Here is a 574,143-nt window from a genome sequence, read left to right on the forward strand (position 1 = left end):
TTACATTCTCATTGGAAGGAAGCTAACGCGTCTCTGGGCGACCGCAGGAAACAAACGACTCCTGCAGGTGTCTAGAGAAATTGGCTCTGGAAGTGGCTACAAGGCACCCGTATTGATAAGAGTGCCGCGCCACATTTACAATCCACTGCCCTGCGGCTCCCCACGCGGGCGGCCCCCTGCCCATCCTAGGCACCTCCTCTGTCCCCCCACAGCCCGCCCCCCATTTCTGTCTCATTTTCAGCATCCCAGCCCCATCCCTGGCACTCTCCACACTGCCCGCAGGGACTCAGTGGCCTGAAAGGCGGGTGCCACTGTACAGTTGGAGTAGTGGGCATTCTCCACACTGACTAACCTCACCAAAGGTGGCAGAGAAAGCCCCCGTAATCCAGTACTACTGCCATGCACATGGCCACACATTCTGGAGGGCATGGGAGTCCTGAGACAGGCCTAGACAATGGGAGTTGACAGGTGGAGGAGAGCCGTTAGGGGCTGTCTCACACCCAGGTGTGCTGCTGGGCACGAGGACAGAGCAGCTCCCACTGCAGATGCCACAGAGCTGCTCAGAAAACGTTTAAACTCGCTTCTGATTAGACAGCAAAGGAAGGAGCCTCCATAGCAAGAAGGTTTCCCAGGCATGGCCAGAGCCCCAGAGCCCCACTGCTGTCAGGAGCACAGAGGGTCCGGAGGGGTCAGAGACAGGACATGTCCCGGCGAGTCCCTCCCCTGGGAAAGAGACCAGCACAGCATGCGGCCAATAGCGTTGCTATTACTGCAGCGGTGAGCCAGCATGTGGGACGAGATGGCCCCTGCGGAGTGGCTAGCCATCTAAAGGACAGAGAACGGACTCGAATGGGGAAGGCTCCACGGGGCACTGAGCCATCACACTGGCTCCACAGCTTCTCCTGTAACAGAGACCTCTATTACCATAGTCTCGTTCAGCCCATAGGCCCCTTTGCATGGGGCAGGGGCTAGCATTGCAACCTGGCCATTCCCCTTTGGCTGCCAGCTAGTTCGCAGCCTGTACTCAACATTCAGCTCAATTGTGCTTTGGGCAGAGACACTCCCGAGCTACACTCCCAGTCTCCAGTCGCTGACACCAGCATGAAGCCGTCTGCCTCTGAGGGCCACCCCCAGGAATGTGATCAGCTGGGCCCAGGCTGATTGTCAGAGCTGGTCCCTGAGACACAGGCGAGTGGCAGCCAGCTGTTTCTCTATCACCGCAGTACCCAACGCATTCACCCTCCCGCCAACCCGGCAGGCAGGACAGCGCTAGCATCCCCAGTGCCCAGCCCAGGATCCCGGGCACAGGGGCCGGATTCACACCTGGACTAGGCTGTTGTGAAGCACACGCTGCGTTCTGCACCACGCCGAGGCTCCTCTGCGCAGTGTGGGGAGAGCTGGGGGCCAGAGCCTGCCCTTCACACCAGCTTGCCGCTGGGCACAGAGCCGCCTGTGCTAGCCAATGGGAGACGCCGAGCAGAGGGGTGTGTCCTAAGACCCGCCTCTCACGGAGCTAGGTGCCCAAATCCGGGCTCCTGGGAGCACCCAGCCCCACTAGTGATCCACGCCCGGGAGCCAGCTGCCTGCAGGCAGGTGGTTTAGGTCCTTCGGGGGGTTCTTGTGAGAATGAGTTAGTTGGCCACCTCGCTCCCCAGAGAACAGATAGAGGAGGAGGGTGCCCAGCTTATAACGTTTAGCACATCTGGAATGTGGGAGAGCTTGTTCAGTTCCCCCTCGGCCACTGGTGGGGGAGGGGGGAAAGGATCTGACCAGGGCCCTCCCACCCCCCAGGTGGCTCTCGCCCCGGGCTGTTCTGACATGTGGGGAGGGGGCTCCCTCCATCTCACCTGATGAAGCTGTTCCCCTGGGGATAAACAATGAACTGGTCATTAGAGCTGGACCCTGGGTCTCCCACCTCCCAGGTGGGTGCCCTAAGCACTGGGCATTCTCTCGCTCCGGCCCCGTGGAGCTGTTCCATGGTGCAGAACGATGTAAACAGCCACTGGGACAGAGCCAGAGAGCTAGAAAGAGAGTGACTCCAGAACCTGGTGGTTAGGGTGTCGAGGCAGGAGATCCAGGGTCCTGGCCCCCTTCTGCAATCACTAGAACAGCTGCCATAGGAGGGAGTGAGGGAGCTGCACACCACAGCATCCCGGAGCTCAGAGGTGAGAGGCTCCTGAACCAGGGTGCGGGTGCTAACTGCTGGGCATTGCCACCACCACCACTCTGTCAGTTGGCAGATTTTGAATAGGACCTGATCTGGTAGGTGGCCTCTGAGCTCCAGAGGCCCCAGCTTTCTAATGTGCTAGGCTAATCCCAACCAGCAAACCCTTATGACCCAATGCAGTGTTTTAGCCTCAAAGAGATTTGCTTTTGCTCTTTCAGACCAAGCGCAGGACTGTGGTGCTGGAGCTGTGACTTGGAACCCTTGGTTCTGGCTAACGGTGGTGAATGGAGAACGGAGGGGGATTACATTAGCTAAGAGATCATTTCTGCAGTCAACCAATCTTGATTATTGGGGGGGGGGTGCTCAGCCAGCTCCCCACAGTTGCTAATGCACTGGAGAGACAGTTGCAAAATGGCTGACCATTTCCCAGGTCTGTTAGTGCCAAGCCCTGTCACTGCAGATGAGCCTGGGTAGTGAGGGAGGATTTAGTCTCTGCTCAGGGAGCGAAGGCACAGAGAGCTGCACAATCTGGCCTGCAACATCTCACAGCGAAGAGGGAACAGCCAGCCAAGCGCAGATTCCCTGTCCCCCTCCTGGAGCCAGAGAGCCACGTGGAAGGGAACCCAGACACCCCAAAAGAGATTTGCCACCTCAAAGAGCAGCAGCGAGGGCAGCACAAGCTGTTTTGTCAAGTTGGCAATAGCAGGTAGCAAGAGCTGTGCTCAGACTGACCCAGGACACAGCCGGGGAAGTGGCCGTGGCCGTGGCTGGTGAGATGATCACAGGCTGCGTTCGAATGCCTGCAGCACCACTTTTCTAGTCTCAGCAAAGGACATGGAGAAAGAACGGAATAAAACCCCGTGCTCAGATTCCACCATCACACGGGCTGCATCCGCGGCAGCCAGGGATACTGAGGGAGTTCTTGAGAAGACGCTGCAGCCGTGGAATTGACAAGGCTGGCTGCAGATGAGACTCTGTCTGGCGAAGACAAGCCAGCACCACATTCATCTGACGGGGCTGTTAATACTTACCCGGCATGAAAATGATCCCAGCCATTCATGCCTCCATCGGGTGGTAGCACCACCTTGTCCCCACTGTGGCAGGTTCTGCAACCACGTTCATTGTCTTTGGGGACTTCGATGAATGGGTTGTGTTTGATTGTGTTCAACTCCATGGGGGAGGTTACCCAGCTCCTAGAGAACTGAAAATGGGGGTGGGGGGATTAAGGTGAGTCACTAGGACTACACAACTCTAGAGGGGTACCACCCCCTGGAGTGGCTCAAGCTGCATTGTCCAGTAACTAGGAGACAAAGAAAAATGGCTTTTGATAGAAAAAGGCTACATTTAAACTGCCTTGGCGTCTTCTTTCAGACCCAGCAAACAGACAGGACTGTCTGGCCAAGGGGGCTCCAACCGGGCAGAAGGGTTGGAAGAACTTTGACCTACCAGGGCCCCATAAGACTGATGGGTGACTTGCAGAACATTTCAGCAGGTGTGTAGGAACTTTTATTGTTTTTCATGTTTCTCTGTAAGGCTTTTTCCCTTAAGAGTAAAGGTGCTTGCTTGGGAAAAGCTGGGTGGTAACTTGTAACTGCTGGCAATACATTCTTCATAGTCCTCATAGAGAGAGCAAAGCACAGATGCTGGGCATTAGGCAGTCTGGCTTGCTGGGGATATCCCAGTGTAAGGCAGGGAGGTGGGAAGCCATAAAACCCCGGTCAGGAGGTAGAGTGATGCAGGACACTCCCTCTGCCCCCCAGAGAGGTGATGACTGGGAGCTGGAAACCCTAAGTGGGTGCCCTAAGTGCAGTGACCCTCAAATTGGGACACCCACTTCTCCAGTCTGTGTGTAGGAGTGTTGAGGGGATCATGTCAAATACGTTCTTGAAATCTAGGTCAAGTGGGTCAGATGGGGTTCACCTGTGAGAGCTGGCATGGGCAATTGCACATCATGGTGTGGGGCAGGGAAGGACCCTGTGGGGTCTGCTATTACACAGTCTGGAGGCATGGCCAGTGAGGGACACAGAGATGTGAAGCCTTCAGAGGCTGTTTCCTTCCATGTCCCTGGCTTTCGTTTGAGTGCCTGTCCAAGCCTTTCTTACACCAGTGGGCAGGCTAAGCTAGGAGTTCATTCCCTGCCTGCTGGTGGCACTGCTGTCCCTGGCACAGAGCTTTCACATGCTGCCCATCAGTGCTGGGGAGAAGAGGAAGCATGAGCCAGACAGACCCCATTTCCAAAGATGATGTGCCTGGGCCAAGTCTGGGCTTTCAGCAGAGCACAGACATACACAGAGACACTGCCACATACTGAGCTGCAGTCATTAGACTGAGAGGCTTCACCCTACCATACACCACACTCACCTTTCTGGCGGTTGCGCAGAGCCTGGCTGTGGTGTCTGTGGCATGTGCATGCCCTTGACTGCTTCTGGAATCAGCCAAGAGAACTTCAGAAACAGTATGGAGCAAATGGCAAAAAGGGGGAGCCATTAGCAATGAGTGAAAACCAACAGTTAAAAATGAAGACAATTGATAAGGGAAGCTAAACTCTATGGCTGGTACTGTTAAGGATAATAAGAAATAATTATTTAAATATATCAGGAACAAATGAAACCCTAGTATAATCCCTCTGTCAGGTGCTGTCAGGAGCAACAAAGGCCGGCTTCAATATTTTAGAGTGTGACAGTCTGTACCCCTATGTTCACCGCTCTAACAAAATTATGATAAATTTTGCAAAAAAAGTATTCCTTGTGAGGTATCATCAAAAAGTCATAATTTGCTGATCATTATTGTGTGGCAACATTGTACGTAAAGTTATAAGATTCTACCATATGATATTACTAAGACCTGTTCCAACTGGGGAGTAGTTACAAACCCATTCCCTAGAGACAAAAGGAAAGACGGGTGTCAGCAAAATCAAATGGTCCATCCCCTAGTTAAGTGGTGATTCTCTGACAGGAAAGAGGGTGTGAGTGAAAAATCTACATCTTGACAAAGAGACAGCTTGGGGTTCCTATCCACCTAGACTTTCTGTCTCCTGAACCTCAGTTGGAGATATTCTCAAAGAAGAAAAAGAACTATAAGAAGGGAGAGCAGATGCCCCAAATGATCTCTCCCTTTCTTTCTACCCACAGCATCGACAACACCTGAAGAATAAGAAAGCAGCATTGGACTGGGAGAGGAATCCTGAATGTAAGAAATTCAGCCAGTAAGACTGCTGAAACATTTGGTGTGAGAGACTTTGCTTTGAATTCACTTAGCTTGTTCAATTAGCCTTAGTTGTGTTGTACTTTTATTTTCTTGTAACCAATTCTGACTTTTATGCCTGATTGTTTGAATTGAAGTGTTTGGGGAATTGTATTTGGGATCACAGGCTTCATGCATATCATTTTCTATTAATAAAATGAGGGACTTTATATGAGCTTGTGTTGTCCAGGAGAGCTCTGGGCAGTACAAGATGCACATTTGTGGGGAAAGTCTGGGACTGGGAATTGGCTGGTGTTTCCCTGCAGTATAAATGGAGGAGATGGTATGATGGAATAACATGATTTTGGCAATTACTTAATCTTTAAATATTTGTGGTAAATAGGCCCAAGGGCCTGTGATGGGATGTTAGATGGTGTGGGATCTAAGTTACTACAGAGAATTCTTTCCTGGGTATCTGGCTGGTGATTCTTGCCCATATGCTCAGGGTTCAGCTGATCACCATATTTGGGGTCGGGAAGGAATTTTCCTCCAGGCCAGATTGGAAGAGGCCCTGGGGGTTTTTTGCCTTTCTCTGTAGCATGGAGCACGGGTGACTTGCTGGAGGATTCTCTGCACCTTGAAGTCTTTAAACCATGATTTGAGGACTTCAATAGCTCAGACATAGGTGAGAGGTTTATCGCAGGAGTGGGTGGGTGAGATTCTGTGGCCTGCGTTGGGCAGGAGGTCGGACTAGATGATCATAATGGTCCCTTCTGACCTTGGTATCTATGAATTCAAGAGTGACTGCCCACAGCACTCATACAGCATAGCTGGGAGCGGTTTACATGCTGGAGGCTGTGTGGGAGTAGACCAGGAGTGGTTGTTCTCACAGCGAAGCTGGGTAAAAGGCCCCCCAGGTTGGAGAACTGAGGGGACACAGCTGTTCCTCAGTCCAGATTGCACCCTGGTTAATGTCACATAGGTTTTCTCTTAAAATTAGTAAACACACTAGCTCAACCCTGACACCTGGGAAAACTAAATCCCTCTGTTGGGTGTCCTTGACAATCAATACATCCCCTCCCACAAGCATTGTGTCTCTGTGTGTGAAACAGAGAACACTTAACTAATAAGGGGAAAGGGAACCCAGCATTTACTGGAGAAAAAACAATAATACATCAACCACAGGTTTCTGTGAATGGTAAGTAAAACTTCCACCCCGCAGTGTCCTTTGCCTCCATTGCCCCATCTGCCAGTGTGAATGCCTAATGGACAAATGTCCTTTTGACATCTCATGTACCATCCTCTTTCCCGTCTGGGGCATCCCACTCATGCTTTGTTGTCACTGGATAATGAAATTGCAGAGCCCAGGAATGTATTTGGACAGGTCTATCTCCAGCCCCTTGGGGGCAGTGCTGCCTGGCTTCTGTGGGTAGGTCTCACCCAGGTCAAGATCTGCTTATTCTGTTTCTTGCTCCAGTTCACCAGTGCAGAGGGCTCCTTCTCTCTCACAGTAGCAATGGTATAGTCCAGTGCTAGATAAGGACAGTGTGACGATCTGTACCCCATAGTCACCCCTTGCACACTATTATAATAATCTTTGTACAAGTATGCCTTGTGAGGTATCATTTGAAAACTCATATCTCACTGGTTTCAGAGTAGCAGCCGTGTTAGTCTGTATCCGCAAAAAGAAAAGGAGGACTTGTGGCATCTTAGAGACTAACAAATTTATTTGAGCATAAGCTCACTAGTCAATACTGCCCTGATAAAATAAGTGTGGCAACATTCCACTGTACAGTGTTACTAAGACATATTCCAAGTCTGGGGAGCGTCTGGGAAGAATCCAGACGTGCAGGTAAACCCACTGGGGACAATGGGGGTGAGCTGGCAGCTCTGTGATTTGCTTCTTGGGCTGCCGGCTGAACCCTCTTCTCCTGCAAGCAGGGGAGGCAGCTGGCCAGGCTGTGGCGAAACCAGTTCCTCAGAGACAAAGGACAAGCTGAGGCCTCAGCCAAGTGTGAAGTAGGTCAAATGGGCCATCGCCTGTTAAATGGCCATTCTTTGGCAGGAAAGATGGTGTGGGAGAAAAATCTACATTTTAGCAAAGAAACAGCATGGGGTTCCCATCCACACAGACTTTCTGTTTCCTGAACCTGAGCTGGCAATGCTTCTCGAAGAAAGGAGAGGATTCTAAGGGGGAATTGCAGATGCAGATCACACCCTAAAATATTGAAGCTGGCCCTTGTTGCTCCAGACAACACCTGACAGAAATGTTATACTAGGGTTTCATTTGTTCCTGATATATTTAAAGAATTATTTCTTGCTGTCCTTAACCATACCAGCCATACATTTTTCACAGATACATTTAGTTTCCCTTATCAATTGTCTGCACTTATCGCTTCGTTCTCTCTGCCCACAGCGTCTATGACACCTGAAGTTCAAAGGAAGTTGCATTGGACTGGGGGATGGATCCTGACTGAAAGAAGTCTAGCCAGTAGGACTGCTGAAACTTGTGGTGAGAGAGACCTTGCTTTGAATTCACTCTAGGTTGTTACATTAGTTCCATTTTACTTTTCTTTTTCTTGTGACCAGTTCTGACTTTTAGCCGCATTACTTGTATTCACTTAAAAGCCATCCTTCTGTAGTTAATAAACTTATTTTATTGTTTCATCTAAACCAGTGTGTTTGGACTGAAGTGTTTGGGAAACTCCATTTGGGATAACAGGATTTGTGCATATCATTTTCTATTAATAAAATGACGGGCTTTCTATGAGCTTGTGTTGTCCAGGAGAGAGCTGGGCAGTACAAGACGTACATTTCTGGGGAACGTCTGGGACTGGGTGCATGCTGGTGTCAGCCTTCAGAGGAAGACAAGAGTGGCTGGCTGCAGCACTCCGGCAATACAACTGGGAGTGACGTACATGCTGGAGGCTGGGTGTGAGCAAACCCACACAGCAGTGTAAAGGGCACCCCAGGTTGGAGGGTTGAGGTGACACAGCTGTTCATTGTTCTAGATTGTATCCTGGGCATGGTCCAACTGTAAGTCATAATACAGAAAAGCGCCAGAAGGATAGGTGTGAAGTATGCCTTGAAAATACGTTGTTAACGGCTACAGCGCTCTGTCACGCATGCTTGATCTCGCTCTGCTCAGGTAACTGTATCTGTGGCAAGTGAGGTTGCCACCAATCACCCTTATGCCTCTTCCAAATCTTTGGCTTCTTCTTAGAGCTCAAGACAATGAGTCAAGAGCCCCCTACCAGCAGATAGGACATCTTGTGTGCAGAGCAGTAACTAAGCTAAAGTTAAAATACACCATGCCCAGGACAGGAAAGATCTGATAGAATCATAGAATCATAGAATATCAGGGTTGGAAGGGACCTCAGGAGTTATCTAGTCCAACCCCCTGCTCAAAGCAGGACCAACCCCAACTAAATCTAAATAAATGATGACTGAGAAGGAATCTTCCAACTTTCCTGAGTACCACAAACCAAAGACTCGCCCCAACCCCACATGCTGCTCAGTGAGTCAACAAGCCACCCCTGATGCTGAGAGGCTAAGGGATTTGGGCCCTTAGTTTCAGGGGCAGGCCCATGTCTAACCCCAAGGCCACTCTGAGTGTCTGAGTGCCCTGTCACAATGTGAGCGCTGTCAGATTCTCAGGCCAGGTTTGAAGCTCTGGAGGGCCCCAGTGCCGGGTGTATGGCAAGCAGGGTGACTACCTTTTCAAAATGCAAAAACGGGACACATGCAGGAGTCCTGCCCCCTCTGGAGCCCCACCCTCTGCTCCTCCTCTTTCCCCTGAGGCCCCGCCCCCTGTTCAGGCCAGATGCCAGAGCTGGGCAGTGGTAAGAGCCGCCCAGGGAACCTGAGCTGCTGTGAGGAGCCCCAGCCCTTCCACCTGTCCTGGGCTGGGGGTTGGGGGGCTCAAGATCAGCCCCTGGCCCATGTCCCTTCCCCCCAGGGCGCACTGCCCAGGGCAGGTGGAGGGTCCAGGACTCCCCACCGCGGTCCAGGCCCACTGGGTGGCTCTTAACCTCTTGACCTGCTGTCACGGAGTCCCTGGGCGATGCTCTGGAACTGCTCCCCATGAAGTCAGTCAGGACTCTGGGGTAGTCGCCTTTCTGTGAGCAGCCTGTCTTCGGGACACACAGCTCACACAGCTTCCACCTTCCTGGGTCTGACCTCAGAGCATTCAGCATCCTCTGCCCCTCCGTGCGCTTTCCCCCAGCGAGTCCGCTCAGGCGGGGCTCCTGGGGAAGCCAGAGGGTCCTGCACCCCAACTTCGCAGTCAGACGTGACTCTCAGCCAGCCAGTAAAACAGAAGGTTTATTAGACGACAGGAACATGGTCTAAAACAGAGCTTGCAGGTGCAGAGAACGGGACCCCTCTGCTGGGTCCATTCTGGGGGGCAGTGAGCCAGACAACCACGTCTGCACTTCACTCCATGTCCCAGCCAGCCCCAAACTGAAAACCCCCTCCAGCCCCTCCTCCTCTGGGCTTTGTTCCTTTCCCGGGCCAGGTGGTCACCTGATTCCTTTGTTCTCCAACCCTTTAGCTCTCACCTTGCAGGGGGGAAGGGCCCAGGCCATCAGTTGCCAGGAAACAGGGTGTCGGCCATTCTCTGTGTCCAGACCCCTGCACACACCTGCCCTCTAGGGCTCTGCAATGATCATACACCCTTACCCCACCACCTAGATACTTAAGAACTGCCTAGGGGAAACTGAGGCACCCCCACAATATTCAGAGGAAACATTAAGAACAGGCCCACTTCGTCACATCTCTCCCCCCTTCGAGATCGAACTGAGCGGGGTCACTTTACCCGGTGACCTGGGGAAGTTTGAAGCCACCAATGTTCCCATGGATGCCCCAGCATCTCTCCCATTCCTTGGTAGGAGTTACACCAGGCCCTTCCAGTTTCACGCCCTCCCTTAGGTCGGGGGTGGTCGATAGCACTAGCAGGCTGCATGTGGGAAGGTTTCTGCAGCCCATGCCCTTTGGCCACCCCAAAACCCCAGGGGGTCAAACTGGGATTGGGTTTTCTCCCAGAGCTCCAGTCTGGAGGGCTGCAATTCGGCCCCCATCTTGACCTGGGCCACATACTGTTCACTTACAGAACTAGCATGGAGACATCCCTTTCCCAACAACCTTGTCTCCCCAACAAGCTGGCCAAACACAGCCACTGGGTTATAGGACGGTATACCTTTCTTAACAGCTTTCACTCCATCTGAGACCTTCTCAAAGCTCTCCACACTGGATCTTTCAACAGGAAAGTCAGTGGATCCATTCACAACAGAAAATTTCTGGCTGTTAGGAACTGAAACTTTCTTGATTAAATCATTTTCACACCCTTCAGTTGCAGTAAACTGCTTGCAAAGACTCCATGAGGATTCCTTTCCCAAGGGCTTTTCTATGCAACAATTCACCCCTCCCAGAAATTCTGCTCTTACCCTCTTTACCTAGGGCTTGCTCTAGGGGAACACTTTCCTGAGCAACTACAGACTCTTTCTGGGTCTCCCTTACATCCAGAATCACCTCTGGCCCATCAGGCGGATTCCTACACAATCCCCTTTCATGCAAACTTACAGACTTCCTAGATAAAAGGTTAGAAGCATTCTCCTTCCCTTTGCCACACACAAGTTCAGGAATCTTTTCCTTCTTGCTACAGGTTTCCACACCCTCAGTAGGTTCCACAATCACATCACCTTCCTGCTCTCCTTGTGCCCTGGCTAGGATCTCACCCTGATTAGACAGAGTTGCTACACCCTTTCCAACAACACACTAGCAACAGGCAAAATACAAGCACCAGAATTGTCTGGTCTCGGGGATTTTACATAGACCCTAACTGGATGCGACCTAGTTACAGGGCCATTCTCCCGAGCAGACAGAAACTTAGGACCCTTCCCTTCCTGGGCTTTAGCTGAATCCAGAACCAGCTCTGAGACAACTGCATGACCCTCAACCATCACAGGCTGAAAGGCCCCTTCTGTCTGCTCCACAGACCAAGAAGAGCCGGACACACTTTCTCCTTTACCAGACACACAGGTTGGGATCCCATTCCCTTTGTCCCAGCACACAAGGCTGGTCACAGACAACTGCTTGGAGATCAGGGTAGCTCCCTCCATAGGCAAGTCAATACCCCTGACAGAGAGACCCATTTCCTTCACTGTCCCAATTCTCCACCCAGCTAACAGGTAAGGTCCAGGGACTCTCATCTTCCACTCTCCTCGCCTTCCCACCCTGCTGACTGGACACAGCCATCAGCTCACAAGGCTGCCTAGGCTCATCCAAACTTCCCTTACCAAGCACCTTGCCACTCCCCACAGATCCCCTGCCCTGCCTGTGTCTCCCCCCACTCAGCTGGGGTCTCAGCTCCCACTGTGCTCAGCACTGCCCTTGCTGTCCCAGTGGGGGCAGGCCACTGCTTTCCTCACTGCATCAGAGCCAGCGAGAGTCCCCAGTCTGGTGTGCAAGGGGGCAGGGAGCATCTCTCTGTCCCACCGAGTCCCAGGGGTCTGGTTACAGGCAGGCAGGTAGCCTGAGCCTAGCGGCTCCTCCCTGCTGCCAGCCAGGTCATCTGCATTTTCACTGACCATTTCCCTCTCCACCGATTGGTTCCCTGGATTCAAATTCAAACCCTCGGCAGTTACAGGAGCAGGGCCTGGATCCTGTCCCAAAGAGACACAGTCACCCCACAACAGGGTCTCGCAGCTGGTGTCCTGGGGCACCCCAACGGCCAGCCAGCCCCACCCCTCCTGGGTCTGCACAGGGATCTGGGCCATAGGCAGGGCGAGGGGCTTCGTCCCTGGGACCCTCACCCAGCTCACACAGGCCCTCAGCCTCTGAGGCTGCACCACCCAGGGTCTGACACCAGTTCTCTCTGTCCCAGGATCTCGCCACCCCAGGAATGTCTCCCCATTGACCATCCCCTTCCGCTCCCACTGGGGGTCCGAGGGGCCTGACCCCAGGGAACTCCACACAGACATATAGGTTGGGGTCAGGAGTGGGAGCCTGTCCACCTCCCCACCCATCTGGCTGATGGAGTCTGTGGCCTTGGGACCCAGCAAGGGAGCTAGACACCGGGGCTTTTCCGCAGGGTCCCCCTGGTTCAGATCTCCAGCCTGCTCAAAGGCAGTGAGGTGGGCATCCACACCCCCCCCCTTAACTAGGGGCAGCAATTTAGTCTCGAGGTTCCCTGCGGAACTGGCCCCCCGGGATCTATCCCCACTCACCCCGGGGAGGTCCCCTCGGCCTCTCCGCCCCACCACCGCCAGTTCATCCTGCTGCTGCTTCTGCAGCTCTTTCTCGGGCTCTCGCTGTCTCCCACGGTCCTCTTGCTCTCTCAGACTCAGCTCCAGTCCCGTCCGTCTCGATCCCCCGATGGGGAACCCGATCGTGAAGACCCTCGTCTGGTCGGGGACAGGAGTCTTGGCAATGCCTGGCTCCCGCTCCAGCTGCTCCCAGATCCTGCTGTAGCCCCATTTGGGGTCAGGAATCTGTTCCTTAGAGCGGTCATCCTCCTCCAGCTGCACAATTAACTCTGCTTTGGTGAGCTTTCCAATGCTCAACCCTCTCTTTTTGCACAGGGTTACAATGTCCTTCTTAAGGAGACGGTGACAGGCCATTACTCCGCTCCTCCCAAGTTGTTGTGGACTCACAGGCCCGTGTGTTCTCAGCTCCCCACGGTTTCCAGGGAGAACCCCTAGTGTGCCAGCCCTTCTCGAGGTCACCACCTCTTTGCCAGGGTCGAGCTGCAGACTCCTCCGCCCCTGAGACTGCTCACTGCAGTCCCCAGGGGGACCCCATTACTGCACAGTCCTTCTCGCTGGTCACACACTCCCAGGGGTTAACCGCCCCCCGAAACCGCTCCTTTCTGAGCCTTCAGCAGGCCTGGTCCTCGGCAATCCCCCTTCGTGTTACTGCTCCCCAGTCACTTACTGCAGGAAGCGCCATCCACGGGGTGCAGTACATCCCACCGCTGCCACCAGTTGTCACGGAGTCCCTGGGCGATGCTCTGGAACTGCTCCCCATGAAGTCAGTCAGGACTCTGGGGTAGTCGCCTTTCTGTGAGCAGCCTGTCTTCAGGACACACAGCTCACACAGCTTCCACCTTCCTGGGTCTGACCTCAGAGCATTCAGCATCCTCTGCCCCTCCGTGCGCTTTCCCCCAGCGAGTCCGCTCAGGCGGGGCTCCTGGGGAAGCCAGAGGGTCCTGCACCCCAACTTCGCAGTCAGACGTGACTCTCAGCCAGCCAGTAAAACAGAAGGTTTATTAGACGACAGGAACATGGTCTAAAACAGAGCTTGCAGGTGCAGAAAACGGGACCCCTCTGCTGGGTCCATTCTGGGGGGCAGTGAGCCAGACAACCACGTCTGCACTTCACTCCATGTCCCAGCCAGCCCCAAACTGAAAACCCCCTCCAGCCCCTCCTCCTCTGGGCTTTGTTCCTTTCCCGGGCCAGGTGGTCACCTGATTCCTTTGTTCTCCAACCCTTTAGCTCTCACCTTGCAGGGGGGAAGGGCCCAGGCCATCAGTTGCCAGGAAACAGGGTGTCGGCCATTCTCTGTGTCCAGACCCCTGCACACACCTGCCCTCTAGGGCTCTGCAATGATCATACACCCTTACCCCACCACCTAGATACTTAAGAACTGCCTAGGGGAAACTGAGGCACCCCCACAATATTCAGAGGAAACATTAAGAACAGGCCCACTTCGTCACACCTGCTGAGGTCCCTTCCAACCCTGATATTCTATGATTCTATGGTTCCATGATTAACATGGCCCAGCTCTGGCTTCTGGCCTGGCCAGGGGCAGGGCCTCGGGGGGAAGAGGCGAGCAGAGGGCGGGACCTCATGTCAAACAGGGGCTAAGGCGATGACTCCACAATCTCTTTCTCGAGTGGTAACAGCTAATTTAGACCCCTTCATTTTGTCCGTATAGCGGGGATGATGTTTTCCAACGTGCATTACTTTGCATTTATCTACATTGAATTTCATCTGCCATTTTGTTTTTTGTTGTCCGGTCACCCAGGTTTGTGAGATCCCTTTGTAACTCTTTGCAGTCAGCTTGGACTTAACTAACTTGAGTAATTTTGTATCTATTAAAACTTTGCCATCTCATCCCTTATCCCTTTTTTCAGATCAATTATGAACACTGTCCCCATACAGATCCTGGGGGACCCCACACTTTACCTGTCGCCAAGCTGAAAACTGACAATTTATTCCTACCCTTTGTCTCCTGTCTTTTAACCGGTTACTGATGGAGGAGAGGACCTTCCCTCTAATCTCATGACTGCTTACGAGCCTTTGTCGAAGGCTTTCTGAAAGTCCAAGCACACTATGTGCACTGGATCACCCCTGTCCGTGTTTGCTGACCCCTTCAAAGCATTCTAAGAGATTGGCGAAGAGCTCACATTTTCAGCTCTTGTTGGACTAAAATGGTCTTCCCCTGTGAGTAACTCACCTCTTGCACATGCAGATCCACGCTGTCTCTATCACAGTAGTGCTCTGACGACTATGTAGTGCAGCCAAGACAGGACTTGGAATACCAATGTAAAAACACACAGGAAATGTGCACATGTGTCTGTATGAGTGTTAATGTGCACATGTGTATGCTTGTGTGTGTATCTGCATGCGTGTGTATGTGTATGTAGGTATGTAGGTATGTATGTACATGCATTCTGTGTAAGTGTCCGTGTACCTATGTGCCTGCCTGCACAGTGGAGGAGAGTCACTTTTCAGGCTAACTTTGCACTCACAGAGAAGCAGATAAGGGCACAAGCTCCTTTTCTGTTCCTGGCTGGGCCCCCTTACAGGTCAAGGATATTTGCATTTCCAGGTTTCTCTAAATTCACACATGCACTGAGCATGCCCATCCTCAGCACTAAGCAGGGCAGATTCCCTGTTCTCCTGCTACCCATGCCATCAGCAATCACACATGCAGCTAAATTGTGTGAGACTTGCTGATGGGCTCTGGAACGTCAGCTAGAAGCCTGGTGTTCCTGCACATTTGTGGCTTCCCAGCAGTCTCGGCCGGCTGTGCTGGCTTGCCAGTCGCTACTCCTCCGGGCTGCTCCCTGCAGTCTGGCTCTGGGTGCTTTGCTCAGACACACGTTTCTCTCTGGGTTTTTCCCTTCATTCATTGCCGTCGACTGGATGTTTTCTGTGTCCCATCAGTAGCAGACCCTGGAGCTGCTAATGGCTTTGCCCTGGCCCCAGGGGTGCACTGCGGTGCCAGGGGGATGCTTTCTGGCAGCTCTTTTGGACCTGGTGTCAACAAAGGTACAGGGTGCCAAGCACTGCCTGCTGCTGGCTAGAGCATCTGAGGGAAACAAATGCAGGTGGCTCAAAGCGACTCGAGTGGCAAAGGCGGGCTCGGCAGATGGTGCCACTGGCCCGTGTTGGAGAAGGGCACACAGCCAGGAGAGATGGGCCTGGAGCATGCTGGGCCAGCCCCACCTGCCCCTCTGAGCCAAGCTAACAGGATGGGGAGGGCCATGGCAAAGAAACTGCTGCTGCAGTGCATGTTTTCCTGCTGAGAAATCACAAAGCAAGTGGAAGAGGGGCTGGGTGATGGGGAACGGGACAGGGGGATGGGAACAGGAGTGGGGGGCATGATGGGGAACGGGGCGGAGGGATGGGAACAGGACTGGGAGCACAATGGGGAATGGGATGAGGGGAAGGGAACAGGACTGGAAGCATGATGGGGAACGGGATGGGGGGATGGGAACAGGACTAGGCAGATGAGGCATGGGGTCAATGGTTGTATGTTGTTGACCCTTTTTGGCTAGAGCAGCTAGTTTGGGTCCCTGGGGATGTTACCTTGGGGAGACCAGTGCAGGCTGATATTTGCTTTGATGCAGTCTTGTTTCTCTACAAGGAATGTACAAAGTCCGGTGTGTCCGAATGCAGGAGGAATTGAGATCAAAAGGGGCAAGTTCTTGGCTGACCCCAGGCCTCTTTAGCCAACACCAGACCCAAAAGCCCTTTCCTAGCTTTTTCCAGCATCACTCTGTACTCACTGACTCCTGCTTGGCTTCCTGGCTCTCTCTCTCTGGTGTGTGTGGTCTCAATTTCTGTGTGTCCTGCCTTCCCTCACACGCACACACACCCCACGAAAAATACTCACGAAAGCCCTCTATAGGTGGGAGGCATCTGGCAAACTCATTCTGACAGTGATGTTAAGTGATGGGTGAGTTCACACCTATCAATCTCTATGAGGTTTTAACTCAACCCATGCAATATTTCAGCCAGCTCATAGCAACACCATGGAATTAGTTTTACAATTTTCTTTGTTTAAAATCCCAGTTTATTGAGTTTGCTCCTTGAGAACACCCTGCCCCGTACAAAGTGCAGGTTTCACACAGAACTCCCTCACAATTCTGGTGAGATATAGTGCAAGTCCTGGTGTCCTGCCCCACTCTTGCACACATTCCATGTGCTGTGTCACACCTATACTGAGCTGCTCCCCGCAAACCTTAGCCTCTGAGTGCCAGCTCCTGGGGCCAGGGACTAGGGCTTTGTTCAGTGTGTGCAGTGGTGCCCTGCAGTAGGGGCTGCTGGGGGGCCAGGGAGGCACCGAGCAGGAAGCAGGGTCCGGCCTGCCCAGATCTGCTGTGGTTTTGAGTCTAAAAGTGTTAGCACTTTTGCTGACCAGGACGTTCTCATTGTTCCGGGAGACCCAGCACGGGGCAGGGGGTAAACACCAAAAGGGGAAATGGGTGGGGAAGTGAAACTCAGCAGCTTCTTCCAACCCTGATCGGACAGAGCCACCCGCAATCCCCCCAGCCCGCACTCTCCGCCTCATTCTCCCTCTCGGGGAAGGTCAGAGACCAAACGAAGCCCCCTGCTCACAGAGCCTCGGCCAGCCTCTGGGAGAGGTAAGTGACTCTTCTCTGCGCTGCCCAGACGCACTTCTCCCGTGCAGGCTGCATTCTGGTTCCCCAGTGGCAGGTCTCTGCGTTCGGGATCCCGCAACCTTTCTTTCTCAGCCCCTTCCCGCCATGTTCGGACTGGCTCTCTGCCACCTCGCTCTTCGCCTGTCCTGGGCCGAGGAGCTCCCAGCCCCTCCCCAGGTGCATGGCTGTAGGGAGCTGGGAAGGGGGTAGCCCCTCAGGCCTTGCGCTCCCTCTCAGAAGGCCAGTGTGCAGGGGGTCCCAGCCAAGCAGTACAGGGGGATGGTCACGTCCCATTCCCCTTGCCCTGCGATGCAGCCAGTCTGCGGTGGCTCTGTGCTGAAATGACAAGTCGCTTTCCTTGCCTTGCTGCTGCACGGCATCTCTGAGCCCTGCCCAGTTGCAGTCAGCTCTCATCAGGTCATTCCCTGCTCCAGGGGCTGGTCTCTCTGGGCCCATCTTCCCTGATAGTCAGAGCAGTTCCTGGCTTGGGGTCACCTTCTCCCAGCCCTGCAGATGGGGGTCCCCTGCAGGTCAGGTCAGGGTCTCAGCCTCAGCTAGGGGCTGGGAGCGAAGTTTGGGCTCTGCATCATGTATCTGCATCAGACCTAGCCCACTCCTGGCTCTGGATGGGTGCCCTGGTCATACCCCCATGCTGCTCATGGCCAGGATGTAGCCAGTTCTGAATCTGGGTGTTGGCTCTGACCCAGGTTTGATTCTGGCTGGATGGGTCATCTCTGCCCCGGTGCTGACTCTGGGGTGGAAGACTGGTGAACATGACATTGTGAATGACATATGAACAGTGGAGAGAGGAAAGGAATCAGAGTCTGACAGTTTAAAACACTGGTTGGAAGCCTGGGCCCATGGCAATCTATGGGGGTTTGGTCACTGACACCAAAAAGGCCAGAATCTCACCCTGTCTATTAAACCCCAATACCTAATGCACCGGTTGGAGAAAGGATGTCTTTGTTAAAGGACCATTCCTGGTCCCTCCAGCTAGGTTGTGTGCACTCTCAGCATGCACTTGGAGCCCCCAGAAGCACAATACCAGGGACAGCAAAGGTCACAGGCCGCATGTTTCTAAGGTACAAGTGAGCAGAGACCCCCCCCCTTTAATTGGTTATCTCTCCCACCCCCACCCCCCATGCTTCTAGAACTGCCCCTTGAATCACAGGTACCTTGGAGGGAGAGAAGGGGACTGAGCTGTTTTTTGATCCTTGGCTCATGTTCTGCTGCTCTGTGCATAGTTGTGATGGTCTCTTTCCAGGTCCCTGCCCGCTGGTAGTCAGCCTCCGCCCCGTGCACGGCAGCCCCTGGAGGTAAGGACAGCCCCCCCCCCCCCCCCCCCCACACACACACACAGACCATAACCAGTGTGGTTAGTGAAGGAGAATGGCCATCTCCGGAATGGTTCTGGAGACAAATTCAAAACTGAAATATCAATTTTCCAAGAGGGCCCATTGCAAATCCTGGGCAGTGACAACAGTCTCCACAGGCTGGAGGGGTTTGTGCAGCTAGGATTTCACCCAGCTCTAGTGTACAGTGCCTGTCTCTCTCTCTCTCTCTCTCTCTCTCTCTCTGTGCGTGGGTGGGTGGGTGGGTGTGGCAAGCTCCCTATCTGCGGCTGTGTGTAGTTGGGTTGGGGACTCTCCCCGGTCCAGGCAGGGGTCTGTAGGGAGGTGGCTGTTGTCCCTGGCTGGAACTGTGCCCCTTGCAGGTGCTGACTCCCGCAGCGGGGAGCAATTGTGGGAATGCCCCAGCCACGGCTCACGCTAGGGGGCCCATGTGCTTGCAGAGGCAGAATGGCTGGCAGATTCTGGCTGGCAGCCAGCACCCTGGCCATGATCCTGGGCATGGCAGTCCCTCAGGAGAACGTGTGTCGAGCACTAAATGGCAAAGATGGCTACCCGGGAGTACCGGGCCTCAATGGGAGGCCAGGGCAGAAAGGCGACAGGGGCGAGCCAGGTAAGGTGGGAGAGGGGAGCTGTAGCTCCCAGGGCTGAGAACATGGGGAGGGCTGGGTATGGTGCTGGGTATTGTCTCTACGGCACCAGTTCCAACTCAGCCCTGGCTGGCTTGGTGGAGGGGACTGAGCCGGGGCGCTGGCCCAGGCCTGCTCAACAGTGAGGATGGAGCTGGGCTCTGGCCCAGGCCGGCTCGGCAGAGGGGAGGGAGCCGGGCGCTGTCCCAGGCCAGCTCGGCAGAGGGGACTGAGCTGGACGCTGGCCCAGGCCGGCTCGGCAGAGGGGAGGGAGCCGGGTGCTGGTGCAGGCCGGCTCGGCGGTGAGGATGGAGCCGGGCTCTGGCCCAGACTGGCTCGGCGGCAGAGAGGGATCTGGAGGCTTTTGCCTAGGCTGGCTCAGTACAAGGGATGGAGCCGGCCTCTGGCTGGAGGGTGGCTGGTCATGGGGGGATGTGGCTGGCATCAGCCAACAATGCCTGGGCCCAGGTTCCGTCAGCCGCGGCCTGTTCCTCTCTTCCAGGGTTGCCGGGAAGGAGATCGGGGATCCAGGGACCCAAAGGTGATGAAGGGGAGCCTGGGTCTCCCGGCATGCCTGGGAACCAGGGCTACAGGGGGCCAAATGGTTCCCCCGGGCTCCCAGGGCAGCCGGGGAGGAAGGGAGCCAAAGGCAAGGCTGGCAATATCAAGGACCAGCCCCGACCCGCCTTCTCGGCCTCCAGGAAGAACCCCCCGACCCACGGGAACGTGGTGGTCTTTGACAATCTCATCACTGACCAGGACAGCACCTACAGCACCCAGACGGGCCAGTTCACCTGCCGGGTGCCCGGCGTCTACTACTTTGCCTTCCAGGTGATCTCCAGCGGGAACCTCTGCCTCAGCCTCGCCCTCAATGGGGAAAAGAAGTTGGGCTTCTGCGACAGCAACAGCCGCGGCATCCTGCAGGTGAACTCAGGCAGCGGTGTGCTCAGGCTGGCCCCGAACGACCGGGTCTGGCTGGAGAGCGACCCCCGCCAAGGCAACAGGGTGTACGACGGCACCGAGGCCAACAGTGTCTTCAGCGGCTTCCTGCTCTTCCCTGAGACCCAGTGACGCCCCTCAGCCAGCGCTACAGCAAGGCGGCCCCTGACGCTCCGAGCCCCCACCGCTTCGCCCGCTGGCCTGTGAGAGCCCGGCCGGGGGGTGTCCTGGAGGGCCGCAGGCCAGCCAACGTGTGCAGACCCAGCCTTTCCTCCCGCACCACTCGGGAGAGCGCTGCGCCAACACACGTGGGGCGCCCTGTGTGCCCTGCAGGGGTGGGAGCCGTCTGCTGAGCTCCCCGGGGCCTGTATCAGAATACTCTGTGTCCAGTTCCACGAGTGTAGGGGATATAGGCCCTGGCCAGGCGTGACGGCCCAGACCCTGCTCCTGCAGAGCTCCCCTTGGCTTTGATGGGACCAGGATCGGGCCCCAAGTGTCTGCCCTGGGAAGCCTGTGCCATCGCAGGCTGGTTCTGGGCATTGTGGGACGAGCGCACCCCCAGCATGCCAAACAGACCGGGAATCCCCACCTGTCCCCATGGGCTGGCATCTGGACTGCCCGGGTCACTCACAGCAGGGGCCTCCTTCCCAGCAGCCAAGTGTGAGGCTCCTCAGACAAGGGTGGGCTCCTTCCTCTGGCCCCATGGCCATGATACCACAGCCCGCAGCCCAGGCCTTAGACAAGATCTGTCTGCAAAGGGCCAAAGCCTGCCAGTGGCCCTGTCCTGCTGTGCACCCCTCTGCCCTGGCCTGCATCCCTGTAACGTGCGGCCTTGAGAGAGCTGCCCGGGGGACCAGGATGTGGCGTGGGGGGATAGGGGTGGTAGATAGGCTGGGTTTGCTCAGCTGCTGGCTGCTCTGTGCCTGGACTGGAACCCCAGCTAACGCCCTGGGAAGTATCATCTCGCCTTCCAGTCAGGTCCAGTCCGTCGCCCACAGCCGGCGCACTGCCTAAAGAGCCACAGCTCCCACTCCAGTCAGGGTCCCCCCCTTCCCGGCCAGGCGCTGCCATTCAGCATGGACTGTGTGCCCCAGGCCAAGGAGAGTGGTCACATTCGGTGCTCTGTCCGAGCAGCACAGTCCCAGACAGTGCCCCAGTCCCAGGGAGCGGAGGCTCAGATCTTCCTGCCATGCTGGTTCTCATCTCCCTGCCGAAGGAGATCAGTTGTCACCGGTGTCATTCCCCCGCTGTGGCCCCTTTATTCCCTGATAGAAAATCGCTGTTGGTTGTGGCTTGCACTGTACTAACCATTGCAAATCCGGAGCTGGCTGCAGGCCACCCCTGGCTTTCACACCCTTCCAATCAGCACAGACGAATAAACCCTTTCTTTCCCTCGCTCATTCCCATCCAGTGCCTTGGTTTTCTTTCTCGTTCACATCGTCCTGCAAACCGTCAGTGTCCCGGGCCCTTTCCCAGGCTGCTGCTTCCATGGCAGCCCCCCCGGAGCCAGGAACAGCACAGGCCCAGAGCACAACAGGCTGGCGTCTCCCAGGAAAGACCCCCTCAGGATTTGAACTCACCAGCCTTTGCAGAGCCTGCCTTTGGCTCCAGCTCCCCCATCCCAGTGCTGTCCAGCGAGTTCAGGCTCCAAGCCATGATGTCCCTGGGGAGCCTAAAGGAGCCAACAAGGCCAGAGTGTTTCTGATCTGTCAGTACTAAGAGCAATGCCTGGGCAGGCATCTTTCCACCCTGCACCCGGGAAAAGGGATCAGCCTGGCTGACCCAAATACGCTGCAGCTACATAGAAGGTGCAGCAGCCACACACCGCAGTCCATCCTGAGCAGGAGGGACCCCCCAGGGCCAGTGGGCGTCCAGATTCTGTGGCCCTGGGCATCTGGGCATCTGGGCGTGACAGGGAGCAATGGGTAAGGGAGAAGAGTCTCTGGGAGGGTGACACTTTTTTCTTCCTAAATCAAAATGAGGCCAGCAGCCTCATTCCCATGTGGGAAATGGGGTCCCCCAGCTTGGGCCAGGCTGCAGGCCGTCAGTCCCAGGACCCCTGCACTGTGGGCTGTCCTGTGGCATGCCCAGGCACTGGATTGCTGGTGGGAAGGAGAGCTCTGCCCTAGCGGGAAAAGGGGGAGGGGAGCCGGGCATAATGGGCACTGCCCCCTGGTAGGGTCCCCGGGCATTACCCTCCCCCCCACACACAGCAAGCAGAGCAGGCAGAGGACATGTGCCCCTTGCAGAGGGCAGAGCTGGTCCTTCAGGGAGCACGCACTGGACACTCCTGGGGGCCAGCTTGGATTCCTCCTGGGGGCTGCGTCTGCCCCTTAACACCCTGCCCACAGTGACAGAGGAAGGGATAGGGAAAAGAGAGCTGCTCACTCACACTGGTGGGCGCTGTGCTCTCCTCACCAGAACCGGTGCCTCGTCCAGGGGCCGGCGCTCCTGGAACATGCTGGACAGACAGGTGAATGGCTCGACCTCGAAAAAGACTTTTGCTGATGCAGCTAGTGAGCCAACACATGGGCCCTGGGGCACTGCCCAGAGGGGTGATACCTGGGTATGGGCCACGGTGCCAGGAGCCCTCCCCAGGGGCTGATACCCAGGTATGTGCCATGCCGGCACCAGGACCCGACCCTGGGGGCTGATTCCCAGATTCCCGGTGTGTGCCACGAGTCCTTCACTGATCCAAAAACATTCTTCAGTAAAAGGAAGCAGGAGTTATATGGGTATTGACCGCGACCCCCCACCAATTCAGTCGTTTTCGCTGGCACCCAGGGGGCTGAGCGGAGGGCTGGGCTGGCCAGGGTGCCCAGTGCGAGGCTGGGAGCGGGCCGTGACACGTGCCAGGAGATGGGGATGACACAGACTCAGCACTAACCCTCATCCCCCGACCGATGGGCGAGTGTCGGAGGTCACAGGGTTCTGAGCAGGTGCTCTGGGCACTGGGCTGAGGTTGTGCCACTGTGGGGGCACCCCCAGCATGGCCCTCTGCCCTCCTACACTTCAGTCCCAGGGGAGGGGAAGAAAGCGGGAAGGTGAGCGGAGGGGCAGTGCCCTGATGGAGGTGCGCATCTGCCTCTGGATCAGCCGTGAGCACTGCACACTGCCCCTGATCCTGCTGCTGACCCTGGCACCCCCGGTCTGGTCCTTCCTGCCCTGCCCCTTGGCGGCCAGGCCCCTGATGAGGTGGGGAGCACTGGCGCGGCATTCAGTGCTGCCCGGCACTGTGGAAAACGCTTGCTCAGAAGAAATGTCCAGGACAGGGATGTGAAACTTGGCCAGGGCCCCAGCGAGGGGGCTGGTCTTTCCAAGAGGCCTGTCCTGGACTCCTTCAGCCACCAACTTCCTCCTGGCTGGTGTTGCAGCCAGAGCTCTGACAAGCCAGCCAGCAACCCCACCACAGCAGAGCCCTCCAGAGAGCGCAGGAGCCAGCGCCCTGCCCCAGAGAGGTAAGGGGCTGGCGGGGGGCAGCCGCAGGACATTGGTGAAGCGGCTAGGCCTGTGTCACTGTGCTGTGGCCACGGTGGCAGGCATTGCCATGGCCATAGGAGCTGACGTGTGGCTCTGGAAGGGCTGGCTGGTGGGCTCACAGCGGGGATACCCCAGTAGCCTGCTCCTGGGAGTGGCCGTACTTATGGCCACTGGTAGGTCAATCTGCATAAGGGTTTTCACTAACTCTCTGCAGGACTTCTGGGTCTAAGAGCCCCTGCAAGGCCGGAGGGCAGAGGCATGGGCCAGCAGGTGCACTGGTGTGGGGCAGCCAAGCTGGGTAATGCACTGTCCAGTGCAGGGACAGATTGCGGAAAGGCAGAGCTGCCCCCCGAGCAGCGCAGCACCAGGGATCCTGGAAATAGGACAATGCCCTGGGAACCGGGCTATCCTTGTGCCAGCACCAGGGAACCCCAGAATGGACCTTTCTCCAGCAACCCAGCTGTGCTGTGGGCCACAGCTAGCACCAGTGACAGGCAAACCAGGGCCAGGCAGCTCAAGCCTCTCTGTCCATGCACCCACAGCAGGGGCCATTCCTGACCTATGCTCAGAGCCGGGAGCGGGAAGGGCTGCCGGAAAGGAGAGAGGCTGCCCATGAGGGTGGGAAGGGAGACGCTGCCCTGACTTTCTGGCTGGGCTCTGGGCTCAGGCAGGCAAAGCCCATCAGGCAGCGTTCTGGACCCATGCAGGCTGCCGAGGGGACAGGCTGTGCCCAGGGGGCGGGAGCGGGTGGGGATGGCGAGCCGAGGGAGGGTGGGTCCTGGTATGAGCGAGGGTCAGAGTAACCTGCGGTCTGTCACTGGGTGGAGATGCTACACCCAGCCTGGCAGCAAGGGGCCTCCGCTGTGCCCACAGCGACAGGACAGGGACTCTCAACACTCTCCACATTTCCACTCGTGGTAGGACAATGATAGTCAAGAACGTCTGGGAACCAGTGGGCCTGGGCCTAGCCCTTCTCCTCCTGGCGCTGGAGACCACCGTGACAGGCAACGCTTCCCACAGCTGCTATGGTACCCCTGGGCTGCCTGGCACACCTGGCATGCCTGGCAAGGATGGCAGAGATGGGCTGAAAGGAGTCAAAGGCGAACCAGGTAGGTGCCCTCTAACAGAAGCTTGTCAAGGGAGTGGGCATTGGAGAGGTGTCACCAGAGGGCTCCCCGCGGCCCATAGTGCCCGGAAGATAGAGGATTAGTGCCAGCTCTGTCCTGGGGTGCACAGGTGGGAAAGCACAGAGGGAGAGGACAGGACATGGCCCCACAGCCTGACCCCAATGCAGGGAATCAGCTCCCCTTCTCCGGCGCCTTTCCTGCAGGAGTTCAGACACTGGCACAGTTGCCTGCTCAGCTTCAGAGTCCTGGGGGCTGGCTCAGGGATACCAACCCTTTGCAGGCACGGAACGGAGGGGAGAGGACTTGCCCACACAGCCAGGGTAGGCTGGGAACACGGCCGCTCAGCCACCAGGGCAGGGGGGGCAGGGAGGAGCCGCCAGCCGTCCCTTCCCAATGCACGGAGCCACTGGATCCACACTGACGGACACTCCCTGGAACCCCACAGGCATCCCGGCCATTCCTGGAACCCGAGGGCCCAAGGGGAAGAAAGGAGAACCTGGCATCCCTGGCCTGCAAGGAAAAACTGGTCCCATGGGTCCCTCTGGCATCCGGGGAGAGCCGGGTGAGCAAGGCCAGCCTGGAGGGCCCGGCATGGCTGGCAATTACAAGCAGAAGCACCAGTCAGCCTTCTCAGTAGTGAGACAGACCGGGCAGCACCCAGACAAGAATGCCCCGGTGGTGTTCAACCACGCCATCACCAACCCCACCCAGGACTACAACACCACCTCGGGCAAGTTCACGTGCCGCGTGCCCGGCCTCTACTACTTCGTCTTCCACACCTCCCAGATCGCCAACCTCTGTGTCAACATGTACAAGAACCGGCAGAAGGTGGCCAGCTTCTGCGACCACATGTCCAACAGCAAGCAGGTCAGCTCCGGAGGCCTGCTGCTGCGCATGGACACCGGGCACCAGCTCTGGCTGGCAGTCAACGATTACAATGGCATGGTGGGCATCGCTGGCTCTGACAGCGTCTTTTCCGGCTTCCTGGTCTTCCCAGACTAGGCGGGCCGGGCCAGCTCTGGCACGCGCCGGCTGATCCCAGCCTCTCTCTGCCCTCTAACGTGCACGCTGGCGCTCTCCCTGCATCGCAGCGCCTCACCGTGGGGCACAAGGGAACGGCACACCCGGGGCTCTCTGCACAGGTCTTCTGCTTGCGTCAGCTTGGCTGGGCTGGGGCCGGACCTGTTGGCTGCAGTCCTGTCCCTGTTGGGCCCCGGTAGCCACCCAGAGCAGTCAGACTCCAACCAAAAACTAACCAGGGCCGAGCAGGTTTTCACATGTGTTTTCAAGACAGAGTCACCAAGTGTAAGGGAAGAGGGTTGTCTGGCTGCATCCCTGCTTAGCGAGAACCACGGTGGCCCCACTGTCCCCGCTCTCCCCAGCCGCTCTGCGCTCTCTACACAGTACAGGGTCTAGCTGCTGCACGCTCTGCATTAACTAGCCCTCGCTGCTTCACGCTGCTCACACCCAGAGACTCCTAGCCCTGGGGTCTCCCCGCTGCCCCCAGCGAGTCACACCAGGGATGGGTTCGCCCCAGAAAGTTTGGAAAGGGAACTTGGCCATGAGCTTCTGTCGAAAACGTCAATAAATCCCCACTCTGTGGCACGGGGCCTGGTGTCTCATGTTCTACCCTCACCACGCAGCATATCAGAAACCTCTGTGTGTGTGTGTGTGTGTGTGTGTGTGTGCGCGCGTGCGTGACCTATTTCTATAGCACTGGTTACAGGAGCTAGACATCGAACGCCACCAATGCCCAGCCAGGCCTCCATTGCCCGTGTGGGGTGTGCGCTCCTGTTGGTGGGCGACTGGGCGCAGTTGGGAAAGGGGAGTTTGTTTCAGAGCAGGGCAGCGCTGAGCTCCCTCTGCCCCATGGAGTGAGGGGGGAGGAAGGGGCCTGTTTCCCATCCCTACACACAGGCCCGGGTTCCATCTCCCTCCCAGTTGTCTCAGCCCTCCCAGGCAGAGGCTGTGGCCAGGCAATGAGCTGGTTCAGCCCCTTCTCTAGATGGCCTCTGGGTACAAGTCCGGCTCTGACTGCAAGTTAAGCTGCCCTTCCCCATGGGGCCTGAGGAACAGTGCCTGCCACCACCCCCACCCCGGATGGATTCTCTCTCTGTTGACACAAGGGTGCAAGTGAGTCACAACCCTAGGGCCAAATGCATCCTGAATTGGCCTTGCCCCAGGCCCAGCCCCTAGCCCAGCTCCCTGGCAAACACACACAGCGCCACCATGCCCCTGGCCTTGGCGCCTGGCACACCCTGGCCCCGGCGCCCAGAGGCTCCAAGGGCACAGCACACAGCCAGGCCTCATCCAAACAGAAATGGCCTGAGAATGCCTGTGTCCCATTCCTCCCTCCCAGCCTTGTAGATTGGCCCCACATCGATGTCCTGGGTCTTGGTGCCTCACCTCAAGGCTTCCAAGCTGCTTCATGAAGCTGCTGGGCCCCGCAGCACCCTGCCCAGCCATCGTCATAAAGTGCAACTGTTCCGTTCCCACCATGGACACAGGGATTGTCAGACGAGCTTAGGATCCTTGGGGCCTCTCTGAGGCCAGCTCAGAGGCACTGAATGTCAGAGGAAGCTGGGAGCTGCCACAGAGCCTCAGGGGGCATCCTGAGATTCTAGGAACGGGTCTGTAAAGCTCCAAAGCTCCCTTTGACGCACAGACACAAGGGGCTGATCCCCACCGCCCCCTGAGGCCATGCCAGGGCCCAGGACAGCACCGCGCCTTCTCAGCTCATGCTAGACTCTGGAGAGTGCTAGAGGAAGCGCCTGGGAGTCTGGAGACCTGGGCTCTGGAGATAGTCACCGCACATCTCTGGGCACCAGTCTCCCCATCTGTCCAGTGCAGCTCAGCCGGGCAGCTGGACCCTGAGCATGGGTCACTCAGGGTCTGTCTACACTGCAGTTAGGTACCTGCAGCCGGCCCGTGCCAGCTGACTCGGGCTTGCAGGGCTCTGGCTAAGAGGCTGTTTAACTGTGATGAAGATGTTTGGGACCCCACCACTCGCCCCCATCTCACAGGGTCCCAGAGCCCATGCTCCAGCCCGAGCCCAAATGTCTAAAGTGCAATTAACAGCCCCTTGCCCCAAGCCCTGTGAGCCCAAGCCGTGGGTGTCTAATTGCAGTGTAGACACACCCTCAGAGGCCTAAGCTAGCCAGGGCCTTCTGTAGCCGAGCCCATCTTTCCGCAGTCTCTGTAGTGACAATTGTGGCCCAGCACTTCTCAGTTCTCTGGATGAGGAGGCAAAAACTCCCCCAGGTTACAACACAGGGCTCCAGTGGTGTTTATAACCAGGAGCTGCTTGTCCGAATGGCTAGTGCCTGCCCCAAGCCTGGCTCAGGAACTCCAGGCAGGTTTGAGTTCACAGAAGAATGGACACCTGAGCATTCCCTCCTGACACCCGCAATAGCACCTCCCCGGGGATCTGCAGGGGCGTGCATGTGCCACTCGCTGGTTCAAAGCACTTACAAACTCTGCTAATGAATCAAGCCAAATATCTGCAGAGCAGGGAGCTTCCAAGGAGCCCTTTCAACTTGAAATCCGCTTGACCGAGAGCTCCCCCTAGGGCAGGGGAGCCTGAACCACACCCCTGGCCCTACGTGACACTGAGCGCTGGAAGGGCCATCACAGTCACTGGGGAATGCAGGATCAGGCCCCACTGTGTGGACACCCCAGGCCAAATCCCAGCCTGGCGTGAGCCGGGGCAGCCCCAGGAGGCTGGGGAGTGCATGTGCCTGGAGCAGGGCTGAGTGTGGCCCACGGGGCAGAGGCTCGGCAGGGAGCAAGGACAAGCGGAATCGATTTTAAGAAATGTGCCTGGTGCTACCTAGATCCAGGCCTGCTCTGACTGGGGTTCTCTGGGATAGTCCAGGCCGCGTGCAGCTGGAGGAGGCGTGACTCCAGGCATGGACAGGGCCCCACAAGCCCTCCGGCTCGCCTTTCATGCAGGGGTGATCTTAGAGAGCCAACTCCTAACAGAAAGGGGCAGCCAGATGTGGCGGCTAGAGTCCCAAGGGACAGGGAATCCGGGTTCCTTTCCTCCCCACAGCACATGGCAGCCCCTCAATGGTCTGTGACCCCCAGCCCAGCCGGGCTCCTGCTCCATTAGCCGCATGCCCCGAGGCTGAGAAACGCCGGGAGGGAGGGAGGGCGGTTCTTAGCGATGGGATGGAATCGCTCTCGACTGCGGCATGAGGCTTTGCCAGGCGGTGAGTGTCTCTGTGCTGGCTGCCCAGCGCTCTGTCCAGGGGACAGCATCCCGCAGAGTCAGGGGCCAGATGCAGAGGTGATGGGCACAGCTGGCCCCCTTTGACCTTTGCACACACACTCCCCAGTGGAGGCGAACCTGCAGCACTTCCACACTGAGAAGCCAGACAGAGGTGAGTTAAAGTGGGGGGTGGCCCTTCCATTTGCACCCCTGCGAGCTGCATCTCTGCCTCAGCGTCGGCCCAGCGGTGACTCCCTGGAACACGAGGGCTGGCTCGGGAGATGTGTGGGAGGGGTGAGTCTAGGCAGGCCGGGCAGCGCCGGGGATCCAAGGGAGCTGGTGGGCTGGCACGGGGGACATTACAGCCGCTCTGGCGCCCTCACACTCACATGGACCCTTGGAAGCAGGTAAGTGCAGCCCTGGGACCTCAGCACCGTCATGTCTCCCAGCCCATGTCTCGTCTGGCCCAGGCGAGTGGGTCCCAGCAGCACCAATGAGTGGGGCCAGATCCTCACCCCATGGACACCCACTGGAGTGTTTTCTTTGACCCAGGGCGTGGGAGGGGGGGCTCTGTCTGCACAGTGCCACCAGGAAGTTAGTGACACCTTCGTGTGCAGCCACAGGGCATAGGGCTGGGTGCTCACGAGTGACCCTTATTCCCACAATGCCCCCAAACCAGCTCTCTATCACCAGGGTGTAAGCGCAGAGACTGCCCTGGCTGCTCTGGGTTTTCAGAGGGGGGACTCAGAGCAGGGTCAGGGGGGCCAGGTAGAGTTGGATCTTAGCAGCCTGTGACCCTTTTGGGGAGTTTCCTATAAGGGCAGGTGAGGGCACGTACCCCAGTAAGAACAGACCCACTGAGCAGCACTTTCTAGGGCTTGGGCCAAGAGCTGCTGATGGCCAGAGGCTCTGGCCCAGCCACGCCCAGGCTCCCTGCAGGGCTCAGGCACTGGGGGTCCTGCTGAGCCTGCAGAAAGAGCCTGTGGTCAGCTCCGAGCGGGGCAGCGGGGGATGTGAAAGTGCCAGTGTGCAGAAGGGCCAGAGCCAACAATAAAAAAGGGATGTGGCCAGTTCCTCTCCTTGCCCAGCCTTTGTCTTCTCACGCAAACTTCTGCTTTCCCTGCGCAGGGTCACTGCCAAGCTGGACTGAGACGCACCCGGCCTCATCCCTGCTCGCTGCTGCAGGACGCTGCGAGGTAAGAGCGAGCCCGCACGGTGCCACAGGCGCCCAATTCCTTAATAGCCACGAACGAGCCGGTCGCTTGGACAGAGCAGTGTCCCTAAGGGGCTGCCAGGGCTCCAGAACCCTCTCTGCACCCGGCTCCCTCTGGGCTCGAGAGCAGACTCGGCTCTGAGCTGTGGAGCAAGCCCTGCACTGAGCTCCCAAGGGGTTCTGGCCCTGCCCCAGCCATGCGTTCCCAGCCAAGCTAACCTTGCCGAGAAGCAGCTCCTGATGTTGCAGTGTTTTGTGTCTGGCTTATACGGTGCTGGGCTCTTGGTCTGTAGGACCAGGAGATTCCGAGATTCCAAGGCCAGCTTGGACCACTGTGATCATCTAGTCTGACCTGAATAACACAGGCCAGAGACCTGCCCTGAACTAATTCCTGTCCGGTGTGTCCAGGGGGCAAGTCACAGTCACAAATGGCTCGGACAGGACGGTCTGGGAGAACTGGCGAGACTGGCGCACTGATGCTGGCAGTTCAGCTCAGTGCCTGATGAGACAGCCCATTAGCCTGGGGAACAGGCTCCAGCGGACAAGCCCCACAGCAGGACAAAGCCCTGGGGGACAGATGGTTTGGGAGGGTGGCTTATGGACGTAACCCTGCTCTCAGTTACTCTGGAGCAAACCCAGAATCTCGCCACTGAAGCTAATGGAGCCACTCCAGGTTTGCAGTGGTGTAAATCAGAGCAGGGTTCGGCCCCAAATGTTTTGGTTCTGTGGCTGGATGGGGAATTGCAGCCGGTGGAGCTGGCGGGATCTCAGAGCAGTGGGAGCTGGGGCAGGATTTGACCTGAGCTGGGTGAGGTGCCGACGTGAGAGCCATGCGTGCTGCTCTCCCTGTCCCTCCCACAGAAGCTCTGCCAACACCGAAGGTTTTGCTGCTACTCTCTCTCCCCTGCGCTGCCCCGCAGCTTGGGGACTGGGCCACTGGTGCCTGAGCCTTGAGGCTGTTCTCATCTGGGGAGGGGAGGAGATGTGCGGTCCGGGGGCCAGTCTCTCCCCATTCATCCAGGGGCAGCTCCATCAAAGACAACGGGGTGTCAGGGGGAGGACTTGGGCCTGTAGCTTTTCCTTGGAGCGGCTCCTGTCGTGGACTTTGCTCCTCCGCTGCCCCCAGTACTGGGGGAATGTCCCCATGGCACGGTGCCCCAGGGCTGCGCTGTTCTTGGCAGCCTGCTGCCCAGCCCTCTGCCCAGCCCATCACCCCGTGCTGCCCTGTGAGCTGTGCTGTGTCCCTCTGCTCTCTCCAGCGCTGGTGCCGACATGATGCTGTGGGCCATGCTGCTCTGCCTGTCCGTGGTCCCCCTGGCCAGGGCCGATAGCTGCAAGGGCTACGCCGCCATCCCGGGCATTCCGGGCGCACCAGGACAGCCAGGCTCCAATGGCAAAGATGGAGTGGATGGCCCGAAGGGAGAGAGAGGTGAGAAGGAGGTGGGAGCTGGGAGCAGGCAGAGCTCTGGGCCAGAGTGGTGCTATCGGGATGACAGCAGCTCCCTGAAGGCCCTTTCGGAGTAAAGCATGATTCCTGGGGTTAGCTGTTAGTGCCTGCCCAGACAGCCCGGCCCTTGCTGCTCTCCGCCAGGAGGATGCATTGCTGGAAGCAAATGGTTTGCACTTTTCCAATGCAGGAACCAGCCAGCCACAGGTACGAGGAATATGTCCCTCCTTGCCCCCTGGCCAAGAGGGGAGCACCAGGGGAGAGGTAGGCCTGGCTGGAGAGAAAGCGGAGAGGGGAGGTGTCTGCGAGAAGGGATCCCTGCTGCAGGGGAGCAGGAATGGGGCCTGATCCAGAGGGGTGCAAGGGAGGAGTTTCGAGTGCAGACAGGAGGGGGACAGACAGAGCGCTGCACCTCGGGCAGGAGGGTGAGGGCGTTGCTATCAGGGCTACACGGGTGGCAGCCATGGGCAGTGGGTATAATAGGTTGGGGAGGCTAAGCCTCCCCAAACAGGATGCGGGGCACCTCCCTCTGGAGGCACACCACTCGCCTGCCACCTTCAGAGCACTGGCCTGAGGCCCCGCTCCAGCGTCCCGCTCTTCCCCCATAGCCCCACCCACGCTGCTCCTCTTCCCATCCTAGCTCTGCCTCTCCCCCAAAGCCGGCGGGGGCTCAGGCGGGCAGGCCAGCGGGACAGGGGCTTGGACAGGCAGGCTGGTGGCCCAGGGCTTGGCCAGCTCAGGCCAGCCGGAGGCCCATGGCTCAGAGTGACTCAGGCCAGGACTTGGGGCGGCTCAGGCAGGCTGGGGCTTGGGTCAGCTCAGGTGGGCCGGCTGGGGCTCCTCTGGGGCTCCTCTGGCTCCAGTGGGCAGGAAGGGGGTGGACTCAGGCAGAAGGAGTGGGGCAGGGGGCTAGCCTCCTCAAACAGGCGGTTCATGCATCGCCCATGGTGGCCGCAACGGTGGTAAGTTTTCAGGAGAAACAGCTAGTGCAGACACAGCCTTGTGCAGACTGCGCCGAGCCAGCACCTCATCCTGGCACCGCTGCCCCTGCTGCCAGGCCATTCGAAGGAGGGCGTTTGCTCAGTTCACCGAGTGCAGCCTGGCACCTGCAGCTCGGCCTCGTGCCCTGAGCACATCCCCCCTGGGGCAGGTTCTGCAGCCTGCGGTCTGCCTGCGCTAAACAACCCAGAGACCCACCCCGGGGGCAGCCCTGGCCAGCACATGTCCTGCGAGGGGCGCTCTAGGGGCTGCCCCAGGGAAAGAACTCGCAGTGCCTGTGAAAATGGAGCCCGCAGGGGCACAACCTAAAGGGCCGACACACAGGCCCTTTGTGGGGAAGCAAATTGCCTGGTGGGATTTGGGAATCCATCCTGCAGACCTCCACTACGGGAAATGCTGGGCAGGTCCCTGTGTGTGGGGGGGGGTCTCAGTGGGCACCGGTGTCCCTGTGTGAGGGGGGGGTCTCAGCTGGCACCAGAGTCCCCATGTGAGGGGCGAGGGTCTCAGCCGGCACCAGTGTCCCCGTGTGAGCGGTGGGGGGGGTCTCAGCTGGAACCAGTGTTCCCGTGTGGGGGGGTCTCAGCTGGCACCAGTGTCCCTGTGTGAGGGAGGGGGTCTCAGCTGGCATCAGTGTCCCCGTGTGAGGGGCAGGGGGTTTCAGCCAGCACCAGTGTCCCTGTGCCGTGGGTGGAGGACTTTCCGGCACAGAAAGCCTGGAGGAGGGTTTCCTCGTCCACCAGCCCTGAGCTGGTCGCATGGCTTTGGTGGAACATCCGAGGCCACGCTCTGGGCTCAGCAGCGAAGCTAGGAACCTGCTAGTGATAAGATGAGGAACGAGAACAGAACCTGTGAGCCTTCCACTCCTGACTCTTCTTTTCCTGTTCTCTAGGTGCCCCGGGGCAGGTGGACGATGAAATGGAGCTGGGGGAGAAAGGAGAGCCGGGGAGCCCTGGACACCCCGGGAAAGTTGGCCCCAAAGGCCCCGTCGGCTCCAAGGGCTCTCCGGGCCCCATGGGTCCTCCTGGGCCAATGGGTGAATCTGGGGACTTCAAGACCACCCTCAAATCTGCATTCTCAGCTGCCAGGACCATTAGCATGCTGCCACGTCGGGAGCAGCCCATCCGCTTCGACCGCATCATCACCAACGAGAACGGGCACTACGAGAACAGGTACGGGCGGTTCACCTGCCGGATCCCGGGCCTCTACTACTTCACCTACCACGTCACCTCCCGGGGCAACCTGTGCATCAACATCAAGAAGGGCCAGGGCACCAAGGGGGAGAAGGTGGTGACCTTCTGCGACTATGTGCACAACACCTACCAGGTCACCACTGGGGGGGTGGTGCTGCGGCTGCAGGCAGGCGAGTCGGTGTGGCTGGAGCCCACCGAGAAGAATTCCCTGGTGGGGATTGAAGGGGCTGACAGCATCTTCTCCGGATTCCTGCTCTTCCCCGACGCCTAGCCGCCTGTGGACAGCGCCCCAGCACTCACTCTCCGACGTGCTCCCCGCATGTCACTCCCGAGCGCAACGCGCTGGCACAAGCTTCCACGCTACAGCCCGTTGATACATGAAGTGCTTTCCCCAGCAGCAGCGCCGGCTACCGCTCAGGGCACAGGCCCGTGGCACTTCCCCCGCGCAGAGCTGCCTTCTCTCGGTACTGCCCGTCCCACCCCTGGTGCAGCACCAGCTTCAGCCCTACCCAGCACGCAGCCCCCTGGCAGAGAACCCACAACAAGGGAGGCCTGGCCCCAGGAGACCCATCCCTGAATCCCTGGCAAGCGCCTGCGGATCCCAGGCCCCAGCCCATAGCGTTCACATAGCTTCTGCTTGCCGCGGGAGGGAGACACAACCCCTTTAAAATGAGCAAAGCACCAGCCCCCTCAGCACAGCTAAGAGTGATGGTTGGCCCAGGGAATCACAGCCAAGTGGGGGTTCCTGTCACAGCAGTGGGGATTCCCCAGCATTAATTCTATAGCCAAGGCTTCTCATGCTGGAGAATCATGGCAGCCCAGCCCTGATAGACAAATATTTGGGTGCAGTGGAAGTGCCCACCATCCTCCCCCAGGGGGATGCCCAGCTGTGAACCACTGTGGCCTGCTCACTGCAGCACCCATGCTGTGGGGCCGATGGGGTCAGGCCAAAGGGCCCCGCCCCAGCCCCAGCTCCCGGGAGATGATCCATCAGGAGCAATCTGAGATCTGCACTCCCCTTTCCAACCCAGCTGGAGCTGCTGGACTAGCCAGAGCCTGACACCCTGCGGCTGCCCTGCTCCGGCCTGTAGCAGGGAGGAGACCTCCAGTGAGGACACCTGCATCCTAGCCAGCCCCACTGCCTTCTCCACTCCAGTGGCTGCTTGCTATCCGTTGGGGCTAGTGCTCGCCAGGCCTGAGCATGCTCGTACACATTCAGGCCCTAAGCCAGGCCCCACAGAGCAGAGACAGCCAATAAACTTGATTTCTGCTATTGATTTTGCTGTTCTGATTTAATTAACAAATAGTCTGCCAGTGCTACTGGGGTGGTCTGGGGCAGCCCAGTGAGGGAGGGGAAGTCCTGGCCAGCCACCAACACAGGGCTCAGCAAACACATCAGGGGCTGCTCCCAGCCAGACAGCAAGAGCTAAGACTGCAGAGCTCTTAGAGCTGGGAACATTCTGGGTGCTGCATGGCCGTTGGGGGATGGTAGGGTGCTGGGTGCTGCATGGCTGTGGAGGATGGTAGGGTGCTGGGTGCTGCATGGCTGTTGGGGGATGGTAGGGTGCTGGGTGCTGTATGGCTGTGAAGGATGGTAAGGTGCTGGGTGCTGCATGGCCGCTGGGGGATGGTAGGGTGCTGGGTGCTGTGTGGCTGTGGAGGATGGTAAGGTGCTGGGTGCTGCCCATTCCTGGCTCTGTGCGGTGCTGATGGATTCTCTCATCAGATGTCATTCTGTGGGCAATGGCCTTGACTGTGGCCAGAGCTCTGGGGGCTGTGGGGCTGTGGAGGGGCTGGGGCTGCAGGATTGCTGGGGCGTGTCTGGCACGTCTGGTACAGGCGCCAGGGTGTGGACTCAGGGCACCGCCATGCCCAGCAAGAGCAGGTGGTGCAGGGGTTAAAGGCCCTGGTGCTGCTCAGACACTTCGGGAGACTCCTTCCCTTCCTCCCCTTGTTCATTCTGCCCTGGTGTTATGGAAACACGATGTGATGAAGTGGGACTGTTCTTAATGTTTCCTCTGAACACTGTAGGGGTGCCTCAGTTTCCCCTATGCATTTCTTAAGTCTCTAGGTGGTGGGATAAGGGGGTGTAATTGTTGCAGAGCAAAGGGCCATAAATGGCCAACACTCTGTCTTCTGGCAACTGATGGCCTGGGCCCTTCCCCCCTGCAAGGTGATAGCTAAAGGGCTGGAGAACAAAGGAATCAGGTGACCTCCTGGCCCGGAAAAGGGACAAAGCCCAGAGGAGGAGGGGCTGGAGGGGGAGTCAGTTGGGGCTGGCTGCGGACATGGAGTGAAGTGCAGATGGGGTTGTCTGGCTCACTGCCCCCCAAAATGGACCCGGTTGAGGGGTCCTGTTCTCTGTACCTACAAGATCTGTTTTAGACCATGTTCCTGTCATCTAATAAACCTTCTGTTTTACTGGCTGGCTGAGAGTCACGTCTAACTGCGAAGTTGGGGGACAGGAACCTTTGGCTTCCCCAGCACGCCACCTGGATGGACTCGCTGTGGGAAGCTGTGACGAAGTGGGACTGTTCTTAATGTTTCCTCTGAATATTGTGGGGGTGCCTCAGTTTCTCCTAGGCAGTTCTTAAGTATGTAGGTGGTGAGATAAGGGTGTATGATCGTTGCAGAGCCCTAGAGGGCAGGTGTGTGCAGGGGTCTGGACACAGAGAATGGCCAACACCCCGTTTCCTGGCAACTGATGGCCTGGCCCTTCCACCCTGCAAGGTGAGAGCTAAAGGGTTGGAGAACAAAGGAATCCGGTGACCTCCTGGCCCGGAAAAGGGACAAAGCCCAGAGGAGGAGGGGCTGGAGGGGGAGTCAGTTGGGGCTGGCTGGGGACATGGAGTGAAGTGCAGATGGAGTTGTCTGGCTCACTGCTCCCCAAAATGGACCCGGTTGAGGAGTCCTGTTCTCTGTACCTACAAGCTCTGTGTTAGACCATGTTCCTGTCATCTAATAAACCTTCTGTTTTACTGGCTGGCTGAGAGTCACGTCTGACTGCGAAGTTGGGGGGTAGGACTCTCTGGCTTCCCCAGGACCCCACCTGAGCAGACTCGCAGTGGGAAGCGCACGGAGGAGCAAAGGATGCTGAATGCTCCGAGGTCAGACCCAGGAAGGTGGAAACCGTGTGAGCTTCTTGCCCTGAAGACAGTCTGCTCACAGAGAGGAGACTTCACCAGAGTCATGCCTGGCTTCGTAGGGAGCAGTTCCAGAGCATCGCCCACGGTCTCTGTGACGACTGGTGGCAGAGGTGGGATGTACTGCACCCCATGAATGGCGCTTCCTGCAGTAAGTGACTGGGGAGCAGTAAAACAAAGGGAGATTGATGAGGACCAGGCATGCTGAAGGCTCAGAGAGGAGCGGTTTCGGGGGTGGTGGTGGTGGTGGTTAACCCCTGGGAGTGTATGACCAGCGAGAAGAACTTTTGCAGTAACAGGGTCCACCTGGGGATTGCAGCGAGCGGTCCTGGGGTGGAGGAGTCTGCAGCTTGACCCTGGCAAAGAGGTGGTGACCTTGAGAAGGGCTGGCACACTAGCGGTTCTCCCTGGAAATTGTGGGGAGCTGAGAGCACACAGGCCTGTGAGTCCACAACAACTTTGGAACAGTGGAGTGATGGCCTCTCACTGTCTCCTTAAGAAGGTGTGAGGATGTGACCTGAGGCAGCAGGGAGGGGGGAGTGTTGACCTGGGAATGTGCCCTGGGGATGGGAGACCTGAGAGGCTGTAACCTGAGCCAGGAGGGGGAGGGGGAGGTAACACGTCTGCCCAGGAAGGTGAAGACAGGCTGTAGGAGAGAGCCTGCTGGGGGGGGGTTTAGTTTCAGTTTGGGGCTGGGTAGAGGAACGCAGGGAACCCCAGGGCTGGGGTCTAAGCTCCCTGCTCCCCCAGAAGGACTTGACTGAGGGGTCCTGGGTGTACCCACAAGCTCTGTTTTGGACTGTGTTCCTGTTGTCCAATAAACCTTCCATTTTACTGGCTGGCTGAGAGTCTCAGTGAATCCCAGGAAGAGGGGTGCAGGGCCTGGACTCCCTCACACTCCTTGACAGAAGGACATTGTAACCCTGTGCAAAAAGAGAGGGCTGCGCATTGGAAAGTTCTCCAAAGCACAGTTAATCGTGCAGCTGGAAGATGATGACCGCTCTAAGGAGAAGATTCCTGACCCAGATGGGGGAGGATCTGAGAGCAGCTGGAGCAGTAGCCAGGCATCCCCAAGACTCCTGTCCCCGACCAGATGGGGGTCTTCGCGATGGGGATCGGGGGATCGGAGATGGGTGGGATTGGAGCTGAGTCTGAGAGAGCAAGAGGACTGTGAGAGACAGTGAGAGCCCAAGAAAGAGCTGCAGAAGCAGCAACAGCATGAACTGGCGGTGGTGGGGCGGAGAGGCCTAGGGGTCCTCCCCGGGGTGAGTGGGGATAGACCCCGGCGTGCCAGTTCTGCAGGGAACCTCGAGACTAAATTGCTGCCCCTGGTTAAGGAGCGGGGGGATGTGGATGCCACCTCACTGCCTTGAGCAGGCTGGAGATTTGAACCAGGGGGACCCTGTGAAAAACCCCCGGTGTCTAGCTCCCTTCCTGGGTCGCAAGGCCATAGACTCCATCAGCCAGATGGGTGGGGTGGTGGACAGGCTCCCACTCCTGACCCCAACCTATATGTCTGTGTGGAGTCTCCTGGGTTCAGGCCCCTCGGACCCCACAGTGGGAGCGGAAGGTGATGGTCAATGGGGAGACATTCCTGGGGTGGTGAGACCTTGGGACAGAGAGAACTGTTGTCAGCCCCTGGGTGGTGCAGCCTCAGATGCTGAGGGGCTGTGTGAACTGGGTGAGGGTCCTAGGGATGAAGCCCCTCACCCTGCTTATGGCCCAGCAGGAGGAGGGAGGAGCTGCTAGGCTTAGGATACCTGCCAGCCTGTAACCAGACCTCTGGGGCTGGGTGGGACAAAGAGATGTTCCCTGCCCCACTGCACACCGGAGAGGCGGCTCACGCTGGCTCTGATGCTGTAAGAAGAACAGAGAGCTCGCTGCCTGGCCCCACTGGGACAGCCAGGACAGCGCTGAGCAAGGGGGGAGACAAGACCTCCGCTGCGGGGGGACACAGGCAGCGCAGGACAGCTGCCAACCAGGTTTGCCTGGTCCAGAGGCACTGCTGGGAAGTGATCCCACACCAGGGAGGGAGCGACCAGGGACAGGGCTCAGTGGGGCTGTGACCCCAGGCCCAGCCCGCGAGAGGGAACAGGTCCCACTCCCTTCCCCAGCAGATGAATTCCAGACCGGGCTGCAGAAGGATCCCTCCTTGGAGGAGCTGAGGGAACTTGCTGGCCACAGTACTGCAAACCCCGTGGGGAAGGCTGCAGGGACAGATTCCCGTGGGAGAAGGGGTTCCTGTACCAGGAATGGGCTCCTCCAGAAGAAGTAAAACTGTGGGGGATCAGGAGGCAGCTGATGGTCTCCCAGAAGTATCGCCGCAGGCTATCATACCTGGCCCACGATGTCCCTCTCTCGGGACACCAGGGGATCCAGAGCCCCAGGCAGCGGCTGCTGCAGAACCGTGACTGGCCGGAGTCTGTGATGCAGCTCAGCAGCACTGCAGGTCCTGCGCCCCCGGCCAGAGAGGGGGGGAAGGACGGGATAAGAGTGAAGCCCCCTTGAGACCCCTGACCATCACAGAGGAACCTTTCCAGAAAGTGGCTCTGGACATAGTGGGGCTCCTCAGCAAGGCGACCTGGTCGGGGAAAAAATACATCCTGGTGGTGATGGATTTCGCCACCCGCTACCCAGGGGCGGGGGCTCTGTGGTAGACACCGTGGCAGACTGACCATCTTCAGCAGAGAGGGGGTCCCCAGCAAGGTCCTTACAGACCAGGGGTCCAATGTCATGTCAGCCCGGCTCTGGGGCTTGTGGGAGAAATGTGGGGTCTGGCCCACTTGGACCTCTGCATATCACCCTCAGTCCAATGGGCTGGTAAAGAGGATCAGAGATTGGCCCGTTCTCCAGACCAAGAAACAGGTCCAGGCCTTTATCAGGATGGCGGGGTACTACTGGGGGTTTGTACCCCACTTTAGCTCCCTAGCTACTCCCATCACTGAGCTATGTACAAAGGAGAAGTCAGACAAGGTGGTCTGGACCGAGCAGCGCCAGAGGGCTCTCTGTGCACTGAAGGAGGCTCTAACCCAGGGCCTGGTAAATCTGGTAAACCCGAACAGTGCCAAGCCCTTTACAGTGTTCACCGATGCCACAGACACAGGGCTGGGCATGATACTAATGCAGGTCGATGTGGAGGGGGGGAGACACCCCACTGGGTGCCCAAGCAAGAAGCTGCTGCCCTGGGAGCAGAATTATGTGGCCATAAAGAAGAAATGTCTGGCCATGGGGCAGGCCCTTAAAGAGCTGCAGCCGTATCTATTGGGGCGGTGCTTTGCAGTGTATACTGACCCCTCTGCCCGGACATGGCTGCATCCAATGAAAGGGGCTGATGCCGAGCGGCGGGTGACAGAGACACATGGCCAGAGGGTGGCCAAAGTCAAGACGGGGGCTCTTAACCAAGAGATCCCGAATCACAGCCCTCCAGACTGGAGCACTGGGAGAAGACCTCATCTCAGTTTGAACCCCAGGGGTTTTGGGGTGGAAAAAGGGCATGGGCCGCATAAACTTTCCCAAATGCGGCCTGCGAGTGCCATCGAGCACACCCGACCTAAGGGAGGGCGTAAAACTGGAAGGGCCTGGTGTAACTCCCATCAAGGAATGGGAGAGATGATGGGGCATCCATGGGACGTTGTTGGGTTCAAACTTCCCCAGGTCACCAGCTAAAGTGACCTCACTCAGTTTGGTCTGGAAGGGGAAGAGATGTGTGGAAGTGGGACTGTTCTTAATGTTTCCTCTGAATACTGTAGGGGTGCCTCAGTTTCCCCTATGCATTTCTTACGACTCTAGGTGGTGGCATAAAGGGTGTAATTGTTGCAGAGCAAAGGGCCAGTGTACATAAATGGCTGACACTCTGTCTCCTGGCAACGGATGGCCTGGGCCCTTCCCCCCTACAAGGTTATAGCTAAAGGGTTGGAGAACAAAGGAATCACGTGCCCTCCTGGCCCGGAAAAGGGACAAAGCCCAGAGGAGGAGGGGCTGGAGGGGGAGTCAGTTGGGGCTGGCTGCGGACATGGAGTGAAGTGCAGATGGGGTTGTCTGGCTCACTGCCCCCCATAATGGACCCAGCTGAAGGGTCCTGTTCTCTGCACCGACAAGCTCTGTGTTAGACCATGTTCCTGTCATCTAATAAACCTCTGTTTTACTGGCTGGCTAAGAGTCACATCTGACTGCGAAGTTGGGGTGCAGGACCCTCTGGCTTCCCCAGGACCCCACCTGAGCGGACTCGCTGTGGGAAGCGCACGGAGGGGCAGAGGATGCTGAATGCTTCGAGGTCAGACCCAGGAAGGTGGAACCTGTGTGAGCTTCTTGCCCTGCAGACAGTCTGCTCCCAGAGAGGAGACTTCACCAGAGTCCTGACTGGCTTTGTAGGGAGCAGTTCCAGTGTATCGCCCGGGGATTCTGTGACACACATCCCCAGACACGGCCCCCCCTCCTTTGGGAGATCACCTGTGGCTACGACCAGGATGGAAGAATCCCATGCACCGCTACAAACTAGGGACCAAGTGGCTAGGCAGCAGTTCTGCAGAAAAGGACCTAGAGGCTACAGTGGACGAGAAGCTGGATATGAGTCAACAGTGTGCCCTTGTTGCCACAAAGGCCAATGGCATTTTGGGATGTATACGTAGGGGCATTGCCAGCAGACTGAGGGACGTGATCGTTCCCCTCTATTGGACATTGGTGCGGCCTCATCTGGAGTAGCGTGTCCAGTTTTGGGCCCCACACTACAAGAAGGATGTGGAAAAATTGGAAAGCATCCAGTGGAGGGCAACAAAAATGATTAGGGGACTGGAACACATGACTTATGAGGAGAGGCTGAGGAAACTGGGATTGTTTAGTCTGCGGAAGAGAAGAATGAGGGGGGATTTGATAGCTGCTTTCAACTCCCTGAAAGGAGGTTCCAAAGAGGATGGATCTAGACTGTTCTCAGTGGGAGCAGATGACAGAACAAGGAGTAATGGTCTCAAGTTGCAGTGGGGGAGGTTGAGGTTGGATGTTAGGAAAAACTTTTTCACTAGGAGGGTGGTGAAACACTGGAATGCGTTACCCAGGGATGTGGTAGAATCTTCTTCCTGAGAAGTTTTTAAGGTCAGGCTTGACAAAGCCCTGGCTGGGACGATTTAGTTGGGGATTGGTCGTGCTTTGAGCAGGGGGTTGGACTAGATGACCTCCTGAGGTCCCTTCCAACCCTGATATTCTATGATTCTATGATTCTATCCCTGCCTGGCCCCACGGGCCTGATTTACACCAGGGCAAAACGAGTGCAGTGGGAGCGTGCAGCGTTGTCCCTTCAGCCAGGCAGTATTGCATAGCCGCTTCCATCAGTGGTCGACGATCACACAGGGACCAGGGCAAGGGGATTCAGGCCGAGCCTGGTGCGTCAGGAAACCGGGTCTCTTCCTGGCTCTGCCACTGACTGTCTGGGTGACCTTGGGCAAGTCTCTGCCCCCCTCAGTGTCTGTAAAATAGAGATAAGAAGGATTGGGAAGCTATGCTGAGGAATGCTCACAAGTGCCTGGATCTCTGAGGAGTGGCAAGAGCGGGCTCATTGCACCCACACAATACACCCCTGAGCAGAGCTACAGCCACATGGCTCCCCGCTGGCCCACAGGGGTGTGACAGCATCTCTCAGTGTGAAACTCCAGTGCTGGTGTCTCACCACGATTACAGCTGTCCAGCAATCAAACACAGCCAGCCAGCCAGAGACCTCAGGGCTCCGTCCGCCCTCCCTAGAGGTTCCCCTTCATGGGGCTTCCAGGGGAGTCTCTGAGCACTGGGGAAACAGCATCTACTCCCAGAGACCACTCAGTTCCAAAGGTAGGCTTTGGAGCAGGCCACTTACATTCAATACACCCTCGTCCTGGCCAAAGCAACAAGCCACTAGCTCTAGGAATCCTGATAGCCCAGGGACACATATACCCCTAGTACACTTGACAACCCATGGACACATATACCCCTAGTACAGCTGACAGCCCGGGAACACACATACCCCTAGTACAGCTGACAGCCCGGGGACACAAATACCACTAGTACAGCTGACAGCCCTGAAGTACACATATACCCCTAGTACTGTTGACACACCAGAGGACACACATTCCCCCACTTCAGCCAACAGCCCCAGGGAAACACATACCCCTACTACAGCTGAGAGTCCTGGGAACATATGTATCGCAACTACAGCCAAAAGACCAGGTGACACATGTACCTCAACTACAGCCAGCAGCCCCAAGGGACACATATACCCATAGTACAGACAACAGCCCAGCGACACATAAACCCCTAGTACATCACACAGCCCCGGGGAAATATATACCCCCGAATAGAGCTGACAGCAACAGGAACACAAATATCTCTAACACAGCCCTGTGAACAGATATACCCTCCAGTACAGCTGATAGCACAGGGACACATATACCCCTAGTACAGCTGACAACCCTGGGGACACATAAACCCCTGATGCAGCCAGCAGTCCCAGGGACACATATATCCCCAGCACAGCTGACAGCCCCATGGACATATATAATTTATCATATTGACATGGTGCTCAGTGAGTCCAGGATGGAAGCCAAGGCAGGTCCCTGTTTCAGCACCACTTTCTCATCTCCATTTGCGATTTCTCTCTCTCAGTATGACTCAGCCCAGGCCCAGGATATCTACACTCAACCGGAGCCTGGGCTCTTCTCAACACAGCCGCTCTGATGTGCAGCAGCCACCTCAGTTTGGCTGCTGGGGGGGCCTTCACCCTCAGGAGAAGTCGCCTCAGCTAGGAGCCTCAGGCAGAGGTCTCTAGATAGGGGAGCGTGCCCGTGGTCCCTGACCATGACGGGAGCTGTCTCCCTGCCTGGGATAGAAGGTACAGGGGTTTTCAGCCCTGGCACAAAAGCCTCTCTTGAGGGGGACTGTGTTTGTGCCTGTCCCTCTGCTCCTACTCGTGATTCCCATTTATGCATCCCAGGATGGCATGAGCCCCTTTGGTCAGAGCATTGCACTAAGAGCTCCTGTTCAGCTCGTTATCCACCCCCATCCGCTGAACACAAGCTCCCGGTGTGAAGCTGTGGCCAAAAGGGCTCATGCCATCCAGGGATGCATAACAGGGGACTCTTGAGTAAGAGGAGGGAGGTTATTTTACCTCTGTATATGGCCCTGGTGCGACCGCTGCTGGAATCCTGTGCCCAGTCCTGGTGCCCGCAATTAAAGAAGTATGTTGATAAATTGGAGGAGGTTCAGAGAAGAGCCATGAGAACGATTAGAGGATTAGAAAACCTGCCTGATAGTGATAGACTCAAGGAGCTCCATCTAGTTAGCTTAACAAAGAGAATGTGAAGGAGTGATTTGGTCCCAGCCTATCAGTACCTAGATGGGGAACAAATATTTAATAATGGGCTGTTCAATCCAGCGGAGAAAGGTATGACACGATCCAATGGCTGGAAGTTGAGGCTAGACAAATTCAGACTGGAAATAAGGCATACATTTTTAACAGGGAGGGCAATTAACTACTGGAACAATTTACCAAGGGTTCGGGTGGATTCTTCATCACTGGCCATTTTAAAATCAAGAGTGGATGTTTTTTTCAAAAAGCTCTGCTCTATGAATTATTTTGGGGAAGCTCTCTGACCGGTGTTATACAGGAGGCCAGGCTAGATAATCACAGTGGCCTTAGAATCTGTGAATCCCCAGATCTTTTTCAGAGTCACTGCTTTCCAGGATAAAGTCTGTAAGCATGGCCTGCATTCTCTGTTCCTAGATGTGTACATTTACATTTAGTGACATTAAAGCTCATACTGTTTGTTTGAACCCAGTTTACCAACCAATCCAGATCACTCTGTCCTCATTATTTATCACTCACTCAATTTGTGTGCAATCTGCAAATGTTATCACTGATGAGTCTATGTTTTCTTCCAGGTCACTGATAAAAATGTTAAATAGCACAGGGCCAAGAACCAATCCCTGTAGGATCCCACCAGAAATATATCCCTTTGTTGGTGATTGCCTGTTTACAATTACATTTTGAGAACTATCAGTTAGCCAGCTTTTACTCCATTTAATGTGTGCCATGTTACTTTTATATCTTTCTAGTTCTTTAATCAAAATGTCGTACTGTGCCAAGTCAAATGCCTTACAGAAGTCTAAGTATATTACATAAACACTAATACCTTTACCAACCAATCTCATCAAAAAAAGTTATCAAGTTTGTTTGACAGGATCTACTTTCTATAAAGCCAAATTGATTGGCATTAATTATATTACCCTCCTTTAATTCTTTATCAGTCAAGCCCTGTATCAGATGACACATTATCTTGTTTGGGATCTATGCCAAACTGACAAGTCTATAATTACCAGGTCATCCCTTTGACCCTTTTAAAATATTGGCACAACATTTGCTTTCTTCCAGTCTTCTGGAGCTTCCACAGTGTTCTCAGCCTTATTGAAAACCAACATCAATGGTCCAGTGAGCTCCACAGCCCGCTCTTTTAAAGCTCTTGGATGCAAGTTATCTGGAACTGCTGATTTAAAAATGTCTTACTTTAGTAGCTTCTGTTTAACAACCTCCTGACATATTAGTAGAATGAAAAGTGTTATCATATGACATGACTACATCATCTGTTTTTTTCCTCAAATACAGAACAGAAATATTTATTGAACACTTCTGCCTTTTCTTCATTCTTATTGATAATTCTACCATTTTCTAGTAATGATCAATATCATTTTTAAGATTCTTTATTGTTCCTAATATACTTTAAAAAAAAATCCTTCTTATTCTCCTTACAATTGGCCTTAGATGTCTCCTTGTGTTCCTTTGGTTCCCTTATCACTTCTCTACAATTCCTAGTTTCTGGTTTATATTAATTAGTATCATCTTACCCTTTCTTCCATTTGTTATATATTATTTTTCATATTTTTATAGCTGCCTTCATTTCCCCACTACCTATCATCTATCATTCGCTATTGAGATGCCAACTCCCACCTCCCATCAGCCCATGATGCCAGCGTCCATCGCCCACTTGTTAAATTTTCAAACAAGAATCTTTGTGCTTTCTCATGTGCTGCCCCTCATATCTGGGAGGAGCTCCCCATAAGTAGCCACCAAGCCACCTCATTAGCCTCCTTCAAACTGTCCTTTGCCATGATGCCTACAAAACCCTTGACAATGGTTAAGCTGCCTGGTGTGAAGAGACTGCAAACCAACATCATCTCCCTGTTATCTTGTACTTGCCTCTCAGTTTGTCTGTGTCCATCTCTTGGCTCTTGGCTTATGTTCAGATTGTCAGCTCTTTGGGGCAGGGACTGTCTCTTTGTATCCGTACAGTGCCTGGCACAGTGGGGGCCTGGATCAGGGCTGGGGGTGCTGGGCCCTATGATAATAATAATATATGCTGGAGGCACCTTTAGCCTCCAAAAGGGTGTGGTTTTCTGTTTGGCGTGAGCACTCCCTGACACACACAGCCAGTGAACTTTTCTCTGCCCTATGACCTTGGCATTCCAGGACTCTGCTGATGCCCCTTGATCACAACCCATAGCCCCCCTGCTGTTCCAGTCCTCAGGCCTTCACACACAGCTCTCCCATTGCCCCTCAATCCCAACCTGCAGCCCCCTCATTCCCAACCTGCCTTGCCCAGGTGGCCATCAATGAACAGCACAACCACAACCTCACGTCTCCCAGGATGACCAGGCCCGGCATAGCAGCTGCAGGTCAGGACTGAGGGCCATCGTCACTGGGTGAGGCAGGCAGACTGGGATCAGGGGCCTGCAGAGCGGGACACGGGAGTTGGCAGAGCTGTGTGTGTGAAGAACCTAGGGGTAGATGTGGACCAGAATTGAGGGACAGCAGCAGCGCTGGGCGGGTGACAAGCAAGAAATAGCAGGGTGAGCACATCCACTGGCCAGGCCTGCTGAGCCCTGCGTGCTAACGCCTGGGGAGTCAGGTAACTGCACCATCAGCTATGCAAAGCTAGAGTGGCACACTGGGGCAGGAGGGCCACGTGGCAGAGACTGGGAGCCACCACTACCCTCCCTGCCCTCTCACCGTCACCCTGGCGGGCTTCCTGCGAACCTGAACGCCTGGATTCTGACTCACTGTGTGACCCCAGGGCTGCCCCAGTGGCTCAGCTCCCCACCTCTAATGGAGACCTCGGCGCCTGCCTGTGCACAATGCACTGAGAACAGGCGAGACCGTCTTTGGAAATGCCAGCCGGCAGCGTCGTTATCTATGATTACAGCCCCAGGTCGCAGGGAGCCCCATAGCGTGGGGACGGGGAGTGCAGTGTAGTGATCCCCCTGTCCTGTGGGTCTCCCAGGGCTCTCCACCAGGTACCTTGAGCCCCCACTGTGTCCTGCTCTAGCATAACTGCACACTTTGGCATGGCCGTCTCTGTTTGTGTGCAGGCCTCCTGAAGTCAGAGGGACTCTGAGGGGCGGGCGGCCCCTTTGCAGGATTGGGGCCTATGCAATTATATGACCAGTGGCCTGAAGCCCCAGAGCCCACTGTTGACAGCTCCTGGAGAACAGGGGCTCATAGAGGAGGGAAATGGCTGAATGGCCACACCTGACTTGTACTGCTCTTATGGGACGGTTTGGTCAAAATTCAGCTACGTTTTGATTTTGGGGGTAAAAAATGTTATTAGCCCTGTCAGTTAATGAAAGACAAGAGAGGTGCCTCAAATGGGGCTGAGGTAAGGACCCCCCTAACCAGCCTGCAGTCTGGCATGCTGGCTTGCACAAAACCAGGATAGAAAAGGGGCGCTTGGCTGGGTGGTACATCGCTGGTGGCGAGGACTTTGATCCGAGTCCTAAGCCACTGACTTCCTTCCCGCTGGAGACGTTGCATGCAGGGGGGCAGCAGCTCTGCCGAGAACTCCAGTGAGGGGTTCCCTGCTCAGCAATTGGTAACAGCTGTAATCCTGCGGGCTGGGGTAGGCGGCAGAGCACTGCCCTGGCAGCAGGTGATGCAGTACTGCCCTAGGGACTGCAGACAGACCCACCTGCCAACAAACAGCCAACATAGGTGCAGCAGAAGAGGAAGAAGAGGGAAGTGGGAACAAACCTTGTTGGATGCTCACACCGTGATGGCAGGACTAGGTTTGAGACTATTGCCAAGACACCCTGGGAGTGTCATATATATACACACATATATCTATGACAGGTTTCAGAGTACCAGCTGTGTTAGTCTGTATTCGCAAACAGAACAGGAGGACTTGTGGCACCTTAGAGACTAACCAATTTATTTGAGCATAAGCTTTCGTGAGCTACAGCTCGCTTCATCGGATGCATTTAAGCTTATGCTCAAATAAATTGGTTAGTCTCTAAGGTGCCACAAGTACTCCTTTTCTTTTTACATATAATCTATGTGAATGATCATGCTGATGAATTATTACTGGCTTTCCCACATTTATTCCCTGTCCCCCTTCACACCCACCTGCCATGAAGTTTTCTTTGTTTCATACAATGGATTCAGTGCTTCCGAGTGGGGAATTATTGCCCGTCAAGTGTGCCGGGGTATTCCGTTTCCCTGGTTTCCAGGTGGGGGCTTAGGCCATGTAGTTGTATTTTGAGAAGGAACCTCTAGACTTTGAACCTGGCCCCTCTTGCTGCCAACAGCCCCTGGCTGGAGGGTCTCCCAGTGAACAGGGGGTGAGATCTGCAGTACTGCAAGGATCCTTCCTTAATAATACAGATGGAAGCCCCAGGGCTAGAAAACTAGAGGGACAGAGTTCTCTGCTCCCTCTGCTGGGGAGAAGAGGATTAGGATGGGTTTGTCTTTCTTCCACAGGACAGAAGCGACTTTGTCTGTACAAAGTACAAGCTAATATCCATATTGGAAGAGAAGATCGAAGGCCTGGAGCAGCAGATATCGATCTGGATATGGATTTCTGTCTGGCCTCTCTCAGTCGCAAGAGAGAACAACATGTAAACAAAGAGCACAAAACAAAAGCCTTCCCCCACCCCCCACCCCCCAAGATTTGAAAGTATCTTGTCCCCTTATTGGTCCTTTGGGTCAGGTGCCAGCCAGGTTAGCTGAGCTTCTTAACCCTTTACAGGTAACAGGATGTTGCCTCTGGCCAGGAGGGATTTTATAGCACTGTATACAGAAAGGTTGTTACCCTTCCCTTTATATTTATGACAAGGGCAAACACCTAACTAGGTTTAAGATGGATCTTGATACACTTATGAATGGGATTACATGACAGAGTTGCCAACGCTAGCTGGACCTGGACCCAATGATCCAAATGCTCCCTTTCAGTCCTATGTGCCCATGGCCCAGTTGATCTGGTTTGTCTGATTTCTTACCCGCAAATGTGTATACACGGGCTTTTCATAGTGTTTTTACTGATTTCCCATTTCCTCCAAATAACAGCTCCTTGGGGTCCATGATCCGAGGATCCTGCATGTTGGTGAGTGAGGGAAAACACCCCGGGCGACCAGGGAGGCTCTATTTTAAATCAATACCATAGGTTCCTGCAGGCTGCCAAACTTTGGCTTAATTCTGGCTGTTGGCTCGGTACGGAAATGGCTGGACAGTGCTTAGTGGCCAGTGGAGTGCAGAAGGTCAGATTAGATGATTTGGAGGTCCCTCCTGGCCTGAGGGTTCTAGGTCTCTGATAGGCCGGAGCCAGACAGATGAGTCCAGCTCTGGGCAGGGGCTCAAACCAGAGTTTTGTATATTTTCGTAGCAGGATCTTTAGGCAGCAGGAACCAGCGCTCAGTGCTGGCATTGGCACCCGGCAGGAGGGTGACACAGAGATATTTACCACCTCCCCATAATGAAGTGCTGGGCCTGGGCAGCTCCCACATCTGTGGGTATGTAATTGTGGTGCCCAACATTCAGCATTCACCTCTTGACACCTCCCCTGCACGCTGAGCACTAAGCCGCCCTGCTGGGATTGAGTCTAATATTCCAAAGTTCTGTGCAGCATCGAACATCAAGCTTCTCCAGTAGAACCCTGCCGTCAAAATGCCATCCTCTCTCCAAATGTGACATTACCTCCCCTCCATTGCCCCCTCATGAGTCCTAGAACAGGTCACTTCAGTCTCGCACCGGTGACTGAAATCAGTCTAGTACCTTGTAACCCATCTAGCTAGCATGGGAATTATATAATATACCCTGGAGAAGGGAGATTTCCCACTACTTCTGGTGGACATTGGCCTGTAGAATCGTGACACATTTATATACAGGAAAGCTATTCGAGGTCACTTTTACATTGAATGGACCTGATTCTCCTTTTACACCACTCAAATTCTATTGAGTAGGAGAACTGGGCCCTTTAATTAAAACTCCCATTTCAGTGGGTGCAGGATTAGGCTGTTGGTATCAATAAGAAGTCTTGCTTTCGGAGAGGGAATTAGACCAAGCAGCTAAATTTACAAATTAGCTAAATTAACACACGTGGTGGGGGACTAATGTGGGGGGGTAAAGTGACAATCAGGCCTTGATTAGAGCTGGATCAATCCCCACATTTCCAAGGAATTCAGGGAAACTGTGGCAAAACTGCTGCGTTTCACCAGCTTCCACTTCAAAACTATGAATGCTGTGTGCTTTGATGGAAAGGGACCGAGGTCTGGCCTGTTCAGAACTGGTCTGTAGATCGCTTAAAACTGGGCTCCCGACTGTTCCAGACTGCATCAAGCTGGGCTGGCAGTCACGCGACAAGCTCCTGAACCTCCTGCTAACACTGCCTGGATAACCAGCATGGGAGGAAACACGAAAGCTTCCCACAGCTTGAGGTTTCACTAGAAACAGCCCACGTGGTTCTGGAGAGAAGCAGCCTCGTTCTGTTCTCCCACATAGGAGTTACACTGCTGGAGCTTCCTGGGCTCCAATGCAGTTTTCTCCTGCAGAGGAGAATGAGCCTGAAGTCTCAGTATAGATCTGACACCGTTTACCAGGAGGTGGAGCTGGAGAGTCAGGCAGTCAGGACCTCACCATACACTGTGGAGATTATCCACAATAACAGGTTCCCTACGATGTACATAGGATGCACCAGTGGATTTTCAACCCCCTTGGCCCAGACACTGCAAGAGCTGAGGAGTCGTAAGTTATCTGGGTAGAAGTGTCCAGGGGTAACTCGGGCTCAGCTCTTGGCACGCTGCAAAGATATGGGGAGAGACGCAGGCATTCACTCAGTCTCCAGCTAGCACCAGGGCTCTGGGCCTCTATCAGCAGCCAGGCACTGATGAGCTTCGGACGCTCTAGCCAAAGTCCCACTGGCAGAAACTGGGACCTGATCCAGGAACGACACCAAACATTTGCTGGAGCTGAACACACTGCCATGTCAACGGGGGCTGGAGTGTGCTTACCCATTGGATTGGAGCTGAAATACACACAGGCAGAGAGAATACCCCTGGTCTGCCAGTGCCCAGCCTGGTTAACCTTCAGGGCATGCTGCAAGGATCTCACAGGCATTTGGGGCCAGAACAGGATGAGGGGTGGAAGTGGGATTGATGATCGTTGCAATACAATGGAGCTCTGAGGTGGGAGTGAATTATGGTTGGGAGTGTGGTTGGCAGTAGATCTTGGGAGTTCAGTGTATAGCTGCTGGTTATTGTGGTGCTGTCCTATTGGAAGGAGGGCCCAGAAGAGGGGACTTCCTTTCCTAATGCGTATGCAATGAAATAAACACGTAATACCCTGGACAGTCTGCAGCCTGGCCAGAACAGATTGGAATTATGCACAGACCATGAAAGAGACCCTACTGTGTGGAGTAATGTCCATCCACAGCTAGTGCTATGGGAGACATTCACCTGATAAGTGGCCACACGCCCCTACTCCCAATCCTAGGCCGGACGATGCAGACTCCTCCAGCAGATGGCAGATGCGGTGATGCTCTTTGAGACAGCCAGCCCTGGCTCAACGTGGGGCCTGTAGACCCCCATCACACTGACCTTCCTGGTGATCACTCCAAAGCCAACAGTCAGCAAGCCAAGATCCCACACAGCAGCATGTCTGCAGCCCAGGGGCCAAGCACGTATTATCAGCAAAGATTGGTGAATGGAAAAATGTCCGTGAATACTTGTTTGAATTCAAAATAGTTACTTAACCAAAGACATGTGTGTGCTCCTGCTTAGCTGCATGAATTCATATGATCTACCTGGACTTTTAACCGATTTTTGACAGGTCCCTCACCAGAGGATACTCTTGTCTCTTCTTCTGACCCCAGCATCCCATATTGATGCCAGCAGTGCCCCTCTGCCAAGAGGCAGTAGGTTTCTGTGGCCTTGCAGGCCAGCTTCCCAAGGGAGGAGAAATTAGTGATGCTGAGTCTGGGTATATTCTAAATGTAACTTGCTTTATTCACACACATACACCACTCCTGGAACAGAGGTGGTCGAAAAGCAGGCAGGGTGATCCGTACTTCCAAGGATCTCAGCCCAGCACCGATGCCCAGTTCCCAGTGAGTAACTCTGCCTCAAGAACTAACTCCAGTCAGAGATCAAGGCAAAAACCAAACTCATCTGCTGCTCACATGGCACCCTCTCTCCCCAAAGCTTTCTCTACACAAGCCCTTATATAACACCCCACTAACCACAACACAGCATGTCTTCCCACGCGTAAAACTTCTTCGTGCTGAGAAAAAGAAATGGAAAGGTCTGAATAACAGTGCCACCTTGTGGCACCTGGAATTACAATACTAGGTGGTCATGGGGTGAGAGTCGAAGTACCTCTTGCATTAGAGACTGGCCAAAGGTTAACAGCAGAACCACAATGCTCTGTACTTGGACAAGTGTCTCTTTAATATAATTATTAACAATCTAAGGCAGCTTTTGGTGCTGAAACAGTGGAGGTGTAGCGACAAAATTCTTTAGTTTCAGCGACAAAATAAACCACCTCAACAAGAGGCATGGAGCTTTTTGCAGCAAAGTTAAAGTGGCAAAACGTCAGTGTAGACACTGCCGTTTATTATATCGCCAGAACTGGCCTCGCCCAGTATCCCACAATGCCCAGCATGAGTGCTCTGCTCACTGGTTTGAACTCAGCTGCCCTCCCCTTTCAAAGCTCGGGGAAGGTCTGACAGCTGAGCCTGCTGCTCTGCTCGGGGAACAAAGAGCAAATCATTAACGTGGAATGCTGCTGTCTCCCACACTAGGAACACAGAGGCAGGCAGGCAGGGCGGATGTGTGTGTGTGAGAGAGAGAAAGAGACTGCTATGCTGTGCAGAGCCAGGGAGGGAGGCGGGGGGCTGATGACAGGGGTATCCTCCTCCCCTTGCCTCCGGACTGGTTGCTTCCGGTGGCTGTCTGAACCTAAGAGACAACGGCATGCCAACACACTCATGCTTCCCCAACATACACACTCCCCCAAGACACATTCCGTCTGTCTCTCCCACACACACACACTCCCTGTCACACACTCTCTGCTATCCCCCCACTTCAGTTGAAAGGCAGCTGGCAATCTAGTAGGATGTCCATGGAAGGATGGGACTGAGAAACCTGCATCATGTGATGCTGTCCCTGCCCCAGGAGGCATTGCAAACCCTTCCCAAAGCACCCTGCAGCCAGAGGGATAGCTATCCACAGTGCACTGCTCTCTGTGTTGATGCTAGTGTGGATGCACTCTGCCGAGACCAGGAGCATAGTGTGGACATGCAGCAGCAGTTTAATGAAAGCGCTTTAAAACGGCATCACCTTTGGTGACAAAACTCTGCAGTGTAGACACAGCCTCAGCTACCTCAGGAACTTTTACCCTGAGAATGCAGATGGTGACTGAATTTAGGCACCTTCAGTGCTCAGCTACAGTGTCGCCTAAACCTACATCTGGAGTTGAGGTGCCTACAGATTGCCATAAAAACCACCCAAAAGAAGTGTGATTGGTCCAAAAAACCCCATGAAAAAGGCATAAAAGAAGCGGGGGTGGGTGCTGCCTCCCTTTGGAATTGCTGCTCCTTTTGGAATTGCTGCTGCTCGGGGTCAGAGGGCACCAAGGCCTCGGGCGCAAGGACTGTGCCAGTTGCACTGTGACTCGGAGGCAAGCACTGTAGGTATTTCAGCAGCTAGGCCCTGTAGGCGCTAGCCCTGGTGGGTCCAACACATGGCTCAGGGAAAGGGTGTTCACTGGGGCTGGCAGGAAAGGGAAGGTTGCCAGCACCCTAGGTACAGAGGCTTAAACAGGTACAGTTCAAAGGGAGCGAAAGTGGTTCCTGTTTGGGTCTCTGGGGCAGCCCAGTCAAGAGCCAGGCCTTGTGCCTCTGGTGCCCTCTCCAGTCCAGTCTCTATTCCAAGCAAATAGGAGCTTGCAGGCTTTCAGGCTGGGCTCAGTTAGCATCTCTCCTTGGGGCCCCTCTTCACTGGCTCCCTGCCCAGCTGCTGCTGCTCCCTCATAAATCCCATCCGAACCCTGCCATATCCGGCAGTTCCACACCCAGCTGTGCATATTCTTCCTGCCTGCTTGCCATGGGGCTTCTGCTTCAGCTTCCCAGCAACTCCATTCAGCTGCCGCTCCCAAAGAGAGCCCAGCCACTTGCTGGTTCCACACCTTCCCCCTACCAGGCCAGGGGAAGGGGTGTACAGTGAGGCAGGGATTTCCCTACACTCCCCCATCCCTCACCCCAGTGGTCAAACTGACCAAGATGAAGAACACACCAAAAACCAAGAATATAACAACATGTCATCTGAAGGTTCAAGTGGAGTATCTATAGCCAAACCACCCAAAGCACAAATACAGCTACTTACTGAAGAGACAGTGTCTCCACAACCTAAAGGCAGTGCTGGTGATCAAACTTTTCCCATTTATTGAAGTTACAAAATATAGCTACTGGTGCACCTCTTGCAAAAAAGCTTACAAAGAAGGAAAGCTTCCCACTGCTACAATTGGTAAAACGGGAGGGGCTTCTTTTGCCAGACAAATCAGCAAAGCCAATGCTGATAAACTGTGTGAAAAGGCTGCAAAACACCAAGCCTCTGGACTGTATCGACATGCAGAAAGCCTTATAAGCCCGTCACTGTCAAAGCCAATTTTAGAAGTACTTAATGAGGCTGTTAAAAATGCTGGAGACACAACACAGTTTATGTGAACCAACACGGCCGTGGCCTCCTACTGTCTATTTCAGCAAGAGACACCGCACGCTGCAAACCAGAGGCCAATGTTAACTGCATTTTTGCTTGTTAAACCTGAAGTTGGACACTGGTTCTGAACAAGATGAGATTATGAGACTATGATGAGATTACTGGTTCTGTGGATGAAGGGAAAGCAGTGGATGTATTGTTTCTTGACTTTAGCAAAGCTTTTGACACAGTCTCCCACAGTATTCTTGTCAGCAAGTTGAGGAAGTATGGGCTGGATGAATGCACTACAAGGTGGGTAGAAAGCTGGCTAGATTGTCGGGCTCAACGGGTAGTGATCAATGGCTCCATGTCTAGTTGGCAGCCGGTATCAAGTGGAGTGCCCCAAGGGTCGGTCCTGGGGCCGGTTTTGTTCAATATCTTCATAAATGATCTGGAGGATGGTGTGGATTGCACTCTCAGCAAATTTGCGGATGATACTAAACTGGGAGGAGTGGTAGATACACTGGAGGGGAGGGATAGGATACAGAAGGACCTAGACAAATTGGAGGATTGGGCCAAAAGAAATCTGATGAGGTTCAATAAGGATAAGTGCAGGGTCCTGCACTTAGGACGGAAGAACCCAATGCACAGCTACAGACTAGGGACCGAATGGCTAGGCAGCAGTTCTGCGGAAAAGGACCTAGGGGTGACAGTGGACGAGAAGCTGGATATGAGTCAGCAGTGTGCCCTTGTTGCCAAGAAGGCCAATGGCATTTTGGGATGTATAAGTAGGGGCATAGCGAGCAGATCGAGGGACGTGATCGTTCCCCTCTATTCGACATTGGTGAGGCCTCATCTGGAGTACTGTGTCCAGTTTTGGGCCCCACACTTCAAGAAGGATGTGGATAATTTGGAGAGAGTCCAGCGAAGGGCAACAAAAATGATTAGGGGTCTGGAACATATGAGTTATGAGGAGAGGCTGAGGGAGCTGGGATTGTTTAGCCTGCAGAAGAGAAGAATGAGGGGGGATTTGATAGCTGTTTTCAACTACCTGAAAGGGGGTTCCAAAGAGGATGGCTCTAGACTGTTCTCAATGGTATCAGATGACAGAACGAGGAGTAATGGTCTCAAGTTACAGTGGGGGAGGTTTAGATTGGATATTAGGAAAAACTTTTTCACTATGAGGGTGGTGAAACACTGGAATGCGTTACCTAGGGAGGTGGTAGAATCTCCTTCCTTAGAGGTTTTTAAGGTCAGGCTTGACAAAGCCCTGGCTGGGATGATTTAACTGGGAATTGGTCCTGCTTTGAGCAGGGGGTTGGACTAGATGACCTTCTGGGGTCCCTTCCAACCCTTATATTCTATGATTCTATGATTCTATGATTCTAAGACTGGCAAATGCTCACTATCTTTCTGCAAGAAACTCAACTGACTGGTTAGAAGCATGCGGTGCAACAGTGAAAGGCTCAGCAGCTGAAAAAGTGAAGAGCTCTCTCACCACATTCAGAAAATTTGCATACATGGCTGATGAATGCACCGATGCAAATGGGTGTCAAGTATTAAGTCACTGCGTACGTTATCTTGGTGTCAGTGGTAGGCCAGTAAGTGCATTTCTAGATGTTCAGGTTATAGAAGACACACTGGCTGCATCTGTGACAACCCACATTTTATCAGAGTTAAATGCTTGTAAATTGGACCCCAAACAGATGGCTGCTTGTGCATTTGTTGGAGATACAACTTCTCTGGAAGACCTGGTGGAGTACAAGTTTTCTGTAACCCTAATCTGTCCTACACAAGTGCAGAGGCCATCTTAACTTCAGTACCCAGAAAGATAATGGACCAAATAATTAAGCAATCCATTTGCAAACATCTGGAAGTTTAAAAGGTGATAAGTAATAGTCAGCACGGATTTGTCAAAAACAAATTGTGTCAAACCAACCTAATAGCTTTCTTTGACATGGTAACAAGCCTTGTGGATGGGAGAAGTGGTAGATGTGGTATATCTTGACTTTAATAAGGCTTCTGATACTGTCTTGCATGACCTTCTGATAAACAAACTAGGGAAATACAATCTAGATGGAGCTACTATAACATGGGTGCAAAACTGGTTGGAAAACTGCTCCCAAAAAGTAGTGATCAGTGGTTGACAGTCAAGCTGGAAGGGCATATCGACTGGAGTCCTGCAGGGATCTGTCCTGGGTCTGGTTCTGTTCAATATCTTCATCAGTGATTTAGATAATGGCATAGAGAGTACACTTTTAAGTTTGCGGCTGATACCAAGCTCGGAGGGGTTACAAGTGCTTTGGAGAACAGGATTAAAATTCAAAATGATCTGGACAAACTGAGAAATTGTCTGAAGTAAATAGGATAAATTCAATAAGGACAAATGCAAAGTACTCCATTTAGGAAGGAACAATCCGTTTCATGCATACACAATGAGAAATGACTGCCTAGGAAGGAGTACTGCAGAAAGAGATCTGGGAGTCACAAGTTAAATATGAGTCAACAGTGTAACACTTCTGCAAAAAAAATATCATTTGGGGATGCACTAGCAGGAGTGTTGTAAGCAAGACACGAGAAGTAATTCTTCTGCTCTACTCCATGCTGATACGGCCTCAGCTGGAGTATTGTGTCCAGTTCTGGGAGCTGCATTTCAGGAAAGATGAGGACAAATTGGAGAAAGTACAGAAGAGAGTGACAATAATGATTAAAGGTCTAGAAAACATGACCTAGGGGAAAGATTGAAAGAATTAGGTTTGTTTAATCTGGACATGATAACAGTTTTCAAGTACATATAAAGTTGTTACAAGGAGGAGAGAGAAAAATTGTTCTTGTTAAGCTCTGAGTATAGGACAAGAAGCAATGGGTTTAAATTGCAGTAAATTCGGTTTAGGTTGGGCATTAGGAAAAACTTCCTAACTGTCAGGGTGGTTAAGCACTGAAAAAAATTGCGTAAGGATGTGAAATCTCTGTCACTGGAGGTTTTTAAGAGCAGGTTACACAAACACCTGTCAGGGATCATCTAGATAATACTTAGTCCTACTTTGAGAGCAGGGGATGGGACTAGAAAGACCTCTCAAGGACCCTTCCAACCCTACGATCCTACAGTTCTATGGTCTACTCAACTAGCAGTAATACGAGCTGCAGAATCTTCAAAAGACATTTAAGAAGCTATAAATTGAATGTCTTCATTATACTCTTTTTTTCAACAAGAGTCCAAAAAGACAAAATGTCTTGGAAAAAAATAGAAGATGATCTGGGACTGAAGTTCAAATTAGTCCAACCTGGGAAAACCTGCTGGCTTTCTCATGAGAGATCCTTGGCTGCTGTCTTAAAATTACCGCAACCATTATTACTGGCTTTGGAAAGTATCCACCAAGATGGGACAGGTCTAAGTAGTGAGGCTGGTGGTCTACTTTTGCTACTACGTCAGAGAAGACAATTGGCATTTTCTCTCTTGTAAGTCTACTTTTGAAACCACTTGGGTCATTAAGCAAAGCCATCCAGGCATCTGCTACAACGGTAGCAGATCTTTGTCCAGCAATAAAAGCTACACTTGGATCAATCAGAGAGATATCCATGAAAGATGTCAGTCCAGAAGTTGACTAATGAAGGTCATTATATTGAATTCTTAAGTGAAGAGGATAAAAAGTGTTTGTTTTAAAGCATCTGAAAAAGTACACAGACTTGATTCTTACAAATCTACTACAGTGACTTTTGGATTGTACTCAACCTCTACGTAGCTTTTACAGATGCCTGTCTTCTCAAACACTGACAGTTGAATGGAGTGAGGCATTACCAGCAATGGGGCTGCCAGGTGATCAGGACAGAATAGAGAATTTGAACATAGAGTGGAATGTCATTTGACAAACGAATGAAGTTTTGACTTCAACTTCTTTTTTATCGTCACTAGTGGCTCAATCCAATCTTTGTGCTCTGTTTCCTGGGATGAAAGAAGAAGGAATTCATCTCTTGCTACTCCCAGTCACAACAGCTACAGTTGAGCCTTCCTTTTCCTCTTTGAATAGAATTTTGTGTCTGAAGGACATCACCTTCTGCCTGATCATGTGAATGAACTTATGAGCATATCAACTGAGGGGAAGTACCGGATGTATGAGAAGCCCCCAAAGATGAGCCACCCAAACAAGATGTTAGGATGCATTAAATAATACTAAAAATATCCTACTGCCATCATATAAATTAATGGGATGCCTTCAACTGGATACAGTGAGCAGTTCTGGTCATCCCATCTCCAAACGGATACAGCAGAAATAGAGGGGGCTCAGAGATGCAAGGAGAGGCCTGGAAAGATCAGCACTCTTTAGTATACAGAGAAGATGAACAAGGACCTGCTGTAGGAGGTAAGTTGGGTGACCCAGCTCACCCTGTCCCATAACACAAGAACGAACAGGCATTTGATGACAGTGAGAGGCAGCAAATATAAAACTGATTCAAGGAAGCCCCTTTTTGCACCATGTCCCATTAGCTTGTGGACCTCTCCGTGCCAACGTATCAATCAGGCTCATTTCCGCCATCGCACAGCAGATAGAGTGGAGTGAAGCAGCACAGCTGTACCATTCCAGTGGGGCTTGTGAAAAGAAATCAAAGACGAACTGGCAGGCCTAGATGCCTCATGGACCTTACCATCTGCATAGACAATAGGCTGGAAGAATGAAGAAAGGAGAAAAGAGGTTCTCTGCTGTCATCCTCCCCACATGCCATGACCTCACCTTCTGTATTTCTCACAAAACCTATGCAAGCTGATCTGTCTTGTCAGCAGCTCACACCCAAAGAAAAGGAATGGCACTGTCAACACTACCTGTGCTTTTAATGTGGTGAACCCAACCATACCATCTCAGCTTGCCCAATACAAGCACCAAGTTGCTTGGGAAAGAAGCCAGCCCAGGCATGGTGGAGGAGATGAGAATTTCCCCGTACCCTAGTCCTCACTGAGATTCCTGGGGCTTCCCACTTGCAGGTGTCTATCCATCTGTGCATCCCAGAGGATCCCCAATAGATTATATTCCAACAGGCCCTCATTGGTTCAGGAGCACCAGACAATTGTATGGATGCAGCTACAGCTCGGGCCCTACAGATTTCCCTGCTATACTAGGCCACGGTTGAAACTATTGACAGCTCCCCGCTGACTTCAGGTCCGGTTGTGGAGGAAACTGTCCCCCTAGAGCCTGTTATTCAGGGACACCTAGAAACAATACAATTCGGTGTGATCCATTCCTGATCCTTGGTACCTCTTGGATGACCATTCATGATCCCCTCATTCACTGGCGAGAACAGGTCACTTTCCCATCAGAATTTTGCTGACACATGGCCAGGGACCAGAAAGGTTGCACCCAGACCCGAGACAGTTCAAGTAGGTGTAGCTGCCTGCATTGAAACACGTACTGAGGGAACTATGGAATTTCCCCCCAGGTACTGTGACTTCACTGACATTTTTGAGAAGAAGAAGAATACAGAAAGCCACCACCCCACATCAGGACTATGATTGCCCCATGGAACTCCAGCTGGCGGTGAAGGTACCATTTGGGCAGATATTCGCAATGTCAGACCCTGAACTGGCTGCGTTGTAAGACTATCTGCAAGAGAACCTAGCGGGGGACGGGGACAGGGGGGTTCATCTGCAAGGTAACTTCACTAGCTAGAGCTCAGTCCTTTCCACAAAAAAAAGAAGGGTGGGAGCCTCCGCCTCTGTGTCGATTACAGAACCCTGAATCAGGCAGCAATCCAGAACCGCTACCCCCTTCCGCTAATCTCTGAGTTGACAACGGACTGTGTGTGGGCTGCCTGCCAATTTGCTGACCTGGATCTCTGGGAGTGTGCAATCTTAGCAGTATTCAGGAGGGCGCCCAATGGAAGACTGCCTTTTGGACCCACTATGGCCACTTTGAATATTTGATTAAGTCATTCCAACTGAGTAATGCCCCAGCAACGCATCAGCACTTCATTAACAATGTGCTACAAGTCCTAATGGACTAGTTAGCAGTGGTATACTTATATGATATGTTGATCTTCTCAAATGATCTGGACCAACACACCACTCACATCGGTACAGTGCTGGACTATGACAACACTCTCTATGGTAAACTTGAGAAGTGCGCATTAGATCAGACCTCAACCAAGTTCCTGGGTTTCATCCTGACTCCGGAAGGAATCAAGATGCATCCACACAAGGTCCAGGCTGTCCACAAGTGGGCAGCCCCTGCAATGTGCATGTGCATGACCTACAAGTTTTTAGGCTTCACAAACTTTTACTGGGAGTTCATTTTGAATTTTTCAAAACAAGCTGAGCCCCTCACTGCCCTACTCTGGAAAAATGCCCAGTTCCACTAATCACCTGAGGCCCACCACGCATTTGAGCTGCTAAAGTTTGCCTTCACCACCTCTCCAGTACTGGCCCAACCAGACATGATGCAAGTTTTTATTGTGGAAGCTGATGCATCTAGCACAGCAATCAAGGCAGTCCTCTCCCAGGGGCATGCACCCATGCAAATACTGCACCCCATCGCCTGCGACTCGAGGAATCTTACCCCTTCTGAGCAAACTACAAGCTCTTGGACAAGGAGCTTTTAGCAATTAAGACCACCTTTGAAGAGTGGCAACACTACTTTGATGGGGCCCATCATCCAGTCCAAGTGTTTATCGATCATAAGAACCTGGAGTACCTGCACAGGGCCAAAGTCCTAAACCAATGACAGCTCTCAGTTCAACTTTACCTTGACCTACCACCCTGGAACTAGAAATGGCAAGGTCAATGCCTTAACCCATAAATACAGCACCAACCCACGAGGCCCCAGTCTGGAACCAGCCCACATTCTCAAGTCCCATAATTTCCCCAACTTGACTCACCACCAGGACCTGCTCACACTCATCTGCTCTGCCTCTGTCTCTGGAATTCCACCCAACAAGTTGGCCGTTATCGATCAAGAACCACAAAAAGCCCCCTGGGAGGGGATCGCGTAAGTAAGGGACTGCATTTATGTTTCCCCAGGACCTGCAAGAATGGCAGCTCACCAACTATGCCATGACTCCATCCTGGCAGGACATTTAGGGAGAAATAAAGCCTGATGATTAATGCCTGGTTCTCCTGGTAGCCACAAATGTGCCCCACGATAGAGACCGTTTTCACTTCCTGCCAGGTGTGTACTCACACCAAGATCCCATGCCAGAAACCCTGTGGTCTCCTCCAACCTCTGGACACCCCATCTCGGCCTTGGGAAGCCATTTCCTTGCACTTTGTGGTGGAACTACCCTAATCCAGTGGTTTCATGACCATTCTGACACTGGTAGATCGTTTTTCTAAAATGGTCCACTTCATTCCATGCATGGGTTTACCCTCCACAGGGGAAACTGCCCAGCTCTGATAAACAATATAGTCTGTCTTCATGGACTCTCGGAACACATCACCTCTGATGGGAGGTGTCTATTAGGAGTGCACGTGCACCTGTCCTCTGCCTACCATCCTCAATCAAATGGCTAAACGGAGAGAATCAACCAGATCCTAGAACAATACTTACGATGCTACATCAACTATCACCAGGATGACTGATCTTCATTCTTACCATAAGCCAAATTGCCAGGCCACAGCCCCTTATTTATTTTTATCATCTGTGGGTACTACCCCCAATCTCACCCACAACTACCCTTATCCTCCCCCAGCCATCAGCCTCAGACCTAGTAGAACATCCATTACATCCAAGAGGAGATGAAGGGACACCATGAAAAGATGAAGGAGGAGTACAAAAGGCACATGGACAAGTAAAGACAACAGGGCCCCACCTACTCTGTAGGACAAAAGATATGGCTTTCTACAGAACACCTCCTCACGGACAGACCCTCTCAGAAACTAGACTATCAGTTTCTTGGCCCTTACAGATTCAGTGACAAATCAACCCGGTCACCTTCAAGCTCTAGCTCCCTCAATCCCACAGAGCACACCCCATGTTCCATGTCTCACTTACTAAAACCCTACACTGAGAACACATTCCCCCATAGAGCCCAATCACCAAAAGTACAAAGTCAGGAGGAATACACTGTGCATATTATGAGGCAAATTATGGTACTTGGTGAATGGGAAGGTTAAGGCCCAGAAGAATGCACTGGAGAGCCAGCTGAAAACATTTGCACTCCTGTCCTGGTTCAGGTGTTTTATAGGACCCATATCACTCAGAGGGCACCCCTAGGAGAGGGGTGGTGTTAGGACCCTGGGATCTCAAACCCTGGTCCACAGGAACAGCCATACACCAACGCTCTGCCTGGCAGCCTGCTGACAGTAGTTTACCTGGAACCCACGGAGCCCATCCTGAGGCTCAGGCTCTGCCCTTGAGGTCCGATTGAGAGAGCTGCAGAGCAGCTGATTGGCCTGCTGGCCCAACTTCAGCCAGGAGCAGGGAACTGTCTGAACAGCTAGGCTGCACCCAGCTCTGGACTGTGGGCCTTGGGCTTCCTGCCCCTGCTGCTTGATTTCCTAGCTTCCTGCCCCAGCTTGACTCCAGGCATCTGACTTGTGGTTCCTGGCCTCCACTTGGTTTCCTGCTTCTGACTTTCTGGTATCCTGACCCGGCCTGGCTGTGCTTCCTGACTGGTTCTCCAGTTTGTCTCCTGCTTCTGATCTCCCAGTATCCTGACCCAGCTGACTCCTGTCTTGTGACTGTGGACTCTGGCTCTGACTACTAGGTCTGCCCATGACCCAGCTGTGACAAGCTCCTTCCTAGCCAGGCCTTCCTGATCAGTTCCCGAGACAGGAAAGTGGGGAAAGGGCAAAATTCCTTACCCTGAATCTGCTGCCTGGGTTTCTGGTTTGACTAGCATTGCCAGCTGGGGCAACTAGTAGCTGAGAAGGAGAGATTTTTCCTTGTGTCCGGCAAGCGCAAACACATTCTATCTCTGTCTCCACCTCTGGGCTCCGGCTCTCATCCTTGTTTCTGGTTCAATTCTGAAGAACTGCATGTCACGCCGGCTCATTCTGGGCTAACCAGGAAGGGGTTAACTCCCAGCCCTTTCCACTGCTCTGCCTCCTTATGAGGAACAGACCTTGCAGAGCTGCAGAAAGGTTCCTTCTTCCCTTGGCAGATCTCGGGGAATGAAAAGTCTGTGTTCCACATATTAAATTACTCATAAAATATTTGGCCTGTCCCTGAGGCGGTTCAGCAGCCAGCCCAGCCCCCGCCGACCCCTCCGACAGCCTGCCGATGTGCATCTGCATGTCACCTCCTGCTACAAGGTCAATCTCTCCCATTTAAAGCAGCAACATTAGAAAGCAAACCAGATTTCAGCCGGAATTAGCTTCAAATGGAGCATTCAGGGGAGCGGAGCGGGGGAGAGAAAACCCAGCTGGGGTGAGGATGCGCCTGCCTCCGTGCAGCAACTTCCCCCAGACAGCCCAGCAACCCTGCCAGGGCACCTGGGGTGGATGGGGGAGGGGAACACCAGCCCCTGCCTTGGTGCGCTGGGATGATGCTGAGGGCCGGGGCTGGGAAATTATTCTGTCTCCTCTGAGCGTGTTGTGCTGGGCACGTGCAGGGTGTTTGGGTAGGTGAGTTTGCGCCGGTGCCCCACTGCGGCCCTGCCAGCCCCTTCCCATGCAGCCTGCCCAGGGGAACCGGCCTTCAGTGAGTTTTGTTCTCCCACTCTCAGGCCAGTTGGACTGGCAGGGCCATCTGTGACCTAGAAACCGCCAGGACTGGCAGGGAGGGGTGGCTGATCTCCCTGGGCCCAGGTTACCATGGGGACGACCAGAGACTGGTGAGCTGGCCCGTGTTCAGCTTCAGGCAGCGCTAACCAGCATTCCTTGCTGTCAGTCCCAGCTCCTTCTGCTCTGTTTCTTGCTTGGCCTCCAATCCTGGAGCAGGCAGCTCTTCCCTTTAGAGGAGCAGCATCTCCTCTCTGCCCCAGAGGGGATCTGCAGCATAGATTCGCCTGGTCCCCTCCTGCCCAGGCCTGCCGCTCTCTGCAGGGCGGGCTGGATGGCACAGGCAATTAGACCTAGTGAGATTCCTGGGATCTAAGCAATGGCACCCATTGCAGACCCACGGTCCCAGGGCAGAGTTCCACAACACTCATCCACAGCTCCTTTGGGGCTGCCTTCAGTGAGCTCAGAGACGGCCTGTGTGGGCACTGAGGGGACAGGCTCAAACCCCGCAGAGACCCCCAGGGTGCTATAAGGAGATACTCCATGGTGGACTCCATATGCACCCATATACAGAACGGCCGCAGCATGTACGTGAATCCTCGCTGGAATCCCGTATAGCCTGCACCAGGCCTCATTTTGGAGCATCAGCATTCTCCAGGCCCCAGAAGCGCAGGAGTCCAGGCGTGTCTGTGCTGTACATGCAGTGGGAGGATGGTCTGTTGCAGGGGACTGGGAATCAGAATTCACAGCCCTGCCACTGCCTCATTAGGCAATCTTGGGTGAGCTGCTGCCCCTCTTTTTGCCTCAGTTTCCCCATCTGCAAAAGGGGCTAGTCATACTTAAGGTACCAGTCTCACAGCTGAGTTCCGTATAAGTAGGTTGAGCTCTTCACACGATGTTGAAATCCTTGTTATTATCTTGCCCTGCTTGCTGGAGAAGATGCGCATGGGACTTCCTGTGATGTCAGCTGAGGTGAGACTGGACTTACATCATGAGACAGGCACAGAACCAATGAGAGCGCCAGGCTTCCCTTCTTGTCACAGGTGGAGTGTGGGAGTCAGGTGACATTAGTCTAAAGGACGCCAGTGTTCACAAGAACTACAAATAAAGAGCCTTTCTGTGCCCAGGGCACATGCGAGTTGCAAACTGCATGGACCCCATTCCAAGCACGTACCATGCGCGGTATGGACCATCACACAGTACTAGAGATGCAGAAGCAGGCTAGCCATGGGTGCTGTGGGTCAGGATCGAGGTGCCCTGTGCTGTGCTGACAAAGGTGTGAGGAAGGTGGCACAAGCCCCTCGACAGCTCGGCAGCCTTGCCTTTCCATGAGCACTACACTTATGTACACAGAAAAAATTCGGGAAAAGAGCTAGGACCACACAGCATGTGTGAGGGGCAGCCACATGACGCCAAGCCAGTGCTGCTAAGCCACAGAGGGGTCTTTTGGGAAATGTGTGCAGTGCATATGGAGACATGCCTGAAATTCCCATGTGGTTTGTAAAGAGGAATTATCTCCAAGCAAGTCCTCACTCTTGACTGATTTACGGAAGAGCACAAGGCGGTGCTCCGGAGCCTACAAACCGTTCACTGACGGCTGCCCAGACCCAGCACTCCTTTCAATCTCCATTATGTGGCAGAAGGGCTTTTATTTGTAATCATGTTTAGAAATGAGCATTGGCGGTCAGCGAGGAGGGAGTACCTGCAATAGGTGAGCAGTGATCCATCCGGACCAATGCAGAGTGACAGCTGTGCTGCTAGGAAAGGTTTTCTGCAATGGACACGGGGCCCTGGAGAGATCATGGATCATAGTCCTTGCTGCCCAGTGCCTGGCACTGCCCAATGAGAGGCTTTGGATTGTTCCTCTGTTAAACCCTCCCTGTCCATCAGTGTTAGCCTGGCCAGCACTTTCCATTTTATTCATTTACATTTTAAACTATCCCCTTCCCAAATAACTTCAGGCTCTTCCATAGCCTGATCACTGCAGTCAGGTGCCAAGATCTATCTACCTATCTCCAAACACCCTATCATCATCTATCTAATCTATCTATCTATCTAACCATCTATTGTAACAGACAGACCCCGCCTGACAGACCTCTCCCCTGAAGGAAGAGAACCTGAAGTAGGGCTGTCCACGCCCACAGCCAGGCAGCCACCTATGTCTCCAGCTCAGGCCAGTTGAGAATTGTGGGCAGTGCAGTGGACTGGGACCCAGGAGAGTGAGGCCCAAACCTGTCTCTCTCCTGGGACCCAGCTGGGTGCTTGCTATTCACAAATGTGCAAGGAGAGCCTGAAGGTGAGATGCCAGACCCTTTGGGCAAGCCTAGCTCCCCTGCCGCCAGTCCCTCCTGGCTACTGGGGATGTCATGGAATCCTCTGAGCCTCTCTGTCTCCTCTAGGGCTGCTCCCTGCCCCATGCTAGTTCCCAGCCCTCAAAGCACCTGTTCCCATGGGCTATTTCTAATTATTTGAAGACATGGAAGAGTGAGGGGATCCACTTCCTAACTAAGCAGGTCCCGCTCTCTCAGCGGTCCTCCAGTGCTCTCAAAGGCAGTATGGTTATCTGCTCTGAACGCCTGCCAACGTCCCTGCAAGAATCATCTTCAATTCTGACCCCATGAAAACAGGCTGGAAAAGACCACATGGAAGACCTAAAACACAACGGTTGGACTGTGTCAAGGGGCACCTGTCCCTAGCAGGCATCCCGCCTTGTAACACACCAGCTTTCACTCAGGACAGAACACCATGATGTCCAGGGCCCTCTACGCTGTCCAACGGCCAGCATGATGAGAACTAACCTGAAGACACTTTTTTTTTTCAACCTTCAGCCTTTTTTTTTTTTTAAGTATATTTCTAGAACCAGATTCACCACTACGATCTGGCTGCGTTTGGCCACCCTAGAGCAGCACAAGGCAGCCAGAGCATATGGGTCAGAGCTGGGTTTATAGCTGCTTTGCTTGACCATAGCAGCACAAGGTTTCTGAGCCTGTGGGTCACACCTGAGTCATGCTTTCAGGCTTTTCTCTGTAACCTGGAGGCCTAGAGGCTTTCCCTTGTTAAAAAAATGCACACTGAGAGTATCATCACAGGACTGCAGGAGGTGGGTCTTTTAAAAAAGCACCCAATATGAGATGCGTGATCAGAGCCTGAGAGCTGGCCACACAGAGTTCCATGCTTCTGGGGAGAATATGTTGTATTTTTCATACAAAGAAAAGGGATTGAATCCCTGCTGTAAGGTGCAAAATGCAGCTCAGCCCTAATTAGGGAGCCACAACTGACACCTTCACACTGTCTATCCCACTGGTGGGTTGAATGCCAAGGCTGCCAATTGCCCAGAATTTTGTCCTGAAGGCAGCAGCATTTGCCCGCAGTTGTGCAACCTCATGTCGGGGTGTCCCTAAGTCTCTGACAGCCGGAAGCTGGGACTGGACAGCAGGGAATGGATCACTCAATAATTGCCCTATTCTAATCACTCCCTCTGAAGCGTCTGGCATTAGCCACTGTCGGAAGACAGGACACTGGGCTAGATGGACCTTTGGCCATACTGGGCCAGACCATTCTTATGTGTTTTCCTGACACATGGAATCGTTGTGGCATCTACTGCAGAGGTGGCCAGGATCTCTCTGCTCCCTCTGTTGGATCCCAGTCCACAAGGAGCTATTAGGAGAAGGTGGCAGCAGGCTCCCTCATGCTCCCAAGCAGCTGCACCCACCCCACCCCCGGGCACCTCAGCATCCACCCCGACTAGTAGCTCCAGCAACACTCCCCAGACTCTTAGCAGCCCCAACCTCCCAAGGACCCAGCAAATATCCAGAAATTCTTGGTATCCACCACTCCCTGCTATGCCAACACAGGCCTCTCCAGTGCCCTAACATGAGAGTCCCCACCCCCACCACTCTCCCATCCACCCAGCTACAAGCCAGATACCGTCGAACACCTACACATCCACCCAGCACAACCAACCTCCAACACCCATGCATCTTCTCCAGCCACGCTCCCAGCACAGCCAGATTACAGCACCCTTCCTACCTAGCCAGTCACATAGACAGCTGCCAAACTTTGTGCAGTTCTGTGCCCAACTCTGACCACTGCTCCGGGCTGTGTTGACCTTAAATGAAGTTTCTGGTTATCAATGTAATATATCTCGACTTTAGTAAATATTTTGATACTGTCTCACATGGCCATCTCATAAATAAATTAGGGAAATATTGCCTAGACCAGTGGTTCTCAAACTTATTTAATCAGGCCCCCCTTCTTTATGTCTGTAGTCGTTTATGCCCGTCCCTTCACAAGTACATATAGTGCCACCCCGCTCTGAAGCTAGAGGGGAGAGCGGCGGGCGCCCCGCTCTGAAGTTGAAGGGGAGACTGGCGGGCGCCCCGCTCTGAAGTTAAAGGGGAGAGCGGCGGGTGCCCAGCTCTGAAGTTAAAGGGGAGAGCGGTGGGCGCCCCGCTCTGAAGTTGAAGGGGAGAGCGGCGGACGCCCCGCTCTGAAGTTAAAGGGGAGAGCGGCGGGCGCCCAGCTCTGAAGTTAAAGGGGAGAGCGGCGGGCGCCCAGCTCTGAAGTTAGAGGGGAGAGCGGCGGGTGCCCCGCTCTGAAGTTAAAGGGGAGAGCGGCGGGCGCCCCGCTCTGAAGTTAAAGGGGAGAGCGGCGGGCGCCCAGCTCTGAAGTTAAAGGGGAGAGCGGTGGGCGCCCCGCTCTGAAGTTGAAGGGGAGAGTGGCGGGCGCCCCGCTCTGAACTTAAAGGGGAGAGCGGCGGGCGCCCAGCTCTGAAGTTAAAGGGGAGAGCGGCGGGCGCCCCGCTCTGAAGTTAGAGGGGAGAGCGGCGGGCGCCCAGCTCTGAAGTTAAAGGGGAGAGCGGCGGGCGCCCCGCTCTGAAATTAGAGGGGAGAGCGGCGGGCGCCCCGCTCTGAAGTTAGAGGGGAGAGCGGCGGGCGCCCAGCTCTGAAGTTAGAGGGGAGAGCGGTGGGCGCCCCGCTCTGAAGTTAGAGGGGAGAGCGGCGGGTGCCCCGCTCTGAAGTTAAAGGGGAGAGCGGCGGGCGCCCCGCTCTGAAGTTAAAGGGGAGAGCGGCGGGCGCCCCGCTCTGAAGTTAGAGGGGAGAGCGGCGGGCGCCCAGCTCTGAAGTTAGAGGGGAGAGCGGCGGGCGCCCAGCTCTGAAGTTAGAGGGGAGAGCGGCGGGCGCCCCGCTCTGAAGTTAGAGGGGAGAGCGGCGGGCGCCCCGCTCTGAAGTTAGAGGGGAGAGCGGCGGGCGCCCAGCTCTGAAGTTAAAGGGGAGAGCGGCGGGCGCCCCGCTCTGAAATTAGAGGGGAGAGCGGCGGGCGCCCCGCTCTGAAGTTAGAGGGGAGAGCGGCGGGCGCCCCGCTCTGAAGTTAAAGGGGAGAGCGGCGGGCGCCCCGCTCTGAAGTTAAAGGGGAGAGCGGCGGGCGCCCAGCTCTGAAGTTAAAGGGGAGAGCGGCGGGCGCCCAGCTCTGAAGTTAGAGGGGAGAGCGGCGGGCGCCCAGCTCTGAAGTTAGAGGGGAGAGCGGCGGGCGCCCAGCTCTGAAGTTAGAGGGGAGAGCGGTGGGCGCCCCGCTCTGAAGTTAGAGGGGAGAGCGGTGGGCGCCCCACTCTGAAGTTAGAGGGGAGAGCGGCGGGTGCCCAGTTCTGAAGTTAGAGGGGAGAGCGGCGGGTGCCCAGCTCTGAAGTTAAAGGGGAGAGCGGTGGGCGCCCCACTCTGAAGTTAGAGGGGAGAGCGGCGGGTGCCCAGTTCTGAAGTTAGAGGGGAGAGCGGCGGGTGCCCAGCTCTCAAGTTAGAGGGGAGAGCGGTGGGCGCCCCACTCTGAAGTTAGAGGGGAGAGCGGCGGGCGCCCCGCTCTGAAGTTAGAGGGGAGAGCGGCGGGTGCCCAGTTCTGAAGTTAGAGGGGAGAGCGGCGGGTGCCCAGCTCTGAAGTTAAAGGGGAGAGCGGTGGGCGCCCCACTCTGAAGTTAGAGGGGAGAGCGGCGGGCGCCCAGCTCTGAAGTTAAAGGGGAGAGCGGTGGGCGCCCCACTCTGAAGTTAAAGGGGAGAGCGGCGGGCGCCCAGCTCTGAAGTTAAAGGGGAGAGCGGTGGGCGCCCCGCTCTGAAGTTGAAGGGGAGAGTGGCGGGCGCCCCGCTCTGAAGTTAAAGGGGAGAGCGGCGGGCGCCCAGCTCTGAAGTTAAAGGGGAGAGCGGCGGGCGCCCCGCTCTGAAGTTAGAGGGGAGAGCGGCGGGCGCCCCGCTCTGAAGTTAGAGGGGAGAGCGGCGGGCGCCCCGCTCTGAAGTTAGAGGGGAGAGCGGCGGGCGCCCAGCTCTGAAGTTAGAGGGGAGAGCGGCGGGCGCCCAGCTCTGAAGTTAAAGGGGAGAGCGGCGGGCGCCCCGCTCTGAAGTTAAAGGGGAGAGCGGCGGGCGCCCCGCTCTGAAGTTAGAAGGGAGAGCGGCGGGCGCCCAGCTCTGAAGTTAGAGGGGAGAGCGGCGGGCGCCCCGCTCTGAAGTTAGAGGGGAGAGCGGCGGGCGCCCAGCTCTGAAATTAGAGGGGAGAGTGGCGGGTGCCCAGCTCTGAAGTTAAAGGGGAGAGCGGCGGGTGCCCAGCTCTGAAGTTAGAGGGGAGAGCGGTGGGCGCCCAGCTCTGAAATTAGAGGGGAGAGTGGCGGGTGCCCAGCTCTGAAGTTAAAGGGGAGAGCGGCGGGTGCCCAGCTCTGAAGTTAAAGGGGAGAGCAGTGGGCGCCCAGCTCTGAAATTAGAGGGGAGAGCGGCGGGTGCCCAGCTCTGAAGTTAGAGGGGAGAGCGGTGGGCGCCCAGCTCTGAAGTTAGAGGGGAGAGCGGCGGGTGCCCAGTTCTGAAGTTGAAGGGGAGAGTGGCGGGCGCCCCGCTCTGAAGTTAAAGGGGAGAGCGGCGGGCGCCCAGCTCTAAAGTTAAAGGGGAGAGCGGCGGGCGCCCCGCTCTGAAGTTAAAGGGGAGAGCGGCGGGCGCCCCGCTCTGAAGTTAGAGGGGAGAGCGGCGGGCGCCCAGCTCTGAAGTTAAAGGGGAGAGCGGCGGGCGCCCCGCTCTGAAGTTGAACGGGAGAGCGGCGGGCGCCCCGCTCTGAAGTTAAAGGGGAGAGCGGCGGGCGCCCAGCTCTGAAGTTAAAGGGGAGAGCGGCGGGCGCCCCGCTCTGAAGTTGAAGGGGAGAGCGGCGGGCGCCCCGCTCTGAAGTTAGAGGGGAGAGCGGCGGGCGCCCAGCTCTGAAGTTAAAGGGGAGAGCGGCGGGCGCCCCGCTCTGAAGTTAGAGGGGAGAGTGGCGGGTGCCCAGCTCTGAAGTTAAAGGGGAGAGCGGCGGGTGCCCAGCTCTGAAGTCTGAGGGGAGAGCGGTGGGCGCCCCACTCTGAAGTTAGAGGGGAGAGCGGCGGGTGCCCAGTTCTGAAGTTAGAGGGGAGAGCGGCGGGTGCCCAGCTCTGAAGTTAAAGGGGAGAGCGGCGGGCGCCCCGCTCTGAAGTTAGAGGGGAGAGCGGCGGGTGCCCAGCTCTGAAGTTAGAGGGGAGAGCGGCGGGCGCCCAGCTCTGAAGTTAGAGGGGAGAGCGGCGGGCGCCCAGCTCTGAAGTTAAAGGGGAGAGCGGCGGGCGCCCAGCTCTGAAGTTAAAGGGGAGAGCGGCGGGCGCCCCACTCTGAAGTTAGAGGGGAGAGCGGCGGGCGCCCAGTTCTGAAGTTAAAGGGGAGAGCGGCGGGTGCCCAGCTCTGAAGTTAAAGGGGAGAGCGGCGGGCGCCCCGCTCTGAAGTTAGAGGGGAGAGCGGCGGGCGCCCAGCTCTGAAGTTAGAGGGGAGAGCGGCGGGCGCCCCGCTCTGAAGTTAGAGGGGAGAGCGGCGGGCGCCCAGCTCTGAAGTTAGAGGGGAGAGCGGCGGGCGCCCCGCTCTGAAGTTAGAGGGGAGAGCGGCGGGCGCCCCGCTCTGAAGTTAGAGGGGAGAGCGGCGGGCGCCCCGCTCTAGAGTTAGAGGGGAGAGCGGCGGGCGCCCCGCTCTGAAGTTAGAGGGGAGAGCGGCGGGCGCCCCGCTCTGAAGTTAGAGGGGAGAGCGGCGGGCGCCCCGCTCTGAAGTTAGAGGGGAGAGCGGCGGGCGCCCCGCTCTGAAGTTAGAGGGGAGAGCGGCGGGCGCCCAGCTCTGAAGTTAGAGGGGAGAGCGGCGGGGACCCCGCTCTGAAGTTAGAGGGGAGAGCGGCGGGCGCCCAGCTCTGAAGTTAAAGGGGAGAGCGGCGGGCGCCCAGCTCTGAAGTTAGAGGGGAGAGCGGCGGGCGCCCCGCTCTGAAGTTAGAGGGGAGAGCGGCGGGCGCCCCGCTCTGAAGTTAGAGGGGAGAGCTGCGGGCGCCCAGCTCTGAAGTTAGAGGGGAGAGCGGCGGGCGCCCCGCTCTGAAGTTAGAGGGGAGAGCGGCGGGCGCCCCGCTCTGAAGTTAGAGGGGAGAGCGGCGGGCGCCCAGCTCTGAAGTTAGAGGGGAGAGCGGCGGGCGCCCAGCTCTGAAGTTAAAGGGGAGAGCGGCGGGCGCCCCGCTCTGAAGTTAGAGGGGAGAGCGGCGGGCGCCCAGCTCTGAAGTTAGAGGGGAGAGCGGCGGGCGCCCCGCTCTGAAGTTAAAGGGGAGAGCGGCGGGCGCCCCGCTCTGAAGTTAGAGGGGAGAGCGGCGGGCGCCCAGCTCTGAAGTTAAAGGGGAGAGCGGCGGGCGCCCCGCTCTGAAGTTAAAGGGGAGAGCGGCGGGCGCCCAGCTCTGAAGTTAAAGGGGAGAGCGGTGGGCGCCCCGCTCTGAAGTTGAAGGGGAGAGTGGCGGGCGCCCCGCTCTGAACTTAAAGGGGAGAGCGGCGGGCGCCCAGCTCTGAAGTTAAAGGGGAGAGTGGCGGGCGCCCCGCTCTGAAGTTAGAGGGGAGAGCGGCGGGCGCCCAGCTCTGAAGTTAAAGGGGAGAGCGGCGGGCGCCCCGCTCTGAAATTAGAGGGGAGAGCGGCGGGCGCCCCGCTCTGAAGTTAGAGGGGAGAGCGGCGGGCGCCCAGCTCTGAAGTTAGAGGGGAGAGCGGTGGGCGCCCCGCTCTGAAGTTAGAGGGGAGAGCGGCGGGCGCCCCGCTCTGAAGTTAAAGGGGAGAGCGGCGGGCGCCCCGCTCTGAAGTTAAAGGGGAGAGCGGCGGGCGCCCCGCTCTGAAGTTAGAGGGGAGAGCGGCGGGCGCCCAGCTCTGAAGTTAGAGGGGAGAGCGGCGGGCGCCCAGCTCTGAAGTTAGAGGGGAGAGCGGCGGGCGCCCCGCTCTGAAGTTAGAGGGGAGAGCGGCGGGCGCCCCGCTCTGAAGTTAGAGGGGAGAGCGGCGGGCGCCCAGCTCTGAAGTTAAAGGGGAGAGCGGCGGCCGCCCCGCTCTGAAATTAGAGGGGAGAGCGGCGGGCGCCCCGCTCTGAAGTTAGAGGGGAGAGCGGCGGGCGCCCCGCTCTGAAGTTAAAGGGGAGAGCGGCGGGCGCCCCGCTCTGAAGTTAAAGGGGAGAGCGGCGGGCGCCCCGCTCTGAAGTTAAAGGGGAGAGCGGCGGGCGCCCAGCTCTGAAGTTAGAGGGGAGAGCGGCGGGCGCCCAGCTCTGAAGTTAGAGGGGAGAGCGGCGGGCGCCCAGCTCTGAAGTTAGAGGGGAGAGCGGTGGGCGCCCCGCTCTGAAGTTAGAGGGGAGAGCGGTGGGCGCCCCACTCTGAAGTTAGAGGGGAGAGCGGCGGGTGCCCAGTTCTGAAGTTAGAGGAGAGAGCGGCGGGTGCCCAGCTCTGAAGTTAAAGGGGAGAGCGGTGGGCGCCCCACTCTGAAGTTAGAGGGGAGAGCGGCGGGTGCCCAGTTCTGAAGTTAGAGGGGAGAGCGGCGGGTGCCCAGCTCTGAAGTTAGAGGGGAGAGCGGTGGGCGCCCCACTCTGAAGTTAGAGGGGAGAGCGGCGGGCGCCCCGCTCTGAAGTTAGAGGGGAGAGCGGCGGGTGCCCAGTTCTGAAGTTAGAGGGGAGAGCGGCGGGTGCCCAGCTCTGAAGTTAAAGGGGAGAGCGGTGGGCGCCCCACTCTGAAGTTAGAGGGGAGAGCGGCGGGCGCCCAGCTCTGAAGTTAAAGGGGAGAGCGGTGGGCGCCCCACTCTGAAGTTAAAGGGGAGAGCGGCGGGCGCCCAGTTCTGAAGTTAAAGGGGAGAGCGGTGGGCGCCCCGCTCTGAAGTTGAAGGGGAGAGTGGCGGGCGCCCCGCTCTGAAGTTAAAGGGGAGAGCGGCGGGCGCCCAGCTCTGAAGTTAAAGGGGAGAGCGGCGGGCGCCCCGCTCTGAAGTTAGAGGGGAGAGCGGCGGGCGCCCCGCTCTGAAGTTAGAGGGGAGAGCGGCGGGCGCCCCGCTCTGAAGTTAGAGGGGAGAGCGGCGGGCGCCCAGCTCTGAAGTTAGAGGGGAGAGCGGCGGGCGCCCAGCTCTGAAGTTAAAGGGGAGAGCGGCGGGCGCCCCGCTCTGAAGTTAAAGGGGAGAGCGGCGGGCGCCCCGCTCTGAAGTTAGAAGGGAGAGCGGCGGGCGCCCAGCTCTGAAGTTAGAGGGGAGAGCGGCGGGCGCCCCGCTCTGAAGTTAGAGGGGAGAGCGGCGGGCGCCCAGCTCTGAAATTAGAGGGGAGAGTGGTGGGTGCCCAGCTCTGAAGTTAAAGGGGAGAGCGGCGGGTGCCCAGCTCTGAAGTTAGAGGGGAGAGCGGTGGGCGCCCAGCTCTGAAATTAGAGGGGAGAGCGGTGGGCGCCCAGCTCTGAAATTAGAGGGGAGAGTGGCGGGTGCCCAGCTCTGAAGTTAAAGGGGAGAGCGGCGGGTGCCCAGCTCTGAAGTTAAAGGGGAGAGCGGTGGGCGCCCAGCTCTGAAATTAGAGGGGAGAGCGGCGGGTGCCCAGCTCTGAAGTTAGAGGGGAGAGCGGTGGGCGCCCAGCTCTGAAGTTAGAGGGGAGAGCGGCGGGTGCCCAGTTCTGAAGTTGAAGGGGAGAGTGGCGGGCGCCCCGCTCTGAAGTTAAAGGGGAGAGCGGCGGGCGCCCAGCTCTAAAGTTAAAGGGGAGAGCGGCGGGCGCCCCGCTCTGAAGTTAAAGGGGAGAGCGGCGGGCGCCCCGCTCTGAAGTTAGAGGGGAGAGCGGCGGGCGCCCAGCTCTGAAGTTAAAGGGGAGAGCGGCGGGCGCCCCGCTCTGAAGTTGAACGGGAGAGCGGCGGGCGCCCCGCTCTGAAGTTAAAGGGGAGAGCGGCGGGCGCCCAGCTCTGAAGTTAAAGGGGAGAGCGGCGGGCGCCCCGCTCTGAAGTTGAAGGGGAGAGCGGCGGGCGCCCAGCTCTGAAGTTAGAGGGGAGAGCGGCGGGCGCCCCGCTCTGAAGTTAGAGGGGAGAGCGGCGGGCGCCCAGCTCTGAAGTTAAAGGGGAGAGCGGCGGGCGCCCCGCCCTGAAGTTAGAGGGGAGAGTGGCGGGTGCCCAGCTCTGAAGTTAAAGGGGAGAGCGGCGGGTGCCCAGCTCTGAAGTCTGAGGGGAGAGCGGTGGGCGCCCCACTCTGAAGTTAGAGGGGAGAGCGGCGGGTGCCCAGTTCTGAAGTTAGAGGGGAGAGCGGCGGGTGCCCAGCTCTGAAGTTAAAGGGGAGAGCGGCGGGCGCCCCGCTCTGAAGTTAGAGGGGAGAGCGGCGGGTGCCCAGCTCTGAAGTTAGAGGGGAGAGCAGCGGGCGCCCAGCTCTGAAGTTAGAGGGGAGAGCGGCGGGCGCCCCGCTCTGAAGTTAAAGGGGAGAGCGGCGGGCGCCCAGCTCTGAAGTTAGAGGGGAGAGCAGCGGGCGCCCCGCTCTGAAGTTAAAGGGGAGAGCGGCGGGCGCCCAGCTCTGAAGTTAGAGGGGAGAGCAGCGGGCACCCAGCTCTGAAGTTAGAGGGGAGAGCGGCGGGCGCCCAGCTCTGAATTTAGAGGGGAGAGCGGCGGGCGCCCCGCTCTGAAGTTAGAGGGGAGAGCGGCGGGCGCCCCGCTCTGAAGTTAAAGGGGAGAGCGGCGGGCGCCCAGCTCTGAAGTTAGAGGGGAGAGCGGCGGGCGCCCAGCTCTGAAGTTAGAGGGGAGAGCGGCGGGCGCCCCGCTCTGAAGTTAAAGGGGAGAGTGGCGGGCGCCCCGCTCTGAAGTTAAAGGGGAGAGCGGCGGGCGCCCCGCTCTGAAGTTAGAGGGGAGAGCGGCGGGCGCCCAGCTCTGAAGTTAGAGGGGAGAGCGGCGGGCGCCCAGCTCTGAAGTTAAAGGGGAGAGCGGCGGGCGCCCCGCTCTGAAGTTAGAGGGGAGAGCGGCGGGCGCCCAGCTCTGAAGTTAGAGGGGAGAGCGGCGGGCGCCCCGCTCTGAAGTTAAAGGGGAGAGCGGCGGGCGCCCCGCTCTGAAGTTAGAGGGGAGAGCGGCGGGCGCCCAGCTCTGAAGTTAAAGGGGAGAGCGGCGGGCGCCCCGCTCTGAAGTTAGAGGGGAGAGCGGTGGGCGCCCCACTCTGAAGTTAGAGGGGAGAGCGGCGGGTGCCCAGTTCTGAAGTTAGAGGGGAGAGCGGCGGGTGCCCAGCTCTGAAGTTAAAGGGGAGAGCGGCGGGCGCCCCGCTCTGAAGTTAGAGGGGAGAGCGGCGGGTGCCCAGCTCTGAAGTTAGAGGGGAGAGCGGCGGGCGCCCAGCTCTGAAGTTAGAGGGGAGAGCGGCGGGCGCCCCGCTCTGAAGTTAAAGGGGAGAGCGGCGGGCGCCCAGCTCTGAAGTTAGAGGGGAGAGCGGCGGGCGCCCCGCTCTGAAGTTAGAGGGGAGAGCGGCGGGCGCCCCGCTCTGAAGTTAGAGGGGAGAGCGGCGGGCGCCCAGCTCTGAAGTTAGAGGGGAGAGCGGCGGGCGCCCAGCTCTGAAGTTAGAGGGGAGAGCGGCGGGCGCCCCGCTCTGAAGTTAAAGGGGAGAGTGGCGGGCGCCCCGCTCTGAAGTTAAAGGGGAGAGCGGCGGGCGCCCCGCTCTGAAGTTAGAGGGGAGAGCGGCGGGCGCCCAGCTCTGAAGTTAGAGGGGAGAGCGGCGGGCGCCCAGCTCTGAAGTTAGAGGGGAGAGCGGCGGGCGCCCAGCTCTGAAGTTAAAGGGGAGAGCGGCGGGCGCCCCACTCTGAAGTTAGAGGGGAGAGCGGCGGGCGCCCAGTTCTGAAGTTAAAGGGGAGAGCGGCGGGTGCCCAGCTCTGAAGTTAAAGGGGAGAGCGGCGGGCGCCCCGCTCTGAAGTTAGAGGGGAGAGCGGCGGGCGCCCAGCTCTGAAGTTAGAGGGGAGAGCGGCGGGCGCCCAGCTCTGAAGTTAGAGGGGAGAGCGGCGGGTGCCCCGCTCTGAAGTTAAAGGGGAGAGCGGCGGGCGCCCAGCTCTGAAGTTAGAGGGGAGAGCGGCGGGCTCCCCGCTCTGAAGTTAGAGGGGAGAGCGGCAGGCGCCCCGCTCTGAAGTTAGAGGGGAGAGCGGCGGGCGCCCAGCTCTGAAGTTAGAGGGGAGAGCGGCGGGCGCCCAGCTCTGAAGTTAGAGGGGAGAGCGGCGGGCGCCCCGCTCTGAAGTTAGAGGGGAGAGCGGCGGGCGCCCAGCTCTCAAGTTAAAGAGGAGAGCGGCGGGCGCCCAGCTCTGAAGTTAGAGGGGAGAGCGGCGGGCGCCCCGCTCTGAAGTTAGAGGGGAGAGCGGCGGGCGCCCCGCTCTGAAGTTAGAGGGAAGAGCGGCAGGCGCCCAGCTCTGAAGTTAGAGGGGAGAGCGGCGGGCGCCCCGCTCTGAAGTTAGAGGGGAGAGCGGCGGGCGCCCAGCTCTGAAGTTAAAGGGGAGAGCGGCGGGCGCCCAGCTCTGAAGTTAGAGGGGAGAGCGGCGGGCGCCCCGCTCTGAAGTTAGAGGGGAGAGCGGCGGGCGCCCCGCTCTGAAGTTAGAGGGGAGAGCGGCGGGCGCCCAGCTCTGAAGTTAGAGGGGAGAGCGGCGGGCGCCCCGCTCTGAAGTTAGAGGGGAGAGCGGCGGGCGCCCCGCTCTGAAGTTAGAGGGGAGAGCGGCGGGCGCCCCGCTCTGAAGTTAGAGGGGAGAGCGGCGGGCGCCCAGCTCTGAAATTAGAGGGGAGAGTGGCGGGTGCCCAGCTCTGAAGTTAAAGGGGAGAGCGGCGGGTGCCCAGCTCTGAAGTCTGAGGGGAGAGCGGTGGGCGCCCCACTCTGAAGTTAGAGGGGAGAGCGGCGGGTGCCCAGTTCTGAAGTTAGAGGGGAGAGCGGCGGGCGCCCAGCTCTGAAGTTAAAGGGGAGAGCGGCGGGCGCCCCGCTCTGAAGTTAGAGGGGAGAGCGGCGGGTGCCCAGCTCTGAAGTTAGAGGGGAGAGCGGCGGGCGCCCAGCTCTGAAGTTAGAGGGGAGAGCGGCGGGCGCCCCGCTCTGAAGTTAAAGGGGAGAGCGGCGGGCGCCCAGCTCTGAAGTTAGAGGGGAGAGCAGCGGGCACCCAGCTCTGAAGTTAAAGGGGAGAGCGGCGGGCGCCCAGCTCTGAAGTTAGAGGGGAGAGCGGCGGGCGCCCCGCTCTGAAGTTAAAGGGGAGAGCGGCGGGCGCCCAGCTCTGAAGTTAGAGGGGAGAGCGGCGGGCGCCCAGCTCTGAAGTTAGAGGGGAGAGCGGCGGGCGCCCAGCTCTGAAGTTAAAGGGGAGAGCGGCGGGCGCCCCGCTCTGAAGTTAAAGGGGAGAGCGGCGGGCGCCCCGCTCTGAAGTTAAAGGGGAGAGCGGCGGGCGCCCCGCTCTGAAGTTAGAGGGGAGAGCGGCGGGCGCCCAGCTCTGAAGTTAGAGGGGAGAGCGGCGGGCGCCCAGCTCTGAAGTTAGAGGGGAGAGCGGCGGGCGCCCAGCTCTGAAGTTAAAGGGGAGAGCGGCGGGCGCCCCACTCTGAAGTTAGAGGGGAGAGCGGCGGGCGCCCAGTTCTGAAGTTAAAGGGGAGAGCGGCGGGTGCCCAGCTCTGAAGTTAAAGGGGAGAGCGGCGGGCGCCCAGCTCTGAAGTTAGAGGGGAGAGCGGCGGGCGCCCCGCTCTGAAGTTAGAGGGGAGAGCGGCGGGCGCCCAGCTCTGAAATTAGAGGGGAGAGTGGCGGGTGCCCAGCTCTGAAGTTAAAGGGGAGAGCGGCGGGTGCCCAGCTCTGAAGTTAGAGGGGAGAGCGGTGGGCGCCCAGCTCTGAAATTAGAGGGGAGAGTGGCGGGTGCCCAGCTCTGAAGTTAAAGGGGAGAGCGGCGGGTGCCCAGCTCTGAAGTCTGATGGGAGAACGGTGGGCGCCCCACTCTGAAGTTAGAGGGGAGAGCGGCGGGTGCCCAGTTCTGAAGTTAGAGGGGAGAGCGGCGGGTGCCCAGCTCTGAAGTTAAAGGGGAGAGCGGCGGGCGCCCCGCTCTGAAGTTAGAGGGGAGAGCGGCGGGTGCCCAGCTCTGAAGTTAGAGGGGAGAGCGGCGGGCGCCCAGCTCTGAAGTTAGAGGGGAGAGCGGCGGGCGCCCCGCTCTGAAGTTAAAGGGGAGAGCGGCGGGCGCCCCGCTCTGAAGTTAGAGGGGAGAGCGGGGGGCGCCCAGCTCTGAAGTTAAAGGGGAGAGTGGCAGGCGCCCCGCTCTGAAGTTAGAGGGGAGAGCGGCGGGCGCCCAGCTCTGAAGTTAAAGGGGAGAGCAGCGGCTGCTGGCCATGAGCCCAGCTCTGAAGGCAGCGCCACACCAGCAGCAGTGCAGAAGTGAAGGTGGAGATGTGAAAAGTGATATTTGTCAGTATCACTTCTCACAGCAGATATCACTTCTCTTAGCACCCCACTGCCACCCTTATTTCTGCGCTGCTGCTGCCACCCTGGGGCTGAGAGCCAGAGCCCCGTTGCCTCCAGGTGAGGGATGGTTGGGGGATGGAAGAAGAGTCTGAGCCCGGGCTGCATCCCGGAGAGGGATTGAGGGAGGATGGTGGAAGGAGAGCCCAAGCCCAGGCTGCCTCCCAGTGCGGGACTGGCGGAGGGAAGGAGAGCCTGAGTGGCAGGGACCCAACTGTCCCCTTTATCCCCGCCTCACGGGTGTGCATGGCCCTTCTGCACAGGACCCAGTTACCTACGGCTGACAGCCAGAGCTCTTAAAAACAAAAAAAAAAGGGCACACAGCTCTTGCCTCACTTGACACATTCCCATGCCTCCCTTGAGACCCGCTCCTTAGTTTGAGAACCTCTGGCCTAGATGAACCCACTATAAGGTAGGTGCACAATGGGTTAGAAAAGCCTACTCAGAGAGTAGTGATCAATGGTTCATAATCAAGTTGGAAGGGCATATTGAGTAGGGTCCCTCAGGGATCTGTTCTGAGTCCAGCTCTGTTCAATATCTTCATAAATTATTTGGCTAATGGCATAGAGAATACACTTGTAAAGTTTGTCAATTATACCAAGCTGGGAGAGTTTGCAAGAACTTTGGAGGACAGGATTAGTATTCAAAATGATCTTGATAAACTGGAGAAATGGTTTGAAATAAATAGGATGAAATTCAATAAAGACAAATGCAAAGTATTCCACTTAGGAAGGGACAATCAGTTGCACACATATAAAATGGGCAATGACTGCCTAGGAAGGAGTACTGCAGAAAAGGATCTGTGGGCTATAGTGGATCACAAACAAAATATGAGGCAACAATGTAATACTGTTGTAAAAAAAGTGAACATCCTTCTGGGATGTATTAGCAGGAGTGCTGTAAACAAGACACAAGAAGTAATTCTTCTGCTCTACTCAGCACTGATAAGGCCTCAACTGGAGTTCTGTGTCCAGTTCTGAGCAACATGCTTTGGGAAAGATGTGGACAAACTGGATAAAGTCCAGAGAAGAGCATCAACAGTGATTAAAGATCTAGAAAAAATGACCTCCAAGGAAAGATAGAAAAAACTGGGTTTGTTTAGTCTGGAGAAGAGAAGACTGAGGGGGGACATGATAAAAGCCTTCAAGTACATAAAAGTTGTTATAAAGAGGAGGGTGATAAATTGTTCTTCTTAACCACTGAGAACAAAACAAGAAGCAATAAATGGCAGCAAGGGAGATTTAGGTTACATTTAGTAAGGATAGTTAAGCACTGGAACAAATTCCTTAGGGAGGTTGTGGAATCTCCATCATTGGGGATTTTTAAGAACAGGTTGGACAAACACCTCTCAGAGATGGTCTAGAAGATCAGTGGTTCTCAAACTAGGGCTGCCGCTTGTTCAGGGAAAGCTCCTGGCGGGCCGGGCCCATTTGTTTACCTGCTGTGTCTGCAGGTTCGGCCGCTCGTGGCTCCCACTGGCCACAGTTCACCGCTCCAGGCCAATGGGGGCTGCAGGAAGGGCGGCCAGCACATCTCTCGGCCTGTGCTGCTTCCCGCAGCCCCCATTGGCCTGGAGCGGCGAACCACGGCCAGTGGGAGCCGTGATTGGCCGAATCTGCGGACGCAGCAGGTAAACAAACCAGCCCAGGCCGCTAGGGTCTTTCCCTGAACAAGCGGTGGTCCTAGTTTGAGAACCACTGGTCTAGATAATACTCAGTCCTGCCTCAGTGCAGGGAACTGAACTAAATGATCCGCCGAGGTCCAGTTCTACATTTCTATGAGTCTATGATATGCAAATTTTTTCCAAATATGGAAATTAGCCCATGCAATAATTTGTGTAAACTGTCCCACTGGGAAAGACAAAAAGCTTGTCAGCTGTGCAATCTGGGCAGCTCTGAATGTGAGGGAAGCCCACAGATGGGGTTTTTGTCCAAGACTCGGGCTTCAGTAATACAAATAAATAAAAAATAAAATAATAATAAATAATAAATAATAATAATAACAATACGCTTGTCACTCACCACAACCAAACCTCGCTCTTTTATAGAGGGTAGGTGTTGGGTTTATCACTTTGCTCCCTGCTGCTACAAACATTCTCAGGGCTACTGACAGGACATGGTGCATGTAATGCATCAGTTGGGAGATCTGAAAGGTGCATGGCATGGCATTTGTGTATAATGTATCTTCACATGCACACCTCTGTTTGCACGTGTGTATCTATAGGGATCTGTGTGTGTGAGCATATTTGCATACATGAGTGGGTTTGTGTAGTTGCACAAGTGCATATATTCATGTGTACAAGCAAGTGTATGTGTAAGGAACCAGGGCATAGGCGATCTGGCCTAGTGGTGGTTGCTGAGCAGGAGTCAGAGGAATTGCACAACACAGGTCTGGTAAGCAAGAGTCAGGGTCAGAGTAAGGTCAGGGTCAGAAACCAGAGGCAGTACCAGGCTGGAATCAGGCTCAGAGTCTGGCCAGAATTGGAGACTGGAGATCAGAGTGAGTACCGGGCTGGGGTCAGGGCCAGGAGACAAGGTGAAGTCTGGAATCACAGTCGGCCAAAATCTGTGTGGTTGCCCAGACAACTTCCGAGGCCAACCCCTGCGTTAAATAGGGTGCTTGGCCAATCAGAGGGCTGCAGGGCACTGTCACTCTGGCTCCCTAGGGTGGTACTTCCTGTGGTACCTACTCTGCACCATGCTCCCTAGGTGTGGCTCAGCATGGTACTGTGGGAATCTAGGGTCTAGTCTGCAGACCCTCATTGTCTATGGCAGTGCATGTGTGTGTTTCTGAATGTGTGTATATGTGACACCCCCAGAAGGGCGAGATAAAGGGCCCCCTCTGTGCCCAGCGTCCTGAGGATTCCAGTCTGTGACAGCCCCATCTCTTATGCTTCAGAGTCAGGCACTGGAAACACAAACTGGCTTAGCCAGACCCAACCCCCTGCTGGGCTAGTGAAAGGGGAAAGGAGCTTCGGACAATCCTGATGGGAATTTCCCACTGCACATCAGCTGCGTCTGTGGGTCATTTGGATCCCGTGAGCCCAGGGGTTTTCCCAGATGCAGCTGTCTTGGGGCACTCAGCCCTATGGCACTTGGCCCCTTTGGCTCTGCTCTCCCTGCGCACATGGGGAGGGAGGCCTGGCCCTGCTTGTGGCCTGGCCTGATGCACAGGGGCAGCACACGTTTCGGGGAGGACTGTTTGACGTCTCTCAGCTGCCGCCCCTATTGTGCCATTTGTTTTTGCATCCCTGTTAATCAGGAGACTGTCTGCTCTTTAGAAGCTGGAATACAAAGAGCAAAATGTCGCAGCAGGGGACGGCCATGCTCAGGCAGGGAAAAACAGAACAGACACTTTTTCCCAAGCTTTGCCACTAGATGTCACAGGGAAAGCAACACTCCATGTGCTGCCCAGCGCTGAGGCCTGCCAGTCCCCGACTCCCACGGCGTGTGCACCTCCAAGACAAACATCCTGCTTCAAGGCTCACATAACCCACACAGCGGGCTCTCCTCTTTTCCCAGGGGCCTGCGCCCAGGCAGGGGTGGAGGTTCCCTGTACCTCACTCTGCTGCTTCCCACCCTCCGCGCTGGTGGCCCCAGCTTGCTTTGTCTGGCTGGGGAGCCCTGGTGAAACAGTCCCTGGGATTCAGGGTTCAGGGAACATTGAAATGCAACTGAATCCTTTTCCCCGGAGCCAGGATAAGCCACCCGCTCAGCTGCTCTCCCAGGGGGGAGCTGCGCGTCACCCTTTCTCAAAGGGGCAATTCTGTCAGCCCGGGGCCCTCGGCACCTACAGCAATGTGGTTCCTTAAACAAGCCGAACAAACAAGGCCTTTATAGGCACATTCTTTCCTTTTGGAGTGGAAGGGGGAGAGACGGCGCGAGAATTCGGAGGCGTCCGACAGCAGCGGAGAAACACACAAAGGGCTGAAATGAAAGGGCATCGAGCAAATCCTCTTAGAGGCCTTGACTGTATGTGTATGCTTATCCCTGCCCCATCTGCTGGGAGAGATTCCCCAGGCCGAGGGGGCTAGGGGCTGTCACTCCTCCCGCGCCGCTAAAACAAGAAAAACGCATTCAAGGAATTAAAATGGGATGAAAAGGAAGAAAGGCTGCGCCACACTGGCCTGGAGATCCTGGTGGTAAATATAGCTCTGCTGAGGGCTGTGGCAGGAGAAGGAGGGGGCACGAAAGCCTTGGTTACTGGGAGGGAATCCCACAGGCCGGGGGGGAGGGGAGACGAGCTGTTAGCCCAGTTCCCAGTGTCCACAGCTCAGCCAGAGGAGGAGGGGGAGGTTTTTGAATTGTTTCTGCACGTTGCCTGACTATGGAGGGATAGACTGTGTGACCCTCACTCCCCAGGCACAAATGGAAAAGCAGAACTGACGGGTGGTGAAATGCCCAGCCTGAGTCAGGGCTCTGTCCTGGGCCACCATTACTGAGCAGTCTCTGCACTGTGCTTGACTGCGCCATGTGTAACCGGACCAACGGGGGGAACATTTGCAAAAGCACCTCAGTGACTTAGGGTGGAATTCTCACAAGCGAGTAGGGAAGTGAGGTGCCCAATTCCCACTGAAAACCAATGGGGTTTAGGCTCCTAAGTGACTCTGTCACTTTGGAATCTGGGGCTTAGGCCACAGGGCTTTGTCTAGCTTTACTCAAGTAACTGTTTGGGTTGGGGGTGATTTTTGTCATTTATCCCGGTATAAGCCCTACGGAGGATGTGGCTGACTGGGCTAAAAGGGCTTTACCCCAGGACAGTCCTTCTCCTTTCTGGATGGGAACAGCACCTTTACCCTGGTATAATCAAGTCCACCCCAGGGGGTTGTATCGCTTCAGCTCTGCTGGGATACAGAAAGTGGGACAGCCACCAAGTCCAGGCCAGTCCTGGGGCGCTTTGGAAAAGGTCCCCCGGGGTGAGGCTGTGGGGATGCACAGTGCAGGCTTTTCTCTTTTGGGGGAAAGACAATTACTGGAGCCTGAGGCAGGTCTCAGCCCAGCTCCCACCGAAGCCAACCCTGAGAGGAGGTGTCGGGGGCTGGTTAGTCTGGAATAACTACATTTTGCAAGAAGGCATTAGAACTTTTTCTTCAGCAATTGTTTGAGCATCCACCAGGGTCTGCAAATCCACCAGCTTGGAGCTGTTCAGTAGCTTCTTGGATACTGTTCCAAGCAGTATCGGCCCCTAGGCTCCGCTTCTCCCCAGCAGTGGGGGGGCCCAGCAGAGAGCTGCTTACAGCTCACAGACTTTTTCATCTCATTTCCTTTTCTGCACCCCTTGCAGTTGCCTCGTGCTCTCAAATTTGTTCTAACGAGTTCGTGATTTCTCCCTTTGACTGGGTTCCAAATACCCTGCGTGTTCCAAGGACATATCTGGACAGTAATAAACAGTAATGTGTTCCCTGAGAGGCGCTATAATCATGTCTCTCCATTAGACCCTCCTCCAGCCAGGGAGCCAGCAATGGATTTTCCCCAGAACTATAAACTTTAATGCCATAAAAATTAACCAACTTAATCATGAGCAGTATTTTAAACCAATCCAGTGCACACCGAGGAGCTGTTCCCAAGTCCTTGCACGTCAACTGGGCATCTTGTTAGCCTTTAGCACAAGAAATTAGGCCTTCCACCATGGCTTTATAAAGCAACTTAAAGCTTACATATGGATCAGGTGATCTTTGGCCCAAGCCGATTGGGGGTCAATGTGATCTATAGTAGTTTACCGATGTGCAACAGAAGGCACATGCCACCTATATGCTGCTAAGGACCTGATTGCAATATCTGAGCATCTCATGGGCATTAATGGATAGATCGCCCCACCAAGCCCTGTAAGGGAGGAACGGATCATCCCCACTGTATAGCCAGGGACCTGAGTGGAATTCCCAGAGCATTCGGTGCCAGCCCAGTGCCTCTCCTGAGAGCATAATTAGGCCAATGCTGAGCACTGTGGACACGCCCCCCCCCCCCCCACGCTCCCCCACCTGCACAGCGATTCACCACACAGTGATACGCTGGTATTGCTGGGAATTCAGTCCAGGCCTCCTGAGACCCAGCTCAAGGCTCGGTCTGGTTTTGTGCAGGACTGGTGGTAATGTTGAAAGTAACTGGATAGCAGGGCCATGTCTGTGGTTGGGCTCCTTACTGGGGTGAAGCCTGCACACCCTCTGTAGCGCTATAGAGAAATCGGGAGGAGACGTAATGGTCTTGCTGTTCTGTGCACCGTGGAATTTTTTATTTACCACAGCTAAAGCAGCTTGTGTTTCTTTCTAGCTGTGGCATGAGCCTGATATAGGGCATGGTCTTTCCTGGCCGTTGGGCTGAGGGGGCCTCGGCACCAGCTGCCCTTGGAGTTTGGTGCTTGTTCTGTGGGGCTGGAATTTCTAATGAATGAAACCAGGCTGGGGTGCTCAAATGGCTGTTCTGGGAGGGGTGGGGGGAGCATCAGGAAAGGGAAAGAAGCTGCTGGTGGAGCAGAGGGCATCCAGATAGAATACAGAAAGGCAAAAGCGGCGGTGAGGGTGTCAGGCTCCTCAAGATGCTGTCAGGGAGACAGACATGAGTGCGAATGGTGTCAGCAGCCACCGGGGATGGCAGCAGGAACTAAGCTGACATCCCTTGCAGAGGGCTGGCCCCCAGCTAGCAGCACTGGGGGAAGTCAGGGTTGTGCTGTCCTGTGGAGGCCTGGCTGGCAGCTTCCCATCAGATTTTGCTCTAGATTTCAGAGCGTGCTGCTGAGGGAGGGGTCAGTGGTGCATGGGCATGAAGGGGCTGCAGCCAGGGAGTGCTCCTGCCCACCCGAGGGAGAGATGCAGCTGTGGCTGGCACCTCCAGAGCCCTGCACTCATGGGTGGATCGTGACAGAGTGGGGCTGTTTGGTGCATTCATTATTCAGGGGATAGGGTTGTTCTACTGAGTGCAGAAGTGGCTCATGGGCTGATCTGGTAACTTGTGTCATCTTGGGGATAAACGGGCAGCACGTTTCCCACAGAGATCTCCAGGGAATGACTCTGCAAGGCAGGCACAGGACGGGGCAGATTCCGGAGGGCGACAGGGCTCCCAGGCAGGGGTCAGCTGAGAGGGACTGGAAATATAGAAGTGCCAGCTGAGAGATGCCATTAGCTCTTACCATACACGAGCTGTGGCCCAGAGGTGAGTGCTGCATTTTCACCTGCATGTGGTAAGATCTGTGCACACACCAGTCTCCTCTGGGAGGCTGCTCCAAACCAGGGCTGCCCAACCAGACAGCTCCGGGCCCTAGTTGCCCAAGTCTCACCCTTGCAGTAGCCAATGCCCCGGTTCCCACAGGGTGAGTTGTTGTGTACAAACACTGCTGTGTTCAGATGGATGGAGAGGTGGCCTCAGAGGTGAGCTCAGACCAGCTCATCGAGGTTTTTAAAGATGAGGACCAGAACTTTGGATTGGACCCAGTATTCAGGGCAGGCATTGCAGTATCTGGATCACTGGGGTGATGCTCTGCTACAGTTTGAACCTGCTGGAATTACTCTTTATGGCCTTCACCACTATTCCCAGGTAGAATGAATTGCATTGGTTAAGCCTGGATGCCCTGACAGCACAGATCCCTGTGGCCAAGTCAGGATGGAGCCAGTCCTGGATGGAACAACAACTTCGGTCAGCTAGTTTTATCTGGGAGCCTAGTCATAGTGAAGAGCATCCCAGAAGGGCCCCAAGGCTACAGCCAGAGAACAGACCCCTTAAACGGGGATAAGGAAGTGGAGCAGGCTACTTCTTTCCACTAACATCTCTTCTTCCTTGGCCAGGTTTAGCTTCAGCCAGTTGCTTTCACTCAACCACTCTCCTCCCTCCTAGGGCTGCCCTGGGACATCTGGGAGGTAGTACGGTTAGCATTATCCCTGCAATGATGCCTCTCAGTCTCCACTTGGATCAGTTCAGGGACAGGTCTGAGCCTTGAGGAACTCCACAAGTCAGGACTCAGAGACATTCCTCTGGCGTTATTGTGAGAGGAAGGATCTGATCAAGCTCAGTGCACTTCCTCCTACCCCTGCCAAGCCTTCCAGGCAGCTCATGGTTGACTACCAAATCCACAAGAGATCCAGGGGTATATGTACTGCATCCACCTGGACAGCATGTACATATAGGCATGTACAGCAATCAGGCACTACAGTGTGTGCATATACAGCTACCAGCTGAGAGCAAGGTGCTGTGCATACATACAGGGCCTGGAATTTTTGCAGTCCCAAAAAATCTAGGCACACCTGAAATGAGGATATAATCATGGGCCTAGTGTTCCTTACACTGTCTCCAGGATCTTCATCGCATGTCTTGGAGGTGAATTTCTTTGATACAGCACAGCTGGCCAAAACAGCTTGTCTGTAATTCACAAAATAAATAAGCCATTAAAGCCTGCACATCCTATACCCTGCCAGAAAACCCTTTCTGCTCTCAGCAGTCAGCTCCTGGGGAAGTCTGGGAGCTGAGAAATGTAAGCACCTTCCTGCCAAAGTTCAATTTAGTTTGACTTTGGCCCACATTTCTTTCTGCACCGATTCCCTTTTAACCTCCTTGACTTATCTTCTGACTCTGAGAGGGGTCTTCAAAAATTCAAACCTTTAAAACCATCTTTCCAGGAGACTGGCTTGGCTAGCTTTATTCCCCTGCTGCTGCACATGCTCAGTTCTGCTCTGTTCCACAGAGGGACACAGATGGGGATGTGCATTCACCAATTCACTCAGACATGACAGGGTCACTAGAGTTTTAAGACTGCAAATGGAACTCTTCCCTCCCCCCAGACACACAGTGGAGACGGGAGAGGCCTATCTGGATACCTATCAATCCGGCATGTAGCTTTGCAGCATCCTCAGATGATGAGCAAGGATGGAGACACTCCGTTGTCTCTAGTGTCCACAAACACTTCTCACATGCCCAGACTATTCTGAGGGCTGGATCCTCAGCCAACACACAAAGTGTTGAGGCTCCAATGACTTCGGTGGAGCTAAGATGATCAGTGCCAGCTCAGGATCTAAATATCCAATATGCAGAGGTAGAAGGAGGTGCTGGGTCTTTATGGGCATTGTGAGAATACTGCCTGTAATCCCAACAAGTGGCCTTCCAGGCTTCTGGGTTTAGCTGGTGCCCAAAGCTACTGCAAACACTGTGCCTACTACACTGTATTAAACTAGCCCTGAGGTTTGAAATTAAGCTTTTCCCATCACATGGTCCTCTGGCCTTATCTCTCCAAGCAGAAACCCCCTGGCCTCAGTCCTCTCCACCCTGCTCCTCCAACTGCACTAATCTGGCTTGCTGGCCAGGTGAAAGGAGGAGGAAAGTCAGCATTGCTGGCACCTGAGGGCTCTTGCAAAGCTGTTCTCACTGCTCTCCAAATGACATCCTCGCTGAACAGCTCCCTGAGACTCTTGGCTTGAGCTGCTGTGCTGGTGAACTCCCACTTGGCAGCGTTACAGCGCTGGGCTTGATCACTGCTGTGTTTGCTTATCTAATGCTGTGATTTAACACAGATTCAGGAACGTGCACACTGTCCCGGACTCTCCTTTAAATTATTTTATTGCTTCCTGTGAACCAGTTAAGTGTATCCTGTTCACACACAGCTGCCAGCTTGGGGTTTCCACAGTACAATCCCCTTTGTCAGATAACAAAATGCCCTTATTACCAGTACAGCCACAAAACCCACAGGCCCTGGGTTGCTAGTACAGCTGGTTAGGAATTCTCCATCAGAATGGGGGTTTTTTGCTTTACTTTTTTTATTTATTTTGGACTGAAAGTGCAGTTGCTGCACAATAGAAATGTTCCATGGGAAAATTTCAATTTTGTCCTTTTTATTTTATTTATTTATTTATTTTCCACTGGGAAAATCTAGAGGTTATTTTGGGTTGAAACATGTCAGTTTGTCAGACTGAACTGAACTGAAGTGAAGTGGTTCGTGTTGGGTCACTCTGACATTAATCTCTGTCCCCCCAAGCAGCTCTGGGGTCTCCTGGGAGCTGTAGTTCAGGTACCTGAAGTTCCCAGTCTCCTGTACCGGCCAAGCTCTCTAGTCAGAGTACCTTCTCCCAGCCAACTTTACATTATTTGATAGGAACTTGCAGTACACGCCTCCTGCATTTGTAACTCCGGACATGGAAGTATGCTCTAAATTCTAGTGTCCCAGCCGCAGTACCCAGCTTTCCCTGCTTGGGCGAACGTTATCATTTCTTATATTTCAGCTCTGGCACTGCCCAGAGGCCCCATCAGGACTGGGGCCCTGTGATGCCCACTGCTGTACAAGCACACAGTGGAGCTCATTGCCTTTTGTGTCTGTGAGTAACATTGGTCACCCTCAGAGAGGCCTTGGCTTGCAAATCGTACTGGCTGTTCCTGACTTAATACAGGCTGGCATCAGCAATGACTCACGTTCTAGCCGTTAGGATTATCACATGCCAACTCTCGTCCTCAGTGCTTCAAATGCTCCCTGTCCTGCTGTCAATCTGTGGTTTTCTGTGCAAGTCTCCGCAGTGCTGTGGCTACAGTTACCACGTCAGGAATGAAGCTGGCACAAAGAGAACTAATTCCCGGGAGCTGCATCCTTTGCATGATTGTCCAGACTCCGAGCAGTTGTCACACCTCCGCGGTACTTCTCTGTACTTGTACTGATGGTACCGAATAATAAGATCAGAACTAAGAAATGGTTGGTGCCTTCTCTAGAGCCAGAGTATTTATACCTGGGCCCCTGTTCTAACCACTAAATAGTATGTCTTCACCAATCTATCTCAGTCACACCCAACCAAAGCTTTTGCTGTCCTAGGCGAATGTTTTCAGCCATCTCAAATGTACTTCTGGGTTCCCATGCGTAGTGATGCTTCCCAAGAGGAGCAGCTCTCTCACATCTCTCTTGTTCCGGTGGAATAATAGGAGCCATGCTCCAGGAGCGGATGGTATCCCAGCCATCAGCTCGGGATCCCTTTGAGGATTACGAAGTTCCGGCCAGCTGTCCCGGGCATGGGGTGAGTGATCCACCCACTGAGGATTGTTTCTCAGATTCATGAATTCCAAGGCCAGGTGGGACCATTGTGATCATCTAGTCTGTCCTCCTGTAGAACGCGGCCAGAGACCTGCCCCACAATCATTCCTAGAGCAAACTGGTTAGAAAAACGTCCACTCTGGATTTTAAAATGGGCAGTGATGGAGAATCCACCACAATCCTTGGTAAAAGGTCAACTGTGGTGGGACTCAAACCCACAGCCATTGAATACCGACCCACCTCTAGAAGGGCCATTAACCACCCATGTTGCCACTGAGTTCCTAATGTCTGTGGGATATGTGTCACTCCCTGTGACTGGGTGTCTCTCTCCTTTATGGCCGCTTCACTAGCTTTCCTCAAATGGACATACTTGATGGGTACATTCCCAGACTCTTGAGGGGTTCCCTCTACAGCAGCTGGGCTCTTGAGGCAGCTCTAGGCCATCCAGTCTCCTCTCTGCCTGAGATTGACCTTTGCTGCTTTCCTTGCCCGTGCTATCAACTCCCTCTAACTCAGGTACTCCCAGGGCCTGTAATATCTGAGCACCTCACTGTCTGTAAGGGATTCATCCTCCCACACCCTGCGAGGTCAGGCAATGCTCAGGCTCAGAGGGCCACACCCACAAAGTGGCTTAAGAGGCTAATTACCTCTTTAGGCACCTAAATTCAACATGTAGAATCATAGAATATCAGGGTTGGAAGGGACCTCAGGAGGTCATCTAGTCCAACCCCCTGCTCAAAGCAGGACCAATCCCCAATTAAATCATCCACAGTGAGGTGCCACTTACATTCTCAAAACCCCACGTAGCTGCCGCCTAACCTCATACGTGCCTAAGTCTCCACCCACTGGCGCTGGCAAAGTGACCTAAGTCCTCATGTCCCCTCGCTGCTCGGAGCCCTAGTGGCCTTCTCCAACCAGGCCTATCTTGCCATCAGGGCCTCATCCTGCAGGGGTGCTCAGAGCACACCTAAGACCTGATACCTCTCAGTCCCAAAGCAGGAGGGCCAGGTGCAGGACCCTGAGAGGTGGGTGTGGGCTGTGGGGGCAGCCCAGCACCAGAACAAAAGAGAGTGTGTGTGTCAGAATAGCCAATAGCCCTGCGGTTGAGCTACTCACCGCCAAGTCCCCGCGCCCAATCAAGCAATGAGAAGTCAAACCTGGGTTTCACTCAGGAGGGCCCTTCTCACAGACGTTGTGGATCAAATCATGCTCTGAAGGGGATGGGGGCCATCTGATTCCCAGTGCCAGTGTTTTGCAGCCAGATTATGGCTGCCTCCACTGCGGGTGCACTGAGGACTCCCTGGGCAGTTGTCCCAATGCAGCACACCTGTGCCAGGCCAGCAGTAACGTAGCCCTGTGGATCCGCAGGCTGAGAGGCTGTGGGACTTACAGACACTGTAAGGATTTTAGCAGAGCCACGCATGAGTGCATCCAATTAGCATACAAGGCAGGAACTGGGCAGGAAAGGTAATTCCCATCTGAGCACATTGTGTGATTGATCCCCAGGGCTCCAGCTGCAAAACGTTGCGTGCTGCATGCACATGGTGCAGCGTCAATCCTCTGACCACCTTGTTCCGAACGAGATGCTCCTCGCACACTTAAACCAGGTCAGAGATGCATGTGGTCAGGGAATGTAGAGAATGCAACCCACCAGGTAGTAATTAATGATCAGAGCATTGTGCAGGACTCAGAGCAGTGAGCCCTCAGCTAGCATGCCTCTGGGAGCAGGCTCAAAGGCTGACCCTAACTAGGCACTGGAGCTGAGGTCCCATGAGGAGACACTGACACATGATTATAGTGGCCAGTCCTTGATTCATGCACAAAGTCATCTTCTCTATGGCCCCTCAAGCACCTGGAAGGTTTGTTAAATCAAACAAAAAGAGTCTGGCAGAGTCAGGCTCCTGTCCTGCGGGCTGACACGCTAGGCATAATGGCCCTGTAACAGGGTTCTGCTCACCCCTGGCAAGCCTTGTGTCTGGGGATTAGCTCTGCCCGGTCTGACACCCCCTTCCGTGGGTTGCTTGTGCTGCAGGCCCTCTTGCTCTCTTGGTGCTTCCTCTTCATGGCTTGGCCTTCCAGCCACGCACTGCAGTTTTCCTCCTCTGGGGTGGTAACAATGTCTCACCGGACCAGCAGTCCTGTGCCATTCGGGGCAGTCTTCCCAATCAAGACTGTGCCACTTTCCTGTGGGCTGCTAGGGGAACCTAGGCCTGCCGGCTACTCTGGGTTCCAGCCCCAGGACCCTAGAATCAGCAGCCAAGGTCTGCACCGCCTCTACTCTTCCTGCAGTTTCCCTGAGCTTTCTCCTACTCCACCCTCTGCAGGCTTCCTTCTTTACCACCCTTGGGTAAACCCTTCCCTCAGGGTCAGGCTCTCAGGGCTTCTGCTCCGCTAACAGCTTATTTTTTCCTCCTCCCACTCACTAGGCTCAGAGAGGGACTGCAAACCTCGACACTGCAGTCCTGTCTGGTCTCCCTTCCTGGCTGTGTACCAGCCCTGCCTACTGCTGCCCAATGGGCTCTATCTTCAATTAGTGCTAGTCCTTCAAGTCTCAATCTCCTCCCCGGGGCAGGTGAATTAGCCCCTTCTGAGCCACTTTAACCCCTGCAGGGGCGGTGTGGGATGGACAGGCCCCTCGACATAGCAAAGACAGCAGGCCAGGGCTTCCCTGCACTCCTGGGCCCTGCTCCCTGACCAAACCAGAATGTGGAATCTCCTACTTAGGCATTTGTGCGCTCCTCCAGGGATGCAAACTGAGCATTTGTGGGCTTGTCCCAAGTTTCCCTCCAGTCAGGGGAAGCCCTGAGCCAGCCAAAGGGTTGGGTTCAGGGGTGCTCTGAAAGCAGACAAAGCAAAAGCATCATTTATCTAGAGGACTGGCTGCCTGAGAACACTTGGACGTCAGTGTGAAGAGGAAGGGAAGGCCGCAGGACCAGGAATAGGGACACACTTTCAGGAACAGCTCAGTTATGGGCGCAAAAGTGTGGCCACAAATCTGGAGGCCAGGCTAGGGGGCCTGTGAAAACGTGCCTGACCGTTGAATTTCACCTCACACTGAAGATTGTTTCGCTCGTGCCATAACTCGGTGCAGGCAGAGTTCTCAGGAGGGAGCCACAGGCTAATGGCAGCCCCCACAGGAGCCTTTGAAAATTGGGAGCTGCTCTGAAAGATGCCAAATGGGTCCAGTTCAGTCCGTCCACTCTGTGCACTGAACCAATGGAAGTGGGGCAGGATTTTGTGGGCTCTCCCTGTGCTGGCGCATGCAGGGAGCTCTCAGAATACGATATCTATCAATATGTGTCCAGCAGCCATCCCTCCCTGCAGAGTGGGGAGCACACCTGGTGCTGGGTGCAGCTGAAGTGCACAGCCTGGCGGAAGGGTCCCACCTCTGCAGAGAAGCCTAGGCCTGATTCAAGTCCCAGTAAAGCCAGTGGCAAAACTGTTGTGATGACAGTGGCAGCTGGACTAGGCCCTAGTGCCTAGTTTGGCCGCTTGCACTTGGTTAAGGGCTGGGCCAAGTGTGCGAAATTGCAGAGAGCAGGATCAGCCCCTCAGCAACACTTGCTGCTGCTTAGAGACGCCTTGTGCCCAAGTGAAAGCACTTGGCACCTGCAAACCTCTGCGCCTGAGCCCCCTCGGGGTGTGCGAGGGACAGGAATCCCACAAGTGCGAGGGTAACCTGTAGAGCTTGCTGTGGCCACCATCAAGCACATCCTGCCGGACACACACTGCCGGGGAATGCAAGCAGCATGCACAGACAACCGGGCTCCTCTGGGGAAATGCAGCATCGTGCATTAGAAAGTGCAGGCCGCATGCCTGGGATGAAGGGGAAGGACTAGAGTTTAATTTTATGGCAAGTGTTTCCAGTGTCACCGCAGCAGCAAATCCCATAACACAGACTGATGGGGTGTTCCACAGGAAGTGCTCTTGAGAGGGCATCTCTCAATTCATCTTTTTACCTACCAGCGCTTTCCAAACCCACAGTGTGCTCTGAGATACACCCGCCCAATGGCTTCGCAGTCTCTGCACACATACAGGGAACGCTCCACTTCTGCCACTGCTATGCCCACAGCCCCCACTCTTGGATCCCTTCACAAACTCCCCACTCCCTCGGCCCTGCACAGCCGCAGCCCCTCAGCTGTGCACCCCCTTTCAAACTCAGCGCTCTGGCCACACCTGGCTCCAAACCACTTGCTTTGTCTCCTCCTGCCATGCTTCACTCTTGGGTCTTTTTCATGCAATTAACCTCTTCTCCCCCTTCAGATCCCCTTTAAAGCTTGTCACAAGATGGGGACCTTTTCCCTCCCTCCCAGGCCACCACAGCACTGAACTGCAAAGTGTTCGTATTATTGAACTATACACACAGAAACTCTTTCAAGCATTCTTTGGGTCACACTAGGTAGGACTGGCACTTCTGAGGCACAGAAAAACTTCTGGTCTTTGGGTAGGCCAAGGACGCAGGGGACAGGTACAGTCTGTCAGCAGGGCCAGGTCCCAGGGCTGGAGGGAACCATTGAGTGGGGTTCAGATCTTGGAAATTACATGAGACTTGGAGGGAGTTAGGGCCAGGGCTAGGACACTACTTCCCCATTGGCTGGTGTCTGCCCCTGGCACGCTGCACACACCAAAGCGGGGCAGCCATGGCGCACGCTCTGCCAAGAGGTGTAATGGACTGCTACACTGTATTACACTGTTCAGTCACTAGGTGGCACTGTGTGTAACATACCTTATTTAAGGTAACCTCAGCCAAACACCACAGAACATTAACGGATCTTATAGAGTACGTCCACACAGCAATTGAACACCAGTGGCTGACTCCATGACCTGGAAGGGGCCCAGAGCCCAGGATGCAGCCCAAGCCCAAACATTTACAAAGCAATTTTTAGCCCTGAAGCCCGAGCCCCAAAAGCCTGAGTCAGCTGACCCGAGTCAGCCGTGGATCTTTTATTCCAATGTAGACGTACCCATAGTGAACACATCGGGTGTGCATCTTTCTGGGAAGGATGCTCTGTAGCCAGTCCATATCTGGTACAGGACCCTGACCTGTTAGTAGCAGGGCTCAGGGCACTGAAACCGAGGGGAAGGGGCAGGGGGCCATAGCTCTCCACTTTTGGTCAGGGCGCACCACACCCCCTTCCCCTCCTCTTCGCCCTAAGGACCTACCCCCCGCCAGGCCAGTGTGGAGCCCAGCCGGGGAATCCGGGCAGTTGTGGGAGCTGTAACAGACCCTCCACCTGCCCACGGTGCAGGGCGGCTAAGAGCAGCCCCAGGCCTGTGTTCCTGCCTCCCAGGCTCCCTGCCTGGCCCAGGGCAGATGGAGGGTCCACACTGGCTCCCCATGTGGCTCTCCCCGACCCAGCTCCAGCCTGCCCTGGCTGGGGCACCCGAAGGCTGGGGACAAGGGCAGGGGGCTGCTTCCCCCCCACCCCATATCCTGGGGGGGGCAAGGGCTCCCCGGACCCACTCTGGCTTCCAGCTTGGCCGGGATCAGGCCCTCTGGAGAAAGAGGAGGGGCAGGGTGGGGCCTTGGGCAGGGAGGCCTCCCCACTTTTGGAAGGCTCCCGCGCCCTTGGCAGGCCTGCAACCTACCGCGTACAAGAAATACATGACATGGTGTTAGTCATGGGATTAGTGCTGGAGGAGAAAGGAACAGACGGAAAACAGCAAAAATTTTTGCAGATAGATGGAACAAATCAACAAAGGCTGCAGACAGAAGGGGAAACAAGCAACAAAGGTTGCAGGATCTCATCCACATGACACTGTTCAATGCCCCAGAGATCTTCAGGTTTAACAAGAAGAGACCAGCCACATCAGATAAAAAGGCACAAAGAGATTATGAACACTTTTACAGTCAGCACTCAGGCTGGGACACTGGAAACTTACATCAGTAGAGCTATGTCATAAAGGGGTGTGAAAAATCCATACCACCCTAAACCCTGGTGTAGACAGCTCGAGGTCGATGGAAGAATTCTTCCTTTGCCCTAGCTACCACCTATTGGACCAGGTCTACCCCAGGTATAACTACATTGCTCTGGGGTGTGAAAAATTCACATCCCCAAGCAATGCAGTTGAACAAGCCATGCAGTGAAATCAGAAAGGCCAAATCGCACCTGGAGTTGCAACTAGCAAGAGATGTTAAGAGTAACAAGAAGGGTTTCTTCAGGTATGTTAGCAACAAGAAGAAAGTCAAGGAAAGTGTGGGCCCCTTACTGAATGAGGGAGGCAACCTAGCAACAGAGGATGTGGAAAAAGCTAATGTACTCAATGCTTTTTTTTCCTCTGTCTTCATGAACAAGGTCAGCTCCCAGACTGCTGCACTGAGCAGCACAGCATGGGGAGGAGGTGACCAGCCCTCTGTGAAGAAAGAAGTGGTTCGGGACTATTTGGAAAAGTTGGACGTGCACAAGTCCATGGGGCCGGACGAGTTGCATCCGAGAGTGCTAAAGGAGTTAGCGGATATGATTGCAGAGCCATTGGCCATTATCTTTGAAAACTCATGGTGATCGGGGGAAGTCCGGGACGACTGGAAAAAGGCTAATGTAGTGCCCATCTTTAAAAAAGAGAAGAAGGAGGATACAGAGGGCCCTATACAAATTAGAGGATTGGGCCTAAAGAAATCTGATGAGGTTCAACAAGGACAAGTGCTGAGTCCTGCACTTGGGATGGAAGAATCCCATGTTCCGCTACAGACTAGGGACCGAATGGCTAGGCAGCAGTTCTGCAGAAAAGGACCTAGGGGTTACAGTGGACGAGAAGCTGGATATGAGTCAACAGTGTGCCCTTGCTGCCAAGAAGGCCAATGGCATTTTGGGATGTATAAGTAGGGGCATTGCCAGCAGATCGAGGGACGTGATTGTTCCCCTCTGTTCGACACTGGTGAGGCCTCATCTGGAGTACTGTGTCCAGTTCTGGGCCCCACACTACAAGAAGAATGTGGAAAAATTGGAAAACGTCCAGTGGAGGGCAACAAAAATTATTAGGAAGCTGGAGCACATGATTTATGAGGAGAGGCTGAGGGACCTGGGACTGTTTAGTCTGTGGAAGAGAAGAATGAGGGGAGATTTGATAGCTGCTTTCAACTACCTGAAAGGGGGTTCCAAAGAGAATGGATCTAGACTGTTCTCAGTGGAAGTAGATGATAGAACAAGGAGTAATGGTCTCACGTTGCAGTGGGGGAGGTTTAGGTTGGATATTAGGAAAAACTTTTTCACTAGGAGGGTGGTGAAACACTGGAATGCGTTACCTAGGGAGGTGGTGGAATCTCCTTCCTTAGATATTTTTAAGGTCAGGCTTGACAAAGCCCTGGCTGGGATGATTTAGTTGGGGCTTGGTCCTGCTTTGAGCAGGGGGTTGGACTAGATGACCTCCTGAGGTCCCTTCCAACCCTGATCTTCTATGATTCTATGATTCTAACCAACATAACCTCCAGTGTAGACAGCACAGTATAGATACTGCCTCTCGGGGAGGTGGAGTACCTCTGTCGACAGGAGAAGCCTTCCCATTGGTATAGGTAGCATCTTCACTGAAGCGCTACAGTGGTGCAGCTGCAGTGTTTTAAGTGTAGACAAGCCCTCAGGGAGGTGGATTCCTTCACTTACAGGAGAAGCCCTCCCATTGGCGTAGGAGTGTCCACACTGGAGCTGCACTGGTGTTACTGTAGGCAAGCTCTGAGCTAGAGAACTCCTGGGTCTAGAACGTGGTGACAATGTTTGGGTCAAACTGGATGGAGAAAAAGGATGGAGAACTCCAGCTGTTGTAAAGAAAAAGAATTCAGCACCCAGATCGTGTGTGATTGAGACCAATGGCGGAGAGTTCAGCAGAAACCGTCGACATATACAGTTTGTTCCTCAGAAAGAAGAATCAACAGAGCAAACTCTGCAGATGGCAGAAGCAGAACGAGAAGAAGAAGGGCTGGTCTACCCTGGGAACTTACACTGGCACAGCTACACCTCGCAGCAGTGTGAAAATCCCACCCCGAGAGCCGTAGCTATGCCACCCTAACCCCTGTGTAGACAGCGCTAGGTCAATGGAAGAATTCTGTCAACCCAGCTAGCGCCTCTTGGGGAGGTGGATTACCTCCACTGACTGTAGTGAGCGTCCACACTGACGCACTACAGCAGTGCTGCTCTGCTGCTGTAGTATTTTAAGTAGAAGGAGCCAAAGGCTCAGAATTTCAAACCAGTCGTTAGAACTAATGGGCAGCCAGATGACCAAGTTGTTACGCATTCAGGTCATGTAATTAGAAAACCAGTACGATTCAGGGACACTGAACAGACTGATCTGTGCTGAACTTTAAGGATAGTGTGATAGTGTATATTAACCTAGAACTTAAAGGGGGAGATGTAATGGAATGCTAAACTGAATGACGCTGTTCAGCCACCAGGTGAGCTGATTTAAGCTAACCTCAACCAAACCAGACAGGACCCTGCCGTGAACACATCTGGTGTGTACTCTGGGAAGGACACTCTGTGGCCGGTCTGTATCTGACACAGAAGCCTGACATGCTAGTAGCAGCTCTGCTTGTGCAAGAAATACATCGCAAGGCACATGGCCCGTAGCTACCATCACTGCACGCACAAGTGCACAGCAAAAAAAAAAAAAAAAAAAAAAAACCAGCAAATTATTTCTTCTGACCAGCAACCAGAAAGGCCCTAGAAAAACCAGCTGGGCCAGTCAAAACCCAGCCAAGGCCTTCAGTTTAACTTTTCATCCATAAGAGAGATCCCCTCTGGCTAGCTGGGGACTGGCTGAGTAAGGAGTTAGAGGAGAGTGCACCTGTTCCTGAATCACCAGCATGCAGACCCTGCCATGAGTCCCCCAGAGCACTGGATGAGCCCAGCCCTGAGTGACGTATGGGCTTGGCACAGAGGCATAGAGCTGGTGAGATGGGCCTGAGCACCATGGAACCACGGAGCCTGTGGGCCATGGAGGCCGGGGCTCCACTATGTGGGACAGGGCATCTCTCCAAACCTTGAGCCTGGGGAGAGAGTAGAATCTTGCCCTGCACTTGACCCCAGAAAGCATTTGGAGTGTGTCCGAGGCAGAGCATTATGGGGGGAATTTAAGCATATGGGTCATTTTCCCTAGGACCGATTGCAATGTCTCGGTCAGGGCCAGCAGAATCCCCCTGACACCTGCGCTGCCATCGAATGGCGTGTACCCAGCCCCGGGTTCATCGATCACATCCACTATGTCCTTCAAAGCCACTCACCTCAGCCTGCCCAACAGCGCTTCACTAAAGCGAGAAAGGCCTGCTGTAAATCCAGCCTCGCTGCTCCTGCTCTGCCTGCGTCCCACAGCGCAGCCAGAGCTGCCGGGGGGCTTTGCCAGGTGAGAAGAGCAGGAGGGTTTGCTCATGTTTTAAAATTGCTCTCCAAGCTGATTTATCATTCAGACATGGGGGGCGGGGGTGAATCGCTGTCTTTGCTCCCCAGTCCAGTATCACCTCAGCGACCGGCTCAGTGGCAGCAGGGCTAGCTTGTGCATGGATGTGCTCAGGGATCAGGAGTTAAGTGTTTACGTGATAAGCGATATGTTAAAAACATAAGTTTAAAAATGAATGCTCGCTGACAGTACTATGCTATTAGTTAATAGGCAGAATTAACTCGCTGGCCTGGGGCCAAGCCCATCACAGCCAGAGCCAGAACAGCTGAAGCTTTGGGCTTTGCTTTGACGTGATTTGCTGCTGTAGCAAGACTCCATTTTCAGTAAAAATACGCTAGTGTTTCCCCCTCCCAACCTGCCCCTGGCCTGGCTGCTCGAGGCTCTCTGGAGCCCAAGGGATTCTGCCAGAAGCCAAAAATCTTCCCTTTCACATGCAGAGACTTGAGCAGGAGGCAGGTTCCCCAGCTGCCTGGCTGCTCCCCAATCATCTTTATAGACAGTTTTACTGCCCCAGATTTCACCAAGGGACAGCACCAAATTCTTCCTATTGAACATAAAAATGCCCTCCCAGCTATGGGATCCATCCAGCTCCAGTATCGCCGGGCCCCCAGCAGGCAGGTGGAAAACTCACTGGAACATTGGTGGAAGACGAAGATTAAATGGGCCCTGATCCAACCAACCAAAGGATGACACTCCCTGCTTCCCTCTAGTGCTGGTGACTCTTGGCTCCCTACCTTGACACCATCAGAGAAGAGAACCCAAATGGAAACTGGGGGAGCAGGGCTGGAGGGGCTACTGGGGGTCTGCGCCCCAGCCCCCTGTTGATCTGAGGTGGGCACGGTCTTGGCAGGTCCTCGGTGAATGGAGCAGGAGGAAATGAACGGCTGGATCAATGGGGATGCTCCTGTTAAAGGTGGCCCAGGTGAGCCATGTAGGTGCCAGACCTACAGGTAGAGGGGGAGAGTCAGCACAACAGGGGCAGTGCCAACAGGAGAGTGTGGCTTTGTGCGGCCAGAGTCCATAGGTAAAATAAGGCTGGCATCAGAGAGAGGAGAAAGGACTTATTTCACTTCCCTTTGCCCTCTGCTGCTGGCTAGCACCCCGGCATCGAGGGGGTCGGGTGCCTGATGCCAGACGATGTTCTTTGGGAGCATGCTGACAAATCCCATGGCTGGACTGCTGCCAGCAGCTGTGGGTCTTCTGGCTTCTTGGAATAGGTTTTAACCCTCGGCTTGCCGGAGGCATGTGACCCTTCCCCCCATCACGACGATCTAACTGAAAACAAAGAAGGGACTAACCTGCTGGGGGATGTCCTCCAGATTCTACATCTCTGTGTGCTTTCAATCCACTGTCCTGCCCCGGCAGGTGGGCTAGGGGAGGGAAGGGGGAAAGCCACTGTTTGGATCTGACCTGCCACTGATGTTCTGTGTGGGCTTCACGGCAGTAATACATGAGCAAATACAAATCCTCTGCCATTTTCTGCCGGGTCTGGAGTGTTGTAGCCGTGTCAGTCCCAGGGTATTAGAGAGGCAAGGGGGGGTGAGGTGAGACCTTTTATTGAATCAATTTCCGTTGGTGAGAGAGACGCTTGCGAGCTCCATAGAGCTCTTCTTCAGCTCTGGGAAAGGTAATCAGAGGGTCCCAGTTACATACAGTGGGGAACAGACTGTTGAGCATAAGCAGTTAACACATATTTCAAGAGACCAATCAAGGTGAGGTGGCCTCTCCAGTCATAGGACAAAAAAAGCAGATTAGTGGGTTACAGATTGTTATAATAAACCATAACTCCAGTGTTTCTTTTCAGTCCATGATTTTTAGTGTCTAGCAAAGTTATGAATTTAAGGTCCCAGGCTCTTCTTTTGAAAGTGTTATGCAGGTTTCCTTTGTGGATGAGGACTGAGAGGTCAGATATGGAGCGATCGCAGTGTGAAGAGTGCTCACCCACTGGTGACAGGGTGTTTTTGTCTTTTATAACTTTTCTGTGTGAGTTCATTCGAGTGCGTAGTGATTGGTTTCATCCACATAGTTGCTAGTGAGGCATTTAGTGCACTGACTGAGGTACAGCACATGTTGTGACCGCCGTGTGTAGGACCCACAGATCTTGAAAGGTGTGTTGTGGGGGTGTTGATCATCATAGCAGCGGGGATATATCTGTGGGTTTTGCATCTGTTGTTCTGGCAGGGCCTGGTGCCACTTTGAGTTGGTGGGTCCTGGGATGTGGGAAGCTTGCTTCTGAAGATGAGTTTGGAGAGGCTGAGAGTTGCTTGAAGGCGAGAAGAGGAGGTTCAGGGAAGATTTCTTTCAGAATGTGGTCCCTATCAAGTATGGGCTGTAGCTGTTTGATGATACCCATTTGGGTTCCAGTGTGGGGTGATAGGTGACAATGTGTGGTCAGACTTCCCCCCAGCCCCTGTACTGAAGCAAGTTCTCTTGGGGTATTTGCGTAGCTATTCCATGATGTGATCTCTTTCTCTGGTGGATGTCCTTGTTTGGTGAAGGGCGGTTTGAGTGTGTTAAGGTGTGTATCCAGGACTTTCTCCTATGAGCATATTCTGTGGTATCTGGGTGCCTGGTTGTGTGTTCGGGGTGGTTCCTTGGTGTGTTTGGGGTGATTATTGGATCCTTGGAGGTAAGGGTGATGATCAGGGGTTTCTTGCATATAGTCTGCAGAGTTCCATTGTTGAAGCTGATCGTGGTGTCCAGGAAGTTGATGCTGGTGTGGGAGTGATCTAGAGAACCTCAGCTGATGGGCAAGGATTGGAGCAAAGGCAAGGCACACACCTCTGCAGGCATTATGGGAAGGGCTGTACAATGGGGTCTATTGCTCAGCTCTGAGTTTGACTGGCTATATGGCCCTGGGCAAGTTCCCGGGCCCATGTTTTCAGAAATACCTACTAATTTTCGGTGCCTCTGTTGTGAAGAACCCAACCTGAGATACCCTAGGCTTTATTTTCAAAGGTCCCATGCATCAGTTGGACTCGTGGGTGCTTGGAACCAAAGAGAGTCTAGCATGAGGGGTCTCAGAGCAGGCACCCCAAATTAATGGATACTCCTAAAAATTCAAGCCTAGGTTTCTAAAGCTGGGCACCCAAAATTTGAAACCACTTTGAAATGTTGGCCTCAGCCATGCTGGTTTCTCATCTACAAATGCGGGAGAGGGGGATTTTAAATGCTGCTGCCCCGGCTTTGTGAGCTGCTTTGAGTTCCGTGGATGAACATTCCTAAAATGTTAGGTTTCAGAGTAACAGCCGTGTTAGTCTGTATTCGCGAAAAGAAAAGGAGTACTTGTGGCACCTTAGAGTCTAACCAATTTATTTGAGCATAAGCTTTCATGAGCTACAGCTCACTTCATCGGATGCATACTGTGGAAAGTGTAGAAGATCTTTTTATACACACAAAGCATGAAAAAATACCTCCCCCCACCCCACTCCCCTGCTGGTAATAGCTTATCTAAAGTGATCACTCTCCTTACAATGTGTATGATAATCAAGTTGGGCCATTTCCAGCACAAATCCAGGTTTTCTCACCCCTCCCCCCCCCCACACACAAACCCACTCTCCTGCTGGTAATAGCTTATCTAAAGTGACCACTCTCCTTACAATGTGTATGATAATCAAGGTGGGCCATTTTCAGCACAAATCCAGGGTTTAACAAGAACGTCTGAGGAGGGGGGGGGTAGGAAAAAACAAGGGGAAATAGGTTACCTTGCATAATGACTTAGCCACTCCCAGTCTCTATTCAAGCCTAAGTTAATTGTATCCAATTTGCAAATGAATTCCAATTCAACAGTTTCTCGCTGGAGTCTGGATTTGAAGTTTTTTTGTTGTAATATCGCAACTTTCATGTCTGTAATCGCGTGAGCAGAGAGATTGAAGTGTTCTCCGACTGGTTTATGAATGTTATAATTCTTGACATCTGATTTGTGTCCATTTATTCTTTTACGTAGAGACTATCCAGTTTGACCAATGTACATGGCAGAGGGGCATTGCTGGCACATGATGGCATATATCACATTGGTGGATGTGCAGGTGAACGAGCCTCTGATAGTGTGGCTGATGTTATTAGGCCTTGTGATGGTGTCCCCTGAATAGATATGTGGGCACAGTTGGCAACGGGCTTTGTTGCAAGGATAGGTTCCTGGGTTAGTGGTTCTGTTGTGTGGTATATGGTTGCTGGAGAGTATTTGCTTCAGGTTGGGGGGCTGTCTGTAGGCAAGGACTGGCCTGTCTCCCAAGATTTGTGAGAGCGTTGGGTCATCCTTCAGGATAGGTTGTAGATCCTTAATATTGCGTTGGAGGGGTTTTAGTTGGGGGCTGAAGGTGACGGCTAGTGGTGTTCTGTTATTTTCTTTGTTAGGCCTGTCCTGTAGTAGGTGACTTCTGGGAACTCTTCTGGCTCTATCAATCTGTTTCTTCACTTCCGCAGGTGGGTACTGTAGTTGTAAGAATGCTTGATAGAGATCTTGTAGGTGTTTGTCTCTGTCTGAGGGGTTGGAGCAAATGCGGTTGTATCGCAGAGCTTGGCTGTAGACGATGGATCATGTGGTGTGGTCAGGGTGAAAGCTGGAGGCATGTAGGTAGGAATAGCGGTCAGTAGGTTTCCGGTATAGGGTGGTGTTTATGTGACCATTGTTTATTAGCACTGTAGTGTCCAGGAAGTGGATCTCTTGTGTGGACTGGACCAGGCTGAGGTTGATGGTGGGATGGAAATTGTTGAAATCATGGTGGAATTCCTCAAGGGCTTCTTTTCCATGGGTCCAGATGATGAAGATGTCATCAATATAGCGCAAGTAGAGTAGGGGCGTTAGGGGATGAGAGCTGGGGAAGCGTTGTTCTTAGTCAGCCATAAAAATGTTGGCATACTGTGGGGCCATGTGGGTACCCATAGCAGTGCCGCTGATCTGAAGGTATACATTGTCCCCAAATGTAAAATAGTTATGGGTAAGGACAAAGTCACAAAGTTCAGCCACCAGGTTAGCTGTGACATTATCGGGGATAGTGTTTTTGATGGCTTGTAGTCCATCTTTGTGTGGAATGTTGGTGTAGAGGGCTTCTACATCCATAGTGGCCAGGATGGTGTTTTCAGAAAGATCACTGATGGATTGTAGTTTCCTCAGGAAGTCAGTGGTGTCTCGAAGGTAGCTGGGAGTGCTGGTAGCGTAGGGCCTGAGGAGGGAGTCTACATAGCCAGACAATCCTGCTGTCAGGGTGCCAATGCCTGAGATGATGGGGTGCCCAGGATTTCCAGGTTTATGGATCTTGGGTAGTAGATAGAATATCCCAGGTCGGGGTTCCAGGGGTGTGTCTGTGCGGATTTGATCTTGTGCTTTTTCAGGGAGTTTCTTGAGCAAATGCTGTAGTTTCTTTTGGTAACTCTCAGTGGGATCAGAGGGTAATGTCTTGTAGAAAGTGGTGTTGGAGAGCTGCCGAGCAGCCTCTTGTTCATATTCCGACCTATTCATGATGACAACAGCACCTCCTTTGTCAGCCTTTTTGATTATGATGTCAGAGTTGTTTCTGAGGCTGTGGATGGCATTGTGTTCCGCACGGCTGAGGTTATGGGGCAAGTGATGCTGCTTTTCCACAATTTCAGCCCGTGCACATCGGTGGAAGCACTCTATGTAGAAGTCCAGTCTGCTGTTTCAGGAGGAGTCCACCTAGAATCCTTCTTTTTGTAGTTTTGGTAGGGAGGTCTCTGTGGATTAGTATATTGTTCAGAGGCATGTTGGAAATATTCCTTGAGTCGGAGACGTCGAAAATAGGATTCTAGGTCACCACAGAACTGTATCATGTTCGTGGGGGTGGAGGGGTAGAAGGAGAGGCCCCGAGATAGGACAGCTGCTTCTGCTGGGCTGAGAGTATAGTTGGATAGGTTAACAATAGATACTCGGTTAGATACTCGGTACTGTTGTTACTATTGTGTTAACAATCCCAGTAACAGGATTTGGTTGTAGTTTTGCTCCTAGGTGAACAGATGGGAATTTTAAATGGCTGCAATCCTTGTTCTGGGGTCTAATAGAGCACTCTGTGGTCTAGGTGGGATCCTTGACCAGCTAACACATGTTAAAATACAGCTTGCTCTGTCTTTACTAGGGATTAAAAACATTAGTTAAAACATGGTAGCAACCACCTTTTGTCCTAGTCTAGACACACCCTCTGGTGTAACTAAGGCCATGTCTACATGGCAGAGTGTTTTGTGTATAACCTAAAGGGTTAATTTAAATCAGTCTAGTTATACCAATATAACCCTGGTGTGGACACTCTTATTCCAGGGGGTTTAAACTAACCTAAAAATCCCCAACCTTATACTAGAATAAGAACGTCCACATGGGGACTTAGACAAGTATAACTAGATCGGTATAACTGCTAAAACTTCCCCATGCAGACAAAACCATGCACTATTGTGGTAAGCTAAAGGCAGTTGTGGCATTGTAGTTAGTTGATTGCCACTAGGAGGCAGCACAGAGAGCACCAGCTATAGAGAAGCTGGCTCTCTGGATACCCTACAATCAGATTTTCTGTCTCTCCCTGAATAGCTTTTGTATAGGCCACACACATGGATCTGGCACAAAGATGAACATAAGAAAATGGGGTGGGGGTGGTGGGGAATGGGAGCATCAAATCCAGCCAGACCATAAGGAGAAAAGTCATTTTCTCCTAAACACACATACATCTGGTTATGAGATCTGCTATGTACACATTCAGAGTGATAGATCCAGTGGCCTCCGGTGGGCGGAAGAGACCCAGTTGGGAGTGTTGATGTTTGAGAGAGAGCCATGCATGGCTCCCTGGGGCTGGGGTTCAGTCATTTCCCTGCACTGACAGCACCAAGCTTTCCATAAGGGAGGCCCCTCTCCCAGGAGACTGTTAAGGAGGGTCCATAGCCCCAGGGCCACGGCCAACATCTGCTGGTGGAGTCCAAAGTGGACCTGAGGGATATATAACCTCCTGAGGTTCCTTCCAACCCTGATATTCTATGATTCTATGATAGACGCTCCTGAGTATGGAGCGAGGGGATGATTCGGTGGGGCAGTGCTGGGTCAGGGTTCTTTGATATATTTATTAATGACTCTGAGGAGATGGAGGAGAGCGAGATGGTAATGTTTGCGGGTGACCCTGGGCTCTAACTAAAACAAACCATAAAGAACTGGGAGAAACTCCAGCTGAGCTGAGCATGGTGGAGATGGCACAGGGTGATGGCAGGAAAAATCCAGGCTGGCTGTGTCCAGTTGTGCACTTTGGCAAATATAGCCTGAGCTCTGGTGCTGCGGGGCATGCTGCTCCAGGGATCCTCTGAGGAAAAGCTTGGGAGGTATTGGGGGCATGAGGCATTGGTCTGGCACACAGCAGCAGCAGCTAAACAAGCAAAGAGGCTGTTTGGAGATATTCAAAATGGGAGAGAGAGGAATATGTTCTAATGACATTGTATCAAACGGCAGGGCCACCATTGGGAGCTCTGTGCCCAGGCTTGGGCACCTTGCAACAAGAAAGATCTAGTGGGGAGTAAGGGGTTCTGTGAAGGACAGTGGAAATGGTTTGAGGCCTGTGTGGTACTCTCTTGCAGCAGAGGGTGGAGAGCCCAGGGCTCTTCCCCTTGGAAGGGGCATTAGAAAAGTATCGCAGGTGATGAAGAGCAGAGGGAGAGCTGGTCAGTGCCCCCTTCTGTCCCCTGCCTGCTAATGTGAGAACACTCGGCCTCTCTAGCACATCAGTGGCAGCTCCATTTAGATTCACTGAAGGGAACCGCTTCTCCATACAGCCAGTGTGGGTCAGGATGGGGGCTTCTCTGTCAGAAGGGAGCGTCACCACACTACCCCCAGTGGTCATTTTGATGAGCAATAATAAAATGTGTAGCTTTATGTGCTCAAGAAGGGAATGGAGTCTCCCGTGCCTGGGCTGGAGCGGTCTGCTGCTGGGGTCACGGAGGGTCGTTCCCCTCCTGTGCACAGCTCTGCACAATTAACCAGCGGCATTGTTGCTGGCGTTTACCTTCCTCTGACGTGCTGGCTATTGCCACTGGAGGGCAGCGGGATGCAGATTGCGTGGGCTGATGGTGGACCTCTGTGTGCCCAAGCTGCTGTAATACAGTACCAGGAAGCTCGTGGTGGGATTAATCCTGGGCTGGCTGCTGCATGCTGGAGCCCTGGGCATGAAGTCAGAGCTCGCCAATATAATCATTTGGGGTTGATCACAATGGGGACTGGCCCCCAAATGCCCCATGGCGCTTTGCCATAGCTTCTGAGAGCAGATGGGCTAAGGGGTTGTCTTGTCAGGAACTTGGACCCCAGGAAACCCCCTCTCCAAAAGCTCTCTGTCCCAAGTACTCTAAGAGCTTCCAGAACCATGTGGTGCCTCGTTCACCTTTCTATGGGGCCCCTTGCAGAGTTCAGACCCGCAGAGCAGTGCTGTGACACGGGAGCGTGAGCTCCAGAAGGAGTGCTGCTTGCCATGGGAGCCGGCTGCGGGGCGTGGGGGGATGTGTGTACTGGGGAATGACAGCCGCAGGGGCAATGCTGTCGCTGCAGGGAGCAGGTGGAGGGGGGACACAGACAGGGGTGGGGCTGTTACTGCATTAGAGCACTTGAGGCAGGGAGTGTGCCTGGCTTTGGATTAGTCTTATTCATAGAATCATAGAATCATAGACTATCAGGGTTGGAAGGAACCTCAGGAGGTCATCTAGTCCAACCCCCTGCTCAAAGCAGGACCAATCCCCAATTTTTGCCCCAGATCCCTAAATGGCCCCCTCAAAGATGTGGGGAGTGAGGGGCTGATAAAGGGGGAGCCCATAAGCCAGGGAATGCAGTTGCAGGGCAACGTGGGCTGAGTGGCTCTGTCCAGGGCAGGGACTGAGACAGCACCAGTCACCTGGAATCCAGGCGAGGAGTGGGCCGAGCAGCACAGCCGGGGTAGAAGGAACCAGGGTAGAAGAGTTCAGGCCTGCAGCACCTCAGCTCACCTGGAGGGGTGGGGCAGGAACCCCCCAGGGCCATAGTTTCTGGTCAAAGAGGCTAGAATAGTTTTGCCAGCACCAGAAACCACTGCACTGGGGGATGTTGGCCAGGGCCAAGGCGCCAGGGAGAGAGGGGGCCAGATCCTGATCTCATTCACACGACTGTAGACATAGGGTAACTGCTGGGACAGCAGTGGAGTTAATCCACTTTGCACTGGTGCGAGTGAGGCTGCGGCATAGCGCAGGACATGCTGTTTGTCATGGCTGGAGTAGCTTTTGGGCCATGCTGAACGCAAGGGGTCAAACTCAGCTCTTGAGCGCTTTGCTGTCTGGACCATTACTGTACACTGCCTGCAGGAAGTACCCTGAGACAGTTACACTGGCACAACTGAGAGCCAGTTTGGTCACTGATTTGCATCTCAGTTACACCACTGCCTTCAGCGGAGCCACTCCTGATTGACACAGATGTGAGTGGAGGCGAGTCAGGCCCTACAGCCATGTGAAGTCCTAGTCAGCACTGGAGATGCAGGGTGCACCTGTGCATGGGACCACTGCCCCACTTGTGCATGCTCCACTGGGACTAATATCTCTACACCTAATAAAACAACAGGGTGGGGGACAAGCCTGGATTCGGGAGGGATGAGCCAGGAATTAGCCACCCCCTCAATTCACCTGTGTTTTATCTGACTCTTACTATCAGGTTTTTGCCCCTCTGCTGGGGAAGGCTGGCAAAGCTTGGGGGTGCTAAAAGCACATAATAAGAAGCAAATTGCTCCATTTGAACCTCTCCCTTTCCCAGCCAGGGGCTGACAATGTGCCCACTGCAGGAGACTTTGTGGCTGAGTGGCAGGAGATCACCCACAGAGGAACCATCACTTGACTTAGAGAGGAGCCTGGATTGCTGTGCCAGGGCCGTGCCCAGTCCTGCCAGCTTGAATGCACCACTGGGTAACGCAAAACCCGACAGCTGTTTCATACGTTCTCTGTAACCAGCCTGACAGTTTAACACCCGGCTGGCTGGGGCCTGGGTCAGGCACAGGTAACCCTTCGCCAGACACAGCCCGGGGCAGGCGCAGGTAATCCCCGGCCGGGCACAGCCCGGGGCGGGCGCAGGTAACCCCCGGCCGGGCACAGCCCGGGGCGGGCGCAGGTAACCGCCGGCCGGGCACAGGTAACCCCTGGCCGGGCACAGCCCGGGGCGGGCGCAGGTAATCCCCGGCCGGGCACAGCCTGAGGTGGGTGCAGGTAACCCCCGGCCGGGCACAGCCCGGGGCGGGCGCAGGTAACCCCCGGCCGGGCACAGCCTGAGGTGGGTGCAGGTAACCCCCGGCCGGGCACAGCCCGGGGCGGGCGCAGGTAACCCCCGGCCGGGCACAGCCTGAGGTGGGTGCAGGTAACCCCCGGCCGGGCACAGGTAACCCCTGGCCGGGCACAGCCCGGGGCGGGCGCAGGTAACCCCCCCTCCGGGCACAGCTGGCGATCCCGGGGCGGGCGCAGGTAACCCCCCCGCTGGGCACAGCCCGGGGCGGGCGCAGGTAACCCCCCCGCTGGGCACAGCCCGGGGCGGGCGCAGGTAACCCCCCGGCGGGGCCCAGCTGGCGAGCCTGGGGCGCTGCTCCCCTGGCCCGGCAGGTGACGGGCGACCCCGCCCCGCCGGCCGCGGCTGACTGACAGCGGCGGGAGATACCACTGGCGGCGGGGGGGCGCCGGCCCCGCTCGCCCGCCGGGCCGCCCCGCGCCGCCCCCCGGCTCCCGCCCTCCGCAGGCTGCGCCGCCCGCCCGGCCCGGCCGGCGCGGCGGGACGCGGGGGCGGGGCGGCGGCGAGCGCTCCCCCGCGCGGCGCGGGCGGTGGGTCGCTCCAGCCTGGCGGAGCGGGGCCGGCTCCGCGCGCCCCATGGCTCACTCGGCGGCGAGCGCGCGGCGCGTGTGTCTGCCTGCGCGGGGCCGGGCTGGCCGCATGGAGCCGCGGCCGCTGCCCCGCTAGCCCCGGCCGCCGCCCCGCGCCCGCCCGCGCCCGCCATGGCGCTGCTGGCCGGCTGCTGCCTCCTCCTGCTGCTGCTGCCGCCGCTCGCCGCCGTGGAGGGTAAGTGCGGCTCCGGAGCTCGTGTGCGGGGGCCGCCCGGCCGGCACAGGCGAAGGCATGGCGGGGAGCCGCCGCCTTTCCCGGGGGCAGGGGCCGTCGCTTCCCCGGGCCGGCGCCGCACCCCTCCTTCCCCCCTCGGCACGGGAACGGGTCCCCGGGAAGCGCTGCCGCGAGCAACCGGCCGGGGCCCCCGGAGCCTGGGGGACATGCAAAGTTTGCAGCCTAACGGTGGAAGTGCGGGGGGAGGGGATGGGGGGCCAGGACCCCGCATCCCGCTGGCCAATGCGGGGACGCTGTCCGGGGGCTCCGGGCTGCAGCTGTCGGGCTTGGCTGGTGGCGCCTGGACCTTCCCAAACATGGCGTGGAGACAGAGTGGGCGTGTGGGGCACACAGGTCCCCCTCTCCCCATGCCGTCTGCAGCGGCTTCTGGCATGTGCCTTGGGTGGCATTGCCAGCCTGATGCCTGTGCTGTGCCCTCTGCTGGCACCACCGATAGCTGCCCCTGGCTTGGTGGGCAGCCCCAGCATGGCAGCTGTGCACTCTGAGAGATGCTTAGGGTTCCCGGTCCTGGCGCCGCACAGGCTCCCCACCTCAGCCTGGCGCTGGCGGGCGGGAGAGGGTTTGGCATGTGCCTGTAGTGGGCCCTGGCACCTTCCTGGCTTCCGGAGCCTGACATTAGCCCTTGGCATGGGCTTTCGGGAGCCCTGTGTTCCCTGGAGATGACATGTTCCTGGCTGTGTTCTCCCCAGGCCGTGCAGGCTGGATGCCAGGTAGGGAGCCTGTGGAATGTGGGTGCGTTTGGAACATGCTGCCCGACAGGGGGAGACTCATTGCGGCGGCACTGTCTGGGCACAGGATGCGGTGGGATTCATCCTTCTCGCATGCCTGTCCATCCGTGCCCTCACACCGCCCTCTGTGCTGGGAGAGAGCTGGCCCTGTCGCCCAGGGAAGCACCAACTGCATGGAGCCCTGGGCTCCGCTCTCTGGGGCCGAGAGGAGCGCGCTGTCTCCGGCTGGACTCTGGCTTGGTGAGAGCTTTGAGGGCAGCGAATGGAACGTGCCTTCAAGGCAAGGGGTGACTGGATCCCTTGCTGGGCGGATGGATGGTTTTGTGTGGACGCCACTGGGTTTGGATGTCAAGACAAATGCCCGGAAGGGGCCCACGGCTCTGCGTTGGTGTGGGCTAGGGATGAGGCACTGTTGATTAAGTCGGAGTTTTGGGGAATGACTCATGGGTTGGCCAGCTATACGTAGTGATATTTACAATATGCGCGCTTGGCACAAACAGGACTATTTACGTTGCAGTGGAGAGCACTAGCCAGCAGTGCTGTTCAGAGGAGCCTGGCATGTTTTTAATTATAGGGAGATGAGTGTGTCTGTAGGAACATCCGTGTCCAGGGCGGGTGGCTGGCCTGATCAAATGGCAGTATTGATGGTTGACAGCGGCATTCCTGCAAAGCCAGCCAGACCCGACACTGCTGACTACAGCAGGAGTGGCTGCTGCGTAGGCGACTAGAGCCATGGGAGGGGAGGGGGCTGGGGCTGTGCACAGGAGCTGGCTGACACTTCCGCCCCCACCCTCCTAGTGCCACCTCTCTGTGGCAGAGGAGAGCCCCATGCAGCCCACTGGACAGCGCTAGGGATCAGTAGCCCCATGTACTGTGGCGCTGCCTGGCCATAGGGCTCCTTCTCCATTTTCTAGAAGGAGTCAGAAACGCCAGATAACATGGGCGGCTTCCCGGTGCCATGGCAGCGTCTGGCTGGGCGCGGAGTCAAGAACGTGCTGGGCTTGGGGGGCTTTTCTCCTCTGTTAACTGGATTGCCCGGCAATGCAGAACCCAGGCTGTCGGCTTTGGGGTCTGACTGGCCTCACATTAACATTTCCCCCACACACGCTCCCCTGGGCGCTCCACTGTGTGTGTGTCCTGGTCAGGGGCTCTCAGCAGATGTTGCCCCACCAGGAAGGCGGATCTGTTCTTTGGCCAGTCGCATTGGTCCAGGCGTTTCCCCAGCTGTGCGTTAGTGTCACTCTCTGCCTGTCCAGTGGCCCGTCGGCACCCACCCTCAAGCCCTTGCACCTGAGCGAGGAGCCTGCGTCTTTCCATTTTTGCAGTGAAAGGCCCCCAGCCCTCCCCAAGGGGGCTTTGCTCACGTGGGTTTGAAATAGGGAAACAAGCAGCTTTTTTGGGAAAGATGATCCTGGGCCTGGCTTGAAGTCATTGGGCTGGGCCTAGTCTCAGGCTCCTCTCCAAGACCCTGCCAGCACCGGCCTGGAGCATGGAAATGAAACCAGAGCTGGGGCTGAGTCTTCTGCTCCTGCCGCTCGCTCCTTTACCATTTACTGTAGCAAGAGCCTTGTTCTCTCCACCTGAAGGCGTGTCTGGTGCTCCTGTGGGCTGTGGCACCTCACAGGTCAGCAGCTCCCATCCTTGCTTTGCAAAGCTCCAGTCAGCAAATGCAGTGCTCCTTACTGGCCAGCCCCCAGACTGCCAGATTGGGGGGGGAGAGGCGGGAGTGCTGCCAGTTTAAAAAGTCATTAACATTATGGAGAGCCATTGGTGGGGGTGTACTGGGTGTGGAGCGGGAGGAGGAGGGCCGTAGGGGGAAGGGCGTGCACAGGGAAGTCCTGCTCTACTCAGGCCTGTTGGGCACTGGAAAGAAAAGAGGGGAGAGGGGGAAGGGGAGGAGAGAGGGGAGCAAGGGGAGGGAGTCACAAACCAGCTGGACATTAGAGCCTGAAACACAGTTGCCAGAGTCAAAATGGGACAAATGCAAACTGGGGTCAGTGCGTTTCCCACTGGACTCTCTGGGCCTCATGCTGGGTGTGAGTGACTCACACAGTAGGTGTGAGTGTGCACTGGTGCTATGTAAGCTGCATCTCTTGGGCATTCAGTGGAGTGGGGAAGTGGAGAGAGTGGAAATGTGCCGCAGGAAGAGGGGGCTCTCAGATGGGTAGCTCATAGGCTACACTCTCCAGAGGCCTAGCTGCTTTCCATGCTGCTAGCCCCTTGCCCCCCCCCCCGCCTCCCCGGATGGGTCAGCTTCACTCATGTGCTCGCCACCTTAATGCCAGGTTGGTGTAAGTCACTCATATTATGTCATATTATGCCCTTGAGCTGCCCCCCTCCCTGATGGATAATGTCCATTGCCTGCCAGGGCGGTCCTGGGCATGGCCCATGGTCCCACACTACTTCTGTGTGATGCCTAAAATTGTAGGATTGAAACGGACTTTGGGAGATCATCTAGTCCAGTCCCTTGCACTCATGGCAGGACTAAGTCTAGATCAGGGGGGACCCAGCATCATGTTCATGCAAGCAACCCCCAGCTCAGGCTGGCTCTGTCTCTCTGATAGCAAAGCCTAGCCCAGAACTACCGCCCCCAAGCTGAATGCCGGCTCCGCTGTCTTGGGGTGATGTGGTGCTCTCCTCCCTCCTTGAGTCACTCTTCTCCAAGGTGGTAAGCCTGGCATGCTGATTGGTCCTGCAGCTACCATGTCAGGCTGTGGCTCTGCCTTGGCCAGTGTAGGAAGAAGCTCAGACATTTATGCTTCAGTGCCTATGTCTAATCCATTCTAGCCTCCCTTGCCTTGTGCGAGCTGGGCTATTGGTAGGTCCCCCTGGTACTTGCCTCCGCTCTAGCAGGTTGGCTAAGCATGTGTGCCAGATCTACTGACACAGCAAATCAGTGTTAAGAGTCCTTCCTTACATTGGAGGCTCGGCAGGCGTCTCACTCCACCATATGTCTGAGTGACACCTCCTCAGCCCCTGCTCCCTGAATGTTCCCCCGCTGCCTTCGCAGCTGCAATGGACTCCTGGCTGTTTTTCCTTTTTCTCCAACAGGCAGGGCAAGACCTTTGGCTTATTTATGGGAGACAGTGTTGTCTAGTTGTTAGATTGGGGATCATCTTCTCGGAGACAAGACTCCTGGGTTCTATTCCCAGCTCTGTGATGTTGGGGAGGTCACTTGTCCCCTCTGTCTCTCAGTTTTCCCCATCTTTAAATGAGTGAAATAATACAGACTCCCATCCTGGGAGGCTTCACTAATTGATGTTGTAAGGTGCTTTGAGATCCTTTGTTGAAAGTAAAGAGAATGCTGTACCGACCAGTAATAGATATGTACGTATCCGTATTTACACACACTTGGGCTAATTCCCCAAAGCTACACATAATTATGAGCAGAATCACTGGGAAGAAAAACTTAAACTGGGAAGTGTGTATGGGAATTAGGAGTTGTTTAAGAACATTTCACTAGGTGCTCCAAAAGTCTCAGTATCTCAGCTGTAAAAAAAGGCTGTTTTTTAAATCTTAAAGGAAATGTGCAAAGAACAATAAAATATAAATCAGTGTGGAAAAAGGGGAGGTGAGTGGCAGTGAATATAAAACAGAAGCTGAGAGGGTGCAGGCGGCTGATAAGAGAAGCAAAAGGGATCCTCCCCATATCTGTGTCAGAGAGTTAAGGGTAATAAGGAGGTGTGTTCAAAATGTACCTGGAACAAAAGGAATCCTAAAAATAGTGTTGTCAGTAATGGTGCAGAAAAGGCAGAAGGGTTCAATAAATATTTGTCCTCTATTATGAATCAAGTTGGATGATCTATCCATTGTGTACAATGATGTAAAAATACTTCTCCAAGGGTAACGAAAAGGACGTTCAGTAGCAGCATCTACTCAAGTTACACCTTTTAAAATCAGCAGGGCCAGAAAGCTTGAACCTGAGAGGTTTAAAAGAGTTGGCCAAGGAGCTCTTCATACCTTTGATTTTTACTTTTATTAAAACTTGCAGTGCTCGAGAGGTTTTAGAGGGCTAGAAGAAATGCAGTATTGTTCGAACAAAATGTTAACGAATAAATGGGATAACCTGGGTAACGACAGGATACTATTAGCCTGACCTCGATGCTGGGAAAAACAGTGGAACAGCTAACACCAGAATTCCACCACTAACAAGCCAACAGATGGAAATATAATTAATACTGGTGCACGTAGTTTCATGGAAAATAGGTCTTGTCACACCACCTTGATATCATTCTTTGATAAGGTACAAGTCTGGTTGATAAAGGCAATTGTGTTGACTGAATATACTTAGAATTCTGTAAGGACTTAGCTCTGTCAGACGTTAATCATTTCCCTCCCCGAAATGTATAAAATCATTGCATCCCATATTAGATGGATTAAAAATGTGCTAACGACCAATCTCCAACTGCAGTTGCTGGTAGGGAATGATCCACAATGGGGTGTTCCCAATGGGGTCCTACAGGGCTTGGTTCTCAGCCTAAGGCTATTCAATAATGTGTCATTACACGTGCTTGGCAGAAGGGGTGGCGAACTAAGGGGGGGGCACCTTGGGGTTCTGGTTAGGAGCAGCTTGACTGTGAACACAGTGAGGCCCTGGCGTGCTGCTCAGCCAGGCCGAGGTGTCGAAAGGCCTTGTCTGTGCAATACATAAAATGCTTGCACTGGGTTGGTGTAGTGATAGTATCACCAAGTCCCTTGTGTAACACTGGCTGTAATGGCATCAGTGTGCGTACAGTAGGCTTGCTATTCCTGTACAGAAAGAAGAACAGCTCTGCGAGTGGGAGGCACTTTTGTACCGGTAAAACTGCATCTACAGGGGAATAATACCGGCAAACCTATGTCAGTGGTACATTCACAACCCCCGACTGACACTCTGTTGGCACAAACGCTGCATGTAAGCCAGGCCAGAGGTACATTGAAAGTCCTGCGGGAGGGGAGGAAATTGGTGACTTTCCTGTCCTGACCTGTTGTGTCCCTCAATCGCATTTCCCTTGGGGGATCCTGAAATAGATTCTCAGCAGGGACTGATCCACAGAGCCAGTGCTAGGACCAAGGCAGGGAGCAATGGGGTCATTCATGGAGCATTCTGCCATGGTTGGGATGCCCTGTCCTCTGTCACAGCCAGGGGGCGCTCTGGACTGTGGAGGGCAGCAGCAGAAATAGGCCAACCGCAGATGAATTCCCGAACATCTGGGTGCTCCTCATCTGAGCTGGCTGAATTTTTTGGGAAAACAGGCTCTCTGATACTGCCTGCTTCTGGATCAACCCCAGGGCTTGCCGGCCTTCAAGAGCTGTGGCTGAATGGGGAAGGGCGGGGGGCCATGGCAACTACTGGGGGCAGGGGAGGCCCTATTTGGAGACTTTTGTGGGGGTTCCAGAAAGGTTCAGTTCATAGCTCCCAAGCCTTGCTGTAAGGCTGTGTTGAAAGGCTCTGGGGGGCTGCAGGAGGTTCAGGGGGCCTTGTGCCTGCTTAGTGCCAGCGTTCTCTTCAGGCTCCTTGGGGGCCTGGGCCTCAGTGGCAGTTTCACTATTGGCTCTGATTGCAGCAGGCCGGGGCCCTCCCTTCGCTGATCCTGTGGGCCCAGGTGCAGGCCATCCAGGTGCAGACCATCCAGCTCCTACCCTGTGCTGAACTGTGGGCGCTTGGGACTCCGGGACTGAGCGCTAGAACCACCCGGAAATAGGTGTGGCGGGAGAGCCCCCCCCAGTATCACGGTTTCATCACTGCCTCCTCCAAAATCGGGTCTGCCTGGGGGGAGAGAGTTATGGGCTCTGGGTCTGGCTGGGGTCAGCACCTTTACTGTGGAGATTGATCCTCTTCATTGCCGTGTGATCCCAGGCCAGCCCTCCCTAGGTGTCTGGCACATGGAGGCCGTGCTGGGCTGCCTGCATTCCTTCCAGGCTGACACTTCTCCCCTCCCTCCTTGGTAGGGTGGATGGTCTAGTAGACAAGGCATGAGGCTGGGGCCTGGGAGACCTGGGATTAATTCGCTGCTCTGGCACAGATTTTCTGGGTGACCTTGGGCGAGTCTCTTAATCTGCCTCACTTCCTGTCTGTTCAATGGGGGTAATGCCCTTTGGGGTATTGTGAAATTAAACTCCACTGACGATTGTGAGGTGCTCAGAGGATATGGTGAGGAAGGCCAGGTAAGTACGTAGAGTGCTGGAGCTCCTCTATTAGGGTTATCTCTTGCTGTGGCTTTTGTATCTGCTCTTTCCTGAGCCTCAGGTTGGTTTGCACAGTTACAATCTGCGGGGAGAGCACAGAGCGGACTCGGATGGGGAGGGCTTCGAGCTATGAGGAACCCATACAGTGTAGGGTTGCCCTGTCGCTGGCTTGGGTCTCACCACAAGAGGAGAATGAACAAGATGCTGCCTTTAACACATCGGGAGTGAATGCTGCTCCCGCTGGCTGCCTTTTGACTGGGAATGGGAGGTTCTGGAGCTAATTACTGATGCCCCTCCAGCCCATGGGAGGCTGCTTTTCCAGCTTGCCCCCCATGTGTGTAGGAGTTTGTCTGGCACTTCAGGATGGAGCTGTGGAATGAAAGGCTGGAAATGGATGGGTCCTAGGGTAATTACTCATCACTATCATGCTGGGCTGCTAGTTACAATCTGTGCAGCTTCCCTGTAAAGGAGCGACAAGTCCTCCCAACTAGAACCAGTGCACAGGGCAGAAACAGTGCAACCCTCCCCGCCCCCCGCCAGTGAGATGTAAAGTGTATATGGTAGCACGGATATAAATGACTGTAGACCAGGAGGTGAAGACACACCTGAACCCTGTGCCAATGTACCCTCCAGGGCTCTCTGTGTTGCTGAGCAGTGCTGCCACATCTGTACTCCTGCTTTTAGCTGTGTAGTGTCCCACTGGTGGAGTTTTTACCACTGCAGGGAAAGGCTCTGATGGAAGGTGGCAGTGGGGAAACGCACCTGGCAGCCTTTCCCTGACTCTGGGAATTCTTTCCCAGGTATCTGCTTGCTGGGTCTTGCCCTCATGCTCGGGGTCTAACTGATCGCCAGACTTGGGGTCAGGAAGGAATATCCCCCTGGATCAGATTGGCAGAGACCCTGGGGGGTTTTCGCCTTGCTCTGCAGTATGGGGCATGGGTCACTTGCAGGTTTCAACTAGTGTAAATGGTGAATTCTTTGTAAAGAATTCTGAGGTCTTTAAACCATGATTTGAGGACTCCAGCAACTCAGCCAGAGGTCAGGGGTCTGTTACAGGAGTGGATGAGCGAGGTTCTGTGGCCTGTGATGTACAGGAGGTCGGACTAGATAATCCCGTTGGTCCCTTTTGACCTTTAAATCTGAGTCTGATCCAAAATGAAACGTGTAGACGTTGCCAAATGGACATTTTTCAGAACTTTCTGTTCCACCAAATGTTTTGATATTTTTGCCCTTTTGTCCCTATTCAGGACAAAAATGAATTTCCAAATACCAGTGTTTTCCATGGCCCCGGGTTTTCAACCAGGTGTGTTTATCACCAGACAATTGACTCTGCAGCCCTGCTCCTTCAGTCCCCCTGCTGGGTGCAACCCCGGGGAGTGTGCTAGAGCAGTGGTCTCCAAAGTTTTTGGATCGCACACCCCCACGGTGCCGCGAAAGAAAGGAGAGGGGAAGATTTACCCCAGGCGTGCCACCGAAGCAAGAAGAGGGGAAGACCGGCTGCAGGCGTGCAGAGCTGCTGTCAAAGGAAAAAAACGGTGGAGTGCTGTCCGCCGGCGGCACTCCTGCCTCGCACCCCCTGGGATCCTCTGGCGCACCCCCTGGGGTGCATGCACCCCACTTTGGAGACTACTGTGCTAGAGAACCAGGGTGAGTTGGGTTTCCTTGTACTATACCTTGCCATTGCCATGGCATCTGTCTGTGTGCTTGCAGGGGTGACTGCTGTCATGGGAGGGCCTGTCTCAGAGCAGAGTCCCCCTCTGGGCTCTCTTGGACACTCTCCCTTTGTCATGGCTGTTTTGCTGGTGTCTCTAATCTAAAGAGTGTCTTGGGCCCTGCCAGGCTGGGGTGGGCTTTGTGTGCAGAGCAGAGCTGCCAGCACAGCCGCTTGGCTCACCGGGTGCTCCCAGATCCCTTTACCTCCCTTCTCATAGTGATAACCCTCAGGGGAACAACTGGGAGAGGGGCAGTATGCAAATCAGAAGGTGTCCTAATAGTATGGCAGTGGATATGCTTCGCCTCTGAGCATGTCAAGTGTCAACTGGATGTTTGCAGTCCCCTGAGCTCGCTGCAGCTGGAACTGGAAGTGCTGGGTCTGTTCTCCTGCCTCCTGAGGTCCAGGCTAATGGTTACAATGCATCATGCACCTGCAAAGCCACTGTCTGTCCCACTGGAGAATGGCTGTGCGTGGGAGTGGCTCTGTACTCTTCCCCCGTGTAGAGAGGGCTCTGGGTTGATGGGGCTGGGTCCTGGGAAGGGGTGTGGCCCGGCATCTGTGTGCTTCAGCTATTCTTCAGCCACATGAGCTCCATAAGAGAGGGTCTTTGTAGACAGGGCCATGCAGCTCCAGGGACAAGAAGGCACAAGTCCTGTGTGCTTGGATGGAGCAGAGCAGTGGCAGTGTCTGGCTACAAAGCCAAGTGCAGGTCTGCTCCTGGCTAGAGCCATTTGTTTTATTAGTGACTAGAGGCTGCTGGATCCAGTCTGCCTGGCAACCCCCTCCCAATCAGAGATTCCTTCCTGAGTTACTGGAGCAAGAGAGCAAAGGGTGGAGGGTGGGAGCACAGAGATCAAGCAAGAGGGGACACTGGGACCTGAGCATACCTGTGTCCCTCCGGCAGAGGAGTCATCTCTTCATAGAGATCCCCAGTGGATTCAGATGAGACTCTTGTACAAGGACAATGTGTCAGTCTCTCCCCCCCCCCCCCCCCCCCGCGCGCGCGCGCACACACACATAGAGGGGACTGGGAGCAAAGCAGGGGAGGGGGGCTGTTGGGTTGGATGCAGAGGGCTTTGTGCTCCTGTATTTCCACTTGGCTTCTGAGCAGGCAAAGTCGCTGCTCCTGCCAGCAGCTGCCTGGGTACCCCAGTTCCAGGGGTGTGGCAGGCTGATTTCCAGGAGCTTTATACTGGGCCTGGGCAGGGGCATGGCCAGAGCCTCGTCCTGCTGGGGTCACTGCAGATCAAGATGTGCCGAACGCACCAAGCCAGGCCTCGGAGGAGCCTTTCATGTCTGAGCCGATTATCCTTCCCTGCCTGCGGGAGGGGGTTGGGAAAGCCTGGCAGAGAATGAGGTAATGAGCACGGTAGAGAGGGTTCTCCGGCTCCATACAGACCCTCCCGCCAGACAGTGCAGTAGAGAGGCAGAGCAAAGGGCTGTGCTGAGCTGGGGCAGTCGGGGTGGAGATCAGGGAGTGACTGGCTGGCTGCAGCAGGCACAGGGAATAGCTGGCTGTGAGGAGAGAACAGCCTCGTGGACCCTGAATGCAGTCAGATCCCAGGAAACTAGCCAATACGTTCAGTGTAGCGCTGGCTTCAGTGTGGCTGAGGTCACAGAGCAGCCGGCGCTCTGAGCCTTGCTGGGCCAGCGGTTCCCGGTTCGGTCGCTACCCAGAGGAGGATTTCTGTGGCAAGTCAATCGGTTGATAAAACCACTCCAGGGTTCAGAAGCATGTCCACGATACGTTCCCCAGAAGGCCCACAGCACCCTGCCAGGATGGGTCCCCTGTGTGTTGGGCACTGCCAGCTCTCAGTGAACAAGGGGTTAACGTCTTGTCTGTCCCAGGTACTGTATATCTGGGCTGCCTGGGAGACAGGGAGGGCCTGTGGGGCCCTCAGGTTCCACACCCACGGGTGACGGGGCGGGTCCGAGCCCCAGGAGACTGTGTTTGCTGGTCATCTCACATTGTTTTTCCTTTCCCTTGCTGACGGTGACTGTGTCTGTCTGTTTCATTGTTCCCCCAGCTTAGTATTGCAGTGTGGGTGGGAAACAAAGACACAGGGAGCTGCCCGGCCCGCAGGGAGGCTGGGACAGCGTGGGGATTAGAACCCGGGAGATCTGACCCAGTACTCCTGCTCTGTCATCTTGCGCCATCCCAGCCTCCTGTGACCGAACAGAGCGAGGACAACAGTGTCCAGGATGCCGGAAGGAGCTTCATTGCTGCTCTGTTAAAATTGCTGGGGTCTGCTTCCTGCTCCACTGTCTCCTTCTCTGGATGTGTCAGAAGATTCCCAGCACTGCCTCCAGTCTCCCCAGATCTGCGTGCCAAGTGGGGCTGGGGGAAGACACCCCTTTCCAAAAGTGAGATCTATGAATGGCTTTAACCAATTGAAAAGGAAAAGCTGGAGGGGAGCTTATCATGGCAGACCTGGGCCGTCCCCCGAGGAAGGTCACCTGCATTTTGGCTTCCCCATAGGAGCGCAAGGGCGGGGGCATTCTGTGGGAGGAGGGGAGGCAGCTTGCTATCGATCTGAAACGTTCTGACACACTACTGTGTCATAGGCCAGCTGGGAACATCCAGGAGTGCAGGGGTCACCCAGGGCATCCCCTGCATTGCCATAAGCTGCCACACCACCGTTGGGTTAGGACTAGACTTTTCTGTTTGGGTCTCTTCTACACAGCCTCATTCCCATCCTCATGACTCTAGTATCTGGGTACCCTCCGGTCGTGGAGCAGATGTGACTAATGTCCGTTCCCTCTCATAGATGTATAGATTCGTAGATATTTAGGTCAGAAGGGACCATTATGATCATCTAGTCTGACCTCCTGCACAACGCAGGCCACAGAATTTCACGCACCACTCCTGCGAAAGACCCCTCTCACCTATGTCTGAGCTATCGAAGTCCTCAAATCGTGATTTGGAGTGGGAGTGGTTTGGTTTGGTGGATTTGGGGGTTCTCACGTCCATGCTGCTCTGTGTTTAGTCAGCAAAGGCAAGTCAGAGAGGTGCCCAGGTGGGAGGGGGGCAGGTTGGGGTGGGCCTTGGTTCCTGGGGGTGTTTGTTCCAGCCTGGGGATGGCTCTCAAGGAAGCTCTGACTCCTTCCCAGGGAGAGTTCTGCTTGATGGACCTGAAGCGCTTGAGCCCTCCCAGCCCTGCATGTGAGTCAACATCTCCATTTCACACGGTGATCCCCAACTGTCCAGTTATTACGGTTATCAATAGCAGACAGGAGTAGAAGCCAGGAGCTCCTGGGGCCCAGCCCCATGTCTATCCCTAGGCCTTGCTGCCTCTCCTAGCCACCACCCAGTTCCTGGGTAGTTCTGGGTCCACTACAGGCCCAGTGTGAGGAATCAGGGTTGGCCTGCTCTGGAGCTGGGCAAGGTGTGAGGCTGAAGCAGTGATCCTGCTCCCCCTTTGCCCTGCCCTTGGTGCTGCTCAGATCCACAGAGAACGGACCCCTCCCCCCCCCACACATTCATCTCTGAGTCTCACCAGCAAATACACACAGCATCTGATCCAAAGCCACAGAGGTCAACCCGAGTCTCTGCATTGCCTTCTGTGAGCTTTGGCAAGAATCCTCACATCCTCACAGGTATTTAGGCACCTCAGTTCTGTTGGTTGCACTGGGTGTTAGGAGTCTGGCCCAGATCCTCAAGGTATTTAAAGTGCCTGTTAGTAAATGGAGCAGGGCCCTGGCCTGTGCAGCCTGTCCCCGTATGGAGATCCTGGGAGATCAGGGTGGTTCCCGATGGGGACTCCCCTAGTCCCGCCCTTCCAGCTTGCCAGTGCTGCCAGCTTGGTTCCTGGAGAGCAGCCGGCTGCGTCACCAGCATTGCTGCTGGCTTGCGTTCAGCACTTCCTCTAGGAGCAGCACTTGGCTGCCAGGAAACATCTCTGGGGAGACATCTGCTTTCTAGCAACTTCCCTGAGGCAAGAGAACAGGATGAAGTCAGGCGGTTTCTGTCCTGGTCCCTCTACCTGCTGCAGCTTCTCTCCTTTCCACAAAGCTTTGTGTGCCCATCTCTGCCCTGTTGGCAGGGCTGGGGAACCACCTGGACCAGGAAGAGGGTGCTCTGTCCACCAGGCGTTTCGTGGCTGTTGCTGTGCCCCCATGTCACAGCAGTTAGGGTGCCCGTGCAGATGGCCACAAACCCCTCTGTGCAGAGCAGGCTGCCAGCACCAGGCGGCTGCCGCAGGGAACAGTTTGCTCTTTGCTATAGCCTGAACTCCACATAGGCGCTCTGGGCTTAGCAGTGCAAGCCCTCAAGCTCTGGCACTGAGAGTGAGGACGGACGGAGCACGTCTTGGCGGAGGGGTCTCTGTTATGCAGAGCTCTGGGTTCCCACTACGGTGAGGTTGGAGGGACTCGGTCTGGGGCCTGGCCAGGTCCAGCTTGTAGCCAGAGTTGGGGTCTTGTGACCACAGGTCCCTGGGCTTTGATTTCAGCTGCAGAGAGGGCCAAGTGCTTGATGGTACTGGAGCAGGAGACTGAAATGCTGCTCTTCCCCCTCCCAACTTGCTCCCCCCTGCCCAATCTGCACCCTGGATCTCCCCTTGCTCCTCATCCCAGCCCAGGTCTTTGTGCCCTCTACTGCCAGAGCACCCAAGGACTGTATTGGGTATGGGTGGCGGTGGTGTCAGCATGTGCTATGCTGCCAGAGACCCCCAGGGGACTGTATTGGGTACTGGGGGGGGGGGGGGGGGGGAGAGACCACACACTCAGCGCGTGCCATGCCGTCCGTTGCCCCAGGGGGCCGTATTGGATACGGGTGCGCGCGCGCGTGTGCATTGTGCTGTGTTGTCAGAGCGCCTCCAGGGGCTGTATTGGGTACCCGGGGGGGAGTGGGGGGGAACGACTCAGCGCATGCCATGCTGTCAGTTGCCCCAGGGGCTGTATTGGGTATGGGGGGGATGGGACCTCAGCATGTGCCATGCTGTCAGTTGCACGGGGGGGGGGGGGGGGGGCGTATTGGATACGGGGGGGGGGAAGAGATCAACGTGTGCCATGCTGCCAGAACGCCCTGGGGGGGCTGTATTGGGTACGGGGGTGTGTGCGCGTGCGCTATGCTGTCAGACCGCCCCAGGGGGCTGTAGTGGGTACCCGGGGGGGTTCTTGTTAGCGCGTGCCATGCTGTCAGTCACCCTGGGGGCTGTATTGAGTACGGGGGAGGGGGGCTCAGCATGTGCCTTGCTTTCCAAGAGCCCGGGGGGTAGGGGGGGGTGTCAGGGTGTGCTGTGCTGTCAGAGCGCCCCGGGGGGGCTGTATTGGGTGTGGGGGGAGGGGGGCTCAGGGTGTGCTGTGCTGTCAGAGCGCCTCGGGGGGGCTGTATTGGGTGTGGGGGGAGGGGGGCTCAGGGTGTGCTGTGCTGTCGGAGCGCCCCGGGGGGGCTGTATTGGGTGTGGGGGGAGGGGGGCTCAGGGTGTGCTGTGCTGTCAGAGCGCCCCGGGGGGGCTGTATTGGGTGTGGGGGGAGGGGGGCTCAGGGTGTGCTGTGCTGTCAGAGCGCCTCGGGGGGGCTGTATTGTTTGTTGTTTACTTTCTAGAGTGCAGTGTGGGTGCACACCTGCTCCGACTGGGTTCGAGGTGGTGTGTCTGGGGGCACAGGGGGTGATGGGAGAAGCGAGAGCAGGGGCAGTTTGTGTGTCTGGGGAGCTGCGCATGCGCAGAGGAGGGGGGAGACGTTTGGGAATGACTGGTATGCAGGTCTCTTTATCTGACTGAAGCCTCCCTTACTGGCCCCCGGGAGACGAATGGGCCATGTCTGCCCTTCATCCTGTGTGTGTGGTGTGGTGAGGGGTTTGGGCTCTCCGCAGGGCGAAGCAGGCTGGGCCATGCTGCCTAAGTGGAGCCTGGTAGCTGCTGCTGTCCGGCGAGGTGCTGCTTGCCGCCAATCTGAGGGGTGGCCGCGAAGGCAGCCGGTTTAGCTGGGCTTGCCCAGCACCGGCAGGTGTGGAAGGAGAGCGCTCCAGGGGCTGAAATCACTTCAAAGGAGTGTGCTGTTGCCCGAGGAGAGCAGAGAGTGCCTCAGTGAGTGGCTGCAGGCGGAGGGTGGGTATATGAGAAATGCAGCTTGTCCCACAGTTAGTTCCTCTTCACTCCTGCGTGCGGCCCAGGCCGTGTCTGCACTGCGGTTTGGGCTTGTGCTAGTCTGCACGCGTTCGCTTAACTCCAGTTAAGAATGCACCTTTTTTCTTGGGGGAGATGTACCCTGAGTGGGTAACACATGGAGAAATCGGGGCTGATTCTCATCATGCTACATCAGAGTAAACCTGGAGTAACTCCAGGGCAGTCCCTCTGCATTTACATTGCCAGAACTGGTCCTTTCACCAAGGCATGTGTACGTGTACAGACACACACACCTTGGCACTGCTGGCTGCATCTGCATTCTGCTTGCTTGGGGTTATGTGTAAATCCTCTTCGGGGTGCAGGAGAGCTGCCTGCGTTCTCATCCCTGTTGGGCTCAGCCTTCCCTGCACCCGTGGATCTCTGTGCCTCTAGCTTACCTGACGTCTCAGCAGGGAGGCCGTGTCCTAGCTCCATTTTCCGTACCCCTGCAATGCCCACCCACACTGTCTCCATGCAGCTCTGCCGAGCTGTGGGAGACCACATGCTGCATCCTGGGCAAGGCAGCCCAACAGCTGGGTGCCCTGCGTCCCTATGCCCAGAGCTCCTGCTGGGGTATTCAGCTGTGCTGGGCCCCTGCTCCGGCCTGTGCGTCAAAGCACATTGAGTCCATGCTGTACTCAGGGAGTGTGAGCAGGGTCAGGAACCGCAGCGACTCCCTTCCTCTGGAGGGCTGCTCCGTGCAGGCTCTCAGTGAACTCTGCTCTGTCAGGTGCTGCGGGTCAGGGAATCTGTTTTTGAACCTGACCTAATTCTGCTTGTGGGAGCTAGTAATGCCACCGCAGGGCCACGAGAGGCAGTGCCAACGGATGGGCCGGGGAAATAGATGCTTCCCCCACCCGGGCAGCCTCTCTTGCTTGAAGGGGCTGTGGCTTTGTACCCTCAGCAGACACACAGCCAGCCACAGACAGTCCCTGTGCGACTGAGGCTGGGCCTGTCTCCTCTTCCCCAGCCCAGCGTGGACAAACGTGGAAAGTATTTTGAGTTGGAGTGTGGGAAGCCCAGGGCTTTACAGAGCAGTGGGATCAGCTCCCTGGTGAAAAGCGGTGGGCTGGGAAAGCCCCCACCGGAGAGCAAAGGGACAGCAGGTTGGCAGCAGCTTGCGCCAGATCGGCATAATTGTTTCCGTGCTGAGGGACACAGGCTAGTGGCTCAGGAACGGGCTGGGGCTGTGGCTCCCCTGACTTCGGGGAGGTCTTTGATACAGGCCCTGAGCGATATTTTCATTTGGAAACTGGAGCCGTCTGGGTAGGGATGGACATACCACTGGATAGCAGCCCTGGAAGGAGTGACTCCTGGTGATCCTGGAGTAATGAAGGGATTGGTGTCTGGCTCGTGGGAAGCAGCAGTTGGGCACTGCAGAGGTCTGTTCTGTATCCAGTATTGTCATAAACACACTGGCTGATGGACAGCGAATCAGGTTCATTGATGGCATAAGCCTGGAGCAATGATAGCACTTCGGAAGGGAGAAAAGTTGTCCTGACCTGTCAGTTTCTTTGCTCTGAGATGTCAGGTCGGCTGGCCTTTCCCCAAACCTGCCCTGCCCTGTTTTAGACTGTAAGTGATGGTTCTGCTGCTTTGGAGAGATAGGAGGGCCTGCTCCCCCCGCTCAGTTTCCAGTGACTGTCATCTGAGCTGCCTCCATGCATGAGGCAAAGTAACCCAAAGCCATCAGTCCTGGGTCGTCAGGTGCAGCCTCCAGAGACAGCACTGCTGTCCAGCATGGTCTCACAGGTGTGGAGAGCAGGCTGACCTCAGGGTAAGGGTATTCAGCCCCAGGGGAGGAGTGGTGGAACATGAATTTCACTCCATTAACCTGCGGAGTGCTGGCCAGGCAGACACAGGCCCAGGGCTCAGAATGGACAGAAAATTGAATGTGACTCAGTAACTTGTTGCTGTCACTAGAAGGGCAGATATTACTTTGGGTTTTAATAAAAGGGTCACTCCCCATCTCCAGGGGTGCAGTCTGGGGTCCTGCTTCTGGGGAGGGATAGCTCAGTGGTTTGAGCATTGGCCTGCTAAACCCAGGGTTATGAGTTCAGCCCTTGAGGGGGCCATTTAGGGATCTGGGGCAAAAATTGGGGATTGGCCCTGCTTTGAGCAGGGGGTTGGACTAGATGACCTCCTGAGGTCCCTTCCAACCCCGAGATTCTCTGATTCTGCTAGTGGCTGATCCCTGGTGCTGGGTGCAGGAGAAGATCCCCCGGAGCAGGGCCTGTCTGTATTTCCTATTATTTACCCACCTTTCATTCTGCCTCTGTTTCTTTGCTTTCCTTTACTGATAGCTCACTGCAAACTCGGGAAGCAGAGAAGGAGGTTCTCCCATGAGAGAAGGAGCTAAAAGCTCATTCTGACCTGATGTCAAACTCTTTGCTTTCTGACTGAGTATTTGCCAGGAGATTTCACTGTGACTGACACCTGTTCTGGCTGCAGATTGACAGCTTTCGATAAATACAGATCTCCTGGAAATGCTGAATTGACTGTCAGCTGCTTCCACTTGTCACCTGTGTTTCTGCTAATATGGAGCTTGAACAGCGTAGAAAGGCTGTGATGTTGCCCCTCTAGGCATGGCCATGGCCTGGGCGCTGCCAGCTCCCTGGCTAGGGCTGTAGTGCTGCCAGCCCTTCTGTGGTAGGTTGCAGAGCGTGCGGAAGTGTTGAGCAACACCAGTGCCGGGGGAGGCTACCTATGGTAACAGAGGAGCGCAGGATCTATGGGGCAGGCCTGTTCCTCTGGACTGAGCCCTGGTGAGTCGCAAGCACCATGGGTGCCAGTTCCCTTCATGACAGGAGCCCAGAGCACTAAAATGGCAGCGTGTAGGTGGGGTGATATTACTGTGGCTTTAATAGGATGAACAGTCTCCAGGATGTGGGAGCTGACAAGGGGAGGAGGCACCTGGTTTTAGGTTAGACTGGCCAGAGTTAAGTGCTCTGCCACCGCACATACAGAGCATCTGAATAAAGACTGTGGTTCAGTTACTAGCAGTGAATGATGTAAAATGACCATGGTACCAGGATTGGGGGAAGTGATAAAAAGAACTGGAAGCTGGGTGGTTTTTTGTTCGTTCATTTAAAAACAAACGAACAAAAAAACACTGAAGTAAAAATCACTCAGGAGTGAAAAACAAGTTTGAATGAAATAAGATGGACCAATTCAGTTAGCACATTTCTAAAAATGTTGAAGTGCTGCGGAAACCTGGATTTATGTTTGAGGGCATCAGGGTCTACTCTAAGGGAAGATGAACAAAAGATTGCTACCTTTTTGAAAAGTACAGGTGCTGAAGCAATTTGTTTATATAATTCATTTTGAGATTAATGAAATGAAAAATTTCAGTTTCATTCAAATCAAATGGAGGAAGAGACTTTTGAATCATTTAAAACAGATCTAAAGATAAGAACTCAGATGTAATTTTCTGAGTCAATAAGAGATCAGTTGTGATGCGTATAAAAGATCTCTGTGTAAGAAGATTAGAACAGTCAGATCTAAATCCAGAAGGAGCAGTGAGAATTTGCCAAACTGCTGAACTTAATCAACAATTGCACATTTTAGAAAGAAAACCAACTGATATGAATATAGACTTAATAAGAAAGTGTATATTAAAAAAAAAAGGCTATGGAGGAAAACAGAGTCAAAGTATTAAAGTTAAAACATAGGAGCATATGAAAGAATGCTCTAGAATGTGCAGGGAGCCACCAACCTAGACAATGTCCAGCAGATGGTCAAACCTGTCACACCTGCAAGAAACAGAATTATTCTCGAAAGTTGGTAAACAGAGACGTCTGGAAGAACTTAAAAATATACATTTAGTTCCAAATTCAAAAGTCTCAGAGAAGATGCCAAGTAAGGAATGCAGAGCTGATGTTACAGAAGAAGAAAATTGTGTTTCTGAGTATTTTGAAACAGAGCCACTCTGTGAACTATAAGGAGGATTGGATAGTTACACTATCTACTAATGGAACATGCATTTTGTATGTAATAGATACAGGTGCACAGGCTAATGTAATTTCTTCTGAAATTACAAAATGTCTAAAAGTAAAACCTCTAGTAGGAGAACAAATGCAGATTCATTTACAATCTAATATAGTGGTGAAAAAATTCCTGTTATGGTATTTGTGAATTACAGGTCATAGTTAAAGATAAGATTTGTAGTAGTTAAGGGACAAAGTATTTCTATTTTAGGTTTAGAAACGTGTTTAGCACTAATTCTAATTGGTAGAATTGAGACTATTCAGGATTCTGAAATGCCGGAAAACTTTGAGGTATTCACTGGCATTGATAAATTGGATACAATGTATAAAACAGATATGTTAAATGAAACAAAGAAATCAGTTATACATACAACTAGAAAAATACCCTTTGTTTTAAGACCGTGGTTTTCGACTTGTGATCTGCTGACCTGTGGGGGTCTGCAGACTGTGTCTAAGGGGTCCGTGAAAGGTTGTCATTATTACAGAATAGTGATTTTCAACTTGTGGTCTGTGGACCCCTGTAGTTTAGACTAAGATTTCCAAAAGGGTCCACAGGTCCATTTGAAATTTTGTAGGGATCCGCAAATGAAAAAAAGATTGAAAACCACTGCTTTAAGAAGTAGGGTACAAAAGAAATTGGAAAGGTTCTTTAATTTAGATATAATTAAAGAGTTGAAGAACCAACTGGGTGAATTCAGCTGTAATAGCAGAATAGAAAGATGGATCCTTACGTTTGTTTAGATCCGAAAGACTGACTTACGTATGTTAAAAAGGAACATTTAAAAATACCTACCAGGGAAGAAATATTTGGACAAATGGCAGGACCAAAATACATTTCTTCTTTTTGATGCTTCATATGGATTTAGGCAGATATCTTTGGAGCAAGAAGGTCAGTTGCCATGTACATTTAACACAGCTTTTGGATGTTACTGTTTTAATGCTCCTGAGGTATTTCATGGAGCAATGCAAAAGTTTTTTGAAAATATAGATATAGTAATATGGGGAAGAACTTTAGAAGAGCATGATATAAGATTAACTAAATCATTACCCAGAGCAAAAGGAGGATTGAAACTTAACAAAAATACATGTAAATTTATTGTGCAAGAATTAACATTTCTTGGAGAAGAACTGACCAGTCAGGAGTTGATCCACAGTGAATACAAGCCATTGATGATATTGCTTACCTAAAAGATAAGAAGCCATTACAGAAATTTTTGGGTGTGGTTGATTTTGTAGGAAAATATAAACCTAACCTAGCAGGAAAAAACAACCAACAAATTGAAGGGCTTTAACTTTGAAAAAATAATCAATGGAAATGGGACTATGAACACAATAAGAATCTGAGCAACTAATAAAAACCGCTCCAGTATTAAAATTATTTGATAGTAACAGACTTACAAAATTATCTTCAAATGCATCCAAACAAGGCCTCAGAGCAATTCTATTACAGAAGTGTCGTGCACTATGAAAACCAGTTGCTTATGCATCTAGAGCTATGTCAAACCGAATGTCAGTATGCTCAAATAGAGAAAGAGGCTTTGGCATTGGTTTTTGCATGCAAAAAAGTCTCACTTTTGTATGTGATAGAACTGTACTTGCAGGAGTAGTTCATAAGCCATTAGTTAATATTTCAAAAAGGAACATGACAGACATACTGCCTTGGTTACAAAGATTATTTTTTCAATTTTATGTATATGATTTACTAGTGGAGTATCAGCCAGGCAAATCATTAATTGTTGATAGAAAAGGAGTACTTGTGGCACCTTAGAGACTAACCAATTTATTTGAGCATAAGCTTTCGTGAGCTACAGCTCACTTCATCGGATGCATATCGTGGATGAAGTGAGCTGTAGCTCACGAAAGCTCATGCTCAAATAAATTGGTTAGTCTCTAAGGTGCCACAAGTACTCCTTTTCTTTTTGCGAATACAGACTAACACGGCTGTTACTCTGAAACCTGTCATTAATTGTTGATGATATTCCTTCTAGAGTTTAAAATGTAACCAGCGTAATTGAAGAAGGTGATGTGATACATGTAGATGTACTTAAATAGTTTTCTGTATCAGAAAGAGTATGGAAAGAAATTGTACAAGTAGACAGGTTGAGAATTTGCAAACAGTTATTACAGCTTGTGAAAAAGGATATAATAAATTATACTGAAGCCATATAATCAATTTATTCAAGATTTATCAGTAATAGAAGGAATTCTGGTTAAAGGCAATAGAGTAGTAATTCCTTTAGGGTTTACAGCAGAGAGGTTGCAGTGCATACATGACGGACATGTAGGCATAGATAAATGAAATGTAGAGTGAGAGGTTCTGTGCTGGCCCCAAAAGACAGAGTAATATAAAGAATGTGACATATGTCAAAGACATAGAAATGCTCAGTCTAAACAACCTATGACACATATTCGTGAAACTTAAGACCTCGGTCTAAAGTAGGCTTAGATCTATTTCAGCGGTTCCCAAACTTTAACAGCCACGAACCCTTTTCACTAAATTGTGAAATCTCATGAACCCCCTCCTAAAAATGAATATTTCCAGGGATTTAAGTTTAAATTTCCTCCGCACTCCGTGGGGCTCCTGCTGCTGGACCCCGTTGACCACCCCGATCAACTGAGCTCCACTGAACTCTGGCTGTAGCTCCCTCTGACCGCCAGGGCTTGGGCTGCCAGCCCCGTGTGGAGCACTGGGGTTCGGGCGGCGGGCTCCTTGCTGACTGGGGCAGGGCTCAGGCTGCCAGCCCCACCTGCCCTGCCCCACTCTTCCTAGGCTGTCTGCCCTGCAACCGGATCCCACCTGCTGCCTCCAACGGCCGGGGTCCTCTGGCCGCCATGAGTGAAATTTTTCTGGCGAACCCCCTGTAACGTTCTGCAAACCCCAGTTTGGGAGCTACTGCTGTATTTGAATATAAAGGAAATGCTTTTGTTCTAGTTCATTTTTGCATTTCCCTGAAATATCTATACTATAAAACACATATGCCAGTCAATTTATAAAATGAAATTAGTTTTTGCGAGGCATTGCATTCCCAACACAGCAATTACTGATGATGGACCTCAATTACATAGTCAAGTGTTCAAAAGTTTTTGCCAGTATGTGTATGATTTCAAACAGATTGCATCAAGCCCAGGTTTATCCTCAGTCTAATGGGCTAGTTGCAAATGGTGTTAAAATAGTAAAAAGATTACTAACAGAAGCTGAAGAAGTGAATTCTGGTTTATATTTGGCGTTATTAAATTACAGAACATCGCCATTACCATAAGGTTTATCATCTGCACAGTTTATTTAACAGAAATCTTAGAAACCGCTTATGTATTGGTTTTTTTCCAAGGAGGATATAAGGAGAGGAATAAGTATCAATATCAGTTGAGTTTGTATTAAAATAATTATTAGGATGGAATGAACTACTTGATTTGAAACCCAATGATGGAGTACGTGTCTGTAATGGGAGAAGATGGGCTTGGAAAGCTACTGTAGCAAAGGAGGTAGCACCGTAGACTTATGACGTCATGACTAGTAATGGTCACGTGTACAGATGAAATCGGAGGCATTTGCAATTGTTACTTGCGAGACCAGACTCTGGGGTTGTCTGCCCTTAAAATGCTACAGTGGCCCAGCTGGGCCAGTGTAGATGCTACCTTTGCTGATGGGAGCAGTTCTCTCATCGGCCTTGGTAATTCACCTCCACAAGAGCTGGTAGCTAGGCTGACAGAAGAATTCTCCCATTGACCTAGCACAGTCTACACAGGGACTTAGGTCAGCTGAACAAAGCTGCATGGGGTGTGGATTTTTCACACCCCTGACCGACTTAATTAAACTGACCTAATTTTGTAGTGCAGGCTAGGCCTCGGCTGAAAGAAGAAATAATATAGTACAGCAATAGGAGCAGCAAGAAAATGAAAATGACGTCAGTCCTCTAAGTAATAAGAGAACTTCATTAATATGGCAAATATAGAAGTTACACTATTACTGCATCCAAGGAGACCTGTTAAAAGACTTATAGAAATCTGTTAAGATAATTCTGATTTTATATGTATTTATACTTGCATAAAAATGCTGAAAAAAAATTGCAAGAAAGGAGATGTGGTATTATTGTGGCTTTAAGAGACTCCAGGATTTTGATCTGACAGTAGGAGGCAGCTGGTTTTAGGTTAGACTGACAGACTGGAGTTCAGATGCTCTGTCTTTAACTGCCTATCTAATAAAGACTTGTTAAGTTACTAGCAATGGCTGGTTATTAAGACTAGTGGATTACATGACTGTAAAACACAGGTGGGGAGTAGGCATGTCTGAGGAGTCATGGGCTGCAGGCCAGCTCTCAGCGGCTCAGATACTTCTCCCTACCCAGAGTCCACAGAGCTGTGCCAGAGATGGATCTGTCCCAGTGTTTCCTAAACTGAAATTTGGAAAAAAGCAGAATTAGAGACCGAGAGAGAGGATCACTGTGAGCTCTGGCAGGGTCCCATCCTTACGTAAATTCACACAGGTGGGTGTTTAATCTCCTCCGCTGGGCGAGGCCTTGGCTGCTGCTCTGTAGTCAGCTTTGGGCAACACATCTAAAGAAAGGCAGACCCGAGGTGAGAATTAAAAGGTGCGCATGCTGTCACTGGCCCCCTGGCTGGGGTAGCAACTCATCTGGGCTCTGGCAGAAGGATGCTGCAAAACATCATTGAACACAAAGCCCTGGCATTTAGGTGCCTCAGTGGGCACTGAGCTCTCAGTTGTGGGTGCTGAGCTCTTGAGAATCTGGCCCTGTATTTTGACCTGAGTTTGGGAGGTTGCCAGGGTCTGGGCTGGTCTAGTAGAAGAAGCAGAAGCATACAGAGACATAGATCTTATTAATTTTTCTTTCTTCAGATTCTTCTCCAGCAGATCAGCCTCCATCTAGCAGCGTGCAGCACTGTCAGGGTTGTTATGATACATCATTGTACTGCTGGAGCGGCTAGCGGCACCAAGCAGGGATCAGGGTGTGGCTGAGCTGGGCTGGGCATGGCAGAGAGACACCGTGTAAAGACAGGCCATGCCCTGGGGAGCTCACCATCAGGCAGCGAGTTCTAAAAAGTCGAAGACTCAGTAAGAGTCCTTGCTGAGGTCCTCATTCCCCATGAGAAGCTGGTTCAGATGGTTAAATGTACTGCTTGGGAAGCCTCATCTGAGGCTTTACTTTGAGGAGGAGAACAGTGAGCTGTCCCATCTGCTGGCAGGACAGACCTGTACGCAGCTGGGGATGCTGAGCCCTGCTCAGACCTCAGACGCTTTCTCAGAGACCTCACGTGAGCAGCTCCCTCTGTCTGTCTGCAAAGCAGTCATAGCCCTGGATAGTGCTTTGCGTCCCAGTGCACAGACCACAATGCCTGCCCAGGGGTTCATTCTCCACCTCACACAGTTTCTGTCCTCCAAGCTCCCCCACAACCCATCCCTGCAGGAAACCACACCCAGGCAATATGAGCCTGGATTCAAATCCTTGGGTACTGTCTGTCCTGCAAAATCCACAGCCATAGCTCGTGTCTCTGAGGAGCACTGCCAGCAGAGTCCGATGAGATCCCTAAGGGTTGCAGAGCTGGTCTAGACAGAAATGTACAGTATCTGCTCCTCAGTGTGGCGCATTAGGAATAAAGGCTCTAGGCGCTGAGCAGAAAATGTCTGTCTTCATTTACAATCTTCCTTTTAAAAGTTGATTGTCTGTCTAATCTTCTAGTGCACACACTCTCCCACCCCCCCACCCCTCTCTCTCTCTCTCTCTCTCTCTCTCTCTCTCTCTAATCTCTGTCTGTCACTAGATATTCCAGCTCCTCACCACCATATCTTTGGCAGGACTGAACGGCAGGTTCTTGTCTGAGCTGTGTCCTCTGAGCAGTAATGCAGAGCTTTGTAGCTTATAGATGGTCCCTTGTCGTCTTTCATATCAAATCACTGGGTCAAAATTACTGGTAAGTTTTTAGTCCAAACATTGATTCTCACACATTGAGCCTGGGGTCCAGTCTCTTGTCAGTGCACATGCAGATCCCAATAAAGTGTCTGGATTCCTACATCTGATGGGAGGGCGGAGCAAACTGCATGAATGTTCATCTGAATCTGGCCCCTGCACAAGTTATAGGAGAATCTGAACACCCTACAGAGTCTCCATCCTTTTCTCCTAGGTGAGGCTGGAGCACGCTGCAGGGTTTTGCATGGCCCAGAGTCAGTTGTTGTGGATTGTTGGCAAAATTTCATCGCACACACAACCTAGAGTCCAGCTATGCTGCGTGTGTGTGCGGGGAGAACACACTTTCTGGGGCTGCTTAGGCCCGGGATGCCCGCATCTTTCATGACAGCTGTGATGCAGAGGAAGAACTGTGGTTCAGGTTGTCTTGTGAGCGTCCGATGGGGATGTTGGTTCTCCTCTGCCTTGGTTCCTATGCGGCACTCCTTGCCAGGATATCTAGGGTGTTAGAGCTTTGCAATGCTCATTTCTATAGCTTAGGAGTCCACTTGTGATCAACATGTTCTGCCACAGGCCAGGCAGACTTGCGTGCTTCTGAGAGACAGGACATAGCTGTTGTAAGGTCTCCTGGTTGTGTGAAAAGTTTATTTTCAAACAGCCCTACTCCATGTGTTACTGACCACCAGCCGTTAGGGCTGTTGCAACCCTGGTGTCCCAGTGCTCTTTAGAGGTCCTTCTAGAAAGAGCTTCCAGCTGTATAACGTGGAGCATTTATGAAGGAAACAGATCAATACAATTGGACCTTTTGGCTATTAGAAGTTAAGCAGGGCAATGCTGGGTCAGTACGTCTGAGTGAAGTCGCATCCAGGAGCCCTGGAGTGGGGCTGGCGAATCAGTGACTGGTGCTCCTCTATCCGCGTCCGTGCTAGAGCTGGACGAGAACTTTCTGTCTGAATGGTTTTTGAAGAGACATACTGTTTCTGCGGAATGACTTCCATAGATGCTTCAATTCTCCATCTGGCAAATCAAAATACTTTATTCTGGGACAGGTCATTCCGAATTGAAACGTTTGGTTTGGAGTCAGTTTGTGTACCACCTCCTCCCATTCTCCTCTAGGAGTCAGGCTCCTTGGCTGGACTTTATCTCCCATGATGCACTACACTCTTCATTTTTGGTGAGGTGTCATGATGAAGCATGGGATATGTAGTTCAGCCAGGGAGTCCAGGCTATCAGGGAGAACGGGAGCAGGAGGCACTCAGAAGACAACTCCCAAGAGATACCACAGTGGGTCATGCAGACTCAGTTTAGTGTTGAACAGACTTAAAAATTAAACATTCTTACATTTCCAAATTGAATTTTTTTGGAACTTGTCATTCTGTGAAAAGCTTCAATATTTTGCCTTTTGCCCAGACTTGCCATGAAAATATATGTCTAAATATTGGAATTTTCCATGAGACAGAAATTCCTTTTTTTGATCAGCTCTGCTCTGTGCCTTAGCACCCCCCTCCCCCTCTTCTATGTGGCTGGAGGTGCTGTGTTTTGAATGAGACGAGAGACTGAGGCTCTGTTGGCCATTGAAGTTCCTACAGTGCTTTCTGTAAGAGCAGTGGTGAATACCTGCTTATTGAATTCCAGCTCTCTACATTACCTACACCCCTCTGCCATTCCAGATACAGTGTTCTTCACTTGTTGCTTTGGACTATTAAGCAGCTGTCGTGGCTCACCCCAGAGGTGGCTGCTCTCAAGGGGTTGGAGCAGTGATCCCTGTGGTGTGTGGGGGTGTGTGTGTGTGTATATATATAAATAATTTTCTTAAGGCAGAAAAATACTTCAGGATCTTTCACGATGAAAAGCACTAAACGTATGCCACTCTGTTACCAGGAGGCTGCCTTCTAGCATGCCTCACGCATGGACTTCTAGGAGCCTCCCAACGGCTGGCACTAACCAACGCCTGCAGCTGGTCACGCTGTAAGGATGTGTCACTGATATGGCTGATCCCGCTGGAGTCGTTACACCGCGGCTATTCTCGGGGCTCTCTGATGGGGTCGAGACTCGCAGGACTCCACGTTTTATGTGCCATGGGGCTATGCCAGCAACTTAATCGCAGCTGAACTCTCTGAGAGCAGTATAAAAATGCTGTACTTGGTATTAGATTACCTGCCCTCCCTGTAAAAGACTCTATAAACAGTCCGTCAAGCCCAAGAATTCCTCCGTTGGCTGCGAGGCCCTTTGCCCTTCATGGGGCTGGTGTTTGCTTTGACTGAGTCTTGAGGGGGAAGGGGATGCTCCACTTTAAAGTGACCCCCAAAGGATGGCATTTTCCGTGGATTAGTGGAGGGAACCCAACTGCGGGCTGCCTTGGGAGAGATGGTGTTGAATGTCAGTGGAGCTGGCTGGGGAGGGCAGGGGGTAAGAGGCTCCAGCAGCGAAGCTCGGGAGACACTGACAACAGCAGCTGCTTTGTCTCCATTTTGAAGGGATTCTTAACTATGAATTTACATCTTGTGAAAGGTGCTGGAGTGAGAGTGTTGGAGTCTCTTGTTTAACCTTAGGACGGGGGCAGTGCTGGGAGTCACAGTGCATATTGCCCTGCCCTCCTGTCCTGCTTACACACCTCATGTTCCCTTGTCAGCCTCTGCCGAGATTCCTTGTCACAACCCGTAGAATCATAGAATATCAGGGTTGGGAGGGACCTCAGGAGGTCATCTAGTCCCACCCCTTGCTCAAAGCAGGGCCAATCCCCAGTTTTTGTCCCAGGTCCCTAAATGGCCCCCTCAAGGATTGAACTCACAACCCTGGGTTTAGCAGGCTAGTGCCCAAACCACTGAGCTATCCCTCCCCAGCTCAGCCCTCCACCTCTCTGGATTGGCACCAGTCTGTTGAGTGGGCCCATATTCTGCTAAATTCCTGGGGACTGGATTATGATCCTTGCTTGGGGTCTCTGGTGCACTCCCAGGTGGACTTCTTGGGCAGTGGGACCCTGCAGTGTGGCTGCCTTAGACCTCATAGCCACTGCTGTAGCCTACCCTCAGTTGTTTGAACATGCTCCCTCAGACCTCCCTGTGGGCACTCTGAGCTCCTTTTCAGGGGCAACATGTCAGGTCAACAAGGAACACAGGCTTAGCCAAGGAATTCCTTATCCAGAGACACTTTACTCTGAACAAAGCACACTAGAATTAGAGCTATTTGAAAAATAACACTCAGTGCTGAATGCAGTCCCCACAGTGAGGTCTCATGCCTATTGTTAGTCCTGTGTTTAGTCACTGTCCTAAGGCCAGGCAGCCTCTATCCCCCTTTTGCCTGCGTGCTTCATGAAGCAGGGGAACTTCTGAACTCCACCTTCCTCCCGCATCTGCTTCTGTGTAGGGAGTCATGGTGTTGTGATGGTCTGGTAGCTGAGAGGCATTCAGGGTGTGTCTACACAACAGCTGGGAGATGTAAACCTCTGCTCAGGTGGACGGTTAACTGTGGCAGCATGGGCAGCGTCTCAAAAGCTAGCTGCCCGAGTATATGCCCAGAGGGTTGAGCAGGATTGCCCTAGATTGCTTTGTGCCAATGTATCAGACATTCTGTCCCCAAGATGTCAAGGCCCTTCTATGAACTGGATGCTCTGATCCACAGTGGAGGTTGCAATACAACATGAGTCATGCTTCCACATGAAAGCTGGAATACAAAATGGAGCCCTGAAAACCAAACAGCACTCACAATCTGACACTTGTATCCCCCATGTGTGTCACTGCGTCAAGGGCACCAGTTGTGAGGGCAACCTGCCAATTTGGAAAGAGATTTAAACCATCCAGTTGTTTTATATACAGTATGTCAGTGGACAGCTGTCAGATGGGAACCTGTCTATTCACTGTTAACCAGGGCAGGTGGCTGTGGTGGGAGAGGTAATGATTTAGGTTTCTCATCTACTTAAGGTTGATAATGGTGTTTTGCTTGTTTTGAGTTTCTATATGACTTCTGTTTGTACTTTTTCTCTTTGTTTCTTCTTAGGTGGAAAATGTGCATTAGGTTCCATCTAACTGGTATCCAGAGGTCCACTTCAGGGCTAATCTCTGTAGGACAGAATACTTTGTCCAGTCATAGATTATAAAACCAGAAGGGGACCACTGTGATCACGTGCCCTTGTTGCCAAGAAGGCTAACAGCGTATTGGGCTGCATTAGTAGGAGCAGTGCCAGCAGATTGATGGAAGTACGTATTCCCCCTCTGTTCGCCACTGGTGAGGCCACATCTGGAATATTGTGCCCAGTTTTGGGCCCCTCACTACAGAAGGGATGTGGACAAATCAGAGAGTCCAACGGAGGCAACAAAAATGATCAGGGAGCTGGGCATATGACTTACGAGAAGGGGCTGAGGGAACTAGGGTTATTTAGTTTGCAGAAGAGAGGAATGAGGGGAGATTTGATAGCAGCCCTCAACTACCTGAAGGGGAGTTCCAAAGAGGATGGAGCTCGGCTGTTCTCAGTGGTGGCAGGCAGTGGTGAGCTGCAGCTGGTTCGCATGAACCGGTTGTTAAATTTTGAAGCCGTTTTAGAACCGGTTGTTAACTCGCTTCCCTGCAGGGGATGCTGAGGCTTTGCCGAGCTGTGGCCAGGAAGTGATGTAATTCCTCCTCCGGCCACCGGGGGCGCTGCGATGCGGGAGCCACGTGGGCTGCCGCCTGGCCCTGGGCACGAGCCCTGATGCTGCTGCTCCCCTGGCCCTGGGACTCCCGCTGCTGCCGGGTGGGTCCCCGGCTGCTCTGCTGGGCCGGGGCTGCCTCCTGCCGCTCAGGCTGCTCCGAGCCACTCTGCCCACCAGCACCCTCCGCACCCCCTGCCTCCAGCCAGCTCCTGCCGCACCCCCCGCACCCCCTGCCCTGCCTCCAGCCAGCGCCTGCCGCACACCCTGCCCTGCCTCTAGCCAGCCCGTGTCTCCAGCCACCCCCTGCCCTGCCTCCAGAAACCCCTGAACCCCCTGCCTGCAGCCAGCCCCTGCCGCACCCCCTGCCCTGTCTCCAGCCACCCCTGAACCCCCTCCCCACAGCCAGCCCCCATCTCCAGCCGCCCCGCACCCCCTCCCTGCAGCCAGCCCCTGCCGCATCCCCGCCCTGTCTCCAGTCGCCCCCTGCCCGCGCCCCCCGCCGCCCCCTGCCACCCCCTGTCTCCAGCCACCCCCGCACCCCCTGCCCGCAGCCAGCCCCTGCTGCACCCCCTGCCTGCCCTGCCTCCAGCCACCCCTGCCTCCAGCCACCCTCTGCCTGCAGCCAGCCCCTGCCCCACCCCCTGCCGCACCCCCCACCCCCTGCCCGCAGCCAGCCCCTGCCTCCAGCCAGCCCCGCACCCCCCTGCCTTGCCTGCAGCCACCCCTTGCCTCCAGCCAGCGCCGCACCCCCTGCCTCCAGCTGGCCCCACGTCCACTGGTGCTCTGCAGTTCCCAGGGCAGTAACCCCGCACACCTGCTTCAATGAGGGGGGCAGGGAACAGCTGGGACCCACACATGTGCACACCCTAGGGTGACCAGACAGCAAGTGTGAAAAATCAGGAATGGGGTGGGGGGTAATAGGAGCCTATATAAGAAAAAGACCCCAAAACCGGGACTGTCCCTATAAAATCCGGACATCTGGTCCCCCTAGCACACCCCCAGGGTGTGGCAGGGCCCCACACCTGTAAAACGGAGCTCATTTCTAGCTCAGGCCGATCTTTTTGAGGAAGAACTTTAGGCAGGGTTAACACATACCTGTATTTCCCCAGACAGGTCAGGCTTTTTGGTTCTTAAATCGCCCTCCAGGATTTAAAATTTAAAAATTCCTCCTGGGAAAATACGGACGTATGGTAACCCTGTTGGTACAAAAAATACATACTGGGGCACATCCCTTACATCAGAACTTTTTATAGGGAAGCGGTTAAGATTTTGGCAGCTCATCACTGGTGGCAGGTGACAGAACAAGGAGCAATGGTCTCAAGTTGCAGTGTGGGAGGTCTAGGTTGGATATTAGAAAACACTATTTCACTAGGAGGATGGTGAAGCACTGGAATGCGTTACCTAGGGAGGTGGTGGAATCTCCTTCCTTAGAGGTTTTTGAGATCTGGCTTGACAAAGCCCTGGCTGGGATGATTTAGTTGGGGGCTGGTCCTGCTTTGAGCAGGGGGTTGGACTAGATGACCTCCTGAGGTCCCTTCCAACCCTGATATTCTGTGTAGTCTGACTCCTGCATAACGCAGGGCATAACTTCCCCAAATTCCAGCTTGTACTAGAGCACATCTTTTAGGAAAAAACATCCAATCTTGACTTGACTTGCTGGCGCCAGACAACTCTCCACAACCCTGAATCAAAATGGTTTATTAACCCTTATTCTTAAAAATTTACACTTTATTTCCAGTCTGAATTTCTCTAGTTTTAACTTCCAGCCATTGGATTGTGTTAGACCTTTCTGTGCTAGAGTGAAGTGCCCATTATCCAATTTTTGCCCCCCTTGTAAGTAGTCAAGTCACCCCTTAACCTTCTCTCTGTTAAGATTAATAGATTGCACTCCTGGTGTCTGTCACTATAAAGCATGTTTTCTGAGTAGTCCATATTAGTGGTCCGAATTCACACACGAGATCTGATAGCCAGAAGATCCCAGCCAATGAGAAGGTACAGCAAGGCAGGGTGGGAGAGGCAGAAAGGCAGGGGCACGTAGGATCTGAGTAGCAACTGGTGGGCAATGGCTTGTTGCTCAGACAAGGCCAGAAAGGAAGCAGGAAGTTTATATATCATCAGCCAATCAGGGTCAAAATCCTGTGACCAGTCAGGAAGCAGGATGTGGAATCCTTGAAGCTGGCCCACCCGAGTATCTGAATTCCCGGGTAATTCAATGAGTTGGTGTGATGCGGCAGCCAAGACTGCTTCCCAAGAATTGAGTGGACCTGGGTCCAAGATCAGGGTTCTAGGCCAGTGCTCTGATGTACTGGTGCCAGATGCAGAGATATTACCTCCCTACTCCTACTCGAGATTCCCATGTATACATCCAAGGATCCCATGAGCTGGGAGTTCAAAGTTCAGCTGATTATTCACCAGGATCCCTATATATATATACCTACACACACACACAATACTTTGCAGTTACTCCTTCGCAGAGTGACCTGTTCTGTAAGCATGGCCTACGTTATTTGTTCTTAGAAGTATAACTTTACATTTGGCTGTTCTAAAATGCATATTGTTTGCTAGTGCCCAGTTTACCAAGCGATCCAGATCACTCTGTACCGTAACCTGTCCTTTCCATTTTTACTATTCCGCCAATCTCTGTCATCTGCAAATGTTATTGATGGTGGTGGTTTTTTTTTCAGGTCATTGATGAAAAATATTAACTAGCATTGGGCCAAGAACTGATCCCTGTGGGACCCCAAAAGAAATACACTTGTTCAATGATGATTACCCATTGATTGATACATTTTGAAACCTATATTAGCCAGTGAGTGCATGCTGTGTTAATTTTGTGTTGTTTTAGTTTTTAATCAAAAAGTTGTTTTATACAATTTAAAGCCAGAAATTGAGTCTGACCTACTGTATATCGGAGGCTATTCAATTTCACCCACGTACCCCTCTGTTGAACCCAAAGACGAAGAATCGATGAAAGTGGAATTCAAACCCACAAGTGCAGAGCACAGTGGATTAGCAGTCCATTGCCTTAGCCACTTGGCCACCTTATCACAATACAGTCAGTTTGTCTTGTTGGTACGAAGTCAAATGCCTTACAGATGTCTAAGTAAGTTACATCAACACTGTTATCTTAATCAGCCAAACCTTTTGATGAGATTACAAGTATCTCAAGTTAGTTTGATAGGATCTACTTTCCATAAACCCTTGTTGACTGGCATTAATCAGACTAATCTCCTTTAATTCTTTATTATTTGAGTCTTGTATCATCTGATCCATTACTTTGCCCAGGATCCGTGTCAGGATGATAGGCCTATTATTATCCAGGTGTCCCATTTACCCGACTTAAATATTAGCACAACATTAGATTTCTTCTGGAACTTCTTCAGTGTTCCAAGAGTTATCGAAATCCCATTAGTGGTCTACTCTCTCGAGTACCTTTGCCAGCTTTTTCAAAATCTTGGATGCAAGTTGTCTGGACCTGAGGATTTAAAAATGTCTAGGTTTAGCAGCTGTTGTTAACAGCTTCCAGAGATACTATTGGAACGGAAAATGTTTCTTCATCATCATATGTATGACTACATCATCTGTTTTATTCTTCCCCAAATACAAAATATTTATTGAACTATTCAGCGTTTTTCTGCCTTACTGTTGGCAATTCTACCATTTTCTTCTAGTAATGGACTATACCATTGTCTAGTTTAAATATCTCAAGGATTGTGGGGCTTCTACCACCTCTTTCTGGAGACAGTGCCATGGTCTTGTATATCTAATTGCCAGGATATTTCTTAATATGCATTTTACATTTCCTTTTTTGAATTTCAGTCCCATTTCTCCTAGCTACAGTTTATAAATTCTCCCCCTTCCGCAGTGTTACACCTTGCACATAATTCTGGTGTAGGTTGGGACAAGCAGTTTACCTGGAGAAGTTTCTTTTTCTCTTTTGAGAATGGTCTAAAAACAGATAGGCTGAGAGTTTCACGGGATAAAGGGGATTTGGACGCCTCATTGCAAATTTAGTTTTAATGGGAACCCGTTGTCCAGATTCTCTAGGTGGTCTAAAAAAATGTCAGCGTTATTCATCATATAATGTCAGCAAATTATTCTTGGTTTGTAGCTTGTTAGTGGGGAGACTATTGTAAGTATTTGAAATTCAAGTTCATAAACCACAAGACCATTCTTTTTCTCCAGTGAAGAATGATCAGTCTCATTTGTCTCCATATTAGCTCCACTCTATTATTTCTATAGCCCTATTATTATTAAATATTTGTAGTAGCACCTAGAAGCCCCAGCTGCCCCCATTTTGCTAGGGGCTGTACACCCCTCATGAAAAGTTCTATATTTCTCCTTTCCTCCTGAGCCAGTGCCTGTTCCTATCGGTGGCGTTTCCATGAATCTTCTCCAGTTTGTCAGCTCCTCTGCTAATGAGCTGCTGATGCCACCCCTAGAAACACGGTAATGAGTTTGCTGATGAGACGGAACCTCTTGTGTGAGATGGGGTCATGCCTGCAAATTGGCCTCCTTTCTGAGAAGTAGTGCAGAGTAGGGGAGAGAGGTTGTTGGGGAAACATATGGTTTCCCTATCATTTGTATCTGTAATTTTTCAGTAAATCTTGACAGACTGTTTGTGACAAAGCTTTAGATTTACAAAAAAGACTAGAAGGGAAAATTAGATCTAGTCTGACTTCCTGAATAACACAGACCATTACATTTTACCCAGACACTCCTATATTGAGCCCAATAACTTGTGTTTGGCTAAAGCAGTGGTCCCCAAACTGGGGGCACACCCCCTATGGGGGTGCAAGGAAACATTTGGGGGGGCGCACAGCGGGGCCTGGGTCATCCCCCATGGGAGGTAGGGAGGGAGTGCCACCCAGCCCCACTCTGCCCCCAGCTCTGTTCTGGCCCCAGTTCCCAGCTGCGGCTCTGCTCCCGCCCTCACCACTGCCCCCTCCCTCAGCTGTGGCCCCAGCCTTGGTCCCTGCTCCCAGCCTGGTCCTGGCTGTTGGCCCTGGCTGTCGGCCCTGGCCCCAGACCCACCCCCAGCTGCGGCTCTGGCTTTCAGCCCAAGCCACGGTCCCGCTCCTGACCATGGCTTCTGGGGGCGGGGGGGCTGAATGGGGTGACTGGGAGCATGACGTGAAAAGTTTGGGGACTACTGGACTAAAGCATATTTTCTGGCAAGGCATCCAGTCTTGATTTGAAGACATCAAGAGATGGAGAATCCATCGCTCCCTTAGATAGTTTGTTCCCATGGCTATTCATCGTCACTGTTAAATATTTGCGCCTTATTTCTAATTTGAATTTGTCTGGGTTTAGCTTTCAGTCATTAGTTCCTGTTTTGCCTTTCAGTGCTACATTAAAGAGCCCTTTGGTACTGGTTTTTCTCCCCATGGTGGTACTTACACACGAGTCCCCTCTGTCTTCGATACACTCAACAGGTTGCACTTGTTAAGTCTCTCACTGCAAGGCACTTTCTCCAGCCCTTGCATCATTGGGGTGGCTCTTTACTACACATACTCCAATTTTTCAACACCATTTATAAAATGTGGACACCAGAACTGGATGCAGTTTTCCTGTATTGGTCTCACCAATGTCATATACAAAACGTGGTCACTTCCTTGCTTCCTACCCACTGCTCATATATCCAAAAATCTCATTGGCGCTTTTTGCCACAGCATCACACTGAGAGCTCATGTTCAATGCTCATCCACTGTAACTGCTAAATCCTTTTCAGAGTCACTGCTTTCCAGGATATAGTTCCCCAGTCTGTAAGGATGGCCAGTATTCTCTCTTCCTAGATATGCAACTTTGCATTTGGTTGTCTTAAATTACATTTTGTTTGAATGGCCCCAGTTACCAAGCGAATCCGTTCACCTGTCCTGCCCACATCATTATTCACCACTACACCAATCTTTGTCCACAGATTTTTATCAGCAATGATTGTATATTTACTTCCAGATCATCGATGAAAATGTTGAAGAGCATCAGGTACCTGCAGAACCCCGCTAGAAACACCTCAGTGATGACTCCCTATCGACAGCTATTTCTTGTGATCTGTCAGTTAGCCAGTTCTCTGTTGATATTGAGTAGAGCTAATTATTTAATCAGAATGTTGTGTGCTACTAACTCAAAATGCTTCACAAAACTCTAAGTAGTAACATTTTATCAACCAAACTTTTAATCTCATAAACGAATGAAACCAGCTTTGTTTGAGAAGACCTATTTTCTGTAAAGCCTTGTTGACTGGCATTAATTACATTCCTATCCTTCAGTTTGCTGAGTTGAATCCTGTATCAGCATTTCCATTATTTTGCCCAGGACAGATGTCAGGCTAGCCAACCTATAGTTAATGGGTCATTCCACTTTCCCTTTTTGTCTGTTGGCTCAGTACTGTATTAGCACTTTATCAGTCTTCTGGAATTTCCCTGGGATTCCAAGATGTATGAAAAGTTTATCTGCATAACAGAGATGTCCTTAGCCAACTTTTTAGGACCCCTCAGTGCAAGTTACCCAGGCCTGATGATTTTAAAAATCTGTATCCCGTAGCATATGTCATCTAGCATCCTCCTGAGTTACTAATGTACCACATGAGGATGATGAAATACTTTCCAGTACAAGTCCGTCATCCTGCTTCTTTCCAAGTACAGAACAGAAATATTTATTGACTGCTTCTGCATCATTATTAACAATTTTATCATCTCCATCTAGTAACAGGTCTCCATCATTGCTGGGATTTCTTTTTTCCTAATATACTTAAACTCCTGCTTATTGTCCTTAGCGCTTCCCTTATTTTTCCCTAATGTCCTTCGCTTCCCTTATCAATTTTCATCACTTCATAACTTCTAATTTTTTCTCTTACTCCTTTTCCACCATTTGTTATGTATTGCTTATTTCTTTCTAATTGCTGCCTTTGTTTCACACTGATCCAGGATGTCAAAAATTATCATTTTTTTTGATTGTGGAATTATGGCTTTTTGGCCCTGTAATAAACTCCTCTTAAAGCACTCCCAATTTTCCTTCATATCTTACTAAATTTTGCTCATAATTTTCCCTTAGTTTTGGGAAACTAGCCCTGGTGTAGCCCCTAGTTCAGTGTATAGGTTACTGACATGAGCCGGAAATAAAACCTTGGTCTTGACCCCCTGTATCCTGCTCCACGAATGGATAGAGCTGATCCTGCTTTCCCTCCAGCTTGGTGTCCTTGTGTATGTGGCTAAATTGTGCAATGGATTCCTCTCACGTTTGTGTTCACACAGTTACTTGTTACTATTGAAGTAAATGTGCCTGCAGGGGAGATGCCTCAGAGAGAGGACAATTGCCAATTATTTAGTATTATGATTTAATCTGTGAAACAGACACACAGCTATCAGTCAGTGCAGGGCGGCTTTGCTGCTGGGATGGCTCTTATTTACCTGGATACTCAGTGTAGAGAGGTGTCCAGCGGAGTGAGGCTTCGGCGGAAGCAGGTGGGATGGGGCTGAACGGTTCCCGTGCTCCATAGCCAGTGGGTAGGAGCTAGGTTGCATGTATTGTGGCTTTACTGACTGGCTGCTAGAGGCGGATGCTGTACAGGCAAATATAAAGCAAGTGCTCTTAGATCTCTGCTGTGCCTCCATGCAGTCCAAGCAGCCTCTAGCGATCATAGCTAGGCCTTTTCCCTCCCATCTGGGATTGCCAGGGAGGCAGCTCATGTCTGGCAGCTTTGGCCCCGCTGTGCTTGGGCCCCACAAACCAGTCGGGTGACTCTAGAAGCCTAGGTGGGATCCATCCATTCTCTGGCAGGAGCCCGTGGTTGGGCATGGAGGGGATGGACCAGGGCATGGGCGCGTTGAGACTGGAAGGGCTGAGGGATCCCTCTCCAGCCCAAGTCTCTCGGGAAAGTGTCACCTGCAGGAGCTGGATTCTTCTCATGCACACTTTGGATCACTGCTGCTTGTGGTGGCTTCTGGCCCTCCCAGAGTCACCTGCCCCCATGTGCCCTCGTCCTTAAGCGTGGGGAGCTGGGAGCGAGTGGAAAGCTACAATCTCTCTCATCCCCATGAATATGCAGCCCCTTCCCCAGGAGTCCTTTCCTCCTGTAGGGGAACGGGCAGATTCTGGGTGGGAAACGCTGTCCTGGTTCGAAAGAACTCTCCTTTCATTATTTGGCCCAACGTTCCTTCACTCTGCTGCTGTGCCACGAGTGCTGGTGCGCCCCCTGTGGTGTATTGCACCTGCAGCAAGGATTCCACTTGCCCCCGTATCCCCAGTGGTGCCTGGAGATGTCCTTCTGGTCTGGGAAATGAACTGTCTGAGGGGAGGTAGCTCATGAGAACACCACCTCTTTTTCTGAAGTGGAACTGCTGGAGAATCCCTCCGCTGAATAGACTGTAATTGCCTGGCAAAGGTCTAGGACAGTGGTTCTCAACGAGGGGTATGTAGAGCTCTTACAGGGTGACATCAGCTCATCTAGATATTTGCCTGGTTTTACAGCAGGCTATGTAAAAACACTAGTGAAATCGATACAGATGAAAATTCCATACAGACAATGACTTGTTTACCCTGCTCTGTATACTATCCACTGAAATGTACATACACTATTTATATCAAGTTGATTTATTTTATAATTATATGGTATGAATTAAAAACTCAGCAGTTTTTTAGTAGTAGTGTAGCTGTGCCACTTTTGTATTATGTCCGATTTTGAAAGCAAAGAGTTTGTGAGGTGAGACTTGGGGCTACACAAGACAAATCAGACTCCTGAAAGGGGTACAGTAGTCAGGAAAGATTGAGAGCCAATGGTCTAGGAGACTGTTGCAGGAACTACTCTAAACTAAACAATCCTTTATTTCAAAGTTTCTCTCCCTTTGGAGTGATCATTTGCATTCCCATATCCACTTCAAAAGACCGTCTGAGCCTAATGGGAATGACTGCTGTGGCCAGTCATATCTCCTTCTGCAGCCCAGCATCATGGATGGAGTAGTTTGCGGGAGAGGGAGGATTGCATCTTGCTACGCTGAGAAGGCAGTGACACCATTAGCTGCAGGTATGACATATACACAGAAAGGCCCACAGCAGGTTTGTACGTTTTAGCAAGAACATGAGCTTCCAAAATTGCAAAAGTAATTAAAGATGCTCCCCTCGGCCTCATGGCTTTACCTAATGGAGCAATCCAGATACCTTGGGTGTGACAGCTGCTTTAGTGGACTTTTTCAACTGTAAAATCGGAAGCGTGGTTGTGGATAAAATGGCACATACTAGATACTGTGCAATGGATTCCACTCTGGCTTGTGTTCACACTGATTGTTACTATTGAAATAAATGTGTCTACAGGGGAAATGCATGTGACCCAGTGATAAATAGCAAATGCTGGATACTATGGCCAGTGTGTATGTGATGCCCTGTACCCTTGCTGGCCAGTCCTTGCAGGAGGATAAAGGCAGCAGGAGCTCTCATAAGAGCTGGGCCACTGGTAAAGCAGCCAGGCCTGACTTGGGTGGATTTGATTCCTGTTTGGAAACATCAAATACTAAACTGATACTGATGTGTAACGATGTTCACTCACCCTTGGAGTGCCTCCTTGTGGCTGCATTTAGGGATTAGCTCCTTTCAGGTCAAAAGCCCTACTCTTCTAACAAGAAAAGGAGTACTTGTGGCACCTTAGAGACTAATCAATTTAGCTCACGAAAGCTCATGCTCAAATAAATTGGTTAGTCTCTAAGGTGCCACAAGTACTCCTTTTCTTTTTGCGAATACAGACTAACACGGCTGTTCCTCTGAAACTCTTCTAACAGTTGCTCACATCTTAACCCCCCACTCCCACCCTGTTCTCCAGAACTCTCAGTGCTCCTTCATGACTCAGCCTGCTGGCCAGATCACTGAATAGTCCTCCTCTTCCAGGGTATCCAGGTGCCACTGGATCTGCGGTCCACATGCCATTCTGGACAGTCTTCCAGCCCAAGGCCAGGTCTTGTCACTTTCCCGCTGGCTGGTAGGGGAATCTGGGCCCAGGCACAGTCTGCTTACTCCCAAGCCTTGTCGCTATTTCCAGGGACTCCCTCCTACTTCCTTGCTCTGTCTTTTGTTTCCCCTACCACTGGATTTACCAGTCCAAACTCCCTTCTCCCCAGGAGTGACTGCAGACTACTTCCCCCGCAGCCCCCTTCTGTTCTAAGCTTCTCTCTTTATACAAGCCCATCCTGCTCCTCCTAGCTGAACTTCATCCTCCATTAGGCTTTATTAGTTCCTGGCTCTCCTCCAGGTGTTGCATATAAGGTTAATTGACCTAATATAACCTGCTCTGCCTTGTTTGGGTGGACACCCCATTGCATGATGGTTACCAATTAACAGTTATGACATGCACACAGTTGGCAAGGGAAGCTAAAGGTATCAATGAAAAACGTGGCCAGTGGACTAAAGGACAATAAGAAGGATTTTTTATTTTTTGGGTGTATATCAGGAACACAAAAAAAATCCTAGCAAGGGGGTAGGTCTGTTACTTGTTAGAAATGGTCAAATTGTCAATAATGATGCAGAAAAGTAAGACGTGCTCAATAAAGTCTTTATATATTCATAAAGAACCTGGCCGGCTGGTACACATCTTGCAGTAATAATGAAATACTTTATTTCCTGACCGTATCTAAGGAGGATGTGAAACAGCGACTACTAAACATCTTTAAATTGGCAGGACCCAGATAACTTGCATCTAAGAGTTTGATAAGAATTGGCAGAGGACCTCTTTGAGCCATTAATGTTGATATTTAACAAATCTTGGAATACTGAGGAAGTTCCAGAGGACAGGTTAAAAACTAATACTCTGCCAATATTTAACAAGTATAAATGGGATGTCCCAGGTAACTATAGGCCAGTTAACCTGACATAGATACTATGCAAAATAATGGAACAGCTAATGCAGGATGCAGTCAGTAAAGAATTAAAGGCTGGTAGAAGAATTAATGCCAGTCAGTATGGTCCTATGGAAAATAGGTCTCGACAGACAAATTTGAAATTGACTTTGATATCACAGGTTTAATCGATAAAGGTAACACTGACATACTAGTACTTCAGCAAGGCACTAGACTGCCTACCACAAGCGTTCTGATGAAGAGTTAACATAAAATAAATGCAGCATATACTAAATGGATTAAAAACTGATATCTTAAGAAATTACTGTAAATGTGGAATCATCATTCAACAGGTATGTTTCTAATGTGGCTTGAATTTGCAGGCAATACAAAAACTGGCAGTGTGATAAACAATGATGAGGACAGGTCATTTATACAGGATGATCAGGGTCACTTGGTAAGTTGAGCTCACTTTAACGACACGTGTTAATACAGCCAAATGGGATGTCATTCATCTAGGAATAAAGCTTACTGGAGGCGGGCTGTATCCTGGAAAGCAGTGACTCTGAAAGGGACTTGGGTCATGATGGGTAACCAGCTGAGCATGAGCTCCCAGTGCAATGTGGTGGCCAAGAGGGCTAATGGGTTCCTGTTCTGTAAGCAGAAAAATACCGAGTAGAAGCGGGGAGATGGCATTACCATTGTATATGACATTAATGAGACCACAGCCAGTTCTGGTGTCCACACTTCAAAGGGGATGTTGAAAAAATTGGAGAAGATTCAGAAAAGAGCTACAAGAATGACTCAAAGTCTGGAAATCCTGTCTTATAATGTGGGTGAGGTAATATCTTTTATTGGACCAACTTCTGCTGATGAAAGACAAGCTTTTGAGCTTATGTAGAGCTCTTCTTCAGGTCAGCTGGTCTCTTTCACTAACAGAAGTTGATCCAGTAAAAGAGATTACCTCATCCACTTTGTCTCTCTAATATCCTGGAAACAACACTGCAAACTGCCTTAAAATGACATACTGAAGTAGCTTCTCCAGAAGGTTAAGTGATGACGTGATCATGGTTTATAAATACCTACAGGGGAAGAAGGTTGCTGATGGTAGAGGGTTCTTTAATTTAGTAAACAATGGCAGAACAAGATGGAGTGGCTGGAGGCAGAAGCTAGACGAATTTGGGCAAGTAAAAAGGCACACTTTTTAACAGTGTGGATAATTAACCACTGGAACCTTTCCAGTAAGTCTGGGAACATTGAGGAAGGTCCCGGAGATTGGAAGATGGCTAGGTGTTGTGCCAGTGTTTAGAAAGGGTAAATGGAATGACCTGGGTAATCCTGGATTTGTCAGTCTGATTACGACCCTGGGTGAGAGGATGGAGCAGCTGATATGGGACATTTAATAAAGTATTAAAGGAGGGCAACATAATTAATGCCATGGATTTATGGGAAATAGATCCTATCAAACTAACTTGATACCATTTTTTTTGACAAGATGATGGGTTCGATTGATAAAGGTCCTAGTGTTGATAGAATTCTATCAGATGTGTGGTTGCGTAGTCAAACAACATTTTGTTTAAAATAGGAAGATATAAGATGAATATGGCACATGTTAAATGGATTCGTAACTGGTAGGTCTTAATGTAATTGTAAACAGGGAATTGTCATTGGAGGGGAGGGCTTGTAGTGGGGTGCCAAAGGGTTTGGTTCTTGGCCCTACACTATTCAACATATTTATCAATGCCTTGGAAGACTATGTAAAATCATCGCTGATAAAGTGTGCAGAGGACACAAAGATGGAAGGAGTGGTAAATAATGAAGAGGACAAGTCATTGCTACAGAGTGATCTGATCGCTTGGTAGGCTGGGTGGGAAGCAAACAACGTGTGTTTTAATACAGCCAAACGTAAAGTTATGTTTCTAGGGACAAAGAATGTAGGCCATGCTGTATCTGGCGAAGCAGTGACTCTGCCAAGAAAAAAAAATACTGATCATGGTGGATAATCAGCTGAGCATGAGCTCTTGGTGCATCACCGTGGCCAAAGGGGCCAATGCAATCCTTGGAGGTCTAAACAGGGGAATACCGAGTAGGAAGGTTCTAGTTCTATTTGGCAGTGGTGCAATTGCTGCTGGGATATTGCATCCAGTTCTGGTGTCCACGGCTCAAGAAGGATGTTGATAAATTGGAGAGGGTTTAGCGAAGAGCCATGACAACGATTAAACGGTTAGAAAACCTGCCTTATAGTGATAGACTCAAGGAGCTCCATCTATTAGCTTAACAAAGAGGAGGTTAAGAGGTGACTTGAACACACTTGGATTCCAAGGCCAGACGGGATCATTGTGATCACTTAGTCTGACCCCCTGTATGTCATTGGCCAGAGACCTGCCCCAAAATAAATCCTAGACCAAGTACCTACGTGGGGAACAAATATTCCAAATGGGCTCTGTAGTCTGGCAGAGAAAGGTATAACACGATTCAATGGCTGGAAGTTGAAGCTAGACAAATTGAGTGGAAATAAGGCATCAGTTTTTAACAATGAGAGTAAGCACTGCAGTAATTTACCAAGGGTTGTGCTTGATTCTCCATAATGCAATTTTTGAATGAAAATTGGATTTTTTTCCTAAAAGATCTGCTCTAGGAATTATCTGGGGGAAGGTTTATGGCCTGTGTTATACAGGCGGTCAGACTAGATAAGAGTGGTTCCTTTTGGACTTACAAAAAATAATCAGAGATTCTCATATTTTATCAAATATAATTCCAAGTCATGACATGTCACTCAAATTGCCTAACATAAAGAATTTACTGGGAAAAGAATTCTGAGTTGAATTTTATTTGCTGCATTTCAACTGTGCATGTTCTTGCTGGGAGGAGTGTCTTACAGAACTAATATTTCAATAGAAATACTCATCTTAAACAAGATATTTTGGTTTAAAAGTGTTCACTAATAAAACTATTGTAGCATGGCTGTAAAGTGCTTGTAAAATTGCAGCCAAGCAGGGTGAAACTTTTCTGTGAACAGTTTACATGTTCAGGTCAGCTGAAGGCATTCATGAATTTTCAGAGTAACAGCTGTGTTAGTCTGTATTCGCAAAAAGAAAAGGAGGACTTGTGGCACCTTAGAGACTAACCAATTTATTTGAGCATAAGCTTTCGTGAGCTACAGACTTCGTAGCTCACGAAAGCTTATGCTCAAATAAATTGGTTAGTCTCTAAGGTGCTACAAGTACTCCTTTTCTTTATTCATGAATTTGGCACACAGTTTTGGCTGGGAAAAAGGAGGGGGAATTTTTCTGGAAAAGTCAATGGTTTTTTGTTTTGAAATTTAGCTAGATTCAGGGGGGGTAGAAGGAAATGAAAACAAAATGAAATGTTTTGTTCAACCCCGAAACCTTTTTCCCTGTTTGGTCAGTTCGAGGGCTAAAACCGATCTGTTTGCCCAGCCACAAACCCTCCAGCATCTGCTGTCGGATGCTACCTCCTATTTGCGACTGAAGGAGCCTCTCAGAGGGGATGATGCAGGTAGGGTTGCCAGGCATGTGGCTTTTGATCAGAAAACTGGGCTGTTAAAAGTCCGGTCGGCAGGGGTTAAGGCAGGCTCCCTGCCTGCCTGGCTTTGTGCAGTTCCCCAAAGTGGCCAGCATGTCCTTTAGGTGCAGGGATGATCAGGGAAGCTCTAAGTGCTACCTCTGCCCCCAGTGCTTGCTCTGCATCTCCCATTGACTAGGAACTGTGGCCAATGGAGCTGCGGGGGCGGTACTGCCTGGCTGTGCCTCTGCCTAGGGGCCAGGCATGCTGGCTGCTTCTGGGAGTAGCGTGGAGCCAGGGCAGGCGAGGAGCCTGCCTTAGCTCTGCTGTGCCACCAACCTGAGGTAAGTGCTGCCTGGCTGGAGCCCGCACCCTGAACCCCCTGCCTCAGGTCGGAACCCACTCCTGACCAGAGCCCGAACCCCCTGCCTCAGGTCAGAACCCCCTCCTGTACCCAAACTCCCTCCCGGAGCCCCCTCCTCATCCTAACTCCCCCCGGCCCCAACCCACCCCCCTACCCCAGCCCAGTGAAAATGAGTAAGGGTGGGGTAGAGCGAGCGATGGAGGGAGGGGGGCTCGAGTGAGTGGGGCAGGGCCTCAGAAGGAGTGGGGCGGGGAAAGGGTGTTTGGTTTTGTGCAATGAAAAAGTTGGCAACCCTAGGACGCAGAACGAGGTTTGCAAGATGCAGAAGCATAATGTCATTGTGCTACCGCCACTCCAGAGGGCGTCGGTGGCGTGGTGGGCTAAGTGAGGTGCGCTGCCGGCTTGATCTCTGTGGGTTTGTGATCTGGAGTCGGGAGCAGTCTTTTCTAACGGCTCTATATGGTTGGATTTCTATACAGAGCTGGGTTGCAGGCTTTGCTTCTCCATCTCTGGTAGCTGTATTGGTCTTTGGCCAGGCTGCATGTAAAGCCTCTGGCAATGTGTTTGTAAGGCGCAGGGCTGAAGGGGGAAGGGTTTGAACTGGGGCTGCTGCGCACAAGCTTTGGGCTCCTTGTCAGTGAAGAACTCCACCAGCGGTGTTGGAGCAGATTGCATACTGGGGGTGCTAAGAGCCATTGAACTGAACTGTAAACACAGTCTGCGACGGAAACCACTGGAACTAGGGGTTCCAGCCCCCCTGCACTCTGAGATAGAAGCGAAAAGGGCTGTAGTTGATTCTCTGTCCCTAGGAATGGTTACGTCTTTCTCAAAAAGAGCTGCTCTAGGTTAAACAAAGCTATTAGACTGGAAGCAGGAATTAATTCAGGGAAGTCCTGTGGACGGTGCTAGGCAGGAGGTCGGACAAGGTGATTGCAAATCATAGATTTGTAATTCCCAAGCCAGAGGGACCACTGTGATCATCTAGTCTGCAGTGCTGTATAACACAGGCCAGAGACCTGCCGCAAAATAATTCCTAGAATAGATCTGTGAGGAAAAAAGTCCGGTCTTGATTTAAAAATGGCCAGTGTTGGAGAATCCACAGCAGCCCTTGGTAAATTGTTCCAGTGGTTACTTAACCTCCCTGTTAAAAACTGATGCCTTATTTCCAGTCTGATTTTTGTCTAGCTTCGATTTCCAGCCACTGGATCATGTCATGGCTTTCTCTGCTAGATTGAAGAGCCCAGTGAATGGCCCCTTCTGGCCTTAAACCTATGAATCTGTGAATTGACCTTTGTTCTCTTGATATCTTGGTTGGGCACCTCCATGCTTGGGTGGCGAGTTAGTCTTGACAGCTGGCACGACCCCAGATACACCTGTGCTGCTGAAGCTTATCCTTGTGTGTCCGGGCCTCTGAAGCTGGATCCTGAGGCTCACATACTTCCAGGATCTCTATCTGCACAGTCCCAGGGAGTCTGGACCCATGGGCAGATCAGCTCTGGTTTGGGGATTTGTCCACCAGAGCCAGCTGTGGTGTGCCCCTCCAGCCCTGTCTTGTGGGACAGCTGGTCTGCTGTGCCTTGTGCAGAGCTGTGACCTCCACTTCCTCGGAGCAGCCAGGGATGAGAGCCTGTTTGTTCCCCAGCGCCTCACCCCTCTGTCCCTGTCTGGTGGTAGGGCTGGTCAATGCGAAGGCCGTTGCTGGGTCTGACTTGTGCACATTGCAGGCAGGATGCTTAGAATTGCTGACCAGCTTCTGAGCGCCCATATGCATGTTGCATAGAGCCTTGGTTTAATAAGCCGCTGCTAGTGCAGAGCGGGCAAAGCGGCTGTACCTGGTACAGTGTTTGGAAGCACTCACCATGCCGGTGGCACCTTCTCAGAGAGCCACACCCATGCTGTGTCTGGCACCGGGCCATTCCCCCAGCACATCCTCACACCCAGCTTGTGGATGTGCTTTGGAGATCTCTGAGGAGCCAAGGGGCTCAAGGCAAGCCTGGGCAGTTTCCTTTGGGAACACATTTCTGCTCTGCCTACCAGGCTGTGGTCTGTGTTAGCACCACTGTCCCTGTCAGGCAAACTTGCTAGTATTTGGCTGGGAAGTTACTGGAGGGAAGCTGTAACTGAAGTTGAAAGCCTTACTAGTTGCCAAGGTGCAGTTACCTGGCTGTCGGTGGCTGTCATTCTCCATGGCAATATGGATCTTACCTTAGGAGACTTGTCCCTCCACAGCCCCCTCTGCGCTCCCTGCTCCCCAGAGATCCCTGCATGGCTTGTTGACTGGACTGAATTCTGTACACACAGTGCTGCCCCCCAGTAGCCCTTTCCATGAAGCTTTCCCAAGCTCCCAGGTGCCTGCTGTGAATGTGTTTTCTCATAGCTGGTCCAGAATAGCTGGATATCTCTGCCTCTGCTTGAACAGGGCCCACTGCTATCTGGGAGGGTGGATTAATGTGCAAGGTACCTTCCGAGGCTTACATACTTCCAGGATCTCTATCCACACAGTCCCAGGGAGTCTGGATCCATGTGCAGATCAGCTCTGGTTTGGGGATTTGTCCACTGCGGTGTGCCCCTCCAGCCCTGTCTTGTGGGACAGCTGGTCAATGGCCAGCCTGTGCTCTGTGCAGCCCTCCACTTGGAATTGTGAGTTGGGGGTCACCAGTCCAGTTTCACCCTTGCTCCCGTTTTACTGGATTATTTTTATAATAGCAAATTGCAAATCCGACCTGCTTAAATACCAACTCGCTCTAGGCGAGAAAAGTCACTCTTTAGGAATATTCAGCTAGTGGATTTTTATTATCTATAAAGCTGTGGCAATGTGTAGCAAACAGGTGAAGTGATTAACCAGCCACCCAACATCTGTTTACTTGTTCCACGAGTTGCAAGGAAGTGAGTGATCACTACAGTACCGTGGTGCAGCCTTCAAAGGCGAAGGGATTGTTTCAGTAGCAGAGGGTAACCGAATGCAGTCACAAGTTTGTATTCATTTAAAAAAAACATATTCAAATATTCTGGCCTTGATTCCCAGCCATGGAATGTGTATGTGTCCACAAGTCTGGGCGTGAGCATGTGTGTGTGTACACACAAGCATATTGCGTGCATGTGTGTTTGTACATCAGGTGCATGTGTGTACGTACTTGTGGTAGTGTGTGCGTTGGTACTGTGCAAGTACTCCTGCCCGTGTATGTCTGCATGCGCACAAGCGTGTGTATGTGGAAGTGAGTGCATAACTGTGCATTAGGGCATGTGATGTCCCTCTGCGTCTACATGCCCTTTCCTTGAATCCTCCCACTGGCTCCCTAGAGCTGACTGACTCTCCCCTCCCTGCTCAGTTAGAAGCAAGTGTGTGTGGAGAGATTATGGGAGGCGGTTAGGCCGGTGACACCCCCACCCTCCCCCCCAGAGCAGCTTTCAGGCCCCAGGGGTTCTCCGTGAATAGCCAGGTAGGGGTTATGACAAGAGGGTTTATTATGATGCTTAATGAACCAGGGAGCTGCCCAAGCAACTTCTCCTCCTGGAAATCTCTCCATTCGGGCCTTGTAACGAGGGCGCGACGCAGGCACCCTGATCTCCACTGCACTGTAAAGCCACCTGAGAAGTTACTTTCCCGGCTGCAGCTTCTCCCTGCAGCTGGCTTGGCATAACTCAGCAAAGCCGTCTCCCTGGGGAGCCCCATTCTTAGCGTGGCAGCAGCCGCATTCCAGAGGCAGTTCGCTTTGTGTGCAGACAGATTCCGCCTGCTCCGGGGAGGAGCAGCACGCGGTCGTAGTAAATCATGAAGTGAAAAGCTGCCGGTGGCTGGGTGGCTCTTGCAGTGGGCTTGGTGGCTCTGAACTCTTCCCTCCACTTGACTCCACAAGTGTTCCTACACTTCTGATGTGGATTGCGGGGAAAGAGGCTTTCCTGTCACAGCCCACCCACATCTCCCAGGTGTGGGCAGTGGTATTCTCTCCCTTCCCCCCTTTGATTTCCTGCAGCCGAAATGCTGATGGGCAGGAACTGGTAAGATGGAGCTGTTAAGTTCTGGAGAGCTCCCAATGCAATGCCAGGAAATAGCCCATGGATAGGCAGGTCTGCAGAACATGAGGGCCTCTAGCTCTTGCCCTACAAAGCTGTAGGGGAAAGCCCCGGGAGCCAGGGGCAGGGTGTACGTGGGATGAGCCCTCACTCGGGGAATCCATGGGAGCTGCAGTGTGGCCATTCTCCAGGTGAGAGAGCCACGTTTCTCCGTTCAGGTGGGCTATGGGCCTTCTAAGATTGAATCTTTCCGACTCTTTCTTTGTCTCCGGTTCAGAGCAGCAGCATGGAGTGTGAGCTGAAGATGGTAATTGGTGTCAAGTAAGCGTAGCTCCCATAGAAACACATGATCATAGGCGCCAACTTCTCCTGGCGCCAGTGGGTGCTCACGGCCCCCCGGCCCCACCCGGTGCTCACGGCCCCCCGGCCCCACCCTGACTCTGCCTCTGCCCGTATTGACTCCTTTCCCCAAAATCCCTGCCCCAGCCCTGCTTCTTCCCTACCTCCTCCCCTGAGTGCGCCATGTTCCTGCTCCTCCCCCTCCCTCCCAGAGCTTGTTATGGCGCGAAACAGCTGGGATGAGAAGCAGGGATGGCGCTCAGGGGCGGAGGCGGTGATGAACTGGGGCGGGGAGCTGCTAGTGGGTGCAGAGCACCCACCAATTTTTTCCCCATGGGTGCTCCAGCCCGGGAGCACCCACAGAGTCGGCACCTATGCACATGATTGCTTTGTACACCCCTGTGCAGAGCCCAGAGTCTGTGCTGAGCAGGATTCTTATTCAGTCTGTTTACCCCAGTATTCTGGCCAAGCTTCCCTTTGGGCAAATGCACTCTCCTTACCTGCAGTTTCAGTTGGGTACAGTGCTCTTTACTTCTGTCCTAAATTCTCATGTAGTCTTGGCATGCCCGATAAAACTGCTGCCATGCTCCACTCCAGAGGTGGCTGTATTTCAGTGGTGGATGTTTTCTCCCAGAGGGATTTGGTATTGGATATCATGATGATGGGTGCAGTACAAGGAGCCTGAATAGAACAAAACAGAATGAAATAATGGAAAGTACTAAACTAATGTGAAGTCTTATTAGTTCCCTTGCAGGCTGTCTGGTATGGAGCTCAGCATGTCCAAGAAGAACAGCTAGATGCTCAAATGCAGCATCTGGAACACACCTGCAGGGTGTGAACAAAGAGCGTGATGCTTTCTCATCTGCTTTTATAATGCAGAACTTGATATGCAGAGTCTGGTTAGCTCTGAGATTGTGAATGGAGTCAGTGAAAGGGGAATTGTATGTGAGGTGCATTCTCTAGCATGCTCTGAGAGCATAAACTCTTTCGGTCTTGGTCAGATTTACAGCTGGTTCCAGAGTCACGGCTGAAGTTCTAAAGGTCACTGGTGGGTGCCTCAGTTTCCCTGTCTGTAAAATGGGGACAGTGATCTTGCCCTACTTTTGTGTCATGCATTGGACGGAAAGTGCTAGATCAGTGACAAGTCTTGGCTGGCGTTATTGAGCATTGAAGTGGTTTTGAAAATGTTGGCAAAACTGTTTTCTTGATTGAAAATTTCCTCAAGTGTGCGATGGGATTTCCAGTCAGTGAGAGAGATGCCCAGAATAGCCTGGTGATTAAAGCATTTATCGCCGATATGGGGGTTCAGTTCCCTGTGATGAACAGGGGTAGAGCAAGGGTTTAGAAGGCTACAAATCAGACTCTGGCTTTCTGGTTGGAGCCGTTCCACTTTGTATCACTAATTATTCGCTGACCAGGGAGACAGATGGACTCTCTGGTCTGGTGGTATGGGGACTCACCGGGGATGTGGGAGACTCATTTCCAAGGCCTGGTCTACACTACAAAGTTAGATAGACAGACATGTACATCTTACCTCAACCTAATTATGTCCACGCTACAGCCTTGTCCCGCCGATGTAAGTGCCCTACTACACCGACATTACTCTACCTCCACGAGAGGCGTAGAGCTTATGTCAGTGTAGGTAGGGCAGCACAGTGTCTGTCTAGACACCGGGGTTATTTACATCAGCTGTTGGGTGTCATTCTGGTCAATTTCATGGCTCTAGTATGGATCTGTGAAATTGACAGGAAAGCTGGGCTGTCACCCTGGGGTGTGTTGGGGGCTCCAGCTAGAGCCTGGCTATCCCCTGGACTCCCTGCTCCAAGCTGGGCTGCACCCACCCCGCTCCCCACTTGGATCCATGCCCCCCCCCAGGATTCTGGTTCTAGCGGAGGGGAGCTGTGGACCCGGGCTCTCAGTGCCTTCCGACTGCCCCTTTTAAGTCAGTGGAAGCGCTCCTGGTGAGGATATGCACCATCGACAGAAGAAGGGCAGTGTGGACAAGAGTTAAGTCTAACAATGTTAGGTCGACTTAAGTTCCTAGTGTAGATGTGCCCCAAGTCACTGCCCCAGAGCAAAGACTTTGAACCTGGGTCTCTCTCATCCTAGGCGAGTGCGCAGACCACTGTTCTGAGGACTCTCTTGTGCTTTTTTTAACTTTACACACAACATTTCAAAAGTCTAATTTTTTTCAACATGGGGATGAAAACAAACGTTGGGACCTCAGATTTCGTCACAAAACAGAACTGTAGTTTTTGGGCCTGCCCTCCTCACCATTGCTTTGTGCTCTGGGGAGCTGTGACTTTTCACTGGTCTTCTCTATGACACAATCTGTGCTTGGAAAAGGGGGAGGTGTGGGAAAGTGGAGCTGCCAGACTGGTTGGTGGCTCCGGGGAAGGGAGACATTTCTCTCTCACAGATAGAGGATCTGCTGCATTGCTCCCTGTTCTGGAGAAGGGCATTGTCCCTAGGTGTGCGTCCGTAATCATTGTTGAGTTGGTGATATATGTAACAAGGTCAAGGCAGTGACACCAGATTCCTTTGAGGAGAAACCCAGCGATTTTCTGTGAGGTAAACACTGCGCGTCTGTATTAGAGGGGTAGCCGTGTTAGTCCGTATCCACAAAAACAATGAGGAATCTGGGGGCACCTTAAAGACTAATAGATTTATTTGGGCATAAGCTTCCGTGAGTAAAACCCCACTTCTTCAGATGCATGGAATAAAAATTACAGATACAGGCATAAATATAGAGTAACTCCTCACTTAACGTTGTAGTTATGTCCCTGAAAAATGTCACTTTAAGCGAAACGATCTTAAGCGAATCCAATTTTCCCACAAGAATTAATGTAAACGGGGGGTTAGGTTCCAGGGAAACTTTTTTTGCCACACATAAGACCACTCACACACTCTCTCGCTCGTTTTAAATAAACAATTTAATACTGTACACAGAGATGATGATTGTGAAGCTTGGTTGAGGTGGTGGAGTCAGAGGGTGGGATACTTCCCAGGGATTGCCTTACTGCTAAATGATGAACTAGCAATTGGCTGAGCCCTCAAGGGCTAACTCATTGTCAATGCAGCCTCACACTCTACAAGGCAGCAGGAATGGAGGGAGGGGAGACAGCATGGCAGACAGAGATGCACACCATATGTGTGAGAGAGAGATGTGCGTTTCCCCTTAGATATGCTGACACCACTCTTAAATACACTACCTTGTTAAGTTAATCAGCAAGCTGAGACCGCAGCAGCTGCTTCCAGGAAGCTCCCTCTGTCCTGAGCCCTGCTCTATGGAGATGGGGTAAGCAGGGTGCAGGAGCAGGGGCGAGGGGGACACCCTGACATTACCCCCTCCTCCCCAGCAAGGAGGAGGCTCTGGAGAGCAGCTCCAAGGCAGAGGGCAGGAGCAACAGGTGGCAGTGGGGGGAGGGACAGCTGAATTGCTGGCAGTTGAGAGCCTGCTGGGGGGCTGCTGCACAGGGAACTTAGGGGAGTGGGTCGCTGATGGGGTGGGCTGCTTGTCCACCCTGGTTCCAAGCCCCCACCAGCTTGCTGCAATGGGCTGCTCTTCCTGCAAGCAGTGGACAAAGCAGGCGGCTGCCAGACGACCTTATAAGGGAGCATTGCGCAACTTTAAGGGAGCCTGTTCCCTCATTGATCAACAATGATCAACAATGTAACAATGTTAACTGGGATGACTTTAAGTGAGGAGTTACTGTTCTGACACATGCAGAGAAGGGAGTTACCTTACAAGTGGACAACCAGGGTTGACAAGGCCAATTCAGTCAGAGTGGATGTGGTCCACTCCCAATAATTGATGAGGAGGTGTCAAGACCAAGAGAGGGAAAATTGCTTTTGTAGTGAGCCAGCCCCTCCCAGTCCCTATTCAAGCCTAAATTAGTGGTGTTAAATTTGCAAATGAATTGTAGCTCTGCGCTTCTGTGGACTGAGCAAACCCATCCAATTCCTGCAGGTACTCTGACCCCACAGCAGTGTGCGTGGGCCCAACAGGCCCAGAGCCAGAGCAGCATGGAAGCCTCCACTTCCCTCTCCTTATATGAAGAAAAGAAGTACTTGTGGCACCGTAGAGACTAAGGTGCCAAAGTCCTCCTTTTCTTTTTGCGAATACAGACTAACACGGCTGCTACTCTGAAACCACTCCTTATATACGGATGAAAGTCTTCCTGCCGGCCCAGCGCAGTGTGTGTGAGGGTGGCTGCCCTGAGAGCAGGCAGGGCTGTGCCAATGTCTCTGCAGTGCAAAATAAGGCCGGGGTGTGAGTGAGCTGCCTGTCTCTTTAAGGCCATCCTCTCCCCAGCAGAGCGAGTCTCTTTGCTGGGGGTTGGCAGCAGGATTTCTTGTGGCAGCAGCTCCCAGGGGGAGTGAGGCTGAATGATCTTGTCCCAGTGAAATTTCATTTGAGTTGCTGTTTACAAGAATTGGCCTCTCAGGGCTCTGCAGTAGCTGGGAGCCAGCGCCCAAGCAAACGCTGGGCAGTGGGATTCCACCGCCTGTGGGGAAGGAAAAACAGAAGAGGACTGAGTGTGTGCACTCTGGCAGCGAGAGAGGGAGAGCTTTGCTCACATGCTGCAGCTCACTCCGAGGAAGTCTGAGTGGCTGGCCGGCCTGGGGGGGTGAGTGCGTGTGGAGGTGTACATGCGTGCACTTGCCTTCCCAGACTACTCTGTAGCACTGATGCATGAAACTCAATTACCCGAGACGTAGAGGTTAAGGAGCAAATTTTAAATACAAAGGTGCTGGCCCAATGACTTCATGTGTCTTTGGTGGTTCCTACCTGGTCCTTGCAGCTGGGTGCTGCTGGGCTGTTCTGCTCCTACAGGGGCTGGCCATTGTTTCCTTGACCACGTTGGGTGGAGACGAGGAGCATCCTGGTGTGCAGGGAGGCCAGAGGCTGGGTCACATGGTGCTGAGTTTGTGAGTTTAAAGAGAAATAGCATGGAATTACAGAGTTAAAGATGAGCATTTCCTGTGACATGGCTGGATTGCCCGGCCCATTTCCTTGGCAATCTTTGTGATGTTCCTTTTTATAGTTTAAAGAAAAAAAAAATGTTTGCTGGAGCCCCAGCAGTTGGACCTCCACCCCATTGCTGGGGGACAGACCCTTGCCACACCACACCTTGCTGTCTGAGTGTTTTCCCTGCTAGTTAGCCCTGGTGTCCCCTTCTGAATTCTGTCCTCGTAACTCCCAGTTCTGCCTCGGGTGGCAGCCCAAACAGGTCCCCTCCCTCCTTGGCATTTACAGCGTCTCGTCCCTGCAGCCTCTTGTTGGGGCTGCCTTGCCCTGGGTTATGCCCACTGGGAAGGATTAGCTCTTAATCATCCCTCATAACATATTTTTGTCACTAAAAGATGTGCTGGTTCTTAGCTGTCCATCAGCGGGGCCCAGGCAGCAATGTGCCCCACCCGCCCTCCTGTGCCGACCTGACTTCTCCATACTCGTACAGGAAGGGGCACAATGTTTGCTCCTAGAATGATAGTGGGGGAGAGTGCCGCTCCCATCGGCTAAACACACTGGTCACAGAGAGCCTGGAATCCACTTGGACCTGAGTGACTGAAAGCTGGAAATGCAGAACCAAGTCACTGGGCCACCGCCCCAGCGTGACTTCCACCCCTTCTGATCTGCGCTGGGAGCAGGGAAAGATCTACACATCCACCTTAGCCCCATGTCTGCCAGGAAAGGGTTGCGGGGATGCAGAGTGGGATGCTCCATGTTTCCAGCCTAACTAAGGGATAATTTTCTTCTTCTGGTTCTGTCTTCCCCCGAGTCATTTATTATTGATCAGCCCCCCACGCTGCTGCTTTGCTTAGTACGTTTTCACTGCATGCCGACGAGGCCATTCCATATGGCAGACAGGATGCAGGAGCTTAATTTCATGGTGAGCCCTAACTTCCTGCTCCCAGGGACGGTTCTCTAAGCGGGGCTAGCCCGGCCTGGGTCAGTCCCAGAGGAGCCCATCTGCCACGTCCCTGTAGGAAGTGTGAAGAAGTGCCTCAAAGCAGGTTGAGGAGTTCACTTGGGCATGCAGGAGAATAAGAGGCTGAGTTTTTTGGGGCTGTTCAGAAAGGAGCTGGACCAGGCTCCTAGTTTGCCACACTGCAAATCACATCTTAACAGGCAGGTTTACAGGTCCCTTTCTGTGTGCCACTGTGTAGAATGCTTTCCTCCCCTCCGCAGTGAAATTGGCTTTCCCTTTACCTATTTGCCGTCAGAAGGGCAGCCTCTGCTCCCCTTCACCATTGCATGAGCCTTCCACCCCTGCCCAGGTGGCTGGATTCTGTGTACTGGAGCGTTCATCTCAAGAAACCCCTCCTTTGTTTTTGAAATGCTGTCTAAATGTGGGTGCGTAGAAGTGCTGTTTTGGGTGTGCCGCTGAGGTTCTGTATGTAGTGCCCCTCACACAAGCCTATAAAGCAAGGGGGGAGGGATAGCTCAGTGGTTTGAGCATTGGCCTGCTAAACCCAGGGTTGTGAGTTCAATCCTTGAGGGGGTCATTTAGGGATCTGGGGCAAAAATTGGGGACTGATCCTGCTTTGAGCAGGGGGTTGGACTAGGTGACCTCCTGAGGTCCCTTCCAACCCTGAGATTCTATGAAATGACAAATGAAGGCAGCCAGCAGCATAGACTCCCCATTGCCCTGCCTAGAGAGCAACCTTGTCACTTGTACAATGGCTGTGCCGTACAACCCTAACTCTGCCCCGGGCAGAATGGTAGCCCTTCCACTTGCCCAAATTCTGCCCATTCACCACCAGGCTTGTTAGCGTGACATTTCATTGCTACAGCTCTCGGGAGTAGGGAAAATCCATATACAGGGAGTACTGTGCTGCCCTAACTCTAACTCCTGTGTGGACCAGCTAGGTGGTGGACTGAAAAATGTTTCTGTGGTGTTCAGAGCGGTGGGGTTCCTACAGCAATGGAAAAGCCCCTTCCGCTCTGCCTTTGTAGTCCCCGTTGTGTAGACATGGACCCAGACTCCCCCTTTCCTGCTGTCCCTGCTGCACATTGCTGTCAAACTATACCTACTCCACTGTCGGGAAGTCTCTGGGTATCTGGTGTGTGTGATCAGCTTTCATGACAGAAAAAGTAACTGTCTGACCCTCCCAGCTGTGAAGAAAGGTTCGAAATCCTGATGCCTAAGGGCTCAGAAACCAGAAGGCAAAGACAGTCCCACAGTTTTAGCCTTTAAAATCTTTTTAAAATTTTGGGGGCCTGATTCATAGCTTGGGGCCAGCAGCACTGCAAGCTCTAAAAAGTGAACTGGCTCACTTTTTAGAGCTTGCAGTGCTGCTGGCCCCGGGAAGAATAAATTCACATTCTCTCTGGTTTCTATGTTAGCAGCTGGACCCTCGCTTCCTCACTGTTCATACAAGAGGGTGCACTGGGCATGCTGCCCACAGGTGGCAGGGTATGATCCTCTGTGCAGTGGCCAGCTCCACTAGCTGGCACTGATGTGGAGGGGACCCCGTGAACCTGCCCCATAGGTCATGCTAACTTCTGGCGAGCGGAAGGACTGCAGCTGTGCTTGGCATTCAGTGTCCCCTGCCCACATACTCATAGCTGGGCTTTCATGCAGGGTCAGGGTCAGGTGGGGTCACTAATTTCAATGAGAGCAGAGGTAGTGAGCCCGGTAGAAAATCACCCCTCCCCTGGTGTTCTCAATAATACAGAGAAGGGGGTGAAATTCCCAATCACCAAGCCTCTGAAGGTAGACGAGAGTGCTGTTTAAAGGCACATATCCTGTTTAAAGGCACATTGCCAGGTCAGCAACACTGCACCAGGTTTATGTAACGTGCGGGCTCAGGTGTCATGTCTTCCTCTAGCGGCCGGCACACATTTGCAGAATTATAGCCTACCACTACTACCAGCCAATGGATTTACTCCTTTAGCTCAAGTAGGAAGACCTGGGGTGAACATGCAAGGTTCTACCCCCACCACCAACCTTTGCAGGAGCGTTACGTTTATCAGTAAGGAATACTCATGCGGGGTGGGGGAGAGAGGGTGCCCTCTCATACGCCAGATGTAGAAGATAGAATTCATCCATAGCTCCCAGAGGAGCAAACTTCTGCAGCTACACTGGAAGCAGCTATAGCTTCCAGCTGGCATGTACACCGTAGCCCTCCGTGCAGCACACCTAGGGGCCCTTGTACATGCATACAGCTCGGTGCTTACAGAGCACAGTAGTAGCAGGTCCTAACTCACATATAGTGCTTTCCCTCAGTAGGTCTGACAGCCCTTTGTAATCTTCAGCATGGGTCTGTTTAGTTTGGAAAAGAGGCGGGGGGAGGAACTTGATAGTGGCCTTCAAATACTTGAAAAGCTGCCATAAAAAAAATGGAGACAAGTTGTGCTCTCCTGCCGCAGAGGACAGGACGAGAGGCAATAGGTTCAAACTACAGATTAAATCTCAGGAAAAACTTCCTAACTGTAAAACCAGTAGGACAACGGTCCAGACACCTATGGAGGTTGTGGAAGCTCCTTCACTGGAGGCTTTTAAAGGAGCCTGGATAGCCGTCTGTCTTGGATGGTTTAGACACAACAAATCCTGCACCTCGGCAGGGGCCTAGACTAGATGACCCTTGTGTTCCCTTCGAACCCTGTGGGCCTGTGATTCTAGCATGCTTAGCCTCACATCCCAATGCCCTGGGAGCCAGGGTAGTGCTGTTATCCCCACTGGGCAGGTGAGGAACTGAGGTTCAGTGACTTGCTTGAGATCACACAAGGAACCTGGGGCAGGGCATGGATCTGAACCCAAGTCTCCCAAGACCTAGGCTACTGTCCTGAGCACCTTAGCAACAGGACCATTAGAAATTTACTGCAGCTACCCAATCTGCCTGATATATAGTGTAAAGTGCTCCTTCAGATTCTGGCTGAGGATTGTGTTTGGAGGAGCCCTTAGAAGGGGCCCCGCTGAGGAGTCTCCTCTGCTATCAAGTCACTCTCAGTGGCTGGCATCCTGCATGCTCTGTGCTGGGAATTTAGATCCTTGTAGCATTTGTGGTGTGGAGTCACTCCTGTGGCCCTGAGATCTAGTCCTGGACTTCTGTCATTGCCCTGCCTAGTCAGGGCACGGAGCGTTTCTGAGGTAAGAAGCCCTAATCTCTGCACTTTCAAACCTGCACTGGCTCTTCAGTTCCTCAGAAGTCGATCCTGGGTGGAGCTGCCAGCCAGCAGCAGAGGCACGGACCATCCATAAAAATATGGAAAAGCAGGAACATGGGGCTGTCAGCGAAATGTCAGTAAAATGGGGAGAATCTGTCCCTGCTCCTGCCACATGCTGTGTATTTCCAGGACTCGTGCATGGGCTCTGTTAGTGAAAGGACCTGAGCCCTAACCCAGGGTGTAGTGGCACCTATAGATATTGACACCTAGGTCCCAAAACCGATGCTGCGCGGGGCAGATTGCTCACATGGTGCTGTGGGATTCTCCTTTCATCCAGCGAGCCCCTGTGCAGGACAGTGTCTGTGCTTTGCAGTGATCAGCTGAAAGCTTGCCAGGCAAGGGCTGTAGCGTGGGTACATAATGTGCAGGTACATTTCTCCCCGTGGGGTTGGCAGCCCCGACACTCGGCTGTCAGGGTCTTGGATCTGCTGGTCACTGGTGCCCACTTCAGTTAGTGAAGTGACAGCTTGGAAGATGGAAAGGTTCCCTTGGGCAGCCTAAATTCTGATACAAACAAAAGGTCACTTGAGCGATGGCTGGTCCGTTGGTGCTGTGACCTTCCTGCACCTTGCCCTGAACTTCCCTCTCCCTCCACAGCACTGCACTAGGGGGCACTGAATGTGCCCCTCCCACGGCTCTAAGAACCCACCAGAGAAGCCAGGAACCAAGCTCACTGAGTCCATGGTGCAGGCTGGGGCTGCCTAGTGCCCTTCACGAGCTCGGCCTCCTACCTGCATCCCCACCGCACAGCAGTGAGCTGGGAGAGACAGTGTCACTGGGATGCCATGCTGGCGGCCAGCCTGCAGTGGGGAGCAAAAGGGTGTATCTGGGCCGTAGTGCTGAATGTGGCTTGCCGTGCTATGCACACTCTACCCAATACACCCAAGACGGCTTCCTGAGGGGAAGGCTCCCCACTTGCTCTCAGGAGCTCCACGGAGCTGTCCTGTGCTCCTGCCCCTGTCCTGCACCCCTCTCTGAGCTGTTCCGTCAGGTCCCTTAGGAGCTGCCACTATCAGGGAACCCCAGTGGGCCTTAGGTGCATCCTATGTAGTGTCTTCAGGGCTGGGGCAGCTCTGTGCAGGGCTGGGAGCCGGAGGAACCGGTGTCTATTCCCAACTCTGTGATCCTGGGCAGGTCACCTGCTGTCTCTGCGCCAGGGCGGGGACGCTGCCCCACTCGCATGGATGTGTCTGAAGCACGTCCGGGCTGCCTGCCGGGGCGTGTGACTGCATGGCACCTCCTGCGGGTTGGGAGCCTGGCTCTGTCAGGGGACTGGGCTGTATCGTGCCAGGGCCAGTGTTTACCCTGGCTGTGCGTCTGTCTGCCCGGTGCTCGCTCGCTCCCCCTCACAGCCCCTGCTGAGTGCAGCCTGGCCCGATGCAGCCCCTGCCCAGCTCCCGGGAGCTGCTGTGGACCCGTCCCGCTGCTCTGGCTGGCAGTGGCTGAGATCATTGATTCAGGTCAGGGAGCCACTGGGCCTGCCTGGAGCCAGATCTGCGCTCTGGTTTCCTCCCCCTGCCCCATCCCCAGCTGACAGTCACCAGCCATTTTAATTAGATGCATTTTTAAGAACAAGTGTCAGCCTCAGAGGCTTATGGGATTGATCACCCAGCATGGCTCTTCTCTGCTTGGGGCGACAGCTCTCTGCCCAGCCGAGAACTAATGAGGTGTGTGTGTGTGAGAGAGCGCAAAGGGGACGGGGCTGCCACTGCTGCCTCTGGGGGTGGGCGGGGTGTGGGGCCAGGCAGAAAGGCCCCTTGCGGCAGCTGTTCAGGAGACAGAAGATAGGTGGCCTTAGGTGGCAGCACTAGCCTGCAGGCTGCCCAGCCCCACTGCTGCCGGGGCTCCCGGCCCTTGCCCAGCACAATGGGGTCTGGTGCCGTGAGGGGGAGGGGAAGCAAAGTCGCGGCTCATGTGGCTGCCGGTGTCGCTGGTGCTTGCTGGGTCCTTGGGTTGCCTTGAACTCTCGTGCTCAGAGAGCCCAGGTGCCTCAAGCTCCCTGCCCCTGCAGTGCCCGTGTGGCCGGCGCTACGAGCCATACGCCGCTGTCCGGGGGCGCCGGCTCTGGGTTTCCGTCGGGGGTTGGCCGTACTTACAGATAATCTTTTCCTTTGAAATGTTATTGCCTTGTGTGCATGCAAGGGGAGGGGCGCCGGGGGGAGGAGGTGGGTCACCATCTGTGTTTTCCAATAAAAAGAAATTAAAATGGAAGCCCATTAAGGGGAACTTGATTGGGATTCTGAGCAGGGCTCCAGAGCCTGCTGAGAGCGAGGAGCCGCTTCCAAATGACCCCACCAGGTAGGGTGACAAATCTCACTGAGCCAGGCCTCTCTGGCAAGCAGGCTGCTGGCTCCCCTTGCACACCTGGAGTCACACCAACCCCAGTACCGGCAAGGGCTAGCCCAGTCCCTTGGCTGTGGGGTTTTGGTGGGGGGTGGCCCTGCCTGCCACTGGGAAGAGCCCTCTGTTCATCTGCTGGACTCCTGGGTCAGACAGGAGAAGGGGCTGAGGGCAGGGTCACAATGTTTCCCGTGTATCTGGCTGGGTAGTGCAGCCCTGCTCATCCCATCCTAGGGAGCTCTGGCTTGCTGCCCACTGGCATGGTCAGGTGGCCATGGGGATAGACTGCACAGACAGCCCCGCACTGGGCCTGGCCTGTGCTGAGAGCGCAGCTCCTAGATTTGCTGGTCCGGCTGTGGGCCTGGCCCTTGGCACCGCCCATGGAGTAGGTAGCTGGGGATGGCTCTGCTCACCAGCATGTGCCCCGCTGAGGCCCAAAGCTGGGAGGGGGCAGGGAGGCTGTTTCCATGCCTGCGTTTGCAGATGTGACTGGCCCTACTCGGAGCCCTGCTGGATAATGGGTGGGGATTCGGTGGGCGTATGGCGGCTGCTGGATCACTGAGCAGAGCTGGAAAAGCTCACCTGGGTCTCCATGGTTGCACTTGGTGGGGAGAAGGGGTTCCTCCAAGTCTGACAGCCCCCTTGTCACTTACATGGTGGGGTCCTGAACAGAGAGTGTCTAGGCTGGGACCCAGGGTGAGCCACGGGGCTTGCCCCCCCCCCCCGCCTTTTGTGCCCCACCTATACCAGTGCTAAGGGTGTTAAAGTGCTCCTGGCTTGGGGCGAGGCTGCACCTGCAGCGGAGCAGAGCTCAGTGAAGATGCTTCGAGCGAATCGCGCTCCCCGAGAGGCAGGAGCTGTGTCGACAGGAGAAGCCCCCCAATTGACACAGCACTGTCCGCACCGGGAGTGTGGTTGGTGTAACTGCATAGCTATGGGGGGCGGGGGGGTGGGAGAGTAAACCCAGGCTCAGGGACGCTGCACTGCAATTGAAGGCGTGACTGCAGTGTCAGTAGCCAGCCCCTGGTAGCTTTAACTGAGCTAGTACAGGTAACAATAGCAGTGAAGGCGTGGTAGCACGGCACCCTGAGTATGTGCCCAGCTCCCCTGGCAGCCTTGTTCTCGGGGGGCTGGGTCCATGCTGCTCTGGCTTCACCTGTGCTAGTTAGTTGAAAGCTAGCCCAGGGCTGCCTACCCACGCTGCACTCACACCGCCGCCAGCGGCGTAGCTAGATCTTCCGGCTGGTTTGCAGTGTGCCCCAGGGGCTGGGCAGGAGGGAGCAGGCCCTGGTGGGGCTCGATCCCCTTGACACCTCCGAAAGGAACCAGCATGGGGAGGCCAGCTCGGGAGAGCTGGTTGGGAAGTGACGGGATGAGACTGGCTGCTCAAGTGACTGGCTTTACCTCCTGGCTGGTTCCCACAGTGATGGCCTGACAGGGGAGGCCTGGCCCCTGCTGTGCTCAGAGGAGGCCGACTGGACTTTGTTCAGAGCTCAGGGAGAGGCTGTTCAGGGCAGCAGCTAAAGCAAGACCCCCTCAGAGCCCTCCTCAGTCCATGGTCTTCCCCAGGGGGGGCTGGGGAAGCCACCGTGTCTGAGAGGCTGCTCCTGGACAGATCAGGCCCAGTTGGCACAGTCCACCCAGCTCGGGGCCCGTTCACCTACAAGTAGTGGCTGCTCACTGGAACTCGGCAGCAAGACCGGTCCCGTTACCTTAAACGACGAGCCCCATCCCTGCCCAGGGGAGCCACTGTGGACTGTCTGGTCAGCTGCCTCTACACGCAGGGTTTGTGTTAAGGAAAAGACACAAAAGCAAAGTGTCACATACCACCCCCCCGTAGCAATCGAGCGGCAGAACCCAGCTAGCTCACTGGGCCAACACATCCTACTCAGACTCAGGAGGCCCTGCCCTGGTCAATGAAGGTGCTGATTCTTCCTTTCTCTCGATGGTGCTTGTCTGTTGAGACTCTGAGCTCTTGGGGCCCGGCTGGGTCTCCACTGGGGACCCCGGTCTCAGCTGAGAACTACAGGGGTCACTTGAACACACACGATAGTGCAGAACAAACACGTGTGACAAGGAGAGTATTGGAAACCTGTCTCCCCAGTGCCATAGCGCAGGCAGGTGGTTTGAAATCAGCAGTGTCCCTTTAAGGATGGGCACTGAACCCTTTAGCACTGGGGTAAGAGTGCCATGCCAGGGTGCGACGTGCAGCACCAGCGCGCGTTCCGGTTGGGATTCGCCACATCCCCAGGGGTGGAAATGGGGACCCTTGTCACAGCTCAGCCCCTCCGTGCTCCCAGAGAGTCTAATCTGCAGGGCATAGCACTTCCCTGTCGGGTTGGGGATTGGCAGCCTCCACCCCGTCCCAGCGAGAGAAACGCACCCTGGACCAGAGTGACTGAGGGGGGCACGGCCTCGTCATGGTGCCAGCCAAGCCCCTGGGTCGCGGAGCGAGAGTGCTGGTGCTGTGGGGGGCAGGTACAGCTTCGGTTCCAGTCCCTAGCTGCACTAGCCCCCTGGGGCAGAGGGACAAAGGTTGGCCCAGGGTACTGAGTGAGTGAGTGCACCTCCGGTGGAGTCCATGGACCTGCGTCTCCTCCCATCAGGGCTGCTGAGCCAGAGCTGGACCCAGCCCATTTGAGGTGTCTACGCGCACGTGCTGGGGGAGATTCTACCACATGCAATTGACTTCGCCATTAATTTTCTTCCTGTCCCTGGCGGCTGTTGCAGTCCCCCAGCGTCTGTCTGTGAGGAATCGGTGCCCTGCACCCTGCAGCACCGCCGCCACCACCTGCTGTCTCGAGCAGCCACGTTGTTGGTGCAGAAATGAACAATGTCACCGGTGTAGCTTACAGCTGGGCTGAGGCTCAGGTACCAGGAGCTCACGGGCGTGGAGAGGAACATCAGCCCTTCTTGGCTTCACGGTGTCCCTCCTGCCCCTATTGGTCGTGAGGTGGGAAGGTAGGAACCTGGCTATGGGCCAGAGTCTGGAAACGCTGGGGCTGGAGTTTCAGCCTCTCGGCCAGGACTGTCATCAAGGGGACAAGTTATTCTCCTTAGGCTGGGGAACTGAGAGAGACCCACCCAACACGTAGGCAACCTGTGGAACTTCCTGCCACAAGATATCTTGGAGACCAAGTATTTCACAGGGTTGCAGAAAGGTTTAGCCATTTATATTGCTCTGATGATTCTTAGGTTTTTTGTCAGACTGATGGGTAGCATTCGCTAGGATCACAGAGTTGGAAATCTTTCTGTAGCAGGGCATGCACCCGCCATTACCTGCCTGGGGGGTTCTTGCACCTGCCTTGGAGGCAGCTGGGCTGGCCGCTTTTGGAGGCAGCAGACTGGGCTGGGTTGGCGCCTGGTCTGATGGCAATTGCTAGCTTTACTGAGTGCACGTGCTCATGGGAGCAATGGGGGCAGCTTTCAGGACCCACCGAGGGGCAGACTGGCATCTCTCATGGCACTTGGAAACCTGCACCTTGCAGGACTGGATGCGGGGGCTATGCAGATGGCTCAGATTCGAAAGGATTCAGTGAGTGGAGATTGCAGATGGGAGCCTCCCTGCAGCCTAGGCAGTCATGTGTTTTCTGTCCCAGACTCATAGAATATCAGGGTTGGAAGGGACCTCAGAAGGTCATCTAGTCCAACCCCCTGCTCAAAGCAGGACCAATACCCAAATAAATCATCCCAGCCAGGGCTTTGTCAAGCCTGATCTCAAAAACCTCTAAGGAAGGAGATTCCACCACCTCCCTAGGTAACGTACTCCAGTGTTTCACCACCCTCCTAGTGAAAAAGTTTTTCCTAATATCCAACCTAAACCTCCCCCACTGCAACTTGAGACCATTACTCCTTGTTCTGTCATCAGCTCCCACTGAGACCAGTCTAGAGCCATCCTCTTTGGAACCCCCTTTCAGATAGTTGAAAGTAGCTATCAAATCCCCCCTCATTCTTCTCTTCTGCAGACTAAACAATCCCAGTTCCCTCAGCCTCTCCTCATAAGTCATGTGTTCCAGCCCCCTAATCATTTTTGTTGCCCTCTGCTGAACTCTTTTTTTTTTCCCAATTTTTCCACATCCTTCTTGTAGTGTGGGGTCCAAAACTGGACACAGTATTCCAGATGAGGCCTCACCAATGTCGAATAGAGAGGAACGATCACGTCCCTCAATCTGCTGGCAATGCCCCTACTTATACATCCCAAAATGCCTTTGGCCTTCTTGGCAAAAAAGGCACACTGTTGATTCATATCCAGCTTCTCGTCCACTGTAACCCCTAGGTCCTTTTCTGCAGAACTGCTGCCTAGCCATTCGGTCCCTAGTCTGTAGCTGTGCATTGGATTCTTCCGTCCTAAGTGCAGGACTCTGCACTTGTCTTTGTTGAACCTCATCAGTTTTCTTTTGGCCCAATCCTCTAATTTGTCTAGGTCCCTCTGTATCCTATCCCTACCCTCCAGTGTATCTACCACTCCTCCCAGTTTAGTGTCATCTGCAAACTTGCTGAGGGTGCAATCCACGCCATCCTCCAGATCATTAATGAAGATATTGAACAAAACCGGCCCCAGGACCGACCCTTGAGTCATGGCAATCATAGCCTTCCCAGTCCACCAGGTGCTGGAGCCTTCCCCTAACTCTCTGCGAGTCAAGGATTTGATAGATCAAGTACTCCTGCTGTCCATGGACTGTTATGGGTGGCTGTGGCAGACTGGAGAAATTTGGGTTCTTGCTGTACAGTTTTAAAAGCGAGATGTGAAAGACGGGGTGGATCTTCAAGAACTCAGGCAGCTATAACTTGAAGGCCACTGGATTTACCTGTTCTATGGTCTTGAAGGGGCCCAGTATTGGTAGTCTAGTTTGGCAGATGGGCAGCCTGATTTGGGGCAGAGAACTGCACCTTGTCCCCTATTGGGGGGCACCCTGACAGCCTTGGTCTGTGTGGTGGTGTTAGGGTGACCAGATGTCCCAATTTTGTAGGGACAGTCCTGATTTTGGGGTTTTTTTATATATAGGCTCCTATTATCCCCTGTCCCGATTTTTCACACTTGCTGTCTGGTCACCCTAGGTGTAGATAAGTTTCTCTGACGGATGACAGGTGTTCTTTCAGGTCCTGGTGCACTGGTATAGGTGGGAGGCTAAATCCACAGTGGCTGGTACTGAGGAACTCCTGGAGAAGTCCAGATGGAAGCAGGGGAGAAAGTTTGCGAAGAAGGGGCTGTGTCGGGTCGGGGTGTGGATTGTATTGTTATATGTGAATTCGGCACAGCAGGGGATGCAGAACATCAGACTGCCATTGCTCATCCTGTTGACAGTGGGAGAAGGCGCACCACGAGATTCGAGAAATTCGTCTTTGGGGGGATAGGGCCTCTGCTTTCCTGTTTCTTGTCCCTGGGTGATAGGTTACAACAAAGCTGAAGCAAGCAAAGAAAAGGGACCAGCAGATCTGGCGTCAGCTAAGACGTCTGGCAGTCTGTATGTACTCCAGGTTCTTGTGGTCTGGCAGGACTTGAATCAGAACTCGGCTCCTTTTCGGATGTGGTACCACTCCTCAAAAGCTGCCTTGATAGCCAATAGCTCCTTTTCCCAAATATTTTGGGATTTTTTCCTGCTTGGAACTTCGTAGGACATCTTGATGTAAAGTGTCCTCATTCCCTGCAGCATAGGCATAAGCCTGATGCCCAGCATCAACTCTTCTCTACGTCAGAGAGGTGGGGCCAGGCTTGACTGACTTGTATGGGTTCTGTTGATGAGGGGCCGGAGCTGGAGGTGTTCAGCCAGGTGGTTGACTAAGCCTCCAGGCCGGGTGGGGATTCCACCTGGGCCAATTCATCTTTAGTATCATTGTTGAGGCTGAATTGGAAATAACAGTGGGCATCCTCACTCCATTTGATGAATGTGCCAAGTCTTGGAACTCTGCTGCTTGTGTAGCGACTGGCCAGTGTCCCTTCTGCGACAACTGATGGACAGCTTTGGCTGCGTGCTCACGGGCTGAATCGTCAGCAATCGGTGCATAGCGCTAACCAAGTCCTCAAATTGTCCTAGAAGTGGGCTTGATTTTTCAAGGAGTGTAGATGCTCAAGCCAAGGCCTTCCCAGTAACCGGGCTGATAATCAGTCCCCTTCAGCTTGGTCAGTGGGATATGACTGTGGTCATGGCAGAAATAGGAGCCAATGCTTATTTAGGAACCCACAAAATTTGTCACGATTGCAGGAACTATTGAGTTGTGTGCACTGAAAACCCATAGGAAGGAATTGATTATGGGGAACACACTGGCTCGAATTACACTGGCTCTCTGTCGCTGAGGGCGATGCAGAAGTGGGGCGCTCTGCACAGGGAGGGGCAGAGCTGTACGGGGGACTCACCCTTCTCTGTGAGCGGGTGTTCCCTGCTGGCACTGAGAGGGTGCGGAAACCTCCACTCCATTCGGCCAATCCATGTGCAGCGGGATAGGAGTTTTGTTGTGGAGAAGGAAGCATTACAGTCATACGGGGGTGCGGGAGCAGCCCAGCCCAGCTCAGCTCTGTGCAGACACCCCTCCACGGGGTCAGGACTCCCGGGAAAGATTCAGAAGCTATCGTGAGAGATGGAGCCCCAGAGCTGGTGGGCATAGGCAGAGCAAGAACCCCTGAGTGAAATCGTCCACCGCACAAGTGCAGCAGCCCCTTGATTTCCTCCCTGGCCTAGCACGGTGCCCTACACAATGCAGTCCGATCCTGCTCCCATGGCTAGCCTTCCACTGACTTGCGCGGCAGGAGGGGCAGACCTGGGACCCATCAAAACCAGCAGGAAGTGAGGCCAAGGGCAGGTGGGAGTTACTCTGAAGCCATAAAGAACCCAGCTATCCGGGTGGGGCGGGGGGAGCCCGCGGGAGTCACGAAGCCAGAGGGAGGGTGGTGTGTACTGGTTAAGGATATCGGCACCATCCGGGGCCCTTTCCCATCCACACAGTGTGTGAGCAGACCGCTTCCCCTCCCCTTCCTGCTGGGTCCCTGGCCTGTCACAGGCAGAGGGCATGCATGCCTCATCCTCCCCAGGGCTGGGAACGTGGGCTCTTCTCCTGATATCCTGCAGCCTGGATTGAGTCCTCGACTCCCGTGATGCCAGCGGGGTGTCGGACTGCCCCTCCTCCGTGCATTGTTATTGCTGACAAGGACCCCACTCCTATGGTCTGAGCCGTGGGGCTGGCCACGCACATCCCACTGCAGGGTCAGGCCTGGGCCTGACGGTTACTGGGGTACATGGAGTATTGCTGCATGGGCGTGAGGCCAGAGCCGTGGGCATCGTTCTGTACTTGGTGTTTTCAAGGGCCAGTGCAGAGAAATTATTCTGCCCCTGGCTGCCTGCTCCCTGCTGCCCCAGAGCAAACACTAACACCGCCAGCGCTCCTGCCAGTGCAGTAGGGCATTGCCACACCATGCCCTTGGCTTTCCTTGTTCCCTGAAGGCGTGTGTGTGTCGGGGGGGGGGGGGGGGGGGGGGCTGGGAATCCCATTCCAGATCAGTCATCGTTCATTCCCTTTCCCTATCAATCACTCTCTCCCTCTTGGAGGCTAAGTGGATCCCTGAGCAAAGTATCCCAAGTATCCTGTCGCCCCGGTTCACAATGCAGTGTGCCGTTCTGTGCTGACTGGTCGGCTGTGGGGATTGGGTTTCAGTTTGTTCCGCTGGCCCCAGGCCAGGCAAAGCAAAGCCGGGTGTTGTCGTGAAGGGCAAGCAGCTGCCTTTGGGTTTGCAAGACCCTCTTAGCTCTGACTGGTGAAAATATTATATTAGGCCCCAGTAAAGAGCAGGAGGCAGATAGGGGGCCTTTCAACTGCAGGGAGGATAAATACATCTGCAGGAAAGCTCCTTAGCCAGGCCCAGATGGATTCCTCATTAGCTACCCCCCCTGCACAGGAGTTCGTGGCTGTGCACAGGCTGGCCTAGAGCGCGCGTTTCCCTGTTTTGATGAGGGATTTTGTGCCAGATCAGCATATCCGTGCATCTGTACATCATGGAGCTTGCCACGCCGCGGGAGATTCCAGTGCTCTGCTGAGAGGGAAGTGCCTGAGCTGGGCCAAGGGACGTCACTCAGCTCCACTCATCACAGTGGGAAAGGAACCGGGAATGGGCCCCGTCTGTCCCTGGGGAACTCCACCACGTTTATGGGGATGGCCCAGTGTGTTGGGGCACCAGGCCCTGGGGATTCCCAGGACATCCTTTTGGGTCTCAGGGGACAGCCCACCCTGCCCAGTCTATGTCTGTGCTCAGGGCTCAGGCCTACATTCTTGTAGCTGTTTTTTCTTCGGTCACTTACAGCGTTGCCGACTCTCGCCATTTTAATATGAGTCTCGTGATATTTGGTGCATCTCTTAAAGCCCCAGCTCCTGGAGTCCTGGCACTCCGAGGAAGCCTTGCCTTTCATTTCTTTTTTTTAAAGGAAGTTCCCAGCCCTGCTAACTGTGGAGAAAAGCTTGAAAACATTCCCCCCCCCCCCCCCCCGAATCAGAAAGCAAGTAGCAAGAACCCCAGACGTATTGTTTCAAAGATCTCCTGAGCTCTAAGCTGATCTCATGACGTCGGCGGCCATGATAGCGAGCGCTGGGTGTTGGCAGCATGGCACAGGCGGGGCCAAGGGCAGCTTTGGACTTGCCCCTCCTGGGAACGGTGGCGTACCTCTCCCCACACACCTGCACCCCTTCCTGGGTGTAACAGCTCCCGCTAACCTGCTCCTGATTGGAATATGCTCAGGCCCACCAAAGGCCAAACTGCACTATGGCAGTGTGGGGTCGTTGCTCCCTTGGACAGGGCCTTGCTGAGGAGGGAGCATCACTGCAAGGCCATTCCAGTACAATTCAGAGTCAGCCTTTGAGCCCAGTTCGTCTGCACCGAGGTCTTGGTGTTGGGCACGGGGAGCTGTCTGCACTGCCGGGAGGGCAGCCTGGAACTGGCCTGACAGATGCAGCTCATTGGCTGCGTGCCCTCATGCAGTGAGGTGCTGTAGGTCAAGTTTGGATTAATTTTGCTGCCTGCAACTCTTGGGCAATGCACCTTATGAGCTTTATGCTTCAAGGGCTGAGTTACCATCGATTGCAGTTGAGAGCTTTGATATCTTAAAAAGGGGCATTTAATTATATAGGCAATTACTTACCATCCAGCACCAACCCAGGAGGGAGTCCCTTCCAGTGTCCATGCAGAGGTCTATTCAGTCAGTAACATTGAAGTGGGAGAAACTTTGGTTTATTCCTTACCCTGAGAAATAACTAGAGAAGCAGAACGAGGAAGAGGCTGCAGTGAGGAGGGGAGGGAGGGGAAGAAGGGATTAGAGATGTGAGAGGAGAAATGAAAGGGTGAACTCCAGCTGTTTGGTGCACTTTGCATCTGGACGCGAGTGCTTGTGAATGAGGTGTTTGTCACAACTGGTGAGAAACACAGGGCCAGATCCTCAATGTTTGTGAACTAGGCCATAGTGCGCACACATGCTCTGATGAACCCCTTCCCCTCTTTCCCCCCTTGCCAATGCCCCTTAATTTTGACCTTTAGCATCCCCTACTAGTCCTGTCCTGCCTTCTCCTCCAAACTCTGCCAATGACCCTCAATCCTCAGCCAGCCAGCTGCGGAAAAGTGAGTCCCAAGCTCTTTTCACTTGTGACTTAAGTAGCAAGAGGCTAGTGTGCAAAACAAGGTCCCCCCTCCCCCCTCCGGGTATCAACACGGGTGTGATTTTCACATGGTCCAGAGTAGGTTCTGGACCAGCTGGCGGCTGTGTACCGACGGTGCTGACCTGCAGAGTGCTCTGAGCTGGGACTAACCGAGCACAGGCTTGTGTGGCAGAGTGGCTGTAATGCTGTGGAAGTCCTTACAAGCCAGCCCCGTCAGCGAGGGCAGAAAGTTGCTCAGTGAAAGCATCTTCAAAGTGAAAAGGATAGGCACTTACCATAACTGTGCCATGGGGAGCTGTGCAGTTTATGGTGGGAAGGAGTCCAGAGTTGTGTCTGCGAGTTCTGAACAGCTGCAGATTTATTTATAATGCCGGGTGTAGTGTGTGAGTCTGCAGATAAACACACGGGAGGGAATAACGCAAACAACAACATTGATAACAGGCTTCTTCTGCTAGAGGATCTCACTGAGCTGCAGCTATCGCCAGCCACCAGCGATGGGCCAGCAGCCAGATACCCACTCCCTCCTGCTCCCTGTGGGCCCGCTTCATGCCCGGCATTGGCGGAGCACTGCTACGGCCAGGATGCAGGTCTGGGCTCTGCATGAGGCAGGTGCTTCCGGGCCTGCCAGGGCATTGCGACACATCCAGCTCCCACCGTGGCGTTCAGGTGGCTGAGCTGCCACTGTGCCGTGGGCCTTCCGTGAGCTCCCATGTTCTTCTGGGACCCGTGTGACAGCCGCTGCCAGTTAGCAGGTGCCAGGCTGCTGCCGCCACACGAGGCTTTGGGGAAGGGTGAGCAAAGCAGCCAGTCTCGCTGCTGGGTGGTAGAACTCTACCCGACCAGCCCCTCTGCTGAGGCAGCCAGTCGCCTGCATCGACACTGCCCGTCCTCCATACGCTGTGCAAATAGCCGGAGTTCGCTCATCTAGCCCCTCAAACCAGCTGACAAAGCCAGGCCACGGCAGAGATTGAGACCCAGGGAAGGGACGAGACTGGCGCAAAGCAACGGCAGAGCTGGCACCCTTATTTGCTGCTCTAGCCGCTAGAGCTCCCACCTCCCTTGGCTTGAGGCCCTTTCCTCTGGGGATCTCAAAGCACTTGAAAACAGTTAGGCCTTGCACTCCCTTGGGAGGCAGGGGAAGATGCTGAAAATCTCACAGCAACTGAGGGGCAGAGCTAGTACTAGAATCCAGGAGTCCTGAATCTGGTCTGTCTCTAGGCACCACTTGGCTTTCCTGCCGGCCGTTCTGACCAGGCATTAAGCCGGCGTTCCAGCTACGGCCTCTCCTTCATCCCCATCCCCACGTGGCCGTCTCATTCCCATTCAGGGCCTCTTGGAGCCACTAGTAGCTCACCAGCTGTGTAGGCCGGGAAGGGGAGAGTGCTGGGTGGCAGGCAGTGCTGCTGGACAGGAATGCTGGGCTGCAGGAGGCCATGGGCCTTCGCTGTGGATGGCATGCAGCGGCACATTGGGTGTGGGCTCTCTGGCACAGTGCCCATGGAGTTGGCAGTCAGCCTGTGCCCAGGAGGCAATGGTGTGGCATTAGCAAGGATTGATGGCTGGGGACAGTGGGGGATGGGAATGTTTGCTGTTGTCTTGCGAGTTCAAATCCTGCTGAGGGTAGGAGTGATTGCCGGTTGTTTGCGGCTGCTCAGCGGTCCCCTTGAGAAAGGAGCTGAGATCTCAGTCCAATTCCCATGAGCCGCTAGCGCCACGATACAAACACCCAGCTTCCCCAGATCAGTGGTCTGAAGGGGCATAACCCCATGTGCTTCAGGGAGTGAGCAACCACTGACTAGCTGAGCTCGGGAGGAAGCATCCTTTGGATCAGGCCACTGCCTGGTACAGGTTGCTGGGCTCATAGGCTGCTGGTCTGATCTCATCTGGCAATTCCTGCCTTCAGAACCGTCCTCAAGTCGCCTTTAAAACCTTGTCGTTGGCAGCTGTGGTGTTTGACCTCTGTCCAGTGGAGCGAAGAGCAGCAAGCCCCAAGGAGCATGAGAGGCCAGGGCAAGCAATGCTGGGTTTTAGTGGGGTCCATGTGGATTCTTTTCAGATAACCTCTGGTCTCTTGCTGGTGCTTGCTGTGTCTGCACAACATCTAGCACAGTGGGGCCGCTCGGCACGACTACGGTGTGAGCTAGAGAGAGAGCTGGGGGCAGCAGCCTGGCAGCAAGACCCTGGGGGAAGTGTGCCTTGCCTGGCGAGAGAGGAGGGGCTGCTCGAGTCTGAGCCCTGCTGCCTCCCTCAGCCTTACCTTTTGCCATTGTTTCCTGCCAGCGCTCCATTGGTGCTGGTCCAGAGTCGGGGGCGGGGGGAGCCCCCCACCAGGGTTAAAGAATCACAGTTTTAAACGTTAATTTATAGGACTGAGCCCAGGTCCCCCGAGCAGGAGTGTGTAGGGGCAGGCAGCCTGACCTGGCCTCCTCATGGCAAGCCGGGCAGAGTGAAGACCTCAGGGCTGCCAGCAGCTCCTCAGGACCTGACAGGTCGGGTCTGGTCAGGCCACAGAACTGCTGTGCTGATCCCACCATGGGCTGGGCAGGGGGCCATCTTGCTTTTGGGGTGGGAGTCTGGCATCAGCTTGAATCTGGGAGTGAGCATGGGTCAGCAGGAAGGTGGGAGCCCCAGTGGGGCTGGGGTGTTTACAGGAGCCCATTCAGGGTCGCTGTGGGTAAGGGTCCATGTCACTACGATGGGCAGCGTACCCAGCTCTGTGCGCTGGTCAGATGTTTTGCATCCCTGCTGCAGGACGGCTTGTGAAGATGCAAAAACATGCAGCCTTTCTGTGGTTTGGGGGCAGAAAAACTCAAAGGGAGGGGCAGGAGCCCTGCATGCTGTAGCTTATCGGGAGGCATACTGCCCTGCAAGCCCTTATCTCAGCTCTGCGACTGAGTGCTGTTAACGGGGCTGTGGCTTGCCAGCCTCTCTCGTGCATTAGAGTCACACTCGTAACTGTCGTTCACCCATTCCACAGAGCAGGTAACTGAGACCTTACCCAAGATCACTCCAGACAGAGCTGGAAGTTCTGATGTAATAGAGCCATGTCTCCTCCACTTTGCCATTGTCTTTTAGGAGGAGAACGTCAAATAAGGTGCTTGTGTAGCCCACCTGACCCTGATGGTGGTCTGTGTTACCAGATAGACTATATTGTATTGACTCAGGTACTGCTTCCTTGCTAAGAAGGTGGGTTCTTCAGCTCAAGTTGAAAACGCTCAGGCATTTATGCCCTCAGGTTGGTTCCCCGACTGTGATGGTTCGCTGGGGTGCAACCTGGAACTGGGGTACTGGTGAGCCCTCTGTCTTACCAACGTGGGCTCCCTCTCACACTGTGACATTGTGGCAAGCTGCAGACCCCTCCAGGTACTGCACTTACACAGCCACCCGCAGGCAGGGATACACCCAACTGAGTTACATGAATGCTTTCGCCAGCCACCCATGAGCCAACAATATAGAAACTTCAGTCAATTCTCCCCAGCCTTGCATTCTAGCACTGTACCGTCTCACCCTGGTCAGAAGCCTGACCAGTGTAAGTTTATAACCTAGTCTGCCCCTCACTCACTGTGGAGAGGACAATGCACCAGCTCTTGTTTCTGAGCAGATTCCCCAAGCATTGCAAACAAAACCCACTGTTTTAGGTAGAATATGAAACAGGTTTATTAACTACAGAAAGATAGATTTTAAGCGATTATAAGTAGCAAGCTTACAGATCGAAGTTGGTCACCTAAGAAATAAAAGTAAAATCTCAGTCTGAGTTCTATAACTATCCAGGATTTGAATCCAGCAGTATCTCACCCTGATGGTATAGCTCCTTCATACACAGGCTGGGATTCCTCTTTTCAGCCTGGAACCACCTCCCCCATTCAAAGTCTTTGTTCTCCAGATAGGTTTCCAGGTGTCGAGTTGTGAGGAGAATGAGGACAAGTGACGATGTCACTTGCCCCTTTTATAGCTTCTTCCAGCTTGCTGAAAAGATCCTTTGCTATGAGGTGAGTCAAGCAGTCTCCATTGTCATTGTGCTCTCTCTGAGAGGTCTCCATTGTACACGGTTCCTGGGGTAGTCCTTGTGAGTGTGGATTCCCCTTAATGGGCCATCAACACATCTCACTCCTCCACTGTTGCTCCTGAAAGGTTGGTTGTGGGTGTTTCCAACCTTATAACACATTTCAGTAATATACACATAGCAAAACTTTATAACTTCCCATCCAAAGACAGCACGCACAATCCAACAGGGTATTAATGTTCAATAGATCAAGATGTTTAAAATGATACCTCACAAGGTATACTTTGTATAAAACATATTATAATTAAATCACCCTGGTGAATGGGGGGGTGCCTGGCTGTTGCTTTGGGGTACAGGGTGTCACACCCACATGCCCCAAACAGGTGTGGTGTTATATTCATTAGACCACAATCCGCTCCCAGAGCGAGGAACAGAGCCCAGGAATCCTGATGTCTAATATTGCACCTTGGCTCACAAGTCACTGTGTAACTTGCTGGCCGTGTGTTTGTTGCAGCTCCAGTTGGGGCCAGGCTTCATATATGACAGCAGCATGTACTCCCCCCACCCCCCCCCCCGCCCTTTCCTGTTGTTTGCTCCTGTAGGCAAAATGAAAGAGCTCTGTGCTGTAGCCTTCACGGACGTGGGGTCAGACACTGCCACTGGCCAATGCAGGAGTACAACAAATATGTAACAGCCTGTAGTTATTTAGGGTTGCAGATGAGTGCCGGGTTGCACAATAGTTTGTTATTGGAGAGTTGTCTAAAGCACTTGGCTACTGATGCAGATCTTTTTACAGAGAAGAGCATTATCGCTGTGGCATAGAGAGAAATCTGCCCCCTTCGTAAACAGATTACGGAGCAGGCTGGGAGTGTGGCTTTGTGGCAGAGCCTTTCCCTTTCAGAGATAATTAGCTCCGGGCTCAGCCTGGCAAGCCCATACCCAGCTCCACAGCAGACAGGCGCAGAGCATGGGGGAGTGGACTTGCTAGGCAGGATGGACAGTTTTCTGGTGCAGGTAGAGGATTATTAATAGATTCAGACTTTCCAGGACAAGGGGGACCTCTAGGACCATCTAATCCATTCTGCTGCCTAGCACAGGTCAGGCAACCTTGCCCAGGGCTTTCTGTATCCAGCCCAGAACTGCTTTCTCTTTGAGAGAGATGTCCATTTGCGATTTAAACTCTTCAAGTGCTGGGGGATCCATCATCTCTCTGGGTAAATCTCGGCACTGGTTAGTTACTCTCCCTGTAAAAAACTGGGTCTGCCTTCCGATTGGAAGTTTGCCACTTTCAACGTCCAGACGTTGCCTCTTGTTCTGCCTTTCCCTGCTAGGTTGCAGAGCCCTCTGCTCTCAGATACTTGCTCTCTGGGCAGGTACTTACAGACAGTGATAAGTCACCTCTTAACCTCCTATTTGATAAGCTTACTCTGCCCCCATGCAGCAATAAGACCTGTCCAATTTAAATAAGAACAGACCCTGAGGGACATTCAGGGTGGCTGGCTGGGGAGATGGGATGGGGACAGGTTACACTTTTTCAAACCTTCACCGTTTTGTTGGTCACTAGTTTAGACTCCATGCTAGCATTTCACGAAGAGACTGTGAAAACAGGGCCCACTGTGCCTTTAACTAGCTTGGTGCCTGGTATGTGGAGTGTCCTCTCTGGAGCAATCTGGCCATGCTAGCCTCTCACCAAGGATCCCGTTGTTGATCTGATGTGGAACCTGGGAGGGAGGCAGAGCTAAGCCCTTTGCAGCCTAAGGATGCATAAATGGATTGCAAATCGCTCCTGATTCCATTTGCTGGAAATCAGAGAATTAACACCGTTACTGGGTTTGGAAGGAAACAATGCGTAAGGAAAGAGTCGAGCGTGCTGCCCTGGAGTGCTCAGATGAGTGAAACTGATCCGGGGAGTGGAGCAGGAATGTACGACAGGCTGTACACCTCACTACAGAGCTGTGGACAGCAAGAAATAGAAGAGTGAGTGTTCACTGATCCCAGGTAGGGAATGCCTTCCAGACAGTGCTCAGCAAGAGCAAGACAACAAATGGGAAAATCAGAGGCTTGGAGCCAGCTAGTTATGTATGGTTTCATTTTTGATTCACGTGCCAGAGAGGAGAATGGGAGAGCAGCATTTCAGCCAGTAAACAGCCTCCCTCAGGGTTGCCTTCCCTAGCTGTTGATTGGTCTGATATTCTGCTGTTGCAATGGAAGGCTCAGATTGCCTAGCAAGGAGGTAATGCTTCCAAAGAGTTCTTCCTTGGTCCTCTAGGGCCAGTGTCTTCGCAGTGTGGTGTTTGATTTGATACCACATGACATTTTGATTAAAAGACTAAAAAGATATAATGTTAACATGGCACACAATGGATTAAAAACTGGCTGATAGGTCTCAAAATGTAACCGTGAACAGGGAATCGTCATCAAGCAGATGTGTTACTAGTGGGGCCTGGCGGGGGTCGGTTCTTGACCCTGCACTATTAACATTTTTATCAGTGACCTGAAAGAAGACACAAAATCATCCCTGATAAAGTGTGCAGGTAACACAAAACTTGGGAGAATGGTAAATAATAAAGAAGACAAGTCACTGCTACAGAGCGATCTGGATCTCTTGATAAACTGGGCACAAGCAAACTGTACATTTTAATATGGCTAAATGTAAGCATATACATCTAGGGACAAAGAGTGTAGCCCACAGTTACAGGATGGGGGACTCTATCCTAGGAAGCCATGACTCTGAAAAAGATTTGGGGTGTTATGGGGGATAATCAGCTGAACACGAGCTCCTGGTGTGACACTGTGGCCAAAAGAGCGAATGGGATCCTGGGATGCATAAAAAGGGGAATCTCGAGTAGATTATTTCACCTCTGGATTTGGCCCTGGTGGAATCCTGTGACCAGTTCTGGTGCCCGCAATGCTAGAAAGAGGTTGATAAATTGGAGAAGGTTCAGAGAAGAGCCATGACAATGATTAAAGGATTAATCCGGATAGTGATAGACTCAAGGAGCTCCATCTATTTAATACATGGACGATTAAGTGGGGTCACAGTTCTTGGGCTCCTGATGGGTGCATCCTACTGTAGGGACACCAAAAAAACCTTAGGACACTTCCATCTGCCTCAGTAGGGATATCGAATACGCACTTGAGTTATAGTTCCTTGCCCATGTATAAACTCCCATGCCCCGAGTCCCTTTAGTGTGGAGCTGTGCTACCTGGCCAGTAGACCAGGGTCCTTTTCCCCCTGTAGGCCTGGTGGTGGGGATCTGGTAAATGGCCTTTCTGAGGGCAGTTCCCCGAAGACATTCAGGAGACTCCTTTTGGAGCTGTAGAGCCACCAACTGCTCTCTCCAAGAGCTGCCGGGCAGCTGCCGGGAACTTCCTCCTTTTCAGCCCTTATTCCACCCCGACATGATTGACAGGGCCAGAGGGGCAGGACCAGCCTTGCCCACACCCCTTCATCACTGGTTTGGGGTTTATAAATCCCATCACAAAGGGGTGACTTGATTACTGTCGGTAAGTATCTACACTGGGAACAAATATTTAATAATGGGGGGCTTGCCTAAACTATCGCTTAAGGTGATGTAACGTACGTCACTCGGGTGTGAAAAAACCACCCCCGAGCGACGCAAGTTACATCGACTTAGAGTGCTGTCCACACCACGCTGTCGGTGGGAGATGATCCCCCGCTGACACAGCTCCTGTCTCTCGTTGCAGTGGAGTAATTGCACCAATGGGCGAGTGCTCTCCCGTTGGCATAGCACGCCCTCACCAGATGTGCTACCATGGCACATCTGCATTGATACAGCTGTGCCAATGTAGCACGGTAGCGTAGACTAGCCCAGGCTCTTCGTGATAACAGCGAAAGGTCGAGGAAGTTGAAGCTAGGCAAGTTCCGACTGGAAATAAGGTCTACATTTTGAACAGTGAACCTTTGGAACAGTTTACCAAGGGATGTGGTGGAGTCTCCATTGCTGACAATTTTTAAATCTAGAGTGGATGTTTTCCTCACCGATCTGCTCTAGGAATGATTGTGGGGCAGGTCTCTGGCCAGCGTTCTACAGGAGGTCAGACTAGATGATCACAATGGTCCCGTCTGGCCTTGGAACCTCTGAGTAGCTGGGGGGTTAAATAAAGAGCGTTGGAGATGTCCAGAGGGCAGGTGCTGGGGAGGATGCGGTGGCTGGTGTTAATGAGACAGTGCACCCTTGTGGCTGTGTTTGTGTAAGCCTCTGATTTTTTTCACCTTTTTGCTGCACATGGTGAGACCCTCTGACCACCTTCCCCCCTCTCCTCATGCTGGGTGCTAAAAGCAGAGAAAAATCCCATTGTCTGTGTTTGCTGCAGGGTGCTTTGATTCTTCACCTGCCAGGATCAAGCAGTAGGAGGCAGCATCTCTGGGATGCCTCCCAGGGATGCTGGATTGTGGTTCCCATGTGATTGGCTCAGAATCTGCGATGAAATCAGTGCCATCTGCTGAGGCTGTAGAGTGGCAGCCTGTGATCTAGAACATGTAGAGAGTCATCCAACCGGGAGCTGACGGTGGATGAAATAATGATTGATCGGTATCTCTGGTACAATGCTGCTGCATTTCCATGTGCAGCCACCCATGAGTCAGATGATGGCCTGAAATCACTGGTAGAGCAGGACAGAGATGTCAGCCATATGGCTGCTGCTAGCATGGTTTCAACCTTAGTGTAGATAGGGCTGCTGAGGCAGACTTGCTCTGTCTAGCTGGACATGTTTTTAATTTCCTGCCCCCTTCCCCATCTATTCTGTCATATCGCCTCCACTCTCTGTTTTTAAGCTTTTGTTTGCTAGCCAGACCAGGGAAGGGGCTAGGTACTTGTGATGCTGAATGGGCAGCTGTGGAGGGAGGAGGAGTTGTGTTCTGCAAATATGGATATTATCAACGTGACTAGAGCTGAACAAAAAGTGACTCCAAAGGCCACGGTGCTAATGAATGCTGGGGGCTCTCTGTTGAGTGTCTGCCCTTCCTCTTTGCTGTGTCTAGGCAGTGCAAGCAGGAAAGGCGATGTGCCAGTTTCCAAGCAGAATAAGTTTCCCATTATAGCCAGTAAACCCAGCAGATCAAATTAACGTGTTAGTCTCTAAGGTGCCACAAGTCCTCCTTTTCTTTTTATGGGAGAGCTAGCGAGAGGGGTTGCGGGGGGGCTAAGGGAGTGAGGCTGGGGAGGTAGGTTGAGCAGTAGGACAGGGGAGTGCAGGTTCACTCCTACTCCAGCCCTTCGCTGCCTGGGCTTTGAGCTGGCTGTGGTGTGAAGGAGGCAATCTCTGTCAGTGTCCTTTGGCAAAAGTCACATAACGTGTCTCCTTTTTAATATAAAACTCGCTGGTATCGGGAATTCAGACCTTGGTCCAGCACCGTTCCAAAGCACTTGCAAAACTTCAAGCACGTGCTAAAGTGCTTTGCTGGACGGGGGCCTTAGTCTGGAGATGCGTGGGCCTAAAGTCTGAAGGGTCACTTCCCAGCCCTTTCGGAGCTGGAGGGAGTGGAGGAAAGGAGAGACCCCAGGCCGTGTTTCATGTGTAACTGCATCCAGCTCCTAAACTCCTCAACAGCTTGACTTCGAGCGTCCCTGAAAATGCACTCTTCACCGTGCGTGTGCGCTGTACATTAGAGATGCACATTACTCAAACCTAAGAAAGGGATCTTATCCCTGCTATAAACGCAAACTTCAGTGCAGCCTTAGCCATAGACTCTCCATCACACACTGTCACATGGGACTGTCTGGGATGCTCTCACTAGGGGTCAGGAGGTATTTTCATCCCAAGCCTGTTTTCAGGCAATTAGAGCTTTCTGCAGACAAGTCCCCTTTGGGCAGCCGTTTCAGAGAAGGCTGCACACTAGTTAAGATACAGTCTGTCGTGGAAGCATCAGACTTTCCCTGAACCCAGCCCTCCAAGCGGGCTTTGAAGTTGGAGGAAATTTGTTTAGAAGTAATGTAATTAAAATATTTTTTCCAATACATTTTAGCATAAAAGTTGAGCACAACACAGAAAGATACGGAAAGCACAGAGGCCAAGAGTAAACACAGCTACTCATATCTATGCTAAGGAGAGGACTCCTCTGAAGAAGAAATCATTGTTAGTACTGTCTCATCAGGAACCCATCTCATCATGGGTTTTAAGTCCTGCTTATACGCTGGGGTGACTAGATGCAGTTACGTTGCCAGTATTGTAAGGTATCTGGTCAATGCTTATGATACAGCAGTTTGCTAATATACAGTGCTAATAACACAGAGGACTGCTAGCTCTCCCCTACAAAAGGTATTAAGGAGAAATGGACAAGAAAAAAACTTGAAGCATAAAATTATATTGTGTATGGGGCATAGGCCCTGCGTTTTTACTTTTCCCCACGGGGGAACGCCCGAGACCCCGCCCCACTCCATCCCCTCCCCCGAGGCCCAACACTTGCCCCATCTCTTCCTGCCCCCACTCTGCCCCCTCCTTGAGGCCCCCGCTCGTTGCTCTCCGCCCTCCCCCAAGCCCCTCCCCAAGTCGCCAGGCAGCTGTGCCTATGGTATGTGGCATGCTTGTCTGGTAACACTTCCAGAGGCAAATGGCAGCCGCATGGTATCTGGATTCCCCAGTGCAGACCAGTTAGCCTAGCTGTCCCTTATTGAGCTCTATGGGTCTGGGCCCTCGCTGTGTCTCCCCCACTCACCCTCCCTGGGCCTGACTGCATGTGTCGTTGGGAGGCTGCCTGGAGGGAGCGTGCATAATTCCACACTGCTAACCCGGAGCAGAGGGAGGGAGCATCTCTCCAGTTGGGGCCCCACCAGGGCCACAGCCTCAGATGCCTCTTTCTTCCCTGCCAGGACCACTGCATCGGAAGGTGCCCAGCACACCTGGCAGTGTTTACGTTGCCAGCCCATCCCCTGCTTTTGCCTTTGGGGCTCACCTGTCCCATGTTGTGCGTTGTGTGCGGGTTAACAGAACCCGTGCTGTGTGGTTCCATCGCACAGGCTTCCAAGCGTACCTGAACCTAGCCTATTCCTAAACACAAAGAAGCAAAAATCAAAGGGATTCTGTGTTTAAAAATAAATAAATCCCTGAAAGAGAGGCTGAGATGGTAAAAACCCTGTGACCCGTGTCACTCCCCAGCAGCCCCAAATCCAGCCCTCCCTGCCGTTGCCATGCTTGGCCCTTTGCGGTGGATGGGGGCGGGGGGCCCAGGCATGAGACTTACCTTGCATGCACGCAACTCAGTGTGGTAGAGTGCAGGGTGTGGGAGAACCTGGAGTGGAATGTGGGGGTCTTCAGTTTCCCAGCTTCCCCACTCCGCAGCCGGGGTGGGAGGGGGCACTGTGGAGGCTCCTGTGTATGCTGCAGCAGTCCCCACCCCATGTCCCACTGAGAGCGCTTGGTGTGGCTGTTTTTAACATGGGCACAGCAACAAAATTTTCCTAATTTTGTTCAGAGGAATGGCTGGACCGTTTTATCTGAAACCTCCCAGAACACCTCAGGCTGAGGCAGACACCTGGCAAGCAACGTTTCAAACTGAATGGTTAAATGTTGGCAAAGTTATAAGAAATTGAAAGAAGGATCTTATAATGAAAGTATCTGGCAGCCTTCACGGTCATCATTGCTACCTGCACTGTCTGTAAAAACTTGGTCTATTTTTTTCTCAGTCCTGATGGGCTGAAACATCATCTGACCTAAAGCCTTTGGGCCCAGATTGCCTGGAAAATCAGCCTTAATGTTAAAGTTTAATGTTGTTTAAATCCTTAAGTCAGGGTTTTTCCCTGTACACTACAATGTGCTTTTTGGCAGTGCTGCTGACTATTATTCTTACTGTGCAAAGTGGTGGGAAAACGTCATGTTCTTTTACATTTAGCTCTCTAAGCAGAGGTTAGCAGAGAAGCCTCTAGTTCCGCTCGCTGGGCTGCAGCTCCTGCACTGCCGTTTCTGAGCTGCTGCCACGTAGTCCATGAGGATTAGATATTTTTGAAGGGGAAACTCGCCCCTGGAGGAGCAGATTTCACCTGGGGATGGTGTGAAACGGCGGGGCTGCAGCCCCCTTCTCGGTACAGATTGTGGGTGAAGCAAGGCTGGCAGGGCCATGCTGAGAGGTGGACCAATGGCAGGGCCCTCCAAGGCTGAGCCTGAGCACCAAGACGGCTCAGGTACCTGCCGCTGCTTGTGCACACACGGCACTTGGGGACAGGTGTTGACCCCCAGTGCAGAATGGAGGTGTTCCTCTACGCAGAGGGGCAGGGTTGGCAGCACAATAACACTGCTGAACCCCGCTACTTCAGCACTACCTGCATGCATGGAGCTTAGCTCCTGTTTGGGGCAAGGCAGACCAGGGAAGGGGTGGGACAGGGGCCGCTCTAGTCTTAGGTAGACTAAGCAGCTGCCTAAAGCTGCAGATTTGGCCCGGCTGCCCCTCCGTCATGACAGAGAGCGGCTAGGCCAAATCTCTGTGGCATTGCGACCCTGTGTGCCAGGTCACAACGCCACTCACTCAGATTTGGCCTGGCCACCCCTCCATCATGACTAGCTGCCCTAGGCCTAGGAGGAGGGGTGCAGCACACTGAAGTTTTGTCTACCACTCCAGATTGTCTTGAGTGGCCTCTGTCTGCCACTCTGTGGATCAGCCCATTATCAGCCTGAGGGAGGGACTACAGAACAGCTCCTCATGCCGCTGGAGAATTTCTCCCCAGCCCATGGTCCTGAGGGAGATCCCCAGTGCACGAGCTGAGCTGGGGCTGGACCTGGCGCCAGGGGCCTGGTCCAGGGCCAGGCTCTCTGTGGATCAGGCCCTACGTGAGCGTGGGCCACCCTCCTTGCTGAGAGCTAGCAGAACTCCAGCTCTGGCGGAAGCCCTAGGCTCTGGAGTGGGTCATCAGTGGTATGTGAAGAGACCAGATGCTAACCTGGGGCGGATGCTGCTCGCTGCCCAGGATCATAGCTGGTTCCTGCACCAATCTGCTTGTTAAGGCCTCTGCCCTGAGCCGTGACTGGAGGCCTTCCTGGGGTGCGTGAATGGCTTTCCTGGTCCGGACCCTGCTGTGCTGCTCACTCGGACCTGCCTGCTGAGGTTGCCTCCTGGTTCTCTCCCCTTGACGGCTCTTTTGTAATCTCCCCACAGAAACGCTAATGGACTCCACCACGGCGACGGCAGAGCTGGGCTGGACAGTGCATCCTCCCTCAGGGGTGAGTTCTCTGTTCTCCTCGGGATTGAAGGGAACAGTGGTGTAGGACACAGATTGGGGCAGATTAGCAATCCTAGATGTTACTGTTTACTAAAAGAGATTCACTGAAACAGGGCCAAAACCAAAACAAGCAGAAGGCAAAAACGTTCCCCCCCCAAATTCCTGAATTCTGAGATTTTGAAAATGTTTGATATGGGGTAAGATTTTAAAAAGCATCTGCGTGATTAGGAGCCAAATTCTCATTGGCTGTCAATCGGACTGAAATGCCTAAGGGGCTAAATCCCTTTTGAAAACGGCAGTCAGGTGCTTTTGAAGCTGTAGCCCACTCTCTGTAGTCGCTGAAATGCTCAGAGGGGGGTGGGAGATTCAGCAAATGCTTCATCAGAAAATTTCCCAGAACTTTTTTTTTTTAATTGTCAAAATGTGAGAAATGTCAGTTGTTCGGGTTGGAAAAGGGCGTGGCCAGGAACAGGAACACTGAACCCAAACACACCTGCTGCAGGCCCAGGGCCTGGCATGAACTGATGAGAATGGCAAGTGAAACTGGCCTGGCTTCTCTGGCTCGTCGGGAAGCAGCCAGAGCTAGACAGCTCAGCTCTTGCAAGTAGCTGCAGAAGGCGTGGCTGAGGGGTCCTGCCTTTCCCCTCTCCATAAGGGATACTGGCATCTCCTCCTGGCAATAAGTGCTGCAGTCTTGGGGAATTAGCACCGAGGAAGCCAGTCACTGTGGGCCAGATCTGACAGTGGTGACGCCCTGTCTGCTCGCAGCAATGGGAGTTTGCTGGAGGAAGTACTGAGTAACACCCAGTAAGGGCCTGGGCACTTGGGTCTCTACGTGGCGCACACGTCCAAGGAAGTTCAGTGAGGTAATTTGGACTCTCCCTATACTCCACTCCAACCAGACCACTCTCACGGTGAACCAGATCCTGGGGGCCTTACTCAAACTCCATCCGACTTCCAGGGCTGTATGACTCCAGACTCAGCCCTGGCCTGGAGGTTGTGAAGGACACCAGAGAAGCGCTGGGTCTGTTCTGTGGTCTCCCATAACACAAAGATCCATTTGAAGAAATGAAGAGAAACACGGCGGCGCAGGTGGGCCTGCAGGGTTTGAGCACCATGTTCCCTTGTCCCTGCCTGGCAGCTGGGAGCAGCCCTTGTTCACTGCAGATGACTCTCTGGGGCTGGGGCGAGGTGTTGTCAGCGGAGGGCCCTGGATTCTGGGCTGTGCTGACTGAGCCGAGTTTGGTGACTATGTGTGCGTTGAGAGACTCTCTTCCGTCGGGTCTGTGGGGCTGAGCTGGCAGGCTCCAGGAGAAGTATGACAGGCACACGGAGGCCAGGGTGTGTCTGCATGGCAAGTGCAGAAGCTGTGCACCCGCCCCAGGGCTCATCCCAAAACCATGGTGACAGAGACACCATGCCGGAGTACATGTCCCTCGGCCATTTCCCCTTGCCTGGGGGAGGAGGAATTTCCTGTCCCGCAGCAGTAAACTACAAGACCCCCATGTTGGCAGTTGGTTCAGCTGTGACAGCAGAGCACTTTGGAGGAGAGCTCCGACTAAGGCTCTCATTCCCACCTGCTCCTGTGTCCTCACACCCAAGCAGTGTAAGGGGAGTTCTTACTACCCTTACTGGCACCTGGTGCTGGTGCTGTGGGATCTCAGCTGGACCGAAAGCCACAATTCGAACCATTTGGCTCAGTGCAGGAAGTGCAGAGGCATATGACAGGCAGTCAGGGAAGCACTGGACGGTGACTCGGGAGAAGATCCAGATCTGCGATGTTGTTACTTAACCACCCCAGTTCCTGGGGCTGTGCTGAAGTCCAGAAACCCTGCCACACCCAGGCTGAATTCCCCTGCTGTAGTGCGGAAGGTCTTGGCGCTGACAGGAGGGAGTATGCTGGTGTGGTTAAAGCATGGGGTGCAAGGTGGGCCGATGTGGGGTCCATCTGCAGCGCCACCACAGACTGGGGAAAGGCGCGGCCCCTCTTGGCACCTCAGCTCCCCAGCCACAGGGCCCTGCCTCCTGTGCGGGAGGCTGCGTTGCCACGGAGGTGCTGTACCAGGCACGGTGTTATTGCCCAGCATCCACTGCAGTCTCCCACCTGCCTTGGGCACTGACAGGGCTCTCTGAGGTGTTAGACCGGAGCCCTGACACGCCTTACTCTTCCTCCTCCCCTCCCAGCTCAGGGTGCGGGGGGATCTGCCCTAGAGCCAGGGGCCTTGGCCTGCAGCCACAGCTGGGGCATTGCCAGGCCACTCGAGGAGCCTCACTAGAGATTCTTTCTGAAGGCGCAGACAACTCGCACTCTGGGCTCTCCAGCCCTGCGTCCCTGCTCCCCCGCAGCTCTGGGATCACCAGGGACTGGAGACGGCCTGGGGAACACCAGAGGCACAGAGAGCTTGGCAGACCCCAGAGATGCAGGCGGCTTGCCTTCCCGTTGGCCTCAATCGCCCTGACCTGCTTTGTCCTAACCTGACATGTTCGATCACAGGGGACCGGGCCAATACACACCCAGCATATGTGAGGGGATGGGGACCGGGCCAATACACTCTCCTTGCAGAACCCACCTGTATTTGTTATGATTTTTCGGTTGCTTTTCTGTGCTACTTGCCCCTGTAATTTGGTGCCACAGCCTTTGTAAGACACCGGGACAGTCTTCTTCTGGATGATAATGCTGGAAGAGCCGTATTTCATGCAGGGCAGGGAAGTTCCCGTCAATAGATTTTGTGACTGAATGTTCATTTGCTTCCTCTTTATCCCCCCTGGCCACTCAGCATTGCTAACAGCCAGTGACTGAAATGTGTGACAAAACCTGCTGCAGTTTTCCACTGCAATATAGATGATAGTGAGAAATAAAATCTGTGGAGGCAGATTTGTGGACGGTGCAAATGAGGAAAATTGGAACTATGTGAGGATCATGTGGCTGCCTTTATGTGAGTGCCTCCACTGGGTATTTATCCTAAATGTGCACGGCGCAATCTCCATGCCTAGCACTGTAGGGCCTGAGTGTCTCTCGTGAGGCTTTTCACAGCCTGAAGGGCCAGGGCCGTTGGGCAGGTGTGCTCTGGCAGCTCTCGGAGAGTTAGCACTGAATTTCTGCTGGCGGCAAGCAGTGGAGGGGTTCGCTCTGGGAATGATGAGAGCTCTGGCTAGTGCCTTGTGCTGGGTAAGGCAGTCCTGTTTTCAGGGAGGGCGTCTTCCCAACACATCAGGTTTCACGTCCATGGGAAACTGTTTGTTTGGCTTCTCAGTGAGCAGGCTTCTGATACGCCATTCCAGCTGCCTGGGATTTTGTCACTAGTGCCTACCAGATTCCCCCTCTTGCTGCACTCCAAGCTGTAGCTCACGAAAGCTTATGCTCAAATAAATTTGTTAGTCTCTAAGGTGCCACAAGTCCTCCTTCCCTCAACCCTGGACCCCGCTGCTTCCTGCTGCTACAATCCATGGTGCTGGTTCCTGCCTGTGCCATGGGAAAGACGCTGGCTTTAGGTGTTGTGGGTGGGGTGGGGCCACCGCTGGATGCTGCACCCTGTCTGGCCTGGACAAAGCCATGGGAGGAGCTCTACTTTCTTGGGACGGCCCAGTTGATGGCTAAACCTCCTCCCAGCCAGTGTCCCTCTCACATCTGTGCACACCACAAATGAAGAACTCGTGTGCCTGCCCCAGCCGCGGCCTGCTGGGTAGCCATGCGTTCCTGCTCCAGGGTGTGCTCAGCGCCACCTGTGCCGGAGGGAGATGTCCCCAAATGTTGACCGGTTTCTCCCCTGAGAAGGAGCCTTCAGGCCCCTGCAAGGATCCGGGAGCAGGGGCAGCAGAGGGGCAAAGCATGTCTTTCGCTTGCCTTCCACCTGGGCTCCATTGGTGGCATGTTCAGCAGCAGCCTGGATATTCAGCACTGGGGTGGAGTTTTGCCACATCCAAGGCAAAGAGAACCTTTCTTTTGCCCTCTCTCTGGAAGTACTGGGCTCTGTGGAGGCGAGGGAGCCCCGCACACAGACTAGGGAACATTGTTTGCCGGGCTCAGCTTTGTCAAATCAGTGCCTTTCCCAGAGCTGAGAGCCAGGCCTCCACTGCAGCATTGGTTCCACATTGGGAACCGGAGGCTGGAGAGAGCTTGGAGAACAACAGGTGCCGGGGTTGGAAAACAAACCCTGCCAGGTGTGGAAGGCTCAGAGGACTGGGCAGGGTCACTCTGGAGAGGAGGCAGCTAAGGGAGATGTAATAATGGCCTTTAGATCTGCCAGGAGACCTTGTGCAGCAGACAGGCTCAGCTATTGCTGTTAGTCACCAGGGATGGTGCCACAGCACGTGGATGAGCCTGCCACAGGGAAAGCCCAGGGAAATAGATGGGGAAACATCACAAATATGACTGCATAGGGAGACCCTGGTGTCCTCTCCATCACCAAATCCCAGTCCCTAGGGGAGCTTTAGAAAGCATGCCATCAGCCCTGCACCCTGGCCCTGAGCGATGGATCAGTCACTAGGAGCCCAGATGTATTTCCGGGATGTTACCTGGGTCCTGGGTCTCCTCTCACAGCCCCTGGAGTGAGTTGGGAGTTGCTGGGGTGCTCGTCAAGCCAGCCAGCTCTGCTGGCTGTTGGGGTCAGGGTTTCAGCAGCCAGCCTCTTCCCCTTGAGAACATCCAACCTGCTGGGCGCAGAAAGTCTTGACTATCTGCCCCAGTGGGCTTGAAAACTGGGGACAAAGAATATCCAGGAACTGTTTTCCTGTGCGTCAGTGTAGCGTGTTGCCCAGCCCGACCTGAGGGGCTGTGGAAAGAGGGAGCAGGGACACAGGACAGGGTGAGGTGAGGTCAGTGGGCAGTCAGTCTTGGTCAGGGTATTGCTGTTATTTATTTGGATTACCATCATGCCGAGGGCAGTCCTGGCCCAGGCCCCCATGGAGCCAGGTGCTGTACGAACATAGAATACCAGCAGGGTCCTGGGCTCAAAGAGCTGCCTGTCTAGATTAGCTTGGTGGGTTTGGGGGTGGGGGCATGAGAGGTGGGGAGATTAGGGGAGGGGGATAGGAAGCAGCCATAAAACAAGAAGAGACCATCCCAGTCACATATGCCAAATGTCTAGAGAGGTTGTTTTCCCTGTAGGTTTGTTCCATGTCCGATGTGAGGTGAGTTTGTGGCTCTCAGTCAGGGCAGTGGTCCCCAAACTGTGGGGGGGGGGGGTGGAGGAACATCCGGGAGCGCATGGTAGGACTCATGCCAGCCCCCATGTGGTGGCAGGGGCGGGGTGCACCACCCAGCCCCGCTCTGTGCCTAACTCCACTCCAGCCCAGCCCCCAGGCCCTGGCCACGGCCCTGCTCCTGGCCACAGCTCGGCCACTGGCCCTTGCTACTGGTCCCCGCTCCTGGCCGCAGCTCCACCCCCAGCTGCTGCCCCCGGCCACAACTGTGCTCCCAGCCTGGGGAGGTGCGGACACGTTCCATTACTGGTAAGAGGGGCGCGAGAGGAAAAGTTTGGGCACTGCTGGTTAAGGGCTCAGTGCCCTTTGCACAGGCCGGCTCTGACTCCCTTCCTTGCTGGCAGCCTCAGGACAGAGGCTGAGGAGTGACTGAGCTCCCCTTTCCTCTCCGAGGGGCTCCCCTGCCTCAGCCATGTGCTCAGTGTGGGGAAGCTTGGCTGCCCCCTCTGCTCATGTTGCTGCTGCTAAACCAGACACTTTCCATTTCCTGGGCTGCTAATCGGCACCTTTCACCAGTGCTGCCTGCCCTGGCCTCTCGGCCAAGGTTCAGCCTGGAAAAGGATTTTACCTCCAAGTTAGGAATCCTGAGAAAGCAGGTTCTCATGGAATGTCTGCCCCCTTTGTAACCACGGTGGGACCAGTGGGAGATATTTGCAAAAGGCATCGTGTTACTTTACTGCGAGGCCGGACCGTTAACAGGCCCCTGCTGGAGAGGATCCCTGGTAAAGACATGACCTGCTCGCAGATGGGATTCACGTCCCTGCCGCAGCCTCACCACACAGCCCCCAGAATGCCATGCACACACCACCCCCGATCCATCTCCTGGGAACCGGGCATGGGGCTGGGCAGCAAACCCTATTCACAAACCAGACCAGCTCCCTGCAGACAAGGCAGAGGCCGGGCCTCAGCCCAGGGGCTAAGTGTTTAATTAGGGTTTCTGCTACATTTCAAGCAGTTAAAGGAGCCCTGACAAGTAGTTTGGAGTGAATAGTTCTCCTTCAGCACCTTAACACGGCTCTAATCTGGATGGCAAATGCCCTTTGTGATGTGTTTGAACCTTACCCAGCCTGGCACTGAGAGATCAAAACTCTAGTCCCTGTTTGGGTTGGACCTACCCTGCCTAGCCCAGAGCTTTCCTGCTGGTGCAGTGGGAGCAGCATGTCCCAGGAGCTGTGCAAGTGTCCGGGGAATGCTAGCGCAGAGGCAGGGAAGCTTGGAAGGGGGAGCCAGGTGTCCCAGAGGGGAGAGTAAGTGATGTTCACCAGCCTGACCACGCCAAAGCCCAGGTGGGTGGCGGGCGTGGGATGGGGTGGGGAGGGGAGGGATCTATTTCAGCTTCCCAGGTGATGGTCTCCCAGCCAGCGGGGAGCGAAGCTACAACAAACAAATGCCTGGCCTGGCTGGCCATGCCCCTTGGAGGTGAGCAGGGCGGCCCCTGCTGACGGGTCCCTCTCCTCGTCAGGAATGGGACGCACTCTGCCAGGCTCACTAGTTCTTGTCTCTGCAGAACGGGGCGGAGGTCTGCTCTCCCCCACCCACTACTTTGCAGGCTGTTTGTGGAAGGCTGCCCCAGAATGGGGTGTAAGGTGCCCCCGCCCCCCCATGGTAGGTCCTGCAAAGGCTCAGGCTGCCTTTCCCGGCAGAGCGGGGCTGCGAGCGAGAAGGAACTACTGCACTGACATCCTAATGGCAAAGAGGGGCTGGCGGGACAGCTCATTCCTTTAGCAGAGCCCACTTCCTGGGGGCACGGGGCCTCCTAAAACGTGTATCATTGTAACCCACTGCTGTGTGTGTTCCAAGTTCTCCTCAGGGAATCCGCAGAGGACAGGAGTCTGTTGCAGCCCGAGCCAGGAAGCTTGGCTCTTTAGTTCAGGCTGTATTTAGTTTTGAAGAGCCACAGTTCAGCACCTATGTGCTTGCCAAGAGAGCAGCCATCACATGCTGTTCTTATTGGCTGTGTTATTGGGCCAGGGATCAGTCAGGGACTCTGGAGTTTCTCACTTCGTGGCTGCTGGGTGAGTCCAGCCCAGGCTGATGCCTTGTGTAAAATGAGCCAACAGGTCTCAATCTAGTTCCTAGTATCCCTGTTATACAAGGAGCTGTCCCACGTGGAACCCTTTATGGAAGGCTTTGAAGAAGCAATGGGCCCCGGAGCCCAAATTCCACTGTCAACCCCAAGCTTCAGGCCAAGGTTGCAGGCGGAGTGGAGCTTGCACTGCCCCCGTGGTGTTTGTTCTGTGTGGAACAGAGCCCTTTGGTCTGCACGGGCCCTGCTGACGCAGCACCGGGCACAGCGCATGCACGTTCTCGCACTCAGCTCAGAAAAGGAAAGTAGACAATGATGCATTAGTAGCAGCATTGCCAGCAGATCGAGGGAAGTGATTATTCCCCTCTATTTGGAACTGGTGAGGTCCCATCTGGAGTATTGTGTCCAGCTTTGGTCCGTCCCCTACAGAAAGGATGTGGACATATTGGAGAGAGTCCAGTGGAGGGCAACGAAAAGGATCAAGGGGCTGGGGCACGTGACTTACGAGGAAAGGCTGAGGTGAATTGGGCTTGTTTAGTCTGCAGAAGAGAAGAGTGAGGGGAGATTTGATAGCAACCTTCAACTACCTGAAGAGGGGTTCCAAAGAGGATGGATCTAGACTGTTCTCAGTGGTAGCAGATGACAGAACAAGGAGTAATGGTCTCAAGTTGCAGTGGGGGACGTCTAGGCTGGATATTAGGAAACACTATTTCACTAGGAGGGTGGTGAAGCACTGGAATGAGCTACCTAGGGAGGTGGTGGAATCTCCATCCTTAGAGGCTTTTAAGGTCAGGCTTGACAAAGCCCTGGTTGGGACGATTTAGTTGGGGATTGGGCCTGCTTTGAGCAGGGGGTTGGTCTAGATGACCTCCTGAGGTCTCTTCCAGCCCTAATCTTCTATGATTCTGTGTTACAGCCACATTTTTCTCTCTGGACCATGCAAGGCGCAGTGCTGGGTTGGGGCAGCGTCCTCTACAACATAGCATCCTTCCCATCTCGGGGTGGGGACAGGAGGCAGAGCTACGAATGAGGTTATTCACCAGGCCCCCAGGACAGACAGGGAGATGCAGAGCTGAGACGGCATTTTACTTGGAGAAAAAATATGGAAACACACAGTACATTTCAGAGACATCTGTCTCCATCATAAAGGAGCATAGGAAGGCACAAATACACTGAAGTCAATGGGAGTTTTGCCATTCACTGCAGTGAAGCCAGGATTTCACTCCTGGAGTCTGACCGTCACTTGTACCTGTGTAATGGTGAAACAGTCATTCACTCCCTTTGCCCAGCTGTTAAGTGACGGCTCAGGGTGGAAGTGATGGAGACTCTGGCCCTTCATGGTTTTCTTTGCAATTTACTTTTTAAAATATCAAGTAACCCTTTCCCCTGTGACAGTGGAATGAACCAGGAGTTGAGAGCCCTTCTAACAGAGGCCCAGGCTGTGCTAGACACATGTAGGTACTTTAATGACCCTTGAAGACCCTTTAATGACCCTGCCAATCAGTGCATGTATCTCCCGCTAACAAGAGTGGAAACCCAGTAACCACCCAGGAGAAGAGAGCCCCTAGCCAGTGTGGTGGCTTTGTCCTGTCCCAGCAGCGGCAGTGTAGCCTGAGTGCACCACGTATCCTTTAGCTGCTCCCCCCCAGCTCCCTTCTTCATTGCATCAGCCATTCCCAGCACCTGGCTGCGCGGCGCATTAGATGAGCATGAAGCATTTGAGGCGTGTGCCCTGGCTCAGGGAGCATGGAGACTGGGAGGGACCCAGTGTACGCTGGCATTGGACTCTGGGGTGGCTGCACCTAGCCAGAGCCCTAGTGTAGATACAATTGACCCTGGTGCAGCGCAGTTTGTACCGATGCAGCTGACCCCACATTGAAATGGGCTTCTCCTCTGCCTCCAGGCAGCCTGAGTCTTTGTCTATCAGGGGGTGGGGAGAGGCAGAGATGTGCCCCCACCGGGTATGTAAATGGGCGTAAGCCGACTGCCAGTGAATGTAAATGCAATGCAGCCCAGTGACTCTTTGTGTCCCATCCACAGTGGGAAGAGGTGAGCGGATATGACGAGAACATGAACACGATCAGGACGTACCAGGTGTGCAACGTCTTTGAGTCCAATCAGAACAACTGGCTGCGGACCAAGTACATACGGAGGAGAGGAGCTCACCGCATCCACGTGGAGATGAAATTCTCCGTCCGGGACTGCAGCAGCATCCCAAACGTTCCTGGCTCCTGCAAGGAGACCTTCAATCTCTACTACTTCGAATCTGACTTTGACTCGGCCACCAAGACCTTTCCCAACTGGATGGAGAACCCCTGGGCAAAGGTGGACACCATTGCGGCTGATGAGAGCTTCTCCCAGGTGGACCTGGGTGGCCGCGTGATGAAGATCAACACCGAGGTGCGCAGCTTTGGGCCGGTCTCCAAGAATGGATTCTATCTCGCATTCCAGGACTATGGGGGCTGCATGTCCTTAATTGCTGTCCGGGTCTTCTACCGCAAGTGCCCCCGAGTGATCCAGAACGGCGCTGTGTTTCAGGAGACACTCTCTGGAGCAGAGAGCACTTCACTGGTGGCGGCCAGAGGGTCGTGCATTACCAACGCAGAGGAGGTGGATGTCCCCATCAAGCTGTACTGCAATGGGGACGGGGAGTGGCTGGTGCCCATTGGACGGTGCATGTGCAAGGCTGGCTATGAATCAGTGGAGAACGGGACCATCTGCAGAGGTAACCATTTTTCGTTGCTTTTGTTAGGATGCTGTGTCCTTAGCATGGGAACCTGTGATTGCACCAGGCCAGGGCACATAGGCCACAGCCCCCTGGCTCTTGAAGGTGCCTCATCATGCTGTTTCTCCTGCAGGCAGAGGGAGGTTGGCTGCCACAGATTCGTTCACGTGCTGTTAGCAAACCTACCCTGCTCAGTGGCTTTGTCCTGCCTCTGCAGTGGCAGCAAGTCTGAGTGCACCACGTATCCTTTGGCTGCTCCCTCCCCAGCTCCCTCCTTCATTGCATCAGCCATTCCCAGCACCTGCCTGCCGGGCAGTGGCTCTTTGGCAAACTGTTGGTGACTGGGATTTTTAGGCGATATTGTAGGCCCTGCTTCCTGGCACTGGAGGCGGGTGGGAGAACCTGGGTTCTGTGGGCATTGCTCAGGGTGAGGAATTAGGATCTGTAGCTTTAATCTGCAGCTCTGTCAACCTGACAGTGTCCTCCGCAGCCAGGGAGGGGAACAATAGGAGAACAGCCCAAACAAAGGCCCAAGGGAGCACACACTCTGTCTAGAGCAACAGATGGGCCTCGCTGTGAGGGCTGAAGCAGTGTGTGTGCGCGTCTGGTCACTTACCCTTTGTTCTTCCTATGGGGAGCTTTCCCTGCTCTTGCCTGCACTGGGCAGCATGATCCAGTCCCTTCCATTCATTCTGCAGGCTCTTCATGATCTCTGTGAGAGCTGGCCATTGGTTCTAAACATGCATCTGGCTGGCTGATCTCCATACACCTCTCTGTCGTTGGCTGATTTCCCATCACTATGGTCCCTGTTCATAGCCTGCTTGGACTGCCTGTCCTTGTGCCTGGGGGCACCATGAACACATGCTCCTTCTAGCTAAGCTTCTGAGCACGCCTGCCCATTTGTGCCTGAGTCGGGTGCCCGCTGGTGTGTATGGTGGCCAGGCTTACGCTCCCGAGCCATTTGAGGGACACGCACACACAGACATGGCGTGTTCCATGTTCAGTGCCCGCGCCATGCATGCTGATCTCCCAGACAATCTGCAGTGCTTCACCTGGGAAAATGCCAAGTGGAAGGCTCGCCCTCGCCTGGCTAGAGGGTCCTGGCATTGCCTGATTACAGTACCTGTGAGTCATGCAACTCAAGGATGCCAGTAGCTCTTAGCATTGCAGGGCTGGATTACGCTAGCCAATCAGAACAGGTGGTGAAAGGATGGGCAGGCAGAGTCCCTCCCTGCAGCAGCAGGGTCTGAAGGGGAGTCCATTCTTAGGGAGAATTGTGATCCAAAGGGATTATGTTTAGACTGTAACAGGACATCCAGACTACGGAGAAATGTCTAACAGAGGTACTGCTAGGAGTGGCTGCAATCTGGTCCCTTACTGTGGCGGGGAGGGGAGAGCAGCAGGAAAGAGTCACCCAGGAATGAATAACTTTCACTTGCCCCCCCCCGTAATTCTTTCTGGCCTTCCAGCCTCCTCCCCCAGTTCCACTGCTCTCTTCCCCCCATGTCTTCAGGTCCGCTCACGCTCCTGGTGCCAGCTCCCATCTTAGCTGTTGTTTCTTGGAGATAAAGTTTCACTTGCAATTGCCTGGACACTCGGGGGAGTCACACATTCCTCAGCAGATAGGCAGGCCCTGGGTGAACCAGCAAGGTACAAGCGCAGTAGAGACCACCAGGACTAGGGCCTCCTGCAGGCACAGAAAGTCAAGGTCTGCCAGTCCCACTCTCTGCTCAGAGGAGAACTCTCCCTCAAGGTCCCAGCCAGCATGATCCTCCCTCGCTCTCCACTGGCACTTCGTGTATCCCTGAGAACTCCACGATTCGCCCCTTCTGCCCCATGGGAAGGGTACTGGAGAGGGGCTGCACTGCGACTGAAATACAGCTGAATCAGCGAGACTTCCACTGGGGTTTGCTGAGGGTTCGAGCTGGAGCAGCTCTGCCTTCCCCAGTCCTGGGGTGTGGCAGGAAATGGGCTCGGGGTCACCTTGGCCTTCCCAATGGTCCGACAGAGCCCGGGTCTTGCTGCTCACAGCTCCTGCTAAAGGAACCTGAGTCATGTACTGCAGGTAGGGGTGGGGGCAGGGTGGGTGCTCTGAGATACCTGGCTGGAGGCGTCAGGGATTTGGATCTGGTTGTTCACTGTTTTTCTGCTGTAACAGAATAAGTGTAAGTCAAGTTTTTCTGTTCTCTGTCAGCTGTGGTCATTGAAGGGCCCAAAAGATCTGAGGGCTGGTTCTCTGGTTAATCACTGTGGGCATGTCTGGATTAACTCATCAGTTAATGGGAACATTCTACATCCTGGTCCGCAGTGGAGAACCCCCTTTTGTCTGCAGTGGAGGACAGAGGCATCAGCAGAGTTGTGCGTGGAGCTGGGTGGGCAGCTGCACGGCAAGGTGAGGGGCTTTGGTGAAGGAGCAGATGTACAGGGGAAGAGTGCAGAGTGTCCTTGCACTGTGCCAAACTCCAGCCGATTGCTTTGGTGACAGGTGGAACCGTGGAGGGTCACCCCACTGTGTGCTCCCTTGTCTGTTTCCACCAGCCCCTCCAGAGTGCTGCCTAGAGCCCAACCATGGAGTAGAGGTGACAGTGCTGACGTAATAGACTTTGGCTTCTGCGAGGCGTTTGACTTGGTACCGCGAGACATTTTGATTTAAAAACTAGAGAGATATAAGAGTATCATGGCGCACATTAAAAGGGTTAAAAGCTGGCTAACTGGTCTCAAAATGTGATGGTCAGTGGTGAATTGTCATTGAACAGGTGGGTTTCTAGTGGGATCCCATAGGGATCAGTTCTTAGCCCTACATTACTTAATATTTTTATCAGGGGTCTGGAAGAAAACATTCATCACCGATAAAGTCTGCAGATGACACACAATTTGCTGGGGTGTGTTAAATAATGAAGAGCACAGGTCATTGATTCAGAGCGATCTGGATTGCTTGGTAAATTAGCCTCATGCTAAATGTAAATGTATACATCTAGGAACAAAGTACACCCTCCTTCACCACCCTCCTAGCATACGTTTTTGACAGTGAGGGTAACAAACTGTTCCAATGGCTAATCAGGGCTGTGGTAGATTTTCCATCACTGTCCATTTTTCAATAGAAGAGTGCATGTTTTTCTCACAGATCTGCTCTAGGAATTACTTTGAGGCAGGTCTCTGGCTGGTGTTATACTGGAAGTCAGTCTAGATGATCACAATGGGCCCTTCTGGCCTTGGAATCTATGAATGTCTGACTCACTACCCTAGCCCTGGCAGTTACTATGAAGGAAATTGGTCACAGGTCTGTGCCGAAGGGACACAGTGACTTACCAATGGAGCAGGGCCTGGAGACCAATATTCCTGTTAGAAAAGGGACCGTCAGGAGAATTCAGCCCTGCCTAAGCCAGAGGAGGGGCAATTATGCCCCCTGCTCCGGTGCTCATCTCAGTCCTGGTGCAGGGTAGGGCAGCCATCTGTGGGCCATTGATGTCATAACTTTCCAGCCTGTCCCCTCCTGCCTGCTCTCTTCCCACCCCACAATGCCCCGTGCAGGGGGACCAGGTGCAGGGATGTCGCTGCAGAAGGTACCCTCAGGGCCATGTAGCTGCCAGATAGCCCGTTTGTACTGGGTGTGCCAGCACGAAGGTTCTGCAGGGCACAGTGACTGGGGCATACTATCTCTGTGATACTGTCTGTGCACCTGGAAAAATGAGGCTATTCTCTCCCTCTTCTGCATGCTCATGTCCCTGCCCTCTCCTACCCTCATTCAGGCCTGCTCACACTGAAAAATTAGATCACCCTAGCTACGTGCTGGAGTTGGGTCGACCTAACCTTCGGTGTAGATGTGGCTAGGTCAACAGAAGGATTCTTCTATCAGCTTAGCTACTGCCTCTTGAGGAGGTAGGTTACCTGCATCAATGGAAACCCCGCTTCTGTTGATGAAGGAAGTGTCTCTGATCCAGCAGCGCCATAGTTGTGCCTCTGATGTGGCTGCAGCATAGACATGTCCCAGGGTCAGCCCGGAGCCTGCTCAGAGGCTGCTGGAAAGGGAATGCTTCTCTCTGATAGACTTGGAGATGATGGCAGTAGCTGGGGTGCTAACTGGATGCAGCTGAGCGGCAGGCGAGGGTGGAGGTGTGGGAAGGGAATGTGACAGTCTGGTTGGAGAGAGAAGTACAGTTTTGCAGCTATGTAATACACTGACAAGGGAACTCCCAGGCCCAGGAGCAGGATGGATGGTAGGGGAGAGAGAGCCAGGGAAGCTGCTGAGGTAACGGGAGGGAGGAAGAAAAGCGTGCGAGCCTGTGAAAAGGAGTGAAAAGAGGCAGCGCAGCCAGGGGGATCAGATTGGCTCCTGGGCAGACACAGTTATTGAAACATTTCATTCCAGCCAACAGAGCCGTACCTTGTCCAAGCTAAATATAAAAATCCCATTACAGCCCCGATAGCATCTTGGCAATCGGTGTCAAGACGGTGTTTCTTCAAGATCAATTATAGATATGGTGAGGGGATTGTGAAGGGAAAGGTGCATCCCAATGCATGCGCTGCGAGGTGGGGGAGTGCGTTGCCTCCCAGCGGGGAAGGGAGGGGAAGGGCAGCGGGCTGGTCTTAAAATCCCTGAATCTCTGCGACAATTCATAGAATATCAGGGTTGGAAGGGACCTCAGGAGGTCATCTAGTCCAACCCCCTGCTCAAAGCAGGACCAATCCCCAATTAAATCATCCCAGCCAGTGCTTTGTCAAGTCTGACCTTAAAAACTTCTAAGGAAGGAGATTCTACCACCTTCCTAGGTAACGCATTCCAGTGTTTCACCACCCTCCTAGTGAAAAAGTTTTTCCTAATATCCAACCTAAACCTCCCCCACGCAACTTGAGACCATTACTCCTTGTCCTGTCCTCTTCTACCACTGAGAATAGTCTAGAACCATCCTCTCTGGAACCACCTCTCAGGTAGTTGAAAGCAGCTATCAAATCCCCCCTCATTCTTCTCTTCTGCAGACTAAACAATCCCAGTTCCCTCAGCCTCTCCTTATAAGTTAAATTAAATTAAATAATTTAAAAATTAAATTAAAGGGATGGACTGCCCTGGGATCAGAACGGGCCCTTTTGGGTCTGCAGGAAAGGCTGGCCCCTGGAGCACCCCGGGGCAGGCGCTGTGTTGGGCCATAGGCCCCCCGCACACCCCAGTGCAGGGGCCAGGCAAGCAGCCTTGGACAGATACAATGGGATTTGCTGGAGCCCCTACAGTGTGGGCAGAAGCCAGGAGGAGATGGAAGGGTTAAAGAGGACATGCAGGCAGATTCAGAGGCACGTGTACAACCCCCTGTCTCAGGGAGGACAGACAATGAGTGAGGGATAGCAGAGGGAGATCCCTGTAGATATGAATGGTGTTGGGAAATGGACCTTCCAAGGAGGAATGTCCAGGGAGAAGGGGCTGAAGGAACCCCAGAGGGAGTCCTGCTTGTAGCAGAACATGGCCCACTATGCACACCAGGTGTGGTAGGGTAGGTGCTTGTGATCACAGGTACCAATGCTCTCTGGGTGTCTCAGGGTCAGTGCTAGTGGTCATGGGGACCAGTGACCTCCAAGGGTTAGACATAGGGGCTCTGAGGACAAAAGAATGGGTAGGTTCTCCAGGATGAACCACCCAGCCCTCTCTCGTAAGTGGGTGGAGGGGGACAGTGGGTTGTTAACGAGACTCCCAAGGGACTGATGAGCACAGGGCCGGACTGGCTGCTGCCAGCAGTGACACACACTGTGTTTATACAGTTCCTAGCATGGGGGGGTCCTGGTCCACATTGGGCTCCTAGGAGCTTTGGTAACATAAATAATACTACAGAGCTGGAAAAGCTGCGCAAGGTATTGTCCAGCCTGCTCCAGAGGGCAGCTGGACATTGTTATGTCTGTTTTTGGGAAATTCTGAAAAAAATCTTCAATCTGAATCGAAACAAAAAACCAAAATTTCCCGTGGAGTGAAAATTTTAAAAAATCCTTTTGAGAACCATCAAAATGTTTTGTTTCAAGTTGATTCCTTTTATTTTGACTTTTATATTATACAAACATATTAAATATAATACATTCTATGGATTATTAACTAAACTATAGAAATAGGATGAAATGTGATATTTTAATGTAATATAAAAGTCAAAACAAGGGCAAGTCGGATGAGAGTCAAACCCAGACATTTTTGCCTGATCAGAGTGAAATGTTTCGCCGCTATCCAATGGAAAGTCGGAATGATTCCTGTTGATTTTCTCTCATAAAGAATTGTGTCAGCATTGACAGGCTTCCGGGAAATGTTTTGGGTTTGACGACGCTGCAGTTCCCGATGTCAATGCTGGCCCAAGCAGCTCTCGCCAACCAGTACTGCCGGCACCCTGGTACAGTGACCTTAGGGTGTCAGGTGCTCGGGCTTCCGCCACTTGCCTGGGAGACTCATGAAGCCCATGGCGTGGCATGGCAGCCACAGGCTGCAGCCCAGTCTGACCTGGCTCAGAGGAGAGGAAGTAATTTGAAAGTAATCTAGAAAGTGAGTGAACCAGAGGAGGGGGAAGGAAACCAGAGTGGGGAGAGCAGGAGTGAGATGGGGGAGAGCCGGGTTGTGTCTTCTCTTTGTTTTCCTAGCAGCAGGATTTGGCGAGGTGCAGTGACTAAGTGCTGGTTAATAACACAGTGGCCTGCAATCCAGTCTTCTTGGGGCAGCTGGCTCAAGATCTGCACCACAGCAAGTGGGGGGCGTTCCCTTGGGCACCATGCTGGCAGGGACTCAGTGACAGGGTGGTGGAGGGGTTGGAGCTGGAAGGTGTTTGGGGAAAGTGCCAGGCCTGACGGCCCAGCTTTGGATTCCCACGGTGGGCTGGGCTCCTGGAAAGTCCAGGGGGAATGGGAACAGGAGGGTGGCCATCCACAGAGAGAGAGTGTGTTTGCAGGGATAATAACCGTCCCCACCAGAGTCTGAGACCCAGGACTGCCCCATCCCCATGGGGCTGAGCAGAGTAGTCTGTGGGCAGGGTAAAATTTGGCCTAGACACCAATGGGAGTAAGGGCCCATCCCTGCTTGTGTCTACAGAGCTGGCTCACTGAACAAAAAGGGCATGGGGGGTCAGGGAGGGAGTGGTGTGAGGTGGATGGGGTTTGATGTGGGGGTTTGGGAGGGAATGATATAAGGTACAATGGTGAAGACTGAGGCAGAGTCTGTGAGGCAGACGGAGGGGGCTGTGAGACCTCATGGGAAGTTGAGGATGGAGGGGGCTGAAAGAAGGGGGCTGGAAGAGAGAGGGAGGGAGTCCAGGGCTGTGGTCAGTGGGATCTGACCCGTCTTGGGGAGGGGCTGTGTGTGTGACTTGTGCGCTCCAGGGTGGGAGGAGGTTGTGCATGTCCGACTGAGATGTCCTGGGAGCCTCTGTTTTTGTCTGGTGTCCCTGTCTCAGATCTCTTCCCCTGACAGAGCCACTGTGGAGAATACGGGGTACAGGATCCCTTCTCTCCTACATGACTGCACACCAGAGCCTCTCCCAGGACTCCCTGGGGCAGAGCTTGGCCTGTCCATACCAGGTGCTTAGGCACAGTGCAAGCGCTGCCAGCCAGGACTGTGGGGTACTAGGTCTGTGAACATGGGAACCTCCAGGCCTGTCTGCCAAAGCCCGTGGCTGAGAGAGCTGGGCAGTGCAGCTGTCCCTGGGCTTAGTCACACCTGAGCTGTGGAAGGGCTGTAGGGAGAGCCCTTTGGGGTAGCTCTCTCCCTGTGGGGCACAGCTCAGCCCTGGCATCCCCTTCCTCTCGGCAGCCCCATTGCTGGGCCCCCACAGCAGGGGAGAGGGAAAGGATAGGTGACGGCACAGTGAAAGGGTCTTTGGTTCCCAACCTGCTTCTCTTATAGGGATCTGGGGAGCTGTGACCCCCTTTTTGCTTTCCCCCTGCTTTCCCCCCTCCCCCAGTTCCCTTCTTAGCCTTGCCCCATCCCTGAGCAGCCTGGCCCAGAGCACTAACCTGCACATGTGGCTGGCAGGTTTTCCCATGTTTCCAGAGGTGGGAGGAAGTCTGGGCCTCTTTCCAACAGCAAAACACAAGCATATTAAAGCCGGCCCTCAGTGTGAAGTACTATCAGATGGCCCGGGCAGCCTGCACGGCACCCAGCCTGCAGAGGTGGAGCACTCCGCTTGCCTGCGCTGTACTATTAATGCGTTTCATTTGGAAGATGCAGCCCAAGTGATTAAAAGGCTCCAAACGCTGCTGAAAGAGCTGGGAAAGTTGCAAGCTTTCTCTGCTGGGCTTTTCATCTGGGTAATACAATGCAAACCTGCTTGAGGCACCATACAAGAGATATTTATTGAGGAAGTTCATGCATCTAACAGCTTAAGCTCTTCTAAACTTGCAGCCATGGCACAAAAGGATTTGGGAGCAGTTAACAATTCTGTGTGGTTAAGAGATTTTCATTTCCCTGGGTCCTGCTACTCAATCCCACAGGGCCCCACAGGGGAGACTGAGTGAGGAGCACCACTTGTCTCCTCCGTCCAGAGACAATCACTTCCCTGCTTCTTTCCCTTGTGTTTGCAAGGGTCTCATTAACATGCTGCAGCCGAACGCCCCTCCCCCAGACCTTCCCTCCAGAGACTCTGCATCCTGGCTTCTCCGTCTTCCTCACTTTCTCCTTCTCTCCGTCTCTGCCTCTGCGGTTTTTCTCCATGCCCTTTCCCTTTGTCTGCACTCCCGCCCCACCCCATGCACTGTATTAAGCGCGTCTGTGTCTCTGCCTCTCCGGTTTATTGGCTCTGGGCTGGGATGGCAGAGGCAGTGCTATTGTTGTGCTCTCTGCTAGGTCTGGTTGTACCAGACTCTAAAATCAAGCGCTTCCTTTGACAGCAGTGTCCATCTGTGTGTTCACAAAGGCTTCTGTCTAAACACTAAAGCCAGGCGCTAGGACAGAAGCAGCTGCCCATGTACCCTAAATGGCATGAGCTGTGCGTGGTCCCTTGGCCTCCACTTTGGATTACATGGTGTGTCTCAGTGTATACGTAACACTTCAATAGGCCTGGTGTTTCCATTCACGGAGACATGGCTCTTTGGGGCAGGGACTGTCCTTTTGTGCTGTCTTGTACAGTGCACTGGGTCCCAGCCCAGCACCACTGCAGTAATGCTCCTTGCCCCATTGGAGTTAATAGGACATTCCCCTCAAGTTCAGCAGGGCTCGGATTTCACCCAGGGTCCACAGACTGTTCCTATGGCTCTCAGAGGCGTTTCTAGAGGAAGGCAAAGAACAGTCCTTTGACTGTCCCGGGGGTGCTGTACTCTGGGGTCAGATGTGGGCTCTCCAGAGTGGGATGCTGTACTTGGGGCAGGCCTCAGTCCCAGAGTTTTGTGTCGGAACCATGTTCTTTAACCCTTGACTGAGTGATTAGCTGCTTAGCCAGACACCGGCCAGTTGTGTTTGCTGCGTGACTGCGGCTCTGGATTATGGCCCCATTCATCAGGCTGATCCACACAGAGACGAATTGCTGTGCCAGGCTACATGGCTGCTGTTGCTTCCTTGAGAGCCGTATGCAGAGCATTCTCCCCATGCATGAAGGCCCCTTGCCCTCTTGAGGGAGGGACAATGCCACAAAAGGGTGAGCATTTCTCCCATGTCGGTGTGAACTTCCAGACACAATCCTGACATGGACAGGGACCCACGATGCTGCTGGGTACAGCTGTGTGCCCCTGTGGCACAGAAGATCCTGGGCAGGTTTGTGTCACTTTGTCTTCAGACTGTTCTGTGGAGCCATACGCCAGAATGGGATTCATTCCAGGGCATTGGATGAAAATGGCATCGGGACATGGAAAGCATTCACCATGCACAGGTGGTGTTGTGCCCTGCGGACTAGCTATGTCCTCTGTGCATGGGCACATATTAGCCACGTCCTCGTGTGGTCCCATCTGTGTGGACTGTGGTTTTGGCTACATGACTCCTGGTGTGTGCTGGTTCTTGGGCTCTGGCGCTGCTGGACTCTGCTAATGCGGGTCCCGTTCTCTGTGCTCCCCCCTTTGTCTCTGCAGGCAGAATGCTGCTCCGTTCTTTCCTCCTCCTCCAGTCTGGTCCCTCCTGTTTCTCGCTGACCCCTGTGTGTTGTGAATCCAATTAGCACCGCGATGGGGATCACAGCTGCACAGCGTCAGGCTATTAACTGCACTGAGCATGCTCAGTGCCTCAGAGCCACGGGAGGTGCCAGCCTCTTCTGCTTGTAATTCTGGGACAGCACTTGGGCTCCTGGCGATGGGAAAGGGGCTGGGGGAGGGGCAGACACACGAGTTAGGTGGCATGTGTCCCCTGTAAGTTCAGCTCCTAGCCAAGCCTGCGATGGGGATGTCCCTGAATAGTGAGGGCCCTCCCGGCTAGGGTGCAGGTTGCCCCCTGCTCACACTGTGCGCTGTGGTGGGGGAGGGGAGGATTCACTTTCCTGGAGGGGCTTGGCCCTTTTCGATGGGGCATGGGAGGCTGCTCAGTGAGGAACACAGCACTCTCAGGAGCGGAGGCTCTTCCCCAGAGGTTACGCTGACCTTCCCAAACAGCCAGAGAAAGCAGGGACTCTTCAAGGAACTACTCTGTCAGTTTGCCTTTAAGATGCAGCATGTGGTCAGAGTTTTTCCAGCAAGGCATGTCTGCAGGGGGAAATGGACCGGAATAGCTGTTCTGGAATATCTCCCCATGCAGACACTTACTCTAGAATGCTTCTAGAGCTTTACATCCCTGCCCATCTTCCTGATGAGTTCTGGAGAGAGCTCTTCTCGATACCTGTTCTAGCACCACTAAGCTCTGCCCTCCTGCTGCATCGCAAACGGAGAAACCAAGACCTGGAAATCAAACCCAGAACAGCGGCCGGCCGTACAATCACTAAGAAAGAAACAATGTGAACGTAAGCATGGCTGGAGTGGGGGACTGACTGGTGCTATGCCTGTGGGTGCTGCCACTGACTCTGATCTTAGACTAATTGTTTAACTTCTAACTCCCCATCTGTAAAATGGAGGAGATAACACTTCCCAGACACCAGGGTGTGGGTTTGTTTGTTGTAATTCATCACTGCATTGAAGCACTCTGAGATCCTCAGATGGAAGGTGCAGTGTTCTCTTCTGCCAGATGTATTCCCCTAGAAATGGACAGCACCACATTTGGGGAAATAGGAAACTCCACAGCTTGGCTAGTTCCCCCCAGGGGCTAATTTTGGGTGTGCTCCTGGGGGAGGTGGCTCTGAGGAAGCTCTGGAGATGACTATGTGGTGCTGCCGCAGGTAGGTCTAAGGAGGGGTGCCTAAGGTAATGCTCAAGGGGCCCATTCTGTCACTCTCAGCAATGGACAAAGGACCACGGCCAAGAAAGGTGACTGAATTAAAAACAAATCAAGGCGGGGTTTGTTTCTACCCATCTAAGCCAGGACCTGGAGACTACAGCACAAGGGCCAGCCAAAGGCCCAAGATAGGTGCAGGCCCAACGCTCACTAACAGGAGTCAGAGGGAATGGGGTAGGGATGTGCTGGAGGTGGGTGTCACAGTTCATGGCAGGTGCCACCTGTATTTCCCCTCCATTCTTCACCAAGGGCACTCATTCCAGGCTCCTGGCTCTTCAACATCACCCTTCTTTGGCATAGACCCACGTCCCTCTCCCATCTTGGTTTTTCCAGGCTGCACCATAAGAACGGCCATACTGGGTCAGACCAATGGTCCATGTAGCCCAGTGTCTTCTCTCCAACAGAGGCCAGTACCAGAGCTTCAGAGAGAGTGTACAGAAAAGGGAAATTTTGGAGAGATCCACCCTTTTCTTCAGCTCCTGACTTTTGGCAGCCAGAGGTTTAGGGATGCCCCAAGCATGGGGTTGTCCCCCTGACCATTGTGGCTAGTAGAGGATAGGTCCATCAAAGGCTATGAATTTATCTAATTCTTTTTTTGAACCCTGTTATACTTTTGGCCTTCACAATATCCTATGGCAATGAGTTCCAGAGGTTAACTGTGCACTGTGTGGAAAAAGTACTTCATCTTTGTATTCAGCCTGCTGCCTATTAATTTAATCAGGTGACTCCTGGGTTTTATATTGTGGGAAAGTGTAAATAACATTTTGCTATTCACTATTTCCAAGCCATTCATGATTTTATAGACCTCTATCATATCCACCCTTAATCGTCTCTTTTCTAAGATGAGCAGCCCAACTTTTTAGTCTCCTCATATGGAAGCTGTTCCATACCCTTGATCATCTTTGGTGCCCTTCTTTGAACCTTTTCCAGTTCCAATACATCCTTTTTGAAATGGGGCGACCAGAACTGAACACAATATCCAATGTGTGAATGCATCATGATTTATCTAGTGATATTATGATATTTTCCATCTTATTTTCTATCCCTTTCCTAATAGTTGTTAACAGTCTGTTAGCCCTTTTTGACCACTGCTGAGCATTGAGCTGAAGTTTCCAGAGCACGATCCATGCTCCAAGATCTCTTTCTTGAGTGGTAACAGCTAACTTAGAATGCATCATTATGTATGTGGAATTGGTATTATTTTTTTCCAATGTGCATTTCTTTCCACTTGCCACTGTGGAATGTCATCTGCCATTTTGTTGCCCTGTCACCCCGTTTTGTGAGATCCCTTTGTAACTCTTTGCAGTCTGCTTTGTAATTAACTCTCTTGAATAATTTTGTATCATCTGCAAACTTTGCCACTTCTGTTCACTTCCTTTTCCAGATCATGAATGAGTATGTGGAATAATAGCACAGGTCCCAGTACAGCTCCTTGGGAGACCCTCTTGTTTACCGGTCTCTATTGTGACAACTGGTCATTTATTCATGCCTTTGTTCCCTATTTTTCAACCCTTTACTGGTCCATGAGAGGATCTTCCCTGTTATTCCCTGATTACTTAGTTTCTTTAAGAGCCTTTGGTGTGGACCTTGTCAAAAGCTTTATGAAAGTCCAAGTACTCTACAGCAACTGGATCACCCTCATCCATATGCATGGTGATTCCATCAAAGAATTTTAATAGATTGGTGAGGCATGACTTCTCTTTAAAAAAGCCGTTTTGACTCTTCCCCAACAAATCATGTTAATTTATATGTCTGATCATTCTGTTTTACTATAGTTTGTACCAATTAGCCTTGTTCTGAATTTGGGCTTACTGGCCTGGGATTGCCAGGATCGCCTCTGGAGCTCATTTTAAAAAATTGGCGTTACATTACTATCCTCCAGTCACCTGGTACAGAGGCTTGTTTCAGTGATAGTTACATACTATAGTTCATAGTTCTGCAATTTCATATTTGATTTCCTTCAGAACTCTTAGGTGAATATCATCTGGTGCCGGTGGCTTGTTACTTTTTAATTTATCAATTAGTTCCAAAATCTCCTCTGTTGACACATCAATGTGGGACAGTTGTTTGGATTTCTTGTCCAAAAAGAATCCACCCCCGATGAGTTGCCCCTTTCCCTGCCACCGCCCATATTATTGCCGCCTCCGAGGTTGTCTCGTTTCCTCCGTCTATGGACAATTCTCAGGGAGCGGTTTTCATGCCCCCTTTTCCTAACATCATGGGGGCTGCACTATTCCCTCCGTCTCCCCCTCCTGTGCCGAGGATGGGGACGGGCTGTCCGGTGCAACTGAGCCGGGGTTCTGCTCCATGCTTGCCCATCTCTACAGGCCGCGAAGATGTTTCAGGGGCCTCACCGGAGGACAGCAGCAGGTTGGCTGCTGCGTCCCCCTCCGCGCTGAGGGAAGAGCTGCGCCGTTTCCTGCAGGACACTCGTGGCACAAAGGGCAAGGTGCAGCTCGCCCTCCAGCGCTGGGGGGACTTCCATCACGTCCTCCGGGCCGTGAAGAGCCTTTTGGGGGAGGGGAGAGGGACTGGGAGGCAGGGCCTCGCAGCCTACCAGTGGGCCCGTAAGTTCCGCGACTCCCTGATGTCCTTTGGGGCCGAACATGGGTTGTTGCGGGGCCTGCTGGAGGCCGTCGATTCCCCTGCCTGTGAGGATTCACCCCAGCCCTCCCTATGAAGGATACCATCTTTGCCACACTGAACACCAGGGGCTGTAGTGTGGGTCTCCGCAGGAGCCAGGTGCTCTCCTTCCTTCGGGGTGGGGGGGGTACTCTGTGATCTTCCTGTAGGAGACCCACACGGCTCCAGCCGTCGAGGCTATCTGGTGGCTGGAGTCGGGGGACGAGGTTTACTTTAGCCACCTCGGCGCCCGTTCGGCTGGGGTGGCCACCTTGTTCTCCCCCGAGCTACGGCCCGAGGTGCTGGGGATAGCCAAGGTCGTGCTGGGTCGCCTGTTGCACATCCGGGCCTGCGTGGAGGGGCTGAGAATAAACCTGGTCAACGTTTACGCTCCGAACACAGGCCCGGAACGAGTGCGGTTCTATCGGCAGGCGTCGGCCTTCCTCGGCACCCTGGATCCTCACAAGTGCCTGGTCCTGGGCGGGGACTTCAACACCACCCTCGAGGAGCGGGACCGCTCAGGAGTCGAGACATCCCAGGCAACCGCGGGTGTCCTCAGGAAGATCGTGGATCATCACTCCCTGGTGGACGTCTGTTGTGACCACCATCCGTACGACGATGTTACCTTTACTTATGTCCGGGTGGAGGGGGATTGGTCGTGCCACTCCCAGTTGGACCGTATTTATATCTCACGTTTCCATCTGGCACGAGCCTACGCCTTCGGCATCCGGCCGGCCCCGTTCTCGAATCACCACTTGGTGACTGTGACAGCCTCTCTCAGTCCGGAGAGGCTGGGGCCGGCCTATTGGCATTTTAATAACAGCTTGCTGGAGGATGTGGTCTTCGTGGCATTCTTCCGGGAGTTCTGGCTGGCCTGGCAGGGGCAGCAGCGTGCCTTTCCCTCGGCGAGGTGGTGGTGGGATGTGGGAAAGGTACGCGCACGGCTCTTCTGCCGCAACTACACCCAGGGCGCCACCCGGCGGAGGGATGCGGTGATAGGGCAGTTGGAGCGGGAGGTTTTAGACTTAGAGAGGCGTCTTGCCTCTGGCCCCGAGGATCCACCCCTCCACGCAGCGTACTGGGAGAAGCGGGAGGAGCTGCGGGCCCTGGAGGACCATAGAGCCCGGGGCGCTTTTGTCCGATCCCACATCTGCCTCCTTCGGGAGATGGATCGCGGCTCCTGCTTCTTCTATGCCCTGGAGAAAAGGAGGGGGGCCAAAAAGCATGTCACCTGCCTACTGGCGGAGGACGGGACCCCCCTCACGGATCCGGAGGAGATGCGTGGAAGGGCCAGGGCCTTCTACGCTAACCTTTTCTCCCCGGATCTGACCAATGCCGATGCCCGCAGGGTGCTCTGGACCGAACTCCCGACGGCCAGCGTGGGCGACCGGGACCGGCTGGAGCTGCCTCTCTCGCTCTCTGGCCGAGCTCTCGGAAGCCCTCCGTCGCATGCCCACTAACAAATCTCCGGGCATGGACGGGCTGACGGTGGAGTTCTGGGACGTCCTCGGCCCGGACCTTGTCATCGTCTGGGCCGAGTCCTTGCAAAGCGGGGTCCTCCCTCTCTCGTGCAGGCGAGCTGTGCTCGTCTTATTGCCAAAGAAGGGGGACCTCCGCAACTTACAGAATTGGTGTCCCGTCTCGCTCCTCAGCACGGACCACAAGGTCATAGCAAAGGCCATCTTGCTGTGGCTGGGGCCCATGCTGGCGGACGTAGTCCATCCCGACCAGACCTACACCGTCGCGGGCCGGACCATCTTTGACAACTTGTATTTGGTCCGGGACCTCTTGGAGCTGGGGCGTAGAGATGGTCTGTCGTTCGCCCTCCTGTCCCTGGACCAGGAGTAGGCATTCAATAGGGTGGATCACGGGTATCTCCTGGTCACCCTGCGGGCGTTCGGCTTTGGGTCCCAGTTTGTGGGCTTTCTCCAGGTGCTGTACGCTGACGCGGAGTGTCTGGTCAGGCTCAACTGGACCCTGACCGAGCCGGTCAGCTTCGGGCAGGGAGTACGGCAGGGGTGCCCCCTCTCGGGTCAGCTGTATCCTCTGGCGATCGAGCCCTTCCTCCGTCTCCTCCGCCGGAGGTTGACGGGGTTGGTGCTTCGGGAGCCGGAGCTGCGGCTGGTCCTGTCGGCGTACGCCGACGACGTGCTCCTCATGATCCAGGACCCGGACGACCTGGTGCGGGTGGAGGCCTGCCAGGCCGTTTACTTGGCGGCCTCCTCCGCCCGGGTCAACTGGGTCAAGAGCTCTGGCCTGGTGGTCGGGGATGGGTGGCAGGCGAGCTCCCACCCACCCGCGCTTCAAGCCATCTGGTGGAGCATGGGTCCGCTGCTCTGTCTTGGCGTTTATCCGCCACGCATCCTTCTCCACCGGAGAACTGGCAGGATTTGGAGGCCAGGGTGGGTGAGCGGTTGCGGAGATGGAGAGGACTGTTCTGGTGTCTCTCCCTGCGAGGGAGGGCGCTGGTGTTGAACCAACTGGTCCTGTCCATGCTTTGGCACTGGCTCAACACCCTGAGCCCAGCCCCGAGGATCCTGGCCAGGCTCCAGAGGATGGCTCTGGAGTTCTTCTGGCCGGGGCTGCACTGGGTCTCTGCAGGGGCTTTGAGTCTTCCCTTGGAGGAGGGAGGACAGGGCCTGGTTTCCATGCTCAGCCAGGTCCATGTCTTCCGCCTCCAGGCCCTGCAGAGGCTCCTTTATAGTGCAGGTAGTCCAGCGTGGAGCACGTTGGTGCACACCTTCCTCCGCCGCCTCCGAGGGCTCCAATATGACCGGCAGCTCTTTTTTCTCCATCTGAGAGGCCTTCCGCGAGACCTCTCCGAGCTGCCGGTCTTCTACCAGGACCTCCTCCGGACCTGGAAGCTTTTTTCGGCGATCAGGTCATTTGTGGCCACTGAGGGAGCAGACCTCCTCACGGAGCCCCTGCTACACAACCTCGACCTCCATGTGCAGGTGGCGGAGTCTCCCTCTGTGTGTCGGAGGTTGGTCCTGGCAGGAACCACCAGAGTCGGAGACCTCCTGGACTACGACAGGGGAGATTGTGTGGAGCCCCGCACGCTCGGACGATGCATGGGCCTTTCCACCCTTCCGACCCCTAGGCGCGTACTCCGGGAGGTGAAGGCCGCCTTGTCACCCGATTCTCTCGCTTTCCTGCGGCAAGCCCTGCGAGAGGGCGTTCCCCGCCCACCCCTCACCCCTGGCCCTCCGGACATTCTTCTTGGGCCCCTGTTCCGCGAGCCCCCCCGGCCTACCCGTTCCCACACTCCGAGCCGGCTGCTTACCCTGCAGCCGGTCTGGTTTCAAACCGTGCCTAGAAACCATCTGTACATGCTCGTGTTCCATACGTTACATTTCCTCACCCTCGTGTCCCGCCCTGACACCAAATGGCTGGACTATCTTCCACCTAAAGAGGGTGAGGAGCCCCGGTGGGCCAGCCTTTACTCTACCTTAGTCCCATGGCCCGCCGGGGACATTAGTTGGCGGCTCCTTCATGGAGCCATGAGCACAGGTGTGCACCTGGCGTGGTTCACCCCTACACCTGAGGCCTGTCCCTTTTGCGGCATGAGGGGGAACCTGGCGCACGCCTATCTTGAATGCACCAGGTTGCAGCCCCTATTCCTGCTCCTCCAGAACCTCTTGTTGAGGTTCTGGCTGCACTTTTCCCCACACTTGTTCATTTTCGCACACCCTATCCGTGGCCCCACGGAGTCGCAAGACCTCCTCGTCAACCTCCTCCTGGCTCTGGCCAAAGTCTCCATCTACAATACCAGGAGGAGGATGTTGGATGAGGGGGTGCTCTGTGACTGTGGGGCCTATTTCCGTTCCTCCCTAGTTTCACGCATCCGGGCAGAGTTCCACTTGGCAGCGTCTGCTGGCTCCCTCGACAGCTTTGAGGAGCAGTGGGCGCTGTCCAGGGTTCTCTGCTCGGTGTCCCCATCCGGTATCCTCATTTTGAACCTTTGACCCTCACTCCGGTCCCTGTTTTTCATTAGTTGTCCCCCGTAATCAGTTGGTCCCTGGGTCCAGTGGTCCCTCCCACTAGGCTGGGGGAGGGGCCTTTAGCTTGCGCCCACCCACTTCCCGAGTTTTCCAATACGACCCCGCTACAGGGAGGCAGTTAGGAGTAACCATTCCCTTAAATGCAAACCCAAAGAGCTCTTTTAGAAGAGTGGCTGATCTTAGCAGAGCAACTCAAACCTTGTCAACAGCTGATTGCTGGCATTGCCTAAGAAACAGAAGCTCAAGGTGAAGAAATTTAGTTGCAACTTGAGAGCGTTTTCATATCTAAGGCTCAAGAAACTCATTCATGTGGCCAATTTTTGGAATTGGGCAATAAAGTTAGCCGCCTAGCTTTCAAAACCACGCTATCCCACTCTTGCTCTGTCCATTATACCTGCATCTGTAACAGAGGGCACGTGTACACTTAAAATGCTGCACTGGCGCAGCTGCACTGCTGTAAGGAGATAGGAGAGAGCTGTCCTGTCGGCATAGCCAGTCCGCCTCCCGAGAAGCGGTAGTTTTGTCAATGGGAGAAGCTCTCCCACTGACATGGCGCTGTCTACATGGGGGTGTTAGGTTGGTATAACGATATTGCTCAGAGGTGTGGGTTTTTCACACCCCTGAGTGATGTAGTTATATCGATATAGATCAGTAGCGTAGACCAGATCTGAGACAATAAAAGGGCAACAGTTAAATAGCAGTAACATTTTTAAAGTTGTACAGAAAAAGTTTATTCCCCCTAAATGAACTCTTGCTACAATAGAAATACATAGTGGTATTGAAACCATCCACATCTTGGAGATTACTGAAGAACAGAAAGTGCAATCTGAAGCAGAGATATCAACAGAGAAACTACAAAATGCTATTCCAAAGGGTAATTCTCCAGGGCTGCTTGGCTTTAGCAGTAAGTTCTAGAAATCTGTTCAGGAGTTAGAATCATAGAAGATTAGGGTTGGAAGAGACCTCAGGAGGTCATCTAGTCCAACACCCTGCTCAAAGCAGGACCAATCCCCAATTATATCATCCCAGCCAGGGCTTTGTCAAGCCGGGCCTTAAAAACCTCTAAGGATGGAGATTCCACCACCTCCCTAGGGAACCCACTCCAGTGCTTCACCACCCTCCGAGTGAAATAGTTTTTCCTAATATCCAACCTAGACCTCCCCCACTGCAACTTGAGACCATTGCTTAATCGTGCCTTGAATACGTTAAACATTCAGTCACTCCCTTGGACAAGGAAAATTGCCCAATTCCTGTTTGGAAGCCAGTGTAACTGAACTCCTGAAAAATGATAAAAATCCAGAAGACTGAATCTCACACAGGCTAATTTTATCAATTAAACTAGACAATAAAGCACTGAAAAAGCCTCAGAAAACCAGCTGCCCCTAACCTTGTCACTGCTGATTTTTACCAAGCGCTCTCGCTTTATTTAAGGCAGAACTACACATCACATTTGTCAAATGGCAAATACCATTAAAGAAATGCAAACATCACTGCCTTTTTCTAGCATTGGCTATGGAGAAGGCATTCTACAGAGTGCTTTGGGGCAATCTCTTTGTAGTACTGGAGAGATTTAGTTTCAGACATCAACCAATTACCTCCATCAAACTGTTCCACCGCTCTCCACATGCCTTCCTTTATGTGAATATCTGCAGAGCAGAGATATAGGGCCAGGTTTGTAAAGGCATTTATGTTTAGAAAGATGCTGATAGGCACCAAGTGGGATTTTCAAAAGAGTCTAAGCCCTGGTCTACACTAGGACTTTAGATCGAATTTAGCAGCGTTAAATCGATTTAAACCTGCACCCGTCCACACAATGAAGCCCTTTATTTCGACTTAAAGGGCTCTTAAAATCGATTTCCTTACTCCACCCCTGACAAGTGGATTAGCGCTTAAATCGACGTTGCCGGCTCGAATTTGGGGTACTGTGGACACAATTCGATGGTATTGGCCTCCGGGAGCTATCCCAGAGTGCTCCATTCTGACCGCTCTGGACAGCGCTCTCAACTCAGATGCACTGGCCAGGTAGACAGGAAAAGAACCGCGAACTTTTGAATCTCATTTCCTGTTTGGCCAGCGTGGCAAGCTGCAGGTGACCATGCAGAGCTCATCAGCAGAGGTGACCATGATGGAGTCCCAGAATCGCAAAAGAGCTCCAGCATGGACTGAACGGGAGGTACGGGATCTGATCGCTGTTTGGGGAGAGGAATCCGTGCTATCAGAACTCCGTTCCAGTTTTCGAAATGCCAAAACCTTTCTGAAAATCTCCCAGGGCATGAAGGACAGAGGCCATAACAGGGACCCGAAGCAGTGCCGCGTGAAACTGAAGGAGCTGAGGCAAGCCTACCAGAAAACCAGAGAGGCGAACGGCCGCTCTGGGTCAGAGCCCCAAACATGCCGCTTCTATGATGAGCTGCATGCCATTTTAGGGGGTTCAGCCACCACTACCCCAGCCGTGTTGTTTGACTCCTTCAATGGAGATGGAGGCAATACAGAAGTAGGTTTTGGGGACGAAGAAGATGATGATGAGGAGGTTGTAGATAGCTCACAGCAAGCAAGCGGAGAAACCGGTTTTCCCGACAGCCAGGAACTGTTTCTCACCCTAGACCTGGAGCCAGTACCCCCCGAACCCACCCAAGGCTGCCTCCTGGACTCAGCAGGCGGAGAAGGGACCTCTGGTGAGTGTACCTTTTAAAATGCTATACATGGTTTAAAAGCAAGCATGTGAAAGGATTACTTTGCCCTGGCATTTGCGGTTCTGCCTTTGCAAAAGGTTTCTGGGGAGGGCAGCCTTATTTCGTCCTTCATGGTAGGACACTTTACCACTCCAGGCCAGCAACACGTACTGGGGAATCACTGTAGAACAAAGCATTGCAGTGTATGTTTGCTGGCATTCAACCAAAATCCGTTCACGCGGTGGGAGGAGGCAAAATGCGACCTTGTAACGAAAGCACATGTGCTATGTATGTAATGTTAACTTTCAAGGTTTACCCTGAAAGAGTGTAGCCACTGTTTTATAAAATGTGTCTTTTTAAATACCGCTGTCCCTTTTTTTTTCTCCACCAGCTGCATGTGTTTCAATGATCACAGGATCTTCTCCTTCCCAGAGGCTAGTGAAGCTTAGAAAGAAAAAAAAACGCACTCGCGATGAAATGTTCTCCGAGCTCATGCTGTCCTCCCACACTGACAGAGCACAGACGAATGCGTGGAGGCAAATAATGTCAGAGTGCAGGAAAGCACAAAATGACCGGGAGGAGAGGTGGCGGGCTGAAGAGAGTAAGTGGCGGGCTGAAGAGAGTAAGTGGCGGGCTGAAGACAGGGCTGAAGCTCAAATGTGGCGGCAGCGTGATGAGAGGAGGCAGGATTCAATGCTGAGGCTGCTGCAGGACCAAACCAGTATGCTCCAGTGTATGGTTGAGCTGCAGCAAAGGCAGCTGGAGCACAGACTGCCACTGCAGCCCCTCTGTAACCAACCGCCCTCCTCCCCAAGTTCCATAGCCTCCACACCCAGACGCCCAAGAACACGGTGGGGAGGCCTCCGGCCAACCAGCCATTCCCCCACAGAGGATTGCCCAAAAAAAAGAAGGCTGTCATTCAATAAATTTTAAAGTTGTAAACTTTTAAAGTGCTGTGCTTAAAGTGCTGTGTGGCATTTTCCTTCCCTCCTCCACCACCCCTCCTGGGATACCTTGGTAGTCATCCCCCTATTTGTGTGATGAATGAATAACGAATGCATGACTGTGAAGCAGCAATGACTTTATTGGCTCTGCAAGCAATGATTAAAGGGAGGAGGGGAGGGTGGTTAGCTTACAGGGAAGTAGAGTGAACCAAGGGGCGGGGGGGTTCATCAAGGAGAAACAAACAGAACTTTCACACTGTAGCCTGGCCAGTCATGAAACTGTTTTTCAAAGCTTCTCTGATGCGTACCGCGCCCTCCTGTGCTCTTCTAACCGCCCTGGTGTCTGGCTGCGCGTAACCAGCAGCCAGGCGATTTGCCTCAACCTCCCACCCCGCCATAAACGTCTCCCCCTTACTCTCACAGATATTGTGGAGCACACAGCAAGCAGTAATAACAGTGGGAATATTGGTTTCGCTGAGGTCTAAGCGAGTCAATAAACTGCGCCAGCGCGCCTTTAAACGTCCAAATGCACATTCTACCACCATTCTGCACTTGCTCAGCCTGTAGTTGAACAGCTCCTGACCACTGTCCAGGCTGCCTGTGTACGGCTTCATGAGCCATGGCATTAAGGGGTAGGCTGGGTCCCCAAGGATACATATAGGCATTTCAACATCCCCAACAGTTATTTTCTGGTCTGGGAATAAAGTCCCTTCCTGCAGCTTTTGAAACAGACCAGAGTTCCTGAAGATGCGAGCATCATGCACCTTTCCCGGCCATCCCACGTTGATGTTGGTGAAACGTCCCTTGTGATCCACCAGAGCTTGCAGCACTATCGAAAAGTACCCCTTGCGGTTTATGTACTCGGCGGCTTGGTGCTCCGGTGCCAAGATAGGGATATGGGTTCCATCTATAGCCCCACCACAGTTAGGGAATCCCATTGCAGCAAAGCCATCCACTATGACCTGCACATTTCCCAGGGTCACTACCCTTGATATCAGCAGATCTTTGATTGCGTGGGCTACTTGCATCACAGCAGCCCCCACAGTAGATTTGCCCACTCCAAATTGATTCCCAACTGACCGGTAGCTGTCTGGCGTTGCAAGCTTCCACAGGGCTATCGCCACTCGCTTCTCAACTGTGAGGGCTGCTCTCATCTTGGTATTCATGCGCTTCAGGACAGGGGAAAGCAAGTCACAAAGTTCCATGAAAGTGCCCTTACGCATGCGAAAGTTTCGTAGCCACTGGGAATCGTCCCAGACCTGCAACACTATGCGGTCCCACCAGTCTGTGCTTGTTTCCCGAGCCCAGAATCGGCGTTCCACAGCATGAACCTGCCCCATTAGCACCATGATGCATGCATTGTCAGGGCCCATGCTTTCAGAGAAATCTGTGTCCATGTCCTGATCACTCACGGGACCGCGCTGACGTCGCCTCCTCGCCCGGTATCGCGTTGCCATGTTCTGGTGCTGCATATACTGCTGAATAATGCGTGTGGTGGTTAATGTGCTCCTAATTGCCAAAGTGAGCTGAGCGGGCTCCATGCTTGCCGTGGTATGGCGTCCGCACAGAAAAAAGGCGCGGAACGATTGTCTGCCGTTGCTCTGACGGAGGGAGGGGCGACTGACGACACGGCTTACAGGGTTGGCTTCAGGGAGCTAAAATCAACAAAGGGGGTGCCTGTACATCAAGGAGTATTTCAGGCAGGACTGCACGGAGGGTTCCAATAAGAAATGGTGCACCTAAGTTATCGTTGTTATTGGAACAAGGAGGTTAGCCTGGCCTCTGATTGATACATGGCTAGATTTACCTCGCTGCACCTTCTCTGTGAGTGACTGCAGTGTGACCTAGAGGAATGAGTCCCCTAGACAGGGGAGGAGGCAAATGAGTACAAAACAAATCTGGTCTATTTCTTGTTTTGACCCACTCCATCTATCTTTTACATCTTTGGCTGGCAGCAGACGGTGCAGAAGGACTGCATGCCATCCACATCTCATGGCTGCTCGGCAGAAGATGGTACAGTACGCCTGCTAGCCATCCCCATCTCTTGCCTGCCTGGCAGAAGATGGTGCAATACGACTGCTAGCAATCCTCATCTCTTGCCTGCCTGGCAGAAGATGGTACAGTACGACTGCTAGCAGTCCGTATCGCCTGCCTGCTCACCATAAGACGGTTCAATAGGACTGACTGCAGGACTAAAGAGAATGACCTGGTCAAGTCACTCCAAATGTAGTCCCTGCGCCCATGTCTGCCCAGGCGCTCCCAGCCGACGCGGCCAGGAGCACCTCGGACACGATGAGGACGACTACCAGTCGTATTGCACCGTCTGCTGCCAGAAGGCAAGGGGTTACTGCTACTGTGCAGCAAAGCCGTACCGCGTCTGCCAGCACCCAGGAGACATAGGGTGACGGTTACCTGAGTGGGCTCCATGCTTGCTGTGGTATGGCGTCTGCACAGGTAACTCAGGAAAAAAGGCGCGAAATGATTGTCTGCCCTTGCTTTCACGGGGGGAGGGAGGGAACGGGAGGCTGACGATATGTACCCAGAACCACCCGCGACAATGTTTTAGCCCCATCAGGCATTGGGATCTCAACCCAGAATTCCAATGGGCAGCGGAGACTGCGGGAACTGTGGGATAGCTACCCACAGTGCAACGCTCCGGAAGTCGACGCTTGCCTCGGTACTGTGGAAGCGCTCCGCCGAGTTAATGCACTTAATGCACTTAGAGCATTTTCTGTGGGGACACACACGAATTTATAAAACCGATTTCTAAAAAACCGACTTCTATAAATTCGACCTTATTCCGTAGTGTAGACATACCCTAAGCAGTTTAGGTGCCTAACACCCATTGTCAATGCAACAAGGTGCTTAAAATCAGTGCAGGTTAGTGGCCGCACCTCCTTAGGTTCTTCTGAAAATCCCATTGGTGTCTTATCTGTATCTTCTGCCACCTCAGGACCTTTGAAAATCTCTAGCCTTTTCTCCTTAAAGAGCAGTGCAAAGCAAGGGCCCCTGGTTCCTGTGTCCATTGTGTATCCAGCTCCATCTCTTGTCTCCAGACAGTGCATCACAATCACAATAAAGAACATAAAATGGTGTCTTGGCAGATGAATCCTATGTTAACTCAGTGAAATTGAACCTTCCAGGCAGCCGCGAGGCCTATAGCACTGTAGCCAGCTTTCATGTAACGATGACCAAGTCAGACGCTTAGGCACCCATCCAACAAGACTCTCCATTTCCATTTTCATATCTGTCATCCCCTGACAGATTTACATGCTCGGAGATACGAATCTGCAGCCCTTTCCATACACCTGATGTCATGGCTTTCAGAGGTCTACCACTACTAGGAACTGGAGAACCTTTTGGGAAGGGAGAAGTCTATACAGGAAGGATGGGCTCCACCTAAAGCAAAACAGGACCAGACTGCTGACACACAAAATTAAAAAGGTTGTAGAGAAGTTTGTAAACTAAGAGCTGTGGCAGGAGAGCACACGGTTCAGACAGAGACATTCCTTAGAGCAGTAGTTCTCAACCTGTGCTCCGCAGATCCCAGAGGATCCACGGACTATGTTTAAGGGGTCCAAGAAAGACTTAGACTGAAAACGGACTGAATAGAATTCAGCTATATTTACAGACAGTAGATTTCCAAAAGGGTCCACATCTCCATTCGAAATTGTGTAAGGGTTTGTAAATGAGAAAAGGTTGAGAACCACTGCCTTAGAGGAGGATTTATTAAAGGGGACACTCGATATCCCCAAAATGTTGAGAGGATAGAAGTTGATAAAGCACAGGTAGGAACTGAAGAGAAAGTCAAACAAAAGAGAGTCACCATTCAGTTACATCACATAAAGGCAAATGTTATCTGTACTTGTATACAAATGCTAAATACTAAGATGGGTGAACTTGAGTGCCTGGTATATAATGAAGATACTAATATAATAGTCATCTTAGTAACTTGGTGGAATGATGATAATCAATGGGTAATACCAGGGTGCAAAACATATAGGGAGGACAGAGCAGGTTGTACTGCTGAGGGAGTGGCACTATATGTGAAAGAAAGCATAGAGTGAAAGAGAGTAAAAATCTTAAATGGCTCAAACAGTATCATAGAATCTGTATGGATGGAAATTCCGTGCTTGAATAATAAGAGTAAAGTAGTAGGAATATACTACCGACCCCCTGACCAGGATGATGATGATTGTGAAATGCTCATGGAGATTAGTGAGGTTACAAAAACATAAAACTCTGTAATAATGGGGGATTTGAACTACCACTACATTGACTGGGTACATATCACCTCAGGACGGGATGCAGAGATAAAGTTTCTTGATACCATAAATGACTGGTTCTTGGAGCAGCTAGTCCTGGAGCTCACAAGGAGTGCACAGGATCCAGTCCAAGAGATGAATAAACCTGAACTGCTCAGTAACAGCAACTGCAGTGTAATTAAATTTAACATCCTTGCGGGTTGCGGGGGGGGGGGAAATACCAAAGAAACCCACCACAGTAGCATTTAACTTCAACAAGGGGAACCACACACAAATGAGGAAGCTACTTAATTGGAAACTAAAAGGAACAGTCACAAGATGAAATGCCTGCAAGCTGCATGGAAACTATTTAAAAACACCGTAATAGAGGCTCCAGCTAAAATAATAAGCATAAAGCCATTAAGCCTAGGGCCAAAAAAAAATGCCAGCATGGCGAGGGAAAGAGATGGTTAGAGGCTAGACGGTTAGAGTAGGATTTGACTTCCAATTTTTCCTTTAACAATTGGAAGTCAGATCCTACTGAGGAAAATAGGCACATAAACTCTGGCAAGTCACGAGTAAAAGTGCAACAAGCCAGGCCAGAAAAAGAATTTGAAGAGCAAATAGCAAAAGACACAAAAACTAACAGCAATTTTTTTTAAGTACATCAGAAGCAGGAAGCTGCCAAACCGACGATTGAGGCGCTAAATTGACAGGGGTCATAGGAGCAGCCATGTTAGTCTGTATCCGCAAAAAGAACGGGAGGACTCATGGCACCTTAGAGACTAACCAGTTTATTTGAGCATAAGCTTTCGTGAGCTACGGCACACATCCGATGAAGAGAGCTGTAACTCATGAAAGCTTATGATCAAATAAATGTGTTAGTCTCTAAGGTGCCACGAGTCCTCCTGTTCTTTTTTTTGAGGTGCTAAAGGGGCACTCAAGACAGACAGACGGCCATTGCAGAGACGCTGAATGGATTCTTTGCATCGCTCTTCACTGAAGAGAATGTGAGGGAGATTGCTACACATGAGCTGTTCTTATTAGGTGGCAGATCTGAGGCACTGGCCCAGACTGAGGTATCAGTAGCGAAGATTTTGGAACAAATTGATACATTAAACAGGAATAAGTCATCAAGGCCAGGTGGTATCACCCAAGAGTTCTGAAGGAACTCAAATATGCAATTGAAGAACTACTAACTGTGGTATGTAACCTATTGCTTAAATCAGCCTCTACACCAGATGACTGGAGAATAGCTAATGTAATGCCTATTTTTATAAAGTGCTCCAGAGGCGATCCTGGCAATTACAGGCCAGTAAGCCTATCTTCGGTACCAGGCAAATTGGTAGAAACTATAGTAAAGGACAGAATTATCAGACCTATTGATAAACATGATTTATTGGGGAAGAGTCAAAACAGCTTTTGTAAAGGGAAATCATGCCTCACCATTCTATTAGCATTCTTTGAGGGGGGTCAACACGCAGGTGGTAAGGACGATCCAGCTGGTATGCTGTTCTTGGCCTTTCAGAAAGCCTTTGACAAGGTCCTTCATCAAAGGCCCTTAGGCAAAGTAAGCAGCCATAAGATAAAGAGGGACGGTCCTCTCCTGGATCAGTAACTGGTTAAAAGGCAGGAAACAAAGGGGTGAATAAATGGCCAGTTTTCACAATGGAGAGAGGCAAACAGCTGGATTACCAAAGGGTCTGTATTGGAACCAGTGCTGTTCAACATATTCACTAATGTTCTGGAAAGAGGAGTGAACAGTGAGGTGACAATGTTGTAGACAATACAAAATTACTCAAGATAGTTTAGTCCTAAGCCAATTGCAAAGGGATCTCACAAACCTGAGTGACTGGGCAACAAAATGGCCAGTGGCATTCAACATGGTTAAGTGCAAAGTAATGTACATTGGAAAACATAATCCCAACTACCCATACAAAATGTTAAGGGTCTAAACTATCTGTTACCATGAGAGAAGGAGATCTTGGAGTAGTCATGGATAATTCTCTGAAAATTTCAAATCAATGTGCAGTGGCAGTGAAAACAGTTAACAGATCTGTATTTCAAGGAATCCCTGTTGAGGTTACAGGGACAAACCATCCCGATGAGTCGAAAGAATAGTAAATATGGCAGGCAACCAGCTTGGCTTAACGGTGAAATCCTAGCGGATCTTAAACATAAAAAGAAGTTTACAAGAAGTGGAAGGTTGGACATATGACCAGGGAAAAGTATAAAAATATTGCCCGGGCATGTAGGAATGAAATCAGGAGGGCCAAATCGCACCTGGAGCTGCAGCTAGCAAGAGATGTCAAGAGTAACAAGAAGGGTTTCTTCAGGTATGCTGGCAACAAGAAGAAAGCCAAGGAAAGTGTGGGCCCCTTACTGAATGAGGGAGGCAACCTAGTGACAGAGCATGTAGAAAAAGCTAATGTACTCAATGCTTTTTTTGCCTCTGTCTTCACGAACAAGGTCAGCTCCCAGACTGCTGCGCTGGGCATCACAGCATGGGGAGTAGATGGCCAGCCCTCTGTGGAGATAGAGGTGGTTAGGAGCTTTTTAAAAAAGCTGGACGTGCACGAGTCCATGGGGCCGGACGAGTTGCATCCGAGAGTGCTAAAGGAATTGGCGGCTGTGATTGCAGAGCCATTAGCCATTATCTTTGAAAACTCATGGTGAACGGTGGAAGTCCCAGATGACTGGAAAAAGGCTAATATAGTGCCAATCTTTAAAAAAGGGAAGAAGGATCCTGGGAACTACAGGCCAGTCAGCCTCACCTCAGTCCCCGGAAAAATCATGGAGCAGGTCCTCAAAGAATCAATCCTGAAGCACTTACATGAGAGGAAAGTGATCAGTTTTAAAGGTCAGGCTTGACAAAGCCCTGGCTGGGATGATTTAATTGGGGATTGGTCCTGCTTTGAGCAGGGGGTTGGACTAGATGACCTCCTGAGGTCCCTTCCAACCCTGATATTCTATGATCAGGAACAGTCAGCATGGATTCACCAAGGGAAGGTCATGCCTGACTAATCTAATTGCCTTCTATGATGAGATTAGTGGTTCTGTGGATGAAGGGAAAGCAGTGGATGTATTGTTTCTTGACTTTAGCAAAGCTTTTGACACGGTCTCCCACAGTATTCTTGTCAGCAAGTTAAAGAAGTATGGGCTGGATGAATGCACTATAAGGTGGGTAGAAAGTTGGCTAGATTGTCGGCCTCAACGGGTAGTGATCAGTGGTTCCGTGTCAAATGGAGTGCCCCAAGGGTCGGTCCTGGGGCCGGTTTTGTTCAATATCTTCATAAATAATCTGGAGGATGGTGTGGATTGCACTCTCAGCAAATTTGAGGATGATACTAAACTAGGAGGAATGGTAGATACGCTGGAGGGCAGGGATATGATCCAGAGGGACCTAGACAAATTGGAGGATTGGGCCAAAAGAAATCTGATGAGGTTCAATAAGGATAAGTGCAGAGTCCTGCACTTAGGACGGAAGAACCCAATGCACCGCTGCAGACTAGGGACCGAATGGCTAGGCAGCAGTTCTGTGGAAAAGGACCAAGGGGTGACAGTGGACGAGAAGTTGGATATGAGTCAGCAGTGTGCCCTTGTTGCCAAGAAGGCCAATGGCATTTTGGGATGTATAAGTAGGGGCATAGCGAGCAGATCGAGGGACGTGATCATTCCCCTCTATTTGACATTGGTGAGGCCTCATCTGGAGTACTGTGTCCAGTTTTGGGCCCCACAGTACAAGAAGGATGTGGATAAATTGGAGAGAGTCCAGCGAAGGGCAACAAAAATGATTAGGGGTCTGGAACACATGACTTCTGAGGAGAGGCTGAGGGAACTGGGATTGTTTAGTCTGCAGAAGAGAAGAATGAGGGGGGATTTGACAGCTGCTTTCAACTACCTGAGAGGTGGTTCCAGAGAGGATGGTTCTAGACTATTCTCAGTGGTAGAAGAGGACAGGACAAGGAGTAATGGTCTCAAGTTGCAGTGGGGGAGGTTTAGGTTGGATATTAGGAAAAACTTTTTCACTAGGAGGGTGGTGAAACACTGGAATGCGTTACCTAGGTGGTAGAATCTCCTTCCTTAGAGGTTTTTAAGGTCAGGCTTGACAAAGCCCTGGCTGGGATGATTTAATTGGGGATGGGTCCTGCTTTGAGCAGGGGGTTGGACTAGATGACCTCCTGAGGTCCCTTCCAACCCTGATATTCTATGATCCTATGTTAGGAGCCATTTCGAAGGGATCAATAAGACAGAAAATATCATAATGCCACTCTATAAATACATGGTGTGCCCACACCGTGAATACTGTGTGCAGTTCTGCTTATCCCTGCTCAGAAAAGCTATGTTAGAATTGCAAAAGGCACAGAGAAGGGCAACAAAAATATTTGGGAGTATGGAACAGCTTCTATATATGAGAGGAGATTAAAAAGACGGGGACGGTTCAGTTTAGAAAAGAGACGACTGTACTGGAGTGTGACCGAGGTCTATAAAATCATGACTGGGTGGAGAAAGTGAACTGGGAAGTGTTATTTACCCCTGCACAAGAACCAATGAAATTAATAGATATGAACTTTATAACAGACATAAGGAAGTACTCCTTCAAACAATGAACAGTCAACCTGTGCAAATCATTGCCAAAGGGTGTTGTGAAGGCCAAAAGGATAACAGTGTTCAAAAAAGAATGAGATAAATTCATGGAGGGTAGGTCCATCAATGGCTATTAGCCAAGATGGTCAGGGAGGCAACTCCATACACTAAGTGTCCCTAAGATTCTGACTGCCAGATGCTGGATTGGATGACAGGAGATGGATCACTCAATAATTACTCTGTTCTGTTAATTCCCTCTGAAGCTGCTGGCATTGGCCATGGTTGCAAGACAGGAAACTGGGCTAGATGCACCATTATAGTCATACTTATTTCTTCACTATCTCTGTTTGGCTAAGTCAGCTTGATAAGAAACCTTCCACAAGCCCCATGGTTCCTCCAAGCCTTCCCAGTACTCCCAACTTCTTGATGATATCAAAATGCTGTGTGTGGTGCTATGGAAAATACTGAGACTCAGGCTTCAAAGACAGAAAGATTTGGAACTGATATATTTTACAGACACTCAAAACAATATCCTCATATCCCAAGCACAGAAGCTGTATATTGTTTTCCTTTTATTCTTTCCAATCTGACTTATGGACAAGATGCTTTGCATCTTCAGGAGATCAGATAACATCCTTTTCATGGGACCATGTGGCAAGTATGGAAAAACACAGTCAGATATCTTGGTTCAATGCCAAAATTCTCTCTGACTCCTTGGATATGCAGGATCCCAGCTTTCCTGCAGGACAAGAAGATACCAACTCTAAAAGATGAGACATCAAAGAACTATCACCCTTTAGAGACTTCATCCAGGGTTTAACTCTGCTGAACTTTGAACAGATCAGAATTCAATTTATATTGTCCTTTTGGGGTTTCTATACATACCTATCATTTGTACACTTCCTAGACATTGTTACTAAAGGAGAAGCAGCTCAAATGGAGAAGAATCAATTAGAAGAAGCGCTTGGTGAATGGTCTAACCCAAGTAAGCCCTTAACTCGACATCTTAGTTGAGAAATACTCTGAAGTGTGAGCTCCAGCTTTTGTACCTGCGACTTGTGTTGTCCACATTCCTCTTAAGCATAATCAATGACAGAAATTATGTGAATGCCTTTAGGAATTTCTATTTGCAGTGCTTACAAGTAAAAGTAAACACAGTATTTTCTGCTTTGCCATTTTCATTCCATTTTAAAGAAAGCAAATTCAGTTCTGTATCTATGATGCCCTAACTGTGGTTTTCAATCACCCTGATTCATAAAGAGGTTATGGAACTGCCCTTCCACACTCCCATTTTGGACATTGATTCACTGCTTCATACATTACAAGTCAGCAATCATTTTGGTGTTTAACCCTTTATTTCATAGTAGCAGCCATGTTAGTCTGTATTCGCAAAAAGAAAAGGAGTACTTGTGACACCTTAGAGACTAACCATGTTTACAGTGTGCATGATAAACACCCATTTTTTCATGTTTTGTGTGTATATAAATCTCCTCACTGTATTTTCCACTGAATGCATCCGATGAAGTGATCTGTAGCTCACGAAAGCTTATGCTCAGATAAATTGGTTAGTCTCTAAGGTACCACACGTACTCCTTAACTCTTTATTATACATTCTGGGGCCAGACCCATTGCACCAGCTCTCTAGCACTGACTTTAGACTACAGAGCACAATTCCTATGGTGAGCAAAAAGCCCAGCTGAAATCTCCTAACTACCCCAAATAAAACACCCACATTCCAGATATGGCAAGGAAAAGTCCAAAGCTACCTTAACCTACTGAAAACACTACACTGGATTGGCAGCACTGAAGTATCTTCTATAGACAGTGGAGCACATAGATCTGTCCTGGGGCTGTGCAAAGCAATAAATCAATTCACTAACCTAGACTTTAGAGAAACCTGAGTTATGTTCTGGTTAATCTGTCCGGTGCCCAGAATATTAGTATTTGGTGTTCAGATTTATAATGAAGATCAGTTGGCTAGAAGGGAAAGTTTATCATTTATCATTTTTAATTACTGTGCTACCATAAATATTAGGAGTTCGCAAAATGAACAACAACCTATGTATTTGTATCTTCTGAGGACCTTATAATATTGAACTGTTCTCTGCTTACTTGTGGGCTGGATAGAACCTCTGTGACTCAGCTTGGAAAAGAGATGACTTTTAAGGGGGGATATGATAGAGGTCTATAAAATCATGACTGGTGTGGAGAAAGTGAATAAGGAAATGTTGTTTACTCCTTCTCATAACACAAGGACTATGGGTCACCGAAGGAAATTAATCGGCAGCAGGTTTAAAACAAACAAAAGGAAAAAGAAAAGGAGTACTTGTGGCACCTTAGAGACTAACCAATTTATTTGAGCATGAGCTTTCGTGAGCTACAGCTCACTTGAAGTGAGCTGTAGCTCACGAAAGCTCATGCTCAAATAAATTGGTTAGTCTCTAAGGTGCCACAAGTACTCCTTTTCTTTTTGCGAATACAGACTAACACGGCTGTTACTCTGAAACCAAACAAAAGGAAGTATTTCTTCACACAACGCACAGTCAACCTGTGGAACTCATTGTGAAGGCCAAGACTATAACAGGGTCCAAAAAAGAATTAGATAAGTTCCTGGAGGATAGGTCCATCCATGGCTATTAGGCAGGATGGGCAGGGATGCAAAACCATGCTCTGAAGTCTCCCTAGTGTCTGTTTGCCAGATGCTGGGAATGGGCACCAAGGGATGGATCCCTTGATTGCCTGTTCTGTTCATTCCCTCTGGGACACCTGGCATTGGCCACTGTTGGAAGACAGGATACTGGGCTAGATGGACTTTTGGTCTGACCCAGGATGGCTGTTTCTGTGTTGTTGTTAATCATGAATTCAATAAAAATGAAAACGACCAGAATGAGAATAGGGTTCCGACTGAAAGCGAGCATATCCTACATCCTACCTGCACATTTCTTCCCAAAGAAGACACCTGGTAATTCTGTATTTTTCTGTGATGGCAGAATGATTGTTAGGTCTGGGTACAAAAATGAGTAAGACTCCAGGATTGTCAGGGCAGCCCCCATGCTTCCCAGGACATTGTCTCTGCTAGAGGCAGGGTCACCCTCATTCTCTAATTTGGCTTGATCTACACAGAAGACTCTTGGGTAAAGGGCCTTAATGTAAAAGAGAATCAGGCTTCCCCTGCTAATTAAATGCCAAAATAAAGCTGTTCCATCTGAAAGTCTGAGCTGTGAAATGCGCAGGCATCGGATGCAAGTTCTCGCAGCAGCACTAGCCCTGCCGTGTTGCACACATGTATTAAGGCAATAAAGCTACTGCTCGAGACAGGAATAGGGAATGTTCTGTACACAAAGGGGGCTGAATTACAGTTACTATGGGAACAAGAACTGTGAATTTCCTGAGGCTTGTGTGATTAAAATCTCGGTGTAATAGGGCATTCCTGGGGCTCTCTACTCAGCAAATACACGAGCAGAGGAAACGGGGCGGAGTGTCCATGGGCAACGCAAGGCACCTTTCCGGGTGAGGCTTACCCCTGCTATGCCTGCCTGTGCCATGGGGGCAGGTGGAGTGAGGAGCCACTCAGTCCCAGGGAAGGAGGATGAAATGCTGATGCCCTGATCCTGTTCTCACTCATGCTGGGCTAAATCGGAGTCATGCCCTTGAAGCCCATGGCTGTCAGAGCACTGTGAGCGAGGCCAAAGCCGGCTCAGGGGCTCCAGGAGGAAGGGTATCAAGAGCAGACACAGATGTCTAGCACAGAGGAGGGGGGTGATCAGCCCTTTCAATAGCAAGCACTATAGATCCCAGGCTACCTGGGCTTTTGTGATACCATCACAACGACAGAGAGGGCTTGGGGGAAGGGGGGAACCTGTGAGGCAGGGAGGGGCAGGATGGGTCAAGAAGGATCCAGATATCTAGAGTCAGGGTCAGATCTCCAGACCAATGCTTGTCACCAGCGGCTGGCCTGGGACAATACATGGAGGAGACATCACACACACATCCTGCCCCTAGCCACGAGAAGGGCTGCAGTTTGGCTCTGTGGAGGCCTGGAGTAGCCCTGCCATAGGGAGAGACCTGGGCAGAGATGGGTCCTCTGGGGTTGACCCTCCCTCAGCGACCTGGGCCCTACCCCACCCCCTGCTCCTTGCCACAGAGAGAGGCCCCAGCATCCAGCACCCTCTTTGTGCAAGGGAACCTCACTGATTTCCTGCCAAGGAGGCCCTTGCAGCCACAGTGGGGGCTGGAGTTTGCCCCTCAGCGAGCCCTGCCTGTGGTCAGGGGAAGTGGAGCTCACCCCCCAGCTGCAGGCCCCTTGCGCTCATTCATAATGTCTCCAGTCCACAGCCAGTGTCTCTGCCGTGCCCAGCTCAGCTTGGGGTGGGGACCTGAGCATTGAACTCCACATGCTGTCACTGAGGGCACATCTACATTAAAATGCTGCACCGAGGCAGCTGCGCCACTGTAGCCCTTTAATGAAGACACTCTACGCTGACGAGAGAGAGCTCTCCTGCCAGCGTCGTTAATCCACCAGCCCGAGAAGCTGTAGCTACATCGGCAGGCGAAGCACTGTCTACACCAGGGGTTAGGTCGGCATAATTACGTCACTTGGGGTGTGGATTTTTCAGGTCTGTAGAGTAAACCAGACCTGAGAATCAAAGTGCCTCTTGCCCTGGCCCGCAAGTCACAGCAGGGGTCTCTGCCCAGCTTTGGGCATGGCAGCAGGTCGTTTCTGTTCCCGCCGCTTGCTGCCGCCTACTGACTTCTGGCAGCGAGCTGCCTCCTAGTATTGCATCCCTTGGCAGGCTGACTTCCTTGCTGACATCATCTCTGTATGAACCATGGAGGGGAGGGATGGGGCTCTGGGTTAAGGCGATGAGCATTTCCCATCCGAAGAGTCTCCAGACCATGGGGCAGTGTGGGGCAGGGAGCTTGTCCCAGACAGTGTGGTGTTGGGGAGAGTAGAGAGACGTGAATGGAAATACAGGCAGGTGCACAGCTCTGCAGTTCAATCATTCTGGGATGGGCTCCCGGGACACGTCTGTCCCACTTCACCCGCCTGAGAGGAGTGGAAGAGACTGAAAGGGACCTGTGCACAGCTCTTCTCTCTGTAGCTGGGCCTCGTATGGACAGACACACAGACTCCCAGGTCCCATTCACTGGGATGGGTGGAAATTCTGGGGTTGTCATTATATTTTTATTTTGTGATTAGTTCACTTGCTAGAGGCCCAGGAAAAGTGGAAGTTACTCCCAGCTGCACTCACGACTTCTGAGTGCCCTGGCATAGGAGCAGCTGTGCCCTCTGGGTACCCTGGCACCAAATCCCCCTGCCCTCTCTCAAATGTTCAGCTGCTGAACTGTCAGGCCTGCTGAGGGAAGGTCTGTTTTGCGGCTGTGGCAGCGCTCAGTGCTGGAGCTGCTAGCGGGCTGGAAATGTCTTTTGTCAAAGCCTGAGATGCCTCCAACCTCCTTTAATTAAAGACAATTACTGCTTTCAGCCCCTCTTCACAGCTCAGCCTGGTTGTTTGCAAACACACAGCTGCAGGAGCCTTTGTGCCCCTCTCTGAGTCCCGCTTCCCTGGAGACACACAGAGATTTCTTTATTGTCGGCATTATGGCAGAGGGAAAGGAGGGGCGGGGGAGCCTCCCATTTGGGGACATTATGAAGTGCATGAGGGAGATTATACCCACTGTCCCATGAAACTCAGAGCAGCCCCAGCTTCCCTTTGCATCGGGTCTCTTCTCCCTAGCCCTCAACAGAGTTAAATAGCAGATGGCAGCTGAGGGACCAAGCAGGTCTCCAGTGCGGACGGAGGGGTAAGAGCTGCGAGATATGAAGAGCCATGGAGCATGCAAGATCCAGGGAGATTTTGTTGCTGCAGAGGAGAAGGCTCTTGCCCCACGTGCAGTGCAGTTGTGTGAAGGGCCAGCGAGGCGGCTGGAGCAGGTGGGGAGGGAGGAGGGATGGGAGGGGCGTTCTGGGCATGACCTTCGTTCTGTCAGTGTAACAAGGCTGCTGGCCCAGTACCAGGCAGGCCAAGGCTGTGCTTTTCCACCCAAACCACTCTGGAGCTGTCGGACCCCTCTTGGAAAAACCTGAAACCTCCTGTAACCAGTAAACCCCTATTTGTGTGCTCAAATAACCCTGAGGCAGCCAAATGGAGCTTTATCAAACCTTCCAAAACAAGCAGCCCTGGCGCAAGATCAAGCAGGATCCGTTGCAGCCTTGTGGGATATTGTTTCCAAAAATGTGTGCGCCTGAGCATGAAAGTGTCTCTCAGGCCTGAGTTTCATAGTGCTCCAGTGTGGCTCTGAAGTGGAGTGTCCAACTCCAGATGCTCTGTCCAAGGCTGTGGCTCCTCCATTTTCAGGTGCTAATAGTTTCCTCGGGGAGAAATCGAGGAGGAGTTCTCAGCAGCTGAAGCGTTTGGTTGTTAAATTCATTGCAGAGGTTTGAATTGTAAGAGCTCAGCGCTTGGCCTCTGGGGAGCCAAGATCCTTTCTGAGCTCCTAAAGAGCTGACACTGCTCTGTCTTATAGTCATTTTGCAGCCATGAATCCCTGGTGAGCATTAATCACTGTACGAGGGGAAACATCCCCCACAGATGGGAAGCCCAGGAGCTATTTCCTCTTAAACAGCCTGTCTCTGGCCATCTTTGCTCTGCTTCAAGGCGGTTTCTTATTCCACAGAAGGATCTTGCAGGCCAGCTGGAGAAGTGGGGAAGAAGTGCTAAAGCAGCTCTGATACCCGGCATGAATCTCTGATCTACCCAGACACACAAAGGGTCTGTTTTCACTGCAGAGCTAACCTGGGTGATTGGCACCTGTGGGCGACTCAGGCCCCCACGCTCCCGAAAATCAACCCTGTTGGCAACTCAGGCCCCTGCGCTCCCAACAATCAAGCCCTGTCGGCGACTCAGGCCCCCGCGCTCCTGACAACCGACCCTGTCGGTGACTCAGGCCCCCACACTCCCAACAATCAACCCTGTCAGCGACTCAGGCCCCCGCATTCCCAACAATCGAGCCCTGTCGGCGACGCAGGCCCCCGCACTCCCGACAACTGACCCTGTCGGCGACTCAGTCCCCCGCACTCCCGAAAATCGACCCTGTGGGCGACTCAGGCCCCTGCGCTCCTGAAAATCGACCCTATTGGTGACTCAGGCCCCCGCATTACCAACAATTGAGCCCTGTTGGCAACTCAGGCCCCCGCGCTCCCGACAACCGACCCTGTCGGCGACTCAGGCCCCCGCGCTCCCGACAATCGACCCTGTGGGCGAGTCGGGCCCCCGCACTCCCGACAATCGACCCTGTGGGTGAGTCGGGCCCCCGCACTCCCGACAATCGACCCTGTGGGCGAGTCGGGCCCCCACGCTCCCGACAATCGACCCAGTGGGCAAGTCAGGCCCCTGCGCTCCTGACAGTCGAGCCCTGTCTGTGAATGACCACACTGCAAAACCAGACTGAAATTACTGCACCCTCATAGGTGCTGTGTTCCCTGTGTGGGTTGCTCAGACTCCTGGAGGCACATCCCATGGTTCATAGCATGACCCTGAGCAGTGCTGCTCTAGGGATTCTCTGGCAGCGTATTGTGGGAGAACTTGTCTGGCCTTTCTGGCCCGGTGTGAGAGTTGCTCTGAACCTGCAGTGAACACACTCTAGATCTCTGTCTGCAGCCTCTGTTCCAGCCAGTGCCAAGGCCAGGATCCTGCTCAGGACAATGGCCTGTCCAGCTGTTAATGCAACTCTCATGTTGGCAAGAGGAGGTAGATACAGTTTGTGCAACTTGGTGGGGGACATGTTGGCACACTGCTCTATTTTCTATATCGATATCTATATCTGTGCTTATGCCTTGCCCTGAAAGGGAGGTTCGGGTTTATGCAGTGAAACATAGACCATGGCTGTTTATTAGAAAATTAACGAGTATAAGTAACTAAAAGTCTCTTAACTCCCCTGGTTTCAGAGGAACAGCCGTGTTAGTCTGTATTCGCAAAAAGAAAAGGAGTACTTGTGGCACCTTAGAGACTAACCAATAAATTGGTTAGTCTCTAAGGTGCCACAAGTACTCCTTTTCTTTTAACTCCCCTGCTGTCTCTCATGCAGAGTGACCTAGATCACCTGATAAGTTGGGCCCATTGAAACAAAATGTGTTAATACTGCCAAATGCAGTTATACATCTGAGAACAAGGAATGCAGGCCATCCCTACAGAATGGGGCCTGTATCCTCGAAAGCAGTGACCTTACAAAGGATTTAGGGGGTCAGAGAAAAAAGCCAGTTTTGGGTCAATTGAAACATTTCATTTAGTTGCAACCTTTTTTGTTTTAAAAAAAAATTAATATATAAAACAAAGTAAATTTTGAAACAAAACGTTGTTTTCAAATGAAACAAACACGTTTCCAATTTTTTTTCAAAATGAAATTTGATTGCAATGAATATTATTTCATGAAAAATTACCATTTTGTCGAAACAGCATTTTTGATGGAAAACTGTTCTAAAAAATTCATGCTCAGCTCTGCTGTGCAGCGCTGCTGAGAAAACAGCCAGATGTGCAGAGGGGGCAGCCCTCCATTTGCCGTGTGCTGATTTCAGAGGCTCCCCTTTCCTGTGCAGCCCACTGCGGGTGGGAAAGACTTGCATACTGTGCTGGAAGCTTCTCACATGGCTGGAGAGACTATTGTCTTACAGGTGAACTCTGTGAGCATTAACCCCTCAGTCCTTCTCACTATCCTGCTAAGCACAACAGCCCATCTTTCTCAAAGCAATCTGCTGGCCGAGCTGCAGGATTTCGTGCCTAGAGAGCAGGACAGTGCGTGGAGTGTGTGTGCGTAAAGAGGATAAGAGGGATATTTTGTGTTGGAGGTGTACAGCACAGCCGTGTGTGCGCACGCACGTGCATTGTGTCAATCCAGAGGGTTCGTGGGGTAGTGTATGCTATGGCCTGGGGTAAATTGAAGAGGTTTCAGTGTATGAAGGGGTGATTGGGATGGCGGTGTATAGTGTGGTATTGATGTATGTAGTATGGTTGTGTGTAGGTACAGTCTGCCGGGGTTGTAGACAGTACAGGATATATACACGAGCGCGGGGATGCATGGAATGTGTTTTCTAGGAAGTAGCCATGAGCAGCCCCAAGTGACGCTGACTCCTCCATGCCTGAGTGGTTGGGGTAGCTTGGACGTACACGAACACTTCCCTGCATATCAGCTGAGGCAGCAAGGCCAGGGACCCCCTACGTTCCCAGCCTAGCCCTTTCCAAGTAGAATTTGGGGCTGTACTGCTCAGCCTCCCCAGTGAGCACGGCCCCAGCCTGTCTGAGCAGAGTTTGATGCTTTATGAATGTGCTTCAAAAGCCCAGCTGTAGGCTTCTAGCCCGTTGCCATGGAAATAGCTTTGGGTGGCTGGTCCCTCTGGTGTGGCTGCCACCTTGCAAAGCTTGCCAGGTGTGCTGGCTGCAACCCCTGCCCCCACACAGGATGCCCTGCAGAGCTGGGGCTCCCACCAGGCAGGCGGTCACCTACAAACAGGGGACTGAAGTCTCAGTGGCCTGGGAAGGTCGTTTATTTCTATGGCATTATGGGCTAATGAAAGGCTAGAGGTCAGCACAGCAGTCCTGCATCTGTCCATATGTTTGCAGCCTGCCAAGTCCCCCCCACAGCACAGCGCCTCCTAGTGATGGGGACACTGTCCAGGGCAATGAGAACCCTGTCCTGCCCTGCGCCCACGTCTGCCTGTGTCTGGGGGACTGTGGCTCCCATCCTGCCTTCTGCCCTGTCATACGAGTGGAGCTGGTGTAACGGGGCTGTAAAACTGGCTGTACTAGGGCCAGGAGACACCTCCTGTGCCTGGGGGAGGGGTTCCCTGCTGGTGAAAAGTCTGGAATGGTGCTGCACCAACTCTCCAGTGGCCATGAGGAGCATGGTTCTTGGCAGGCCAGCTTTCGGGCTCATGCCCAGGACTAGATTGATCCTCAGCAAGCCCCAGGATGCAGTGGGGAGTGGGAAGGGGGCTGCAGAGGGCCATACAGCTGCCCTGCGTTTCTCCCTCGAGCTGCACTGCATGAGCTGCCCCCTGGCTGCAAGGCCATGTGTTGGAAGGTCCTCTACCAGTGATGCCCCCTGCCCACAGGCTCCCAGCCGCCTTCCCAGAGAGCAGCTTGCCCAGCCATTAGGGAGTGGGCTGTCAGGGGTGCAGGTCTCGCAGTAATCCTGCCAGTGGTGCTCCATATGCCAGGTCTCTCATGCTTGGCATGCTCTGTGCTAATGCTCAGTGGGTGGATGCCTGGGGAGAGCTGGGCTGATTCCAAACAGTTATGATATTAGAGGAGTGCTGTTTGCTAATCCAGCTAGGGGACAGGGAGCAGATGGGCACGTTCCACACCCAGTCTCCCACCTCCTGCCCCAACATTAAAGAAGCCCCTTCTCCGACTTGTGCTGCAAATGGCCACTGGAGCGGGACGTGACTGGGGCTGTGCTTCGAGAGATAAAGATCAAACAGACACTTGCAGTCAGAAAAACCTTCGCCTTCATGTAGAGAACAACAAAACAAGGAGGAACAAAGATAAAATCTTCAGGAGAGAGCACAGTCTGTGCATCTCTTCTGTAACAGTCTGCACTGCACTGAACACAGAACAGCTCTGGACAGCTAAGTCCACAGAGTGTACCAGGAAAGCAAGGCATAACCATTTTACAGCTCAATATTCCACCCTCTAAGCTAATGCAGGTCTCCCTGGGGGTCAGAGGTTAAAATGTGGTTGTCAGGCTGAGTCATCCCTCCCCAGTTCCTGTCCTCCATGAGGGTTCTTTAATTTTTACCTAATGGCAGAGTCCCACGTGGAAGCTCAGGTGTGAAAACTTCGCCAGAGACTAGAGACTGTTCATGGGCGATGGGATTCGCATGTCAGAGGTGAACAGAATGGTGGAGATTTCCTTTACAGTGTGTGCTTCTCCCTATGTTCAGAGCCTTGTACTAAAACTAGCTGGCTGGAAACCTCTCTCCCATGGAACCAGCCTGGAAACCCACGGTGTCCAGCAGAGGGGGGGAATCAGGGGCAAATGGGAGCCCAAGAGAGGGCTGGTTAGGAAAAGAATTTCCCTAAATCAGTAAAAACCTCAGTGCCTGTTACTGGGAACTCCAGCGCCTGCCAGACCCAACTGGGGACCACAGAAGGTTAGGCTGCTGCACAAGGAAAGCAACCAGCGGTTCCCCCCAGGAAGTTGCCATGACCTCTCCTCGAGGTGGGAGGTGGGGCCTCACTCTGTGCTGGCAAAGCCCCGGCATTGCCCCTCTTCTCAGTGGTTCTCTGGCTTCTTTGGGGCAGGGAGGGGAAGCAAGTATTCTGCTTAGGGCTCAGCTCTAGGTGGCAGGAAGCTTTGGGTTGTTACTGGCTCTGCTGCAGACTTGTAACAGGGAGCACAAACCATTCATGACAATTGGGCCCTGTCAGTGATTCAGGCACCGGCACCCCTGACAGTAGGGCCCTGTCAGTGGTTCCGGTGCCCCTGACAATCGGGCCCTGTCAGTGACTCAGACACTGACGCACCTGACAGTCGAGCCCTGTCAAGCCCTATGAGCTGTAGGGAAAAAGCTGTGTGATCATGGGGGACTTCAATCTGAGAGTTGTGTTGGAGCTTTCGTGCTGCCAGTACCAAAATATCCTTTGTAATTTCTAAATATTATAGATGGCAATTTCCAAATTCAAAAAGTCTTGCACCCAACATGGGGGAGTCCTATATCAGACCTTGTCTTGCAAGTGACAGAGGAACTGATCACAGAACTAAAAATTACTGGTAGCTTAGGTACAATGATATATATATCACAGGTACAGACCTGTCACATATAGATGTTTCACAAAGCTGAAAACAGTTATGAGCCAAATCATAATTTTATTAGAAAAATGTGAATGATAATTGGGAAATAAGAGCACTTTATTAGATGCCCAGAGGTTAAGCGGAGACTACAGTAGGTCACACTGAAAGGGGAACTGTCAGGCAGGAGGGAGGTTACTAGTGCAGTTCCTCAGGAACTGGTCTTGGAATCAATCTTATTTAACAATTTTATTACTGACCTTTGCACAAAAGTGGGGGTGCACTAATAAAATTTGCAGATGACACAAAGTTGGGAGATATTGCCAATATGGAGGAGGACCGGAATATCATACAAGAAAATCTGGATGGCCTTGTCAACTGGAGTAATAGAAACGGGATGAAATTTAATACTGCAGAGTGCAAGGTCATGCATTTAGGGACTAATAAGAATTTTTGCTAGAAACTGGGGACTTCTCCTTTGGAAGCAACAGAGGAGGAGAAAGAGCTGGGTGTATTGGTTGATCACAGGATGACTGAACCGTCAAGATGATGCAGCCATGAAAAAAGGCTAATGCAGTCCTAGAATGCATCCAGCACGGTATTTCCAGTAGAGACAGGGAAGTGTTAGTATCATTATACAAGGCACTGGTGAGACCTCACCTGGAATACTGTGTGCAATTCTGATCTCCCATGTTTAAGAACGATGAATTCAAACTGGAACAGGTGCAGAGAAGGGCGACTAGGATGATCGAAGGAATGGAAACCTACCTTATGAGAGGACACTCAAAGAGTTTGGATTGTTTAGACTAACCGAACGAAGGCTGAAGGGAGCTATGATTGCTCTCTATAAATACATCAGAAGGATAAATACCAGGGAGGGAGAGGAGTTATTTAAGTTAAGCACCAATGTGGAAACAAGAACAAATGGATATAAACTGGCCATCAGAAAGTTCAGGATTGAAATTAGGTGAAGGTTTCTAGCCATCTAGGGAGCGAAGTTCTGGAACAGCCTTCCACGGGGAGCAGTGGGGGCAAAAAACCTAACTGGCTTCAAGACTGAGCTTGATAAGTTTGTAGAGGGGATCATAGAATATCAGGGTTGGAAGGGACCTCAGGAGGTCATCTAGTCCAACCCCCTGTTCAAAACAGGACCAATCCCCAACTAAATCATCCCAGCCAGGGCTTTGTCAAGCCTGACCTTAAAATTATCTAAGGAAGTAGATTCCACCACCTCCCTAGGTAACGCATTCCTAGGTAACCCATTTATGAAGATATTGAACAAAACCGGCCCCAGGACCGACCCTTGGGGCATTCCACTTGATACCAGCTGCCAACTAGACATGGAGCCATTGATCACTACCCATTGAGCCCGACAATCTAGCCAACTTTCTCTCCACCTTATAGTCCAATTCATCCAGCCCATACTTCTTTAACTTGCTGGCAAGAATACTGTGGAAGACCGTGTCAAAAGCTTTACTAAAGTCAGGGAACAACACGTCCACTGTTTTCTCCTCATCCACAGAGCCAGTTATTTCATCATAGAATTAGATTAGTCAGGGATGGTATGATGAGACTGCCTATGATGGAATGTAGCCCATCCGTGACTTCCAGTAGCAAAAATCCCCAAAGACTGAAGATGGGTCACTAGAAGGGTAGGGCTCTGAGTTACTACAGAGAATTCTTTCCCAGGTATCTGCCTGGTGGGTCTTGTCCACATGATCAGGGTCTAACTGGTTGCCATATTTGGGGTCAGGAAGGAATTTTCCCCAGAGACCCTGGGTTTTTTTTTTTTTTTGCCTTTCTCTGCAGCATGGGGCATGGGTCACTTGCAGGTTTAAACAAAAGGAGTACTTGTGGCACCTTAGAGACTAACCAATTTATTTGAGCATAAGCTTTCGTGAGCTACAGCTCACTTCATCGGATGCATACTGTGGAAAGTGTAGAAGATCTTATTATATACACACAAAAAGCATGAAAAAATATCTCCTCCCACCCCACTCTCCTGCTGGTAATAGCTTATCTAAAGTGATCACTCTCCTTACAATGTGTATGATAATCAAGTTGGGCCATTTCCAGCACAAATCCAGGTTTTCTCACCCCCCCCCCCCCAAACTCACTCTCCTGCTGGTAATAGCTTATCCAAAGTGACCACTCTCCTTACAATGTGTATGATAATCAAGGTGGGCCATTTCCAGCACAAATCCAGGTTTTCTCACCCCCCCCCCCCACACACACACATACAAACTCACTCTCCTGCTGGTAATAGCTTATCCAAAGTGACCACTCTCCTTACAATCTGTATGATAATCAAGGTGGGCCATTTCCAGCATAAATCCAAGTTTAACCAGAACGTCTTGGGGCGGGGGGGGGTAGGAAAAAACAAGGGGAAATAGGCTACCTTGCATAATGACTAAGCCCCTCCCAATATCTATTCAAGCCTAAGTTAATTGTATCCAATTTGCAAATGAATTCCAATTCAGCAGTCTCTCACTGGAGTCTGGATTTGAAGTTTTTTTGTTGTAAAATAGCGACCTTCATGTCTGTAATCGCGTGACCAGAGAGATTGAAGTGTTCTCCGACTGGTTTATGAATGTTATAATTCTTGACATCTGATTTGTGTCCATTTACTCTTTTATGTAGAGACTGTCCAGTTTGACCAATGTACATGGCAGAGGGGCATTGCTGGCACATGATGGCATATATCACATTGGTGGATGTGCAGGTGAACGAGCCTCTGATAGTGTGGCTGATGTTATTAGGCCCTGTGATGGTGTCCCCTGAATAGATATGTGGGCACAGTTGGCAACGGGCTTTGTTGCAAGGATAGGTTCCTGGGTTAGTGGTTCTGTTGTGTGGTATGTGGTTGCTGGTGAGTATTTGCTTCAGGTTGTTGGGCTGTCTGTAGGCAAGGACTGGCCTGTCTCCCAAGATTTGTGAGAGTGTTGGGTCATCCTTCAGGATAGGTTGTAGATCCTTAATAATGCGTTGGAGGGGTTTTAGTTGGGGGCTGAAGGTGACGGCTAGTGGCGTTCTGTTATTTGCTTTGTTAGGCCTGTCCTGCAGTAGGTGACTTCTGGGAACTCTTCTGGCTCTATCAATCTGTTTCTTCACTTCCGCAGGTGGGTATTGTAGTTGTAAGAATGCTTGATAGAGATCTTGTAGGTGTCTGTCTCTGTCTGAGGGGTTGGAGCAAATGCGGTTGTATCGCAGAGCTTGGCTGTAGACGATAGATCGTGTGGTGTGGTCAAGGTGAAAGCTGGAGGCATGTAGGTAGGAAAAGCGGTCAGTAGGTTTCCGGTATAGGGTGGTGTTTATGTGACCATTGTTTATTAGCAAAAAGAAAAGGAGTACTTGTGGCACCTTAGAGACTAACCAATTTATTTGAGCATGAGCTTTCGTGAGCTACAGCTCACTTCATCGGATGCATCGGATGAAGTGAGCTGTAGCTCACGAAAGCTCATGCTCAAATAAATTGGTTAGTCTCTAAGGTGCCACAAGTACTCCTTTTCTTTTTGCGAATACAGACTAACATGGCTGTTACTCTGAAACTTGCAGGTTTAAATGAGTGTAAATGGTGGATTCTCTGTAACTTGAAGTCTTTAAACTATGGTTTGAGGAGTTCAGTAATTCAGACAGAGTTCAGGGGTCACAGGAGTGGGTGGATGAGGTTTTGTGATCTGCAGTGTGAAGGAGGTCAGACTAGATGATCACTATGGTCCCTTCTGACCTCAAAGTCTATGAATCTATTTAATAAAAGGCTCTCCAGTCTAGCAGAGAAAGGTCTGACGTGATCCAATGCTGGAAGTTGAAGCCAGACACATTCAGGCTCGAAATAAGGTGTACATTTTTAACGGTGAGAATAATTAACTGTTGGAACAATTTATCCAGGATCCTGGTGGATTCTCCATCAGTGACAATTTTTCAATCAAGAGTGAACGTTTTTCTCACAGATCGTCTCTAGAAATTATTTTGGGGAAATCCTGTGATTTACTGGAAATCGGACAATGGACGGTCCCTTCTGGCCTTGGAATCTATGAATGTGTGATCAGGCACTCCTGCCACTGTCAATCGACCCAGTGGGCGAGTCAGGCCCCCGCGCTCCCAACAATCGACCCTGTTGGCGACTCGGGCCCCCGCGCTCCTGACAATCGACCCTGTTGGCGACTCGGGCCCCCGCGCTCCCGACAATGGAGACTGTCGGCGACTCGATCCCCCGCACTCCCAACAATCTACCCTGATGGTGAGTCAGGCCCCTGCGCTCCCGACAATCGACCCTGTGGGCAAGTCGGGCCCCCGCACTCCCAACAATCTACCCTGATGGCGAGTCAGGCCCCCGCACTCCCGACAATCGACCCTGTAGGCAACTCGATCCCCCGCACTCCCAACAATCAACCCTGTGGGCAAGTCAGGCCCACGTGCTCCCAACAATCTACCCTGATGGCAAGTCAGGCCCCCGCGCTCCCGACAATCAACCCTGACGGCAAGTCAGGCCCCCATGCTCCCGACAATCGACGCTGTGGGCAAGGCGGGCCCCTGCGCTCCCGACAATGGAGTAAGTCGCCAACTCAATCTCCCGTGCTCCCGACAATCGACCCTGTGGGCAAGTTGGGCCCCCGCGCTCCCAACAATCTACCCTAAATCATAGAATCATAGAATATCAGGGTTGGAAAGGACCTCAGGAGGTCATGTAGTCCAACCCCCTGCTCAAAGCAGGACCGATCCCCAAATAAATCATCCCAGCCAGGGCTTTGTCAAGCCTGACCTTAAAAACTTCTAGGGAAGGAGATTCCACCACCTCCCTAGGTAACGCATTCCAGTGTTTCACCACCTTCATAGTGAAAAAGTTTTTCCTAATATCCAACCTAAACCTCTCCCACTACAACTTGAGACCATTGCTCCTTGTTCTGTCATCTGCTGCCACTGAGAACAGCCTAGAGCCATCCTCTTTGGAACCCCCTTTCAGGTAGTTGAAAGCAGCTATCAAATCCCCCCTCATTCTTCTCTTCTGAAGACTAAACATCCCCAATTCCCTCAGCCTCTCCTCAGAAGTCATGTGTTCCAGACCCCTAATCATTTTTGTTGCCCTCCGCTGGACTCTTTCCAATATTTCCACATCCTTCTTGTAGTGTGGGACCCAAAACTGGACACAGTACTCCAGATGAGGCTTCACCAATGTCGAATAGAGGGGAACGATCACGTCCCTCAATCTGCTGGCAGTGCCCGTACTTATACATCCCAAAATGCCATTGGCCTTCTTGGCAACAAGGGCACACTGTTGACGCATATCCAACTTCTCGTCCACTGTAACCCCTAGGTCCTTTTCTGCAGAACTGCTGCCGAGCCATTCGGTCCCTAGTCTGTAGCGGTGCATGGGATTCTTCCATCCTAAGTGCAAGACTCTGCACTTGTCCTTGTTGAACCTCATCAGATTTCTTTAGGCCCAATCCTCCAATTTGTCTAGGTCCCTCTGTATCCTATCCCTACCCTCCAGCGTATCTACCACTCCTCCCAGTTTAGTGTCATCTGCAAACTTGCTGAGGGTGCAATCCACACCATCCTCCAAATCGTTTATGAAGATATTGAACAAAACCGGCCCGAGGACCGACCCTTGGGGCACTCCACTTGATACCGGCTGCCAATTAGACATGGAGCTATTGATCACTACCCATTGAGCCCGACAATCTAGCCCACTTTCTATCCACCTTATAGTCCATTCATCCAGCCCATACTTCTTTAACTTGCTGACAAGAATACTGTGGGAGACCGTGTTAAAAGCTTTGCTAAAGTCAAGAAACAACAAGTCCACTGCTTTCCCTTCATCCACAGAGCCAGTTATCTCGTCATAGAAGGCAATTAGATTAGTCAGGCATGATTTGCCCTTGGTGAATCCATGCTGACTGTTCCTGATCACTTTCCTCTCCTCTAAGTGCTTCAGAATTGATTCCTTGAGGACCTGATGGCGAGTCAGGCCTCTGTGCTCCCGACAATCGACCCTGTCGGCGACTTGGGCCCCCGCACTCCCGACAATCGACCCTTTGGGCGAGTCAGGCCCCCGTGCTCCCAACAATTGACCGTGACGGTGAGTCGGGCCCCCGCGCACCCGACTATCAACTCTTTTGGCGAGTTGAGCCCCCGCGCTCCCAGCAATCGACCCTGTTGGCGAATCGGGCCCCCATGCTCCCCACAGTCGACCCTGTGAGCAAGTCAGGCCCCCGCACTCCCAACAATCGACCCTGTGGGCGAGTCAGGCCCCCGCGCTCCCGACAATGGAGCCTGTCGGCGACTCGAGCCCCTGCGCTCCTGACAGTCGACCCTTTGGGCGAGTCGGGCCCCCGCGCTCCTGATAATCAACCCTGACGGCGAATCGGGCCCCCGCACTCACAACAATCGACCCTGTCGGTGAATCGGGCCCCCATGCTCCCCCACTGAGTCCCCCAAATTCAATGGTCACTTCTGAAAATGTTGCAAACCCTCCCTGCCGCCTGTCCCAGGCCTGTGCCACGGAGGGGTAGTGATGCTGACCAGCCGCAGGCTGTGAGCTGGGGCTCAGGTTTGCTCTTCGATGGGAGGTGGTGCAGACGTTGCCATGCTTATTGCACACCGGCAGCCGTGCTCCCCAGAGACACATTCCTGCCAGAGCTGCCCCCTTGCACTGCCTGCGAACGGAGCTGGATCCCACCCGCTCTGAACATTTGACCAAGTGACCTTGCTGCCCTGGGATCAGATCTGCCTGGCCTCCGGGCACGGTGTCCCCAGCCCCGGGCCACGACTCTGGCAGGCATGACGGACCTGGCTAATTTCCTCTTGGATGTGTCCAGAGAGGAAGCTGGCAGCTTCTGCCAAGCGCTGGGTGCAGACTTGCATGGCCCTTTTTCCTCATGCTCCTGATCAGGAGGTGAAAGGCCAGGCCAGGAGCTGTGGAGTTGCCTGAGCAACGGAGACCTAGTTCAGTACTTGAGGCCTGGCTGGGAGCTAAAGGCACCTAATAGCGATGGAGAGCTTCGCTCCCCCAGCAACCTGCTGCCCCAGCGGAGATGAGAGAGGCTCATTCAGGCTGATTTGCTTTCATTAACTAGATTTGTTATTTTAATCTGTTAAAGTAAAAGCTAGTTGAACCTGCCTGAGACCCCTTGGAGTGGGGTCTGCTGGGACATGGGCTGAGGCAGCAGGGAAGCCAGCCAGTCACATAGGGAGAGCCCCCTCCCGCTTCTGCGTGTCCTGCCCCACCCTGCCTTCCTGTACCTCCCTGCTGCTCCTCAGCCTTCCAGCCAACCCTGCACCTTCCTGTCCCACATGCAGCCTCCCTGCCCCCTCCATCTCCTGCACCTGCCACCCAGCCTTTACTGAGTAGCTGCTGAGCTGCTTTTCTAAACGGGGTTATTTCCCATGAAGCATCATGATGATGCAGAAGAAGAATCTGTAACGAAAAGGGGCCACTGCTGCTCTTGGTGACACTGCTGACATCCCAGGCAGCCCATCAACTTCCACCGAGCTGCCATGGCTGCGGCTGAGAGCAGTCGGTGCTGCCATGCCCACGCCAGGCACAGGTTCACTTCTCAAGCTGCTCAGGGTGGGGCATCTGCCACTGGAGTTTTGGTGGGTGAGGATTGTGCACAGCCTCTGTGCAGCTTCCCAAGAGGCAACAGGGAGAGCTCTGCTTTCTGCTCTGTGAAAGCCGTTTGGAAGGCGAGAAAGTTTCTGCTCAAGTAGAGCAGTGAGAGCAAACGCCCACAGAGACCTATGGGTCTGTGGCACGTGTTCTCACCCTGAGAGCAAGCAATCCGGTTATGCCCCTCTCCTCCCCTTCCTTTATGGCCAGATGGGAGGGGTGCATTGAAGATGAGGCTGTGTAGGAGGAGAGGTTGGGTCCCTGCTCTATAGCAATCCCCCTGCATTCCCTTTATAGGCACCCATCGTTGCTTCTCTGTGCATGTCAGTAAAATGGACACATACCTATGGGGTATTTTCTGCACATTTCTATAACCCAGTCTGCAGCCTAGCCGCATGATGGATGGTGAAAGGGCCATCCTGGCAGAGCCCAGCTGTTTGGGAAGCACTTCTCAAATACTAGGAGAGGGTCTGCCTGTCCTTCCCAGACACCCCTCATCAGGTTGGTATGTCACTTGGCTTTCTCAGAGACTGATTCTTCTGCCTAGGAGTGTAGCTCACGGCAGTGAGAGTCCATGTGTGCAGCGTGGGTCTCTGTCTCCTCATGGAGTCCCTTAGTTCTGAACTCCACATGGGAGTAGCTAATTTGTTGCCCAAAGGGTGACAGTGTGCTCCCATGGGCACCCCAGAGAGGGAAGGTGGTTTTGTGGCTAAGGTGCTGGCCTGGCACTCAGAGGTTCATGTGTTCAATGCTTAGCTCTGCCACAAACTGCCTGTGTTACCCTGGGCAAGTCATGTAATCTCCCTGGACATGGTCTTTAACAGTCTTTGTGTAGCATGAAGGATCTGGCTCTGGGTCATGTCAGCATCCAAACGGAGAAGAGCAAATGAACGGAGTTAGCATAGCAAGCTAGTGGAGTATGGCAAGAGTTGGGATCTCCTTGTGAGATCCTCCTGTAGGCCTTGGCAGCCGTGAGCAAGAACCATGCCATTGACCTGTACTTCTGACTTTGCTTTTACGTTACAGTCCAAATGCAGCCTGGGGAGTGTCAGGCAGCCTGTGGAGCTCATGAGTGCTGCCCAGGCCAATCTGCATCTTATTACTGAGCCCACCAGGAGTACAGGTCCCAGCATGATCGGAGAGGTCATGCTGCATTGCATGCTGGGACCTCTGCCCCTTCACCTCTGCCAGCAAGATGAGGGCAGGTGCAACCAACACCATGTTATGTAACTTACGTGACGGGCTGAGTGGCCAATGCACTCCACTGCTGGTGGAACATACAAAAGGATGGGCACCCAGGCATGGCAAACCAATATATAGCAGGCAGGCTATGCAAGATCAATAAACAGCCAGCCAGGGAGATCACATATGTCCATGAAGGATACAGGTTTCAGACGAGGTCTTTCTACACTGTTCTCTGCATCTAATCAGAAATATAATCAGACTCTTCCTATTTCTAGCACCTTTCATCTGAGGGCCTGAAAGGAAGATAAGGATCAGTAACCCTGTTTTTTTAATGTGAGGTAAACTGAGGCACTGAGGGGGTAGTGGTTTGCCTGAGGTTACCCAAGGAGTCAATGGCAGAGCCCAGAACAGAACCCAGGAATCCTGGGCCCCGGCCCTGTCCTCTAACCCAGGGTTCTCAAACTTTATTGCATTGCAACCCACTTCCAACAACAAAAATTACTACTTGACCCTCGTGCCCTGTGTTACTCTAGATTCTAGAGTCTATGATCAGGGCTGGCGTTAGGGAGTGATAAGCGGGGTGATAAGCAGGGCGATTGCCCAGGGCCCCATGCCACAAGGGGCCAAACGAAGATAAGTTGCTAAGGTGTCGGCTTCAACCCCGGGCAGCGGAACTCGGGCTTCAGCTTCAGACCCGGACTGCAGGGAGTCCAGCCCTGGTGACCCCATTAAAACAAACTCGCAACCCACTTTGGGGCCGTGACCCACAGTTTGAGAAACACTGCTCTAAACACTACACAGGCTGCCCTCCATTCCGTAGCATGGGTTTTTTGATTTCTTAGTGCATTAAAGCTTTTTGCCCAAGGAAAAAGGGATCATGCAAATGATTTGCCCCAGGGGATTTACAGAGGTTGTTTAAGCCAGCAGATTCCGCCTCCTCCCTAGCTGTGCCATGCAACTCAATATTGCTTATGAGTTCTCCTCCCCTACATGCAGAGTGCGGCTGACAGATGTGGACATGCAATCACTGTCCCAGGAGAGAGCAATTAAAGCTACACTGGACCCTTCTAAGTCACGCATTAGTGTCAGGAATTTCTAATCAATCAGCTCAGTGCCTTGTGGGGTCAAAAGTCTCTTTGAAATTCCAGTGGGGAACAGCTCCTAATGGGTTTTATGTTGATTGCTATAAATTGATTTGTGTTAAGAAAAGCAAGTTTTGTTTCCTTCTGAAAGCCCTAAATACGCTCTGGGGGCAGGACGAGCAGTGGAGTTAGATCTCTTCCTGTCTTCACTTAGGTTCTGTCCCTCGCCAACATGCACCATACACATACATAGTTCTAGCTCCAGAGCCTGCTAGGGAAAGCTCAGTCTTCAGCACTGGCTGTTGGCTGAGATCCCTATCTGGTCACTGCTTGCAGAAGGCCTTGCAGACTAGGGGCTGAAGACGGATGTGCCATGTTGTCTCTAGCTCTAGGGCAGGGTTGTACTCAAAGGACCTATGCATTGGAGCATTTTGCTGGGAAGTGGCGTTTTGCACTCGAATGCGCTGTGGTGAGACACAGACGTGCATGGCAGGCTAACACGCTAGAAACCTCCTTTGTGAGACATCAGAATTCTGGTTGTGCTCAGATGAGTGGTGGTGCAAGGGCCGACTAACCGGCATACATTCAAGGGCTATTCGCACTAAGGAGCTGGGGGACGACCTGCTGAAAATTCGGCCATTTTGCATTAATGTGGCTGGATTCCTTGCTGGCTGGGGCTCTTCCTTCCTTGTATGGGGGTAAGAGGAGAGCTGAGTGCTGGGCAATGCGAGTGCTAAGGGCCAAAGCATGGAACAAGATTGCTGATGTATGCACCTTGGTTGCAATGTATACAGAAGCTGGGAGGTTTCCCAGGGTGTCTTGGGCTCACGTTGGGACAGACGCTCATGGCCTGTGGCACAGTGAGTAGCGCCGTCCCCCATGAGGAGTAAGGAGAAGTAAGGCCTAGTCTATGCTACATGTGCTACAGGGCCACATCTGGTGAAGATGCTCTGTGCCGACAGAAGAGAGCTCTCCGGTCGACATCATAACACCAAGAGACGCGGTAGCTATGTCACTGGGACAATGCTCCTGCCAACATAGCATTGTCCACACTGGTCGGTGTAACTTACGTCGCTCAGGGGCATGGATTATTCACACCCCTGAGTGATGTCAGTTGTATCAAAGTAAGCTCTAGGGTAGACCAACCCAACATACTGAGAAGAAAGGTACTAATTACTGTTAGTAATAGACCAGTGAGCTTTGTGTAGTACTGCACTATTGTATCTGATATTTGGATAGGATGCTATATACTGGAGCTTTTTCGGATGGTGTTGGGGTGTATTGGGGTTCTGTGTCTGGGATGGAGTGTTGTATGTTGGAGTTCTGTGGGATGTTGTTTGGATGTATCGGGGGCCTGTATCTGGGAGGGGGTGTTGTGTGCTGGAGCTGTGTCAGATGGTGTTGGGGTGTATCAGGGATCTGTGGCTTGGATGAGGTGTTGTGTGCTGGAGCTCCGTCAGAGGATGCAGGTTTATATGGGGGCCTGTGGCTGGGAGGGGCTATTGTGCGCCACAGCTCCCGGTGTAGCCATGCAATGGTGGTTAGTGCTGTGGTAGTGTCCGTGATGTGGCTGCGATCGACATATTCTTGTGTCAGGTTTCATTGTGCTGGCTGGCTGGCCCCCTCGGCACAGCCATGCACAGCTGGGGAAGGCTCTGCTGTCCTTGTGCTGCAGGTTTGTGAGGGTGCTGTTACACTGTGGCTCCTCGCTATCACCTGGGCCTGGGTTTGGTATGTGCCCAAGAGGACTGAGTTGGGTGCCTGTTGTCCTGTGAGTGCCTGCTGGGGCCTTGCTGCCCATTTGCTGTGCCACTCGGTTGGCACTGCTGCCTCCTCTGCAGAGGGCAGGGCAGCGGCCCTGGATGGGTGCCCACACTGCTGTCAGTTGTTGTTTCCAGCAGGCTGCAGGAATCAAACATTTTGACAAGAGGCTGCAGCCTGTGCCTCTGTGGAGGGGGCTGGCTGCTGGCTGAGAGCAGCTTCCCCCTCCTGGCAGCAGTTCACACTCCATGGCCCTGCCCTGCCCAGGCTAAACCCCTCCAGGGGTCCAGTCTGGAGACGGGGGAGGCCAGGCCGCAAGGCAGGACGTTGGGTGTATTCCATGCCATCAACACTGCGTCTCTACAGACACCAGACAGCTCCCTGCATCCCTGGTGGGTGGCTCGTGTGTTCCAGCTATTGATCCGCCTGCAGGCCTGGATCCCACCCCAGAGCCACAGCGTAAATCCAGGGTAAGGCTGCTGACCAGCCAGGGGTAACCCTCATGTGCACTGAAGTAACTGAGAGCAGGGTCTGCCTGCTGCCATGCACCACGCTAATGTGGGAAACAAAGGGGGACAGGCAGCGGCCAGGGGCTCGCTGGGCCGTGGCGGGTAGGGGGGCTCCCTGCTGGATCCCAGCCCACGCTCCAGGAAGAGGCGACCGTAACATGGCTGTTTGCTCTGCCGTGAGTGAACCCAGGAGCAAGGCTGTTCATATTTCTGTACCGAACAGGGAGCTGACGTTAATGAACAGCTAATTAACATCACAGGCCTTGATGGTTCCAGTGTCAGTGTCCCTAATTAGTCTCACACTAATCTGCTTTAATTAACTGTCCCTGTCGCGCTTTTAATTTAATTTTCAGCAATAGACCAGAGATGGCAGCCCTTTGAGTGTTTCGGTCTCAGTACGGTGGTGCCACTCGGATTGGGCAGACTGGCAGCTCCCTGGTGCTGTGATGGGATTTCCTGGGAAGGGGTCCTGGGGAGGGGATGGCAGTGCCAGGGTGGGTACAGGCAGGGGAGGAGCGGCGACTCCGAGGGCTACACCACCAGGCTGGGTCCCCATCACCATCTGAAAAGACGTGACCACATGACTGCAAGGTAGGGCTGAGTGACCAGGGGTCACACCTGACACCGCAGCTGAGTCCATGGCAGGGCAACCACAGAGATGCAGGGTGTGCCCAGGAGCAGGATAACAGCCAGTCCTCCCTGATGCCCCGAGCACACAGACCAGCACTGCCTGGCCAGGCTCAGGGACACAGAAATCCCCGCAATGCCCCCAGGCACACAGACCAGCACTGCCTGCCCACATGCAGGGACACAGAGATCCCCCCAATACCTCCAGGCAGACAGACCGGCACTGCCTGGCCAGGCTCAGGGGCACAGAGATCCCCCCAATGCCCTGGGCACACAGACCAGCACCGCCTGCCCACACGCAGGGACACAGAGATCCCCCCAATGCCCTGGGCACACAGACCAGCACCGCCTGCCCACACACAGGGACACAGAGATCCTCCCAATGGCCTGGGCACACAGACCAGCACTGCCTGCCCACACGCAGGGACACAGAGATTCCCCCCATGCCCCAGTCACACAGACCAGCACTGCCTGCCCACACGCAGGGACACAGAGATCCCCCCAATGCCCCCAGGCACACAGACCAGCACTGCCTGGCCAGGCTCAGGGGCACAGAGATTCCGCCCATGCCCCAGGCACAGAGACTTGCACTGCCTGCCCATGCTCAGGGGCACAGAGATCCCCACAATGGCCTGGACACACAGACCAGCACCGCCTGCCCCGACTCTCCCCCACCCTCATGCCCCAGGCACACATGGGTGTGTGGAGGGGATGGCTAGTGCACTGGATATATGGGGGGGGCAGTCAGCGCACTGTGTGTGTATGGGGGTTGTGGATGGTTATTGTACTGGGTGTGTATATCGGGGTGGTTAGTGCACTGGGTGTGAGTGGGGGCAGTCAGTGCACTGCGTGTGTATAGGGTGTATGTGGATGGTTAGTGTACTGGGTGTGTGGAGGGGGTGATTAGTGTACTGGGTGTGTGGAGGGGGTGGTTAGTGTACTGGGTGTGTGGAGAGGGTAGCTAGTGCACTGGGTGTATGGGGGAACAGTCAGCGCATTGTGTGTGTATGGGGGGTGTGGATGGTTATTGTACTGGATGTGTATAATGGGGTGGTTAGTGCACTGGGTGTGGGGGGGGCAGTCAACGCACTGCGTGTGTATGGGGGGTGTATGTGGATGGTTATTGTACTGGATGTGTATAGCGGGGTGGTTTGTGCACTGGCTCTCCTGTCCGGGAGTGTGCGAGATGCTTGCACACACTAGTGCGACCAGGGACAGCTGCTGGTGAGCCTGGTGCCCGCCCCAGTGGGCAGGACTGGGGGTGATCCAGCCATGCCGGAGGAGCTGCCCAGACTGTGGGCTGGGTCCTGCAAGTGGCAGCCCCGCATGCTGCTGCTTTCACTGCTGTGGTTCCTGATAGAGCCCTGCAGCTCCGCGGATCTCCACATTCCATCCGTGGGTATACGTTTCGAATCCGCTCCACTTATAGACTGTGACCTCTTAACCTTCTTGTGGATAAAGAAAGTAGACTGAGCTGCTTTCATCTTTAATCATTCTTGTAGTTTTTCCTGATTTTTCAACATCCTCTCTGAAGTGTGAACACCAGAACTGGACACATCATTCCAGTATGATTTTACCAATACCCATACAGAGGTAACACACCACCTTCCTCCAGCGTTCCCCTACTTATACATCTCAGGATTGCTTCACCTTCTTAGCTACAGCATCGCACAGGGAGCTTATGTTCAGTTAGCTATCAGCCATGACTCCTAGGTCCTTTTCAGAATTTTTTAATTCAAATCGTATGCAATATTAGATAAAGTGCCTTACGGAAGCCTAAGCATTCTATGTCAACACAATTACCTTTATCAACCAAATTTGTGATCTCATCAAAAAATAGCATAAAGTTTGTTTGATAAGACCTGTTTTCCATAAAAACATGATGATGGGAATTAATTCTGCTTCCACCATTTAATTCTTTATTGATTGTGTCCCGTATCAGCCTTTCCATGATTTTGCCCAAGATCAATGGCAAGCTAGCTGGCCTAAAGTTACCCTTTTAAAATATGAAGTTGATCCAGTTTTAGCTTTTTCCAGTTCTCTGTAACTTTCCCAGCGTTCCAAGATTTGTTAAAAATCAATATCAGTGTCTTGGAGGGTTCTTCATCCAATTATTTTAAAACTCTTGGGTGCAAGTTATCTGGTTCTGCTGATTAAAAAATATCTAACTTTAACAGTTGCTGTTGTTAGTCTCTGATGGAATAGAAAGTATTTCATGATCACTGTACATTGTGAGTACATCATCCTGCTCCTTTCCAAACACAGAACAAAAATATTTATTGAACACTTCTGCCTCTTCTGCATTGTTGTGGACAATTTGACCATGCCAGTATAGTAATGGATGTACACCATTGCTAGGATGTCATTTGTTCCTGATATATTGAGAGCATTCCTTCCTATTGCCCTTTAAACCCACATGTCATTGATTTTTCAGTGATACCTTTAGCTTCCTTTATCAATTGTCTGAATTTCATAATGCTAATTTAGAGTCATTGGTATCAGGTTCCCACTGGGAATTGGTCCTGCTTTGAGCAGGGGGTTGGACTAGATGACCTTCTGGGGTCCCTTCCAACCCTGATATTCTATGATTCTATGATTCTATGATTCACTTTTGGCAGTTGCTGTATGCCTTTTTTTTTTTTACTGCTGCTTTCATTTCCCTTCTTGACCAGGGTTGTTTTTTAACTGACAAATCCTGCTTTTGTACTGTGGAATTGGGGGTTTGGGGGCTCTAGAAACTCTTCTTAAGAACTTTCAATTATCCTTTCCATTGTTTGGTTTACAGTTTTTCTTCCAATCAGTTTTGCTCATAATTGTTTTCAGCTTTGGAAAAGAGGCCCGTTTCCTGCATCAAGTCTATATGTTAAAGCAGTGGTACTCAACCTATTTACCATTGTGGGCCACATCCACACAATATATATACTCCCTGATGGTCTGCAACTGTGTACTGATTGGGCTGCAAGTGGCCCACGGGTTGAGAACCACTGTATGAGAGGCTGGGACTGTATTCTGTGTGCACATCACAAATGTCATTAGGTCATGATCACCTGAACCTAGGTAACCACTTATTTTCATTAAGTGATCAGTTCGTCTTTTTCTGTCACAGATGAGTGGAAAACCAGTGGCCTGAGGCAGACAGGGCCAGGCTTGGCACGCAATATTTCACCTGAATGTTTTCTCCACACTGACCCTTCCCAGCCCCCTATGTCCCTTGCATGAGCCCAGAACACGAAGGGTCACATTCACTGCTGAGCTCAGGGAAGCTGCACTTCTGTAGGCCAGCAATGAGCTTAGTTCAGAATCTGAGGCAGGTCCTGCCACCCAGGGTCAGCTTTCCAGGCTGGCTGCCTAGGGCCTGCAGGAGTTGGCCCTAAGCTGAGCAAACATTTGCTACTGAGCTGGATGGCAGTGGGGCTGACATCCAGGACAGGTTTGCAGGCCGAGATCCATACAGTGGCTGTGCCGGATCCATCCTAGCTGCGGTGCCGCTATGAGCTGGGGAAGAGAGGAACTGCAGGCCTGGGAGAAAGAGGGGTCAGCACCGCTTGTGGAAATGAGGCTCCTGAGGTTCCAGAGTGAGGTGAGTGTCTGGGATTTGCCCCACACAGGCATTTTCCGCCTTGTGTGGGTTACACTCAGTGACGGCCATTGGACCATGCAGCCCCTTTCTGTTCACCCAGACACCCTTCATGCATGGCTGGTGGGGTCAGCCAGCTGTGAAACCGAATTCCCTTCCCCCAACCACACACACAGTGCACATGTGCAGACACACATGCCGGCACACACAGATACAAACTCACACATGTATGCGCACACACATATACAAACACACATGTGCACACTCCTGCGTACACAAACACAGACACCTGTTGCTTAGCTGCATTCCCTCTACCCCTGATCCCTGGGGATGCCAGCAGTAGTGGACAAGGTTGAATCAAGTGAATGCAGAAGGCTTAAGGTCAGTGTCTCATTGCACAGAGCTCTGAGCACAGCTCCAGACCCTGGAGAACTCTTCTGCCCATCAGCAGTGTTGTCAGGGAGCCATGAGGGCCAGTCCCACCAATGACCTGCATCTCAGGAGAGCTCCTTAGAAAAGCTGCAATTTGGAAGCTCAGGCTATTTCACTGAGCAGGAATTGGACTGGAAGGGTTTGGTGGGGGGTGAGCTATCTGCTCAAATGGATCTCAGACCGGGCTTGAGGCTGAGAACTGACTGATGGGGTCTTCTGGGCAGCCTGATGAGTCGGATATATCCCTTGGGTGTCCATTTGCAAGCGTCAACCTAACTTCCAGGGCTGAGTAGCTGCTGTGCGCGCTGTCAGTGAGCGAGTGGGGTCAGACTTGCGTGCAAAGAGGTGAGTGGGGATGTCATATGTGTGGAGTGGTGTGTCCTTTCTGCAGCAATGGGTGAGGTCAGCCTCAGCCTCGTGGGATCTCCGCAGCTTTCACTGTCTTGTTTTCTTAACCTTGACCCTGGGATCTGTCAACACCTTATGCTGCCTTCCAAGAACATCTCCTGTGCCCCACGTCCCTCTCTCTTTTTTCTTCTCCCTCTATGTGTATCTGCTCTTAACTTCTCCGTATGTCCTTCACCTTCCCCATGCTATGCTCACCTCTCCTGCCCAACCACCCCTGGCTAAATCACATTTAGAGGCCCTGGGATTTTTGTGGAGAGGCAGAGCACCAAGACAGAACACAGGAGATGTATACAGAGAGCTGTGGAACAACAGAGATTGTAAAGACAAGTTTCATAGATATTTATTCTTAAATGCACACAGACTGGGCCATAGTTCAGCACTCAGGCACCCTGGTGCCACTCACATTGAAGCCATTGGGGACCCCCTGTATTTAGCTTGCCTAACACGTTCCATTCTAAAATTACTTATGTTTGTTAAGTTTAGTTTATTTTAAAACCCCCCAGCTCTAACACATCTATAGTTTGCAGCAAGAGTTTGAAATTTGGTGGGGAAAAGCCCTCAGGTCAGGGAGGTGCCTTTTAATGGCCCTGGGTAAATCCATTCATATTTGAGCAAGTTAAGATTATGAATTATTGAAAATTGCTGTTTCCCATCTGTGTTTTGCTCAGTACAGCTTGTTTCTGAAAACCCTGAACGTTCTATATGCATCACACCGGCGTCTTGCCACGTAGCACTGCTCTGGGCGGGACATAGACAGAATTATTATTACTGGTGTTGGTGCTGCTTTCCCCAACTGAAGCTTCCTTTGGCCTGGAGGAAGGTGCACTGAAATGGGGACTTAAGTTCAAGTCTCATTTAATCTATTGACTAGTGTTAGCCCTTCACAACCCTTGTTATTGAATAAGCCTTCTAACCCAGTGGTCTCCAAACCGTGGGGCGCGCCCCCCTAGACGGGTGCAGAGAAATGTTTGGGGGTTTGGGGGGTGCATGACAGGGCCCAGGCCAGCTCAGCATGGGGACAGGGAGGGAGCACCACTCAGTTCCGCTCCTGCTCCAGACACAGCTCAACTCCATCTCCAGCTCTGCCCCCAGCCACAGCTCCACTCCACCCCTGCCAAGCTCCGCCCACATAGAATCAAAGAATCATAGATTATCAGGGTTGGAAGGGACCTCAGGAGATCATCTAGTCCAACCCCCCTGCTCAAAAGCAGGACCCATCCCCAATTAAATCATCCCAGCCAGGGCTTTGTCAAGCCTGACCTTAAAAACTTCCAAGGAAGGAGATTCCACCACCTCCCTAGGCAACGCATTCCAGTGTTTCACCACCCTCCTAGTGAAAAAGTTTTTCCTAATATCCAACCTAAACCTCCCCCACTGCAACTTGAGACCATTACTCCTTGTCCTGTCCTCTTCCACCACTGAGAATAGTCTAGAACCATCCTCTCTGAAACCACCTCTCAGGTAGTTGAAAGCAGCTATCAAATCCCCCCTCATTCTTCTCTTCTGCAGACTAAACAATCCCAGTTCCCTCAGCCTCTCCTCATAAGTCATGTGTTCCAGACCCCTAATCATTTTTGTTGCCCTTCGCTGGACTCTTTCCAATTTATCCACATCCTTCTTGTAGTGTGGGACCCAAAATTGGACACAGTACTCCAGATGAGGCCTCACCAATGTCGAATAGAGGGGGACGATCACGTCCCTCGATCTGCTCGCTATGCCCCTACTTATACATCCCAAAATGCCATTGGCCTTCTTGGCAACAAGGGCACACTGCTGACTCATATCCAGCTTCTCGTCCACTGTCACCCCTAGGTCCTTTTCCGCAGAACTGCTGCCTAGCCATTCGGTCCCTAGTCTGTAGCGGTGCATTGGGTTCTTCCGTCCTAAGTGCGGGACCCTGCACTTATCCTTATTGCACCTCATCAGATTTCTTTTGGCCCAATCCTCCAATTTGTCTAGGTCCCTCTGTATCCTATCCCTGCCCTCCAGCGTATCTACCACTCCTCCCAGTTTAGTATCATCTGCAAATTTGCTGAGAGTGCAATCCACACCATCCTCCAGATCATTTATGAAGATATTGAACAAAACCGGCCCCAGGACCGACCCCTGGGGCACTCCACTTGACACCGGCTGCCAACTAGACATGGAGCCATTGATCACTACCCGTTGAGCCCGACAATCTAGCCAACTTTCTACCCACCTTATAGTGCAATCATCCAGCCCATACTTCTTTAACTTGCTGACAAGAATACTGTGGGAGACTGTGTCAAAAGCTTTGCTAAAGTCAAGAAACAATACATCCACTGCTTTCCCTTCATCCACAGAACCAGTAATCTCATCATAGAAGGCAATTAGATTAGTCAGGCATGACCTTCCCTTGGTGAATCCATGCTGACCGTTCCTGATCACTTTCCTCTCATGTAAGTGCTTTAGGATTGATTCTTTGAGGACCTGCTCCATGATTTTTCCGGGGACTGAAGTGAGGCTGACTGGCCTGTAGTTCCCAGGATCCTCCTTCTTCCCTTTTTTAAAGATTGGCACTACATTAGCCTTTTTCCAGTCATCCGGGACTTCCCCCGTTCGCCACGAGTTTTCAAAGATAATGGCCAATGGCTCTGCAATCACATCCACCAATTCCTTTAGCACTCTCAGATGCAAAGCATCCGGCCCCATGGACTTGTGCACGTCCAGTTTTTCTAAATAGTCCCAAACCCCTTCTTCCTTCACAGAGCGCTGGCCACCTCCTCCCCATGCTGTGCTGCCCAGTGCAGTAGTCTGGGAGCTGACCTTGTTCGTGAAGACAGAGGCAAAAAAAGCATTGAGTATGTTAGCTTTTTCCACATCCTCTGTCACTAGGTTGCCTCCCTCATTCATTAAGGGGCCCACACTTTCCTTGGCTTTCTTCTTGTTGCCAACATACCTGAAGAAACCCTTCTTGTTACTCAAGCTCCACTCCACCCCCTGCCAAGCTCCGCCCCCATCCGCAGCTCCACTCCGCCCCCTGCCAAGCTCCATCCCCAGCCGCAGCTCCACTCTGCCCCTGCTCTGCCCCCAGCCCAGCTCCAGCCACAATTCCACTCTGTCACCCACCCAGCTCTGCCCTTGTTCTCTCCCTATAGCTCCACTCCGCCCCAGCTCAGCCCCGTCTCGGCTCCTCCCCCATCCATGGTTCTGCCCCCAGCTCTGTGATCAGCCCAGGCTCCTCTGCTGAGCCAACCGTGTAGTAATGGAGGGGAGTGCAGGCAGATTCCATTACTGGTACGGGGGTGGGGGGGGTGACAGGAAAAGTTTGGGCACCACGGCTCTAATCTCACCGAGAGATTATACAAACCTAGACTAGAACCCAGCTTTCCAATATGTCTGAGCCAAGTCTACTCCATCCTGCCCCAGCCCCTCCGAAAGAATCTGCCACATCTAAGGGCTTGTCTACATGGGGATGTTCAGGAAAGTTTGGGTGAACCAACTAATGGTGTGAAGTCAATGCATTAACCTCCCCTACCCATCTCCTGTGGATACTTATCCACTAGTCTGGGGTGCCTCAGTGATTGGGCACCCACCTTTGGGGGGGCCAGATTTTTCCGCAAACTCAGCTTTTTATAGTGCTTTCTATGTTCAACTCGTAGGACTGACAGTAACTAATCGCTCTTTGCAACACTGCTTTGTGAGGCAGGTGAGTTAGGATCCTCACCCCATTTTACAGAAGGGGAGACCAGGGACTGAAAGACTTTCCAAGGCCCTATAGTGAGGCTGTGGCAGAGACTGGATCTGACGTCAGGACTACCTGGTTGCTAGCCAACTGCAAGACCAACCAACAAGGTGCAGTTGTGAGTGCTCAGCACTGCTAAGAATCAGGCCCCCCAGTGTCTCACACTGGGCACCCAGAAAATGAGGAACACACACACTTAGTGGACACCTGCAAATATTTTCATTTTAGCAACCTGTGCAACATCACCTAGGAACTCTGTGCTAAAAGCAGAGCCAGAAAATTCTCCTGGCTGGTATTCACCTGTCTTACCTGTAACCCCCTGCAGCCCCCTCTCATTCTCTATGCACCTTCTGGCTCATACAGTGACTGAGGTGCTGTACATACAACTGCCTTCTTCACAGCAAAACCCCGGTGCATTCCTGGAGCATGCTCCATCCTGTGTACTTAATGAGGCAGGGGTCTCAAGGAAAAAATAATGAGATAATATAATTAAAGACTGTATCATGCTGTATATGCACAAGGGGCCAGAATTAAAGTTGCACGGATGACCGTGATACTCGCATTTCCTAACTTTTGAGTGCTTGACTTTATTTACACTGGTTTTTTTAACCTCGTTTTAGTGTGTGTAATATAAATATCGGTCAGAACACTATGCTGCTGTTTCAGAGTAATAGCCGTGTTAGTCTAGTATTCGCAAAAAGAAAAGGAGTACTTGTGGCACCTTAGAGACTAACCAATTCATAAGCTTTCGTGAGCTACAGCTCACTTCATCGGATGCATACTGTGGAAAGTGTAGAAGATCTTTTCATACACACAAAGCATGAAAAAATGCTGTTGTGTACTTCGGTTTTGTACAGTGCTTAAATACCTTAGTGATTGCTGTTATGGAAAGTGATAGATTGATAATAGATAGTATAGAGTGGACTATATGTAATGGCAGGCATTGGAATTCTAGTTATGCCTCACTTGGGGCGGGGGAAGGGGCCACAACTCAGTTCTCTGAAAACATCTGCTCACTGTGCAGCGGCAGTCAACAAAGTGAACAGAACGTTGGGAACCATTAGGAAAGGGAGACATAACAAGACAGAAAATATCCTAGTGCCACTGTATAAATCCATGATGCACTCATGTGCAGGTCTGGTCATCCCATCACAGAAAAGATAGCCTGGAATTGGAAAAGGTTCAGAGAAAGGCAACAAAAATGTTTCGCGGTATGGAACAGCTTCCGTATGAGGAGAGAGTAAAAAGACTGGGACTTTTCACCTTGGCAAAGAGACAACTAGGGGGATATGAGGGAGGCCTATAAAATCATGACTGGTGCAGAGAAAGTAAACAAGGAAGTGTTATTTACTCCTTCACATAACACAAGACCCAGGGGTCACGCAATGAAACAATAGGCAGCAGGTTTTAAACAAACAAAAGGAAGTATTTCTTCACACAGTGCACAGTCAACCTGTGAAAATCATTGTCAGGGGATGTTGTGAAGGCCAAAAGTATAACTGGGTTAAAAAAAGAACTAGATAAGTTCCTGGAGGATGGGTCCATCCATGGCTATTAGCCAGGATGGGCAGGGTTGCAACCCATGCTCTGAGTGTCCCTAGCATCTGTTTTCCAGAAGCTGGGAGTGGATGACCGGGAATGGATGACTTGACAATTGCCTGTTCTGTTCATTCCCTCTGATGCACCTGGCATTGGCCACTGTCGGAAGAGAGGATACTGGGCTAAAGGGACCATTGGTCTGACCCAGTGTGGCCGTTCTTATGTTTTTAACTCCAGCGAAGGGCAACAAAAATGATTAGGGGTCTGGAACACATGACTTATGAGGAGAGGCTGAGGGAACTGGGATTGTTTAGTCTGCAGAAGAGAAGAATGAGGGGGGATTTGATAGCTGCTTTCAACTACCTGAGAGGTAGTTCCAGAGAGGATGGTTCTAGACTATTCTCAGTGGTGGAAGAGGACAGGACAAGGAGTAATGGTCTCAAGTTGCAGTGGGGGAGGTTTAGGTTGGATATTAGGAAAAACTTTTTCACTAGGAGGGTGGTGAAACACTGGAATGCGTTGCCTAGGGAGGTGGTGGAATCTCCTTCCTTGGAAGTTTTTAAGGTCAGGCTTGACAAAGCCCTGGCTGGGATGATTTAATTGGGTATGCGTCCTGCTTTTGAGCAGGGGGTTGGACTAGATGACCTCCTGAGGTCCCTTCCAAACCTGATATTCTATGATTCTATGATTCTGTGAAAGCTGGAGCATCCATTCCTTCCCCAACCTTTGCTAACATTGATTTTAGATTGGCCACCATTTCACATAGCCTCATATTCTCAGAAGGTTGGCCTGCCTTTAGCAAGTACTGCTTTTGCCTGTAAATTTGCACCTTCACTGGATTATGGGCTCCAAACCGTGCCGTGTATCAGCTGGCACACATTGGGTATCTTGAGGCACAAGTATTCTGATCTGTGTCTCAAATTCATTTTGCAGGGTCAGAGATATAGGCACAGAATTCTGCAGGTATCCATTGCGCTGGCAAAGGGGGAGGCTGGCTATCAGCCTGAGTGAAGATGTGAATGCTGGGAGACTGGCAATTGTGAAGATCTGCTTGTATCACTCCCTGCCTCTGTGGCACCTGCTCTCTCCTGCATGGTGGTGATGTGGCCAAGTCCTTACAATTCTTTCTGTGTCTTTCCTCGGTGGTTTGTTGCTAGCTAGGGCTATTGAGGCAGTTTGTGATCAGGTCATTTTTAAAGCTTTTAAAATGTTTGAGAGCCAGAAGCTTGTCTATAAAAAGTAAATCAAAGATGGTAGAAAAGGGCAGGCTTTCAAAGTAGAAGTGAAGAAGTGGATTGACTTAGCACCCTGTCCTGACTGAATGACAGCCCTTTGGGACCGCGCTTTGGAGAAGTGGACTGTCGTGGTCAAGTGTGATTGATCTAGTGCAGTCAGTGAATTTAGTGGGAGAAAAATCCAGTTCGTTCCCTTGGCTGTTTATACAAACAATGGTTTGACTTTTGTACTCCTGGTATAAATGACTCTTTTGACACGCAGGCCAATAGTGCAGCAGCAGCATGTTTGCATAACCTCATTTCCAAGGGCATGTTTACCCACCTCTCCATGGGCTTATGCACAGTCCGGAGTCAATAACCAGGGAGTCAAGAGAGCAGAAGTGAGCTGGGAACTCATCAGAGGGGGCTTTCAAAATGGGAATTCCAACCATCAGCATTCAACTGCCTCCACAAGATAGATGGGAAAATGTGTGTTGGACCACTGGGAGACAATGCAGGAAAACAGAGCAGTCGACATACAGGATCTGACCCATTAGTACTCTCTGCCTGAGGAATGGACCCTCTCGGACACTGCTGAGCTGTCACGTGACTTCACGTTTATAGCAACAATTGAAGCAGTCTGGATTGTAATGTGTGACAGACTGCATAGATTCGAAGGCCAGAAGAGACCTTGTGATCATCTAATCTGACCTCCTGTATAACACAGGCCAGGGAACTTCCACAAAAGTATTGCTAGAACAGATCTTTGAGAAAAACTTCCAATCTTAATTTAAAAATTGTCAGTGATAGAGAATCCACCATGTCCACTGGTAAATTGGTCCAATGGTTAATTACCCTCTGTGTTGGAAAGTTATGCCTTATTTCCAGTCTGAATTTGGCTAGCTTCAATTTAGATCATGCTAGACCTTTTCCTACTAGACTGAAGAGCCCATTCTTAAATATTCCCCATGTAGACACTTATAGATAGTGATCAAGTCACCCCTTCACCTTCTCTTTGTTAAGCTAAATAGATTGAGCTCCTGGAGTCTCACTGTAAGGCAGGTTTTCTAACCCTTTAATCATTGTCATGGCTCTTCTCTGAGCCCTCTCCAGTTTATCAACATCCTTCATGAATTGTTGGCACCAGAACTGGACACGGGATTCCATCAGCGGTCGCACCAGTGTCAGTTATAGAGGTTAAATAACCTCTCTGCTCCTGCTTAAGATTAATAGTGGAGGCAGAGATAAATGGCAAGGTCTATCTCTCTGTCTGTCTAATCTGGGCACTTAGGTGGCCCCATCACAGTAGGGATACAAAGGTAAATTTTCATCTAAGATTTGCAAATAATCAGTGAGTTTTCTGCAGAGTGGTTGTCCCAATGGCAGGAGATGCAGAGAAGGTTCTGACCCCGAGAGTGCCGAGAGAGGAATCCAGCACTATGTGAGGAGAGCAGTAGTGGGATCATAAGAATGGCCATGCTGGGTTATACCAGTGGCTCATCTATCACAGTATCCAGTCTCTGACAGTGGCCAGTGCCAGGTGCTTCAGAAGGAATGAACAGAACAGGGCAATTATCCAGTCCCGACTTTTGGCAGTCAGAGGTTTAGGGGCACCCAAAGCATGGAGTTGGGTCCCTAACCATCCTGGCTAATAGCCGTTGATGGACTATTAACACCTAGTGGGTGTTGGTCCTGCTATGAGCAGGGGATTGGACTAGTTGACCTCCTGAGGTCTCTTCCAACCCTGATATTCTATGATTCTGTGGCCCCAACATTTTGTATGTGGAGTTGGGATTATGTTTTCCAATGTACATTGCTTGGTACTTATCTGTGTTGAATGTGACCTGCCATTTTGTTTCCTGGTCACCCAGTTTAGTGAGATCCCTTTGTAACTCTACACAGTCTGCTGTGGACTTAACTATCTTGTATAATTTTGTATCATCTGCAAATTTTGCTACCTCACTGTTCACCCCTTTGTCCAGATCATTTATGAATAAGTTGAACAGTGCAGACCCTTGGTGGACCCCACTATTTGCCTTTCTTCATTGTGATAACTGATAATTTATTCCTACCCTTTATTTCCTATCTTTTATCCAGTTACTGATCAATGATTGATCAGTATGGGATCCCTCTTATCCCATGATTACTTAGTTTGCCTAAGAGCCTTTGGTGAGGGACCTTGTCAAAGGCTTTCTGAAAGTCCAAGTACACTGTATCCACTGGATCATTCTTGTCCACATATTTGATGATGCCTAGATGCATGGTTTGTTTGTTTCATTGATTCATTAATGCTCACGGGCAAGATTCACCTAAGTCATTCTGAGGTTTCCATAGTGTATCAGGGTCTTAGTCCAGCCAAACTCTGTCCTGGGTGCAGGCTCTGTTCCCAGAGACCTCATGGTGTAGGAGGGTTTTATATTCTATAGGTGCTCTAAACATAGAGTTCTGATTTTCAGTTTTAACTGATGAATGCTGATGATACATCCCCAGTGAAATCAGTGTTTATCCATTGGAACACTAGAAAGACACCAAAAAAGGTTACTTATATGTGAGGGCTTATCTACACAAAGCAGCAATGTGGACTTTGGGGATGTGATTTTTAAAGCAGCCAGGCTTTCCGGTGTGGATGGCTCTGGTCCAGCCTAATTCGCAAAGTCAGGTCGATGTAAGTTGTCTTGCGTCGACCTGTCTGTGCACATGTCTACAACCCAAATTTGTCTCTGGGTGACATAAGCGCCCTTTACAGCAACACAGCAAGACCCCCTCCCCAAAGGGCATGGAGCCATGGTTGGCCTACTGAGGTTGACACAGTGCTTGTGTAGACACTGCATAAGCAGTGTCGACCATACCAGTTCTCCAGCAGCTCTCCCACAGTGCCCCATTCCCTGCAACAGTGACAGCTCTGGTCGTTATTGTAAGCTCCTGTGTCCAGGGGTCACGGGGACCAGAAGCCATCCCCACTCCCCTTGAAAATTCCCTACATGTTTTGGAAATGTCTTTTCCTGACTGCCCACCTTGGCGAGCACAGCTCGCAGCTCAAACTTGTATCTGACTGCCCAGCTGACCTTGCTGCTCCATGCATTTGTGCTGCTGTCTGGAATAGGCAAGAGGTATTGGCTCTCCTGGGCCTGTGGGAAGAAGAGTCTGGAAGGCACAGCTATGGACCAACCACAGAAACGAGCAGATTGCACAGGGGATGCAGGCAAAGGGGTATGTCAGGAACCAGCATCAGTGCCGCCTGAAAGCAAAGGAACTTTGCCAGGAATACTACAAGGCCAGGGAAACCAACAATAGATCTGGTGCTGACCCACAGACATGCTGCTTTTACAATGAGCTGTAGGCTATGCTTGGCAGAGGTCCCACCAGCGCCATGCAGACCATCATGGTCACGTTGAAGGAGCCAGAGCCAGAGACTCCTGATGTAAACAGTGAAGAGGAGAAGGAACAGGAGGAAGAGGAGGAATGGGGAGATGCAGCAGGGGGCTCCAGCCCTGCCACAAGCCAGGTCCTGCTCAGGATTCCATCACAAGCTAGCCAGACCTGCCAGGTGAGCGAGAATGAGCCCGATGAAGGGGAAGGAAACTCGGGTAAGTGTGCATGTGCAGTTTTCTTTACAGGGTTTAAATGTAAAGATTCTGTCTGGTCCATCCTTGAGTTAACAAGACACAGATGTCAACTTTTCATTGATTTACTTATATGAGAAGAGACAGCAGTACAACAGAGTTGGCAGAGTTGGCATCTGCTTTTCATTCCCATATTGGCTGGGGTGAGGGGGACGGGGACAGAACACTTTGTTTATGTGCATAGGTATCCCTTATATCCTCCTGAGAGATCTCGGGGAACCTTGTATGGAGATACTCTGCAATCCCCTCCCAAGCTTTCTAGGGATGGCTGCCTTATTTCTTCCCCTGTGGTAGGGCACTTTCCTATGCCACTCTGCAGTGAGTTTGACTGGCAGGATTGCAGTAAACAGACTCGTGGCATACAGGCCTGGGCAGCTTTGGGATGCCAGTAGCAGCTTTGTGACCCTCAGGAGTGAGATATCAGCTGAAATCACCACTGCCTGGGGGAAACTGTGCCAGTATTCAGTGCCATTGCCCCATACTCCTATCCATGGAACAGGGACTGATACTTTATAGATTCATGCAACAGAACATTTTTCCCTCCTTGCCCCTGGTGGACCATACGCACCATGGCTGGGGCTGGAGAGCGGTGCTGTTTATTGGCACTGCGTGTCTTATTGGCAATAAGGAAAGGGAGTTTTAAAACTTCTCTTTCCCTTTCCATTGTGACTGCAAATCCAGTGGTATATCTGTTCCATTCTACCAGCAGCTTCTGGTGTGATGGCCTTGAGGAGTGCACCCACCACAGAAAACTTGACCCTGCTGAGGAGGAGAAAGAAGAGGACTAGGGAGGATATGTTCTGAAAGATATTGCAAGCCAGTGCTGCCCTGAACCACAAAGAAAGGGCCTGGAGGGCCAACATGACCAACAGTATGGAGAAGGAAACAGAAAACAGGAAAAAGGCCCAGGAGTCCCAGCAAGACAAGGAGATGGAAATGCACCAGGACATAATGGGACTTCTCAGGCAGCAAACCCAAATGCTGCAGACCCTGGTTGACCTACAGGTCGAGAAATCCCCAATTCTCTGCCCTTCACAGTTGTTTCAGAATTCCCTGGTTACTGCTCCTTACACCCCACAACATTCCACGTGCATCATGGGCTGCATCCTTTCCCCTACCGCTCCACGCTGGGACAGACAGCAAGGGAAACCACAGCTTCACAAACACTGAGCTGCATTGGTTTTCTCACTCAATAAAGTTCTATTTTTGGAGCCTCAAAGGATCTTTATTAGTTTACAACAAATATTGTTGAATGCGTAGTAGTAGTCAAAGCAAACAAGACTTGCGGCTGGTCTACAGGGGAACTTACATTGGCAGAGCTATGTCTCTCAGGGGTGTGAAAAATCCACACCCCTGAGCAGCGTAGTTAAGCCGACCTGGCATAGGGAGCACTAGGTCAATGGAAGAATTCTTCTGTCGACCTAGCTACTGCATCTCAGGGAAGTGAATTACCTTTGCCAGTGGAAGAATCCCTCCCATCAGTGTAGGTAGTGTCTACACTGAAGCACTACAACGCTGTAGTGGTTTAAGTGTAGACAAGCCCTTGTAAACGCACACCAAGCACCATGGGACACAGCTTCAGGAAAACACCCAGTCCTATTTATAAATGTACACACCGTGTACCACACCGTGCATAGCAGCACCCACAGCTCCAGGCCCAGAGAACACTCTAGCACAGAACACTACTGTGGCTGACCACTAAAGTGTTCTTTCAAAGCCTCCCTCAACACATAGCTACGTACTGAGATCTTGCAATGGTTCTTGTGTCTGGCTGTTCAAAGTCAGCAGACAGCCACTCCACCTCCACCCTTGAGGCAGGTTTCCCCCCTTTGCCTCTCAGATATTATGCAGGACACAACAGGCAGCTTTAACCACTGGGACATTTTTTTTTACTGTGATCCCATATAGTGAGTAAACACGGCCACCGTCCTTTCAGTCAACCAAAAGCACGTTCAACAATCAGTCTGCACCTGCTGAGCCAGTAGTTGAATCTTTCCTTGGTCCTGTCAAGATGGCTGGTGTATGGCTTTGTGAGCCAGGGGAACAAACGGCAGGCTGGGTCCCCCTGAATTCCTGTAATCGTTTCCATATTGCCAATGATAATCTGCCGGTTGGGAAAGAAAGTCCCTGCCTTCAGCTTTCTGAACAGTCCTGTGTTCGTAAAGATTCATAGATTCCAAGGCCAGAAGGGACCATTGTGATCATCTAGTCTGACCTCCTGTATAATACAGACCAGAGAACTTCCCCCAAAATAATTCCTAGAGCAGATCTTTTAGAAAAAAAACATCTAATCTTGATTTAAAAATGGTCAATGATGGAGAATCCAGCCCAACCTTGGTAAATTTTTCCAGTGGTTAATGACCCTCACCGTTAAAAATTTACACCTTATTTCTAGTCTGTATTTGCCTAACTTCAGCTTCCAGCCCTTGGATCATGTTATACCTTTCTCTGCTTGACTAAAGATCTCATTAAAGATGCGAGCATCATGCAACTTCCCTGACCTAGCCACATTAATAGCAGCAGCCCCAGAGATCCACTGATACTTGCATAACCATAGAAAAGTATCCCTTTCTGTTGATGTACTTTGTGGCAAGGTGGTGCCAAAATGGGGATATGTGTGCCATCTGTCATCCGACTGCAATTCAGAAACTGCATTGCTGAAAATCCGTCCACTACGTCTTGCACATTGCCAAGAGTCATAGGCATGTGTAGGAGGAGACAATTAGTGGCCCTGTTCACTTGCATAACAACAACACCTAAAGTGGATTTTCCAACTCCAAAATGATGTTCCGCTGACGAGTAACAGTCCAGTTTGCCAAGTTTCCACTGTGGAATCGCCACTTGCTTCTCCTGTGACAATGCAGCTCTCATTCTGATGTCCATGCACTGGATGGCTGGGGCGAGCACAGCACACAGGTCCCGAAATGAGGCTGTGCGAGGGTCGGGGCTCGGGGGGAAAGGGTTGCGCAAGGGTGGGGATTCGGGGGGAAGGGGTGATGCGAGGGCAAAGCCATGGTTTGGGCGCCTGTTGCCTCCCACACACACACACTTTTAGGGTGCTTCCGCCACTCCTCTTTTCCACTCTGGCCACACCTGGAGAGTCATGAGCGTCTGCTCATCTGCCTCTGAAGCTTTCAGCAGCGGCAAACCCTCTGTGTGGAGTCAGTGGGGGAGACAGTGGACACTAAAATGTGAGCAACATGCAGATGACTTGCTGCGATAGCCGCCACCTTGCACTGGGACAGTGGCACTACCAGCCTCCAGCGTGTGACCCGTGTGGGCAGGAGACAGAACTTCCTGCGGGACTGGCCAACAAACCTGGAGCTCACTCCTGGAGGGCATCAGGAGGGAAGGAACCTCAGTTCCTTCAGACCCAACTACAAACCCCGTGTCAGCCAATCTGCCCATGGCACTAGCATGGGAACCAGCCCATCAGACACCCAGCGAGAGGGGAGAGCCAGAGACATCCTCGCCGTGTGCACCATCATATCGGGACGTGGTCAGACACTGCAGGGACAGAAATGGGACAGGGAGCGTGGGCCGGCCGACTGACTGACTGACAGACAAATGTCAGGTTTCAGAGTAGCAGCCGTGTTAGTCTGTATCCGCAAAAAGAACAGGAGGACTTATTGCACCTTAGAGACTAACCAATTTATTGGAGCATAAGCTTTCGTGAGCTACAGCTCACACAGCTAATCACCCACAAATCCAGTTTAAGGCACTGGGAGCTGCAGGTGCTTAGTCCAGCGACCAGTGGACCTGTACATCCTGACACCATTTCAATGTCTGTGTATCTAATTGGCAGCATATTCCATTTTGGTTTTGGTGTCAGCCTGTCTCTTCCCCATCTCCCAGCATTGTGCCAGACCACGCTCTGCCCTCAGTCACACCTGTGTATCAAAACCCTGCCTGAGGCCTTGTCTTCACTTCTAAGGAAGGGGTGTTTTCACCTGGTTAAAACCACCATGGGATCTTGGCCCTTTCGTTTTACTCTGAGGGAAACCCTGCAGGGGTGCAGGCCTGGGCCTCAGACCTCAGGATAGCTCACGTGTGTTAGTTACCCCCAGATAAAAGCCGGGAAGGCAGTGCCTGTCCCTGTCTGTCTCCCCCTTTGTCTGTCTGTCAGTCTGTCTCTGTCTTTCCAAGGCACTGGCTGAGGGATGGAAGCTGGAAGAAGGGCAGGCGGTTTTGAGGGGCTCTGTTTCAGGAAAGCTCCTTTTATAGTTTTATGTTTCCTTCAGGATTAAAGCTGGTTCCTCGGGGCTCTGGACATGGAATGTTTGCCAATTTTATGAGGGCTTTTAGAGGGGCTTTTAGAGAGTCCATCCTATCCCCTCTTTTATAAGGGCTGAGATAAGATTATCTTTGTTTTAACACCAATTAAAGCAAGAAGGGTTTATGGGCTTAGGGGCTTTCCATCAATCCAACTTTGATGTCACCACTGGCTTGCTTGCCTTCTTTTCAGTACGTTAAAAGGTTGGGAGAATTTCCTTAATGGTTAACATCCCAGCCCAAGGAGACACAGCTTTTAGGAGAGGAGCTTCGGGAAACATTTAAACAAGACCAAACAAAGAAACAAAATATGAAAGTCCTAAATTCTTCTGGAGGCGAGTTGGACACAGAGCACTTACTGTCCAAATAACCCACCCTGTAAGAATGTCATCTCTCAACTTTTCAATCCTTTTAAAAACTTAAAATCAAGATGCTGTTTGCCCTTTTAAATCTTTTTTGAAGTACCAAAAAAAAAAAAAATAAAAAAAAAATCATCCCTTATATTGTAGGGAATCTGTCAGACACAAAAAGCAAAACTTTTGCAACCAGTAACTGGGGAACAGATGAGTCCATCCTCTATCTTGAGAGGCTGAAGAAACAGAACATGCTCGATTGATGCTACTAGAATTCTTTGAGGGGGTCAACCAGCATGCGGACAAAGGAGATCCAGGGGATATAGTGTATGTAGATTTTCAGAAAGCCTTTGACAAGGTCCCTCACCAAAGGCTCTTAAGCAAAATAAGCAGTCATGGGATAAGAGAGAAGGTTCTCTCATGGATTGGTAACTGGTTAAAAGATAGGAAACAAAGGGTAGGAATAAATGGTCAGTTTTCAGAATGGAGAGAGGTAAACAGTGGTATCACCCAAGGATCTGTACTGGGCCCAGTCCTATTTAACATATTCATAAACAATCTGGAAAAAGGGGTAAACAGAGAGGTAGCAAAATTTGCAGATGATGCAAAACTACTGAAGATAGTTAAGTCCCAGGCAGACTGTGAAGAGCTACAAAAGGATCTCACAAAACTGGGTGACTGGGCAACAAAATGGCAGATGAAATTTAATGTTGATAAATGCAAAGTAATGCACATTGGAAAACATAATCCTAACTATAAATATACAATGATCGGGTCTAAATTAGCTGTTACCACTCAAGAAAGAGATCTTGGAGTCATTGTGGAGAGTTCTCTGAAATCATCCATTCAATGTGAAGTGGCAGTCAAAAAAGTGAACAGAATGTTGGGAATCATTAAGAAAGGGATAGATAATAAGACAGAAAATAGCATGTTGCCGCTATATAAATCCATGGTACGCCCACATCTTGAATACTGCGTGCAGAAGCGTTCGCCCCATCTCAAAAAAGATATATTGGAATTGGAAAAGGTTCAGAAAAGGGCAACAAAAAGTATTAGGGTATGGAACGGCTTCCATATGAGGAGAGATTAAGAAGACTGGGTGGGACTTTTCAGCTTGGAAAAGAGGCAACTAAGGGGGGAACATGATAGAGGGCTATAAAATCATGAGTGGTATAGAAAAAGTAAATAAGGAAGTGTTATTTACTCCTTCTCATAAGACAAGAACAGGGGGCCACCAAATGAAATTAATAGGTAGCAGGTTTAAAACAAACACAATTTACAAACCATACAACTCTTAGTTAGTAAATAATCTAGCTAGAAATGTGTTAGATTTCCTTTTGTTTAATGGCTGGTAAAATAAGCTGTGCTGGATAGAATGTATATTCCTGTTTTTGTGTCTTTTTGTAACTTAAGGTTTTGCCTAGAGGGATTCTCTATGTTTTGAATCTGATACCTGTCAGGTATTTACCATCCTGATTTTACAGAGGTGATCCTTTTACCTTTTCTTTAATAAAAATTCTTCTTTTAAGAACCTGATTGATTTTTCATTGTTCTTAAGATCCAAGGGTTTGGGTCTGTGTTCATCTGTACAAATTGGTGAGGATTCTATGATTTTTATCAAGCCTTCCCCAGGAAAGGGGGTGTAGTGCTTGGGGGGATATTATGGGGGAAGACGTCTCCAAGTGGGCTCTTTCCCTGTTCTTTGTTAACACGCTTGGTGGTGGCAGCATAGGGTTCAAGGACAAGGCAAAGTTTGTACCTTGGGGAAGTTTTTAACCTAAGCTGGTAGAAATAAGCTTAGGGGGTCTTTCATGCAGGTCCCCACATCTGTACCCTAGAGTTCAGAATGGGGAAGGAACCTTGACATGGTGTATGGTAACACCCATTGTTTTATGTTCTCTGTGTATATAAAATCTCCCCACTGTATTTTCCACTGCGTGCATCCAGTGAAGTGAGCTGTAGCTCACGAAAGCTTATGCTCAGATAAATGTGTTAGTCTCTAAGGTGCCACAAGTACTCCTTTTCTTTAAACACAAGAAAGTATTTTTTCACGCAACGTACTGTCAACCTCCGGAACTCCTTGCCAGAGGGTGTTGTGAAGGCCAATACTATAACAAGGTTCAAAAGAAAAGGAGTACTTGTGGCGTCTTAGAGACTAACCAATTTATTTGAACATAAGCTTTCGTGAGCTACAGCTCACTTCATCGGATGCATTTCGTGAGCTGAGGCTCATGAAAGCTTATGCTCAAATAAATTGGTTAGTCTCTAAGGTGCCAGAAGTCCTCCTTTTCTTTTTGCGAATACAGACTAACAGGACTGCTACTCTGAAAGGTTCAAAAGGGAGCTAGATAGATTCATGGAGAATACTATTAGCCAGGATGGGCAGGAATGGTGTTTGCCAGAAGCTGGGATTGGGTGACAGGGCATGGATCACTTGATGATTACCTGTCTGTTCATTCCCTTTGGGGCACCTGCCGTTGGCCACTGTCAGAAGACAGGATACTGGGCTTGATGGACCCTTGGTCTGACCCAGTGTGGCCGCTCTTACGTTCTTATGATGCATTTGCTAGTAAGTTATGGTGTGAGGTTTAGGTGATATAACTGGGCACAGCTCCTCTCGGGATGGGGCGATGGTGTAAATCAGCAGAGCTCCAGGGAGCGGTGCCAGTTTACATCACTTGAGGATTTGGCCTTTTGTGGGTATTTCAGCTGGCTAACATGTGGTTAATGTAGTGCTGAGACAGGGTCACACAGCCCTTCACCCTCATCTGGAGACTGCATAGTGCCTCCTGCAGAATACGTAGGGCACCCACATTGCGGGATGGTTGTGATAATGGAGAGTCTCAGGGCTTGTCATCACTACCACTGCGATCGATGCAGCAGCGTTGCTTTAGCAGGTCTGGTGAAGACGCGCTTCGTGGATGGGAGAGTGCTCTCCCATCGGTGTAATTACTCCACCTCAACGAGAGGGAGAGCGCGTTCCCACCGACAGTGCGGGGTAGACACGGCGTTAAGTCAATGTAAGTTACATCGCTGGGGGCGTGGGGAGTGATGTAACTTACAGCAGCTTAAGGCCTCAGTTTGACGGGGCGGACATCTCGGACCAGGCGACCCCCATTCCATTTGCTCATCAGTAGTTTTCAGGAGAAGCCTCAGGTCTGGTCAGTGTGTGCTGTGTGTGTTTTGTGTGACATGTGGGAGCGGTTCCGCGTCCCTGTGTACTCAGGGCTGGGGCTTTGGCAGAAAGCCTGTTATTTCTCTTTCAGGGCTGGTAAGGTGAGTCCCATAAGCAGCCGTGTTGGTTTAACTGGGCTTGCTGAGCAGGGAAAGAATTCCATGCATGCTTCTTACTGACCCCCTAATCCCCTCCCCTGGAGCGGCTGTGCGCAGGCCTCCGTGCTGGCTGCAGGGGGGTCACGATGCACGCTCACAGGTATGCCTTTCCCACAAGTGGGGCAGTCTCGCCAGATGCTTGAACTTCTGAGCCATGTTTGCAGAGCAATGACCTTTTGAGCCCAGCAGAGCAGGAGAGTTGGACGTGGGAGAGGGTTCACAGCCCAGGGTTAAGGCTTGCGAGCCATGACAGGCAATGCTACAGGGACATGGACATTGTGGTCAAATGGGGGTGGAGGGCGGGTTCTGAATGGTTCTCAGTGATGTCATCCCTGAGCCTGCCATGCCCAGTAAATACCAAGTCTGCATTTTCTGTAAATATTCCATTTCAGGATCACACCAGAGGCCATGGGCCGGGGGGGAGGCCAGCCCTGCTGGGGTGAACATAAAAAGCAGACAGCACTCTGCCCTGGCCACTGGAGGGGAAGGACTAGATGGGGCCTACTAGGGTTCTGTCCGCGCTAATGCCTACCATTCTCATCACCCAGCTGTGCCTTACACACGGCACCCCATCTGTGCAGTGAACCCGTGTTCTGACCAGTGTTTTACAGAGCAGTCAGGGCCTGGCCTGTGAGACCAACCAGGAACTAACCAGTACATGCTGTTAGCTCCGTACATCTGAAATGGATAGACCTGAAACAGAGCATGGAACATGTGGAAGCCTATTGGGAAAGGAAACAGCTTGTATCAGAAACTTTCCAGAGGTAGTAACTGAGTCCGGGAGTGCCAGCTTTGGAGGGGAGGCCTGTTCTTACAGCTAATGCACAAAACTAGGGGTCAGAAATCCTGGCTTCTCTTCCTGGCTCTGTCACAGGCTGGCACTGGGCAAGTCATGTGCTCCCTTTGCACCTCAGTTCCTCTACCCACAACACTGGAGTAGAAATGCCTGCCTGACGGGGAGATCTACTAGTCTTGGTTTATTACGGATTTGAGATCCTGGGATGAAAGGTGCTGTGGTATTATTATTATTGTTATGAGCTGGGTGAAACGCTGTTCGGGGTTGAGAGAAAACCCCATTGAGATTGATAGGTGTGAACTCACCCTTCAGTTAAGATAACTGTAAGCATAAGCAGTGTATGAAACTGACCAGGAGCTTTTGGCTGAGCATCGTTTTGGGCAGGTGTGTGCATGTGTGTATGTATGTGAAAGCCAAGACGCTGAAATTGCAGTGTGACCCTGGGAAAAGCTAGAGGGAGAGCGTTTGGGTCTGGTGTTGGCTAAAGAGGCCTGGGGCTGTAAGCTAAGAAATTGCTCCTTTTGTTCTTGGTTCCTTGTGTGTTCGGAGACACAGGTCTTTGTACACTCCTTGTAAATAAACAAAATTGCATCAAAGAAAATATCAGACTGCATCAATTTCTACTTCCAGGTGGAACATCCCCAGGGCCCTGAACTTTGACTCACTGGTCCGGTCAAAAAGGGGTAATATTATGAACAGCAGCGAAGGAGCCTGAATCTAGGGATCCTGTTAAAACTCCTATTAGCAAACTGCAGGATGCTCTCCAGTGTCCTGAGGGATCAGCTTCTGTTTCTGTCCTGTGGAGAATCACTGGGTTAAACTGCAAGTATTTGCATTGTGGATTTTTCCTCTTTTAATGACAGCTCTTTAATCCACATTAAAGAAGCTGGTTGATCTTCACATTTCCCTTCAGTTAATCTCATTTAACCTTGGGTTCCTCTCAGCATGTCCATGCACTGCTGTCGGTGTGGCTGGCAGGGACAGCACCTGGCAGTGGGATTCCTGGTGTCGCTTACACACAAGGTAATGCTGCAGGCTGGTTTTTAAAAAGTTCTGGGCTTGCTTATTGGGGAGGAAACTGGAGGAATGGGTGGAAACAGGCAGGAACGGCTCACTTAGCCTCTCTCAGGAAGCGTGGCAAGTGTGTGGTTTAGTGGTTAGAGCGAAGGGCTGGCACCAGAGACCCACCAGTTCACTGTAGCCCTGCTGACCCTGGAGAGTGCTGGTGTTCCCAGGACTGGCTCAGGCATGTGTGTGGCCTGAGAAGCACATGTGTGCACACTCAAAGATTTCCAAGTGCTCCCAGTTGCACCAGCACCCGGCAGTGCCCTCACACCCACCAGTTCCATGGGACTCATGTTGGTGCTAGTGTTGATGGAAACCAGTGGTGTTACAGCCACACTCATCCAGTCAGTTCCCTCGGCACAGTCCCACAACACTGCCGGCCACCCTTCAGTGACAGCTGAAAGCCCTGGCTCTGTCACTTGTCTGCCACCCTGCTGCTAGTTCCAAGGAGCCTGAGAGAGTGAGTGCAGGACAGGACCACCTGGAGATGCACAAGTGCAGATAGAGGCAGTATATTCTTGTGAGAGATGCCACTCTCCAGGTGTTCTGTATGTGCCACAGGTGTGTCTGCATATAGAATAACTCGGGGATACTGCCAGGTGGGCACCTGTGCTGAGGTGCAATCCTGACCGCGGGGACGTGAATGGCAGAACTCCCACTTACTCCAGGGATTTCACAGCAGGTGTCCAATGCAGTGGCGGGAGGAACCCTGAACCACTTTACATTACCCAGGCTGGCAAGGTTAGATTTGCAGGAGGACCAAGTTGTTGCCCCATGTAACCTCAAAAACCTGCCTTCCCTAGTGCAGATGGATGGGGAGGGCGGGTGCGTGGTTGTCACATGTCAATCTGGGTATAAAGCAGGAATCTCACTGGGCTCTTGAGGTGCGCTCAGTGCTCCCCCTTCTTCCCCAGCACCCGGTGCCTTGGGAGTGTTCAGATCTGGGCCTGAACTGGGTAGCGGGGACCCATCTCTGCAGAGATCCCCACCCTGCCTCTGAGCCAAGTTCCCCCTGGTGTGGATGTGGATGGTGAAAGGGCAAATTAAGCTGACTGCAGGACCCAGCCTGCCCACTTCTGGATGTGGCTTTCTCAGCCACGAATGGGCATCCTGACAATCCCAGCAGCTTAGGCAGACGTGCACACCCAGGCCCCAGGGAACTGGGACATGGCTCTCTTGGATTGCCAAGGCCACAGCTAATGGAGGCAGTTGAACTGCAAAGCTCTTGGTGCAAGGGTGTCAGGCCACCTCCACACAGCCTCTGGATTGTGTTGCTCCTGCATGTCGCCCAACTTGCGTCTGCAGAAGCATGGGGGGAGTGGGAGATCCCAGTCAGAGACCCACTCCCAGCCCTCAGCCCTCCAAGGGGGGATGGGATCACTTGTATTTGCATCAAGTAAAAGGCTCAGCTGGCTAGAACTCTTCAAACGTGTCTGTGCAGTAATGACTACAGGAGAGCTGGGTGGACTTTCCAAAGGCCTTTGTCAAGGTCCCTCACCAGAGGCTACTAAAGAAACTAAGCCAAGTTGTGAGGGTATTGAAAAAAGGGTGAGGAAGGAGCAGGCAAAATTTGCAGATGATAGAAAATTATTTAGGTTAAGCTCGCGACTCCCCGTGTAATAACCTCACAACCCCAAGGGGTCCTGACCCCCAGTTTGAGAACCTCTGCTAACCAAGGACCTAACCAAGCTAGGGGAAGGGGCAACACTATGGCAGAGAAAGGTCAGTGTTGGTAAGTGCACGCTGGAGGGAACAATGTGAACTACTCCTACAGCTCTCTGGGTTCTGAATGAACAGTGTTAGCTCAGGGAAATGATCGGGGCGTGATTGCGGGCAGCTCCATGAAGAGCTCTGCTCAGTATGCAGCTGTTGGCAAAAGAGCAACAAGACATTAGAAAGTGGGAGGAATAAAATGGAGGATAATATAGGAAACTATAAAAAGAAAAGGAGGACTTGTGGCACCTTAGAGACGAACCAATTTATTTGAGCATAAGCTTTCGTGAGCTACAGCTCACTTCATCAGATGCATCCGATGAAGTGAGCTGTAGCTCACGAAAGCTTATGCTCAAATAAATTGGTTAGTCTCTAAGGTGCCACAAGTCCTCCTTTTCTTTTTGTGAATACAGACTAACACGGCTGTTACTCTGAAACCTGTCATAGGAATCTATGTCAAGTGCTGGAATATGCCTCGCTGGAATGCTATGTGCAGTCCCCGTCACTCCGGACAGCAGAATTAGAGAGGATTGCTGAGATGAGTGATGAGGGCCTGGAAAAACTCCCATGTGAAGAGAGATTGAAAAGGTTTGGATTGTTACCTTAAAAGTGATAAGAACTGATCTGATAAAAGAGTAGAAAATAATGTCTGGTCTAGAGATGGTCATCAGGAATTTATAGTCATAGAATATCAGGGTTGGAAGGTCATCTTGGAAGGTCATCTAGTCCAACCCTCTGCTCAAAGCAGGACCAATCCCCAATTTTTGCCCCAGATCCCTAAATGGCCTCCTCAAGGATTGAACTCAGAACCCTGGGTTTAGCAGGCCAATGCTCAAATCACTGAGCTATCCCTCCCCCCACAAAGTCTCCCTGTCCCATAGCATGAGAACTAGGGGACATGCAGTGAAATGGAAAGGTGGCAAATTCAGACCTGGTCAAAGAGAATACTTTTCACACAGCACAATTGCCCTGTGGAACTCATTGCCACCAGATGTCATTGCGGCCCAGAGTTTAGCAGGATTCAAAACTGCATTAGACACTTGTGCAGATTACAGCTATTTGCAGTTATAACAGTAAATGCTAACAATAATGACGGGTTTTGGAAGGCGAGAAACCCTGCTGCACGAGCCAGCCTCTAATTCTTGGGGTCAGGAGGCAAGATGGATTTGCCCCATCCTCTGGGGCAGCTGGCATCATGCAGTGTTGGTGATGGAAGACTGAGCTGGATGAGCCGAGCTCGGCACCAGCCTGGCTATTCCTATCAGCTTATGATCCTATGAGGCACATTCTTGTTCCCAGGCACAACCTCTCCTGCTAGTGAAGGGCATTTGTCTGCTAAGAAATGAGGGTGCAGGGAGTGGAGCTGAGGTGCCTGTTGTAATTAGGAATTCACGTTGGTGAGGAATTGTGCGTCCCCAGTGCAGCTCCGGGGATTAGCTTTCAGCAGGAAAGCATGAGGCGAGAGTGAGTGCAGGAGACACGGGAGAGAGACAATGGGAGCATTCCATGGCGCATGCGAGGCACTGAAAGACAGTGAGGCAAGGGAGGGCTGATCCTGATTTAATCCCCAGTCTCTGAACCCTACGGGTGCTGGGCTTGCCCAGCGTGGTGCCTCCTAGTCAATGGCATTGTCAGGTGCTGGGCACCGGCAGGATCAGGCTGCAGTGGCCCTCTGCCCTTCCCCCTCCCTACGGAGAGGTGAGGAGGGCAGCTGAGAGATAAGGCTGGAGGATATTAAAGGATCTCTGTTAAACTTAATTGACAGAGCCGGGGCTGGCTGCTTTGTGTCAGACAGTGAGAACAGCCTCTCTTGTGCAGCAAAGGGCCTGTCTGGAGAAACAAAGGCAGGCAAACAAGGCAGAGGAGAGCCCTTCCTTAGAGCCATGAATGCGGGGCTAGGGCTGCCATTTTGGAAGCTTTTCTCCCCGGGAGAACTGCTTGACATGAGCTGTTTGCAGAAGTGATCTGCGGGGAGGGGAGCTCCGGAGGCCTGTGCTTGAGCGGTTTTCAAGAGACACTCTCAAGGCTTCCCTCAGTCTCCGTGCAGCTCACGGGATTAACTCAAGGGGCTGGTTTGAACCAACATGGCCAGGCCCTCCTGGAGATCAGAGGCTGCAACTCAAAGGCTCTGCCATTCGAATGGAAGGGGATGGAAGCTGGTGGCAGGAGCCTCGGTTCCCTCTGAGCCTGGTGCACTGGCCCAGGGCGCACACACCAGCGACTTTCCCTGACTTGGGAGATGGGGTCTGTGCAGGAAGCAGGCAGGACAGGTCCTAGGGGCCGGGGCGGATGCTGGAGCCCCTAAATGTTGCTATTTAAAAAACAACCAACGTGCCAAGGGTCCATTAAACCCCTGCAAAATCTTGGATTTAAACAGTAAAATTGGGTTTCTGCATCAGTATTCTGCTACTGTTTATAATTCCTGTGGCGAGTCTCTGGTCTGCCGCTGCGCCGCTGGTTAACACGGGACGGCTCTGCACACAGTAGGCACTTCTGAAAACAATTTCTGGCCCTTGATAAGCATTGGCTGGTGCTGGGCCTGCAACATCAACTCCCAAGGACTGGGTGGGAAAAGAGCTGGACCTATGCAGCCTATGCTGCAGGGAACAGCCCAACCCACCCATAGAGTGTAGACGGCAGGGGACGGGGCAGCCCCACGGCTGGGGTACAGATGGCAGGGGACAGGGCAGCCCTACGGCTGGGGTACAGACGGCAGGGGGCAGCCCCACAGCTGGTATGTAGACCGCAGGGATGATGCTAGCTGTGGTATCTCCTAGATGGGATCTAACAAAGCATTTCTGATCTCTCTCTCCTGTGAGTCCAGCCAGCAAACCGCGCGCACCAGCCAGCCTGTTCCGACGCAGCGTTGGGGCAGGAGATGCCCCAGGAGAGGAGGGAGCTGGTACCAGGGAAGCCGCAGGGCAGGTGGCAGGAGGAAGAAGCTGCAGAACCCTGTTTTCCACCCAGCTCTGTCCAGGCCCAGCTGTGTGAACTGCCCAGAGTTCTCCATCGCCCAGGGGAAGGGAGAGGCTGCTGGGGCCTGGCAGAAGCCCCCACTGAACACAGAGCAAGAATCTCCCTTCCCAAGCAGCTCTGCTCTCCCCGAGCCAGGACAGAGAGAGATTGGACGGCAGCCCCAAGAGAGGTGCTCGCTAGGCTGGTGCTAAAGGAGTCAATAAATCCTCGGAGGATTCTCCCTGGGAGTCCCAGCACCTGTCCATTTACACATGCTCCCATCACATGCATCATGTGCCCCCAGGCTGGGGCCACCCCCAGCGGGCCTCATGCATGTAGCAGGCACAGTGGCCGGAGCGGGCACTGAAGGCTGCCTGCCCTCTGGGGGCTGGTGCACGCTATGGAGCCGGCTTGGCAGGAGCGGGAGCAGCTTCGGACGAAGAGTGTGTTCTCCCACGCCTGATGCTGCCTGGCCAGCGGCCCCCTCCCCTTGTCCCCTGCTGACTCTGCTTTTCAGAGTGCGCACCGCTCCCAGCCGGGGAGGGAGCGCCAAGAACCGAAAACCGGGCCCTGGCCATCCCTGTGTCAGCGGAGCCGGCCCTGTCAGCAAACGGCCACCGTTCCGTGCCCCCCGTGCATCCAGCCGCTGCCATGCACTGCAACGGGGGGATGAAAGGAGCGGGCCCCAATGACTAGCCTCGGGGTGGCACTGGAATTAGCGCACCGAAGACTGTGAGCTATTGCAGCCCCAGCAGGCAGGTCAGAGCCCCTCCCGGCAGGGTAATTTCTCCCCCTTTCCCTGGCTAACAGGGGTTTTGAGAAATAAATCGGTTCTGCCTTTGGAGCCCTCTGTGCTGCAACCATTCGCTTTTCCCCCGCTCCATTCTGGTGTCTAGGCACAAACTTTGCTCCCGCCTTCCCCGTCACTGAGGGAGCTTCTCACAGGAACATCCTCATCTGTCTCCCACCACCACAGACCCTGCTCAGCGCAGGGAGCTTGGGGTGACCGGTCTCCATCCACCACACACGGGACTTACTCTGGGGTCTGCAGCCTCTGTGCCCCTTCTTCATTCCCACAGCAAGGCCCAGGCGGTGCTGGCTGTGATGGCACCCCATGACAATGAGAGGAGGGGGAGACTGAAGGGAGGGGGGCAGCTTTCCCCCTCCCCATCCAGATAGGGCAGACAGTGCTGAGGTGGAGAGGGGCACAGAGATCTCACCCTTGCAGCCTCAGGTTCTGAGCGAGGGGATTTGGAGGAGCAGGTCTGCAGCGATGGGAGGTGAGTTTCCCATTCCCTGTGCCGTGGCTGCCACAGGGGCTGCCTGTGGAGATTGTGCCTAGGAACCAGCACAGAATGAGGACACATTTAAACTAACCAGTGCAGCTGCTGGGTCACAGGCTGTCACGGAGTCCCTGAGCGATGCTCTGGAACTGCTCCCCATGAAGCCAGTCAGGACTCTGGGGCAGTCGCCTTTCTGTGAGCAGCCTGTCTTCAGGACACGCAGCTCACACAGCTTCCACCTTCCTGGGTCTGACCTCGGAGCATTCAGCATCCTCTGCCCCTCCGTGCGCTTCCCACAGCGAGTCCGCTCAGGCGGGGCTCCTGGGGAAGCCAGAGGGTCCTGCACCCCAACTTCGCAGTCAGACGTGACTCTCAGCCAGCCAGTAACACAGAAGGTTTATTAGATGACAGGAACATGGTCTAAAACAGAGCTTGCAGGTGCAGAGAACGGGACCCCTCAGCTGGGTCCATTTTGGGGGGCAGTGAGCCAGACAACCACGTCTGCACTTCACTCCATGTCCCAGCCAGCCCCAAACTGAAACTCCCCTCCAGCCCCTCCTCCTCTGGGCTTTGTTCCTTTCCCGGGCCAGGTGGTCACCTGATTCCTTTGTTCTCCAACCCTTTAGCTCTCACCTTGCAGGGGGGAAGGGCCCAGGCCATCAGTTGCCAGGAAACAGGGTGTCGGCCATTCTCTGTGTCCAGACTCCTGCACACACATGCCCTCTAGGGCTCTGCAATGATCATACACCCTTACCCCACCCCCTAGATACTTAAGAACTGCCTAGGGGAAACTGAGGCACCCCCACACTATTCAGAGGAAACATTAAGAATAGTCCCACTTCGTCACATCTCTCCCCCCTTCGAGATCGAACTGAGCGGGGTCACTTTAGCCGGTGACCTGGGGAAGTTCGAAGCCACCAACATTCCCATGGATGCCCCAGCATCTCTCCCATTCCTTGGTAGGAGTTACACCAGGCCCTTCCATTTTCACACCCTCCCTTAGGTCAGGGGTGGTCGATAGCACTCGCAGGCCGCATGTGGGAAGGTTTATGCAGCCCATGCCCTTTGGCCACCCCAAGAATGTCTCCCCATTGACCATCACCTTCTGCTCCCACTGGAGGTCCGAGGGGCCTGGCCCCAGGAAACTCCACACAGACATATAGGTTGGGGTCAGGAGTGGGAGCCTGTCCACATCCCCAACCATCTGGCTGACGGAGTCTATGGCCTTGGGACCCAGCAAGGGAGCTAGACACCGGGGCTTTTCCGCAGGGTCCCCTTGGTTCAAATCGCCAGCCTGCTCAAAGGCAGTGAGGTGGGCATCCACACCCCCCCCTCCTTAACCAGGGGCAGCAATTTAGTCTCGAGGTTCCCTGCGGAACTGGCCCCCCGGGATCTATCCCCACTCACCCCGGGGAGGTCCCCTAGGCCTCTCCGCTCCCCCACCGCCAGTTCATGCTGCTGCTGCTTCTGCAGCTCTTTCTCGGGCTCTCGCTGTCCCCCACAGTCCTCTTGCTCTCTCAGACTCAGCTCCAATCCCGTCCGTCTCGATCCCCCGATGGGGAACCTGATCGTGAAGACCCTCGTCTGGTCGGGGACAGGAGTCTTGGCGATGCCTGGCTCCCGCTCCAGCTGCTCCCAGATCCTGCTATAGCCCCAGTTGGGGTCAGGAATCTGTTCCTTAGAGCGGTCATCCTCCTCCAGCTGCACGATTAACTCTGCTTTGGTGAACTTTCCAACGCTCAGCCCTCTCTTTCTGCACAGGGTTACAATGTCCTTCTTAAGGAGACAGTGACAGGCCATCACTCCGCTCCTCCCAAGTTGTTGTGGACTCACAGGCCCGTGTGTTCTCAGCTCCCCACGGTTTCCAGGGAGAACCCCTAGTGTGCCAGCCCTTCTCGAGGTCACCACCTCTTTGCCAGGGTTGAGCTGCAGACTCTTCCGCCCCTTGGACTGCTCGCTGCAATCCCCAGGGGAACCCTGTTACTGCAAAAGTCCTTCTCTCTCCCCGGGCCAAGCTGCAGGCTCCTCCGCCCCTGAGACTGCTCACTGCAGTCCCCAGGGGGACCCCATTACTGCACAGTACTTCTCGCTGGTCACACACTCCCAGGGGTTAACCGCCCCCCGAAACCGCTCCTCTCTGAGCCTTCAGCAGGCCTGGTCCTCGGCAATCCCCCTTCGTGTTACTGCTCCCCAGTCACTTACTGCAGGAAGCGCCATCCACGGGGTGCAGTACATCCCACCGCTGCCACCAGTTGTCACGGAGTCCCTGAGCGATGCTCTGGAACTGCTCCCCATGAAGCCAGTCAGGACTCTGGGGCAGTCGCCTTTCTGTGAGCAGCCTGTCTTCAGGACACGCAGCTCACACAGCTTCCACCTTCCTGGGTCTGACCTCGGAGCATTCAGCATCCTCTGCCCCTCCGTGCGCTTCCCACAGCGAGTCCGCTCAGGCGGGGCTCCTGGGGAAGCCAGAGGGTCCTGCACCCCAACTTCGCAGTCAGACGTGACTCTCAGCCAGCCAGTAACACAGAAGGTTTATTAGATGACAGGAACATGGTCTAAAACAGAGCTTGCAGGTGCAGAGAACGGGACCCCTCAGCTGGGTCCATTTTGGGGGGCAGTGAGCCAGACAACCACGTCTGCACTTCACTCCATGTCCCAGCCAGCCCCAAACTGAAACTCCCCTCCAGCCCCTCCTCCTCTGGGCTTTGTTCCTTTCCCGGGCCAGGTGGTCACCTGATTCCTTTGTTCTCCAACCCTTTAGCTCTCACCTTGCAGGGGGGAAGGGCCCAGGCCATCAGTTGCCAGGAAACAGGGTGTCGGCCATTCTCTGTGTCCAGACTCCTGCACACACATGCCCTCTAGGGCTCTGCAATGATCATACACCCTTACCCCACCCCCTAGATACTTAAGAACTGCCTAGGGGAAACTGAGGCACCCCCACACTATTCAGAGGAAACATTAAGAATAGTCCCACTTCGTCACACAGGCGGATAGGTGCTGAGCCCCTGCCTCTCCCCCTGGAGCCAGGGTGCCCAGTCTCTCTCCCTGGGGCTCATGGGGCTTGCTGGGGCTCAGCACCTCCCAGGTTTTGGCCTCCTTTTCATAACAGGTACAATTAATCCTCACTCCAAGCCCAGCGAGATGGGCTTTGATGCTCTCCTCTTGAGGCAGTGATGTGCCGAGCTGCCCGTCTGGGCCGCATCGCAAGGCACATGCAGGAACCATTCCATGACGGCTTGTTCGTGAAGATTAGCAGCATTACGTGATACCCGGGACTTCATACAGGATGCAAATGACTCAGCTGTGTGATCTTTATGGCCTGGGGAGCTACCAGCTTCGTGGCTTAGCAGTTGAGGGGCGGAAGGCATCTGGGCTTGTGAGTCATCCAGCAGGGTTAGCTGGTGCAGGGCAGAGCTGTCAACCTGGCCATTTCTGAGCTCAGCCAACCAGGGGAGGGTGCAGCTCCCTCTTTTCCAGAAGTCAGAGCCCAGGAGGTGTGTTTCAGGTAGGCCAGGTTGCTTTTGCATAGCACTTTGAACATAAGAACATAAGAATGGCCATACTGGATCAGACCAAGAGTCCATCCAGCCCAGTATCCTGTCTGCCGACAGTGGCCAATGCCAGGTGCCCCAGAGGGAGTGAACCTAACAGGTAATGATCTAGTGATCTCTCTCCTGCCATCCATCTCCACCCTCTGACAAACAGAGGCTAGGGACACCATTCCTTACCCATCCTGGCTCATAGCCATTAATGGACTTAACCTCCATGAATTTATCCAGTTCTCTTTTAAGCCCTGTTACAGTCCTAGCCTTCACAACCTCCTCGGGCAAGGAGTTCCACAGGTTGACTGTGCACTGAGAGAAGAAGAACTTCCTTTTATTTGTTTTAAACCTGCTACCTATTAATTTCATTTGGTGGCCCCTAGTTCTTATATTATGGGAACAAGTGAATAACTTTTCCTTATTCACTTTCTCCACACCACTCATGATTTTATAGACCTCTATCATATCCCCCCTCAGTCTCCTCTTTTCCAAGCTGAAAAGTCCTGGCCTCTTTAATCTCTCCTCATATGGGACCTGTTCTAAACCCCTAATCATTTTAGTTGCCCTTTTCTGAACCTTTTCTAATGCCAGTATATCTTTTTTGAGATGAGGGGACCACATCTGTACCCAGTATGCAAGATGTGGGCGTACCATGGATTTATATAAGGACGATAAGATATTCTCCATCTTATTCTCTATCCCTTTTTTAATGATTCCTCACATCCTTTTTGCCTTTTGACTGCCGCTGCACACTGCATGGACGTCTTCAGAGAACTATCCACGATCTTTCTCCTGATTAGCTGTAGCTAAATTAGCCCCCATCATATTGTATGTATAACTGGGTTTTTTTTTCCAGTGTGCATTACTTTACATTTATCCACATTAAATTTCATTTGCCATTTTGTTGCCCAATCACTTAGTTTTGTGAGATCTTTTTGAAGTTCTCCACAGTCTTCACTCAGCTTCTCTGAGTGCTGGGCTTATGGTACAGATGGGGAAACTGAGGCAGGGAGGGGCAGAGGCTTGTCCAAGGTCACACCGTGAGGCACGGTCTAGCCTGGGAGGAGAACCCAGGAGAGCCTGAGGCAGCAAAACTGTGTTTGGAGCCTTGGTTCCCCCCTTTCTAGGGATCTGGGATGGGGCAGAGGCAACTTGTGTTGCTCCTGTGTTGTGGTAGATAAGGTGAGACCTGCCCACAGGGCACTGTCCACCCTGTCTGTTCTCTGCCGCCTCTCGGTTTCTTGGCTCACCTGCTTCTTGCTCGAATCATTACAAGGGAGGTGGGGGGTTCCTTACCACCGCTGGTGCTCCTCCCCTAAGTACCAGGGCATTTGGGGGTGGGAGAGCTGGCTCTGTGCAGCCGGGAGCCAGCCAGGACTTGGAATGGACCCTTTGCCTTCACCACAGAGCCAGACCCAACCTCCAGGAATGTTTTCGTTTTCAGCTTTCAGAGCTGGAGTAGATTTCAGCAGGCTCAGTCAGTGGCCTGGGTCTCCTGTGGATACTGCCCTTTGCATACTGTCTGTAGGGGAAGGGGCCTGTATCTCGGGAAGGCTTTGATCAGATGATCACACATTTCCACCACAAACTACCCTGGCCCTGGAATTTCAGACTGATCGAACTCCGCGTGTTGATTGCAGCTTCAAAATGGGGCTAAAAACAGAAACTCTGCAGCAGCCTTAGCTATGGAGCAGGCATTGCTCCTCCATTTCACTGAGAGCTGCTTGGCCATCCCTGCTCCCCACAGCTCAGCCCTCTCAGTGATGGGTTTGCAGTCAAATGTGTGCTGGAAGTTGGATCAGCAGTGGAGCTGCTGCACTAGGGGGTTTGGGAGTGTGTGAAGATCCAAGAGCATGGAAGGAGAAGCAGCTTCTCACTGGCGATGCTCAGACGAGTGAAGAGAAGGGGGTTGGTAACAGAGATCACTGGGAAAGGGGTTCGTTTTCTGTGGAAAACTTTGACTTTTTGTCAAAAAAAATGAAAACTGAAAATTTTTGGCTGAAAATTGTTGAAACCCAAACATTGCGGGGGGGAGGGAGGGAGGGTTGGTTGGTTTGCTGATGAAAATAGAAATTTTTTGAGGAAAGCAGAAACCTTTCACAAAACCTTTTTCCACAATTTTCTGCAGAAAGAATGTTGTGACAGAAAATTTCTGACCAGTCCCAGGCTGTAACCTCCTTCTCAGGCTGTTTTTTCTCACCCTTCCAACCCTTGGCAGAGTGGAAGGAGATGTTCTGCAGAAATCATTGATTTCAAGAATTCGCTCTGATAAAGTGAAATGGGAAATGGTTTTATTTATTGTATTTCACTGCACACAGCGTCTGCCATCCCCCTTGCTACACAACAAGTTAACAACATACAATCAGCAGTGGATGCGGAGAGCAATACAGACAGACCACTACAGTCCACATTTAGGAGCCTGGGGCCAGGGGTGCAGGAATCAACCAGTGGGGTTCCATGACCTACAAGGGCTTTTTGTTGGATAAGACACTTGGCAGTAATTTCTCGATTTCCATCACAACTATTATTTGCCATAATTCACATCCCGGTCCTCAACCTTCAGCCCACCATGCATTCCCAGGAACCATTGTAACACTCCTCCCACTAGGGGCTGGAGACCTGACACAAGGCCGTCACCACTCCTAGTGCATCTCCTTTAGTTCCAGTGGGAGAACTCTTGTCTTGGGATCTGCAGGTTCAGGTCTCAGCTGGGGGCGTCACGGAACATAATTGCAACATCCAGGCATCAACAGTGGCATAATGGGCAGAAGCAAGGAGATGGAGTAATGGAGTCAGCTCCTTTTTAAAGTTCTAATCGCACTGCCGAGTAACTGGGAGCCTGTCCTGTAATCATAGGTAGGGACTTCTCTCTGGCTAGCAGGCACTTCATCTTCACGGTCTGACAGAGCAGCCGTGTCTGGTTCCTGGAAACGTTCAAACCAGCTGCTGCTTCTGCTGCTCGTTTGTTTTAAATTGTCAGATTTTGGCTTTGGACCCTGAAATCCCCTGAATGGTGTTGTCCAGCAGCTCCAGTAGAAGCCAGGCAGCCCCCTCGCTGCCTATCTCCCCACCCCACTGGGCTTTCCTCTCACCACCTGTTGTTCTCACTTCTTTTCCAGGCTGCCCATCAGGGACGTTCAAGGCCAGCCAAGGGGACGAAGGGTGTGTTCATTGCCCAATTAACAGCAGGACTACTTCGGAAGGGGCCACCAACTGTGTGTGCCGAAATGGATATTACCGGGCAGACTCCGACCCCCTGGATATGCCATGCACCAGTACGTAACCACCCGGCTAGACAGGAGAGGGGAGCGGGGAAAGGCCATGGGATGGTACAGACCCTGAAGCAGGGATGAAACTATTTCAAATTGCCTGTTGGTGTCTAACAAATTGTCCCAGACTGGAGCTGCACATCCCCCCCGTGGCTGCATATGAAGGTATTGGTGCCGTCAGGGACTGTCTCTGGAGACTGTAGTCAAGGCTGCTGACTCCAGTGGGATCAGATGGGCAGGTGGCACAGATATCTTCATCTCATTAGGGGCTACAATGCCTGGAGCTCTCAAGCAGCGGGAGTTGGTTGGAGTTAGGGTTTGGTTCAATGTTAGCCCTAAGTTTGGGGTTAAAAATAGTGTCAGCCTTAAGTTGAGGTTGTAGTTAGAGTTAGGGGTAGGTTACAGTTCGGGCTAGTGTTATTGTTAGTGGTGGGTTCGGGCTAGTTTATAGTTAGAGTTAGAATTAGGGTTACTGTTTGTTTAGGAATATGTTGTATTTAGGGTTAGGGCTAGGCTCTGGTTAGGGTTAGCATTGGGTTAGGGCAGGTCTATAGTTAGGGTTAGCATTGGGTTAGGGCAGGTCTATAGTTAGGTTTAGCGCTGGGTTAGGGCTAGGCTCTGGTTAGGGTTAGCGTTGGGTGAGGGCTAGGCTGTAGTTCGAGCTAGCATTGTGTTTGGGTTGGGTTGTGATTAGGGATAGGTTTTGGGTTCCTGATGAGGGGTCTATGAAGGAACCACGTTAGAAACTCTTTGGTGAAAGTTTCTCAGGTTAAATGACTTAATGCAAAAAAACTCAGTCCAGCAAATCCCATTAGGACAGTGCACGTCTCCTGCCTGCCTGGAGCTGAACATGCTTCCTGAAGGAGGCCAGTGTCATCATCTCTTCCTGCACTGGGGGAATCGGAGCCAGTGACTGCCTGCTCTTGCCCAGTTGTCCTGTCCCTGCTCTAATCACTGCACTAAGCATCTCCACTCGAGGCTGCAGAGGGCCAGGCAGCCTCCCAGCTCAGGGTGGTGCACATGGTGAGGGTGAATTGTGCTGAACGTTTTTTTTCAGGAGCTGCTCCTGGAGTTTCCCAGTCCTGCTTATCCCATGAAATGCTAGGGTCCTGCACAGCTACTTCAGTCCTGCCCTGTTCCCACTCCGGCAGGTGCATAGCTTTTGCCTGCTAGGATGGATTTGCTAGTTGTCTTCACACTTTCTCATCTTTCCTTCTATTATTGGGAGAAAATTTCCTTCTTTCCCACTTTTTATTTACATTTTTGGGAGCACAGTGCACAGTCCCTTCTCTGGCTGATGTTGCCTCCAGTTAGCCTAAGGAGGATTCCTTCAAGAGGTTAACACTCCACAAGCCCAGCCCCGGAGGGCAAACAGCAAATTCACAGAGCTGTTTTCACCCTGAGCCTTAGGAGGAACTGGCCACCTGGGACCATTGTCACTTTGATAACCTTCCTTTTTGAATGTATCCGGCAGAGTTAAGGTCGTTTTACTTCGCTAATGTAAACAATTTTGTATCTTTTTAATTGAATTCCAGTTTCCAACGAAATGCAGCTTGACACAACTCCGAGTAAACAGTTATCATGTAGTAAATAAGAAATGTGTCATTCACCATTTTCTAGCTTATTAACAAATGTCAAAAGAATCTGAAGCAATATATGATAAGTGATTGTCATGTAAATAAACGTGGTTAGGGCAGCGTATCATCCTGGTTAGCAAAAAGAAGCATCACCTTTAGTGTAAAGGCTGTATTTGCTTGCAAATCAGCATGTTTTCATGGTTATGTCAGCCAGTGGGAAAGAACCATTTTTAGGAAAATAACTAAAAAGTACAAATGCAAAACCAGATTAAAATCACTGATTTAAATTAAGGTTTCCTGCTCGCTGATTTGAATCAACGTCCCCTGAGAGTGACTGAGCTGCAGAGTGGGTGGGGGTGCTAACAGTGGCTTCTGGGATTTGAGGCCTCCCCTCCTGCTCATTTGCCCACACCCTTGGGGTGGGGTCCTTGGCCCTGGAGCTGTGGACCTGGGAATTGCACATCACTCTGTGGAGGGGGTGGAGCTGGTAGTCCATGGATGTTCCTGAAGCAGCCAGGCCAGCACAGGGGAAACAAAGTTTTGGCAGGTAGCAGCTTCCATCTCCCTTCAGTCTGGGCTGATCAGAAACATGCTGATGAGCATGTGTGCGCTCTGCCCCATGGGGACGGGGGTCACGGACTCTCACTCACTCTCTCTTTCCCTCTCCCGTACAGCCATCCCGTCTGCCCCGCAGGCCGTGATCTCCAGTGTGAACGAGACGTCGCTGATGCTGGAGTGGACCCCGCCCCGGGACTCCGGGGGCCGCGAGGACCTGGTGTACAATATCATCTGCAAGAGCTGCGGCTCTGGACGTGGTGCCTGCACCCGCTGTGGGGACAACGTGCAGTTCTCCCCACGCCAGCTGGGCCTGACAGAGGCCCGCATCTACATCAGCGACCTGCTGGCCCACACCCAGTACACCTTTGAGATCCAGGCCGTGAACGGGGTCACTGACCAGAGCCCCTTCTCCCCGCAGTTTGCCTCCGTCAATATCACCACCAACCAGGCCGGTAAGGAATTGCGCTTGCTCTGCTGTTGAGCCAGGCTGAGGCTCAGGGGTAGGAAGGGAGTCGGGAGCCTCTCACTTCCTGGTCACATTGTTGCTGACCAAAAGCCCGTCCCACCTGAGGGGTGGTAGTGACCTGGGTGGGTGCCAGCCCGTTTCCCCGGCCACAGGGAAAATATCCCTTGTCCTAGCAAAGAGACTCTTTTGTGTATGTTTGTACAGGGCCTAGCACAGTGGGGTCTTGTCTGTCCCTGGACTCTGAGGCACACAGTAATCCAAATAATGGGCTGTAGACGTCACCTGGCAGGAGCTTGCATTGCCACTCTCTCTGGTCCGGCCTCTCTGCAAGTGCTGCCAATGTTCCAGTGGCCAGAGCTGGAGCGCTAAGGCAGAGGGGCTGGTGGGGAGGGGGAGGCTGCACAGGACGCGCCAGTTCCGCATTCAGCAGCTCTCACAGGATGATGTCGCAGGGGGACATGGCCACAGACAATTGCTAATAAGAAGCACTACTCCAAGGGCAGTTCCCTTTTTCTCCCTCGGGCCAGAGTCCGGGAGTCCCCAGGATCTCAGAGCTCAGGGGGTTGGTTTGGGTCTGTTGGACTGTGGCTTGAGCTCATAACTCAACGGGTGGGCACCAGGTCAGCGTCCACGTGCGTGAGCATCCAGATCTGTGTGCTGGTATGCATGGCTGAGCTGTGTGTGTGAGCCTGAGTATGAACGGTGTGTCTGTGTGCTGGGAGAGAAACAGCGGGCACACGGCTTGGCTGTGCAGGGGGTCTTTCTGTGTAGGACTCTGAGCGTGTGTACATGTGGGCTATGTGTCTATTTCTGTTCTAGTTAGGAGAGATCTAACCATTTCCCTCACAGGGGCTCCTCCCGCATTTAGAAGCTGTTTAACGCTCTGATTTCACACCTTGCAATTAAGCGCTGCAGTCGCTACATTAATGCCCCAATCGTGAACTTTTCCACTTCTGCAGAACAAGCAGCTGAGGCGGCTGACATTGCGAATTGAGTTTTTTTAGTTGCCTCCTTTCAGAGCCTTGGATCCTCCTCTTGTGCCTCCCTTGTCTGACACTCCCTTATTATCGGGGCTCACACTTCTCAGGCTGTGTGATGCCTCTCTTAATGTATCCATTCATTAGCGCTAAACAGTAACTGCCTGCTCGCTAATTCCTCTGTAATTAGAGGCTCTGAATTCTTTTGCTTACACTCAGCCTAGTCTGGCAGCCTTGGTGTATCTCATTAGCAGTTGGTAACAGAAGCTGTATCTACAAAGATACAACAGGGAGCTGGGAAGAAGGGGAAAGGGGGGAACACAGGGAAAGGAGGGTACTCTGCGGCAGGGAAAGGAGAGATGGGGGAGGGAAGAGGGTGGCTCAAGGGCAGCAATGGTTGGATACAAGAACGCCTGTTGAATGGCTTAGGGGTTGGCATGTCTGCCTTTGCAAGGAGAGCTCCAGGCTCAGTCTCCACCTGGGGCTTGTTCTCAGCTTTCCTGGGAGCCTAAGAGGAGGGCGGGCTATTCCCCACCTCCTGCAGAGGCTGGGCAATGCTTTCCTAGTGAACATGACAGCTACCTGCTCTCCCTCCTTCTTGCCTCAGCAGCTCTTGAGAAAGGACCACCAGCCATGGGTTGCTTTGGCCTTGGAGTCATTTTCGGCTCCCCGCTGGTGCAGCTCAGAGGGCAGGACTGGGAGCTGGATTGCTTCCCTAGACTGAGCCCACTTGTTGCCTTGGTATCGATAGTTCACTGACACTCCTTGACGTGATAATATCAGGTGCTGCGGAGCGTGGCACAGTGCTCACACAGCAGCCAGGCAGGGGCAGACAAAGCCATGAAACTGCTGTGGCTTGAATGGCACAAGGAGAGCCAGCCTTCTCCAGGAGACTCTGAAGGCAAGCAGATGGTGCTGGCTGACTTCAGGCATGGTGGCTTCTTTAGCATCCCAGATGGGAGAACAGCCCTAGAGGGAATGGAGGAAACACCCCTGCAGAGGAAGCAGGGTGTGGGCTGAAGACCAGAGCCAGAGGAATGCCATCGCAGGAGGAGATGACATCACAGTGACCATGGTGCGAAAGGGGTAGCCCAGGAGCAGGGGAGCAGGTTTGGAGAAGGGAGACACCTGTTGTTTCTCAGGAAGGTGTTGAGTCAGAAAGGGGTGAGAGAGAAGCAACCGTGCTCTGGGTCCTAGGCTGACTTTGGGACAGAGGGGAGGGTGCCAGGCTGAGCAAAAGCACAGGCAGGGATTGGAAGAAACGTCCGAGAATTCAACTGTGGCTGAAGATCCACCTGTGGCTGCAGAAGATCGTGAGAGAGGAAGGGTTTAAGACAGGTTTTCCAGACCTTGAATCATTCTTGTAGCTCTTTTCTGGGACTTCTTTGAAACATCCTTTTTGAAGTAATTGGACATACTGTCCCAGTAATCGTCTTGTCAATGCTCTGTGTGCTGGCAACATCACAGCCCTACTCCTACCCAGTGTTCCTCGGTTCTTCAGCCCAGAATTGTGCTGTTCTTCTGAGCACAGAATCACACTGGGAGCTCATGTTCTCTTGGTTTCCATCTTAACCCCTCAGCCCTCTTGGGTGTCATTCCAAGGCCAGCCGGGACTATTGTGATCATCTCGTCTGACCTCCTGTAGAACACACACAAGTTCCCCAAAATAACTCCTAGTGCAGAGCTTTCAGAAAACCACCCAGTCTTGATTTTAAAATAGCCACAACCCTGGTACATTGTTCCAGTGGCTAATTACTCTCACTGTTAAAAGTGTACACCTTATTTCCAGTCTGAATTTGTCTAGCTTCCAGCCATTGCATCATGTTAGACCTTTCTCTGCTACAGTCCCCCATTCTATAAGTATGACCTACATTCTTTGTTCCTGGATGGATGACCTTCTGTGTGGCTGTGTTAAAACATACAATGTTCGAATGAGCCCAAGCAATTTAGGTTGGTTTGTATAACTCTCCTGTCCCCACTGTTGTTTACCAGGCCTCCAATCTGTGTGTCATCTGCAAACATGACCACCAGTGGTATTGTATTTTCTTGAAGATAGTTGATGAAGGTATTGAATAGCATTGGGCTAAGAATAGATTGTAGGAGCATTCCAGTAGAAACACAATGCTGATTCCCCATGTAGTTACTTTTGGAGATATATTGGTCAGCTCATTTTCAATCCATTTGATATGTGTTATATTGTTTAGTAAGAACGTTGTGTGGTACAGAGTCAAAGGGGGTTGGGTATGTCTACACAGCAGTGCTTCCCAGTGTGGATACACAGACACACACTCATGAGCTCAAGCTAGCACATAGAAATAGCCGTGTGATTGCAGCAGCATGGACAGCGGCTCAGACTAGCCATCCAAATACACAGAGAGGGGACTGGGCAGGTTTGTACTCAGATGGCCAGCAGCCACCCTGCTATTTTTAATGTGCTAGCTCATGTCTGTCTATCCGCACTGGGAAGCCCACTTCCAGCTACGGTGTAGACAGAGTTTATTTATATTATGTCAACACAGTTACGGTTATCAACCAAACTTGTAATCTCATAAAAAATATATGTTAGTTTGGTGAGATGTATTTTCCATAAAACCAGGCTGATGGACATCACTTATGTTACTATCCCTTAATTCTTTCCTGACTGCATCCCATATCAGCTGTTCCCTGATTTTTCTCAGGATTGATGTCAGAGTAACTGGCCTGTAGTTAATCCCATTTACCCGGTTTAAATAATGACACATCAAGAGTTTTTTTTCCAGCAGTCTCTGGAGAGAGAGACTCAAAACTCTCCATCGTGTGGCTCATATGTTAAGATAGACATTATCTTGAGAACACTTTCCCTCTGGCTCACAGTCGTGTAGATCCACCTCCCTTCTCATTTACCCTTCACCCAGACCCCCCGCCCCGTCCATTTTCAGGAGAACAGACTCACCTCCCCTTCATCCATCTGCAAGGTGGCTACGTCCCTTCGGGATTGGCCATGATGAAGATGATGATGGCCTCCCCTTCATGCTCACCTGACCTCCCTGGGGTAATGACACCACTAGTTTACATGGAAAAGCTACTTTAGGAAATTAGCTTCTTTTAATACAATTTGGTGATTGAAGCAAAGAAGTGAGTCAGCACCATGTGACCTGCCTGCCCCACTCTGCAAGGACACCCAGAAACTTCCTGCTGACCACCAGTGAGCCAAAGACTACTGTTTGGGAACAGCTGCCTTAAGAAGACACAGGGCCCAAAAGAGCATGCACAGATGTCTATAAGGACCCGGAAATTTGTCACCACCAAGGTTCCCTGTTTTGCACAGGATGCTGCATTGTCAGCAAAGGTTTGCAAAGGCCAGGACCAGATTCTGTCTGCTTCTTCGCTGGAGTGAAAGCTGAAGAGAGGGCACCTTCCCCCAACACCCCTTAGGGCTCCCAGAACCTTGGGGCTCACTCTCCTACAGTGGCTGGGGTGGAGCCATGGCCCTGTGCCCCTTCTGCACTGGCCAGCCCTGGGTGGATTGCAGGTGGTACTCTTGTGTACATGCACGGCTGTCAACCCCACACTTTTCACCACCATTTTCATGCCACATTACTCTTAAGAAAGATGTCAAGTAGGTATAAAAACATGGACCAAACAAAGATATTTAATGATTCAAGAAGGTCTGCAAGTTTCCTGCTGAAAGATGAACCAAAATCACAGTCACAATGTCCCTGGGATTTCTTAGGGGCTTTGCAATGGGAAGAACCACTCAACGAGCATTTCTGAAACTCCCATGCTGGGTTGCCCTGCTGCTCCGTCTCATTCTGTTTATAACGTACTGTGGGGACTCTATCTGTGATGTGCCGTGGGGCTGCTGTGTCCGTGATGTGCGGCGGGGATGCTGTGTCTGTGATGTGCTGCAGGAATGCTGTGTCTATGATGTGCGGCGGGGATGCTCTGTCTGTGATGCGCCGTGTGGACCCTGTGTCTGTTACGTGCCCTGGAGACGCTCTGTCTGTGACTTGCAGTGGGGACACGGTGTCTGTTATTTCTGGGGGACACTGTGTCCGCGATGTGCCACGGCAATGTGTCTGTTATGTGCCATGGGGAAGCTGTGTCCAGGCTGTGCCAGGATACGCCATGTCTGTGATGTGCTGCGGGGATGCTGTATCTTTGATGTGCCGCAGGGAGGCTATGTCCGTGATGTGCTGCGGGGACGCTGTTTCTGTAATAAAAAAAAACGAGGAGTACTTGTGGCACCTTAGAGACTAGAAAATTTATTTGGGCATAATCTTTCGTAGGCTAAAACCCACTTCATCGGATCCGTGCAGTGGAAAATACAGTAGGAAGATATATGTACACAGAGAACATGAAACAATGGGTGTTGCCATACCAACTGTAACGGGACTAAGTTGGGCTATTATCAGCAGGAGAAAAAAAACTTTTGTAGTGATAATCAGGATGGCATATTTCAAACAGCTGACAGGAAGGTGACACTATATCCATGATGTGCCATGGGGACGCTGTGTACGTGATGTCCCAGGGGAGTACTGTGTCTGTATCTGTGACGTGCCACGGGGGAGTTGTGTCTGTGATATACCGTGGGGACACTGTGTCTGTGATTTTTGGGGGTGCTGTGTTCATGATGTGCCGTCGGGACACTGTGTCTGTGATATGCCGATGGGATGCCGTGTCTGTGATGTCTCATTAGGACACTGTATCCATGATGTGCCAGGGGGACGCTGTGTCTGTGTTGTGCCATGGGGAGGGTATGTCCATGATGTGCCAGGGGGACAATGTGTCTGTGATGTGCCATGGGTTCACTCTATCCGTGATGTGCTGTGGGGCGCTGTGTCTGTAATGTGCCACCAGGACGCTGCGTCTGTGGTTTGCCACAGGAACATTGTACCTATGATGGGCCATGGGGACGCAGTGTCTGATGTCCCAGGGGGATGCTGTGTCTGTGATGTGCCTCTTGGACGCTGTGTCCAAGATGTACCATGGGGACACTGTGTCTGTGATTTTGGGGGGACGCCGTGTCTGTGATGTGCTGCAGGGACCCTGTGTCTGTGATGTACCAGGGGGACGCTATATCTCTGATGAGCGTAGGGATGCTCATGTCACTGTCAGTGATGTGCCACGGCGACGGTGTCTCTCTTATGTGCCACGGGGACGCCGTTGTGACGTTGCACTCCATATGTTTTATAGAAATATGCTTATGAGTGTGAATATGATGTCACTGGAATATGCTTTATGCAAAATGTCTCTTATAAGGTATCATAACAAAAGTTATAACCAACTAAATATTTTCCTCCTATTTGTATGTATGTTTCATTCTTGTATCTGAAACTAGAAATATGAAGTATAACTCCTAGGTCCTATTGTAATTATGCAAAGTGTGGGCCATTAATTGTGGTTTAGAATCTTGATGGCTCCCATTGCCTAGGACAATTGGTTGTAAATGGTTTAGTTACCTGCAAACCTTACTGTGTACATGTGGGCCAACCCAGGAAGAATGGAGACTAGGGGTCTTACAGTGACATGTGGCCATGTCACATGACACTGGAATCCATCTTAATCCTTGTACTTTTCCATTGATGAGGCAGGGGTGGGGACAAGCACAGACAAAAGATTCTCACCTTGTGCCAGTGCTATAAAAGGGGGTGAAGCAGGACAAAGGGGGCTGCCAGTCATGAAAAAAACCCTGCTTACCACCTGAGATGTCTGCTGCAACTAACAAGGACTATACCAGGGGAAAGGATTGGGCTCAGACTAGGAAGGAGTCTAGTCTGTGAAAAAAGCTTATTGGAACATCTTTGAGGGAGAGATATTACCTGTAATCAGTTTCTTAATGTATTAGGCTTAGACTTGCATGTTTTCTTTTATTTAATTTTGTGACTTGCTTTGTTCTGTCTGTTATTACTTGAAAACGCTTAAATCCCATTTTTTATACTTAATAAAATCACTTTTGTTTATTAATAAACCCAGAGTAAGTGATTAATACCTGGGGGAGCAAACAGCCTTGCATATCTCTCTCTTGGTGTTATAGAGGGCAGACAATTCATGAATTTACCCTGTATAAGCTTTATACAGAGTAAAACAGATTTATTTGGGGTTTGGATCCCATTGGCAACTGGGTGTCTGGATGCTGGAGACAGGTAACCTGCTGAGCCATTTTCAGTTAAGTCTGGAGCTTTTGGGGGCGTGGACCAATCCCTGGGTCTGTGTTGCAGCAGGCTAGCGTGTCTGGCTCAACAAGGCTGGGTTCTGGAAGTCCCAAGCTGGAAGGGAAAACAGGCTCAAAGGTAATTTCAGCACATCAGGTGACAGTCCAAAGAGGATCTCTGTGACTGAACCTGTCACAGCCGTGTCCATGATGAGCCACAGGAACACTCTGTCTGTGATGTGCCAGGGGGATTCTGTGTCTATCATGTGCCACAGGGACACTGTGTCCGGTATCTGCCATGGTGACGACTCTGTGTTCGTAATGTGCCACTGGAACACTCTGTCTATGATGTGCCGCGGCGATGCCATGTCCATAACGTGCAGCGGGGACACTGTGTCCATGATGTGCCACGGGAACACTCTGTCTGTGATGTGCTGCGGCGAGGCCGTGTCTGTAACATGCAGCGGTGACACTGTGTCCGTGATGTGCCATGGGAACTCTCTATCTGTGATGTGCCAGGGGGATTCTGTGTCTATCGTGTGCCACGGGGACACTGTGTCCGGTATCTGCCGCGGAGATGATGCTGTGTCTGTGATGTGCCACGGGAACACTCTGTGCCGCGAGAAGGCTGTGTCCATAGCGTGCTGTGCCGTGGCGAAGCAATGTCCGTGATGTGCCATATGGACACTCTGTCCGTGATGTGCTGCGGCGATGCTGTGTCCGTGATGTGCCAGGGGGACACTGTTTCCGTGACGTCCAGCAGGGACTGTTATTTCTGTGGGACACTGTGTCTGTTATATGCCTCAGGGATACTGTGTCTGTGATGTGCTGCTGGGACATTGTGCCGTGCAGATGCTGTGTCCGTGGTGTGCCATGGGACGCTGTGTCCGTGATGTGCCACGGGGAGGCTGTGTCTGTGATGTGCCATGGGACGCTGTGTCCGTGATGTGCCATGGGGAGGCTGTGTCTGTGATGTGCCACGGGGAGGCTGTGTCTGTGATTTGCCGTGAGGACGCTGTGTCCGTGATGTGCCACGGGGAGGCTGTGTCTGTGATTTGCCATGGGACGCTGTGTCCGTGATGTGCCATGCAGATGCTGTGTCTGTGGTGTGCCATGGGACGCTGTGTCCGTGATGTGCCGTGCAGATGCTGTGTCTGTGATTTGCCGTGAGGACGCTGTGTCCGTGATGTGCCATGGGGAGGCTGTGTCTGTGATTTGCCATGGGGAGGCTGTGTCCGTGATGTGCCATGGGGACGCTGTGTCCGTGATGTGCCATGGGGAGGCTGTGTCCGTGATGTGCCATGGGGACGCTGTGTCCGTGATGTGCCATGGGGAGGCTGTGTCTGTGGTGTGCCATGGGACGCTGTGTCTGTGGTGTGCTATGGGGACGCTGTGTCCATGATGTGCCATGGGGACGCTGTGTCCGTGATGTGCCATGGGGAGGCTGTGTCCGTGATGTGCCATGGGGAGGCTGTGTCTGTGATTTGCCGTGAGGACGCTGTGTCCGTGATGTGCCATGGGGAGGCTGTGTCTGTGATTTGCCATGGGGACGCTGTGTCCGTGATGTGCCATGGGGAGGCTGTGTCTGTGATTTGCCATGGGGATGCTGTGTCCATGATGTGCCATGGGGAGGCTGTGTCTGTGATTTGCCATGGGGACGCTGTGTCCGTGATGTGCCATGGGGAGGCTGTGTCTGTGATTTGCCATGGGGACGCTGTGTCCATGATGTGCCATGGGGAGGCTGTGTCTGTGATTTGCCGTGAGGACGCTGTGTCCGTGATGTGACACGGGGACACTGTATCTCTGATGTGCCAGGGGGATGCTGTGTCTGTGATATACTGCGGGGAGGCTGTATCTCTGATGTGCCACGGGGACGCTGTATCTCTGATGGGCTGCCGTGACGCTGTGTTAGTGATGTGCCGCAGGGACACTGTGTCTGTGATGTGGCTCAGGGAGGTTGCATCTATTATGTGCCTCGGGAACGCTGTGTTTGTGGTGTGCCGTGGGGACGCTGTGTCCCTGATTTGCTCTGGAAACACTGTGTCTGTTATATGCTGCTGGGATGCTGTATCTGTGGTGTGCCACGGGGATGCTGTGTCCGTAATGTCCAGCGGGGACTTTTATTTCTGGGGGATGCCATGTCCGTAATGCGCCAGGGGGATGCTGTGTCTGTGATAGGCTGCGGGGATGCTGTGTCCGTGATGGGCCGTGGAGATGGTGTGTCCGTGATGTGCTGCTGGGATGCTGTGTATGTGATGTGGCATGGGGAGATTCTGTCTGTGATGTGCGAGGGTAATGCTGTGTCCTTGGTGTGACGGGGGACACTGTGTCCATGATGTGCCATGGAGATGCTGTGCGTGATGTGCTGCGCAGAAGCTGTATCTGTGATGTGCAGCGGGGATGCTGTGTCTGTGATGTGAAACAGGGACGCTATGTCTATTATGTGCCTCGGGAACGCTGTGTCTGTGGTGTGCCATGGGGACGCTGTGTCCCTGATTTGCTCTTGGGACACTGTGTCTGTGATTTGCCATGGGGGCACTCTGTCTGTCATGTGTCATGGAGACGCTGTGTCCATGATGCCCCAGGGGGATGCTGTGTCTGTGATGTGCCGCTGGGACGGTATGTCAGAGATGTGCCACTGGGACGCTGTATTTGTGATGTGCCAGGGGGATGCTGTCTGTGATTTGTTGCGGGGAAGCTGTGTCCATACGGTGCCGTGGGGAGGCAATGTCAGTGATTTGCTGTGGGGATGCTGTGTCCCTGATGTACTGCAGGGACGCTGTGTCTGTGACATGCCAGGGGGACACTGTGTCCGTAATGTGCCACTGGGATGCCGTGTTCGTGATATGCTGTGGGGAGGCTGTATCCATGATGTGCCGCAGGGACTCTGTGTCCGTGATGTCCCAGGAGGACACTGTCTGCAATGTGCCGTGGGGACGCTGTGTCTGTGATGAGCTACGAGGACGCTGTCTCCATGATGTTCCATGGGGGCTGTGTCTGTGATGTGCTGCGGAGAACCTGTGTCCATGATGTACTGGGATGTACAGGACAACAGGCCGCTCTCTCGTGATGTTGCAGGAGCCACCCTTTTACGTGTCCTGGTTTCCTCTTGTTTTTAGCACCTGCAGAACCCCGTCCTGGTGTACAGTCTGGGCGGTTTGGGGTGGGTTGTAGAGCACCAAGGAGGAACGGCCCCTTTCTGGGATGTGTCCCAAACAGCACTTTGTAGGGCCAGAGGTTTATCAGACCCTGACTCGGTACTGTGGGGGAATGGAGTGAAGAATGCGTAAGAGAAAACAGGAGCTCCCAATGATCGGGAGAATGAAAACAGCTAGTTCTTCTAGAACACATCCCTTTAACGTGCCCCTCTTGTGTCGCTCTGAGCAAGAGGGCAGGAGTAACTCTGGGGCTAGGGGCTCTTGGCTGCAAAGAGACGTCCAGGAAGAGCTCTGGGACAGGCAGCAGCCCAGACTGCAGCTAGTGTGTCACAAGCGCAGCCCAGGGCACATCCCAGCTTGCTTTCTCATAGGGTACCTGGCCTCTGGGAGCCCACTTCCCTGCCTGGGAAACAGACACATGCTAGCTCTGCTGGCGCTAGAGCGCTAAAAATAGCAGCGTGGCCATGAGGGCACAGCCTGGTCTATGCCTATCATGGGTCAGCTCCCTGGCTCCACCAGCCACGGGCAGCACATGCCTCTCAGCCTCTAGAGGCTCTGCCGTCCTTCTGCCAGTGAGCGACAGGCACCTTCCAACCCTGGAGCCCCCCCAGCAGCCCCTGGAGCGTCCAGCCCTGGTCCCATGGACACTGTCAGAGTTCCCAGACCCGCTGTTCTCAGAGCAGCCATTCTCCCACCTCAAGAGCTCTGCTCTGCTCCCAGCACTTAGCTTTGGTTATCACGAAAATAAGTATACGTGTAATCAGCAAAGAACGGAGATTTGGGAAGTAGCAAATAAACACATGGCTACATGTAGAATAAAATCATAGCGCTGCCTACGCCTAGACTGAGCAAACAAGTCACTTCCCTCTCTAATAAAGTTTAGCTCACCCGAATTCTTTCTCCCTGCGTTTGACAGCCAGGCTTTCTGTGACCCTCTGTCCATAAGACAAGCACGCTGGCAGCTTGTCCCCCAGGTGAAGGATACTGTGTGTCTCCTTGCATTCTCCTGGTATACCAGATGACTTCTTTGATCATAGTGAGAAACAGGACACCCTCCTGCTGTGTGTCCTTTCCTGTAGATTTTGTGATCTCTTGTTGACTTCGCAGTCTAGATTAGCTGGTGGCTCCATAGGCAAATAGATTTACCTTGGAAGACACACAATAAACAGCCAGGGAGAAATAAACATCTGCTATCCCCTGCCTGAGCAGAACCTGTTTATAACCTTCTGGTGACCGATGTTAACTTACTCTTAATGACTTACTCTGGTGACTTAATCTTAACTTCAGAACATAATTTTCAGCATAGATGCCTAACTCCTTAACTATCACCATACGTAACGACCAGTGCCTTACTGGATGTTGGTAGAGACCTCACATGCTACCCTTTGGCACACTGTTATGTAGACATCAGACCCAGGAGATCCCTATAAAACCCTTTGCTCCCTTTGTGCCCTCTGCCACACAGACACCGGGGCCGGCTGAGATGGTACTCGGACGGCCAGCCTGAACCTCCACCTAGTCCGTCACGGCCAGACTGCTATTTGTAGCATGCTAGCTCCAGCAGAGTTCGTAGGTCCGTGCATGTCTGTTCACCCAGGTTCGGCAGCACTCTCCCAACTGCTGTGTAGACAGACCCTTTGTGCCTGGAGACCGTGGTGATGAGTGCAGCATAAACACTTCGGCTTTGTCTGCACTATGAGCTAGGAGTGTGATTCCCCAGCTCGTGCACACACACAGGGCTCCATGTGAGCTAGTGTGAGTCTAGATAGCACTGTAGCCACGGTTGCATGGGTGGGGGCAGTGCAGGCGTGGCTGAGCCATGCCGAGTATATACCGTCCTTTTCGGGCAGGTATGTACATCACACGACTCAGCCATGGCTCTGCTGCCATTGCCTAAGCTACCACATCTACACTGCTATGTATTCTCCCACTAGCTCCCATCCAGCTACCAAGAGTATGTGCACACCGGCCGGGGAAGCACAGTCCTAGCTCATAGTGTAGACGTAATCGTAGACACACAGACGGACAGATCAGCATTGCCCACTGGAGACTGCCCAGAGCCAGGACTCCCAGATGGCAGGAGCTTTGCAAGCTGCTAGCACCTCAGGACTCTTGTTTCTGTTACTGTAGCTGGCAGTTGGAGGAAGTTGGCAAACCAGGGTGTGAGATACATTGCTAGAGCTTTTCTGGCAAATTCTGTAACCCTCCTTGCACCAGCTATATGGGATCCCCCCACCTCCTGATCCCGACTCTCCCCATCCTATAAATACCTCCAGGAGTTTAAGGTTTCCGACACTGGTTTGGGGCTTGAGAAACCTGTTCCAAAACGTGTGCAGAAAACAAAGACCTGTCCCTGACGGAGAGGGGTGGACGTCTCCCGTGCCTGCTCAGTGCAGCTCCCCCTCCCAGAGATGGGCTTGTCCCCGCTGTGTTTGTGCACAAGACAGATGGAGTGACCGAGGTGCTAGCCCTTGGCTAATGGGTGTGTGAGATGTGGCTAAGCCTCAAGTCTCAGGCCACAAGCCGGAAGTTTGGCACGGCTGACGAAGGGGCTAACTGGGGGTCAGTGACGCAGTCATAGCCAACTCTTCTCCTCTAAAGGGATGCACAAGGATTTTAAAAATGAAGGACCCCCTTCTCCCCTCCATTGCCCCACTGTCAGTGGGAATGGCAGAAACTGAGCCCTCAACTTCATCCAGTAGCTACCGGTGCTGGGGAAACTAGTTACAAAGGCCTTCGTCCAGTATGTCAAAGCTACACAAGCCCATTGTCTGACTCTAGGCCCTTGAATTCGGAAGCTAGCCCCTTCTTCTTCCACAAAATGGCTCTGGGAAATGCCTCTGGATGGTCTCTACATGAGCCAACAACAGCTCCCACCCACATTCCTGGCAGGGCAGCACGGTGCTGCGGGGCGGGCTCTCTGGCTCCTCTCAAAGCTGCAGGCAGTATCCAGTTCTGCCATGACCTGGGATGATGTGCTAAGCTCTGCCAACCCAAACGGCTCAGGGAAGGAGCTGGATGCAGGACAAAGGAAACTCAAGGATTGGAAGAGGAGTCAGGAGCAGTTTGTGAAGCTATTGCAAAGTGGGGTGAACGTAGAGAGCATCTACTGTAACCTTCCCCAGGTAGAAACAGGCCAGGGGCGAACTGCGTCTGGGCCTACCCCTGCGAGTGCATCCCCTGTGGCTAGGACCAGTTGAGCCGTAGGTGAGGTTCTCTCCAGACATGATGGCAGCTCCAGAAACAGAGAGAGCTCTCCATGGGGCACATGAGGCTAGATCAAAGTGGCCCAAAACAAATGCAAAATCCCCAGAAAATCCCCCCTTCCTTTCGTGCTGGAGAAGGAGTTGAAATGGCTTGTCCCATGCCCTGTGCTAACAGCAGGGCCGCCTTTGCTCCAGCCGCATGGCACTGGAGCAGGGCGCATCCAGGTTTGGGCTGTGGGGGAGGAGACAATGTCAAACCTGCCCCAGGATAGTGCATTGACACGCACGCTGCACTGCCCAGTCGGCATCTCTGCCCAGCGCCACCAGCGGAACCCCCCCCTGCTCCATTGGCGGGCAGCAGCGAGGTTTGTAAACTCAGTTGAACAAAGAAACAGAAGACGGCCAAAAGCTTCCATCTGCCTGAGCCAAATTACTGGCCTTGCTGCATTAGAACCTGCTTTAAAGCCTGTAATCCAATCCCAGTGGGGCTTTCGTTCATTTAAGCAGGGCCAGAGTCCAGCTTTGGACTCAGCTGCTGGGTTTTTTTAAGCTCGTCCAGCATTTGTGAGGCCTGAGAGCTGGACCTGTTGTGAAATTTTCCAGACGCTCTGTGCACACAAACAATGCGAGTGTGAGCTGGAGGGGGCTACCTTGCCAGCCACAGGCCGGCAGCCTTTGAAATGGAATCCGGCAAGCTGTAAAATGCCAATCCTTTATGGCTGCAGCAATGAATTCCCTGGCCCGAGGCTGCACTGCATTACAGGAAAGAGTCACTTGTTAAACTAGCCCCAGTGCCATCAGCTCTGCACCTTTCCATTGCATCCTCCACTTCCACTTGGAGGCAATTGATTTCCAAAGCGTGTGCCCCAGCTTTGCCATCATGGGGGGAGGGGACAGTGGCACTGAACTGGCCAGCAAATTGAGCACTACCAAGTGTTCGGTGGGTACTGGCCCTGTTGCTAAATGCCCAGGCTGCCTTCTGGAGAGTCCCAGAGTGGGGATGGGGGTGCAGGCTCCCTCCATGGGGCACCGAGGGAAGACTGCTGTAAAGGCCACATGTGACACCCAGACCTCACTGCACACACCTGGGGGAGGGGGGTGTTAAATATCTCACAAAGGGAAGCCCTGCCCTGACTCTGCTTCCCCATTTAGTTCCGTAGGGCCATGGCCCTCACCTTGTTCCCACCGCAGAGCTGGATCCTGCCTGCATCCTCCAGCACAGCATGGCCCCTCAGCACCAGCTGCATGGTCTCTGCTGGCACCTCGTCAGAGTGCAGTACCCTCAGTGTGGGACCCCGTGGCACACACAGGCTGCTTCAGAGCAGTGAGGAGACAAGGCCGCACCAAAAGGGAGAAAAGCAGCAGATGCCAATGAGGATTATCGCCAGAGAATGACACAGTCAGTGTTAGCTTGAGGAGCACTGTCCATGCCCCAGCTCTCAGGGTGTGACCTGCTACCGGGTCCGAATGGTGGTGCATACCCCACGTTAGTACTCACAAGGTGCTGACAGTTAGAGGGGAGAGGAGCAAAGGGAGATCCCGGGGTCCAGGAGGCATCCTGCTCCCCGGGGGCAGTGGAGGGGAGGCAGGGGGAAAGCAATGGAGGACATTTGCCAATAACAGCCAATTGATTTGGCTACAGAACCCTAGGAGGACCGTGAAAAGTTGGCTGTGGCTTTGAGCCCAGTGGGGCCAGTGAGTGTGAGGCAGGGAGCTGACGAGGGGTGACTTGAAGGCAGAACCTGGAGACAAACATAACCCGGCATCCCTCTCAAGCAATGCAGCCCAGCCCAGTTCTTGTGTCTGCGTCGGGAAGGGCCCTGGCAGGCGAGAGACTATAGGCTGTCAGAGACTAGAGGCTGTCAGGAAGGAAGCTACAGAGGCTTGGGGTGAGGTATTAGAATGATGGGGCAGTGACAATGAACCATCCCTGCTCTGCAGCCAGTCCTGTAATCTAAGGGAAAGGGGGTGCTCCATTCATTTCAAGGGGAGCTAGTTGTGAACAAATAGAGGCAGCCCAGCCCTGCTGCGAGCCTAGCAGAGGATGGAGGCCCAGTATGTCAGAAAGACAGAGAACATGGCTGGCATTTGTAGGGAAGACTCCTTGTCCGACCTCATGCTCCAGGAGTGGGCTAGTCGCCTATGGGACTCAGACAGGACCCTAGGCGCTGACTTACTCAGATCCCGGGGGTTGCTCGACTCCCGCTCCACCCCAGGCCCTGCCCCACCTCTTCCCACCCCTCCCTCCACCTCTTCCTGCCGCCGCTCCCCCACTCCCCCCAGCGCCTCCTGCACGCCGCTGAACAGCTGATCGCGGCGGGTGGGAGGCACTGGGAGGGGAGGGGTGAGGAGCTGATCCACAGATGGGCTGCTGGTGGGTGCTAAACCCAGAGCACCCACGGAGTCAGCGCCTATGGACAGGACTATTCCACCAATGGGCAGCCTTGGATGATTGGACAGGTACATTGTGGGGCTCTTCCCTCCAAAGCATTGGGTACTGGGCACTGCCAGAGTCTGAATTCCAGCCTTGATAACCAGCTTCTTTGAGCCCAGGGCCTGGGAAGCCCCCAGCTGCCTTGCGGTGAACCTAGGTGCCTTCCTCTTTGCTGCAGAATGGTGAGGCTCAGTTTCTGATTGCCCCGGAGAGTTAGAAGAAAGGGATCCTCTGGTCGTCTAGCGTTTGAATCCCAAAATGACCATGTAGGAGCTTCCCAAGAGCACTGTCCTTCTAAGGGTTAGCTGCTTGGATGCAAATTGTGATCTCATTACTCATGTAAAGTAGTTCCATCAGCTTCACTGGGGCTACTTGAGCGAGTAGAGGAATCACAGATTTGCCCTTTGGGAGCAGCAGTGAGAGCAGGCCAGGCAGGGGGGTGCAGTGCATGTTGAACAGACGGGCTGCAGTCTCCAGTCCCTGAAGGTGAGTTGTCAGGTCCTGCCCTGGCAGTTCAGATCCCCCGGCAGAGCTGGCAGGGCAGAAGGGGACACTTTTGGCTGCCCTCCCACTACATTCTTCACTATGCCTGCCCACCACCACCTTATCCCTTGGCCTCCGGACCAGGCAGCGCCTGCATCTCCCTAGTATGTTCTTCCCCTGCTGCTTCGTCTCCAGCCCGAGGTCATGCCGTTAATCCTGACCCCGAGAGCACAGCCGTCTCTGCATGCTGGTAATTGAAAATGTCAGAATTCCCCACTGACCAGCTCATAATAAAAGTCGTTCCCAGTCTGGTAAGCTGACACTCCAGGGACTGTGATCTGTCAGTGGGGCTCTGAGGGAGGCTGGAAAGCACCCAGCTGTTCACCCCTTCATTTCCATGGTTAATTTCAATGTGCTCTGGAGGAGAGGACAGGGCCTGGCTTTGCTCTTTCGGTCATGACCATTTTCCAGAGCAAATGTTGCCTCTGTCTGACACGACATGAGTTGCTGGGATTAAAGTGATCAGAGATGGGGGTTATGCTGCCTGTAACATGACCTTCCCAGCTAAGCCAGAAGGGGGAAGGAGTGCCTTTGATTATACGGGGACCGAGATGGAGCCAACCTCCTGACAAGTTAGGAGAGAAAGGTTCACCCTGTAGTCATGGCAGCTGGGGGGGGTGGGGAACCAGTGGTAACGTGGATGGATTGGAACTGGCATGGTTGCCAGTGGAGATACAGCTCATGAAAGAGAAATCAGAGAAGGACTGTGGTTTCCTCCATTGCTGGCACGTGGTCCCAAGTCTAAGGTGATAGGTAAAGTCAGTGAGCCACCACGCAGCAGCCAGGAGACAATGAAGAGGACTCCCAGACTGGGGTGTCTCAGGCTCTGGTTAGTTCTGTGCTGCTCCTTAGAGTCTCCAGTCTCTTCCACCAACCATTTCCCTGTTGTCCCGGGACCCACAAAGGTAATTGTGGGTCTTTGCGTCTTCCCCTAAGTGCCACGCCTGTGGAGGCTCTGAATGGCCAGGGAGATTGTCTAGCGTGTTCCTGCAGCTGGGACTCTTACAGGCCAGGCCAGAGCCCAGCCCTCTGGGAGTCTGACTTAGTCATAACAAAGCATGGCAGGTCCCTGACAGATGGGATGATCCTGGAGACAAGCAGCCCTCTGTTATTGAAGTGTGTTGAGGACAAGGCCAGTCTGGGTTCCCACGGGACAGTGTGAAGCCAGTGGTGAATGGGTCATGTCACAGGGTGACAGGCTCTGTATTCATCTGTCCGGGGTTGGGAGCACAAATACATAGTCACAGACATGATATCAGGCAGTCTCATCCTCCACCGTCAAGTGGATGGTAATGTGTCTGCTCACCTTTGTCCGGCTCTGTGCAAAAAGCCTCTTAGCACTGATTGCAGTTCACATGGAAGGTAGACAGAGACCACCGGGGCGAGAGCATGTTTCCCTGCAGGCAGGTGGCCTCTGGGGGGCTAAGTACGCAGCAGTCCCCGGATGGAGAGAGAGCTCCCACTGGAATTCCTGCTCTCTATGTGATTAGAGGCAGGTGGCAGGGCACGCACTCGCAGTTAGTTTGAGGACTCTGGCCTGCTGCTGCTAGAAAAGCCCTGTCCTGCTGCTGGTAGAGTCAGGGGACAAGTTAGAGCGGGGATCACATCACAGCTTCCTCAGAGCACCTATAGTTCAGCCACAGATAACCTCCCCTCCTGTCCCAGCCAAGCAAAGACTCTGCATATCTTGCTATTTTATGGGAGGCACAGAGCCCGCGAATGGGCCTCTTTTGTCTGCTTTGCCTGATGCAATTCTTCATAGTCTGATGATTCCCTGCTGATTTTTGTCAGTTTTATCATAATGAATTGCCTTAAGCATCACACAGCAGCTTCCCCAATTACCCTCATTTCTAGTACAGCCGAAATCTCTCGGCCCCAGATCACAGCACAGTGTGGTGCATCTGGTGGATATTGCAGAACTTCAGGGAGGCGGCTGAGGCTGCGGCCAGGAGGAGTTGGGTTTGGTCCTAGAGAAGCGGATGGTAGGAATCAGACAGAAAGCAGGTGAAGGGGATGCAGGGACTGTCTTTGTATTTGGTGTTTGCACAGGGTCCTGGTCCCATGATTAAGGCTCCTAGGTGCTACAGTAACATCAATTAATCAAGTGCAGTACTCTTCCAAATGGAGACTAAAAGTGGCTCTGAGGGCCTCTTTGCTTATAGGCTCTTAATAATTTCCAGATCAAATGGGCTCAGCTTACAAGTCAAAAGATGCTTTTCGAGACTCAGCCAGGGATTTGTGCGCCAAGTTCATGCATCATCACTAGTGATAAAGACCATGCAGAGCAAACTCTGCTGTCCCTGACATCTGCAGTTTTTGAGTGGGTTCGCACAATTTGAACATGCACTCCCAGAGCAATAGTGTTCCAAAAAGGGCTGCTCCTGGGATAAACAAACGAGGGGAATCGGACGTAGAAGAAGGGAGGCGGCATTACCTATGTAGACAGCGCTGGAGAGACCATTCCTGGGTGCTGTATCCAGTTCTGGTGACCACACTTTAAATCTAAAGCTGAAAAATTGGAAAGGCCTCAGCAAAGAGCTATGGGAATGATTCAAGATCTGGAAACCCTGCCTTATAGTGGGAGACGAATGGAGCGCAATCTAGTTAGCGAACTGAAGAGCAGGTGACGAGGCAGTTTAATCTGAGGAAAAGATTTCTGAGTCTAGACTCCTTTCACCTAGCAGACAAAGGCAGAACGAGATCCAGTGGCTGGAAACTGAAGACAGTACAGTTAACACTGGAAATAATAGGCATACATTTTAAGAGGGAAGATAATACTTAACCATGGGAATAACTTCCCAAGGAGCGAGTGGATTCTCCCTCACTGGGAGGCTTTAAATCAAGACCAAGTGTGTTTCTAAAAGATATGCTCTAGCTCAGCCACAAGTCTTTGTGTTAGATGCAGGAGTCACTGGCCTGTGTTGTTCAGAAGGTCAGACTAGAGGGTTGTAATGGTCCTTTCTGGCCTTCCTATGAAACCTACGAACTCTCTCTTTCCCTTTTAAAGGACTGTACTGGGACTCAGTGTTTCCTTTAGGATATTGTTGCATTTGCATTGACCTGTCTCATTTAAAAGGCATGACACGCTTTCTCCTTTATTTTAGCTTAATTTTTTTTATCATCTTCCACAGGCAAACTGAAAATATACAACAATATATTGTACAATTAGGGAGGGAAGCCAAAAACATGCTACAGCCATCATGGAGACATCATAACAATGCTGCTTTGCACATGCCTTAGTTAAGCCATATATTCGATTATAGGAACCAAAACCTCTCGGAAGACAAAGGAGGGAATGTTTGGTTGTCTACTGTGTGTTCCATCTGACAGATCTTCTTAGCATATGCGCAACATGCCTCAGGTGGCACCTGACCAGGAATCAGAAAGTGCTGGATAGCACCTGTAATCGGTCTACCAAGAATCAGGTGCGTTTTCTAGTGGACCAGAGTCAGGCCAAAGTGTGTATATTGCTGCTGTGAAAAAATGGTCCCTTCTTACGCCACAGATTTTCTGCCTGCTTCTCTCTTCAGCGTCAGAGCTGCCTGGCGCTGCAGAGCTGATACAGATGACAGAGCTAAAACAGAATCTGGGATTCTGTTTTAGCTCTGTCATCAGCAGAACCATTCATTCAGTTCCAGCTGCTGAGCCAAATCCTGCTCTCAGTTATACCTGTTCTGCCCCCAGGGGGCATTGGGGCTGTAACCGGGGGCAGCATGTGAAGGCAGTGGGGCTTCTGAGATGTAACTGAGGGTAGACTTTGGCCTACAAGATCAGCATTACTGGTTGCGAAGCAAGAACCAGAAGGGACCCCTTTTTTCCAAGGTGAGAAGGAAGGGTTCCCTCCCATTGTGGAAAGGAGGCTGTGTGTGTTTCTGTAATCCGTGCTGCCCAACATCCCTAGAGTCACCAGGAGGATAAATTTGTCTCTCCCTGTGTGTTCAGATGGGCTGAAGAGACACACCTAAAGTTACAGCAGTTGTTGGGGCTGGGGTGTGCCAATGGTGCCCGATCCATTGGCTCTGCCCTGCACAGGGCTCTGTTAGGAGAAACTGCCCTCTTTCTCAGATTCCACTTCCTCATGCTGAATAATTGCATCAAGTACACGTAATGAACAAGGAGCAGCCAAGCAAACCATCCACTAAGGAAATAAAGAAGCAATGTTTAGCTCTGGAGCAGAGGGTGCACCTTGCAAAGAATAATTACGGTGCTGTTTATTTTGTCACGGGGAAAAAAAGTGTCATTTTTCCTGCAACAAAATGGCACATCCCACAGGGCCACATTCCGTTTTACAAACATATTTGAACAGCCGGCATCAGCTAGACAACACTCTGGAAAGCGGCAGAAATGTCCCAGTGCAGAGCAGAATAAAAGAACAAAGAATGTCCAGTCACTTCTTAAAAAGAAAAGGAGGACTTGTGGCACCTTAGAGACTAACAAATTTATTGACCCAAGGGAGAGAAGCTGTGTAAAAGGTGTTCAAAAGTAATGAACTTCAGTAAATTCAACTTAAATATTCTGGAACTTCTGCTACCGGAAACTTTTTCTCCGCTGAGTTCATTGTGTAAATCCTCTGGTTCTCTGCACCTGTGTTTGTCACTCAGCAGTGCCCACCCGAGTCCAGTGTGGACTCACACACAAAGCCTACTACCTGTCATATCCCCCTAGCCTGCCCCGACTGAATGAGGCTGTTCTCTGCATTCTTGCAGCTGAACTAAGGTTTTAGAATCAAAGACATCTAGGACTGGAAGGGACCTCGCGAGGTCATCTAGTTCAGGTCTCTGCAATCATGGCAGGACTAAGTATATCTAGACTATCCCTAACAGGTATCTGTCCAACCTGGTCTTAAAAATCTCCAATGACAGAGATTCTACAGTCTTCCTAGACAATTTGTTCCAGTGTTTAACTACCCTGACAGTTAGGAAGGTTTTCCTAATGTCCAATCTAAACTGCCCTTGCTGCAATTTAAGCCCATTGCTTCTTATCCTGTCCTCAGAGGTTAAAGAGAACAATTTTTCTCCCTCCTTGTAACTCCTTTTATGTACTTGAAAACTGTTATCATGTCCTCTCTCAGTCTTCTCTTCTCCAGACTAAACAAACCCAATTTTTACAATCTTCCCTCAGAGATAATTTTTCTAGACCTTTAATCATTTTTGTTGTTCTTCTCTGGACTTTCTCCAATTTGTCCACATCTTTCCTGAAACGTGGCACCCAGAACTGGACACAATACTCCAGTTGAGGCCTAATCAGCATGGAGTAGAGTGGAAGAATTACTTCTTGTATCTTGCTTACAACACTCCTGCTAATACATCCCAGAATGATGTTTGCTTTTCTTGCACTAGTGTTACACTGTTGACTCATATTTAGCTTGTGATCCACTCTGACCCCCAGATCCCTTTCCGCAGTACTCCTTCCTAGGCTGTCGTTTCCCATTATGTATGTGTGCAACTGATTATTCCTTCCTAAGTGGAGTACTTTGCATTTGTCCTTATTGAATTTCATCCTATTTACTTCAGATCATTTCTCCAGTTTGTCCAGATCATTTTGAATTTTAATCCTATCTTCCAAAGTACTTGCAACACCTCCCAGCTTGGTATCATCTACATACTTTCTAAGTGTACTCTCTGTGCCATTAGCTAAATCACTGATGAAGATATTGAACAGAACCGGACCTGGAACCGATCCCTGCAGGACCCCACTCGTTAGGCCCTTCAGCTTGACTATGAACCACTGATAACTACACTCTGGGAAGGGTTTTCCAACCAGTTATGCACCCACCTTATAGTAGCTCCATCTAGGTTGTATTTCCCCAGTTTGTTTATGAGAAGGTCATGTGAGACAGTATTGGTATTTTGCATTGCTATGTCTTATTTTCATTGCAGGAATGGCATGGAGGAGGGCCCAGGCTGGGGCCCATTGTGCTAGGCTTGGGCACTGTACCCAGGAAGGAACAGTCCGTGTCCCAAGGACCTTCCCATCTAACTAGACAATAGACAGAGAATGGGAGACGGGAAGGGATATTATCTCCATTTTGCAGATGGGAAACTGAGGCCCAGAGTGATTATCTGTGACTTGCCCATGGTCTTGTGTGGAATCTCTGGCAGAACTGAGAGCTGATATCAAGTCAGAAGCTGAGGGATTCTCTGGATCCCCCAGTGTAGGAGGCTCTGAAGGGTTAAAAACTCACATGGCTTCACCGTACATGGCAGCTGGCTGATAAAATCACTGTCCTGCTTTGTGGAGTCACACAGCATCTGGGCACAAGATGCCCTGGTGTTTTGTAGTTCTGTGGTTAGAAGCTTTTCCTGTGGCTAGACTCTGAAAAGACACTCAGCTGAATGGCAAAGATATGTCTAGGATCCCCTGAGCTGCTTTGGAAATCAGCACCCCTCCTTCTAGCAGAAAGATGTGATCTCCTAATTCCCAGGCGATGGGGGTCATGCCTGTGAACAGAGCCAGAGGCCATATCAATCCATAGGTTGCTGCTGCCCCATCAATGGGTGTTTGTGTGGAGACAAAGGTTTGCAGCATTGTTCCATGCAAACCTGTTCTCTCCAAGAACAAATGTCTCCCCTTGTGGTTCCTGTCAAGGGGGCAATGTTGGGGGTTCCCCTCCTGCCTGCAGGACTTGACTGCGCTTGGCTGTCCTTCCAGGAGTGAATGGGAATGCTTGTTTCACAGCTACAGCAAGGTCACTGATGTTACTCTCAAGTGCCTTTCCCATAAGTTGAGCTGCTTCATGACCTCCAGCAAGGAGAACATCTTGCAGGTATTTTCCCCCACACTTGCCTACATAGGATGAAACCCCACCTGTGCAGAAGGTATGAGTGGCACGTAAGTGGTGCTTTGGTCTTGTGCATAAAGGGATTTCCCCCATCCACAGCACTGGTTGTCACAAGCCCCAGCACCTTTGCTGAAGCAGTGCCAGACTTTCATAGCGTTTGCATCGTCACTTTGGAAATGGTTCTGAAATGTGTCCCCTCCAGATCAGCTTTGAGACCCCCCTCGCTGGTACACTCACCTGTCCTGCACTAGAATGTGGCAAGTTCACTGAGGACACGGCTCTCTTGGGCTTGGGTTCGTTAATCACGGAACGACTCACTCAGAGGTGGTTTCCGCTGATTTCTTTACTTACCGCATCAATATGGTGGTCAAAAACTAGGGGAGATACTTACTAGCCACGAAGTCGTTTGTATGACCCCGGCGCCTTCTGGGTGAGGTTGTCAAAAGTGCTCGGCCTTGGAGTAACTCTGTAAGCTTCCATTGACTCCACTGGGAGCAGAGTGAGACCAGCGCTGAGCATCTGCTAGGCCTGCCCCTGGTACTGTAGGAATGCAGGGTTCCGTTAGACACAGTACAGCGGGCCCATTAGCAGATGTAAATGCTCCCATTGCTTTTCTAGCTGCGTTTATTCTGGGCCAAACTGTCTCCCCGTCACCACTTCTTCTGCAAGGCAGGTTGCATCAGAATCAAGCGAGATGGCACTCACGGGGCATGTTTCTTTTACAGTCCCCTGGATTATTGTACGTGGCGGAGAACATGCCACCAGCAGGCACACGGCACGTTCCACTTTCATAAAGCAGAGACTGGCACATGCTGGAGAGATTGTACGTAGTGTTCCTTCACTTTCTGATCTGCAGGATTCAGTCATTCATGGTGGTTTAGTGTGCAAAGGGCCTAAACACACAAGAAGCAGCATGGATTGGTGGTTCAAGGCCCTGCATGGGAACAGAATCTGCTCTGTCTGTCTTGCTGTCCTAGGTATGGTGAGCCCCTCTGTGAGGTCTCTCAGGCGGGTGTGCAGAGACAACTCCTCTTGGGAAAGGATTCATCCACTTCTCCCCACCAAGAAGGAAGCACAATTGGGGGATCATTCTTGTTTTCTGAGTGGGGGGCTTGTGCCCATTCTCCTAAGCTCCTCTCTGCTCCCACTGCTCTCAGCCTGAGAGAGCCCTGGCGCAGACCAGCGCATGCTCCATCCTCCTTCCCTTGGCCCTGCCTCAGCGATCCATGGCTTGGGCACACCCACGTCTCTCTGCCCTTTTTCTGCAGCAAGGGAAACCCAGTGTGAATCTCATGCTTGTCACTGAGATTGTCGGTTTTCCGAAAAATTCTTGATGGTGGTGAAAATAATCAGCCATAGTAACAATGAAATAACAGCCGGGGCTAGAAACGTCATCACTTCATTCAAATGAAATCACATCTCTACCCTACTCTTTACAACAGTCAGCCCTGGTCCTGCAAGAGGATTGCAGTCAGTGGCACTTCATGTGGGGCACGGGCCCTGCAAGATTGGGCTGACAGAGTGGGAGACTGCACCAGGTGGATGGGGCAACAGTGAGTGATGATACAAAGCCTAGAGGGGAGTAAGGGAGCTGTGAGGAGAGAGGATTGGGAAGATTGCAGAGAAACAAGCACATGACCTGAAACAATAAGGGTGAGGAGCTCTGGTTTGCCATGACAAGAGACAGGAATCCAGTGAAGGGCACCAGGGTTGGAGCAGAGGGAGAGAAGGTGACTTTAGCAGCTGTGATTTGGATAGTGGATGGGAACTTGCCATCCCACGGGCAGTCTCCAGTCCCTACCCTCATCATGTTTCTGAGGGAGCATTGCCTGGCAGTGACACTACCAGGGGGAGATCTCTGAGACAGACATAGATCTCAGGCCATATCTACACTACGAAATTAGGTCGAATGTATAGAAGTCAGTTTTGTAGAAAGCGTTTTTAATACAGTCAATTGTGAGTGTCCCCACACAAATGCTCTAAGTGCATTTACTCAACGGAGTGCGTCCACAGTACCGAGGCAACCATCGACTTCCAGAGCATTGCACTGTGGGTAGCTATCCCACAGTTCCCGCAGTCTCCGCCGCCCGTTTGAATTCTGGGTAGAAATCCCAATGCCTGATGGGGCAAAAACATTGTCGCAGATGGTTCTGGGTACATGTCATCAGGCCCCCTTCCCTCCCTCCCTCCGTGAAAGCAACGGCAGACAATCGTTTTGCACCTTTTTTCCTGGGTTACACGTGCAGACGCCATACCACGACAAGCATGGAGCCCGCTCAGCTCACCGTCACGGTATGTCTCCTGGGTGCTGGCAGATGCGGTACTGCATTGCTACACAACAGCAGCTCATTGCATTTTGACAGCAGACAGTGCGGTATGGCTGGTAGCCATCATCAACGTACTCCAGGGTGCTCTTTTAGTCGACCTCGGTGAGGTCGGTCAGGGGCGCCTGGGCAAACATGGGAGTGACTCAGCCAGGTCATTTCCCTTTTAAGTTTCGTCTCATGGCGATTCAGTCCTGCCGGCAGTCCTACTTCACCGTCTTCTAATGAGCATCCAGTAGACGACAATGGCCAGCAGTCATACTGCACCATCTGCTGCCAGCAAGATGTATAAAGATAGATGAAGTGGGTCAAAACAAGAAATAGACCAGATTTGTTTTGTATTCATTTTCTCCTCCCTTCGTTCCTCCCTCCGTTAAATCAATGGCCTGCTAAACCCAGGGTTTTGAGTTCTATCCTTGAGGAGGCCATTCGGTTTCTCCTTGTGTCAAGGTTGCTTCCCCACTCTGAACTCTAGGGTACAGATGTGGGGACCTGCATGAAAAACCCCCTAAGCTTATTCTTACCAGCTTAGGTTAAAACTTCCCCAAGGTACAAACTATTCTATCTTTTGTCCCTGGACCTTATTGCTGCCGCCACCAAGCGTCTAACAAAAATAACAGGGAAAGAGCCCACTTGGAAACATCTTTCCCCCCCCAAATTCCCCCAAGTCCTACACCGCCTTTCCTGGGGAAGGCTTGATAAAAATCCTCACCAATTTGCAGAGGTGAACACAGACCCAAACCCTTGGATCTTAAGAACACTGAAAGAGTAATCAGGTTCTTAAAAGAAGAATCTTAATTAAAGAAAAATTAAAAGAATCACCTCTGTAAAATCAAGATGGTAAATACCTTACAGGGTAATTAGATTCAAAACATAGAGAATCCCTCTAGGCAAAACCTTAAGTTACAAAAAGACACAAAAACAGGAATATACATTCCATTCAGCACAACTTATTTTATCAGCCATTAAAACAAAACAGAATCTAATGCATATCTAATTAGATTGCTTATTAACCCATTACAGGAGTTCTGACCTGCATTCCTGCTCTGGTCCCAGCAAAAGCAACACATAGACAGAGAGAACCCTTTGTTTTCCCCCCCTCCAGCTTTGAAAGTATCTTGTCTCCTCATTTTGGTCAGGTGCCAGCGAGGTTGTCTTAGCTTCTTAACCCTTTACAGGTGAAAGGGTTTTTCCTCTGGCCAGGAGGGATTTAAAGGTGTTTACCCTTCCCTTTATATTTATGACACCTTGATTTAAAGCCACCCCCTTTGTTGATTTTAATTCCCTGTAAACCAATCCTGTAAGCCATGTTGTCAGTCACCCCTCCCTCCGTCAGAGCAATGGCAGACAATCGTTTCGCGCCCTTTTCCCTGGATTGCCCGAGCAGACGCCATAACACAGCAAGCATGAAGCCCATTCAGCTCATCGCAGCAGTTCTGACCATTGTAAACACCTTGCGCATATCGTGCAGTTTATGCAGAACCAGCACCTGAAAAACCAGGCGAGGAGGCGACAGCAGCGCGGTGATGGGGACATGAACACAGATTTCCCTAAAACCGCGGTCCCCAGCAATTTGGAGATCATGGTGTTACTGGGGCAGGCTCATGCCGTGGAACGCCGATTCTGGGCCCGGGAAACAAGCACAGAGTGGTGGGACCGCATAGTGTTGCAGGTTTGGGATTATTCCCAGTGGCTCCAAAACTTTCGCATGCGTAAGGGCACTTTTATGGAACTTTGTGACTTGCTTTCCCCTGCCCTGAAGTGTAAGAATACCAAGATGAGAGCAGCCCTCACAGTTCACAAGCTAGTGGCAATAGCCCTGTGGAAGCTTGCAACGCCAGACAGCTACCGGTCATTCTGGAATCAATTTGGAGTGAGCAAATCTACTGTGGGGGTTGCTGTGATGCAAGTAGCCAACGCAATCACGAAGCTGCTGATATCAAGGGTAGTGACTCTGGGAAATGTGCAGGACATACTAGACGGCTTTGCTGCAATGGGATTCCCTAACTGTGGTGGGGCTATAGATGGAACGCATATCCCTATCTTGGGACTGGACCACCAGGGCAGCCAGTACATAAACCGCAAGGGGTATTTTTCAGTGGTGCTGCAAGCACTGGTGGATCACAAGGGACATTTCACCAACATCAACGTGGGATGGCCGGGAAAGGTTCATGACGCTCACGTCTTCAGGAACTCTGGTCTGTTTAAACGGCTGCAGGAAGGGATTTACTTCCCGGACCAGAAAATAACTGTTGGGGATGTTGAAATGCTTATAGTTATCCTTGGGAACCCAGCCTACCCCTTAATGCCATGGCTCATGAAGCCATACACAGGCACCCTGGACAGTAGTAAAGAGCTGTTCAACTGTAGGCTGAGCAAGTGCAGAATGGTGGTAGAGTGTGCATTTGGACGTTTAAAGGGTCGCTGGCGCAGTTTACTGACTCGCTCAGACCTCAGCGAAACCAATATTCCGATTGTTATTGCTGCTTGCTGTGTGTTCCACAATCTCTGTAAGAGTAAGAGGGAGACGTTTATGGCAGGGTGGGAGGTTGATGCAAATCGCCTGGCCGCTGAATACGTGCAGCCAGACACTAGGGTGGTTAGAAGAGCACAGCAGGAAGCACTGCGCATCAGGGAAGCTTTGAAAACCAGTTTCATGACTGGCCAAGGTACTGTGTGACCCTTCTGTTTGTTTCTCCTTGATGAAAACCCGCCCCCTTGGTAACCTCTAAATTCCCTGTAAGCCACCCGCCCTCCCCCCTTCGATCACAGCTTGCTTGCAAAGGAAATAAAGTCTCTGTTGTTTAAAAAACATGTATTCTTTATTAATTGATTATAAAAATAGGGAGATAACTCACAAGGTAGCCCGGGGGTGTGGTAGGAGGGTAGGAGGGAAGGAAAAGGCCACTTTAAAACTTCTTGAATGACAGCCTTTTGTTGCTTGGGCTGTCCACAAGGGTGGAGTTGTTGGGTGCCCAGAGCCTCCCCCGCGGTGTTCTTGGGCATCTGGGTGAGAAGGCTATGGAGCTTGGGGAGGAGGGAGGACAGTTAAACAGGGGCTGCAGCAGCATTCTGTAATCCTGCTGCCGTTCATGAACCTCCACCTTGGGGAGGACGGAGCATGTCCGATTGATCCCACAGTAGCCCCAGCGTTGCCTCATGCCTCCTCAGATCTTCCTGCCACCACCTCTCCTCACGTTCATCGGCCACTTTGCCGTACTCTTCTATTGTGTCCCTCCACACATTTTGCTGAGCTCTGTCAGTGCCGGACGACTGCATAAGCTCAGAGAAAATTTCATCGCGTGCATTTTTTTCGTCGCCTTATCTGAGATAGTCTTTGGGATGGAGGAGGGAGGCTTGAAACATTTGCAGCTGCTGGAGGAAAAAAGGGAGTGAAGTATTTTAAAAGATACATTTTACAGAACAATGGCTATACTCTTTCACGGTGAACAACACTATTCACATTACATAGCACATGTGATTTTGGTACAAGGTCGCATTTTGCATCTTATATTGAGTGCCTGCGGCTTTGGTGTTGGAGATCACACACACAGGGCCAGGCAACAGAATTCAGCTTGCAGGCGGCCATGGTAAGCCATAGTCTTTCAGCTTCTGCAACCTTCATAACAGCAGCCCCCTCCTCTCCCATACCAAGCAAAGCCCATTGAGTTGGCCATTTAGTGCTGCGGTTTTCCTGTTAATGTGCAGCAGCAGAAACCAAACTAACCCCCCCACCCCATCCAATTCTCTGGGATGATTGCTTTACCCCTCCCCACACCGCGTGGCTGGTATCAGGGAAGTTCCCTCCTAGCCAAACACGAACAGCTCAGCGCCAATGCCCACCCCTCCCCCCCCACAGGATTTCTTTTCAGCCACGGGCAAACAGCCCAGTAGGAACGGCCACCTCTGAATGTCCCCTTAATTAAATTCCCCTGTTTCAACCAGGTTACCATGAACGATATCACTCTCCTGAGGATAACACACAGAGATAAAGAACAGATGTTGTTTGAATGCCAGCAAACACCTGGACCATACACTGCCAGGCTTTGTCATGCAATGATACCAGATTACTTGCTACTAGCATGGCGTGGTAAAGTGTCCTACCATGGAGGACGGAATAAGGCTGCTCTCCCCAGAAACCTTCTGCAAAGGCTTTTAGAGTACCTCCAGGAGAGCTTCATGGAGATGTCCCTGGAGGATTTCTGCTCCATCCCCAGACACATCAACAGACTTTTCCGGACGCTGTACTGGCCATGAATGCATCCCAAGTCCTCACGGCTACTTAATCATTAAAAAACGCTAGCTTTTATAACATGTATTATATTTAAAAAAGTACACTCACCAGATGTCCCTTCTCCAGCTTTGTTGGGTTGGCAGGGTATTTCAGTCAGGGTGATAAAAAGATCCTTGCTGTCGGGGAGAACGGTGTGCTGTGTGCTCTCCTCAAGCTCGTCCTCCTCCTCCTCATCTTCCCCATCCGCAAAATCCTCAGGCATGGCGGAGAGTACCCCATCATTGGCGTCCACGGACAGGGGTGGGGTAGTGGTGGCGGCCCCCCCCAGAATTGCATGCATCTCAGCGTAGAACCAGCATGTCTGGGGCTCTGTCCCGGAGCGTCCGTTTGATTCTTTGGTTTTCTGGTACGCTTGTCTGAGCTCCTTAAGTTTCATGCGGCACTGCGTTGCCTCCCTGCTGTAGCCTCTGTCCCTCATGGCCTCGGAGATTTTTTGAAATGTTTTGGCATTTCATCTTTTGGAACATGGTTCTGATAGCACGGATTCCTCTCCCCATACAGCAATCCGATCCAGTACCTCCCATTCGGTTCATGCTCGAGCTCTTTTTAGATTCTGGGACTGCATGGTCACCTGTGCTGATGAGCTCGCCTGGCCAAACAGGAAATGAGATTCAAAAGTTCCTGGGTCTTTTCCTGTACATCTGGCCAATGCATCCAAGTTCAGAGTGCTGTCCAGAGCAGTCACAGTGGTGCACTGTGGGATAGCTCCCAGAGGCCAATACCTTTGAACTGCGTCCGCACTAACCCTAATTTGAAACAGCAATGTGGATTTCAGCACTAATCCCCTCATTGGGGAGGAGTACAGAAATTGGTTTTAAGAGCCCTTTATGTTGAAAAAAATGGCTTCGTTTTGTGGACGGGTGCTCAGAGTGCTTTGCCGATGCTGGCCTGTGTCATTATCCCTCTTTCACAGATGGGGAAACTGAGGCACAGAGCAGGGATGTGACACAGCAACTTACTGGTCTCCTGACTCCCATGCCTGGCCCCTAAGTACCAGTCTATGCTGGAGAATAACCCATCATGAATGTTGCAAAATAGTAAATGAAGAAAATCAGCTGAAAAGCCAGGATAATGCATCATGAAAGTGTACTTTCTTTGTTCATTTATTTTGACAATTGCAGCTTCATTTTAATTATTTATGATTCTGCTTTGTTATGTGCTGTGGCCAAGCTGGTCAAAGTAACAAAGTCTTAGAAACAGCCTGTTACTGGAGACCTGGGGGCAGCAGTCTGCCGTGAAGTCTTTGTGGAGGTGCAGTGAGAACCCTGGGAATTTTGCACAGGGGATGAGTGAGGTGCTCGGCACCTCGTACATTGGGGGATGCCTGGCTGCTCTCTAACACCTGTTCTCAGGGTTGTTTAGTGAATTGCTTTTACATCACAACATATTTAAAAAGCCGGGCCTAGTAAAAGCCGCTTTGAGTGTGAGTCTCTCTTTCATGTGGAAACAGACCTAGAGAGATAGTGACAGCGGTGTGATGGGATCCTTGGGATGCAACCTGGAACTGGGGTACAGCTGTGCCCCCTTAACTCTCCAGCCTGGGCTGTCTCTCCCAGTGCTTTGCCAGTGACAAGCAACAAACCCCTCCAGGCGCTGTGATCACTCAGCACAACAGCACGTGGAGCCCCACACCCGGCTACCCTGAGCCACGGACACAAACCACACAGGGAAACGCACCAGCCAATTCCCCCAGCCCCTACCCTTACAGCCCAGAGCTGTACCGTCTTGCCCTGGCCAGAAGCCTGACCAGTGTAACTTTATTACCCAGTCCGCCCCTCCCTCAATGTGGAGAGGACCTGCACCAGCCTTTGTAAACCGAGCTGAGATTTCCCAGGCACTTTGACCAAAACGCACTGTGTTAGGTCAAATATAAAACAGATTTATTAACTTCAGACAGATCGATTTGAGTGATTATAAGTGGGAGGCATAAAAGGTCAGAGCTAGTTACCACAGAAAATGAAAGGTAAGTGCAAAATCTAAATCTTAAGCCTTATTACACTAGACAGTACTTAGATCAAGCAGGTTTCTCACCCCACTGGATATTACAGTTCTTAATACACCGGATTCTCCCTTAAGCCTGGACCAGTCTCCTCAGTCGAAGTCTTTTGTCTTTCCAGCATTCTTGTTGCTTCTAGTGTAGGTGGGGAAGGAGAAAGGCAAAACCATGATGCCCTTGTCCCCTATTTTATAATCTTAGTCCATGTGCCTAGAAGACACTTGCCCAGACATGCCCTGGTGGGCTTTGCTGAGTCACAGCGTTGAGCAATCTCTCTCCCCCCCCCCCCCCCCCCGCCCCAGTGATCTTGTGCAACTGAGTCATTGAGCTGAGCAGTCCCCATTGTGTGGTGCTTGTGCAATGATCATTGAATTGTAAACCCCTTGGTTACACCTCCCCTCATGATTAATGGTCATTTGACACCCTCCTGGGAGTGGTTCACCTCCTAGCAAAGGAGAATCTCAAATTTACAGCATATTTCAGTAACAACCATAGAATCATAGAATAACAGAGTTGGAAAGAACCTCTGGAGGCCATCTAGTCCAACCCCCTGCCCAGAGCAGGACCAATCCCAACTAAATCATCCCAGCCAGGGCTTTGTCAAGCCTGACCTTAAAAACTTCTAAGGAAGGGGATTCCACCACCTCCCTAGGTAGCGCATTCCAGTGTTTCACCACCCTCATAGTGAAAAAGTTTTTCCCTAATATCCAACCTAAACCTCCCCCACTGCAACTTGAGACCATTACTCCTCGTTCTGTCATCTGCTACCACTGAGAATAGTCTAGATCCATCCTCTTTGGAACCCCCTTTCAGATAGTTAAAAGCAGCTATCAAATCCCCCCTCATTCTTCTCTTCCGTAGACTAAACAATCCCAGTTCCCTCAGCCTCTCCTCATAACTCATGTGTTCCAGTCCCCTAATCATTTTTGTTGCCCTTTGCTGGACTCTCTCCAATTTATACACATCCTTCTTGTAGTGTGGGGCCCAAAACTGGACACAGTACTCCAGATGAGGCCTCACCAATGTCGAATAGAGGGGAACGCTCACGTCCCTCGATCTGCTGGCAGTGCCCCTACGTATACATCCCAAAATGCCATTGGCCTTCTTGGCAACAAGGGCACACTGTTGACTCATATCCAGCTTCTCGTCCACTGTCACCCCTAGGTCCTTCTCTGCAGAACTGCTGCCTAGCCATTCGGCCCCTAGTCTGTAGCTCTGCATGGGATTCTTCCGTCCTAAGTGCAGGACTCTGCACTTGTCCTTGTTGAACCTCATCAGATTTCTTTTGGCCCAATCCTCCAATTTGTCTAGGTCCCTCTGTATCCTATCCCTACTCTCCAGCGTATCTACCACTCCTCCCAGTTTAGTGTCATCTGCAAACTTGCTGAGAGTGCAATCCACACCATCCTCCAGATCATTAATGAAGATACTGAACAAAACCGGCCCCAGGACTGACCCTTGGGGCACTCCGCTAGATACCGGCTGCCAACTAGACATGGAGCCATTGATCACTACCCGTTGAGCCCGACAATCTAGCCAACTTTCTACCCACCTTATAGTGCATCCATCCAGCCCATACTTCTTTAACTTGCTGACAAGAATACTGTGGGAGACCGTGTCGAAAGCTTTGCTAAAGTCAAGAAACAATACATCCAAGGCTTTCCCTTCATCCACAGAACCAGTAATCTCATCATAGAAGGCAATTAGATTAGTCAGGCATGACGTGCCCTTGGTGAATTCATGCTGACTGTTCCTGATCACTTTCCTCTCGTTTAAGTGCTTCAGAATTGTTTCCTTGAGGACATGCTCCATGATTTTTCCGGGGACTGAGGTGAGGCTGACCGGTCTGTAGCTCCCAGGATCCTCTTTCTTCCCTTTTTAAAAGATGGGCACTACATTAGCCTTTTTCCAATCTTCCGGGACTTCCCCCGATCGCCATGAGTTTTCAAAGATAATGGCCAATGGCTCTGCAATCACATCCACCAATTCCTTTAGCGCTCTCGGATGCAACACATCCAGCCCCATGGACTTGTGCACGTCCAGTTTTTCTAAATAGTCCCGAACCCCTTCTTCCTTCACAGAGGGCTGGCCACCTCCTCCCCATGCTGTGCTGCCCAGTGCAGTAGTCTGGGAGCTGACCTTGTTCGTGAAGACAGAGGCAAAAAAAGCATTGAGTACGTTAGCTTTTTCCACATCCTCTGTCACTAGGTTGCCTCCCTCATTCATTAAGGGGCCCACACTTTCCTTGGCTTTCTTCTTATTGCCAACATACCTGAAGAAATCCTTCTTGTTACTCTTAACATCGCTCGCTAGCTGCAACTCCAGGTGTGATTTAACCTTCCTGATTCCATTCCTACATGCCCGAGCAATATTTTTATACTCATCCCTGGTCATTTGTTCAATCTTCCACTTCTTGTAAGCCTCTTTTTTGTGTTTAAGATCAGCAAGGATTTCACTGTTAAGCCAAGCTGGTCGCCTGCCATATTTACTAGTCTTTCTACACATCGGGATGGTTTGTCCCTGTAACCTCAATAAGGATTCTTTAAAATACAGGCAGCTCTCCTGGACTCCTTTCCCCCTCATGTTATTCTCACAGGGGATCTTGCCCATCAGTTCCCTGAGGGAATGAAAGTCTGCTTTTCTGAAGTCCAGGGTCCGTATTCTGCTGCTTTCCTTTCTTTCTTGTGTCAGGATCCTGATCTCGACCATTTTATGGTCACTGCCTCCCAGGTTCCCATCCACTTTTGCTTCCCCTACTAATTCTTCCCGGTTTGTGAGCAGCAGGTCAAGAAAAGCTCCCCCTCTAGTTGGCTCCTCCAGCACTTGCACCAGGAAATTGTCCCCTACATTTTCCAAAAACTTCCTGGATTGTCTATGCACCGCTGTATTGATCTCCCAGCAGATATCAGGATGATTGAAGTCGCCTATGAGAACCAGGGCGTGTGATCTAGTAGCTTCTGCGACTTGCCGGAAGAAAGCCTCATCCACCTGATCCCCCTGGTCCGGTGGTCTATAGCAGACGCCCACCATGACATCACCCTTGTTGCTCAGGCTTCTAAACTTAATCCAGAGACTCTCAGGTTTTTCTGCAGTTTCATACTTGAGCTCTGAGCAGTCATACTGCTCCCTTACATACAGTGCTACTCCCCCACCTTTTCTGCCCTGCCTGTCCTTCCTGAACAGTTTATAACCATCCATGACAGTACTCCAGTCATGCGAGTTATCCCACCAAGTCTCCGTTATTCCAATAACATCATAATTCCCTGACTTTGCGAGGACCTCCAGTTCTCCCTGCTTGTTTCCCAGGCTTTGTGCATTTGTGTATAGGCACTTGAGATAACCCGCTGATCACCCCTTGTTCTCAGTTTGAGGCAGGAGCCCTCCCCTCTCACATGCTCCTGCTCGTGCTTCCTCCCGGTATCCTGCTTGCCCACTTACCTCAGGGCTTTGGTCTCCTTCCCCCGGTGAACCTAGTTTAAAGCCCTCCTCACTAGGTTAGCCAGCCTGCTCGCGATGATGCTCTTCCCTTTCTTCGTTAAGTGGAGCCCGTCTTTGCCTAGCACTCCTCCTTCTTGGAACACTATCCCATGGTCGAAGAATCCAAAGCCTTCTCTCCGACACCACCTGCGTAGCCATTCATTGACTTCCACGATTCGACGGTCCCTACCCCGGCCTTTTCCTTCCACGGGGAGGATGGACAAGAACACCACTTGTGCCTCATACTCCTTTATCCTTCTTCCCAGAGCCACGTAGTCCGCAGTGATCCGCTCAAGGTCATTCTTGGCAGTATCGTTGGTGCCCACGTGGAAAAGCAGGAAGGGGTAGCGATCCGAGGGCTTGATGAGTCTCGGCAGACTCTCCGTCACATCGCGAATCTTAGCCCCTGGCAAGCAGCAGACTTCTCTGTTTTCCCGGTCAGGGTGGCAGATAGATGACTCAGTCCCCCTGAGGAGAGAGTCCCCAACCACCACCACCCGCCTCCTTCTCTTGGGAGTGGTGGTCGTGGAACTCCCAACCTTAGGACAGTGCATCTCATGCCTTTCAACTGGTGGAGTCTCCTTCTGCTCCCTTCCCCCAGACGTATCATCTGGGCCACTCCCCGCAATGGTACCTGTGGAGAGAACATGAAAACGGTCACTTACCTGTGTCCGCGTTGCTGATACATGGACATTCCCCCTTCTTCTTCTGGAGGTCACATGTTGCCAGATTTCTTCACCGTCCTCCTGTCCGTGCTGCGCAGTCTGCTCTGAATCTTCAGAACCTTGTGGCTGTAGAAGCCTATCCTGACGTCTGTCCCGAAATCTTCAGTTTCTCTTATGCAACGCAGGGTTGATACCTGTTGTTCCAGACCTTGAACCTTCTCTTCCAATATGGAGACCAGCTTGCACTTTGTACAGACAAAGCCGCTTCTGTCCTCTGGAAGAAAGACAAACATGGCACATCCAGTGCAGGTCACAACAGTTGAACACTCCCCATCCATATTACCTTCCTACTATGAGCTCCCTCAGGAGATACAGTAATTACTCAGAGAAGTCGTTAGAGTGTAAGCCTCAGTGGGCCCACTCCAGGCGAACTCCCAGGCAAACTCCTGCTGTTTGCTGCTCTGCTGTCCCGCGCTGCTCAGCTGGTTCCCCGCCGCTCAGGTGGTTCGCGGAGCGCTGGCTTTTTTTAAACAGCCAGGCTCACCTCAAACAAACACTCCCAACTCCCGCCCATTTCAGCCAACCAATCAAGTACTCACTCAAATTTTCAAGCTGCCGTCACTGCAAACACTCCAATCCTCTCACCAAACACACACTCAGATACCCAGATACTCACCAGCACAGATCCCAGGCAAACCCCTGCTGTTGGCTGCTCTGCTGTCCCCCGCTGCTCAGCTGGTTCCCCGCCGCTCAGCTGGTTCATACAGCAAAATCTCATAACGGCATACACACCGGTGCTACACATATTTGGACAGAACAGTGGGTTTCAGCAGATCATGACTTTTCATATGATATCTTACCTGGCATGCTTTGTATGAAATATCTCAACCATATAGGAATGATGAATATGGGGGTTACAGGGTGCTGTTTTGAGGTACAGTGTGTCACAGGGGCTGTTACCTCATTACCTTTTCTGAGGATTCAAAGCCTGGTGCTGCAGATGTGGGGAGTTTATTCTCTTGGCCATTCTCACTGGGTCTCTCTCCCCGGCCCTGACGTAGCTCTGCCTGAGACTGGTTTTGCATCAGTCGTGCACACTGGGGTTATGCCTAATTTACATCTGTGTGAGAGCAGAATCCAGCCACGTGTCCGTGGTGCTTATTGGGAGGGATAGCTGCACTGTGCTGTGAGTGAAGAGGAATGAATTAGTCTGCCTCTGCTTTGCTTGTGAGCCCAGCCCTGGGTGCCAGAGAATCTCACGTGACCATGGAAATGGGGTAAGAATCTGTAGCTGCATCATTCCTAGCGGGCTACACATTGAGCTGTTTTGGCAATCAAGGGTAATCTCACTGGTGATCAGCTGGTGGGCCAGTCTGAGCCGTAGCTGGAGGGATCCGTCGGGTGCAGGAGAACTAGTGGCGTCTGCATGTGTGACATTTCCAGGAGGATTGTGATGGGGCGGAAGAGTCACTGTTGTACATATTTCAGAGTAGCAGCCGTGTCAGTCTGTGTCCGCAAAAAGAAAAGGAGGACTTGTGGCACCTTAGAAACTAACAAATTTATTTGAGCATTTATTTGGCCCCGGTAGCTGTGCAGACCAGTGGCCAGTGCTGGAACTGAAAGCGATGGCGACGACGGAGTAATGTTACTGACCTGCCCCCTCCAGCATCAAGTGCCATCTGTGCCATGCAGTTGATTTACAGTTCTCTCCTCTCCCTCTTCCAGCCCCGTCTGCTGTGTCCATCATGCACCAGGTCAGCCGGACTGTGGACAGCGTTACCTTATCGTGGTCTCAGCCTGACCAGCCCAACGGAGTCATCCTGGATTATGAGCTGCAGTACTATGAGAAGGTATCAGCAGAGCCCAGAGCTGCCCACGGTTAATGTGGACATGGGGAGAGGCAGCTCAAACCTTGGCCATCCTGGGTGGAGCTGCTTCGGGGGACTGACCATCTCAGCCAGGGATGGCATGTGCCCCGGGAGCATGTGGCGGCGCACCAGGTGCCAGAGGCAACTGAAGAGAATAACAGACAGGACAGGCACTGAAGCTGACCCAGAGTCAGTCTGGCAGTGCGTGTTAACCCTTCAGATCCCAGCGATCGCATGTGTCGGGCAGGTCTCCATGCAGCTAGCTCTGGTTGGGCGATATAGCTGGGTTTGAAAGGGAATGGGAAGCCACTGAGGAAAGTTCTTGAGGCCTTGGGAGGAGCATCTCAACCTTCAATAATCAAGAGCTAGTGGCTGTCAGCACCATTGCAGGCTGGCCCTTCCCGCCAGTTTGCGAAAGCCGAGGTCCCAGGGACTTGTTAGTCCCTTTCCCTGGTGCAGCAATGGTGCCTCCATGGAGCAGGAACAGTGCTGTCTGGAACCTCGCAAATTGAGACACTAGTATCTTGGGGCTAAATTCATGCTTGCTGGAACTCCACGGAGTCAATAGTTTTACACCAGGGATGAATTTAGCCTCCAGTGCCAGTCCTACGGGCTTCTCTGCATTAGCATTGTTTGCACCAGTGCAGCCTCCAGTGTGCATGTGTTGCACTGGCAAAAACTGGGCTTGCACTCCCCGGTGTATACACAAGTTGCACAAGTACAAAGCTGAGCTTGCACTTCCCAATATGTATGTGTTGCACCAGTAGGAAGCAGGGCTTGCACTCCCCCGTGTGACTTATCCAGGGATAGAACTGTGATAAATGGTGCTGATGCAAGCTCCACTTTACACGAGTGCAGTGCACCTGTGCTGGGGGTCTACACTGATGCAACTACCCCAGTGCAATGCCCTAGGGGACAGGAGCTGATGTAAGAGGCTGGAAGAGGTCCAGGTGGAATGGCCCGTGTGAGTGAGAATCCATCCTTCTCCGAAACACGCCCCATTCCAGGTGCCACCAGCCCAGCCAGAGAAGAGAAGAGGGATTCTGTGCTATTCAGTTGAACTCACCCTGCACAACAGGAGGAAGTGCAAGGGCCAGGACTGTAACTTCCTTTGCATGGGGATGAGGTGTCGGAAGGGCTGGCTTTGTGCTGCCAGGGCCTGCAGTGCTGGGGGTCTGGCCGGAGTGCAGGGTCGCAGGAGAAGGCCCAGCCTCAGTGAGTGGTGCTGAGGCTTTGGCAGGATGGACCCCGCTGGGAACAGGAAATAGGGGGCAGGAGCCTTCTTCTCCCAGGAGCATATCTCTGCCGCAAACTACACATTAAAAAATAAACTTAAAAAATCCCCACCTAATTAAAACACTTTATGATTTAAATGAAAAGGAAAATATTTTCCCAGCAGCTGCTAGAGGAAATGATTAATCCCCATTGCTCCCTGCCCGTGACCTATTTTCTCAGCACCAAGAGCCAGAGGGAGAGTGGGGAGGGAGAGCTGCTTTGTAAGCTGTAAAATAGGTCCTGACCTATATTGCATATATCTGAGCCATTTACTTGACCCCTGGAAATGATCCCAGAGAACCTAGCAAATTGGATGGGGAGATAACCAGACAGATCCAGAGAGGGGTCCCAGCCCAGAGACACTCTAAGCAGCAACAGAAGATCTCGGGGAATTTATTCGCTCGTTCTCTCTCTCTCTTTTGGTGGGGGTGTAAATACAGGGAAATGGTCTGTAAAGCCAAAGCTGTGTCATACGCCCCTGTCCGCTGGGCTGTGGCTGGGTGCTGGGGGAGGCTGCTCTCCTCCTTGCTCTTAGAGATTATTGCATAAGAGGCAAATGGTCTTGGTGACAAATGGCACAAATAATGCCAAGATGTAATGGTTCCTACAGCTTACGATGCAAATGGCATTGGGGCTCTGCAGAGGAGCCTGGGCTGGAATTCGCTGCCAGCATTAGCAGTGGGCAGAAGGGAATATTCTAACCCCAGCCCTCCTTTGGCTTGCAGAGGGAGGGGCTGGTGTCGATACTACAGTGACACTTGCGGGGTGTTTTGACATTTGGACAAGTTGGTCCTTGTCCTGGCCACTGTCAGCCCTCCACCCTCCAGAAGCTGGGAATGGGCGACAGGAATGGATCACTTGATGATGACCTGTTCTGTTCATTCCTCGGGGGCACCCTCGTAACTAGGCCAGACCCAGAAAAACCCCTCTTCTCCCTAAGAGATCTCTCCTTGCTAGATTTCAGCTCCCAACCCCAAGTGGCTTGGACACCCAGAGCTGCTTAAAAGTGGCAAAGTTGTCTCATCATGGAAAAAGTGCGCTTGCTTCACTTGAAAAGCCCAGAATTGTTTTTGCTCAAAGTTTCAAAACAAATTCCCTCCTGGGTAGTAACCAGCCCTGGAGAATTTCAGCCCCAATGGTTGTGAGCACCTGAAAAATGGGGGTTTCCAATGGAAAAGCTTAGGGCCCCTTAATAGACTCTGGACTCCATAGGGAGCTAAGAGAAGCAGAGGCCAAAAAACCTTTCCCCAAGCCACACTGGCACTTGGGGCAGGTTATTTTGCATTTCCTGTCAGTGTCACACAGGGACAGGACAAAGAATAATGGAAGAACAGTTGGGCTTGGCATGCACAGAAAGATGCCAGTTGCCAGCCCTGTGCAGACCCCTCTGTCGATGTGTCTGTGCTGCCCTCGGGATGCAGTTGCAACTCTCCCAGCTGGCTGTAATCCATGGAGCAGAGCAGTGCAGCCCAGGCTAGCCTCACAAGTCATTCCCAGGGGTCCAGGAGGGCTCGTGCAGCCCCCATTGCAGCCAGTGCTGCTGTGGCTTCACTGCCGACAAGATCCACCTTTGCCTGCCCAAGCAGCACTCGCCCCCTGGTGCTGCGGTGTCGGCGTGCCCGCTGTGTCGGTGGCGCACGCGCGTTGGCAAAACCAGGCTGCAGAAGCGAGCCTGAGCAGGACGGGGCTGGCTGGCAGGGAGGGTGGGACGGGAGCGTTGGGGCCCGGGGCTGGGAGAGCAGTCCGTTTGTTCACTGAGGGAGGGAAGCACTGGGAGGAGCAGGGAGCCCTGCTTTATGTGGCACTCAGAGTTCACGTGCTAATCCCAGCATCCCCAGGGCAGGGGATGTCCAGACTCAGGGTGTAGTGGGGTCTGCCCCAACCTGTGACAACCAGATCCAAGGCTGGGAAAGAAACGGAGAAGCATTTCTCAGTCATTTCATATTATCTGGGCAGCTCTGGAGTGGGTTTGGGCAGGGGGAAACAGTGTAAGCTCATCAAGTGCTTGTTGCAAAAGGTGATGAACAAAAGGCTGCCAATGGGCCAGTTCCAGCACCCATTTTGGGGGGAGGGGGTGGAGGTGAGGTGGACCTAGATCCAGCCCGCGATGCCACGGTGCTGCCCACGTTCCAAAGCCTGCCGCATCGGACAGAAAGGACACTGCCCTAGCTAATGGCCTAGCTGGCCCGGCATGGGGACAGTCTCTTGGAGCTTGGGGCTGAAGTCTTCCTTACTTTTCTGCTGGACTGATTCCTCCTGGGAAGAATGTGCTTCTTCTCCTACCAAGTGAGCTGGTCCAGCTCCTCTTTTCAGGCTGACAATCCCAACCCCCCAGATTGTTAGGAACCCCACCCCCTGTGTGGCACAGTGCCCTGAAATGCCTGAAGGCAACACTCCTGGACTAAGGCAGTGACCAGTGTAAAGCAGGTTTAAGAGGGAGGATTTTGCCTCTGGCCTGGGGAGTCTGATGCTCTTTCCCTGAGGATCAGGGGCCTGCTCAGGCTGAGTGGCTTCTGCCCAGCGCTCAGATGTCGTGCGTGAGGCGCTCAGAGCACTGAGTAAATATTGTTGTAAAGTGGTTCGCCCTGCAGGTGCAGGCTGGTTGGCTGCTTCCTTTCCTTAAGGGGCAGATTAACCTGACAATTGCAACGTTTTCATTTGGGCTCAGCTGGCAGGTTTTGATGTATCCAATGTATTTATACAGCCTGCACATCACCCCCAAACCAATCCCAGTGCCCTAGTGGAACAAAGGAGAAGCGCAGACCTGTGGAGATCAGCACGCCCCTCACATGCCCTAAAGGCCCAATTACCCCAGGATACCTCCACCACACCGGGCATGCACCTTACTGGGAGTGGAAAGGTTCAGAGCTACAGTCCTCAAAACCCCATTAGTAAACAACATTTCCTAGGAGAGCCACGCCCTGGTTATAACAGCCCTTACCTTATTAGAAGACTGTTACCAGGTCCCCGCCTAATCTTCCTTTCTCAGGACTAGACATGCCCAGCTTTTTTAACCTCTCCTCAGAGGCCAGGCTTTCTAACCCTTGGCCATATCTGCCTTTACATGTGGTGCCCAGAACTGGACACAGGACAGCAGCTGAGGCCTCACCAGTGCTGACAGTGGGACAGTTGCCTCCCATGTCTTACGTACGACACTCCTGTTAATACACCCCAGCATGATATTCACCTTTTTAGGAACTGCATCACACTGTTGACTCCTGTTCAGTCTGTGATCCATTATAATCCCCAGATCCTTTTCAGCAGCATGACTGCCGAGCCAGCTACTCCTCATTTTGGAGCTGTGCATTTGATTTTTTCCTTCCTAAGTGAAGTACTGTGCACTTGTCTTTATAAAATTTCATCTTGTTGATATCAGACCAATTCTCCAATTTGTCGAGGCTGTTTTGAATTCTAATCCTGTGCTCCAAAGTGCTTGCAACCCCTCCCAGTTTGGTGTCATCCACAAATTTTATAAGCATACTATCCCTCTGTTACTCAAGTCATTCATGAAAATATTGAATAATACGAGACCCAGTACAGAGCCCTGTAGGACCCAGCAAGAAACATCCTCCCAAGGATGGAGATGGAAGTGGGTCAGATGTGGAGGGAAGGGGATAGGAGTGGGTAAAATGGGAAAGGGATGGAGACAAGGAGTGGGTAGGCCACTCTGCATGGTATCAAGCGTAGTGCCCCAGGGATCGGTCCTGGGGCCGATTTTGTTCAACATCTTTATTAATGATCTGGATGATGGGATTGATTGCACCCTCAGCAAGTTCGCAGATGACACTAAGCTGGGGGGAGAGGTAGATACGCTGGAGGGTAGGGATAGGGTCCAGAGTGACCTAGACAAATTGGAGGATTAGACCAAAAGAAATCTGATGTGGTTCAACAAGGACAAATGCAGAGTTCTGCACATAGGAAGGAAGAATCCCTTGCACCGCTACAGGCTGGGAACCAACTGGCTAAGCAGCAGTTCTGCAGAAAAGGACCTGGAGATTACAGTAGATGAGAAGCTGGATTTGAGTCAGCAGTGTGCCCTTGTTGCCAAGAAAGCCAATGGCATATTGGGCTGTATTAGTAAGAGCATTGCCAGCAGATCAAGGTAAGTGATTATTCCCCTCTATTCAACACTGGTGAGGCCAAACCTGGAGTATTATGTCCAGTTTTGGTCCCCGCACTACAGAAGGGATGTGGACAAATTGTAGAGGGTCCAGCGGAGGACAGTGGAAATGATTAGGGGTCTGGGGCACATGATTTATGAGGAAAGGCTGAGGGAACTGGAGTTGTTTAGTCTGCAGAAGAGAAGAGTGAGCGGGGATTTGATAGCAGCCTTCAACTACCTGAAGGGGAGTTCCAAAGAGGATGGAGCTATGCTGTTCTCAGTGGTGGCAGATGACAGAATGAGAAGCAATGGTCTCAAGTTGTAATGGGGGAGGTCTAGGTTGGATATTAGGAAACACTATTTCACTAGGAGGGTGGTGAAGCACTGGAATGGGTTCCCTAGGGAAGTGGTGGAATCTCCATCCTTAGAGGTTTTTAAGGCCCTGCTTGACAAAGCCCTGGCTGGGATGATTTAGTTGGTGTTGGTCCTGCTTTGAGCAGGGGGTTGGACTAGATGACCTCCTGAGGTCTCTTCCAACCCTCATATTCTATGAGTCTATGGAAGGGATGCAGATAGGGACATAAGTGCAGAGAAGGGTGATCCTTCACATTTGTACGGAATGAAGAGCATGGTTCATTCAGAGCAGAAGAGTCACTGTCTCCATCCAAATTCAGCTTTTGCTATGGGTGAGTCCAGAGTCCCCCATGCAACAGGTGGTTTCCATTTCTATACCAAGTGGGATCATTGTGCAAGCCCCAGGAGCGGGAGATCTGCAGAAGCAGAGACTTTATTGCTCCCCTATAGGTGCATGGGAAAACTGAAGGGGCTTAAATGGGAACCTGCCCCAAGGGCTGGAACCATACAGTTGGAGTCTGTGTAACCCCTCAGCTGGCCCCACTCCAGCAGGAGACTGCTGGGGCCTTGTGCAGGCACTAAAGGTCATTGTGCTCTTCACAGTGCCTTGAAGCTAATGTCTCTCTCATTAGCTAGTTGCATGTCTAGATATTCACATGCACGTATATTTAGGACTGGGGGGTTTGCTTCCTCACTAAGCAGGTTGTATTCCACTGGGTTGTTTTGATAGGGTTGCTTATAAATTCTAGGGGCTAATGGGGAAAAGGAAGAGAAATCAAAGGTGTGGGGGGAACAGATGGCCTCACTGCGGAAGCATGGACTTTGCAGCACCATATTTGCCCCCCAGATCTCCCCTTCACAGCAACGCTGAGCTCAGACTTCCCTCCCACCCACCCACCCAGCAGTTGAGGGACTAGCATTTAGAAGTTCATTTCTGTTGTCGTTCACTGCTGGCGAAGCCATCTTGGATTTGCAACCAGCCCCTCAAGCAGAGCGCTCCTGACCCCTGGGCACTGAGCAGCGTGCTGTTAGCTGTCACTTTGCATGGCTTCCCCAAGATTCTCTGCTGGACTCAGAAGCAAGGAGCTGCTGCACTCAAGCACCACTGAGCCCCATGGCTTCCCCAATCACTGAGTTGTTGCCCCGCCAGAGAACCCCCTGCAGATGCTCCCTTCTGTCCGCAGAAGAGAAGAATGAGGGGGGATTTGATAGCTGCTTTCAACTACCTGAGAGGTGGTTCCAGAGAGGATGGTTCTAGACTATTCTCAGTGGTAGAAGAGGACAGGACAAGGAGTAATGGTCTCAAGTTGCAGTGGGGGAGGTTTAGGTTGGATATTAGGAAAAACTTTTTCACTAGGAGGGTGGTGAAACACTGGAATGCGTTACCTAGGGAGGTGGTAGAATCTCCTTCCTTAGAAGTTTTTAAGGTCAGGCTTGACAAAGCCCTGGCTGGGATGATTTAATTGGGGATTGGTCCTGCTTTGAGCAGGGGGTTGGACTAGATGACCTCCTGAGGTCCCTTCCAACCCTGATATTCTATGATTCTATGATTCTCTCTGGAGCCCTGCTGGGAGCTGTCCAGGCTGCAGAGATTGCAAAGCTCCTCATGCCTGACAGGGGCCAGGAGCCCAGGCTCGGCTCTCTGACAGCATGTGTTGTTTCCTTGGCAGGATCTGAGTGAATTCAATGCCACGGCAGTGAAGAGCGCCACCAACACCATGACTGTGCAGAACCTCAAAGCCGGCACCATCTATGTCTTCCAGGTGCGAGCACGCACCGTGGCCGGCTACGGCCGCTACAGTGGCAAGATGTACTTCCAGACCATGACCGAAGGTGAGACAGGCAGGCAGCTCCCTCTGCGTAAAGGGGCAGAGACCAGGATCAGGGCTTTAGCAGGGTGGGCCTGCTCTGGCAGGGGTGCTGGTGCCTTCTGCTGCAAGGCTGTGAATCCCCCCACCCTCCCTACTTGGCAGGGCTCAGGTGAGCAGACACAGAGGGATGGGCACAGAGTTCTTCCGAGGGTTCCCACCAAGCTGGGACCCGCAAAGGGTGCTTTATTCCCCCCTCACCCATAGCCAGGGATGGGGTAGAAGACTCACATTCCCCCTTCCCCCTGCACTGTGGGGAGCTGCATCCCCCACCCGTGTGTGAGCTTCACACCTGCGGGGGTCTCACGGCGCAGTAACTGGTTCCCTTCATCCTGTGTGCCAGCTGAGTACCAAACCAGCATCCAGGAGAAGCTGCCGCTCATCATTGGCTCCTCAGCAGCGGGTCTGGTGTTCCTCATTGCCGTGGTCGTCATCATCATTGTGTGCAACAGGTGGGTTACCAGTGAGCATGCCACGCGCTGCCCAGGGACAGTCCCACCACGCTCGGCCTGGCACGGTGGTGGGATAGGTGAAGGGTGACAGGGCATGTGGGAGTGGGGGAGGTGGGAGGCAGAGGGCAGGTGGGGGTGAGGGCAAATATGAGGGGAGGGGAGGGCAGAGGCCAGGTGGGAGAGATGAGGGCAGGTGGGGACAAGGGGCATAGAGGGTAGAGGTTATTGGGACTGTGTGGGCACGGTGGGATGGTGCTTACATGCCCCATGCTTGGAGCACCCTGCCCTGCTGTGCCCATCCCTTCCCTGACCCTCTCAGTGCTCGCTTTCCTTTCAGAAGACGGGGCTTCGAGCGAGCCGACTCCGAGTACACTGACAAGCTGCAGCACTATACCAGTGGCCACAGTACGTACCGCGCACCCGTGCCTGGCCTGGGGGTCCATTCCTTCTTCGGTTCGTTCTCTTATTCACTCTTTCCCTGTGTAGAGTGTGAAAACCCCACTGGGCCCAGCCAGGCTCCGGGCCCTGTGGTGGCTAGTCCTGCCAGGAGCACCCTCACCTCCCTTCATGTCAGTTACCTGGAATATGGGGCACCATGGAGCCAGCGGGTCATTTTAAGGAGCCATTTAAGGAGTCTTCACCATGAACCAAACTTTTGGATGTAGAGGCCAAACTTAATCTGGAATTTATTTGGCAAATTTATGGTTACTAGCATGAAATTAATGGCTCAGCACGCTCCGTATCCTCTAGAATCCCACCCCATCTAGAGCATCCTCTAGGACCTCGGACCTCCTCAGAGAGTATCCTCTAGAACCCCACCCTCACCTAATTGTAGACCTCACCCCACCTCACTGTGTGTCCTCTAGAATCCCATTCACCACCTTGCTGTGCATCTCCTAAAACCACATTGCCACATCCCCTAGCCTCCCAGTGCATCCTCTAGAACCCCACCCCAACTCACTGTGTGTCCTCTAGAACCCCACCACCCCCCTCATTGTGTGTCCTGTAGAACCCCACCACCCACCTCACTGTGTGTCCTCTAGAACCCCATTCACCACCTTGCTGTGCATCCTCTAGGGAGAAAGGAATAAGCTATATCAATATAAGGCATCTTTTTACCAGTATAATTGTGCCCATCCCAGGACTTGTACCAGTACACCAGTTAAAAATTACACCCCTAACAACAGAGCTATGTCCAGATAACTTTCTAGTGCTGACCAGGCCATATAAGGTGTACAAATCTGCATTCACATTTCCCACTAGCAGCTAGCAAAGACTGTCACAGTTTGGCTGGCCTTAATGAGTTAATGTCTGCACAGCCATTGAATGAGCTCCGGTGCTGTTGTTGTTATTGTGCTGTTGTAACTGTGGTTGTCACTTTGCCGACCAATAAGAGCCCCAGACGCTGCTCAGTGTCCCAGCTGTGCCACCTTAGCGGCGAGTGTGGCTTTGTTTGAAGTGTCAGAAACCCCTGAAGTGCCATCCAGTCTTCGAATGCCCTTGGCTTGCACTCTGGATAGAATGGCCTTCCTTGCATTCTGGCTCGCTGGCTGGGTCCCATCCCTGACATGTACCCACTACTGGCACTTCTGGGTCTGGTGCTCTAATGAAGCGCCGTGCGGGACCCCACTGCACGCTCTGCTCCAAGGCTTGGCTCCCAGGAGCAGCCCAAGTTCTGCGGCAGGCTAGAATACAGCTGGTGAAAGGCTCTGGTGGGCAGAGCCAAGGTATCTGGTAACAGCTGGGAAGTGTGGTGCTCAGTGTTGGCAGCCTAGCCCCCAGCAATGAGTCCAGTGTGCGCTGGGGCATTCAAAACCAGTGGTGAGTTCCAGACAGGCTCCCTCTGGTGTGTTCTGCTCCGTCTGGTAGGGGGAGCTTGGCTCTTGCAACTGCCGTGGTGTCTTCAACCTCCAGGCCTGGCTGTGTCTAGGCCACCAGTGCTGGGTTTCTCCCCCCCTCTGGGTACAGTTATCTGTGGGGAGGGCACCAGACTGGATTCTCCATCTCCCTGGCTCTGCCACTGACTTGCTGTGTGGCCTTCAGTAAGTCACTTAGACCAGCATTTTCATGGTGGGGTGGAAGGTTGGGAGCCCAAGTGCATAATGACGTGGCAACGTAAAAGTACCCGGCTAGTCATGGATGCTAGGCATCTCTAGCTCCCACTGCCTGTGTTACTGGAGGTTTGCCTGGGGAGGCTGAGAGCAGAATCTGGCTGCTTTCTATCTCAGTCTGGTCTGCTGGCTAACATCTGGATTCCCCCATATTAAACTCCAAAATGACAGAGCTCCGGGGGTTTTTGGATGCCAGGCTCAGGTTCTGTGGCCTTGGTCACTGCGGTGGCTGTCTCGCTGTAGCACAGCCTGGCATGAGGTCCAGGATACCTGTACCCTGGGGGTGCAATGGGCAGACTGAGGCAGTCTCTGCAGTGCTGTTGCTCTCGCTGGGGAAGCCAGAGGGGTTGGGTCAGGATGTGTCTGCTGCCCGAGCTGCAGGAGCATCTATTGTGGAGGAATTGTACTTAACCATTTTCGTTGTTTGCAATTAGCTCCTTTGGCCTAGGATCCAGGCTCCTCCGTGGCTGATGAGCCCTGTGTTCAGGAGGGGCCTGCTGACGGGGCTCTGTGCTCAGCCAGCGAGAAGCTCTGCTTGGATTGTGCTCTTCCTATGAATGCCACCTGCTTCTCCACATCCCGCTCTCCTGCACATGCTCCCACTGCCTGCTGGGTTCAGAGCCTGCCCCTTGCCCACAGCAGCATTTCTCTCTTGCACACACACACACGCACGCACACAGACCCAGATACACACACACAAACAGGCATGCACGGGTTCTTCCTTTCCTGTGTGTACTCTTCTTGCTGTCTGGCTGTCATTCCATGTGCATCTCTCTGTCTGACTCTCTCCCTCCACCTATTTGCAGTGACTCCTGGAATGAAGATTTACATTGACCCCTTCACCTATGAGGACCCCAATGAGGCCGTCAGGGAATTTGCAAAGGAAATCGACATCTCTTGTGTCAAAATTGAGCAGGTGATCGGAGCAGGTAGGCTGGGCCACACTGGGCTGGGCTCTCCAACAGCCCCACAGCCTCCTTGTGGTAGCCATGCCCAGGGGCTAGGAAGGAGCTTGCTGAGCAGCTTTCACCTGTGAGACAGGGGAACTAGCTGTGGCCAGCAACAGAGGAATGGGGCCAGCCCGAGCATGTCCTGCTATGTGGGGTGCCCAACCTCAGCAGCAGGCTGCCTGTGTCAGCTGGCACTGGGTGCTCTGCGGGCAGCACACTCAGCCCCGCAAGGCAGGAACACTTCACTGCGCTCTTGAATGCTCATGCCCAGCTGGCTGACCCAGAGGGAGCAGGATTTAGCACTCCTCAGCTGGAAGGATGCGTGGGCCTGAGGAGAAGCATTTGGCACAAAACAAGGGGGAACAGCAGTGAGATTCCTGATGAACTCAGCTGCCCCCAGAAAAGAGGGGGCAGGTATTATGTGGGTCCAGTGTGCTTGGGTCATGTGCATGGGCCAGCATGCAAGGAGATGAGTTTGTGGGTAGGATGTGTGTGGGGCTGGGTGCATGGGAGGGGCATGCATGGGGCTGGGCGCATGGGAGGGGTGTACATGGGACTGGGTGCATGGGAGGGTGGGTGTGTTTGGTAGAGTGGGAGCAGCAGGGTCCCTGTACAGAGGGTCTGAGTGGCAGGCAGAGCACTGGGGAGGCGAGCAGTTTGTAACCTGTGCCCTCTCCCATCTCAGGGGAGTTTGGGGAAGTGTGCAGTGGGCACCTCAAGCTGCCTGGCAAGAGAGAGATCTTTGTGGCCATCAAAACACTTAAGTCGGGTTACACGGAGAAGCAGAGACGGGACTTCCTGAGCGAAGCCAGCATCATGGGGCAGTTCGACCACCCCAATGTTATCCACCTGGAGGGTGTGGTCACCAAGAGTGCCCCTGTCATGATCATCACCGAGTTCATGGAGAATGGCTCACTGGACTCCTTTCTCCGGGTATGAGGTGCTGGGAAGTGCAGTGGCAGAGGGGATGCTGGGACCAGGGTGGGAGATGGCAAGCGGGGCCCAGCCCTTGCTGACTCACCTTTTCCTATGGCAGCGCTACACACCTCCAGGCCAGCAGCATTCATCCTGCAGGCTGAGAGCAGCTGTACTGTGCTCTGGAAGGCTCTGCCCCAGGGCTGGACACAGGCAGAGGGCATACACTGCTCACACACCTGTGCACACACACACGTTGTGCAAATACTGCTTGCACACTGTGCACGCATGTTTCACGCATACACATGCGGCACTTAGCTCACAGGTAGGACACACGTTTCAAATGTGCTCAGGGTCAGATGTCGGAGTTCTGAGCCCCCAGCGGCTTCCCTGGGGACACTGGCACCCAGCCGTTCCCAGTGTGCCAAGCTCTTGTGGGATCCAGCCACAATTGTGAGCATCCCATGTCAATTAATACAGTGTAGGCTCCACATAAACATGTCTTCCAGGACACAGAGATTGATGCCAGGCTGCAGCCTACTACTTAACTTAGTGAGGAACAGACGCCCGTGGTCTGTCTATACTGCAGTTTACCACCGTGTTAGCAGCATGGATTACATAACACGGGTTACAACATGACGAAACACAAGTGCAGACACATCCACACACACACTGCATACCAAGGCACACAAGGACAAATGCACGACTTGCCCAGCGCACACATTCACGATGGCCAGGGCACACGTGCACACACTGCCTGCCAGTGCACATGTGCTCACACAGTGCACAGGGCACATACGTGTTCAAGGTGAAATCCTGGTTCTGTTGAAGTCAATAGAAGTTTTGCCATTGGCTTGTATAGGGGCAGGATATCACCCTCAATCCGCTCGATCTAAACCTTTGTGTGCCTCAGCCCGAGGTGAATAATTCATTGTGCTGAAAGGAATAACCCACTTAGCTGAGTGAGATGCTAGTGCCCGAATCCTGGTGTGCAAGTTGCACCTCTGTATGGCAGCAGCTCCCTGAGATCACTGCTCTGAAGGGGACGTGTCCCTCCACACCCTTGCCCGCCCCCCCCCCCACTTGTCAGGGAATTGTTGGTGTGGAAAGTTCTCTGTGGTGCATATACCTGGGAGATGCTCAGCTGGCGAATGCTGCGATTGTTGGGCAGGAATAGGTGTGACAAGGTGCCCCTGTGCCTCGAAGGCCCATTCCTGTGTCAGAGCACTAGGCCTCACAGCCCCCGTCATAGGCAGCAACACCAGGCCTCTTATTCCAACAGAAATGGCTGACAATTCTCCTTTGAGTGTATGAGAGCAGCTGAATTCTGGGTCAGAGACTCAGGACTCCTGGGTCCTAGTCCTGAGTGCTGCTGACTCCTTGCGTGACTATAGGCAAGTTACTCTGCGTCTGCGTGCCTCTTTCCCTGGCCTCGTGTCGGCATGAAGTGCAAACCCATACGGACTTTTCCTGTCTCCCCCTAAGCAAAACGATGGGCAGTTCACTGTGATCCAGCTAGTGGGCATGCTGCGGGGCATTGCTGCGGGCATGAAATACCTGGCCGACATGAACTATGTACACCGGGACCTGGCTGCCCGCAACATCCTCGTCAACAGCAACCTGGTCTGCAAGGTGTCCGACTTCGGCTTGTCCCGCTTCCTGGAGGATGACACCTCGGATCCCACCTACACCAGTGCACTGGTAAAGCTCCTATCTCCAGAGCTTGGGGGGAGGGAAGGAGATGATCAGGGGGGAGGGAGAGAGAGGAGAGGTGTGGAGAGTGAGAGAAACACGGGGGGGTGGGGGGGCAGTTGGCGAGCCCTCGGCCTGGTGGTGAGCCTGTCAGACTCGGCTCATTGCTGTTGGTGTGAGCACTTCCCAAAGGGCACCACACACAGGGCCTGAATAGGGAAAGGGCAGAAGGGCTCAGACATGAAAAGCCATGAAATGAGAGCCACGCAGAGCCACAGAGAAGGGGAAGGGTCTGCACCTGGAGGGGTTCATTCATATCGGGCTGAGGATAAGCACCCTCTGTTTCACACCCACACTCCCAAGATGGGGACAATGCATTTTGTCAGACAGAACGGCCCAGGCCCAGGCATGGTCAGGTACACTGCAGGGCAGAGCTAATGGCTCACAGGAATGCCAGGGTGAGGGGGCGGGGTGGAGCTGGCGGAAGGGAGGTCTTTCATAACGGGCGTGTAAGAAGATTCTGGAATTCTAGAATTTCTCATTCTGTTTCTGTCTTTGCTTCATGGTTATCCACTTCGCTGCCCTAACTGTTCATGAGGCTGCACACATCAGTTCACATCCCTGCCAGTAGCTAATGCCCTAAAACAACAGACCAGTGTATGAAACCCAGTGCTGATAAGAAATCCGGCAATAACAAACCATGAGCTTCTTCGAACGACAGCTTCTTCTAAATAGTGTAAGGAAACCAATGACAGAAGAGTATTCACCGAACCACAGACATGGAGGGCTGGAAGGGTCCTCAAGAGGGCATCCAGTCCAGCCCGCTGTGGTGAGGCAGGGCCAAATATACCTAGACCATCCGTGACAGGCATTTGTCCAGCCTGTTCTTATAGACCTCCCATGACGGGGATTCCACAACCCCCCCTTGGAAGGCTATTCCAACACTTAACTATCCTTACAGGCTACCTCTGCTCAACAAGCTAGGGGTATGATTCCCTGTTCACCCAGACACATTTGTGCTCGCTGTCATAGAGCTAGAGCACTGAAACCAGTGTAGCCATGGGAGCACATGAAGCATGGCACAGACTAGCTTAGCCAAGTACAAACTCATCTGAACCCTGTGGGTGTGTCTGTGGTGAAGCTAGCCCATGCCGCTGTTCGCTGCTGCCCGTGCTGCCAAGGCTGCACTACTCTGGTTAGCACGCTGCCTCAGTGAGAGTTAGTGTGAGCATGTCTACATGGGCTGGGAAACACATCAACTCCGGGGGTAGACATACTCATTGTTAGAAAGCTTTTCTTAATAACTGACCTAAATCTACCTTGCTGCATATTAAGCCCATTACTTCTTGTGCTACCAGGAGTGGACATGGTGATCAGCTGATTGCCATCCTCTTTATAACAGCCCTGAACAGATTTGAAGACTGCTATCCGGTTTCCCGCCCCCGTCTTTTCTTCTCATGACTAAACATGCCCAGCTTTTTAATCTTTCCTCGTAGGTTAAGTGTTCTTGATCATTTTTGTTGTTCTCCCCCAGACTCTCTTCAGTTTCTCCACATCTTTCCTAAAATGTGGCGCCCAGAACCGGACACAGGACTCCAGCTGGGGCCTCACCAGTGCCAATTACAGCGGGACAGTTACCTCCCATGTCTTACATACAACACTCCTGTTAATACACCCCAGCATGATATTAGCCTCGTTAGCAACTGCATCACACTGTTGACTCCTGTTCAGTTTGTGATCCGCTATAACCCCTAGATCCTTTTCAGCAGCACTAACACCTAGCTAGTTATTCCCCATTTTGTACATGTGCATTTGATTTTAACTTCCTAAGGGAAGTACTGTGCACCTGCCTTTATTAAATTTCATCTTGTTGATTTCAGACCAATTCTCCAATTTATCAAGGCTGTTTTGAATTCTAATCCTTTACTCCAAAGTGCTTGCAGCCCTTCCCACCTGCACGTAACAAATTTTATAAGAATATTCTCCATCCAAGTCACTATGGAAATATTGATTAATCTGGATCTATGACAGACCCCTGTCTAGGTCCCCACTAGATGTATACTTCCAGTTTGTCAGTGAACCATTGATAGCTACTCTTTGGTACAGTTTTTCAACCAAATGTGAGCACCTCTAGACCACATTTCCCTAGTGTGCTGATGAGAATTTCATATGGGACTGTGTCAAAAGGCTCATTAAAATCAAGATAGATCATGTCTACAGCTTCTCCCCATCCACTTGGTTGAGTAACCCTGTCAAAGAAGGAAATTAGGTTGGTTTGGCATTTGTTCTTGACAAATCTATGTTGGCTGTCACTTCCTACCCTATTATTCTCTTGGTGCTTACAAATTGTTAACAATTTGTTCCAGTCTCCAGGAATTGCAGTTATGCTGATTGATCTATAATTTCCCGGGTCCTCTTTGTTCCCCTTTTTAAAGATGAGTACTATGTTTGCCCTTCTCCAGTCCTCTGGTACCTCACCTGTCCTCCATGAGTTCTTGGAGATGATCGCTAACAGTTCTGAGATTGCTTCAGCTCCACTCCACTAACCCGCAAACCAAAAATTCCCCACAAATAACCCACCAGTTTCTTCCAACTTCTCAGCAAAGTCTTGACTAGCAGAAGCAGCATAATGCTGACATCTCACAGTACAAAGGCCTCGTTGCTGAATGAGACTACAGCATTTACTAGGACTCAGAGAAGGAGAGTCATGAATAATTAAAACTTCACTGCACTGTTAAAGTCAGTGAACAAGGTACAGTTGTTAGTCAAGATGTTTGCTTTTTGCTTGCTAGTTTGCAGAATTCATTACTGTGCTGTAAGTCTCCCAACTGTTGGCTGAAATGCATTTTTCATAGATTCATGGATGCATGGATCATAAGGACAGAAGGAGCCATTGTGATTATCAGTCTGGTCTGATTCCTGTGTTGGGCCATAAGACTTCCCTGAATTAATTCCTGTTTGAATTAGATCAGCTGTTTTAGAAAAAAACATCCAATCTTGATTTAAAATTTTCCAGTAATGGAATATCCACCCCAGCCCTTGGTAAATTATTCCAGTTGTTAATTACCCTCACTGTTAAAAATGTATGCCTTATTTCCAGTCTGAATTTATCTAGCTTCAACTTTGAGCAATTAAACATTTTATAGCTTTGCCTGCTAGAGTGAAAAGTCTGCAATTATCAAATTTCTGTTTCCCATGTAGTTAAATATAGACTCTGATCAAATCACCCCTTAACCTTTTCTTTGTTAAGATAATCAGACTGAGCTCCTTGAGTCTTTCATCCTGTTAATTCCTTTTAAATATTGGCCCCACATTAGCTTTTTCCAGTCCTCTGGAACTTCCCTATTTCCCCAATACATTGAAAATCAACATTAGCAGTTCAGAAAGCTCCTTTTGTATGTAAGGTATCAGGACCTGCTGATTTTTAAATGTCTAGCTTTAGTACTGCTGTTTAACATCCTCCTTAGTTACGGTTGTAATGGAAAGTATTTCATTATCTTCCTATCTTATAGCTATATCATCTGGATATTTTCCAAATTTGGAACAGAAATATTTATTGAACACTTCTGCCTATTCTGCATTATTATTGACAATTCTACCATTTCCATCTAGTAATATTCCTATACCGTTGTCAGGATTCATGTTGTTCCTAGTATACTTTAAAAACTTCTTACTGTCCTTAACTTTGTTGACCATAGAGTTCTTGAATCCTTTGCTTCCCTTATCAATTTTCTACAATTCTTAAATTATTATTTATATTCATTACTATCAACTTCCTTTCCTTCCATTTGTTATATATGGGGGGTTTATATCTGATTTCTCTTCTTCTCTAAGACAGGCTCTTTGTTTAACCAGTGTGGGCTTTTTTCTAGATAGTGAGATTGTTGGCTTTTTGGCATCTAGTAAACTATTTTCAAACAATTCCCAATTATCATTCACATTTTTCTATTTAATGTTTTTCTCCCAGCTTGCTTTTTCTCAGTAGTGTTTTCAGCTTTGTGAAATATGCCCTTTTAAAGCCTCAACTATAGCAATTTGGACTTTATTCTGTTTGCACATAACAAATATAATTAATCCATGATCAACTGTACCTAAGCTATCACTAATGTTTAGTTCTGTGATCAATTCCTCTTTATCTGTCAAAATAAGGTCTAATATAGGATGCCTTCATGGTGTATGCAACACTTTTTTGAGACAGAAAATTGTCATCTATAATATTTAGAAATTCCAAGGATGTTTTACTACTGGCAGAATGAAATCTCCAGCATACGTCACTCAGATTGAAGTCCCCCGTGACACCACAGGGTTTTTTTCCTACACATTATAGATAGGTGGTTAAGAAGGCAAATCATCTTGTTCTCTATTGTGCTTTGGTGGTCTGTAGCAGACACCAATTAGTACCCCCATCTTGTGCTTTATCTGTTAGAACATTGATCCACAAACATTCAAAATAATTGCTTCCAAGTTGTCAGTGACTCAGAAACAGGTAATGCCATTGTTTATATAGAATGCCACTCCCCATCCCCTTTGAGCCTTCATAAATAGGTTACAACTATTCATTTTAACATTCCAATTATGTGAATCATCCCCCCAGATTTCAGTAATACCAATTAAATCAAATTTATGCTCATAAATGAGCAATTCAGATTCTTCCTGTTTATTGCCCAGGCTCCTAGCACTGGTGTATAGTCAATTTAGGAATTTCTCCTCTTCGTGTCCTTTGGTGTCTTGACTGATTTTGTTCTCAACCTCTTGGTTTTGTGTTAAATGAATATTCATTTGTTCCTCCCCTTTTGTTACTAGTTTAACACCCTCTTGGCTACTCAAGCCAGCCTGTCCCCTTGAGGATTGGTTGCCGTTCTACTCAGGTGGAGGCCATCCAAACTATATAGCTCCCTCTTCCACAGAAGGTAGAAAAATGTGCCAGAAAACCCAAGCCCTCCACCACTTACCTAGCCAGTGATTCACTTCCAGAATCTTCTGCCTTTCATCGCTCCTAGGACAGGAAAGATCTTTGAGAAGACCATTTGAACATTCCTCTCCCTCAACACTCTTCTGAGTTCCCTCAAGCCATGTATAGCCGGGGAGGTATCGCGTGAAGCAGCATTGTTAGTACCTATAAGCACCATCACAAATGGATCCTTCCCACTGACTTCAGATGCGCATCGAGTCTTAGAGTCACAGCTCCACTTTCACTCTCTTCTTCAAGGAGCGATCCAGCGACAGTCCTTTAGAGATGGTGGCCATGGTTGTAACCATCTGCCTTGGTCACAGGAACCATTCCATCCATCCAGAGTTTGGGGAGCGTTACTGCTCTCTGTGATTCCTCATGCAGTGAGAGAGACAGCCAAAGGGTCTGATTGCCAGAGACATTCAGAAGACCGCCAGCGATTGGGACTCTTTCCTAGAAGGTGTGCTAATGTAAGCAAGGCCTGTTTCCCTTTGCGTAGAGATGCAAGCACAGGGGGACGGATCAGACCTGGTCTAAATGGACTTGCACCTGATCATGAATTCCAGGCACAAACTCAAGTGCCCCATGTAAGGGTGAGTCTTTGCCATGCTAGCGGAGGGACCAGGGAAATGCTCTCACTTGGGGCAGTGGCTCAAGCTTGAGTAACAGCCACCCAGCTGAGGTTCACTGCCACGCTCTCCTGTTCTGTGTGGCTGGCGCACCTGTGGGAAGGGAGAGAGATGGCACGTGCAGACCCCATGCCTGTGTGCCATTGCCTCCTGGCACACGTAACAGCTGGATTGGAGAAGTGCTGAAATGGACATGAATTGGGCCCAGGGTGACTCTGCTGAGGAACAACAGTCCTGAAGCATGGGAATGTCACCTGCCCTGCAGAGAGGAGTGTTGTGTTTTATAGGAATGCAGTGCTGGCCAGTAGTATTTGCCTTTCATGGCTGGACTGGCTGGAAGATGCTAGGATGAAGTTCTCTGTCTAGGCCTCTGGAACTTCCTCGTCCCCAGTCTGGGTCCTTGAGCACTCATGCTGCATCTGATCCCTCTTGGAGCACCTTCTCTGCTCAATCCAGACCTGGAAAGCTTTTCATTTTATCTGAAGTTCAGTGGGTCTCATCAGACCACAGAGGGCATTTAGGGTAATTGCACTGTTACTGTGTCTAGCATCTGTAGTGGTCTGAGACTGTTTCACCTAACAGGACCCCTAGTAAGAGGGAGTAGATAATTATTATTCACGTGGACCAGATCTGTCTCACCTCAGCCAGCTTAAACCAATAGTGACTCCAATGCATTTACTCTGTTTACATGAGGGTAACAGCAGAACCTGGACCTATATGACCCTCTATAATAAAAAGATAGCCACAAATCTTCCAGCATGGGAACTCTAGCCCCAGGAGTATCATGCATCCCACAAATGTTGAACAATTAAACAGGGCATCTTTTAAATATCAGCATTTATCCTTCCACTGGGATAACTAGCTGACAGCAAGAGGATGGAGAGAAACTCAAGAGAGAAGAGTCAAGATTTTCTATATTTTTACATACTAATTTTTCTTCAAATGAATCTATTGGCACAAGCGGCCTTAGGTATGGGAGTCCAGAGATCACAGCAGTTTGTAGGAGAATGGTACTCATATAAACCCAGTCTGTAGGCAGCCTGCAGTCAGAGCAGCTCAGGGTTTCATCCTTCTTGCAAGACAGGGAGGAATAAATTGATTCATGTCCGGGTAGCCCACTGGTTCCAAAAGGGCAGTCCTTGTCTAACCCTGCATAGGAGTACTGATTTGTGTAAGTGTGGAGAGGGGTAAATTCTGGTCAAGGAACTTTGGCACGTTAGTAATTTCATTGCTCAGAATTCTAGTTATCTGGCCCAGTGGCTCCATTTCACTGGTTCATTGTATGCAAAGACTCCAGATCTCATCCTTCTCTCTTTCTCTCACTTTCCTTCTCTCTGTTCCTTTCCTGCAGGGTGGGAAGATCCCGATCCGGTGGACGGCACCAGAAGCAATTCAGTATAGGAAATTCACATCAGCCAGCGACGTGTGGAGCTACGGCATAGTCATGTGGGAGGTGATGTCCTATGGGGAGCGGCCGTACTGGGATATGACCAATCAAGATGTAAGTTATCAAGAGAGATGTGGTGGAAACATTGAAATCTGCCGTAGGCATGGAAAAGGCAAAGGCTCCCTACATGGTTAGGCTGAACTCAGCCTGAAGCATGCTGGGGGGATTCTCTGGTCATGAGAGTTATCTTCATGGCCAAATCCTTTGGCAGAAACAATAGGGCTGGCTCTCACCTCCTCTCAGGCCCATATATGTCTCTGTGGCTAGGTGCAGAGGCCATACAGGAGGTACAAGGGTCCAGAGAAGAATTCCTCCAGCTCAGAAGTAGCATAGGGCTGACATAAGCAGCCTATACCACTCCCCCTTGCAAGCTGTAGGGTAGGGAGCATGTCAGAGGTGAGAGGGGACCCTTTGGGGGCGGGGGATGTGCTCTTTTAGTGCTGAGTGCTAAGGGGGATCTCCCATAGGCAGTCCAAAGAAGGCCCCCGGGGCACTGGGGAGGGTTTCAGTCCCTGCTGCAGCACAGGATATGGGGGGTGCCACGGTGACATAAAGCCACTATAGCAGGCTTCGCTCAGGCACCAGCAGGCCTAGTGGTCAGGCTGCAGCCAAACAGCCTCTCCGCTGCTGGGCCCGCAGGCTCAAGGTCACAGTTCATTGCCCCCATGGTGTCCTCCACGATCTCTCAGGCAGCTGGAGGAAGAGGGAAGGACAGCGGAACCCAGGCCCTCCCCCGCAACCAGGTCCTGGCTCAGGGCCCTCGGGGAGAGAGGTGGCTCCGTCCCTTGTGGCTGCCACACCTGATCAGCATCCCCTGGGCTGCTTCCTACCATCCCTCTTTCCTTTCAGTGTTGGGTGTGCCCCCAGCCTTCTGTTTATACAATCTCATTAGTTCGGGGCTTCAGTCCGGCGGTGGGGGGGTGCTGCTTCCCAGCTCACCCTCAGAGTCTAGTTGTGAGTCCCCCCCTTAGTCAGAGGGAAGGGGGATCCCAGCCGAGTCTTACTCACAGTCGTGGTTAGGGTTGCCAGGCATCCAGTTTTCGACTGGAACGCCTGGTAGAAAAGGGACCCTGGCGGCTTCAGTCAGCACCGTTAACCAGGCGGTTAAAAGTCTGGTCGGCAGTGCAGTGGGGCTAACCTGGCTCTGTGCAGCTCCCCGGAAGCAGCCGCCATGTCCGGCTCCTAGGTGCCTGGGTGGTCAGGGAGGCTCCGGCCGCTGCCCCTGCCCTGAACGCTGCCTCTGCAGCTCCCATTGGCTGGGAACTGCGGCCAGTCAGAGCTGTGGGGGCGGTGCCTGTGGGTGTAGACACTGCACAGAGCTGCCTGGTTGCCCCTGCACCTAGGAGCCGGACATGGCTGCTGCTTCCGGGAGCCATGCGGAGCCAGGGAGGGAGGGAGGGAGGGAGGGCGGAAGCCAGTCAGTCCTGCTGTGCTGCTGACCAGGAACCACCTGAGATAAGTGCCGCCCGACTAGAGTCCGCACCCCAAACCCCCTCCCAGACCCCGAACCCCTGCCCCAGATCGGAACCCCCTCCCACACCCTAACTTCCTCCCAGAGGTCGCACCCCTCACCTCCTCTTGGCACCCCATTCCCCTGCCCAGCCCTGAGCCGCCTTTTGGAGCCCACACCCTGCACCCCAACCCCATCCCTGCACCCCAACGCCAGCCCTGATGCCCCTCCCACACCCAAACTTCCTCCTGGAGCCCGCACCCCCTCCTACACCCCAACCCCAGCCCTGATGCCCCTCCTGCACCCAAACTCTCTCCTGGTGACTGCGCCCTGCACCCTTTCCTTCACCCCTAACCCCTCATTCCTAGCCCCACCTCAGAGGCCACACCCCAACCCCCTGCCCCAACCCCCTGTTCCCGCACTCCAAACCCCTCAGTCCCAGCCTTCACCTGCACCCCAAACCCCTCATCCCTGGCCCCACCTCAGAGCCCACATCTCCAGCCAAAGCCTGCACACCCTCCCACACCCCAACCCTCTACCCCATCTCTGAGCCCATTCCCACACTCTGAATCCCTTGATCCCAGTCCAGAGCCCCCTCCTATAACCCAAACCCTACATCCCCAGCCCCACCCCGGAGTCCTCACCCCCTCCCGCATACCAACCCCCTGCCCCAGCCCAGTGAAAGTGAGTGAGGATGAGGGAGGGCAAGCGATGGAGGGAGGGGGGATGGAGGGAGTGGGTGCAGGGCCTCTGAGAAGGGGCGGGGCGAGGGCATTTGGTTTTGTGCAGTTAGAAAGTTGGCAACCCTACCCTTCCCCTGTAGATTGCTCTGCCTCAGCAACTGCAACCAGACTCTCCTCCCCCTGCCGGAGCTCCCTTGTAAGCAGGCCCTCCCTAGGGAGCATGCCGGGCAGCTGCTGAGGGCCAGGCCTTCTTGGCCCAGACGACTCCACCACTCCTTTTACCTTAAACCCCCTCACAGCCACCTTGCCCCTTCTTCCCTCTTGGGAGGTGCAGCAGAGTCTAACCCTCCATTGAAACCCATCAGCTCCATGGAACTAGCATGGGCTTAGCAGTAAGGCTCTGCCTTGTGAAGGATCCACAGCTGGGGACAGTCACTATCAGGCAATGACGCTGAAGATCAGGAGAGCCCCTGCACAGAGCACCGGAAAATGGAAACATTCTGCACTGTAAAGGCCTTGTTGCCTGGGACATTCCCTCGCAGCAAGCCTCAGGACTCAGACACCCTTCTGTGAGACCCCCCGACCCGTCCTTTCCCTGCTAGAGCCCATTTTCAGAGCCTTTCCTCCCAGGCCATTCTTGTATCCTGCGCTCTCCACGAGCTGGGCATGGTTCTGGCTGGTGACGGAAGACTGTTGTGTGCAGTCAGCTGTTTCCATCCTTGGGGGGCAAACAGGCATTAGTGCAAGATGGAGGCCCCAAATGTGTGTGTCACTTACTCTGGGACCTGGAGATTCCCCTGGGCTCTGCCCCCTTATCTCAGTGCAGGGACATAGCTGTGATTTACACCTCCTCGTCGTGGAAATGCAGCCACTCCCACAGTTCCTCTCTTCCAGACAGAATAGTTCACCAAATTCCACCCCTTTGGGGTGTCCCAGGAGTGCTCTATGAAGGAGGGTTATCTGTAGATTTGTGAATGTGTAATTAGCTAATAGAAAGAGCACCAGCAAGTGGCACTTAAGGATATGTAGCATTGTTCATAAGTCAGGCATGGTAAAGGGGTGTTTGCAAATGGCTTCCTAGTTAACACTAGCGTAACCAACGTCCAACTGCACCGATCCAACGCATCCTTCTGTGCCCAGCATTTCCCTCTCCCTGGCGGGTGCGTAGGAATGTAGGTGTAGGTGCTCACAAGAACTCCGTTATGTCTGGAGGCCACCGCCCTCCTTCTCAGGGAGAGAGACCCCAGCTCCCTCCCCCTCCTCTCACCTGCTGAGGGACGGGCGCAGAGGTGGTTGGAATATTTTTGACAAAGCCAAAACATTTTTCAGAGGCATGTCAGTTTTCACCAGTCCAGAGCTCTATAAAAACTTAATAACGGCCCTACTGGGTCAGACCAATGGTCCCTCTAACCCAGTATCCTGTCTCTGACAGTGGCCAATGCCAAGTGCTTCAGAGGGAATGAACAGAACAGGGCAATTATCGAGTGATCGAATCCCTGTCGTCCAGTCCCAGCTTCTGGCAGTCAGAGGTGGCTCACTTCTGACCAGGCTATAGCCTTGTGGTTAGGGCACTGGCCTTGCATGTGGGAGACCAAGGCTTGAGTCCTTGTTCAGCCCAACTCAGTATAATCTGTGACAAAAACTCAGCTCTGAACTGGGAAGAGTTTAGGCCTTTGGAGCTGGGTCCGCCACATCCCAGGCCAGCGCCCTAGCCACCTCACTGTAGAGTGTGCAAGTTAGTGTCTGTCTGGTCTGACGTGACCTTGGACCCAAAACTTCCCACTGCAGATTAGCCTCCTGAGTCCAGGGTGTGAGAGTCGGAAGGAGCCAGGAAGAGGAGGTGAGGCAGAGAGCTCAGGGCTGGCAGCTGGGTAGGTGAGGATTTGCTGGGTCAATGCCAGATCCAAAATCCCGATGCCTGTGTGATGACTGTCCCCAGCCCCACTCCCCCTGTGTGCCCCCTTCCCTCCTTTCTGTCTTGGATAGATCTGCCAGCCGGAGAAAGAGCAGGGAGAGGGGACAGTTCACATCTCTCAGGAGAGGGTTTTCTCCAGCCCTTGACCAGGAGCCGAGAGCCGCACAAAGCACACTAGCGATTCCTCAGGTTAGGCCCGGAAAGGCTGAGCGGGGCACATCCTCACTGGCCAGTGCTGCTGCTTGGAATGGTGGGCGAGGGGCTTGTGGGATCCAGACACAGTTTAGCACTTGTGAGGATGTGGGCGTGTCCCAGCAGCATTGTAGTGAGCGCAGAGCTCTCCCTGCACGCAGCTTTGTCACTGCACCTCAGCACCACCCTGCACCCAGCCCTGGGCTCTGCCAATGTCCCTCAGTGCTGACTGGCAGCCCCCCGCGATTCCAGTCCTTGGCTCAACGCAGAGATGGGCGGCTCCGTGGTACCCCTCCATCCTGACCAGTAGCCCACCTGCTATTTCACCTCTGGATTCCCTTTGCACACCCTCAGCTCTGCCAATGCCCCTCAGTTATGACTGGCAGCCCCCTGCTCTTCCAAGCCTCACATTACAGGTCGGTACATGCACACACGTATTTGACCCTATACCTTGGACTTGATCTCCCACCTTCCGCTGCTATTCCAGTTCTGCGCTCCCCACACGGTTCTGCCTGAATCCTGACTCGTTGTATCCCTGTTGTTCTCATTCAGGGTCTCTCTCCACAGCAGGGAATGAGTTGCACTGTATTGTACTGCATTGTATATGGTGACTTGCTGTTCTCATGTAGCTAAGCAATCCTTAGGGTTACGTGTGTGACCTTTCCATTGCCACCTTCTCTGGGGTGAGCTCTTCCTTCTCTCTCATTGCTAGGCAAGTGCCGTAGCTGACTGCAGTCTCTGAGACTCTGACATTTCATTTAGTCGGCACAAGGGGCTCTTGTCTGGAGCCAGAGCAGCCTGCTCTGAAGTGCCCACCGCTTTGTCTCCTCTTTCTGTCGCGCTGGCGACCAGCTAGTTCTGTGCCCCAGGGCACAACCCAGGGGATGCCCAGGGGGATGACAAGAGAGCTTCCCAGAAGCCTTCCTCGCTGCGTGGCTCTGTGTGAGGAACAGGCTGCCCTCTGAACAGACCATACCACATTCGAACAGCCTCCTGACTCTGATGCACCCGCATCACTCTGGCCAGGGCAGCAGCTGCACGGGCCAGACACTGCTAATGGTGGCAAAGGAAAGGGGCAGGATGTTCCTAGGGGAAGCCCTACTGGGCGTGGGGATGCATGTAGGTACTGTATGCATGGAGAGGCCAGCATCCCCCAGGCATACATGGGGGCATGGAGAAGCCAAAGAGGCAACCGAGCAGCAGCTCCTAAGCACGAGTCTATATGCCAGCACAAGTCTATATGCCAGCTGTTTTCTTGCAGGCTTTTGTGAAAGGTTTTCTAGCCTCCGCTCCATGGGTGACCCTGCTGCCTCCCCCTCCCCATTCTGTTATCCACGCTGGAGCTTAGGTTGCTCCTGCAGTCAGGGCAGTGGTGTGGACCTGGCTCAGGGTGTGTCTGCACTGCAAATAAAAGCCTGCGGCTGGCCTGTGCCAGCTGACTTGGGCTTGGGCTGCAGGGCTCTTTCATTGCAGTGGAGACTGCCAGGCTCAGGCTGCAGCCCTGGCTCTAGGACCCTCCCATCTCTGAGGAGTCTGGCCCTGGAAGTCTGAGCCCCGCAGCCTGAGCCCCGCAAGCCAGTCCTGCATCCCTGAGTCGGCTGGCATGGGGCAGCCATGGGTGTCGAGCTGCAGTGTAGACATACCCTAAGTACACACAGCTGCCTGGGAGGCCGTGGTCAGTACAGCCCCATCTGATTAAATGGCACCAGTGCACAGAAAGGCCGGGGACCATCAGAATGGAGGGATCAGAGAACACTGCCAGTGGGGAGGGGACATGTGGCAGAGCTGCCCCATTAGTAACCCAGGTCTGCCCCTCAGGCTCCATTCCATGGATGGGGCCAGGGAGCAAACCAGGTGTTTCCTTCCCACTGTGGGTGTCACTACCATAAAAATAACTGACCTGCCCATGCTTGCAGAGGTATGTCACCAGTGATTCAGTGCGACAGAGGAACCCAGCCCCTGTGGTCTAAGATTGTCCATGCCCGGTACTCCCTGAAGACGAGATGATGAACAATGCGAATTCAGCGGGCACTGCTTTGGCACACGATACTTGTGCTGTCCCACTCCTCCTTGCTACTCCCACTGCATTGACCGTGTCACTGCGGTTTGTCTTGCAGGTGATAAATGCAATAGAGCAGGATTATCGGCTGCCCCCTCCCATGGACTGCCCCAACGCCTTGCACCAGTTAATGCTCGACTGCTGGCAGAAGGACCGGAACCACAGGCCCAAATTCGGGCAGATTGTCAACACGTTAGACAAAATGATCCGAAACCCCAATAGCCTGAAAGCCATGGCACCCCTCTCCTCCGGGTAGGTATCTCTTCTGTCGCCTCTGAGCGTCTCTTTCAAACTGAGCTCCATCAATGCCAGGTACCATCAATGTCCACACCAGACTGTGAAATCTGAAGGTATGCCTGGGCATTTCCATTATTTACAGGTAGCGGTGCCTTCCAATGGTTGGAGCGGATGCACCTCCCTTTGGTCGGGATTAACAGTGCGTATGTCCTCCTCTGTAACATGTCCCGAGCCATGCGTTACAAAGAAAACTGGGAGAATACAAAGAGGTTTCTACAGGCTTCAGCTCACTGGGCAGCATTTTTAAGTTCTCTTAGAAAACCAAGGACCCAGGTTCTAGTCCAGACATTGACCTTTGCCAAGTAATGGATCCATTACATGGCTCGAGTTCCTGGTGAGCATGTGTAGAAGATATCCTGGGGAGGAGACAGTGTCAGAAATCCAGATACTGTTTGTGACAGTGGGCTGCCTTTTCAACCTGTCACGGCCCCGGCGTCGGACGAAAGGCCCTTGATAACAGGGTGGATTTGCAAAAAGCTGAAAAGGAAAAGGGAGGCTTCGTTTCTTTTACAGAAATAACCGAACTTTCCCAACTCTGATTTTGTGTCATGAGGGAATAGCTGGTACTGGGGCTGGGTATCTTGCTTGGGGAGGAGAGAGAGGTTGGCCCGGAGCTCTGTGCTGGGTCAGAACCAGGAAGAAACCTGAGCTGGTTCAGTCAAGGAGCTAGAGCGTCCCAGCCACTATTTGGGACTTCTGCAGCTCCCTTACTTTTGTTTTTTCTTTCTTTCCTGTGCCCCAAGAGCCCCCAGCTCCCGTCCCTGGGAGGAAGTGCTTGGCTAGCCCTCCTCGTAGCCATCTAGCCACTTAACCTCACCAGGCTCCCTGAAGGAGCAAACAGACTTTGGCGCTTCCCAGGCAGATCTGTTTGTCAGTAACAATACGAACTTCACAGGCACTTGGCCCCTTCTAAGAGCAAACCAAAGGGAGTGAGCCCTGAGACAAGGCAGATTTTAATGAGCTGAGGATATCTGCAGCCCTGCAACATTCGTCCTCATTAGTGATTGGCCCTGGAGGGAGCTTGCTTAAACGCAGGCGCGGCCAAACGGCTAGCAGTGCGGGCTGGCACCAGCATACAGTCAAGTACAGCCTTGCTGCTCTGACAAATACATCTGTGAAGAGCTAGAAAGAGGGTGCTGGAGCCAGAAGATATTGTGTAGACGGGAGACGAAAGTGTGGGTAGGCAGTAGTATGTGAGTGACTTTGCAGATGCTACTGACTTGTCATTATGAATTGTTATCCTCACAGGTCTGCTTTGTTACAACTAAAACTAGGGATCCCCTTTAGGGGTACAACAATTCTATTAATTTCTACTGCATCTCTGAGCTGAGCTCCCCAGAGCCCTGTGCAGACATGCCTCTCAACCCCACCCCCTGGAGTTCAGTATTATAGAATCATAGAACATCAGGGTTGGAAGGGACCTCAGGAGGTCATCTAGTCCAACCCCCTGCTCAAAGCAGGACCAATCCCCAATTTTTGCCCCAGATCCCTAAATGGCCCCCTCAAGGATTGAACTCACAACCCTGCGTTTAGCAGGTCAATGCTCAAACCACTGAGCTATCCCTCCCCCACAAGGGATAGTGTCCCCATTTCACAGATGGGGAAATTGAGAAAGAGAAGGGACGCAATGTATTCACGACCACATAGTAAATCAGGGATAGAACTGGGGATAGCACTCAGATCCCCATCATATGCTTAGATTAATAGAGTTATCTATTCCAAGGCCAGAAGAGACCACTGTGATCATCTTCTCTGACCCTCTGTGTAACACAGATCATAGGTCATTGCCAAAATAATTCCTAGAGCATATCATGTAGAAAAAAATCCAGTCTTGATTTTAAAAGGGTCAGTGATGAAGAATTCACCATAACCCCTGGTAAATTGTTCCAGTGGGGGTTAATTAGTCTCACTGTTACACCTTATATCCAGTCTGAATTGTTCTAGCTTCAACTTCCAGCCATTATGTTTCATCATGGTATATCGTTCTCTGCTAGATTCAAGAGGCCATTGTTAAATATTTGTTCCCCATGATAGATCTAAATTTGAGCTGCTAAGGGGAAGGGAAGGGTAACATTTTATCCAGCCCCACAGCTTTCTGTACTGTTGGTCCACGCTTGGGTAAAGTCATCTACACAGGGACAGATGATGAATGAACTTGCTGCAGGGGCATTCCAGGGTTTGCCCCACCTTCCACAGCCAACAAAGGGTAAAGAAAGCCCCTCACAGGCTGCCACTAACTTCTGCTCATTTTCGGTCTCTCTTCTTCAGGATTAACCTCCCTTTACTGGACCGCACAATCCCTGATTACACCAGTTTCAACACAGTGGATGAATGGCTGGATGCCATCAAGATGGGCCAGTACAAGGAGAGCTTTGCCAGTGCCGGCTTTGCCACCTTTGATGTGGTGTCACAGATGACCATGGAGTAAGTGCCAATAGCAGTGGTTACAAACCAGACGCAAAGACCTCAGGATTCTTGCAACAATTGGCCATTATCAGATTTGAGGTTTCTGAGCTTTATATTAATCTTATCGTTACGCAATATTAATAATTTTTTGCCAGAAAAAGAAAACAATCCCCCCAATCATTTCTAATCTTTTCTATTCCTGCTTTTCCTCATTAATCCACGGGCTGAGTATCTGTCTACTAGATATTTCTACACCGTTCATCTCCATGCTATCCGATTGGTTTTCTCCCTCCTATGAAGATGCAGTTCTGCATGGGGTTCTCCAAACCCTGTAATTAGCACAACAATGTCAAGGGGGAACAGTAAACATTACAGGCGGGCACAAGGCAGTTCTTCTGCCACTAGGGGGCACTTTGGGATGCCATGATCCTAATGGATTCATTGCTGACAAGATTTGCATATTGCATACAAGTCGCTCCCTGAAGAAGGACTCTGAGAGCCAGGATGGTATCCCGTTCATTCCAAATAACCCTGCACACATCTGAAACAATGGTATGCCCCCCACCCCCATCCAACAGTAACAACAATATAGCAGGCTCTCCAGAGACGAGCAGGCTGCTGAAATGCCAGCTCCAGTGGGCTGCGGGCTGCTGGAATCCCTTAGGGCCTCGATGTGTCTATTAAAAGATTTGTGGCCAGGTGCATCAAAATTTGGAAGCCCTGCGGAGACAGTGGAATTAATGACCCATGCGGTAAGGCTGTCTGTAAGCACTGGAATGCTTTGTTTTCTTATGGGTCTGGGGCAGGGCAGCCTTCAGGTGAGCACACGTACAGCTGATGGTCAATCGAAACCCATTCAGCCAAACAGCCAAACTGACCTTTTCTGTTTGGGGGTTTTTTGTTTTGTTCTTCACCTGGAAATATCTATGGGACCGTTCTGAACGTGTCCATGTATCCACAGCAGCTCCACGACTGCTAGAGGTGGCTTATGAAGCCTACAGGCTGAGCTTAGAAATGACGGTAACAGGTGCCCTAGGACAATCAGAGCAACTGAAGGAGGGCGAGAGGGAGGCTCTGGGTAGGGAAGAAGCACTGGTACACAAGCTGGGGAACACAATGTCAGCACTGTGACCCCACAGCTCTGCCAAACAGGTGACTGGGGGTTGCAGTGTTTCCAATAAAAACATACCCAAATTCAGCCTTCTCCAAGTCTCTGACTGGGCCAAAAGAAATCTGATGAGGTTCAATAAGGATAAGTGCAGGGTCCTGCACTTAGGACGGAAGAACCCAATGCACAGCTACAGACTAGGGACCGAATGGCTCGGCAGCAGTTCTGCGGAAAAGGACCTAGGGGTGACAGTGGACGAGAAGCTGGATATGAGTCAACAGTGTGCCCTTGTTGCCAAGAAGGCCAATGGCATTTTGGGATGTATACGTAGGGGCATTGCCAGCAGATCGAGGGACGTGATCGTCCCCCTCTATTCGACATTGGTGAGGCCTCATCTGGAGTACTGTGTCCAGTTTTGGGCCCCACACTACAAGAAGGATGTGGATAAATTGGAGAGAGTCCAGCGAAGGGCAACAAAAATGATTAGGGGTCTGGAACACATGACTTATGAGGAGAGGCTGAGGGAACTGGGATTGTTTAGCCTGCAGAAGAGAAGAATGAGGGGGGATTTGATAGCTGCTTTCAACTACCTGAAAGGGGGTGCCAAAGAGGATGGATCTAGACTATTCTCAGTGGTAGAAGAGGACAGGACAAGGAGTAATGGTCTCAAGTTGCAGTGGGGGAGGTTTAGGTTGGATATTAGGAAAAACTTTTTCACTAAGAGGGTGGTGAAACACTGGAATGCATTACCTAGGGGGGTGGTAGAATCTCCTTCCTTAGAAGCTTTTAAGGTCAGGCTTGACAAAGCCCTGGCTGGGATGATTTAATTGGGGATTGGTCCTGCTTTGAGCAGGGGGTTGGACGAGATGACCTCCTGAGGTCCCTTCCAACCCTGATATTCTATGATTCTATGATCCTATGATTCTGGGCTGAGAAGCTGCAGATGACCGTATACAGAGCTGGTTGCTGAGTCAGTGGATTTGAAACGTTTCTTGGGGATGGTTCAGTTTTGCCGAAGTTCTGACTTTGCCCAGGCAGGTTTTGAAAGCTGCCGAGTTCCCCACCAGGTTCGCTTCCTGGGTCCTCAGCAGCCTGCCTGCCAGGTTGCTGGGGGGGCCCGCACTTCCAGATCCCATGGCTCCAGGAAAGCCTGCCCCACCCCTGCAAAGACTGGGGAGGCTGGGAGCTGAGGGTTTTAGAGATGCCTATTTTGGATCTTGTGGTGCAGTAAAGGGTGCTGGGAGTCTGAGCGGTATCTGTCAGTGCAGGAAGGGAGGGAAGGTCCATGTAGAGCCAGCACCCAGAAGTCATAGAATCATAGAATATCAGGGTTGGAAGGGACCTCAGGAAATCATCTTGTCCAACCCCCTGCTCAAAGCAGGACCAATCCCCAATTAAATCATCCCAGCCGGGGCTTTGTCAAGCCTGACCTTAAAAACTTCTAAGGAAGGAGATTCTACCACCTCCCTAGGTAACGCATTCCAGTGTTTCACCACCCTCCTAGTGAAAAAGTTTTTCCTAATATCCAACCTAAATCTCCCCAACTGCAACTTGAGACCATTACTCCTTGTCCTGTCCTCTTCTACCACTGAGAATAGTCTAGAACCATCCTCTTTGGAACCACCTCTCAGGTAGTTGAAAGCAGCTATCAAATCCCCCCTCATTCTTCTCTTCTGCAGACTAAACAATCTCAGTTCCCTCAGCCTCTCCTCGTAAGTCATGTGTTCCAGACCCCTAATCATTTTTGTTGGCCTTTGCTGGACTCTCTCCAATTTATCCACATCCTTCTTGTAGTGTGGGGCCCAAAACTGGACACAGTACTCCAGATGAGGCCTCACCAATGTCGAATAGAGGGGGACGATCACATCCCTCGATCCGCTCGCTATGCCCCTACTTATACATCCCAAAATGCCATTGGCCTTCTTGGCAACAAGGGCACACTGACTCATATCCAGCTTCTCATCCACTGTCACCCCTAGGTCCTTTTCTGCAGAACTGCTGCCGAGCCATTCGGTCCCTAGTCTGTAGCGGAGCATTGGATTCTTCCATCCTAAGTGCAGGACGCTGCACTTATCCTTGTTGAACCTCATCAGATTTCTTTTGGCCCAATGCTCCAATTTGTCTAGGTCCCTCTGTATCCTATCCCTACCTGCCACCGTATCTACCACTCCTCCTAGTTTAGTATCATCCGCAAATTTGCTGAGAGTGCAATCCATACCATCCTCCAGATCATTTATGAAGATATTGAACAAAACCGGCCCCAGGACCGACCCTTGGGCCCCTCCACTTGATACCGGCTGCCAACTAGACATGGAGCCATTGATCACTACCCCTTGAGCCCGACAATCTAGCCAACTTTCTCCCCACCTTATAGTGCATTCATCCAGCCCATACTTCTTTAACTTGCTGACAAGAATACTGTGGGAGACCGTGTCGAAAGCTTTGCTAAAGTCAAGAAACAATACATCCAAGGCTTTCCCTTCATCCACAGAACCAGTAATCTCATCATAGAAGGCGATTAGATTAGTCAGGCATGACCTTCCCTTGGTGAATCCATGCTGACTGTTCCTGATCACTTTCCTCTTGTGTAAGTGCTTCAGGAGAGATTCCTTGAGGACCTGCTGCATGATTTTTCCGGGGACTGAGGTGAGGCTGACTGGCCTGTAGTTCCCAGGATCCTCCTTCTTCCCTTTTTTAAAGATTGGCACTACATTAGCCTTTTTCCAGTCATCCAGGACTTCCCCCGTTTGCCACGAGTTTTCAAAGATAATGGCCAATGGCTCTGCAATCACAGCCACCAATTCCTTTAGCACTCTCGGATGCAACGCATCCAGCCCCATGGACTTGTGCACGTCCAGCTTTTCTAAATACTCCCTAACCACCTCTTTCTCCACAGAGGGCTGGCCACCTACTCCCCATGCTGTGTTGCCCAGCGCAGCAGTCTGGGAGCTGACCTTGTTTGTGAAGACAGAGGCAAAGAAAGCATTGAGTACATTAGCTTTTTCCACATCCTCTGTCACTAGGTTGCCTCCCTCATTCAGTAAGGGGCCCACAGTTTCCTTGGCTTTCTTCTTGTTGCCAACATACGTGAAGAAACCCTTCTTGTTACTCTTAACATCTCTTGCTAGCTGCAGCTCCAGTTGTGATTTGGCCCTCCTGATTTCATTCCTACATGCCCGAGCAATATTTTTATACTCATCCCTGGTCATTTGTCCAATCTTTCACTTCTTGTAAGCTTCTTTTTTATGCTTAAGATCCGCAAGGATTTCACCGTTAAGCCAAGCTGGTCGCCTGCCATATTTACTATTCTTTCGACACATCGGGATGGTTTGTCCCTGTAACCTCAATAGGGATTCCTTGAAATACAGCCAGCTCTCCTGGACTCCTTTCCCCTTCATGTTAGTCCCCCAGGGGATCCTTCCCATCAGTTCCCTGAGGGAGTCGAAGTCTGCTTTCCTGAAGTCCAGGGTCCGTTTTCTGCTGCTTACCTTTCTTCCCTGTGTCAGGATCCTGAACTCGACCAACTCATGGTCACTGCCTCCCAGATTCCCATCCACTTTTGCTTCCACTGATAATTCTTCCCGGTTTGTGAGCAGCAGGTCAAGAAAAGCGCCCCCCATAGTTGGCTCCTCCAGCACTTGCACCAGGAAATTGTCCCCTACATTTTCCAAAAACTTCCTGGATTGTCTATGCACCGCTGTATTGCTCTCCCAGCAGATATCAGGAAAATTAAAGTCACCCATGAGAACCAGGGCGTGCGATCTAGTAGCTTCTGCGAGCTGCCGGAAGAAAGCCTCATCCACCTGATCCCCCTGGTCCGGTGGTCTATAGCAGACTCCCACCACTACATCACTCTTGTTGCTCACACTTCTAAACTTAATCCAGAGACTCTCAGGTTTTTCTGCAGTTTTGTACCTGAGCTCTGAGCAGTCATACTGCTCCCTTACATACAGTGCTACTCCCCACCTTTTCTGCCCTGCCTGTCCTTCCTGAACAGTTTATAACCATCCATGACAGTACTCCAGTCATGTGAGTTATCCCACCAAGTCTCTGTTATTCCAATCATGTCATAATTCCTTGACATCACCAGGACCTCCAGTTCTCCCTGCTTGTTTCCAAGGCTTTGTGCATTTGTATACAGGCACTTGAGATAACCTGCTGATCGCCCCTCATTCTCAGTATGAGGTAGGAGCCCTCCCCTCACAGATGTTCCTGCCTGTGCTTCCCCCCGGTATCCCGCTTGCCCACTTACCTCAGGGCTTTGGTCTCCTTTCCCCACTGAACCTAGTTTAAAGCCCTCCTCACTAGGTTCGCAAAGATGCTCTTCCCTCTCTTCGTTAGGTGGAGCCCGTCTCTGCCCAGCACTCCTCCTTCATGGAACACCATCCCATGGTCAAAGAATCCAAAGCCTTCTCTCCGACACCACCTGCGTAGCCATTCATTGACTTCCACGATTCGACGGTCTCTACCCAGGCCTTTTCCTTCCACGGGGAGGATGGACGAGAAGACCACTTGCGCCTCAAACTCCTTTATCCTTCTTCCCAGAGCTACGTAGTCCGCAGTGATCCGCTCAAGGTCATTCTTGGCAGTATCATTGGTGCCCACGTGGAGAAGCAGGAAGGGGTAGCGATCCGAGGGCTTGATGAGTCTCGGCAGTCTTTCCGTCACATCGCGAATCTTAGCCCCTGGCAAGCAGCAGACTTCTCTGTTTTCCCGTCAGGGCGGCAGATAAATGACTCAGTCCCCCTGAGGAGAGAGTCCCCGACCACCACCACCGCCTCCTTCTCTTGGGAGTGGTGGTCGTGGAACCCCCAACCTCAGGACAGTGCATCTCATGCCTTCCAACCAGCGGAGTCTCCTTCTGCTTTCTCCCCCCAGACGTATCATCTGGTCCACTCTCCGCAATGGTACCTGTGGAGAGAACATGAAAACGGTTACTTACCTGTGTCTGCGTTGCTGGTACCTGGACATTCCCCCTTCTTCTTCTGGAGGTCACATGTCGCCAAGCTTCCTCACTGGCCTCTTGGCTCTGCTGTGCAACCTGCTCTAAATCTTTAGAGCTTTGTGCCCGTAGAAGCATATCCTGACTTTTGTCCAGAAAATCCTCAGATTCTCATATGCAACGCAGGGTCGATATCTGTTGCTCCAGACCTTCGATCTTCTCTTCCAATATGGATACTAGCTTGCACTTTGTACAGAATAAGTCGCTTCTGTGGAAGAAAGACAAACATGGCATATCCAGTGCAGGTCACAATAGCTGAACCCCTCCCCCCCCACCATATCACCTTCCTACTATGAGCTTCCTCAGAGAAGCTGGCAAGATGTAAGCCTCACTGGGCTCACTCCAGGCGAACTCCCAGAACCTGCTCTGCTGGTTCGCTGCCGCTCAGCTGGTTCGCGGAGCTCTGGCTATTTTTAAACAGCCAGGCTTCCCTGAAACAAACAAACAGACACTCCTAATACCCGCCCCCTGCAGGCTACCACCCAATCAGGCACTCGCTCAGGCTTTCAAACTGCCCTCCCAGCAAACACGCACTCGGATGCTCACTCAGCAAACACGCACTCGGATACTCACCAATCCCAGATTTCCTTCGGGATGTTAGTGCAGAGGATGCTGTCTGAGAGTCTGGGGAATGCCAGGGCTGCTGGGGCCTTGGGTACTGCTGTGTTGGGAGTCTCCCCATTGGGCTGTCTCAGAAGGCGCAGGCAGAGGGCTGCTTGAGTGTGCGCAGCCTGCTCAGCTGGCTGCTCTCCTGCCCCCACTCACCGTTGGCTTGTGACTGGAGGTAGCAAAGGGCCAGTGCAAGCTGCCCTACGTGGCTTCTGTGCTGGAGGAATGGTCCTGCAGTCCCTTGCCTCACGTGTTTGGCCCCAGCATGTCCAGGCGGTGGTGTGACAACAGTCGAATGGAGAGCATCTGATTTACAACAGGGAATTCACCATCTACAGTAATATGTCCTTTGTAGTGCCAGCCCCCTGCTTCCCTGGGACTTGTGTAGAGCCTCAGGCATAGAATTCACAAGCATGACTTTTTCTGATAAAAACAAATCCCCTAATAGCCAATGGTTCAGGCCGTGGAAATCCTGGCCAGGAGAAATAGACAGGATTAGCCGGGGGACAGGAGCCTCCTTGCCCCCACTGGGGATGCAGCAGCTTGGCAGTGACCACAGATGGTTCCTGTCCGACAGCCAGCCATGCAGCAACTTGTGTGAAATGAGCTGCTGGCCCCAGTCCTAGTGGGAAGGTCCTGGGTGCCCACACACAAAATCTTCAGCATTGGCACTAACTTGCCATCCTTGTTGGCGCTCCCCTTAGAGACGCTAAAGAGCAAAAGCCCGGCTGTCTTAGAGAAGGATCCCTTGGGATGGAGCTGAGGTACAATATGATGCACAGCCCAGGCAGCTTCCATCAGATTCATGTATGTGATGGCAATGGGACCCATCAGAATACACAGACGATAATAAACATGAATACTAATGTAATGTTTTCCATAAAGAGACCTCAAAGTGCCTTGCAAACAAAGGTCAGTGTCATGATCCCCATGTTACTAATGTGAAAACTGAAGGACCAAAATGTGATGAGAGAGCGAGATGACATAAGAACAGCCACACTGGCTCAGACCAGCGGTCCTTCTAGCCAAGTGTCCTGTCTTCTGACAGTAGGCAGTGCCAGGTGCTTCAGAGGGAATGAACAGAACAGGGCAATTATCGAGTGATCCATCCCCTGTAGTCCGCTCCCAGCTTCTGGCAGTCAGAGGCATAGGAACACCCAGAGCATGGGGTTGCATCCCTGACCATCTTGGCTAATAGCCATTGCTGAACCTATCCTCCAGGGCTGTCAGTCCTCCACCTTCCATCAGCAACAAATTCACGTCATTTGTTGCAGTTCAGTGATTTGCAGAGCTCTGAACATGGGAATGAGCTGTTAGTCGTCAGTTCTGAATATAGTGTGTGGCATAGACCATCTTGGGCATACTGCAGCTACCTAACAGGAAGTGCAGAGGCTAGGAGAAGTAGGCTAGGGAGAGACTTAGAGACAGACAAAGTACCGGGGCTCTGAGTGAGAGACAAAATCCAGTTTAACCTGTTACATTTCTGTAGTAATAGTTTAATAGAAGCAACCCTAAGACTCCCAGCTTCCTCAAGAAAGCTCTGCAGATGCATGTTCAGCATATGGGTTTGTTCTGTGTCTGAACAGGGTTCCTTACTGGCCTTTATTGTGTATTTGTTTTTATTCCAAAGGGACATTCTGCGAGTCGGGGTCACTTTAGCAGGCCATCAGAAGAAAATTCTGAACAGTATCCAAGTGATGCGAGCACAGATGAATCAGATCCAATCTGTGGAGGTTTGATGTTCACACGTCCTCACACTCCTCTTCCTCAAGGCCCTTCTCCCCTTTGCCCCTGTACGTCCAAGCTCCAGTTCTTGAGTGTTCTGCATTCACCATAGACAGGCAGCTGCTCTAAGGATCATGGCAACAGGAAGAAACATCCTGACAACAAAAGGTTGCCAAGAGCTTCTAGAATTTAAGCAATGGAAAAAGGGAACAAGGAAGACAAATATTTTGGGGGAAACTATGAAATATTTTTTAAAAATAATAATAATAAAGCAATGGCATTTTTGAAAAGGGCTCTGAGATCCACAGGAGTCTCCAAAGGGAGATAAAAGAGCAGATCCTTTCATTTTCTTCCTGCACAAGGCTGCTTCAGCAGGCCTCAGACACCTCTGGAGCAAAGAGACTTTGTCAAGGAGATGAAAGCCAAGTGAAGACATGGGAAGCGCTCCTCCGTTTCTCCCTTGGGATGGTGACTCTGGGGTTATCCTGCAGCCAGCAGTCATCCCCGAAAGCCCCCAGCTGGCAAATCACAGGGAGAGAGAGAGAGCTGAGAAGTTCTTGCCATGTAATGGACCAAGCGCATCTGAAAAGTGGCAAACTTTTGCAAAGCTGAAGATTTTTGTAAAATAAACAAACTGAGACAAGAAGATTCTTTTTTCCTGCAGATGAGCAGGAACCTTGAACCCACTGGGAGTGGGGGATGGGGAAACCAATCCTTTTTAGAGCTCTTATTTTCGCTTGACATGGAACGGTTTAGTGAGTGACGCGTTTTCCAGAGGGTCTTCCCATCCACCCCTCCAATGGCATCATTGTCTCATACATATCATATGCACAAGACTTTTAGTGATCGCCTCACTAGTTGCCAATGACCTTTTCTCAGAAGACTTCCCAAGTACAGTATGTAGTAGTTTTTGATTACAAATGCTGACGTGTCCATTTATTTTTCTGTTGTCGTTGTTTGGAAATTTGTCCTTTGACCTTGTTTGTTTACAACAATTTGTGGTTTGGGGAATGGATTTTGTTTTTTGGTTGGTTGGGTTTTTTTATGAAAAGGAACTGACATTTCCAGGCTTCGTATCTCTCCAGAACTTGAACCTTCTCCCTGTGGAAGGAGAATTGCAGCTTACTGACTAGACAATACGCCAAGGGCAAGATTTTTTATATTCACATTTCCTCCTGTTTGCTCGTTAGTTATTTTGTAATTTCCATTGCCTGACAGCTGTTTCTAGCTGCTGGGTGTCTGGCTGAAATAACCACCTGCCCAGCTGGGGCTGCTGCTGCAGGGCAGGGCAGGGTTATGGAGGGGTTTGTGGATGGGGAAAGAGGGGTCATTCCACAGCTCATGATCAGAGCCCTTTGGAGACGCAGGACTGTTTAGGGAGGTGAGACCCGAAGAGTTATGCTGATCCTACCAGCTGTGAGAAAAGAAGGGGTGGGGGGATGCACTAAGGGCAGCCGCCAATATCCTGGCAGAAGGTTTCTCAGAGTGGGGACGCTGTCACAGGCCAGGCTGTAAATCATTCACTGTGATACCTAATGCCGTGTGGCTGCTCTCTATGCACTCAGATGCTCAGCCCCTGCCTCAGGAGCTGCTTCACGTGCCAAAGGCTTCGTTCTCAGCCACCACATCTAGGGGAGGCCAAAACAGCAAAAGCGAAAACTCGTGAACAAATAGGTCTGGCCAAGTGCCCACAGCAGGCAGGTTCCTCCCCAGACCAAACCAGCCGACCAGTCAGTCAGGGGGGTTATAAAGAACTGACACAGAGGCTTTAGTTACAGAACAAACCCCTGGACACTGGACAAATCGTAGGGCAGTGCATGAGCGCAAATGCTTGCATTTGCTCTTGGAGCTTTCATCATTCTGTGTCCTTCTGGGCATGTGCGGTATCACTCGGCATTCCTCAGGCTGCGCCCAGGGTCACCATGTCTTTCATGGAGGAACACCTTTGCTTTGCAGCAGTACAGGGCCTTGAAGACGTGTTCACAGGGAGCTAGTCTGGATTATTTTCCAGTGGCTGAAGCCAAGAGGGCAAAGCATGTGCTGTGAAGAGAATCCTATGTGTGGCTCACCCTCCTGGGTCACGCAGGCTTGTACTGGAGTCTTTATAAAATATGTAAAGCCCTGTACAAAATACTTAACGTTTTCCCCTTAAGATTTGACTGGGAGACAAAACATGGCTGAGAGACAGGTCCCAGTGAGCTTTGGGTCACCCCTCTGCTCAGCTCTGTTCTCTCTGGTGTGTTTGGTGCACAGCTACAGCAGCAGGAGCCTGAAATGCAAAGTCTGCCTCTCAAGGGTCCGTTCATCTGAAATGTGTCTAGACACTGGGGCTGGTTTTTACATGGCCTGATGGCCAAACAATCACTGGTATTCTGGGGACCTCTGTAGCTGGGCCAGGCCGTAGTTCTCAGTGACCTCCGTGTCAATTCAGAGCAACTGCTCTGAAATGAATGGCACCGCTCCAGATTTCACGGAGAATAGAATTTGGCCAAGTCTCTGATGATTGGGGTGAGAAAGAAGCAATGGAAGCAGACTGAAGTAACGCCAGGCGTGCTTAGGCTCCTGGGGGCCCGGGAGTGTCAGCTGTCTGTTCTGCGTTCTGACACACAGTCCAGTCAGTCTTTATCTGTGTATTCAACTGGTGTGTGTGTAAACGGGCCCTGTGTTTAACAAGCAGCATACCTGAGAACTGTGTGATCTAGCGTTACAGGATTGGCACACAAGAGACAGTGTGTCAGCTGGAACATTCCTAGTGCTTGCCAGGGGCGTACTGGGAAAATGGAGGCCTCTCCGCACAGACTGTGATAGATGGGTGAGCAGAGCATCAGAGAGAAATGCTTCCTTACTGCAGCTCTCTCTTCCACTGCAAGCGCTACATTTTAACACGGGAGAGCTCATCAGTGTCGCCCAAAGGTATCGGACGAGGCTGCTCAGTGCCATCCCCAGGGGACGGACGCACAGGGCTGTACTAAATCGTATAGCCATAGTCAGCCAGCTGCTATGTGAACAAGGAACGCTTTTGAGTGCGAGGAGAGCTGCCTCTGTAAAAAACCCACCAGCAAATTCCAATGGGGCAACCATCTGGAATGATCACATGATGCGCTTGCGTTGGCTTTCCCAGACAATGCTTGACTGTTCTGGGCCACCCATTACATGCTTCCATGAACTCAGTAGGAGTGATGGCCATGCTGCAGCCCTCACAGTCGGTCACCTTCGGACAGGGCTCTGGGGAGAGCTTATGATCGTGTCCACTGGGCGATGTTCTGCCTTGATGCACTAAACCTGCTCTTCACCCGCCAACTGGCATTATGCACATCTAATTGCCTGACCCCACCCACTGTGAAAGAAAGGATTGTACAGAGCAGTGGATGCCGGAGTTGGCCTGAGCGGTGGCAAGGCAGAAAGGTGCATCGTCATTTCTTCCCTGGACCAAAAATCACACAGTGTCAACCCAAGAAGTGCATGTTTTCTGGTCTGTTAATGCCAGGCGTCACGGTGACCGCTTACCTGGGACGAGCGGAGAATGAGACAGAAATGGAAAGAACGAATAATGCACCATTTCTCTCTGCAGCTCTCCAGCTGAGAACATGAGGAGCCACCGTCCAACATTCCTCACCCGCCCCCTTGCCTGGTAATGCTTTCGGAGGTAGGGTCTGCTCCTAGGAAAGCAGAGAGCCACTGGGGTGACTTCAAAACAATTGCATTTCATGGGTGTAAAACATACTATTGTGAAACATTCTTATAGTGGCAAAAATCAGCTTCAAACAGAGAGCAGGTAACAAGTGAAAAAGTAACGTGGACACTGTGACACAATGGAGTGGTGGTGTGTATATCTTTTAGCAATTTCATCTTGCTGAGTTTGTCAGTCAGCTTGTTGCAATTTGGCTGTTTCCCTCCAGCCGTCCAGCCCAGCTTCCAGATCTAGGGTTTTCTTCCTCCAGCTTCTTACAGTCCATCTTCCAGCTGCTACAGCCTGCCTTGCATCAGTAATGATGGTGTCTGGCAGGAGAATTTAAGTTGGAATTCCAAAGTTATGTTGAAAATAGCAATAAAAATGTCAAGCAATGACCCACCCATGGTGTCGATACCATAACTGAGCAGCAAGGACCAGAAAGAGTAGGATGGAGGGTGCTGATGCCAGGGTACCAGAATCCCAAGGGTGTCATATTTAACAAGTTTCAAAGTAGCAGCCGTGTTAGTCTGTATTCGCAAAAAGAAAAGGAGTACTTGTGGCACCTTAGAGACTAATAAATTGGTTAGTCTCTAAGGTGCTACAAGTACTCCTTCTCTTTATATTTAACAAGCAACTCTTAGCTTTCACCTCCAGCTCTGTAAGTTGAATTAATGGCTAAGAGCTACTTTGGAGTAAAAGAAAAATAAACTCGGAAGCACTTTCATTATAGCTCTGCCATGAGCACTTGCTTCCTCTCAGCCACAGTGGAGGATGGAGATATAGGGGCCGTTGGGGGTGGGTTCACCATTCAGGGATTCATCTTTTTGTCTCATGTCTCAAAGATAAGAAACTGTGGGCCAGATCCTCAATTGCTGTCAATGGACAAAACGCCATTGAAATCAAAGGGGCTGTGCCAACTTACGTCAGCTGAGGAGTTGCTCAGTTAGGTTCTTTATGTATTCTGAGCACTTACCCACCAAATAGTGACCAGTAACTTCCAGTACTGGGGCACCCCCAGGAGCTAGGTGCGTGTTGCTCACAACAGCATTAGTTCATTGTATAGTGGTATCAGTTAATTGTCGTAGTACACAAGTGAAAGGGCTGGTTCCTGCTCTCCCTTACACTTGTACACTAGGGTAGCCCTGGTGGCTTCACTGGACTAGCTCAGATTTACACCAGCGTAAGCAAGAGGAGACCCATTTGCAGTAGAGCAGATAAAGTAATCACCAGTGCAAGGCAAAGAGGAAAGCAGTGATCACCTTGTCACTTACACAGTCACTGCATGGAAAACTATTGTAGAAGATCACAGTCTAGCTGGGATGGCAGGAGTAACCCGCAAGGCTGGATCCATCTAGAGTGTAAAACAGAGCCGGGGAAGAGGGAGGAAATCACCAGTACGGGGTTGTTCCAAAGGTGAGGTATTTTTACAGCTGAACGGAAGGGGGTGTTTTATCAATGTTTGGTCCTAAATGTGGCAGGAACGCATCCACCCATACGGCAGTCCATCTCTTGGGTCTGGGCTGTTCTGCCAGCAACAATGGATCACGTCTGCTATCGAGGTTAGCTTCACTGGCCGTTCCTGGGGAAACACCCCAGAGAGGCTGAGGAGGGACAGCTTTTCCATTCCTCTCCTTTGCTCTGTATTCCGAAGGGGGCCTGTGTGGAGCCAGAGTCCTCAGATTTGGAGAGCTCGGTTGTGCCTGCTCCTGATTGCCTGCCTGAGATTGGGCATCAGAGGAAGCCCGATCTGTGGCGTCGTAATCATCTCCACAGCCACCAGCAGGTGCTGCAGCACAAAAGTCGATGCTGACTTGGGCGAGTGATGGTGCTGCAAGTTTCTCTCTCACACTGGTGTCCTTAGTAACAAATAATGCAGGGAGAGAACTAAAGGAAACCTACAGGGCAGGATGGCAAGCGATTTGGAGTATTTCGTAGGTCGTCTCTGGGGAGTGCAGGGGTGAAAGATGGTCATGGAGGCAAAGCCCATCCTTCACCCGTCACACAAGAGTGCCAGTGCCTATCAAAGCGCAGCCCCTGGCGTGGATGGGTGGCTGAGCTCACTGCAGAAGGGACTGGCCCATGTTTGCTTCTGTCCTATTGTAACCTGCAGCTCAGGGCATGAAAATGCAAAACGAGGCCTTGGGGGAATTCCTGAGGGAAGCAAGAAGCTGCCCTGTCAGTCTGTGTGTGACCTCCGTGGAGCTGGTCTGAGCCAGGGGCCCAGCCCAGAGGGCAGTGAGGGGGTAGTATTATCATTGTGTCTCTGATTGCTGCACACAGATATTTTCCTTTGGAATAGCTCTGTGTGCGCTTGTGCAGAGACCCCTGCAAGCTCCACGTGGCGAACCAGCTGCAGGCAGCGCCCCCATCTGGCAGGTTCATGCAGGTAATGCTGCGCTGTCCTGCAGGGGGTGATGGGCTCACCCTGCCAGCTGGGGAGATTTGAAGGCTCCAGGCCTGGCTGCTGGGAGGCGGTGAGTGCTGGGGTGGAGCTGTGAGCTGATCTGGCACTGAATGCCTCCCTGGGGGAGGAGCCAGGGAAGGAGTTAGGGGACTCCTCGCAGGGTGTCACTTCTGCCAGACCCCATCTGTAGCACCCTGCAAGGTGCTGTGAGGTAGAGAAGGGAAATGGTGCTGCCTGCCACCTCCTCCGTCTCCAGGGCAAAGGCTGGTGCCGTTTACATCCCCAGGCACTTTCTTGCATTTCCTTTTAGCTTTGACTGGTCCCGCTGCTGGGCAGTCTGAACGCCCACCTGCCCCTGTCATCACTCCAGCCAGCCAGGCACTGAGGTGCTACCCAGCTGGGTGAGGAGCCCTCCTTCATTAACTCTGCAAAGCCCTGGCACTGGGAGCGGTGGGTGGGAACAAACCTCGAGCTTTAACAGTGTTGCCAGCTCATGAGTTCACTGTGAGTCTCACAATATCTGGTGGGTTTTTTTAAAGCCCCAGCTTCTGGAGTGCTGGGATTATGAGAGAATCTGGGCTTTCCTAAAAACAAAGGTGCAATTCCTAGTTTTTATCTGTGGAGAAGCATTGTGACAGGTCACCCCAAAGCCATGGAGAGAGACCCCAAAGCTGTGAAAGGGGACCTCAAAGGCACCACACTAGCAGGCAGAGCCAGACCCAGCCCTGAGCATTTATTCTAATCTCAGGATTGCTTAAGGCCCATCTCATCAGCTTTCACCACTTGGGACTGGCAGTGCCTGGGACCATAGTGCCCAAGGGAATTGGGCAGGGCGGGTGGGGCACCAGCCCAGGGAGTGGGCAGCACAGCACCCCCAAGCAGGCATAAAGGGGGTCTGGTAGGAAAGGGTTTTTCTTTTCTTTTTTTAAGGAAATAATTTCTAAGGGGTGAGGGCAGAGAGGGCCAGTCTGAGCATGAGGTGGGGCTCCCGGTCAGGGAAGGGGCGAGCAATTCAGAGTGACACCCCAACCCCCAGCCATTCTGACATGTCAGAACTATACAAGGGGCTGGGTAAAGCTGGACAACAAAATTCAACTAAACTTTTTTCCATTGAATAATGGGGTGCTCCAAGGAAACTTACTGGTTTCAAGAGAAATTTTGTTGTGAAGGTTTCTCAGGTCTAGGATCCAGCTAGATATGAGAGCGAGTGAGTGACACCCCAGAACAGCCAGTACCCCTCACCTAGCAGCTGGGAGAATCAGGCAGAACCAGGTTTGAAAACAGCTGTCCCACAGCCCAAGCAAGTCCCTAACTGCCATTTTATAAGGGGCTCATTTACATTCAGAATTGGAATTAAATCAAAATTCTAACCCCCAAAATGTCTTGCAAAGCGGAGTGGTTTTCTGCCCAGCCCAGTGTCTGAGGCTAACCATGAGTCTGGCTTCTCTGGGGTGGATCCTCTGCCACCGAGCTCCCTGCAGCTCTGGAATCGGCTCCAAACTTTTCTCTGCCTTGGTTAATTTCTCTTTATGGCCTCTCCTCCCTTTATAGAGCTACCACAGAGCACACAGGTGTTGATGCAGTTCAGGCCAGGCCTGCACACCGCTAGGAAAGCAGATGGAAGAGTGAAGCCAGGTTGCTTTGCCCCTGAACCATAACAACCTCCGTGCCCTGGCTCCCTGTGCTGCCCATCCTCTCCGGGAGCAAGTTGCCCTGGATGACGGGTCTGCAAGGAAGCTTAAAGGGGTGTCAGGATAGCAGGGCTGATGCAGCTTGTTTTAAATATTATGCACCTGTTGGCCCTTCGCAGCCACTGCTGTGCCACAGGGAGGGGCCCTAGCCCATCAGGCTCCCCATGGACAAATGAGCAGACTGTCCCAGCCACCTTGTAAACAGTGATCCATGTTCTTGGGAGATGAATTATTGAGCACTCCCAGCTCTAACATGGGCTTCTCCTGCGTGACCCCAGCACAGCTAAGCCCTCTTGCTTCCCCACCGCCTGGTCAGGAGCAGCGTGTGGGGAGCAAGCGTGCTGCAGGACTTGGTTAGTCCCAGCGTGAAGGATCCTGGGATCAGGCCCTGCATGCTCTTTACTGTGGGATGGGTCGGTGAAAAGGGCAGCTTGCTGGTCGAGCAAAGAAGCACAATCTGAGTGTATTTTTGGGAAGTGATGCAATCCGTTCCCTGAGCCCAGGAGAGTGGGGAGCCGTGCGAGTGATTTAATAGTTAAACCTAGGATTAGGTGTTAGGTCCCTGGGTCTTGTCCCGGCTCTGTGACCTCGTGCAAGTAATTTCTCCTCCCTGTGCCTCCAGAGTGCATTGAGCTTAGTTAATTAATCATGTTCTTTGCCATCTTCCATTAGATGCTTTAGAAAGGCAGAATATTGTACTAAGAGCCTTGACTTGCTTGTAGCAACCATCTTCTAGACATGAGCACCTTGCTTTGAGCAGCCACAATTCCTGCTGATCCCAGTGAGAGCTGGGTTTCAATGCACCTCTCAGGGTGAGGCCATCAGACTTGTCTTGAATGGTCCCTAGCAAGTATTGCGGGCTCCAGAGGGCATCGTTGTTCTCTGGGATACAGGTGAGGAGCTCAGTGAAGGTGAGCAATAATTATGAGCCTCAAGACCTCAGTGTAACGTAGAGTGGGCTGGGTTGGGCGACTCAACGTCCTTTTCTGTAGCACTACACACAGTCTCATATCTCAGTGCGCGTCTGAGAAACCGCAGAGAGCAAACATCCCTCTCCATTTACCAGAAAGGCAGCTATTGCGACCAATATCATTCCAGAAGAATCTGCAGCTGTCCCTGCTGCTGGACTTCTGCGCCCAGAGCCAGGATTGGCAATGCAGAGGGGAAACTACCTGCCCTCATATAAGGAAATCCTTCAATGCATATCTAGATAACACCGTAGGGAGGCGAAGAGCCATACGGTAGTGGAAAGGCTGGCTGAGTGTAATGGCAATGTCTCTGCTTGCCTGTTAGCATCTACATTCAGCAGATGCTTCCATATGATCCGTACTATGCTGGGGATTTTCCCTTTCAAAGAGAGGTGCTGAATAGCTCTAGCCTGTGATATGTTTGAAAGGCTTACAAAGAGGTGCTGACATTATTCCGGAACAAGGTGTTTGTGGCTGAAAGTCCATTTTGCTGTGTTCCTAGTTCATCTGTTGGCTCACAAGGTGGTTAATAGTCTTTGTTTCATCACAGAACCTTGTGGCTCAGTGTGCGAAGCCCTCATTGGGAGGGAGAGGGACCCTTCGACTGCCCAAGACAAGTAACTAATCAGTATTCCATCTGCTCATTAGCCACCCAGCATTTGCCTCATGGAGTGACCTTGTTATCTGGTGGGCCCAAGGGGAGTCCCAATCCTGATTACTTGCTCTGTCTCGCCCTCGTACATTGGCTGTGGCCCTGTGGACAATGTAATGGTTTTCATGACAGTATTTGTATTTTTTTAAACGTGAATGGGGAGATAGTGTGCAGGTCCTTGTAACACAGGGGTGTGTGTCTTCCATTCCGACCAGGGCTTCCCCTGGCTTCGTCAAATATCTTTGGATGTTCCTCAGAAAAAAATAAAATAAATCGGATGTATTTATAAACGAAACAGAAACCTGCTGCTCCAATGCCTTTGTAGGAGTATTTTTAACACAACATTTTTTCAAAATAAATGTGAATTGTAACGTTTGAAGCATTTGCTCTTGGTTTTCCTTCCTTGCTCCTCTTCCAACTTTTGCCCTCCTCAGTAATATTGCTCCAGTGTAAATGCTGAACTAGGGAACCACAAAAGGTATTGGTCCCTTAGAGAGACACACACAGAATGACTGCATACTGCATGCCTGGGAAATATCCTTATGATCGATCGATAGATTAGATTAGATTAAATTAAAATTAGTAGCACCATGCCCTCGCCTAAGTGTAAAGTGATGTAGGCTGTTAATTTGACAAATTCTACTATTTTCTCTGCGACTTTTCCACAAACAGACTTTGATTTATGAGAGTTTGAGTCAATGGATTGTTTGTAAACTAGTGACTTTGACAGCTCACTGTTCATTATTCCTGGTATGTGATTGACCATTTAAGTTACATGGAGGTTCTGCTTCCTGCTGGGATGGCTGAAACATTTATAAACAGCAGGAGGAAAATCAAGGAGAGCCCAAACGGTCTGAGTGGACACTCCACATGAAAAGGGCTGCATGTGCGGTCATGAGATTTCACTCTCCATCAACATCCCTGTAATCAACAAAAGTGGCCTGTACTAAAGTTCACAGTAAATTAGTGACAGGTTCACAAATTTAACAGAAGTGAATTCGCTGTTTTTATTTGATTGAATGCTCAGAAATAGTTCTCTGCAGCGTTCAGCTCACAGGAGAAATAATGCACACGCTAAGGCCTTTTCTACACTACAGAGTTAAGTCGTCTTAAATTACATTGACGCCGGTATGCTGCTTTAATTATATCAGTTGTACACATCCACACAACGCTCCTTGTGTCAGTGGAGTGAGTCCAAAGTCAGTGCTCTTGCATCAACAGAGAGCGCGTTGAATCGTGGGTAGCTATCCCACTGTGCAACTTGCCTCCCGCGGCCGCTGGGAGATCTGGGAATGGATCGCAGTGTATCACGAGGGCGTGCTCACCGTCCCATGATGCAATTCTTTCCATGCCATCGTTCCATGGACTTCCGACTTCACTTTGTGTCATTTTATATCAGTCCCTGTAAACTGTGCACCCACCATCTCTGCCTGAAAGCATGGATCCTGAACTGCTGGCCAGTCTGGTGATGAGTGTTACGAACACAACACGGCTGGTCCTGCAGTATTTCATGAGCTGGGAAATAGAAAGTGAATCTGTATTGTCTGTCCTGCTGCATGCAATGGAAAGAAACAAAGATTGCTGCTAGCATTCACGGAGCAGCTGCACACAGTGGACTGTCTGTACTGGGCTCAGGAAACAAGCGCTGAGCAGTGGTTGTATCCTATGACTGGAGAATTGCAAATATAGTTCTTATATCTAAGAAAGGAAAAAATTATCTGGGAAACTACAGGTCCATTAGGTTGACCTTAATTGTATGCAGGGTCTTAGAACAAATTTTGTAAGAGAACGTAGTTAAGGACATAGAGGTAAATAGTAACTTGGCTGAAATACAACATGGTTTCACAAAAGGTAGATCGTGCCAGACCAAGCTGATCTCTTTCTTGTAGAAGATAACTGATTTTCTAGACCAAGGAAATGCAGTAGATCTAACCTACCTGGATTTCAGTAAAGCATTTGATACCATTCCACATGGGGAATTACGAGTTAAATTGGAGAAGATCGGAATTAATACAAGAATTGAAAGGTAGGTAAGGCACTGGTTATAGGGCACACTAGAAAGGGTCATTTTAAAAGGTGAACTGCGAGGTTGGAGGGAGGTCAGTAGTGGATTTCCTCAAGGCCTGGTACTAAGACCAATCATATTTAAAATTTTCATCAATGACTTTGGCATAAAACTTGAGTGTCCTAATAATTCTGCAGATGACACAAATTGGGAGGTATTGCCAATATGAAGATCTGGATGACCTTGAAAACTGGAGTAATAGAAAAGGGATAAAATTTAATAGTGCAAAGTGCAAGGTCATGCACTTAAGGACTAACAACAATAATTTTTGCTATAAACTGGGGATTTATCAGTTGGAAGCGATGGAGGAGGAAAAAGACCTCAATGTATTGACAGGTTTCAGAGTAGCAGCCGTGTTAGTCTGTATCCGCAAAAAGAACAGTAGTACTTGTGGCACCTTAGAAACTAACACATTTATTTAAGGATAAGCTTTTGGGGGCTACAGCTCATTTCATCGGATGCACAGAATGGAACATATAGTAAGAAGATAGATAGATAGATACAGAGAACATGAAAAGGTGGAAGTAGCCATACCAACTGTAACAGGCTAATTAATTAAGATGAGCTATTATCAGCAGGAGAAAAAAAACTTTTGTAGTGATAATCGAGATGCCCAACTGCCTAACCCATTCCAGTGCTTCACCATCCTCCTAGTGAAATAGTTTTTCCTAATATCCAACCTAGACCTCCCCTACTGCAACTTGAGACCATTGCTCCTTGTTCTGTCATTTGGTACCACTGAGAACAGTCTAGATCTCTTTGAAACCCCCTTTCAGGTAGCTGAAAGCAGCTATCAAATCCCCCCTCAGTCTTCTCTTCTGAAGACTAAATAATCCAAGTTCCCTCAGCCTCTCCTCATAAGTCATGTGCTCCAGTCCCCTAATCATTTGTTGCCCTCTGCTGGACCCTCTCCAATTTGTCCACATCCTTCTTGTAGTGTGGGGCCCAAAACTGGACACAGTACTCCAGATGAGGCCTCACCAATGCCGAATAGAGGGGAATGATCACGTCCCTTGATCTGCTGGCAATGCTTCTACTTATACAACCCAAAATGCTGTTAGCCTTCTTAGCAACAAGGGCAAACTGTTGACTCATATCCAGCTTCTCAAAAAGAAAAGGAGTACTTGTGGCACCTTAGAGACTAACCAATTTATTTGAGCATAAGCTTTCATGAGCTACAGCTCACTTCATTGGATGCATACTGTGGAAAGTGTAGAAGATCTTTTTATACACACAAAGCATGAAAAAATACCTCCTCCCACCCCACTCTCCTGCTGGTAATAGCTTATCTAAAGTGATCACTCTCCTTACAATGTGTATGATAATCAAGGTGGGCCATTTCCAGCACAAATCTAGGGTTTAACAAGAACATCTGAGGAAGGGGGAGGGGGTAGGAAAAAACAAGGGGAAATAGGCTTGAATAGAGACTGGGAGTGGCTAACTCATTATGCAAGGTAACCTATGTTAATTGTATCCAATTTGCAAATGAATTCCAATTCAACAGTCTCTTGCTGGAGTCTGGATTTGAAGTTTTTTTGTTGTAATATCGCAACTTTCATGTCTGTAATCGCGTGACCAGAGATTGAAGTGTTCTCCGACTGGTTTATGAATGTTATAATTCTTGACATCTGATTTGTGTCCATTTATTCTTTTACGTAGAGACTGTCCAGTTTGACCAATGTACATGGCAGAGGGGCATTGCTGGCACATGATGGCATATATCACATTGGTGGATGTGCAGGTGAACGAGCCTCTGATAGTGTGGCTGATGTTATTAGGCCCTGTGATGGTGTCCCCTGAATAGATATGCGGGCACAGTTGGCAACGGGCTTTGTTGCAAGGATAGGTTCCTGGGTTAGTGGTTCTGTTGTGTGGTATGTGGTTGCTGATGAGTATTTGCTTCAGGTTGGGGGGCGGTCTGTAGGCAAGGACTGGCCTGTCTCCCAAGATTTGTGAGAGTGTTGGGTCATCCTTCAGGATAGGTTGTAGATCCTTAATAATGCGTTGGAGGGGTTTTAGTTGGGGGCTGAAGGTGACGGCTAGTGGCATTCTGTTATTTTCTTTGTTAGGCCTGTCCTGTAGTAGGTGACTTCTGGGAACTCTTCTGGCTCTATCAATCTGTTTCTTCACTTCCGCAGGTGGGTATTGTAGTTGTAAGAATGCTTGATAGAGATCTTGTCTGGAAATGGCCCACCTTGATTATCATACACATTGTAAGGAGAGTGATCACTTTAGATAAGCTATTACCAGCAGGACAGTGGGGTGGGAGGAGGTATTTTTTCATGCTTTGTGTGTATAAAAAGATCTTCTACACTTTCCACAGTACGCATCCGATGAAGTGAGCTATAGCTCACAAAAGCTTATGCTCAAATAAATTGGTTAGTCTCTAAGGTACCACAAGTACTCCTTTTCTTTTTGCGAATGCAGACTAACACGGCTGTTACTCTGAATCCAGCATCTCGTCCACTGTAACCCCTAGGTCCTTTTCTGCAGAACTGCTGCCTAGCCACTCGGTCCCTAGTCTGTAGCAGTGCATGGGATTCTTCTGTCCTAAGTGCAGGACTCTGCACTTGTCCTTGTTGAACCTCATCAGATTTCTTTTGGCCTAATCCTCCAATTTGTCTAGGGCCCTTTGTATCCTATCCCTACCCTCCAGTGTATCTACCTCTCCTCCCAGTTTAGTGTCATCTGCAAACTTGCTGAGGGTGCAATCCACTCCATCCTCCAGATCATTAATGAAGATATTGAACAAAACCGGCCCCAGGACTGACCCATGGGGCACTCCACTTGATATCAGCTGCCAACTAGACATGGAGCCATTGATCACTACCCGTTGAGCCCGATGATCTAGCCAGCTTTCTACCCACCTTATAGTCCATTCATCCAGCCCATACTTCTTTAACTTGCTGGCAAGAATACTGTGGGAGACCATGTCAAAAGCTTTGCTAAAGTCAAGGAATAACACATCTACTGCTTTCCCCTCATCCACAGAGCCAATTATCTCATCATAGAAGGCAATTAGGTTAGTCAGGCATGACTTGCCCTTGATGAATCCATGCTGACTGTTCCTGATCACTTTCCTCTCCTCTAAGTGCTTCAGAATTGATTCCTTGAGGACCTGCTCCATGATTTTTCCAGGGACTGAGGTGAGGCTGACTGGCCTGTAGTTCCCAGGATCCTTCTTCTTCCCTTTTTTAAAGATGGGCATGACATCATCTGGGACTTTCCCCGATCGCCATGAGTTTTCAAAGATAATGGCCAATGGCTCTGCAATCACATCCGCCAACTCCTTTAGCACCCTCGGATTCAGCGCATCCGGCCCCATGGACTTGTGCTCATCCAGCTTTTCTAAATAGTCCTGAACCACTTCCTTCTCCACAGAGGGCTGGTCACTTCCTCCCCATGTTGTGCTGCCCAGTGCAGTAGTCTGGGAGCTGACCTTGTTCATGAAGACAGAGGCAAAAAAAGCATTGAGTATATTAGCTTTTTCCACATCCTCTGTCACTAGGTTGCCTGCCTCATTCAGTAAGGGGCCCACACTTTCCCTGACCTTCTTCTTGTTGCTAACATACCTGAAGAAACCCTTCTTGTTACTCTTAACATCCCTTGCTAGCTGCAACTCCAATTGTTATTTGGCCTTCCTGATTTCACTCCTGCATGCCTGAGCAATATTTTTATACTCCTCCCTGGTCATTTGTCCAATCTTCCACTTCTTGTAAGCTTCTTTTTGGTGTTTAAGATCAGCAAAGATTTCACTGTTAAGCCAAGCGGGTCGCCTGCCATATTTACTATTCTTTCTACAAATAGGGATGGTTTGTTCCTACAACCTCAATAAGGATTCTTTAAGGCTCTCCTGGACTCCTTTCCCCCTCATATTATTCTCCCAGGGGATCCTGCCCATCAATTCCCTGAGGGAGTCAAAGTCGGTTTTTCTGAAGTTCAGGGTCTGTATTCTGCTGCTCTCCTTTCTTCCTTGTGTCAGGATCCTGAACTCGACCATCTCATGGTCACTGCCCCCCAGGTTCCCATCTCCTTTTGCTTCCCCTATTAATTCTTCCTGGTTTGTGAGCAGCAGGTCAAGAAGAGCTCTGTCCCCAGTTAGTTCCTCCAGCACTTGCACCAGGAAATTGTCCCCTACACTTTCCAAAAACTTCTTGGATTGTCTGTGCACCACTGTATTGCTCTTCCAGCAGATATCAGGGTGATTGAAGTCCCCCATAAGAACCAGGGCCTGTGATCTAGTAACTTCCATTAGTTGCCTGAATACCCCAGTTACAGTTCAAAGTATGTGCGATCAGTTCCCATTTGGGCCTTGGAGCAGTCCAGTCAAGGCTCTTCAGGACTAGTGCCTGGGGTGCCCGCTTTACTCCAGTCTCTGTTCCAAGTAATAAGGCACTTGCAGGTTTCCAGGCCAGGCTCAGTTAGTAACTGTCCTGGGGCCCATCTGCACTGGCTCCCTGCCCAGCCCCTGCTGCTCCCCCGTAAGTCCCATACAGACCCTGCCCCACATGGTCATATCGGGCAGTCACAGCCGGGTCCACAGCAGCTCTGCCTGCATTGCTGCTCCCAGCTTCCCTCCAGCTCACCATGCAGCCATGTGGCTGCTTCCCTGGAGTTCCCTGCTGCTCTCAAACAGAGCCTGGCCTCTTTCTGGTTCTGGACTCCTCCCCCGACTTGGCATGGGGAAGGCGCGGGCAGCAGGGAAGTGGCTGATAGAAGTCCCCCACTCTGCAGATCTATCACAATAGTTTAGAGGGGGCATTAAACTGGCTCATATGGCCGAGGAAGAGGCTGTGGATATGTTGAGTGACCTGATGTTCAAATGCTTGTTCCAACATACAGCAGCAATAAAGAAACATTGGCTTGTAGCGAAAGGAGATAACAAAGGTCTTCAGTCATTAGGTTCATAGCCATTACATAGCCTACTTTTGTCACCCCGCTTCTCAGATGTCAAAAGACTAAGCTCTTCTTGGTTACACCATTAGCAGGCTCTGGAGCAGAAGAACGGTTCTCCCAGCATTGCAAATTTACCAGGTACGGAGTTTTGCAATAACAAGAAGTGACCATTTAAAATATTTTGAAACCATGTCTCCAGATTTTACAGCCCTGTCTCCCTCACCGCAGCACCATGGCCAGCCCCTGAGCTCAACTCTCCCTCCTGCACCCCAGCGTTCATCAGAGTACTGGCTTTGACGGACTGGAGCTGTTTTCGATGTGCGTTGTTACTGCCTGCAGCACCCTCCAAGAAGCCTCCACATCACAGACTATGCAGCTAAAACTGAAGACCTTTGTTTGGCTCCTGGATCAGCTGCTCTGTCTGGTACCACAAGCCTTTAAGAGCTATATAGGGCCAGTGCTTCCCCCTAGCTCCTAGTGCCCTGGGATACTTAGCAACTTTCACTGCCCCAAGCCCTCCAATACCCCAGGGCACCCAAGTAACCTAGGGACCCTGTGGGGCTAAGCAGCTCCCCCATAACCTAATCTGTATAAAAGGAAATCAATTTACAGCTGAGCCACGAAAACATGTCAGTGCAAGTACTGATAGGGGCTTTCAGCACATAAAACACTGGCCACTGACATGCCGAACTATCTGCGGCTGCTACAGGCCACTTCCCTTTTCCTACCAGGAAACGTCAAGGCTCTAAATAGGGTCAGGGACTAGGTTTGCTCCCAGTGCCTTGGAGAGCAATTAGGAAAAGCAATGGCCACTCCAGGGGAGGAGGGCAGAGGGGTGCAAATTAGCATCAGACCCTACCACCCAGTAAAGAGAACAGCGTCAGTGAAGGGTAAATGGGACCAGCTCCCATAGCACACAGTCCCAGTAGATCCCGCCAGTGCATACAAGAAACCAGGCCCAGTCCAGCACCCATGATGCGAGAAGCCTATGGAAAGACATTTCATTCCAAGCCAGCAATGTCCCACTTGCCACACTAAGGCAGGTTCCTGACTGTTGGGCTCTTTTGACTTCCACCCACCTCTGGTTCCCCAAGCACTCCTCACCCCCCGGCACAGGTGTGTCTCTCACCATTGATATGTTGGGTATTGTAACAAGAGCTGCTCTGAAGTGATTTTATTGCCCATGAAATGTTTGGAAGAAAAGGAAATTGGGTTGTCTCAGTTAATGTTTTTAATGGAATTTTCACTTTTTCATCCAAATCTCAACACCAAACAGTTTGCAGAACTGGAAAATAGTTGGTTTTGTGGGTTGTGCTTTTTCAGTGAACCCTTGCCCCCCACCCGAAATGTTGAGGAAAACGGAGATTTTCTTGTGAAAATGTCAGTTGTTAAAGAGACGTTTTCAACCCTCTGGAATGAGTGTTAAGGGAGGGCTGCCCATGCATTTCCCTTAGGGGTACTGTAGGGTCCTGATCCTGGGATTAAAGATGACACTTAGCACAGCCCAGCTGTAGGTGCATGATGGTGGTGCAGGGCGACAAGTGTAGTAACAGCCTTTCACCACGGGGGAGCTGAGCTCACACTTCACTAGTGAAAGGTCTTGTATTAATCGAGGGTGAGTTTTGGTCCATATCACAGACCTGCTACATGACTGACCTGGTCATTAGCGAGTCTTCTGAGCTAGGTTCGGACACATCATAGATGTCTCAATTGCCTCCCCATGAGGCTGCAATCTACAGGGGCCCACACCCTCAGCAATTAGGGGAGACAGCCTGGTCTAGTGGCTAGGCTGCTGGGCCAGGCCTCAGGAGCCCTAGGGTCTGTTCCTGGCTCTGCCACTCACCTGCTCTGGGACCAGGGACAAGTCACTGCGCCTCTTCCCCCCTCTGTTTAATAGTAATAAAGTCATACTGAAACTCTGGGAGCCATTTGGATGTGTGCGTCCCAGTGTGGTTACCAGGGTGGGTTTGGCCTGTGTGTGACCAAATTCGTTCTCCACCTTCAGTCCTGGCTCCCTGTCAGGTCTTGTCCACCTCTGGCTCTGGAACTTGCTGCCCTCTCAATAGACTTTGGGAAAGGGCCCTAGACCAGTGCACGTGATCCTGCTGTGAGAACGGGAGACTCACCCCACCAGTACTGCCCTGATGCCGCTTGGGCTCCGCCTGCTGCTCGCTCCCTGGCTGTGCCTCCTCTGGCCTGACAGCCCCAGTTCACATGGAGGATGAGCCCTGGGTTCTCAGTTTCCTCACTGGCCTGCCTGCCCTGTCAGTCCAGCTGACTAGGAGCACTGGCCTTTCCCCATCAGCGCTGGGGACTGTCAGCCTCAGGATCCTGGCTCCTCTTCATCCCTTCCCCTTGCTCCTGGTACTGGGAGAGGGACAACCGAAAGCGCCACTAAGTTTCAATAAGGGGCCACCAGACCACTTACAAGTTGACGATTGGGAAATTTCCCTCACAGCAAATAGGGGGGGGGGGGGGAGCAGCCGGTCCCAGTGAAGTCTGTCACAATGAGCTTCTTCAGCATATTTTTCCGAGCCTGACTGAAATGCTCAGGCAGCCCTTCTGTTTGTGGGTGGTGCACGGAGGTCCAATAGCTTTCATTTGTAACCCTCCGCGCAGCTTCTTCATGAGTCATGGCAGGAAGTTAATCCTTCAGCCATTAAGATCTCCCAGGTGAGAACTTTTACCAGCTCAGCTGAGCTTGTCTTTGCATTAGCTGAGTATAGAGGCATTGCCTCCGGGTACTGGATCGTGTAATCTACGATTATCAGTAGAGAGCAGCATCTCACTGCACTGGTCTCAAGGGGCCCTACCAGGTCCACCGCATTCTATCAAAGTAGGTATCCACCAATGGAAGGGGACTAAAGGGGGACCAATGAGTTGGCATTCGGGACAAGAGGCACAAAAGTCTATTGCCACTTAAAATATTCCCAGGCAGAAAAACTAGCTCCAGATTTGGGTGAGGGTTTTCTCCTTACCTAGCTGTCTTGAAAAGGGGACAGCATGTGCCATCCTCAGGACTTCCTGCCAGTATGGTCACGGGATCAGGAGTTAGGTTCGAACTTCTCTGCGCTGGTCACCCTTCTCAAAGTGATAGATTCTCTCTGCTAGGAGTTCAATCCCAGGATATTGGCTGGCTCGCTCCCCATTCACAACACTCAGTTGGTCATAGGCCCAGCCCAGAGTCTCATCTGACTGTTGTTCTCCAATGAAACCTGGACAGAACATCTGTCTCCTGTAGGAGGGATACCCTGCTTCTTCACCTGGGAGGGAGACTGGGAGAGCCTCTGGCTAATCGGACCCTGCTTCCCCTGGGTCTGCCTCCTTGGCTACCTCCTCCCAACTCACAGGACCTTCAACCCCTTCCCCTGGGTTGTCTGAGATAGGTGTAGCTGGAGCCTCGGATGGATCCAAATTGCCCCAGCATCTCCCCAGATTATTCCCAGTTCTGGCTCAGAATCATGGGGGAGGCCACTGTTGGTCCTAGTGCTATAATTAGGAACCCCACATGTTGGCCTGTGTTTAGTAGGGGAAGACTTAAGTCCGCCATGGATGCATGGTGAATAAGTTGTGTCACCAAGGGGTTCCCAGCTGGTACTAAGCAGTCCCATACTAAGATCTGACCACACCCTGAGTTAACAAGACCTGTCACATTGGCCCCCATTTATCTGAACAAGGGCTGACAAGTTGGCCGGTATTGGTTTCTGAGCCTGGTTCTTGGCAGTTTAGGCCTGTCCATAACGTCAGATAGAGATAGCCAGAATGGCCACACAAAAAGCAGCCTCCAGCCCTTGGTGGTCAGAGTAAACTCATGACTCTAGCCCTTGGGCAAGATCTTTGCTGTGCACACACCCTGTCCCAGACCTCTTCTCCTTCCAGATGGGGGCCTGTGGGAGACTCCTGTCAAGCTAATATCTCGTTTTGATGAAATTACAAGTTTGGCTGATAAAGGTTTTAGTATTGCTATAAGAGCCTTAGACTCCAGTAGGGCATTTGACTTGGTACCACATGGCATTTTGATTAAAAACTGGAACAATATAAAATTAACACAGCACGCATTAAATGGATTCATAACTGGCTAGCTGATCGATCTCAAAATTTAATGTAAATGGGGACTGAGTAAGTGTGTTTCCAGTGGGGTCCAGGAGGGAACAGGTTTTGACTCTATGCTGTTTCACATTTTTATCAATGACCTGATAAAGTTTACAGAAAATAGAATAATTGGGTGCATGGTTAATACTGAAGAGGACGGATCACTGATACAGAGCAATCTGGATTGCTTGGGTAAACTGGGAACAAGCAAACAATATGCATTTTAACATGGGTAAATGTAAATGAATGCACCTAGGAACAAAGAATGCAAGCCATACTTACCAGATAGGGAAACGCCCTACTGGGAAGCAGTGACTCTGAAAAAGACTTGGGAGTCATGATGGATAATCAGCTGAACATGAGCTCTCAAGGTGACACTGTGGCCAAAAGAGCTGATGTTATCCTGGGATGCATACATGGGAATATGAAGTAGGAGTAAAGAGGCTAATTTACCTCTGGTTTTGGCACTGGGACAGAAAAGAGCCACAAGGCTGATAAAAGAATTTGAAAACCTGCCTCATAGCGATAGAGTCAAGGGTCTCCATCTATTTAGTTTAATGACGAGAAGGTTGGGGGTGGCTTGATTACAGTCTATAAGTACCTAAATGGGGAACAAATATTTAATAATGGGCTCTTCCATCTAGCAGAGACTGGGATCACATGAGCCAGTGGCTGGAAGCGAAGCTGGACAAGTTCTCTTTTTCCCCTTTGAAAAAAAAAAAAAAAAGAGCGAATCCAACAATTACCATTGGTAAATCCAATCTCAATTCCTTGTAAATTGGAATCAAATATTAACAGGAAAACAAAACTCTAAAGAGCCAAAGGATAAAAGCACAACCAGCAACATGGATTTATACCGAACAAATCCTGGCTGACAAACCTGGTCATTTTTGAGACAATTACAATATGAGAGCCTGCAAGGTGTGAATGAGGTATAAAGTGCAGCACCGTGGCCTTGGCAACATGTACCTCATCCTGTCATACCTGGAGAGTAACTGCCAATTAGCTGAGGTGTGAGCTTTGCCACGTGGAATGAGCGAAGCCTGAAGGATCATAGACAAAGTGCTCTACTACACAGCATGGCTGGACACATTTTGCTAAAAAAATAATTGCTGTAAAAATGGGGTTTTGTCATAAATGAATTTTTTCATGAGAAAGTGTCATTTTCATTTAACAGTTTTTCTACTGTAAATTGCAAAATGAAAAAAAATTCAAATACTGATTTTGTTTTATTTGGAAATCCAATTTCAGTCTGGTACACAAAAATCCAAATACGGGCAAAATAAGGGACTTTGGTTTTTCCCCTTTTGCTGCCCCTTTCTGTCATTTCCCACAATTGAATGACTAATGACTTTGAGCTGCACATTTTCAATATTTCCTTCTGTTTCTTTTCCCACTCTAACTTTTCAAAACTTGTCCCCCTTTGGGCAAGGAAAAGTGAAGCTGTCTCACTCTGCCCTTTGGTAACATTTGAAAGACTCAGGAAGGTTAGAAAAGTTGCAGAGTGGGGAAAGAAGAAAGGGAAAAAAGACAAAGGGAAGTGTGAAAAATAAACAAAACCCTGGCTCAGGCCTTGGACAAGACTCCTTTTATCACACAAGGGGCAAATGGGGGCCAGGAGAGTGAGGAAAGGGGCTGAATTAACATTCAAATTTTGAAAAAATTCGAAATGTTTTAAAAAAAACCCCACTCTTTTGGCAAATGTTTGTTTAAAAAAGAAAAGAAAAAGACAAGAACAAATTGTTCCCTTTGGAACCCTGTACAGTGGAAACAACTTCAGAATTAGGAACCTTTCATACAACTTTTGTTTCCATTTTTTGGTTAGGTTTAATTAGCCCTCCCAAATACAGACCAAGCCTGCATTCACTTTATTTCCTGCATTTTGTCACTGCCAGTTCCTAGCCCATCTGCTGCTCTCTGTCCTTCCTCAGTCTTTTTTGGCATTAATGCTTTCCAGAATTGCCCTGTCCTTCTCCATGGCTGTTGTGATAAATGGGGGGGGGGGGGGGGTAGCTACCTTGTATGGACCCAGCCAGCCAGTTAGCTATAGAATCCATCTTAGTAGCTGTTCTCTACTTGCTTTAACTGTAAAGGGTTAAAGAGTCTGACTGCTATGCATAGTTAGTTAAAGGGAAGTGAGCAGGCACCTGGCCAAAAGAGACAATGGGAATGCTGAAACATTTTAAAATTGAAACAAGACTCCCCTTTTGTCTGTCTGTTGTTCTCACGGGAGAGGAGACACAGAGCAGCGATGCTGTAAGAAGCTTGCGCCAGGTATGAAAAATGATCAAATCATACCTAGGAACCACTTATTTGAGACCCCCAGGTATGTAAGTAGATTAGGAAATGTCTAAGAAGACACAATTAGGTTTATTATTTTTTAATTTCTATAAGGCTTGTAGACTTCTCTGTGCTAAACCCCAAATGCTTTTGTTTTGCTTGTAACCATTAAGCTGGACCTCAAGAAAACCATTTTTGATGCTTAATTATTATATTTCCTTTTTTTAAATCTAGCAATAACCTAAGTTCCAGGTGTATTTTCTTTCTTTTTGTTTTTAATAAAAATTTCCCTTTTTTAAGAACAGGATTGGGGTTTTGTGTCCTAAGAGGTTTGTGCAGGGGTTGTTTAATTAGCTGGTGGCAACAGCTGATTTCCTTTGGTTTTTTTTCCCTCAGCTCTTCCCTGGTTGGGGGTTGAAAAGGCTTGAGGGTGCCCCACAGGGAGGAATTTCCAAGTGTGCCTTCCTGGGTTCCCAAAGGGGTATTTTTGCACTTGGGTGGTGGCAGCATCTACCCATCCAAGGTCACAGAGAAGCTGTAATCTTGGGAATTTAATGCCAACCTGGAGGGGCCAGTATTAATTTTTAGAATCCTTGTGGACCCCCACCTTCTGCACTCGCAGTGCCAGAGCGGGAAATCAGCCTTGATAGCTGTGTATTCTTGTTATTCGATACAGCTGCAGTTTTCCAGGCTGTTTGTTTCAGTTTGTTTTTTCTTGACCATATTTCACCTCTCCTGTTTCTTCCCTTTTTTATCATTTCTCTGCCCTCAGCCATGTTTCAAACACTTACCATTAGAAGTATTATTATTTGCCTTGCAATAATGCCAAGCAGCCCCAGTCCTGTACCAGGACCACATTGCCCCAGGTGCTGGACAAACCGACAGCATTTCTCAGCTCAGTATCACCAGCAGATTTCAGTAACATGCTTCCGGAGCATTAATGATTATTGTTGTTATGGGGGTTAGGTATTTGGTAAGCACTGAAAGTATACAAGACTCCAAGCTAAAGAGAGATCCTTAATACTGACCCTGCAGCTCCTCAGAGCCACCTCCCCAGATCATTGCACTGTCGTGCCTCACTCCACCAGCTAGATTTTATGCAACACAATAGTCCTTCTAGCCAAGGTATATTACTGTCATTTGGATCAAATTCTGGTTCCCGGACAGACACAGCCCCTCACTCCACAAGCCACGTCCATTGCAATCTACAGGTTTCAGAGTAACAGCCGTGTTAGTCTGCATTCGCAAAAAGAAAAGGAGTACGTGTGGCACCTTAGTGACTAACCAATTTATTTCAGCATAAGCTTTCGTGAGCTACAGCTCACTTCATCGGATGCATACTGTGGAAAGTGTAGAAGATCTTTTTATACACACAAAGCATGAAAAAATACCTCCCCCCACCCCACTCTCCTGCTGGTAATAGCTTATCTAAAGTGATCACTCTCCTTATAATGTGTATGATAATCAAGTTGGGCCATTTCCAGCACAAATCTAGGGTTTAACAAGAACATCTGAGGAAGGGGGAGGGGGTAGGAAAAAACAAGGGGAAATAGGTTACCTTGCATAATGACTTAGCCACTTCCAGTCTCTATTCAAGCCTAAGTTAATTGTATCCAATTTGCAAATGAATTCCAATTCAGCAGTCTCTCGCTGGAGCCTGGATTTGAAGTTTTTTTGTTGTAATATCGCAACTTTCATGTCTGTAATCACATGACCAGAGAGATTGAAGTGTTCTCCGACTGGTTCATGAATGTTATAATTCTTGACATCTGATTTGTGTCCATTTACTCTTTTACGTAGAGACTGTCCAGTTTGACCAATGTACATGACAGAGGGGCATTGCTGGTACATGATGGCATATATCACATTGGTGGATGTGCAGGTGAACGAGCCTCTGATAGTGTGGCTGATGTTATTAGGCCCTGTGATGGTGTCCCCTGAATAGATACGTGAGCACAGTTGGCAACGGGCTTTGTTGCAAGGATAGGTTCCTGGGTTAGTGGTTCTGTTGTGTGGTATGTGGTTGCTGGTGAGTATTTGCTTCAGGTTGGGAGGCGGTCTGTAGGCAAGGACTTGCCTGTCTCCCAAGATTTGTGAGAGTGTTGGGTCATCCTTCAGGATAGGTTGTAGATCCTTAGTAATGCGTTGGAGGGGTTTTAGTTGGGGGCTGAAGGTGACGGCTAGTGGCATTCTGTTATTTTCTTTGTTAGGCCTGTCCTGTAGTAGGTGACTTCTGGGAACTCTTCTGGCTCTATCAATCTGTTTCTTCACTTCCGCAGGTGGGTACTGTAGTTGTAAGAATGCTTGATAGAGATCTTGTAGGTGTTTGTCTCTGTCTGAGGGGTTGGAGCAAATGCGGTTGTATCGCAGAGCTTGGCTGTAGACGATGGATCATGTGGTGTGGTCAGGGTGAAAGCTGGAGGCATGTAGGTAGGAATAGCGGTCAGTAGGTTTCCGGTATAGGGTGGTGTTTATGTGACCATTGTTTATTAGCACTGTAGTGTCCAGGAAGTGGATCTCTTGTGTGGACTGGTCCAGGCTGAGGTTGATGGTGGGATGGAAATTGTTGAAATCATGGTGGAATTCCTCAAGGGCTTCTTTTCCATGGGTCCAGGTGATGAAGATGTCATCAATATAGCGCAAGTAGAGTAGGGGCATTAGGGGACGAGAGCTGAGGAAGCGTTGTTCTAAATCAGCCATAAAAATGTTGGCATACTGTGGGGCCATGTGGGTACCCATAGCAGTGCCGCTGATCTGAAGGTATACATTGTCCCCAAATGTAAAATAGTTATGGGTGAGGACAAAGTCACAAAGTTCAGCCACTAGGTTAGCCGTGACATTATCGGGGATAGTGTTCTTGATGGCTTGTAGTCCATCTTTGTGTGGAATGTTGGTGTAGAGGGCTTCTACATCCATAGTGGCCAGGATGGTTTTATCAGGAAGATCAGTGATGGATTGTATTTTCCTCAGGAAGTCAGTGGTGTCTCGAAGGTAGCTGGGAGTGCTGGTAGCATAGGGCCTAAGGAGGGAGTCTACATAGCCAGACAATCCTGCTGTCAGGGTGCCAATGCCTGAGATGATAGGGTGCCCAGGATTTCCAGGTTTATGGATCTTGGGTAGTAGATAGAATATCCCAGGTCGGGGTTCCAGGGGTGTGTCTGTGCGGATTTGATTTTGTGCTTTTTCAGGGAGTTTCTTGAGCAAATGCTGTAGTTTCTCTTGGTAACTCTCAGTGGGATCAGAGGGTAATGGCTTGTAGAAAGTGGTGTTGGAGAGCTGCCGAGCAGCCTCTTGTTCATATTCCGACCTATTCATGATGACAACAGCACCGCCTTTGTCAGCCTTTTTGATTATGATGTCAGAGTTGTTTCTGAGGCTGTGGATGGCATTGTGTTCCGCACGGCTGAGGTTATGGGGCAAGTGATGCTGCTTTTCCACAATTTCAGCCGGTGCGCGTCGGCGGAAGCACTCTATGTAGAAGTCCAGTCTGCTGTCTCTACCTTCTGGAGGAGTCCACCTAGAATCCTTCCCTGGATTTGTGCTGGAAATGGCCCAACTTGATTATCATACACATTGTAAGGAGAGTGATCACTTTAGATAAGCTATTACCAGCAGGAGAGTGGGGTGGGGGAAGGTATTTTTTCATGCTTTGTGTGTATAAAAAGATCTTCTACACTTCCCACAGTATGCATCCGATGAAGTGAGCTGTAGCTCACGAAAGCTTATGCTCAAATAAATTGGTTAGTCACTAAGGTGCCACAAGTACTCCTTTTCTTATTGCAATCTACGGTACCGTCCTTCAAATGCAGCCACCATAGCCACATGCGACCACCAGGGGGTTTACCTGCGGCCACAACAGCTTCCTGGGCTGTGATGGGGGGGGGCACAAAGCACCGACCCCTCCCTCTCTATTGCTCCTGGAAGTGCCACTCTGCACGTCTCTGGAGACAGGTGTGGCACAGCACTGAAGGAGTAAGGGGAGTTCTCTACCTGGGGGAAAATGGGGGGGGCTTAGTGGGGCTCAGATTTCAGCCCTACAGTGGTTGGCTGGTGGCGACTCAAGGAGCCTGGTTGCAGACTAGGGCTACAGCCATGGGGCTTCAGACTCCAACCCCTGGCTGCGTAGTGGCAGGCTCCAATCTCTGGCTCTGGCTGTGTGGCACTGTCAAGGCTGAATCCCCACTCTGGCACTCTGAGTGCAGAAGCTGGGGGCCTGCAAGAATTCTAAAAATTAATACTAGCCACTCCAGGCTGGTATTAAACTCCCAAGGCCACAGCTTCTCTCTGACCTTGGCCAGGTAAATGCTGCCACCACCCAAATGCAAAAAAAACCCCATACCCTTGGGCCTAGGAAGGAGCACTTGGGAATTCCTCTCTGTGGGGTACTCTCAAGCCCTTTCAACCCCCCCTCCCTCCGGAGGAAGAGCTGAGAAAGGAAACAAAGGAAATCAGCTGTGGCCACCAGCTAATCAAACAGCATATGCAGAAACCTCTTAGGACACAAAAATCCAAATCTTTCTTAAAAAAGTAAATTTTATTTAAACAAAAAGAAAGAAAATACATCTAGAACTTAGGCTTTTGCTAGATTTTAAAAGAGCAATTGCCAAAAATTAAGCACCCAAAATAACTTTCTTGGGGGTTCAGTTTAAAGGTTACAAGCAAACAAAAGCATCTGGTGTTAGCATTGAGGAGATCCACAAGCCAAAATAAAGAAAAAACCTGATCACATTTATCTAAACATGCAAATAATCCTAATATCAAAATAATAATAATATCTAAACATAAATAATAATCTAAATAATATCTAAACATCCAAATAATTCCTTCTAGATATGGAAGGTGATTTTTCATACCTGGTTCAAACTTCACACAGCATTCCTGCTTACACCATTGCTGCTCCATTTCCCTGCAGCCCAGAGAGCAACAGACAAAGGGAAAGTTTTCTTTCCCCATTTTAAAAAGTTCCAGCCTTCCCATTGGCTCTTTTGGTCAGGTGCCCACTTTTTTTTTTCTTTACCTGAGGGACTTTTTAACCCTTTACAGGTAAAGCAAGTAAAGAACAGCTACCAAGAGGGATTTACAGCTAACTTGCTGGCTGGGTGTCCATCAAAGGGAGCTATCCCCCCAATTTATTTATCACAGGCTCCGACCCCTAATCCTGCCGGAGGCCACTGGCCCCAGGCACTGACCCACATCTGTATATTCCGACCCTCAGCCCTACTCACTGACCCGGGTGCCAGCCCTAGGCAGCAACCCTGAGTTCCAGCAGCTGCCGGTGCTGGGTGCAGATCTCTGGTGCTAGCCTTGGGCTCCTGTGGTTGCTGGCTCTGGATGCTGCCCCTTAGCCCTGGACATGTGGCAGCAGGTGCAGACCCCAAGCACAAGCCCCAACCCTGGCTGTGTGCTCCAACCCCCAGCCCTGGCCGCTGTCCCCGGGCACTGCTCCTGGATGTTGACCCAAGTTCTAGCAGGTGCTGACCTGCAGGCCCAGTCACGCAGCAGCAGGCTCCAGTGGGTGCTGGCCCAGGACACTGACTCCTAGCCCTGGCTGTGCAGCATCAGGCGCGGACCCCAAGCAGTGACCCTATGTGCCAACCCCTGGCCCTGATTGCACAGCAGCAGGTGCCGGCTCTAGATGCTGATCCCCAGCTGCATGGCAGTGGGCGCCGATCCCCAGCCCTGGGCCTGCAACCGTGGGCGCCGACCCTGGGCTCCAGTGGGTGCTAGCCCAGGATGCTGACCCTCACCTCCGACCACACAGTGGCGGGGGCCCTGCATCCATTGCCCCTGGTTCCCTCTGCTTCATCTCCCACCCCTCCATCCAGGTGAGAAATTGCCAGGACTTGCTGTGAAAAGTGATATTAACAAACATACAAATATCACTTTTTTATCATTATTTTTATCATTGACTCTGCAAAAAAACCTACTGTACATAAATAACTTACAATGATTTGGATCTCTATACACACATATTTAGTTGTTTTTCCTAAAATTAATAAAGTGTTTTAGGGGAAAGTGTCAGAGCGGCTGCCAGCAAGAGTTGGTGGCCGCACTCTGAGGCCACCAAAAAAATGTTTGAGCAAACCCCTTATGATACTGTCTGTAGCCAATGAGAGGCCTCAGGGTGAGCAAGGGCAGCAGACTCAGGCCGTTTGGGAGCAAGGTTTCCAAAATTACAACTTGATCTTCCTTCCCTGCACCCCTAGGATCCTGCGAATGCTCATTATTGCATTTCACGGCAGGTGGCACTGACTGCTGGGAAGAGCTCCATTCACCCCAGCCGGTCTGGTCACTCCACTGTCCCTGGCAGGGCTGAGCCGTTGACATCACAAAGGTGGGGAGGACAGAGGACAGTTGCACTGCTTGGCCAATGGGACACACAATAACCACAGCCAAACATGGACAGGGAGAGGAATGGGGTGCTATGGGGATGGGTGCAAATCGGTGCGTGGGGATGGAACTGACCGAAGGATCGTTTAGTCTGAAAGCATGAAAAATCTCTCTTTCTTTGATTCTTATACAGATGCCCACACAGTAGGGTCATTTTGTGGACAATTCACAGAGTAGGTTCTTACCAATTACAAAGCAACTGTCCATCACACGCCGTCATAAAGAAACCAACGTTGCAGGGCCAAATTCATCCCTGGCACACCTCTGCTGGAGTCAATACTTACACCAGGGATGAACTTGACTGAGAAAACTTAGCCAGGAAAAATATCAGACCAGTGAGGTCTGCTGTGAAATAGTCTCCCAGGTGACACAACCAGGCTGGAGAAAACACCAGTGACTGTAGAGAAAAGACCAACCCTGCCCTAGCAGAGACATGGGCTGTATGATCTAATAACTCTTAATTTCTAACACACACCTATCAAAGCCCACACTCTGCTCAGCTTCCTCAGACCGCTAGCCGCTGGACTTCGGGGCTGAGATTAGCAGGGTCAAGCACTAAGGAGTTATAATTGCAAATATTTGAATCATCAGCTGCTAAGGTGGTAGTGTATGGCCGCCAGGCCCAATGCTAGCCTTAGGACAGAGAAAACTCCAACGCTTGAGTATTTTGAGGCAGAGATTTTTTCCGTCCAACTAGAGTTGGGAAAAAAAATTCATGAAAATTGGAGGTCACTGCAGAGCTTGCTAATGGAAATCTCTGAGTGGCTTGGGGTTATTTTTTCTTTTCCAATTAACGTCACCTGCTCTGACTGGGGAGTTCACACCACTCACATGTTAAGTAAATTGGTGTCTGGATTTTTATGAGCTTTGGCATGAAGGAGTAGCCAGTGAACCAAGAGAAATCCGGAGCTTTGGGATCTCGGGTGCCCAGGATTTTCCAACTTGCGTCTAAACCAAAGGATTGATTGAGAGAAACCTTTGGTGAGACTCAAGAACCCTGGGCGATCATGCTGATGCAATTTATCATGAAATATTGTTGTGTAAGTCCATTCTTCCAGAACCTCCTCCCGCTGCTGGAGTTTCATTTGGGTTATTTATGCATCGGTGATGTGTTCTGAATGCCTCGTTTACATTGATGGATATTATACTTGATGTCTTTCCTTCTGTCCCTTTGGTGGTGCGAACGTGAGAAAGGGCACTGAACTTTCGATGACTCTCTTGTATAACTAAAAAAAAAAAGAAAGTTTTTTTTTCTCTGGGTTCAAAAGTTCAGCGCGCGTCAAGAGGCATCAGCTTCTTGGCTCCGAGGCGTGAAGGGCGGGGGGCTTTCGGGGAGGGCTTTATAGCTGACGAAAGATAATTATTCTGGGACACAAATTTGGGAATTCTCACCCTTGCCAGCCTCGCAAACCCCTGCGTTTGGAAAATGACTTGCTGTGACCTTGGCACCCCACCGCGACGGTTCACCATGCCACGAGGAGCTCGCGGCAAAAGCAGGAATCTCTCCTCATTTCATCCAGTGCATTAGCATCGCCTCCGGGTCCCCTTGGTCTGCACTTTGCTGAGGTTTGTAGAACCAAAAAACAAGGACCTTTGTTGGGAGAGATAGGAGGAGGGCAAAGGAAGGAGAGTGAAGTGAGAAATCCCACTAATTCCAGCCTTCTCCAGGAATTCTCACAAAAAATTCAGGACCAGGACCTTCCCAAGTTCAAACCGCCTTCCACACAGACTCACACAAGGCAGCAGAAAGGCCATTAAGTCTGAAATTGAGTGTGCTGGCAACACCAGTTTACTGTGGAAAGGAGCCATCATGTCAGGTGGCCAAGAAAAACCGAACCCACTTCTGTGCATGGAAAAAACGTTCCTCTCTAGTTAAAGAGAGTGGCTTTTTAAAGTAAAAAGGAGTACTTGTGGCACCTTAGAGACTAACCAATTTATTTGAGCATGAGCTTTCGTGAGCTACAGCTCACTTCATCGGATGCATACTGTGGAAACTGCAGAAGACATTATATACACAGAGACCATGAAACAATACCTCCTCCCACCCCACTCTCCTGCTGCTAATAGCTTATCTAAAGTGATCATCAAGTTGGGCCATTTCCAGCAGAAATCCAGGTTTTCTCACCCTCCGCCTCCCCACACACAAACTCACTCTCCTGCTGGTAATAGCCCATCCAAAGTGACCACTCTCTTTAAAATGCGTATGATAATCAAGGTGGGCCATTTCCAGCACAAATCCAGGTTTTCTCACCCCCCACCAAAAACCACACACGCAAACTCACTCTCCTGCTGGTAATAGCTTATCCAAAGTGACCACTCTCCTCACAATGTGTATGAAAATCAAGGTGGGCCATTTCCAGCACAAATACAGGTTTTCTCACCCCCCCCCCCCACACACACACACACAAACTCACTCTCCTGCTGGCAATAGCTCATCCAAACTGACCACTCTCCTTACAATGTGCATGATAATCAAGGTGAGCCATTTCCAGCATAAATCCAAGTTTAACCAGAACGTGGGGGGGGGGGGGGTGTAGAAAAAAACAAGGGGAAATAGGCTACCTTGCATAATGACTTAGCCACTCCCAGTCTCTATTTAAGCCTAAATTAATAGTATCCAATTTGCAAATGAATTCCAATTCAGCAGTTTCTCGCTGGAGTCTGGATTTAAAGTTTTTTTGTTGTAAGATAGCGACCTTCATGTCTGTGATTGCGTGACCAGAGAGATTGAAGTGTTCTCCGACTGGTTTATGAATGTTATAATTCTTGACATCTGATTTGTGTCCATTTATTCTTTTACGTAGAGACTGTCCAGTTTAACCAATGTACATGGCAGAGGGGCATTGCTGGCACATGATGGCATATATCACATTGGTGGATGTGCAGGTGCATGGCCCACCTTGATTATCATACGCATTTTAAAGAGAGTGGTCACTTTGGATGGGCTATTCATAGAATCATAGAATATAAGGGTTGGAAGGGACCCCAGAAGGTCATCTAGTCCAACCCCCTGCTCGAAGCAGGACCAATTCCCAGTTAAATCATCCCAGCCAGGGCTTTGTCAAGCCTGACCTTAAAAACCTCTAAGGAAGGAGATTCTACCACCTCCCTAGGTAACGCATTCCAGTGTTTCACCACCCTCTTAGTGAAAAAGTTTTTCCTAATATCCAATCTAAACCTCCCCCACTGCAGCTTGAGACCATTACTCCTCGTTCTGTCATCTGCTACCATTGAGAACAGTCTAGAGCCATCCTCTTTGGAACCCCCTTTCAGGTAGTTGAAAGCAGCTATCAAATCCCCCCTCATTCTTCTCTTCTGCAGGCTAAACAATCCCAGCTCCCTCAGCCTCCCTCATAACTCATGTGTTCCAGACCCCTAATCATTTTTGTTGCCCTTCGCTGGACTCTCTCCAATTTATCCACATCCTTCTTGAAGTGTGGGGCCCAAAACTGGACACAGTACTCCAGAGGAGGCCTCACCAATGTCAAATAGAGGGGGAAGATCACGTCCCTCGATCTGCTCGCTATGCCCCTACTTATACATCCCAAAATGCCATTGGCCTTCTTGGCAACAAGGGCACACTGCTGACTCATATCCAGCTTCTCGTCCACTGTCACCCCTAGGTCCTTTTCCGCAGAACTGCTGCCTAGCCATTCGGTCCCTAGTCTGTAGCTGTGCATTGGGTTCTTCCGTCCTAAGTGCAGGACCCTGCACTTATCCTTATTGAACCTCATCAGATTTCTTTTGGCCCAATCCTCCAATTTGTCTAGGTCCTTCTGTATCCTATCCCTCCCCTCCAGCGTATCTACCACTCCTCCCAGTTTAGTATCATCCGCAATTACCAGCAGGAGAGTGAGTTTGTGTGTGGGGAGGCCGTATTACCAGCAGGAGAGTGAGTTTGTGTGTGGGGAGGCGGAGGGTGAGAAAACCTGGATTTCTGCTGGAAATGGCCCAACTTGATGATCACTTTAGATAAGCTATTAGCAGCAGGAGAGTGGGGTGGGAGGAGGTATTGTTTCATGGTCTCTGTGTATATAATGTCTTCTGCAGTTTCCACAGTATGCATCCGATGAAGTGAGCTGTAGCTCAACTCATGCTCAAATAAATTTGTTAGTCTCTAAGGTGCCACAAGTACTCCTTTTCTTTTTGCGAATACAGACTAACACGGCTGTTACTCTGAAACCTTTTTAAAGTAAATGGCTGTCTCAGAATGAAAGGCCAAGGGTCTAAATGGAGAACTGAGCCACACAACTACCCGGGCAGAGAAACACTGATGGCTTGACTTTATTCTCATACAGCCATTCCTTAATGCTCTTATGTGTCCTCAGGGGTGAGGGCAGGAAAACAAACTCCAGCTTTCTGCAGCAGAGTTACCAGGGGCGAGGGGCATTCGTCTCCACACCAGTGTCTCTGTTTTCAGGACGCTGCAGAGTATTTCCAACTGATGCCATCTGTTTGCCTGGGGAATGGTGCTTTGTGGCTGCTGGGGGGCACACGCTGGTCAGGAAGACACAGGGGGGACAGATGGAGACAGAGACAAAGGATAGACTTTCCTCTCTTACTCCGCCGTGGTCCCTGACTTGCCTGTGGGCAATCTTCATTCCTTCCTCCCGGGGTCGTTGAGTTCTCACCCCCAGGAGCTGCCATTCCCTGTACTTTCCTATCAACTTGAATACTCTGCCATGGTGCCTCTGTGGTCCCAGGGCTTTAACATGCCTCACTTAGCTTCCCTAGGAGAGCCCCGTAGAGCTCCCAGCCCACTGGGCTTGTATAATTATCCCCATTTTCTGGCTGAGTAACCTGAGGTGCAGGGAGGGTAAGTGACTTGCCCAAGGTTACACAATGAGTCAGCAGAAAAGCCAGAAATAAACCTTTGCAAGCAGCCCTGTCCCCCACCCTTCCCCACCTGGCTGTCAGCCCTGGCTAGGAACACACCTCCCCTCTGCGCACAGGGCAGCCTCTGACCTTGCTGCTAACAAGGGAGAGGAAAGACAAGAGAACAGAGTGCACTTCACACAGCAGGTAGCCTCTCAGGCCTGGTCTACACTAGGATGTGAGGTCGAATTTAGCAGCATTATCTCGATTTATCCCTGTACCCGTCCACATGACGAAGCCCTTTTTTCGACTTAAAGGGCTCTTAAAATCGATTTCTTTACTCCACCCCCAGCAAGGGGATTAGTGCTGAAATCTGCCTTGCCGGGTCAAATTTGGGGTACTGTGGACACAATTCGACGGTATTGGCCTCCAGGAGCTATCCCAGCGTGCTCAGTTGTGACCGCTCTGGACAGCGCTCTCAACTCAGATGCACTGGCCAGGTAGACAGGAAAAGGCCCACAAACTTTTGAATTTCATTTCCTGTTTGGCCAGCGAGGCGAGCTCACCTGCACAGATCACCATGCAGAGCTCATCATCACAGGAGATCATGCAGTCCCAAAATCGCCGAACAGCTCCAGCATGGACCGAACGGGAGGTACGGGATCTGATCGCTATACGGGGAGACGAATCTGTGCTGGCAGAACTCCGTTCAAAAAGACGAAACGCCAAAATATTTGAAAAAATCTCCAATGGCATGAAGGACAGAGGCTATAACAGGGACCTGCAGCAGTGCCGTATGAAACTTAAGGAGCTAAACGGCCACTCCGGTTCAGAGCCCCAGATGTGCTGCCTCTATGATGAACTGCATGCCATTCTAGGAGGTGCAGCCCAACCCTGTGCTTTGACTCCTTCCAAGGAGTGGGAGGCAACACGGAAGTGGATTTTGGGGGCGAGGAAGATGATGAGGAGGAGGAGGTTGTAGACAGCTCACAGCAAGGAGACAGAAACCAGTTTCCCCAACAGCCAGGATCTGTTTATCACCCTAGACCTGGACCCAGTACCCCCTGAACCCACCCAAGGCAGGTTCCCGGACCCTGAAGGAGGAGAAGGGACCTCTGGTGAGTGTACCTTTGTAAATATTATACATGGTTTAAAAGCAAGCATGTTTAATGATTAATTTGCCCTGGCATTCATGGCCAGTACAGCTACTGGAAAAGTCTATTAACGTGTCTGGGGATGGAGCGGAAATCCTCCAGGGACATCTCCATAAAGCTCTCCTGGATGTACTCCCAAAGCCTTTGCAAAAGGTTTCTGGGGAGAGCAGCCTTATTCCATCCTCCATGGTAGGACACTTTACCACACCAGGCCAGTAGCACGTAGTCGGGAATCATTGCAGAACAAAGCATTGCAGTGTATGGTCCCTGCATTCAAGCAACATCCGTTCTTTATCTCTCTGTGTTACCCTCAGGAGAGTGATATCATTCATGGTCACCTGGTTGAAATAGGGTGGTTTTAGTAAGTGGACATTCAGAGGTGCCCGTTCCTGCTGGGCTGTTTGCCTGTGGCTGAACAGAAATCTTCCCCGCTCTTAGCCACGCGGTGCGGGGAAGGGTGAAGTGATCATCCCAGAGAATTGGCGGGGGGGTAGTTGGGTTTCTGCTGCACGTGAACCCAGAAACCGCAGCCCCTCCTTTTAAATTGCCAACCCATTTTTAATGGCCAACCCAACGGCTACTTCGTATGGGAAATGAGGGTGCTGCTCTTTGAAACCATTCCCACATGTTATGAAGGGGATAATAACATGTAATAACAATGGGAATATTGGTTTCGTTGAGGTCTGAGCAAGTCAGTAAACTGCGCCAGTGACCCTTTAAACGTCCAAATGCACACTCTACCACCATTCTGCTCTTGCTCAGCCTATAGTTGAACAGCTCCTGACTACTGTCCAGGGTGCCTGTGTATGGCTTCATGAGCCAGGGCATTAAGGGGTAGGCTGAGTCCCCAAGGATAACTATAGGCATTTCAACATCCCCAACAGTTATTTTCTGGTCTGGAAAGTAAGTCCCTTGCTGCAGCTGGTGAAACAGACCAGAGTTCCTGAAGATGCGAGCATCATGTACCTTTCCCGGCCATCCCAGGTTGATGTTGGTGAAATGTCCCTTGTGATCATTCAGTGCTTGCAGCACCATTGAAAAGTACTTCTTTCGGTTTATGTACTCGCTGCCTTGGTGCTCCGGTGCCAAGATAGGGATATGGATTCCATCTATCACCCCACCACAATCCCATTGCAGCAAAGCCATCCACTATGACCTGCACATTTTCCAGAGTCACTACCCTTGATATCAGCAACTCAGTGATAGTGTCATAAATATAAAGGGAAGGGTAACCATCTTTCTGTATACAGTGCTATAAAATCCCTCCTGGCCAGAGGCAAAACCCTTTCACCTATAAAGGGTTAAGAAGCTAAGGTAACCTAGCTGGCACCTGACCCAAAATGACCAATGAGAGGACAAGACACTTTCAAATCTAGGGGTGGGGGGGACAAAGTGTTGGTCTGTCTGTGTGATGCTTTTGCCAGGAACAGATCAGGAATGCAGACTTACAATTCCTGTTAAATTAGAAAGTAATCTAGCTAGAAATGCATTAGATTTCCTTTTGTTTAATGGCTGGTAAAATAAGCTGTGCTGGATGAAATGTATATTCCTGTTTTTGTGTCTTTTTGTAACTTAAGGTTTTGCCTAGAGGGATTCTCTATGTTTTGAATCTGATTACCCTGTCAGGTATTTACCATCATGATTTTACAGAGGTGATTCTTTTACCTTTTCTTTAATTAAAATTCTTCTTTTAAGAACCTGATTGATTTTTCATTGTTCTTAAGATCCAAGGGTTTGGGTCTGTGTTCACCTGTACAAATTGGTGAGGATTCTTATGAAGTCTTCCCCAGGAAAGGGGGTGTAGGGCGTGGGGGGATATTTGGGGGAAGATATCTCCAAGTGGGCTCTTTCCCTGTTCTTTGTTTAAAACACTTGGTGGTGGCAGCATACGGTTCAAGGACAACGCAAAGTTTGTACCTTGAGGAAGTTTTTAACCTAAGCTGGTAAGAATAAGCTTAGGAGGTCTTTCATGCAGGTCCCCACATCTGTACCCTAGAGTTCAGAGTGGGGAAGGAACCTTGACAGATAGCGTTGGCTACTTGCATCACAGCAGCCCCCACAGTAGATTTGCCCACTCCAAATTGATTCCCGACTGACCGGTAGCCATCTGGCATTGCAAGCTTCCACAGGGCTATCACCACTCGCTTCTCAACTATGAGGGCTGCTCTCATCTTGGTATTCTTGTGCTTCAGGGCAGGGGAAAGCAAGTCACAAAGTTCCATAAAAGTGCCCTTACGCATGTGAAAGTTTTGCAGCCACTGGGAATCATCCCAGACCTGCAACACTATACAGTCCCACCACTCTGTGCTTGTTTCCCGGGCCCAGAATCAGCGTTCCACACCATGAACCTGCCCAACTGACACCATGATGTGCACATTGCAGGGGCCTGTACTTTGTGAGAAGTCTATGTCCATCTCCTCTTCACTCTCGTCACCATGCTGCAGTTGCCTCCTCCTCGCCTGGTTTCGCTTTTCTTGCAGGTTATGGTTCTGCATATCCTGCTGGATAACGCGCGCAGTGTTTATAGTGCTCATAATTGCCACGGTGATCAGAGCGGCCTCCATGTTCCCAGTGCTATGGCGTCTGCACTGAAAAAAGGCGTGAAATGATTGTCTGCTGTTGCTCTGACGGAGGGAGGGGCAACTGACAACATGGCTTACAGGGTTGGCTTACAGGGAATTAAAATCAACATGGCTTTGCATCAAGGAGAAACAGAATGGCCCCCTCAAGGATAGAACTCAAAACCCTGGGTTTAGCAGGCCATTGATTTCACGGAGGGAGGGAGAAGAAAATGAATGCAAAACAAATCTGGTCTATTTCTTGTTTTGATCTACTTCATCTATCTTTATACATCTTGTTGGCAGCAGACGGTGCAGTACGACTGCTGGCCATCATCATCTCCTGGATGCTCGGCAGCAGACGGTGCAGTAGGACTGCCAGCAGGACTGAATTGCCATGAGATGAAACTTAAAAGGGTAATGACCTGGCTGAGTCACTCCCATGTTTGCCCAGGTGCCCTTGATTGACCTCACCGAGATTGTCTAAAAGAGCACCTTGGAGTACGTCAGCGATGGCTACCAGTCATAGTGCACTGTCTGGTGACTTATGGGTACTCTTCTGGCTCTGTCAATCTGTTTCTTCACTTCAGCAGGTGGGTATTGTAGTTGTAAGAACTCTTGATAGAGATCATGTAGGTGTTTGTCTCTGTCTGAGGGGTTGGAGCAAATGCGGTTGTATGGTAGAGCTTGCTGAAGACAATGGATCATGTGGTGTGGTCTGGATGAAAGCTGGAGGCATGTAGGCTAGGAATAGCGGTCAGTAGGTTTCCAGTATAGTGTGGTGTTTACGTGACCATCGCTTATTAGCACCGTAGTGTCCAGGAAGTGGATCTCTTGTGTGGACTGGTCCAGGCTGAGGTTGATGGTGGGATGGAAATTGTTGAAATCATGGTGGAATTCCTCAAGGAATTTCCATGGAAAAGAAGCCCTTGTGGATTTTTTTTTTCCTCTCCTGCTGATAATAGCTCACCTTGACTGATCACTCTTGTTATAGTGTGTATGGTAACACCCATTGTTTCATGTTCTCTGTGTGTATATATATCTTCCTACTGTATTTTCCACTGCATGTATCCGATGAAGTGGGGTTTAGCCCATGAAAGCTTATGCTCAAATAAATTTGTTAGTCTCTAAGGTGCCACAAGTACTTCTGTTCTTTTTGCAGATACAGACTAACACGGCTGCTACTCTGAAACCGGTTCTAATGTAATCAATACTTTCTCTACTTATAGCTCAGCCAAATCTTTGTTTCAACACATATGGCCACACAAGCTTTGGTCTACAGGTGATGAAAATGTTTGAATATTCAAAATTTTAACAATTTTTTTTGGCAAAAAGTTTTCCATTTTTGACTAGCTTTGGGAGTGAATAACATTTTTTCAAAATAAAAATTTCAGCTAATATCATTGGTAAACCTTTTATTCTTCTGCATTTTTGACCAGCTCTCTTTTGACCTTCGTATTTCCAAGATAGCAGCGGACCAGTGCTGTAATCCACACCTGATGTACTTGTCCTTGCCTCGTACCTGCTCCTGGTCCAAATTGAGGCCTGTCTTTCAATGAGCACCATGCGGGCTGGACTCTTTTCACTGTGAGCAGCTGATTGACTTCAATATAGGGGGTCTGCCCTGTGGAACAACTTACAGGACCATATATTCATGGCGTTCATGATTTTCCTTTCTGTCCTTGATCCCTGAGGCTAACCTCCTGCATAGCCCAGGCCAGAAAAGGTCACCCAATGATCCCTGCATCCGGTCCATAACTTTTAGTAAAGCTCGGGCAGATCTTTTAGAAGCAGACACCCAATCTTGGAGGTTCTCCATTTTATTTGTTCTTTCAGGACTGGCGCCTTAGAGCACACATACAGTGTTGCCAAGTTCCTCAATTTTATCGTGAGTCTTGTGATTTCTGGTGTATTTCATAGAGCCCAGCACCTGGAGTCAAGTGACTGGAGGAGACTTAAACCAAGTCAGTTTCTGGCCTTGGTGGCTGCAAAGAAAATCTGGAAACATGAAGCTAGTGCAGCCTGACGAATCAGAAACCAGAAGGCAAACTACTTTATTCAGTTTAGCTTAAACCCCTTCTCTAGCAACATAAACTAAAAAAATGCCTCTCTCATACTTCAATAAGTGTCCACACAGGAGTTATACTGGTATAACTAGATTGGTTTAAATTCACACCTAGGCTTATACCAGTCTAACATTCCCACGTAGACAAGCGCTTGGTGTAGGAACCTACACAGCCTGATAACACAGCTGTATGTAGCCACTTCATAACAAGGCTGCTCCTCTTTATACCCCACTTCAGGCAAAAGACAACCAGTCCCTCACCCAGCAGCCCCCACCTGGAGTGGGGGGAAAGAGCATGGAACCATTAGATTTGAGGGGAACAGGAAGTCTGGAAGACTGCTTTACTGAGGGGTTGTCTCCTGTGTCACCGAGTGAGGGAGAAGGTTCCTCAGGAAGTCCCCTATTAAAATCTGGGCAGAACATCCCTGGACAGATGGAAGCAAGCAGCCTCAGAGATCCCCAGCATGTTTGGGGGATAATTACTGAGCTATTGGCCACTGTGCTTAGACCCCAGCAGAGCAGCCAGGTCCCCACTGACACTGAGGCTAGAAAAGTCACTCTCAGCTCTGGGTGATCTGCTGCAGATCTTGACAAACAATTGTGCTCATCTTTCCAAGCTGCTATCTGAAGTGTTCTTGGCTGGAACATTAATGTGTTTCAAGGGGCATGAGCACCAATGAAAGAGCTGGAGCATCAGTTGTCATGAGGATGAACACAACAGCTGACAGCAGAGCCTTCTGATCTGCGTTGGGATCTGTGGGCTAAGATCCCTGGCTCCGGTGGGCAAGTCAGCAGCTCAGTGCAGTTATTGTGGTTTGTTATGCTGGGGGCCAGCTTTCGTCTCTAGTCATTTTTTCCCTCTTGGTTAGTGCTCCGTGACTGATGGGGATCTCAGTAGAACACAAATTGATTTGCTTGGCTTTCATGGTTGCCTCTGGACTGTAATTACTCAGGCAGGAAAAATTAATTAGTCCAGTGTGGGCTGACTGCTGCCCTCTAAGCAGTGCTGAATCTTAATTGGAGTGCTCCAGAGAAAGGCACTGATTCACACCACGGTACTGAGGGGCACAGGTTTTTTCTGGGGGCAACAGTTGGTGGGGGCTGAAGGTCACCATGAGCAAAGTGTCAGCTCTGACATTGCCAGCATCATCTTCACACCCTGTTTAGCCATGAGAATGAGCCCATCGAAACCTGCCTGTCCCTCTCTGAGATGACAGTGTAACGCTACACAGGCTTTCTATTTCTGTGCTTAAGGGAATATGCCGAACAGTAGGGAGAGGAAATTCTCCCCAAGATATTGGGTAATTGATTACTGACTATTCCTTTTCTGGTGTCTATAGTGCTAACTGCCACAGCTGTATAAATATATCTATGACACGTAGATATTACAGTGACGGGCGCTATAGAAACCCTAAGGTGGATGGAACTGAACAGCATAGGCCCTCAGTCGTTAATGCCGTCCTGCAGATTCCCAGGGATCACCGAGCAGGGTGACACAGGGATTGGTGGCTGTGCATTCACTTGAGACAGCTGGGAAGTTGCCAAAGAGTAGGGACACTGGATGACAGAGTGGGGTCCCAGCTGAACTCCTGGGCATTCTCAGTGACCCACTGTGGAGTCTAAATCAATTACTTCATCTTCTATCATGTCTCTGATGTTTATAAAGCAGCTTAGAGGGTGAAGGGAAGGCACAGCCAAGCTCTGCAATGCATTGGTTAGCCTCTGACCATGTACAGTCAGGGGAGCGGATGAGAACAATCATCTCATGCATCCTCTTCTCCCCTCCCAGAAGGCTCCCCATGTTAGATTACCCCAGGGCAATTAAACCTCCATTTGAACAGGAAATTGCTCAGGGAGCCTCCAGGTCCTCCTACTCTGCTCTGACCCTTATGATGTGGATTCATTCCTGCCTTGAAGTCTCCTGATGCCACACTGGGATGGAGATGCTTGTGCTTTCTTTGCTTTATAGCACTGTAAATGTCAGGCCTGTTCCTCTGTAGCTGCTGTTACTGGTTTGGTTGCTCACGCTGTGTTCCTGTCTCATCCTCTGCCTTGCTCCTTCATCTTTGTCCATTCTATAGAAAGGTCCTGTGAGCCTTGTACAGCCAGCTTGGTGCACTGGTGTTCAGCTCACACCACTAACATGGACAGTCCATGCTGGTCTGAATAGTTTGGGTTATTTCATAGGCTAGGACCGTGCCCCCTTCCCAACGCCCCTATCCTTTTCATCCTGTTACGAGGGTCACTCACTCATGCTTCTTATACAGCTGATCAGAATTCTTCAAATAAAAGAGTGGGGGGCGGGGGGGGTTGGCTGAAGAATAGTCTTTTGTCAAAAATGAAACTGTTTCATGAAAAACATTGTTGATAATATTGACATCTTCTGTTTTCCAGAATTTTTTTATATTTTAAGTCAATATTTTAATCAAAATTTTATTGATGTTTATCAAATTTATTTTCAAAATCATTGATTTGTTTTCTTTACATAAGACAGTTGTCAGTAAGAAAATGCAGTTTTCAGGGAACTGAACAATTTATAAGGATTTTTAAAAAATTTTTGATTAATATTTCAATAAAACTTGTTATAAAATATTGTAAAATACAGACAGTGGTTCCATTTTGAACCTTGTGAAATGGAAACCATTTCAACCTTTTGAATTTTTTTGTGGAACCATTTCCCCAGTTTTCAGCTAGCTCTATTCTTCTTTAAACTTAAAACCATCTCCTGTTTTCAGGCTTAACTGCACCTGTGTAGAGGGCCCTCCAGATTGATCACAGAGAGTTCCTAGCATACATCTGGGCCCTAGTTCTGTTGCTTTCAGATATTTGCAGACTGCTTTGGGACATTAAAGGTAGTTCAAGACCAGAGTGTTTTTCATACAGTCCCTTTGTTTCAGGAGCTGATTATTTCACCATGAACTGTTCTCCCCAGTTTGAATTTTGTCTCATTACTATAATTACTTATTGTTTGGTATCAGGGACTCCAGAGTTAAGGTTGCAGCTGAGGGGGGTTTTTTTTGTAAACCAGATCTGGCACATATCCCACCCCACCCGATCTGAATTCCACAGGCAATGAAATGTTGGCCTCAATTTGGGGGTTTGGATCTATATTTTAGGAAGAATTGTTCTGCCAAATGTGAAGTAGATTGGATGAAGAATCCTTTAATTCAATTATGACAGCCTAAAAAAAGAATTCTCTGCAGGCGTCAAAAAGTCTTCTAAATATTTTTTGCTGCTATGTAGTAAAAACAAAACTGTTACACATCACCCAGTTATGCAGTGTCTCTTCCCCTTGTGACTGGATAACAAGATACAGTAGAACCTCAGAGTTACAAACCTGTCAACCACACAGCTCATTTGGAACCGGAAGTATGCAGTCAGGCAGCAGCAGGGACCAAAAAGGAAAATACAGACCAGTCCTGTGTTAAACATAAATGATTAAAAAAATAAAGGGAAAGCAGCATTTTTCTTCTGCATAGTAAAGTGTCAAAGCTGTATTAAGCCAATATTCAGTTGTAAACTTTGGAAAGAACAATCCTAATGTTTTGTTCAGAGTTACGAACATTTCAGAGTTACGAACAACCTCCATTCCCAAAGTGTTCATAACTCTGAGGTTCTACTGTATTAGTAGGTACGATAAAGGTGTCTAAGTCGCTGTTTTAGAACATAAGAATGGCCATAGTGGATCAAACCATCCATCTTCTGACAGTGGCCAGTGCCAGATGCTTCAGAGGGAATTAACAGAACAGGGCAATTATTGACTGATCTATCCAGTTGTCCAGTCCCAAATTCCAGCAGTCAGAGGTTTAGGGACACATAGAGCATGGGGTTGCACGTCTGACCATCTTGGCTATAGCCATTTGTCAAGGTTCCTCCCCCACTCTGAACTCTAGGGTACAGATGTGGGGACCTGCATGAAAAACCTCCTAAGCTTATCTTTACCAGCTTAGGTCAAAATTTCCCCAAGGTACAAAATATTCCCCCCGTTGTCCTTGGACTGGCCGCTACCACCACCAAACTAATACTGGTTACTGGGGAAGAGCTGTTTGGACGCGTCTTTCCCCCCAAAATACTTCCCAAAACCTTGCACCCCACTTCCTGGACAAGGTTTGGTAAAAAGCCTCACCAATTTGCCTAGGTGACTACAGACCCAGACCCTTGGATCTTAAGAACAATGAACAATCCTCCCAACACTTGCACCCCCCTTTTCCTGGGAAATGTTGGATAAAAAGCCTCACCAATTTGCATAGGTGACCACAGACCCAAACCCTTGGATCTGAGAACAATGAAAAAGCATTCAGTTTTTTACAAGAAGACTTTTAATAAAAAATAGAAGTAAATAGAAATAAAGAAATCCCCCCTGTAAAATCAGGATGGTAGATATCTTACAGGGTAATTAGATTCAAAAACATAGAGAACCCCTCTAGGCAAAACCTTAAGTTACAAAAAAGATACACAGACAGAAATAGTTATTCTATTCAGCACAATTCTTTTCTCAGCCATTTAAAGAAATCATAATCTAACACATACCTAGCTAGATTACTTACTAAAAGTTCTAAGACTCCATTCCTGTTCTGTCCCTGGCAAGAGCAGCATACAGACAGACACAGACCCTTTGTTTCTCTCCCTCCTCCCAGCTTTTGAAAGTATCTTGTCTCCTCATTGGTCATTTTGGTCAGGTGCCAGCGAGGTTACCTTTAGCTTCTTAACCCTTTACAGGTGAGAGGAGCTTTCCCCTGGCCAGGAGGGATTTCAAAGGGGTTTACCCTTCCCTTTATATTTATGACACCATTGAAGGACCTATCCTCCATGAGATTATCTAATTCTTTTTTGAACTCAGTTTTACTTTTGGCCTTCAAACATCCCTGGCAATGAGTTACAAAGGTTGATTGTGTGTTGTGTGAAGAAGTACTTCCTTATGTTTGTTTTAACCCTGCTGCCTATTGATTTCATTGGGTGACCCTGGTACTCATGTTATGTGAAGGTGTAAATAACAGTTGGTTATTTATTTTCTCCACACCAGTCATGATTTTATAGACCTCCGTCATATCCCCCCTTAGTTGTCTCTTTTCTAAGCTGAACAGACCAAATCTTTTTAATCTCTCCTCATATGGAAGCTGTTCCATATCCCTAATCATTTTTGTTGCCCTTCTCTGTACCTTTTCCAATTCTAATATATCTTTTTTGAGATGGGGTGACCAGAACTGCACGCAGTGTACAAGGTTTGGTTGCACCACGGATTTATAGAGTGGCATTATGGTATTTTATGTCTTATTATCTATCCATTTTCTAATGGTTCCTAACATTTTGTTTGCTTTTTTGACATTTTGAGGTTTTTTTGTTGTAATATTGCGACTTTTAGGTCTGTAATCGAATGACCAGGGAGATTGAAGTGTTCTCCGACTGGTGAGATTACAGACCTAAAAGTCACAATATTACAACAAAAAACCTTCAAAAACAGACTCCAACGAGAGACTGCTGAATTGGAATTGATTTGCAAACTGGACACCATTAAATTAGGCTTGAATAAAGACTGGGAGTGGATGTGTCATTACACAAAGTGGAACTATTTCCCCATGTTTATTCCTCACTATCCATATTTTCTCTCTTGTAATGTAATGTATCGAGAGCCTCTTCAGATGATGTATTTATTGCTCACAGAAGCCTGAAAGGCAAAAACTCTGTGGACTCTCCCCCCTAAGCAAACTCCCAGGCAAACGCCCTCTGTTTGCTCTCACTAGGGTGGCAACTGGCTGCCTTTTTGTAAGTATCCTTTTTTAGATGTATCCACTTACCTCACAGGAGCGTTGTGAGGATCTATCAGTTAGTGTCTGCACAGTGCTTTGAACAGGTAGACTACTGTAAAACAATCAGGCTCGACATGTCTTAAGCTGAGTGCCCAATCCTTGAGACACCGCAAATCAGTGGAGACTTTTACAAATGTTGATTTTAATCTTCCTGTGCCGATTTTCCTGTCTGTGAAAACCCTCCCCACCGCCCAGGGGTCTCACACAGACAAACTCATTAATGTTTGTGAGATTCTCAGATACCACTGTGATGAGTACCATCGAATAGCCCAGGAGGAAATGAACAATTCCATATTCAGGGCAGGGTTTGCATGGTGAGCAGTAAACAAGACCGGGGGCCACATGCTGAACAATGAGAGTAAAAAGTAATATTGAGCAGCTGCTTTATTCCCCAAAACACCATCTCTCCTGTGCACTGAATGAGGAGGGATTCTGTGGAAACAGTAATATGGGATCAGGAATTAAAGACGGTCAGAATGCATATGCACAAGGAGACTGAATTAAGCTTGCATGGGCGACCTTAATGCTGCCATTTGCTAATTTTTGAGGGCTTGACTTTGCAACACCAATATTTTTAACTTCATTTTTGTATGTAATAAATAAATATATGAAATAACGCTGACTCTCTGGGGCAACCCTCTCCTCACCTCTCTCCACTCTGAGGAGCAGAGTTTCATCACAGTTCTTCGTTTCCTATCTCTTAATGAAATCAGTTCTTAATCCAGCAGGCCTTCCTCTTTATCCTGCAGCTATTTATTTTCCTTAATAGTCTTTTATGAGGACCCTTATCAACAGTGTTTCAAAAATCCAAGTAAATTACATCCACTTCGGTCACCTTTATCTACAGTTTTATTAACTTTTTCAGGTCAGCAAGGCACAAGTTTCCCTTTCAGAAGCTGTGCTAGTTTGACCCAGTCAGGTTACACTGCATTTATGTAAGAACTGTATTGTTTTCTTCTTAATTAGCCAGTTTCCTGAATTCTCTCTTAGACATTGGGTGAGAAACTTTCTAATCTCCTGGAACAGTTGCTGTTATTAAGGATAAAGGGCCTGATCCAAAGGCCACTGAAGTCAATGGAAAGACTCAAAAACATTTCTTATGTTCCTCACTATCTCTGCCATTTTATGTCTTTCTTTCCTTTAGAACCTTTGGAGAAATCCCCTCCAGCCCTGTATTTCTTGAGTTATTCAAGTTACTCCATAGCTTTGCTCTTAAAGACCTCTACTAGTCTGAAGGTCACACTCTTCTTTCCTATAAAAAGCAGTTTTAGAGCAAAGATTTCCCCATCCCTATATATAGTAATAATAAGTATGTGGGATATTAATTGAACTTGTTTGCTTATCTCACCATTCTCTTTCCTTGCACTTTCTCCTAAGGTCGTGTGTTCACAAGAGTCTTCCTGCTTCCAAAGTCTGATTAGCTTTTGCATTCTTCTTTTTGGCATCTCTGGACATCTATGCTTTGTATTCTCTCTCTGTCCTCCTTATCTCCCGTTTGCAGCTTAGCAGTTATACCTATCTTCATATTCATTCTCTCAGTGACTTTTTTATCACATTTAGTCAGCCTGTAGGACTAAATTTTTAAAGGAAGCTTGAAGTCCACACCCATAGGACAAGCAGCATGCTATTTGATTTGGGGCTTCTTAGTCCTTAAGATTTTTGTTCTGTTTGGAGTTGGTGCAGATAATTCCACCTGGAGAGGATACGGGACTGATGAAGTGAATGGATGAGGAGTTTGAGCTACTGGGTTGATGATACCCATATGACCCCCTCTCTGTATTGTGGGAAAGCTCTGAGCATGGCAGAAGTCACGGCTAGCTCAAGTTGATCTGGGGACCACTGCACAACTATTCAGTGGGAGTCATAGAATCACAGAATCATAGAATATCAGGGTTGGAAGGGACCTCAGGAGGTCATCTAGTCCAACCCCCTGCTCAAAAGTAGGACCAATCCCCAATTAAATCATCCCAGCCAGGGCTTTGTCAAGCCTGACCTTAAAAACTTCTAAGGAAGGAGATTCCACCACCTCCCTAGGCAACGCATTCCAGTGTTTCACCACCCTCCTAGTGAAAAAGTTTTTCCTAATATCCAACCTAAACCTCCCCCACTGCAACTTGAGACCATTACTCCTTGTCCTGTCCTCTTCTACCACTGAGAATAGTCTAGAACCATCCTCTCTGGAACCACCTCTCAGGTAGTTGAAAGCAGCTATCAAATCCCCCCTCATTCTTCTCTTCTGCAGACTAAACAATCCCAGTTCCCTCAGCCTCTCCTCATAACTCATGTGTTCCAGACCCCTAATCATTTTTGTTGCCCTTCGCTGGACTCTTTCCAATTTATCCACATCCTTCTTGTAGTGTGGGGCCCAAAACTGGACACAGTACTCCAGAGGAGGCCTCACCAATGTCGAATAGAGGGGGAAGATCACGTCCCTCGATCTGCTCGCTATGCCCCTACTTATACATCCCAAAATGCCATTGGCCTTCTTGGCAACAAGGGTACACTGCTGACTCATATCCAGCTTCTCGTCCACTGTCACCCCTAGGTCCTTTTCCGCAGAACTGCTGCCTAGCCATTCGGTCCCTAGTCTGTAGCTGTGCATTGGGTTGTTCCGTCCTAAGTGCAGGACCCTGCACTTATCCTTATTGAACCTCATCAGATTTCTTTTGGCCCAATCCTCCAATTTGTCTAGGGCCCTCTGTATCCTATCCCTGCCCTCCAGCATATCTACCACTCCTCCCAGTTTAGTATCATCCGCAAATTTGCTGAGAGTGCAATCCATACCATCCTCCAGATCATTTATGAAGATATTGAACAAAACCGGCCCCAGGACCGACCCTTGGGCCCCTCCACTTGATACCGGCTGCCAACTAGACATGGAGCCATTGATCACTACCCCTTGAGCCCGACAATCTAGCCAACTTTCTCCCCACCTTATAGTGCATTCATCCAGCCCGTACTTCTTTAACTTGCTGACAAGAATACTGTGGGAGACCGTGTCAAAAGCTTTGCTAAAGTCAAGAAACAATACATCCACTGCTTTTCCTTCATCCACAGAACCAGTAATCTCATCATAGAAGGCGATTAGATTAGTCAGGCATGACCTTCCCTTGGTGAATCCATGCTGACTGTTCCTGATCACTTTCCTCTCCTCTAAGTGCTTCAGGATTGATTCTTTGAGGACCTGCTCCACGATTTTTCCGGGGACTGAAGTGAGGCTGACTGGCCTGTAGTTCCCAGGATCCTCCTTCTTCCCTTTTTTAAAGATTGGCACTACATTAGCCTTTTTCAAGTCATCCGGGACTTCTCCCGTTCACCACGAGTTTTCAAAGATAATGGCCAATGGCTTTACAATCACAGCCGCCAGTTCCTTTAGCACTCTCGGATGCAACTCGTCCGGCCCCATGGACTTGTGCACGTCCAGCTTTTCTAAATAGTCCCTAACCACCTCTTTCTCCACAGAGGGCAGGCCATCTCTTCCCCATGTTGTGATGCCCAGCGCAGCAGTCTGGGAGCTGACCTTGTTCGTGAAGACAGAGGCAAAAAAAGCATTGAGTACATTAGCTTTTCCACATCCTCTGTCACTAGGTTGCCTCCCTCATTCATTAAGGGGCCAACACTTTCCTTGGCTTTCTTCTTGTTGCCAACATACCTGAAGAAACCTTTCTTGTTACTCTTAACTTCTCTCGCTAGCTGCAGCTCCAGGTGTGATTTGGCCCTCTTGATTTCATTCCTACATGCCCGAGCAATATTTTTATACTCTTCCCTGGTCATATGTCCAACCTTCCACTTCTTGTAAGCTTCTTTTTTATGTTTAAGATCCGCTAGGATTTCACCGTTAAGCCAAGCTGGTCGCCTGCCATATTTACTATTCTTTCGACACATCGGGATGGTTTGTCCCTGTAACCTCAACAGGGATTCCTTGAAATACAGCCAGCTCTCCTGGACTCCTTTCCCCTTCATGTTAGCCCCCCAGGGGATCCTTCCCATCCGTTCCCTGAGGGAGTCGAAGTCTGCTTTCCTGAAGTCCAGGGTCCGTATTCTGCTGCTTACCTTTCTTCCCTGTGTCAGGATCCTGAACTCAACCAACTCATGGTCACTGCCTCCCAGATTCCCATCCACTTTTGCTTCCCCTACTAATTCATAGAATCATAGAATCATAGAATATCAGGGTTGGAAGGGACCTCAGGAGGTCATCTAGTCCAATCCCCTGCTCAAAAGCAGGACCCATCCCCAATTAAATCATCCCAGCCAAGGCTTTGTCAAGCCTGACCTTAAAACTTCTAAGGAAGGAGATTCCACCACCTCCCTAGGCAACACATTCTTCCCGGTTTGTGAGCAGCAGGTCAAGAAAAGCTCCCCCCCAGTTGGCTCCTCCAGCACTTGCATCAGGAAATTGTCCCCTACGCTTTCCAAAAACTTCCTGGATTGTCTATGATTGTCTGTGATTGTCTATGCACCGCTGTATTGCTCTCCCAGCAGATATCAGGAAAATTATCCCCCTGGTCTGGTGGTCTATAGCAGACTCCCACCACTACATCACTCTTGTTGCTCACACTTCTAAACTTAATCCAGAGACACTCAGGTTTTTCTGCAGTTTCGGACCGGAGCTCTGAGCAGTCATACTGCTCCCTTATATACAGTGCTACTCCCCCACCTTTTCTGCCCTGCCTGTCCTTCCTGAACAGTTTATAACCATCCATGACAGTACTCCAGTCATGTGAGTTATCCCACCAAGTCTCTGTTATTCCAATCACGTCATAATTCCTTGACATCACCAGGACCTCCAGTTCTCCCTGCTTGTTTCCAAGGCTTTGTGCATTCGTATATAAGCACTTGAGATAACCTGCTGATCGCCCCTCATTCTCAGTATGAGGCAGGAGCGCTCCCCTCACAGACATTCCTGCCTGTGCTTCCTCCCGGTATCCCGCTTTCCCACTTACCTCAGGGCTTTGGTCTCCTTCCCCCAGTGAACCTAGTTTAAAGCCCTCCTCATTAGGTTAGCCAGCCTGCTCGCAAAGATGCTCTTCCCTCTCTTCGTCAGGTGGAGCCCGTCTCTGCCCAGCACTCCTCCTTCATGGAACACCATCCCATGGTCAAAGAATCCAAAGCCTTTTCTCCGACACCATCTGCGTAAGCATTCGTTGACTTCCACGATTCGACGGTCCCTACCCAGGCCTTTTCCTTCCACGGAGAGGATGGACGAGAACACCACTTGCGCCTCAAACTCCTTTATCCTTCTTCCCAGAGCCACGTAGTCCGCAGTGATCCGCTCAAGGTCATTCTTGGCAGTATCATTGGTGCCCACGTGGAGAAGCAGGAAGGGGTAGCGATCCGAGGTCTTGATGAGTCTCGGCAGTCTCTCCGTCCCATCGCGAATCTTAGCCCCCGGCAAGCAGCAGACTTCTCGGTTTTCCCAGTCAGGGCGGCAGATAGATGACTCAGTCCCCCGGAGGAGAGAGTCCCCGACCACCACCACCCGCCTTCTCCTCTTGGGAGTGGTGGTCGTGGAACCCCCCATCTCAGGACAGTGCATCTCATGCCTTCCAACCAGCGGAGTCTCCTTCTGCTTTCTCCGCCCAGACATATCATCTGGTCCACTCTCCGCAATGGTACCTGTGGAGAGAACATGAAAGAGGTTAGTTACCTGTGTCCGCGTTGCTGGAACCCGGACATTCCCCCTTCTTCTTCTGGAGGTCACATGTCGCCAAGCTTCTTCACTGGCCTCTTGGCTCTGCTGTGCAACCTGCTCTAAATCTTTAGAGCTTTGTGCCCGTAGAAGCATACCCTGACTTTTGTCCAGAAAATCCTCCGTTTCTCGTATGCAACGCAGGGTCGTTATCTGTTGCTCCAGACCTTCAATCTTCTCTTCCAATATGGAGACCAGCTTGCACTTTGTACAGACAAAGTCGCTCCTGTGGAAGAAAGACAAACATGGCACATCACAACAGGTCACAACAGCTGAACCCCCCCCCCCCCTTTCATATCACCTTCTTACTATGAGCTTCCTCAGAGAAGTTGGCAAGATGTAAGCCTCACTGGGCTCACTCCAGGCAAACTCCCAGGCAAACTCCTGCTGTGTGCTGCTCTGCTGTCCCCCGCTGCTCCAGGACCCATGAGTCCATGTGTAACTTTCTCTTAGCCATCCCAAACTCCTAGGTGATGCCAGCTGGGATTTCAGTCCCACAGGGACAGATGGAAAAAAGTAACATGATCAGAACTGGCATCTGTTTGTGAAGACCTGGGGTCACTCGAGCACTGGCCATTTCCTGTGCCCTTGCAGTAGATCAAAAGTGTACAGCTCTTCTGGGGTATGGACCAACAGATTTCAGGAAGGATTTCACAGCTGACTTCCCTAAGCTGGTGTCAGTGCTGCTGTTAGAGTTGTGATGGATTATTGTTCTTGGGCATTTTAATATGAATGAGGATTTAGCATGGATTGGTCAGAAGGCCGAGAGCTTTGAAAATGTCCATATGCACAGTCTCACCTTTGAGACTGGTTTGATGTTTCAGATATTTGGGTCATTCCTGTGGGATGGGCTGACCATCACAGCATTGTTGTAAATACAGGGCTATCCCACACCCATCTCACAGCCAGAGTCGGGTTACTCCTTGAGGCTTATGAATGTGATGGATCTCTGTAGTCTGCTCACTGGTGCTGAGGCATACCGTCCAACCTCCAGCTTGGTGTTGACCACATCTCTGACAGCTATCACTAGGTGTTATAAAAGGCTTTCAAGTTCTGGGTTTCTTGCTGTAACTTGGTCATCTTTGGTAACTGCAGGCCACTGCGGTCTAATGGTGATCTTTGAAATTGCTGAGCATAGACTGGAGGGGAGCTGGCTGGGCATTGGATCTTCTTTTGTGCCAAGAGCTGATGCAGACGCACAGGAGAGCTTTGACTGAATCCAGAAATGTTATCTGTCATGAGTCAGACATACCACAAGCAATGAGTAATCCGATTGCTTCAGACTGACTCCCTCAGCTAGCAGTTCACTCAGCTGATCACTGTGGCAGCATTTAAAACGTTCTTTGTGGATAAGCCAAGTCAGTGATGGCTGGTCCCCTTCTGATTGTGAGAGTAGGGCTCTCCTAGCAGATTGATATCCACTGGGTTCTTCTGATTTGGTCTCAGGTGAGGCTGTTTATGGTCTCCTGGGTCCCCAGAGACTCCCCACTTGTGGCTGTGACCCCAGCTTATAGCAAGTAGTGTGACTGTGGTGGAATTAATGGTAAGCATTGTCAATGCATCACATAGTGTGGGCGGGGGGACAGTGGGGAGTACTGATCACGCATACATGTAGCCATTCATTCCAGTTCAGTAAACCATCTCTTGAAGCTGCAGCCTTTGCCATTTAACATGCAGACTCAAGCCACCCCTTTGTTCGGGAAAGTGATGGAGAGACAACACCGAAGCCCTGGTTTGGTCTGCCCTGCAGGGTATGATGCATCACACTAGTCTGTCAGGAATCTCCAAAGAACTAGAGACCTAGCACGTAATTGTTACAAACATGACTGCCCCTCCCCCAATATTCTACACCCCCAAAAAGGGGTCACTGACCTACAAGATAGTGAGCTGTGAGTTCTAGTCCATTCTTCAAAAGGTGACCTGCCATCTTTGTTATTTACCATTCCCCAATTTTGTATCATCTGCAAACTTTATCAGGGATGGATTTTATGTTTTCTTCCAGGTCATTGATAAAACAGTTCAATAGTGTAGGACCAAGAACTGATCTCTGTGGGATCCCACTGGAAACACACCCACGCGAAGATGATTCCTCATTTGCAGTTACATTGAGATCTATCAGTTAGCCAGCTTTTAATCCATTTAATGTGTGCTGTGTTAATTTTATAGTATTTTAGTTTTTTAATCAAAATGACATGCAGAACCAAGTGAAATGCCTTACAGAAGTCTAAGTATATTATATCGACCCTATTACCTTATCAATCAAGCTTGTAATCTCATCAAAAAAGATACCGAGTTAGACAGGATCCGTTCTCCATAAACCCCTAAACCATGTTACTTTGCATTAATTACATTACCCTCCTAAACCCCAGTCATCTCATTTACTAACCTTATTAAAAATTGCCACTACATTCGTTTTCTTTCAGTCTTCTTCATTTCAGTCTTTCAGTTCTCCAAGATTTATTGAAAATCAACATTAATGGTCCTGTGAGCTCCTCAACCAGCTCTTTTAAAACTCTTTGCATGCAAGTTATATGGATCTGCTGATTTTAAGCTTGTGTTTAATAGTCTCCAGAGGTACTAGAATGGAAATATTGCTATCGTCATCATATGATGAGACTATATCATCTTTTTTCCCAAAGTTGTCAGTGACTCAGAAACAGGTGATGCCATTTTTGACAAAGTGCCCCTCCCCCTCCCCTTTTCCCCACTTGATCCTTTCTAAATGGGTTATAACCAGTGATTGTAACATTCCAGTTGCGTGAATCACCCCACCAGGTTTCAGTAATACCAACCAGATTGACTTTATGCTCATAAATGAGCAACTCCAATTCCTCCTGTTTGTTCCCAGGCTCCTAGCATTAGTGTATAGGCAAGTCAATAATTTCTTCTTTTCGTGTCCTTTGGTTCCTTGATTAGTTTTGTTCTCAACAATGGTCTCAATTGAGTAATGGTCTCAAGTTGCAGTGGGGGAGGTTTAGGTTGGGTATTAAGAAAAACTTTTTCACTAGGAGGGTGGTGAAGCACTGGAATGAGCTACCTAGGGAGGTGGTGGAATCTCCTTCCTTAGAGGTTTCAAGGTCAGGCTTGACAAAGCCCTGGCTGGAATGATTTAGTTGGTGTTGGTCCTGCTTTGAGCAGGGGATTGGACTAGATGACCTCCTGAGGTCCCTTCCAACCCTGATATTCTATGATTCTATCTCAAATTTATGCTGAACGCTCATATCTTCGCTCTTTTTACTCTCCCATTTTGCTATTAGTTTAACCCCCTCCTGACTACTCTAGCCAGCCTGTTCCCAAGGCAATTGATCCCTTCTCCTGAGATGGAGGCCATCCAGACTATACAGCCCCCTTTCCCCATAGAAGGTGGACCAATGTTTCACAAAACCAAAGCCCTCCACCACTTACCTAGCCAGTGACTCACTCCCAGAACCTTCCGCCTTCCTTTGCTTGTGGGACAAGAAGGATCTCAGAGACATTGCTTGGATATTCTCCTCCTTCAGCACGTTTCCAAGTCCCCTGGCATGATCTGCTAGCTATGAGATACCCTGTGATGTAATGTCTTTAGTGCCCATATGAACCCCCACCCATGGATTCTTGCCCGTCAACTTCGGAAGCCTGGCCATTCTTAGCGTGACGTCTTGTGTCTTGGCTCCAGGGAGGCAGCACATTGTCTTGTTGTCCACCTGTCCTCTACAGAATGTTCCTTCAATTCTTCTGAGCATTGAATCTCCATGAAGGATCGTCTCTCTTCCTTGGGCAGCTGGAGAACTCTTGGCAGGTAAGTTTGATTTTCTGACAGGTTGGGCCGAGCTGCCAGCCCCTCATGTGGGAAGGAAGTAACCGATACCATTGTCGTGGGAGGAGAGGGAGCAGAAAAGGCCCAGCCACTCAGAGTTGCTCCACTCCCTCCCCACCCTCCACTCTAATGCTGCAGCACCAGGGCTGGGAAGGGAGACAGAAAACCCCCTTAAGGCTGCCTGCCTTCCCCAGGCTAGGGAGAGGAGGTGTGAAGTTCTCCTGGGACTGGGAGAAGGTGAAGAGCTTCTACAGTGCAGGAGCAGCAGAGCTGTACTGGGGGCTAGGGGGCAGAACACTTGTGTGGCTATGTGGGTGGAGATGACCTAGGGCTGGAAGTTGGGTCAGATGCGAGGGCCAAGGGGCACAAAAGTAATTGATGTGGAGCCTGGGCACAAAACTAATTGATGGCAGGGTGCCAAAATCATATTGCTTGCTATAAAATGGTAACCCATATCATCCCCCACACTGGAGGTGGGCAGGGGAGTTCTAAACTCAGAAGACAGCTCAGAAATAGCCTTTATTCTTTTTTAAAACTGTCTCATGATTTTTGAGCTAGTCTCGTGAGTTTGGGGTCTGACTCATTATTGTGAACTCTTAGAGCTGGGAACACGAAAGCACCTCTACCCTGCAGGGCTGGTATGGAAGCTCAGACCTCTCTGGATACATCTACACTACAACAGAACATCTGTGGCTGCCTGGGTCACCTGACTTGGGCTCACAGGGTTTGAATATGCAGGCTCAGGCAAGAGCCCAGGCTCTGAGACCTAGTGAGTGGGGAGAGCCCCAGAGCCCAGGCTCCAGCCCTAGCCTGAACATCTACACTGCAATTTTGTAGCCATTCAGCCCAAGCCCCACTAGCCTGAGTCAGCTGCCCCGGGCCAGCCGCGGGTGTTTAATTGCGTTGTAGATACACCCTCTGAGGTTACTGGCTCAGCACTTTTAGCCTGGGTGGCTGATATCATGGCATAAGCAACATATCTCACCATGACCCTATGGTTTAATTATTGTAATTTCCCTCTTCACGGGGCTCTCAGGAGGGCTGTTCCATTGCTTGCAGCCCATTCAGAGTGCAGCAGCATGGTTACCCAATGGTCTGATCTATTAGATCATGTTATGTACAACCTGTTTTCTTCATCTATATGGGTAAATTTCTCAGAGCTTTTAAATCTAGAACACAAAGGAAGAACAAAATCTAATGGCTGGAAGTTAGACCCATTCAGACTAGAAATAAAATGCAAATTTTTTAACAGGGAGGGTGATTAACCCCTGGAACAACTAACCATAGCTTGTAGATTCATAGATACCAAAGGTCAGAAGGGACCATTATGATCGTCTAGTCTGACCTCCTGCACAACGCAGGCCACAGCATTTCACCCACCCACTCCTGCGAAAAACCTCTCACCTATGTCTGAGCTATTGAAGTCCTCAAATAGTTGTTTAAAGACTTCAAAGAGCAGAGAATCCTCCAGTAAGTGACCCATGCCCCATGCTACAGAGGAAGGCGAAAAACCTCCAGGGCCTCTTCCAATCTGCCCTGGAGGAAAATTCCTTCCCGACCCCAAATATGGAGATCAGCTAAACCCTGAGCAGCCATATGGGCAAGATTCACCAGCCAGATACTACAGAAAATTCTTTCCTGGGTAACTCAGATCCCACCCCATCTAATATCCCATCACAGGCCATTGGGCCTATTTACCAGGAATATTTAATTACCAAAACCATGTTATCCCATCATACCATCTCCTCCATAAACTTATTGAGTTTAATCTTAAAGCCAGATAGATGTTTTGCCCCCACTGCTTCCCTTGGAAGGCTATACCAGAACTTCACTCCTCTGATGGTTAGAAACCTTCGTCTAATTTCAAGTCTAAACTTCCTGGTGGCCAGTTTATATCCATTTGTTCTTGTGTCCACATTGGTACTGAGCTTAAATAATTCCTCTCCCTCTCCGGTATTTATCCCTCTGATATATTTATAGAGAGCAATCATATCTCCCCTCAACCTTCTTTTAGTTAGGCTAAACAAGCCAAGCTCCTTGAGTCTCCTTTCATAAGACAAGTTTTCCATTCCTCGGATCATCCTAGTAGCCCTTCTCTGTATCTGTTCCAGTTTGAATTCATCCTTCTTAAACATGGGAGACCAGAACTGCACACAGTATTCCAGATGAGGTCTCACCAGTGCCTTGTATAACGGTACTAAAACCTCCTTATTCTTACTGGAAATACCTCTCCTGATGCATCCCAAAACCGCATTAGCTTTTTTCACAGCCATATCACATTGGCAGCTCATAGTCATCCTATGATCAACCAATACTCCAAGGTCCTTCTCCTCTTCTGTTACTTCTAATTGATGTGTCCCCAGCTTATAACTAAAATTCTTGTTATTAATCCCTAAATGCATGACCTTACACTTCTCACTATTAAATTTCATCCTATTACTATTACTCCAGTTTACAAGGTCATCCAGATCCTCCTGTATAATATCCCTGTCCTTCTCTAAATTGGCAATACCTCCCAGGTTTGTATCATCTGAAAACTTTATTAGCACACTCCCACTTTTCCAAGACCTTGCATACTACAGATGTCAAACTAACAGGGCTATAGTTACCCGGATCACTTTTTTTCCCTTTCTTAAAAATAGGAACTATGTTAGCAATTCTCCAATCATACGGTACAACCCCTGAGTTTACAGATTCATTAAAAATTCTTGCTAATGGGCTTGCAATTTCATGTGCCAATTCCTTTAATATTCTTGGATGAAGATTATCTGGTCCCCCCGATTTAGTCCCATTAAGCTGTTTGAGTTGCGCTTCTACCTCAGATATGGTAATATCGACCTCCATATCCTCATTCCCATTTGTCATGCTACCATTATCTCTAAGATCCTCTTTAGCCTTATAAAAGACTGAGGCAAAGTATTTGTTTAGATATTGGGCCATGCCTAGATTATCCTTGACCTCCACTCCATCCTCAGTGTTTAGCGGTCCCACTTCTTTCTTTGTTTTCTTCTAATTTTTATATGGCTATAGAACCTTTCACTACTGGTTTTAATTCCCTTTGCAAGGTCCAACTCTACTTGACTTTTAGCCTGTCTCACTTTATCCCTACATGTTCTGACCTCAGTAAGGTAGCTTTCCTTGCTGATCCCTCCCATCTTCCACTCCCTGTATGCTTTCTGCTTTTTCTTAATCACCTCTCTGAAATGCTTGCTCATCCAGCTTGGTCTACAACTCCTGCCTATGAATTTTTTCCCTTTTCTTGGGATGCAGGCTTCCGATATCTTCTGCAGCTTTGATTTAAAATAATCCCAGGCCTCCTCTACCTTTAGATCCATAAATTCTTCAGTCCAATCCACTTCCCTAACTAATTTCCTTAATTTTTGAAAGTCAGCCCTTTTGAAATCAAAAACCCTAGTTTGCAGATTTATTTTGGTTAATCCTTCCGTTCAGTTTGAAGTGGACTCTTCATCCCTTGGAATCTTTACATTAAGCTTTGATGTCTTTTTCTAAAAGATCTGCTCTAGTTAAACCAGAAGTTCTTTGGCTGGATGCAGGAATCCCTGGGTGAGGGTCTCTGACCTGTGAAATGCAGGCAGTCAGACTAGGTGATCATAATGGTTCCTTTTGACCTTAAAATCTGTTCATCCACGAATGAGTCTTTATACTGCATGCTTATGAAGTGCAGCATTGACTTTACAGTGGAATTACTGTTTCTTAAAGTCCTTACCTGTGCTTGTCTTGATTTACATTGAGGATATGCTCTGTAAGCCTTGCATTGCTTTGCACACACTAGCTGTGTTTTAGGATCCCACTACTACACTAAAGGCAGCAGACCACAGAACTGTCCCTGGGATGGGCCCTGAACTGGATCTTATTTTGTTTTACATCAGCCTGAGTGTTTTGGACATTATTATTTTATACCTGCATTGTGTGTCCAGGTTCCATGACTGAGGATACAAATCAGGTGACTATGCTCACAAATGTCTGTTTAGACACCTAATAGGCCATCGGTATATGCACCTTGCACATATGGTTGTGTTATTACTAGGGCCCTACCAAATTCACAGTCCATTTTGGTCAATTTCACAGTCATAGGATTTTAAAAATCATAAATTTCATGATTTCAGCTATTTAAAGCTGAAATGTCATGGTGTTGTACTTGTAGGGGTCCTGACCCAAAAAGGAGTTGTGTGTGTGGGGGGGTCCTACCAGGTTATTGTAGTGGGGGTTGCAGTACAATCTCTGTGCTGATGCTGGCGGGGCATTGTCTTCAGAGCTGGGTAGCTGGAGAGCAGCAGCTTCTGTCCGGGATCGCAGCTCTGAAGGCAGAGCTTCCGCCAGCAGCAGCACAGAAGTAAGGGCGGCACGGCATGGTATTGCCACCCTTACTTCTGCACTGCGGCTGGCGGGGCGCTGCTTTCAGAGCTGGGCGCCCAGCCAATAGCTGCCACTCTGCGGCCGCCCAGCTCTGAAGGCAGCACAGAAGTAAAGATGGCAATACCGTGACCCCCCCCTAAAATAACCTTGTGACCCCACTATAACTCCTGTTTGGGTCAGGACCCCCAATTTGAGAAACGCTGGTTTCCCCTGTGAAATCTGTATAGTATAGGGTAAAAGCACACAAGAGACCAGATTTCACTGTCTGTGACGCGGTTTTCATGGCTGTGAATTTAGTAGGGCCCTAGTTATTACATATGCAAATATCATCACACAGATTTTCAGGCTTGACCCGCAGGTTTCCTTCTTCAAACATTTTGTCGTAAAAGTCAGAAGCTGGTTTTTCTAAGTGCAGGCAGAGCAAATTCCCTGTACCCTCATCTCCTGTCCTTTTATATCAACATAAGTGACTTGCTCAGGGTCACACAGTGATTCAGTGGCAGAGTCCGGATTAGCGCCCAGGATGCCTCACTGCTGCCTCTGTGCTTTAGTTACAATATCCTCCTCCCTGCAGGGGCAAATAGACATCACTGTCCCTCACGCACCAAACTCCCTCACCCAGATACAATACACACACATACACACCCATCTATTCACACTCATACTAACATGCACACATCGTCTCACACTCCTCCCGACACAAACACCGACGCTCATCCACAGCCAGCCACCCACACGTGCCTCTCCCTCGGCCAGCAGCACGGGACTGGATCCTGGGTCTGGCTCCCTCACTGCGCCTCCTGAGAAGGTTCGTGTGGCTCCTCTGAAACGCTGCCTCAGTGCCGTGAGTTTGTGACTGTGACACATCATTCAACAGCCTCCATCGTAAGCCGCTCTGTTACCATGGCAACTCCCTCCTTGGCCCTGTTCCGGGGCTCCTGTGGGCTGCCTGATATTCACCTTGACGCCTTTGCAGAGACCTCAGGGGACAGACTTTAAGTCTTAGGGCACCTTGCACTTCTCAGGCTGGCGTGATTCCTTCCCCCACGGATGAGTACGAGCTGTCAGGCTTCAGAGAGGATTCAGCACTCTCCGATTCCTGCCCAGCCCCCTCGGCACCTGCCAGGCCAAGCGCTGGGCTGGGCAGAGGCCTGGGCCTCTCCGCTGTCCGAGCTGCAATGAGTTGGGTTCTCAGTGCTCCCGCCTGGGGGGTGGGGAAGGGCTGGGCAGAACCAGACCCTGGTGAATGGGCTTGGGTCTATTTCCACGCTCTGTTCAGTTGCCTCCCCATCTCTGTCATACTCTGGAGCCTTCACCCTGCTCTGTTTAGCTATTCAGCTGGGCAGCCTCCCGGGCCAGCCTTTGATGCGCCTTTGAGCCTAGTAGCACAGCTTGCCGTGTCGCTCTCCTCCCTTGCTCCAGCCTTGTTTAAATGATATTTTCTGAGGACATTTTTCTCATTTCTTTTCTGCCTCTGCCCCCGGCCTCTGGATCCAGTTTTCCTTGCTGATATATTCAATGCCCTGCGTCCCCAGCCCCAAACTAGACCTGTCACAAGGGGTACACGCAGCCTCTACAGAGCTCTGCTCCCAGCTGGTTAGCACCACTGGGACGAAGCAGCACTTAGACCCTCTCCTTTCGGCCAAGCACAGGGCTCATTAGGAAGAGAGCTGCAGTGGGGCCTCTTCCAAAATGGGCATACTTGGCACCTCTGTGGTGGGAAGGAGACATGTCATCAGGTGCCCTTAGCTGACTCCCCTCCCCTCTGACGTCTAAGGCTAAAGATACCTTCAGCCGCATAGTGCTAATTTATTTGTAGATCCCAAAAGGTGGTGTCAAGGCAGATTCCCCACTCTGGCACTTTGAGTGCAGAAGGTGAGGGCCCGTAAGGATTCTAAAAATTAATACTGGCCACTCCAGGTTTCTATTAAACTCCCAAGGTTACAGCTTTTCTCTGACCTTGGATTTGTAGATGCTGCTACCACCCAAGTGCAAAACCCCTTTGAGAACCAAGGAAGGCGCACTTGGGAATTCCTTCCTGTGGGGTACCCTCAAGCCCTTTCACACACCCCACCCCTATCCAGGGAAGAGCTGAGAAAGAAAAAAAAAATCAGCTATGGTCACCAGCTAATTAAAAAAAAACACATGTGCACAAACCTCTTAAGACACAGAACTCCAATCCTGTTCTTAAAAAAGGTAAATTTTATTAAAAAAAGGAAGAAAGAAAATACATCTGAAAACTCAGGCTATTGCTAGATTTTAAAAGAGCAAAAACAAGAATTACGCATCAAGAATAGCTTTCTTGAGGTCCATCTTAAAGGTTACAAGCAAAACAAAAGCACCTGGGTTTAGGCACAGAGGAGTCCACAAACCATAAAGAAATAAAAAAGAGATAAACTTAATCGCATCTTCCTAGACATTTCCTGATCTACTTACATATCTGGGGTTTCTAGTTGTAAGTAACTAGTTTCTAGGTGTGATACAGATGATTTTTCATACCTGGGCCAAAGCTTCTTACAGCATCGCTGCTCTGTGCCCCTGTTCCCAGGAGAACAACCACAGACAGACAAAGGGGAAGTTTTTTCTTAATTTTAAAAAGTTCTAGCCTTCCCATTGGCTCTTTTGGTCAGGTGCCCACTCACTTCCTTTTACCTATCCATAGCAGTGAGACTTTTTAACCCTTTACAGGTAAAGCAAGTAGAGAAAAGAGGGATTTTATAGTTAACTGGCTGGGTGTCCATAACAGGGAGCTACCCCCCACCCCTTCATTTATCACAGGTAGGTATATAGGAGTAGCCCCATTTCACAGACACGATAGCCAAACACATAGTGTGTTGTGTTGAAAACTACTGAAATGGCAAGCCATTCCTTTAAATGCTCAGAGGTTTTCCTGGTCCTGCTGGCAGGCTAGGAAGCAATGTAGGGAAGCATGTGATCTGGGCCTAGAAGCAGTCAGTTTGTAGCCAGCCTAGAGTAAGGTGGGGTGAATTGTGTCTCTCTCTTTTGGGGAGCAGCCTGCTCTCACGTGCTCTCTGTTTTTTGGTTCTTTTGTGTTACCATTCCAAATTCTAAGAAATAAAGTAGTGTTACATTGCAACCTTCCAGCAAGAGTGGTTCTGTTTTTAGCTAACTTCTGTGTTTGTATGTTGTGGAGCAAGACACAGATTTGCCGTGATTCTGAAAGGCAGCATGGCTGTGGAAGAGACCTGGATCTGGGTTCCTTTCCCAGCTCTGCTAGAAATGATCACATGCAACCTCTTAGTTACCTCATCAGTAATATGGGGATAATGATAGTTGCCTACTTCCTAGGGTAGAGTTATGAGGGCTGACTTGATAATAAAAGCTGTTAGATGCACAGAATTATTAACAGCAGTCAGTCCAAAAGGCAAGAGCTAAACCCATGTTCTCCTGGCACCCAGCCCACTGCATCACTCTTAGGCCAGGCAGTTTTTTGGGGCAAATTTGTTTTGCCTGTGTCTTGTCTGGAGTTCTTGATCCATGTATAGCATACACATACGATGCAAGAGGCTCAGCTGAACCAGGGAGCATGCTCAGTGCAGTGGGAGTGTGAAAACAATGAGCAAACATATAAGTTCTAGGAAGCATGTGCAAATGGTGATTTTCTGCAGCTTATAATTCAAGCAAACTTGGGTAGCTTTACACAGGGACCGCAAAGGCCATGTACCTGCTTCCACAGCTCTCCCCTTGCCAAATTTCAGAGTTGTACTCCAAACCTCAGGGGTGCTACAAGTGTTCAAACAAATAGAAAGATTTTGGAACACTGAACTACCTATTCTTCATTAGCCTCCTTCTCGTAAATGGCTGAACGCTGGCTGGTTGTTGCTCTCTGTCTGTGATCAAGCTTCAAAAAAAACCCAATTCCCTCTGGAGACAGACTCTGCACTTGCTCCAAAAGTTCCCTGCGACATGAACAAGAATTCCACAGGGAACACCTTTTCATGCCAGCTGTGAGGGCAAGCAGGTGGGGTCAGGTACTTGCTGGGGAGATGGGAAACCCAAGTTCTTGTTCCAGCTCTGAATTGGCAGAGCTAGAGCTCGAAGCTGGGGCAGCACATCTTGGCTAGTCAGAGGCAGGGCTCTCTCTATTTGTTTGTGACAGTTTTCGAAAGGGCTCATTTTCCTTCAGAATGAAAATAAATATTGAAACTAGGGCTGTCAAGCAATTTAAAAAATTAATTGTGATTAATCGTGCTGATAAACAGTAATAGAATACCATTTATATAAATATTTTTGGATGTTTTCCACATTTTCAAATATATTGATTTCAATTACAACACAGAATATAAAGTGTACAGTGCTCACTTTATATTTATTTTTTATTATAAATATTTGCACTGTAAAAATAAAAGAAATAGTATTTTTCAATTTCACTTAATACAAGTCCTGTAGTGCAATCTCTTTATCATGAAAGTTAAAATTACAAATGTAGAGTTATGTACAAAAATAACTGCATTCAAAAATAAAACAATGTAAAACTTTAGAGCCTGCAAGTCCACTTGGTCCTACTTCTTGTTCAGCCAAGTTTGGTTACATTTGCAGGAGATAACGCTGCCCACTTCTTGTTTACAATATCACCTGAAAGTGAGAGCAAGTGTTCACATGGCACTGTTGTAGACAGCGTTACAAGCTATTTACGTGCCAGATGCGCTAAAGATTCATATGTCCCTTCATGCTTCAACCACCATTCCAGAGGACATGCCCATCAATTTTGATGATGGGTTCTGCTTGATAACAATCCAAAGCAGTGCAGACTGACACATGTTCATTGTCATCATATGAGTCAGATGCCACCAGCAGAAGGCTGATTTTCTTTTTTGGTGGTTTGGGTTCTGTAATTTCCACACTGGAGTGTTGCTCTTTTAAGACTTCTGAAAGCAAGCTCAACACCTCGTCCCTCTCAGATTTTGGAAGGCACTTCAGATTCTTAAACCTTGGGTTGAATGCTGTAGCTATCCTTAGAAATCTCACATTGGTACCTTCTTTGCATTTTGTCAAATCTGCAGTGAAAGTGTTCTTAAAACGAACAACATGCTGGGTTATCATCTGAGACTGCTATAAGATGAAATATATGGCAGAATGTGGGTAAAACACAGAACAGGAGACATACAATTCTCCCCCAAGGAGTTGAGTCACAAATTTAATTAATGCATTATTTTTTTAATGAGCATCATCAGCATGGAAGCATGTCCTCTGGAATGGTGGCCAAAGCATGAAAGGGCATACGAATGTTTAGCATATCTGGCACATAAATACCTTGCAATGCTGGCTACAACACTGCCATGCAAACGTCTAATCTCACTTTCAGGTGACAATGTAGATAAGAAGCGGACGGCATTATTTCCTGTAAATATAAACAAATTTGTTTCTCTTATTGCCTGCGGAACAAATAGGACTGAGTGGACTTGTAGGCTCTGAAGTTTTACTTTGTTTTGTTTTTGAGTGCAGTTATGTAACAAAAAAATCTACATTTGTAAATTGCGCTTTCAGGATAAAGAGATTGCACTACAGTACTTATATGAGGTGAATTGAAAAATACTATTTCTTTTATCATTTTACAGTGCAAATATTTGTAATAAAAATAATATAAAGTGAGCACTGTACACTTTGTATTCTGTGTTGTAATTGAAGTCAATATATTTGAAAATGTAGACAAACATCCCAAATATTTAATAAATTTCAATTGGGATTCTATTATTTAACAGTGGAATTAAAATGTGATTAATCGCAATTATTTTTTTTAGTTGCTCTCATGAGTTAACTGAGTTTAATCAACAGCCCTAATTGAAACCTTCAATTTTTTGGCAAAACCAAATTCTTTGTTTTCTGGCCATTGCTAGCAGCAGAATCCCTGAAATATATGAGGCCTGCTCCACTCCCAGAGCCAGGCTCTCAACAAGGTGTTGCTGGAGCTGTAACTGTGAATACTGCCCTGAATCCTTAGGGAGCTCCAGGGGATTGGAGGGTTCATCTGCCCCAGGCTGGTGACACCTCTGCCTGCTGACTGGCAGTGCCTGTGATCATGGGTGGTGGGTAGCATAGGCAGGGGAAGGCTGTGCCTCCCCAAACAGCCTGCCATGGCCCCGCCCACACTCCGGCCCCAGGCTCCCTCCTGCCTGCTTCCAGGTCCCTTCTGGCTCTTGTGGCCAAGAGGCTGGGGAAGGCAGACTGGGGCCAGTGCACACAAGGCCCAGCGCTAGGGGACGCTGGGGCTGAGGCCACACTGCATCACCTGTGCATCCACCCAGCGCTGGGGGTGCTGGGCCCGTGCTGCCCACCCAGCACTCTAGGCCGGGGGCGCTCCAGCCATGCTACCCACCCAGCACGCTGGGGCTGGGGACCTGCGTGGGGGCTGGCGGCCGTGTCTATGCCGGTGAGGGAGGGGGCAGAAGTGAAGGGCTGGGGCCTTGGGCGGGGGGGAGGCAGGGACTAGTCTCCTCCCATGACACATTCACCCATCACCCATGCCTGTGATGTGGCCTGTGAAGGACACCATGTCCAACTGCATGAAAGAAACAGGGAGGCTGAGTGACTGATGACAGACCTGTTCGCATAGCAACAGCATCTACGATCAATAACACACACAGAGCAGGCATGTCCTGGCACAGTTCCCAACAGCCCCAGCCCCCGGCAGGAGCCTTGGAAAGCCATCTGCACTCAGCTCCAGCTAGAAGAAAGGTTAGAGAATAGCCAATGTGCTGACAAACCATCCAGAACAAATCCAACTGCATCTCATGCCCTCCTTCCCCCTGGGCCTGACAACGAATCCAAGGTCTGGAGAGCCGGCTGGGTTGGAAATCTAGGTGTATCTGCTGCAGCCAGGTCACCAAAGACTGATCGTGGCATGACCTGTACCCCAGGGGGGTAGGATCAGCAAGGAGACTTCCAGAAACAAGGGCAATCCTCTGTGCCAGAACACAGACTATGCTGACAGAACAGAGAGAATCACAGCAGGGAAAGCTCAGTTCATCACTCCCATCAGCCAGTGCCTGGCTGGGCCCTACATTCTCCTCTGCCTTGTCCTGCCTAGCGGCCAGTGGCCTCCCCTTCACCCCCTTAGAGACAATTCCTCAGCTAGCAAGCTCTCACTTCCAGAGAGATTTTCCTAATGTTTAGCCTAGATATTCCTTCGCCTATTTCCATCCCATGACTCCATAAAGCACCCCTGGGCCCTGGTTAATCCATTCTGCACCCCCCCACCCCCGAGTGTGTGAACCCTTCTGCTGTGTGTAAATGTATGACCACTCCCCCCAACACACTGTCACCATCCCCTGTGGAACCAAGCTAGTGAAATGGCCAGTTCTTTTGATCATTCCTCTTCAACCCTGTCTCCTGCCTCTCAATCATTTTTGTTGCATTTCTGCAAACTCCTGTTTCTGGAGCAGGTCACACCTCTTACAGGTGTTGTTTCGGGCTCTCATCAGACCCGCTAGGGTCATTTTTTCCAAGGTTTTCTCGGTCACCAAAAGGGCTAGAACCACTTTTTTTAAAAACGGAAAGTTGAGATTCTGCAGCATGATTCTGTGGCAAGGGGTGAATAGGGAATCCGATGCCACAACTAACATCACCTAATACCCCGGGCCTTGGCTAGAGGGGAGTGAAGAACTGGAGTAGTAGGAGGGTGCAGGTTGGGACTGAGGTTCAAAGATAGAGCTGTGTAGGGAACCCATGGCTGGAATAGCGGGGAGGCTATGGTTAGAGGTTGAGGTGCATCTGCAGAGCTGGCGGGGGGTGTGGGCAGAAAACCAGGGCTGAAGTAGGAGGGACATTGCAGGTCGAGACTGAGGGGCATCAGCAAAATGGTGGGTGAGTGCAAGGAACCCATGACCAGAAGGGCAGGGGGGTGCAGCTGGGGAGTCAGGAGCATTGGCAGAGCTCTGTGAGGGGAAGCTATCAGCCCCTGCCTGCTTCCGTTATGCTTGGCCCCAGCCTGTTCTTGGTCTCTCTCACTTCCTTAAGCAGAGCCCTGAAGAACTAATTCCCCTCTCCCCTTCAATTCCCCTCTCCCCCTCAAAATGAAAAGTTACAAAAACCCCAAGCCCTGGGAAGGTTTCTGTGCTTTTAACGAGGCCTTTTCTGTAGCTTGTTAGAGAAACAGGAGAGACCCAAAGGGCGACTTTGAAAAGGCTGGCTGCACACACTGGCGCGCGAGCTGCCCAGGCTCCAGCGTTGTAGAAGAAAAGGCCTGCCATGGGGCTGACCAGACCAGGTCACCCTTTGTCAGAATCCTCCCAGGGCTCCAGCTAGCAGCTTCAGACGCTTCTGTGTCGCTTGGTTTTAAATCAGCCTGGGTTGAAGTTCTAGTTTTAATCCTCCATAGCCAGCAGGATTCCAGAGCTGGGGCAGGTGGGAAGGGGGGAGCGATAGCTCAGTGATTTGAGCATTGCCCTGCTAAACCCAGATGTAAGCAGTGTCAGGATGAGCTCCACCCTGACATCTGGTGGTGAGGTGTGGCAAGTTGTGGAAAAGAACTTCAGGGGCTGATCTCATTTGCATAGGCACACCCACCCCGCCTAGAATGAGGCCATAACTGCCCAAACGGTCACTTTGGCTCTTGTGGGATCCCCAGTGTCTCTGTTATTGGGGCGGGAAGAATAAATTGTTATTACCCTGATTATGGGAACTGTGCTTGGAACTGTACGTGGCCTTTTGTTATGATGGAGGGATTCACCATCAACTGAGTAGCACTCGCTAGGCAAGGGTCATGGGTTCCAAAACTCTGTAAATAGAGAGAGGGTGGGGGATAAGTATTAATACTTAGTGGCATGGGCCCCTTAGTAAGGGCCTTACATGTTAATTGCACTTTCTCCTCTCTCCACTGTGGAATATCAGAGCTAATTTTGATTTCATTAGAAGTCTAGTTATAGGCTGCTGAGCTCACCTTGGGCTAACAGTGCACCAGCACTGGGGCTCCCCTACTACAAGCTGAATTCACCTAAGAGCTGAAATTGCTGAGTGTTGTGTTAAGTAGTGGGGGAGCCTGAAGATATATTGTGGAGCAGTTTGTGGGACGGCTGGGCTGCCTTGTGGACAGGCTGGTGAAGCAGTTCGATGCGGAGCAGTTCGTGGATAGCAGAAGCTGCTTGTGGGCCGCGGAGCGGAGCTGAGCGAAGGAGTTCGTGGGGCGGCTGGCGGAGCGGAGCGCAGCTGAGCGAAGGAGTTTGTGGGGCGGCTGGCGGAGTGGAGCGCAGCTATGGAGCTATGGGGCGGTCAGCTTCAGATCATGTAAGGTGCCTCTTACCCCCGTCCCATCTCCACCCAGGTTGGGAGGTAAAGGTCCGCACATAAACTTTCGAACTCTGGGGCTGCCCTGACCAGGGACAGAGACTTTTGGGTCATTGGACTTTTGGGACTTTGGGTGATTTGGGGTTGCTGGACTCAAGAACCAAAGGGAAAAGGGCATGCCCCAATTTGCTTGGGGTGGGTTTTTTTTGCTCATGGGTTGTGTTATGAATCCTGTTGGTGGTGTTTCCCCAACATAATGCCACATTGTTTCTCTCTGTTATTAAAAGGCTTTTTGCTACACTCAGACTATGTGCTTGCGAGAGGGGAAGTATTGCCTCTTGGAGGCGCCCAGCGGGGGTGGTATATATTTGTCCCAGGTCACTGGGTGGGGGCTCGAACCGGTTTGCATTGTGTTATTGGAATGGATCCCCTAGATACTGAACCCGGCCCTTGTTGCTGCCAACTCTGACAGGCAGAAGGGTTACACAGGGTTGTGAGTTCAATCCTTGAGGTGGCCATTTAGGGATCTGGGGCAAAAATTGGGGATTGGTCCTGCTTTGAGCAGGGGGTTGGACTAGATGACTCCAGAGGTCCCTTCCAACCCTGATATTCTATGAAGGGGCCCAAGGAAATGTGTGAATGATGCACTTCACACACCAAGGAGAGAGTCAATCAGAGACATAAGTGGCTCTTTCTTGTCAATCCCTAGCGTCTGGGGCTGACTGAGGGGGATTGAGTTGGGGGAGGGGATATGTGCCTGAGAGGGGCAGCTTGCCTTGGCCATTGTCATTTGACACCAGCTCCACTCCCCACCCCCATCAACCCTTAACTGGCACAACGAGCATTAGTTCTGCCTTGGTCATGTGCACACCCGTGTCTGGGCCTGGCATGGCGTACCTGCACGTGAGCATCTGGAGGTGGCATGGTGTACCTGCACGTGAGCATCGGGGGGGTGGCATGGAGTACCTGCACGTGAGTCCCATGAGTTCATTCTGTTTAAAGAAATGTTTCATTAGATCAGTTTTAAATCTTATGCTTTTCACTTTGCCTGGGAGTGGGAGTATCCTTCAATCTTGTAGTAGGAGTGAGCAACCTATAGGCTTCCTCCCATTGTATTGTGTAGGTCTCTTGTGGTCCCTCTTAGTCACGTCTTTCTGAACTATAAAGACCCCACCTTCCTGTCTTTCGTCTGTGGGACTCTGCCCAGGCACCTGCTGATTTGTGTTGTCCTCTCTATGCCTACCGCATCCTTTCTGAGGCCAGGTCTACACTACAGACCTATATCGGTACAACTACATCACGCTGGTGTGAAAAATCCCTAGTTATATCGCCCCTCCCCCGATGTAGACAGCACGATGTCGATGGGAGGGCTTCTCCTGCCGGCATAGCTACTGCCTCTCGGGGAGGTGGATTAAGTACGCCGACGGGAGAAGCTGCACCGATGCAGGGTTTTCAGTGTAGACCTGCCCTGAGATGTGCAGCCCGGCACCATGTGCTAGATTCTAGGGTTGTGTGCCAGTGATTTATACCACAATAGAATATTTATATAGCATGCTCTATCCCTTTCTTAACACAACCCATCTCCTTGTTAAATTGCTGCCCACAGAGCAGATGTTCTCACTGAGCCTCCTTTCACCCCCACTTAAAAACCAAAGAGCAGGGTCAGATGAAGCCCTGTGAGCTTTACACATCTCTGCGAGGGACTGACAACCACATGGAAGGACAAGCACTCCGAAACGTCACTCCAGCTCTGACTCACATGGGCATAGGAGGCCTGGAAACACTGCTGCATTTGAATTCAGTGCTGAGAACGTACCTCTGCCCTCTCTGCAAGGCAGACAGGCAGCACCTTCTGGACATGGGGAAGAGATGGCCAGCCCTCTGTGGAGATAGAGGTGGTTAGGGACTATTTAGAAAAGCTGGACGTGCACAAGTCCATGGGGCCGGACGAGTTGCATCCAAGAGTGCTGAAGGAATTGGCGGCTGTGATTGCAGAGCCATTGGTTGGCCATTATCTTTGAAAACTCGTGGCGAACGGGGGAAGTCCCGAATGACTGGAAAAAGGTTAATGTAGTGCCAATCTTTAAAAAAGGGAAGAAGGAGGATCCAGGGAACTACAGGCCAGTCAGCCTCACCTCAGTCCCTGGAAAAATCATGGAGCAGGTCCTCAAAGAATCAATCCTGAAGCACTTGCATGAGAGGAAAGTGATCAGGAACAGCCAGCATGGATTCACCAAGGGAAGGTCATGCCTGACTAATCTAATTGCCTTCTATGATGAGATTACTGGTTCTGTGGATGAAGGGAAAGCAGTGGATGTATTGTTTCTTGACTTTAGCAAAGCTTTTGACACGGTCTCCCACAGTATTCTTGTCAGCAAGTTAAGGAAGTATGGGCTGGATGAATGCACTACAAGGTGGGTAGAAAGCTGGCTAGATTGTCGGGCTCAACGGGTAGTGATCAACGGCTCCATGTCTAGTTGGCAGCCGGTATCAAGTGGAGTGCCCCAAGGGTCGGTCCTGGGGCCGGTTTTGTTCAATATCTTCATAAATGATCTGGAGGATGGTATGGATTGCACTCTCAGCAAATTTGCGGATGATACTAAACTGGGAGGAGTGGTAGATACGCTGGAGGGGAGGGATAGGATACAGAAGGACCTAGACAAATTGGAGGATTGGGCCAAAAGAAATCTGATGAGGTTCAATAAGGATAAGTGCAGGGTCCTGCACTTAGGATGGAAGAATCCAATGCACCGCTACAGACTAGGGACTGAATGGCTAGGCAGCAGTTCTGCGGAAAAGGACCTAGGGGTGACAGTGGACGAGAAGCTGGATATGAGTCAGCAGTGTGCCCTTGTTGCCAAGAAGGCCAATGGCATTTTGGGATGTATAAGTAGGGGCATAGCGAGCAGATCGAGGGACGTGATCGTTCCCCTCTATTCGACATTGGTGAGGCCTCATCTGGAGTACTGTGTCCAGTTTTGGGCCCCACACTACAAGAAGGATGTGGATAAATTGGAGAGAGTCCAGTGAAGGGCAACAAAAATGATTAGGGGTCTAGAACACATGACTTATGAGGAGAGGCTGAGGGAGCTGGGATTGTTTAGCCTGCAGAAGAGAAGAATGAGGGGGGATTTGATAGCTGCTTTCAACTACCTGAAAAGGGGTTCCAAAGAGGATGGCTCTAGACTGTTCTCAATGGTAGCAGATGACAGAACGAGGAGTAATGGTCTCAAGTTGCAGTGGGGGAGGTTTAGATTGGATATTAGGAAAAACTTTTTCACTAAGAGGGTGGTGAAACACTGGAATGCGTTACCTAGGGAGGTGGTAGAATCTCCTTCCTTAGAGGTTTTTAAGGTCAGGCTTGACAAAGCCCTGGCTGGGATGATTTAACTGGGAATTGGTCCTGCTTCGAGCAGAGGGTTGGACTAGATGACCTTCTGGGGTCCCTTCCAACCCTGATATTCTATGATTCTATGACACGCAACTGACCACACTCCAGCTGTGTGCTTGCGACCAAAGCCAGGTTTTCATCATCCGTTAAACCTCTCAGGCCCCTCAGACATTCCAGACCCTAAATCAGGGGAATACATTAAGATGTTCACCTGGTTTAGAGAAAGGATTTGCTTGGTGAAGCACACACCCTGCTGCCTTTGCTTAGCCTGCAGTCCTGCAGTTTGCATGGGCTGGGGTAGCCCTGACTGCAGCAGGCTTTCTGTGTGGGGCAGTGAACATCGAGTAATGCAACCAGAGAGACAGGTACAGAGGGAAGAGCATCTTCACAGGCAGGCTTGTTACCCTAGTGAGGAGGGCTTTAAACTAGGTTCACTAAGGGATGGAGACCTAAACCCAGAGGTAAGTGGGGAAGTATGAGTGCTCAGAGCTCCAGTATGAAACTGGGGAAAAGCCTGTTAAGAGTCTCTGGGTTAAGTTTAGAGGTGAGAACAAGGGTGATGTCGTGATGGGCATCTGCTATCGACCACCAGACCAGGAGGATGAGGTAGACAAGGCTTTTTTCAGACAACTAACAGAAGTTTCCAAATCACAGGCCCTGGTTCTCATGGGGGACTTCAGTCACCCTGACATCTGCTGGGAGAGCAATAGAGCCGTGCACAGACAATCCAGGAATTTTTTGGAGAGTGTTGGGGATAAGTTCCTGGTGCAAGTGCTGGAGGAACCAACTAGGGGCTGTGCTCTTGTTGGCCTGCTGATCATAAACGGGAAAGAATTGGTAGGGGAAGTAGAAGTGGGTGGCAACCTGGGCAGCAGTGACTATGAGATGGTCGAGTTCAGGATCCTGGCAGTTGGCAGATGTGATTGCAGAGCCATTGGCCATTTTCCTTGAAAACTTGTGGTGATCATGGGAGGTCCCGGACAATTGGAAAAAGGCAAATATAGTGCCCATCTTTAAAAAAAGAAAGAACCATGGAACTACAGACCGGTCAGCCTCACCTCAGTCCCTGGAAAAATCATGGAGCAAGTCCTCAAGGAATCCATTTTGAAGCACTTGGAGAAGAGGAAAGTGATCAGAAACAGTCAACATGGATTCACTAAGGGCAAGTCATGCCTGACCAACCTGATTGCCTTCTATGATGAGATAACTGGCTCTGTGGATATGGGGAAAGCGGTGGACATGATATACCTTTACTTTAGCAAAGCTTTTGATATGGTCTCCCACAGTATTCTTGTTAGCAAGTTAAAAATGTATGGATTGGATGAATGGACTATAAGGTGGATAGAAAGCTGGCTAGATCATTGGGCTCAACGGGTAGTGATCAATGGCTGGATGTCTAGTTGGCAGCCGGTATCAAACGGAGTGCCCCAGGGGTCAGTCCTGGGGCCAGTTTTGTTCAACATCTTCATTAATGGTCTGGATTATGGGATGGATTGCAACCTCAGCACATTCAAGGATGACACTAAACTGGGAGGAGAGGTAGATATGCGGGAGGGTAGGGATAGGGTCCAGAGAGACCTAGATAAATTGGAGGATTGGGTCAAGAGAAATCTGATGAGGTTCAATAAGAATCCTGCACTTAGGACAGAAAAATCCCATGCACCGCTACAGGCTAGGGACTGACTGGCTAAGCAGCAGGTCTGCAGAAAAGGACCTGGGGATTACAGTGGATGAGAAGCTGGATATGAGTCAGCAGTGTGCCCTTGTTGCTAAGAAGGCTAACGGCATATTGGACTGCATTAGTAGGAGCATTGCCAGCAGATCGAGGGAAGTGATTATTCCCCTCTATTTGGCACTGGTGAGGGCACATCTGGAGTATTATGTTCAGTTCCGCCCCCTTCCCCCCCCCACACACACACTACAGAAAGGATGTGGACGAATTGGAGAGAGTCTAGTGCAGGGCAATGAAAATGATTAGGGGACTGGAGCACATGATTTACGAGGAGAGGCTGAGGGAACTGGACTTATTTAATCTGCAGAAGAGAAGAGTGAGGGGGGATTCGATAGCAGCCTTCAACTACCTGAAGGGGGGTTCCAAAGAGGATGGAGCTCGGCTGTTCTCAGTGATGGCAGATGACAGAACAAGGAGCAATGGTCTCACGTTGCAGTGGGGCAGGTCTAGGTTGGATATTAGGAAAAACTTTTTCACTAGGAGGGTGGTGAAGCACTGGAATGGGTTACCTAGGGAGGTGGTGGAATCTCCTTCCTTTGAGGTTTTTAAGGTCAGGCTTGACAAAGCCCTGGCTGGGACGATTTAATTGGTGTGGTCCTGCTTTGAGCAGGGGGTTGGACTAGATGACCTCCTGAGGTCTCTTCCAACCATAATCTTCTATGCTAATCTTCTATGCTTTTTACTAAACACTTCTTTTGGGGTGAAAAGTGTCTTTTCAATTGACAAAATATTTTGGTTTGTGATATTTCTCTGACAAGTTGACATTTTCCACAGAAAATTTGACAGAAACAGAAGTTTATGTTAAATTTTTCCACAGAAAAGAATTGCTGTTTTCCATCCATAGGCTTGGAATGCCTTGCTCCAGACACTGCTGATGGCTCGCCCCAAAGGGAGTGCTGGAATAGAGGCAAACTCAGTCACAGTGTTGTTTGCTCCCACGAGTAAAACAGCATCAGGCATGATAAGACCTTTAATAGAGACCTCCAAGAAACATAATTGGTGCCAGTGTTTCTGTAGAGGGCACTCTTCACTGCAAGTCAGTGTGGAGCATTGCCCTGGAATGGCATGTGGGCTGCTAGAGGTGTGATCCAGCCAAGCACTTGAGCTGGACAGGGTCCAGAGAAAAGTCATAAGAATGATTAAAGGATTAGAAAATCTGCCTCATAGTGACAGACTCAAAGAGCTCCCTCTATATAACGTAACAAAGAGAAGATTAAGGGATGGCTTGATCACATAAGTAACTACATGGGGAACAAATATTTAATAATGGGCTCTTCAATCTAGCAGGGAAAGGTACAACACGATCCAATGGCTGGATGTTGAATCAAAATAAATTCAGGCTGGAGATAAGGCATATAATTTTAACAGTGAGAGTAATTAATCACTGGAACAATTTACCAAGAGTCATGGTGGATTCTTCATCACTTCCCATTTTTAAATCAAGACTGGATGGTTATCTAAAGATTTGCTCTGGGAATTATTTTGGGAAAATTCTCTGGCCTGTGATATGCAGGAGGTCAGACTAGATGCTCAGAATCAGACTAGATGATTCTGTCCTTAGAATCTATGAATCGATGACTTGGCTGCTTGAAGTTCCCATGGCACCGTTTGGGGAAGCAGAGCGTTAACCCCAGTGATCTGGTGAAATTTCAGTCTGCCTAAAAATCCTTTCACTCTTCCAGATAAACACAGTATTTTCACACCAGACTCCCTTGCCTGCTGCCCAGAGCGTCTGCCGTGAAAACTGGTAGCCCTTGCTGACTTCGGTGTCCACTCGCTAGGTCCCCAATGGGCCCCAAGTCTGTTTTCTTGCCTCCTGGCCTCCATGGGACTGTTGATCTCTCTCTTCATTCTAGGCCCTGTTGGGCTGCTTCCATAGTGTCATAGACTTTTAAGGCCATCCAGCCTGACCGCCATCACACCTGGCAGAGGCCTTCCCACAGTGATCCCTGAATCCAGCCCATAACTGCTGGGTGAGCTAGAGCAGAGCTTTTAGAAAGAGACATTGGGTTTGGATCTAAAGCAACCCAATGATGGAGAATCCCGCTGCCGGGGGATAAATCATCCCAATGGCTAATCACTCTTACTTTACCAGGCTCTAGCAGGGTTGCCTTGTTTTTTTAAATTGTTTTTTAAATTGTATTCAAACCAAAACAACTCTACTGACACTGGTCAGAGCAGCCCTAGGCCCCTGTGGGGCCTGCTCAAGATGAGTGCATCAGCTCTACGGCTGTAGAGACCAGGAGCATGGAAGTGCACCTGCTGATAGGCAGTACCTGCCATTCTGCATGAGCACTGCAGTGCAGCAACCAGTGGGATCCCATCAGGCCCCTCTAGGTGGGGCAAGGCTCAGCTAGAAGCCCAAGGGCCTTTCTGAGCAGATCATCCTCTGCCTTAGATGCTCACCACAGTCCAGTGTCTCCATGGCCCACTGAGATGCCATCCTTAGGTTCACACCAGCGGCACTCTGCGTTTCCTCCCTGCAAGCTGATTCTTCTCCAGCCATGGTTTAGCATGCTGCTTGCCTTCAGCCCCCGCTCACTCTGGTCCATGTGACACACTCCCTCCACCCTGTTTTATTCATTGCCTCCTTTGGCTGCTTATGTTCTTCCAGCCAGTGCTGTGTGCAGGCGGGTAGCCTGGCCTCTGCCTCAGATGTGCTGACCCTGAGGATTAGGCTTTTGTGGGAATTTTGTGCCAATGAAGTTAGTTATGTCTGTAGCTTCTCCCCCATGGAGTCACTTTGTACCCGCTCCTTTCCCAGCTCTGTCTCATTTGTTAGCCACGTTTGTCTTTCTGTGACTACACAATAGCCTCAGATGTGTCCATCTGTCATGTGTCTGATCACACTGTCCAGTGCTTTCCCTGCTACTAGAGCCAAGTCTGCAGGCCTGTATGTTGCTGAACCTTCCCTACAGAGATACGTTGCCCTAAGGCCAGTAGGGACTATAGTGACCATCTAGTCTGACCCCCTGCATAACACAGGCCAGAGAACTTCCTCAAATTAATTCCTGTTCACCTGGAACAGAACTTTTAGAAAAACATCCAATCTCACCAGAATAGCTGAGGGGTTAAAGCAGTAAACTTAAAATTCTAATGGGTGTGAGTCTGTGTGGGTTTGAATCCTGTCTCTGGTAAGGCTGTGATGACTGCTGTGTCCTTGCGGGGAGGGATAGCTCAGTGGTTTGAGCATTGGCCTGCTAAACTCAGGGTTGTGAGTTCAATCCTTGAGGGGCCATTTAGGGATCTAGGCTGAAAATTGGGGATTGGTCCTGCTTTGAGCAGGGGGTTGGACTACATGATCTCCTGAGGTCCCTTCCAACAGATTTAAAAATTGCCAGTGCCAGAGAAATGGCAGACAGCTAAAAATTTACAAGTGCTAGAAATCTAAATACTAAGATGGGTGAACTTGCATGCCTGGTATTAAATGGGAATATTGATTTAAGAGGCGTCACAGAAACATGGTGAAACAATGATAATCAATGGCACATACCAGGGTACAAAACAAATAGGAATGACAGAGTAGGTCGTGCTGGTGGCGAAGTGTCACTATATGTGAAAAAGCATAGAGTCAAATAAAATCTTAAATTAATCAAACTATACATAGAATCATAATGGATATCAATTCCATGCATAGATATAAGAATCTAGCAGTAGAAATATGCTACCGACAACCTGACCAGGAGGTGATGGTCACTGTGAAATGTTCTGGACGATTAGAGAGGCTGTAAAAATAGAGAATCATAGAATCATAGAAGATTAGGGTTGGAAGAGACCTCAGGAGGTGTCTAGTCCAACCCCCTGCTCAAAGCAGGACCAACACCAACTAAATCACCACAGCCAGGGCTTTGTCAAGCTGGGCCTTAAAAATCTCCGCCACCTCCCTAGGTAACCCATTCCAGTGCTTCACCACCCTCCAACTGAAATAGGTTTTACCTAATATCCAACCTAGACTTCCCCCACTGCAACTTGAGACCATTGCTCCTTGTTCTGTCATCTGCCACCACTGAGAACAGCCGAGTTCCATCCTCTTTGGAACCCCCCTTCAGGTAGTTGAAGGCTGCTATCGAATCCCCCCTCACTCTTCTCTTCTGCAGATTAAATAAGCCCAGTTCCCTCAGCCTCTCCTCATAAATCATGTGCCCCAGCCGCCTAATCATTTTCACTGCCCTCCACTAGACTCTCTCCAATCTGTCCACATACTTTCTGTTGTGGGGGGCCCAAAACTGGACACAATACTCCAAATGTGGCCTCACCAGTGCCAAATAGAGGGGAATAATCACTTCCCTCGATCTGCTGGCCATGCTCTTACTAATACAGCCCAATATGCCATTGACTTTCTTGGCAACAAGGGCACACTGTTGACTCATATCTAGCTTCTCGTCCACTATAATCCCCAGGTCCTTTTCTGCAGACCTGCCACTTAGTCAGTTGGTCCCCAGCCTGTAGCAGTGTATGGGATTCTTCCGTCCTAAGTGCAGGACTCTGCACTTGTCCATGTTGAACCTCATCAGATTTCTTTTAGCCCAATCCTCCAATTTGTCTAGGTCACTCTGGACCCTATCCCTACCCTCCAGTGTATCTACCTCTCCTCCCAGTTTAGTGTCATCCGCGAACTTGCTGAAGGTGCAGTCCATCCCATCATCCAGATCTTTAATGAACTCAATAATAATGGGTGATTTCAACTACCCCATATTGACTGAGTACATGTCACCTCAGGACGGCATGCAGAGAAAGTTTCTAGACAGTGTAAATGACTGCTTCTTGGAGCAGCTAGCCCTGGAACCCACGAGGGGCGAGGCAATTCTTGATTTAGTCCTAAGTGAAGCACAGGATCAGGACCAAGAGGTGAGTATAGCTGAACTGCTCAGTAATAGCGACCGTAATATAATTAAATATAACACCCTTGTGGGGGGGAAATACCAAAGAAGTCCACCACAGTAGCATTTAACTTCAGAAAGAGGAACTACAAATAATGAGGAAGCTAGTTAAACAGACATTAAAAGGAACAGTCACAAAAGTGAAATGCCTGCAAGCTGCATGGGAACTTTTTAAAAACATCAAATTAAGTATACCCCAAGTTAAAAAACAGAGTAAAAAGACCAAAGAAGTGCCACCATGGCTAAACAACAAAGTAAAAGAAGCAGTTTGAGGCAAAAAGGCATCCTTTAAAAATTAAATCATAATCAAGAAAATAGAAAGGAGCATAAACTCTGGCAAGTCAAGTGTAATAGTACAACGAGCCAGGCCAAAAAAGTAGTTGAAGAGCAACTAGCAAAAGATTCAAAAACAAATAGCAATTTTTTTTTAAGTACATCAGAAGCAGGAAGCTGCCAAACAATCAGTGGGGATGCTGAACGGTCAAGGTGCTAAAGGAGCACTCAAGGAAGACAAGGCCATTGCAGAGAAGGTAAATGAATTCTTTGCATCAGTCTTCACTGTGGAAGATGTGAGGGAGATTCTCACGCAGTTTTTTCAGGTAACAAATCTGAGGAACTGTCCCAGACTGAGGTGTCAATAGAGGAGAGTTTGTAACAAATTGATAAATTAAAAAGTAACAAATCACCAGGACCAGATGTTATTTACCCAAGACTTCTGAAAGAACTCAAATATGACATTGTAGAATGCTATTATTTGTAGTATATAACCTGTCGCTTAAATCAGCTTCTGTACCAGACATCTGGAGGGTAGCTAATGTGACACCAATTTTTTTAAAAGGCTCCAGAGGTGATCCTGGCAATTACAGGATGGTAAGCCTAACTTCACTAGCAGGCAAATTGGTTGACATTATTGTAAAAAATAGAATTACCAGACACCTGGATGAACATGATTTGTTGGGGAAGAGCCAACAAGGCTTTCGTAAAGGCAAATCATGCCTCACCAATCTATTACAATTCTTTGAGAGGGTCAATAAACATGTGGACAAAGGTTATTCTGTGGATATAGTGTACTGGGACTTTCAGAAAGCCTTTGACAAGGTCTCTCACCAAAGACTCTTAAGCAAAGTAAGTAGTCATGGGATAAGAGGGAAGGTCCTCTCCTGGATCAGCAACTGATTCAAAGACAGGAAGCAAAAGGTAGGAATAAATGGTCAGTTTTCAGAATGGAGAGAGATAAATAGAAGATTACAGGACAAGGAGTAATGGTCTCAAGTTGCAGTGTGGGAGGTTTAGGTTGGATATTAGGAAAAACTTTTTCACTAGGAGGGTGGTGAAATACTGGAATGCGTTACCTAGGGAGGTGGTAGAATCTCCTTCCTTAGAAGTTTTTAAGGTCAGGCTTGACAAAGCCCTGGCTGGGATGATTTAATTGGGGATTGGTCCTGCTTTGAGCAGGGGGTTGGACTAGATGACCTCCTGAGGTCCCTTCCAACCCTGATATTCTATGATTCTATGGTGTCCCTCTTGGATCAGTACTGTTCAACATATTCATAAATGATCTGAAAAAAAGGGATAAACAGTGAGGTGGCAAAATTTGTAGATAATACACAACTACTCAAGAAAAACAATGAGGAGTCCGGTGGCACTTTAAAGACTAACAGATTTATTTGGGCATAAGCTTTCATGGGTAAAAAATCCACTTCTTCAGATGCATGGAGTGAAAATTAAAAATACAGGCATAAATATATATTGGCACATGAAGAGAAGGGAGTTACCTTACCAGTGGAGAACCAATTTTGAAGGCCAATTCAGTCAGGGTGGATGTGGTCCACTCTCAGTAATTGATGAGGAGGTGTCAAGACGAAGAGAGGGAAAATTGCTTTTGTAGTGAGCCAGCCACTCCCAGTCCCTATTCAAGCCCAAATTAATGGTGTTAAATTTGCAAATGAATTGTAGCTCAGCAGTTTCTCTTTGACTACTACTCAAGATGGATAAGTTCGAAGCAGACTGAAAAGTTACAAAGGAATCTCACAAACCTGGGTGACTGGGCAACAAAATGGCAGATGAAATTCAGTGTTGATAAATGCAAAGTAATGCACATTGGAAAACATCATCCCAACCATACATATAAAATGATGGGGTCTAAATTGGCTGTTACCACTCAAGAAAGAGATCTTTGAGTCATCGTGGATAGTTCTCTGAAAATGTTCACTCAGTGTGCAGTGGCAGTGAAAAAAGTAAACAGGATCCACTGGGAAAAGGATTGATAAGAAGACAGAAAATATCATAATGCCACTATATAAATACATGGTACTTCTACACCTGGAACACTGTGTGCAGTTCTGGCCACCCCATCTCAAAACCATGTATTAGAATTGGAAAAGATACAGAGAAGGGCAACAAAAATGATTAGGGGTATGGAACAGCTTCTGTATGAGGAGAGATTAAAAAAACTGGAACTTTTCAGCTTGGAAAAGAGATGACTTGGGGGGATATGATAGAGGCCTACAAAATCATGAATGGTGTGGAGAAAGTGAATAGGGAAGTGTTATTTACTCCTTCACATAATACACGAACCAGGGGTCACCTAATGAAATCAATAGGCAGCAGGTTTAAAACAAACAAAAGGAAGTACTTCTTCACACAACGCAGTCAACCTATGGAACTTGTTGCCAGGGAATGCTTTGAAGGCCAAAAGTATAACTGGGTTCAAAAAAGAATTAGATAAGTTCATGGAGAATCGGTCCATCAATGGCTATTAGCCAGGATGATCAGGGATGCCACCCCATGCTCTGGGAGTCCCTAACCTCTGACTGCCAGAAGCTGGAAGTGGACAGGAGATGGATCACTTGATGATTGCCTGTTCTGTTCATTCCTTCTGAAGCACCTGGCATTGCCACTGTCAGAAGACAGGATACTAGGCTAATGGACCATCGGTCTGACCCAGTATGTCTGTTCTTAGGTTAACTACCACAGTCCTTGGTCAGTATTTCCAATGGTTAATTACCCTGTTAGAAATTTGTATTTCATTTCCTGTCTGAATTTGGCTAGCTTCAGCATCCGGCCTTTGGATCTTGTTATATCAAAACTTAATTCTCGACACATCATTAAATGTGTTACCAGTGTTACCTTATACTGAGGACTCCAAGTAGAACCTGGGAAGCTGGACAAGGTCTGTAGAGTTTGCAGAGCTTTGGGATAGCACAGTGGGAATCCTACAACAGCTTCCTCGAAGTTAAAATATGGAAGCATTTCAGGAATTAAATGTAACCCGTCTGCCAGGTGGTTAATGGCAGCAATAAGGGTGGGGTTCAATATACAGATTCATATATTCCAAAGCCAGAAAGGACCACTGTGATCATCTCATTTGACCTCCTGCACAGCCAATGCCAGAGACCTGCCCCAAAATAATTCCCAGAGCAGATCTTTTAGAAGAATATCCAATCTTGATTTAAAAATTGCCCACGATGGAAAATCCACTAGGACCCCCTCACAACAAATGACTAAACCAGCTTGAGAAGCCACCCAGGAAGCTTTGCCTGATGTGTGTGGCAGGAGGTAGCTACGTGGTGTATTTTGGGAGAGGCCTGTTTTTAAAGACAGGGAGTAAGTCAGCAGCGCTCCATAGACCATGCTTAGGGGCATTTAACTAACAAACAAAATGCAAACTGCCGCCATGAGTTACGCTGAAGAACCCAGTGAAGCAATGGCAATATGATGTCAGAGCTACAGCTGTCCAATCACTGCTAGACCCAGAGATCAGGATATGACATCATGGTCACAGCCGTCCAATCACCACCCAGTGCAGCCAGCTGTGGATTTCAGGGTATCCATTAGCACTCAGGTGACGGGGATAAGTGGAAATAACATCGGGGTAAAAATGTAAAAGAAAGGCATCCCTGGGAGTCTCAGCCCAACCACATGCCAGGTCAACAGTTCGGAAGCATGTCTCACTGTGAAATGTATTGGAAAATAAAGATTTTAATTACTATGGTCATTCCAGAGCCCATTAGCGTCAGTCGCTGGCTTGCTAAAATGTGGCATTGTGTAGAGCGAGGGACCTCGGTGCTGAGGACTTTGAAGGAGTGCACCAGCCTGGTTTGATATGAGCATGTAGCAGAGGAGGCGTGAGTAGGGGCAGTGCCAGTAAGATTATAAATTCAGGATGGAGAGGCTTAAGAGCCCTCTTCAGTGACTTTTGGGTTGAAATGTACTAGGGCCAGATCTCTGCCAGAGGGTATTATTCAAGAGGGGGATATGTGAGTGAAAATATTACAGCTGTTTTAGAGACTGAAGGGATTAAAAACAAAATTGACTTTGCCATTGTCAACACAGTCCTGGTGGTGGCCTTCTGCAAGGTTGCAGGGAAGGAGAGAGGAGAGTTACAGTTCCTTGGTGGGATGTGGAATCGTATGCACCCAGGCTGTGCCTACCTGCACTAATATCAGCCGTTGCGGGGTGCATAGGGCTGCCTCTTTTTCCTCTGTGCTGTGCTAATATTGGGCACTGTCACAATAGAAACAATGTTAGTAATAAGCGAGCTGTTCCCGTTTGCTGCTTTTTAGCATTTCCCTTAAGTAGTTATGTGACACTGCACCGCATACTCTTCACAGCGATATTATGATATGATTATGACATAATCATACTGTATTTTATGCAAGATAAGTCATGTGAGGTGTCATTGGAAAGGTTCTGATTTACTGAATACAATTATCCTATTTGTATGCATGTATCATTTTTATATCTGAAGTTAGGAATATTGACTATGTATCTATATTATAAATGTGTGTACACATGGGGAACACTCACTAGGCAAAAGGCTCTCAGTCTAGATGGCTGGCTGGGAAGGGCCCATTCAGGTTAATGAGCCATTAGGAGAAAACAACAGGCCTAGAAGAAGCTTATCTGTGTGTGTGTGTGTGTGTGTGTGTGTTTCCTGAGGACACTGCAGACAGCCACTCATGGCTCCTGTGACACTACAGGGACATGTGACCAGGTCACCTGGTGCTGGACTCCATTTTGGGATATCTGTGTGTTTCCACTGACTGGCTTGGGAACCAAGCTTTGAAACAAAAAGGGTTCCTGCCAGGTGGAAAACATCATGCCTAGGAGAACTGGGAAGCACCCAGGCAAATGGAAAACAGGTTTCAGAGTAACAGCCGTGTTAGTCGGTATTTGTGCTGGATTTGTGATTTGTGCTGGAAATGGCCCAACTTGATTATCATACACATTGTAAGGAGAGTGATCACTTTAGATAAGCTATTACCAGCAGGAGAGTGGGGGGGGAGGAGGTATTGTTTCATGGTCTCTGTGTATATAATGTCTTCTGCAGTTTCCACAGTATGCATCCGATGAAGTGAGCTGTAGCTCACGAAAGCTCATGCTCAAATAAATTGGTTAGTCTCTAAGGTGCCACAAGTACTCCTTTTCTAAATGGAAAACAGACTCCAATGTCTTAACCAGAATCTCTGAGCCTTGGGGAAGGGTCTGTAGTCTGTGATGTTTGGCCTCAGTTCTTATTTTATAGCAATCAGTTTGTCTGTCCTTACTCATTTCTGAATGAGTGGAAAGATACTTGGGGTATTCACAAAAAGAAAAGGGGTACTTGTGGCACCTTAGAGACTAACAGATTTATTTGAGCATAAGCTTTCGTGATGCATCCGATAAAGTGAGCCGTAGCTCACGAAAGCTTATGCTCAAATAAATATGTTAGTCTCTAAGGTGCCACAAGTCCTCCTTTTCTTTTTGCAAATACAGACTAACACGGCTGCTACTCTGATACTTGGGGTATGTTTGTTGCCATGCTGAGGGCTGGCCTCACGGCCTGTGGGCACAACTTGCACCCGCAGAATAATTTGTGAGCCAGAACTGAGTGAGCTCTCACTAACTAGCTGAGATCTGTGCCTCAGTCAGGTCATTCAAGGTGCAGCCTCCAATGTATGCCTGTGAGTAAATTCCTGCCAGGATCATGTGGGTTCCAGAAACGGAAATTGTCTTTCTGAAAAATCTGTCCCTTCATGCAGTTAGGAGACAAGCCAACGGCCCAACTGTTCTGTCAATGGGATTGTTACAAACTCCAGCCAGAGTCAATGTATGGAACCTCCTGCCTGCCAGTGCCCTTTCTGGAGTAAAGTGGACTGTGTGTACATCCCATTTACCCCAGTAACAAACTGAAAACAAACAGGGAAGCCTTCTGTGGAAATACTGCAAATTCAGACAGTGTTTTCTTGTGGTTGTTAAAGTAATAGTAAAGCATGAATGGGAAGTGCTGGTCTTCACCCCAACCAGACAGGGAGGAGAAGAATACGGAACCTTTTTGCATGGCTGTGAATCAGACTTTAGGGCAACCCTCTCCCCATTGAGTCCTGTGGGCACTAGTTATGCAAGGCCCAGTGTCTTAGAGAGGTGTGAATAGATAAGGTGTAAACTTTCACTGCCAGGTCACAAGGTGATGTGGTCAAAGGCCTTGGGCTCACACCTAATGTTGGCAAAATCTTTCTATCTCACACTTTGCTCGTTTGTGCTCTCTATCTGTCCTGTCTTCTGCATTATTTGTCAAGGGATGTGGATGTGTTACAGCTGCTTTGGGCTCTATATCCACATGGTAAATTATTTGTAAGGAGCCTATGCCTCACTAAGTGCACTCTCAAAAGCATCCTTATAAATATATTAACTCCTTATGGCTCCAAGATACCAAGCTCAGAGAATAACAACTACCCTGCCACTTACACTGCCTGCCAGTTCTCCTAACCTAGCTAAGTGTGTCTGAAGTCGGTGTGTTCTTTCTTGCTCTAAAATAAATCATGGTGACATGTATAAGAATAACCTAGTTCTTAAATTTGCAAGAAGAAAAAGAAAACCCATTTGTTCCACTATTTCTGAGACGGTATCTATTGACCCCATATTGAGAACAGTATAGGACATAACTAGTGGAGTGGAGCTACAAAATCAATTTAGCAGAGTAGCAGATGGGGGGCGGGAGGAGAGAATTATCTAGTTCTCCTTCACAAAGTGAGCAATTTATCCAACAAACATACCCATTCTCTGTTAGACAATTACTTGCAAAAACACTTTTGAAAACCCAGTCCTTTATTTGTAGTGTCTTGATGAATCATCTGCAACTGTTCTCTCTTTCCAATGCATGCTGTGGGATTGGCCACCTAACTCACATTTTTGCTCCCTGGATTGGATGACCGAAATTTTACAAATCTGGGAGTGAACGCCTGTCTTTGTGCATGGCTGCTATTCCCATAGGATGAGACTGAGCCCTGTGCAAGGACCCAGCCCCAAGGGCCAGTCCCACATGAGCTACACTTGGAAGGATTATCAAAGGTTGAAATGGTGCCTGCACAGGGTGAATTGCACCCAGGAGGTACAACTGTTCTCCACACTTGTGTAAAGTTGTGTTTTCTTTGCAAAGGCATTGAGGGGAAGGAGGAGCAAACTTAGGGTAAATCCTCCCCTGGGGTAACTCAACATAGCTCAAGTGAAGTCAATGGCATTGAAGCAACGGTGCTGTCAGTTTACACCAGCCGAGGGTTTGTCCCAAGGCTGTGATGGGACTGACATAAAAAGCAATTCAGAAAGCATGAAAATGTTCTTAAGTAGTGCTGCCCATCACTGGCTTGGGAAACAAAGCGGAAAGCAGTTGTCATCACCCCCCTCTGGTCAGTCAGTGAACCCAGGACTGTTAGGAGTGAGTTGGCAGCCCAGGTAATTACATTTCACTTCTCTGGACTGGGCTTTTGCTTGTCCAGACTGCTGTTCTCCTCTGTTCTTGCCCTGTTGAGCCCCATCCCCTAGTCTGGTATTAGCTGTGGTCTGAGCTCCATGATACAGACTCCTTCTGGATCATGGGTTCATCATATAAACTGCCCTCTTCTTTAGAGCCCAAATGATTTCTGATCTGTGCAGTTGAGTGGCTTCTGTTGGCTCTCCCCTGGCTCTGCTGCTGCTGTTCTCCAAACCCCAAGCAGGCAGGTACATGACCTCTATCCTAGACGGGCTGACCTTGAGGATTAGGCTTTCCAGGGGAGGGAAGGGCGTTGTGAAGATGAAGTAAGGCATGTTTGTATTGCCTCCACCCCTGCCCATGGAGTCACTTTGTGTCAGCTGTTTCCCAAGCTCTGTCTCATTTGTTAGCCACATGCATCCTTTCTGTCACTGCATGATCTCCTCTTTAGCTTTGTCCACACTAAAAGGATTAGTACCCATGTCTCAGTGGTAGAGAGTGTTTAAGTGCTGGTGTGGAAGGGCCCAAACATTGTTACTTCCATGTCAAGGACCCTACTTAGAGCACTCCTGAAACAGATGGCTGTGTATGCTGCATACATGGCATCCCTGGGGCAACACCTTTACCAAACCTCGTTCAAAAAATAATAATTTCAGTGAAAACAGATTTTGCATTTTAAAATCAATTGCTATAAAACCAAGGCTTTAAAGGTGAAGACAGGAGTTAACTGATGCAGTGGAGAAGGGGGAAACGGTGGAGGGAAGCACAGGAGGGATGGCTGTGATCAAAGCGACTCACCAGGAAGGTCTGTTAGCCGTGGGCAAAATTGAGATGCTAATGGTATGAGAGAAGAATGAACTTGTTGCTAAAAAACACTGGACTGGGAGTCAGGAACCTCCAAGCTCCTCTCACAATAGATAAGGGGCAGCTGGAATGGCTAGAATTAAAATTACTATCAAAATGAGACAGCCAAGCTGTGCAGATTTCCCATCCCTGGCTGTAGCGTGTCTGTACTCCTCTATACTTGCTGCTTCTCCACCTAGTGCATCTTGGCAGATCCTTTGTGCTCACGGGCTGAGTCCACCTCTGTGTTACTCATCTGTACAGTGCCAGGCCCAACTGGGCCCTGATTTATTGAGTTCTCCTAGTGCCACAGGCGCTGACCCTGGGGGTGCTCCAGGGCCGGGAGGGAGGGGGGAGGAGTGGGAACTCGGCACGCTCCAGGGAGGAGGCAGGGAAGAGGCAGGGCTGGGGCGGGGAGGGGGTGGGACGGGGCGGAGTCAGGGCCGGCCTGGGGGCTGGTTGAGCACCCACCGGCACCAGCAGAAGCCGGCGCCCATGCCTAGTGCTGCCATAATTTACACAGTAGCTATGAGTAGAAGGCCAGAGCAGCCTCCCCTGCTCTGTGACGGAAGAAATCGTGCAAATGGATCTTTTGACCCTGACCTTTTTCTTTCCCTTCCTCTTAGTATCATCTGTTCACTCACACATGTGGCTTCTGAGCCAAGCGTACCCATGCACCTCCCAAACGCCAACCCGACCAGTCATGCGCACAGCACTCGAGGCAGTGTGGAAGCACTGTCCCCATTTCATGGATGGAAGACTAAGGCCCCGAGAGGTTAGATAAGCAGAGCTGAGTGAATAATAGAATTTTTAGTCCATGGACCAAACCAAAAAAGTAAAAGAAAAACCAGTTAGATTTGAACTGAAACAAAATTTTTTGTTGAATTGAAAAGTCAAAACTATTTTGTTTTTTCATCAATTGCTGGATTCCCAGACTAGATGGGATCATTGTGATCATCTAGTCTGACCTCCTGTCTGCCACAGGCCAGAGAATTCCTAGAGCAGATCTACAAAAACATGCAGTCCCGGTGTAAAAATTGCCAGTGATGGAGCAGCTGCAATGGTTAATTACTCTCACCCTTGAAATGTGAGCCTTATTTCTAGTCTCAGTTTGTCTAGCTTCCATTTCCAGCCATTGCATCCTTCAATACCTTTCTCTGCTAGACTGAAGAGCCCAATATTAAGTATTTGTTCCTCATTTAGGTATTTATAGGCTGTGACCAATCACCCCTTCACCTTCTTTTTGTTAAACTAAATAGATTGAGCTCCTAGAGTCTGACACAAGGAGGCAGATTTTCTAATCTTTTAATCATTCTCATGGCTCTTCTCTGAGCTGTTATGGGGCATGGCTTCCCTCTTGCCTTCTTCCCTGCAGAAACTGCACAGACTCCAGTGGTTTCCCTGAACCCCTTTTATTTTAAATTCCTGTCACCATTTCTGCAACAGTCTATTTACAGCACCACTGTGCTTTTTGGCCCTCTCCCCAGGGCCTGAGGGGAACAGAAGTCTCTCTCTCTCTCTCTCTCTTCCCTGAAGCGCCCATGTAGGCTCAGCTAGCCCTAGCCCTATCCCTAGTCTCCTCTCTCTCTCTCTCCTTTTGGGGCTTCCTTCCTGCCTCTTTATCAGCCTTGGGCTGATGGGTTAATTGGCTCCTTATCCCATCCAGCCCACCTGGCTGATTGTCTAGTTACTCCCACCAGCTTTCTCATGGGGAACTAATTAACATTAACATCTGAGTGATAAGATTGCAGGCTCAGCTGTTCACACCCTGCTCTCTGTTGAATGAACCTCTCCAGTTTATCAATAGCCTTCCTGAACTGCGGACACCAGAACTGGACACAGGATTCCAGCAGCCCTAATGCCAGCGCCAAATACAGAGGCAAAATAACCTCTCTACTTCTACACAAGATTCCCCTGTTTCTGCATCCTAGGATCGCTTTAGCCTTTTTGGCCACAGTGTTGTACTAGAAGTTCCTGTTCAGCTGATTATCCACCACAATCCCCAAATCGGTTTTGGAGTTACTGCTTTCCGGGATAGAGTCCCCCATCTTGTAAATATGGACTGTGTTCTTTGTTCCTAGATGTGTACGTTTAGCCACGTTGAAATGCATCTTGTTTGCCTGCACCCAGTTTACCAAGCAATCCAGATCGCTCTGTATCAGGAACCTGTCCTCTTCGGTATTTACCACTTCTCCAACTTTTGTGTCAACTGCCAGCGTTATCCATGAAGCAGGTCGTGCCCAATAAAGGCTGGACATGTGTTATACGAGCAGTGACCAACCCTATTAACCTTCACCGGTAAGCAATCCTGCAGCTGATGCATAGGCAGTAATGGACTCCAGCTCACTCTCACATAGCTTTATCAGCCCTGCCAGAAAACAGGAGCAAATCACAGCAGAATAACGTATTTTAGACACTTAAACTAGCAAGTCTGTCTCTGGCTATAGACAAGAAGCAGATGTGTGGAGTGCAAAGGTGCTATATTTACACAGGTACCTTTTAGAGTAGAACCACCTTCAGTGTTTGCTTTCCTGACTTTTTAAAATTCTTTAGGTGCACAACTTCCATGTAGCTTTTTTTTTTCACTTAATGAATCACAGTTACAAAATTATTGGGTGAGGGAACAACCTATTACATGAGAAGCAAACTCTGAAATCAGATCTCTTTTAACGTAAGAACATAAGAACATAATTAAATATTGAATGTCACAAAAATCGTACATACCAAACCCATGAATATATGTATTAATTAATAAAACATTTAGTGCAATCAGTGTTCATTTTAACCGGTTTAATTGTACACATGGGATGTTTCTGAACTTTACAAACCCCCAGTGAGGAGTGGTCTCTTGCCATTTGTAGCAAAGGATCATGTTTTATAGCAGGAATGTTTGTTTCACCTGCATTTGTCAGCCAGGGCCTCCTTCTCCTGCATCTGGGCTATTAGAGAGAATCTTGCAGAATTTCCTCCTAATTCTTCAGTCAAAGGCAGGGTACGCCCCCTAGGGGGCGCACTAAAATTCACACGTCCTCCAAGGTTTGTGCAGATCCAGCTGTACAAATCTTCATGATGGCAGGGCTCCCCAAATCGCAGCCACTCCTATCCTCTCTGAAGGAGTGTCCAGGGTCACAGAGTGGGGGCTAGGCAACCTATTGCAGATTCTGCCTAGGGTCTAGCCTGCTTCCAGTGGCATTGAATTACCCGCCAGCCTCACAGCAGGGTTTAAAAAAACCGAGGAGTCCTTGTAACACCTTAGAGACTAACACATTTATTTGGGCATAAGCTTTCGTGGGCTAGAACCCACTTCATCAGATGTATGAAGTAAAAGATACAGGAGCAGGTATAAATACGTGAAAGGATGTGGGTTGCTTTACCAAGTGTTAGGTCAGTCTAATGAGATAAATCAATTAACAGCAGGATACCAAGGGAGGAGAAATAACTTTTGAAGTGGTAAGACAGTGGCCCATTACAGACAAAAAGGAAAGGAGTACAAATTTGTTAGTCTCTAAGGTGCCACAAGTACTCCTCTTCTTTTTGTGGATACAGACTAACACGGCTGCTACTCTGAAACCTGCCATTACAGACAGTTGACAAGAAGGTGTGAGTAACAGGAAGGAGACATTAGTCCTGGGGAAATTAAATTTAGGTTTTGTAATGACCCAACCACTCCCAGTCTTTATTCAGGCCTAATCTGATGGTATCTAGTTTGCAAATTAATTCCAGTTAGACTGACCTAACACTTGGTAAAGCAACCCACATCCTTTCATGTATTTATACCTACTCTTCTATCTTTTACTTCATACATCCGATGAAGTGATCTGTAGCCCACGAAAGCTTATGCTCAAATAAATGTGTTAGTCTCTAAGGTGCCACAAGGACTCCTCATTGTTTTTACTGATACAGACTAACATGACTACCACTGAACTCTGTCAGCAGGGTTTAAGTTTATCGGTTTCCTTTAGATTTTAGGGTGGTCTGGGTGAGTTGGGCTGGGTTTCTGTTTTACAGTTATCCTTAGTCAGTAGGGCTCAGAGGTGCTTTTAGGGTTAAATATAGAGGTAACCTATGGCAATCAAGGGTTGGCAAAGGCCTCCTCTGAACAGGACAGAAATCTATTCATAGTGGGGAAACGCTGGGGAATTCACTCATCACTTTCTCACCGCTCAGGATTGAAACTTGTGCAGGGAGACTGTTGGGCCACACCCCAGCTGGGCATGAGCAAAGCAGCAAGGCAAAAGGGCAACCTGGGGAAGCTAAGCAGAGAGGGAATAATGAAGGCGAAACAGAGGGAAAGGAGAGGAAACGAACTGGAAGGGAGAGAGAAAAGAGAAAGGAAGGTGAATGGGGAAGGGAAGGAGAGGAAAGGAGTAAAGGTCTGGAGGAAAGGGGAAGTATAATCTAGGAGACACAAAACTGTGAGATGTGTAAAATGTGTTTGTTTCAGAGCAGCATATGCTTAATTTATTCTTAAATGCATCATAGGGTGATGCAAATAGATGCAAGATGTATGTAAATTCATGTAAATATGTATGCAACTTAGTATCTGCCCTCAGGGTCCTGGCAAGTTGCCAAAGTGGCCCTTAGCGCTGCAGTGGTTGTATATGACTGTTCGTGACAACCGTTCTGCAAACACCAGCCCTGATCTGACAGCAGCATAGCCGCATGGTCTGGGCCTATTACTGGTAACAGGGGAAAGCAGGAAGTATTAATCACACCCTCTCTATGCAACCATCTCAGCTGTCCTCTGTTGTTTTTCCTTCCTAATGATTGCAGGGCCAGATCCCCTGGTAGAGTAAATGGGTAAAGCTCCATTGCCTAGAATGGTGCTGTGCCCAGTACACTAACAGGGGATTGGCCTCATGTGGTTTAATTTTATGGACTACTGCAGCTCCTCTTTCATTTTATTTCATTCTGACTGTATTTATGGAAATTTGATACATTTTTTGTTTATAAAAATATCATTAAGAGCACAAATTAAAAAACACCCCAGTACACACATACCTACACACTTTGCACCCACTGGTGCAACTGCTGCTGGAATACAGTGTCCAGTTCTGATGCCCACAATTCAAGAAGGATGTTGATAAATTGGAGAGCTTCAAAGAAGAGCCACGAGAATGATTAAAGGATTAGAAAACCTACCTTATAGTGATAGACTCAAGAAGCTCAATCTATTTAGCTTAACAAAGAGAAGGTGAAGGGGTGACTTGATTACAGTCTATAAATATCCACATGGGGAAGAAATATTTAATAATGGGCTCTTCAGCCTAACAGAGAAAGAAGTAACAGGATGCAGTAGCTGGAATTTGAAGCTACACCAATTCAGACTAAAAATAAGATGCAAATTTTTAATGGTGAGGGTAAATAACCATTGCAACAAGTTGCCAAGGGTCGTGGTGGATTCATCACTGATATTTTTTAAATCAAGATAGATTGTTTTTGTAAAAGATCTCCTCGAGGAATTATTTGGGGGCAGGTCTCTGGCCTGTGTTATACAGGAAGCCAGACTAGAGGATCACAAGGTCCCTTCTGGCCTTGAAATCTATGACTCAAGTGCTTATATACGAATGCACAAAGCCTTGGAAACAAGCAGGGAGAACTGGAGGTCCTGGTGATGTCAAGGAACTATGACGTGATTGGAATAACAGAGACTTGGTGGGATAACTCACATGACTGGAGTACTGTCATGGATGGTTATAAACTGTTCAGGAAGGACAGGCAGGGCAGAAAAGGTGGGGGAGTAGCACTGTATGTAAGGGAGCAGTATGACTGCTCAGAGCTCCGGTACGAAACTGTAGAAAAACCTGAGTGTCTCTGGATTAAGTTTAGAAGTGTGTGCAACAAGAGTGATGTAGTGGTGGGAGTCTGCTATAGACCACCGGACCAGGGGGATGAGGTAGATGAGGCTTTCTTCCGGCAGCTCACGGAAGCTACTAGATTGCATGCCCTGATTCTCATGGGTGACTTTAATTTTCCTGATATCTGCTGGGAGAGCAATACAGCAGTGCATAGACAATCCAGGAAGTTTTTGGAAAGCGTAGGGGACAATTTCCTGGTGCAAGTGCTAGAGGAGCCAACTAGGGGGGGCGCTTTTCTTGACCTGCTGCTCACAAACCGGGTAGAATTAGTGGGGGAAGCAAAAGTGGATGGGAATCTGGGAGGCAGTGACCATGAGTTGGTTGAGTTCAGGATCCTGACGCAGGGAAAAAAGGTAAGCAGCAGGATACGGACCCTGGACTTCAGGAAACCAGACTTCGACTCCCTCAGGGAACGGATGGGTAGGATCCCCTGGGGGACTAACATGAAGGGGAAAGGAGTCCAGGAGAGCTGGCTGTATTTCAACGAATCCCTGTTGAGGTTACAGGGACAAACCATCCCGATGAGTCGAAAGAATAGTAAATATGGCAGGCGACCAGCTTGGCTTAATGGTGAAATCCTAGCGGATCTTAAACATAAAAAAGAAGCTTACAAGAAGTGGAAGGTTGGACTTATGACCAGGGAAGAGTATAAAAATATTGCTCGGGCAGGTAGGAATGATATCAGGAGGGCCAAATCGCACCTGGAGTTGCAGCTAGCAAGAGATGTCAAGAGTAACAAGAAGGGTTTCTTCAGGTATGTTGGCAACAAGAAGAAAGCCAAGGAAAGTGTGGGCCCCTTACTGAATGAGGGAGGCAACCTAGTGACAGAGGATGTGGAAAAAGCTAATGTACTCAATGCTTTTTTTGCCTCTGTCTTCACTAACAAGGTCAGCTCCCAGACTGCTGCGCTGGGCATCACAAAATGGGGAAGAGATGGCCAGCCCTCTGTGGAGATAGAGGTGGTTAGGGACTATTTAGAAAAGCTGGACATGCACAAGTCCATGGGGCCGGACGAGTTGCATCCGAGAGTGCTGAAGGAATTGGCGGCTATGATTGCAGAGCCATTGGCCATTATCTTTGAAAACTCGTGGCGAACGGGGGAAGTCCCGGATGACTGGAAAAAGGCTAATGTAGTGCCAATCTTTAAAAAAGGGAAGAAGGAGGATCCTGGGAACTACAGGCCAGTCAGCCTCACCTCAGTCCCTGGAAAAATCATGGAGCAGGTCCTCAAAGAATCAATCCTGAAGCACTTGCATGAGAGGAAAGTGATCAGATACAGCCAGCATGGATTCACCAAGGGAAGGTCATGCCTGACTAATCTAATCGCCTTCTATGATGAGATTACTGGTTCTGTGGATGAAGGGAAAGCAGTGGATGTATTGTTTCTTGACTTTAGCAAAGCTTTTGACACGGTCTCCCACAGTATTCTTGTCAGCAAGTTAAGGAAGTATGGGCTGGATGAATGCACTATAAGGTGGGTAGAAAGTTGGCTAGATTGTCGGGCTCAACGGGTAGTGATCAATGGCTCCATGTCTAGTTGGCAGCCGGTGTCAAGTGGAGTGCCCCAGGGGTCGGTCCTGGGGCCGGTTTTGTTCAATATCTTCATAATAATATCTTCATATCCTGCACTTAGGACGGAAGAACCCAATGCACAGCTACAGACTAGGGACCGAATGGCTAGGCAGCAGTTCTGCGGAAAAGGACCTAGGGGTGACAGTGGACGAGAAGCTGGATATGAGTCAGCAGTGTGCCCTTGTTGCCAAGAAGGCCAATGGCATTTTGGGATGTATAAGTAGGGGCATAGCGAGCAGATCGAGGGACGTGATCGTTCCCCTCTATTCGACATTGGTGAGGCCTCATCTCGAGTACTGTGTCCAGTTTTGGGCCCCACACTTCAAGAAGGATGTGGATAAATTGGAGAGAGTCCAGCGAAGGGCAACAAAAATGATTAGGGGTCTGGAACACATGAGTTATGAGGAGAGGCTGAGGGAGCTGGGATTGTTTAGCCTGCAGAAGAGAAGAATGAGGGGGGATTTGATAGCTGCTTTCAACAACCTGAAAGGGGGTTCCAAAGAGGATGGCTCTAGACTGTTCTCAATGGTAGCAGATGACAGAACGAGGAGTAATGGTCTCAAGCTGCAGTGGGGGAGGTTTAGATTGGATATTAGGAAAAACTTTTTCACTAAGAGGGTGGTGAAACACTGGAATGCGTTACCTAGGGAGGTGGTAGAATCTCCTTCCTTAGAGGTTTTTAAGGTCAGGCTTGACAAAGCCCTGGCTGGGATGATTTAACTGGGAATTGGTCCTGCTTCGAGCGGGGGGTTGGACTAGATGACCTTCTGGGGTCCCTTCCAACCCTGATATTCTATGATTCTATGATTCCTTGAGACAAGATGTCAGAGCAGTACCCCTCAATTGGATGGGAATTTCCAAAAATATCCATACAAATGACACCAAACAAAACTAGGAAACCCAGATGAAAAGGAGCTACAAGGAGCCCCAGGCCTGGATTTCAGTTGGACATTTGCAATCGTATATGTACATTTGGGCGTGTGTAACTTATGTGTGCAAACACCTGAGGTATGTGTACCTACACAGTAGAGTTAGAAGCCTAATTGCCCAAGCTCATACACAAGTTCCTGAGGTGCAAATTAAGTCAGGCATTTGAGTGCACGTAGATTCAAACTGAGTGGCATGAGGCTAACTTTGAAAATCAGGCCCTTCATTTCTCTCCCACTTGCCAGAGTCTGAGAATTTATCCATCCCAAACTGAGAAAGTGCAGCAGGCTGGCCAGCCAGCAGCTCTGGGCTTCGGCAATTCTTCCACAGGAGCCAGAAACAGGTCCAATAAAAGACATTACCTCACCCACCTTGTCTCAGACAGGAAAGAGTTAGCCAATGAAGATGTGTCCAGAGTTGCCCCTCGGTGTATTTACATGGTTCAGATCAGGCATGTTTAGGATGAGGCAGAGGCCATGAACTGCACACTTCAGCTCTTTTCAAACTGATTTGAGTGACCCCCATTCTACTTCACTCCCCGCCTCCCGGCAGTCACTGCATTGTCCAAGGTCTCCTTGCTTTCCTTCAGCCTCTTTGCTTCCCTTCCCTCCTCTGGTAACTTGTGGGATGTTTATTCCCCTTTATATGAAGCAGTTCTGCTTAACTTCTCCATCTTTCCTCACTCTCTTGGTTTTATCCCCTGCTCACTGAATTCCTCTGATCTGAAAAACACATCCCAGTCAACTTTATTGATTCCATCATGAAAATAAAGCCAGGGCCATCCCACCAATGAGATGCCAGATGAGGACAGCACACAGAGTCTGCCTCAAGCCCCTGTTCAGTGCTGTCAGATAAAATTCGAAAGACCAGGCCCCCTTGCTGAAAAAGAATGCCGAACCATTTTGCCACGTGCCCAGCCCTTGGCTGCGTTCTCCTGGTAACGTGCCTGTGCTATGCTGCTTTACAATGAATTTTTTATCATACTTCAAATATTAAATATTTTAGAAAGTACATTTCCAGCACTGGGCTGGGCCGCTACGCTGTCTCTGTTGGGTAGCTGAAGGGGAGAGGGCTTCAGCCTGTCACTAAGGCTCAGAGTTTACACTACACAGCAAGTTAAGAAGTTGCTTACATTTATAAAGCTTTAGAAAATGGAGCAATATGGTGCTGCTCCTGGCCTCCTACTGCCCGGCTGAATGAGGTAGCTCACCCATAGAGAGGCTGGCCTGCTGTTTCAGATGGCAGCATGAAGGGAGCCAGAAGGATGCTGGCATTCTGGTACTAAAAATAGATTTTTTTAACTTATGGCACATCCACCTGAGCCCATTAAATGCTTAGTCTGAGGATGGATGCATTGGAGGTAATTTGAAGGCTAAATGAGCCGACCATCTAACCAGCAGAGGGTGCCGCAGAGGTCCAGAGCAGGTGGTGGTGGGAGGTGGACTGGAAAAGAGGGAGCTGGGGAATTCTTTGTCTCCCCATGCAGAATTAAGTGCCATTAAAGGGCACATTGTGAAATGAAATCACTTTTAAGGTACATCTACACCAGCATCTGGACAGGGCTCCTTGCACATGGTTGTGCCGGAATCCCTATACCATCCACATCTAAACCCCAGAAACATAGGTTTCAAGACATGTATGGAGTAAGAATGCAGTACTAGGCAGTCATTTCCCATTTTGTATGTGTGCAACTGATTGTTCGTTCCTAAATGGAGTACTTTGCATTTGTACTTATTGAATTTCATCCTATTTACTTCAGACCATTTCTCCAGTTTATTCAGTCATTTTGCATTTTAATCCTATCCTCCAAAGCACTTGCAACCCCTCCCAGCTTGGTATCATCCACAAATTCTCTATGCCATTGTCTAAATAATTGATGAAGATATTGAACAGAACCGGACCCAGAACCGATCCCTGTGGGACCCCACTTGCTACTCCCTTCCACCTTGACTAGGAACCACTGATAACTACTCTCTGGGAATGGTTTTCCAACCAATTATGCACCCACCTTATAGTAGCTCCATCTAGATTGTATTTCCCTACTTTGTTTATGAGAAGGTCTTGTGAGACAGTATTATTAACTGGAGGTAGGCAGGAAAGGTGGATAAACTTCCCTGTGGGTTTGACAAAACAGATCTCAGGGAAAACAAAGTGAAGTAACTGCCATCACATACTGAACAATACTAAAACCCCTCCCCCAATGACCTCTTTGAACCATGGGGTTATTCATGGTTCACAGACAGCAAGTGTCCTGAACACAATCACAGTCGCTTGAAATCAGTTGTAAAAGCCCATCCCAACCCCTCCACCAACTGCTGTCAGGGTCCTTCAGGCACTGAGTAATCCCCCGAAACTATGGTCTGGCTAACAGTTGTGAGTATTAACACAGAATGAAAGAACAATAAGTGCAATTTAACTGAGCAGACACTCTTGGCAGAACAATCGCTAACCAGGTGTAATACCTGTGGAGGCGCCTGCCCCAATTATCCATAACGAGTCATTACATAAATGACTGGCTAATGACTGTCCATAGGAGGGGAACAAAACTGTGTGTTGAAGCACAAGTGAGTGGGAATGTTCCCTGCTGTGTTTTCACAGCAACTGCATGGGGTGTGCTTTGTTTGTTTGGGGCCAGGCTGAAGTCACCCCCTGCCTATCCACTGTTCCAAGATGTAGACACAAATTGCATCCCGGATTTCCCTGGCCCACAGCAGTCCAGCACCAATATGAATGCCCACTGGATCATGCTGTCTTTAAAGGCTTTGCAAGCCTGTCCTGTCCTGTGTCCACTCTGTCTTAAAGTACTTGTCTTTAGTCTCAAATGTTATGAAGTGCACAGCACTCTACAGTAAGACAGAAGGTGTTGCACAGCATATTTGGACACATGTAATGGGTATGGGGAAAATTGGTGAGCGTACACATTTGCGTGGACCCATGGCTAGACATCAGTGTAGACATAGCCTGAGACAGTAACCTGCTCCTAGGTCCAAAAGGGAATTAGTTGCATGTGAGAGATCAGCACCAATTCTCATGAGGCTCATGCAACTGCGGGCATTGAAGTCAGGCTGAGATGTAGAGAACAGGACTGTTCTCTGTGCCCCGGGTGCCAGACACTAGATAGTATGAAGTGTTGTTGTATGCCCCACGGAGAAAATCTGGGATACACACCTTAACACCCTCAAAACTACCTTCAACAAACAAGGAAACTCCACCAGAGAAGTAGATTGCCTCATGGAATGGACTACCCAAATACCCCAAGAAAAACTGTTTCACTACAGACATAAAATCCCCTCTGACCACACACCCCTAGTTGTCACCTACCACCTCATATTGGAACCCATATGGTGTATCATCAAGCAACTGCAACCAATACTGGAGCCCAAGATATAGGACCTACGAGGTGGGACAGTCCAAGAGCTTGAGCTGCACCCCAAGCCCGAATGTCTAAACCCCAGTTAAACAGCCCCTTAGCCTGAGTCAGCTGGTAGGGGCCAGCCATGGGTGTCTAATTGCAGTGTAGCCGTACCCTAAGACACTCGATAGAGTAAATCTCTCACTGTCAGGCATTTTCTCCAGCCTGGAGATGAACTGGAGGGAAAAACTGGAGAAGAAGGCACTTGGGAACCAGCATATAAGTTTGGGACAGAAGACTATTCCATTGTCCTACCGGTGCAGTGACAGAGTGGACTCTGGCTGCCCCCAATTCTTCCTCAGAGCCGTCTGAAAATGGGCTGGTCCCCCTAGCTTGCGAAGACATCTCAGTGATATCTGTCCCTGTCCAAGGGAAGAAGTACCCTCAGCACTGTAATCCAGTCACCTCTCAAGCTTCTTTTTGGTAAGATAAACAGATTGAGCTCTTTAAATCTCTCATGCCAGGCATTTTCTCCAGCCCGCCGGTCATTTTTGAGGCTCTTCACTCTCCCAATTTTTCAACATCCTTTTTAAAATGTGGACACCAAAGCTGGATCCAGTATCCAGTATTGGTCTCACCAATTCCATCTACAGAGGTAAAATCACCTCCCTGCTCCTACTCACTACTTCCCTGTTTATACATCCCAGGATCGCATTAGTCTTTTTGCCGCAGCGTCAAGCCAGGAGCTCATGTTGAGTTGCTTTTATACTGATCCCCTAGATCCTTTTCAGAGAAACAATCCCCCATTCTGGAGGTGTGGCCTGCTTCACTTGGTCATAAATATGTAACTTTGCATTAGACTGGAATTTCTACTTCTGGTGGGCTGGGGTCATTTCTCGAGTGGACAAATGCAAGGTCTTCTCTGCTTGTGGTCCAGCCAATATCACTCAATGATATTCTAGGGCAGTTGAGGAATTTTGGGCCACTACACGGGAATTGTACCCAGGTCTTTCCTGGTTGGTAAAATACAGTGGAGAAAATGTGAGTCAGCTGTTGGAGAGGTACGGCACTACTTCCCTTGAGGAAGGGAGGGTGATAGTTCTTCGTGTCTGGCTCTCTGAGCAACCTCCAGACATAGATACAGGTCTAGTTTCTGCTCGCTTTCTTCCTTTCCTCGTGGTGTCAGAGCAGATACCTGGAGTAAGGGCTGAAAAGAGGGGGGAAACAGAGGGACAACTGTACCAGTGTCCTAAGCTCAGCCCCCCCCCACCCCAAACATCCATAACTGGGGTGAAATGTGAGGGGGGTGGGCCTCCAGCAAACAAGATGTACTACAGCCCAAATTTCTCTTGATGGGCCTGGCTGGAGTCTTCACTTTCTTGATCTTGGTCAGCCCCACCGCTGTCCAGGCAACAGCTTGGAGCCTCCCCTGCTTTCATCAGTCAGCAACCTGCTGGAGGAAAAACAAGTCAAGTAAGGGACCCTGTTGGATTTTTTGGATTAGGAGCTATTGCTGACACAGCCAGGGACTGCAGCAGGCGCAGGTGGAGTCGCTGTAGAATGGCTCTGTCCTTTCCATGCTGACAGCACCTATGGGTATGTGATGGAGCGAACCCCCACCATGGGCAAGAAAACATTAAAGGTCAGTTAGGCACATTCACTCTTTGGCTGACAAGTAATGTTAGATAGCTACTCATCAGCCACAGAGATTAGGTGATACCTGGATTTATAAAAATACCTGAGAGTCTTCAGACTGAGGGAGAAGCCACAGTGAGCAGAGAGGCTGGCTGGTTCCCAGGAATGGGTGAAGCACCAGAGAGAACTGGAGGTCAGAGACCTCAGGAAGACACAGGCTGGGCAGGACAGTGCTTGACACTGGAGCCGGGGAAAGGCAGTGGAACCCCAGGAAAGGGCTGAGCACAGGGCCCAGCAGATCGGCTGACTCTTTGGGACCTTGGACTATACTCAGACATTTGGTTACCCCAGACATTCGGACTAGTCTCTTCTCAGCCAGGGGGCTTGGTGGCATGCAAAGACAGACTGCCTCCAGGTGCCATGGGAGACAACCCCCCTGCAATATTACAGCCTGACAGCAGGGCAGTTCTCAATGTGAGGACTCACCGTTCAAGGGTAGCACCAGTTAATGGCATGTCTGCCCACAGGGCTCACCCATGTGAGGCAGCACAGGGGCTGTTGTGTCACTCCCTGCTGTTCTAGTGTGTGCCAGGACACTAGGAGGGAGAACGAGGTGGCTTTGGCTATAGTATCTCCAGTATGAAGGTAACTGAGCCCTGTGTCTGCTTCTTGCAAACAGCTGGTGCATTCCCTTTGTGCCTGGTGTTGCCCTGGCTTTCACTTTGTGCCTCAGCTCCGAGCCCCTGTGTTTGCTCCCTGAGCAGGGATATTGTGGCTCAGTGTGGAGCAGGGCTCAGTGCGGGGAAATCTTACCCTCTTGTGCCCACGCTCTGGCTACAGGACTCCTGTGTCCTGGGCTGTTAAAGGGATCTCTTTCCCAGCACTCAGGTCTTTGTGAAGATGGGAAGCAGGACCGGCTCTAGGCACCAGCAAAGCAAGCACGTGCTTGGGGTTGCACAGTTCCAGGGCGGCGTTCCGGTCACCCCTTTTTTTTTTTTTTTTGCTTGGGCAGTTGCGCTCTCGGAGCTTGGGGCGGCAAACATTTTTGGGGCAAATTGGGGGCAAAAAAGTTTGTGCTTGGGGCGACAAAAAACCTAGAGCCGGCCTTGATGGAAATGGTGTTACCATGTAACATACCCTGCAGGGAACAAGGCCGGGAGACCCTGCTGGGGTTTCTCCATTCCTTGGTACCACTGCACAAAGTCTGTACTGCTCACCCTAAATAACAGAGGGATCTGAACCCAACTGCCCTGCTGAGCTGCTCAGGGTCTGATCTGGGAAAGCTGCCAGTCCACACTTCACCACCAGTTCCCTGTCCCAAAGGCCATTGCCTGCAGCAATTCAACATTCAGACCAGACTGAGCTCAAATGTTTGTACAGCTTTGGCCTCCAGCAATCCCTGAGAGCTGTCTTTCTCCCTGTTTTCCTGCCATGGCCACACTAACCCGGCCCCATGCTCTGCCCTCTGCCTGGCTATTTGTGACAGTGTGTGGACTGGGCAGTGGTATGCAAAGGCCTGAACTCTAAATTGTCCAAGGTAATGAAAGTCCAGCTCTGACTGTTATAGAAAATTGTTTAGAAAAAGGTACAAAGGAAGACAGACTGGAGAATGGAAACCAGTGAACCAGAAACCAGTGAACTAAAATTGTTATGTTGGAAATTAGGCATAATCAGTGGATGAAATATTCTGCCCATCTCTCCCTCTTGGAGTCCTTAAAAGATACCTGGGAGAGCTTCAAATTAGCTGGTTGGTGGAAATGAGTGGGACTGAAAGGAGCGCGCTTCACTCTCATGGCTGCCAGCCTCACCATCTTCTGAGACCATCTTCTGAGATTCACCGTGACACTGCTGGGCTTTGTCATCCAGATCTGGAGAGATGTGCTGACAAGACTAGGCCAGAGAGAGGGACCCAGATGACTTTGCCACCTCCACTGGCCCCAGCTAAATCCCAAACCCCACCCAGGTTGTGAGACTTGGGATCCCCCTTCTCCCATGTGTCCTTTTCCTTCCCTGGCCTCATTTTTTCTCTTTCTCCTCTCTCTCTCTTTTTGCCTCCTGTTGAAGAAGAGTTTGACTCAGCCAGCCAACTCTATATGTAAGCAGAGTCAGGATGGGCTCCACCCTGACATCTGGTGGTGAGGTGTGGCAAGTTGTGGAAAAGAACTTCAGGGGCTGATCTCATTTGCATAGGCACACCCACCCTGCCTAGAATGAGGCCATAGCTGCCCAAATGGTCACTTTGGCTCTTGTGGGATCCCCAGTGTCTCTGTTATTGGGGTGGGAAGAATAAATTGTTATTATGCTGATTATGGGAACTGTGCTTGGAACTGTACTTGGCCTTTTGTTATACTCACCATCAACTGAGTAGCACTCGCTAGGCAAGGGACATGGGTTCCAAAACTCTGTGAATTGAGAGAGACTTGAGACAGGTATTAGTACCTGGTGGTGTGGGCCCCTTTTTGAGGGCCTGAAGCACCAATTACAACTCTGTCTCTCTCCACTGTGGAATGTCAGAGCTAATTTTGGGTCTATTAAGAGTCTTGCTACAGGTACTGGGCTGCATTCACTTTGGCCTTATGGTGTACCAGCACTAAGGCTCCCACTACTGTGAGCTGAAATCACTGAGCACTGTGTCACGTAATGGGGAGCCAGAAGATCTAGAGTGCAGCGGTGCTGTTTGTGGATAGGCTGGCGGAGTGTTTGTGAGACGGCGAGCTCTGCAGCGCTGAGCCAGTTGTGGTGGAGCGGAGCTGTTCGTGAGACAGCGGTGTGTTCATGAGACGGCGAGCTGAGCTGAGCGGAGCTGAGCGGAGCTGGTCGTGGTAGAGCGGAGCTGTTCGTGAGACAGCGGTTTGTTCATGAGACGGCGAGCTGAGCTGAGCTGAGCAGAGCTGAGCGGAGCTGGTCGTGAGACAGCGGTGTGTTCATGAGACGGCAAGCTGAGCTGAGCAGAGCTGAGCTGAGCGGAGCTGGTCGTGGTAGAGCGGAGCTGTTCGTGAGACAGCGGTTTGTTCATGAGACGGCAAGCTGAGCTGAGCAGAGCTGAGCTGAGCGGAGCTGGTCGTGGTAGAGCGGAGCTGTTCGTGAGACAGCGATGTGTTCATGAGACGGCAAGCTGAGCAGAGCTGTTCGTGAGATGGCGAGCTGTGCAGAGCGGAGCCGGTCGTGAGACAGCGTAGCAGAGCAGAGCCCTGTGGGGCAGTCAGCTTCAGGACACATAAGGTGCCCCTTACCTCTTTCCCCCACACACAGGCACATTTTAGCCAGGCTGGGGAGTAACACTCTGCAGATGAACTTTTGAACTCTGGGGCTGGACTTTTTGGACTTTGGGTGATTTGTGGATTGCTGGACTCAAGAGACATTTGGGTTCTGGGACTCAAGAACCCGAGGGAAAGGATGTGGCCCAATTTTCTGGGGTGGGTCTTTGCTCATGGTTTGGTTAATGAACACTAGTTGTGGTGCTTCCCCAATTTAATGCTGATGTTGTTTACCTCATGTTATTAAAGATTCTCTACTACACCAAGACTCTGTGCTTGCAAGAGGGGAAGTATTGCCTCTTTGAGGCACCCAGGGGGTGTGTAAGATTTTCCCAGGTCACTGGGTGGGGGCTCAAGCCAGTTTTGCATTTGCTTTGATGAGAGGGAACCCCTGTGTACTGAACCTGGCCCTTGCTGCTATCAACTTGGCCTGGCAGAAGGGTTACATATATATCTTGCAACACTGATGGAAGCGGCTGTGATCAGCAAGGCAGTTAAAAACAATTACTTAAACAGCCCAACAGTGGTACAAGTTTGCCAGGTCTCAGAGGGGCTGATCAGACTTTGCCTGTGCCTGAGTTCCTCCAGAAGTGAAGCTGTAAGTGAGAGTCAGCACCAGAGACCAAAGCTGCATTTTCTCTCTTTGCTTTTCATAGAATCATAGAATATCAGGGTTGGAAGGGACCTCAGGAGGTCATCTAGTCCAACCCCCTGCTCAAAAGCAGGACCAATCCCCAATTAAATCATCCCAGCCAGGGCTTTGTCAAGCCTGACCTTTTCTTTCCTTTCCCCTTTTGTGTGTTTGTCTTGTTTTGCCTTCAAGAAAGAGACGTAACAATCTAGCAGTTCCAGGCTATCTAAAGTAAGTCACGCACACCCCGGACAGTTTTTACCATCTTTAACACCACCTCAAAGGATGTCAAACTGGGGAGAGAGGGGGGTGAGTGTTCCCTATAAAAACCCTAAAGGGAAAAGGAATAAGGGATATGTTAAAATGAAAGTCTTACTTTATGCTTAACATTTCAAATGCTTCAACCCTTTTTCCTGCTTTTTCTGTATCTTTAATAAAATGTTATAAAGGTGTTTAATAGTGTGTTTGCCATAGGACTAAGCAGACCAAGGTCTCTGTACTGGAAACCCCCAGCCAGGTTTAACTGTTGAGTGTTGTACAGTGATAGTGTCATGTTAACACCTTTGACTAGGCCCATTTATTCCATCGAAATTAATACAACAGCAGGCACATGGGAGAGGCACAAAAGGGGTTAATAAAAACTGCAGGATTAAGCCATCAAGTCATCACTGCAAAACCCTGCTGTTAGCCACAGGGAAGGGCCCAGACAGCCTCTCCTTGGTCATTAAATGAGGGGTAATTTCATCCAGGCACCTGCTGCTGACCCATTTAAAGAGCTCCAAGGCAAGGCAGTGTGGGCTGCTGTTGCCTCAGTCTTTGATTTCTGGGGCCTGTTGGCAGGGGGAGATGCTTGTAGATATCCCAGTACCTTTCTCTTTGACAAGGGGATGCATGTTCCCTACCTTCCCCCAAGCCCAGCTGCTGGAAGGGAATAAGCGATGGGTTCCTCCTAGAACAAGGCCCTGCCTCTGTCATTCATAGGGCTCTGGGGATGGCCTGGGGGAGTCAGAAGTGCAAAGGTGTCAGGAGTCAGGCAGGAGGGGGCCCCTCTGCTGCTCAGGCTGTAACCATTCCCATCTGCGGCAAGGGGCCTTGGCCAGTCAAATTCCCAATTCAAGCTCCAGTGATCTGCCCACAGATGGCAGCACAGCCCTGTAGTTTGCCAGACATGGATTGCCAGAGGCTTCCTGGAGCCAGGGAAATGCAGCACTGAGCTGACTGGGCAGGCAGGGCAGACTCCTCGTGTCAGCTCTTACATCTGTGCAAAGCGGGTGTCACACACTGCCAGCTCAGAGTGCTTCCTGCCCTCCCCTCCCCTGCCACGGCCATCTTTACCCCAGGCTGCATTCACTCTGCCCAGGTGTGAACGGTGACACTGGGTGCAGGGCCAAGGAGCCCCGGGAACTTAGCCTTCCACTTTCACATCACCCAGCACTTTTCCCTTGGATGCAGGTTTTGTTGCCACCCATGGCCTGAAGCGCCCACCCCACATGGATCCTGCACGTGCCACAGGCTCTCCCTCTGCATGCCAGTGCCAGGGTCTTCTCTGCTCCATGCAGTTCAGTGGGAGCAGTAAGGCTGGCAAAGCTGGGGATCCTGTTTCCATGTGACCCACCACAAGTACCACATAGAAGATGAAGGGTCCAGGGCCCCAAGCCGGGCATGCACTCCCTTATGGCCAATTGTTAAACATACTAGACATGCAATTGTGCCGCTATCTAGTATGTCAGGTTTCAGAGGAACAGCCGTGTTAGTCTGTATTCGCAAAAAGAAAAGGAGTACTTGTGGCACCTTAGAGACTAACCAATTTATTTGAGCATGAGCTTTCGTGAGCTACAGCTCACTTCATCAGATGTTTACCGTGGATACTGCAGCAGACTTTATATACACACAGAAATCATGAAACAATACAAAAAAACAAAAAAAAACCAATGTTTCATGATTTCTGTGTGTATATAAAGTCTGCTGCAGTATCCACGGTAAACATCTGATGAAGTGAGCTGTAGCTCACGAAAGCTCATGCTCAAATAAATTGGTTAGTCTCTAAGGTGCCACAAGTACTCCTCTTCTTTTTATCTAGTATGTAGTTATCACAGTCTGGTGTGCAAATCATATACCTTTGCACACAAATGGCCATAATTAATTCTTCTTCCTTTCAGTGTGCCAATGTTGTGGCAACTGCCTGTAGGAGTTAGACACACAATTGTGCTCTTAACTGGCTTGAAAATGTGTCTTTGAGGCATCGAGAAAATGGTTCTGGGCTTCTGGGCATCATGCTGGTGAGCAGGGAAATCTGTCCTGTGCTGCCACCACATGGTAACCAGCTGCTGTCACCTGCCCCCTTGCACCCCACAGCCCACCATCAAGTGAGTGAAGAGAGTGCTGACAGTGGGGCAGCCCAAAAATGCCTCTTTGGACTCACAGAGGAAAAGCCTCTGCCTCTGCACAGGGAAAGGACCCTGGGGGCTTTGGGGCCTTGGTTGTCTGGGGACCCTGCCAATAGGATAAGGGACACTGGCAATGGGATCCCAATGCACCGACGCCTGACGAGAACGGGCACTGCCAAGGGAAGCCCAATGCACACACATCTGGAAAGGAACTCCTCTGCAGTGTCAGCCCAGGGCGCAGACACCCAGCATTGTGTGATTGCACTGTGCAGAGCCAGTCCATAAATGAAAACAACGAGGAGTCCGGCGGTACCTTAAAAACTAACCGATTTATTTGGGCATAAGCTTTCGAGGGTAAAAACCCCACTTCTTCAGATGCATGGAGGGAAAATTATAGATACAGGCATAAATATACTGGCACATGAAGAGAAGAGAGTTACCTTACAAGTGGAGAACCAGTGCTGACAGGGCCAATTCAATCAGGGTGGATGTGGTCCACTCCCAATAATTGATGAGGAGGTGTCAAGACCAAGCGAGGGAAAATTGCTTTTGTCGTGAGCCAGCCACTCCCAGTCCCTATTCAAGCCCAAATTAATGGTGTTAAGTTTGCAAATGAATTGTAGCTCTGCAGTTTCTCATTGAAGTCTGTTTTTGAAGTTTTTCTGTTGAAGGATGGCTACTTTTAAATCTGTTATTGAATGTCCAGGGAGATTGAAGTGTTCTCCTACTGGCTTTGGTATGTTACCATTCCTGATGTCTGATTTGTGTCCATTTATTCTTTTAAGAAGAGACTGTCTGGTTTGGCCAATGTACATGGCAGAGGGGCATTGCTGGCACATGATGGCATATATCACATTAGTAGATGTGCAGGTAAATGAGCCCCTGATGGTGTGGCTGATGTGGTTGGGTCCTCTGATGGTGTCGCTAGAGTAGATATGGGGACAGAGTAGGCAACGGAGTTCGTTACAGAGATAGGTTCCTGAGTTAGTGTTTCTGTGGTATGGTGTGTAGTTGCTGGTGAGAATATGCTTCAGGTTGGGGGACTGTCTGTAAGCGAGGACTGGCCTGTCTCCCAAGGTCTGTGAGAGTGAGGGATCGTTTTCCAGGATAGGTTGTAGATCGTTGTGATGCACTGGAGAAGTTTTAGCTGGGGGCTGTACATGATGGCCAGTGGTGTTCTGTTATTTTCCTTGTTGGGCTTGTCCTGTAGTAGGTGACTTCTGGGTACCTGTCTCACTCTGTCAATCTGTTTCCTCACTTCCCCCGGTGGGTATTGTAGTTTTAAGAATGCTTGATAAAGATCTCATAGGTGTTTGTCTCTGTCTGAGGGATTGGAGCAAATGCGGTTGTGTCTTAAGGCTTGGCTATAGACAATGAATCATGTGATGTGTCCTGGATGGAAGCTGGAGGCATGTAGGTAAGTATAGCGGTCAGTAGGTTTCCGGTATAGGGTGGTGTTTATGTGACCATCATTTATTAGCACTGTAGTGTCCAGGAAGTGGATCTCTTGTGTGGACTGGTCCAGACTGAGGCTGATAGTGGGGTGGAAATTGTTGAAATCCAGGTGGAATTCTTCAAGGGCCTCTTTCGCGAGGGTCTATATCAGGAGTGGGCAAACTTTTTGGCCCGAGGGCCACATCAGGGTGCAAAACTGTACGGAGGGCCGGGTAGGGAAGGCTGTACCTCCCCAAACAGCCTGGCCCCCACCCCCTATCCGTCCCTTCCCACTTCCCGCCCCCATCACAACCCCCAACCCATCCAACCCCCCCTGCTCCTTGTCCTCTCGCTACACCCTCCCGGGAACCCCTGCCCCTAACTGCCCCCCCTCCGCCCCCGGGACTCTACCACCTATCCAACCCTCCCTGATTCCTGTCCCCTGACTTCCCTGACCCCTATCCACACCCCCGCCCCCGACAGGCCCCCCGGGACTCCCACACCTATCCAACCACCCCCTGCTCCTTGTCCCCTGACCGCCCCCCCCCCGAACCTCCGCCCCATCCAACCGCCTCCTGCTCCCTGTCCCCTGAGTGCATTCTGTACAGCTGAGGTTATGGGGCAAGTGATGCTGTTTGTTCACAATTTCAGCCTGTGCACGTCTGTGGAAGCTCTCTCCATAGAAGGCCAGTCTGTCATTTCGACTGTCAGGAGGAGTCCACGCAGAATTCTTTTTCTTGCAGTGTTGGTAGGAGGGTCCCTGTGGGTCAGTGCGCTGTTCAGTGGTGTGTTGAAAATATTCCTTGAGTCGGAGATGGCGGAAGCAGGCTTCCAGATCGCCGCAGAGCTGTATCATGTGCGTGGGGTGGTGGGGCAGAAAAAGAGTCCCCAAGATAGGACAGACTCTTCTGCCAGGCTAAATGTGTGGTTGGATAGATTAACAATATTGTTGGGTGAGTTAAGGGTACCACTGTTGTAGCCCCCTGTAGCATGCAGGACTTTAGATAGTTTACTGTCCTTTTTCCTCTGTAGAGAAGTAAAGTGTGCGTTGTAAATGGCTTGTCTTGTTTTTGTAAAATCCAGCCACATGGAAGTTTGTGTGGAAGGTTGGTTTTGTATGAGAGTCTCCAGTTTTGAGAGGTTTCAGAGTAGCAGCCATGTTAGTCTGTATCCACAAAAAGAAAAGGAGTATTTGTGGCACCTTAGAGACTAACCAATTTATTTGAGCATAAGCTCTCGTGAGCTACAGCTCACTTCATGCTCATTCTTGATCCTTAAATGAGATACGAGACTCTAGCCTCTGCCCACCTCCGGTGGCTGCACAGCAGGAAGCAAGAAGACCCCATGATTTTATCACAAGTCTTGCAGACCCCCACCTTCTGCACTCAAAGTGGGGAATGAGCCTTGACACAAGCTCTGAAGGTAGTTCTGCTGCCAGCAGCAGTGCAGAAGTAAGGGTGGCAATACTGCAACCCCCCTTCAATTACCTTCTGACCCCTGCACAACCTCCTTTTGGGTCAGAACCCAAAGAGTTCCAACACCATGAAATTTCTCATTTAAATATCTGAAATCATGACATTTATTATTTTTTAAATCCTACGACTTTGACCAAAATGGACCGTGAATTTCATAGGGCCCTACTCATCATGTGAACACACAGCCTTGCTTTGCTGCAAACACACAGCCTTGCTTTGCATGGCATTCTTGGGGGTATCCCAGTGTCCTTTGCTTCACCACTAAGCAGGGTGCAGTCCGGGGTTATTTTTGCTGGGAATTTTTCTAAAAAATCCCATATTTCCACGGTCTCTGCCCCATGCCTCCTTTCTGGGTGGGTTCGTGCCATTTTCAAATTGCTGTCTGCCAGCCTGGCCCCAACAGTGCACACCCCACTACGGTGACAAGCTAGAAGATGCAGCAGCTCCTTAGGTATTACAGCCACCTAAGCCAGACAAATTCGGCATTGGACTTTGGCTGTCACACCACTAAGCAGAGGATGCGGGAGCAGCGGAATATTCTTCAGCAGCAGCAGCTTGTCTAGAAGTAGGAGAATGCTCTGAAGCCATGGCGGCAGGGCAAGAGGGAAGGGAACAATGCCGAGCTGTACCGAGGTATAGCCAGGGCAGGGTTGGCAGTGGCGAGCGGCAGCTCAGGGTAGCCCTGATGAATACGTACATATCCACAGAGTTCAGGCCGGTTGGTATTGGCACCCTGCCCATTCTGCCACTCACTGCTGCTGTTGACCGTGCTCCTGCATCTACTCTCCTGTTATGACTATGCTAGCTGGATGAGAGCTTGTGCGGTGTGTCTACGCAAGCTGGGAATCACACCCCAGCTCTGAGTGTAGACGTAGCCCGAGGCTGGTGAGCTGCAGGGGACAGTTAGAGCTGGTCAGGGATGTTTTGATAGAATGGTTTTCACTGGACATGCCAATTTGTCAAAATCGACTCTTCCAGCAGGGACATTTTAGTTTTAATGAATTTTGCCATTCAAAAAATATTTTAAAGAAGCACTTGGAAAATGTCCTGCTTTGACATTTCCAGGATTAGATCTTTTGATTTTTTTTCAGTTCAAAACAACTTTTTTGTTTTAAAAATATCTAAAAATAGAAAAGTCAAAAATGCAATAAAATTTTTCAATTTACCCGATGGTTTTTCCCTCAAAAAATATCAAGATTTTGGCTTTTATCCCAATTTGTGACGGGGAAAAATTGCAATCTCATGAAAGTTTTCATGGAGCAGGCAACCTGTTCCCTACCAGCTCTGGGTGACTGTGAAAGCAGAGTTACTGTGGATGGGTCTGCTCCATCTCCTTTGGGAATGAACAGGCAGAGGAAGGCCTCTTTCTAGCACCAGGGGTGGTGAGTTATATGGGCCCGTGGTGCCCGTACTCCAGCAAATTCAGGGCCCAGGGGCCCGACTCCACCAATGTTTGGGGCTGGGTCTCCCCCAGCACCCACTGCAGGGGAGACAAGGGGGCTTCCTGGACCTGAGAGGGGCCCGGCCCCTAGGATCACGTGCAGTGAGGTTGCGGGTGAGTGTGCTGCTGGGGGGTCAAGGGGGGCCCCTCCCCCGGAGATGGGGGGGGACTGTGGAGGGGAGAGGGCTGGGAGGATTGTGGAGTCCTCTACTCTGGCCCCAGCCCCCGGGCAGCCTGCCTGCGCGCCAAACTCCTCATCCCCAGCCCTGCCCCACCACAGAGCCCGCACCCCCAACCAGAGCCCTCATCCCGCCATACCCCCCCCACATTGTGCAATATAGGGGAACGGTACTGTTTCCAGTCCATTTTTACATTCTTTTAATATATATATATTTGCTTTCAAGGCAGGTGTGTGTGTGGCGGGGGGAGACTTGGGCACCACCAAAATTATACAAACCTGTCGCCCCATCTGGCACTGGTGCAGGCCTTTCATCTGGGAACAGTAGGGTTCTGAATTCATTTCAGTTGGATCCCACAGGTGGAGACCACTGGCAAGTGCAGGCCATGGCTCCATGGTGAGGCCTGCTGTGTCCAACGGAGGCCAGTGCTCCTGGCAAACACATCCACGGCTGCCAGTGCCAGAGATGGAGGGGCTGTGTGACTGCCTGCAGAAGAACTGCTGCAGAGAACAGCACCTCCTATTAATTTACTGAGACCCGTTGGCCTTCCAGAGATGCGTAGGCTAAGATGAATGAACAAAGCAGCACCTGGGAGTCACCGGCGATCAATGTAATCACTGGGAGATGGAGATGGAAAGCACAGGGGGTGTGTGACTGTCTCAGTCTGGCCTTTCTGGGAACAGTGAAATTGCACAAGTTTCTGACGATACGCAGACCCCTCAGCATGCTCCGCAGTGACTGTTTACAGCCATTCAGCCTATTTGCCTATCATTCACTGCATTTGCCAGGCAGATGGAAAGAAGCCTGCTCCCTGTTCACTTTCATGCTCTTCTCTACTGGTCCCTTAGGGGTGTTGGGGTGAGGGGATCGCATCCTGTTGGCCGTGCTCCCTTCAGGTGTGGTGCTCACACAGCTCTGCACGCTCACAGGGCAGGAAAGCCTCTGCCTGGACTTCATGTTCCCATGACTGATGCACTTACATGCCTGCTGCAATTGAAGCTGTGAAAGATCCCATGGGTGAGGAGAACATGCAGCAGCCTCCTGGACATGGCCTGTGGGGAGCTGCTAAAGAGGAGCATGGGTCTGTGCCACCTCTAGCCGCACTTTCGAGTGTGCATGTGTGTGTGTAAGAAAGAGAGAAAGCCCAGTGCTTGAGTAGGGACAGGAATAACAGGACACTTTCTAAAGGACTTTGCTGGAGACAACAGGTGGATTACCAGAGCCATGTCTTCCATTTAGCAATAAGAGCCATTAAACTCCTTGTTGCCATGGGACTGCAATTTCCAGAGGCGATACCCATTATCAGGGAACTAGCTGCCAGCAGGCAGTTAACAAGGGAGCTTGGAAATGGCCTAGTAAAAATCTAGGCCCCCTGCAGACTTCCGAGGCTTGTGTGAAATAGAACAGGGACCCCTGAGCTACATACAGCTGCAGTCTATACAGATGCTGGGCAGCTGAAAGCACATCTACCACTACCCCAAATAAGGGAATTGCCTTTCAGACCTACCACAAGAGGCTTATTTTGGACCAGCGATGGCTTTAGCAGGGCTTCCTGGGTGCAGCTGCACCCTCAGAAACCCCTCCTGTCCTGCAGAGATGGCCTGGCGCCCTGGTTAGAGCATTGTGACCTGGCTGCGTCGACCGCTCACAGCAGCACCCTTAATTCTGGCACTGCAACCCACGTCCCCGCTCACTGTCGTGTGGAGGGGACCTGATGCAGCACCCCACCCCCACTCCAAGGCCTCCTAGCTGCACTGGGCTGGGATTACGGTTGTGGTGCCCAGCGTAGGGTGGTGCTGCAGGCAGTTGGTGCCCCCTGGGCAGGGTGAAGAGGAGGCAGTGGAGGAGAAGTGCACCCACTGAATCAGGTCTCAGAGGAGCAGCCGTGTCAGTCTGTATCCGCAAACAGAACAGGAGGACTTGTGGCACCTTAGAGACTAACCAATTTATTTGAGCATAAGCTTTCGTGGGCTAAAACCCACTTCATCAGATGCATGCAGTGGAAAATACAGTAGGAAGATATAGATATAGATATACAGAGAGAACAGAAGGCTCTTTCTGCCACTGTTCTGGACACTAATAAATAACCCATTCCCCACCAAGCCCCTCCCAGGCCATAAAGAGCTCCTCTTCCTCCTCCTCCTCCTCCTCCCACATGTGGGGCACCAGGACTTGTTCACACCTTTACTGGCACTAATGGCCCACACAAACCCTGACGGAGAGCTCTGGGCTGGGCCCAAATGGCAGGAGCTGGACAGACATGCCCAAACCCAGGCTTTGGCTCCTGTGTCCATCTCCACAATAGTGCTGAGTAAACCCAAAGAAACATCTCCCCAGTCACCTGCTGCATCTCCCCCAAACAATACACTAATCATGGCAAGCACCTCCCAGCACTCCACAATCCACAGGACACTCTCCATGCTAGACTTGCTTTCACCTGTCCAACCCCATCACCTCTGCCAGGAAACTCTTCTGCAGCTCCATGTTGGAGACGGAACTGAGAAAAGAGAGTCCTTGCACAGCAGCAGTCAGGGGCCTACAGGCAGACTGTCACCCTGGCCCAGCTCAAGTGGCGTTGGTTTTGTTAGCACAATCCATAGTCTCCCTAAAGATGGCATTTGCTATTCTCCAGCCCATACTCCCTGAGGGGAGGTGACTGGGGTGCAGGGTTGCTCCGTTAGGGGCAAGGAGGCCGTGGCACAGTAGAGCAGCCAGCGTTGCAGAAATGGGCTCTGAGCAGAGGAAAATCCCCCCTGCTCCATGTACCTGTCCAATCCTGCCTGGCTGTCAAATCTTCTGACATTGAGCATTTATTTTTGCACAGATGTGTGGTGGAGTCCTCCTGAAAGCTGCAATAGTGTCCAAAGAGTCCATCAAATCCTTCAGGACAGTCATTCCCTAGGATAATGGGAACTCCAATCATGGCATCTTCCAGACGCTCATAACCAGCCTGGGCAAAGAAAATGCACTTCTGAGGCAATACTTGCCCTAAACACTGGATATCTGCCGCCAAACATCCAATTACAGGAGTATCTAATCTGTTAGCTGCTATCAACTTTATCCAGTGGGCATCCCCTATAGCATAAGGTCTTTCAAAGTTCTTATAAAAGTAACTTGCCTTCATGGTGGTGACTTCAGACCTTATGTCATGTAAAGACCATGCCTTTACCCCTCCAATCGCCACTTCCACGATGGGGCTGGCTCCAAAAGCTCTGGCTTTCTTTTCCTCTATCCGTGGACTGTCCAGAGTTCTAGCCATCTGTAAACCCACCCTAGGTGAAGTAGTGAGTGTCTCATCCCCTTTTTGAGAGTCTCTTCTGCCCTCACTTGAATTTCGAACTTCAAATCTCTCCCTATCAGGAGAGGAAATTCTTCCTTGATCCTTTCAGTTACGTGGGGATTCTCTCCAGATGTGATCGGACTCGTGGCGTCCACATCAAACCGGGTTGTCCTAGTTATCTCTTAATGGAGATGTCCTGAAATTTTCTGCCCCTCAGAATGCATTGTTTGCTTTTGGTTGATGCACTATTTTAAATAGCTCTTCTTGTTGATCACGAAGTCTTTGTCCTGCTTTGGTCAAACTCTCCAAGACAGTGCTTGTATTGTCCAAATCTGCCAGGATGGCTTGGATAACACCTTCATTTTTTTCTCTATAACTATTTTATTTCCAGCTCCTTCAATATTCTTTTCATCCTCCTCAGCCCCTCAAAGGCTCCCCTCATCAGGTCAGGAAAAGTCAATGTAGGCTGCTCCTTGAATCTCCTCTTCATTTCATGTCTTAAATCATCATCCCTCAGTCCTATCACTTCAGGATGGCATCTGGGTCCGTCATTCCCCATACATGTTAATCAGCAACTTGAAAATGTTTTCTGTACTCTCCTCTCTGGAAGGAATGGCCCTATGCATTGCCCCATTGGCAGCAGGCCCAGGATAGTTGAGGAAGGGCATTCAGCTCCTCTGTTTTCATTGCTGGAGGGCAGCAAGCCTGGAGCCCCTTGGATTCTGAAGTGTATGAAGGGAGTGTCATCTGTGGGTCAGTCTACATTATGGGGTGGGGGTGTGAGTCCTCTGCTTATGTACATTGAGTTAGTGGGAGTATAGATATCAGTGTAGCTGTGGTCGCATGGGTAGCAGCAGCAGAGTACATACCCACCAGTTTCAGGCTGAGTCGAGAATCACACCCCTAGCTCGTAATGTGGACATGGCCTCAGAGTGAGCACAAGGGATGGGGAATCAGGACTCCTGGGTTCAGGTCCTGGCTCTGCTACTGATTCTGCATGTGGCCTCTGGCAGGTCACTTCCCGCCCCTCTGCCCCACCACCAGGAGTATCTATAAAGAGCTTTCCAAGGGTGGACTCTGGGGAATAATGAACATTTCATTCCTGTGGCATGTTAAAACCAACCGCTCCTGCAACCCCCACTGTGCCCTGTTGTGCTTGTTGCACCCCATGAGAATAGCAATGCCACTCTCTTTTCTGGCAGCTTCCCTGGACAGATGTTCCATCCTCTGCGCAAGGGTGAGGCAGAGGGAATAATCTGCGCTGAGAGGCTGCCTGCTGGGATTAGTGCTCCAGCCACTCTTAACAACATCTGTGGCAGCAGGAAAGCCCCAAATTCATCAGCACTGGAACCTGGAGAACAACAGCAGCGAGGCTGGTAAGAGCTTTCCAAGGTTCTTTTACCCACCGCGGAAATCACTGCTAATGGGAAGCAAGGACGGGAGAGGAGGGAGGCTTTGGTGGCTTGAGGGGCAGTGATACTATGGTCCCTTGTGCGCTTGGAGCCTGTGACACCGGCCCTGGGCACTGCTCCCAGCCCTGAGAGCACCACAGATCAATGCCTCCATCTTGGCTTCTCTAATCATAGGTAGCTGAGATGAGCTCATGTCTCTTCAGTTTCAGTAAGTGTCCAGCAGAGAGAGGCCAGGGAAGGGGAGGGGTTTAACCACCCCCGCAGGGCCTGGGCGGGATGAAGGATCATGTCACACCTCGACCCGACCCGTGGGGAAGCTTCAGCCTTGAAGAACTCTGTGCTCTAATTCTCTAGGGGAGCTGGGGGAGAAGAGAGGGGGAACTGCTGCCAGCCAGATGACTTGGGGGCAGGGTCCTGGCAGCAGGAGGGAAAGGGGCCTGGGCAATTTGAAAAGGACACCGTATTGCTAGCTAGTTCCTTTAGGTCAGTGGTTCTCAGCCAGGGGTACACATACCACTGGGGGTACCCAGAGGTCTTCCAGGGGGACATCAACTCATCTAGAGATTTGTCTAGTTTTACAACAGGTTACATAAAAAGCACTAGCGAAGTCAGTGCAAACTAAACTTTCATACAGACAATGACTGTATGACAACCATCCTTAGAGGTTTGTAAGGCCTGGCTTGACAAAGCCCTGGCTGGGATGATTTAGCTGGTGTTGGTCCTGCTTTAAGCAGGGGATTGGACTAGATCGGGGCGGGCAAACTTTTTGGCCTGAGGGCCACATCGGGTTTCCAGAATTGTATAGAGGGCTGGTTAGGCAAGGCTGTGCCTCCCCAAACAGCCAGGCGTGGTCCGGCCCCAACCCCCTATCCGACCCCCCCGGCTTCTCACCCCCTGATCCCCCCCCAGGACTCCTACCCAATCCAACCCCTCCCCCGCGTTCCCTGTCCCCTGATGGCCCCCCCGGGACTCCTGCCCCATCCACCACTCCCTGTCCCATGACTGCCCCCACACCCCCCACTCCTGACTTCCCCCTGCTGCCCCATCCAACCCCTCCTCTCATTCCTGACTGCCCCCTTGGGACCCCTGCCCCCATTCAACCCCCCTGTTCCCCACCCTCTGACCGCCCCAACCCCTATTGACACCCCCGCCCCCTGACCACTCCCCTGCCCTCTATCCAACCCCCCCTCCTCCGCTCCCTGTCCCCTTACCGCACTGTCTGAAGCACCGGTGGCGGGCAGCGCCCAGACAGAGCCAGCCACGCACCGCGCAGCACAGGGCACCGGGTCAGGCCGGGCTCTGCAGCTACGTGGCCCCAGGAGCTCGCAGCCCCCCCGCCCAGAGCATTGTGCCGGCGGAGCAGTGAGCTGAGATGCGGGGGCCGGGGGGGAGGGGCCAGGGGCGAGCCTCCCCGGCCAGGAGCTCAGGGGCCGGGCAGGAGGGTCCTGCCAGCCAGATGTGGCCTGCGGATCATAGTTTGCCCACCTCTGGACTAGATGACCTCCTGAGGTCTCTCCCAACCCTAATGTTCTATGATTCTATACTACTCTATATACTATACACTGAATTGTAAATACAATATTAATATTTCAGTTCATTTGAGAAAAGAAGCAATTTTTCAGTAACAGTGTGCTGTTACACTTTTGTCTGATTTTGTAAGCAAGTAGTTTTTAAGTGAAGTGAAACTTGGGGGTACACCAGACAAATCAGACTCCTGAAAGGGGTACAGAAGTCTGGAAAGGTTGAAAGTCACTGCCTTAGGGGTGGGCTGGTATTACGCAAAACCAGAGAGAAGCAGAGGGTGTGAAGCTGCCACCTGTTCTCGCACTCTCTGAGCTTATTTTCTGGAGCAATCCCCTCTTTCCTGCTTCATCCCCTAGTGCTGGGCTCTCCTGCCTCATTCTAATAGGCAGCCCTGCCCTCACTTTCCATATGCTGGCATCTGAGTTCCCTCTACCCCTTGCTCAGACTTGCCCTGCGGTCCCTTTTTTCCCCTGTTCTAACCCTTTGTTCCCTGCTCCTAGGAGTTTCCAGCCCTGGACTTGCAAAAGCCCCCCAGCGCTGGTGATGAGAAGCGACTCCTAATCAGCCATGGAAGGGTTACAGAAACGGGTAAGGCCCAACCTTCCCAACATCCACAGCCGCTTCACTGCTCCCATTCCCTTGGCTGTTGATTGTCAGCATCAGAGCCCAGGCCAATGGAAAGGAAATAGTCTGACATTGTATCCAAATAAAGTATGTAGCTCACCAACAAATGGCTGGGCCTGATTCTCCTCTTGCTTACAGCACTATAACTCCATTGACTCTAATGGGATTATTCCTCATTAGCTTTGGTGGACGTGAGAGCAGGATCTGCCCGCTGTGTTCCCTGTCTCTGCCCATCTGGGCATCGTCCTCCTGTGTTTTGTAAATTATTAGCCTGGCGATTCCCCACCAAATGTACTGGGGCTGAGTGAGTGAGCTATGTGTCACAGACATGAAGATGCTGTCCATCACAAGGGTTAATCGCCTCCCTGCACAAATGCCAAGAGGAGATGAAGATGCTATAAATAGTTCACAAAGCCCAGCTGGTTTCAGCCCCAATTCACACACATGGCAGAGAAGCATTAGACAGAATTAATATTCTATCTCACAGGCACTTTCAACCCTGAGAGAGTGAAAAGCAAATTCCACTCTGGCCCTGTAGCTTTAATGTCCTTGCTGGGGAGGGGCCGGGGGGTGAACGACACTTTCTGGAAGCTCTGATTGGGTTAAATGGACAGAGAAACACAGAGACAAAGCAACAGTCAGCTAGAGAGCAAAGATCACTCCAGGCACTGCCAGAGAGGCCACGCAGCTCCTCCCTGGGACGGGAGGTTGCAGCTTAGAGCATGGCGAGACAGGGTGGCTGGCAGATCTCTGCTCTGCTGTTGCCACACTTAAAATCAGCTAGCCTGGATCGGATACATCCAGCATATTTTGTGCTTCCTGGCAATGGCCTGTGTGACTGAGACATCATCTGAGGATGGTACAGACGGGAGCTGTGAATCATGTTGGGCCTTAATAACTTGTGATAAGGTCTGTCACCAGCTAAGTGACACACAGAAGTGTGAGTATTAATTCACTGGAAGGGACACAGGGAAATATTACACTGCGTGGTGTAAGAGAAGGGTTTAATAGGGGGCGACTTATCTGAACCTCTCCCCAAACTTTGGGGGCTCAGAGAAAATGGGACATGGATCAAATCACCCTGCAGATCTCCTCTCCCACTTGGGACAGGAATTGTATGGAATCTCTGTTGCTGAATAAGAAGAGACAGGTAGAAGAGTGTATTTCCCCACAGACTGGGTTGGGAGTTATTTGTGGGTAATTCATTTCCTGTAAATCCCATGGAGAATGAATAGCTCTGTGCAGTCAGTCAGATTTAAGCGCTCAGCACCCCAGTGAATGGCGAGAGATGTCCCATTTGTGTGTAAGTGCCATTTGTCTCTGGGTTTGGAGAGCAGGACATAGTCGCTGGTGCTGCAGTGGGACTGGTGTGTGAAGAGATGGGACTGGAGGTGCAGGGCACTTGCCTGCCAGGAGAGGTGAACGAAGGTGGCATCAGGTGAGAAAGGTTTTGGGCGCCCTTCCCTTTTGGATCAATGTCTAGTGGGCTGGGAAAGTCCGAAGTGCATGAAGTGAGCAGATTGGGGATTACCTCCTCCCCCAGAGATTAAACCAAGAAAATCCCATTTCACTCTGACGTCAGGGCCCTGGGAGTCACCGGCAGCAACGGGGTGGGGGAAGAAGCTAGGAGGAGACAGTCTGGGCAGGAGGCATCAGTGAAAAGGCAGTTTTACCATGTGGGAGCTAAAAATGAAAAGTGAGGGCCCTGGTCTGCACTCTCAGCTCCTACAGCAGGAACATGGCATCTCCTTGCAGCTCTAAGGAGCAGCTCTCCAGAGTGGACTAACAGATGGGTAAGAGTGAGCTTTGTCACTCAGGACTGGGGCCGGGGGCAGTGTGACCCTAGCAATAGACCTGGCTGATAATAGCTTAGGGTCTGATCAATTCCTTCCACCTATGTGAGCCTTTGCTCCTGTCAGCTAGGGCACAGTATGTTTCAGTGTAGCTTGGGGCTTCATTGTCTCTCTCTGAGCTGAGCAATGTAGCCCTGGCTTCTCTTTTCTCCTTCTCCTGTATCTATTTATCCGCTTTCCATCACCGTCTTCTCTTGCTCTTTCAGACCAGGCCATCTGGACTGGATGGCCTTTGTCCTTCCTCTGTATGTCATTCTCCCTCCTCACCCCTTCCTGCCCCCCTCTTACCCTCTCCCCCCTCCCCCACCCCCCGCTGCCTCCATCAGACAGATGACCTGACATCACCCTTCCTGGTGCATGCTGGTTCCCCCTGCCCCCCTTCCTGTGGGAAACTAGGTCTGTGACAGATCCAGGATGGGGTCCTTTTCTGGTACATGCTGCTTTCCTTTGTGTTGATGGGTGTTCCCTGGCAGGTGAGAGCTGTCCTTGCTCAGGCAGCTGGAGCGTGGAGAATGCAAGTGTTCTGGCTGTCAGCTCTTTGGTCCATCCAGCATGCAGCAGGATGGGTGATGTCAGGACACATGGCTGATAGAGGCAGCAAGAAGGGACAAGGGCTGTTACCTTCCCACTTAGGGATGGAAGAGCCCAGAGTACTATGCAACTTCAAAACCTGCTGTGGAAATGTTTGAAATAGACCAAAAGGTTTCACAAAATAGTTGTAACAAACATCTGTTCATATTCAGAAAGTGCCCGTAAGCTTAGGAGGGGGGAAAGGGGCTAAGTGCTGATGGGATCTGGGTTCCCCTTCAGGATCCTCAGTCACATGGGCCAGAGCGTGAGAAAGGTACCTACAAGTCTGACCGTGGCTTTCTTAGTTCCCTTGTTACATGAGAAGAGTATAGTCCCTGGGGACTGGCTCAGTCTAACCTGATTAAAGATAAGTGAGATGCAGACAATTTAATGCAACTTTTTGTGTGTGTGCATCTTGCATGCAAATGACATCGCACACGACATGACTCAGACTGAAGGTGTGGTGGGGATGCTGGGAATGAGCCATGATTATTCTGTACCGAATAGGCCATGATTTAATAGCATGAGCTCGCATACTGAAACCCAAACCAGTTTTTAAGCAACTTCCAGCACCAGCTGCATCAATGGTGGCATAGATTATTCACAGAATTTTGTGGCATTTCAGCTGGTCACGTTATAAGCTGTCTATTAATGCTACAGTGATTGCACCAGGAACTCATGTCCTTGTCTGTAGATCATGTACATACCTAATTTATAAGCATGGGAGGCAGTTCCTCTCTCTCTGTGTCCTATAAACAGTACCACTGAAACCCCCATGTCTCTTCTTTGCAGCAAGCCTCCAGAGGGCGGAGTCTCCTTAGGCTCTTGATGATGGAAGTGAAGTGGATCCACGTGGCACTAATCTTCTTTTCCCTGCTCTCTGTGACCATGATGGGCTGCTTCCTGTGGCAGTACAGCCTCCCCAAGGAGGAGCCTGGTGAGTATCCAGCAATCAGCCTGCACACAGTGGGTCTCAGAACCCAGAGCCCAATGCCATTGAAATCAAGAGGTGGTTGTTTGAATAAACTCTGCAGGGTTGAGCACTACAGATAGTTGGTTGGACGCTGCAGGGGAAGTAGTAGATACGGCTCTCCCTCCTGCCCTGTGCACTCAGAGCCTCTCTTTCATTACACACAACCTAATTATTTGCCCAGTGGGTTCAGTGAGATGGAAGGGTCTAACAGGTGTGAATGAGATTCCAAATGAAAAACAAAGAAAACCTGCCAGTGATGATAAGAAAGGGTTGCCTCAGGATGTCAGGGTCTACACTCAGAAGCAAAGTCAGGGGTGGTGAGTAAGGTGGGGCATGATAAGCCCTCCTAAGCCTAGCTGGATTCCCTTATACCTGCTAAAACCACGCTGGAGTAATTTACATCCTAAGGAGGGAGTCAGAAGGTGCATGTTAAAGCTGTGGGTGGCTACTTTAATGTACACCTGCGTACCCCCTCTTGCTAGCAGCGTTACCTGCTACTCTTCTCTCCTGGCCCCTTGCCATATGGGTCATGCCAGCTTAGACCCCATAGATTCACTTCGACTTCCTCACACTCAGTTATTGCAAACTCAGTGGGACAGATTCAGAGGCAGCATGTGCAGGGATGTAATTCATACACTGGTAAGTGGATGTAAGGCTAAGAGAGCCCAGAGAGTTACAGAGACACTTTGAAGGGGTCAGAAGAAGACATTACACCAACATAGACTCCTTCTAAACTCACTTGGACTCACCTCTGAGTCTGGATCTCACTTTCTTCTTATGGGGCTACACTGGTCAGAATCTGCCTGGGGTTTCACGGTCATTGGTCCACAATGGTCTCAGCCCGAAAGTTCTGCAGTGATATTTCTCCTCTGCTACACAGCACCACAACATGGCACATACCCACCCCAAAGGGGTAAAAGAAGGGGAAATCACAGGCATTTTCTTTATAATGTGTAGAGCTGGGGAGCTGTGCTTCAGAAGCTCACTGGAATCTGATGGGCAAATATTGGCCCCAGGTAGGAGAGTTCCCATTTTCCTTAGGAAATAAGAGTTCTTCATTTGCACCAAAAATTTAAAATGAGGAAGAAAATTATTGGGCCCCTGATTTCTCCCTGGCATGGCAGATGGTCAGCTGTTTCTGTGGGTGGCCCCATGTGTCCAATGTGTTCTGGTTTGGAGCTGGTTTGTTTCCTTAGGTGTCCAGGTCACTTTCAGGCAGTATTCACAATATTTACTGGAAAAGCTTATTTCCATTTGCTGCTTCTTTCCCTCCCTGTGGAGTCACAGTGCCCAATTGATGCTCATGGGGAGACTTTGGGACACAACTTGGTCCTACTGAACTCAACAGCAAAACTCCTACTAACTTCAGGAGAACCAGGATTGAGCCCTGTGTCAACTATGCTCTCTCTGCCAGCCCGCTGTCACTAGTACACTCAGTCAAGGATTTCCCTCGTGTACTCAGTACCTCGCTGGGGTAGATTTGAAAGTGCACCAAAAACATGTCGTGCTGAAATTCTGTGTGAGTTGTAGGTCTGTCAGCCCCTCCTTTGCTTTACACAAGGCCTCTTCAGGCTCTGTAAGGTCGGTGGCCTCATCCGCACTTCTTCATTCTGTGTAATCTTCTATGTAAAACATGTCAGCAAACCCATCTGCTCAACCAGCCTCCTCTCTGGAATTGTTTCCAGGCCCATCTGCAATGGAGGTGAGATCAGAAGCTATTCAGATGTGTCCCCGCTATCCAGAACCTGTACCACTGGACCACCCAATCCCAATCCTGAAGGATGCGCTGGAGAAGGTCTGTGGGAATGGCATGGATGGGGGTGTATATGTCTTAACCTCAGTGACCTGTAGGTGTAGGGAAGAGAGTCTAGGAATGTAGGAAGGAAGAGATCTGGGTTCTTCAGTCTCCTTCAGTCTCCAGGGTCATATTAGGACAGGTGACTGTCTCAAGTGTATCCAGGACCAGCTGAACTCTAAGCCCTCCAAAAGTCTTGATTATCCTCTGGATAACACAGTAACAACAACATCCAGTTTGAGGAGCACAACTCCACACTTCCCTTCCTGTGGCCTGACTCCTTCACAGGAAAATTTGAGTGTCTCTCTGTGACTTCAGTGGGAAGCACTTGTATGTGTGGAAAGGTGAGCAGGGCTCTGGGAAAGAAGAGACAAACTACCAGAAGCTTCTGGAGATTAGTGTGCCCCTCTGATGTAATTCTTATTCCTAATTACATGGATATATAAACAGAGGAGTTAAACAGTTAAACAGAGGAGTTACACTTCATGTTCTTAAAATCACCATCTAGCAGGTGTGTTTCCAGTGGGGTCCTGCATGGATCGATTCTTGGCCCTACACTATTTAACATTTTTATCAATTACCTGGAAGAAAACATAATCATCATTGATAAAGTGTGCAGATGATACAAAAATTGAGGGGAGTGGTAAATAATAAAGAGGACAGATTACTGATTCAGAGTGATCCAGATCTCTTGGTAAACTGGTTGCAAACAAACTATGTGCAAGTTAATATGGGTGAATATAAATGTATGCATCTAGGGACAAAGAATGCAGGCCATACTTATAGGATGGGGGACTCTATCCTGGGAAGAACTGAGAGTTTATATTCACTAAGAGATGGGGTTTAGGAAAACATTCCCCCAATGGGATAGATTGTTATAGATTGTCTATAATTGCCCGTTGATGATGGCAGACCAGGTGCCAGCTCATTCCAAGGCCCTAGGCCACACTGAACAGTTACAAATTCATAGCTGGGAAACCAGTCTGGCTTATCTGTGTGTTAGTGTTATCAGACTAGATATTAGATGTTAAATTGATAAGAATGTGCTTAGTGTTTAGACTTTATAAAATGCCTGCAGGATGCTGTGTGTATTGATCTCACTTACAACCTCCATAGCCCATGGTATAAAGGTATATTGAGTGTTTGCATTGTAAACCTCTGTATTTGTGTAACTCACCAAACAATAAAGAAGCATTAATTAAGGTAAAGTGCTGACCCTGCATACAAGATGGCCTATTGAAGGCAAATGAGGTGATGTGTAGCATCAAAGGACAGAGACCCTGTTGATGGCATTCCTAACTCCCTCCAGGAAAGAGAGATCTACAATTTATCCCATCATTTGGGACCCTTGAATGGAGGGGTTTAAAGTCCCTGACAAGGAAAATCTCTTTCATCCTGTCTGGATTCTGAGAGGCAAAGATTACTAAACATAAGCAAAAGAGATCTCCATGCTGCTGGCATGGGTTAGTCCTGAAAGATATTTTGACTTGACAGATTACTACAATGCTGTCACCTTTTGAATCACAGTCTGAACTCATTTGTGTCTATATGCTTGCTTGCTTGAACCCCTAAATAACTCTCTTATTTCTTTTTCCCAGTTAATACACATTTAGTTAGTTTATTACAGGATTGGCTAAAAGTGTTCTCTTTGATGTAAGATTTAAGATGCAAATTGACCTGGGGTAAGAGACTGGTCTCTTGGGACTGGAGGCAACCTGAATATTTTGTGATTTTTTGTAAGTGACCATTTATAGAATCATAGAATCATAGAATATCAGGGTTGGAAGGGACCTCAGGAGGTCATCTAGTCCAACCCCCTGCTCAAAGCAGGACCAGTGGCCTACTAAATCATCCCAGCCAGGGCTTTGTCAAGCCTGACCTTAAAAAACTTCTAAGGAAGGAGAGGTTTCAGAGTAACAGCCGTGTTAGTCTGTATTCGCAAAAAGAAAAGGAGTACTTGTGGCACCTTAGAGACTAACCAATTTATTTGAGCATGAGCTTTCGTGAGCTACAGCTCACTTCATCGGATGCATACCGTGGAAACTGCAGCAGACTTTATATACACACCGAGATCATGAAACAATACCTCCTCCCACCCCACTGTCCTGCTGGTAATAGCTTATCTAAAGTGATCATCAAGTTGGGCCATTTCCAGCACATATCCAGGTTTTCTCACCCTCCACCCCCCCCCCCCACAAACTCACTCTCCTGCTGGTAATAGCCCATCCAAAGTGACAACTCTCTACACAATGTGCATGATAATCAAGGTGGGCCATTTCCTGCACAAATCCAGGTTCTCTCAGCCCCTCACCCCCCTCCAAAAACTTTGGGAGCTCACATTTGTTACTGGGTTGGTGAAATCTAATTCTAGAACATACCAGCAGTTTGGGATGTCCGCCCTGGTTTTTGACAGTCTGCTCTGAGGTTGGCAGTCTTGGTCATGAGCCACTCCAGACAGCGTGCCAGCCCATTACTGGAATTCTTGCACCTTCTTCTGTAGAATCTAGTATTGGCCAACATCAGAGAAAGGATATTGAACTGGATGGCCTATTGGTCTGACTGCGCATGGCAATTCTTATATTCCCTTGAGCTCTTTATTGGGTTGGACATGGCTACATGGATACCTCTCAGCATTCCTTGCAGAAACTAAATGTAGGGTTGTATTTGGCCAATGGTCTTCCACATTCTGCTCCCTTGGGGTGCTGATGTGCCAATCAAGGCCATATGGGGTTATCATGGGGTAAAAGTCAGGTCTCCAGGGAAGCTGATCTCTCCATTGAAGTTGCACAGCTGCCAAGTGTCAGGCATTTCATAAGGTTTTTCACGAGCTCTAGTAATGAGTATGGGGGAGGGGTTTGAGTGAGTGCAGGGAAAAGGGTTTGGGGTGAGCATGGGAGGGGGGTGTGGGCTAAACACTGTCCTGTGTGATGGGTTTCGGAGTGAGCACTGTCCTGTGTGATGGAGGCTTTTATCCATAACGATTCCAAGTCCTTTACAAAGCCATTGTATGCAAGAGTCCATCACTGAGAATCACTTCCCTGAGGAGTGCGGTAGCTTCTAACACTGCTCAAGCATGTGCACAGTGGAGCAGAGAAAATCTGGTCAATCCAATTGATTCTGCAAGTAAAAAAGAGATTCCAGATTGGAATTTGAACAAGAAACTGGGACTGATCTGCTTGATGTTGTAAAAGTGCCATGGAATCTTTTAATATCCACAAATGGTCAGGACCTTGGCTTTATGCATCTTCCACCCTAAGATATTAGTGTGAGGACTCACATTTCATAGAATCATAGAACCATAGGGTTAGAAGGGACTGCAAGGCCCATCTAGTCTAACCCCCTGCCAAGTTACAGATTTATTATATCTCAACCATCCAAGACAGATAGCTATCCAGCCTCCTTTTGAAAGCCTCCAGTAAAAGAGCTTCCACGACTTCCTGACTCCCAAGGCAGTCTGTTCCATTGTCGTACTGTTCTGACAGTTAGGAAGTTTTTCTCACAGGTATTGAGTTTTATTTTTCCCAGTGGGTGCTCCACCCCTGTTCTGCCCTGAGGCTCCGCCCCCTCCCCCAAGGGTCTCTGCCCTCCTGTAAGTGCCTCCCACCAGTGTCTGAACAGCTGATTGGCAGCCCCCACCAAAGAGTTGCGGCTGGTGCGTGCTGAGCACCCCTTATTTTTTTCTGTGCGGGCTTAAGCCCCAGATCACCCATGGAGTCAGCACCTCTGGTTTTTCCTGAGGTTTTAATTTAAATCTGCCATGCTATATTTTGAATCCATTGCCTCTTTTTATAACAGCCTTTTAAGCATTTGAAGAGCATTAATCATATCCCCCCATAATCTCCTATTTTCCAAAGTAAACAAACCCAGTTCCTATGGTTTGCATTTCATCCCTTTGATCATATTTGTCACTCGCCTCTGGATCTTTTCCACTTTCTCTACATCCTCTCTATATGTTGGTGACCAAAACTGCACACAGTGCTCCATCTGAGGCCTACCCAGCACCGAGCAGAGCGACACTATTACCTCCCACGACTTGCATGCTATGCCTCTCTTAATGCAACTTAAAACTGCGTTTGCTATTTTTGCAACAGCATTGCATTGCTGACTCATGTTGAGGTTGTGATCCACCTCAACTCCCAGATCCTTCTCAGCACTGCTGCTGCCAAGCCAGTTATCCCCTATTTTGTATTTGTGCATTTGGTTTTTCTTCCCTTACATTTATCTTTGTTGAATTTCATTTTGTTGTCTATAGCCCAGTTCTACAATTTATCAAGATCCATCTGAATTTTAGCTCTGCCCTCCAAAGTGTTGGCAACCCCCTCATTTTTTTGTCATCTTCAAATTTGATCAGTGTGCTCTGTATACCTACATTCAGGTCATTAACAAAGATGTTAAACAACACTGGACCCAGAACACCTGCCTGTGGAACCCCATTTGAGACCTCCCTCCAATCTGAAATCATTCCATTAATAGTTACTCTCTGTTTGCAGTTCCTTAATCAATTATATATCGATTTAATGGTCGTTCTTCTGAGCCCGCATTTCTCCAGCTGGCTGATTTGAATGTCATGTGGGACTGTGTCAAAAGCCTTGCTGAAGTCCAGGTATATTATGTCCACCGCATTTCCCCCATCCACCAAATCAGTTACCCTGTCAATGAAGCTGATGTGGCATGATTTGTTCTTGGTAAATCCAGGCTGGCTGCTAGTGCTCACCCCTTCGTCCTCCAGGTATTCGCAAATTGAATGTTTGAGACATTGCTCTCATAGCTTCCCAGGTATCAGCGTCAGGCTGACTGGTCTGTAGTTCCTGGCTCCTCCTTTCCCCCTTTTAAAGATGGACACTATGCTAGCCCTTCGCCGGTCTTCTGGGACCTCTCCTGTCATCCATGAGTTTGTAAATATTATTGCCAGTGGCTCCGAGATTTCTTCAGCTAATTCCTTCGGTACCCTTGGATGAATAGCATCAGACCTAGCTCACTTGAATTCATTCAAATTGGTCAGAAGATCTCTGACATGTTCTTTACTTATCCCAGTCTGCATCCCTTCCCCTTTATTGTCTATGGTATGTGACAAGACTGCACATCTGGGTTTCGTACATTTCCTATTAAGCGCTTTGAGATGTACTGGTGAAAAGTGCTATATAATAACTAGGTATTATTATGGGAATTTTATCTTTGTTTAAATAACAAGGTTTGCAGATACTCAGATGATGGGAACCAGCTAATAATCAGTAAGCAAGGGTACAGAGTAGAGATGTAGAACCGTAGAAAAACATTAAAGAAATGATGGGACAGTCAAAAGCAAAGATTTTGTGAAAAATTCAATTTTCAGAGACGGATCATTGATTAAAAATGCTTTGTTTTAAATATTTGACTTATCTTTGTACAGAGCCATTTGCTCACCAGTAGATAAATGTAATTATCCCTGTTCACTGTGAATGCACTGTTGTATTGATTCATTCCTTTGTCCTACTCTGTGCTTGCCTTCAAACTCCTCACCACTTTCTAATCTTCTCCTAGGTGGACATGCTTCTGCGCCACAAAATCCATAGCCCAAGCCTCCCTGCCATGTCTGCCATTGTTATCTACAATGACACTGTGCTCTGGACAGGCAACTTTGGGAAGAAGAATGGCTCTGACCCCTTTTCAGCGATGCCCAATGAGTACACCATTTACAGGTGGGGTTTGCAAGTTAATACAGCAGGAATTGGGTATGATTTAGCTATTGGGTTAGTGGAAAATTACTGTCACTATGCCTCGACAGACAGCAAGTGGGAGGGATGTATGCACTGCATATCAATTCAATTACATAAATACATTCTGAAATCTTAAAAAAACCCTACTTCTTCCAAATGTGGGGCAATAAAAATAGAAGAGCCATCACAGATCCTCCCTTTAATGTGTGCCAGGTGCAGTTACAATGCAACTGTCTTGTTTGCAATGTTGTTGTAGGCATGTTGGTCCCAGGACATGAGAGAGACAAGGTAGGTGAGGAAATATCTTTTATTGGACCAACCTCTGTTGGTGGAAGGGACAACCTTTTGAGAGTCACAGAGCTCTTCCTCAGGTCTGGAAACAGTAATCAGAGTGTCTGAGCTAAATACAGGATGGCACAGATCGTTAAGCATAAGGGTTTCCCACATGCTGTAGGAGACCATCTAAAAGAGCATTTCCTGCTGATGAAGCACTGTCCAAACCAGTGCTTCTCATTGTTAAAACTTTTGTCGTTCGGGGTTTTTTCCCCCCCACCCCTGAGCAACAAAAGTTTTAACGATGAAAGTGAAGTGTAGACATAGCCTAAAATAAAGAGATTGTGGGGGAAGGTTGGAGCAAACAGCTAATCAACAGAGGGCAGTGGTAGTCCAGCCTAAATTGGAGAAAGTTCTCCAAAAGGCTCCTCTCTGTAGTAAGTCCGTGTGAAGGGGAGGCACCACCTGGTTCCTAGTACCTCCAGATTGTGAGGGGTCTCCCCTGCACAACTCTGGGTTTAGCGGGTTTTGTGGGGAGGGGTGCCCCCAGCTGGGTCCCATTTTACCACACCACCCCCAGTGCTGCAGACTCTATAGTTAAGGCTAGACAACAGCTTCTATTATCTTCCCATCTTAAACACGCTCTCAGCTTACTGAAGCATTTACCATTTGGAATGAAAATTTCAAGGCTTGGTTTCTGCATGCAGGTGGATTTAATTTTATTTTTTAAAGTTTGGGCAACGTCAGCTGTTTCTGAGTTCCATCAGAGTGAAAAGAAATATTTTTTCCACTGCAGAAAAACCTAATCACCATTTTCTGTACAGCACTAGAGCAAGTTATCTAATGCTTGAAACTTGGCCTGTGCATAATCCGTACTGAGGTGTAATGCTTTTGCTGACTTGGGGTAAAATGGGGTTCATTTAGCAAAGTAATGAGTCCTGTATTTGGGAAATGTATCCTGAGCATGCTCAGTAGATGAAGCCAGTATGGACATACTCCTTCCCCCAGTGAAGTCAATGAAAGGTTAGTTGTTCTCTTAAATGTGCGAGAATATGTCCTAGATGAGACCCTTCGAAAGAGATGCCCTACACATGCGCATGAAGCAGGGTTTCATATCGTCTTTGCTAAATTTAAATATTTATAACTTTAAATCTATTGAACTGATTTTCCTCAAACTTGATTTTTTGGTTGATCTCATTAAAACTTAAAGGTCAAGCTAAGTCTGATGAAAATCCCTGGTAATTTTAAAGTTATGAACATTTAAAATCAGTTTGTTAAAACTTTTGCCTTTGTTTTTTGAGCCATTCAAAGCTGCAGCAATTCAGAGCACCCTGAGACTCTGCAGCACTCCCGTTTTGGATTGAGCTAAACTGAGCTAGGATGGTCCAGAAATCACTGACTTAAAACAATGATATCGTCAAAATGACTAAATGTGGCTTGTCTTGTCAGTCAGTTTAGTGAAGTTATTCACATTTCAATTAATCACACGTCTTAAAATGGGATGATCTAAACTGAAGTCAGCTTGAACCTATTCTGTCTTGAACCCTGCCCATCCTTGCCTGGCTGCTCAGTCTTGCCATGAACCCATCTACCCTTACCCCTCCCTGTTTTTTGCAGTTTAAAATGCATTTCTACTCAGAATGTGAAAATAACAACCTCTTACTCAGCAGCTCTGCTCCTGTGGGCCCAGTGGTGGAAGCCCCACTGACGCTGGTGAGCACACACAATTGCGAGTAACTCTATTGACTTCAATGTGGTTCTGTGCACAATCAGGTGCTCACCAACAAGAATAAACATTGCACATCTAGGTCCTATAAGTATCAGGTAATAATATACCCACTGCAGTGACAAAAATACATTTTTACCTCTCTGTACTCTTTTTTTAGCGTCACGACACAGCTCAAGGGCTCGGGTCCCACCAGCTGTGCAAACTCTGTGAAGGCAAAGGGATGGGGAGAACAAGGGTCACTGAGGGCAGAATTTTGTCTGCAGAACCAATATCCCTGAGGATGATGCATGAGAAGGGAAGACTACAACTTAATTCACAGGGATCATTTGCAGCATTAGAAGTTGGAAAATACGTCCTTTTACATGTAAACTGAGCATACTTGATCCTGAGTTGCTGAGATGTAATAAATAGGAGACCTACAATGCCATTTTTAGACAGCCACTTTTTCAAGTAGAACTATCCTTTAAACTGCTCTGTTTAGTACTTTAGAGCAATGTATGTCACTTCAAGGCCTTTGATCCCTTCCAATGGCAAACCACACATGTTGGGGAGGGCAGCAACGGAGCTGGAATGTGTGCATGGGGGGGGGGGGGAGAGGCATACACTTCCTTCAGGATTTTGTAAAATGCACACATACAATACAAGGGCAAAATTGTATATAGTCCATGCACAGGTATGAAAAGGATTACTTAACCAGCACTATTTTGCCTTTAGTGATAACCTGCCCTGTAATTAAGGGGTGTCCTTGATCTGGCAAAGAGACAGCTAACAAAGAGTAGGTTTCAGAGTAGCAGCCGTGTTAGTCTGTATCAGCAAAAAGAAAAGGAGTACTTGTGCCACCTTAGAGACTAACCAATTTATTTGAGTTAGTCTCTAAGGTGCCACAAATACTCCTTTTCTTCTAACAAAGAGTAGAAATGGTTAATTTTTAGCATGGGAAAAGATTAACCATGATGTACAGGAAGGTTCTATTCTGGGACCAGTGGTGTTTCATGTATTTATTAGTGGACTGGAAAAAAGTGAGTAGTGAGGTGCGAAACTGTCCTGATTATTCAGGTTAAACTAGCCTAGAGAAGACTGTGAGGAGCGTCACAGGGAACTAATCAAGAATCAAGCTAGGTAAATAAGCAATATGACAGATAAAATTCAATGCTGATAAATACAAAGTTATGCACATTTAAGGGAAAATTTGAATTACTCATACACCTAGAGGCTTTAAATTAACTATCCCAACTCAAGAAGAAGACCTGGGCATAATTATGAAAAGCGGTGTTAAGATGTGTAAGATTAAAGGAAAACAGGTTGTTTTGCCATATTAGAAAATCCTTACAATTGTTTAGTTGAAAAGCCCTAGCACCTTCATGCTTTGAAGCAGGGACTTAACCTTAGGGAGATCTCCCTGCTGTTGCCATTAACATTCCCCCAAACTTGGCCCCAGGTATTAGTCTCCTAAAAATTGCAGTTTGCCCAAGCTCCACAGAGACTTAGCGTTTGGCAGCTAAACTAGCCGAAGATTCTGCCTGCACTGAGCATGCTCCAGCCATTCACAGCTCCTACATGTGCCATCCCCACAGAGCAGCTGAACATAGGGGCTGCAAGGGCTGAGCTGGACTTTCCTGCAATTTGGCCTCATCGCTGCCAGGGGCTGCTGTGGTTTGGTGCCTCTCCTGTGCTCTCCATGCTCCTCCGGTGGAACCCAAGCAGCAAGGAGAAAGAGGAAGCCTGGCTGTAGTTTAGGGTGGTGAGAAATGGGAGAAGGAGCCAGGGAGAACAGAAGAAAAGGGGATGAGAGTAGGAGCCAAGGCGGGGGGTTGGATAGGAGCAGAGGAGGGGGAGATAGGAGTCTGGGCAGGTATATAGGCATGGATGGGGGGAGATACAAGCAGAGGGGAAGTGGCAGCAGCCAGGGGGAGGTAGATAGGAGCAAAGGAGGAGGCGGAGCATTGGAGAGGCAGTCAGGCAGGAGCAAGGGAGGAGCAGGGCACGTGGGGGGCAGGGCACGTGGGGGGCAGATAGGAACAGGTGGGGAAGGGGTGCAGGAGGCCGAATGGGGGCATAGATTGGAGAAGAGCGGTAAGGGAGAAGAAGCCGAGGGGTGGAAGCAGGTAGGAGTAGAGGGGAGGAGGGACAGAAGCCAGGATTGGGGGATAGATAGGAGGACACAGGGGATGGAGACAGGCTGAGGGCACAGGGACAGAAGAGTCTATAATCGCTGGAGCCCACTTGTCTCCAGAACCTAGGCACTCAGCTACTATGGTGATGAGTCTGGTGTAGGATCCTGTACAGAATAGATCAAACCTTGGAACTGAACCTAGGTGTTGAGTTTCTACTTTCCTCTGCTGTCAACAAATAGCTGTGAAACTCTCCAGGAAGGTGTGTGTCCAGACTCCCTCTAGTGGCACATGTACATTGAGGAAAACAGCCTATTACTGTTAGCTCAAGTGACAGATATATGTGTGGTGGATCTAAAGGTTCCAACCCTTCTGATGATCCAAGCTGGTGTTAATACGATTTCACAGGATAGAAATTCTGTTTTTTCAGTTTGTTTTCTAAAATCCTAGGAAATTGCATTAAGGTTGCTCTAAAGTCAAGCACTCAAAAGTTAGGAAATACTAGAGTTAAGTTTCCATGCACAACTGTAATTTGACCCCCTTGTGCATATACATTACGATAAAGACTTTAATTACATGATCACATGCTATTTCTTCCACAAGACCCCTGCCTATACATTGATATAAAGTTAAGGCTGCAAAATTAAGCATTCAAAAATCAGATCTGAATGTTGAATACACAAACGTATTCTCTCCACATGTAGATACACATTATGTTACAGTTTTAATGAAATTAATACAATCTACCTTAAATATTCCTGAGTATCTCAAGGGCTATAGAAAATACTGTAAAAATCTATTGTATTATTTGCAAACAATTCTATTATATTATTTCTATTGGATTATTTGATTCCATACGTGAAAGTTGTAGCATAATGCATATGGGCAACCGGGCCAGAGTTATATATGTTCAAGCTTAACTTTAATCTTTCCTGACTTTTGGTCCCTTATTGTTACATTAATGTAGATTATAAATTTAATAAAGCAACAGATAATCAGCTCCTTGAGCAATCTGATGTGCTGAGCATCCCTTAAATGCTGTCCCCTGTTTGGACTTGTTTAGAATAGCTGAGTTGTTCAGAGAATGTTTGGCATGACGTGGTAGCCTGAAAGGTCTTAGCCTCTAAGTTCCCTCTAAGCTTCACCAGCAGGCTATCAAGGGCTGCCCAGACGGAGAGAGGCGCCTCCCCCTCGGCCTTGGGCTGCTGCCATGAGAGAGGGCTGCGGGGAGTCCTCTCTCCCCACCGCAGCCCTGGGGAAGCCGGCACCCCAAATCCCTCATCCCCAGCCCCATCACAGAGCCTTCACCCCCAGCCATAGTCCTCACCCCCCGACACCCAACCCTCTGCCACAGCCCTAAGCCCCACGCCGCACCCTGAACCCCTCAATCCGGGCCGCACCCCAGAGCCTTCACCCCCAGCCAGAATCCTCACCCCTGGCACCCCAACCCTCTGCCCCATCCCTGAGCCCCCTCCCACACTCTGAACCCCTTGGCCACACCCCTGCCACACATCACCTCCATATTGGTGCACATAACAAAATTCGTTCCACACACAGATGTAAAAAATTAGAGGGAACATTGCTTGGCCCAAGGACTAGTTAATGCTGGACTAGTAGCTGGTGGTGAAGCCATGTAACCATTTGTCCCATGACAGGATTGCCAGCATCTCCAAGATCTTCCCCACCATCATGCTCTACAAACTGTGGGAGGAAGGGAAGGTGACATCTCTGGATGATCCTTTGGAACGCTATGCCCAGAGCTTCATTATTAAAAATCCTCTGGGGCGACTCAAGGAATCTGAACAAAGATACACAGCGGATGGGCTGATCTTCCTGGAGAAGGGGTCACTGCCACTCAAGCCATCACCTGTTACACTGCGCAGGATGGCTAGTCAGCTCTCAGGTGAGAGAACCCCACTCCCAGTTCTTCAATCCTCACCAAATTCTCCAGCTTGACTCTGTGCATCAACATACCATTTAAAACAACAAAACTCCCTGTCCCCAGTGAGAACAGGACACAGCAATGCAAAAACCTCTGTCTGTGTTTGTCAGGCAGTGCAAACAGCCCCTCCTGGTGTGAACCAGGATTCTCCAGCTGCTCCAACAGGCGAGCCAAAAGAGAGCCTCTCTCCAGCCCAGCTACTAGCAGGTGCACTGAGTTGGTCTGTTGTCTGGGATATGCCTCCCACTGACTGAGCTATGATGAGTAGGTCTTCCCCTGACTAAGCCAGTAGGAGCTGCTGGATTCCTGGCTGTTTCCTGTTTCCTAATTTCTTTGCAATTCAGGCTTCTGCATTGAAATCAGGGATGAAATGTGAGGCAGCTTCTTGTCACCACAGTTCCTCCCCAGCCCAGAGTGCTGTCACGGTCTGTGAGGTGGAGTTGGGAGGCAGAGAATTGTTAAGCATTGTTTGTTTTGATGGGATATAGCTTCTATAATCGAAATGCTGGCAGTGCGGCCTCCTGATCTGGGATAGCCTGGTGTTTGCTGTCAGAGGACGGCTCTTAATCTGCTGTTTCTCTTATAAATGAGTAACTTTGATATTAAAGTAGCTGTAGATGGCAAGGCCTGATATAATCTGGAAATCCCTCAAAAGGTACGGCTATTAATGCCTGCTGTTAGCTGGTATCAAGTGCTCTGCTTTGACACTCCTTTAGAAGCATGCAGATTCCATTATTAACCCAGAATTAGTGGGCATTGCTATTCTGAGATATTTTGGAAGCAGGTAATCTTGGCATCAGCAGGCAGGGATTGTGCCTTTGCCTCCATTGTTCTTCCTGTAAAATGGGGATAATGATGCTAACACATAATTGTAAGGTGCTTTAAAATTGAGGGATGAAAAGCACCTTACAGAGTAAACGCAACACACGTTATGCATGTTTTTATTGTCAGCAAGGTGTGGTTGGCTGCACACACCATCCCCATCTAGTAGTTAGGGAAGGATGATTTTAAAAGTGAATCCAATATCAAATGCAATGTTATAGTTGCACAGTTAAACCCACAAAGTCAGGAAATGCAAAAGTTAAGATTTTAATAGCAACATTAATGCTGCAGTGTTGCACATGATATATATCTTAGCGGTGGCTTTTTACAGCATAAACAGTAATATACAATGCAGCCTCACTACCCTGCATTTCTCTGATCTGCGTGCTGTAAAATCCACTCACACCTCTGAGCAGAGATAGTGCTGGAGTGAAGTGCTAGGTTGCTAAGATTTTGTTATATTGAAATGTACTTATGTATTAATTATACTATGAAATGTTGTTATAAATAATGATGACTACACTTGTCAGATCAATTAACAAAGTGTGTGCGTAAAGCGATGACCTTGCTTTTTTTTGGTTATGCTTGTTCACTCCCTAATTTGCAGATTTCAGTACCTTGTTATGAACCTCCCAGTCAGTGGTGGTAATTAGGGAGGCTCTACTGTATCAGTGCCTGACTCTACAAGGGATTGAGCATTACCTGCTTGGTGCTAGGGTTGCCAACTTTCCAGTTGAAGAAAACCGAACACCCTTGCCCCGCCCCCAGCCCCACCCCTTTTCAGAGGCCATGGCCCCCGCTCACTCCATTGAGCATTGGCCGGCTAAACCCAGGGTTGTGCATTCAAACCTTGAGGGGGCCATTTAGGGATCTGGGGCAAAAATTGAGGATTGGTCCTGCTTTGAGCAGGGGGTGGGACTAGGTGACCTCCTGAGGCCCCTTCCAACCCCGATATTCTGTGATTCTATGCAAGTCAGCTATTGTAGCAGCAGCTCCCTGACCTGCATGAGAGATCGTAGACCTCAACCCAGGCCTACAGAGCCCTGTTCAGGCCTCAGACCACAGCCACCCCGAGCAGCTCACTTGAGTTAGGGGAGAAGGGGGCCAGTGATGCTCTAGCTTGCAAAAGACCCCACAAAGCTCCTGATTGGGTGAGACATCCAGCCCCACCTATTGGCTGGGAAGCTCTACTTAAACCAGAAAAAGGCACAGAAAGTTGTGTAATCAACAAGAGGGATCCTTGCTGGCTGTGAGTATGGTCTCTGCCTCCTTGCCTGATGCCTGAGCCCTGCCTTCCTGCTTGTTCCTGGTCTCCTTATCCCAGGCCCCTGTCTGTTCCTGGTTCCTGCTTTCCTGCCTCACTCCACGTCCCTGCTTCTAAAGCCTACCCCAACTCTGTCTCTGCCTCTGACCTTTGGCTTGGCTCCTGACTCTAGCTCCGGTTCCAAGCGCCTGACTCTAACCATTAGGCATGACTGCCTCCACCCTGGTCCCTACAGCCTGCCCAACTCCCCAGGTTAGGATAGATAGGGAACCCGTGCATTGATCTCACAAAGAGGGAGGGGCTTCATTACACTTTGCGCACATTGTATGGCCTTTTTTATACAGGTCAGATGAGGATCACAGGGGTCCCTTCTGGATTAACAATCTATGACTCTGGGCAAGTGCTCACTGAGCTTGATGCAAACAAGTAATTTTTCTATTGCTTTTACCCTCTCAGTCACAAGTTCCCCCCAAACTATGCGCAGGCCCTAGACCTCTGAGGATTCTGCCCATGACAAGTTCCAGTTCTACACTTCCAGATCCTCAGTTTGTGTAAATCATCTCAATGAAGTCACCGCAGCTATGTTTTGCTGAGAATTTGGCCTCAGGGGGTTGTTTAATGGAGCCCTGTTCTGAAAAGTGTGGTTAAAATGTATTTTATTTCTAGTGGGAAAAGTGAACTGTTTTCACTCTCCTACAACTCAAAAAAGTCTGGAGGAATTTAGCACAAACTGAAACAAAAAATCACTTTGGGACAGAAACAAGTTTGGAAAATTTCAGCCCCCCACAAATGGATGTTCCTGACATTTATAAATATATGACAACTGGGGATGTAATGGAAACTGTTTTGCAGGAGCTCCTAAGCTAATGGAACATGTTCACCTGAAAGCTCTGGCTGGGATTTACTGAGCCCTTTCGATCAGCCTTTCCTTCCAAAAGGCTCTTGCACAAGCCTGGATCCAGCTAGGGTTTTATAATTCTTCAAGACATTTTACTAAAAGGAAGCAGAACAAGTTTGGCAGAAAAGTGTGGGTCAGCTCTTACCTTGTTACCCTGAGTGATTCGCCTCTCCCCAGTATAGCTCTGTGCACTGTACTGTACTGAAGGATTTTTTTCCCTGGGTCACATATTGGCAGAGATCCTGGGGTGGGGGGTTGCCGTCCTCTGCAGCCTGGGGCACGGTTGACTTGCAGGTTTAAACTAGTGTAAATGGTGGATTCTCTGTAATTTGAAGTCTTCAGATCATGATTTGAGGACTCCAGTAACTCAGCCAAAGGGTATAGGTCTATTACAGGAGTGGGTAGGTGAGGTTCTGTGGCCAGCGATGTGCAGGAGGTCAGACTAGATGATCACGATGGTCCTTTCTGGCCGTAAAGTCTATGGGTCTATGAGTAGTAGCACATTTGCTGTGTCTTTGGTAGAGAGTGTAATTAATCACTGTTGTTTTCCTTTGTCTTTGACTCTACAATTTTGGATCATTATTGACCAAACTCAATGAGTGAATCTTGATGTTATCCTAACGAAAATCATTATTTGTCTATTGCTGTTTTATATCCTATTGTTCCCATGGCACAGGGCTGCCCAGGAGATTGCGGTCCACCAGTCTGCTGTGGAGAGGAAGCACACAAGATGCTCTCGCTCTCTTGAAGGATGATGTTCTGGTAGTTGACCCAGGAACCAGGTCAGGTGTATGCATGACTTACGCTTCTCTTGGCTAATATCTGGCGACTGTAGCAATGCTTAGCTGCTAAGGAGTCAGAACCAGAGCTGCAGGTGGTGCAGGCAGCTCCTTCCTGTTACAGTACAGTGCCTGCAATCCTCGCTCTCCTTTAACATGCATCATTCACTCAAGTACCATTAGATATAGAGAGAGAAGACAAAGTGGGACAGTTTGGAAGTCAGCATTAGCAACTAGTGACAGCACAGTCAGCAGGGATGCAAGGCCATTCTGCCGTGTTAACGCCGGGTCTCATGTCTGATCTGTGTCTGGTAGGAAAGGACAGGACAGAATTTACATCTGTAGTGGAGAAGGCTCAGGCTGAGGTCTTGGTGATCCATTCCAGAAAAAAATCAAGTTGTCAGATAAAGAAATTACATGAAAATCAACATATTGTCAATAATATCTATAAATGTCCATTGCAATAAAAAACCCTATTACAAGACCATTACCTGGGTTTGCAAAGTCAAGCACTTAACAGTTAGAAAATGCCAAAATTTAAGTTGCCTGATAATAGAGGCCTCATCAATCTGGGAGACAAAGGCAGAACAGGATCCAGTGGCTGGAAGCTGACAGTAAACACATTCAAACTTAAACTTTGCATATTTTTAGTGAGGGTAATTAATCATTGGAACAACTTGCCTAGGGACATGGCGGATTCTCCATTACACAGAGTCTTTACATGCAGAGTGGAAATCTGTTTCTAAATGATCTGCTCTAGCTCCACCTGAAGTTATGGGTTTGGTTCAGGAAACTCTGGGTAAAATCCTGGCCAGGCAGTCAGACTACATGAGCATAATGGTTCCTTATGGCCTGCAGATCTATTAACCTGTCTCACTCCTCACTGAGGTACATGCGTGCCTCCAGGATCACTTGCTGGTCTCTGAGCACCTTGGTACTTCAGGTGTCAAAATTATTTTGATTTTTTCTCTTGCTCATACACGCCCATAACATTCTGAAAAGATAATCTTTTCACAGGAACATTTCCTATCTTTGCATCCATGCAATGGTAACATTTTTCTGGGAACTCTGAACAGAACATTTTCAGCCACTTTTGCAATATAAGTGTAAGTAGGAAAAAAATATATTTTCCTGCTGTTTAAAATGATCATCCTGTTTTTTTTTTCAATTAGTTCAAAAATGGCTGAGCTAGGTGTGTATGGAGTGCCCATTGAGAACTATGGCCATGCCTAAGCATGGAAGTAAAACCTGATTATAAATAACAACATTATGACTGGTTGAAAACACTTCTAGAAAGACAAAGTGTGCCCATGTGGGTTGTTTCTGAAGTGCGAACATTTCTGTCTTATGTCAATAGATGCCATTCGAGCTTAAAACTTTAAAACAGCTTATGGACTTATAGGACTCAAGCACTTATGCTTCCTTAAGGACGTAACATTGCTGTGATGCTGCCTTGCTGACTCAAAGCAATTTAAGTGCTTTTGCCACCTTAAGGTGGTTTAAATGCTTATGCCATGTTAAGTATGCAAAGCAGCTTAGCTGGGACTTTTATGGCCTGCTCCTGAGAGACATGGTGCACTTTTGCATCTACAGGCCTTCAGCCCTGTCCTTCCTTTTAAAAAAAAACAGTGTGAAGTGCAGAAAACTGAATGCACTGTCTGCTGAACAACTGAAAACAACAAGGTAGGAAATGCAGAATTAACTGTTCTTGCGGTGATATCTTTTGGCATGTATTGGGTGTAGTATTTCCAGTCTCTATTGCTAAATGTGGACTGTGATATCTACAGGTTCCACATCAAGATATGATGTTTTTTCTAAAAGACATGCTCTAGGAACTTTTGGGGGGACATTCTCTGGCTTCTCAAATAAATTGGTTAGTCTCTAAGGTGCCACAAGTACTCCTTTTCTTCTCTGGCTTGTGTTATACAGGAGGCCAGACTAGATGATCACAGGGCTTCCCTTCTGGCCTTGGAAACTATGACTATTTGAATCAGTGTGGCTAAGTTAATGCTGCTGTTGGAATCCTCCCTTCTATATTTCCTGACTTACCAGCGATTCAGAATGGCAAAACCTCTGCTCCTCTTTCTTTCTTCCTCCGCTCTGCACTCAATCTGCCTGCCCTTCGGCCCTTTGAAAATTTAAGGTGGTTTCAGGGTACAAGAGAGTAGAGTTTGGAAATATCTTTTCTTAGTTCCCGTTAGCACATGATCAGACCACATCACAATCTGCCTGTGGCTTTTATAGAATGCCTAATGCTGTGGAATCTATGGAGGTCAGGGTTCTTGCTGTCACACTGTCTGGAGTGGCTCTGGACCATGAGTACCAACGTCAGGGCAGACTGTCAAAACCAGGGCGGACACCCCAAACTGGTGATATGTTCTAGAATTAGATTTCACCAACCCAGTAACAAATGTGAACTCCCAAAGTATTACAGTAGTCTTACAATGCAGTCACAGGCAGTCCCCTTGGACGCTCCAGTCTATCTTGCCAGCCAGGCAAGCTGGACTATGTGATAAATGGTCACTTACACCAAAAATCACAAAATATTCAGGTTGCTTCCAGTCCCAAGAGACCAGTCACTTACCTCAGGTCAATTTGTGCCTTAAATCTTACATCAAAGACAACACTTTTAGCCAATTCTATAGTAAAATAACTAAAGGTTTGTGAGGTAAAAAAAAGGAATGAGAGTTATTGAGAGGTAGCAGAGATGTAGTAGAGATGGTAGCAGAGATGTATAAATCTGCCAGTTTCCCAAAAGTCTTTAAGGACTACCCAGCATAACTCTGGGGATCTCCATCTTCCCATTCAGTTATTCTGCCGTGTTAGAATCCAAACAGTCCAGAGATGAAGAATTTTTCCTTGTGTCTGTATTTATAGCTTCTTCTCACAGAAACCAAGCTGACCGCAGCAGTTCCCACCCAGATTCCTTCTTCATAGGATAAGGGGAGAGGGGAACGCAGTTAACAAAGTCTTTGATCCTTGATCTCACACAGTGACTCATCTGTGTTTAATGAACAGGATTTAACATCTTCTTGTAAGACACCATCATTTGCATTACACCAGGCTTTTTTCTCATTTGATGAATTACTTAGTTACAGAGGTATATACAATGCAAATGTGTGCTGTTACATTATAACATGAGGCATATTTGAGTGAGAACAATACATGCAGCATCCTACACACATTTATAAGACACTAAGCACATTTTTACCAACGTAACATCTAATATCTACTTTGGTGATGCTGACACACCGCTAAGCAAGACTGGTTTCCAGCTATGCCTCTGTGAGAGATCAGTGAGGCCTGGGGCCTTGGCATAAGTGGGCACCTGAACTGCCAGCGTCACAGGTGCAACCCTGTTCTGAAGATGACACTGAATTGCATTTCTTTCTCATTTCAGGTGCCATTACAGTAATTTGGCCTTCTCTCTGATGGCCCACGTGTTAGCAGATCATGCCGCCGAAGGGGAGTACCAGCGGTGGGTCTCAGAGAATATCCTGGACCGCTTGGGCATGGAGGACACTGGCTTTGATATCACACCACCAATCCGGTCCCAAATGGCCGTCGGGTTCTATAGCAGTGGGCAGCCTGCCCCCCTTTATGACTTGGGCTGGTACAGGCCATCTGGCCAGATGTACTCCACAGCCGCTGACCTTGCCAAGCTTGCAATGGTCTTCCTGGGCACCTACCACCGGCGCCTTTTGGAGCCTGACACAGTGAAGACGATGCTGACACCTCTTTTTAAGTGCTCCAGTGAATACTTTGCCAACAAGACTGGCACACCCTGGGAGATCAATGAGCAGCTGGGCTATGATATTATCAGGAAGGATGGTGACCTCGATGGCTATTCAGCCACCTTCTCCCTTGTCCCCAAACTCCGCTTAAGCTTCATAGTGCTAATGGCAGGGCCTAGGCCCCAAGGGGGAGATATTGTGACTCAGACATATGAGTACCTTATCCCTGCCATGAAGACAGCATTCCGGGAGGCAGAGAAAAGCCTGAGCCCTCCCCCAAATCCCACTCCTTATGTTGGCTATTACACTTACTCCAACCTGACCTTCTATGAGATTAAAGTTGGGCCCATTGGGGTTCTGGTCATGCAACAGTTTGGACCCCATATTGAAGAGCTGATCCCTGAAAATTACCGGACAATCAAGCTCCACCACCTGGAAGACCGAGTCTTCCAGGTGGTTTTTGACAAGGAGTTCCCATGCATTCTGCGGCTGGGCTCTGCCTCAGTCTCACTGGAGACCCAGGATGGGCAGCTCTTTAATTTCTATCCCTTTGACCGCAAGGGTTTGTCTCCCGGCTTTGATGCCCCAGGACTAAACACATACAATGTGGTGCGCATACATCGCAAACCCGTGTTCTACAGCTAACTGCCCTGGCTCCTGTGTGACCATGTGTGGAAGTTGGCTTCTGTTCTGTGTGTCCCTGACTCTCCTGCCCCCAAGGCCTTGGGGATGCAGCTTAAAAAGGAAAGATGCTGGCAAACTGACCATTCCATCCAACAAAAACTCTCTCTTCTGAAACGATTGCTGGCAGCTGGGGGAACCTGAAGAAACTACATGCTGGATATGTTGGATGTCTGGGATATGGACTCCACTGCATAATTCCCAGCACTTAAATCTTCCAGTGCTAACGCTGCCCATTTGGCCACCATCACAAAGTGTGACTGGCTTCAATGGACCATTGGGAATCTCCTGTGCTTTTGAGCCAGAGTCTATTCTGGTATCCAAGGGTTTTTCAGGCAGCTATCCTCTTCCCTGCTACTAGGATTCAACTGCCTTGCCCACTCAGGTTTGCCATAATCTGAGATCCTAGACCACTTTGTAACATCTAAGAGAGAGTGGGGTCCATCTCTTTCATATGGCTCAGTGGGGTACAGCAAGCAACCTGCATCTGTGTGAGTGGTAGGGAGCCATGTAGTTTCACTATGGGCTGTGTGGGTTTCTGCTGCCATTGTGGGTCCACAAAGGAAATCGTAGTGTTTAGATACAGAAGATCAAAGAGGATTAGATTGGTAGGTGCTGTAGTACTACAGTGATGAGCTTTATGAATACCTAGATAAGTAGATGTTCTCTGAGTGCATGTACATATGGAAGTGAGTGCACTTGTAAAAAGTTGGTTTCAGGGCTGCGTCTCTAGGTAGATGTCTGTGTGTAGGGGTTTTGAGTAGGAATGCATGAATGTCTGTATGTGTTGCGTGCATGCCTCCCTGTGGGTGTTTGTAGTTGTGAGTACTGTGTGTTTTGTCCTGTGTTGTGGCTCAGATGTGAGTGTAGATCCCTGTGTGAGCATTGTGAGCAGAGACTGAGCTGTGTCAGGACTGTGGCTCCAATGGGCTCTAACTTTTCCCAATTTCCCATGTGTAGCAGAGAGCAGCTTCAGTGCTGTCTGGACGAAGAGTTAGCTAGAACACAGACTGAAGACACATGATAGGGCACTAGCCTGAATCATAGAATATCAGGATCGGAAGGGACCTCAGGAGGTCATCTAGTCCAACACCCTGCTCAAAGCAGGACCAATCCCCAATTTTTGCCCCAGAACCCTAAATGGCCCCCTCAGGGATTGAATTCGCAACCCTGGCTTTAGCAGGCCAATGCTCAAACCACTGAGCTATCCCTCCCCCCCAGAGCTATCCCTCCCCTTTAAACTTGATCCCTTTAAATTAGGACCACCTTCAAGTACCTTGTAATGCCACTGATGCATTTGCCTTCTTCCTGACTGCCTAGGCAGGGATGACAGATGACACACAACAAGTTGCTATGTTCAGTCATTTGCTTCTATCCCCTTCCTGGAGGGAGCTGGCAGTGATGGGAAAACATCACAGCAGTGCAAGGGGAGCAGAGGTTTTAGGAACATGAGCATCAGCAGAGGAAGGATCCAGCTAACAGAGACCTTTGGCTGCATCCACACCCACTTTGTGCTGACGGCAGCATCACTGCTTATAGCTCTGCCTGGAGCCTGAGTTCAAACCCATCAGAGGGCTGGAGCTAGATAAATGTTACCATTGTGATTAATCAACTTCACTGCTGAGTGCTGGCTCAGACTTGACATGGACTGTATAGTCCTGAAATCCTTGGCTGTGGTGCAGGGCAAGGGCATGGTAAGAAAATCTTCTCAGTTCAATGACTTTTCGGCAGTGTGTGTTCTCTCGCACCTACCCTGGTCTCTTGTGGCTGGTTAATTTCCTCCACTTGGTCATAAGCCCTTGTTGGCAGCCAGCAGTGATTGAAAGGTGCTCTGCTGCTGCTCATTCTTGCAGGATTTAGGAGAGCCTGGCTCATCCTTGGGAGTTGCCAGAGCTGGAAGATGTGGATCTTGTCCTCTCTGCCTCTCTTCCTGTTCCCCTGTCTCTCTCCTTTCTATTCTTCCCATCTTCAAGTTCACTGGGAAAAGAGATTATAAACAGTGCCTAGAAATCTCTCCACCTCCCTTGTTCTCCATCTAAGCTCACCATTAAACATAGGATACGACATAAGGACTGCCCCGCTGCTCCATCCAATCCCTGGAGTCACAGCTGTTGCTGCAGTGCAGTCTTGGTCCCAGTGTTGTTCTCTGTGGGTGATCACAGCTCTCACCTTATGCATCTTCTGATGTTCAGATAGTAACACTGTGCAATAACAATCATATTAAACCCTGTCTAAATTCTGACTGCTTCTGTGACTGATGGTGCCTGGAACACATGGCTGCGGACAGTGTGACTACTGGACTGAGATTATGTGTATATACACCTGACTGCAATGCTCCTCTCGGCACTTTTTGCAAAATGCAGCTTTCAGGATTTTGAGCTCATGACAAGTCCTCTTGTGCTGACCTTAAACCACAGAACCAGCTGTCTGATTCTGTGGCTGGGACTTCTCTGGCCCTAGAGTACAAGGGGTTAATCCTCACTCACCGTCCATTTCTCCTCGCGCTGGGGGAAGGGCACAGTGTACTTGGATTGCTTAGGAGACGGGGTAGGATGGCTTTGGGAAAATGGGGCTCTGCATCCAGAGGCCAAAGGTCAGGGCTGAGCCCCCTGAGCTGGCCACTGTCTGTTATGTCAGAATGTTTCACTTTCCTGTTAACATTGACCCCCAAAGAGAAGCCCTTGCTGACTGGGAGCATTTCTGTTTCCTACTGAGTCACTCCTGTAGCTTATGCACTAGCCTGAACTAATACTCCTGTTGGCACCTTGGTACCCGTAGATGCTACGGAAGCCTGTCCTGTGTATTCTACAGCTTTATTTCCTAAATATAAATGAGAGACAATATTCATGGTCTATGTTTTTAAAGGAGAATTCACTCAATAACCTGAATTTTAAATTAACAGAGCTTTTCTTGTGTGTGTGTGGATGGGGGGGGCAGGGGGACTATCAAAGGATCTGGATGGATGGGACCTGATTTACTCTCATTCCCACGAGTATAAATAGTGACTAGCTCCATTGATGTCAGTGGAGTAACACTGGCAAAAAAAAATTGATGGAAGTGAGAGCAAGAGGAAACCTATAGTTTCTAGCTCAGGCCATTTTTTATTAGAGGAGTGAAATGTCCATGGAAGTATGGCAGAATGCCCTGTGACTAACCCCTTCCAAAAGGGACATGGACCAGCTCCTTTATGACTTCCCTCAGACATGCTGTCTGCATCTCACTGATGTTAGCACACTACTAAAAGTAGAAATGCAAAATCTACCATCTACAGGAAATTACAGGCTCCCTAGCTTTTATTTCTCTTTCCCACAGAATTCCAGCAGCACATTTATCTGATTGCACAGAGATCAATGTGTCTAGATCAAAGCTGGCAAATGATGTATTGCAGATCCCAGCTCTGAATAAATCAGAAATGTGGGAGGATAGTCAGTAGTCCCTGTAGTCCATGTTTGCCTTGTGCTAATTAGTACTGTTACAAAGGTCATTAACACAAGCATGAAACTTTGGTACCAGCTGGGCATAATCCCTAGGGATGTATTTTGCCTTATTTTCAGTGACTCTTGACTTTTTGACAAAGTGTAAAATCATCTGTCAATAACCTACATCCCCAGTGGATTTACTCCTGTGTAATCATGAGAGATTATAAAACGACCATAGGCTAGATGCTAGACCATATTTTTAAACATGGTTATAAGCCAGTTTGGCCTCATCCTCACTAGATAACCAAACAACTTTCAGAGTAACAGCCGTGTTAGTCTGTATTTGCAAAAAGAAAAGGAGTACCTGTAGCACCTTAGAGACTAACCAATTTATTTGAGCATAAGCTTTTGTGAGCTACAGCTCACTTCATCGGATGCATACTGTATACATCAGATGAAGTGAGCTGTAGCTCATGAAAGCTTATGCTCAAACAACTTTGAAAACCAATTGAAATGCAGGAGGGAGAGCATTTGTTAAAATGTAATTCCTCAAGTGAGCTTGAGCCCTAGGACCTTATCCAACTTCCGTTGATATCAACTGAAAGACTTTCCCTGACTCTAATGGGAGCCGAATAGGCCCCTAGTGACCTCTGCTTCCATCAGTGGAAAGGCAGGTGAGCAGGCATATGCCACAATTTTTAAGATCCCTCCACAAACATTGCTGTTTGCTGCAGAATCTCAGCTTTCATTTTAAATAAAATTCTAACCTTCTTATTAGCCACATTGGAAACTGACTCCAGACAAACAACAACAGTGAATTTTACTCAACCCTGCACACCTTAATAAGGTATGAATTTCAAAGCTTGGTTGGGACCATTTATTATGGTTTTTTTTTAAAAAAAACATTTCATTTATAAACATCTGTGATAGTGACACAGAAACATCATGGGGGAAATCATATATTTTACTCCTGGGGGGATTCTGCGCCAAAACATTAAAAATTCTGTGCCAAAAAATTAAAAATTCTGCAAAATTCGGCATATTTTATTTGTCAAAATAATGCAATATAATCACACCAGTTTCAGTTGTTTTGGTAATTTATTTAAACTACAATACAGAAAAATGTCACAATAACTATTCAGTATTTTCTAAATCCATGAAAGTTAAATTACAAACCCATGGTAACTAATACCCTGCATTCCAGTTATAATCCTGGGTTTTCACTTAAATTACATTACAGAACACAAACAGCCAAAAAACAGTAGAATGTCATTTTAAATTGCTCAGACTTTCACACATGAAAGTCATACAGTTTTGCTAATCATTGTCCTGGACCTGGCTGGGTACTTTGAGAAGTGCTTGCTTCTGATTGTCCTGACATTTTATTAACTGCTTGGTCTGTTTTATTTGCCCTCAAATTTTTTTTAATGGGTAAGTAAAATAAATCCTGAGCTGTAATCTTACTCCATTGTGCCACTTTGGCACAGGAGAAAAGTGAGAGAGCACATAGATCTTCCTAGCTGATTCCCTTACTGTCATTTTTAAGGCTTTACATCACTCTGGCAATCTAGGGGTCTTAAAACTTTTACAGGTTTTATGCTCCTGGAGGAATTTAGTGAGAATGGGAACAGTTAACTAACAATAGGAACATTAACAATGTTACTATGCCGGCAGGCTGCTACCTTCTGCCTCAGAGAACGAGATCAATTAACTAGCAGGCAGGCTGCTACATTTCTGCCTCGGGGACAGAGTCTTCCTCATGCACAATAAAAAGACTTACCCCTCCATGCCCCGCAAGCCACAGTAGCAAGCGAGAGGGATAGAGTCTCTCTTGCTTGTTGTCAGGCAGGCACGCATGCCCAGTCCCACCCCGATGGTGATCAACATCTCCCCCGCAGGCACACATGCCCAGCCTCCCTCCCCCTGCAGTGATTTATGTCTTTCAGGCTGCTCCAGGCACGCTGGAACAGACGTGCTGGCTGGGCTGCCAGGGAGAAGGCAAATTTCACCGCACAGATTTCTTTTGCATTTTTCTGCATGGGGAGCACAGAAATATGCAGACCGTGGATGCAGAATTCTGTAAGGAGTAATAATATTTAAACTGAACAACCTTCAATTTTAAGGAGAGATACGAACAAAAAGGACATCATATACAAATTATGTCAGTGGGCCATATTCTGCTCTCAGTTGCATGCGTATAACTGCCAAGTAATTACACTAGATTTACACCCTTGCACCTGAGAGCAGAATTTGACCAGTGAGTTTTAATGTTTTTCATTCACTGAATATCTCAAGTAGTTTACTATGTCGAGAGAAACGAATGCTCTAATTGACTGAATTAACCACAGGGAAAGGGGCAGATCTTCAGCTGGGGTAAATCAGCAAAGCTCTGCTGCCCTGAAGAGCCACTGATAAAACATGCAGGCACCATAACCATGTGGCATCAGCCATCTAGGACCAGCTGAGATCGCCTTGTTAATCTAACATATACAGCTCTGGAAAAATTCAAGTGACAGTAAAATCATGGTTGAGCGCTGACGTCACAAGTTTTAGCAAGCAATTACTTACCCAATAAGCATTTAGCTTCATCCTAAGTCATACATTTCCTCAATCAAAACAATATGGGCTCAATTGTTGATGTTATTGGAGCGCAAGGGGGAGTGCAAATCCCATGATGTCCCTGTGCAGCCTCATTGGCGCTTGGGTCTGGGACCACAGCAGTAAGGAGATGTCGCATGCCTGCTACTTCCCCCCAAGCAAGTGGGTGGGGAATGGATGAAGCCAGCACAGCTGACTCAAGGACTTGGTGTCAGAAGATCCCTTCTCTCTCCCCATCAGAGATGAGCAGCTGTAAGATGAAGTGGCACAGCTGGGAAGCAGTTAGCTATTTGAATCCTGCCTTTAGTAAACAATTGTATCAGAAAGCTGCCCTCCTGGATCATTGGCAGCTGGTATCAAGTGGAGTGCCCCAGGGGTTGGTCCTGGGGCTGGTTTTGTTCAATATCTTCATAAATGATCTGGAGGATGGTGTGGATTGCACCCTCCGCAAGTTTGCAGATGACACTAAACTGGGAGGAGAGGTCGATACGCTGGAGGGTAGGGATAGAATACAGAGGGACCTAGACAAACTGGAGGATTGGGCCAAAAGAAATGTGATGAGGTTCAACAAGGACAAGTGCAGAGTCCTGCACTTTTAGGACGGAAGAATCCGAGGCACCGCTACAGACTAGGGACCGAATGGCTAGGCAGCAGTTCTGCAGAAAAGGACCTAGGGGTGACAGTGGACGAGAAGCTGGATATGAGTCAATAGTGTGCCCTTGTTGCCAAGAAGGCCAATGGCATTTTGGGATGTATATGTAGGGGCACTGCCAGCAGATCGAGGGACGAGATCGTTCCCCTCTATTCGACATTGGTGAGGCCTCATCTGGAGTATTGTGTCCAGTTTTGGGCCCCACACTACAAGAAGGATGTGGAAAAATTGGAAAGGCAACAAAAATAATTAGGGGACTGGAACACATGACTTCTGAGGAGAGGCTGAGGGAACTGGGATTGTTTAGTCTTCAGAAGAGAAGAATGAGGGGGGATTTGATAGGTGCTTTCAACTACCTGAAAGGGGGTTCGAAAGAGGATGGATCTAGACTGTTCTCAGTGGTAGCAGATGACAGAACAAGGAGTAATGGTCTCAAGTTGCAGTGGGGGAGATTTAGGTTGGATATTAGGAAAAACTTTTTCACTAAGAGGGTGGTGAAACACTGGAATGGGTTATCTAGGAAGGTGGTGGAATCTCCTTCCTTAGAAGTTTTTAAGGTCAGGCTTGACAAAGCCCTGGCTGGGATGATTTAGTCAGGGATCGGTCCTGCTTTGAGCAGGGGGTTGGACTAGATGATCTCCTGAGGTCCCTTCCTACCCTGATATTCTATGATTCTATGATCATTCTGTCTTTGTTCTCTCCTCCCCTTTACTCAAGATGGGCTCTTTGCTCACTCATTCTCCAAATCATTCTGTCACTTCAGAGGCTGGGAGGAGACTGGGTTTTGTGCTGACCGGTCATCCTGGCAACTCTCCCAATGTCTTCCCTCTGTCAGAGGATGGGCAGACAGCTGCTTTTTTAAACTGCTGTGACGAGTTCCTGTGCATATCAGCTGACAAAAGGGGGCACTGTAGAGTCAAAAGGCCCAGGGAGACTTGGCTTTGTTACACTAGGACAGTGCAGGAGCCATCCAGTGTACAGATCATGCACTTTCTATGGCTGCTTCATCTTTGAGTCACTAGAGAGTGGCATGCACTCATCGTTAGTTACAGTGTCTGATCGTCCTGCAGCTTTTTCTAGTTGAGAGGGGGACCGCATATACCTTGCCGAGTCCTGGAGAGCTGTGTGGAAGCCCTGCATGAAGCATGGCAGCAGACCATTTCCCGGAAGCAGCTGCAGAACATGGTGGAGAGGAGGTTGTAGATAATGGGGTTGATGGCAACGCTCAGGCAGTAGACCCTGGAGTTGTAGTGGAAGATGGACAGATCTGCTGTACGCCCCTGGGTGGCGGAACTTCACACCAGCCTTTTGAAGTGGAACGGAGCCCAGCAGATGGTGAACACCACCACCATGACACGTGTGGAGAGAGGGAGCTGGGCAGAGAGCTTGAGACACAAACAGCAGAGCAAAGACAAAGTTTAGTGAGGAATGGCTGATAAACATAGGTGGGGGCTCTGGCTGATAAACATATGCTGCCAGTAGCTGTAGGGTAGCTGATCAAATAGCTATCAGCTAGCCATTAACAGACTATGTGAGGTTCCAGAGATTCCCTGGCATTATGATTGGTTAGATGGTTGTAACCGTAATCCCAGAATGTTTCAGAAATGAGAGCCACCAGAAGAAGATACATGAGAGGAAGGTGGTCATCCTCGATTAAGGGGTTATTATGAAGGCACTGGATATTTGGTCCTGCTTTGAGCAGGGGGTTGGACTAGATGACCTCCTGAGGTCCCTTCCAATCCTGATATTCTATGATTCTATGATTTATGGCAATGGCTTCTCTGATCACTGATGCTATGGAAAGTTTAGCAAAACCTCATGCTTTAGGGCATATGCTGAGTGCTATAGGAGCCAGGAAGGAATCTCCCTTCCCCATGTGCATCACTGCACAACTGACAAGATGCATTATGGAGAGATTGAATTTTCTGCAGAAGCATTGGGGACTAGTCGCTATGTAGGATTCTAGGCTAGATGAACCCCCAGTTTGATGTAATATGATAAACCCTATACTCCAGTGAGCATCTCTGAGAACAGGAATTGACAAGGTGAACATTGACTCGTACTGTTTGGGATTAGAGAGAGTTGCCATCGAAGGATATGCTGCCCATGAGCATCATAACAGGTCAGTTCACTGATAAATGGAAGGAACTGGCCAGTTCCTACAATGACAGCTCTGTACAATGTGTTTTCTGTGTAGTGTCTAGGTATAATTCACTCTGTGTGTAGCACACAATCAAGCTGGTTTCCTCTTAGGTGAAGTTGTCCTTAACGCTGCCCTTCTTCTCTGTGGTAAGAGAGTGGAATGCAGGAGTACTGGTAAATCCGGTCTTCATTTTCCCACGCCAGTCTCTTGACGTGCCTCAGAACTAATGTTGTGTCTTTTGCACTTTACACAACAAATGTAATATGAAGAAAACACGGGGGCACTGTGTGGTCCAAGGAACCATGTTTACTAACTATAAACAACAAGCATAACCTAGCAGGGTAGGTGCACTGCTGCTCTGGCAAAATTCTACCTGTAGAACACAGTGAGGTTCACAAATTATTTAAATGAACACTACCCAATTCCTGTGCACTACAGTAAGAAAAGTCTGATGTTGCTGTTATGTGACAAGATTCACTACCCACTGATTCCAATATGTATAATCTGCAATGGGGAGACCCTGCAATGCAAACGCCGAGATACTTAAGTTAACCCACAGATCAAGTATGAAATTAGGACACTTGAGAGAACCTTTTTCACACCTTGATGACAATGTATCACTGATTTTTTCCAAAGTCCATGGACATTAGAGCTAGAAGAGAAGTGGAAAGATGGGTGAAGTATGAGAAGAGGGGTGGCAGAGACGTGATGTAAAGCCATGGGACACAGAGAGTGATGCTAACGAAAGCAGAGCCTGTGCAGATGAATGCTGAAACTCGGATGGGGTCAGCTTTCAGGGGTGCTGTGAGATTTGTAAAGCACCTTGAAGTCTTTAGATGAAAGCTCCTGTGTACAGACAGTGCAAAAGGCTGTAGAACCCTGTTTCCTGAAGTGCGTTCTTGTTCCTGGGAGAGGCATTTTGTGACATTTAATTCAAAAGGACAGTTGATTTGGAGAAAACTGTGTCACTGAAAATTCTCTTTCTATTAGTGCCTTTGCTCCTGCAGTACTTGTTTCTAATACACGTTCTAAAACCTCACAGAGTCCTTGGGGTAGAATAATTTATAAGGGAAAAAGCAAAGTCTGCCCATCCTTCATCCTGACTGAATGCAGGAATATACTCCCTCCATGGTGCAGCCCCCCAGAGCCTCTCTGCTGCAGTCTCCTCCGGAATTCAACCCCCGGCTCGTCCTTTCTCCCTCTCCCCAGCAATTATTTGGTAAGGCAGCCTCCTGGTAGGCTGCTTTTTAAATTTAGGAAGTTTCAAGCCCTGCTAGGGCTGTATTTCTGCTGGTGCTAACCCCGTATATACCTCACCATGGTGCAGAGCACCAGTGTGTCCTGAGACGTTCCCTGGGAAAGCGAAATGCTGCCTGTACCACACACCAATCGGTCTCAACCACTGGACTCCTTTTCACGTTCATGCCTGTTAAGTCTTCCAAAGACAGAAGTGACTCTGCAATGGCAGACCAAGTACAGAGATGGGTAGGGAGGATATCTGTGCACCTTGGAGTATTGTTCACTTGCCATCGATAGCCAAATATATTAGTTCTCAAAGACCCATGCTCATGGCAATTGCTAAGAGAAGTAATACGTGTCATTAACCTAGACCACAAATGGACCACCTGGCCCAAGAGGGACTGCACAGAGTGGAAGGGAGGCCACAAGGACTTATGCTAAGTTATGATGTTGCACACACTCTAGGTCAGAGGAGCTTGTGTTTGACACCTCCCTGCCTTATTTTATCTTAAACAAATGCTATTTTTATGTCAGGTTTCCTTGCAAATCCAGCATTGACCTTGGAAGAAACAGCCACTCTGTCTATGGTCTGACAAAACTCATGTAATGTTCAGGGAGCAGTCAGGATGCAGGTTTGTCATGGGACTGGGCCCAGCACTTTCATGAACTGCCCCAACCACTCAGCACAGCCTGAGCCTGCTCAGACTTCTGGAAACATCTAGTTTACACTGGACATGCTCAGAGATATAAGGTTTCTCCATACAAGAAAGTTGCATTGATTTAACAGTGTATTTTAAACTGATTTAACTAAACTGGTGCAAACCCATGTGTGGACACTCCGATTTTGGTTTAAACTGACTGATTTATCTTCAGTTTAAGTAATTTAGGAATCAATTTAAGCTAAACTGAAATAAATCACTCTTAAACCAAACTAAGAGTGTCTACACAGCCTTTTACCCAGGTTTAACTAAATCAGATTTTTAAAAATCTCATGTAGCAAGACCTTAACATAGCTTTTCTCTTGCAACACTTCATCATCTCATTGCTTTACTCCGCCCCCTCTCCCCCCCCCCCCCCCAGTGCGGTAGGGAATCATAGAATCATAGAATATCAGGGTTGGAAGGGACCTCAGGAGGTCATCTAGTCCAACCCCCTGCTCAAAAGCAGGACCCATACCCAATTAAATCATCCCAGCCAGGGCTTTGTCAAGCCTGACCTTAAAAACTTCTAAGGAAGGAGATTCCACCACCTCCCTAGGCAACGCATTCCAGTGTTTCTCCACCCTCCTAGTGAAAAAGTTTTTCCTAATATCCAACCTAAACCTCCCCCACTGCAACTTGAGACCATTACTCTTGTCCTGTCCTCTTCCACCACTGAGAATAGTCTAGAACCATCCTCTCTGTAACTACCTCTCAGGTAGTTGAAAGCAGCTATCAAATCCCCCCTCATTCTTCTCTTCTGCAGGCTAAACAATCCCAGTTCCATCAGCCTCTCCTCATAACTCATGTGTTCCAGACCCCTAATCATTTTTGTTGCCCTTCGCTGGACTCTCTCCAATTTATCCACATCCTTCTTGTAGTGTGGGGCCCAAAACTGGACACAGTACTCCAGATGAGGCCTCACCAATGTCGAATAGAGGGGGACGATCACGTCCCTCGATCTGCTCGCTATGCCCCTACTTATACATCCCAAAATGCCATTGGCCTTCTTGGCAACAAGGGCACACTGCTGACTCATATCCAGCTTCTCGTCCACTGTCACCCCTAGGTCCTTTTCTGCAGAACTGCTGCCTAGCCATTCGGTCCCTAGTCTGTAGCTGTGCATTGGGTTCTTCCATCCTAAGTGCAGGACCCTGCACTTATCCTTATTGAACCTCATCAGATTTCTTTTGGCCCAATCCTCCAATTTGTCTAGGTCCCTCTGTATCCTATCCCTCCCCTCCAGCGTATCTACCACTCCTCCCAGTTTAGTATCATCCGCAAATTTGCTGAGAGTGCAATCCACACCATCCTCCAGATCATTTATGAAGATATTGAACAAAACCGGCCCCAGGACCGACCCTTGGGCCCCTCCACTTGACACCGGCTGCCAACTAGACATGGAACCATTGATCACTACCCGTTGAGCCCGACAATCTAGCCAACTTTCTACCCACCTTTAAATGCATTCATCCAGCCCATACTTCCTTAACTTGCTGACAAGAATACTGTGGGAGACCATGTCAAAAGCTTTGCTAAAGTCAAGAAACAATACATCCACTGCTTTCCCTTCATCCACAGAACCAGTAATCTCATCATAGAAGGCGATTAGATTAGTCAGGCATGACCTTCCCTTGGTGAATCCATGCTGGCTGTTCCTGATCACTTTCCTCTCATGCAAGTGCTTCAGGATTGATTCTTTGAGGACCTGCTCCATGATTTTTCCAGGGACTGAGGTGAGGCTGACTGGCCTGTAGTTCCCAGGATCCTCCTTCTTCCCTTTTTTAAAGATTGGCACTACATTAGCCTTTTTCCAGTCATCCGGGACTTCCCCCGTTCGCCACGAGTTTTCAAAGATAATGGCCAATGGCTCTGCAATCACAGCCGCCAGTTCCTTTAGCACTCTCGGATGCAACTCATCCGGCCCCATGGACTTGTGCATGTCCAGTTTTTCTAAATAGTCCCTAACCACCTCTTTCTCCACAGAGGGCTGGTCACCTCCTCCCCATGCTGTGCTGCCCAGTGCAGCAGTCTGGGAGCTGACCTTGTTAGTGAAGACAGAGGCAAAAAAAGCATGGAGTACATTAGCTTTTTCCACATCCTCCGTCACTAGGTTGCCTCCCTCTTTCATTAAGGGGCCCACACTTTCCTTGGCTTTCTTCTTGTTGCCAACATACCTGAAGAAACCCTTCTTGTTACTCTTAACATCTCTCGCTAGCTGCAGCTCCAGGTGCGATTTGGCCCTCCTAATTTCATTCCTACATGCCCGAGCAATATTTTTATACTCTTCCCTGGTCATATGTCCAACCTTCCACTTCTTGTAGGCTTCTTTTTTATGCTTAAGATCTGCTAGGATTTCACCGTTAAGCCAAGCTGGTCGCATGCCATACTTACTATTCTTTCGACACATCGGGAGGTGATGTATTACTTGTAGAGTACTGGGAGAGGGACACTGGTCAGTAGTTTTTGCCCTTTGCTTCCTCTCTGTCTTTGCACCAGTGAGTCTTTGGTGACACAGTTAGTTGGATGTATAAATCATGAAACGAGGTCGATTCTTAGAGCCCCGCTATCTGCAGAGAAATGCTTCGTCCTTCCCTGAGGAAAGCATGTACTAAATCCCTTGAAAAATGTACTAAAGTTGAACAGACTTAGTGATCTGGAGCAAATCTGGGATCCCTCTTCAGGGGGCTAAGCATACTAGGCACATGACCCATTCCACTGATTTAGAGAATGTTTCCCAGCTCCTTTTCTGGACATATTCACAAGTGGCTGCAGGTGGTTTTCCTAGCTTTATACCTTTTCTTTCTCTATCCCTTCCCTCTTGCCACCCTTTCTTGGATAAAGGACTCCCTGGATGGGAATTGTTAGAGGGAAGAGCACAGAACTGGTAAGGGAGAAGCCCCAGGGGGTATTCTGAACAGGGCTGCCAGCAGCAGAAGCAGTGCTTGGATTACCCAACACAGTGTTCCAAATCCAGCTTTCTCTGGGGTGATTTGCACTGCCTTCTGCTGCTCCTCTTGGATGCTTCTGTCTCTCTAATGATTTCTGGAGACATCTGTGGCCATGATTGATCAGAATATAATCCCCACTAGACACAGAGTCACAGTGACCACACCCTTTCCCCCTCCATTTCTAATTTTGTATTGCCACTGCATTTCTTCCTGTCTGTAGCTCTCTGCCTTTAAATGCTCTGAGTGCTAACAGTGACATGCTGCTTGTTTTTTGCCTATTATTTCCATTTCCTTGTCCAAAAGATGCACACACAGATCAAGGTCATGATGTTTTTCAATGCAGCCTGAACAAAATGTTGTAAAAGCTAGCCCCATTTCCATGGAATTTGGGCTGGGGAGAACTAACTTAGTCTGCTTGGGTTAGCCAAGGCAACTCTTCATAGAGCAAAGGCACCCCCATCCCCAGGAATGATATTAAATACCATTTTGGGGGCTAACAGGACCATAGAGAGCTGATGACATGCACGGGACAGTGCAATGAAGTTGCAAGATGCTGCAGAAGCTAGAGCACTATTGTGAGCTGTAGCACGATTCCTTTCCCTGTAGGACTCAGGGTCACCCACAGGCTTTGGCTATTGCTTTTCCTGACAGGGTGTTATAATTTCTGAAGTACGAGGGGAATGGGGATACAGTAAAGCTCTAAAGGAGCTGGAACTCAAAGAGAGGAAACAGGGCATGCTAGGATGGGATGCTTGCAGGCTACCTGCCCGAGAGCTGCATGATTGATACTTTACTATTGCCCTGTTTCTGTTCTCAATGGGGAGCCAGAGCCAGCTGCCCTGGGTGCAGGATCTCAGTCCGAGTTCTAGAAGCAAAGATCTAAAACCCAAACAAAATCAAGAAAGGCAGCACACAGGTGTGACACCAGTAGTGGGCGAGCCACCCTGGGGCGAGTACTTCTCTGGCTTCCTGGGGCAAATGACAGGAAATGTGGGCTACTGATTGGATACCTCTTCCTGGAGATTTCTGTTGGTACAGACGTAATCCCTGACAAGGCTACAGTTACCATATTTCAGGTTCCCCAAAGAGGACACTGCAGGAGAGGGGAAGCTGGGGGGAGAGAAGGAGGGGGAGCAGGAGGAGGGGTGCTGCAGTTGGGGGAGCTGAAGGAGCTGGGTAAGTACTTGCAACAGGGGCACTCTCTGGAGGTGGGGGGCAGTGTCGCTCCCTGTCACGGTGGCAAGGTAACTGGTGCAAGCCTGGGACGCCCTGCCCGGGGCTGGGAGCTGGGGCCTGGGTGGGCTGGATCCAGCAGCTGTGGCTTGCAGGAGACTGGACCAATCAGCTGCAGATGCAGGGGAGGGACCAATCAGGAAGCAGACCAATCGGGGTGCTTTCTGAGCTGCAGCTTGTCTGTTCCGCAAAACCCCTGGATGTTTCCTGTTATTTTTTAAATCCCTCTGGACAGAGAAAGGAGGCTCAAAGAAGAGGCTATGCCTGGGAAAACCCAAACGTATGGTAACCCTAGGCAAAGCAGAAAGCAGTGGCTCTGCCTCTTAAAACTGCTTGCACATGGACCATTGTCAGTTACAATCTGGCCTGGCTCTGGCTCTGATGGGCAGAGCTCCAGGTAACCTGCATGGCACAGGTGGGAAAAAGACTGGCTCAGGGTCAGGTGCTGGCAGGATTTCTACGACTAACTTGTTGTTGTTACCTTTTCTCCAAGAAGGCAAGTGATTGAACAGCAGCTGTAACGCACCAGCTGCACTGCACAGATCCACGCCAGGAGAAACAGAATCATCAGTCCCAGCAAAGCACAAATTGCACAGCAAACGCGTTGGAGGATTGTGGCTACTGGGGGGGAGGTCAGAGGGTTGGAGAAGCGGGACTGCATCCTGGGACTCCTACCTTATAGGTGGGTGCCCAGACCACGAGCCTACAGAGCCATGCACTCTCTTGCTTTCTCTTTCTGGCCCAATGGTTCTTTAATTATGTCATATAGAGTAGAACAGCTTCAACGAAAGGGACTGAGGGAGCCCTGAATCGGGAGGAAGCACAATTTAGCGAGTGGGGTGTTTGGTCTGCCTCTGGGTTGGCTGTTTGCTCTCTGTGTACGGGTTGTGAGCTGGGCCACAAACAGTGGTCCCTCTGATTTTTTCCATCCATGTGTGAATGCATTTTATGTGCACCAATATCGAGCTAATGTGTGGATGTGCGCCACCACTAGAAACAAAAAACCTAGATATAATTTTTTTTTAAAGTTACAATAGGGATAATTACTCAGCCAGGACAAGTTAGGCACTTTAGAACTCACTACTCAAAGAATTAAATTTAAGCATAAGAGAGAAATAAAATTATGAAATGAACAGACCAGTCAAAAAACTAAATTAACACACTTTGAAAGAATAACATTACAGAGAATAAATGTGCATTCCAGGAAGTTCCAAGAAGTAACAACAACAACAACCCAAGTATGTGTTGGGAGTGAGTGTGAAAGAGACAGAGTGTGTTTTGTGTGTCAGAGACAGTGTGTGTGTCTATGTGTGAGACACAGAGACTGTGTGTGTTTGTGTGTGTGGCAGAGTGTGTGTGTATGTGTGTGTGTGTGAGCGAGAGAGAGAGACACACACACACAGAGAAAGTGTGTGTGTGTGTGCTGGCTGCTGGCGAAGTCTATGAGAGACCGTGCGCTGTCTCTTTAAGGAGCTCACCAGAAAGCCTGTTATTCAGACTGCAGCAATCCTGCTCTGTGGCGATGGGATACATGGGCATCGGGAAAGGCAGGGGAGAAAAACACCCTGATATCAGTGCCCTCCTCCTCTCCCCCACACTCTGCACAGCAAGTAGGAGGGTCCCAGGAGCAGCTGGACTGGGGCTGCAAGGCAGAGGGCAGGAGCAATGTGGCTGCAAAGCAGGGTAGGGAGGGGCACATGATCACATGCCGCCGGATGTGAGCGGCTCTGCTAATCAAGTGTGCGGCACTTGGTTCATTCCTGGGCAGCCGTGCAACCACACAGCTTAGAGGGAACACAGGCCACAGGCCCATGAGTAAGCAGCTGAGGCAGGTCTGTTTGGTGCCTTCATAAAGGCCACGAGGCTCTAACCCTTGGAGCTTTGATCAGCTCCGTTCTTTGAAGTCTCTGAGTGGTTATTCACTTACTGGTGGTGAGGGGCAGAGCTGAGCTGTGCTAAACAGTGCAAGTTGGCATAAAAAGTCACTAGCTAAATGTCACAAGAGCCAAGAAAAGAGGTGGCTAACAGGAGAGTTTCGGAGGGAGTTTAGAGAGGGAGTGCGAGAGGCTTTTCTTTCAGGTTCAGCTCTATGTATGATTTCAGTATGGCCAGCAATGGAATAATGATGGTGACCTACAAAGGATGTGCCATGGTGTTTTTTTTTCTTGCCTGAAGCCAAAAAGGACTCTGTGTGAAATGAAAGTTGGTGTCTGTGCTGGAGGAGAAGCTCCTTGGATTGGAAGGGTAAGTGGAGACACTGCTGAGAATCAGAGAAAGTGAGGAATTCCTCAACAGCCAGGTTTGTGAATCATCAGTACCCCAGGTTTGTGGAAGAAAGGAGCTGGTCATGAAGAAGTTGGGGAGAAAGGAAGTCAGAAATGAGGTCTGGTAACTTGTTACTTACAGGGGCAAGAGTTCACCACAGCATTCTGGATGGTTGGAGATAGCCAAGGATGGGCAGGCTATGGCCATCAGAGAGAAGAGGATGGGAAGGAGTTCCACACAGCTAGAATTTTCCAATCAATACCAGGCCCTCATGATCCAGCTAGTCCAAGGGAACAGAGAGATGTAAGGGACACACCTGAGGATGGCAGCTCAGCCCAACCTGTAAGCTTTCCCACAAAGAGTTCTCCAGGCATCCGAGGAAGACAGATGATCCTTGTTGGGGATTCAATATTCAGAAGAACTGAAAGAATATACCGCAAAGGACAGGGAGACAATGTGACAGTGTGTTGCCTTCCTGGAGACATGAGACATCACTTACTCATGGGGGCATTCTGTGCAAAAAAATTCAAAATTCTGTGCAAAATATTTTAAAACTCTTCAAAATTCTGCAAATTTTATTTGTCAAAATAACACTACATAATCACGCCAGTTTCAATTATTTTGGTAATTTATTTCAAAATACCTGTTAGCAAATATGTCTGTAACAATACAGACACACACAAACATTCCCCTCGGAGTTGATGCAAAATGATGAGAGGCTGGGTGAGCCCTAATGCTCCACTGTGTATAAATAATCATTGGAGCAGGGCCTGGAATCGCCGGGGAAGACAGCTGTTACACACACTACATGAGCTGATGCATAGCTCAGTGTTTGTACACAATGGAACAGCTCCAACCGGAGAAGGAGAGAGAACCCCACCCCAGAATGCTCCAGTGGCTGGGGCACTCACCTGGAAGAAGGGAGACCCACCTTCAAGTCCCTGCTCTAAATTTCTGGGGGGAAGGGAAATTAAATGCAGATCTCCCACATCCAGGGTGAGTGCTCCTACCTCTGGGCTAAAGGTTATAAGGCAGGCTCTTCCTCCTCAGTTTTGTGTGAGGAAGGTCTTAGGAACCTAGCTCCAGGCATGAGTTTACAGCTATGAAACCCGAGCAGAGGGAGGTGCCGAACTCCATTTGAGGGTTAGGCTATACCCCATCTTCAGCATTTCCTACTGGCTAGTTGAGGTGGCTCCCCACCCAGCATAGTGGCTTTCGTGGACCCTATTCTGAGACACTTCTCTCTCCCCATGCATGTACAGGGACGCTGGGCACCTAATGCGGGGGGGAGGGTTCCACTGGGTGGCAGGACACTTAAAGTGAGGTGCTGCAACACTGAACCCAGATCCCCTTTGTGGATCTAACCCTTGAGACCAGCCAAGATGCTATGAGGCCTTGGCAAGGCAACTGAAACAGTGCTCCCTGCCCTAGCCAGAGGCACAGCGTGACAGTGCACTGCTGCAAAGATTACCAAGTCCTGGTTCTTAGGGAGCATTCTGTGTGCATGTTTCTATGGCAACTAAGGAAATGCTGACACCCTGCAGAGCTGGGGTAATTCACTTTTCATTAGGGAAGCAGCGAAATTGGTTCCTTCCCCTCCTCCTATGATCTGGTGGCCATTTCAAAAGGAGCACCACCAAGGAGCCTCTCGCTCTTAGCCTAAGGCCAAATTCAAAGCTGACATAAGAAGGTGCAGCTCCAGTGAAGTTAAGGGAACTGCACTTGCTTGGATCATCAGTGATTCTGGCCCATTGTCTCTTCTAATTCCCATAGAACTTTTACACACTGAGTCTATTTCTTATTAATGCTCCTGGCCTTTGAGCTTGGTGGATGGTGGGCTCCAGTTGCTGCAGCAGTCAGCTGACCAAGCTCTGCCTCTGGCCTGGGCAGTGACTTCTGTATCAGGTGTATACATGACAGGGGTTCGATTTTATGAATTTGTCAAGGTGTGTGTTACATTTTAAAGCTGAAGGCAATTGGATAAGTGCTGTAGCTGATAGAGAATGGAGTCTAATAGCATATCCCCTGCTTACGAGTCCAGGGAGCACAAGCTTACTAATTTAACACTAGGTTCTTTTCAGGTCAACTTTTTATCTTGGACTGTATTTCTTAGATCAGGGCATTCTTAACCAATCAGCATTTTATTAATTTACCCAGAACCACGTCATTACACAATCAGCAGTTCACCAATCCAAAGTAAACACAACCAATGTCCCAGGCAGGTACGTACAGTCTTGTAAGCAATTCATAGACTAGGGTTAAGAGTTATACCAAAGAACAGTGCAAATCACGGGCATTCCTTATTATATTTACTTATGATAATCAGTCGTCAATTCCAATATGCTTCTATTACATTTATTACACTTCTAGTACATCTCCAAGAAGTAAGGACACAGATTTCCTAAGGGCATCGTTAAGAGTGGTCCCTCCTTTTTGAATAGTTTGGTATAAACAGGACAAGTTTAAAATATCAAAAGCAATTGCTTGAAGTTATTATTTTAAATCTCTCTTAGGCCCGTTTGTTTGCACTTGTAAAGGACACCACGCAGATAGCATTAATTAGTGGGCGGTGGTGCTTGGCACAGGGCTGAGTGATGCCTCTGGCGCTGTGTGTGCCATAGTGTGATTGCCTTCCACTTCTCACTTCAGACCCAGCTGCTGCCTAGCCTTGACGAAAGGAAGACAGAGTATGTAAGTCCTTCTTGCTGGTACAAAAGCCTCTCCACCATGGTGAAAACTCTTGCAGTGCCTCCTTGTGGCACCACCTGGAACCCGACCACACCCTGAGGCTTCAGGCTAAATGTATGAGAGATCTAGGAGCAGCATGAGCCCCAAAGGTGCAATGGGAAGGCCCACTGACGTGTGGATATGCCCTGGTGTTCACCCACCATGCGCCAGCTATGGGTAAATAGTTTCAACCCTGGATTACATGGTGCAGGTGGCTATCCTTCGGTACGAAGAAGTACAACTTCTCAAAGTGCCAAATTAGACCCAGCTATGGGTTCTATAGCTGCGTCCTGCCAGTCACCCTGCTTGTTGCAGTTTCCTCTACCAGTTGGGCATTTGCCTAGTTGGGATGAAAGAGAGGGATCAGTTAATGCACAAACCCTACCCATTTAAATCCACTCAGTTTGTCTCACAAGTTTCGAGTCTTGTGGCAACGAGGGAGTGGCAACAGAGGCAGACAGATGCTGCTGTTGGGAGCCCCCAGTCACAAACCTGCATGCATAGTGGTGTGGGTGTGATGGTCGCTTGTCAGAGACACTGGAGCAGCTGCATTGTTTGTATTCCGCCCATGCAACAGAATAGCCCTTTTCAGGGACGGTGCTGCTCTCCCCAGTGCAGGGAAAGGAGAGAAAAGGATCCCTAAATGCCTGCTCCATTTCCTAACCTTCCAGTTTACTGTGGCTGGTTGATCATCCAATTCTGCAGACAAAACACAAAGAGTGTGAAGTATATAAAACATACCAGCAATACTGCCGCATTAGATATCCAGAAGCTTCTGGACACTGACAACTAAGCAGAGAGAACTGTCATTATCCTCTGAGAACTTAAGAGATAGGGCATTGACACCACTGATCTTAGCTAAATTCGCTGTGCCAGTGAATCTCAGCTCCAAGAAGTTGGTGCTGGATATACGTTTTATTGGATCAGTTTGCCAGATGCAGAAAGGTGCCAATCAGGTGTTGGTTGCTGAACAGACTCTCCACCATTGCCAGCGATAACATCATCTCCGAGAGTCAGTGTGGCATTCGCACAGGGGACTCAAAAAGGTGGGTGTGATTTTCGCTGCTTGCCAATACAGGACAAGTTGCAGGAAATAAACTATGACCTCTATGTGGTGTTAGTAGACCTGATGAAGGCCTTCAGCATTGCTAGTCACAAGACAGATCTTACACAAACTTGGGTGCCCACAGAAATTCATCACTATGACCATATACTGGCTAGAGTGCTGGAAAATGGTTCTTTGTCAGAGCCTTTCTTTGTCACGAAAGGCATAAAGCAGGGCTGTGTGTTAGCACATACACTATTTACCATTCTCTTGGTGCTATGCTGCTAGATTCTTTCAAAGACTGCGACCAGGGCATTTACATGCACTTCCACACAATCTCCAGCATCTTCATGCTCGCACCAATGTGCTTGACATGCTCATGGAAAGTTCGTCTTCACGGATGACTGTGTACTCATAGCACATACCGCTGAAGACAGGCAGCATCTAACTGACTGCTGTTCTAGATCAGCAAAGCAATTTGGACTCCCTATCAGCCTCAAGAAAACCGAAGTACTTTATCGGCCAGGGAAAATGCATTCTGTCCCTGTAATTGCAATTGATGAGACACTGCTTAATGCGGTAGAAAAATTTTACTAGCTTTAGCCAATAATGCCATGATTGATAATGAAATCATGCAGCTCATTTCTTAAGCCAGTTCTTCCTATGGTCAACTTTGTCAACACTTGTGGGATGTAAGAGGCACTGAGCTTCACACCAAGATTAGTCTCTATTGTGTGATCATGTTAAGCTCTCTTTTCTACAGCTGTGAAACATGGACACTCTACAATGGGCACTTGAAGCAACTTGAGGATTTCACATGCACTATCTGTATCTCATTTGTAACATCAAGAGATCGGACAGGACACCAAACATCGAAGTCTTGGACCAGTTAAAAAATTTTTAAAGGATAAGGTTGATGTGACGCTGGCAGACCAGGTGCCAGCTCATGCCAAGGCCCCAGGCCGCACTGAACACTTAGCTGGAAACCAGTCTGGCTCACCTGCGTATTACCATTATCAAAATAGATATGTTAAGTTGATAAGAATCATGGAATCATAGAATATCAGGGTTGGAAGGGACCCCAGAAGGTCATCTAGTCCAACCCCCTGCTCGAAGCAGGACCAATTCCCAGTTAAATCATCCCAGCCAGGGCTTTGTCAAGCCTGACCTTAAAAACCTCTAAGGAAGGAGATTCTACCACCTCCATAGGTAACGCATTCCAGTGTTTCACCACCCTCTTAGTGAAAAAGTTTTTCCTAATATCCAATCTAAACCTCCCCCACTGCAACTTGAGACCATTACTCCTCGTTCTGTCATCTGCTACCATTGAGAACAGTCTAGAGCCATCCTCTTTGGAACCCCCTTTCAGGTAGTTGAAAGCAGCTATCAAATCCCCCCTCATTCTTCTCTTCTGCAGGCTAAACAATCCCAGCTCCCTCAGCCTCTCCTCATAACTCATGTGTTCTAGACCCCTAATAATTTTTGTTGCCCTTCGCTGGACTCTCTCCAATTTATCCACATCCTTCTTGAAGTGTGGGGCCCAAAACTGGACACAGTACTCCAGATGAGGCCTCACCAATGTCGAATAGAGGGGAACGATCACGTCCCTCGATCTGCTCGCTATGCCCCTACTTATACATCCCAAAATGCCATTGGCCTTCTTGGCAACAAGGGCACACTGCTGACTCATATCCAGCTTCTCGTCCACTGTCACCCCTAGGTCCTTTTCCGCAGAACTGCTGCCTAGCCATTCGGTCCCTAGTCTGTAGCGGTGCATTGGATTCTTCCATCCTAAGTGCAGGACCCTGCACTTATCCTTATTGAACCTCATCAGATTTCTTTTGGCCCAATCCTCCAATTTGTCTAGGTCCTTCTGTATCCTATCCCTCCCCTCCAGCGTATCTACCACTCCTCCCAGTTTAGTATCATCCGCAAATTTGCTGAGAGTGCAATCCACACCATCCTCCAGATCATTTATGAAGATATTGAACAAAACCGGCCCCAGAACCGACCCTTGGGGCACTCCACTTGATACCGGCTGCCAACTAGACATGGAGCCGTTGATCACTACCCGTTGAGCCCGACAATCTAGCCAGCTTTCTACCCACCTTATAGTGCATTCATCCAGCCCATACTTCCTTAACTTGCTGACAAGAATACTGTGGGAGACCGTGTCAAAAGCTTTGCTAAAGTCAAGAAACAATACATCCACTGCTTTCCCTTCATCCACAGAACCAGTAATCTCATCATAGAAGGCGATTAGATTAGTCAGGCATGACCTTCCCTTGGTGAATCCATGCTGGCTGTTCCTGATCACTTTCCTCTCATGCAAGTGCTTCAGGATTGATTCTTTGAGGACCTGCTCCATGATTTTTCCAGGGACTGAGGTGAGGCTGACTGGCCTGTAGTTCCCAGGATCCTCCTTCTTCCCTTTTTTAAAGATTGGCACTACATTAGCCTTTTTCCAGTCATCCGGGACTTCCCCCGTTCACCACGAGTTTTCAAAGATAATGGCCAATGGCTCTGCAATCACAGCCGCCAATTCCTTCAGCACTCTCGGATGCAACTCGTCCGGCCCCATGGACTTGTGCACGTCCAGCTTTTCTAAATAGTCCCTAACCACCTCTATCTCCACAGAGAGCTGGCCATCTCTTCCCCATTTTGTGATGCCCAGCGCAGCAGTCTGGGAGCTGACCTTGTTCGTGAAAACAGAGGCAAAAAAAGCATTGAGTACATTAGCTTTTTCCACATCCTCTGTCACTAGGTTTCTCTGTCACTGGATTCTTTAAAACACAGCCAGCTCTCCTGGACTCCTTTCCCCCTCATGTTATTCTTCCAGGGGATCCTGCCCATCAGTTCCCTGAGAGAGTCAAAGTCAGCTTTTCTGAAGTCCAGGGTCTGTATTCTGCTGTTTTCGTTTCTTCCTTGTGTCAGGATCCTGAACTCGACCATCTCATGATCACTGCCTCCCAGGTTCGCATCCACTTTTGCTTCCCCTACTAATTCTTCCCCATTTGTGAGCAACAGGTCAAGAAGAGCTCTGCCCCTAGAATGTGTTTAGACTATAAAAATGCTTGTACGATGCTGCACGTATTGATCTCACATATAACCTCTATAGCCCAGGGTATAAAGGTATATGGAGTGTTTGCAATGTAACCCTCTGTAATTGTGTAACTCACCAAACAGGAAAAGAAGCATTAATTAGCGTAAAATGCTCATCGTGCATAAAAGATGGCCCATTGAAAGCAAATGAGATATCGTGTAGCATCAAAGGACAGAAACTTTGTTGATTGCATTCCTAACTCCCTCCAGGAAGGTCAGATCTACACGTGAACTCATCCTACCAGTTTTGGACTCTGGAGAGGAGGGGATAAAATCCATGACAAGGAGAAACTGAATTGCTGACAGATTACTACTTCTATCACCTTTTGAAACCATAGACTGAACTCACCTGTGTGTATATGTTGCCTGCGTTAACCAGTAACTCTCTTATTTTCTAGTTAATAAACCTTTAGTTAGTTTGTTACAGGACTGGCTAAAAGCGTTGTATTTGATTTGAGATTTAAGGTACAAATTGACCAGGGGTAAGTGACTGGTCTCTTGGGACTGGAAGCAAACTGAATATTTTGTAAAAAGAAAAGGAGTACTTGTGGCACCTTAGAGACTAACCAATTTATTTGAGCATGAGCTTTCGTGAGCTACAGCTACGCTACCAGCACTCCCAGCTACCTTCGAGACACCACTGACTTCCTGAGGAAACTTCAATCCATCGGCGATCTTCCTGATAACACCATCCTGGCTACTATGGATGTAGAAGCCCTCTACACCAACATTCCACACAAAGATGGACTACAAGCCGTCAAGAACACTATCCCCGATAATGTCACGGCTAACCTGGTGGCTGAACTTTGTGACTTTGTCCTTACCCATAACTATTTCACATTTGGGGACAATGTATACCTTCAGATCAGCGGCACTGCTGTGGGTACCCGCATGGCCCCACAGTATGCCAACATTTTTATGGCTGATTTAGAACAACGCTTCCTCAGCTCTCGTCCCCTAAAGCCCCTACTCTACTTGCGCTATATTGATGACATCTTCATCATCTGGACCCATGGAAAAGAAGCCCTTGAGGAATTCCACCATGATTTCAACAATTTCCATCCCACCACCAACCTCAGCCTGGTCCAGTCCACACAAGAGATCCACTTCCTGGACACTACAGTGCTAATAAACAATGGCCACATAAACACCACCCTATACCGGAAACCTATTGACCGCTATTCCTACCTGCATGCCTCCAGCTTTCACCCTGATCACACCACACGATCCATCGTCTACAGCCAAGCTCTGCGATACAACCGCATTTGCTCCAACCCCTCAGACAGAGACAAACACCTACAAGATCTCTGTCAAGCTTTCTTACAACTACAATACCCACCTGCAGAAGTAAAGAAACAGATTGATAGAGCCAGAAGAGTTCCCAGAAGTTACCTACTACAGGACAGGCCTAACAAAGAAAATAACAGAACGCCACGAGCGGTCACCTTCAGCCCCCAACTAAAACCCCTCCAACGCATTATTAAGGATCTACAACCTATCCTAAAGGATGACCCAACACTCTCACAAGTCTTGGGAGACAGGCCAGTTCTTGCCTACAGACAGCCCCGCAACCTGAAGCAAATACTCACCACAACCACATACCACACAACAGAACCACTAACCCAGGAACTTATCCTTGCAACAAAGCCCATTGCCAATTGTGCCCACATATCTATTCAGGGGACACCATCACAGGGCCTAATAACATCAGCCACACTATCAGAGGCTCGTTCACCTGCACATCCACCAATGCGATATATGCCATCATGTGCCAGCAATGCCCCTCTGCCATGTACATTGGTCAAACTGGACAGTCTCTACGTAAAAGAATAAATGGACACAAATCAGATGTCAAGAATTATAACATTCATAAACCAGTCGGAGAACACTTCAATCTCTCTGGTCACGCAATCACAGACATGAAGGTCGCTATCTTAAAACAAAAAAACTTCAAATCCAGACTCCAGCGAGAAACTGCTGAATTGGAATTCATTTGCAAATTGGATACTATTAATTTAGGCTTAAATAGAGACTGGGAGTGGCTAAGTCATTATGCAAGGTAGCCTGTTTCCTCTTGTTTTTTCCTACCCCCCCCCCCCCGATGTTCTGGTTTAACTTGGATTTAAACTTGGAGAGTGGTCAGTTTAGATGAGCTATTACCAGCAGGAGAGTGAGTTTGTGTGTGTATGGGGGTGGGGGGAATGTGAGAAAACCTGGATTTATGCAGGAAATAGCCCGACTTGATTATGTAAAGAGTTGTCACTTTGGATGGGCTAGCACCAGCAGGAGAGTGAATTTGTGTGGGGGGGGTGGAGGGTGAGAAAACCTGGATTTGTGCTGGAAATGGCCCACCTGATGATCACTTTAGATAAGCTATTACCAGCAGGAGAGTGGGGTGGGAGGAGGTATTGTTTCATATTCTCTGTGTATATATAAAGTCTGCTGCAGTTTCCACGGTATGCATCTGATGAAGTGAGCTGTAGCTCACGAAAGCTCATGCTCAAATAAATTGGTTAGTCTCTAAGGTGCCACAAGTACTCCTTTTCTTTTTGCGAATACAGACTAACACGGCTGTTACTCTGAAACCTGAATATTTTGTGATTTTTTTTTGTGTAAGTGACTCTTTACCACATATTCCAGCTTGCCTGGGTTGGAAGATAGACTGGAGCGTGCAAGGGGACTGTCTGTGACTCCATTGTAAGACTATTGTAGTACTTTGGGAGCTCACATTTGTTACTGATTTGGTGAAATCTAATTAGAGAACATACCACCAGTTTGGGTTGTCCGCCCTGGTTTTTGACAATCTGCCTTGAGGTTGGCACTCTTGGTCCAGAGCCACTCCAGACCACGTGCCAGTTGATACTATAGATTTTCAAATCATTAGGCATATCACACGGCGGCATCCGCTTTGCGTTTGTTTGGTTTTTTGTTTAGTGTTCTTATATGAGATTTTTAGTAATTTTAAGATAATTTTAAGTTTTTAAGAAAAAACTAAAGAAATTCCCAGGCAAAAAGTTTTGACAGTAGATCTCAGTAGTTTAAGATTAAAAAACATTGTAGGAATGTTGTAATTATCCCAAAATGAAGCAATGTAAACCCAGGAGAGTCAGAGATAAGATTACTTGAAAAAGAAAACCAAATGTTAAGGGAGAAATGAACAGTTTGGGCATCCAAACAACTTTATGTCTGCCCTAGAGTGCTACCATGGGGGGAAATGTGTCTTTAAAAAGTAGTGCAATCAAATGTGGGAGAACAAATACTAAAATGCTTTCATTAAACATACTTTAAGAAAAAATACCTGGCATGACTCTAGGGCAGTGCTAAGGTCATTGGACGGCCTTGACCACTCTTTCTTACCTTAACATGTTTGGATTTCTTTTTAGTGTAACCTTAACTTTGAGTTTCCTAGGTTTATAATGCTTCCTTTTGGGATGATTAAAACATCTCCGCAGGTTTTTTCTTTTTTGTCTTTACACCCTCAATTGTAATTCGAGGGTGATCAGATAGCAAGTGTGAATAATTGGGGACAGGAGTGTGTGGGGGGGGGAGTGGGAAGGAGTAATAGGAGCCTATATAAAACAAAACCCTGAATATCAGGACTGCCCCAATAATATTGGGATGAAGGGTTTAGTCACCAGGAAATACTGCTGGGAGCAGGTGCTACTCTTTAGCAAAAAGGGCAGATTCCAGTCACAATGGATACTCAGATTGGTAGCTCAGATCATCCTGCACTGAACAGGGATCGTTACTGGGATGCTATTTTTGTAATGTAAGACAATGCCAAGTGGGTGTGAAGCACTACCGAATCAGAATGGTGGGATTTGACATCCACTCGTGTGGTCCTGGTTAGCAGCAGGGGAGAATCTGGTCTGCTGAGTTAGGCCCATAGGGAAGAGCCAAGAGGTGTGAAATGCTACCACATCAGCAGGGCAGCATATTGGACCCACTCTGTCTCAGTGTAAATGACCACATGAGGCACAGGGCAATAGGGAATCCGTGCTTGGGATGTGCTGTTTCAGGGGCAGTGCAGCTTTCCCCTCACCCATGGGCCAGGCTGTGAATGTGCCACTCAGAAGAGTTTGGCAAAGCCTCAGACATGGGACAGGTGAAAGGTTACAAATGCAGCAGGAGGAGTGATGGGAGGGAGCGACAAAGAGATGCAAGGCCCTGTGCGATGAGTGTGAAACCAGCCGTGGGATGCAGAGTGAGCCCAGGATAGGAGAGGAAGGACTTGTTTATACCTCAGTGGTTTTCCAGATGGCAAATGAGCAAAACCCAGAGATAAATAAGCCGGTCTGAGAGCTCCAGTTCTCTGCGGGTCCCAGACCCTTCAGGGAGCACTGTGCTAAGCAATTATACCAGCCAAGGATGCTTTTTACAGTAGCACCAAACCCAGTGCAGGGCAGTGGAGGAGTGTTGGGAACTCATTGCCTGCCATTCATGATGGCTGCTGGATATCTGTGAAATTATGTGATTTCCCCCTTCCTCCTCCCGCGCCTACCCTCCCCCTTCACACATAATCCTGCAGCTGCTTGAACAGTCTCGCAGTTTAAGTGATGCCACTGCAGAGATTTAAATTACAAAGCTCCCGGATGCAACAATTCCCTCCAACCTTCCCCACAGGGCCAAGCAATGGCTCCTTAGGAGGCAGTTCCCAATCTTCCTTTTATTTCATTTCCTAGCAGCAAGAAAAGGGAAGAAAAATGTTCTGTCGATAGGTGCTGGAACTAAGCGTTCTGGGGGAGCTGCCGCACACCCTGGCTGGAAGTTTCCATTATATACGGGGTTTACATTTTGGTTCAATGGCTCTCTGGACCCCCCACTATAGAACCCCCTGGTTCTGACCATTGTGCTCTGGCTGCTTTGAGCTGCTTTGCTGTACCCGTGAGTTTATTCTTAAATTTTTTCAATGATTTACAGTTGATACTGCATAACTTCAAACCATTAGACATAGTCACATGGCAGCAATCCCTTGGGTTTTTTGTTTAGCATTTTAAATAATTTTAAGAAACCAAAGAAATTCCCATCTTTGCTAAGGTTGAGAGTTTGTGTCAGTAATTTAAAGGTAAAAAACATTACAGGGATTTTGTAATTATATCCAAGCCAAACATTACAAACCCAGGAAACTGAAAGTTAAGGTTACATTCAAAAGAAATTCAAACATGTGAAGGTAAGAAAAGCACAGTAAGGCACCCATACAAATTTATCTTTCTCTTGCCATGATGCCATGGGGGGTGGGGGGGGAATGAAAAAATGTCTGTTGTGTCTTTAAAAATCAGTTTAATGTAATCTGGGATTACAAATACTGACATACCTTAATCATAATCACGGGGTTATTGCGTGATGTCACTCCAGGCCAGAGTTAAGCTTGTCTGGGTTCATTAGCCATGTTGCGCCCAGTCTATGACCCCTGGAAGGTCCAGTGTTAAGGGAGTTTGAGTCTGCACTGTGTGTGGAGCATTACATGTGAAAGCTCTGCAATAGGGTCAGCTTGGGATCTACAGTTCAATGAATTCAAGACCTTTTCAGAATACTTGAGCTGAAAGGCACGTATGAGTAATACAGAAATCTTCTTTTCCTCTAGAGCATTGAAAGATGCTCTCTCATTCTTAAACTCAAATGACCTTCCTTCCATCTCTTTATTTGTCACTGGCAAGAATAAAGCTGTTACAAATAAAGAAACATATTCTCATTTACTGGGCCAGGAAATTTAACTACTTTCATCATGTCCAAGATTACTATGAAAGCTGGTTAACCTTGATAGAGGACACTAATCCAATCACAAACCAGAAATTCCACTGTGGAGGATTTTTACAGTTATGCATTTGCTTGATGACTGTTTTACTCTGGGATTCCATTGAGGATTTAGGAGGGGACAATTATCCTGCACTGATAAAGAATAAAATAGGAAACAACCCCCATTCGCCAAGAAAATTTGGAAGTGAAACATGATCCTGCTGAAATGAGCTTGATTCCATCAGTGCCTGCCAGTAAAAGAAGCATCTATATCATTGCTCAAAGAGTTTGTCTGTCTATTCCAAGAAATATGTTGTATTTTGCATAAGTATCTTTTTAACAGTTTTGGTGGCACTTGTTATTCTTTGAGGCAAAACTGTTGAGCAGTCTGGTAAGCTGTTGATACAGTTCCAGTCAAGGATTGGCAAGGTAACCAGGGAACCGAGGAAAGCTAACGTTCCAATAAGAAGGAAGACCCTGTACTTTATTTGCATCTTGATGGCTATGGTTAAGAAACTAAAAGCAGAAGTTCCTCCTAGTATAATAAACACACCACCTTCCCTAAGAAACCAGATTGTGTAGGGCAGGCTTGGAGTTTTCTATCCAGACATAAGAATGTTCACTTTGTAAACTAGACCAGTTAGCAAATCACAGAGAGTTAGACTGCTGATAAAAAAAAAGTACATGGTTGTGAAATCTGTTATTTTTCCATAGGGCAAAAAATACGATCAAGTTCTCTAAGGCTATGAAAGTGCATATGATTAAAAAGGCAACATTTGTTAAGTCTCTGGGATCAGTTGGCTTTTCTCTTAGAATAATTTTTCCTATATAATTATAATGTAGCACTCTGAGAGAATCAGCCTCTTTATTTCCTTGTGGGATGAAGTGAGGCACTTCCATCTTTAAGCCACAGTTCCACTCGAAGAGCTCATCTTCTTTTATACAATGGTTGTCCAATCCTTGCTGAGCCAATAGTTTTGGGCCAACACTTCAAAAGTCCATTGGCTTCCCTTCCTAGGTAAGGAGAAAACGTCTGTCTGTGGCATGGTGAGATGGTGGGAGGAAGGTTGTTGTCAAAAGTGAAGTAGGTTGCACACTTAGCCCTAGTCTACACTAGGACTTTAGGTTGAATTTAGCTGCGTTAAATCAATGTAAACCTGCACCCGTCCACACGATGAAGCCCTTTTTTTCGACTTAAAGGGCTCTTAAAATCAATTTCTTTACTCCACCCCTGACAAGTGGATTAGCGCTTAAATCAGCCTTGCCGGGTCAAATTTGGGGTACTGTGGACACAATTTGACGGTATTGGCCTCCGGGAGCTATCCCAGAGTGCTCCATTGTGACCGCTCTGGACAGCACTCTCAACTCAGATGCACTGGCCAGGTAGACAGGAAAAGAACCGCGAACTTTTGAATCTCATTTCCTGTTTGGCCAGCGTGGCAAGCTGCAGGTGACCATGCAGAGCTCATCAGCACAGGTGACCATGATGGAGTCCCAGAATCGCAAACGAGCTCCAGCATGGACTGAACAGGAGGTATGGGATCTGATCACTGTATGGGGAGAGGAATCCGTGCTATCAGAACTCCGTTCCAGTTTTCAGAATGCCAAAACCTTTGTCAAAATCTCCCAGGACATGAAGGACAGAGGCCATAACAGGGACCCGAAGCAGTGCCGCGTGAAACTTAAGGAATTGAGGCAAGCCTACCAGAAAACCAGAGAGGCTAACGGCCGCTCCAGGTCAGAGCCCCAAACATGCCGCTTCTATGATGAACTGCATGCCATTTTAAGGGGTTCAGCCACCACTACCCCAGCCGTGTTGTTTGACTCCTTCAATGGAGATGGAGGCAACACGGAAGCAGGTTTTGGGGACGAAGAAGATGATGATGAGGAGGAGGTTGTAGATAGCTCACAGCAAGCAAGCGGAGAAACCGGTTTTCCTGACAGCCAAGAACTATTTTTCACCCTGGACCTGGAGCCAGTACCCCCCGAACCCACCCAACGCTGCCTCCTGGACCCGGCAGGCGGAGAAGGGACCTCCGGTGAGTGTACCTTTTAAAATACTATACACTGTTTAAAAGCAAGCATGTGAAAGGATTAATTTGCCCTGGCATTCGCAGCTCTCCTGGATGTACTCCCAAAGCCTTTGCAAAAGGTTTCTGGGGAGGGCAGCCTTATTGAGTCCTCCATGGTAGGACACTTTACCACTCCAGGCCAGTAACACATACTTGGGAATCATTGTACAACAAAGCATTGCAGTGTAAGTTTGCTGGCATTCAAACAACATCTGTTCTTTATCTCTCTGTGTTATCCTCAGGAGAGTGAGATATCATTCATGGTCACCTGGTTAAAATAGGGTGCTTTTCTTCAGGGGACACTCAGAGGTGCCCGTTCCTGCTGGGCTGTTTGCCTGTGGCTGAACAGAAATGTTCCCCGCTGTTAGCCACGGGGAGGGGAGAGAGTTGAGGTAGCCACGCGGTGGGGGGAGGCAAAATGCGACCTTGTAACAAAAGCACATGTGCTATGTATGTAATGTTAATAGCAAGGTTTACCCTGAAAGAGTATAGCCACTGTTTTATAAAATGTGTCTTTTTAAATACCGCTGTCCCTTTTTTTTTCTCCACCAGCTTTTTTTTTCTCAATGTTCAGAGGATCTTCTCCTTCCCAGACGCTAGTGAAAATTAGAAAGAAAAAAAAATGCACTTGTGATGAAATGTTCTCTGAGCTCATGCTGTCCTCCCACACTGACAGAGCACAGACGAATGCGTGGAGGCAAATAATGTCAGAGTGCAGGAAAGCACAAAATGACCGGGAGGAGAGGCAGCGGGCTGAAGAGAGTAAGTGGCAGGCTGAAGAGAGTAAGTGGTGGGCTGAAGAGAGGGCTGAAGCTCAAATGTGGTGGCAGCGTGATGAGAGGAGGCAGGATTCAATGCTGAGGCTGCTGCAGGACCAAACCAGTATGCTCCAGTGTATGGTTGAGCTGCAGCAAAGGCAGCTGGAGCAGAGACTGCCACTACAGCCCCTGTGTAACCTACCGCCCTCCTCCCCAAGTTCCATAGCCTCCACACCCAGACGCCCAAGAACGCGGTGGGGGGGCCACCGGCCAACCAGCCACTCCGCCACAGAGGATTGCCCAAAAAAAAGAAGGCTGGCATTCAATAATTTTTAAAGTTGTAAACTTTTAAAGTGCTGTGTGGCATTTTCCTTCCCTCCTCCACCACCCCTCCCGGTGCTTCTCTCCTACACCATCCCTCCCGGGCTACCTTGGCAGTTATCCTCCTATTTGTGTGATGAATGAATAAAGAATGCATGAATGTGAAGCAACAATGACTTTATTGCCTCTGCAAGTGGTGATCGAAGGGAGGAGGGGAGGGTGGTTACCTTACAGGGAAGTAGAGTGAACCAAGGGGCGGGGGGTTTCATCAAGGAGAAACAAACAGAACTTTCACACCATAGCCTGTCCAGTCATGAAACTGGTTTTCAAAGCTTCTCTGATGCGTACCGCGCCCTCCTGTGCTCTTCTAACCGCCCTGGTGTCTGGCTGCGCGTAAACAGCAGCCGGGCGATTTGCCTCAACCTCCCACCCCACCATAAACGTCTCCCCCTTACTCTCAGAGATATTGTGGAGCGCCCAGCAAGCAGTAATAACAGTGGGAATATTGGTTTCACGGAGGTCTAAGCGAGTCAGTAAACTGCACCAGTACGCCTTTAAACGTCCAAATGCACTTGCTCAGCCTGTAGTTGAACAGCTCCCGACTACTGTCCAGGCTGCCTGTGTACGGCTTCATGAGCCATGGCATTAAGGGGTAGGCTGGGTCCCCAAGGATAACTTTAGGCATTTTCTGGTCTGGGAATAAAGTCCCTTCCTGCAGCTTTTGAAACAGACCAGAGTTCCTGAAGATGTGAGTGTCATGTACCTTTCCCGGCCATCCCAGGTTGATGTTGGTGAAATATCCCTTGTGATCCACCAGAGCTTGCAGCACTATTGAAAAGTACCCCTTGCGGTTTATTTACTCGGCGGCTTGGTGCTCCGGTGCCAAGATAGGGATATGGGTTCCGTCTATGGCCCCACCACAGTTAGGGAATCCCATTGCAGCAAAGCCATCCACTATGACCTGCACATTTCCCAGGGTCACTACCCTTGATATCAGCAGATCTTTGATTGCGTGGGCTACTTGGATCACAGCAGTCCCCACAGCAGATTTGCCCACTCCAAATTGATTCCCGACTGACCGGTAGCTGTCTGGCGTTGCAAGCTTCCACAGGGCTATCGCCACTCGCTTCTCAACTGTGAGGGCTGCTCTCATCTTGGTATTCTTGCGCTTCAGGGCAGGGGAAAGCAAGTCACAAAGTTCCGTGAAAGTGCCCTTACGCATGCGAATGTTTCGCAGCCACTGGGAATCGTCCCAGACCTGCAACACTATGCGGTCCCACCAGTCTGTGCTTGTTTCCCAAGCCCAGAATCGGCGTTCCACAGCATGAACCTGCCCCATTAGCACCATGATGCATGCATTGGCAGGGCCCATGCTTTCAGAGAAATCTGTGTCCATGTCCTGATCACTCACGTGACCACGCTGACGTCGCCTCTTCACCTGGTATCGCTCTGCCAGGTTCTGGTGCTGCATATACTGCTGGATAATGCGTGTGGTGTTTAATGTGGTCCTAATTGCCAAAGTGAGCTGAGCGGCCTCCATGCTTGCCTTGGTATGGCATCCGCACAAAAAAAAGGCGCGGAACGATTGTCTGCCGTTGCTCTGACGGAGGGAGGGGCGACTGACGACATGGCTTACAGGGTTGGCTTCAGGGAATTAAAATCAACAAAAGGGGCGGCTTTACATCAATGAGTATTTCAGGCAGGACTTCACAGAGGGTTCCAATCAGAAATGGTGCAGCTAAGTAATTGTTCTTATTGGAACAAGCAGGTTGGTCTGGCCTCTGATTGATACATGGCTAGATTTAACTCGCTGCACCTTCTCTGTGAGTGACTGCAGTGTGACCTAGAGGAATGAGTCCCCTAGATGGGGGAGGGAGGGGAAGCAAATGAGTACAAAACAAATCTGGTCTATTTCTTGTTTTGATCCACTCCATCTATCTTTTACATCTTTGGATGGCAGCAGACGGTGCAGAAGGACTGCATGCCATCCTCATCTCTTGCCTGCCTGGCAGAAGATGGTACAGTAGGACTGCTAGCAATCCGTATTGCCTGTCTGCTCACCATAAGATGGTTCAATAGGACTGACTGCAGGACTAAAGAGAATGACCTGGTCAAGTCACTTCTAATGTAGTCCCTGCACCCATGTCTGCCCAGGCGCTCCTGGCCAACGTGGCCAGGAGCACCTCGGACATGACGATGACGGCTACCAGTCCTACTGCACCGTCTGCTGCCATAAGGTAAGGGGTTGCTGCTGCTGTGTAGCAATGCAGTACCACGTCTGCCAGCACCCAGGAGACATACGGTGACGGTTATCTGAGCAGGCTCCATGCTTGCCGTGGTATGGCGTCCGCACAGGTAACTCAAGAAAAAAGGCGCGAAACGACTGTCTGCTGCTGCTTTCATGGAGGAAGGGAGGGAACGGGGGCCTGACGATATGTACCCAGAACCCAGAATTCCAATGGGCAGCGGAGACTGCGAGCAGATCGAGGGACGTGATCGTTCCCCTCTATTCGACATTGGTGAGGCCTCATCTGGAGTACTGTGTCCAGTTTTGGGCCCCACACTACAAGAAGGATGTGGATAAATTGGAGAGAGTCCAGCGAAGAGCAACAAAAATGATTAGGGGTCTAGAACACATGACTTATGAGGAGAGGCTGAGGGAGCTGGGATTGTTTAGCCTGCAGAAGAGAAGAATGAGGGGGGATTTGATAGCTGCTTTCAACTACCTGAAAGGGGGTTCCAAAGAGGATGGCTCTAGACTGTTCTCAATGGTAGCAGATGACAGAACGAGGAGTAATGGTCTCAAGTTGCAGTGGGGGAGGTTTAGATTGGATATTAGGAAAAACTTTTTCACTAAGAGGGTGGTGAAACACTGGAATGCGTTACCTAGGGAGGTGGTAGAATCTCCTTCCTTAGAGGTTTTTAAGGTCAGGCTTGACAAAGCCCTGGCTGGGATGATTTAACTGGGATTTGGTCCTGCTTCGAGCAGGGGGTTGGACTAGATGACCTTGAGGGGTCCCTTCCAACCCTGATATTCTATGATTCTATGATTCTATGAACTGTGGGATAGCTACCCACAGTACAACACTCCAGAAGTCGACGCTTGCCTCAGTACTGTGGAAGCACTCCGCCAAGTTAATGCACTTAATGCGCTTAGAGCATTTTCTGTGGGGACACACACACTCGAATATATAAAAACAATTTCTAAAAAACCGACTTCTATAAATTCGACCTAATTTCGTAGTGTAGACATACCCTTAGTTTTGTATTTTTTTATATCTTATACTTGCTGTTAGGTTACCATTTGTCAACATCAAAAGGCATATGAATGGCCTGTTCTTCTGACAAGGGCCCCTGTATGATTGTATATGTCTGTGTTAGGAGTATAAGCAGCAGGGCATCTGGGCCATCACAAAATAACCCTGAACCACACAATTCCCCCACCCTTTTCTTCATATCTGCTCTGAAATCATGCCCTTTTCCACTTCAGCTGGGCCTTTTAATTCCCCCCCACACCCTCACCCGCTGCATTTGGGTGTTAGTCATCATAACACCTCCGTTTTCAGTGATTTCTCAGATCTCTGATCTACTGTTTTGTAATATTCAATGCTGCAAAGAATCTACGGTTACAGCTTATATAAAAGTGTTATACAAAATAGTAGAATAATTGTTTAGGGCCCCTTGAATATGGTGATAAACAAAAAAACATACTTGTTGCTTTGCAAGTACTGCTACAAAATATCTCCAAGCATGTAATCAATCCCCCAATGTTTTTGTTAATCTTTTTTATATATTATTTCTGATAGTCCATTGAATAGGGGAAATAATGCCTCAAAGTGTGGAAGTGTTTCCATGTGCTTGCACACGCTAAAGCATGACAACTACCAATGAATGGCTACCTACAAAACTGATTCACTAAAAATGATTTTAGTCAGTTATTGCTATTCCCCTAAAATGCAACTCTCTTCTCCCCATGTCCTGGCAGACGTGTTACGTTTCAAAAGTTTGTTTTTAAAAACATTATTTCATATGATTAAAAATGGTATGTTTAGCAAAAGCACAGAGAAGATAATAGTTTTAAAATAATAATAATTAAAAAAAAGCCAGGAAAGGAGAAGGAGGGAATGCAGTGGGCGGTGGAATTCAGGCTGTTTCTTTAGAACACTGTGTCAGAGGCGACTGCCTTATCTTTGAACTTCATCCACTCACAAATCTAGGGCTTTTTTCTTTAAAAAAAAATATTTTTTATTGTAGAAACCATCAATTGTGGGTTGTATATTCTGCCCTGGATTTTAAAGCTTTCTTTACAGAAGATAAATCTTTAGAGCAGTTTTTGTTTGGTTGGTTTTTTGTATTCTGGTCAATTCATTTAGGCAGAACTTTAAAAAGCAAACTAACAATTTTTTAAAGAGCTCCTTTAAACCTTTAAAAAGCTATGACATGTCTTGTTACATTTTATTTTTTTATTGTAAAACCCTTCTTATATGAGGGTTTTGTAGAATATTGCTCAGAACCTATGTCCACACAATTGACATTCCTGTAAACTATTTTACACGTTTTTTTCTTACTATGTAAGTCATTAAACAAAAAATTTACTATAATTTAAATTGTGTCAAAGGAATGATAATTATTTAGTTATAGAAATTAAGTAAACGTAGCAGTTTCCTGTTCTTGGCATCTCTTTAAGGTGTAGAAAGATGCTTACGTTACTTTTAAAATTTGTGACAGTATAGATTTTAGTTATTTTGTTTCAATTCTCATTTTATTTAATTTTAATCCTGTGATTAAAAATTCTTTCACTATGAAAGATAATCATTGTTTTCAAAAGGAGCAGGTCCCTGAAAACGCATTGGAGCAATTTCCCAAAGGAACCATTTGCGCACTGAATCCTGTGCTGGATCTCACTGTTGATTTTTGTGAGCTACCGCGATAGCAGAAGTGCTTGAGTATCTCGAAAATCTGTCCTTTGACGGTGATTTGTGGTGAATCATGTGCTAGGCCTGACGCAGGCTGATAGAGCACTTTGGTCTTCTCAATATTGAGTGAGAGTCCTAGGCTTCTGTAAGCTTGTGCAAAAAAATCCAGTGTGGACTGAAACTGAAAGTCATTCTCAGTGTGGCGAGGTACCACCAGCGATGCCTCTGGAAGATTCTTCGCATCAAGTGAGAAGATTGCTGCACTAACGCCAGCATCCTCACTGAAACCAATGTCACCAACACTGAAGCAATGATCCTCATGCACCAATGCTGCTGGGCTGGACATTGTGCGCGGATGCCAGACTCTTGCTTCCCAAAACATGTCCTCTATTCTCAGCTCACCCATGGTCAGAGATCCCATGGTGGTCAAAGGAAATTCTACAATAACACACTGAAAGCGTATCTCAAGAAAACTGATGTGGACATCACAAGCTGGGAGGAGCAAGCCACTAACCGACCCCAATAGCGCCACATCCTCCATCAGCACCTTGCCTTCAAAGCTGAAAAGAGAGAGAGAAGGAAGGAAAAAGAAAGAACTTTTTTCCATCAGGCAGCTGACCCACCTGGAAATGTCTGTACCTACTGCGGGTGGATCTGTGGTTCCAGGATCGGACGGCTGAGTCATCTCAGGACCCATATGTAAATCCGTGGTTGAGATCATACTCAAATTGTGGGATCGCTGCTGGTGATGATGATGAATAGTGGAAACTGGTATAATTGGGTATATCTTTCTGTAACGGGGTGTCCACCCCACACAAAGCCTGAAAGGATTAAGCAGACTAGGTGGGCCAGTAAACACCCAAACTGCACCTGGACGAGGAGTCAAGGAGCAATGACGACAAATTAAAGAGAAAGCTCAGGTGGATAGGAACGAGAGGGGCCTGTATAAAGTCAGTAGCTAAGAGTAGAAGGGGGCTGCAGAGAGGGAGGCTGCAGTCACACTCAGGGTGACAGGAGGCAATGTAGGAAGTAGCCCAGGGATACAACAGTAAAGGCTGAGGGTTGTGCAGACCTTGACTTCTTGTTGTAGGGTCCCTGGGCTGGAAGCCAGCATAGAGGGCAGGCCTGGGTTCCCCTACCAGCAACTGGAGAAGTGGCACCATTAAGGGGCAGTGAAAGAGAAGATTGTCTGGGACAGTTGGTCTTGAGACATTTTGATGCACAAAGTTTCCCTGAAAGGGGAAAACTACAGTGGCCTGCACTGGAGGGCCAAGCCAAAAAGCAGGAGCACTTGAGTCCCGAGAGAGCAAGACAGAGTGACGGCATGTCACTGCAGGAAAGGGAGTTAGCCAGGCAGAGCTAATCCCCAGACACAGCCAGAAGGAGTTGCTCCAGCGGTGAGTAGAGCACCCCATGACACTCTCATTCCGGGCTGTCTACCATTTTTTTTAAAGACAAATGCTCAAGGAATTGTATAGAAAGAGGAAATTTTTATGCCTGGTCCAAAATTCAACAGCTGTAAGTCTAAGTGGTACATTTGAATAGATTTGTAAATAAAGCAATCTGCATGCATGCTCCTTTTCAAGGGTGGTTCATGTTTCTTCAGATAAAACCTAAACCACAGAAGAAAGTAAGGGTTTGTTTGTGGGGGTCATATGCCCACATTCTTTCCTCTGTCATTTAAACAATTAGAAAGCCTTGGCTTGGCTTTTTAATTTTTTATTGTAACACAGCTGTAAATATGGGTTGTGTATCAAGTAATACATTCCCTTTGTCTTTAATCAGTTAAAAAGCTGTGTCATTTAAAATGATAGTGCACACATTTGTAAATAGCATTTTGCTATCCATTTGTTTAAAGAAAAAATTACTGAAAATTCTCTAACTGGATTGAGACCAAAGGATGGCTCTGTCTTACAAATTCATGTTAATCCTGTCATGTTTAAATCCAACATAAAAACATGCTGATATAGGTTTATTTCTAATAAAAAAATTATTTTGTTGCAAAAGTTACGTTTTTTTTAAAAAGCAGAAGAGATGAGGGGGGATATGTTTCTTCAGATAGGAACAATCTTTATCTTCCTCTATTATGTAGTTCTTTCGCTTGTCATTTTTAAATGTTTATTTTTCAATCTGTAAATGTTGGCGATATTATACTGGCCCCCTAAATCTTCATTTTACAAATAATACCCTGGAAATTCATGTTACAGGATTTTTAAACGTTAATCCTGTGATTTAAAAATTCTTTTGGTAAAAAAATTACATTCTTTTAATAGAAAAGAGAAGGGGGATATATTTGTTTCTCTATTCTTAAGCAAAAGGGGAAAATGGCCAGCATAAAGACTTTGCTTCGCCACAATTTACAAATGTCATTTTTATTTCACTAGACCTCCACAAAATATCCCTAAGCCCTGGGTTTTGGGGTGTGTGACAACTACAAAACAGTTATCAATGCTCTGTTTTTACATAGAATCATAGAATCATAGAATCATAGAATATAAGGGTTGGAAGGGACCCCAGAAGGTCATCTAGTCCAACCCCCTGCTCGAAGCAGGACCAATTCCCAGTTAAATCATCAATTCCCAGTTAAATCATCGCATGTTTATTTGTGAAAAAAATTTTAAAAGTTAGGCAAAAATAGCATTCTTATCTCTGGTAAAAAGTGTTATCAGCATTTTTACATAAATTTTAGCCTTTCTTTTAAGTGTGTGTTTTGGATAAAGTGTGTGAATATGAAGTTTTGTTTTCAGTTTACCAGTGTAGTGGGTTAGCGGTGGGTCTTCCTCCTGTGGGTCAGTGGGAGGCCACTGTGCCTCACTACATCAGTGGGTGTCGCCCACAGACAGGGAACTAGCAGAATAGTAAACCTTCTGCGGCTCTGGCCTTTAGGCTCGGGCCTTTGCCAGGGCAGAGCACCAAACAGTCTCGAAGCTTCCAGCCCTCTGGTGTGCAGATTTGGCTCAGACCCCGGACACCAGCAACCTGCTCACCACACAGTGGACTCTCCCTGGCTTCCACCAGCCCAGTTATTCACTGCTGGGGAGACCATTATGGGGAGACCAGGGCTGGATGGGAAGCCAAGGTGAGACCATTGGGCTGTGAGCAGCCTGCTGGTGACAAAGGGCTGCCCAGCACAGAGACACCCAGGGTTATAGGGCAGGTGGTGACCGAGCCCCTGAGGGTCTCAGGGATACTCCCAAGCGTCATGGAGCCTGTCTGCCATTTACTTGAACTAGGATTTGTGTAGCTGTGTTCAGTGCAGCCCTTGGTGAACAAACTCCTCTCTAGCCGCTGGTTAGCTAGTGGTCAGTACACGAACCTAGGACTTGTGCGCAGAGCTGTGCTAATAGCTGGATTTTTGGTTCATTGGCAGTTCCCTAAAAAAATCAGTTTGGATTAACTCAAAACTGACATTTTAAAAACGTCAGCGAATCAAGAAGCCAGAGGAAAGTTGTTTGGGGTCAAAGTGGTCTTTCACAGTTACCAGCGAGGACCAGGATGGGCACCTGTAGAATAAGAAAATTTTCTTCACCAATTTAAATGAGAAGAGATGAAGAGCACCAAGGCAGTTTCTTGCTTGCAGTAAATGTTACATTTCCTTTCACAACCTATTCCCTGTTGGATTTGTAGCCACTTGCCCTATATTTCAGCAAATAGACTTGTTTCACTGTAAAGGTCCTAAAATGTCTGTGACATAGACAAAAGTGTGTGAGGACATTCAGGGTAAATATGGTTTCATATTTCAGCTGCACCCTACTCAGAATGGAATTTGCACCTGGATACTTGTACTGTCATCAAAAGCTAAATCATGTATGAGAACACAACGCATTTTGCAATCGAAAGGGGCTGAGGATCCTTTCTGGCATGTACCGGGGCTGCTGCTGGCAGCCTGAGCCTGAGGGAGTCCCAATGCGCAGGCTTGGCTGTTCTTTATCTACAGGATTTTATACTTTTATTATCTAAGGTGGTAGATAGCAAAGACTTCTACAAAATATTAGACACCAGCAGGTCGCATAGAACACTTCACTCCTCATCTATTGGCAAACATATTCTCAGACAGCATCCTTGGCAGAAGTGAAACCACGTATGGTAATTAATATATATGTTACACCTGAGAAAGTTTTCACTGCCACTGTTTCTGAGGTCTTGTCGGTAGCTAGGAATGCTCCAGGTTTCATAGTTCTGACTTTTGTCATTATTCAGCCACAGCAAGGAAACATTTTCCCCCTCTTGAACTTCTAAAAGGGGTGTGTTCAGGGCTTGTGGCTGTGACAACACCGAACTTCCCAGGTTTACCTCCACACTAAGTGTTCTAAATGTGGTGTGGAAGTGTTTATTCCATTGGCAACCCCACGTATAATTGCAAAGATCAGATGCAGCTTCAGCGATAAAGTCACTACCAGCACATCCAGAATACATGACATTTATATGGTGCCTTTCACCCCTAACATTTCACACACTGCTCTTATATGCCCATGGAAATGCAGTCACTTCAGATGGGGGCAAACCCCAATGCCTACAAAAAGTGCCATGAGCTCTGAAATGTCCATGGAGAGCAAACAGGAATGTGGACCCCTCCCTGTGCTGCACTCTGGGGCTCAGCACAGAAGGCACAGCCCAAGGAAAGGGACTGCAGCCACCTCTGTGTCTCCAGATATTGGGCTGCTGCTGGGACTGAAATAGCTCCCAGCATAAGTTTGAGCAGGTTTGTTATGATAAATAGTTTCCCAATATGGGACACTATAGTATGGTTATGGACAAAACTAGGAGAACTCCACTTTCAGGAAGTGCTTGATGAGAGAGAACGGCATAGGAGGAAGAAGAAGGTTGCACTTGGCTCTGACTCTCTTTATCCTTGAGCAATGAACAAGCTCCAGCTGTCTAACTGATGGCAGCCTGTCCTAGTCAGCCCATGGGATGCTCCAAGGCCCAAATCCTTGTAGAACCATGTGCTCTGGGCTTGACTGATTCATCCTCTCCCAACCGCAATCCCACCCCTGGCATTCCCCATGTACTGGAATTGCAAGATACAGAGAAGGACCCTCACTGAGAAAGTTCTCCCTGACCTCCTGAAGCACCTCTGCTGTTCGGTGCTCAAGCATAAAAAAGAGAGACGAGAACGTGCAGCACACCAGCTTAACTGCCCCCTCCACGTGCACTGTTCTTTCTCGTCCTGAAAGTGGAGTTCTCACTGTTCTCACTGTTCCAAGACATTACCCTACTCAGAAGCACACTGTCATACTGTAACACCCATCCCACCCCCCATTGGGAAGGTATTGACCAAAATCCCTTTTGTCACATTTGAGATCACAAATCTTGGGAGACAGGCCAGTCCTTGCCTACAGACAGCCCCCCAACCTGAAGCAAATACTTACCAGCAACCACATACCACACAACAGAACCACTAACCCAGGAACCTATCCTTGCAACAAAGCCCGTTGGCAACTGTGCCCACATATCTATTCAGGGGACACCATCACAGGGCCTAATAACATCAGCCACACTATCAGAGGCTCGTTCACCTGCACATCCACCAATGTGATATGTGCCAGCAATGCCCCTCTGCCATGTACATTGGTCAAACTGGACAGTCTCGACGTAAAAGAATAAATGGACACAAATCAGATGTCAAGAATTATAACATTCATAAACTAGTCAGAGAACACTTCAATCTCTCTGGTCACGCGATTACAGACATGAAAGTTGTGATATTACAACAAAAAAACTTCAAATCCAGACTCCAGCGAGAAACTGTTGAATTGGAATTCATTTGCAAATTTGATACAATTAACTTAGGCTTGAATAGAGACTGGGAGTGGCTAAGTCATTATGCAAGGTAACCTATTTCCCCTTGTTTTTTCCAACCCCCCCCCCCCCCAGACGTTCTTGTTAAACCCTGGATTTGTGCTGGAAATGGCCCACCTTGATTATCATACACATTGTAAGGAGAGTGGTCACTTTAGATAAGCTATTAGCAGCAGGAGAGTGGGGTGGGAGGAGGTATTTTTTCATGCTTTGTGTGTATATAAAAAGATCTTCTACACTTTCCACAGTATGCATCCGATGAAGTGAGCTGTAGCTCACGAAAGCTTATGCTCAAATAAATTGGTTAGTCTCTAAGGTGCCACAAGTCCTTCTTTTCTTTTTGCAGAATTAACCAGGAATCCCGTAACCTACTTACACACTTAAGATTCTATTATACCCCTTAACATCCATCTTATGATATTTATCTCATCACATCAGCTGAACTCCAGCTCTTTTTCCTTGTTTGTTTTTTAACTCTTAACTTGCTTGTGAATTAAGGCATTTTCCTCAGGGTTTGGGAGGGGTGTTCTTTCTGCCCCCTTAACCTTGCGTTTACATTGGAGGCACATTGATGTTTTTCTTGTGACAACAGAATACTGTTGTCTTGTACTTGGCTGTGCTGGTGGAGTGGCGTTTTGAGTGTCCATTCCTATATCTATCAGTCATTCATCGGCTTGTGTTCCTTCCATGTCCTGCTGATCCACTCTCACCAGACACTGTATTTCATTTCCTCCACATCTATGGTTTCATCTTGTGTTTGTAGCAGGCATGTGAATTTGCAGTTTCAGTTAAATATATGCCCACCCGTTGCTACGTTATATGAACAAGGATTTATCTGTTCCACATCTGGTGCTTGATTCCAAATGTACAAACTCACTGCAAGTAAACAGCTGCCCGTTGTCTGAAAGTACACTTTTGGAGATGCCGCTTTTGCTGAAATATGTCATTGTTTTGCATGTGATGGTTGCTGTGGTAATCGTGATGCTGGCAGACCAGGTGGCAGTTCATGCCAAGGCCCCTAGGCCTCAGCTGAAGACTGACAAATGCATAGCTGGAAACCAGTCTGGCTTTCCTGTGTGTTAGTGTCGTTAAAATGGGTATTAGGTTTATAAAAATGTGTTTAGTGTTTAGACCTTATGGAATCCTTGTAACTTGCTACATGCAGGAATCTCACTTACAAGAGCTGTACCCTGTGTTATAAGGTAATATTTAAGTGTTTGTTTGCGCTGAAACTGTAAACCCCCCCAGTCAGGAGAGAAGCATTACCAAGTGTGAAATACTAGTTTACCACGGGAGCTGTTGTCTCCTGCCCAACAAAAGAAAGCCTATAGTAGGGTTACCATATTTGAACATTCGAAAAAGAGGACATTCCACATTGGGGTGCTGTCAGTTCCGCCCACAGTCCACCCCCACTCCTCCTACTCTCCGCCCCCACTCTGCCCCAGGTCCCTCCCCCCCCGCTCGGCCCCACCACCGCACCCCTCCTCACACCCTGGCCTGCCACTGGCTTGCTGCATCCCTCCTCAGTTCCCCACCCACCACTCACCTCCTCCCACCTGCCACTCACCTCCTCACTCCCTTGCCAGAAACCCCCATACCCGCCCCGAGAACCCCCGCCTGCCGCTGGCTCACTGCTTGCCTCCTCACCCCCGCCCGCGCGCCCACCCGCTGCTGGCTCCCTCAGCCGCTCACCTCTTCAACCGCCGCTGGCCGCCGCTGGCCTTTTCACCCCTCCCCCCGCCTGCCACTGGCTCACTGCCTGCCTCCTCACCCTCCCGCCCGCCTCCTCACCCTCCCGCTTGCCCGCAGCTGGCTCCCTCACCACTCGCCTCTTCACCACCGCCCCCCTTCCCGCCTGCCTAGTCACCCCTCCTGCTGCAGGTCCCTCAGCTCCTAGGATCAGGGGCAGCCGAGGGGTCTCCACGTGCTGCGCCCGCCACAAGCACAAGCTCCATGGCTCCCACTGGCCGGGAAAAGTGCCAGTGGGAGCTGCTGGAGCCACGGAGCGGGGCTTGCAGGCGCCGGCAGCACACAGAGAGCCCTGCCCCCCCCCCCCGACTCGACCCAACCCTAAGAGCTGGGGGGCGAGGTGGGGAGCCCCGGCTGTGCTTACCTGGGGCGGCCCCCGGGAAGCATCCAGCAGGTCCCTCTGGCTCCTCGGGTCGGGTCGGGTTGGGGGGGTGGGGCAGAGAGGGGCAGAGGGGGCGGAGGGCTCTCTGCACATTGCCGGCGCCTGCAAGCCCCACTCCACAGCTCCGGCAGCTCCCATCTAGGGTTACCATACGTCCCTATTTTCCTGGACATTTTTAGATATTTAAAAATTCCTCCCAGATAGCGATTTAAGAACTAAAAAGCCTGACATGTCCAGGAAAATACGGACATATGGTAACCTTAGCCTATAGACTCCCAACAAACCATTGTGGAACATCAGAGGACAAAGGACTTTGTTAATTGCTCCCCCCACACCTATGAGGAGGAGATGTGAAAGCGGACTCACCCCATCAGCTTGAACTCTGGAGGAAGGGAATAAAAATCCACGACAGGAAGATACTGCATTTTCCTGCTGCTTGGACTCTGAGGGGTAAGGATTACTAAGCATAAGCAATAGATCCCCACTGCTTGGCCTGGGTTAGCTCAAAAGGACATATAGAGCTTGCTTATTATAGAAGTTTCTATTACACTTTAGAACCTAAGGGCAAGTCTACACTACAAAATTAAGTCGACTTAAGTTATGTCTACGTAGTCACCCCAGTAATGGAATCAGTTTTATACATCCACACTTTGCTCCTTGTGTCAGTGGTGCGCAGCCTCACTAGAAGCACTTGCACTGATTTAACTACCATTGTGGGACATTGTGGGATGGTTTCTGAAAGACAGCTACAGCCGATGTAAGCAATGTAGCATCAGTATTGACATCGACTAACACCTAACTACATCAATTTAAGAGTTACGAGTTACTTCCGTTGGAGCTAAATTTTAGTGTAGACCTTACAGCATAGCTGCCTTACATCAACCCAACTCTGTTGTGTAGACCAGACCGAAGACAGCAATTCATTTGTGTGTGTGTGTTTACCTCCTTTAACCTTGTAAATAACTCTCATATCTTTTTCTTAGTTAATAAGTCTTTAGTTAATTTATTATAGAATTGGCTACAGGTATTGTCTTTGGTGTAAGATCTGAAGTGCAATTTACCTGGGGTAAGTGACTGGTCCTGTGGGATTGGGAGTAATCTGAATATTGATGTGATTTTTGATGTAAGGAACCATCTATCACAAAGGCAAGAAACTCCAGACAGCTTGACAATAGTGTCTGACAGTTTGTCTAGTTCCCAGAAGTCTGAATAGCAGTCTACAATAATTAACTTGTTTGGGTGATTTGCTACAATAATTAATTTGTTTGGGTGGAAAAGTCCATTCCTAGTTTGCTCCAAGGCCTGTTGGTGATACTGTGCTTTTTCATTGCCTCTTTTAGCTGCTTCGTCTGCATTTCTACACATTTCACAGCTGCTCACCGGGTCTCAAGTAGTCTTGGTCATGTTTGGCCAACATAGAGCATCTCTGGCTTTCTGATACAGACTTCTATTCCAAGAAAAATTCTCAAGAGAAGTTCTGTACTGAGTGATTTTGAGTATTGAACTAACTTCTCTTGGCAAAAGAGACAAGCTTTCAAGCTACACACAGCTCTTCCTGGGAAAGATACTCAGGGTGTCAGAGCTAAATACATGGTGGATCAGATTGTTTAGCATAACCCCACAAACATGCCTAGAAATTATTTATCAACAGCCAGGCACTCAGATACCACAGAAACTTGTGCTCTGAGGAGAAAGTCCTGGATACACACCTTAAGACACTTAAAGCCACCTTCACCAAACAAGGACACTACACCAGAGAAGTAGATCACATCAGGAATGGACCTCCCAAGTATCCCAAGAGAATCTGTTTCAATACCAAGCCCCTTACACCACAAGTTGTCACCTGCCACTCCACGTTGGAATCCACACAGGGTATCATTAAAGCCTTACCACCCATACTCAATGAGGACCATATCCTGAAAGAAATCTTTCCCGAACCCCCTCTTCTGGCCTTCAAAAGAAGATGGTAAAGTACAGGTAGGATCTGACAAGAAACAGTCACGTGAAAAAGGGTCCCATTAATTTACATCACATAATAGCAGACATCTAAAAAGTGACAAATGTTATAAGTGCTTATATACAAATGCTAGAAGTCTAAATACTAAGATGGGTAAACTTGAATGCCTGGTATAAAACGAGGATATTGATGTAATAGGCATCACAGAAACTTGGTGGAACAATGATAATTAATGGGACATGGTAATACCAGAGAGTGACAGAGTGAACCAGGCCCAGAGGACCCCTGCTGGAAGCTCAGGGTCCTATCACACCCTGTCCCAAAAAGGAGCAGTAGAGCAAAGTCCTCCAAGTGGCCTAGAGAGACTGCGCAGGAGGCAGCCAATCAGGGAAAGGCTGCAGGGAGCAGCCAGTCAGATGGTTGCAGACCCATATAAAGGGAACTGCAGTTCAGAACAGAGTCAATTCCTTGTTGGAGCCAGAAGAGTGCAGTGGTGCTCCTGGCTGGCCCAAGGGAGCTGTAGTACCATGGACCGCTCAGTTGTGGCAGGTACCAGGGGAGCAAGAAGGTGCTCTTGGCTGGCTGCTGGGAATGAAGATAGAAGGGCCCTGAGGTAAGGGTGAAGACTGGGACTGTGGCCCAGGGAAACATAGCAGCATCTTGAGTGGGATGCAGCAGGTGGCTGCTATTCATAGGGTCCCTGGGCTGGAACCTGGAGTAGTGTGCGGGACCAGGTCCCCCCCATAAGCCACTAAGGAAGTGGCCTACAATTGAACAGTGATTAAACCCCCAGAAAGGGATCTGAACAGCAAGAGTTCCAGCTGGAGAGTTGGGGCCGTGACAGAACATAAGAAACATAAGAACATAAGAATGGCCATATTGGGTCAGACCAAAGGTCCATCTAGCCCAGTATCCTGTCTTCTGACAGTGGCCAATGCCAGCTGCCCCAGAGGGAATGAACAGAACAGGTAATCATCAAGTGATCCATTCCCAGCTTCTGGCAAACAGAGGCTAGGGACACCATCCCTGCCCATCCTGGCAAATAGCCATTGATGGACCCATCCTCCATGAATTTATTTAGTTCTTTTTTGAACCCTGTTATAGTCTTAGCCTTCACAACATCCTCTGCCAAAGAGTTCCGCAGGTTGACTGTGCGTTGTGTGAAAAAATACTTCCTTTTGTTTGTTTTAAACCTGCTGCCTATTGATTTCATTTGGTGGCCCTAGTTCTTCTGTTATGAGACACAGACCAGAATGGGCAAAGAGTCTCCTAGGAGGAAGCCCTGGGGACTTGGACCATTACCAGGGCCAGATGTGCTTAAAGATTTTGTTGTGCTAATACCCCGGAAGGGTATTGAGTTGTGTTCCATACAGACTGTGTGAGACTCAGCCGGAGGCCTGAGTTGCAAGAAACTGCTGAAGAAACTGCCAGAAGGGGTCACCAGAGACTGAAAGAGGTGCAGACACACACCTGTCCAGAGGGTGCTCACAAGTGGTATACTCATGCTCAGTGCTCACACATGGTATAAAATATATAGGAATGACAGAATAGGTACTGCTAGTAGGGGAGTGGCACTATATGTGGAAGAAAGCACAGAGGCAAATGTAGTAAAAATCTTAAATAAACCAAACTGTACCATAAAATCTCTATGGATAGAAATTTCATGCTTGAATAATAAGAATATAGCAGTAGGGATATATTACTGACCAGGATGGTGATTGTGACTGTGAAATCTAGCAGCACTTACTAATGTCTGTCTTTGGCAACAAGTACTGAGAATACTTGTGCTTTTTCCAAGTCAGGTACTCTTCAGTTGTTAAGCATTTGTGCTTAATGCTTTACATTGTTTGGATCTACCATAGAACTTCAGAGTTTGAACACAGAAATGGGGTCAATGTTCACTTGTAAACTTTTGAAAGAACAACCCTAATATTTTGTTCAGAGTTATGAACTTCACGGAAATGCAGGGTGTTCGTAACTCTGAACAAAATATTAGGGTTGTTCTTTCAAAAGTTTACAACTGAACATTGACTTAATACAGCTTTGAAACTTTACTATGCAGAAGACAAATGCTGCTTTCCTTTTTTTTTTTTTTAGTAGTTTACATTTAACACAATACTTTGCTGTATTTGGCGGGGGGCTTTTTTGGTTTGGGTTGGGTTTTTTGTCTCTGCTGCTGCTTGATTGTGTACTTCCGGTTCCAAATCAGGTGCGTGGTTGACTGGTTAGTTCATAACTCTGGTGTTTGTAATTCTGAGGTTCTACTGTTTGTAAATGTGCAGCTTGTCTGGCTTTTCAATTGCTACCATGTTGCTTATCCAACTTGTAGGATAAAGACTTTAGCAATGATGCCTTCTTTTTCCATTTTCCTTGTTGTTGCCACTTGTGACATTGTCAAATTAAAATATAATCATGCAAATAATTTTTGCTATATTATTGCAGCAAATCTTATACAAAATATAACTCATGGCCAGAAAGGGTTAAACAGCTTGCAGGCTAACTAGCCCAAAGCCGACCTTTAAAGACATGTTAGAAATGGTAATTAGGGCCATCCTATACTATAGCTACTAATTCAGAGATCAAAAGGGAATATTAACATTTAGATGAATCTTGGGTGAAATAATATCATTGTCTATATGTCTCTTTGAAGTTTGTGATAGACCGCCTAATGGATAAATTGCCCTATGTTAATTTGTGTAACTAATTACTGGTAATGTTTAGAAAACGGAAGGCTACATCCAAAGCCTATTGTTTACCCAAGACTGCATGATCAAATGAATGTTAGAACATTGTATAAAAAGACCCTTGGGTTCTAATCCTGTTTATCTCAGATCTGCTTGATGCTTCAATGCAGGGGAAGATTAAGACACAAGATTGAGATCCCAGTGCTGACTGGTACACCCTGCATATGATATTGGACATTGGACTATAACCTATGAACTAAATTCTAAAGAAACTCTTTGCAGCTACAAAGCTCACCATCTCTGCTATGTATCTGAACCTCAAGAATTGAACTCATGTCTGTATGTATATTGATCTTTTAAGCATACTCTCTCTCTTTTCTTTTTTAATAAATTTTAGTTTAGTTAAGAATTGGCTGTAGCGTGTATTTGGGTAAGATCTGGAATATTCAACTACCTGGGAGGTGACGAGTCCGATCCTTTGGGATTGGTAGAACCTTTTCTTTTATATGATGAAATAAGATTTTCAGAAATCTTCATCATATATGACGGGTACCTGGATGAAGGCCTGAGGCTGGATTACTTTAAGGGAGCTATGTTGTTGTTTTCTGGACAATCAGTGAGGTAATATAGAAGCTGTTTAGTGCTGGCTCAGTAAATCTAAGTGTTGAATTATCCACCCGCTTTGAGGTTTGTCTGCCCTATTCTTTGCAGTTCATCCTAATTGAGTGACCTCAGCTGGCTCCCCACGGGGACCCTGGTCACACCACTATTATTTCTTTCTGTTCCATGGATGCTCTGCAAGGCAGGTACTGCCCTGGCTGAATTGTTTTATCTATTTCCAGGTGTGATCTGCCTTGTACATATTTTATTCCTTCAAAAACATCACAGTAATATTTTAGCAGCTTTGCCACTGCAACACCACAGTACACTGTCTGCTCTGGATCTGGCTGTTTTGCTTGTATGTGTATTGTCTGAATTGTTTGTTCCCAGTTTAGTGACTAGGTTCATTAATTCACTTGTTTTAGCTGAAAGGAGTGGCTTCTGTGTTGTCCGTAATACCTGAAATTTCAGCTTGTTAATTTTTCCTTGGTATTCTGCTTGTACTTTACATTGTCCTAGTGGTGTTATAATCATGCCTTTGTATAATTTCAATAAGCTTTTCCTTTGCTGCAATTTTGCTTTCTTCCCTGAGGAAATCATTGTAGCCAAGCACATTCACTGTCACCCCACTGTCTATTTGGAATTCAATGTCCTATTTGTGTGCTACTGTAATGTCTTTGCATCTGGTGCTAGTTTGAGCTTTACAGTTAATTTATTTTTGTTGTTTGCACTGTATTAACGCCATAAACATTCAAAATTTAATCCTCTGAGTCACTGATTGCTTCCTCAATATAGTGCATTTTTTTTTCATGTCTGCAAGCTCTGGCATAACAATTTCCTTTGCCACAATTGTTGCATATGACCCCATATACAGGAGATTCTCCATTGCCACAGTTTTTTCTTAACAGTATCCACAGGTCTTCCTTTGCATTTAGTTTATCTCCTCTGCTTTGTGTTTGTGCATTTGCTTTTGCACAAATTTGATGTATTTTCATGCTTTCCTGTGTTACTGGGGAAATTATCTTTGTCTGTTCCACAGCTTCACTGCATTTGGATGTGAGATTGTCCTCAGCTTTGCACGTGTCTGTAGCTCTTAGTGTGGGCTCTCTGAGCATTCTCACTCCAGCTCCTGCAACTTTTGTTGCTATTACTAATCCATACAAATTCGTTCCTCTTGTTAAGATTTGATAATTACATGAATTAGCCATTTGGGGCAGTTTGGCAATATATCGATCTGTTGTTTCTCCAGATTCTTGATCACTCTTGTTGAAAAGATACCTTTTTAATATGATGTGGAGGATGGCATGGATTGCACCCTCAGCAAGTTTGTGGATGACACTAAACTGGGAGGAATGGTAGATACGCTGGAGGGTAGGGATAGGATACAGAGGGACCTAGACAAATTAGAGGATTGGGTCAAAAGAAATCTGATGAGGTTCAAAGAGTCGTGCACTTAGGATGGAAGAATCCCATGCACCGCTACAGACTAGGGACCAAGTGGCTAGGCAGCAATTCTGCAGAAAAGGACTAGGGGAAGGGGTAAAAGTAACTTAAAGGACTTACCGGTACATGGCCTCAACAGAAAGAGGAGGGGCCTTTACATACCTGGGCCCTTTAAATCAAGATTTAAAGGCCCAGGGGCTCCAGCTGCAGAGGCGTCTGGGAGCCCTGGGGCTTGGATGGTACTTTAAAGGGCCTGGGGCTCCCCACAGAGGCTGGAGCCCCTGGCCCTTTAAATCACCGCCGGAGCCCTGCTGCCGCTACCCTGGGGCTCCAGCAGCAGGGCTCAGGTGGTGATTTAAAGGGCCAGGGGGTCCAGCTGCTGCCCCCTGGGGAAGCCGGTCTGGTCTGGCACAGCCTTACTGGCTCTTGATGGTACACTGGACCAGACCAGCTTACTTCCACCTCTACCTAGGGGTTACAGTGGACGAGAAACTGGATATGAGTCAGCAGTGTGCCCTTGTTGCCAAGAAGGCCAATGGCATTTTGGGATGTATAAGTAGGGGCATTGCCAGCAGATCGAGAGACGTGATCGTTCCCCTCTATTCGACACTGGTGAGGCCTCATCTGGAGTACTGTGTCCAGTTTTGGGCCCCACGCTACAGGAAGGATGTGGAAAAATTGGAAAGAGTCCAGCGGAGGGCAACAAAAATGATTAGGGGTCTGGAACACATGACTTCTGAGGAGAGGCTGAGGGAACTGGGATTGTTTAGTCTGTGGAAGAGAAGAATGAGGGGGGATTTGATAGGTGCTTTCTACTACCTGAAAGGGGGTTCCAAAGAGGATGGCTCTAGACTGTTCTCAGTGGTAGCAGATGACAGAACAAGGAGTAATGGTCTTAAGTTGCAGTGGGGGAGGTTTAGGTTGGATATTAGAAAAACTTTTTCACTCGGAGGGTGGTGAAACACTGGAATGCGTTACCTAGGGAGGTGGTGGAATCTCCTTCCTTAGAAGTTTTTAAGGTCAGGCTTGACAAAGCCCTGGCTGGGATGATTTAGTTGGGGATAGGTCCTGCTTTGAGCAGGGGGTGGGACTAGATGACCTCCTGAGGTCCCTTCCAACCCTGAGATTCTATGATTTGTGTGGAGGGGGGGGGGGTTTGAAAGTGCTTTTGGAGCGCTTCTACAATTTTACATGCATCTTCCCAGCCTATTGCTGACATGTCCAGATGCCGTTGGAGTATGTGATGGCCTTTGCCCCTTACAGCTAATAATGTGGCTGCTTTTTCCCCCCCCCCTTTTTGTCCAGTTTCATTGCAATTTTGTAGTATTTTTGCTCCACTGTGAGCTAAAGACTGTCCAGTTGCTGAACACATCCCCTTGCATGTCCATCTCCCAATACACAGTAATCTGGTGTGGTGACATGACTTGTTTGGGTGGGTAGGTGCAGTGCTTAGTTTGTAATGAAGTAGGTGTCGGGTCGGGGCCATCCCAAAGGGCATGCGGGGCCCGGGGCGGAAAAGACAAATCCGTCACTTCCGGGACCAATCTGTCACTTCCGAAACTGACCGTGCCAGCCAATCGCACCTGCCCGTTGGGCCCCCAAAGCACGGGGCCCAGAGTGGTTGCCCCAAATTGTCATACCCAAGGGACGGGGTTCAAGCAGTTTTTTTACTTTCATAACTGACGTGCCAGGGCTATTAACTGCCAAGCCTAGAGGTGCCGGGGCTCAAATTAAGCACTGGGTGGGAGTGTTCTTTGTGGGGGGTTCCCCAATATTCTCAGTTTCTGATTTCCTGATGACTCACTGGTGACACCATGTTTGGCATAATAAGAGAAAAATGTGACCTCCCAGTACCGGGGAAGCTGAGTGATGCTATTGGTTGGGGTAGAGAGTGAGGAGTGTAAACATGTGAAGAAACCTTTCTTGTTACTGCAAATCCCTGCCCAGCCCTCTGCAGAGAACGACTCACCTGAAATGTAGGCTGTGAGAGTGCCCCCTGCTGTGCAAGGTTGGGAATGCAATGAAATGACCGGAAAAAAGTGTGTGTGTAAGAAAGAGAGAGAGAGATTGACCCTCTAGTTTTTAGGACAGAGTCTAGAGTGCGGAGGGTTCAGATGGTTTCTTTTTGTACCTGTGATTTGTCCTTATTGTGACTGTAATTTTTGGGTTTTGTTTTGAAGTTTTTATTGAAATAAACATGAATACAGAGATCCTGATCTTTCTGCAGTCCATATTAGACAAAGAGAAACTCACTGCTCCCTTCCCTCCTTCCTTCCCCATAATCCCTTCTTATGTGTGTTTGTGCTTTAAAACATTACAGGATCCACAGAGAGAGTCGCAGATTCCTCTCCTGGGCACCACACCTGGGTCTCCTGGCTCGAGGCTCCAGCTTTTGAAGTTGTTTTCTGGGCCCCAGCGCCTTTCATTTTCTCATCTCCAGGATCATACTCTGGGTAAACTAGCCCTTTGCAGCAACAAATGGAAACCGTGCAGGTCTGTGGGCAACAAGCTCTTGGGAACTGGCACAGGAAGCTGAAGCAAAGGCTTGAGGGGGTGTAGTGACATGATCAAACAAATTTCCCTGCAGCTCCACGGTGGGCTTCAGGCTCCAGGGTGCCCAGTGATTAATCCTCAGGCTTGCTGGGCTAGTGGAAGAGGCACATTTAGCCCCGTGGTGAAAGACCAAGCATCTGCCATTGCCCTGATGTAACCACTCAAGCCTGTTAGGAGCATGGTGAGCATGGGTGTCCAACAGAGTCTGTGCTGTGTTTTGCTCTCTAGGCTTTCATACCACACCCAGCCCGATAGCCAGGGAGAGCCAGGGTAGGTCCTGGCAGTAGAAGGGGTGGGAAGTACTCAGGGCTCCAGAAGTATGCAGCCTTCCGAGGTATATGTTTATTTCACAGTGTGGGGCCTAACTAAGGAGATGTCTACATTGCAACTAAAAACCCATTGCTGGCCCGTGCCAGCTGACTAGGGTTCATGGAGGTCGGCTAAGGGGCTGTTTAACTGTAGTGTTGGCATTCGGGCTCAGGTTGGCACCCATCCTCTAGGACCCTGTGAGATGGGAGGGTCCCAGAGCCCAGGCTGCAGCCCAAGCCAGAACATCTGCACAGCAGTTAAGCAACCCCTTACCCTGAGCCCTGCGAGCCTGAGCTGGCTGGCACAGGCCAGCAGCAGGTGTCTAGCTGCAGTGTAGACATCGCACTAACCAGGGCTCAGCCCCTGAGGCTATGTGCGTCAGAGCCAGCCAATGTGGGAATTACGCGAATGAACATCCCAGGTGCGGTGCTCAAGTTGTCCAAAGCAGCTGAAAGGTGGCAAAAGCCCCGTCCAGC

General features: G+C 50.4%; 3 protein-coding genes, 1 long non-coding RNA gene and 1 pseudogene across 12 annotated transcripts; 3 read left to right on the top strand and 2 right to left on the bottom strand.

Annotated features, from left to right (window-relative positions):
• Window positions 1-17,069: 17,069 nt before the first annotated feature.
• Window positions 17,070-35,100, top strand: LOC125624516 (uncharacterized). The gene is made up of 11 exons (XM_075121180.1): window positions 17,070-17,222; window positions 18,505-18,556; window positions 18,955-19,202; window positions 19,721-20,285; window positions 22,579-22,673; window positions 23,261-23,615; window positions 24,559-24,746; window positions 25,210-25,760; window positions 29,995-30,170; window positions 31,447-31,616; window positions 33,523-35,100. Exons 3-11 carry the CDS (start codon window positions 18,989-18,991, stop codon window positions 34,092-34,094), a joined length of 2,886 nt encoding a protein of 961 aa, XP_074977281.1. The 5' UTR covers window positions 17,070-17,222; window positions 18,505-18,556; window positions 18,955-18,988; the 3' UTR covers window positions 34,095-35,100.
• A 76,498-nt stretch (window positions 35,101-111,598) lies between these two features.
• Window positions 111,599-384,779, top strand: EPHB2 (EPH receptor B2). Of its 4 annotated transcripts, none has more exons than XM_048824896.2 (16): window positions 111,599-111,703; window positions 194,341-194,405; window positions 203,673-204,357; window positions 296,214-296,369; window positions 298,615-298,950; window positions 336,678-336,802; window positions 344,222-344,384; window positions 344,763-344,871; window positions 345,209-345,324; window positions 347,789-347,911; window positions 348,618-348,865; window positions 350,333-350,548; window positions 357,471-357,620; window positions 363,924-364,117; window positions 366,431-366,586; window positions 374,918-384,779. In XM_048824896.2, the coding sequence occupies exons 1-16, from the start codon at window positions 111,640-111,642 to the stop codon at window positions 375,024-375,026; spliced, it is 3,015 nt and encodes a 1,004-aa protein (XP_048680853.1). In that variant the 5' UTR covers window positions 111,599-111,639; the 3' UTR covers window positions 375,027-384,779. The 4 variants fall into 4 exon arrangements, with proteins under 4 accessions (XP_048680853.1, XP_048680856.1, XP_048680854.1 ...); XM_048824899.2 differs by having other exon boundaries at window positions 345,209-345,276; XM_048824897.2 differs by having other exon boundaries at window positions 345,212-345,324.
• Window positions 131,547-181,576, bottom strand: LOC125624343 (uncharacterized). 3 transcript variants are annotated; one of them, XR_007353281.2, is made up of 5 exons: window positions 181,504-181,576; window positions 180,718-180,854; window positions 164,873-165,004; window positions 160,581-160,761; window positions 131,547-131,653 (listed from the first exon to the last, which is right to left on the bottom strand). It is a non-coding gene; the product is annotated as an uncharacterized LOC125624343 (long non-coding RNA). The 3 variants fall into 3 exon arrangements; XR_007353279.2 differs by lacking the exon at window positions 131,547-131,653 and adding an exon at window positions 143,566-144,493; XR_007353280.2 differs by lacking the exon at window positions 131,547-131,653 and adding an exon at window positions 158,502-160,039.
• Window positions 384,780-490,841: 106,062 nt separating the features above from the next.
• On the top strand, window positions 490,842-521,156 carry LACTBL1 (lactamase beta like 1). Of its 4 annotated transcripts, XM_048824908.2 has the most exons (8): window positions 490,842-491,009; window positions 493,070-493,157; window positions 496,409-496,553; window positions 498,275-498,384; window positions 503,905-504,062; window positions 509,849-510,096; window positions 513,796-513,901; window positions 517,299-521,156. In XM_048824908.2, the coding sequence occupies exons 2-8, from the start codon at window positions 493,137-493,139 to the stop codon at window positions 518,275-518,277; spliced, it is 1,767 nt and encodes a 588-aa protein (XP_048680865.1). In that variant the 5' UTR covers window positions 490,842-491,009; window positions 493,070-493,136; the 3' UTR covers window positions 518,278-521,156. The 4 variants fall into 4 exon arrangements, with proteins under 4 accessions (XP_048680865.1, XP_048680866.1, XP_074977113.1 ...); XM_048824909.2 differs by lacking the exons at window positions 490,842-491,009; window positions 493,070-493,157 and adding an exon at window positions 493,864-494,133; XM_075121012.1 differs by lacking the exons at window positions 490,842-491,009; window positions 493,070-493,157 and adding an exon at window positions 493,864-494,102.
• A 27,064-nt stretch (window positions 521,157-548,220) lies between these two features.
• Window positions 548,221-549,112, bottom strand: LOC125624338 (sphingosine 1-phosphate receptor 3-like; annotated as a pseudogene).
• Between the last annotated feature and the right edge of the window lie 25,031 nt (window positions 549,113-574,143).

Source organism: Caretta caretta, chromosome 18 (assembly GCF_965140235.1).
Source record: "Caretta caretta isolate rCarCar2 chromosome 18, rCarCar1.hap1, whole genome shotgun sequence".
NCBI classification, from domain to species: Eukaryota; Metazoa; Chordata; order Testudines; family Cheloniidae; genus Caretta; species Caretta caretta.

What these genes read in the sequence shown, in the direction of transcription:
- LACTBL1 (XM_075121012.1), top strand. Translation starts at nt 494,019, where the DNA reads ATGGCCTGTGTGACTGAGACATCATCTGAGGATGGTACAGACGGGAGC. An exon ending in AATGAGTACACCATTTACAG is followed by an intron (nt 504,063 to 509,848) that starts GTGGGGTTTGCA and finishes GTCCCATGACAG; the next exon opens with GATTGCCAGCATCTCCAAGA. An exon ending in GATGGCTAGTCAGCTCTCAG is followed by an intron (nt 510,097 to 513,795) that starts GTGAGAGAACCC and finishes CCCATGGCACAG; the next exon opens with GGCTGCCCAGGAGATTGCGG.
- LOC125624516 (XM_075121180.1), top strand. Translation starts at nt 18,989, where the DNA reads ATGCCCCAGCCACGGCTCACGCTAGGGGGCCCATGTGCTTGCAGAGGC. An exon ending in CAGCGCCCTGCCCCAGAGAG is followed by an intron (nt 23,616 to 24,558) that starts GTAAGGGGCTGG and finishes CACTCGTGGTAG; the next exon opens with GACAATGATAGTCAAGAACG. An exon ending in AGGAGTCAAAGGCGAACCAG is followed by an intron (nt 24,747 to 25,209) that starts GTAGGTGCCCTC and finishes GGAACCCCACAG; the next exon opens with GCATCCCGGCCATTCCTGGA.
- EPHB2 (XM_048824896.2), top strand. Translation starts at nt 111,640, where the DNA reads ATGGCGCTGCTGGCCGGCTGCTGCCTCCTCCTGCTGCTGCTGCCGCCG. An exon ending in CAGTGCATCCTCCCTCAGGG is followed by an intron (nt 194,406 to 203,672) that starts GTGAGTTCTCTG and finishes TCCCATCCACAG; the next exon opens with TGGGAAGAGGTGAGCGGATA. An exon ending in ATGGCACCCCTCTCCTCCGG is followed by an intron (nt 364,118 to 366,430) that starts GTAGGTATCTCT and finishes TCTCTTCTTCAG; the next exon opens with GATTAACCTCCCTTTACTGG.